The sequence below is a fragment of the Betta splendens genome, chromosome 16 (genome assembly GCF_900634795.4).
Source record: "Betta splendens chromosome 16, fBetSpl5.4, whole genome shotgun sequence".
Taxonomy (NCBI): Eukaryota; Metazoa; Chordata; class Actinopteri; order Anabantiformes; family Osphronemidae; genus Betta; species Betta splendens.
Window position 1 is genome coordinate 9,347,534 of NC_040896.2, and position 570,549 is coordinate 9,918,082.

The window sequence follows — 570,549 nt, forward strand, 5'->3', positions numbered from 1 at the left end:
TGAATATATGATCAGGTGTTGACGAGCAATAAATATTTGATATATTAAGCCGACACTGACCGCTGACCCAATGCCCTCACAGGACAAAGCCATTTCTGCATTCTAGCTCCTTCTAAAAATAAATGCCCCCCCCCCATTCCTCAGTCAGCCATTGTGAATATTGCTGCTCATAATGTGGGGTCACGTCACGCTTGGTGAGTGTTCAGATCGTGGAGCCGCTCCCTCGGGCGTCGTTCCCCTCATTGTCACACAGTGGGTGAGAGGCGGCACTGCCTTTAGCGTTCCGGCGTCCGTGGGGAGAAAGGGCCGCGGTGCGAGGCGTGAGCTCCGGCGCTGACCCGCTCCTTCGGCCCCTCTGGCACCAGCACCAGCATCACTTACAGTCTCTGCATCGCTGGCGCCGCAGCGCCTCTCCTTCCCCGTGAGACATCCCGAGCCTCCGTTCCTATAGGTGTCACTGTAGTCGCCCCCTCCTTTCCAGGCGGCTCCTCCGAACCTGAAGGGTGTGTTTTTGAAGGTTGCGTGCGGCTATAACACCACTGCGGACAGGATCTGCCGCCACAGGACCCGACAGCCCGGGAGAAGCCCCAGAAGCCGGGGCGGAGCGCAGCGCGAGCGTCGCGCCATCCTCCCTCCCGCCCTCCCGCGCGCGCTGCTCAGACCCGAATCAACGCCCCGACCTGCCGGCGGGGGCGAGAAAATGCCGCATACGCGGACCCCGGCGCGGAAAAGTTGAAATAATCCCACGCGGAGCGCGAGGGAAGATGCGATGCGGTAGCCGCGCGCCTTCCGTTCAAGGTCAGTATCGGAGCGACGCGGCGTAGGCACGGACCGGTCCCTTGGGCTGCTGCAGGGGGATGCCGCTGGCCCCCCGCATCGACGCTGACATCCTTCCCCGGAGAGGACGCTGACGGTCCGTGACACCGAACCGGACCAACGTACCGCCGCTGTGGTGAAGCGTCTCCATCTTCGGCATCCAACCAACGGCCCCGCGCGTCGGTGCGGCTGTCTACCTGGCCGAACTCACGCTAGCTAGCGTTCACCGGCCGAACTGGGCTTTCGGTTCGGTTTAAGCTAGTCGAACCGAGCGTTAAAGTTACTGCGAACCGTAGCTTGGCAGCGGCGCGAGGTCGTACCCCGCTGCCGCGCTACTTCCTGGAAGTGTTCGGCTGCGAAGTGGACTTTAAAACTAAATCCAAGCTAACTTGAAAGCTACTTCGACATGACTTCGAGGAGCAGTTCGCGCAGCCGCGCCGGCTTCGCTCGGCGGCTGCCGGAGCGCGGGCTGCTGCTGCTGGTGCTGCTCGTGCTCCTGGAGGGCACCGTGCTGCCTCTGGGAGCCGCCAGCTCCCCGGACGTGGGCCACGCGGAGCACCCGAGCGAGCACGGCGCGGAGCCGGGGGGGCACAACATCACCAAGAAGGCTTTCCCCGTGCTGAGCCTCGACTACGACCACGTCCGGCTGCCGTTTGAGATCGCGCTATGGGTCCTGCTCGCCTCGTTGATGAAACTGGGTAAGTGGCCGGTACCGGAGCCGAGGCTCCAGGAAACGTTTGCCCGGTGTGTGGGTGCTGGGTTTGGCTGGCTGTGCTTTATTATAGGGGCAGCTGTGGGTGTTACATGAAGCACCTACTGACAGAACCATCAGGCCCAGTCTGATCAGAGTCACAGGACACTCTGCTGTCTGCATTTTTTAAAGATGTGCCCCTTGTGCTGACTTAACAGGTTGGACCAGAATAGCTCAATTCAATCAGTGGAGTCAGAGGGTAAGTCAATATGCTGCTTGCAGGCATTAGTCATCAGATGTGACGGGGCGTTTGCAGCAGCAGCCCTCTGGATTCTGGAAGGCATCTGTTTGTGAACATCTCGGGCCTCGGTCGTGTAAACAAGTCCAACATTGGCATTTTGTGATTTCCCGTCTCCCCGTTTCCTCTACTTTCATGTGCTCAAACCTATTCTGAGAGCCGGCGGCATCGAGCGGCCTGTGCTGCAGTGGGGGGGTGGGGGGGGGGCATCCGGGCAAGAAGCCCAGAGTCTCCAGGGGGGAGGACAGGCAGAGAGGGAGCACCTGGGCCCGGTGCAGCTCAAGGACATGGTGGAGATGATGAAGACGAGTGAAGCAGAGGGGATGCAGAGCCAGCAGCTGCGGACGGCGCTGACCCAAAGCCCGCGATCATCCCAGGACGTCTGCAAATGGGCCGGGAGCAAATCGATGCGGCTGCCACGGCGCTCGGCCTCGTCCGCGGCTCTGATTCATGGCCGCCGGCCTCATATCTTACAAGGCAGAACATTCACAGCCCATTTACCCCGTCGGGCACAGGTGCTCAGGTTCACGGTGCCGTTCTCGGCCTATTCGTCACTAAAGTGCTTCTGTTAAATTGATTATCGGCAGAGCAAACGCTAACAAGTGTGCTTTTGCATGGAGCGAAGCCCCTCTGCTTTGATTTAAGCAGCGGGTCATTGCATTTATGCTTTGACTCTTGCAGAGCCAATCATACAAAGAAAAAAACAATTTCATTTAAATCCATAAGTCAAACCTACGATGGTGCTGGAAGCCCGCAAAAATGTGTAGTTGTCCTTTTTTATGGTACATCTAACACTCATACATAAGTAATACTTACACCAGCAGTAAACAGTATTAGACGTGCATTAGCAGCTTTTAATGTCTGTGGTAGTTTATAGCTTCATCAAACCTGGTCCGGGCCCTGATTTAAACGTAAAACGCTTCGTGTGTTCAGCTCTAATCATAGCCACTGGCGATGCATGAGTGACCTGTGGGCCACACCTTCCAGTCAGGGCCCTGGTTTCTGTTGTTTTGTGTCGAGCATGTCCTACGGGTCGAGGTAGTCTCGGTTTTTTTACTACTTGAAAACAGGGCGTGCCAGCGTCTCGAGGCTTCAAGGCCGTGTACAGTAGGTGCTAGGAAATACAGTCCAAAGCACACGTTATGGAGGAGAGGTCTCATTCATTCTGCTTTAAGGACGTGCGTGTCCACAAGGCTGTGGAGCTACAGAGGCTGTTTGCTATCAACCCTCAGGTTATGTGCTGTATTGTTGTTTGTGTCATTTGCTGTGGCCGTGACTCTGGAGCTGTAATTGCAGGGTCAGTGCTTTAATCGTCAGCTCCCTCTCTCTCGCGTCCTCGAGTAAAAAGAAAGGCAGCCACACCCGCGGTAGGTGTTGTTAGGGGCTTTTACCAGCGTCGACTGGGACCAGGTTTCAGGAGTGGCACCGAAACCCTGCAGGTTTCAGTGAAAACATGCAGGGAGTTCTTTGTTTGGTTGTAGGTTCTAGTCCAAAATGACTATTTGCCACCTGTTAATACTGCCCTTATTTCTAATGGATGTGTAGGTGTAAAGGTAAGCCAACACCTTTGGAAAACACACCTTTGGCAAAGGGAGAGTCAAAGCTATAATCGCAGCTTATCGTTGACTCGTTTTTCAGGTTGTGATGGATCAGGTTTTCTTCACTGGATGCTTCTCTGTGTCACAGACGTTCCTGAGAATAGCAGTGGGAGGTATAAAGGTGGTGTCACGTCAGCCGTAGCTGGACGGAGGGATCATGAAATATCCCGGCTGCCGCTGTTATGAATAATTTAAACCGACGTTTGTTTTGAGCAGGCAACGCGAGGAGCACAGTTTTCTCCATCAGACAATCAAAGGGCGTGTGGTTTACACAGCTATGTGGGCCTCCGTCCCCCCGGAGCACATGTGTCTCCCGACCTTCCTGCAGTCATCAAAGTCTAACCCCGATCGGAAGTTCACTGTCTTGACTTGTGTGGGGGATCAGTGTTTGCCTCGTGTGCTCGGCTGCCATCCGTCTGCACTTAGTCACCTGGCAACAGGGTTTAGTTGTGGCTTTACATACAAACGATAATGTGCAGCAGGTACCAGGCTGTGCTGGGTACACATGCAAACAGTGGAAGACCTCTTGACCTTTGACCTTTACGTTTACATGGCGCTGGATTCTCTTTGTCTCTGTTTAGTGCAGCAGACAGTTGTTGCTCTTTCCTGCTCCTTGGCCATAGAAGACAATTGTCAGTAGTCGTATCTTAAAATTCAAATTTCATCTGCAGGAGCCAACAAACCTGTGACCTGTAGCTTCCACACACTTACAACAGACTTGTAAAGGAAATGTGCTCACTTGTTTATGCACTTGGTCGTTAATGTGCTGTTCTTCTCTGTGTTGCTGTTTACACCAGGGTGCAAATTGGGGCCACACACACACACACACACACACACACACACACACACACACACACACACACACACACACACACACACACACACACACACACACACACAAACACACTCGGGTCCTCCTCTAGCTGTGAGGACACGTTTTCTAAACGTAGCCATGCCGTTCGTGAGCTTTGTTTCACAGCTTCTGCTGTGGTGAGCGTCTGAAAGCTCTCTTAACACAGTGTCACGGGATGCGAGGCCACAAATACAGCACCCGATGGGTTTCACGTGCCAGTCTCTGGGTTCGGCCACATGACTGTGTGTTAATATTACAAATATTCAAGTATAGGAAGTTCTATCTTGAGTGAATTGTCTTCAGTCTGACTTTTCCTGAGTGGAGCACATGGTGCAACGTACAATGCGTCTCCTCAAGCTCAGACTTGCTCAGAAATGCTACGTCCTGTGTGTCTTTGGATTTTTAAGGGGCTTGTTGTATGTGGGTTAGACGGGCTAAACAAACTTAAGATTAAACACAAGCAACGTTAAAGCCTAGTACCTCTGGACATATGCCAGATTACTGGATACACGCACAAAGTGAGCCTATATTCAGATGAACTGGGGAGTCTTTAAATGATTTTAATCAAGGAGACTAAACCCTTCCATTAACTGTAAGTAAAAGCAGAGCATTCTTCATGAGGACAGACATCATATGTTCATGTCAGTGGGGAAGCAGTTAGCCCCTAGCAGTGTGTCGGCTGCTCACGTCATCTGCTGTTACACCAACATAGTAATTGCGTAGTAGGTGTCTCAACCAAAGTTTAAGGCCTCTGGCAAACTGCTTGTAGCTGTCTGAGGACACATCCTCACAACTAGCAGTGGAATTCACATGCTGCGCTCCGTCAGGGGGCAGAGGTTGCACGAGGGGAGCAGTGAAACTGTTAGCACTCGATGCTCATAAAGGGGGAATGGGAGAAATTAATGGTGATCATGATGATAATGGTTTCTTCAGTCTTGTTTCAGAGATGCAGGTATAGACGTGTAGGTGTGGATCCTGTGTTGTCTTCCAGCTGCTGCAGATGTTTTGAAAGACAACAGGAGCGGTTCAATTTCAGTCTGTAGAGTGTCCTCGTGGCTGTTAATTTTTGTTTACTGGCAGCCTGTGTGTAATGCGGTCGTTGCATAACGCTATGTGTGATGTGCTAATGAGTCAGTATTAATTAGCTGCTCCACCACCCTGAATATGCACAGGAAGACATTCCTCACCTGCCTGCTCCTCCACATGTTCAGGAACTAGCACACCCTGTAACTGCTGCAACATCAGCTCTTTCATGGAGCAACTTTACAGTGAAAAGTGCGTGTGATCATTACCGTTTGCAAATACTGCAGTGGGAGTTCACATATTTACATCTACTGTAGTCAGGTCAATGTGTAAAACAACCTACTCTGTCTGTCTTTCACAGATGGATTTTTGTGAATTTTACTCCAGTAAATGAATTGAAGCTATATTATGTGTGATCTGCCCTCTTAGAGTACGAGACGGTCCTTTTGGTATTTGTCAGTATATTGCTTGTAGAGGCATTATGAGCCTCCAGCGCCTCTGCAGAGCTGCCTCTACCCATAAACTTGAGGTGATGGCAGAGAATTGCAAAAGGTAATCTAATTTGTGGGTCAAATTAAGTTGGTGTAAAGGTGAGACAAAAGAAACCTACCAGGTTTTCTTGCGTCTCCTGAATGTAGCACACAGATTGTTCGCCTGTCATGTGAAAACTGTTGACAATGATTGTTTTTCATCTTATTTTAATTTCTTTCTTAAAGAATTCCCCAAACTACCAGGTTAAGTCCTTGGTTTTCAGTACTGCACCAGTTTTACAAACTGGGTTAGTGACATTAGCTCTTTAACATAGAAAGACAGATCTAGTTCAAATGACATAAATGAACATTGTACATATAGTACTTACTCTCTACCATTTCTACTCATGCTCGCCTTCACTGCATTGCACCTGTTCTGTCCCAGGTTTCCACCTGGTTCCTCGTCTGTCCAACATCGTGCCAGAGAGCTGCCTGCTCATTGTGGTGGGTCTGGTGGTGGGCGGACTCATCAAACTAGCTGGAGAGAAGGTCCCGCCCGTGATGAACGCCAATGTATTCTTCCTCTGCCTGCTGCCCCCTATTATCCTGGACGCTGGCTACTTCCTGCCCATACGTCCCTTCATGGAGAACCTGGGCACCATCCTGATGTTTGCTGTGGTGGGCACTCTGTGGAACGCCTTCTTCATCGGCGGCCTGCTGTATGCTGTGTGTCAGATCCAGCCCGCCAACCCGTCAGACCTCCACCTAATCGGGCTCCTGCCCTGCCTGCTGTTCGGCTCCATCATCTCCGCCGTGGACCCGGTCGCTGTCCTTGCTGTGTTTGAGGAAATCCACATCAATGAGCTGCTGCACATTCTGGTGTTCGGCGAATCACTGCTCAACGACGCCGTCACCGTGGTGAGTGAACGAGGCAGGGATGAGGGGCACACTCATAACATCGCAGTGTGAACCTTTGTTCATCTTAATGCAGACGTTAGATGCATAGATGAGGACCTGGTGGGTGGTGTTTCGCTTCAAACATGGTCTCTGCATGTACTTGTTTAGCTTATTACTGTCAGCACAGAGACGAGCCTGTTACCCCTCTGATATCTGCAGCTTAGTGCTCACCAGCTGTCGCTCCAATACGGCCACATCCACAGTGTTAGGTTTCCCCCTTTGCTTGCATAGTTATCCACCAACCTTGGTCACAACAACCAGTAAGTAGCACATGAGAAGTTTTCCCAGTTTATCCCTCAAATACTCAGCAGAGCTAAATGGTCAGAGCCAGAGCTCATCAGCCTGGGAATACCTGGAGAACCATGGTGAAATAACCGCTTGGTAGAAATTAAAAGTATATTTTGATGAACCCTGTTTTGTTACAACGTGCAAGCCCTCAAAGGCCGAATGCATTATTCATAACCCCCATTGTGACTCTGCATTTTATGCTCACACACAGAAACTCTGTTGTTCCGCCCATTTATATATTGAAGGGTTTTCCTTCACATCCATGCACCTTAAAGCCATAAAATCTCCTTCCTCCTGTCGTCCAGGTGCTGTACCACCTTTTTGAGGAGTTTGCAGGCGTTGGTACCGTGACCCTGATGGAATGCTTCCTTGGATTCATCTCCTTCCTGGTGGTGGCGTTGGGTGGTGTCCTAGTGGGAGCCATCTACGGGATCCTGGCTGCCTTCACCTCACGCTTCACCTCCCACACGCGTGTCATCGAGCCCCTCTTTGTCTTTGTGTACAGCTACATGGCGTACCTGTCATCGGAGATGTTCCACCTCTCTGGCATCATGGCGTACGTCTGCTGCCGCTTCTATACTTTATGCTTTTTGTGACATTCATCTTTTGTGTCTTTACCAAAACAAATCCGATTAGTTTATGAAGGGAATTTATTAACTGCTTCCCTGTGATGATAACTCAGCTCCGAGCTGTGGTAGATTACGCTCCATGTTAAACGTGTCAAAATGCAATAATCAAATTAACACTTAAACCATTCCTGAATTTATGAGCAGCCCAGAATTCTCTAAGGAGCCTTATTTAACCGCTTCCTTCAGTGTGCATCAATCCATTTTATGGAGGTGCTGGAGGTGACGACAAACTGTCATCGTCAATCAGTGGGTAGCTTCAAGGACAGTCTCTCCCAAAGCCTCGGGCTGTCTTTTTGTGCCTTGAGACAAAACCTGCTTTTCTGTAAAGAAGCAGCGAGAGTTTACTGGTAAAAGGTCATTTGATCACTACCCTAATGTCCAAAAACCCAAGCAGTGGGAGGAATGTGTCTGATGGTTTGCGTGGCAATGCATGACACAGGAAAGGAAGAGAGAAGTGGTCAGCAGAGAGATGGTGTCATCACCGCTAGAACTCAAAGCGCTGCTTCCTCGACATGCATAGATTTAATGTTTAACGTGCTTCTAACAAGACAAATGACAAACTAAAACAATAACGATGATGTAAAATGTATATATTTTTACAGCCACAAATTTCAGGATCAACTGAAGTCACATTAGTTTTCTACTCCTCCAGGTTAATATCGTGTGGGGCGGTGATGCGACCCTACGTGGAGGCCAACATATCCCACAAGTCTCACACCACCATCAAGTACTTCCTGAAAATGTGGAGCAGTGTTAGCGAGACTCTGATTTTTATCTTCCTGGGCGTGGCCACAGTGGATGGACCTCACTCCTGGAACTGGACGTTTGTCACAGTCACCGTCATCCTGTGTCTGGTGGCGCGAGTTATAGGTCAGCTGCTCTACAGCGTTTCAGTGGGATGTGCTTTTATTGATGGTTACTTCTAAACAGAAGCAGAAGATGCAGTAATTGTTTTTTTTAAAGTAGATAAATTTGTTATTTCCAGTTTGAGACAGTAAAATATAAGACCATAAGCTTTTTATGCATGTTCGTAAAAAGGGAAGCGTGTGTGTGTGTGTGTGTGTGTGTGTGTGTGTGTGTGTGTGTGTGTGTGTGTGTGTGTGTGTGTGTGTGTGTGTGTGTGTGTGTGTGTGTGTGTGTGTGTGTGTGTGTGTGTGTGTGTGTGTGTGTGTGTGTGTGTGTGTGTGTGTGTGTGTGTGTGTGTGTGTGTGTGTGTGTGTGTGTGATTAGCCGTGCTGGACCTATTAGTGTTGGAGAGTGAGACTGAGTGAAAGAATGGGAGGATGTGTCCCGTCTGGTGGTCTTGAATCCAGATCCTTAATTTCTAGTGTCAGGAGGAAGCTTTCTAAACACAAATAAGCTCCGTGTGATTTGAATTGTTCAAGCGTTTGCTTGCATCACGTGATACAGTTCTTGTGACAGACGGGACTTTAAATTCCTCTTTTTCCGTCAGTAAAGGGCCCTTCCTTTTTATGTTCTTGCTTTTTTTCCTTTTAGGTTGTTTTTTAATGTATGCTTGTATTCCAGAGTTTGTATTTATTTCTCTTATTGTTACATTCTAACCACAGAATGCTGCAGACCGCCCCAAAGCTAATGCAGGTTTGTGTTCTCCTCCCCAGGTGTGGTTGGTCTGACGTTCTTCATGAACAAGTTCCGCATTGTAAAGCTGACCACGAAGGACCAGTTCATTATAGCCTACGGTGGCCTGCGAGGCGCCATCGCCTTTGCCCTCGGCTTCCTGCTCGACAAGGAACACTTCCCCATGCGAGAGATGTTCCTCACCGCCATCATTACCGTCATCTTCTTCACGGTCTTTGTTCAGGTATGAGAAACAAGATGTTGATGATGATGATAAGGTCCAATAAGGCCTGTTATGTAAACCATTAGACATTTGTGCTCTGGTGCATGATTCCATTATGTTACACTATGCATTTTATTCCCATCTTCAACATACTACCCAGTTATTTGTATTTGTCATCACTGCATGCACTGGTATGCAAACTGCCTCATTTTATTCTATTTGCATTTTACACACTCATGCTGCTGTCTGACTCATACACTGACATAAACAAGCTCAGATAAGAGCTTTAACTAAAAGCACAGTGTTCCGACTGTTCATGCTGAGGAACAAACCCAGTTCCTCATGGTCAGACATTCCTCTTCTGTTTCATTTTCGAACACATCCTCCCTCCGACATCACAAACAAAAACGTCCATATTGTGAGAGCAAGACAAAGACACTCCGGGGGCAGATGCTCGCGTGTGGTCAACCCGCCTCACACTGAAACTGCAAGAATATTCATAGACATGAATCTGACCCAGTGATGCACCTACTAAAAATACAGACTTCTTCCCCTTATCTTCGCAGGCTAGAAAGATATCATACTGTTGTACATAACATGCACTAAAATCATTATCGGGATCCATCTTAAGCAGCAGCTGTAAAAGTTTATGTTTTTATTGTCAATCAGTGACGTTTCCTCTTAAATACATTGTTAAACTGATAAATTACAGTATGACACATTATTTGCCTTTTCTTATCGCTATCATTTCCATCTAGAGCTTTTGGAGGGTTTACATACAGCATTTGTGACAAAAGTTCACGTTTCAGAGCAGCAGAATTTTATTAAGGGACAGTAGCTGTAACCTTGTTCTTCCACTTTGCACCAGATTAAAAGAAGCTAAATGATATGCTCTGGCTTCCAGGTGCAGAGAAACCAGCACACACACTAATAATTAAAGGCAGTATGAGTTCAGGACAAGGTCACGGTGACTAACATTTTTCCCTCTTCGTCATAGGGCATGACCATCAAACCCTTGGTGGACCTGCTTGCAGTGAAAAAGAAGCAGGAGGCCAAGCGCTCCATTAACGAGGAGATCCATACTCAGGTGCAGATCCGTGCTCGCCTTCCGTTGCCCTCAGCCGTCGTCACCAGATCAGATCTGACCCTTTCTACATGGTTTATGCAAATACATGTCCCAGAATACAATAGGGAAATATTAGCAACCCTGTGAGCTTCCGCCTGCTCACCCACCATTGTAATGTAATAACAGCTCTGTTTAACACGCCGTCCTGAGAGCAGAGATGGAAATGTAAAAGTACTTTTTAATACTATTATGCAATCAGTTATATTTTACATTTTATATATATTTATATATATTTACATTTTTTTTCTAATACCTGTAGTTGCATGCTCCTTCTTGTTCCAGTAACAAGCCTCAAAATGTGGATGTCTGGCTCCATCTACTGGCCCTGAGCTGCTACTGCATCTCATAGACTGTATTCGCACTTACGTCCATTCAGGGATTTTAAAACAGACTTGTTACAGGATTATATAACAAGCTTGGTAATATACCAATATGTTTATTTAATTTATATGATTCATCACTGTGTAACGCAGAGTGCGTAATAAACCTTTCGTTTTTGAGTCAGACACGGGGGACCACCATGGTGCATGGTCCCTGAGTGCTCTAACGCTATTAATAAAGCTCCATTAAGTACACATATGCACGCACACACAGTATATATACACTCTGCCCTCTCCAAGACACCAATGAGTCACCCAGGCTCGAGGCTAGAGGAGCAGCTTGTCATAATGGCTTTGCCTCTGCTGTAAAACACCGGTGCATGAGGCTGACTGAGGACAGGATCCAAACAGAGCAACCCAGGGGATTCATTTTGGCAAACATCTGTCTCTCCTGCTAAGATGCCTAACACATTCAGTCTGCTTCATTTTGCACTGGCACGGCACAATGCGGTGCTCAGTTTATCCCTACAAGCAAAACCCTAATGTGATATTTCCTACAGTAACCGTACATTCATGTTTGCATATGAGCAGCTGTTGACATTGTGGCCTCACGTGAGGCTTTCCTACCCCCACCCCCAACGAGCAGTGCAGGCTATGTACAAATCAATCACTTCTGACAAAACAGAAGTAAATTTTGTGGCTCTGCTTAATAAAGTGTGTTCCCACGGAAACACGGTCAGCCCCAGAGAAAACAACCAGTGTGATCCTCCGCTGGCTGTAGCCTGCTTAGCAAATGCTGTGGTACATTTGTCTGGTTGTTTGAACCAGAAAGAAAACCTTTCTAACCAGTCAGCTCCTCTGCAGCTACTGGTTTTCTTTCATGGATTCTGCTTTAAAGCCATTTTGTAAATGATGTGCTGTAAAGAACGGTAGCAGCATGTTGGGATGACTTAGATGAAATCCTTGTTCTTCTTCCCAGTTCCTGGACCACCTCCTGACTGGAATTGAGGACATCTGTGGACACTATGGCCATCACCACTGGAAGGACAAGTAAGCCTTTTACAGTAAACCAACCCCAACATACTGGCAGATGCTCCTAAATTAGCTGCACTACTAAACAAATCCACGGTAGCTATGATGTGGCCGAACTTGGCGCACCCCTCTCATTTTATGTCACATTCTAACCTCTGCTTCATGCCCAACTTCTTTTGTCATCTTCCAATTCTTCTTTCCTTCCAGACTGAACCGCTTCAACAAAAAGTATGTGAAGAAGTGCCTGATTGCAGGCGAACGAGCCAAAGAGCCACAGCTCATCGCCTTCTACCACAAGATGGAGATGAAACAGGCCATTGAGCTGGTGGAGAGCGGTGGGGGAGCCAAGCTGCCTTCTGCTGTGCCTTCCACTGTTTCCATGCAGTGAGTACAGAGCATTTAGAAAACCAGGCTGTCTACATTAAATCTGCTGTAATTGATCTTTTCATTAATATGAAAGGCATCAGTCAGTAGTGAAGAGCCTCCAGAAAATCATCACCTGTGTTTGCAGCTGCCTTTAGCCCAAAATGCCTTTGCTTTTTTTGCTAGTGGCGGAGTCATTGGTTTGGTTAAAACCAGTTACAAATAGATTTCTAAAAATGGTACAATTTACTAAATATACGTACTGTAAGTCTCTGTCATCTGACTTTTGTTTTTCACCACGACTGTTTTCCAGGAACATCCAGCCGAAGAAGCCTCTTCCTAAGACTGCAGAGCGAGCCCTGCCCCAGCTGCCTAAAGGCAGAGAGGAGGAGATCAGGAAGATCCTCAGGAGTAACCTTCAGAAGACGCGGCAGAGGGTATTTATTTGCTTGATAAGATGCTTTGTTTTGTATTAACATATTCCCGATGAATACCTTTTCCTGCTTATATACATTCAAAGCATTTGAGTTTGAATTTAACCGGTTGACCTGATCTTGACTGGTTCTAAGGACACTGAAAAGAGCCCTCTTGTTTTTCAGCTGCACTCCTACAACAGACACACTCTGGTGGTGGATCCATATGAAGATGGAGTGACCAACTTTATCAAGAAACAAAAGATGATTCAGCTAGAGAAGAAGGTTTGTGCTTATTAACGTCATGTAGCTCACCTTTGTGTTTTAAAGACAGGCACAAAACCTTCCATGATTCCTTTCCTAATTAGAGTCCTCCTTCTGCTAAACACATTTTCCTGATGTAAATGGGACTGAAGTATTTGCACAGTTGAGTGGCTCTACTACAAACTTCAGTTCATCAGCCTGCAATTACGTAATGAAAACAGACTCTTATTTTGGTTGAGTTGAATCTGCTGGAATCCACCAGGGACCTGGAGAATTGCTTTGCAACAGTTTTACTGAAGATTATAAGATCCTGATTAATTGAGATTATTTAAGTTTGGTTGCTGATCAAATGCATTTCTTCAGTCTAAGCTAATATGTTAAACACTGATTACACACTGAGCTAAATCCTCCATGAATATTTGTGTTGTTCCAGATTAAAGAGATGAATAAGTACCTGACTGTGCCCAGTGCCGCTCCTGACTCACCAACTATGTGCAGAGCCCGACTGGCCTCAGGTACAGATGGACATCTGGGCCACAGACCAAATGCAAACTGCCATTTTACTGTCTGATTCAACATCTGTCTATCTAATCTCACTCTGTCACTGCTACATGTATCAGACATTATATGGTGATATCCTCCTACGGCCGCATTCACAAAATGATGATCACGATAGGACGCTGATCTGATTTCCCCACAGGGAAACACAGGATGTAAACCAGTGTGTGGTTTTATTTTAGGCAGAGATACTGATTACAAACCTGATCAGCAGCAGAAAGAGAACAATCTCTGCTCAGGTATGTGGTGAGCGTAGAGAAGACTTGCTTTGAGTTATGTATCCCAACAGGAGTCCCACGTTGCATGCCCCAGTTATCCCGTTTGTTAACAGCCATTAATTATTCATCACTAATGAGGGGATGTCATGAAATGACGAGGAGCAGTTCTTTTGTTGACAGATAACAGCATGCACGTGTGTGGGGCTTCAGTTTGTTTTCAGTTCCAACGGAAAGGATTTGTTCCCGCATGTGTTTTTAAATTTGTGTTAGATTGTGAAATGTTAGAAAAGATCTTACAATGGATTGTTGCTCAGCTTGTGCAGCAGTGATACATGCATAGTTGTGTTGACCTTCACATTGTCCTCCCCTTTACACCATGCATTCATGCACACTAATGGAATGACGTCAGCGCCCATGCTCTCATGATCATGTCTAATGTTGGACCCTTGTTCTGCGTCCAGACCCCCAGGCCTACAACGTGAAGCTCGACTCTGGAAAGGTGCCGACCATCCAGGTGGACCTGGCCTCTCCCCAGTCTCCAGACTCTGTCAACGTGATGGATGAGTTTATAAAGGCCGATGCAGGGGACGAGGACAGCGGCCTGATGATGAAGCCCCCTAGAAAACCCGGTGAGGAGGACGGAGCCCGGGACCAGCAGAAGCTGACGCGGTGCCTAAGCGACCCCGGTCCCAGCGCGGACGAGGACGAGGACGAGCCCTTCCTGCCTTAATGTGGCGACGCGAGCGTGAAGGCATCCGGCTGCATGTCCATCTGTAGAGGGCTGCTCCACCGCTCCGCGCGAAAATATGTCTTTGGTTCAGAAACCAAAACAAGCCAAAACTGCTAATGTACAAACCAGAAACAGGAAGCAAAAGACAAAATAAGCAGGCGCTGCTACTGGGAGGTGAGATGCCGGAGTCTGAGACATCAGGAAAGAACTATGCATTACCAAAGGTTTGGACTGTTTCAGTGTCAGACTATCATTTTTATTTTTCGTTACCTTCTCTCTACACCTGTTATTCAGTGTAATCGCTTGAGCAAACTATTTCACTCCAGTTGTCACTTTCTTACATACTGTTCTTTCATTTTCATCCTGTCACTTGTAATTGCTGGATACCCAAACCTTTAGAGTGTAGCTAGTCGAAAATATTCTGCCTTATTTTATTGTTATCACTGTCCTGCGTTTAAGGACACTAACATCTGTTTGTCATGGGTTTGCTCCAGTGATTGTGGGATGTAGTTTATAGCCGGGTGTGTTTAGTCACCGTGCAAAGCGTTGTAGTTCTTTGTAGTCGTTCTCACAGAGATGCAGCCTTGTCCTGTGGCTGTGGCCAGAGTGTGTGTGCGTGTGTGTGTGTGTGTGCATGTGTTTGTGTGTGTGCGTGTGTGCGTGCGTGCGTGCCTGAAGAACTCCTCACTGTTTGAAGACGTTGACCTATAAAAGTGGGGCAAAGCTGAGTATTCGGGAAGCTTGTGGACGAGGCAGTGATGCAACACAGATGTTATGATGTCAGCCATCATGCTCCACATCCCATCCAGCTCTCTAAGTCACACGCTGTCACATTTCTGTGTGGATGGTGTATGTTTGGGTTTAGAGCACTCTTCAAAGCCATCGAGTAGAGTCAGGAGAAGGGGTAGAGTCGTTCAAATCATAGAGAGACGTGCACGTTTGACACTAACTTAACTTAAACGTCCTGGCAACAAAACCCTCTATGCAGCAAAGAAGTGTGTAGATTTGATGAAAATATAATATGTTCTAATTATGAATGCCCTTTAAAACTGAAGTCTTGTTGTCTTGAAAATATAAAGAGTGAGTGATAGAAATGGGCATTATTATAAACATAATCAGAAAAAGCTGTTTCTCACAGCTTCACACTGAACTGGAATATGACCTGAACCATTGAAAACACATGACTTATGACTTGACTTATCACATATCTTCTGTTTTCAGTACCTGGAAAAGAACAAAAATGGGAGTCACTGGAAAAGACGGGTTCTCAGTCAGACGGGTTCTCTGTGAGACGGGTTCTCAGATGATTTTGGCTCTGGAACACAGTCTGACGGAGCTTCACTGAGTCACTGTTCCACTCTTTGTGGCTGTTTTCTAGGTGTTGGTGGCACTGAATCTGTCCTGATCCTCTTACACCCAGAAGGTTCTTATTACTGCGGAGTGGAAAAAGCAGAGTAATCTGTCGGCTCTTTGTGCTCACTGTTCGTCTTTCCGTGTTGTGGTCAGCGTAGTGAGAGTCGCAGTAATACTTTGTCTGTGCACCTCCAAATCTGAGCGTAGCTGCACCTAAAGCGTGTTTGCTCCTATTTTTTCCGCCTCCGACACTCTTCGTGCTTTCCCAAGCAGCGATAGGATAATTGCAGCCGCGGGACCGGAGGGTCAAATCTTAAAGCATTTCGTTTCCCTGTCTCAGCCCAAATTGAATTTCCTTTTCTCAAATGTCAGTGGGTGTGTGACAGCGTGTCGGAGGAGAGAGGTGTGCTGAAAATGTCAACGAGGATGTGGTAAAAAAAAAAAAGACTGCTTAAATGGCTGGACGGACGAGCCCAGTGACACGCGGCTCCTTTCCCATCCTGAGGTCCTCCTTCTGTTGTTGAAAGTGGTATTTATAGGCAGCACAGTGAATAAAGACGCACCAGGAAAGTTTGGCAGGTCTGGATATGTGATGCTCTGAGATATTGTGTTACTGTCTCTCTCTCTGACGACACTTTTAATGGGAGGAAAGCTTCAGGAAGGTTCCAGCAGGTTTTATTGTGAATGTGTGTGTGAATGCGAAGCAGATTAATTCTCTGTGAGAAGAATCCTAATCTGCACGGCTCTATTTTCATATCAGAATGTGTACGTGAGTTACTAGAACCAGGAAAACTATAAAAACTACATTAACTTTAAATGAGGCGACATATCTTTAATTATTTCACGTTAGTCCAAAGATTTTTAATTCATCAGAAAGAAGACACTATTTTCATACTTTTATGTTTTATACCAAATGCATCTTTTGGGGAAACATTCTCACTGAGAGAGAAATGTTTGAACCTTAATCTGAAGCCATACAGCCTATAGAAGAACCTTCATGCATGTTGCTTCAAAGCTCCATCTCCATGACTTGTTTTCTGTGCACGCTGGATGCTTTCATGTTGCAGGTCTTGTTACTGGTTTTCAATGGTCACACCAGCGTTCAGCCTGTAGAAGGCTGCGCTTCTTTATCGTGATACTGGGCAGGGAACTTTTTTAACTGGCTTCACAGTGACACCTACTGCGTGTCCCACGTTTTCATTGTCCAGTGTTGTTATTTGAATTCATGCATGTGCTTTAAAGGAAGGTTTTAGTGGTGAATGTAGCTTTTTCCATGCGATTGTTTACCTGAAAGTTTAAACAGTTTGAACTCTGGATCCCGAAACACCCTGAGTTTACAACTATAAATTAGAATCAGCAGACTTTATTCTCCTAAATTCAGGCTGCTCCGCTGGGAAAGGTGAAGGCATCAATTACAATCAGCCTCGCGAGCTGAGAGGTTTCTCTTTACCTTTAATGCCCCGCTGGTGTTTTGCATGTTGATTTCAGCCTTTAACTTATTATACTTTCAATCCAGGCAGCCGTTGCTTTTCACCTTCTACAACATGATGACTCTGTGCTGCTCAGCAGAAACAAACATGTGACGCGTGGTCCGAACGCGAGACCTGAATCAGAGCCTAAACACTACGACGCGCTCATCGCGTGGTAAAACGAGCAGAAACCGGTACGGTTCCTGCAGCTGGAACCACAGAGCGACTGGCATCCGCATCGTGACGCTGTGTCCAACCACTGTTTTTATGCTTTGTTCGTGTCATTCTCCAGTTTGCCTGATCCGCCACACGAAGCACTTTAACAAAGCAGTACCTTTATCTCTTAAACACCAATGTTAGACAGCAATAAGTGGCTTTACCGTAGTGTTGGCATTGTGCATGGCTGTCAGGTGACACAACGCAGGGAGGAGGATTGTACTTTATAATGGGCCTTAGAAACGGGGAGGGGGTCGGTGGTTGTGGGTTCTCAAACTTGATGAGCAGATTAGTTTTCTCTCTTAGTCATTTTTTAATCTGTGTCTGTAGGATTTATGTTTGTTCATTCTTTGCCGTTTGCAGGTTAAAATTTTGCAATAATTAGAGTTTTTTATTTTATATACACATGAATGAGAATATATATGTAAATGGAGGAACCATATATAATAATAATATAATGTGTATTTATTATGATGTTGATGATGTACAAATCTGAACGAGGACAAGGGTGCACTTTCTTGTTGACTAATGTTTCAGCATTCCATTCCTGTAATGACCAGTGAAACTAACAACCAGAAGTATGTCAGAAAATATATACACCAAAATAAAGTTTGACTTTATAACAGTGCTGGGTCCACGTTTCCTGATTCCTGTTGACCTTGGGAGCAAAGAAAAAACTATTCAGATTAATCCATTTACTGTGCATCTTGAAAGACAAATACCTCAGCGTTGCATTCGGGTGTCATCTCGCGTCTCCAGTACCCGACATCCCTTGCAGCTGAAGTTAATGTATGAGGAAGGTGCAACAATAAATAAATAATGACTCACACACTTCCCTGCAGGATCAACACAGTTCAGCTGAACCTGCAAATAACCTCTTTTGTCCAGGAGGGATGGTGAGGCTGCACAATGTAATTAAAATAAAATATACAGCGCACAATAAGTCCCAAAAGTAAAATGTAATAGGGAGGAGCTGGATTTATGTATCTGGAAGACATTTTATAATTGGATACTTGGTTGAGTCTAATAAACTCAGGATGAACTGCCTGCCTCTTCGCGGTGTAATGGCATTACCAGGGCTTGGCAGCGGCGCGGCCGCGTGGAGAGTGGGAGATATCCGGAGAGCGGCGCCGCTGCTCTGGCACAGATCCTGTGTTTGCTGCGCATCTATTCCAGCTAAATGGGAAATCACAGCGACTCGCGTCCTCCTTCACCGGCTCGGCCCCGACAGACGCATTCATTCCGGGACGCTTGTGGAATGGATGCGCTCCCTTTGTAACATTCACTGGCTTTAATTGTCGGCATTGTATCATTTTCCAGCACATCCTCTGTGGGCGGCCAAGTTAATTTGACATCTATCACCCCAATCACTAGAATTGTTGCTGGCTTTGTGTTGAAATGTGTGAGCGTTTGGCTGTCACTTATACAGAGGGATTAAAACCAGAATCCCTGGAATGCCCGCAATAAAAGAAACACTGGTGAGGAGTGAGTTTCCACTTTCTACGATGTCACTAGTGGGGATCAGACAGAAGCACCCTCCATTTCATATTTACCCATTTATTCCGTCTGACATGAGAGTCACATTAAAGCATAAAACTCGTCTGCAGAATCAATACTATATTAATCAGTATTATAGGGGTATTAGGAACCAGAACATATGGATCGGTCCAAGCCTTTGCTGTAGCTGCAGCTCTGTGTCTCATTCGTAGGTCAAATAAGGTTAAATATCACTGATCTCTCTCTCAGAAAGCTGATGCCTGCGCTTGTAATACGCGGATGCGCCAGTAGATGGCAGTGTGTAGCCACGGAGCGACACAGCTCCCTGAGCAGCGCCGTCATCAGATGGACCAGCTTCGGCTCCTCCACTTTGATTTCACTGTACGACCGGTTCACAGCCTAAAAGCACACGGGCGTTAATCCGCGTGCTGGGCGGGCGTGCGTCTTCCTGTGGCCTCCTCCCATCAGCCTAATGGTGTGTTTGCTACTGCGTCCACTCTCATTTACATGGCCCATATAACCCCACTAATGTATGGCTAATTGTCGTGTTTAGGCAATAACAATCCTCCACATGCGCACGGACGCTCTCGTTCTCGCCGTCGGATCATTTGCTTTGAAAATATTTTGTCACACAACAGGAAATGCTTTGATTACGAGTCTGTTGGAGATGCAGACGGGTCGGTCACTCGGCGGCTCGCTGTTTGTCTTGTCTATAAAAGGATCAGACAAATATAACCGCAGCAAGGCAATAATGCCCAGCTTATTGTTCCGCTGACAGTCTTTGCACCGACGGCCGATCTGAGCCGTGCAACTACATACAGTATGTGGTGGGCAGAAACGAGGGCGGCTTCACAAAAAAATATTAAAGGCACCAGTGGAGCAACAGTTGCTATATTTGGAGTGTAAACACCTTTGGTTCTGGTTAAACATTTCCCTCTTATGATACTTTACACCCTGCTTTTAATCAGCTGAGGACGTCTGGGCCTCGTCTGGGCCTCGCCGGCCTCAGAACCCCCCCCCCCCAAGGCTCTCTGATATTTATGGTTCAACATCAAGTGTCCTCCCGGGCCATGATTTCCAGTGTCAGGCTTTGCTTTGCGGCGGTGCTTGAAAAAACAAATAGCCGCCGCGGTGACGTTATTAATCTGGACACGCTGGCACCGGCCAATACATCTCTGCCTGGCGTTTGATGTATTGGAATGAGCAGCAACACATAGATGGACTTTTCCATTGGCATCTACTTTGATGAATAAAACATCAGCGCAGGTTGGAGCAGAATTGAATTTTTGAATACAAGAGCAGCAATGGTTATGGATCACAGGACATATTACGCCCTGTGACCCTCTGTTTAAACCCTTTAAACTTCCTCTGTTGCAGTCTGTGATTATACTGTCCTCTGTAAATAACCGGGCGATGTATGTTCTCATCATTATCACGCACCAATTAGGAGAAGGAGGAGAGCATTAATAATTCTTTCACTCCCAGGAGAATAACATACAAACAACTTAATCTGTGCACAGATGCCGGTTTGTGCAGCACTGATGGCTGAAAAGCGCTAGCCGTCGCCGCGGACGCCGTTCCCACGGCGACACGCGCGCTCCACAGCGGTTTCCGGGCGCCGCTGGAGCCATTTGCCCACCTGAACCATTTATCCTCACCCCCCCCCCCCCCCCCCCCCCCCCCCCCCCCGAAAACGTCCGCGTTTGGACCTGAACCCCGCCTGTGAGACCGCGCTGCCTCGCTCATCCATCCTGGTGATGAACGGAGCTGTCACGGGCCGGTGCAGCCTCGCGCCTGCTTCGCTGGACTCCTGTACAATTTAGTCTCTTCTCTTTTTCAAACGACTTGATTCACACATCAGGTCACAGGAGCGGAGCAGCTTTCAGTATGTATTTAACCAGGTACGAGCAATAAAGATATTCAACCTGCAGCATGACATAAAACATGAAGTGCTCCAAAACAGATCCTAAAGCCAGTGGATACAAGCTTTAAAGTGTGGGCCGGGGGTTTTGGAGGCCTTTTTCCCCACAGAATATTTGTCATTTGAAGAACTCAGGATTCGTTAAGGGATCCGTCAGCTAGTCCTCCTCGCTCTCTGACTACAAACCGTCCTTTTGTCAGCGATAAAGCCCACAAAATGCCTCGTAGTTAAACCTACTCTCCGAGGGGCCGCTCTTGGATCTAGAAATAAAAAGACCGGTTCAGATGTTCCTTCTTCCTCCCCCTCTGTTCTGCAAATTACCCACAACCAGCCTGAGTCCCTTCGCCGCGGAGGGAGGGGGCTTAGCGTCGCACAAGTGGGGTCAAAGGTGGCAGCAAGGCACCTTAAACGCAGCCCGTCCACCTCGCGATGACGCGGAAACAGAGGAGCCCGGGGACGTTCACGTGTCAGATGCTAATGAGGGCTTAACGCTCGCAAGCGCAGGGATTTTCACACGAAATCTCGCAAATCCAGACAAGTTTTGGTGCCCGAGAGGAGGAAAAACATCCACGCTCGTCCTGAATTTACTGCCGCAACAACGGAGGAGGAGACGGAGATAAGGCGCGAGGCTGAGCGGAGCTACAGGTTCATCAGGAGTTCATCGGCTATCACCGGCGTTATCAGGGATACCTGCCACTGATGATGTGCCTTAAACGCATCCCTTCTGAGGACACGCCGCCGCCGCGGATAATAGGAAGCCGACAACGGCTCTGATGTGATCTCCAAGGACGAGCAGAGGCCGCGGATCAGCGCCGGGGGAGGCGGGCAATTAAAGAGCAACGCCGAACCCAGTCGGAGCCTCGTTTTCCCGTGCTGCGTTCAGGAGCGCTTGTTGAATACTGCTGTGCAGGCTGTTCAGTAATAGCCGGCTGATGGCCCCATCTATCCTGTTTAATCCTGGGAAAACACTGCGCTCACAGTTTAGCTTCTACGGTGCTTATGTAAACATTATCTAAAGCGCGCTTTTCCAAAGTTCCCACTAAACTTTCCTGCTAATAACGGGCCTCGGTCGTATTCTCCCATGTTTGATTCGTGTTTGTATCTTTTCCCAGGTGACCCCAAGGTCAGAGCAAACAACATGGCTGCAACCAAGAGGTGGGCGTCTTTGGAAGCAGCTGTAGGGTTGAGTCTAAACACAATTTAAGAGAAATTCTATGAAGGAGAAATTCTATGTATTCAACATAACCTGTGTTCAACATAAACAGATATTGAAAAAACTGATTTTTAATATAGCTGATATTCTGTCAATTAAAAGCGCTCACAAAAAACGCGCGAGATGTGTCACTTCCGGTTAATCACAGGCTGCAAATGCGAGAAACCTGCTCCTTAAAATGTTGGTATTGTTGACTTAACAGGATGTTTTTGATTAAACGCTGTGTCACGTCTTCAAATCCGAGGTGAGTGTCATTAAACAACGCACTGGGCTGTTGGTTTTGTCCAACGTTAATGAGCCTAAATGCTAAAAAAACAAACATTTCCCAACGTGAGAGGAGCAAATTAGTGCTGATGCTGTCAAATGTGCCAACTTAACTCTTATATAGAAACTGAATATTTATAAATGAATAAGTGAATTAATTTTACGTCATTGGGTGAGTTTATACGGCTAGTTTGGTTAATAGACTACGGGAGCTTTCATCTATATCTGCAATCTAAATATCGGCTCATTATGTGTGTTTATTTGTTTTTATCCCACTAATCATTATTTAATTACCACCGCACACATCCGTCCTCTCGTAGAAGCATTTCAGGATTAAAGGCTCCTTTTCCTCCGGGTGTGGAGGGTTTCTCACGCACCGAGCCATTCACACCGTTCCGCCCGCGTCCGAGCGGCTTCACCGTGATTTGATAAGCCGCCGTGAATATCCATCAAGGAATCCGAGCAGCCCACTGGATCGCCGCGCGGCGGACCGCGTCGCTGCGTCGCTCCCCTCCTCCTGCCTGCGCCGTACGTTACATTAGCAGCCGCTCCTCCGCACGAGCCGACGTCCACGGCGCGGCGACACGAGTGCGCACCGCGGGCTCGAGAGCGAAGCGCGGCGGCGGCAGGACGGACGGACGGACGGACGGACGGACGGCGGCGAGGGGCACCGGAGCGACGCGCCCGCCTTTGTTGAGCACCGGCGGACCGGAAGCTGGATTTGCCTCTGCCTCGGCTTCGGATCGGGGTCTAGGACAACTTCGCACGGGACAAAACCCGCCTCCCTTCGCGTCGTCCGCCGACTCGTTTCGCCCGGCGCGTTGACGCCAGCGGAAAAAAACGGGGCGAGCGGAGGCTGCCGCCGGAGGAGCGCGCTTGACAGATTAGACGACATGCACACGCACGCGCTCCCGTCCGCCAGCTGCACGGGATGAACGCAAACAAAGCGGCTCGCGACCGTTGTCCCCCCCCCCCCGGTGTGATTTTTTTTTTTCATTGCGAGCTTAAAATGCGGCAGCGTGGGTCGCGGATAAACGGAGTCGAGGAAGCGGTGCCGCGCCGCACGCGGGAGGCTTCGCACCGTAGGGCAGCGTGTTATTGACGATCCGCGCGACGTGGAATAATGCGTTAAGACACAAGTTTGCCCACATGCCTGACGGGCTGCGAGACGTTTGACTGCCTCACATCAGAGTCAATATACCCGTTAGACCGCGGGGCGCTACAGCGACCCTGCTGTTCCTGAATAGAGCTCCAGTGAACGGCAAAGCCATTTGTGTGGCGTTTCATGACTTCCACACATCCGAACCCACGTCTCGCCGTCTCTCGGCGTCAGTGATCGTGCTCCGTGGACGCCCCCCCCCCCTCCTTCCCCGAAAGCCGCGGAGCTGTGTTGCCAGATGATTGGTAAATTGTAATGTAGGCAGGCCCAACTTTTGCGTGTGCGGATCCGTTCGATAGCGAGGTCAAAGGCAGCGGTGGCCGCCTCGCGTGTCACCGGGAGCAGACCGACTTTTCTCGGGCGCACGTGTCAAGGCGGCGGCGGCGGCGGCGGAACGTCCTCGGTGCGCGGAGACCGTCAACGCGGTGCGGAACCGGAGGAGATTCTATAAGGCGGCGTCTGAAGGAAAGTTTCGATGGTGTTCCGAAAGTTGCCCGGTGTGTCGGCATCGGGCATGGGTCTGCGTCTGTCCCAGAAGTTCGTCTTTCTGCTCTTCCTCTCCGGTCTGGTCACGCTGTGTTTTGGGGCGCTCTTCTTTTTGCCGGACTCGGTCCGGTTAAAACGCATTTTTCTGTCCAAGACAGAGACCCAGCCGGTGACCGTCGGCTCCGAGAACGATGCCAGGGAGCACTTAAAACGGCCCAGGGAGCAGGGCTTGACCTCGGCCAAGGGGGAGACCAGCACCCGGCTGAAGGTCCTCAGCCGCAAACCGGCGCTCCCCCGCGACGCGCCCGAGGAGCGCGTGGCCGGCGGCGGAGCGCAGGAGGATTTTACCCTGCCCCGGTCCAAGACGGAGTCCTCCTCGGAGAGAGCGACCTCCTCCGACCGCGGCTCCGGCTCGGATACGTACGCGTACAAGAAGTTCAAGAGGTGCCTGCTCAAAGCGCCGCTGGGCAGAAGCAACGGGAGACCGAGCGACCCGAAGACCAGCGAGCGCCGGGAGAAAGTCAGAGAGGTGAGGATGGGGGGGGGGGGTCATGGAGTGGGTGCGGGTCGTGTGGAAGGAAACCAAACACTAGTTCTGTCCAGTGTGAATAATACGTAATGATGGTGATCGGAAGGTGGTGAACGTCTGTTTAAGTTTCGTTTACGCGTTCCATCATCTGTCGACACGCAGCCGCTCGTCCCAGTCAGAATACGGAACCACAGACGCGCAGGCTCGAAAGAACTCATTTGACTTTCATTTGTCTTAATTTGACTGACAATACAGACGCTTCCTCCGCAGACGCGGCGAGGCAGCCGTTCGCCGAGCTCCCGTCACACAGACACAATAAATCCCTCTCACTCATATCAGTCGTCTAAATGTACCCAGCGCCTCCTGGATGAGTTCCTGTTGCCTTTCTATTAATGAAGACGGAGCGTGGTGTCACAGCTGATGATGCCCGGCTCGCTTTCGCCGGGAATGCGTGATGTCTAACACTCCGCGATAACTGAGCGCAGGAATAGAACCGTGTGTGACGTAACCTTTTTAATAACGTGCCCGTAGCAGCGGAGCAACTGCTCGAGAGCTGCACGTGCGAACTCGCGCTCTTTGCTAATTCCACGGCGGAGCTTTACACCCCCCCCCCCTCTCCTCCTCCACCCACCGCTCTTGATGCATCTGTGACACTCTGGCCACGAGCTCCGTGGGCCGTGCCAGCCTTTGTTGAGCCTTGTGGCTCCGGAGTGGGTGCGTCTGCGGCTCACACATCTGTACCCACTCGAGGCGATTCATGCTGGTGAGGGGGGGGGGGGGGGGGGGGGTCAGTGCGTGCAGATGGGTTTCATCCTTGGCACGTGACACGGGTGAGTCCCGTTGTCGCTCCGGCTCCGTGCCTGCTGTCGCCCCCTTCACGCCGCTCCGGTGCCGTTCGTGCCCAGCGGTGACGTGCAACATGACAACCGAGGCGTCGGAGGACGGACGCGCCGTTTGCCCTCGTGCACCGAGCTCCCACTGACTCACTGCTTCCTTTGATGCTCGCCCGAGTGAATGTCAACGTGACTTTGCTCGCGCTGCATATTTAGCTGAGCTCCGCAAACCGTTTGCTTCAGGGGTCGTAGTCTGAGGAGAGTTTGTTTCTGGGCGCTCGTTCATATCATTGCAGAGTATTAATGGTGTTTCCTTGTGTTGTGACCTTTTTTGTTGCTCGCGCACAGTGCGTGTCATTGTGTCGGGGTCCGTTATGTGTATTTGTGGTTTTGCTATTGTTGTGGCCGTTTCGGCTGTCTCAAAGCCGCTGGCGGCGTTCCAGGCCGTCTCCTTCCTGGAGCCAGCGGCGCTGCCCGTGCAGGCCGACCCGCTGGAACCTCAGTCCAGGTTCTCGGATGCAAAACCAAGCGGTAATAAACTGGGAACGTGGACGGAACCAACACGCTTTCATGCACGTTCCTGCGAAGGGTGAAATGTGAACTGGACAGCGTTTCATCCAGAGCAGCTTTGTTTTGTGTCCTTGCTGCGAGGGAATGCAGAGGGAGAGGGTGACCCCCCCCCCCTCATCCCAAAGCAACAAAAGGGACGTGGACCAGGCCAGCGCACGCCTCAGTGCCCAAACTGTGAATGGGCATCGTTTTTGTCGCTCGCCAACGAGGGGAGAACAGACTCCCGTCTTCCTCCCGCGCGCGTTTTGCCAAACGCGGGTGAAACGCGCACAAGGCAAACGTTTGGACGCAGCCCGGCATCGGCTGAGGCCCGTGGGACGGCGGCACCCGCTGCCAAGCACACCAAGGTGCCATTTACCTATTCAAGCATCCCTCTGCGAGTACAGTCGGGGCTTCATTTGGCTCCAGAGCCCTTCAGCAGGACGAAGATGAGTCACTTTCTAATGGTCTCCTATTTGTAGTTTTGTGATCTGCCTGCGATGCCGTGTTGCGGCCTCATTGGCTGCAGCAGAAGGGCCTGGAGCACAGGCGGCGCGGCGCTAAATGTGCGCCTGGGGCGGCGGGAGGGTGTCTCTTTCTGCGTGCACGTGTTGCTGCTGATGCCCTCTTACGTTGAGCAGGGTTAGAACTTGGAGAAGATGAATCCAGAGTAATGGTCTGAACTCCCTGTATTTTTTTCTCCTGTTCATCTCCACAACATGGGTTTGAAGTGGCAGTTCAGATAAGTCCCCCTTGATCATCCTTTGCAGGTTTAACTGAGGTGGGGGCCACGGTGAAGGGGCCTAGTCTATAATGTGGTGTATGTGATACAATGAATCCACCTGGGGAGGATGGAGATGACAGCTGAGAGCTGCAGAGAGCATAGACACCATGCAGCCTGTGTCAGAGCCTCCTAGTGAAAGTCTTCAGGGTGTGTGTGCGCGTGCGTGTGTGTGTGCGCGCGCGCACTTGCTGCTCTGGGATAAATGTGGAGTTTGACAGCTTCAGTTGGAAGTGTTGTCACTGTGTGTGTGTGTGTGTGTGCGCGTGTGTGCGACAATAACCTGCTCTAGTTACGTCAGGGACGCACAGAGTAAAGTTTGTCCAACTGCATCAAACGTCTGGGTTCCTACAGACGCAGCATGCGTTTAAATAGACATCTGTTAATCCCTGATGCTGAAAGGACAGTTTGTGTGATGCCACACTTATAGCAGTAATGACCAGTGAGCTGGTGTCTGTGTGAATAAAACCGCTGCCGTTAAGCCGGCTCCGAGCGCCGTGACCTCCCTCCGCTCCTCGCTCCCCCCCCGCCGTCTCCCACTCCGAGCCAGGTGTTCCAAACAAGCCTCCGTCTGAGCCAGGAAAATGGCTGCCTGCTGGCAGAGCGACACGGAAGATGAACCGGGTCTGGAGAAAGGGCCCGCGCTCCCACGGCGCCGGAGCATTTGCGCTTTTCCTCTCCTCTGTGGACGCCGCGCAAATGTCAGCGGCTGGCGTTCGGAATGCGAGCCCATCGTTATCTTTGCTCTGTTTATGCGGCGGAGTGCGCTGCAGGCCCCGCTGGTTATTGATATATTGTGCAAGTCAATGGCAGCTGAAGCAGATATTATCATCCTGTCGATGCTGCGGGCACTGATGCAGGAGGAGAAAAAAAGATGACCTTTGGATCTGTCCTGCGAGAGCTTCTCTGTAGTTCGAGACGTTTATTGCTGCTAATTATATTTGGACGTTTGGCATTTAGTGCTTTTTATTTTAACCATACAGCCACTCGCAGTGTTAGTTAGGGAGCTTCCTTGGTTGATAACAACAACATCATGGCCAGCTGATAATGAGCGGCTCCAGGGGAGAGGGCATCACCTGGTTCCCGTTACAGCGACGGTTTACTGTGCAGAGTCCAGTTCTCGTTCATTATCGTCCAGTCGTCACCATTCCACCTACTGGGAATAATGGACCACAAATAAAGGAAAAGCAATGTAAGGTTCCCAGATGTTTATGTCACACCTGAGTGACATCACAGATCCACATGTTGTATAAATATATTCGATAGAATCATTAATACAACATGTATGATGATACAGGAACCAGTGAAGCAAACCACAAACAGCGTTTTCACCAGGAAGCCTGTGTGACGCAATAAAGTGCAGACTGGACAAATTCACTGCGTGTGACAGTGAATTTGAGACAACTTCTGTGACTAGTCAGCACTGGACCGTATTACAGCTCCTACTGTGAGCGAGTTAAAAATCACATTATGGGTGGATGGAGGTTGACTCAGTGATGTTCTTATACAAACAATAAATATTTATCCAGCTGTTTTGTTTTTTCAAAGCCACATTTACTGTAGGTTTCACTACCTCTGAACCCAAACTGCAGCTGTGTCCTCAGAAGCATCGCAGAGACACAGTTTTTCTCTGGTTGACTCTCATTCACAATCCTCTTTATGCTGTTGGGAGTTGATATTTACACACTCTACCTTCCTGTGTACCTGATGGTTTGTGACATATACTGCATCTACATGTGAAGTCTATTTCCATATGTCTGAACGAGGCCGCCTGCTTTAAATGTCAAACGGCAGCGACGTTAATTCCGCGTTGTGTGTTGCCGTTGTGCGTGTGTGTCGCTTGGAGCCCAGGAACCCGTCGTAAACGCATCATCAGCCACCGGCCTCGCGTGCGTTTCACAACCTGCCTCCTCTTGCTGTCTCCAGCACAAACCCTCCGTCAGCACATGCCGACGCAGCGTGGACCCGTGAAACGCCTGCGTACGGACTCCACCGCGCGGCCCGGACGCGGCCCCAGTTCTGGAAACCCGGTGTCCTGCGCGACGGCAGGAAACGCCAACGGAGCGGCTTGTTTTCCCGTGGGTGATCAAAGCTGATTAAGCGTACGGCACGGCGCCGCGTCCTCGAGCCTCCGGGCGGCCACCGCAGGAAAGGAGCGATCAGGTGAAATGAGGAGAGGAAATGGGAGGATGCGAGTTTAAAAAGTAGTTAGCGAACATCCTTTCTGCAGCCGCGGCACTTTTCCCCCACATGCGCTCTGTGGCTCTAGCTTCAGGGGGGGTTGAGGCATGCGTTTGTGTGAGTGTGTGTGTGTGCGCTCACAGTGGGTCAGATGCAGGAGTAGATTATATCACATCTTGAACTAATGAAAGCTCCTCTCTCGTGAGGCCAGTAGAGTGAGACTGAGGCGGAGCTCAACGGTTTATCTGTTTAGGTTTGTTCTGTTGATGTGGGCGCTGTAAGTGATCTTAGGGGGGTTTGATGAAGGGGGGGGTTGACGTTGCACACTGCTCAGAGCTTCCCGTTTCCCTGGACTTCGTGTCCTGGACTTCGACTTGCAGATGTTTTCTCGTATCCAGTTGTTTCGCCTCTGCTCTGACTCTTTAACTCGGGCCTCTCCGGTCTGTTTGTGTTGCCAGGTCTGTCCGGACCCCCCCCCCCCTCCGCCCTGTCTCTGTTTACTGTAGCCTGTGGGTGTTGCGTCCGTTGCCAATAAAAGCAAGGTCTCACATCCTGCACCAGGACTCTCTTCACGTTCTGACGTCCTCCTCATGCGTGGAGTGTAAACTCTGCACTCTCGGCTGTCGTCGTGTTAGTTTTTTTTATTTATTTTTTTTTTTGAGTAGTTTTCCGCTTTTCTCAAATTTCATCTGTTGCATTCTCCAAAGTCCGTCCCCCCCCCCACACACACACACACCTCCTTTCTGGTTCTGTGATGTTGCAATAACTTCCATGAAGCCGTTAAACTTGCGTTTACTGAATTGCTGACACAATGGGGTCATTATCTGTGTACCTTTTGAACCCTGGCTTCTGGAGGCATTTGATTCCTGGAAAACACTGGTGCTCCTCACTGGATCCTCTCGAGTAGCGAGTTCCTCCCTTCAATCTTCAATGATGATGACTTTTCAGTAAGGCCAGTTTCTCCCCATGTAGTTCCTGCCCTTCGTCCTCTCTGCATGACAAAGGTCACGCTTTCACACATTATCTAGAGTCTTTCTCTGCCCTCGCTGACATTATGAAGTTAATACAGAGAGAGGGAAATGGGAAAAGCAGCCACGGCAGAACATGGAGGGACTTCCATCATCCTTCAACTGTCTCCCCATGCGGCACAAATACTACTTTGAGTGCATTCGGCTTTTCACAAGCTTCAGCCGCGACTGATTTAGTGCATGTGTGTTTGTGTGTGTTCGCTGCAGACGAAGGAAGAGGTCTGGGCACGGCCCAGTTTGCTGCAGGCTCTGCTTGACTTCCATTGGCGCAGAATGGAATGGCGTCCCCGCCTCCGCCTCACCCGCCCCGCACCTTCTCCCTCCGTCCCCGCTGCTCGAGCAGGTTCGGCGGATGGACGGGGGGGAGACGGGGGGGGAGACGGGAGATAAAATGGGCTAGATGTGACCAGCAGACAGTCTGAGTCCCCAGCTGAGTTCCAGCCCCGTGGCTTTATGCCTGCCTAATTGGTCAGAAACAACATGCATGGCTGTGTTTACAGGGTAATGGTGAGGCATTAGAATGGGCCCCGGGACCCGGCCCGGCCCCGTTTGTCATCTCGCTACTAGCTTGTCTTTGCTTTCGCGTGTTTCGCTGTGTGTGTCTGTGTGTTGTTTCTCTTTCTCTTCCTTCCTCTTTCTGTCTCCTATTTCTCCCTCCCTGCTTCTTGACAGCGCGTGGCCTCAGGCATTTCTGCCACACTATCCCCTCCTCTGCATCGCGGCAGAGCCAGTGTGAGCTGCCCGCTGCTGTCCTTACATATTGGCCTGTCTGCATTGTTGTTATCTTGTTGTGACATGGTTTCAGCCTACTTTCAAGATGGGTGGATAATGCTGTCAAGCCTCTGACCTACAATTTAGGCGGATCCCCGGAAGACAACTTCATCTTTTATATAGTGGCCTTTGTTGGCCAGGACCAGGCTTCTCCTCCACACTGAGAACATTCGCTTCGTATCAGCTTACTGGACCGTGGTCTGTTTCCAAGGTTGAGATGAGAACGTGTCTCCGTAATGATTTTCCCCTTCTTCAGCGTCAGTGGGCAAATAGCCATTAATTAGCTGAATACTTACAAGAGCGTTTTAGCCAGAGCTGGGTGTGTTTGTTCATTATTTTCACAATTAAGGCCCTAATCAAATGGCAGCAACGGTGCTCAGCGCTCATTAGGGAGCCGTATAGATTTCGCTGATCTCTGTCAAGCTTGGATGATGGCCCAGCTAGATAGTGGTCATTTTTTTTAACCATCCATGCACCGATGAAGCAAAGGCAGAGAACAAGCAAACACCTGACTGTTTACTGACCATGAGAACCAGTTCACTGCTTTTTAATTGGTCAACAGGAGTAGGTGGCAGAGAAAGCTCGACGCGGGAGGATGGGTTCTTGTGGATATTCATCATGACCAGACCGCTAAAACACGCTGTCAGTCCTCTGGGTGATCCATCTCCAAACCCTCCTATCCAAGAAAGCAGCTGTCATATTTATATGAGCTTCTGTAACATGCTGCTGACAAGAACAATTTGCTTGAAAACTACTCCTTCATATTAAAAAATGCCGTCCTTCACTTTGTAAATTATTAAATATTCTTAACAAATTTAGGCTTACTATAAACCATTAAAAATCAGTTAGGTCTTCATCTACATTATGTCAAAACCCATTATTAGAACTCTCTTATTAACCGAAAGAGTTTTTGCATTAAGGAAGCGCGAGTGGTTTCAACAGGAAACAGGAGTAGCTCTGCTCGGAGGCGGTGAAGTTTCAGAAAACCCCCCGGAAGCGTTGTTCGTCTCGACTGAGTTTTTGAGCTTGCAGGTGCAGATTGTTGCTGCTCTGATACTGAACCTGCTGGTAACCGGTGATAAATGGAAGTTTCGGAATCGCCTCTGTGTCATCAGATCCGTTTTCCCTTGAGGTTTGCTTTTACTAAAATGCTATTCACTGGAACCAGTCAGTTATTGTTTGGTTTAATCGGTGGAAATTTCCCACAACATGCACAATGGAACATTGCAAAAGTTGAGTAAAGTTGAGGCACTGGCAAATCGCAGCAGTGGTCTTAGTTGGCTATTATTTAATTGAGCTTGTGCAGCTGTTTTATTGGCACTGGAGCATTAAATTAGAAGAAAAGATCGAAACTGCAAGAAAAGGAAAATGGAGCGGTGTTGTTGTTGTTGTTGTTGTTGTCGTCGTGTCAGATTCTGCCTTCATACACTGTTTCTAAATGATCTAATTTCACTTGTGTGCGTGATCGCTGCTGAAGGGACGATCCATCAGAGTTAATTCACCAGCTCAGCCGCTAACGAAGCCGGGCTGCGTGCTCTCATCGCGACGTTAGCGGTGGTCTGACAGCGACCTCGGTCACCGTGACAACTGAGGTCAAAGATTTTACCTTCCGTGTGATGGGAGAATTACTGTTTCAGTAATGGAGATGATGTCACTTTGAATTTTCCCCAATTAAACATGCAAATTGAAAGTGGAAGTTCACATGATAATGGCGAAGCAGAGGTTTCCAGAGTTATAATTGTAATTGCAGATGTGATGTACGGGCCTTAATTATGATAAAGCACAACCATTTCTGAGCGGTTTTATTAAAACTCAGGCGTCACGTTGATATGAAATGAAGTGAGCACAATCTCCGTTTCTATTGAATTCGCTGAATCCTAAATGTGCTCTTCCAGGCGTTCCGTCCTTGAGACTGGACGAGTGCCAGCGTCTGGAGTCGACCGGCTGAAAACCGGGCTTCAGGCCCGAGTGACTTCAGCCGTGGGTTTATGTTCCGTTGGTCATCAGCGAATCTGTGCGGCTTTATCTCTGTAAGTGCCGCGTGTAACGCTCACCAATACAAAACATTTTAATTGGTCCGAGACTACATGAGCCTTAAAGCCATTAGATATTTGTGCTGACAGTGAAATGAACTCATTACACACTAAGCTGCTCGGTGTTGTGTGACAATCTAAACCCGTAGTTCCAAAATAGACTCTGACCTAATGAGACGAGAGGAAATGGACCGAATGTGTATTCTGTATAGTGGTTATTGATGTCACACATAAAGCAGTGCTTCAGTGACAGTGATACCCAAATAAAAAACGGCAACACTTATTTTAATAATTTAAATTCAACCAAACCTAATGTAAATCAGGCGTAGAACATCTTAGCCTTGTTTCTTTAGTTTCACACACATGCAGCATGTACAGCAGCTCTGTGTATAAATGCACCTGTATTTCGGAACTGTTGCACACAGAATTAACATCTCCTCTGATGACAGTTGTTTTCTCAGGTGTATATTAAAGCCAGACACTGGAACAGTCATGGCAATTTGTTTGCACAACTCACTTTTCCACCTGGTCTGGTTGATAAAGGGAAGTTGTAATGAATCTGGACACGGAGACTGTGAAAACCCTTCTCTCCCCTTGTTTTCTGTTGCCTTTACTATGATCCTGACTGACTTTAGCTGTTGTGTCAGAGGAAGTTCAGTCTTTTTGTGCTGCCCCCCTGCTGTGAAACTGTGAGCTTTATTGTGGTCACTGTGTTTCTCTATAGGTTGGCATCAGTGCTAGCTGCAGGACTCCAAAGCCTTGGTTCTGGGTTCTGGTCACAATAATTAGCAGCTGCTGCAGGTCCAGTGTTTCTTAGGGGGCGGCTTTAGAATTTGTATAAGTGAACTTTCCGTTGGGCTTATGGAAGAAGTTAAGTGAAGGTAAATGAAAACAGACTGATCTCTAGGGGGTGTGCTGCACAGAAGTGTGTGTGTGTGTGTGTGTGTGTGTGTGTGTGTGTGTGTGTGTGTGTGTGTGTGTGTGTGTGTGTGTGTGTGTGTGTGTGTGTGTGTGTGTGTGTGTGTGTGTGTGTGTGTGTGTGTGTGTGTGTGTGTGTGTGTGTGTGTGTGTGTGTGTGTGTGAGAGAGAGAGAGAGGCTTTCAGGCGACAGTACACGAAATGTTGCTGTTGAATTTTCCAAGCAAAATGAGATGGATGTTTGCAATTAATTCTGCAGTGACCATTAAGCGAAGAGCCAAGCTTAGCAGAATCTAACAGCGGGAGGCTGGACCAGATGTGTGTGTGCGCATGTATTTATGTGTGCGTGTGTTTACACACAGTTCAGTTTGATTAGAGACCACTGAGTTCTTACAGGAGTCGACTTATGTGCTGAGTGGACTGAATGAAACACGACAGGTTCATCCAACATCTGCTCCAGCTGCTGTTTGTGTGTGTTTATGTATGAGTGGATTCTCCTACTTTTATGGACCCATTTTAGACCTTTGAGATCTCATTACTTGACATTTGGGGCAAACAAATGTTACGCAGAGGCGAAAGCAAACAGGGCGTCGACCTTTTGAAGGTACAAAAGGTCCAAAGAGCGTTATCGCGCTGAAAGACGCTTCAACATAAAATAAATAAAATGAAACTAATCCCCTTTTTAGTCTGATTGTTCAGCATCACAGGCTGTTCCTTCTAAAGCAGAGGGTGAGGAACGAGTCAAGGCCCAGTTGGTGGTGATTAATTTTTTAAAACCTTTTGTGAGCTGTAACCTTTTTTTCCAGCGCTGCTTTGATGATTGTTGTCCACAATTGTTTTGTTCTGGTTTTACCTGGAAAAAACACTTGATCGAAGCTCATTTATTTATAAAAACACCGGAGTCATGAATGAAATGCGTTTTAACATAAAATCCGACCTTGGTGCTCAGAGACCTATAGAGGGGCTTTCATTGATACTGGATTCGTCTGCATCTTCTGCATATTCCTTGGAGCATGTGGCCAACGCTTGGATGCGTGTGCTTTCACTGCGCTCGCCTCTGAAACGATGCCTGCGACTGCGTGGTTGTCACGCCAACGGGCCCCTCGGCCGCGGGGAGCTGGCCCATTTTAGCAGGGAGCGCGACATATGGGTGAACCTCCAGCGTTCACCGAGCTAAAGGAGCTAACGGAGCAGAAAAGCCCAAATCAAAACAAACTAAAGGCTCTGGTTCGGGCCGATCGCGAATATCATGACTCAGCCGTCATTGCGACATGCCGTCATATTTGGTCCTTTTGCAGAATGCATGAAAACCAGTAGGTGAGAAACGGCTGCAGTTGCTGCTGTTTGACTATTTAAAAGTATTTTAAAAGATTTACTGATTAATTTTACCTATTGATGTAAATGTTCAGCGCTGCAGAAGCTTATAAATAAAGTAAATATTCTGAGGTTGGATGTCGTCATTTTCTTCTGCTGAATGCGTTTAAGTGCATCTAGAGGAGGACTTTCATTACTTTGGTGTGGCAGATGACTTTTTGCTTAATTTGTTTAAGATGTCTGGTGGCAGTAATTAATTTTTTGCTGTGTAGTCTACTTCAAACCCGAGAGATTCCGTCTGGGCTTTCACAGAAATTGCCTAGTTTATAGATGAAGTGTTTCTGTAGCGGTGCCTTTTTCTGGACCTGCGTTTTACAGCCGGTTGTCTTTTTTTTATTCATTTCACATCACATTCATAACCGTACTGAATTTGCAGATAAAGAGCGTTTTTGAAGGAGCCTCGCCCAAGAGAAGTGGTTGGTTTTGATAAACCGCGACCTGCGGCTGATGTCGTCTCCCACTCGGGCCCGACCGATCTTGGAGGTCGTCTTGGGGGAAGCGCTCTGCGATTCATCTCCCCCTCCCCTGCTCTGAACTCATTTGTTCCGTGCTCACATTAATAATTCATGGCGAGTGTAAACGAAGGGGAGCCTCTGCGTTCTGCTTGTTCCGCTCGTCTTCGGTCTCGTCCTCCTGCGTTTTCACACGGTTTCTGTCCGTCTCTTTTATTTCTTTCCTCTCTCCATCGGTCTCGTTCACTCTCGCTCCGGCTCTTTTCATCTGCTCCGTCCGCGGCGTCCTGCTGCTGTGGAAACACTGCCCCGCTGCTTTTCTGTGCTTTGTCTCTGGGTTCCGATGCATCGCCTGGCGAACGCTGCCCGTGTCAGGACGCATTGTTGGAGGCCACGCTGCCTCATTCACTAACAGTAGTGTACAGTAACCTGCTTCTTTAATGTTGGCTGTGACATAAGTGCGACAACCCAATTTCCAGTGACGACGGTGACATGAATTTTAATTATACAGCAGCTGTCAAAAATGTATTACACTGTGGGGTAAATTGTAGGACAGAGCAGCACGTAGCTGTGAAGAGTGAGAGCAGGCTGCGTTCTGCAACGAGCCCAGACATGAAGGAGCTAAAGAAGCAGCCTTTTAGTGGCTCGGCCCTGAAGAAGGTATGTGTGTGCTGCTTTTTTTTTTTTTTGTGGCTATTTGATAAGTTGCATTATGAACACGAACAAAAGCTTCAGCATCAATCTGATGCCAGAACCGCACGTTCCGCCTACATCCACGCAGCATTAGGAGCTCAGCTCAGGTGTCGGCTTGTGTTGGAGCCTGTAGGACGCTGCTCAGAGATCACTCCACTCCCACACCATGCGACCCTGAAGCGCTCGGGCTCAACTTTACAGGGTGTGAAGTAAAGCCTGATAGTTGTTTGCATGTTCTTTTGTCTTTTTGCCTTTTGAGCTTCGTTGTTTTTAATGAGCTGAAAGCGAATCCCACTCTTTTCTATGAACCTCGGTCATGCTGGTTTTACTGAAATGCAGTATCTGCGCCTCTATCTTTTATGTCTCGTGCTAACAGCTGTTAATAACTTCATATTATGAAGCAGGAAGTGCAGTTTGTTGTTTGACTCAGCAGTGTGTGGTTGACACTAAAGTGATGGAGATGTGAATGACTGTTTGTCACTGTGTGTCAACTAAAGGATGTGAAACCTGTGTCTGCTGTGTGTGTGTACGTGTGTGTGTGTTCTTCAGTCCCTCAACCAGCATCGTGTTAAAAGCAGTAAAACGACCTTTGTCACGTTCGCGCTGCCTTTTTACTCTGCTGTGAGTTCATCGTGCATGTGGCCTGGCTGCATTGTCTCTGTATGCAAACCCAAGCGCCCAGCTATTCTCAATGAGCTGCTCTTTGTGCAGTCACGCACACAGAGGTTGATGAAATTCTGTGACATCCCCTGCCTCTCACTAACACTTCAATTCATGCTCCTTTTGTTTCTCGTCTCTGCTTGACCCGTATTAATGGTATTTTCTGCCCTTTTTGAAATCTATAACCGTGCTAGAGCTCTGTAGAGTCCTCAACACACCCTGCCTTCTTGTGAATGTGCTATACATGGATGATTATTCATTTCTGCCTAATACAGTTATTTCCCGCTGCGTCTAATCCTTCCATGTTGTTCTTCATCAGTTCTTTGTGACTCATCTTCATCGACTGTGGAAACAATGGCAGAGCTTTTATTTTTCCTGGGCCTGAAGCAGGAAGCAGGATGTGGACTCAGCAGAGCTGGCAGTTTCCCCTCAGATGGACATTCAGTGTCCGTTGGCTGCCTATCCGCCTCCCCAGACTGTGTCTGTCTTCCTCTGTCCAGTCAGACATATCGGGTTCAATGGTCACTTCACACTCGTCCACAAAAGCACAAACAGTCCAGGACAAAGACATGGATATTTCCTGCAGCCTGCAGTTATTGACACTTCAAAGGTCCTGGAGAGCAGCTTGATGGAAGTGCCATCTCAGCACTTTATGGCCACTCACCCCCAGCCGGCCCCATTTTATTAGACAACACCAAGAAAACAATTGGGATTTATGAGTCATGTGGCTGTGTGCACTAACTTTCTGCTTTCTTAGCTAAAGTCAAGCTGTAAATTGCTCCTCCTCCATCATCATTCACTCTTTGCTCATAATCCCGAAGCCCTTTGGATTCACTCGTGCTTGAATCGTATCTAGGTCTTATGAGGCCCAGGGGTCGTGTGTGGCTTGAAACATCTGGTTTAGTTTACTTCTTGTCATTCAAAGGGCTGTAAATGTTTATTAAATGAGCCATTTGTTTAAAAGACGAGGAAAAACGCAGATTTCCGCCTTTATTTTAATAGAATCGGATCAATAGTTGGACATTTTCTTTCACCTCCAGGTTTCAGTTTTTCGAACTTAATGCTTCATTTTCTCTTTCTACTGTAGAACTTGTCCAAGGTAAAGAAGTTTGCAGTAATAGAGCTAAAGGGCAGGATCACATCACATCTGCCCATTAAACCTGGAATGAAGGCTCAAACTTGTGAAACGAAGAGGAAAGCCATTTAGTTTTGTTAGATGCAGTATAACCTTCTATACTTGCCTGTAATCCAAACCTGCCATTTTCCTCCAGCTTGCGTTGAAATGAAAGTGAAATAAGAAACCTTCCTCCCCGCAGAGCTGGAACTCACTCTAGCTGTTAGACCAGGCATGCCGATGAGCACCTTGAGTACAGCAGCATTAAAATGGCATGAAATTGTGCACTGCCCTACCTTTTGCTTCAAACATTAAGAGCCGGGCGAGTGGCTGCAACTTTACTGACTGAATTTATTTTTGGGCTGCCACAGGAGTAGCAGTTTTTCCCCAGAACACTTATCACCGTGACGCTAATGGTTCGTATACAAGAGGTTTTGCGGCCTGAATGTAAGGAAAAAGTTACGGGAAGAAAAAATGTTTTTTTTTTTTTTTATTTCTCAAATGAGTAGAGAGCAAATCAAAGCTCCAGTTGGGGCTGCGTGTTTGCGTTTATGTCAGGATATTTTCCTCAGAGGTGTAGTGAGTGCACTAAAGCCACATTCACACAAGCATTGGAAGCCACTTGGCCCAAACATTAAGCTTTAAGCTTCTACCAGCTCCATGTACACAGTAATGTCCATCTGACCCCCTAATTCTGACGTTGAGAACGATCCGCCCTCTGCATCGCCAGACTCTATGGAAAATGACTCCGCAAGACTCATCTAATCTCCTCACTCCTTAAACCGTTTTGGCCAAAGAAGGTAGACGTTCAGATTTATACACACGCTCGTCCGAGCGCCAGTTTCCAATACAGGCAAAACTGCTGCTGTGGGTCTTTGGGAGAAAAGACCACACTGGAAAATCACTGTGGGGATCAATAAGGCAATTTTCTGTCAGGTCAGCGGCTGACACTCAGGTTATTTACTCTGAGGGGGCGGCGGCAGTGATAGGGAGTGACAGTGTGTGCATGTTGGTAGACGTATTGCCTCGCTCACCTAATCTCATTCTGGACACTGGTCATGACAAACGGCTTCTGCGATTTCCCAGCACCCCCATCATATCATGTCTAGTCCCTCACACTGGGCAGCCTGTAGATTACAAATATTTGACTGTCCCCTAGATGTAATTAAATGTAAAGGTTATTTACTTGCTGACATGTTTAAACAGCGATGACTGGATTATAATTATGACATTATGACTATAGTAGTTCACTGTTTCCATTAACGTCTTAAAGATAATTGTGCTGTGGCTGAGTTGGTAAAGAACTATTGCTGCAAGGATTAGCCAAAGAATGTCAGGAACGCAGCAGCCCAGTTGATCTGTCCGGGGGTCTGACATTTTAGAAGCACCTTCAGCATCTGTGAGCTGAACCTTTCACTTCCTGGATTGTCTTACTGGGCGCGTGCAGGGCTCAGGGCGACGACTACACAGGCCTTCACCCCAGCATCGCCCTCGGGTTCTGTTTTCTCCGGAGTAAACGCAATCCCATGGGACTTCATATGGTGTGTGTGTGTGTGAACAGTTATTTTATTTATAGAACACCGCACTGGGTTCTGAGGCTTAACTGCTATAAAAATGGCAGGTTATCGCTCTCACAGATGTCTGTTGGCGAAACACCACGCTGCGGATTTAGACAAATAGCTCTATCATGCAAATGAGACAGATTACTACCCGTTTTTATGCTTCCAGCCTGAATAGATGATTTATGCATCATTACAGGTTGAGATGATGTATTTGAGATGAAATGCTAACCAGAGATACTCTCACTAATGAAAACAATAATTTCTTGCGTTCGAATCGGCGCAGTTCTCCCCAGCGTCGCTTTGTAATCACTCGCACTTCTCCAGTGTTGTTTTATGCTAAAACAAGTGCAGGTAACGCATGTAGCATAGTCGCTCGTTCAGACCCTTTAATTAGACTTTGATGTGATGTCCTGTAATGGTACCACGGCAGACGTTCAACCCACTAAGCGTCAGGCTGTTCCTCTTGGGAGTCGGAGTGACTTCAGAGCGTTTCATGTGTGTCATCCTACTTCAGGTGCTGATGCTGGGCTGGCGACAAAAAAAGGGGCTTTACCTAAATTGTCTGCAGAATCTAACTTGGATATATCATTGAGCCATCCAATTTGACTGCCCTGCCCATGTGAACTGTTCTCACAGCAGAAGTCCATCCTCTTTCCAATTACTGCAGCGGTGCCGGTGAAGTGGCCCATTTGCCTGTCGAAGCGCGCGCCGCACGCTCGGCTGGCCCGGTTGACTGACTGGGAGGATGGGAGTGAGGAGGGAGGGCTTTAGATGCAGATGCTCCGTCCGGTTACAGGCACAGTGCAGGTTTAGTTGCATTTAGCTCGCGATCGCAGTTTATGCTTTTTGCAGGAGCTGTACAAACCTAGTTGCTTACAGCTGCAGTTTCTGTTTACAGCTCTCATTTGCCGATTCAAGGGCCCCACAATTAAATTGGCAAGTTTTATCCAAATCTGCTAAATGATTAAGCAATCAGGCTGCCTCTTTTTGTTGTTCGTACCTAGACTGCTCCAAAACAGGAGCAGCACCGAACCTGGCGTATCTTTTACATCTGTACTGGATTTGACATCTATATATGTTTTCTGCAGGAAGTGTCTGTATAACTCTCTAAGTGACAACTTCCCAAACAGTGGCACAATCACGATACAAGACATCATCTTTCTGCGAGTAAAAGATAAGTGAGAAAGTACTGAGGCTGTTGAAAGGACCTTGAATGGATTAAACAGCGTTTGTGGAGCCACCCTCCGCCTCCAGCGGTCAGGGGAGCAAACACATGCGAAGTTGCCCAGCCTGTCTGTCTTTCACAAAGGACAGCCTTGCTTTCTTTGTGCCACTCTACAGACATCTCTATTCGGCACAGACGTGAATGAGGAGAGGCTGCGCTTGTTTCTGTCCACCACGAGACAGGGCCCTCTCCTCCTCCTGCTTATGCCCCAGAAACAAAGACGCCAATTGTTTCACCCTCTACTTGGGGGGGTGGGACTAACATGGCACGTACCTCAAAAAACAAGAATGGAGAGAGGCCTCGGCAAACCCCCGACACCTAATGGGCTGAGTGACAACCCAGTTATTATAGCAAGGGATTGTGGGAAAATTGGTGGGAAATGGGGGGCAGCTATTCATAGACGAGCTTGACCAGAGAGACTCTTAATGGTGTGCAACAGTATCTTTCTTTGTAAGCTGAAGTCACAGACCCATTCAGCGCTAGCCGCCACCAAGACATTGTGTCAGAAGCGGTGCTGTTAGTCATGAATGCATGCTAATGGTATGCAGGGGTGGGCACAGGCTGGTGTAGGGTAAGGGCAGGCCTCCCCCTATAGAGTCCCCCATGCACCCTTAGTGACGTCACTGGAGCTTTTGTTTCCTCCCCTGCTGAGCACCAATTAGCCCGCCGCCGCCGCCTGCTGCTGGAGAGCAGGCTTTGTGCCGTGCAGCCGAGTAGCAGCCACGTTCTTGCTTGTACGTTGGGTCAGGAAGGAAACAGGAAGTTGCGGCAGCAAGTGATAGCACTCTGAGCTGTCAGATAACGTACGCTCTACCGTTAGTGCTGATGCACCAGACTTCACCCTGTCGTTTTCATAATCAAACACTGCTACGGGGTTTTGCAGACTTTAGATTTGAAGTCTGAACATTTGGGATTCTACCTACAGTATATTCAGTTTCATCCTGTCGAACTTAATTGTCCAGGCTCTGCATACACCCGCGGGCCTGACAGGTTTTAGTGAGATAAGGTTTTAAACACAAAACTTGGAGGAGAGTTGAAAACTTGAGGGCAAGATGTTTAGCGTCTGACACAGGTTTATCTTGAGCTGTTTGAGGATTATTGCTTTAAAGAGCTGTGCACAATGACCCAGCATTTATTACTGAGCAACTCTTCCACCTTTTGTTGTATAAATCTAAGAAAAAAGCGCCTGAATACGTGTAATTGAAGCAAAAACAGATTTGCATGTAAAGGCAGGAAACCCGAGGTTTAGTCTGAATAAATGGAACCTGAAAGAAGAACTGAATGTACAAGTGCATGTGTTAACAAGTGTGCATTTTGAATGATGCATCACTCCCTTGAAGTCTCCACAGACTGTGTGTGTTTGTGCTGGTAAATGAGTAAATGTCTCATTCCTCTAGTCACATCTGACTTTGGCTAATCTGGGGATTGACGGGAATCGTTCTGCAGACATTTACAATAGCAGCACTTGGCAGGATTATGGGGAATGTGAGCGCACACATCTGAATAAGGGTCGTCTGGATCCAAACCACTCCTCCGGTCGTTAGGTGCCGTTCGCCTTGTGGATTAAGTCCCCTCTGGACTTTATACGGACCCTGACACCTGTTTTCTCTCCGCCTCAAGATTGTGTTTTAGGCTCTTTTTTCATTCCTCACTTTGCTTCGATTACCCTAGAACGCGCTTCTCGCGGAGGACAAAGGAGACCTTTAAGCTGTGACTGTCTCATTCCACAGTGGCGTAATTGGCTGACTTCACTCACAGCAGCCTTGATAACGGCCCTGGAAGTTAGGTTCAGTGGCCTTGTGGCGCCTCCACCCGTGGCCACTGTGAATCATTGACGGTGTTTAAACCTACCCTGTTAACCCTGCTCACAGTTTGATGATCACAGTTGGTATATCATGGCTTCCCTGTGGCTGAAATAAAGGTCAAGAGGAAATCCAGCTTTGTGGTTTTACAGTGACCGTAAAGTTTGCATAATTCAAAGAAGCATTAACATTTCCTTTTTCATTTTCAAAATCACCCTTAAATCACAGTCTTGGTTTAATTCCACCTGTCTGCAGGTAGAATCATGCTATGTAACACTAGCGTAGCAGCCGCGGCCGCTAGCATCCAGGAACCCCCACAGCGTGTAACTCCAGGCAACGTTCCTTTTCTTCGGGGGTAGTCATGAATTTTTAAAGTAATAGATGTTTGTTTTCTATCCCTCTTACCAAACCTGACATGTTTATTTTCTTCCCCCTCCAGTGCTCTGCAAGGCTGCTTCCCCTTGGTACCAACTACCAGCAGTCATATTTCTGACTTATAATAATATGGCTAAGCCTTTGTGTCATAAATTTTATAGCGGCATAAAACACACATATTTACTTACTATAGCCTGCTGAGTGTAATGTAATACACCACACATTAAAATAGTGTTGTACAACAACTGTTGGCCGAACTTGCAGCTCTAATTTTGTTGATTCACCCAAAATGACCCCGTGTTTAAGAGGCTTTAAGTTTCCGTACCAGCCTCAGAGTGGACTGTAAGTGTCTGATTACTTATAGTTCTTGGCTTTTACAGTGACGTCTCCCATCCTGACCTCGCTGTGCTCGCCACACGCTTAATTTCACTTAAATCTTCACACCCCGCGTTTCCGTTGCAGTACTTGGACGCCACTTTGCTTTTAAGCAGCAGTTATTGATGGCGCTAATGCTGTTTGTTCCCCAGGTGAAGCTAAGTTGACCACTGATTAAAAACCCTTTTTGGACGTACAGTAACGTGCGTTCGTCTGATCATCACTACCCAAAGCCACAGTGTCTCTGAGCTTGAATGTAGGACGCAGACACAGTCCAGAGAACTCAGGGTTCGGATTTATTAATTAGGCAAACTTTGTCTCAGTATTGAGATTGCCATATTGATTTCTACAGCATTTTGCATGTTTTCAAAATATTACTTAATATGTGATCATTATTCAATTTAAAATTCTGTAATGGGCTGCGTCACTGCTGCTATAGTTGTTTGACTGCTGGTGGCTTTCACTGCTCTTCAGGATGTGCTAACATTCTTCTACGGCCTGTGTAATTCAGCTGCTTTTTACTTCCTCGGCTCATCTCGTATGAGACGACTCCAGGCCCTAATTATGATCTGGACGTTTTCCTCCAGGGTGTGAATGTGTATGTTTGCATGTGCAGATGGGAGCGTGAGTGTATGCGAAGAATGGTAGCGCTTCAGAGGGAGCAGTGAGCGAGCGCGACAACCTGTGTTCTGTGTGCTGCTGAACTCCATATGGAAACTGTCTGAACCGCGCTGGTTTGAAACGTCTCGTCTCCTGTGTTTCTGAGCGGTTTCCTTTTGTTCGCGATGTACAGTCACCCAGCACACAAACTAAACCAATCAGGCCACTTGGAGATTCAGTTTCTTAGAACGCTACCACAGTAACCGCCTCTCGTACTATATGTAAAATGAGTGTAGTGTCTTTGGGTTTCAGTCTGATAGTTGTTGAATGAATTTAAATATACTTTTACAAACTCCAGTGTTTGAGGGATGTACTGTATGATTGACAGTATTTAATAGCTATTTGAACATAAATACTGTGTATGTGTAGAGTTTTTTTTTCTCATTGTATTTTTGTACAGGTTCTTTCTAAACTAACAGCCCTGATGGATGAACAGCCATTTAAAGGAGTGCATCTTTGTGCATTAGTTATGCAATTTAGTTATAAACAACATAACACTGGACATTTTAATAACAATATTGGAAAAAGGAAACTACTTGCATGTTTTTCAAATTTGTTGGACATTTATTCGAAAATGACCACAAAAGGTTTTTGAGTGAAGAGCTTAGGAAAAGAATTGATGAACCGGATGCACATTTATCAAAATCAGCTTGTCAGTAAAACAGCTCATAAACAAGCTTTTGTCTTCATTACTCTATTGTACAGTTACTGTAGGACGAACACTGCTGTGTTGCACACAGTAGAGTACTGACCCCCACCCCCACGCAGGCCCACCTTTCATTATTCCATTAACCCAATTACCACCGGCCTGCAGCTTCAGCCTGACACAGCATGACAAATGAGAGGCCTCTCCCTCATTACCTGCTCTGTAATCTCCGTGTTGCCTGATAAGATAACTGTCACGCTGCATGCCCAGTTATTGACAACATGCTGTCCAGATCAGCTGCTGGCTGCAGTGTCTGTGCTGTTTCTACAGGTGTGTTGAAGGGGGACAGATGGAAAACACAATTGGCCGCTGCGCGCTCCTTGAGCGTTCAGTGAAAATATTTGAAATCTCTGGAAACGAGCTGTTTTCGTTGGTTCAGCACAGACTTTGCCCACATGCAATGTAACACAGATGCATGCTCACCTGAATATAGAGGCAAACACTGTAAGTGTATAGATGCTTCTTAGAGTAGCTGGACAGACGCATGGGGATGGTACCGCTTGGGTTTATGGAACTATTTCATGGCGAGGGTTCTATCTGTCCCTCACAGCCCTGATCCCAGTGGGAGCTCAGAGCTGGAGTGAGATAAGAGCAGCGCTGAGGAAGCTGCTCGGCTTTGGCTCGTTCCTGTTGTTGGCTTGTCCTCTGTGCGCCCCCCACAGGTCTGTTTGAACAGCCTCAAATGGCCGATTGAAGCGCAACAGTGATGAGGCTGAAAGAGAACCTCGGTTAGGGGAACAGTCTTCACAAAAACCTGAATGGAGCCATTCGCGACTTCACTAAAACAACCATAGTTTCCATAGTGTCTTGTTCTAGTGATTTGGACTTGGAGGCTCGTATCAGCGTCATAGAAACCCAAAGTGGATCAAAAATAGATCTGCCCATGAAAGGGATTCCTCTTGTCTCTGGGTTTGGTTTTGGCATAGAGTATAATTAGTCATGTGTAAGGCAGTGGTCAGAGGAGCAGCGAGTCTCTGGCGATTACAAGCGTAGGTATTGAGCGGGTTGGACTGCTGCCCTGTAACCGTGATTAGTCACACTGTAAAGGCAGATGTGGTCAGCAGGCCTGCGTGCGTAATTGGGCCCAGGCGTAGGTGGACTCTGAGCTGGAAGCGCTTACTCTCCCGGTTTCCCTTTAACTTTAGCCCGGGGGGGGTTCCTCCTAAAAATGAATCCTAGAGAATCTGTGGTCGGTGAGTTGAGTGGTTTGACTGGACCGTCTAAACTTTGGTGTCTGGAAATGTGCTTAGAATAGGCTGTTTGTCGCTTCCATTTCCGCGGGTTCAGCCGGCGCTTTGTGTTCCGTGTGGCTCTTCTCTTTCTGGTGATAAAAGTCTTTGACATTTTACCTGGCTTCTAACTTTGTCTCTGGCCTTTTGGCTGCTGTGAAACCTGCTTTTCCTCCTCGTCGCCCCCCTGTGAAGCACACGTGTGTGACGGGGGAAAAGGCAGGGTAGCGTGAATGTCAACAACCGATTAAAGACCTATTCTGTTCATTAATATTGTCAGTTAATACACCAGTGGAGACCGACCTGAAGGACAATTAGTTCTAATTACACATTATCTACCACATCTAATTTATGTCATTGCTGTCAAAGGAGCTGAGCATTTCGGCTAATTCAGGTTACTGTTCACACGTTGGAACCTCGCTACACGTTTTGTCTGCGCGCCTTATAATTAAAAACGGCCTTGCACAGGATTCTTTTTCGTTTATTGCTGGAATTATCTCTTTCCTTTGAGTGTTTAATAGAAAATGCTCAAGAATGAAGTAGATTTGCATAATTCCTGTTGATATGCGTTTCCCTTGAACCGTTTGACTTGCTTTTGTTGTTATTTCAGATTTGTAATCATCCTCATGCATGTTCAGTTTTTTTTTTATTAAAGGCTAATAGTAAATAGATTTGAATGCTCTCTACATGACCGGTCAGCGACAGTTTTAATTTGTCACAGAAGCTGTTTTTCCTTTTTATTCTCATTACAACAATGACACGTTGCTTTGTCATCACTGGGCGGGAGCTGGTTCGAGAGATGGATAAAGAAACGGGGATAGTTGGGAAACAGGGCGATTGGTATTGTAGTAAAGAACAAAGGGGCAGACGGTGTCTGGGATGATAAAAGCCAGTGTAGGAGATGAAATACCCTCGGACCGCTCCGTAAATAAACTTAAACTGGAGCCGCACTCCACTGACCACAGCAGCCCTGTTTTAATCACCTTTTTATATCGGCCGTATGTCTGCGTTATCACACAAGTGCTGGCCATCAATTACTGGTGGCTGCAGCTGACTTGCATTATCCACCCTTTGCCTTTAGTTCAGCGCCCTGATAGATTTGCAAACACATGGCTCATTGGTTTATGAATGGTGTAAAAAAACAAACTTCAGTGGCTCTTAAGTGAGGAACCAAACCTCTGTGGTTCTAAGATAAACAATGCTCAGTCCAATTTGGAGGCTTCGCGTTGGAATAAATGGGCTGTGTCCTTCAGCGGGTTCACATTACCGCCACATGGCTACAAATCTGCTTCCTGTGGGTAAATCTGAGGCCACACAGAGCAGCCGCTCCTGAGGTAACGATTATCATTTCTGTCAGGTGCTTGTTAGACCAACCTCATAGCCTGAGCTGTCTGTGTCCTTGAGGCATCCGCCGAGCTGCCCGTCACTGTGTGGGGACAGATCATTTAACATTGGCAGGGAATCGGCTAAATGACAGTCAGTGTAGCCAGGCTGCTAGCCCAGGACAAGCCCGGCGGTGAAAGGTCACTTAGAGCCAGAGCACCACTTGAGGAAGGTGCATCTTTTAACAATAGTTTCACCAGAAGACATCAAGTCTGAGTCAAGAAATGGTGTCTGTCCATTTGCTGGTCAGACTCATTTTCCAGCCCTGCAAGCAAATCATTAATTCACTATTGGTTGTGGGCCCAAACACTCACCCGGCTCCTTCTATGCTACAACCTTGTTTTGACTGGCATCTTGTCTGGATCAGATGCTTTAGCAGAGAGATAAGGTCGGCAGAGGGGTCTCTAAAGCTTTAGCTGTTACTTCCAAGCAAACCAAAACATCGCTATCTTGAAAAGCACACACTCTTATTCTATAGATTGGTTCATGCAGCGCTGCTTTTTCACCAGCCCCGCAGTAAATATCTCATATCATGGCTTCTACAAAGCGAGTACCTCTTGCCGGAGGATAAGGAACATTCAAACTTTTAAACTTTCTCCAGTGCTTGCAGCAGAGAAATGGGTTTTGTTGGAGGAAGAGGAAAACTTCATGCGCTCTGCTGGGTTTGATTGTTTATCAATGGGGTCATGGAAGTGACCTCTGACCCCAACCTGTTGACCCCAGTGACCTCACATGGTGCCTTTTAAGTGTGTGCGCATGCTTTTTGTGCATGTTTGGATACGTTGAGGTTTGTGTCAGGGACGATATAGATTTCACTGAATGTGCGTGTGCATATTTCCCTGCTGCTGCCTGACTCTGCATCAGTATTTCAGTCCTTCTGTAAGTCTGTGTGTGTTCTGCCCCGTCACTCTCTGTTCCACTCGCCTCTTCCCTCTGTTCCCCTGAGGGCAGGAAGGTGTGTGCGTCTGTTTGTGTGCTCGCATGTGAGACAGAGAGGAAGCCTGTTTACAACAGAGGGAGCCTTTCGAGGACCTTAAAACATCTTCTCTTACTGAATTCTTCTCTGTGTAATGGAAGAATCGCAGCCATTAGTACCATTATAAGGGAGGACCAGAGTGGTAACTATGAAGCTACAACATGTCTGCTTAACTTTACAAGCAGAGCGGAAGCATGTCTCATCCAGGATGCAGCAACCAGCATCTCTGAATCTCTGACCTTCACTAATTAACATGTTTACTCAGTCACAATGACTCATGTATTGGGCAGTTTTCATTTCCTTTGAGGTTTTGCCAGTAAACTGACCGAGATTTCAGGAATTTACGGGACAAGGGAAGAAAAAAACTAAATGTTCATGAGCGACTTTTTGAGGCGCTGCCACTGCACAATGAAGGGACTTGTAACTTTTTACATAGGATGAATGGCACTCTTCGAGCCTACACGCTGACATCCAGTACTCTAATGCAGCTCGTCATCCGTTTGTGGTGGTATTTGAGAGCAGCGGGCCGGCCGTTGGCTCCCATTGATGACTCAGAGCCGGTGGGAGTCCTGCTGCCTCTCTGGGCAGCCTCGGCCCGACCCTGGGCCAGCGCTCTGCCCCGCTGTTCGCTCCGATGCCATTCACCCATTAACTGGAGAGGGCCGGGCGGCCTCCCACGCGTCGTGCTGCATTAATGCCATAATGGAGGTCATGAGCGGTGGCAGATTGTTTGCGTATGGGTGGAGCACGAGAGCGTGTCCTTGTGTTTGGCGATGGTTGACTTAGACCATTTAAACACAAAGCTAATGACTACGTTATGCTACAGCCCTGCTGCAAATAATATTCTACATTTTATTTAAATTAGGACTGGTTTTAATTGATGGCTCTTATTTGTGTCTGTGTGTAAAGGTCCAAATCAGCAACTGCAACCATGTAAGTGGCCCAGTCGGTGGTTGTTTGTAATCCAGGAGTCACGCATTGAGCGCCGAGAAGCTTTAATGTCAGGTTCAGACTGTGTGATATGAGGCTGGTAACAGCCCGTCCAAATGCAGCACTTTATTTTGTACAGCGTGTCACGGTGGACAATGAGAGATGCCACCGCCTGGACACCTCCTGACACCCGGACACAAAGAGCAGCATTTTAAGCTTCTCCTCCTTTTTAGCGCGTTGACACTGATCAATCGGAGCAGAGCGATCTCCCGCCGCACCGCGGTGCGATGCACCAACACGCTGGAGTCAGAGGACGGTGATGACGAACCCTCGCGGTGCGAGACGTCGCTGTGAGACGGAGGAAAACGTTGTTTCCAGTGATGTGGACACAAATAAAGGCTTCATTAGGCTGTCTGGCGTTTGGAGAATGAACCATGAATCATATTTCCCAGTCATCACACGCGAGGACGACTCTCCTCCAACTCTCATCAGATTTGACATCGTCGCCACCGTATCAGAATGTGTCTCAATTAGACCTGCAGTAAACAGAAGTAAATCATATGGAACTTTGTCTATGTCTGTCAACCAGGCTGCAAATAATATCAATCACTTACGCACTTGTGCTTCTGAACCCTCTGGTGGAGGATGGATGCTTTTCCACTCGCTGCCGTCTCCCCTCTGGAGAGATGCTCCGTCAGCCGGATGCTGCGTGGAGGTGCAGGTTAGCGGTGTCAGATCTGACTGGGATGCGGCGCAGATGGATGCGAGAAGGGCCCGTGTGAGGTTATCTGCTAAACTGAGGGCGATTGTCCCATCGGAACCCCTATGACGTGATACAGTATGTGTGACCACCGCAGCAACTACTGTATTTGAAGTTCTCTCTGAGCTCCATTGTTCTGCCCTGCCTGTATCTTCTCTGGCTAAGCCGTGCATGCATTCATGCATTGTCTCCACCCCCACCATAAACCATGGTGACCCTGGCAGCCTATTTAGCTGATGGATATGGTATTGACTTTACGACTCTTGCTCCATCTGCAAGGGGCTGACATGCTTGGCTTCCTGCGTTGGGTGGGAAGTTAGCGCCGGTGAATGGATCGACTTGCGTATCGATAACTCTCCCCTCCTGTCTGGGGGTGGATGTTTTACGGCTATTGGAGGACGGGGGTGCCGGGGTTAGAGAGGAGGCTCGGAAATGTGGGCTGTTGGAAGACGAACGGGGAACAAATCACTGCCCTCGCTGGCTAGTTGTCACAGCTCTTTGCAGAATCTCTGAATATTCAAAGAGACAAGATTAGACGAGCTGAAAGTTTAATGGTCTCGGTGGGAAGTTGGAGTAATACTAATTTATGCATGCTAGTTTTGAAAGCATAAGCCGCTACAGTATGTAGTGTTTTCTGTCTCCAAGAAAAAAAAAAGTGCTTTTCTGGTTTCAGGGCTTAGCTTGCGTAAGCCTGCAGAGCCACCACACCCGCTGCCTGGTACAAATATAATGTTGGGAATAAGAGGCAGCTGATGACATTTTGTTGACAACGTGCTTCATGGCTTCAGGCCTTTTTTTTCTTCTTCCAAAAATCCTCCTGCTTTTGTAGTTCTGGACTCCAAGCGTTTTGCCTGTGATGCTGTTTTTTCATGTCCCTGCTAACGAAGGCGTCTGCTTCCGTAGCGGCCGCTGACCTCTCCTTCGTTCGTGTGAAATCCATTGTGGCTGCTGAGCGCCGGTTATTGATGGTGGTGAGATCAGTCGCTGCAGTGGAATGGCCCGAGCTTTTGTTTTCTCATCTCACACAAACTCCTAATGGTCTTATTGGATCAATTAGAGCGCCTTCTGTAAAGGTGCTCAGTAGCTCATGATTTAGCCAGCCTTCATTAGCTTATTGGGCTTCTTAATAGGCTTAGTCTGGGAGTGTGTGTGCACTTGCTGGGATTAAGTGCGACGTTTCTTATCTTTTCTGCTACTTATCGTATTGACATTTCAGGTTTGTCCAATTAACGGAGTTTAAAGTTGGAATAAGTGGAAAATATTTCCTTTGAAGTACTTTGCTGTTATTGTGCCTCAACTTAATATGTTGCCGATCTTCATATGTGCAGTCTGTAATTTTTTTAATTAAATTAAACCTTCAAATTCCAGCACATGTAAATGGGCCCAGATGTTATGCATGTATGACAATGAATGACACATGCTCACAGACTCGGAGCTCCGGCCCTGCACACAGTGCCTGCCGCCTCCCACCGAAGTTAGAAAGGTGAACTTTAATTTATTGTGTAGCAGTTAAATATTTTGGAGTTTTATAATTGTACGTTTTATACTTGTTTTTTTTTTTTTGAGAGTTATAAGCTAAAACCAGCCAACCTCCTGTTTTTCATTTGAACATTTGCATGAAATGCCACAATGTTATTGTGACCTTTTCAGTAGCTACAGTTAATAATTGCCACGTGTCTATAAATAATTTGTTGTTTTGTGGACATAAAGCTCCAATACAATGACTCTGAGACACTCAGTTTTCTGGTGCCTCCTTTTGAATAGGCTGATGACATATGGCCTAATGAAGCAAGCATGTATCAAACAGAGCAGTGTTTGTGGTAAAAATACCCTTGAGGCACTTGTTTCCATGCTGGTGGTGCACAATGGCATCCGCTTAGTTCACATGAAAAGATATTAACTGGATCATTATTAGTACATGTGATAGGACTTTTCACTGGTCACTCTTGAATCCTAACTGTGTTTGAATGACCTGGCTGTCACACTGCTCAGTGCTGATGCTGATGCAGGCCTCGCTCCACAGTCTTTCTTTTCATAAGTGTTTTAGTGCCTTTTGGTGAAACGCTGTTGCCCTAATGAGACATTAACCAGCGCAGGTTCCTGGATCAGGGTTTTCTGTCGGCATCAGTGGAAGTTTGCCGAAGTCGCCTTTTTAGAGGCGCGTCTGTTCGGTCCTGACTAAAAGAGTTGGCATTCGCCCGATTTTGGATGACAGACCTATTATCAGCATCAGCCGCCGCCGCTCCTGCTGCGAGAGCGCGTCGTCGGAGGCGTGCGCTATTTCGACAGCCCTCCGGAGTCGACTCCGCATCAGTGAGAAGCCACACAAGCGGTCCAGCCCCTGGTGTCAATCACATCCGCACTCGCTAACTGACGTGGAACTGAATCTTTTATGGTGCAGCCGCCATCGAGGATTCAGCGAAATGATGAGCTGCTGTGGCCGTCGCAGTCCGCAAGATGATGAAACGTTAGTGACGGACGTGAAGCTTTTGATTCAGAACATGAGCCGCTGTGACGTTCGTTTGCACTTGTCCAAACTAAGACTAGAAATAAAAGGATGCTTATTTCAGTGCATCAGCAAATAAAGACTCCCATTGTGTTGTTTTAGAGGCTGGTGTGTTGGTGTGTCTTAGTGGTGAAATGAGATTAAGACACTTGAACAAAAAGCTTCTTTATTGTGTTCGCGCTCCCACCCGTCACCCCCGAGCCCCATAGCGGCGATGCTTTTCATATCCACTTCAAGGGAAAACCGTAGTAGGTGGAGAATTAACTCCCTGTTTGCATTATTGCATCAAACGCACACTTACTCAGATCCTTTTCCATCTGTTGTGCTTGTTCCTAACCGGCATCAAACTGAACTGACGGCGGCAGAAGGTTCAGGATAATGTTAGTGTCCCGTCCATCACCTCTTGTTTGTTTTTTAGAGGAAACTACCCTCTCACTGTGTCAATACATTTTAATACTTCCTCCACTTCTGGCCGGTTCTCTCTCACTTTTTTTAATGGCTGTGTCTTGACACTAAATTACTGTGGGATAGTGAATGAGACGGAGGGGACAGTGTTTAGAGTGCTCGTTTGGAGCCGGGCTCCAGCTTTGTGAAAAGCCTCTCTGGCACTTTGCGAAGGCGGCGGCGCTCTGACATTTTGGCTAATGAGCCAAATTATTATGAGCCAGTTCTAGGGTCCAGCAGCGGCAGAACCAGCGCCGGACCCCAGAGGCTGCCAAGCTCCTTTGGGTCTCGTCCTCCTCTTTCGCTCACATGTCCTCGCGTTCGGTGCCCGCTTATATGCGATTCTGTATAGCAGGAAATGTGTGTGATGTGTGTGAATAAGCGGCGCTCTTTTTAAACAGAGGGACGGAAGCGCATTCGAATGCGTCCCGTCACAGGGCTGTGGGTATTCGCTTCTAATCTGGGCCCGTGTTGACTGCACAAACAGCCGCGGTCGGCCTGTGTGTTTACTTGATGCCCGTCCGATGTGGATATTCTGCGAATGCAAACGATTCTAATTCGCCAAAAACAAATGGGAGCATCGGAGCCTGGAGGCGTTCAACAGGGACAGAGACAAGCACATTGGTGCGTGGTTGAAGAGTTGGGGGGTTTATGGCCAGTTCACCTTGACCTGCCAGGGAATCTATGACTAATATGTTCAGAACAATGGAATAGACGATGGGACATGTCCTGCTGCAGTATGTTGTATAAATAAAGGCTTCCATTAACATAAATGTCTGTATGATTCCACGCCGCTGCCAGTGATGAAGCCTGATCAGCTGATCTCCTGTGTTACACGTCTGCTTACTGGAGAGTCTTCCGGTAACACAACAGTGCATCGATGCCCTAGTGGAAATGTGCAGCTTTGGATCCAAGTGCCTCTTTCCTCTGAGTGTGGATAAAAATGCTAACCTGTGCTTTTTTCCTCCCCTGTTTCTCCCACGCTCCGGCTCCCGCTGCTGCTGCTGCTGCTGCTGCTGATTGCTGCCTCTTCGATGCCTTTTCAATAGGTAATGTGATTTTTATTTTTCTCCTCACCTTTTTTATACATTTTAAAGTTCAGGACTATAAAAACAGGGTCAAAGGCTTCAGTAATGGTGGTTATTTAGTAGACGCGACCAGTTACTGGGATAAGTACAGCACGGCTGCGTTCCTGCTGCGTCAGTGTGCGCGGCGTGGAGAGAAGTTGTTTCCTCTGTAACGTTGTCTAAGGGCAGGATGTGGCTGAAACACAATCAAAAGTCGGACTCCGATAAACGCTCGGCTGCGTTGAGTGAGAGGGGAACAGAGGAGAAACATCTGACGCCGGCGAGATCCAGCGGTGGCGCCGGGTTTAAGAGCAGCGCTCGGTTGGACGTGCTGCGACCGCGCGGGCCTCGGAGGACGAATAACCTCGCTTTAATCCCCGGAGACCCATCTGTTGTGTGTGTGTGTGTGTGTGTGTGTGTGTGTGTGTGTGTGTGTGTGTGTGTGTGTGTGGACGCGGACGCCACACTGCCCTCATTCACAACTGTCCATATTTCAAATCCTCCAGAGGCCCTTTGTGCCCCTTCGTGTCCACCATCCACTCCCAGTGTTTGATATTTTCCTCCTGCTGTCGCTCTCTCTCTCTCCCTCTCTCTCTCTTCCTCCTTTGACATTTCATAATCTGCCCATTTTATTGTCTTAACCCACAGCACTCATAAGCTGTCTGCCTTCTATTATACTTCTCGCTGACCCCGTTTCCCTCTTTGCCATCTTCACCTTCTCCCTCCTGCCTGTTTTAGAGCCTGTCTCTGCTTGGCTCCACCTCTGTGTGTTTTTCTGCACACTCTACAGCAGCACTGCAGGAAGTTTGGTTTTAAGGCATGTATTGGAGGTCGTGACTCATCTGGGATGGGGGCAGATGATACACCGCTGTGGGCGCGTTTCTTCCTGTACGTTCTGTGTCTGGTCTTTTGACTGGTGACTCCATTTTTTTCCCCAGTGTAGTTATTTGCAGGTTATTCAGAGGTTATGTTCTTTGTAGCTGAAACAAATTGAATATTTATGTCTGTCACTCCACATACATCTCTCCCCAAATGTTTGTCCTAGGCTCATGTTTTTGTCTCCCGTTTGTTTGTTGGCGCTTTCGGAATTTCATCAAACGCGACCGACTCTGTTACCGAGCTGAGTTTGTAGCACTAATGTTCGATACCGAATATTTTGGAAAGGACGTCCTCGTGTTTATGTCGGCGCGGTCTCTGCAGACAAACCCCATCTGGACCCGGATCCCGTCCCCGCGCACGCTTCAGTCTCGTCTCTGCCCCGATCCCGCGTTTGGACGGAGGGCGGAGATTATAAACTGATTAATTTGCGGGGGGAGGTTCCGGGGGGCAAAGGAGAAGCGGTGGCAGTGAGCTAAGCATCTGGGATTATCCCGACTTAATGGAGGGAATAGAGCAGCCTATGGGTGGCAATCCGCTCCCCGTCCGTGCAGATTTCATCACGTTGACGTGTGATGTCGAGCTGGAGGATGGGAGCAGTGGGAGGGAGGGGGGGGGCGGCGCCGCGGGCCACTAGATGTCAGTGTCCTCAGTTGAAGCTGCCCTTGTTTACTCTGAGAACAAACAAAGGGCCTTTGCAGCACAGCGGATGGTCGGATGGAGCCAGGTGTCGCCAGGTTTACAAAGCCCGGAGTCCAGCGCTAAAACATTTATGGGCCGGCTGTTTTTGTGAGGCAGCGACATTGTTTTTCAGCAGGGAAGCGTCATCGTGCAGGTGTTGGGGAACCTTTAAATATGTCATCAAACCATGCAGAGACTCGTGTCGCCTGCTAACAGATCCAAACTATGAAGAGAACAATTAGAATGCACTCGTCTTGGCCTGTTTCTACAGAGCAGTAGGCTGATGCACATTAATGCATTGCGTCCAACAGATGCGTCTCAGGGTTCCAATCTCAGTTGTTCCGTGTGTTGACTTTGAGCTCCAGGCTTCGTAGTTGCTCCTCGATGAGAGTGCTGCGTCTGGATGGGTGAGTGTTAATAAGGAAAAACAGACGCCAACCTCATCGTCTGCAGATGTACTGTAGCACCACCAGACTAAATGGATGTCTGATGGCTCAGATGGTTTCCTTGCAGCGCTGGGGTGTGTGTGTGTGTGTGTGTGTGTGTGTGTGTGTGTGTGTGTGTGTGTGTCCTGGGGATAGAAGATGTGAACAGTGGGTGGGTGGTTTGTGTTAAAATGCCTTCATGTTTTTTTTAGATGCCTGTGGGTGGTTTAATTTGTGTGCGTCCGTGTGTGTGTGTGTGCGTGCGTGTGTGTGTGGGCGTGCTTTGTTTTTCTTGTTTATGTTTATGCAGCAGCGTGTGTTGTGATGTGCAGGTCTCTGCAGCTGGCCTGAGCCAAAGAATTCAAAGCAATCCATCCTAACATGGCAGGAGTCCTTGAAAGCAGCACACATGCCCTTGTGCGTTCGCTGTTAAAAGCTGTAGGTCGTTTTCTCTGCTGCGCCTACAGTTTGGGTAGTGATGAATACACCTGGGGCCCACGGAGGCCTGTGCACGTTCTCCTCCATCTCCATAGACCCACGCCGTCACTGCAGCTTCTGTCGGTTCCGTCGTTGTCCCAGCGCGTGTGCCGTAAATGTGAGGGAGGAGGACGCGCCGTCGCGAGCTCAGCGCTTTTCCAGGAGGATGTGCACCCGTAACAGCTGGCCGGGGAGGAAGGCTAAATTTCCCCGGCGCCTCCGTTTCCGCAGAGCGTCGCGCGGAGGAGGCTCTCGGCCTCACCTGCAATTATGAGTCGCTGGCTCTGTTTGACGTCCTCCGGGGGGTTCTGGTTCTGTAGAAGCCGATAGCGATGCTGAAGCTGGAATCACGTTGCTGCTGTTGAACCAGGGTCAGTGGAAATACCTCCAGTTTTTATTCCCACTTTATTAGTTGCACTTTTATTTCGTGAATAAGTCCTCCACTAATCCGTTCAAATGGTTCTGCTTTAATCCAGTGCGTCTTCGCTCCGACGCCAGCACTTTCAAAGAATCCCTCCTCCTTAATGAGCTTCAATATTGTCGGCAGCAACAATGGAAGCATTTAGGGGCTCATATCCCGCCGCCTCTGCCTCCTCGTCTCCTGCGTCAATCTGATAAATCTTATCTGGGCGGCCGGCCTCTCTCAAAGAACCCTCACTTCAGTCGTGCCTCGCCTCAGATCCTCCTCCTCACAACCATTTTCATCTTCCGGGGGTTTGAACCTTGAGGGGGGGGGGCGCTACCTTACGGGTCTTTTCCACCGTGGCTGATTAGGAGAAGACAGATTTGGTCATATTTAACCAAGTGCAAGAGTGTTTCTGTTATCGAGGAGATACGGGTGGAATCCCTCGTGCAGCGTTTCCTCACTGTCTCAGCAGAGGTGAAAAATAGCACAACCGCTGCAGATAACGTTACGTGAACAGAATTCACAGACTATTGTTATCTTCCTTTTTAAGATCATTATCTATGTTATTTATTATAATCTGTTGAACCAATTTCCTACACTAGGTTGACACTGCAGCTAACAATTAGTTTTACTATCAGTCAACCCACTAATTATTTTCTTGATTAACTTGCTTGGTCTATTAAATGTCAGAGCAGCGTCCATTGATCACGTTTGATAGGATCAGGCCAATGCTCGCGTGCTGCTCCCGGTTTGTGCACCTGGACACATTGCGGAGCTTTGATTGAAGACGAATGGAGCGATAGGCTACTGGTGCATTTGTCATGATGGAGCATGATGACGGGGACGGCTTCGTCCTGCCGTGGAGAATCAATGCACGCGCCTCTGCTCAGGTGTCATTACTGACCTGGAACGGCTGCGTGTGAGCAGCCATCTCTGCAGGTCATGCATCCTAATACGGCTGTTCAGTGACACCGAGGCGACCAGCGGAATATATGGAATGTTAGCGCCGCGTTGGAGCTGCAGCTCAGAGCCTATTCCTGTTATCAGATCAGCTTTTAGGCCTGATGTCTGCTTAATACGACAGCACGGACACTGTGGAGTGTTACTTCACCCCACAGTGCTCGTAACATCCTGTAATTCACAGAGATCTTCCTCATTAGCTGTGACGTCTTCAAGTTACCAAGCTCGTGTCGCATTAGGTCCAAGCTGCTCGGCTGATACGGATGACTCAGCTAAATGCATGCAGCATTGTATAATGTATTTTATTGCTCATCTGGAGAGATGAAGTGATCTCGCCGCATATAAACTCCCATCCTTAAGCTCAATTCTCGCTTTTATGCTCGAAGGCATTTAAGAGATTAGTTTTAATGATTATGTATTGCCCATATTGTCACATCAGCGAATGCCAACGCAAATAAATGTCAATGTCACTGCAGACGAACGGACGTGTAGACTTTAAAGCTGCCGAGCGGCGTTTGCTACGGCTCAACATCAGTGATTGTTTATTTTTTTTTTTTTAAGTTTGCAAGCTCAGGAGCAAATAATAGGAATCGTTCGCGTCCCTGCAACTTTTCCCTCTCGCTGCTTCCCAGATTGTTGCCGCGCGTCTCTTCACTGCACGCGCTGCTTGAGGAGGCTGTTGTCGAGCGGCGTCATCATCACAAAGCCCCCAGAGATACAGTATGTACTGTACTGTACCGCTCCCTGCGCTGGCATGCAAGCGTTATGGAGGATGAGCTGCAAAACAAACACCAGCCGCTCGTCCTCATCTGCATGTGATTCTCTCCCAGATCCCCAGGTGAAGCCTTTGTGCGTCAGCACATCCACGCAGCAGTGTGTCAGAGGGTTCCTGCCATCGCCTGCCCCAGCGTTTTGTTTTGTATTTGGCCTTTAGTGCATTTAAATCGGTATGTGTCCGCCGTCTCTAGTGACTGGCTGAATATGTATGAGAGGCAGCTTAGTGGAGGAGATCCTCTGCTTGCACATTGTAACCTGTAGCTTACTTCATATCTCCTCTTATGCTGCTTCTGCTCCCACCATCCCCACTCTGAAGTGTGTTCGGTGTGTGTGTGTGTGTGTGTGTGTGTGTGTGTCCTCTAGCATCGCACACACACACACACAGTGTCACCGGTTGCCTCAGAGCTCGGTGTGGTTATAAAAAGATAACATGAGTAGTTCATTTCCTCGACTTAATATATGTGGACGTTTTGACATTCTCTCACTGGCGCTGCATTTGTAATGTACACACAAATGTGGGTGTGGGTCTGTGCAGGGACATCGACGGGCCTCCTTATTGCAGCCTGTGCCATTATGCATGTGAGCCGGCACATTACCATAACACCCATTCTCTTCTGTTTCCTATTATTTCCTATTGATTCCTCGGCTGGAGTGTAAATGTAGACGGCAGGGGACAATAATGACCCGCTTCACAAGGGAACGGGCCCAAATTCAAAAATCAAATGAAAGTAATCTGCACCGGCGCCGTCGGAGCCCATCACCTCTGTAGCCATGTGTTTGACAGGTAATAGGAGGACACGCTTTGATGTATGTAGTCTATTTGCAAGTATGGATTTGGTTGTGTGTCTGTGTAATGGAGCTTTAATCATGTTGTCTTTTGTCTTTACACACAAGAAATATAACTTAGTGATTCTTTAGAAACAACTTGTAACATAAATAAATAAATAAAAAATGCAGCGTCTCACTCAAATGAAGCTGTTGAAGCGTCGCTCATCAGGAAAGTTTAACCCCTCGCCTCTTCCTGTCCCCTGATTTGATCAGACTGTCCTTAAAGGAGTCCGGGCTTCCACAGGAGAGCGAAACCCTCCACTTGCTCTTGACTTTGAATTAGGTTGGAGCCTCTCTGATAATCAGAGGACAATCTGATTGTGTTGCGGGGCCGGTACCAAACGGGCCATCACATTTCCATTTACATTACATTACTGCGTATTTATTCATGGGGCGCTGTGACCATCACGATGGGGCCTGAGTGGAATGATGGATGGAGCTAATGAATTTTACTCTGAGACGGACGGAGGAGCGGAATCGCTGGGGTTTAGAGCCCTTTGCCCAAAGAAAGCATCAGAATAAAAGTTAGTGATGGCTAATAGATTAAAGTCGAGGAGCAGTGGAGGAAAACCACCACTTTCTGTTTGGCCTTTATTGAATAATTGACACATGTTCACACACTGACATCTATTGAGTGGTTAATGGATCATACGGCACACGCTGCATATTTCATATGACTTTGATCCATGTCAGTGAGTGTCTTAATGTCCTGCTGGAGGAGGAAAGGTCAGCAGGTGTGTGTGTGTGTCTGTGGATTTACTGCTCAGACAGTTGGTGCACGTGGGCGCGTTTTAGTTTGGGCTGAAGCATCAGCTCCCATCATGTTCATAGGCACTAAAGCTGCTGGAACGAGAGTTTGAAATCAGAAGCATGCAGTTGTTTGTTTGTGAGAACAAGAGTCAAGCAAATACAGTTATACAGATCAAGGGTTTGTTTGTTTTCATATATTGTGGCGCTCTCTGTAAATTCACTGTTTCAGCCATGCAGTTAAAATGGATTTCTGCCTTCAAAGTCGAGCATTTCATGGTTGTGTGACTTAATAAACACGCGGGTTTAATTTCATATGAACGGGCTCTTCATCTTGTTGTTTCATTTTTTAAAACCAGTTATGGCTTTGTAGAGTAAGGCAGAACTAATGAAATGAATTAGGACTTTGCTACATACATTTAGCATATGCGGCATCATCATCGCCATCATCATCATCATCATCAGTGTCTTCCATCGTGTGCACATCTGCTCAGTCGGGGAGAACACAGCAGGGAGAAGACTGTTGTTTGTAGAATATTTAGCAGATCAACTTTATTTAAATGTTAAAAACCATTACAATAAATCCTCATGGTGCTTCCACCCATCTGCAACTGTCGTAAGCAGCACAGATGAATTGTGTTATGGTGGAAGCGTTCATTCATTCACGTTTATGGGACCTGGGGTCTCTGCCTGGGAGTTTGTTCATCAGCCTGGGGATGAGAGTGGAGGTATAAATGTGTATTTACTGGTCAGGAAGCATCGTCGCTCCCACGTTCCAGCTCCACAACCAGCTTCTGTTTCACCCGTCTGTGTGAAACGTCGCTGCTTGTGAACGGACGATTGCATCTGCGCACCGAATGTCCAATTTATACATTTATTTATACACCCTCCGCAATTTTATCAATAATTAGGTGGAAGTGTTATTGTCCCGGTACCTAGTTCTGTCTCATTATGCTTTTCATTCATTGCAGAAGCAGCTTTGCTTTGGACGTACAGCTTTTTAAATGTGCTTTTAGTCTATTAAATATGCCTTTCATTGACTTCCTCTACTCTTTAACAGACTAAGGTGCTCCAGGCACAATTTAATTTCGCCCCCCCCCCCACTGGTTTCTCCCCTCTTTCCCCTAAATTACCCCGAGTGCCCGGTGAATGGTCAGGTGAGGCTGCCTCCCTTCCTTCCTGAACATACGACTCGCCTGTATAACTCCTCCTGACTTTTTTATCGTCCTCCTATTAAATTGGCGCTAAATCAAATCCCGTCATCTTAGGAAACTGCCTTTTTATTTTCCAGAGAATTTACAGCGCACTCTGTTGAACTGGATCAGTTTTATTTCTGTGGTTTATTGATTTTGCACCTGGCCCCAGTACAGGACAGATCCACCAGTAGTGGATTTGTCCTTGTTTTACTACGTGTCTGTCCAGGTGTTTGTAATTCAATTGGGTTTGATTTTTTCCCCGTTTACCCAGGCAGCTGCTTATGCATTGGGAAAATTAGCTCGGCAGTCGTAAAACGGAATTGAGCTCTCATGATCCAGGATGAGTTGATGTATATTCTGTACGTGTGTGCACAGCTTTGTAACTGCGCCTTAATGTATGCTAACTGAGCTAAAGCGATTCAATTTCAAAGGAATGTCTTCTCTCAGCGTGCTCTCCCAAACACGCTCGTGCGTCTCTGCATCAGCATCCGCAGTTTTTCTCCTTTTCCTGTGGCTCTGTGCTCTGCTATTCCTAATAGTCAGCTGTTTCTTCGACTGTCAGTGTTTCCAGAGACCGCATCTAAAACCAGTCCCAGCGTGTTTATCATTTTTACAGGACTAAGAGGATTGTAAAGGGCAGATAAGGAAGTTGAGGCCAATCTCTGTTTGAGGACTTGTAGTTATATAGGCATAAATAAAAGAAGTGTACGCTGGATATTCAAAGAGAATGGGGGGAAAAAAGCAAACGGAGAAGCTGCAAACTTCACTTCTCCTCTTCCACAGCTTCTACTGTAGGACACGTCTCTGTGCGTCTAAATGCTAGGAGCTAAAAGTGATAAACACTCCTCCCATAGTGAAGTTTGGATTCATGAAGCATTCATGTTCAAAGCAGCTGGGACCCCAGAGGTTTCCTGTTGCTCTTTCTCTCCCCTGCCTCCCTCATTTCCTCTTTTGTTCTGTTTCTATTACTCCGTATCCTCTGCACTCTGGTTTCCCTTGATATCCATGCCTCCTTTTGAGTTCATCCCCTGCTCTCCATCTCCCCATCGCTCGCTCGCTCTCTCTCTCTCTCCCCTCTCGTCTCTCGCCTCTCTTTATTCCAGCGTCGAGGCGATCCCTTTGCGTGGAAAAAAGAGAAACCTAAGATGAGTCAGGAAGTTGAAAAATTACACTGCTCAGTTTGTGGACACTTTGGGGAGAAATATATGAACAATGACTTTGTACCAGGACAAAGGGACTCGGGATGGTCTCATCTCAGGCCTTTGCCAATATGTTTTTCGCAGGGTGAGATCAATGCTAACTTCATCTGGCCTCTCTGGCAGAGAGGCTCTGATGGGAATCTTGATGTTCCCACTTGAGTGGAGGGAGTGGTGGCTTAATGGAGCAGCTGCGGCCAGAGGTTAAAATAGACCTGCTCTCCGTCAGTGTGAATCCCTTCACCAGGTTGGGGAGAAAGTACAAGTGGTTCTCTGCCTCCGGAGCAGCACAAGAAACTTAAATCTGTTACTGTTTCCAGTCAGCAAAGACTTTTTAAGACTTTTCCTTCAGTCTGTTGAGTCACCACCTCTTGAGCTTCAATGGCAAGTTCTGATTTCTTATGCAGTTTATTATTATAATTAAGCTGCATTGTTTGCACTTTAGCCTCCGGTAAAGTCTGTCTCTGCTGGATAGAGAAATGATGAACAAATTTCTGCTGGTGTTTGTACTTGCAGAGGCTCCGTAGTGGGTCAGTAGACTGGTGCTGCAGCACACGAGCACTGCTGAGGGAGAGAATCGGTGGTTGGGCAGCATCTCCAGGAATCAATATTTTAAAATCAAGAGGTCAGGTCGAGAAGCAAGCTGGGGAAGAGGCACTGTAAATTTTATGCACAGTTGCAGAGGAGGAGACGGGTCTGAAGGTTTTGTGCTGTATTGGAGTGAACGCCGGCCTCCGGGCAAAAACCACACATTGATCAGGTCTGAATCACCTATAATCAATGTGTGTCCAAAAACGTACGTGTGTGTGTGTGTGTGTGTGTGTGTGTGTGTGTGTGTGTGTGTGTGTGTGTGTGTGTGTGTGTGTGTGTGTGTGTGTGTGTGTGTGTGTGTGTGTGTGTGTGTGTGTGTGTGTGTGTGTGTGTGTGTGTGTGTGTGTGTGTGTGTGTGTGTGTGTCCGGTGAAAACCTGTGTGTGAGTGTTTCTCCAGAGATTTATTGCTCACATCTTCCCCACGTTGCATTTCTTACTCAGCAGCTAATGCTCATTGCAGTTTATCATCGGTGCCACATACTGTACGTTCACAGCACGAGACACAGGACATGACAAAGCACCAAATGATCAGGCTCTTATTTACCATCCCTGATAATAAACCGAGCTGCTTCTGGAGTCGGCTTCCTGCAGGTCTCCCTGCGTCGCTCGCTCGGCGTGCAGAGGTAAATAATGGCGGTGACGGCGCAGACACCTGCCTCCAACCGCTGCCAAGCGCAGTAATATATGCGGCCGCCTCCTTCTCTCTGCCGTTCTCCCTTTTTTTTACTTTCTCCACTCAGACGTCTACCTCCTGTCCTCCTCCTTTGTTTCCTCAGTGTCTGCCTGTTCTTCAGCCACGCACAAACCCACACACAGTAGTAATAACAAAAAGCCCCAGGTAGCGTGTGCTCAGAAAAGGGGCACAATGAGTCCTCATGGGACTTATCAGCATTTAGCAGAGACACAGGAGCGCGGCGGAAAGTGCTGCGTGCACTTGGCAAATGGAAAAATCAACAGTATCAGTTGACCAAAGGAGCTGGTCCAGTCAAAGCAGCCGCTATTATCCCATAGGTGGTCAAAGTGTAGCGCTTGTCGTCCTCCGTCCACTGCCATCTGTGGCGACGTCTCTCATTCAGGTGACAGATGGTGGGTCATGGGCCTCGGCCGCTTGATGCGCCTAAATATTACATAACAAATGGATTGTGGAGTACCACTTGACCAGCTTATCAGATGAAACCAAATAGAAGCCGGCGAGTGGAGACGAGGGCGAGAGAGGACGCGCGGCGAATGGGGAGAGGAGATGGAAGAATTGGCACGAGGGAAGGAAGCGGTGAAGGAGGCGAAGGAACGCAGGGAGGGAAAACGCAAGGAGGCAAAGCAATAAAAGCAGAAAGCAGCGAGAGGTGGAGCAATAAGCTCGCACAAAGCAGCCAAGACGGACCTTTTGGTTTGTTTGAGTCTCCTGCTCCGTCTCGGAGGATCTTCCGTAATGGCCGTGCTCAGAAAAGCAAGGAATTGCACGGGCTCAAACTCATTTTCTCCTCCTCCCAGGACACGTTTTAGGAGGTAAAATGAATTGAAACTCGGGCACAGAAAGCTTTTCTGCGACAGATCTGCGGCTCCTGATTTTAGGCAGTTGAAGGACTCGGGGGGGGGTCCAGATGTGACCAGAGGTCTCCGCTTTAGCGACAGTATCAGCCCGGCCTGTTTGGAGCCGGGCCACTTCTACGTACGCGTTGTGCTTCAAGCATCGTTAGACGTGAAGCGCTTCTGTCACAGCGAGTGAGATATTTTATTGAACAAATGTGTCACCCACATTTAATTAAGTGAATCATGAGGAAAGTTGGTCTCAGGACGTCTTCTCTCAGCTTCCTGTGGATCGCGGTCCCTGTAGCAGCCTCTGCCTTTAAACCCCCTGATCACTGTAAACACCGGCGACTGGCTGTTATGGATCTTCTATGTGCATTGACCTCCGTCCTGTCCTGCGTCTGCAGCTTCGCCCATCGCACCTCTGTGTACATTTCAGCTGTTTACTCGCCGTCCGTGTACAAACAGGACCACATCAGGAGGCGCCCGCAGCGCCCCCCCCCCCCATCCCCCGTGACCCCGGCTGCCGTGTAATAGCTGCTATCTGAGGGGCCGGGAGGCGACATGATTGGTGTTTTTGAGGCTGCGAGCTGCGGCGTGAAGACGACAGCCTAATCCTGGGGCCGGGGAGCCGTTCTTTATGACGGGGTCACCTTTAGCTGCCGTGTTCGCTGTTTATGCTTCAAAGTTGTGATTAAATAGTTTTCCAGCTGAGCTCGTTTTGGCCCGCGGTTGCACTCGTCCACCAAGCGGAACCCCTCCGGACCCGGCGTCGAGGAGGATCGCGGCTCGTGCAGTACAGTACGACTGCTAATCCATTTGAGGCGATCGATACTGGAGCCTGAGTGTCCCTCCAATAACATGGCCTTAATGTGTGCCTCCAGAGCCTCAGATGAATGTCCTGCTGAGCTCTCAGACGTCTCTGGGAGGCGCATTGCATCGTTTTTAAGACACAATAATGTTGGATGTGATAAATCTTTTTAAATTTTGACCTCCGGGCTTGTGTTTTAAAAATGAAGCTGCAGATGGAAGTGATCAATAAAGCCCAGTAGGCTTTACAGCAGCACATCAGTGATGCACATTATCGCATGGTGCTAAAAATATATAAAGCACAATAACGACTTGTGTTGCTTGGTTCTAAAGTGGCGCCCATGTTTTAGATGTTGTCATTGCTAATACAGAGATTAAAGTCAGGCCATCGATTCCTGGTGCAGGATATTAAAAAGTCTTCGCTGAGCGTCTCTAGTGTGGTCAGATCTATGCTGCGTTTGACTGGACTGGAAATGTTGTGCTGCTTTCTCTGCAGTGCTTTAAATTGGATTTTTATTTATTTTTGTACTTTTATTTCATTCAGCTGCAGCGTTGGCTTGTTTGGTCTTTGACATGAGACTGAAGCGTCGTTCACACAGCGTACTGTTGGTCGACTTTGTAGCTTCCTTATTGTAAAATCTAAAAATAAGAAGCTAATATTGATTATTGATCGGTTGTTGATGCACTGCCCCTGAGGACCCGAAGAACATTTTCCATTCTCCATTGAAATAAATGATTTGAAATTACAGAGATGCCGGTAAAATTGGCTAAAAGGATCTGTTGTCTCTTAAAAGCTGTACTGTTGCTATGGAGCAGTAATCTTGAAGCCAACGCACCACTGCAACCAGGATAATAGGTGTGTTGGTCTGCAGCAGCATGTCATCAGTGAGGCCTGATGCCACCTCTTTTGACCTCTAAGGCTTAGTGTGCTGCCCGTCTAAACAGACATTAAAGCATCACTGTATCTAGCAAACTGTGTTTTAAAGCGACAGCATATAGAGAGGTGTTCAATTAAGAGCAACACAGCATTTCATGAACTTTTTACAGGTTATAATGTGTGGTTTGGACCTGACAGGAGGCTCTGTGTGGTAAAGCCTAGCTCCGAGCTGCTTGACCAAACAGTCTGAAGGGCTGGGTTTATGGGAGCTGTGTGTAAACTAATAAAATAACCTATTTTTTCCCTGTAAAGTTTAAAAGTTGCAGCTGTAGAGGATTGAATGTGTGTTTGTTCCTCTTTCAGATCTGATAAACCTTATCGGATGAAGCCAGTGTACAGTAGGTTTAGGATCACTAGGAATCCGTATCGTCATTATGGAAGTGAGCCAATCAGCAAACGGATCAGATTGTTTATATGAAATACCAGATTTATTGTCACTGTTGACCCAGAACATGCAGCGTTGCATGCTAAAGTCTTAATCTACAAGCTCTTTGTGGTGTCGGTAAACACGGCAGCAGACGCGTTGGAGTCGCTGAACCGCGCTCGGATGTGGGCTCTGGCTGCTTAATGACTCTGCCTCACTGTACACGAGCAGCTTAAAAACAATTGAAGTTCCTCCAGAGGTTATGACGACTTCTCCGAGTCTGAGCTTAATCTGCAATAACATATTCACAGAATGATGATCTGCAGGCCAGACGTCATTGCACGCTGCTTAAAAATCCCAACAAGATCTATTGATGTGTTAATCCGCTCAGAAGCTCAGGCTCACATTGTTTTTAATTGAGGATGATATTTTGGGGATTTACCAGATGTGTGTTTAAGCGGGGAGATGCTGCCTCTTCTGTGTGAATGTGGCAGAGGATAAGGAAGTGGAGGATTTATTGTCTGAGCATTGAAATTGCCTCTTTTCTGAGTCGGGATTTCATTAAAGTGAGAGAAAGGAGCTGTCAGAGAGTTCTGCCAAGGTGACTGATGTCTCCCCACCACCTCAAAGGGAGAGAAGGATATAACTTCCCTCATCTGGTATGAGTTCAGCAGAAATGGTTATTGCATTTTAAGTTGCTGGTGCCTGAAAGCGATGATGAATTAAAAAACAGATGCATTTCTATATATTTCTCGTTCATGAGTCCTTTTGAATTCTATTTTTGCTAATGTAAGCCGGAGCTGCTGCTTTATCCGTTTTATTAAGCTTTCATGATTTGTTGTTTTTTTTAAGGAGAGCAAAGGTTTGTTTGTTCAAAAAGCAGGCAGCTGATGCTGGTGTTCGTCAAAATCATGAATAAAGACACTTCTTATTATGGTTTTTGCATCATATAAATCAAATGAAGCAGGAGCACAAACATTTAGGTTATTAACAGGAATGTAGCAAATCAATTGGCTGCATTGCCTTTTTTTTGTGTTTTGAAGTGAAAATAAGCAGGATGAGACTGACAACGTTCACCAGCCAAACGATTTTCTCGCTCCTGAGAAAATTTAAGATGAAAGCAGCGGTGAGGCTGATGCACTTTGAGTTCAAAGGCGCCACTCGCTGTTTGAAGAGTCATGAAGGTGTTGGAGAGCTGCAGCATCGGGCCGCGTCTGGGATCAGCGGAGTTTGGCTTTGCGTCCGTTAGCCAAACTCTTAAACTCCCCGTTTGTTAGTCGTGCTTTATTGCCCATTGATGGGACAAGCGAACATTTAATGTCGGCTGATTCGGTGCATGTCAGAAGAAAGGCCTTGAAAAATAGAGTCTTCAAACCCCACCAACCCAGAATGGTTTGGATCCTTTGAGGGTGATAGATTTTGCCCAGTATCCGTCTCAAGGTCGTCCAACAGTGTTGCTCTTTTGATTCCCGGTTAAAGAGGCCGATGAATCAGTGAGGGGCTTCATGACTCTGCTGCTCTCCTCCAGTTAAACCTGTCAGCTGCGCAGAGATTCCTGTGACCCAGTGTGGCGGTGCTGCACCGTGTCACGATGCTCAGCTCAACGGCACACACGCAGCCGTTTTTTGTTTTCGCTCACAGAAGTAGACTTCACCTCAGTCGAAACCATTTTGTGCTCCGGTGCCTGAGTAAAATGACAAAAGGCATAAAAGTACCATTTGCACAATGTGACGGTCGGTTGCTTCTTCCTGTCGCGGCGCAGACCTGAGGGGGAATGAATGTGGAAATGACACGAGACACTGTAGGTGATGCTATTTAAAAACAGGTCATCGCTCTCATCGCAAATGAACTTGTGTAAAAAGCCGGCGCGCCTCATTTTCCTTCCATAAATCCATTACCGTTGCTCTCTTTCCTCCTCCCTGGTGCATTGAAGCCAGGCCCGATCCACTTGCCTCCTCGCTGCTGGAGCCGGTCAGAACATGTGCGGACTCGAGTGTTGTGCTCGGGGCCGCTGTGGGTTCCTCCCTGATCAGCGCGGCCGATGTGATGCTCGCTTCCTGAGGAGCCCGCTCCCCAGACAGACCACTCAAATTGGCTATTTCTTGCAGACAAATGACTTCCCGCTCCTCCGCGTGTCCTCTTTTCACAGCCCTTTTCCTCTGTTGGTCTGTGCTCGGCCTCAGTCTTTGTAATAATACTTCCAAACCGGCAGGACCGCTCCTCTACCTTCACTCACCACTGATTTGAAGCATTCTGGGATTTCTACATTGTTAATGGCATCGCTTAATGCTGCAGCTGACGTGTAGTGTTTAATGTCACCACCTGTTGAGGTGTAGACTTTGTGTCTTATGTCTCGATGTTGTTTCGAGCAGCAGCTCCTCTGACTTTTCTTTTCACCGCTCCGTCGTCATGTTTCCCGCTCGCCTTGTTACTGAAATCAGTGGAATTTTCTGGGGCAATTTTGGCCCAATAATCCTCCAGGTCCACCTCCCTAACAATCCAACACTGGAGTCCAGACATTTTAATAGGCTCCTTGTGGCGTTTCTATCTCCCGGCATGAATCTTTCATGGCGGTTTGGAACTTAAAACTCACCGGTGGGAGACGCTCAGGAGGCGGTTTTGCACAGGCCACATATTTCTCTTGATCTGTTTTCATGGGAGCATTGAGTGCACCTGAGGGTGAGGGTGTGTGTGTGTGGGTGGGGTGGGGGGGGGGTACAGGCGAATAAATATGTGCACATATTGAACAAACACAAGAGGATTTACAGTGTGTGCACTAAGACTGATTAAATGTTAAAGGCTGAGAAATGAGATTAAAAGTTCTATATGTAATTTAACACTATTATGTCAAATATAAACCACTAATCCATCAGAAAATCACGTTGGATAAACAGCATGGAAGCTAATTCTCCTGGTATTATCTGCTAAAACAGATCTGAAGCTTTACAGCTCAAATCCAGCTGTCGGCGCCGGTGATTTGCTCAGTTTACGTGTCTTGCTGTTGGGTGTCAGCGTTTCTCAGCGTACCGAGGCCTTGCTGACTCAATTATTGGTAATTACAAGGACTATGAGGACATATTCAAATCGGGAATCTGCCGTGGTTTTTGGTCTACGCCCGATTTGCATACCTTTAGCTTTGTGAAAACTCTTCCGTGTGAATAAATGTTTCTGGATCCAATAAAAAGCTTCTAGTCACAATAAAAACAAATATTTATCCAGTTCAGCTTACATGAAATGCAGCCGTTGAGACGCTGCATTCAATAGTGCTGGTCGGCTGATGAATCCCAGGTCCTGATTTGGGACTTGCTTCGGACTAACGCTGCTGACTCGACGCCACCGGCCTTCAAGGCCGACACGATTCAGTCAGTGCTCCAATGGGGTTTTAACAGGCGCCGAGTGGCCGCGCTTCAGAACGGGTCCAATCGCGGACGCTGGAGGATGCGTGAAGAGGAGCGAGGGTTGAGGTGCGAGTTTCAGGGTAAACGGTGGGGAAAAGCTGAGTCGGTGTTTTTCCCTCCAGAGGGTCGCTCGGTTTCAGGTGATGACACAGCATCTTGTTAGCGCAGCGGTGTCGTCGGACTGCCATGCCAGGGTGCTGGAGTGATTTATTACCCATGATCCACCCACAGCTGCCTCACATTATAGGGACGCCTTGGTTATGGAACCATATAGAACAACTGCATTATAATAGGTGTGGGGTGGGACGGTGTCAGGAGCACTTTGAAACATGCTTTATGTATATTTATGAGACCGCTGCTCATGTGGTATCAAACCATTCGTGTTGATTTACAGTAGCTCAGAAAGCTGTGGTTTTAAGATTCACAGTGTAAATTCAGGAACAAATCGACATGTAATTAAAATGAGCAGTACAGTAGGTTCCTGTAATTATTCTCTTACTGACAGTGTCCAAACATTCAGTTAAGAGCAGACTGAGTCACAGAACAGTAAAACAGTTTGGGTTTGGGGTCAAACCATGACTAGTGTGTGTTTAAGGCAACACGTCTGACAGCTGCCGCGCTCCATGACCTTTAGTTTGACCTTCGTAGTTTTAGGATCTTCTTCTCATCCAGTCTGTCAAAGCTGAGGTTGGTCCCTTAGGTTTCACATCATCTGTGCTGCAAGACACGCGTTTACGCTTGGTTTCTGTCCGTGGTCGACTTTTTGGTCTCGACTCAAGAAATTTCAGGATTTATGGTGCACACAAGCAGATGCTCCAGGTTTCACACCGTGATGGATGCTCTTATTAAAAGTACCACATGTGGATATGTTTTCAACACAGATGGTCTCGGTCGGAGTCCTACTCCGTACCTTGCTAGTGTTTTATTAGTCTTTTTTTTTTTTATATACGGCATGAGGCCTCATTTTACCTCGTGCCTCATTTTTTTTATAAATGTAACTTCTCATCAAATTATGAAAAAAAGGAAACCAGGACAAGGCCTCATATTGTTAATGCGTGTGTCACCAAATCTCCAGCAGCTCTTTGCCTGTGTCGTACGCGGTTTCCCATTTAGCACTTTGCTTGGTTTGTTTGCATCTTTATTAGAAAATTGCAGCTCTGCTCCTGTTATCAGCTTCAGATGTAGTAAAGGTGTTAGGTTACATAACGCTGAAAAATGTGGAAACCAAATGATCATTATCTTGTTTTCCTGTCGGCGCATAGTCGGATCATCTTTTCCAACTAGCCGCCTCTTTACTGCACTTAATTACACTTTGGTAGGTGCATTATGTATAAAAACACAGGATCTGCTTGTTTCCCATATAATCCTTTGTACAACATTTTTCTGACACCAGTCATGGTGTGCTGAGTGTCCCCAGCAGGACTCTCTTATGAAGCCCACACAGCGGGAGGAGGCCTGATATCAGTGGTGAGGACGTGTTCTGTGCCTTAAGCACAAGATCCGCTGTAATTATCTTCCCAGAGAAAGCTACAAATTGTTCAGGCCACTTAATCTTTGTGTGGACCTCTGCTGTGTGACTCTGAGTCCAGGCCTCGCTGCTAATGCTGTATTTACTATGAAGCAGCTCTGTGATCGTCACTGGTGGCGCAGCCCGCTTCGCCCCGCGCTGGCGGCTAATTAGCTGCACGGGCGGCGAACGCGGATCCTCAGAGCAGCCGCATCTGAACTTCGTCTCCTGTTTTCATGTGCAAAGGATCCCTTAAACAAATTATTTACACTTTTCACCAGAATCATTAAATTCCTGTGCGCGGTAGGTTTGAAGCGGATCTAAGGCTCGGAGTCTAAGAAGCTCGGCCTGTTTGGTCCTGGGGAGAAGTTTTCCCACTAACATCTTGGAGAATTTCCCCATCGCTGATGCTTCTGATCGTCATTTAGCTTTGTTGGATCTCGCCTGTTTGTTGCCTTTGGTCAGATTATTAAATATTAGCATAGAGCTCCCATTCAGAAGACTTATCTCTTGGTCTACAACCCTCCGCCTGCAGCCGCGTCTCATTATGCCGCCTCCTCCTCTGTGACCCAGCGTTTGGTTTGAACGCTGCTCGTTATCGCTCCCTCTTTTGCTTTTTGCATCAGCGCCGCGGGGAAAACCTCGGTTTGAATTGTCTCCGTGCGGCAGATGGTTCTCAGCCTGCACGTCATCAGTTTTGACTTCATATTTACCAAAGTGGTTTGAACTCACCCAAAAACTGACCAGGCCCTTCATCACTTGCAGTATAAACGTCTCGATCCGCTCATTCTTTCATCTCTTCATCGAGAACTGATATCGGACGCCTTTCATCAGCAGAAGAGCCCAGAAAAACAAAGAGTTGCTGATTATAGCGTGGACGCCGTCTGTGACATCAAACCCCACACATGCAGTCAAACAGTGGGTTAAAACGATGTAACAAAGGCTCCATCGTTGCCACAGCAATGCACAACCTGCAGTAATTGTACAGCTGATGGTTATGAAAAACACAGATCAGATTCAGATTTTTTTGATTTGAAAATGATTTTCACGCAGATGCTTTTAAGATGTGTCCCCTAGATGACTGTTCCCTGCCGTCCTCGCTCTCTTTTACACATGCACATTTTTAAGTTCGCCTCTAAAGAGCGCTAGCATTTCTGTGAATGGTGTGGAGGAAACCCTGCAGGCAGGTTTAGGATGGAGAAGGACGCAGCACTGACATAATTGTCCCCTCCTGTGGTGTGAGAGTGTCACAGACACAGAAACTGGAGCGAGAATGTTATTGTTCATTTGAGGTTTTTTGGGCTCTATTTAATTTGCATTCAGGATAGTTCATAAACTCCTATTTTGACATTTGCTAATATCCTATTATTAAAAAGGATAATAGTAGTAGTAATTTTTTTTACTAACTTAATAAAGAACCAACCCGAGTCACCTTTTGTGGTCTTTCCTTGTATGTGACCATGGGTTCATGACCTCCATCCCACGTTTTCTTTGTACTGGCTCTTTGGAGAAGCCCCGACTCATTTTAATCTCTGCCTCTGTGTTCAGCCATTGATCTCATCTGCCCAACAACCAGTCAATTAGCTGAACCAAAGAACAGTCGCTGCCCTGTCAGATTGTGTCTGTGTCTGCTTTTTGTGCCCCTGGAAACAAATCATTCGTCCGTTTGCTCTCTTGGAGAAGCAGCTTTCGGGGGGGGGGCACGCTTGGCTAAAGCTGCAGCTATTGATTAGAGCCGTGTGTGTTGTGATGATGGGTTGTTACGCCAGCAGTCCTCCAGCAGTTCCTCCACACCAGCTCTCTGCATGCAGAGATCTGTGTCCCTCCACTAGAATGGAACTGTTATGTGCAGTTTATGCTGTGGCTCGTGTAGACTGTGGAAATTTCAGATTGATAAATTGCTCTTAGTTAAAACTGTTGTGTGTAGAGAGTATCACAATATTGTGAGACGTTTTTTTAAAGCCTGAATTTTATTCTGTCTGAATAATAGTTTAAGGAGTTGCAGTTTATTAAATTCTGCTGGGAAATAAAAGCTTTACAATTCATATTAAAGTAGTTAATGGCTAATTAATGATATTTACAAAACAATCATAACCATTAGTATTACATTATAACTCATTCAACATCTTCGTATCCATGTTCCTGCTTTGTTTCCCCAACATCTATTTTACAACAGCCATACGTCCTGCTGCCGTTGCAGCTTTCTTCCATTTGATCATTCCTTTTTTCTCCCTCGGTGCAACGCACAGTGTGGAACATCCTTCAAAAGAACAGCGGGACGAAAAGTTCCAACATTTAACAATCCCCACTTTCTGCTGAAATACCTTTTCCTATTACTTCTGTTTTTATGCCTTTTGAGGCACCGGAGGAGCGGGACAGGCCGGCGTTATGAAAGATGGAGTAAGTTTCAAATAAAACTTGAAACATTAGCTCTTTTTTTCCACTGTGAGGCAAAACACAGTTGGGACGGAGACGAGCGCTAGATATTTTTGTTCTCTCAACATGATTACCTGTGTAAACCTCCATGTTTTTACCAGTGGATTTCCCTTTCATCGCATTATTTGCTTGTTTTCACAGTCTGCTTCTTTTATACATTATTTGAAAACAGAAAGAAGGAAACAACCAATATTACGCTAATGGTCTGAGTTTTTTGTTGCATAGTTGCATACAGTAGTTGTGTTATGTTGTAGTTAAACCTAATATTATATAACTGTACCCATAAACAAGTCTAGACTTTATAGAACCATGGCCACGGTTTTAATGAGCATGTGGTGCATTTCACCTTTTACTTTGATAAACCTCCTAATTGGGTGCTGCTTCCTCTATTGTGAGGATGCATTGAAGCTGTGTATTCGTTGGGGTGTTTGTAATGAGCTTTTTAGGGTGAGAGGATTTTCAGCTGGAGGCCTTGTCAGAGTAATCGGATTCATGTCCGTTTCCCACAGGCTTATGTGGGTCCACCTCTGTGGAGCAAGAAGGTCTTGTATTGTAATGATAACGCATGAGGCGTCGTGCTGCTGCCCAGTGCTCTGCATGTGGAGGCTGCTCATTCCGTTCATGCCTGTTTCATTATGCTGGAAACACTTGAAAGGAAGATTTCATTAAAATATAGAAGACTAAACCTCAGGATCCGACCAATGAGAACGGAGGAGGGGTGCATTAGGGTAAAGTCATCAATCTAGGATCCAGTCCAGTGCAGGAGCCAGACTTGAAGCCTCCCTCTCGCTTTTCCTAAGTTGCTGCAAACAGCAGTCTGACTGTGTGTTCTGTTATTTGTCTGCCTCCCTCCTTTTGTCATGACTAGTTGGTACAGTGCAAACAGTGGCTAATTAGCTGTAACCACAGTGGAGAAGCTTCTCAGGTTTGCCAAAGTGAAAAATGCCACTTGAAATGAAGTTTTAAAAACTAACTACTGGCCCAGTGCAGACCTTGTCTGGCCGTAAGAACATGTTGTTCACGCCAAACGTTGTTGATTATTCCCACGTGAGTTGTGCTGTGTAATCTCCAGATCTGAATCCTCCTCCGTTGCATCTTAAACTTTCCTGCAGGCTTTTTCATGTTTAGTTTTCTACTTTGCATGTCACACCCAGATCAATTCATTTCAGCAGCACCTGGGGAGGAGTACAGAACATCAATTTCAATAATACCTTCTTCTCCAAGATGCATTCTTACATATTAAACTGGCTTTCCATCGACTGACATCACTCAGGCTTTAATTTAGGAGGAGTAGCTGCAGGGGAAATGTCACTCTTATTGTTTAGTGTTGTGATTTATGTGTGATAATGGCGTGCTTGACCTTAATCCTGATCAATAAGCTATCATTCCCGTTGCCTTGAGCTATACCAATTTAATTATGTCTGCTTTGGGTGTGTTGTTTTCCTACCGGTGCACTGACCAGCATGCCTGCCCTCTGTTTATGCTGCAGATGATGAAGTTTGCCTGGGACAACTACAAGCACTACGCATGGGGCAAGAATGAGCTGCGGCCTTTGACGAGAAACGGCCACATTGGAAACATGTTCGGTAAGTGCCAGCTCTTTGCTCGAGGCTCGGAAGGCCACAAAGGTCCTCCAAGACCCACTAAGCTTCAGTTTTATTCCTTAAGCGCAAAGCTAAACAAAGAATTTCAAATAAAAGCAACAAAAGCTGTTATTCTTAACACAGTCTTAATTTATTTCCCATTTTCAGCTGCCTAGAAAATAAGAAAATGGTATTTAACAGTTGAGTACATTTATTAGAGGCTGACATTATGGAAATGTGAAGGTAATATTTTGCGTCGGGCAACAATGCGGACGACAACAACGCGAGCAGAACTCCCAAGAAAACAAATCTACTCAACTGAAGTAACAGAAATGGAACAGGCCGCCCTTCTAGCTGTTAAAGCCAAAATGACAGCCCACTGCGCTCGCAGTGAGGGAACCAGTGGAGCGATTCTAATCCGATATGTGTTAGGTGTGGATTATGCAGTGGAACCTTCCACAGACATTTAACATGATTGTGTGTTCAGGTCATGTTTGTCTCCAGAGAAGAGCGAATCGAGAGTAGGACAGAGGTTCAAACCTGCAGGACGCTCGCAAAGCTACGATACGTCTGATCTGACAATTCATGACTGTTTAATAAAGAAGCAGTAGGTGACGTTCAGCAGAAAAACCTCTAACGAATGAAACCATCTACAGTACTTCAAACGTCATTGAAGCAAAAACGCCCCAGAATTAATTGTGTAAAACAGTTTCTTACCTAGAAAAACTACTGTACTCCCTTTGAATGTGTTTTGAGCTGTCAGATGGAAGCTGCAGTAACAAGTGGCACCTGTTTGTGCCTCGCTGAGCTTTTGCCCCCGTATCTGTCACACCCTTCGCTCAGTCCAGGAAGCCTCGCATCCCGCCAGAGGTGTCGCAATCTCCCACAGCCTCTAATTGGAGCCGCATCCGGAGGGGTCCTCGGGTCCTCTGCAGCCGAGCGTATCAGTCACTTCACACCGCTGAGCCACAGGGAAATCCCACAATAAATCCCTTAATAAAAGGCGGATCAGCTCTTAATAAGACTTGGACGGCTACTCGCTGCCGTACCTGAGGTCACGTCTGTAGGGACTGGGCTGTGACGGCAGCTCTAATGCAGCCTCTCTCCTAACATCATTGTCTGCTCGCACTCTGGAGTCTTTTTGATTCTCCAGACTTGAATCGAGCCATGTTACATTTCTGGATTAGTATTATGACTGTCATTATTATCATGAAACCTACTGGAGCAGTTGTGATTTGTGACGCGGATACTTCGAGCCGGCCGTTCTGTCAAACGTGCTGCATCGTTCAACGCGTAAAAGAATCACAGGCTGCCGTTAAAGAGCGGATCATGATAAAAAGTGCCACATTTTATCATGATCTGAGGATAATGGATGTGCTCGTTTAGCTCGCGATGGGACAACAACGGGCGCCATGTACAGTAAGGCCTCATCAGGAAGGAATGACCGTAAACAACAATGGAGGCTAATGGGCTGTACTGTTACTGCATGAGGGGCGATGGAGGCAGTATCGCACTGCTGGAGAGATTTCACAAAGACTCAGTCCATCTACGACCGGCACAATGGTAAACAATCACTCCATTGTGTGTTACTCGCTATTGTGCGGCAAATGGTTTGAGTTGCAGTGCTGTGGTCCATTAGACCCGTCGGTTGAAGTCAGAAACCTGGGGTCTAATGTTGATGATTTTCAGTGTTAATAACATCACCTCAGCACCACATGAAAGTTTTTGACCGTAATTGTTTACAATCGTCTGACAGCTGAGCGATGTGAAGGGATGAGAAGCTTTTCTTGTCCCGTTAATGAATATCGCCGTTCGTAGGTTCGCAGGAAAAGGCTTTGGGAGCTCTCCCAACATGCCTGGCGTCTTCTTCGCTGTAAACTCTAAGTGGAATTCGTAGCTTATTTCTAATGTTTATAGACGCCTCAGTTACACACGACTATAAATCCTCTAATACTCCTGGGAACAATAACTAGGTCATGTTGTCTTCTTTAATATGCTCTCTTCACTCATTTATCTAGGCTGTCTGCGTCTTCAAGCCGGGCGGCTGCTGCTGCTGCTATAAAGGAGGCTTGTGTGGTGTTTTAGTTAAAAGCCCCATATACAGTTACACAGATGGTGCAGTACAGTATGTATGGAGGAGCCAAACCGTGAAATACAAGCGGCAGCTGGAAAACGGGCTTCAAGATGCTAATTTGTGCGTCCGTGCTCACTGGGATCTGGTGGAAGGGAAGGCGAGCGACTTCACACGCTGAGTTTGCGTTCCGGTTGAAGCGGGCGCCGTTTCCCTGCTCTCCGCCTTTCCTCCATTACTGTATTATCTGTAAGTAGCACGAAAGAAGGAGTCAAGGCGAGGAATAACGAAAGGGCATCAAGCTAGTGAGTAAATGTCACATTTTGAAGGGTGGTGCAGTAAGCCAGGTATGAAATTGGATGTTGTGTTCTTTAATTTAATCCCCGGAGTAAACAGAGATGCGGCGAGATTGGATCCGCGGTTAGCGCTGTTGTCCGAAGTTTGTCAATCTGCCGAGAGTCACCGGAACATCTGCTCCAAAGACGGAAGCAGAGCGAGGCACAGCTCCCACAGCCTCTCTGCCACACTGTCTGTACTATAATCTTCTCTGAACCCCACGTTCCCTTCAATTTTTACTGTAATCCCTCTCTTCTTTCCTTTGTCATGACCCTCAAGGCTGAAAGTGTCTGCCTTTATTCTTGTACTTAACCAAACTTGGTTCTGAAACACTTTCCTCGTTTTTTTTTTGCTGTCATTGAATGAACATTGTCTTATTAGAGCAATTAGAGAGAACTGTACTGTACCTTTTAATAAATCTAGTGGAAGCAGAGATCCATAAAAAGGTTGTGTGCACCTTCATGGTCTCTAACATTAAGTGTGTGTGTGTGTGTGTGTGTGTGTGTGTGTGTGTGTGTGTGTGTGTGTGTGTGTGTGTGTGTGTGTGTGTGTGTGTGTGTGTGTGTGTGTGTGTGTGTGTGTGTGTGTGTGTGTGTGTGTGTGTGTGTGTGTGTGTTATAATATATTAATTAATATATTATAAGCTGCCTTGTATGGGTGGTCTACGATAGGAGTTGATTGTATCTCAATTGAATATGTTCATTGAGCTTGAATACGTCTGAGTCCCTTGTTCCATCTAATTACTTAGTGTTTTACGCGGCAGATTGGAAAAGCTTTACACTCGTATTCAAAACGTTCACCACTTTTTATCACTGTGACATTTATTAACTTTGTCCTGGTTCATGTCGCTGCTCGCTGTGGAGGCCGAGCTGCTACAGACGCAAAACGAGTGAGAACTGTATTTATTCAAATTCAAAATGGCAGCAGACGCGGGCTGAACGTGATGCGTGCTAGTGGGGATATAATGGACGATTCATCTGATCTCAAATATGAAAGCAAAACTTAGCGTACCGTTGTCCTCTCACCTCTGTGTTAAGTGGTGACAAAGCGCTGGTGCTGATTTTCAGCCACCAGATATGGAGCAACTTTTCAATTTGTGTTCAGGCCCCTTAAAAAGTCCAATCTGTTTTTGGTTTCCACTGGGTCCTGAGGGAAATATGTGGGTCTTCAGCTGCTGAATGCGACTCTGTGATCTATGGCTGTCTATCTGTTGGCTGATGGGTCTTTTCTCTGAATAACGTCCTTGGTTCCCCTGAATCTGGTGTTTCTACATTTATCTGGATTAATGGCTCTGACTTTATTAACTACAGTTTGTTTCTCTAAATGCAAATACAACTCTTCACAGAAACTAAGGAATATTGAAAGGCCTCAGGAGTTGATTGGCCGATCCATCGTATTGTGCAATGTGCCAGTGTGAATTCACACTTGGCAAACTTCAGCAAAATCTTTTTGCGAAAACGGCGCTTTACTACAAGAACAGATGGCGAGACTGTTCGCTGGTCGATTTTAAAAGACAAACGGTCGAGAGAGATGGTTTCAAACGACTTCTGAACACTTGAAAGAAGCCCACTGCTCGTCTGGAGGATCACAGTCGACAGTCAAGTCTGCCAGATTGTGTGGTCTTGCAGTGGTTTGCTGCCGTCTAATAGACATATTTAGCAAATCCTAGAGAATATCCACACAGCGTTCTGCTACCTACTCTCTTCTTACTCTGTTGAACTCCTTTTTGTTTTTTGCCTTCGTTGAAAAGTTCAACATCGAGCGAGTCGAGCTTTTGCCGTCATTGATCAGCTCAGCATTAGTCTGCAGCGAAGCAAGCGAGAAGCCAGGTTGGTGGGAACCAGTTAAAGCTCCGAGCTATTGGAAAAGACCTAATTCCAATGTATAGATATGAACGCATTAAAAGAGTGATAAAGTGAAACACGGACGTTCTTTCAGACTTGTGGAAACCAAATCCCTCAGTGCATTGAATTATTTCCAACGTCTGGCTCCCAGAGCTCTTGTGCCCTACTTTCACAGTGGCGAGCATTAACTGGAAGTGATGGCTTTGTTTAATCTCAGAGCACTGTGTCACGAACCCTTCAATTAAAACGCTGTAAAAGGCACCAAGGCACCGTCATGAAAAGGTAACGTGGCCCCGACGCCTCGGCCCAAAGGAAGCGCCGATTAAACCTGAAATGAAGACGAAAATCTGCTTCTGTTGTTGTTTTGATCCTTACTCTCAATCATTATTCCGCTACACACATTTCTCTGGTTGTTAGTCCGCTGAGCTGTCTTGTTTTTGAACAAATTAAATATTTGGCTTCATTTCAGCTAAACCAAGTTGATTCTGCATTGATTCCACATGATCTTTGTAAATCGTGCCCTTCGCTGTGTAACTGGAAGCAAATGCCGCTGGGCTGACGTTGTTAATCTCCTGTGATGAGAGCTCTGTTAAGTGGGGCTCTGTTCTCCCGTCTGAGGACATTCAGTGAAACATGAGGGTCTGTGGCTCTTGGACGCTTTCTGTGCGTTACTCTTCTTTGCTTTTTGTTACCAGTCTGGGAAAAAGTTCAAGATTCAGGTCCCTCAAGTCGCCTCTTGTCTTCCCATCTAGTGTCTGAAACCTTATACGCTGTATATTTTCTATTCCCCTTCAGCCCAGGAGAGATGTGGGAGGGGGATTAATTGGCCCCCTGTGCTCACATTTTGTAAAGTTCTGCTCGTTTCTTCTGTCCTGGTGGCTTCTGAAAGGCACGTCGTAAAGAATGGGGCGGCTGAGAAGGTAGCGATCAGCTTTTCCTCTCCTTTCACACAGTTTGCCAGTAAACAACCCGCTTCTTTGCTTTCTGCTGGAACCAGTGACTCCATCCATCCATCCATCCATTACTCTTAACTCTTCCTGCTCAGGCTTCAGGGGCTGGAGATGCCTCTCCCAGCTGTCACTGCCTCAGGTCACCAGTGCATCTCAAGCTCTTTCTCATTTCAGCCTGAATTAACACTTGATGCTTTGGAGCCCTGAAATTGTTAAAGGAATTAAAACGTGTTTTTCATCATATCGAGTATTTCGGTTTTACCAAGCGCTTTCTGGCACCTCGCGCGTTATGCTCTTCACAGATTTCCTTCCCTCCTTTCTTTTGAAATGATAAAATCATTTCCCTTCCCATAGCAGGGCTCTCGTGTATCACTTTCGCCGCCGTCTCTGAAGTGAGAAGCCAAGCAGTCTTGCCGCCTAAATGGAGGATTAAAGGGAACGCTGCTCATCCCTCTGTGAACCACGTCATCACCCTGGAGTCTGCATATGTGGGTCACTCAGTGCAACACACGGCGCGCTGAGCCCAACCAGTCCAGCAGACGCCGGGGACCCCGCTCACGGCGGTGCTGAAAGGAACAGGACGTTAGCCGTTAGCGTAGCTGCCGCGCCATCGCTGCAGACGAACACATGCTTCTCTTTATTTTCTATGCTTTCATCTTTTTGTTGTATAATCCCTTTTTCTTCTTTTAATTCCACGCCAGCGCTCTGCACACGTCCTGCTCGTCCCAAGAGGTGCGTTTTAAGAGCACAAGGCCACAGATTCTTTTTCTTTTTTTTTTTCTTTTTTTTTTTTTTGCTGCCGTTAGTCCTGGAATGTACAATGAGCGAATTCTAGCAGCGCAGGCTACACCCCTACACGCCCCTCACCTTTTCTCTCCGCGCTTCCCTGGGAACCATTTAAAACCAGCGCGCTTTATTAGCAGACCCCGGGGGCTCTCCAGATGATGTACAGAGCTGCCAGGTGCTCCAACACTATGGAGAACTGGGTTTAAAAGCTTGATTTAACTCGGATCAATTGCCCAAATGACGAAGCCCTGCATATTTATTATTTAGTCGTCTCCAGCTGGAAGTGCAATAGAAAGACAGAATGAATTTTTTATGGAGCGTTTGGGCTCCGTGGGGCCCCTCACAGGATTGGGGCACTTTCACCCGTTTTCACCGTCATACATCATTATTATCTTGGAGCTACATGAGCTGCGAACAAAGCAGTGGCAGGTCTCCTGAAGACGCCCGCTGAGGCAGCACTTCTGCAAAGACAGGGCTGCATAGAACTAGACGGAGGCTCAGCAGGGGACTTGTAAGGACGCGCATGCATATGCAGGCGCCGGTGCATAAATGTCGCCCGAGCGCCTTATTGCCTCGCATGCTCCTCCCCTTTTTTAATTCCAGGGGCCTCTTCACTGAGGTGGCAAACACTTCCACTAAGGATCGCCCGCTCTCCTCTCCGCCCACATATTAGGCAGCGCAGACAGCTTTTTACCTCCTTTGCAATTACCTCTCAGCGGGCTTTGTGCCTGGTCTTTAAGGAGGCATTGTGAAGGTTAGAGTAAACAGGGGAGGGAGTGACAGCCGCCCTTGTCATTAGGGTTAAACGAAGGGCTGGGCAAATGGCTCCCGTCTCCACCTGTCACATTACGGTCACGCAGGGAGTGAAGGGTTGTCACCGTCCGCCCACCTTCCATTTCTGCCCCGTCCATTTCCACCTCCCATGGGCCACATCGAGGCACGGTGGAAATCATCTGTCTCCATAGCGACCGGCGCCAGGTGACAAATCAGAATCCAGTCTCTCCCCACTGGAGTGCACATCCCTTCCCTCTATTTAATGTCGCCTATTTGTTCTGGAACCAATAAGGCCTCGGACTGAAACAGGCCGGACATGTGACATATCATCATAATCATAACATATAAAACATTTTTATCACCCTGTTAACTCACAGCAGCAAAGGATTTATACGTACTATACTTTCATCTAAGGTCTGCGTGAATGTGCATAGTAGAGCTCGACACTATATTGACTAACCTATTTACACAGATGTAAGTAATAATATTAACCCAATCTTAATGTGGTCTCTATATTTAGCTACAGTCTCCCTCTGTGGTTCTATAAAGAATTCCATAATGTGCTTGTGACACCTCTTAGTATTTACAGTTGGTATCAGTACGTCAGCTTGTCAGTGGAAGCTGTCGCTTCCTATTTGGCATCTGAGAGCTCTAAACTATTTAACACACAGCAAGTGGCCATTTTCTTCCCCAACTTAAGTTTCTGCTCTGCTTCACCGTCTGTTTTTTTTTTTTTTATCTTGATGATTCATTTGCAGCACGCTCCGATGAGTGCAGGTCTAGTTGTCATTACTTGCCTGTGTTGTTTTTTTTTTTTTTTGTGGGTCCAGCTGTGATGAATGCAGGAGATCAGCCTCTCAAAACTCACAGCAGCTTTTTACGCCATGATTTTAATCAGGACACAGCTGCTAAGCAACTGGTAACATCAGCCCTGCAGCTGGCTAAATGCCCGCGTGGCTGTTTGGCTGCGCTGAGGTGATATTATGAGCTGTTTTTAGTGCCCTCATACGAAGTACCAGCGCTGATATCATCAGTGAGACAAATACGCTTTCAAGTTAAGTATTTAGTGATTTCATGTCACCATAAAGTTCTGCAAAACTGGGTGAACCTTGTTGGAAATCTAGAAAATGAAGGCAATGTTTCTGGCAACGGGCGAGTGCCCGCTGGAGCATTTAAGGTGCAGCCTGATGAGGGCCTTGACAGCCAGCCTCTGATGATGCACTCTGGGGGCGAACCTGCTGTCAGAGCCGGTTTCATCCCCGCGCGTGTAATGACGGCGCTGGCTGCACAGCTCCGCGTCTGCTGCAAAAGGCACAAGCGACAACTGCCTGCAGATCACAGCCCATCCGGACCGGGCTGGTGTTTTTACTCAGGCCACCGGAGCTGGCGACGGGGTTGCAAAAGCACGACTGTGCCGGGATCACAAGGGGCCGTTATGGGGATAGAATGCAAAGCCAAGAGAAAGGAAAGGCTCAGGGACAGACGCGGGTCCTGCTGATCACGTCGCCTGCTTTCAGAGCGGTGGTGATTCATCTTCTCCTTTTCTGGCTGGCGAAGGTATTGCAGCAAAACACATGTTTATGAGGTGCAAGTGGGCCATCGCTCACTCTCATCAGTTTCTCCTCTTCCCTGTTTGGATTAGGGCGAATCCCCCCCCAGCGGGCATGAGCACTTCATCACGAGCGTCTGCACGGGGATTACAGCCAAGATGATGAAAACTGGTTGCAAAATGTATGCGGGAGCGCGGAGATTATGAGGGATTGTGCTCTGTTCCACTGCAGCGGTGGAGTCGTGGGCCGGGAGCGGCCGCGGACGCGGGTCGGCCCCGCGGCGTTCGGACCCAGCCCCTCCTGAAACGCTCCGTCTTGACGCCAGGCTCCGTTCGAGCCGCGTGTTTATGTAACGCGTGATCGCCCATCGGCCCCGGTGACGTTTTCCCCGTAATCGCTCCGGCGATGACGTCCTCGCGACCTGAGACGTGCCGCGCGGTGTGTAGTAATCAGTGTTTGCCGGTTTTAATCACAAGCGCTCCGAGCCAAGCTCTTAAGCTTGTGGCGTGTGGTATTAGGGAGCAGATTTCGCTTCATTCACTTATTTTAGAGACTATTAATATACATGGCTGTTTTTTTTTTAGCTGTGCCTCATTTCAGCTTGTCTGTGCTCTCCCGCATTAATATTTCACTAAGCTGAAGAGTCTCGCTCCTCCTAAGTGCTAACACGCCTGCCCATCTTTTCATCCATCATCTGTCCACTTAGACACATCACACTTCCAGTTCTAGTCACAAGTCCTACTTTAAATCCCTCCAAGATCTGTGCAAAATGTTTAACCTACCACTGTCCTCCTTCACAGCACCCTATTGACATTGTAGTTTATGGGCCATGGAAGCAGACAACAGTCTCTAGAATATAGTGTCTGGCTTTGTCTGAGTTTGTGAAGCTGGTGCGGCAGAAATCAATGTGTTCCTGTGTTGGACATTAAGCATCAGGACAACAGCAGCATATGTTGACCTGCGCCGCCTCTTCAGCTGCCGTGTGCACGCGACGGCACCGCTGCAGGTGGAGCCGGGACTCGAGGACCGACCGACTCGGACCGAGGAAGGTGCCGTCGGTGAAATAGCGTGAAATGAATTCCCTCCTTCGCCGTCGCCCGCTGCGAGGCCCAGGAGAGGTTTCACACCGAGCTCAGCTCTGTGAGCAGCGTGTGGCATCGTGGGAACCGTCGAGGGCGACACTGGAATAAACAGGAGAGATCGGGTGAAGCAGTGAAATAGGAATTGATTTTAAATAATGTCGACCAGTGTTTCAAGTCGCCCCGTTCACCCGCCTCTGGGAAACGTCTTCACAAAGTTTGCATTCGCTCTGTAATCGAGTGTGAAATTGCAGGTGAGCAAGGAGCTCTACCCTTCAATGTAGACAGAATTGACTTTAATTGGGCTGATGGGTATTGGCGTTTAATCATTTTTCTTAATTCAAAGCCAGACTGACTCCTCTGCCTGTTGATGGAGCCGCGCGTCCTTCTGAATGCGTAGCGTTGATGCACACTCGCCTCCCTGACTCCAGGTTCCTGTTCCACCTCTCAACGCCTGCAGGGCTGCACAAATGACGCGGAGCGGCTGCTCTTTTAAGGCGCCCACTTTAATTTCTCCAGCTGACGGCAGCTCTTTGTCAACAGGTTATTATGCCGCTCCTAAATTGGTTGGGCTGCTCATTTTTCAGCGCACAACTGGTGAGCTAGAAAGCTCCATTCATGTTGTGTACAATAAGGCGTGTGAGGTGGATCTCAGACTAGAACCAATTAAAGCCTCTTTTCTCTGCTCGCCTGTCGCGGAGGGTTTTTATTAATTACAGGAGATATTTCTGATTTGCTTTTCTGTTTGTTCACCTCCCGGATACAAGACGGCCGATCATACGAGCGGAACCGTAGCCGCGGTCCTTCAGCGGCGTCTTGATCGTTCAAATCAGAGCCCCTGGCTCCATCCGTCGCCTCCAGTCGGATTTGTTCGTGCATCAGCTGCGGGATCCCCCCCCGAACGTGTGCGCCGGCGCGTCTGTAGATCAATGCGAGAGTGAGGCGTTGTGTGGAAGGGAGGAAGGCGTGGGATTCGATAACGCCGCGTGTTGTGTAATCTGCTATGAGACGCTGTCATATCATAGAGGGCTCCTACGTTGACACGCCACGCTCTCCCAGAATGACAAATTAGATCGCTGCAAGTAGGTGTGTGTGTGTGTGTGTGTGTGTGTGTGTGTGTGTGTGTGTGTGTGTGTGTGTGTGTGTGTGTGTGTGTGTGTGTGTGTGTGTGTGTGTGTGTGTGTGTGTGTGTGTGTGTGTGTGTGTGTGTGGGATCAGATTAATGCGTTAAGGTGTTTTTATCCATATAGGAAAGAATCAACAATCGTAATGTTTAGTGGCCTCTTCAACAGCAGCACCACAGTTTCTGATCCCGTTGTGTTCATTTCTACTGATTTATTTCCACTTAGACGCAGCAACGTTTTTGCTTAAGATCAAACGCGATACTGATGCACTAGTCGACGCGCATTTCCGCCGCGCTGTCTCAGAATAACTTGCCAAATGCCACCGATGCTGGAACGCAGCAGGGGTTTCTGCCGGCGTCATTCATCAACAAATCTGGATCCCTGCCTAAAAAAGCAGGGAGCGACAAAATTAATATCGGTGCACTGCATCAAAATAAATTATGGGAGCTCAAAAGTCGGAGCAAGATTGATGCCACCTCCCCCCGACATGCGCTTGTGAGCTCGGTGCGACTTGCAGGGTAGGTAAATGAAAGGATTCCCCCCGTCCCCGGCGCTGAAGCCTCTGGCTTCTCTGCACACCTCATAATGGAAGAAAGTTATTTAGTCTCCGGCTCTAATGTGCCTTGATCTGTCAATTCTGGGCCTCTTCTTTTGTCTTGCCAAAATAAGTGCCATCACACTGCAGCGCTCAAAGCGCCATTAGGTGTGGGGCCGTTTGTCTGTGTCATTATCATAATGGTGAAAATGGGGAGTGAGGGGAAGGAGGCACTGGGTGCAATCAGCAGAGTGGCCGTTCTGGGGCTGAATCCGGCACGTAGCAAAACAACGATGCGACTTTTTGTTTGTGCACACATTCATGCGTGCAGCTCCGGTAGCCATGGCAGCGCCGCAGCAGCTTTTAATTTTTCTGACACAGCGCTGACTCCGTGGACAAACCGTGGCACAAAATGTTCCCTTAAATGAGCGCGAGCGGTCGACTCATAGCACACGATCCACTGTGGTGATGTTATTCCACCAGACGACGGCTCCCGGCGTCTAAAAGCACATTTTGAAGCTGTTTGTTGCTTTTAAAGCAGCGCAAATGAAAGATGCCCCTAAGATCCTGAATCTGCAGACTCACGGTGGTGATGGAGGTCACACGCGATAATGAACAGCTCCAAAGCACCTAGACTAAACAAATGTACTAGTGATGTTAATCTGGATTTCCAGTGTACATATTTACATTTACCTGCGATTCCTACTACATCTGCTTCCAGATCTGTGGCCTGCTGCGCCGGGCCGGGTTGCGTCCCCATCCGCCCCACCTCCCTTTTTCATCTTTCATTGCTGGCGTCTAGACAGCGGTGCTACATCAATGTCTTGCAGGAAACACAACTCTGCATATTGCTTGAAGCGGGGTCAGCTTTCCTTAGGCCCGTGATTTAAACGCGGCGTCTCGGTAAACACGCCTCTCCAAACAGCTCTGTCTCCGCGGCTGTCACTCGCTCTCGCACGCCCCCTTCCCCTTTCACTCCCCTCGCGCTCGTCGGGAGGAAGACGCCCCGCTGCCGGTGACGAGTGATTTGTGGCCTCAGATTTATAAGATCTCATCGCATCTTGGCGCGCGCATGCTGTGTGTGCGTTATTTCTCAACAGCTGATTGATTAGAATATGTTTAGACGCCGTTTGTCGAGCGTAACGAGAACCAACTGCAGCTCTGGGGGAACGCTGGGATTCGGTGGAACACATGCACGCATAGTAACGGTAGACGAGTCTTCACAATGATAATCAGAGGGATTAGATCCCCTCCCTTACATCTTGTAGGATATAGGATGGGATTTGGAAGTAAGGATCTTGTACAGTTTTGTGCCAATTCCCTCTTACACTGTCAGTTCCCACTGACTTATCCTGGGGCTGTCGCCAGGCTGTTCTGGCCCCGCGGTGGGAAAAACGTACATGGTACAAACACGAGCAAGTGGGAAGTGTATGTACCAAATCAGGCTTGAAAGCAATACCACCAATAAGAGAGTTGGATTTAATCATAGACTGTGATGTAAAATGAATGCTAAATTCATAAGGCAAATTCCTCCAGTCTAAACATAGTGTGTGTGTGTGTGTGTGTGTGTGTGTGTGTGTGTGTGTGTGTGTGTGTGTGTGTGTGTGTGTGTGTGTGTGTGTGTGTGTGTGTGTGTGTGTGTGTGTGTGTGTGTGTGTGTGTGTGATATATTTTATAATCTGGCTTTTGCCCTCTGACCCGTGAGGGAACGATCAGGCGGATCCGTCCTGTGTGTTTGGGATCCACCCATTGACATCCTCTCCCTGTGGAGATGGTGGCTCCGTTGCACCAGTTTCCTTTTTGATTCCAACAAACGAGGGGCCTCATTCGTTCATTGCTCCTCTTTGTTTTATAGCCTGAACAAACATCTATACAGGAAACGTTTCCTGTTCAGCTGAAGAATGATGGAGACAACACCACATAAATCACCGGATGGATTTTTATATATTCTCAAAACCTGGCGCACATTTTTTCCAGTCATAATCATCTGTAGTGAACTATTGTTGATATTCCTTGACTCCACTGACATCTGCTCCTTAAGGAGATTAAAGTGCTGGCATTTCTTTCAGAAAACTCTGTCTTCATTGACGGACGTGACATTTTTTTTGCTCCTGCTTTTTCGCGTTGAGCTCAGTAACCCGACTTAATCCCACTCCCTCTAAACTCGCTTTCTTCTCCCCCACTGTTGCTCTGTTGGTGCTCTCCATCAAAAGTCCCCTCACCTACAGAGCCGTCTCCTCGGTGCACTTTTATCCGCCGCGCTGGCGCTGTGCATTGAATAGCAAAAAGCTAGATATCGTTAGGATCACACGGACGCGCCAAGTGGCTAACCCCGTCTCCCCGGTGCCAGGTAGCATTAGGACTAACAAGATGCTCATGGCCCCGCCGATTGATAATTAGATGCTGCCAACCACCAGTAACAGGGCAGCGTAATTAGTGCGAAGCCCAGCGTCTGCATCAGTTAGATTCTCTTTGATGATGTAAACTGTGGGACTTATTGCTCTTGTCCTTTAATATTTTATTGATCAGCTGTTTGTGCCACGAGTCACAACCTGAAAAGAGGTGTCTGGCTTTGATTCCGCTCCTGTTCTCCCTTGGGTGGATTAGACCTCTTCATCTACTGTAACTCTATTCTTATCTTAACTATATTGTACTTCAAATGTACTAAGACAGTGAAATTAACAATAAGCAGTGGTGGCATTTCAGGAACTGAAGCATATTTCTTGTGTGCATATCATGCATTATATGCTGGTTGAATTAAATCAAAGCTGAAATGTTGCCTCTGAACTACCCCCCGAAGGATTAAATAAAGGAGTGGTTTATCTTTATACATGCATGAATAATTAGTGTGTGCGCGCGCCTAAATGCGAAAGAGAGGAGGCGAGAGCGAAGCCAGTGATGTCGGTACACAGACGGAGCTGCAGGGAGCGATTGATCATGTGGACTCTGGCCGTCTAACGTAACCCCACCGACCGACGCTGACCGGCCGTGTGACAGCGATGATGAATGAACATCCACCCGCCAGTGTCTCGCTAATGGCTTTCCATGTACATGTACTCTGCATGCCTTCCCACACACAGACACACAGCTTGCATACGATTCATTTCTACAGTACCTAATAATAATTATGCTCAGAGGACGGGGTTGTGGTGCGTTCAAACGCAAATGTCAAATTAATGGAGGGGGAGGAGGATGAGCCCAACCTACTGTAGGTCCTGTTTCTACAGGAGTGTCCAGTCCCGGTCCTCAGGGGCCGCTGTCCTCCCTGTCCGAGCTGCCACTGATTACCTTGATCAGCTGTGTTCAGTCAGTGGGCAGCTGCAAACGCCAGCTGATAGGACCAGAATGCCCGAGCGGCCGAGCAGGCGTGAAAAGCTCATCCTTTTAAACCACCTATAGAGTGGCCTGGGCCACGGGTGCTGCTGTCAATCAGTGTGTTAATAAGCTTCTGCTCCACTGCTCCTTTCAGACGAGGCTCAAAGCTAATGTTCCTAGTTTTCAGTGATGTGACTTAGCCGCATCCCTGCAGAGCAAACATTAGCGGGCGCTAGCGCCACTGTAGTGGGTCTAATTGAACATCTCAGTCCCTCGAACAAATTCGGGGCAGTCATGATCAAGTCATTATCAACAGTCAAGGAAAATTCACAAAGTGAAACTGCAAAGACACCCAGACATGGTCAGATGCAGCGTTTATACAAACCCACTTCTTACCTAATGAAACATGTGTCCAGTGGATCCCCATTCCCTTCCCAATCTATTCTTCACACTGGCTTTGCCTCCACCATTAGCTCTTTCTGCTCCCATGGTCAGCAGCAGGCCATCCATCACAAGGCCCCTATTGGAATATAATGACATCTCTGCAGCCCAGTATGACAACTGAAATGTGGGCCTTGAGGCTCTTCGATGGTCAAACCTCTAGTTCCTCACGGAACCATTCATCAAACGTAAACTCGTTGATGCCCAAGGACACGCAGCCTCACACGAGCTGTAGCTGCTCAGTCACGAATCCTATAGGTTGCACCCGGTCTATTAATTCCTGTTCCAAGCCACAAATGTTTAGATCGCAAAGTCCAGATTCGTGGTGTCTGCTGATATGGAATCCTCCCTTAGGGTAAAAACTACAGCAGAGCTGTAATGCTGCGATTTGGGAGGTGACACATAATAAATTCTCCGCTGTGAAAACAAAGCATATTCATCAATAATTGCGCTCCGGTGCCGGTATGTAATTGATTTGCGCCTTGGATGGACTGTTGGGCGCCTAAATGTTTCTGAAATCAAAGACTGCTCTAAATGTGATGCATTGTCCCTAGAGAACATCGATTTTCTCATTCATTTTCATTTTTGAAGTCATTACCTGAACCACACCTTCGCTGTGTGGCTGAATGCATAACTGTGGATGTTAAAGTGCAAACTGAGAAATGCCTGGAGTCGTCGTAAATGTCGGTGTGAGCACGTATCAGTTATTTTAATATTCAATATAGTGCCGTCGCCGCCCCTGTCTTCAGAGGATCCCCCGGGGCTCCCTCTATTTGTTCCAAAGGGATACAGAAATAAATAGGGTCTTAGCGCATGGAAGTTGAAGGAGCGCGCCATGATGGATTGATCTGCTCTGTCGACGCTCAGAGTCAATCAATCATCTCGGCTTTGGTGCTGTTTTCAATAGGAGCGTTCCACAGTCGGCCGCTTCGCCCGCAGCCACAGTCGGCTACTGTACCTATGGGGCCGGGCGAGCCGGAGGGCATTACATATGTGATTACCCGCCCCCCTTGGTTGTCACCAGCACTTTGTCATCCAATAGAGATAAGGCAGCTGGGTAAATACATTGAAGCGTCTCCCCTCCTGCATAATAGAATCAGAAACTTAGTTAGACACATCTGGGAGCAGACGCCGCCTTTGCTCCGCTAGCATTTGGCGAATCTCCGTCGCGCCGCGTACATTTGACGCCGCATATGTAGTGGAACATGGCGTCCAGCGTCAGCAGATGGCTGCTGAGTGGTGTGGTTTGGACCTGGCGCTGCCCTCATGCTGAGGGGACGATGAACTGGCAGCAGGCGGAGCGGCGCACGCGTGTTCGGAGCATCCGCAGCGTCGACCCGCCACGCTTGGCGCCGGGTGCGGAGTCGGAGCAGCGCGCGTGGCACTTATCACTCACCGGAGCCGTGTCACTGATCCCTGTCCCACGTGTGCTGCGGCACTTGGCTGACCTCGTCGGCTAATCCCCAAAGCTGTGAAGACGGGGTAAAAGGTCACGGGTGGTTTTCAAGCACCGGCACAAAAGCTGAACAGGCGGCGAGGTTTGTGCTGTAAAAATCAGTAAAAGGATGAATGGAGCGACGATTTATTGATTGAAACTGACCAGTATGTTTTAATAGAGTTTAATGTCGGCCCTGAGATATTTAGGTCGCGTTAGACAAGACACCTCAGCTATCAAACACAGAGCAGAGGCTAAAAGGGCAGAGGGATTGTTTTAGTAACGAATAAATGAGCCGATCAGCCTGTTGCTGAATGTTTCCTATAAATTATCCCCTGAGGGATTAAAAAAGGGATTTCTTCTCATGCACATTACTGTCATGGTTTCCACCTCATAATTAATGTTTATTTATGTATGAAGCTGAATGATAGGTATTTCTGTGTCCCATCTTATCACGGGGGGGGGGGTCCTTCCTGATTTGTTGCCCAAAGGTCTGTTGCCATTTGCACATTTGGTGAGATTGAACAAAAACCCATGATCAAAGACTGGGAGGTGCCGCGTCTGCGCCTGCGTCTGCGCCTGCGCCTGCGTCATGCAGCCCTCTGCTGGAGGCTCGATGGGTCTCAGGGACCAGCGCAGCGTTTCTTTATCGCTTTTCCTCATTTCACCAGGTCACTTTCCACAGTTTGGGCCCCTGAGCAGTTTGTCTGTTCAGTCACAGCTTCCCGTTATTAAACTTCTAAACCACAATTTGCCCTTCAACGTTTTTACAGTAATTCATTAAGGCTAATGTTTACTTTTGCTTTGTGCCAGGCGCTTTCTGTGAGGTTGAGCTGCATTTGCATAATGTTTGGTCATATGAGAATGAAAAGCGGCCGCGCTGTCCACCAGGACAGAATAAACACCTCTTAGCAGTTTTCATGAAACGAAATGAGCAGCTTCAAACTAAATTCATAAAGACACGCACGCGTGGTGACGCTCATCGCACACAGTGTGGGGGTGACATTCACACACACACTTTTAAGAGGAAAGACGTGTAGGACACCAAGTATAATCCAGGAGCAGCTGCTCAGCGTTTGCTATAATCAATGCATCAATTGCTTTTCCCCCCCGGTGGTCGATTCCTCGCTGATTCCTTTCTTTCATGTTGCCGTGATTGATGCTTTTTAGCTGTTGCTTTTAATCTCAGGGAGATGTTTTCATCTGGGCCCCACAAAGCGGTTTTAGCATTATCGTCCGACATCACTGCAGGAATTTCAGCAGCTCTGTGTGCGAGAGGGACTTTCAAGTTTTACTTTTTATCACAGAAGCTGTCAACTTACTGTTACTAATCAGTAAAGGTTTGGGGTTAAGTCTGAGCACTTAGCCACCTTCTGCTTCCGTAGCCATCTGTCGCCTTCCACACTCATTATCTGCCTTTCTTTAACATAGAGCTTTTAAGCGCTTCATAATTTGACATATTTGATGTCAGTGCAAATCTGGCCTCGTCATTGTGAGAAAAGTTTTCAAAGGAAGCACAATCTGGGTGGGTTCCTCCACATCATCGGCAATTTGCTTCTTCATAATGTAAAATATTTCACCTCTGTTGTGCTACTATAAAGAGTTTCCGGGAAAAGGCGTGAGGTTTTATCCGACAAAATAATTAATTGCTAAGAAAAATATCTGTATATTTACTTATTATCCCATGAAAGAGAGCAAACTTTAACCAGGGCCATGGAGTTAAAACATGTCTCCTGCTTGAACAGGCACTAACTCTCTCCTCTCATGAATTTTGCAGGTGGCCTGAGAGGAGCATCCATCATTGACTCACTGGACACACTGTACATTATGGGACTGATGGAAGAGTATAACGACGCCAAGGAGTGGGTCCAGACGAGCCTCGACCTGAACTCGGTAGGACGTCGGTTCTTCTCCTCTTAATGGGCCTATTTTAATTTTTAACATTCACTTATCAGTCTTTGATTTACTTTAAGGTCTCTGATACCTCTGCGCTGGTAGAGTAGTAGACTCTGACTACATTAACATAATGAAGTTTTCACTAATGGGCTCGTGTGCCAGATTGATTAAAAGCTGCGCTTTTGTCCTTAACACCAACACTGCATCCACGGAGTTTGACTGTTTTCCAAAGCTTGGGACAATCCATCAGCAATCCCACGCTGTCTGCGTGGCTGCCAGTGATGGGCTCCTCATCCTCTGAGAAGTCTGAGACAGAAAACATGAGAAATAAGAAAGAACGAGGAGGGGGGGGGGGTCAAAGTGATGCTGGAATGAGAACTCGAGGGGAGGAGGAGGCAAAAAGAGGCTGTGACCCTTCGGTCGAGCACGTCTTTCTGATGAGACTCCGACACAGATTTGACGGATCTGGTGTTGAGATGGAATGAGGCCGGTTTGTGTGCGGACCTCTGCTCACGGCTGTGGGTTCTGCACGCTTTGTAAATGACGGGTCATTTCTGGGCCGCGGTTCCACAGAGTGTCGTAAAATGTGCTTCCTGTAATTTTGTCCACTTACATTAAGCCTGCAAACACAATTATGTTAAGTCAGCACCATACTGTAGATGGTCGGCCATAATTACCCCAATACACTCAGTTCTGCGCTGTTTTGTTTTACCTATTAAAGCAACTTCCTTCAGGGTTCTGTTTTAAAAGGACAAACGCTTCCTGTCTGTACTGGTCACATCTGAGTCGTTCAACAGCGGTGCACGGACCTATTCCACTTGGGAGCAGCTCCCGTTTCCAATCGCTGGCGAGTTTGGAAGCCATGAGGATCAAGTGAGCGTTAATGCACCGGCGCATCGGCGCGGACCTTCGCATCGTGACAGGTGGACGCGGATCCGCGGGTCCGTCCCCGTGGGCGCTGACGGCCGCTGGAGCTGCTGATGGAGCGGGGCGCGGCGGTGGCGCCGACCGTGAAGAAAACACACACGGACTTGTCATCAGGGCTCCATCACGCCGGCGATGGCAGCCAGTGGGTGGTCGAACCCATCACCCGGCTACAAACCCGGCTAATATTTTGATCAGTCAGTTGCAGTGCGTGTCCTGTTTATTATCCAAATTATCCTTAATTTATCCAAACATGTTTACGGCCATGTGTCGGCCATGACAGGAATAGAACCATGGTTATTGACAGCGACAGGCTCAAAGCACCAGTATTTGCACCTGTGCTGTTCACAGGGAGGTGGTGTTGTTAGAGCTCAAATAAGTGCGACACCTCTGAGAGTGCGCAGAACGCTTGACAAACATCTGTGTCACAGTGTTGTTATGTGATATTGAACTCAGTTTATACGTCAACACGCCGCAGGAATAAAGGAGTATCGCACTGTATCAATAAACAGCTCGTCAGATAGACTTGGTTCATGGAAGTGTCGGACATGTCTAATGGTCCAAATAATACAGAGAAAATGTAAAAATATGATCTGTTATTTTAGTGTCAGTGTTTTTATGGACTGCACGGTGTCTGTGGTACATAGAGGGAAAGAGGGGAAGGAAAGAGCGGCTTTTCATCCATGCATTGGTCTTAATTACGTTGCACTGTCACCAGACGCAGTCAGTCACACTCAGAAGCAGCTTGTTTGATTCATCTGCTCAGGCCTGTCTGTCACTCAGAGCCCAACACATACTGACAGCCGCTCTATAACTTGTTAGCAGCGCAACAAGGACACGCAGACAAGGACGGCGCTCCAGATGTGCCAACATTCCCTCTGTTCCCCAACAGGGGCAGCCTTGGCTCTTCACAGGCCCAGTTCTGTCTGCCGGCGTGAAACCAGCCACAGTTGCTGAATTTTCCACTTTTGGATTTTAGCTAATGGCAGAAGCAACAGATTTGAAAAACCCTGACAGCTGAGCAAATTAAATTCTCTGAAATGAGTTTTGACCATATGAGTCTGAAAGTCTCCCGGTGCGGATCCTGATGATGAGCAGCTCCGCAGACAGACTGGCCCGTTCTGGTCACAGAGCCAGTTATGAAAACAAAAGCAGCAGCAGCATGTTTCCAATAATGGTTGCCTTTGCCATATTTTTCCACAAGCTGTCGTCACATAAAGCTTTAAACGACATAACGGGGATGCTGCATCACCGGGTCGTCATTCAGTCCAGGAACGGGCCCTGTCTTGTTAGAGTTTGACCTTTATGTTCGTGCTGGTACCAGGTGATAGCAGTGAGTTTGAGAATGAGAATGAGTCACTGTGCCACCCAATTTGCATAAACACAGTCAAAATTGCTTTTCCCGTACTGGCGCAATGGAGCTGCCCCTTGCCAGGAGCCCTGCAGGCGCAGGCTAAGGAATGACGGCCTAGAACCACACAGCAGGGAAAATGCATAAATAAACGCTGGTGTTGCTCCTGCAGACAAAAAGCCCCATCTGTCTTGTGGGCGCTTCATTTTCATTGTTTTATTGGCTTGTAGTTCCAGTACATACACACGGCCCGTGTGTCCCAGCCAAAGAAATCCTCAAAGGGTTGAGTTCATTTATTGATGGATATGGCCCTTGTGAAGAGGTCAAAGGGTCATATCGCACAAATCCAAGCGGTTGTTTGTAGCGGTAACGGGTTTTATTGGCTGTCAAGTTGTGGAAAATGGGTTTAAAGTTATAACAGTAAAAGAGTAGAAAGCGTCGAGTGAAGGGGGACAACACAAAACACATTAGCGGCACTGAGAGACTCATTCAGGGGTTAGTGAAAGACTCCGTCCAGCCACGAGCTGCATGAAGGAGCAGCTCCTCCATTTACTGAGATGACGATGCTGGAATGGAAACAACTGCAGTTTTCAGCCACTCTCAGAAACACAACTATTCCCACTGTGTGACGTGTTGGGTTCTGACAGATGATGAACCGTTCCTACATAAATCGCATTGTGATTTTTTTTTTTCGTTTGATTCCATTTGATTAGATTAACGGGTCCCGCTGTGAACCGGGTGAGGATCCCCACCAACACGTAACCGGCCGCATGCTGCAGTAACTCCTGACACGACGCACTGTGGCTCAGCGAGCATCATCTCAGCCAAACTGACTGGATAATTAGCACATCCAGGCCCGATAATTCCACATCTCGGATGAGACTTAAATGAGTGTGAAGCCTCAGGGGTGCCACTGGGCCTCGGCCGCGGTGCGAGCCGCCCGTTCCTGCCACTCCTGAGCGATCGGAGGGTGCAGACGCTGGCATGTGTCACTGAATGGGGCAGAGTGCGTGACAGAGAGACAGGCGATTGGGAGCGGATGGGCCCTGACGTTATTTCAGTAGCGTGTCAGCGAGTTCAGGAGTCTAACAGAAACATGACGCGTTGAGAGGAGAAGCTGAATGAGCCTGAGGGTGGATTATTGTGGCAGTGTGGTGAAGTGACTAAATGCATCTCTGTGGTGTGAGTTTGGAGGGGAGCGAGTGGTGTTCCGACCCCTGCGCAGGGATCCACTCAGCAAATAGCGCAGAGACTGTCTACAGAAATACGTGAAGGAAAAAGCAGGATGTTGATGCATTTTCTTAAATTTGAGGTAAAAGTTGTACTTATTCGGAGCCACGTCTCCCTGAAACATCCGAGGACGGAGGAGAATTCCTTGAAGCATCGTCTGTCAGCTTGAGTCTACATTAGCTTGAGGTCTCAATTTCATTACATCAAATCATCTTTGTAGCGTCCTGAAGTATTTAGATTGAGAATAGCGCTCGCTCTGGCATCGTAGCAGCTACGATACTGATAGAGACGGTTCCTTTTTTTGTAAAATGAGCGCAGACACGCTGCTCGTTGTTGTTGATCTGTTCAACCTTAAAGGGAAGCTGAGCCCAGAGGCCACGACGCGTCTGCACTGCCAGTTCAGATAGATCCTTTTCACTCACGAGGCAAAGTTTGGTGAGATACTCGCCCTGGGAGACGAACTTCATCAAATCACCGTGAGTTTGCAGGCGACGCGTGTGAACAGTGTAACACAGGATTTTAAGCAGCACTGATTTTCTGGATTGTCCTGATGAAGGTTTTATAACTCAGGTGTCTCTTTGCTTCATCTGCTGCGTTTGAGAAGCAGATGAAGTGACATCAGCTGGTAACGTGCTGGTTATTGTTCAGAGCAGTTCTCTGACCTCCTCTGAACCCGTCAGCACCAAACGAGGCCCGACCCAGTCACGAAGCCGGCCGAGCAGGAGCCGCGTGGTTCTCTGTGCTGGAAGGTGCACCGATGAGGCCGCCGTGGCCCAGAGCTCGGGTCGGGCTGAGCCGGCTGAACCGGGCTCTCAGGATGTTGGAGGGCAAAGGACACTTTGCTGTGGTGATCCATCATTACGGATCTTCACCAGCAGGTTTTGTATGATTCATGAACTTTGTCCCTGCGGACTCATTTGTGCTGTGCAAACGCTGACGTGGGATTCTGGCCACTACAGCGGACGGGTTTGGCTCCGATTCATTGGCTCAGATTTGCATGTAGTCATCATTCAAATATATCAGTCAACAGTTTTACACGAGATGCCAACGTTGCTGTTTGAAGCTTTTGTACTGATAAATGTGGTACAAGTATGAAAGCACTTATCGCCCATGATGATACAGTAGCTAGAGTATAATTTTCACTAGAAGAAAGAAAAACACAGCCGCTGAATTGTGTATCTGAAGACGATGTGTGCTGATTGGGTCCAGTATAAACAGACACGGCCCCTGCTCCAATAAACTGGTGCTGCTGCTTAAAAATGCATGACTGAAGTTTTAACACGAAACAACAGTCTTGCATCATTTCTTTTAATTGCTGCTGCTGCATCATCCAGTTGCTTCGGCCTCGCACAGATAATAAAAACGGCAGCGGCCAAAGTAACGGCACCAAAACGCTGCCGACAAACTTAATTGGACTCGTTCTGCAGGAAAAAAAGAGCAGCGCACGAGAAAAATGCCGTCAGTGAAGAAACAGCTGGTCGTCGCGGTTTCCAACTAGCGTTTCCTCGCTCCTAGATTTCCTCGCCAGGTCCTGCACTTCTGCCTGAACGATGTGGTTTTGTTGGGAAGCTCTGTTGAAGCATTGCTACTTTCACATTTTGCCAATATTGCTGTCTGGCGTTATGGAAAACATCCAGATAAAAGTTTTTTTTATCGACCGTTTGTTGCACAAACCTAAAAACACCAAGTGCAGGACAAAGTGGGGTAATTTTTCTTTTACCGTGCACTTGTTAAAAGGTTGATTACAATCACTGACTTTGGGCTCTGGGGACATGCTTCACAGGCGTCTAATAAAAACACATTTTTACAATTCACTCATCATGTTGAAACACAACCGATGCATGAATCCGTCCAGTTATGCAGATATGGGTTTGAATATGGAGGAGCACGAGGCAGCGCCTCTCCCGCCGTGTGGGAGCAGGCAGTCACTGCTGCTGAGACATGAAGGATGCGTCTCAGTCAGCCAGGCCAAATACAAGGGCTACACACACACACACACACACACACACACACACACACACACACACACACACACACAGACAAACTCACTGGAAAGGAGAGAGCACCGACTGTGGGGGGTGAATAATAATGGCTCAATGAAAGCGTAACAAAGTCACACAAGACCAGAGTATTATCACAAAGGCCTCGGCGGGGAGCTGCTACACCCTGCGGGAAAGCAGAGGTCTGTGCGTCTCCACCGCTCTCATGTGCCTTTTTCTGTTGATGAACGTGAGCAGAAAAGGGCTGATGCTCAAAGACGAGCTCTGAAAATAGACGGACCCAGATCGACGAGGGCCGTGGAAAGCAGACGATGGGCTGGGATGAAACTCAGCAATATTTTATCACCCCGGCGATATTCAATTAATTATTCACCGGCCCGTTAATTTGCAATCTCGTGGTGATGTTGATGGTATGGATTGCATTCTGTCTGTTTACATGCTAATACTGTATGATTACAGTGAGCGATAGAAGCTGGTGATTAATTACAGTATTATACAAGATATGTGTTATTAAAGGGGAGAGAAATTGTAAATCATACCTGATGAGATTCAGCCGAACGCCTCGACGCTCCGACCATTTAATCAGGGTTTATTGATGTGAAATGGGAATAAGTATTCACTGAAGCATCTACCCCCAGCTTATAAAACCGCATCATGGGAATATAATAAGAACGGCGCAGTCAAGTAAAAAAACAGGGCGATGTATCGCAGCTGATAGCGCTGCCGTCTAATGTCTGTCAGGAGCAAAATATCTCGCTGGAAAAATCTGAAACAGTCGCTTGAAATTTCAAACGGAGGAACAAAGGCTGCAGAAACAGACACGAGTCCCTGATGTGTCGATTGTTGCTGAAAAATTAAAAGGAGCTTATCACTCAAGGCAACATGAACTCTTTTTGATTAGTTTAATTATTTGCTTTATGTGTCATTAGGGTGGGTTCAAAGAACAGCTCTGCACTGAGTAATTTTATAAATTGGAAACATCAGTCTCTTGGAATATGCTGCCAGTATTTTGTTATGATGGATGTCTGTTATAAAAAGCCTTTCAATTTATTACTCCAGTCCCTCTTAATAGTCTAACGTCATCCTGGAAATGTAAATATACATAAACAGTGATATGACAGGGATCTGTGCCTCTATTTAAAGCCAGCTGTTTGAAACACAAACTCATCGCATGCGTTTTACAGCTCGGTCGCTGTCGTCCGACTCAACTCTGATCCGTGAGGGTGTTGTTTGCTTCTCACACGAGGACCCTTGACATTCGCTAATGCTAAAGTCCCAGACTGCTCTCGCCGCTTGGACGCTGGTGAAGACCGTCGATGCTGAACGCACAGAATGAAAAGGATGGAAGAGATGGAGATTCGCGGGTTTCTGCACGGACGGCGAGCAGCTCCGAGCGTGTGCAGCGTGCGAGGCTGACAGATTAGAGGCGCGCCTTCTAATTGGTCCCTTTCATGATTTCTCCACGTTAATTGGCAGTGTTACGTTAAACCACAGCCAGTGAGTGTGAGTCGCCGGCTGTGGAGGGGGGAGGCCATCATCTGCCTAAAATCGATCCTGAACTCGTGGCGTTGTTTTTCCCTCTCACACTCGTCTAATTTGGCTTTGAAACGTAGTAGCTAGCTTAACCGTGCACCGCGGCGGTGCCACACATTAGCATTTGATGAGGCGACGGCCTGGGCCGCGCCGCTGCTGCGCCGCCGCCCGGTACCTACACACCGCGACAGCAGAGCAGCAAATGAGTCATTACGCTCATTATGACGTTATCGTTCCCACTTTGACTCCTCCTGAATCGCAGTGTTGCTGTGTAGAACACGGCGCATGCTCATTCTTCTGCCTGCGCGTGTCAGATACGGCGTTGACGGAGGGCCCAGGAGCCTGTGGGGCCTGGCGATGTTTCTGTCTCTAAGTGATTGCTAGCGTTTTCCTTATTTTTAGACTAATCAGCCTCGCGCCATGAGCTGCAGTGGGCTCCAATGAAACCTGTTGCTGCAGGTAATGTGTCCTCCTGTGGTCTTTGCCACAGCAGCAGTGAGGCCTCTTTATCACTAACACCAAACTGCTTCAGGTCTACCTTAACATACACGTGTTATATTTCCCCTCGTTTTTCCTGTTCCCTGTTTGTTTGCAGATTTAGCTTTAGAGAGGCTTTGATGGAGCTGGAGATGTACAGTTAAGCCGTTAAAGAACCACCATAATAAACCGGATGGTGTTAAATGCAACGCGCATCCTCTCGTGCCATTGAGTAATCGTCTGTTGTTTCACTTTCCACTGCAGTAGTTTGAGAGATGAAGATAGACGGTGGAACTGGAGGCAGAGTTTCATCTGAGTTCATGGCGACAGCCTCGCATTGTCGCCTAATTAGGTCCTCGGCTCGAGCACAGACAACCAGGAGGTGGGAAAAGTAGAAGCTGCCGCTGCTTTTTGTGTTTTTGTGTTTTTTTTTGTCCTTCCAACCGTTAAAGTTGTCGTTGTGTTATGAAGCTTGAGTGCAGCTTTGGATGTGCAAAGCTGCACTGAAGCGGCTCAGTCACATACAATATCAAGTGGGGGAAACGTCCAAACAGGTCGTCCACAGATGAAACTGATGGATTTATGTTGACATTTTTGGTAATTGTCTTTTCTCCCAATCATGAAAACCAATTTAAGCTTTTAGCAAAAGGGAAATATTTGTTCTACCTCGGGTCCTGACGAACTGAACTCATGGTTAAAACAAATGAAATAATGGATGCACGTCCTTCTTTTGTTTGCTGCTAGGTCACTGTTGGTCCTATTAATTGCACAAGTGCACAGGCTTAATAGCTTTGCTAGACTTTTTTCTTAACTACTCTGTTTTGATAAAGAACCAACCGTGGATGATTATTAAAAACAAAGCAATTTACTTCTGATTTGAGCGTATTTAAATGCTGCGCTGGAAAAAAGCCATTTATGAATTAGTCTGTTCTGCTTTTATTCAACTTCACCTCTATAGTTAAATTAAATGCACAGATTGCTTTCGTTCACATAAATAAAACCTTTCAGGCGCCTCTGATGTTTTAAACGTTTTGTTAACTCACAGTTTGATGTGATTTATGTTGATGTGAGTTTTATTGTTCAGTGTACGCTTTGAGCCTCAGGGTTTCCGTCTTTCTCCTGATTCAGAGGTTGAAACATGTAAAGTTGCTCCGTTTTTGCTGAAACAATTTGCTCGACACATCCAGATTTAAATATAAACATCAACACAAACTCTCTTTATTAGAAGCTGCGTCTGCAGGCGTATTTTATATCCAAACGCTGGCTCTTCCAAACGGTGAAAACGAGTTTGTAAAGGAGTTGGTGAGTGATTTATTGACTGGGTTTGAAGGTAGGTCCGACTATCAAAACCTTTGTCAGCATTACATGTCCTCCCTCGCTGTACCTGCTGCCAATCTTGCTGAGTGCTTCAATCTCTGGTGATAAATTGACACCCCCCCTAATCACAGCCATTGTACCACCATTAGTAAATGGGGCCGTCTCATTTCGATGCTGGCAGGACGGCTCTGCTCGGCGCCGTGACCAGAAGCGCTTCGTCCGAGGCGATGTCCACAGTGTGCAGACATCGGGGCCGCCGGCCTCTGCTGTTAGAAGTAGAAATCATGTCATACTTGTTTTCTGTGGGAGACACATCGTGGCTGTTGGTAAAAAGTGGAGCTCCTCATTTCTGTTTCATCTAATTACAATCTAAGCTGAAAAAGGTGAACAGTGATCTTAGTCACTAAGAATTACACATGTAAGCTATAATAATGATCCAAAAGCTGTGAAGCTGTGATGTAAAATGTAAAGCTGCTACCTTTTTAAAGGGATTTAAAAATTTAGATTGACAAATAGGTAATGACTATTGGTGCCAATTACCCATTGATTTTAAGCAGTAATAAGACTAAATAGGGTCAAGTGTAGAAGATGTATACTCAGATAAATGGTAGCATTGAACAGATGCCAGTAATTCCCCATCTCTATGCCGTTGCTCAGAGTGGATCTACTTGCCCTCGCTGGCACCCAATTACAGTTTCCTTATCATTCACACTCGAGATGGCAATTTCCTTCTCAATGGGTCTCTAAGTCAGTAAATACCAGTCAACCTTCAGCGCGCGTAATTATGGTGACATATTCAAGCACATGCAGCGTTACCTTTTATTTCAGATTCGATTTGGAAAAGCAAGTGGAACAAACGCAGAATGTTGGCAAACAGACGCCTCAACTTTCGTGCAGTCTCAGAATGAGAGACCTGAAGTTTTCATGCAACACTTGGGAACATATAATATTTAACAGCTGAGAACGTTTCTATGAACTAAGACAAACTACTTTTCTACAAAGGACAGTTTGAAGGGCTCACATACTCCATCATGATGTGTAGGTCTTATGACAGCCAGTAATACAGTAATGGAAGTTCCCTTTGAGCTGCAGAACTATTAGCTTAGCTTTGCTTCACTGTGCCAATGAAAACTTTTAATCTTAAGCTCCTGAGTAAACGAAGAGGAGCAACAGATGACATTTCAAAGCAGACAGAGGGAATTGATTAAATGTAACTTCAGTCAGAAAACGTACTCCTCGTTAATCAACGTTGCTGGTGTTGTAAGAGACTCTGAGGCACAGAGACGACGGAGCGCTGGGAAATGATTGCGTGGCTCTGACTGGAGTCTGGCTCAAGTCATTTATTTCACTGGAGAGGAAAAACCCCAACAGAGGGAAGCTTAGCAGGAGTGCATGGGAACTTGGTTGTTGGAGAGAAACTAAGGTTAATTCCCACAGCGGTCAGTGTCGATCAGCCGTAAACAGTGATTCAGATTTTTCTCCTCTGCTGGTTCGTGGGCCTGTTGTCATCCTTGTCTTACAGCGACCTGATATGTACAGTACAGTATGCGCCATGTCTTCTTAATTGAGGATAATAACACTAATCAATCAGAGGTTTGTAGTCTTGTCACTCAGTCTCCTGGCAAATGCATCAGCTGTTGTCATGGCGATTCACTGCAAACTACAAAGATCATAGAATGAAAACCAAACACAGGTAAATATTAAAGTTACTTTTCATCTGATTGTTCTGTACTTTGGGGGTTACAAAGTACAAAGCTGTCGTCATGTGAAGATTAAAAGCAATCAGGCACGTTGGTTGTGAGAAATTTCGCTTCCGCCGTGGTGACGGGCTTCAGGCATCGGTTGAGCTCGGCTGCTATCGCTCAAGGCCTGATGATACTGAGTCGCCGCCCAGGCCTGAATTCTAGTCGAAGAAATAAAAGTCTGCCTTTGCTTTTTCGTACGTTTTTTTTTTACACAGGTTTGTGATGAGGTTTAGGGACCTCATCACGCTGTACCTAAAAAAAAAAAATAGTACCCTGTTCTCACCACAGATATAATCGAGAATGACGCTGATAAAGGATTCTGCATACAGTAAATGAGGGTGTACTGAGCTCCAGAGTGAGACGTAGACCTGCTGCAGTATCAGTTGGTTCGACCCAGAGCCTTTGGTTTGCTTGTGTTTTGATTCTTCACATTTTATAGTTAAAGCAGCCTCTTCTATTTCTTCTGGGCCCATTCTGTGCCCGTCTGCTTTACCTCAGACCTTTTGCTGAATACAACATTTGACAGTCCTGATCTCTCTCTCTCTTTTGGTCCAACAGAACGGCGAGGCGTCGCTCTTTGAGGTGAACATCCGGTACGTCGGCGGCTTGCTGTCAGCGTACTACCTGACAGGAGAGGAGGTAAGATTAATAGATGTCTGCTTTGCCCCTCCTCCGCTGAGATGGGCCGCTTTGCTTTATCCCCAACAAGCCCTGCAGTCTGGATGATGAACAAGCTGCCTGCGAGAGTGTGTGTGTGTGTGTGTGGGGGGGGGGTAACGTGTCACTGAAGCGCCTGCGTAAAATGATTTCATGCTGCTTTTTCAAATTGCAGGTTCTTGTGTTTGACTCTTCGTGTCCTGCATCCAAGTCCTTTTCCCCTGTACTTTACAGAGCAAACACAGTGCTCAGTGCTGTGATTAAAAAAACTCTGGTAAAAGGAGTAATGTGGCACATTGTTTTTGAAGGAAGTAGTAGCTGTAGCAGTAACTGTCAAAACGTGAGTGACTGTTGTCATTATGCCCTTGAAGAGGCCACGGTCGCGCTGTGAAGCCTGTGGTGACGCCGAGCGGCGTTCAGGTGTGAGGCTGTGAAACTTAATGAGTGTGAAGCGCAGCGCTGCCAGAAAGCATGAATCCTCTGTAAACCTTGGCTTGATACACAAAGGTTCTGAAAATGGCCCGTGACGGCCCAGGTCGTTGTGAGCGAGCGCCGGAGGTCAGCGTGTGGCCGTAATGAGCCCACGCCTGCAGCCGACGCAGCGTGGGCTTCGAACGCCCGCAGCCCCAGATGCTGCACTTGGTGCCGGGCAGAATTTATGGAGAGAGGATCCGGTGACATATGAACACTCGAGTCGGGTTAATGGACATTGATTTGAAGGCCGAGCGAGCTGAGGGGAGAGCAGCCTAAAATTGTCCACCACTGCGGGATGAGTGAAATATGAATATATTGCTGGAGCAGAATGCTTGAATCCATTATTGCACATTTGCATGCTATTAACGGTGTGAAGGAAATGTCCTGTTTTATTCACTGATCCATGACGATTTCCATATATGACGCTGATTGTGTGTGTGTGTGTGTGTGTGTGTGTGTGTGTGTGTGTGTGTGTGTGTGTGTGTGTGTGTGTGTGTGTGTGTGTGTGTGTGTGTGTGTGTGTGTGTGTGTGTGTGTGTGTGTGTGTGTGTGTGTGTGTGTGTGTGTGTGTGTGTGTGTGTGTGTGTGTGTGTGTGTTTTTGCTCTTATCTTTGCGCGGATATCAGCTGAATGAGTCTGTGAAGTGAATCTGAGAAATCTGCCTTTAAAGCTCAGTTTATGTGATTAGTGATCTCATCCATCTCTGTTGCTCAGTGCTTCTCGCGCTTCCTTCCTCCTTCGTTTACACTTCTGCATCCTTCTACATTTGAGTCATGCGGTCGGGACGACGCACACGCCTGCAGTTTGCTGACGGACGTACGAGCACCCAGTTATCCATCACACGCCTCGCTTGTGAGCGGTGCCTGAGCCAGATTTATAGCTTCCCGATCGCCTCTCCCCGCTTCCCCCATTAGGGACTGCTCCTCTGACTCTGTACCTTGCCGATGATAAAACCGACAGATTGAAGGTCTGTCGCAGCTGCAGAGACTTAAATCACTCACGATACAGTGTTGGAGACTATTAGGAGATTGTGGGTCCAGTTTGTCCAGGGGATATTGGGCAGCTGGTGCAGCTGTAAATGATTGCTGGGGGAGCGGGCGATGATTATGGCTCCTTGTGGGATGCAGCTTGCCAGACGCTTAGAGCAGAGCTGGAGCAGCACCTGACCATTAAAAACCTCCTGTTGTTCTGAGTGGGTTTGCATGCGTGTCCAGAAAGATTGTGGTTAGTTTATGGGGGCAGTCTCCAGGTTAAACGTCTCCTTCAAACTCCTCCGGTCGCTGTTGCCGCGGCTTCTTTTGTGGCTCTTTAGTCACTAACTGCTCAGTCGTAGCCAGAGGTCAGTGTTAGGCTTCTGTAGGTGTCGCATCTTCGTTCCCTATGGCTTAAACAGTTCTCATCACTTCTCTATACAAAGTCTAAAATCCATCCGAATCCTCATCAATATTTTATATAGTTAAATTTGGTGATTCTCTCCCCAGCATTTGAACTTTTTTGTTGCCATAACAACCACCAGAAACCAACTGGCATCGTTCATGACATAGTTCATGAATATTGTTAAAGTCCTCCGACTAAAAGGTGCCGTGTGGCTATTAGGCCATTTGTAAGTTATTAGTATAGTGAAGACCACTAATGTAACATTACAGGTGACTGTTACTGAGGAGGCCGGTAGAAAAGCACAGCTGGGTGTAGGAAGCCAGGAAGATGTGGGGTCACTGCAGGAAGAGAAGGAGCTGTGGGAAACTGCAGCAGAGGAGAGATGGTGAGCTCTGAAAGGTTTAGCACTGGACCCAAAAAAACGGAGTTATTCCACACATGTAGCGTTTGCAGTTTCAATAAGTTATTCACTAAATATCGAGACCTGCTGTGATAATTGGTTTCTTAAAGCAGGTGGGCAGATGTATGTAATTGCATGATGACCTCAGTACCTGTGTTTGCGTGCGTGCGTGTGTCTCTGTTTCATCTGTCCACGTCCATTTAGATTCATACTAGTGTTGTAATGACACTTTGTTGTTTCACCCGCTTTCCCTTAGCGAGAACAGAGAGCAGTGAGGGGAATAAAGGGGCTGAGGGGGAGGGAAGGAATTCAATCAGCCCCGTGTGAAAATTGCCTGTGGGCTGAGCTGAAGCAGCAGGAAGGAGGAAGGCAGCAGCCGGCAGAGAAGAAAGACGTGTGTTCATATGCTCATCAGCGAGAGGAAACATGAGATGGAGGGAGGGAGAGGATCGGCGGAGGTGAGGAAGCCGAGACGTGTGTTCATATGCTGACGGGGAACAGGAGGGGGGTGGGGGGTGGGAGGAGGAGTGTGGCTCCAAACAGAGAGCTGGACAGAGTCACACTGTTTCAACCAAACTCCAGAAAGATGTAATCTGTCAAGCAGCCGATTACATTAACCACAGCTTATCTCCCACTATGTGGCATCAGGTTTTGTGCATTGTGACAGAATCCTTGACTCAGTCCCAGTATTTAATGCAAGCGGATGAAACCCGCTAAAAGGTCTGGATTTAAGACAGGTTTATCCCACAGACCGCCGGTTGTTTGGCCGATCCGTCAGCCGAGCACAGTTTTCCTCTGCAGCAGCAGGTGACGGACAGCTGTCAGCCCCAGGAATATGAGAGACGGGTGGAGCACATGCACATGATTTATTCATACAGATAAACAGTGAAAGACTGACTCGAACTCTGGAATCCAGGAATCGAGAACTGATCTGTCGTGAAGCAGTTCATAATGTGCTCATAGGAACTTATTGATATTTTGGATACGCGTGATATATATTTATTCCGTTTTTGATGGGATGAGGGCCTGGACTCTACTCGTGACAGACTATTTCTGCCCATAGAGAGTTCAGAGGCAGAGTATTAGCAGAGGAAGAGGAGGGAAATAGAAACCCAGATACTAGAAGACGGGTGAACGATGACAAAGGGCCGTGAAGCTGAATGGAAAGAGCCAGACAGATTTATGTTTGTTTACCTGCTGCAGGCAGACGCAGACCAGGAGTCTCACACTACAATCAGTGGGCGCAGTCGCATTATGAACATTATTTTATTTGGTGAAGACCCATCAAGCAAATGAACAAAGTCATTGTATAAACAAGCCTGGTGAATTATACACAGCTGTTGATATCAAGGCATCTGTTTCATGAAATGCAGTCTGTGTATATTTTAATTCCACGTCAAAGATCGAGATCTTTTAGAGCTCAGAGCTCACGTTGATGTGACTGTCCACTGTTTAGTTTTTAGCTCTAATGAAGTTCCCAAACCTTATTGCTTTTATGGTCCAGTATTATTTTCCGTATCTGTTCCAGGGGAAGCAGTCGTTGCCTCCGTCCGTGTTGTTTCTTCTCTAATTTGAGCGACCCACTTCTCTCTGCAAATATGATTTTATTTTGGGTCATAACACAGGAGAGTGCTCGCGCAGACAATATAAATATCTCGCCTCACGTTGACGAAAAGGCAGTAAATTGTGAATTCCTCTCAGATGATGAAGTTGTTTCTCTTTCTCCTTCTGGATGTTTTTCTCTCTGCGACGGCGTCATTAAGTCGCATCATTAAGTGCTGCGGGGAGCTCGGTTGTCATGTCGCTTTGCTGCGTGCCGCCTGCATTAAAAACAGGAGCAGAGTGATCTGACCTTTACTTGGCTGCGTGAGGAAATCATGCATAGCAAAAAGATATTAATCCCACATGTTGACCACTATATGATGAGAATCAATCCCAAGATGAACGGATAAGGGCTTCATACTTTGGTCACATTTTTTTTTTTCTGCGCTCAATTCAAAATGTGCTGAACTGAGATGTTTACTATTATTAATAATAAGTAAAATATATTTAAAAATCTAAGCCATTATTTTGAAATTGTACTAGACACCCACCCCTGGGCTGTGTTGTAATTATAACACATGGTGAGACGTGCTGTGTGTCACACACTCCAACCAAATGTATTTCTTGCCTGAACCTGCCTGAACTTTGCCTCGCTGAATCCGCCTGACAGCCGTTGGCCGTTGAGGATCACTGGGTTGTTCTTGTGGTGCCCACCTACTAATGCACAACCTGGGTTACAACACCTCACTTCGAGCATCTCTCCTTGGCACTAATTGAATTCGTGCTGCACAAAGAATGATAGAAAACATGTCCTTTTGATTATTCGAGCCTGATGCCAGCTGCCTTCTGCGAGCGTCCCCTCCTACCGGAGTTTGACCTGGTTTTCAGGCGTGCCGGGGACGTGGCTTGGACGTGCCGGGGGCGAACCGGGGACGTGCGTTGGCCTCGGGCCATGCCGTCTTCCAAATGTCAGCTGTCAGGCCCTATGCAGCGGTGCTGTGCAGCACTGATTGTCTGCCCCTGTTTCACCAACAGCAACACGACGCAGTCTGAGTAGGTTATGCTCCAAAAGCACCTGAGCGCAATTACACCTGCTTTCATCATCCGGGTGAAGCTGTGTTTTGCCTTCCCTTGTTTCTCGCTGCTCGTTGTTGCCGAGTTGTGAGGCCGGATTTCATACATCCTTTGCGAATTCGTGTCTCCCCGCGGTTTCATTTCTGACATTTCGCAGCGGCTCCTTGAAGGGATTTCCGCTCCATCATTTTACAGAGGGACATTTGTTCACAGATACACTGCTCCAACATGTGTATCTGTCTGCGGTATTTATTATTACCTGCAACAGAGATGCTCCATCGCTCATTCTTCCCGCTGTGACCTACATCACAGTGAAGAGGGGAAGTTGGAGTATTGATAGATTTACGCCAGGTGTTTTTCCTCCTTCACAGCGCAGTCACTTTAAATAAATCTCAAGCTCAGTCATTTGAGTGCTCATATTTATCAGCGCACGCGCGCACGGACAGCGTCGCCTTTCAGTCATGCTTTAGGGAGAGACGGCAAATACTCCCCTGCCACGGCGAGTGTACAGCGCGTTATCTGACACTCCATCCCCCATCACACCGACACCAGCTGCCTCTTACATAAGCTGCGCTGAGAGGCGAAGAAGATGGGAAAATGAAGTCTGGATGAAATAGGAGATGTATGGTTAGCATGTGGTGGTGGGGGGGAGTGGAAATGGAGATGATGCTGACTAAGCACAATGTTTAATTGCTAAGTTAAAAATAACACGCATGTGTTTTGTCGAGTTATTATAGAGTCAGGAGCCTTTTAAATGATCACGTAGCTTAGCGTGAAGCTGGACGTGCTAATGTGAGAGTCTACGCTTATTGCGGCTCTTCATCATATCCACTCGCTTCTTTTAGCTGCTGCAGCTTTAAACTGAAGCAATGCACAATAAATGAGCCTGGTTTGCGTAAACGGGTTTGAACTCGTACCTGCGTGTTCGGGTCCTTCAATTCAATTCAATTCAATTTTATTTATATAGCGCCAAATCACAACAAAGTTATTTCAAGGCACTTTACAAAGTAAGGTTTAAAACCTCACACAACTAAACCCAACAAATCCCACATACAGCAAGCATCTGCCTCCGCCGCCTGTGTGTCAGTGCCGCTGCCTTTTCACCTCTTTCCTTCTTTTCTCCTCCTTTTGCTGAAGAGCCAGAACGTGGTCTTGGTGGAAATGTCATTTCCTCGGGTCAAAGTGGATGATCACGTTCCCCCACTAACCTGCTGCTCTGTCGTCCAGGCCTTAAGCTCCAAGAACCCCTTCCTTCTCAAACCCCCTTCCTGCTCCGCACTGAAACAACTAATCGCATTTGTGCAGAGTTAAAATAACTGCACTTCCCTCCACTCAGGTTATTATAGAATTAAGAGGCAGCGGGTAAGAACAGCATCTCATAAACAGCACCTTCACACGTCTTGCATTATAGCGTGCTCAGATATTATATTCGCCGGAGTGTGCGGCTTATTTACTTTGTTTGGGTCTGGCACAGTCTGCTAACAACTCTCTCGCTGAGGACACGTTTCTGTGGCTGCCTCAATTACTACACGATTAAGAACGCGAATTGTGTTTTTAAGCCACAAGACAAACACGAGGCCTTTTCTTTTTCTAGCCTTTTTTTAGGCGTCAGTGACGATCTTGCATTAATAATTGGGACCCAGTCGGAGAGAGCGTTGGTTCAAGCCCAGCTGAGCTTCAATAGACGACCTGTTGAGGGAATGATGGCATTTGGGTTTTTCAGTCAAGTCATGTCAGTTAGAAATGACATGAAAGAGGCCAACGAATCAAATGTAGGGGATCATTAGGCTTTGCTTAACGATGTCAGCCTTGTGGCATCCAGGCCCTATTTACAGCTTCACTGATTCTCTCTGTCCATCTGCAATTAAAGGAGGAGGAATGAGACTCTACTCGCCTTAGAACGAAAGGCATTAAAAAAAGGAACCCGTTTCTAAAATTTACTTTTGATTGACATCAAAGACAAAAAATGTTGACCAAAAGGACTTTTACTTTTTTCCCTAAAGACTGGGATTAGTTTTGGGTGTTTTCAGCCCTGGAAGACAAAGGAATGTGATTTCGTAAAAGAGGCCCCATTAATGCCTCAGTAAGTATAGTGCAGCCTTATTTAAGGGGTCAATGAGCTGGCTTTTAACAGTGGAAGTATCGATCCTGGTGGCTTTGGCTGCGATCAATGTCTTCCTGGAAATAAAGAGTCTGTGCCTGGTGGGACTGGTGGCTGATTTGTATCTGAAGGGCCTGAAAGACTTGGTGATACAACAGATTATGTTGATTTGCAGTCACTGTGGGGGAAAAAAACTTAAATTATGTTGTTTGCTTCCAAATTTACATAAAAAATTGCAGCTTTTTAGCTAAATCAGAGTAAGTTAATGAGTTGTAGAAAACAAAATAATAACGTTTGGATCAAAAATACCCAAAGTGATGAAACTAAAGTTTTGCCAGGAGTCTCGCCTATTGTTGTGCAAAAGCTGAACAGAAGCAGATAAACATACATTTTTAATTTGTAGCGTTCGCCTTCTAAGTGTAAACACACACCATGCTGCCAAGGTGTTTTGGATTCAGACGGTGTCAGTGGCGAATGCTTTTTATTCAAAGCAACACCCTGCTAAATTGGTTTGGGCGGCGGCCCCTCTAAACACGAGCTCAGGAGATAATCGCTCTGTGTGTGTGTGTGTGTGTGTGTGTGTGTGTGTGTGTGTGTGTGTGTGTGTGTGTGTGTGTGTGTGTGTGTGTGTGTGTGTGTGTGTGTGTGTGTGTGTGTGTGTGTGTGTGTGTGTCTCCGTTGTAAGTCGGTCCGTGTATTGTTTGTGTACAAAAAGCCGGGTGTGAAAGGTGCAATATGACGTCCCTCACTCCACACACATCAAAACAGTGTCAGGCAGACGGGTCTGAACGAGGGACTGGGGAACAAACAAGCCAGAACCAAGACAACTGACGGAGTTCAGTCAAAGTGGATTTTGGGTCAAGAAGAATCTAATATCTCCACGCATGCAGCCAGACAACAATATGGAAAATACCCAATTTAGTCTGAGAGACCAAGTCTGGTTCAATTGCATTCGGTTTTAGCTGATTAACGTCTGCAGGCTGATACACAACATTCTGCCAAGGCTTTTAATTCCACATGTAATTGAGTGTGTGTTTTTAGTGATACTACAGTGACCATTAATTAGGAGCATATAAAGCAGCGCGGTGATTGCGGGGCAGGTTAGGAAGCCTACTCGCAGTAATCAAGTGATCATGATAAATAGTGAATGAAATCTCCCCCTTGTAGCCGGGGGAAGCGCAATTATTTATCGTTCTCACGCCTTCCCCCGGGAACGCTCCTCGTCTCGTCAGCGGCTCAGGTAAATTATTGGCTTAACATCTTCATCACTGTCGGCTGCAGGTTCCGCATGTGAAGCAGCGCACCTCCAGGCACAGTGCTGCACGCCGGCTAATGCCCATGTACGCACACGCATTATCTTGATCCCCGTTGAAGGCGCTAATTGATCAGGTTCGTCGTATTTAGCATAATACGATTAGCTAACGGGTCGGGGCCTGTGAGCGGGAACGCGTGCAGAGGTTCGGAGGCGCCCGTCCAGGCGGCGGACGTCGAGGGCTGGGGTCGCAGCTGCTGTCCTTTGGTTCCTGTTCGTGTAATGGAGCCCACGGCTTCTGCAGAGGCGTCAATCACAGAGGATGTGTCTAGACGATGCTGCTGCAGCAATGATATATAATTTAGTGCAACAATGATTTTTTTGTCCAGCACCAGCTCAGACTCACCTCGTTTCCTGTCTTTCTTTTTCAATTCTATCTTCAACTTGGTTGTTGAGTGTGTCCATGTCCCAGCTGACTGCACCCCCCTCTTCTTTATCAGTATTGGTGTTACTCCGAGCTGCACACAAGGTGAGATCGCCCTGGGATGTAGGAGGCGGCTCACAATCTCCACCTGAGGCAGTCACGCTTGGCTGTGTCTGAGGAGGGGGGGCCTGCGCTCGGACTCCCCGTGTTCCCAGCGCGCCTTCAGCATCTTAGTGCCGAGGTGACACGGATCTTCCTCCCAATCTCTCCCTGAACAACTCGAGTTCACACACTGTATCATAAGCCACTATTAAAACTGTGTATCTAGTGAAAGAAGACGAACATATCAGAGTTCTCTGTATACAGTGAACATTTTTATTATAATATTTCTGAGTCTGAGTTTATGATTCCTGTGTGTGAGGACATTCATGCACATAAACTCTATGGGGCTTTGTCAAAGATCATTTCTATATGTACACAGACTTAACGCCGTAATCCTGCCTCCAGTATGTGGATGGCAGTTGGAATTATGATTCATGCAGTGAATTAATCTACTTCACTTGATTCTCTGCACGAACGCGGCGGTTTGTGTCTTCGTGGGCAGCTTGTGTCGCACAGTTCACGCTCAGGTGCTCTTCAGTGGGTGGTCTCGCTGGAGTGGGAAATCGTTCACCTTTTTGAAACCCTTCTGCTGCTTTGTGCTATTTCAGAGATAAAAAAAAAACAATTCCACAGCACAAGGATTTGCCACTTATACAATTATATAAAACAATACAAAGGTTTTGGCGTATTGGATACTGACATTGTTTTAAAGTTGTACTTCACCCTTTATGCAGCTGTGAAAGATGTTTTAACTGCTTTTACTTTTCCAAGCACATGAATGAGAAAATAAAATGATCATTTACAATGAAAGTCAATAATAGTAGATAATAAAATTTAATTGAGCTGAAAATATTTAACCACAAAAGACAATTCAAATTATTCTCAGCTATCATTTATTTATTTGTTGTTGTTTCTATATTAGGACTTGCAGGGATTTAATGCTATTTTTTTAGGTAGAATTAACCCCTCACATGCTTGGATGATATTCACGTCAGGTTACATTCTGCCCGATTCTGTCCACAGTTATGTACAAGTGGAGATGAATGCCAACTTTACAAAAAGGATTTTGTATTCACAAGCTCTGGTGCTCTGGGATAGTGAACCCATCGCTCTGAGGAGGTTAGAAATAGGATTATTGCACATTCTGACAGTGAAGGCGCAAAAGAAGTTTGATGTATTGGTTAATATGCATGCAGGCTTAAACCCACCGTTCTGGGCCTATTCCCATCTGGAGACGCGTGTAGATCAGGTATTAGCTTTGCTCAAAGCCCAGAACTGGTCGTTTCTGGAAAGTAGGACGAGCGCCATCTTTGCAGGAAAGTATTTTATCACTGGGTGACAGTAGCCAGGTGGTAGATGTCACATTTAGTGGCTGCAAATATGTCACGAATGACTGGAACCTCAAAGTGTGAGGGCTCAGATGTAAGCACGGTTAAAATGCACAAAGCAACACACACACACACACACACACACACACACACACACACACTGTCCCTCTTTCTCGCTCTCTTTCTCACCCACAACCCGAACAAAAAACATTATCTTTGGCAGGAAAATAGAAAGTGAAAAGTGACTTATTTGGACCTCATCTATATTTTGAAGCTGCTCCAGGGTCCTGTGCATTTGTTCCTCGTTGTCAGTTCTTTTAAATGCCTGTTCAGTTTTGCTTTATGTCTGTAAGGCTTTCTACGAACAACTGAGAAACAGAAAGAAAAAACGGGATGCTTAGAAAAATCTTTTCTGCTTTTATTGGTTTTTGCTAGTTGGTTTCCAATAAGGTGGACTAGACCTAGTGCATAAAACCTGTCAACATGACTGATCTTCCTAGAGTGACGTCCAACAAGCATCAGGAGTTTCAATATGGTTGATGGCTGCACAAATGAAGCTTTAATACATATTTGGTCCAGAAGCAACATATTACCTTATAGAACATGAACCATGCATATTTTAAACTAGAACAGTAACCCGTAGAAGCAGCACTGGACACAGTGTTGCTTCTGTACCATAAATTTAAGAAATAGGTTTTTGTGAAGCAACAAATATCCTATTTCCAGCATATAGTATTGGATGAGGGCAATCTAGGAGTAATTGTGTGGCTGGAGGTCTCAGACTGGCAGCGGTTAATTGCCATCCAAACATGCTGTGCCTCAGTGAGACTGAGACCAAAAGAAGCAGCTAGATAGATAACAAAAGTCTTTATATTTTATGTAACATACTGCTGAAAATAAAGGTGCATCAGCCCTCAGTGTATGTTATTTGTTCATAAATGGGACACTAGCAACAAGTAAAACTAATCTAAATCTTATCTTAATCGATAAGAAGGAATAGAGGAGATAAGATCTAAGCTTTAACCTTCTTTTATCTGTCCTTTCCTCCCCCGGCTCAGAGTCTGCTGGCAGATTGCGCGTGGCTTTCATTTCCAGCTGGTGTGACTCTGATTAACACTGGGAGATACTGGGAGATGTCTTACTCTATTAGGGACGGACGGAGCAGCTGCCGAACGTGGCCATTCAGCCGTCAGCTGCACGTTCCCCTTTCTGTGCAGCCCTGAACCGCTCCATTGTAGAGATGCGGAGTCTATATCTCATACTGTATATAGGTCAGCTAATAATTATTTTATTAGACTTTTTGTAATCAATAATACATAATACATATTTTAAATTTTAAAAAAAAGATTCTGCACATTTTTATAGGTTGTCAGAAATTCAAAACCCTAAAATGTATATATTTGAATTGTTTTTAAATTTTTCATACCAGTTTAAATTTATTGGTGCTGGAATATGTCTTTGTACCGGAGAGCAACGGCAGAGAAATACAGAATTAGACTAAAAACTAATATTAATTATTAAAGCCGAAATCAATAACGAGAAGGACGCTGACAGGAAGACGCTGAACTGATTTAATAAGTGATGGTTTCTTTCTCACTTATAAAGTTATGAGATGTTTTACATCCTAAATCGAAGCCTTCATCTGATATTATCTTGATAGATAGAAATTACGATAGTTTATCAAGGGCATGATAGAAATTCACCTCGTTAATCAACATAAAGTCATTGTTTATTGGAGCCCTGTACATAATGGTGCCACAACTGAGACGTGCAGCAGAACAATTAAACAATAAGTCACTTTTTAAATAGCTGTAGAAGTGCAGGTTTTTTTTTTTTTATCTGTGTGGATCCTATGCACAGACAAATAAGAGACGATCCTCAAACCCTCCAACTGCCAGTTTAATAATCAATCAGCTGACCTACATACATATGTAGCTGTTTACGCAGACAAAAGTTTTTTCTTCTGTCTTTCACCTCTCCATTATTCATTCTCGTGCACGCTCTGCGAGCAGCACTGTGGCGCCTGCTGACAGAGCTCGGAGCTCGAGATGACAGGTGTCAGTCAAATGTTCCCATTAAGATGGGATGGAAATGATGAATTCAGTATCAGGAAGAAGAAGCATTTGACAGGGCAGAAGCTGGGTCAGCGGCTAAACCGGGTCTCCTGCTGGCGTCTTTAATCAGTCCCAGCGTTCCACCACAAACGCCCCATTCATCTTTTGCAGTAGATGGAGTTTGGTGCAGTAAAGCGGATAAACACCTCTGTAGTCTGGATGCGTCCGAGCCGTAATTGGACGATTTGTTTGTGCATCTGTAGTGAAACCAAACACAGTGCGACAGTTTGCGTTTTCATAATTGCTGCAGCCAATTGTGGAATTTCAGTCACCAATTATCATAATGGTCTCAGTTATTTCCAGTAGTACTAGTTTTCAAAATGACATTACAGTACCTGATAATCAGTACGGCGAGAAGCGTAAGTGAGTTTATGGTTGAGTCCTATTTCTCGCCGCTGTATAGCCCTGGGTCTACCTGTATCCATGGCAACCTGAAGGCAAGACTATTATGGAAGATGAAGGAGCTGGAAGCTGGGAGATGGACTGTATTTGTCTTGATGTCTTCACATTGAATAGAAGAAGGCGACAGCCATTAAATGTCTCCGCCCGTGATGTTGTGGGACACCTCTGCCAGCGGCCGCTTCCTTCTTCTCTTCTCTTCTTCTTTCCAGCGCTGAGATTTCAAAACACGTCAAACATCCCGAACGGGAATGCGTGCGCTTCATCTCTCTGCCCTCATTCAAGTTCACATTCTTCAACATCTTTGAAGTTCTGCTTTTGTTTTTATTCCCTTGAAAAATGTAACTTGCCGCTTTCTTTAAAATATGGGTCTGGGTCATACCCAGGTTAGTGCAGACTCTCACAGCTGGACCCAGTCAGCAGGACCGATGGCGGCAGCCAATCATGGCATGTTTAAAGACTAGATCCTTCTCTGATGGGGCTTCCCAGATCTTGTGAGCTGGTGCAAAGTCATAGTGAGGTCAGAGGTCAGAGTAAGAAAGTCAGGGAGGGTCGTGTTTGCATGTGATCAAACCTTCAGACTTCAACCTGCTGCTCATATTGTATCTACAGTATCTATGACACATTTACATACAATCCTACTCTCACATTAACCCGGCGTCTGTTATTGTGATATGTGGGTGTGAGGGTGTTTGTGTGACAGTCGGCCTCCCTCAGCCTCAGAAGTACTCATTTAGTGCCGTGCGAGCGAGCGAGACACTAAAGTGAAAGTGCCGACAGCTTCTCACCTTGTGGCACGGTGTCTCAAGTGATGAATTCAGTGTCAACCAGCACAGATTTAACAGTAGGCACCCAGCTGATGTTACATCAGGTGAAGTGCATAACAGTGGCACCTGCCAGCGAGTGGGATCCTTGAGGCAGTGAGTGAGCAGTCCGTTGTTGGGAAACGATGGGAGCAACTTTAACGAGGGCCAAACTGTGAATGTTGGACAACGGAGCGAGAGCATCAGCTAAACAGCGATGTTGGAGGTGTTCGCTGTAAGCGCCAGTCGACACCAAACAACAGGGAATGTGGTCCCAGGCGCTAAACCGCTGGGAAACATAGCGCTGGGCTGACTGACAGGTGCCAGAACATTCAGGGCATCACAGGCGGTGAACAAGCTGATCGCTGTCCACGCTGAGAGCTCCTTTAATGAGGGCGAATCAGACACATCCACAGACTTGACTCGTGATGCTGTTTAAGCGTATTCCTCAGATGTCTGTCATAATGGAGTCAGTCCACCTGTTCACGTTGTCCGCGTGCTGTATGTGCAGCCACGCACCAAATTAAAGGGCGCGAGACGTCGGGGCGGCTGCGCCCGACTCCACCTGCTTCCACGGCGTCTTTGCCTCAAAGTGAATCCAGCGCACGTCAATTCTCGGCGGCCAATTCCATCACTGCCTCCGCTCCCCTCGAGCTCATTTGCCACCAATTCCACTTCCATCAGCCAAACTGTTTTTGGAGGCCGAGATTGGGCCAATTCCAGCAAGCGCGACATTTCATTACAGCCAAGAATTGAACACATGGTGACCTCCGCTCATTTCCCAGTTCCCATAGCGGGTCAGGGCTTCGCTTCTCTTCCTGGTACGGTCGCGCGTCTAAGAGCTGTGGCTGCACAATCACTGCTCTCATAATGATATCAATCAAAGCCAATCAAGGTACCCCCCTTTGATGTTGCATGCTAATTTGGGCCTTAATGAACCTCATCTTAGTCTGATTTTGTCGCCGGCGCTATGATTGCATTGATCAAGTTAACCCGTGTTGTAACACAGTCGGGGGGACATGTCTTGATTTGCCTGTCAGACTGTCATGGGGAGAAAATGTCCTTGCAGCTTCAAAGTGGTGAATCTGGCTGGAAGCAGCAAAGGCTAGCAGCGACCGGGCAAGGATCCAGCGTAGTGGAGCTGCGAAGTGCTTTCTTTTTGTGCCAAACAGTGTTTTGGCACCGACCGTATCCTCACATTCTGCCCATAGAGCACAAACATAGTCTGGCATTCGCTGAAGGTATTGCTCTGAGGCGCAGCTTACTTTCCCTCTCTCTCTCTCTCTCTCTCTTCCTGTTCCTAAACTTTTGACCTCTCCGCCGCTGTTGCTTTTCTGTGCGTCGTAAGCTGCCAGCAGCCGAATATATTCGCTTACTCAAGTGAGACCGTCGCCATAAAACCTGCACGTGTGATGTACTTCAGCCTACAGTAACAGGTTCAAATGGAAATGTCTGAGTTTGAATGTCATTTTAAAGTGTTAGCATAATAAATCAGCAGCACAAAGAAACCTTGTATTTTCTATAATGAAGTTGTAATTGTGAGACCGTGCTCTCTGCTCCAGTTCCGGCCTCTTTGATTGACATCCACAGGTGAAAAGAGCTTCTCCTGTCGAGATGCTCGACTGCTCCCAGACGTCTAAAGGCCTCTCCCGCGTTCTAACCTCCTCCGGTTTTAGTTGGAGCGAGGACTTAAGACTTTACGTCTGGGACGTCGCGCTTGTAGAGGGAAAACACACGAGGACCGACTCGCGGCTGCCGAGCAGGTAGCTGCCCTCACAGTGCGACGCGTCTGCCGCGCTGAGCTGCTAGCGAGCAGCGCTCCCGCTTTGCTTCCCACTTCACATGTACTCCTACAAAGACAGGCGCGCGCCAGCGCCGTTTGAAATGAGCTGCAGCGGCGCCGTGTGAAAGGGGGAGAGGGAGGAGAAGCGGAGACGTGAAGCCTCCTCTGCGGGAGAGTGACAGCGTCCCTTCCCAGGAGACACCTCGCCTCTGTTATTGTCGCCAGCGTGGACACAGCGAGGCCCCGTCGCCCTGTGAAGCTGATCCGAGCTGAGCGGCAGCCTGCGCTCGCGGGCCTCGCTCGCCTCATCCGGGTCGACAGAGCCGGCGCTTCGTCCCAGCAGACGCTCCGTGTCGTGACTTGGCTGAAACGTGGAGCAACGCCACTCTGCATGAAGCGAGCGCTGCATAACTGCTGACTTTGGAAAGTGGGGAGAAAAGTGAAGTCACCCGAGCAAAGTGACTTTCATTCACAAAGAGTTCGAGCACACGCCTGGATAATCGCTGTGCACGTAAAAAATTGAGGGATTGAAGCTTGGCCGACTCTGAGATACAAGCTTTTGGTGCTCTGCTCCGCGTAATTGGTGATGTAGCGTTGTGTTACGCTGATTGCGTTCTCTGCATCAGCAAATAAGATCTAAGCCTTTAAATCACAACTCTGGGTCGATGGCTGATTCACGTACAGCAGGAGCACTGGTCCAGTCGTAGCACACGCTCATGGGGAGCAGAATCAGGTCTCGGTCTGAGGGTCCGTCTGCTGGTGTTCTGCCTCACCGTGGTCCACCATCATCTCATGTGCATAGTTATGGACCGGCTCTGACTTCAGTTCACTTCAGCTGTTTCATCCAGTGGAGGCCAGAAAAACGAGGCTATTTAGTGAAACATTTATTTCTATTGTATATTTATCTGATCCAGTTTTTATCCTGACTACAAAACTCCACTCTAAACCTGCTCTTGGGAGAATGTGTCTCCTGAGCTCCTTAAAGCTTCGCTGTGTTCACCGGCTACTTCACCGTACGTGCTTGCTGCTTGCTGCTAAACAGGGAGGGTGCAGTTGCTTTTTGGTTGTTCTGCTGCAAACAACTGCTGTGGGAGAAACCACTCCAGGAGCAGCGAGAGCGAACCAAAGCACATCATTTACAGTCTGGTCGGCTAAACAATGAAGCGAGGCTCCCGTAGCCCTGCACAGAGCGAGAGGAGCTGCGCATTCAGGTAAAACTCACGTCGAACCATGAGCACAGCTTTCACGTGACTCTACAACAAGTCAAAGCTGCTGTCGGTCATCTGAACTGAAGGAGACGCTTGTGTGTTCTGTCTAAACGGGCCGATAAACAGGTTCTGTTCCAGGGAGGATGATTTGGACCGTCACAAAGGGAACTCATTATTCATCACATGCAGCTGGAAAACACACAGTAACTAATGCTAGCGATGCTTTAAACGCGTGTTTCACTTTGCCGCCGTCGGTTCCTTTCTTCCCTCTGTCCTCACTCGTCTTTATCTCGGCGCTGGGTGAGCAGTAACATTTAATTAGCGTCAAAAGGCCGCGGTCCATGCAATATCTATGAGCCGTGACATTTGTGGCAGGACAGGGATCCCTCGATGACCCCCGGGGCCTCGCACATCGAGGAGTCCGGGGAATATCAGACACCATTACTCACCATCCTGCAGGAAAATTCAGCCCGGAGATATTCCAATTCCTGCGATAGGTCAGAACCTGAAGCACTCCACTTACACAAACTTGTCAGAGTGATTCAGGGTTATTTATGTCGCCGCTCGTCCCTGTAGCTGCTTTTTCAGCTGGTACTCTGCAATTTCCTTTTTCTAGTTAGTGGTGAGGCTGCAGCCTCAGAGGCCTGTCCGGTTCTCTTTGTACGGCGGAGCCGGTGGTCGCTGCCTTACAGGATCTAGACTTATATTCAGTATGATTAAAATGTGAAGAAGCTCTTAGTTGGGAAATGGAAACTTAGACGCAGAGGATCCGGCAGCTGTGTTTAATCATAAAATCTGAGCTGGTTTAATATTTTGCTTGTATGCGTGACCTCGTTTCTCTTGTGTGCTCAGAATAGCTCTATTGTCGTGATTTGTTTTCCTCCCGTTCCCGCACCTGGGTCTTTTGGCAGGACTGAAGCAAATCTATTCAGCTTTTCCTAACGTTATTTTGCCTTCAGATGATGAAGCGCGCCCAGACCCCAACAACAGTCCTCTTTACCGTCAAACTGTGGCTCTGAGCTCGCGGCCGCGTTGACGCGCGCCAGCAAAGAGACAGAGGAATGGCAGCAGGAATAATGCCTCCCCCCCCAGTGAGAAAATAAGTGGAATCACAGCGTTTTTCCACCCAGCTGACACCCGAGACAGATGGAGCCGGCGAACACTGCAGCGCAGCCCCAGCCGAAACCATGGCAACAGCGTGCACGCAGCAACAGGACGGCTGCCGGGCCAATAGGAGCGGAGAGCACATCGGAGTAGGTCCCCGAGGTGGACTCGTGGAGGATGATAGCCTAACGAATGGAGCGCGGCGCCGACAGGATGGAGAGGATCCATCACGCGGCTGTGGCAGATAGAAGCAAATATAAACCATACGCTCCCCGTCCAAAGGGAGCGATGTGATATAGACGACGACCGAGGCTTTCGATCACATGGCGAGTCACCGACCATGCCTCTGGAGCCGCTAAACAGACGCTGACTGAAGCTCCGAGGCTGATGTTTACACGCTGCTTCGCGAAAGGCTCTCTCCGACGGTTCAAATCGCCTTATTCTCCCTCCGCTGTCGCCCGCAGGGGGTTTGTTGTCTCACTTTGCTTCTGGGAGCGACTCGGCTCCAGCAGCTGATAGTGATTCTGCTCAAGGACACTTGAGCCTGCTTGACCCCAGGGCCTGTAGCTGAATGGTCTTGATGAACCACCTCGTTGACCAAAGTGCTTTTTGTAAAGTAACATTTATTTTAACTCACCAAAAGACTTTGGCCACAGGAGGATTAATGGACCAGAGTTTCTGAATCTAAGGTCTTTCTAGCCAGCTTTTATTACTGTAAGTAGAAGTGTTCCTTCCTCTGCTGTGGTAAAAACACGCCCTTATTACTGGATAAAGAATCTGTGAGTTCAGTTTCCCAGTCGAGGCAAAGACACCGGACTTGGTGTTGCTGTTTTAAATTTTAAATCCTTTACTATCACCACCATCTGACATTTTGTTCTGCCTTGTCTGACTCTGCAGGTGGTGTTTAATTTAGTGTGTGTTGCCAAAAGCCCTGTCAAACTACCCTTCTCTGCATTCCCAGCGCCGCTCTGCAGCAGTAACACCCACTCTGTAAAGTCTGCATTGATAAAGGTGCAGTATAGTTGTATATATTTGCATTTCAAAGAGCTCTCGCTGGCTTTTATCGTGACACCATATACATCAAGAGGAATCCAGGTTGACCCGCTACGCCTACAGTACACCCAACTTTAGTTTTTCTTTCCAGTATCACAGGCCGCTGACGCAACACCTACAGTTAGTTAGGAGGAGAGCCTTTGCTCTGAGCCCTTTAGAGAAACTTGTAAAAACGAGTTTCTGGAGCGTCGTTTCCGTTCTCGAGGAAAAGCGCTAGCATTCTGAGGGCGTCGTGGCCGTTATCTGCGCTACGCAGTCGTAGCTGCGCTAAAGGAGCCGCACTGCCTTTTCTTTCAGACTCTATGGACACTTGGTGATTACAGTATTTGTGTTTTGTTTTTTTTTGAGGATAGATTACACAAAGTTTTTCAGGGCAGCGACTTTTGACTTCACACGCAGACAGAGTGGCGCTAAATGACGCGGCTAGCTTGGCTAACATGCCCGTCAGCTGCTCTCTGGCTTCTCTGCTCCCACCAGCTGCACCTCTTCATCTCCTTCCAGCTCGTTGTCAAGCACCATCAAGAGTGTCAAGCACCATCAACACAGAGTGCGAAGCAACGATGAACCGATCCCACCGAGCTGTGTGAGACGCACGCCTGGGCAAACATCTGTCTCAGGTCTCGGCTCTGCTCCTTCCAGATGTGCGGCTGGCGGCCGTATCCTTCGCGAGTCGAGTCTTTGGTGACACAGCTTTGAAGCCGGGCTCTGCCGTCAGTCGCTTTTCAAGAAGCCCCACTTCTCTGGCTCAAACACATTGCTCCTATCGCCCACTGAAGCGCAGATCCATGCTAGGCCACACAGATAACCCTAATCTGATCTTCCCCTTCTTGCCTCGCCTCCTCTTACTCCAGCCAAAGATTCAGACGCAAACCTCCCCCTAATTCTCCGTCTTTATCTCCGAGGCTGCGACTGCTTTATCTTCTGTACTTTATCCTCGCCCCCTCACACATTGTGTTCTTTCAATCTTATTACCTCTCCCAAGCAATCCGCTGGCTTTTTTCATGCAGATGTGTGATGTGTGCAGCTCTTTGTGAGAATCAACAACAGGCATTTACAATGTTTGTGTTCAGATAAACCCTACAAGACTTGTGTTTCTGTTTGTTACTGGTTTTTGACAGGACCTTTAGTTGGTATTAAGTTAAGTGTGATTATTGTGATTCTGTGTTGACCAGTCTCATTTTAGTGCTCTAGATATTGCTGTTTCTTCAGTTTAGGCTCAATAAACATTCAATCTTTGAATTTGTTGTTGTTGGTCTTGGTCCCTAAATGATGGCTCTTTTACATTTTTGTATAAGCTCTTGTAGCATTTTGGATTTGTTTGAATTATGTTTTACTTGATTTTTTATTGATGCAGGGGGTTATGGGTTTGTGTCAAGTATAATTAACCTTTTGTTTAAATATAGGCTGCTCAATAAAAATGACTGTGTCCTACATACTGTACTGTATCTTTCCTCCAACACCTAGAAGGAGTCCAATTTGTCTGGGCAAAGATCCCAGGAGGGTGAAGTACTGTAGTAGATCTGAAGAACTATACGCACCTCTAGTTCCCAGGGGACAGCTGTACACAAAACCGCATGGACATTATTCATTTCTGCTGCTGATTGCATGTTCCTGACAGAATATGAAAACGTATTTGCGAAAACTTTAATCCATCACCCACACAGTCTTGCAATGTGTCAGCCATTTGCATGTAACTGAGTCAGTCTCAGACAGTTTGGGCTTTTAGACTTTAACAAGATCTCTCAGATTTCCTGCAGAGTATCGACTGTCTGTGCCCACACAGGAAGGTACCTGTTAGCTCTTCTGTCTGGCTGAGTGGGCCAGGAGGTGCCTGTTGTCCTCCTACACCAAGCCTGGGAGACTCTGTCATGCCCTTAATGAGAAGTGGACCTGACATCCTCTCCAACCACTGCTGCTCTCTGTATCCCATCAGCCTCCACTTCTTCCTGTCCTTCTCTCACAGTAATGATGTCCAAGAGGTTGTGGCACCAGGCAAATTGTAGCTTGAATTATTGATGCTGTACTGGATCTGTCTGGTCTGCTGCCATGAGGAAGAGTGATGGCGTGCGACAGCTGTCAGTGCGCAAACGCAAACGTGTCGCTACATGACCGGAAACTCTTTAATTCCTCCGTCCGTGGAGCAGTGAGCGTGTCACGGGGGTCATTGGCAAAGTCCACTGCGCCGACATTATTGTCTCTCAACGTCTCAAGACAAGGGGTCACTTTGATTTGCTGCGACGAGCAACTCTGGAAAGCGGGTGTTCAGCCACTGTGGATGATAAAACGTCTGGTTTTCCAGAGTGAAACGGAAGCGGACGCTGCAACCTGGTGGCGCCTCGCTGGTGCAGAATCATTATGTTCCAGGTGAAACATCTCAATAATGATCAGTTGTTCTCCCAAACGTCAATCACCCACATCTATACGAGCATCCTTCACCCCGAGGAGACGCTTTATCCCGGCTCGGGGACAATTTAATAGCATGCTTTCATACCGATGGTAATTAGACTCTGGGTAACTTCAAGAACTGAGGCTCACGAGAGCAAATATGCACAATGGTTGCATCATTGAATAGAGGGGAATAATGGGCAACTGCTGCATTGTACAGTAGCAGCAGTCAGCAAAGTGTGAAATTATTTGTATAAGCGCAGTTTAGTGGGTCACAAGGAGGGGTAGCGAGTAGTGGGTGGCTCATGTACTTCAGAGAAGAACATTTAAGCTGATAAACGCTGCTTAACAATAGAGCTGTAATGTGGACTAATTTGGAGCTGCTCCTTTCCAGCGGGGCCTGATTGAGCAGCCGCCACTTGTTTGTTTTCCAATTGGAGCTCTGGAGCTCGCTGCCATTGCACCGCTGCGTTTGTTTTTCCGGAGAAGCCCTCATGTCTAATTTATCGGACCTGCTTTAGCGCGTTCGCCCGCCGGCTCTCGGGCGGCGCCGCGCCGCATAAATTATGGAGCGCGCCGACGTCGGGGGCGGGCGGCTGATGTGGGAACACGTGCCGCGCCGGCGGTCGATGCTCCAGCTGCACCGCCGATGGAGAGGCGTGGCGGACGCGCAATTTAATTTGGTGGGATGAAATGGAATTGGAAATTTGCAATGAAATCTCTGGCACTAATGCAATAAAGAGAGCTCAGAGTGCAATTGATATCGCCGCCATCCCGCTATTCTGCCAATAGTAAGTTGAATATTGAATAGAAGTGTTAAACTCGGCCGACGCCGATCGATGCGGCCGCCACCTGTAGCTGACGGGTCGGCAACAAGGCCGTGAAGCCGGGCTCGTTGAACCGGAGCCTCGACCCCGACTCCTGCTCCGCATTCAGTTCGCGCCAGCAGTTTGTGAAATGAACAACGAAATCGATGTGCAAGAAAAGGTCTCCTCCTGTCAGCTCCGTCAGAGTCCGTCGAAAGGGGGGAAATGTGGGGAGATGTGATAGCGGACGAGTAATATTCCACCTGATCAGCGGCGGCTCCGCCCAGTGATGAGTCTTCCCCGGTATCCTAGCGCTGGGCCTCGGAGGAGCGGAGGAGGAAAGAATCCTAATAAAAGTGCTACTAAACAATGCAGCCGCTGCTGCTCGCACAGAATCACCGCTTTCCTCCAGTTGCTTCACGCTGAGAAGTTGACTGTTCTATTATGGCCCCAGAAGAATTAAGCCGCACACATGCCTCAGCCGGCAGGCGTCCTTCAAGCGTTTACCAGCAGCGTGCGCAAATATGGAAACAATAGAAAGGCTTTCTTAGAAATAAAACTCAAACCAAGGTTGTGCTAATCTGCAGTAGAACCAATGTTTCCTGCAGCTGTGAACTGTAGCAGCAGAACCCAGACGTGTTCTCTGCGTCTTTCTGCATCTCCGTTGCCTTGTAGCCGTCTCATAGATTCGGTTTTGATGGGGAAGAGAGAGCGCCTGTTCTCTGACATTCACAACAGAGCGAAGAGATAACGCGTAAGTGACTGTGGATACGTGTTAGTGAGAGATAGCAACACAGGCCGAAGTGGTTAGTCTGCAAATCTGCCAAATATGAATTATTTATCAGTGCGCTCAGCCACCCAGCGACATCAGACGATGCTCAGAATGTCACCCGCTGCGTTTTTGGATTTGTTTGTTATTTGGGCGCGCAGGAATCTTAAGTGACTTTAAATGGACTCTTGTAGCAGAGGCAACAGGTTGCGTGAGAATAGCGGCGTTTGGGCCCAACTCGCATCCGTTCGCTTTGGTGCCGCGAATAAAAGGCCGGGATGAAGGGACGCGCGGCGGCCGCTGCCGGAGCAGAGGAAGTTCCCCTTCAAACTGCAGATATGTTTCTGCGACACGGCAGCTTAGCACCTGTCGATTTGTGCCTCCTTTGTCTCCGGCTCGTCTGTAATGTGAATAAAGAGGAGGTGTGAAACAGACGCGGGGCTTGTTCTTGCGTTTACAAAAAAAAAAAGAAAACGTCTCCGCTCAGAATGAGTGACAGAGAGTGAGGCTGATGCGGGTGATGAAGCTCCCTCCGGATGCTCATACGCCGTCACACAGTTTGTAATTTTTATTGCCACGTTGTATTTGCCCGTCACCCGTCTGCTCAGACATGAGGGTGTCTCCTAAAGAACGTCAAAGCAGGAATCTGAAAAACTGCTCCTCTGAATACTACTCCTCTGAAAAAAGGAAGGACTTTTAAACAGCTGCAGGCTTCTATGGTGAGAACCCATCGTTTCATGGACTCAGCTTTTACTCATAAACAGGAGTGTCAGAACAAGAAAAGTTTCCTGAAGCGTCTCTCCGTCCGACGCTGATGATGTTTGCCGTGGAGATTCCTACACATCTGAGGCACGTCTTAAGTGGTTCGGAGCTGATGGAAAAGCCATCCGTGTCCGGCCGCCCACTGGGAATTTCAACTCAAAGGCGAGAAAGCGACCCGTCGACTGCCACATCGGATCAATGTTGCTCCTGGCTGACTCCTCTCGCTGTTTGTTTATCAGACACGCGGGCGGAGGAGAGGAGGCCAACGCAGGCGATGGGATTTACTAGAAGCTTTCATTATGGGATGGACGAGCAGACAAGCGAAGCGGCGCACTCGCTCCCGCGCCGGCGAAAAGATGGATCCACGAACAAGGCGGACGTTTTAGCTCGCGCGCCTGCTGCAGTAAATCACAGAGCAGACGCCAGACAAAGGCTTTAACTGCAATTAATCAGGTCATTTATAAACAGGCCAACGAGGATAAATGAGTGCAGTGGAACTCGCGTCGTGGTCCCTGGTGGACGCATGTGGGTTTTAGGTGCAGTCGCATCTGAGGTGCGAACGAGCAGAGCGCACGAATGAGAGCAGAGGTTCCGTGTGCGCGCGTGTCCTCATTGGATGTAATTGCGCGTCTGCTTTGAATCTGTGTGGGTTCGTGTGCGAGCGTGTGGGCCCTTCGTTTGCATGAGCATCAGCGGCGGTGGAAGGGACTGATGAGGAGGGATGAGACCGGGAGGAGGGTCATTAGTGCGCTGCTTGATAAAAGAGGGAGAGCACATGCATCAGGAATTATGCCGTGTGCGTTAGCGACGCCGCCCAGGTCCTGGAGTGGAAGCTCCTCATTAGCACGGACGACATACCATAATATTAATATGGGTTTCTACAATTAGCTTTAATGAAACCTATTTTTTATTGAAGTTCTTTTTCTTCTTTTTATTGAAGTCTTCCATGTTGAATAAAACAAATCAAATCTCAAAATGTGTCACCGCTCTCACTGATTTACCGCATTAACTAATGATTTGATTGACTATCATTTAATCTGCAGATTATCGTTGTCTGGAGCTATTATGGTTCCTGAGCTGAACGTGATCTTATTAAACCGTGTGTAAGCAACAAAGAAATTCTCATATTTGAGATAATCATAAGTGTTTGATATTGTTGCTTTTTAAAATATTACTTATTTGATTGAGAAAAATTGAGTAAATTAATTTCACTTCGTTTTAAATCTATAAAACAAACTACTCTAGATCATGGACTGTGTAAACAGAGGCCGGCTTCCTCCTTCTTCTTCTTCTTCTTCTTTTTCTTCTTCTTCTTCTTCTTCTTGCCTCTGCTCTTCTGCCTCAAACCTCTCACGTCTCCGTACGTCTCTCCCTTTGTCAGGCCTCGTGTTCCCACCGGCTAATGGTGATGCGGTGACTGATAATCCAGCTCATAAGACGATACATTAACTTTATCTTGGCTTTGGCCTGAGAGCGGCCGGCTGCTGTAGATTAGGAGGAAGTGCACTTTTAAATGGACTGTTGTAGATTACATCGATGAGATTGCTTTTAATCCTGCAGGAGCTCTGCTCTGCCAGCTTTGTGTTTCACATAATTTGATTCAGAGGGAAGTGTTTGCAGGACTTTTGAATCCCAGGTTGTGGCACAGTTTCCACATGCTGATTGTGTTTTTGTAATTTCTGTATGAAAGCATTTCCAATAGAATGTTTAACTACAACGCTCAGACACTGATGTGTTGTGTGCATATTGTTTGTCAGATAAATTAAATTGCCCTCTGGTGTTTTCCCCCCAGTTGTTCAAGAATAAAGCAGTGGAGCTGGGAGAGAAGCTGCTGCCTGCCTTCAACACGCCAACAGGGATCCCCCGAGGAGTCATCAACCTGGGGAGGTGAGTCCCAGCGCATGCTTCACCTCCAAAAGTCCTCCTCCCACTCTGATAGATGATGCTGTCAAGTCATCAGGTTCCCTGGGATTAATCAGTTTGCACCAAAGTTTGCTCATCTTGTCAACCACAGCTAGAGGTTAATTCAAAAACACAAGCAGAGTCTGAGGTGACACTTGTCAACAAGCTGGAAAAGTACTAATATTAAAAGGTTTTACGCCTTAGCACAAAGCTACCTTTTCTCATGACAGGTAAAGTTTTAGAATATAATTAATCTGGTTCTAAGTCTGTTTGTTGACAGTGGAGCAGCTGCAGGCTCAGACCTCATGTTAATGACATTTAGATAAGAATTCATCTGTGTTCATAAACCTTTAGGAGAACCTGGCACACAGTATTTGCATGTTTTTGAGTTGTTAATTTTTAATTTGTTCTAAACCATTGCCTTTCTAATCTCCAGTCCTTGACTTGATCTTCTTCACGCTGCACTTTCATTTCTAGAGCAGCTTCCTGTGGATTTCCAGGTCCCCACAGTTTAATTCTGCTTTTAGACTGAGTGATCTCACATTGTCACTTAAGAGTTGATGAATGCTGATGTCGAGTGCGGTGTGAATTTATTTTTGTTTAGCCTTAGGAACAAAAAAGCCCTTTGCATTATAAATACGAGAGCCTGTGAGGAGGAGATGTGTTTTTTTAGCCAAACACCTCGTGCTGACGTTTTGGGCGAACCGGCAGCGCGCCCTCGTCCTCCTCTCATTTCCTAATCTTATAAGATTCTTCCTGGCACAGCCATCACCCACCTGCTACCAATTAACACGGCAGCCAAGCTGGACAGCTGCTGCCAGATTTAATTACTTTATTTTACAGTTAATTCCCGCTACATCACCAGCGCGGGCCCGCGGTACAGATGGGCCGGCGGAACCGCGGCCGCCGGCGGAACCGCGGCCGCCGAGCCACGTACAGACGCACAAACACGGCGGTCCGGAGGAGAACATATGCAGTTTATGAGGAGTCAGATTGAGTTCAGCTTCACAGACTGTCTGTAAATCAGTTTGTTCTACTGGCATTTAGAAAAAGCTCACACAAGTCTGACGGCATCTGTGATGGGACCGACCTGATTCATTCCTCAGCTTCCCGTCAGTTCGTTGTCTGCTTCAGTTCAGGTCGACGTGTGCATTGATTTATTCACAGGGCTTCTTGAACCTGAACCCGTCTTAATAAAGACGATGGAAATTAACTGAAATAGTTGACGGTCAGAACATTAACTGGTCAATTGTGCAGCGTTTTTTGTTTTTTTTTTTTCTTTGTTGCTCATTGGTCGCGGCTTTGCTCGGGCTTTCAAAACATGTGTTGGACATTATATTTTTATGTTTTAAGCATAAAAAGATAAATCACACAAAAAACCCCACAGCTGCCTAATTGCTAATTAAAATAACATTTAGTTGCACGCAGCGCTGCCCTTTCTTGCTTGAGATAAGTGGCTTCTTGGAGCGAATGACACTTTCACATTCAGCTTTCTAATTTGTTCAACACTCCAGCAGCTCTCTCTGGAAGAGACCTTTTCCACGTGCAGCAGTAAACAAACAACTGTTACTGTGGCAATAACATACATTTTTCTCAGTGTGCAGAGCTGCACGTCCCAGCGCAGGGCCGGGTCCAGTCCACGTGCGGTTCTGATGCTGCAGATCGGGCTTTCAGGCCAGTGAAACCTCAGCTCAGCTCAGCTCAGCGCTGTATGTGTAAATGTGAGATGAGCTGTGATGGACTGGTGACCAGTCCGGGGTGAACTCCACCTCCCAGCTGTCACTGTGACAGACTCCAGCAAACCTGCGACCCAAACAGGATAATGAGCGAGTGCATCTAAATATAGCCTGTCTGTTAAATGCAGAAGATCCCGACTTCCCCAGAACATTTCGCATGACAAGATATCGATTTATTATTGATTGCTCTTTCTCAGCACTTGATTATACAGTAATTGTAAGATTAATGGATCCCTGCCAGCTTTGTAGCTTAGCGGGCGCTCCTCGGCCGCCGCCCTGCACCGGATTCTCAGGTTGATCCTTAACGGAGGAATCTGATGCGACTGGAGCCAAGCTGCTAATGATGTAGCCCCCAAACTTTTAATGGATGCACTCATCAGTGGCGAACTCTTTGATTCCCTGTACCACCACCCACCAACCGCCGCCTCTTCCCTTCTTTAAAAATTCAATTCAATTCATTACCGGATGCCTGCGCTTCCCCAGCATCTATTAGAGGATACCTAAAGTCATTCTAGCTGTACGTTCTGCCTCCTCTAATCATAGGCGAGCATTAGTGCGCCGCCTCCGAAGCCACACACACAGAATGTGATTTGCATAGAGCCCTATTTCCTACCGGGTTCCGTTCCTGACCTTGTTGTTTATGGGTCTAGATTAGTTTTGAAGCTGAAGTTTTACAAACATCTAGTATCATGATATAAAAGTGTCAGCTGTCCCTGACATATTATAATTGTTGTTTAGAATTATTTATTTATAATTGGCTCCATGGAGTTAATGTATCATGGTCCTGTTTGTCACTTAGAGCTTGTTTGTGACTGAATGAAGGCCAGAAATAGTTTAGTTAAAAGCGGAGTTGTTCATCTCTGATTTAATGTTACCTTATCATAGCACGTTTGATATTAAAGCTACTACTGTGTTATATAAATTGTAGTATATTTAATGAATCTTGAAACCAGCCAGTGTGAGACAGGAGGCGGACTGGTCTCTGCTGTAGCAAGTAATGATGGTTTGTTCTTGTGTCTTATAAGTGCATGAGTATAAGCAGCAGAGAAAATGTGAAACCGCAAATGACTAATTTGGATGACGGAGCTAAATGCATGTGCAGAGCTCTGGAGACAAATAGTGGATCAGTGGATAAGCATTGATTTGTAGAGGAGGAAAAAAAACATGACGTGTGTGTGTGTGTGTGTGTGTGTGTGTGTGTGTGTGTGTGTGTGTGTGTGTGTGTGTGTGTGTGTGTGTGTGTGTGTGTGTGTGTGTGTGTGTGTGTGTGATATATTTTATATTCTGGCTTTTGCCCTCTGACCCGTGAGGGAACGATCAGGCGGATCCGTCCTGTGTGTTTGGGATCCGAGTGTGAGTGTGAGTACAGAAGGTGAAGAGGTCCAACACACACTAAGAGAGTCAGGACTGTTCAGAAGTCAGTTACAGTAGATGAAAACCTTCAGTTCATCTTCATTCACACTGCTGTGACAACAATCAGACTTAGTCGCCCTGTGTGGATGTGGTCTCTGCTGCAGTGGCACCAGTTGGAGCTGGGGCTGGGCCTCAGCCGGGAGCAGCATCCTGGCTGAGTTTGGCACCCTGCACCTGGAGTTCGTCCATCTCACCGAGTTGTCTGGAAACCAGGTCTACACCGAGAAGGTTCGACACCAGCATCGCTGTTTAAATAACCCTGATTCATTTATACTCTGAGTGAAACTTCAGCCCTGAGGCACAGATGAAGCGTAACGAACCTGCTGTTACTCATTTTGTCTCTGGTTTCTCTGCAGGTGATGAACATCAGGAAACTTCTCAACAAAATTGAGAAGCCCCACGGCTTATATCCAAACTTCCTCAGTCCAGTTAGCGGCAACTGGGTGCAACGTAAGTGGGAGCACAAAACAGGAGGCGACATTCAGAAAGGAGGAGGTGCACGGACGCTAAATGAATAGAAAAAGGCTTTAAATGCCGTCTTAATGCTCCACAGACTCAGTTCTGGTTTCCCTCTTCATATCAACACATTCTCGTTTATTAAAGGCCGTTTCACATTCTTACCTCCCATTACTCAGATCTCATCCTTTTCTTCAGCTTTCACACTGCCGACACCCTTTGAGTCACTCGCATGTTGAGGCTTTTGTAGCTGCTCATCTGCATCATCCACCCGTCCGTCTATTTCCTCTCATTTTTAATATCAGCCTCAGAGCAGTGGCTATATGACTCCCATAGCTCTGGGTTATTAAAATGATAATGAATTCAATTACTTCAGGAAATTGGATCTTTCTGATTTACCTGAAAGGGGGTGAAAAATCAGAGGATAAGACGATTGTGGGACTGAATAGGTGGTAATCTAGATGATTACAGGGGCTAATTATTGTGGGAGAGCGTGCCGAGAAGCAAACCTGTGTGTATTTATTGGCACAAAGGGAGGAGAAGCTCTGGTTTCACAGCTCTCCCTCATCGGTCTCTGTCAAGGACGAACACAGTGGCTCAGTGATAACCTTGTGTGGGAGCCGGTGGAGGTGCGTGCGTGCACACGGTGAGCACTCAATAGATGGAGACGCGTGCTCGCCTCCACTGTGATATCATTCTTACCTTTGTGGATCTGAGTGTGGACTTAAAGCGGGCAGGAGGAGGATCAGCAGTCACTTGTTTCAATTACCACTCGAGCTTCGAGTATATTATGTAATCTGAAACTTTCAAATGACCTCTTGTTTCTGTGTTAGACCACGTGTGGTAGATGCTTTGTAGAGTTAATTCATTAATATTAAGAGTGGAGCCATGTGTAGCGCTTTAGGCCATTTAACATCTTGCTGAAGTCCATTCTTTTCCTCCAGATCACGTTTCCATCGGAGGCCTCGGGGACAGTTTCTACGAGTATCTGATCAAATCGTACCTGATGTCGGACAAAACGGACGACGACGCCAAGCAGATGTACTACACCGCGATGGAGGTTGGGCCCAGTTACAGTGCATGACGCCATGTTTGCCTAAAAGGGGCCAAATCAAACTCTAGAAATGATGCTGCTGCAGAGCAAAGTGTCCTTTAATCGCTCGAACCGCTGCTGGCGAGCTCAGACGTAGATGTTTCACCCTGCGACAGAAACGCAGCGGCGCTGATTCAGAGTCGAGGCTGCAGCTGTAATGGATGCATCTATTTAACGCAGCGTATCATGATTACATACAGTAAGAGGTTCTCGGTGCTTGTGCGGCGGCGGGGAAAGAATATACTGTGGCCAACGAAGGGTTCCTGGTACTGTGTAATGAAATTAGAGCTGTGATTAAACGGCATCTGACTCGTACATGCATTCATTGTTACGCTGTAATGTAATAGGTGCACTGCTGCCATGTGCAGAAAAATAATCCGTGCCCATGAACCCACTGCTCCGTATACGCACGCATAAAAATATATCCAAAGCTGTTTTCCTCTTTAATGGAGATAATGTCAGAGTAAAGCTCGTTCCCTGCGGCTACAATTACAGTATCACAGACAATAACTTAAGATTGCCATTGAGATTTCCTCAGTTCTCATCAGAGGGTCAAGCCAGAAGCAGAACTACTAATTACAGGCTCCTCTGCTCCCCTATGACTTGGTATTTAAATGGCCATGGAGCCACACTATCAGATTGCGTTATGTGCTGCGTGTTTGTACAGGCATCGAAGGTGAAGGCGCAGCACAAGTCATTATCTTTGGCATTCAAATAAAAGCGGATCACTAATTAAAACAGTGTCGAAAGAGACAACATTTCCCAATTATGCTATGCTGCGATTACAGCGAACAGCAGCTAATTAGGAGGGAAATAATCGTCTCACCCCTCAAGAAACATGCTATTTTTAAGGTTTAATACTGTATTATACATGTTTTTGAGTTTTGTCTAACGTCATGCAGGCTGAGAGAAGCCTCACTTTTTATATACTGTTTGAATCTAAGACAGATGTTAGTTCTTTCAAAACTAATTTATTGAAAGAATTGTTTAAAAAACTGAAAATGAAAGGTATGAGGTTGAAGAGCCAGTTGACACGTTTAATTATCAGCACTTTGTGTGGTGTTGAAGCAGAATATCACAGACCTGCATTCAAATGCAAAACGAGCCGTAAGTCAGACAGACGAGGTGAAGGAGGAGGAGAGAAAGACAAAAGGAGAAAATCACAAGCTTTTCAATTAAGAACATAAACGTGACTTCAGACTTTTGTTTTCTGTCATATTTCTTTTCTTTCCCTTCTTGTCTTCCATCGCTGAATCATGTCAGAAACTCACACAATATCAAACTACAAGGACTTATTTGCATGATAATTTTTACAGTACAGCAGTAATGTTGGACCCATTTTGTATTTTAGTCAGTTACTGTAGAAATACAGTGCATAAATACACATTAAAAGCCACTTAATTCCTCCAAACAAGCAACAGACTCGGTGAAACATCGATTTGTCTCAGTGGGCTTCACCACCTGTACCTCTTCTTCCAATACAGACTCACAGGAAACAGCTTCTACGTCTACAAGGCAAAATAACATGAATTTCCATGTGGATGTAAAGACTATCATCAGGGGGCGACTGAGCCGTGGCCCCAGAGGCCTGAACGCTCACTGCTACCTGTGCCAGGGCTCAGATCAGGGCCGTCCAGAGCATTTTCACCAAGGGTCATATAGTAAAATACACAAACAGCCGGACTCACTCAAGGCGAAGTATTTATTGCCTCACCTGGTTTATTAAAGTCAATTAAATTAATCAGCCTACGACACAACAGGACAGACCTGCAGGCGGTGGAGACAGAAAATAAGTTTGGATTGTTAACAGAGCAACTAAGATTTGTTTAAAAATGCTATCAACTTAAAGTAGTTACATGTATTTCAGTAAGCAATCGGCTTAATCTGCTTTTGTTAAACATCATCAGAGAAAATGGAAGGGAAGTCGCCAACAGCTTGATATCCTTCTCAGTGGTAGAAAAAATTCTGTCACGAGCAATTATTAGATCAGAAAGATCAGCCTTTGGAAACGCAGATCCGATTTTGGACAGTGTCAGGAAGATGATACAGTGCATTTTAACTCTGTTTTTTAGCGGTATAATCTGGTATATTTTTGGAATTTGCTTTGGAATTTTGGCCAATTAAAAGTGTATCACGGGCTGCAGTAGGATAGTTTGGACACCTCTGGTTTAGATGGTACAAAATGTGGTAAAACCAGAGTGACCATGATAGTTGTATTAATCTTTAAAAGTCATGACTACTCTAAAAGGAGCACTCTGCCATCGCAGGCCATTGAAGCCAACCTGGTGCAGAAGTCGCCCGGGGGTCTCACCTACATGGCCGAGTGGAGGGGAGGCATCCTGGACCACAAGATGGGCCACCTGGCCTGCTTCTCCGGGGGCATGATCGGCATCGGGGCCGACGACGGGGCTGCAGACAAGAGGCAGCACTACCTGGACCTGGCTGCCGAGATCACACACACCTGCCACGAGAGCTACACCAGGACAGGTGAGGCCTCGGCCGCAGCAGATCGGGCCCGGTGGGGTTCAGCAGCAAAGCTTTAACCACGCGAACACGCGTGTGATATCAGAGACGAGCTCCAGCGACGTCTGCGTCCACACGGGGGGAATCTGAGCACCTGTGTTGGATAAGTGCCTAGAGCCCCTTTTATAGTGGTCGGGTTTAGGTGTGTAAAACCTGCTTAAAGGCGCATAAAGCATGTAAATATGTTTGGAGTGAGTGTATCTTGAGGTTTTACACAGGCAGCGTGAACACCTGCACTGATTAACATAGTGTATGTGCGCATCTGTTCCGGGAGATGCACGGGACGTGACTGAGATCTGCATTTACTGTCTGCAGTCAGTGTGACTGGACGACTGCCTCGTTCAGCGTTAGCCTGCGTTTGCAGCAACGCTAATGCATAGGTCTGTGAATCACTGGCTCGTCTCTGTTGTGTCCACTGCATTAGGTTTCTGTGGCCTTCAGGGTAAGGAAATTGCAAGTCCAGGTGAGGAATATTGTAAATGAAAAAGTCCTCCGGCCATTTTGCTGTGGCTCCACTTAAAAAGGCGACAGGTCTAATTAGGAATAGTGAGGAATTAAAGCTCTCCATTACTCCGCTGCATCTCTGCGCTGCAGGCGGCAGACAGGGGAGTGTTTGTATGGGTGTCAGTGGTAATAACGGTCTGTTGGACAGGCACAAATACAAATAAGGGAACAAACAAAGGAGCAGAAGCATAAACAAATAAACAAAGTGAAAGTGGAAGCCGTGAGCCGGAGCCCACGTTGGATCTGTCCCCGTCTTCCTCTGTCGCATCCTGAGCGGTTCTGCCCTTGTGTTCAGTAGCTAATGCCACTCATCACATAACCGGCGCCTTGGTGCGTTTTGCGTCACGACGGATCGGACCCAAAGACCTTCTGAGGCTTCGTCCTCCGCCAGGTTTCGCTCCGCTCATTAGCGCCTGCTTCTAGCAGCTCCTGGATCGGCTGTCAGCTGAGATTTGTCCCTGCGGGCTGCTATTTAGCTGCATCTTCAACACTGACACCAAAAAGAGCCTCCGTCTGCTGCTCGCACTCTGGTCCTCACGTCTGCAGGAGACGGATGCAGGTTCGCAGAGGTCGGAGATTATGCACAGGAAGGCTTAGTGTTTCTAAAGATGCTTAGAATTTGCATCCCAGAGAGTCTCAAATATTCTTCATCCCTTTAGTCAGAGACGGGAAGTCTGACGTCACCACAGTCAAAACATCTCAAACTGGCGAGTTTGCTTTATTATTATTAAAATACTGTACATTTTCAAATAGTGAATAAATTGTGAGCATTTGGTTAGAAAGACAAGTTTAATCAGCACAACATAAGTAATCACACAGGATGAGGTGTCACAAAGGGTTCGTCCTGTAGCACAAGGTTCTGGACATGCAGTAAATATTAAGACCTCGCAGGCCTCATTATCCCTCTGTATCAGTTCCTTTACACCTGATGGAACTGTTCCATAAAAAGCACAGTGCAAATAAAGGCAAAGCTAATTCTTATTTGATTGTTCTTCATGTGATGGACAACCGAAAGCTCTGTTGTGTTGTCTGTGTGCATTCCAGTCACCAGCGTTAGGTAGTGGTGCAGTAGGAAAAAGCTCAGACGCCTCAGGAATCCGCTCAATCAGCCCGTTTTTTTTGTTATTGTAAGTTTGACGTGGTGCTTCAGCTCAGGAGGAGCGAGGTGAGGTGTGTGCTGGGACGCGGCGCTGATGTTATGAGAAGCTTCACTTCCTCAGTGCGAGTGTGCACTGAAGAACAAATGTGAAAATTAAATATACAAGCGGTGCGGAGCTCTGAGCGCAGCGGCCTCAGACATGCGTGCATTCATCAGCATATGCTGCAAAAAATGCAGGAACGACATTTATCAGCTCCATATTGTTCTGCTCTCACTGTTCATACACATCCTGAACCGCAGCCCCTCCCCCACCGGACCGGCCGACGGTCCATCGCAGAACGACGCCGGGTCCGTTTCTGCTTCTGAACCGACAGATGATGGAACTAATTCCAGAGAGGCTTGGAGCTGTGACGTCCTGCCTCTGCTCCATGTTGACTCTCCATCGAGGCTCCGCTGGCCTCACACACCTACTGCACAGCACCCGCAAACCCACTCGACCCGCTGACGTCCACAAACACATTTCATGTGACAAACATAAGACTTAGAAGTCTGGTCGGCCCAGTAGGAACCGCATCCATCTGATAGCGCTCTGCTCTCGCTCTGCTTCTGAATGTGCTGATGCTCCTGTCCTGACCTTGGCGCCGTGGATTTTGTCGCTGTATCGTGAGCAGGATCGTTTTGCCAAGCGTTTGTGGATTGTGGCAGAAATGTGAAATGAAACGGCAGAGAGGAGAAAGATGAGAGGAAATAACTGAGGCGCTTGTGGACCATCTGGACAACTGAGAATGTTCGCTGGCATTGTGTGTTTTTAATAATGCTTCCTTAATCTGTCTAAAAGCAATGAATGCGTTCATATGATGTGAACGCTTTGGCACATCTGTCATGAAGGTCTTTTTCACATTGCCTCTGTCTTTGTCTCCATCAGCCACAAAGCTTGGGCCTGAGGCGTTCAGATTTGATGGCGGAGCCGAAGCCACGGCCACCAGACTGAGCGACAGATACTACATCCTGCGGCCGGAAGTCATCGAGAGCTACATGTACATGTGGAGACTGACCCATGACCCCAAGTACAGGGAGTGGGGCTGGGAGGCCGTGGAGGTGAGGTTTCTCAAAATGAGACCATTTTGATTATAAGACGAGCAGGTTTTAGTTTAGGAAAATAGGATGATCCCACTGTGTGTGTGTGTGTGTGTGTGTGTGTGTGTGTGTGTGTGTGTGTGTGTGTGTGTGTGTGTGTGTGTGTGTGTGTGTGTGTGTGTGTGTGTGTGTAAAACAAAAATCCTAAAAAGTCTAAAAATAATACTTTATAATAATTTAATAGTCAACACTTGATCATCATTATCTGCTTTCTATATGTAGATCACTCCCTCAGGTTGAATGGAGCAGTGTCTGGTCCTCAGACACACTGAGCTCTACATCGGTGAAGCTGTGCTTCTGTCTTAAGAGGCTCCGGCTCTGATTTTATAAATTGTACTCACCTATTACGTGTGGCCCCTTTGACCCCCCCCAATTACCCTGTGCCGGCTTCCTTGCTATTTGGTGGCACCGTGCATTAGCGTGTGGATCAGGCTAGCCCGCTAGCGGGAGGTGAAGGTTGTGTGGGGAACACCGTTATTAATGTGGCAACAGACAGGACATTAGCTGCAGTAAAGCGCACGGGGGCCGGGATGATAGATTTACCATTAATTTAGTGCGCGCAGAAGTGGGGAGATCCGACTGACGGCTTTGACGGGCCTTTAATTATCGGGCACAAAGGTTGGAAGCGGCGCACGAGGCTTCTCTTCGTGAACATCAAGCATTAACACGTCAGGGTCTTTGTTAATTAGCGTGTGTACGCCGGCCCTTTGTAGCAGGGGTAATAGCGCGCTAATCCGCTCGGCTAGCGCTGCTCAGACACTGTCCATTAGACCTGGGCTGCAGTTGTGCAGCTGTCAGCAGCTCTTGACAATTCCATCATTTACTCTTTAAAGCAAGTTGTGTCTGCACCGATATACACTCATATACAGGCTTATTCAACACAAACAAAGGGGATTCATTGCGTTGACTCAAGCGAGCCTCCAGATGTTCTTTACCTCATCCAGACAGATGTTTTGGGGGATTTTAAAGGCGGCCTCTGCCTCTGACTTCTCTCAGGCCCTGGAGGAGCACTGCAGAGTGGAGTCTGGCTTCTCCGGCATCCGAGACGTTTACACCATGACAGTCAGTCACGATAACATGCAGCAGAGCTTCTTCCTCTCAGAGACACTCAAGTAAGTCCTGCTTCCTCCCCACCCCTCCCTTTGTACCCGAGTACTGTATGCATAAACCATATACTGTATACGGAGAGTCACCCAGAGCCCGGCTCTGAGGTTCCGCGTCTTCCTTTATCCATTCTGTCCATGAAGCAGCTTCTCTCCTCCACGCAGTCGGCCGAGGTGATTTTCTCCCTCCCGCTCGCACTAGAAGCGCGAACGCTGAATAGGTGCTGTGCAGTTAAACGCTTCAATCTTACCTCCCATCATTCGTGGGTCATTAAGCAACACAAACCATTCAAAGTGCCGAATCGAAGCGCGGCGGGCGGTGGCAAAGATGGGGGTCGGACCCGGCCGGCATTTAACCCCGCTGCCGTCACAGCTCATGGACCCACTCATTGAACTCTGATCAATAACATCATTATTTTGCTGCTTTATGCTAAAGTGGAGCATTTCTGCCACAGATCAATTCTCTCTGTGTCCATTGTTTATTTAAGGAACGCCACAGTTATTCTTACTTTCATACCTCTTTAAAAAGCCTGAATCTTATTCTACAGACATAAATTAGGAGAACTGACCCAAGTTGTATTTATATAGAACCATTCACAGAGCTGCTCATAAAAACAGGAAATTATAGGGCATGAAATAAAACGGTTGAAATAGCACATATCAAACGTTGTAGAACAGAGCATGAGTCAAAGTAAGCGATCGTCTGCAGTTCCTTGTCCTTCTGTTCCTGGCTGAAGTCTGTGTCGACGGTGGTTGAACCGTTTCTCATTCAAATAGCGCAGCTGGAAACATTTGCCAAAAGCCGGTAAAGAGGTCTTAAAAAAGACGCGAGCTCTGGCAGGAAGAGACCGACCGTGCAGCTTGTTGGCGCCGTTTCAGGATAAAGACAGTAACTGAGCTTCCTCTGAAACACCTGCGTTTTGTATGAGAGCATAGACGATGAATGAAAGGCTTGTAAGTGGATGCTTTCTGTGTCCGCACAGGTACTTGTACCTGCTCTTCTCCGACGACGACCTCATCCCTCTGGACGACTGGGTGTTCAACACGGAAGCTCACCCGCTGCCCATCGTGCGCAGGAGCTGCCTGCAGGAGGACGCGCCACAGGACAAGACGGCCTCCAAATGAGCCCGAGCATCTGGGACGGTCGCAGACGCGTCCGCACGCCGCGCGTGCACGTGCACGGACGCCGTCACACCAGTTCAGAGCAGGCGGGGGCTTTCGGGGGCGCTCTGGACCCCGTTCCTTTCCAGTAAAGGCGGTTGAGGTTTTACGCTGTGATTGTATGTCCTTCGCCGGGGTTATTTCCTGCTGGCACTTTTTTTGTGGACAATCAAGAAAAACACGACTTTTCGGAAAAGAGCACTTTTTTCTTTCCTTCTTTCCTCTGTGAGGAAACCAGTATAACTTGCAGACCCAAATGTATGGGAGGAGTGTTGAACCGTGGGCCATATTGTAGAGAGAGAAGCGTAGTTTTGCTCTTTGATTCCGTTGTTTCGTTGATCTTGAGTCTTCGTCCAGGCATTTCTTTCCTATGTGAGAACACTCTGACCAAAGGTTTCTTTGCATTTCTATTCTCCTCTTTTCCAGTAATGTGTTGTTGTGAGCTTTGACAGAAAGTTAAATTTACTACACAGGACTGAATTGTAATGGATATCGATTAATGTACAAACAAACATCAAATAAGATCCTTGAGCTCACCTCCAAACTAATGTTGATGTCATGTTTCTTACGGAAACAAGCTTGAATGATTTTTTTTTTTTTTAAGTCGGGGCGTCAGGAAAGTGGCTCATGCTTCCAGGGACCATTTTATATAAACGATGCTGGGTCGTGTTGCGTGGGTGACGTTTTGAGCAGGACCGTGCGATCTCAGCCGCTGAAGATGGAGCCGTGTCAGTCCCGTGACTGTGATACAAGCCTGAGCTTCAGCTCTGACTGGGGCTCCCGTTTCTGTTGTAGTTTCACCCTCCACCCGGCCTTCACGCGCGTTGGAGGCGGGCGCAGCGCGGAGACGCCTTTTCTTTTCCATCGCTGTTCTGTTCATGGCCACTGTCCTGCACAGTCGTGGAGCGAATGTGCTGTACATACAGATGACGCGAGTGACCCCTGTACGAGCTTGTCTTAACTTTATTTTGTGATTTTTCTTTCTTTCCTAAACTTCAGTGGTTCTTTTTTTCTGGGTTCTCTTGATTTGCTTCCCTCAGGTGTTTCAGTAAAAAAACAAACATAAAAAAACTAAAATTCAGATTTTAAGTCTAGTTATTGCTGATATTAATTATTGTTATTACCTATTCTTACTGTTTGATTTAACTTTAATTGTTGAATATTTTCAAATACTGATTAAAAGAAGATCTGTGCAACTTTGTACATTTAAAACAATCCAAGTTGTTGTGCCATGTTTATGTCCTACTCGATTCTTACAGCAAATATCTACAGTACCTTCCAACGGACCTGCATTGACTCACAAAAAGGAAGAAACTCGACTCATTTACTGCTCACATTTGTTTCGGTGTTTGCTTCTGAGGAAGTTCATTACAGATTTAATTAAAGGGGGACGTCTCAGGGTCTTGGAAAGTTCCAGCAATTATGACCAGAAAATGACTAATGGGGTTTAGACGTTGCTCCTCTCTCACGGTGTCACGCCAGCAAAACAGGATTTAATATCGTCGTCCCTGAACGATTCGGCTCTATCTGCCGTCATCTGCATCCTAATTTCGGCCTGAGAGCTGACGTGAGGTTTTTTAAGCTTTAAATAGAGGCAGCATGCATGACTGACATTTAACAGTCATTTAAAGATGTCGAGCCAAAGGTGTGAGTTTAAATAAGTGTGAATGTTGCACCTGCAGCTACAGTGAAGCACTGATATTAACTTTAGCTGAGACATAATGAAAAGGAAATGCACCAATTGTACATGCGCGCTTGTCTGATCTCTCCTGAGGATAGAAATGGGAGGATCACTGTCCATTTAATGAACCTGAGCCTAATAGTGAAAGACAAACTCTACAGATCATACCCTCCTCTTCAGCTTTGTCATGTAATCAGCTTCAAATATCACGCTTGATACGTCTCCATCGAACACCCGCGCACACGGTGGAATGACTTAATTCTTCTGTGGATCACAGCTCATCTGACAAAAAGAACAAAACAAGGTCAGAGCAGGGAGAACGACACAGAGCGGCTTTGCTTTGTTTTCTCCATAAACAAAAGCAGTGAAGTGACAGGTTCAAGCTCCCCGTCCTCCATCCTAAACCCACCTACCTCCACCTTTGGATAATATCAAAGCCGTGCCTCCAGAATCCCTCTGAAGTATTCTGGGACAACAATGTCATCTCTCAGTTTTCCAGACAAATAAAACCAACACGTCTCAGCCGAGACGTCACTGTCTGGTGAAAAAAGTTAGTGAGTCACTTCAAAGACAATGGGGCGACTTGGACGGATCTTCTGTGGCACCGTCAGTTACTACGCGTCAGGTGTTTTTGGATGGAAGAGCTTCAAATTAAGACTTCATTTTAAACTGCTGTTCCTCCTCCTCCTGTTCTGTTCCTTCCTCTGCGCTCTTGTCGGTGCTTTCACGGTTTGTTAAGCATAGTTATTTCCTCTCAGGGTTGTTGGTAAAAGAACAAAAAAATGTACAACATGGAAGGAAGGATTTGAAGCAACATTCGCCTTGTTACCCCTGGAACCAACAGTAAATCGATCAATACGTTCTTTATGTGCGTCTCAGTTTGTGTTAAATAACTGCAGCAGGAACTATGGAATGTAATTTCTTATATCTCTGGAAACAGTTTTTAGAATTACTGCAGCAACGATGAACAAAATTAAAAGATGCAAATTTACGTTGACACCTGAATCTGCGAGTTCAGGATTCAGCACGAGAGATAAGATGATGTTGTAAAACTTTAAATTAAGATTTAAGTGAAAGTGGGAAAGGTCACTGGAGGAAGAACGAGCAGATCTCATTGTTCCCGCCCTCCTCATTGTCGACAGGCTGTGGCTTCACATCGAACCCAAGGACACCGGGATATGAATGAATTTGTTCTGCACAATGAACTAGAAAAGGAAATCTTTTTCATTATTCTCTATTCAGGCACTCATTCATGGATGCATTTTTTATGTTTTGAAGGAAATTACAGCCTGAGGGGCTTCATTGGAACAAACTAAAACAACCCCGTTCGACGCCGACCAAGTGTTGGGGCGGAAACCCTGGAACGCGGCGCAGATGATGCATCTGTTCGGGCCGCGACAGACTTGAGCTCGCTCTTTGTTTTCCCACAACGCCCTTGACTTTGAAAAGTTCACCGTACAGTGAGTTACAGCGAGTTCGACGGCGGCGGCGTTTTTATTAGCTGCACAGACTGTTCCACCATGCGTGAGCAGATGAGCGGATAGCACTAGCGCCGGGCAATATGGAAACTCAGCTGCTTTGTCTCAAAGCGTTATCCAGTTTTATGATAATTAAAACTTTAATGGGATTTAACAAAGGAGACTTTTGGCTCCGGAAAAAGATGCCAAGCAATTCCCAAACACAATCTATTTGCATAACAAATAATAAAGAAGTGCTTTAGCAGTCATGGCTCTTGGTGCATTTACTGAGTTCAGACTTGGTGACAGTTCGAGTACAGACAGAAGCTTTTGCACTAGCTGTGTACTTGTCATTGCTTGTGCATATTGTGTGTAACGGATTCACCCATGTGTGCACTGAGCAGCTGCCTCAGCCCTCACACTCGGTGCTGTGCAGCTCCAGTATGAGCTTGTCAAAACATCCTGTGCTACTGTGCACTGCCAACGGTTGAAGGGCCGCCAGGTTGGCCTCTTGTGCTGCCCTAACACCTTGTTAGCGCCCGGAAAGGAACACAACTGCATAATCAGCCGCTAATACGGCTAAAAATAGCGGCGCTAGCTCAGGGGTCAGAAGTGGGAGGGTTCGGAATTGACAGGTAGGCAGCACGCACATCTATAAACACATGAAGCTGAAAGGGCTGCTTTGTTGCACTTACAGTAGCAGCTACTGCACTTGCTGAAGGCTTTTCCATGAAGGTCACAGCAGCGGTTCCTTCACAGGAAAAACAAAAGCTAGAGTCGTGTTTTACATTCAGTATCACAGTATTAAACTGGAGCTACGCCCCCAACTAATAAACTAACGCCAGCAATAAACCTCCCCCCAGAGAAGTGCTGCCTCAGCATGGAGGGGTGCGGGCGGCCTCCTGATCCGGGCAGCTGGTGCTGCTGGAGACCCTGCTGGGGTCTCCCAGAGCAAAGCGGCTCCGGGGTAAAATCCAGTCCAAGGGCCAACCACAACATGTAGATGCAAAGATGCAGAGGTTGTCTTGGAGCCACCTCAGCCCCATGGCCCCCTGCTTGAGCCCAGGAGGAGGGGAGCTGGAAGGCAAGTACATATACAGTATACACACATATGTAATATAAAACACTTGTCACTGCTTGCTAAAGTTGTTGTTGAACTGAAAGCAACTAAATCTAATTCCTAAAGTTGCAATATTGATTAGGTTGTTTATTATATAGAATTAACCCATTGTTCTCTGATGTTGGATAGTTACATGCTTGTGTTAATCAGAGATTAACTAGTGCGTGACTGTCACAGTGTGATTGGTTTGTAGTGGCCCATCTCCTCCTCGTCAATGAAGTGTTTCCGTGTTCAAAGCCGTAAAGGAGCCTCATGAGTGGAGTAATTTAACCCAGAATCCTGATTAAAGCTAATGCTAATTGTTATGGTTCTCGCTGTCATAAATATTCATTTGTCAACACGGCCTCGTGTCAGTAACGCAGCGCTTACTGCTCTCTGCAGATTTATGGCTTTGAAGATGCCAGGAGCCCTCATTTCCTAGTAGGCGAAACTGACGCATGCTTTCTGCTTCTACTGAGGTACTGCACTAAATGCTTTGTTTTCACATGATTAATGCTCTGCTGCCGTCATAGTGGATGTTTTCTTTACTGCAGCTGAAAGTAGTGACTTGGGTTCAGAGCCAGGTTTGTGTGGTTTTATTGTGTATTTGGGATGTTGTTCCACAAAGGTTCAGTTGAGTTTCATTCCTTGAGGCCTATTTCAGTAAACAAACCTTTTTAGTAGCGTTACTTCACTAAATGAGTTTGGATTAATGTACTAAAATAAAAAACAACAATCAATAAAAAATACAACATTAGTTTGGATGGATGGATACGACTTTATTAATTGACAGACAAAGAGAAAAGTAACACACCTGCAGTAAAAAAAATGCAAAAGGAAACAGAAGTAATAATAGTACAGGAAAAACAATAGTAATACTAGTGAATACTTGTACATACATCAGTAAAAGTATTGCATGTGAGCAGGCGTCTGCATCGTGTGTCTCACTCTCTCCTCGAGTCCGATTGTGTCGGAGCAGAGTCGCGTCTTGAATAAGGAGATCTTGAGAAGCCTCAGATAAAGATTTGCTGAAGCTTCCAGCACCAGGCAGCAGAGAGTAATAAGAGAAAATACCAGTCAAATGTCTGTGTGCACATGAAGAGCATTTAATGAGGCTGTTACAGGATCCTCCCCATGAGGGGGCAACTAGTTTTTAATTAAACTGCAGAACAAAACAAACCTGTCACTTCAACGTATTTCCAACGTGATAATTAAATAGGCTTAAAAATACTTTGAGACTGGATTTGAGCTAAAAGCAACACTTCCGCTCCAAAACAAGTTTTCTCTGAAGTTTTCCAACTGTGTCTATGCAGTAACTTGGGTTTTTACTGTCATGAGGTACAGTTGGTCGCTCTGTTGCTTTTCTCTTTCTCCAATTTGTTTGAAACCAGCGTTTCTGATTATGACTGTTCCCCAGTTGTGTGCGTCTGATTCTTCAGATACAAAGCTCCAGAATTCGATGGCGCCTTCAGCACAAAAGCTGTTTACAGGATTCTTTATTGGCGCTCACTTAGAGAAGAAGTCGTTTCAGGCGTGCTCCGTTTATTTGTTTGTTCGAAAACGCTGCAGATGCTTTTTTTACCAAGGTGCCATTCAAAATGGGATTGAAGTAAGTCAGTGTATTTTCCAGTTTCATTTATACAGGACTGCAGGAATTCAACCACTGGAAGCAGCAACGTGTTATCACAAACAGATGCTAATGCAGCAGATAAAGCTTCAGACGTGTACAAATGTACGACCACGGAATCCACTCAATTAATCACAACCTAAACATTCATTCAAGCATTGCTTCCAAAACAATATGATCGCTTCTGCTCCACAAACGGAAGCAGTGAGGGGACAAATTCATTGAGTGGGGTCTCAGCCAGACTCTTTACCTCCATCCACCGTGAGTGTTGTACTGTTTGCCTGCTCCGGTGGAACATCTCAATCCCAAATACAAAGCTGTAGAAAGGGCTCCTAGAGACACATTAAGTGGACAAGCAAGTCGCCGTGTCCGTCCCTTCTCCTTTTGTCCGTCTCAGACACGACAGGAGACTCAAAGTCCTCCAGGAAGTGCGAGGCGGCTGGTTCTGCCCAGTGTGGGACACAGGCCGCGGGCACGACGCCAGCCCACGCTGGGTCTCCAAGCTGTCTGGCCGCCCTCGCTGCCTCTGCCGCCATGAAAGGGAGGAATTTACATTCATCTTGTGCCACTTTTCTCCAAGGACGCTCTCGCTTCCTGGTGCCCCTCTCTCCATGACAAAACAATGCCACACATCAATAATTACTTTAGCAAACCAAGGCTGATTTAATGCTTTTACCCGTTAATTGGATGCTCTCCCCAGAACTAGTACATGCATGAAGCTACAGACTATTGCATGGTGTGTTGTGCCTTCAAATAGATGAAGGTTTTATTTTGTATTGAACTTGTCCCTGAGCCATAATTAAGCTTTTCAAACCATCTTTCACATCTGACCAGTTGTCCAGGTGCTTCAGATTAAGGTCATAAAAACACTGGGATATGTTCAAAACAGACTTTTCAAAAAGCACTTAAATAATAATATTGTCGTACTGTTACATATGAATTATCAACAACAGAACAACAGACAGACCAGGACAGATTTTAAACCTGGACCAAAACAACAGTGTGGCCACTCACGCCGATACTAAAACTAAAAATTATACCTTAAAACACACGTTTTACTCTGATTTATATCACTTTTAGTTTGTCAGTGAGTAAATTTTGCCGTTTCCACAGGAAGAAACTGTGATAGTGATTATCAATTAATAAATGAACTAATCAAGAAAACATTCAGAAGAGGAATTGATAATGAAAGTTATTCTTAGCTGCTGCTCTTGGTTTCAGAGAAAATATTTGTAAATTGACTCTTTACAGTACATATTAATGGCTGAATTTAACGACTCAGATTAATGGATAATGAAAGTGATTGTGTACTATACAGTAGTTTGGAAACTTTAAGCCTTGCAAATTTCACCAATTCATGAGTGAACTAAAACCAACAGTCAAAAACTCTCCATGTTGACTTTAAAGTTGGTTTCTCTGAAGTGCTAATGGATTTTCGACAGATAAAGTATTTGCAGTTTACTCCAAAGCAAAACCTACTTCTGCAAAGAAACAGATGGTGATTATCAGACCTAGACTGGAGTTGAGTGGCAACTTGGCTGTGACTGAAGTCTGAGGATGTTTAACGCATGGCGTCCATTAGGAGACAGGCGGCCAGCTGGCGCCCTCACAAACAACTTCTGAATCTCTGCACATCTCATAAAGATAATTTATTACATATCTGACCCTTAGATTAATGATGATTTTAGTGACCACTTGGACTAAAGCGCATTTAGAAATTAAATGACACAACAGTGGGGGAAGATTTATACAGCAGCACATGGCTCAGTGACTCGCGAGGACCCGTCCTGCTGTGTAATATGAGTATTTGGAGAAGTGATTGAATGTTACATGCAAACAACTCTTATCTTCACAAAATCAACACCTGATGATATTTTAGGGCCCCATTATAAAAATGAGTGGTCAAAGTTTCCTACATGTTCCAGCCTTTAGCCCGCATCCTGCTGATTAACTGTAAATTACTACTTATGAATATTCCAGGCGTGTAGGTCAGAAATGAACGCGCAATTATTATCCACGGAGCAGACGCTCAGATCGATACTGCTTTGAAATACACAGCAAGCGTAATTATCCAAGTTGCTGGCAAAGAGCATGCAATGACACGCCAAGTTAATTTTTTTTTTTTTTTTTTTTTTTGAAGGAAGGCAAAAAAGTAATTGTTTACTCTGCCTCGGAAAATAAAATTATTTTGATGACTGTCTGCCCACGCTCACATCTTGCTAATTGCCCATGAAGCAATTTCCATAAATAATAGCTCCTGTTTATTACAGAGGCCCATCTGTCACACAGTAGTAATCAAATGAGCACTGTGACTTTGAGTAATGGCACCTATGAGTTTATTCTGAAATATACCACCAAGAAAAATACTGGGGTTATAAACGGGAGATTTTTCACTTCAAGACTGGTTTCACGTCATTAACCTAAAGAGAAGGACTCTGTCTGTTTATAAGACAACCGACTTGTCAGGCTCCTCTATGGCACCTGTGTCTGGCTGGAAATCTACCAGAATGTAATGCTGCATTTCAAAGTAAAAGCTCTGCGACTAACATCTAGAATGTTACGTTATTCTCTGCAGATCTTAGAACATGACACAGAGTAATGTCTTCTATCAGAGCAGAACTACTGGATAATTTTGTCAATAGCATCCAGATGTTCCACCAAGAGGATCGGCCTCGAGCACCTGCACCTCTGCCTTGGTGCTCAGGGTTCCCCGCTCTCTTTCTAGGATAGCTGGAGCTCAACAGTCTGATGATATTTAACAGAGTCAATTAAGCAATTCTCTGCTCCATTTGACTGCTGACCATAATGTCCCCAACAGTTTTCTGCTTCAGTGCCTGCTGTGTTTCGCTAATCTTCATCCAGTACTTGATTTAATATTTGAGTACTGGAAAATAATTGCTCTAAATATCACCAAAGTAGTTCAATCAACTTTTTTCCATAATTCCTTACATTTTAACAGATTTAAATTTAGTCTTGAGTGTCCTGAGTGACTGGAAACATAATTAGGAACTGTGATTACATACAGCTAATTAAATTTGAAACCATCCTCTTTCGTATACCCTGAAATTAAATGGAATTACTGTGTCCAAATTCAATAAACAAACTTTGAAGTGAGAGTTTTAAGATCTAAGAATATATTTGCCCGTAGTTCTTTATATATTTATAGTCTTTCTATGTATGGAATAAAAACAGCGTCCGCATGTTTTGACTTTCTCGGAGCTTCTTTCTCCTTGTGGGAACACGTGGACACAAACGGATGGTGTGGGAGTTTAAACACAGCTTGTGTGAATGTGGTTTGTGTTTTCTTGAAAACCGAACCTCAAACGTTTCTTAAACTTCCTTTTTGCAGCTTTTCATATTCTACAGAGGTCTGTAGTTAAGTGATGTCTGACGGCTCAGACATGTTTATCCCATGAAGCGTCCTGGCGTCGACGCGCTGCCTTGTGCGCTGGCAGCTCACGTCTAATGGCCAGTGTGAATCACTCCATTTATGCATTAGGACGTCCAGTTTTGCTGTTTGTGAGTCTCTTCGCTGCCACTGTTCGTTGCCTAATGAAGCTTCCTTTTGATGAGGTGCTGCCTCGGGCTGCGAGACACTTAATTATATCTTGACAAACAAATCTGATTCTTCGACTTGTCCCTGACGATAAGCAATCATCAGGAATGCAATTTCATCTTTGAAGTGACTTATGATGTGCCAGCAGACAAGAGAACGAGTGGCTGAAGAGCAGTTACAGCTTGTAGAAATAAAGAGAAGTTTATATTTAACTTTTCATAACCTGTGCCTTCACAGAAGTCCTTCTTATGCAAAATGCAACATAAAAGCACAAAGAAGAGCAGGAAGGGAATGACGTGCATCAATTCAAACAGTCAGACGCCAATAGCACTTAATATAGTGGTTCTATAGACCCTCCATCACTCAGTGGTGACTGTTGCTGCGCATGAGAGCGAAGGCAACGCTCTTCATCACAATCATGACAAACACCCAACTTCCAATGGTGGAAACCACACTGGGATGAGGGATCTTCTCTGCGCCGCAGTAATCATCCCGAAGGGTGTTTACCTTTACAACCAAGATCAATGGCTCCATCCCCACTGGCTTCATGAGGATGGAATGATGATTAATGTCGTCCTTTGAAGCATTATTACGACCGTGTGTTGGGCCCCATGAGGGGAAAAAAAAACAAGGCGGGTTTACTTTTCCCAGTTTCACGATTAAAGTTCAACTTTTGAAAATAAATCAAACAGCACAATGTTAACACAGGGTTGTAATACAGTGAGTTTTAGGAGTAGATAGAGATCGATTATGATTCCAAACATTTCTAGCTATAAACGCCTCAACCAGTGGACTGTAGGAAGACGGTCTTTCCCATTTTCTCATTTGTTCCTTGTGTTTCCTCGTTTTTTTAATGAAATGTTTGGAGCTGCTAGAACTTATCTGACCTTCTTTAATGAGTAAGTATTAAGATAAGATAAAACGCTGGTCTTATTTATGAGTCAGGAGGGATGATGGTTACATATTAATGAGCAAACGATCATCATCAGTTATTGCTACTGCAGCTACATCATTCTTTATTTTTTGGACAACTTGACTTTGCTTATTTCTCACAATCCTGCACATTCTGTATCACAAAGCTTTTTATAATTGAGACAATTTTTTCCCCACATAAATGAAGAATTATTTTTTGAAGCTTTATTTTGTAGGTTGTATTAAAAAGCTACAGATTTATAAAAAGGGATGCAGATTACTTTTCAGCCTACTGACTAATTCATGGTCTCAGCTTTATCTTTTTCCATTGTTTCTGTGTGAGGTTGATTTTGATTTACTGTATATATTATTTTGCATCTTTGCCTGGATTGTTTGTTTTCTTCCTCATCTTTGCAGACTCATCATCCTCACCACACGTACTCCTGCAGTCGGTAATCAGACGAGGTATTTAGATCTAAATATGTAGATTAATACCGGTAATTTGCAATCAGACGCGTGTTCCACTACTTAGAGTTCCTGTGGACTTGTGAGGTTTGGAAGCGTTGAGCTGAAAGCGGAGCGAGCCAATACCAGCACTTCATCAAGAAGAGGCTCCTCTGAGGAGCAGCTGGACGCGTTTTTGTGGTTTGATTGTCGTCACTGTCCCTTCTTCTGTTTCCTCTCTTCTTCATTTCTCATTTATCATTTTTGTCTCTCTGGCTGATTTCCTCTTCAACATGCTGTCCTCTGAGTTTTTATAGCACAGTTACTGAGGCTTGAGTAAAGGATTAGCAATAAAACTAAAATACTTCACAAATTAAATGATGAAATGGTGCGACTGGAAATTGGAAACTACGACATTTGTTAGATTGAAGAATTGACAATTTTCTGGTCAATAAGCTTTGAGAGGTTGGCTCATCTGTCTTTGCCAGCTGTGACCCGTCACCTGTCTCGGGAGCGGCTGTTTCAGGGTCTGGGACAGTGATGGAGGCTGCTCTTTAGCGGCGCAGGATTAGCTGCCAGCTGCTGTTACACAGCCTCTCGTCGCCTGGTGTTTGCAGTGTCGGGACAGCGTGTACAGTGAACACAGCGTCATCGCTACGGACGACGGCTTGTCGCATTTAAACCCCAATCCTTGGAATTAAAGTGAGAGGAAAAAAGAATGACTGAGTGGTGGAGTTTCTGAGTTATGCCCCAACATCAATTTGAAGCATGACAAGACATAAAAGGGTTTTGGAGTCTTGCTCTCATCTTGATGGTTGCTCCATAAAATATAATAGAATAGAAAATTATGTATTCAATTTTTTTAATTTAATCATGATTTCAAACTTAATTTTTCCAACCATGTTAATTCCTTTTATAATTGTGGTTTTACCTGCACCGTCTCCAGTCTACAGAGCAAATACACGGTTTACTCGCAGCCTGAACTGCTGTTACGAGGTGCAGATTCTTTGGCTTTATTGACAGGGAGCCAACAAACCCGGCAGCTTTGCTGTTGCCCTGGTCTCAGACCCTGCACACAGCTCACATCACTTGGACTCTACTGCATCGCTGACACATGCATGTGCTTCATGACAGAGAGTCAGAACCTGCTCTTCACGCTGGACGCCGGAATTTCAGATCGGCTCATTTCTCTTTAACCTCCAGTCTCACCTGACCTGGAAATTGACTGAGGTCTTCCACAAATGAAGCTCCGTTCAGTTCTCGCGCTGCTGCAGGTGGAGATTCAGGGGAGTGAAGTGAGGATACGAGTAAATAGGAGAGTAATACGCCAAAAATCAATACAAATGTTTTTAAGCCTGAGACAGACTGTGCTTGGTTGCACTCTGCAGCTGTAGTTTACTGTATTGAGCATTGATGCAGAATACATTCTGTAGTATGCTGATTAATTTACAGTTAACACAAACCGCACGCATACAGTAACTGTTTGACCAACACCCAGTACTGTGTGCCTGTACAGCCGAGGTGCTGAGCTCATTGCTCATTCCTGAGTTTCCAAAGATACTAGATGTTATTTTCTCCTCTCACATGAGAAGTCTCCCCACTCTTCCATGAAAGCTTCACGCCCCGGTGCACAGTATGCACATGCGAGCGTAACAGCACACATGGAAGAACCGCAGCTCTCCAGATAAAAAGTTTATTTTCACAAACATACTTCTTTTTTTTCTCCCCACCTAAAAATGAAAGGACATTGATGTTGCAACCTGCCAGGTTTTTCCATCGTCTGCAGCTTCAAAGGCCACTCGCAGTTCCCCGAACAAGCTAATACAACTAAAATACTATTCACGCGGACTCTGCTGGCAAAAAATACACAATATGAAGTCTCTTAGCATGAAAGAAATATCTGAAACGAGACAGAACCTGTTTGCATCATATGGATCAAGGCTGGTGAACTGCTACAAAATGAGTCACTAACCACAGGGTGGACCTCAGGCTCCTGCTGTCATGTGTTGAAGCCCATCTCCCCATCATCTCTCGCGCACACAAAGCCTCCGTGTGCACGCTGGCCAACCATTCTGCACCAACAGAGCAACCAGAATGAGCAATCATCACAAGCACGCACCTCTCAGCTGGCTCCCAGTGTCATCAGGCCTGAAGCTCTGACACCCACTTCAGCAACATCTCCCCACCCAAGCGCCCACATCCACGTCTGCACTGCCAGTCAATGGTGTTGGTCGTCCCTTTAAAACAAAGCAAACAGATCCCAAGCTAACCTGAAGTTCAGCATCCGTTGCTATGTGTTACAGTTACAATTAAGCAGCGATTTCACATAACTGGAACAAAGTCCCAGAAATCTCAGTAATGCAGCAGGTACATAGGAGTCGTCGAGCGTGCGCTGCAGGTTCGTCAGATGTTTCTGTAATCATTGAGTAATAGAGAACACTTACAGCTTTGAATTATTCATCCACATCCTATTTCTAGGTTTGCATACGCAGCATCTGATATGTTCACACGCTGATCTTCGTATCGCGCGCTTTCTAATCTTTTAAACGAGCATCACTCGTGATAATCGGGAGCGTTTCCCCCTGAGCTTCTCTGTCTGCGGTGATTCTGTTCCAGAAAACGCTGTTAAATCCCACTGAAGGATCTGATTATTTCCATATTTTTAACTCCACAAAGACTTGAAACGCCATGTTTACTGTGCTGTAACCCAAGTCTTTGAGGCGTCAGTGAAGATGTGTGGGGAAAACGCATGCAAGAAAAATCAAAGGAGCAATAACACATTCAATTTAAAATATGAATGACATATTAGGTTGAAGGGTTTAAAATAAACTGGGGAAATACAAAATCAAATTAATAAATGTTATAAAAAATGCATTTTGACCTAATTCTGATATAGTCACTGCTGCTGCATGATGTTTCTATTTGCACAAAACCAATTAAATCAACACTATGAACATAAATATTTGTAAACCCCCGACTCTAATTCAGCGTATTTGTCCTCTTGTGATCTCGGGTTTTTGTCGACTCCCCTGAAGAACACGGGGCCCCGCCGCATTTGCATAGCTGGCATGGCCACGAGTGGGAGAGTGGCTCGGCTAATACGCCGGGGTAAAAACACTGCGTTTTCATGCCGCTGATTAAATTTATTTGCGGGGAACAAATTTTCTCTGGGCGTCCGAGTCCATTAGCGCTGTGAGGAAAGGTGATATAGTGAGATGCAAAGAGCGGCCGCGCAGACACATCTGAAGCCTGGCAAATGTAAACTAATCAGAGGCAGGGCCCACAGCTCTGTTCCTCATCCTATTACTCATAAAGCTCTCACTTTCCCCCAGCCGTCTGCTTGCCACAGATAATAAGAAGCCAAACATCTCTCTCCCTGCTTTATGAGTCTCTCCTGTTCCCAAAGACGAGGCTGCGTTTCAGACCTGCTCCTCCTGAACGGGCCGTGATGAGCTCGATACGCTTAATAAATACCACTATGCTAATGAGTTAGCGCCCAAACACGTGAAATCCTCCCCCGTGTGGCTTTGATGTGCCGACTGAACCCTGAACTCGAATGCAGAGTGTGCAACTGCTTTTAAGGGATGCCTCATTGTTCAAATCTGAAATCTGTCAGGCCACCGTCGCGTTCGCAGTCTGCGCTCGGAAGAATGGGACTATTCTTTGTCCAATGTGAGGGCGGTGTGAAGTGGGAGGTGGGTGAGGCTGTGAGAAGCAGCAGGGTTCCTGCATGATGCCGGGGCCATCTGCACCGTTGGAACAGCTCCCCCTGTTCTGCAGCCGTATTGGTCCATGCATCTGTCTGAATGCTCGCACTGTGCGTTTCTGCACCGGTCGTAGCATGAATGTGTGGCCGGGTTCCCATTATACTGTGGGCAGTAAGCTGCGTGTGCTGAAGTCAGCAAGAGCCATTATTCAAAGCTTGTCAGACACCTTCAGGGTGCGAGTACAACTGTTCCCTGCGTGTGACAGGCGATTTCCAGATATTTCACATTTTCACCCCCCTCCTGATGTCCAGCACATCGCACACATTAGCTGAACTGAGATCTGGGAAACTTGTCCAATCACACCTGAGCCATTGCAGCTTTGTGGCGACAGCAGCCATCAGACAAGATGGTTTCCATTTCAGGGTTTAAATGGTCGCCGGCGCTCGCTGGAGGCGCCCGGACTGTGACCAGGTGCTTAAGGCCGCATTTACCTGTGATTCAGGCCGTCAGCGAGCTGCATGTGTCACTGACTCTCTTTAGTGCTGGATAAGAGAGAGCAAAATGCAGTCGCAGTCTTTATGTGCTTTCATTTACTGAAATAGCTCAGTGATTGTAGAGAGTGGAGCATCTGTAATGGAGACGTTAGTGCTGCAGTAGATGGTTTCTTCTAACAGGCTTCACGTTGTTTTCACTTTGATCGAGCTGTAAAACACGTGATGGAGGAATCATGGTTCTGTGGCTTCTGGACCCAGATGCTTCGCATTGTCCTGAGACGCGCTGCTCCAAGAATATGCTGAGCTTTAAACAAGCACTTCCTAGAACACGTTTCTGTAAGTGACTCCAGCCTGCTGCTAAGGCTGCAGCTGTAACACAAATAGCCATTAAGTGTGTGTCTGTTGGTGGAAACTGAAGCATTAGCATTGAATCACTGTGTTTAATATGATTTGGCTCCAACTATTGGCCAAGTATTTAAAGTCTAAAGGCGTGTTCTGCTGTAAATTATAATCACATACTGTAGCAGCTAACTCTCAAAGCAAGGATTGTGCTTTTTTATCTCTTCTCTGCAGTAAAGAGCTCATCTAGCCGTAGAAACCATTAAGCAGATGAGCTCACAGTCAGAAGTGGCGCTATGCGGTGTGCCGGGCCGAGCCGGACCAGGACACCATTTGGTCCATGGCTCACCCTGCTGCGTGATAATGCCGCTCACTCCGCTGCTCCCGTGCCCTCGCCATGTGGGGATTTAATGAGCCCAGAACGGCCCCGTGGATGCCAACCAATGGCGGCGCTCGCTCCCAGCATCCCTCTACCTCCCCCCACCCCCCACCCCCCCGCTTAGTCAAACCCCAGCGTGAGTCAGGAGCGGCGTGGAAGCGGGGAAACGTGGCGCCTGCGGGGAGTTCAAGTGAGGTGCGGCGCGATTTGCATACGCACGCACGCACGCACGCACGCACGCACGCACGCACGCACACACACACACACACACACACACACACACACACACACACACACACTCGCTTTGTGTATCAATAGACTGTACACCATTAATCACAGAGTCACATCCATAATTGCATAAAAATGATAAAGGAAATCCAATGTGACAAAGCGCTCACACATGACTGAGCAGCGGCCTCGATAGCGTTGCATTATCTTAGTTAAACATCTGTAATTAGCAGGTCACACTGTTTAGCTTTTCATTAACCTCCCTCCATATTATCCAGCGTCTAATCCCAAAGTCTGGAACTGAGCAAAGTTTGTTTCTCTCCAGATTCCTGTTTCCACACAAGGACATCTGATAAGAATCCGAGCACGGGGGGGGGGGGTGAATTTTGGAGGCGGCTTCCAGCTCCGAGTTGGGTTGAGCTACTTTTCCCCAGTATGTGGCGAAAAGATCAATAGTGCGCGTTGCTGGTGTTGTGCCCTGCAGTCTTTGAGCGGCGGCGTCTTGACACAGTGGCTGCTGATTCACAGCCAAGCGACGCTGCTGAAATCCTGCCTGTGATCGAGGACTTTAAAGCGGCAGCGCTCCCCCAGACGGCGTGAGAGGAGCTCCGTCGACGCCGTCTGATGCTGTTCTTCGGCGCTGAAGAGCCCATGGGGACTTCAAGTTCCAGAAAAAAACACTGCGCCAAAGGAAACTCCTGCTGTTTAGGACGATTCTTATAGAAATTCACACCTACAGTCTTTTCTCTGCATGGAGATCGGGCGTTCGCCTGATTAGGGGAATGACAAACACGTGTCACTGTATTAGGATTTTATATGATTTTTAGTATAAACATCTAGGAGCACAGACAGGAGAACAAACCCCCACGGAGCCCGTCGAAGGGGAGCTGTGACGGACTCTTAATCAAATCAGACGACCATCTGTTGTTCCGCTGCCAACGTCTGGATCCTTGTAGCATTTATTAGAGCCCACATTGGTTTTTATCAGATGTCATGAAACTCACATTAAGCTGCATTAATTAGGGCCATTCAGACGTCACCGTGGGGCTGAGACTCTGCGGCCACTGAAGCAGAGGTTCAGATCTGTGGTAGCGCTGCCACTCGATGGCGTCAGGATCTAAGCTCTTCTGCTGTTTCTGACCATTATTCGCCCGCTGGGACGGCTGCTGCTCCGTGAGGGCGACGGCTCCGCTTAATGACGCCAGATAAAAGCGCCTCGTCCCGCTTTGACCGAGCACACTCTGTCAACACAATTTAATCACGCTCGCCGTCGGTCGCGCGAGGGCCTGTTTATCGACGCCCGCCGCTTTTTCCGCGTGCGCCTGATTCTGCTCCGCATTCTGAGCCGCGCCCTGCGGTGGCGAGCGGCTAATGAGGAGCTGTGTTTGCGCCTGCTGCTTTTTACCAGCGCCGCGTCCCCCCGTCCGCCTCCCTCAGCTCACATAATGTGCTCTTCAGGAGCCCCTGAAAGCGCGCGCCTCAATCTGCGGCGAGGTGATCGTCTCAGCCCGCGCCTCCTCCCAGCCGAGGCTGTAATTAACTGCGCTGATTGAGCCATCAAGCCCACTCCACGTGCGCTCCTGCTCATTTGAGTCCCACAGACGAGTCGGCGTGAAACGCGAGGCTCGCTGCTGCTCGGCTGATGGCGGCTGGCTGGTTTTCCGCCGCCCTTCGCTTATGCCGCGTTACTATTTTTGACCTTGACCTTCAACGGCATCACAGGGATGACGGTGGATGCAAACACAGTGAGAGATGGATGAAAGCTCAGCCACACAAAAATACCCTCGTGGTTTAATCCCACGAGCTTTATTAGCGATAACTCTGTCGCCTCCAAAGCCTCATAGGCCCTGGCTGCGCGTGAGGTTCCACCGCCACGAAGGCCCAAATTATCGGAGCTCAACAACATCTTCAAAGGCGTCTGCGACCGACTCTTAGAAGCCACTGGAGCTCATTTACAGCCATGCGCTCTGCTCTGTGTGGGGTCAGGTGGGGATTGTAAGAATTGATTCATGGCCAATTATGCAGAGAAAGTTAGCTGCATTCATTCCCTGCAGGGACGCGACCGTCGCCTTGTCGCTCCGAGTTGTGAAGTTCAGATTCTCTTCGTGGGCTTTTCTCAGACGCGTCACATGTTGACAGCTTTTTATTGGAGCAGTCATTGTCGCTTTGCTTTCTGAGCGCGGCGCCGCTTCGGAGCGGGTGATACTCGCGACTGCGTGGGAAGTCAACTTGGTGTTTTTTAGGAATTTTTTAGGAATTTAAAGTGACAAATCTTTACAGAAAGGAGCCGCCACCATCGATGACCTTTGAAAACGCTTAGTGACCTGAATAAACTGGTAACTTAACACTTCACTAACCTGAATATCCATTAGATTTGCTCAAACGTCAGGCTGCTCACACACGTATTACTACCATTATATGCTTGAAGTATATAAAGTATAATGAATTGCTGCACATTAACAGCTAACAAACATCTGATGCTGAATGTTTTATTAAAGCTCTGCATTTAATAAATGAACTATTACTCAATAACTGGCGCGAAGCAGAAGTGATTAAGGAAGCAGCTTGTGTTTAAAGTACTAATTTCGAGTTCATAAAGTAGCTTTGCACGCTCAGGAGGAACTGCTGTTCACAAAGTGCATTAAAAGTTCCTTTATTTAATAATTACTTAATGCATCAGCCGTTTATTGTGTGTAGATGGCGCGTAGCATGTTGAATAAACTGGATTTAATGCTATAAGTTATTTATTCATAAGAGGACCAGAACAGTTTGTGTTCCCTCAGGTTTATCTGAGAGGACGCAACCATAATGAACTCATGAAATAATAATGCTTATGTAATACTGATTATGATTAATTATGAATTTCCTCAACGCTCACGCACCACTGCGATTCGTATGGTTCCTTCCCCCGTCGTAGCTACGTTCGCAGACAAAGACACGAGCATCATGATTAAGGCACGTTCATGTAAATAATACACGATGAAGACCCTCGGCTGCTGCATTAATTAACGCCGTGTTCTTACTCTAAGGCATAAGATACTGTGATTTCTTGTAGGGTCTTTGCATGGATTTCTGTTTCCTCATGCATGAAGTTGGGCAGCGTTTTACCAACAACAGGATGTTGTACCAGGGATTATTTTAGGTACAACACTAATCCACTTCTGCAATATTCACACAGTTGATCTGACATCATTGCAACGGAACGTGAACGTCATCATGAGGGTACAGATGTGTGACCACCAGCATGTTGTAGGGGGACGGGAATCTTTAAGCTTAGCACAAATGCTAACAAGCTGTGTAAAGCCTTCTTGGTATTTCATCCATATTTCAGTAGCTCAAATCTGGGGAAGTAAACCCACAAAGACCTCAGCGCTAACTCAAAGGGACACGTGGTGTAAAAGCCGATGCGAAGCTGAACCCATGTTCCCACCAGCTGTTCTTCAAAGTTAAGGTCAGACACATTCATCAAACACAGCATCTCTGCACAGCGCCGCTCCCACGAAGGTAAAGGGAAACACAAGTTAAAAGGTACAAATACTGTATATACGGCACATATTAATACCCAGCGCTTCGTTGCTGTGAGTAGGTGATGTACGAGGAGAAGCACGAGATTCGGGCGTTGTTTGCGAAACAGGCTGGAATCAAATTAGGAGAGACAGCAGTGAAATGAATCCTGGTTGGTCTCTCGCTCCAGCTAATCAGATAACAACAAAAGGCAGCGGAGCGTGGGGGGAATCTGTCAGCGGGATGTTATGGTCCTGAAACTCCTGTAGAGAAGCAAAGGGATGGAGCCGCTACACAGCCGGCGCGTTTGACTGGGGGTGAGGGAGCGCCAGCGTTTGGTGGAGGACCACGGAGCTAATGGCCTTTGTTTCGGACGCGCCACCAGGTGTCAGCAGAGCAAACGCTAACTGGGACACACACCATGCATGAATTATTCACTGGTCTGATGAGTCACTGAAACTGGAGGAGCGCACACACACACGCACACACGCACACACACACACAATAGAACATCATTTGCATTTGCCTCAAGCTGGAAGATCTGATCTTTCGGCGTTTCGTCTAAGTGGCAAAAAAACAACAAATGGCACATTTGACCGTGTCCGAATGACTCACAGCCTCCGAGATGCAACATGTAGAACGCATCAAAGGAAGCAGTGGAACTGGCAGAGGTTTGAAAATAGCATCACCACAGCTTCCCATCCCCGGAATAGTGGATCATAAAGGTTTCATGTAAGAGGACGTTGATGCTCCGCCGCAGTTAAAGCTCAGTGAGATTTACAGGAAGACATCATCTGATCTGAGGATTCACTGTATTGGACCGTACATCCTCTGTTACATACAGTGAGGCATGAGAAGCTCGTGGGCTCAGGGTTGGTTCACCTCAGGCTACGTAACACCAAGGTTGCAAAGCCGCGTGGTCCAGTTCATAATCTGCAGATGCAGCAGCAGTAATTACAGGTTGCTGCTCATGTGGATGGAGGCTGGAGGAGGTGTAAGATGGAGTGGCAGCCGTCTGTCACGCGCCTCCATGCGCCCGTGTGCTGCTTTTAGCCGACGACGGTCGTGCAAAGTACACATCAACACAGCTGAGTTCAGGAATAATGAGCGATCACAGGTTTGGCTTCACCCTTCTCCATAAATCTGTCTTCCCACGCCGCTCCCTTTCCTCCCTCAACCCTCGGTAACATCACATTTTTTTCCTGCTCGACAGATTGCAAAATGGGTTTCAAATCATTGTCAGCGCTGACCTTTCCTTTGAGGAGCGGCCTGCATGCGCGGCATACGTTGTTAGTGTGTGGGAGCGCTTGTGCTCGACCGCTTATTTGTGTGCGCGCATGTGAGCGAGCTCTATTGGCTGAAATTAAAAGGAGAAATCAGGATGCCGTGGTCATTACCCTTCGCTTCTTCGGGAAAAAAAGAAGCAAGTTTAAGAAAATCTATTTGCGAAAGGTCACAGCAGGACAGTCCCACACTTTGCTGTTTCATTTTCTCCCCCCCACTATCTCACAGCCCCGTCTGTCTTTCTCCAGTGCGTTGCTCATCTGACAAACAGGACCTGTCTTGCTTTCTCAAGCAGCCAAAGGAAGCGGCAATCGGCGGTCACATCTTATCTGAGTTTAGAGGGAGAGCAGATAGTGGTGCAGTCGACGCACAGCCCCGTCCATTCTCCGCCATTAAAAGGTAATAATTAACGAAGGCATCTGGCAGGTTTATTTCCTTCAATCTGTTTTGGTCACTGTTGAAGTCCACACATTTGTCACGGAGGCATGAAGCATTTTATATGAAAAGAAAAATTGATTTGGTCTTAAATGGAATGAAATCACCTTAGAATCAACAAAATAGAAGCTCAAGATGTGGAAAACCAGCGAGACAGAGGGGAGAAACTCCTACATTCACAAAAGGGAGAAAGCGTCCTTGGCAGCTTCAGTAGCAGGATGGATATTTAGGAAGAGAACAGGCTGTGTGAAAAGTGGAACATAATCCTCCGGGCTGCAACGTTTCTCGCTCCTATTTTTGTTAAGGTCACTGCCGCAGCACCGAAGAAATGTAATATTTACCTCCTTAAAATGCTGATTTATAATGAATTTAATCATCCAGGTTGTGTGTTAATGGTAAAAAAAAGGCTAAAAGCAGAGAGGAGACTAAAACACGGCCTTAATTATTAAACCAGGAGACAGCTTGAAACATTTTGCCCTTTACTTTACCCAGAAGGTTAATGGAACAGGGCTCTATTTTAGAGTCCAATCAGAACTATGAAGTGGGGAAAATGGAGACCCATACTGTAAATTTTTGATATCTGCAAGTCTCATTTATTGCTTCTACTCTACTTCTCTTTCAATCTCTCTTTTTTAATTAGCTGACTAAAAAAGAGCATGGTTCATTTAAATTCTAGATTCATTTCTTATGTGTCCAAAAACTTAAATCATCCTCATTTCAGATTTATTGCCAATGGCTTTGTTCAGGTTTCTTTTTTTGTTTTCTCCAACAGCTCAGTCAGATTTATAGAAATGATAACATGTACATCTTGCTGGACCTGTTATGGGACAGTAACCACTCCTCAGGACAACAAAATAAATTCCTACAGTCTCTGTGGCTTCAAAATGCAGTAAGAATAAAGAAGTGAGTCAATTTTTACAACACACTACTTTGTAATAAGTTTCTCCCTGCGACTGTTAAAAGTTTGAATGTCCGATTAATTAACAGGAGCGAATTAGAGTTGCACTCAGGAGAACATTTACCCGACTATTACACTTGTCTGTTTCCATTAGAACATTTCCTCTGCTGTTTCTTCACTTTAAAAGACACAAAGGACAGAATGACCTACTGTGCCTTTAGTTTGTAAGAAGACAAAATGGAAATAAAGAGATGATTTAATAAAATCATTGTTATTATTATTATGTCACAGTATGTACAATATGTACATAGGAATATTCTCAGCAAACTGACTCAAGCCACAGCAGCCACAGATCATTGCTGGAGGTCATGGACCCCCCTCTCCCCTAAAGTGAACTCCTAGTGACTGCTTTACTAATGTGTGCTCTGAGCCGCTCATCTCACCCATGAATTAATCAAAACTTTAGAGAAGGGCAAAACAGAGTAAGGGCAAGAAGGAGGAGGGAGGGAAGGTGCCAGCGGTGCCTGAGGAGGAAAAGTGATGCCGTTTCGTGTGTGTGTGTGTGTGTGTGTGTGTGTGTGTGTGTGTGTGTGTGTGTGTGTGTGTGTGTGTGTGTGTGTGTGTGTGTGTGTGTGTGTGTGTGTGTGTGTGTGTTAGGTTAAATGCATTTAATACATTTTCTAAGTTATAAATTAATGTAATGTCCAAATACTGGTGAGGTTCAAATCTTCAGCCAGGGTTCCAAGGTCCATTACAACAAATAAACAGTAGTTATACTGTAGAAAAGCTTATTCAACTAAAGCACGTTTCTTCTTCTTATGCACAGTACAAACGTTAACGTATGAATAATCCTCTCTGACTTTTCTCGACACCTCACTTCCTCTTTTTTAATCCCAGAAGCTCTTTGCTGACTTTCATTTAACCAGATTCTCTCACCACCCACTTGGAGCCACTTGTTCTATTCTGTATCTTTTGTTTAATTTCATTTCAACGTTGACTGATTTTGAAGGGTGATGTTATGTGCTTTGGCTTAAAGTCTGCCATGCTGTCAGAATGGGTAAGCAGCTTTCTAAATGTTAGCGGAACCCACGGGACTATAGGCACACACAAAATGTCACTACCATGCAGAATAATCCTGCTGCTCAACAGCTTACTGAGTGCAGTTTAATTGAGGATACCATGATCTGTGAACAAGGACATGCGGACGCCCCTTTAAACCAAGCTGACGTGGGGACTGAATGAGGACAAACCGCAGCCTGTGTGGTCGGATACTATACTGTATGTGACTCGGAAACAACTAGATTTCACAGATTTCAGATGAGCACCATCATGACACTGTAGCGCAACCCAACCCTAAGAGGTTCACAGCTGGTTTGAGGGGTAAATAAATAGAAGGATGCTTTATTAGTAGCATCATTTGTGCAAGTAACTCTCCATTGTGTTCAACTCTGTATTGTTAAAATGGGCATTAACAGTAATGACAGATTCACGTGGACGTCTTTGACAACGTTCCTCCATAAAGTTTATGATTCTTCCTCTGAGTTTCAGACTCTACTAACCTCTTATTTCCCTGGTGGTAATTTTAATGCTGTTTCATTGCATTGGTGTGAAAACAAACAATTAAATAGGGAATAATAATTGCATCTCATTTTTATTCTTTTGTTTCTAATTAGTGCATTAAAAAGTATCTTTAATTGATCTCAGTGAAAGTTGTTTTTAAACCAATGAATCCACTCATAAGTTTATAAGTGTGATGTAGCACCAGCTACAGTTGCAAAGACTCCCTGTGTTTCAGTAGCGGCGTGATTAAAGACCTGCTCCTTAAGGTCAGGGTTGATAAAACGGAGGTCACGCCGTTATTTAAAGCCACAAGTCTCTCTACTGTGCAAATCCAGACAAATAGCCATAAATATAACAACAGACAAAGCAAAGAGCAGATGGTGTGATTCCAGAGTGCTCTCTGAGAGCGCTGTAACAGGGATAAATGGGCTCGTGACAGGGAGGACATCTTATTCCTTTTGGAGGGCACATTTATGGCTCTTTATAATCAAATTCCCAAGGTGAAGCGCAGATCAGTAAAATATTACTCAGACTGTGAGCGGGGGGCTGGTTTGTCACGCTTTGATTTGTGAATCATTTAGATATCCAGAGGGAACCTGCATTAATTTACGCATGGTTCTGCTCTTATTTATTTTGTCTTTTGTCAGTGCATGAAGTGTCCAATATGGCCGCCTCCCTGGGAAAAATGACGGACGGCGGCTGTCAGGCCGATGACACATGGGGCCCAGTAAACGCCGTCACCAGCCTGTATCAGCGCTCCAAGGTAAGCGCCGGGAGGCCACATCACTCAGAGGGTTTCAGGTCAAAATGAGGAGGGGCGTTAAAGCCTCGCAGCTAAAACGGCTGGGTATCGCCCGTTTCCGCTCTAATCGATGATTCGCTCAAGGCTCTAACACATTAACGGCTCCAGTCTGGGCTCAGGCATTAGGTCTGAGGTGCATTTGCATTTAGCTGAGTCAGAGCAATTTGAAATAAGTAAACAGGCTTGGGCTCAGTATACAAACCTGCAAACATCAATGTATGCATATGTACACACATATGTACAGTATATATACAGTATATGTAGGACTATGTCACAAATACTGGTACTGGAAGCAGGACTCAAAACCTGAGCTTATAGATTTTCGTTGCATGTAGAATCATTGTCATGGATTCAGGTAGTGCATCCTCTTCACCCTTGGAAATTCCACCTGTTGTTTTTAACCTGCTCTTCCACACCTGGCCACTAGTTGATGCTAAGGAGTCACAGATTTCACGACTCAATCCCACTAAACGGAATACTGTCTGTCACAGTTGATACTAACCACATATGTTCTATTTAATACATTTTACGTGGTGACTGAATCAACAGCATAAAAACCTTTAGTCCACTCACAAATCGTTGGATTATTCCAGCGAATCACAGGTTATTCCATATGGAATCACAGGTATAATGCATGATCAGAACAAGCAGGGAGACGTCAGGGCTGCCTGTTAGTGACTCATACACAGAGTACAGGGAAAACCAAAGCTCAGCACGGTTAGGTTCTGTTCACCTTCTCATTTTAAGAATCATGAAGGTCTTTAGGTGTTTTATTTGTGAAATGTTGTCAAGCTTCTCAAGCAACAGGTCAACAGCCAACTTTCTGGGTGAAAGTTAACTTATCTGACAAATATCAGCTTGTGAAACCTTGAAAAATGAGGTAATTATAGGTGTTCAAAGTTGCCTGAAAGCCCAATTATTCGAAATGCGCCCAAACCTTTTAAAGTGATTGAGTGATATGATTTTTCAGAGGCAGTGGCTTCGGTTCCTCTGGCTGGAATGACCTCACTGCTTGTGTTTGTTACTTTAGCAGCGCTACGTTCGAGTGCAGTGAGCCTGAAGACGATGCCTCAGCCCGTTGGGCCATTTGTGAGACCAGCTTGACGACATTTCATCCACATAATACACAGTGCTGGTTGTCAAAATATAAAGGACGGAACAGAACCTACAGTGAACGTGGTCGGCCCAGTTTTTCCAGCTGCTCCGTGAGTCAGAGAGGGACGAGCCAAGACTTTCCTTCAAGCGCTGCCTTCGACAAAAAGGCAACGCTCCTGCAGAACGTGCATAAACAGCGGAGCTCCATTCGCTCGGCGCGTAACACAGACGTCTGTGCATGCAGCCATTAGTGCTGCTCTGTGACTTTCCCCCATTTAGCATCCTGTCTGCACAAACACCTCCACTCCCGATGAACCTGTACTGACCTGGTGTTAATTGATGGATTTGGATAATGCCGTGGCATGAGGCCAGGCACGCACCACGCGGATCCCGCTGCAGATCAAGCCAGGGGTCCTCAGCCCCAAGGCCCCATGCAGAGGAGCATGGTAACGCTCCTGTTTAAATTTAAAAAGGGCACATCTCACAACGCTGTTATGTGAATATGGATTGATCATTGACCTCCTGACCTCTGTGCTGGCTCTTTAAGTTATTTGTCCTCAGATTTCTGCACATACTTTTACCACTGCTTTCCACAGCAGCTTTCATTGCTCCTGTCCTCTCTCTATAGAGAAGCTCAGTCATGTCATCATGCATGTGGGCGGTAATTTACTGTAGGTTACCGATACATACAGTAACACGTGTTGTAAAATTAGTGATACTGGCCACAACTAACATACATGTACCTGCTGCATTATCTCCAGTCGCTTTTTACTGTGTGAATGGTAGCAAAGCTCAATTTAGCATAATTATCTTCTGCATCTGTTTTAATCTGCCTTTGATCTCTTCCCTTTTAATAAAAATATGTTCATCTCTGACCAGTATTGCTTTGAGTACAAGTCTACCTAAGAAAGATGGGTTTTACAGAAATGTAAAGTGCTTCAAAATAAGACATGAATTATGAAGACTAATGAGAGGGGCTCCTGCTAAATATTCCAGCTGCACCAGATTTCAATTGGAAACTGATTGCAGGCGCTTCTCTGCACCCGGCACCTGAAACCAGCAAGTTCAACCTGCGTTTACGGAATGAGATCAAAGGCTTTTGCTCAGGCTCTGTGAGTCAGGTTGGCGAGGTGAGAGATGCTAGATACATTTGATCTGCTGTGGCAGCGCCAAGGATGATTCATTGATGAAGGTCTTGAAGTGCGAGAGCCTTCAGACGTACAGTACATGGCATCTCCTCGTTTGTGCCCAGCAGCATCAAAGCTTTCCCTTCACTCAGGGACACTTCTGCCGTGGATTTGATTCAATTTGATTAATTTGTGAGGAGTTCTCACAGGATAAAAATGACTAAAGGTTAACCTGAAACACAGATTTAATTGCTTAATGTGTTTTATTTGGAGCCCAAGGGAATAAAATTCATGGCGAGGGAACATTTGGCTGCTAATTTTGAAATATCCTAAAATAGCGTTGTGTTGTTTTTCCGCTTACAAGCGACACCCACTGTGCAGAGCAAAGTGCAGATGATGTATGTTTTATAGAAGGAGACATCACTGATAAAGAACCTGGTAAGACAAAAGCAAACAGACCTCAAATTAATTATAGTTTGACAACGATCTTAAAGAATACTACTCATATTGTTGTCTAGCGTTATTCTTTTCAGGTTTACCCACTTAAGCACATCATGTTGTGTCTAAAACAAGTTATTGTGAGGGCCTTTTATCATTTTGCAGCCAGGTGGCAGATTAGAACAGTGGTGGTTATGACTCAGTAGTCAAACAGCAAACTAATTAAAATCATCAAAGCAAATTACTGACAGGATGTTATTGAAGGCAGATAATACGACCGTGTACATAACGATCGGTACATGCACTAATATTAAAAAAAGAACTAAATCAATAATGATTCAGCTGAGATTAGAAGTTGGTACAGTGTCATTGCTTTGGTTGGATTGGCTGAACTCACATTTTAGGCATGTTTGGTCATAAAACCCAAAGCATTAGATGCATTAATGCAGAGTGTGCTGCTGAACACGTGACGCTGCAGGGCAGCGACTCCCTTCGATGGAGATCTCTAATGCCGCGAACCGTGTCCCTGCATCGAGAAGTGGACTCACTTCCCTCTATAAACAATATCTGTTTTCACAGAACAAACCTTCTCACGCCAGCGAGCGGTTCACGCCTCGCACAGGTGTATCTAATAACAGCAATAATAGAGCCATTATACGCCATGCAGCTATCAAAGCTGCCCTGATGCCGTCAGATTAACCACAGCACGATGAACGCAGTCCTTCTTAGGGTTTTAACCATGTAAAGTAACAAATGTGCAAATCCTCCATATGTCATTGCTATGTGTGATGTTTTAGCCCAAATCTGCAGCTTTCGACTGTGTAAAATGAGGAGTGCAATTCTTTTTTTTTTTTTTTTTTTGAGGAGGCTATTCATTTTTTGCTAATCAAATGCTCTGAACACCCTCTAGCCTAGACTTTGGGGGGAACCAATGACAGCTACAGGTATCTGCTGTTTGTTGTGTTAACCTGGAAACAGGCACAGACCGTGATGCACCTCCCGAAACACCCGGATGTTCTTTCATTTTCTGTCTGCGACAATTTACAGTAAGTACTTTGAGGCTGAAAGAACCTGAAAGACAAGGAGAAAGAGACAGACACCGAGAGTGAGAGAAGAAAAGGCGCAGGAGAGAGGAGGGAGGGAAGAGGAAGCCGAGGCTTCGGACAGAAAATGCAATTGGATGTCAGCAGCAAAAAAAAAAAAAAAAAAAAAACAGGAACAGGAACAACGTGATAACGTGTGCCAAAGTGCAGCAGCACACCTGAGTCGAGCCACTCCTTTCCCAGCACACATCAGAGATGGTTGAGCAACACGAGGAGGGGAAATCGTTGAAGCTCAGTACAATATTTTCGAAGCAAACTCTGGATTTTCCTAAGGGGACTCGTGAGAGTCCACGTTTTTTGGTCATTCATTTTTTGTGGTGCGTTTCTATGTGACTCTGTTTAGACACCGTACACTGTAGGTTGGATTACAGTGAGCCCTACTGGAGGTTTGTGACCCAACCGCCTGATGGAGATGTGGTCTATTAACGTCATCACCCTCCTGTTGTTCTGCTACGGTGAGTCTCTGAGCTCTGATAAATAATTACTGTATGTGGTGTCATTTAAAAACCCACTGTAAAAGGTGATGTACAGTAACAGTAACATGGAATGACTGGCGTTCCACGTCCATCTGTGTCCTTTAAACCACGCAGACAAACTGCTGTCATTTGCTTTGAACACAGCCTGGGTCTGTGTTCCAGCCACCAGCTGACCCCAGTACAGTGAACGTGCTACGTCGTGGGCCTTAGCATGGTCTCTACTGTACATGGCTGAAAGTCAATGCTGAGGCCTGAACAGTGTGACATCATTATGATGATAAAACGTTTCACAGCTGTTTCTGTACAGAGCAGAGCAGTAAAAGCTACAACCGAAAAGTCATAATGCCGAGAAGGAATCAGCAACAAGAAATGACTCAAACCCCTTCACTCTCTGACGCTTTGCTTTCAGCTCGTCCTTTGACTGGAAAAGTGTATTTTGTCTCTAAGAACTTTAACAATACGCTTCACTGGGATCCACCGGAATCCGCCTCGCCGCAAGAAAAGGTTCTGTACAGCGTCCAGTACAAGAGGTAAGACCTGCGATCGGTGAGTACACGCCTGCAGGTCGAAGGACGAGGCCTGTGTGGATCACAAGTATAACTTTACTGTGCTTCATGTACTTTAGGTACCTGATCTGTAGAATCAGATTCTACTGTCAAAATAGTTGAATCTACGGGGTCAAAATAGTCTTATTCTTTATGTTAATGTAGCCGTATTTTAGTCATATCCAAGTTTGAAGCAACGCTAGTCTTGGGGCTAAGGCCATTTTGTTGTGAAGAAGCCCGGCCACATGGAGAGACAGACCAGTGCATTGTTGCATTGGTGGCACAGAAATGCAGAAAATGTCCAACCTTAAGGGGCAGAAACTGTGCTGATGGGTCGTGTTTGTGACACTCGCTTCCCTTCCTCTCATCAGCAGGACAGAACAGAGCCACAGTAACGCATTGCTGAAGAAGCTGCTGTTGAACTCTACCAGTAGACAGTACACGCAGACCCAGTACGGGGCTCCTTTCCAGTACGATCTGCATTCTGGGCATAGAACGTGTCATTTTGAGCTTTGATGACTTCCAAGTGGAACGTTTTTCGTTTCTTCTTTACAATCAGTCAAAATTGGCCTCAACAAAACAAAAATGCCATCTCCTCTAATTACACATGACATAAGGTCCCAGACAAATGTCAAGTGCCCGCCTTGTATTCTTGACTTTTCTCGCAGCCACAGTGCAAATTGCTGGAGTGACTTTGAACATTGACATGGCTGCAGAAGAAGAGTAGCTGGTTCTCTGTGTAACGAACAACATAAAAATGCATCAGCTGCGACAGGCGAACACCTAGTGTGGAGGATTAATCGCTGTGTTCTCCCCTCGTTGCAGCGACGACATGGACCGGTTCCAGATTAAAAAAGAGTGCCAGGACATCACTGCTCTGTCATGTGACCTGACTGCAGAGACCGCATCCATTTATGACATTCAATACGAGGCTCAGGTTTTCATCAACGACACGCGCTACGGCAAAACGACCAGGTTTAAACCTCTAGCGGAGAGTAAGAGTCTATGCTAATGAACGCCCGCGTCTCCCAGAGGCACCGACGCTGTTGTGACAGTCGCTCTGTCGTCTCCTGTCGTCCCACAGCCGCGTTCGGTCCACCAGGACTGACCGTAGAAGCAACCGCGTCCTCCCTGGTGGTCAATGTCGTCCTGCCTCCGGGGCCGGACGGCGCCTCCATCGCCAACATCATCAACAGGAGCACGGGCGGTCACTCCAAGAACATCATCATCTACACCCTAAATATCATCAAGCCGCAGAAGGCGGAGGTGGTGAGTCTGAGCGGAACCTCCACCTCCACCATTCACGCCTCCTGATGCTGCGCTTTTAATGAAGTGTTCACAGTGTAATAAACCCACCGACTGCACACACTGGCCACTTATTAAAACACCTGTACAGATAATCTGACGCCTCCACATGCTCCATCATTACAGCCCTCGGACGGGACTGTATTAAACGTGGCTGCGTTTCCAATACTCAGCCTCTCTAAGTAAATCATTAATCATTTTGCCCTTATCTGCCGTCACCAGGTGAGACTTAATAAAGTCACTCAGGACTCAGATCAGACCTGGAGCAATCTGTCACGGGAACGTTCCCAAACCGACCTTCGCTTCACGCTACGCATGAATCTTTTGACTGTTACTGACATAGTTTAGTTTATTTCCCCCCCTTCTTTCTTTTACATGGTATTTTGTGAAGTTCTTCTTTTTTTTTTACCTGAAACACGTTGCTATGTTAACGCATTCACTGCATTTGCTAAATGTTCTTTTTTGTGTGTTTTTTTTTTTCGATTTTGTGATTCAATCAAACCTGTGCGAAGCAAACTAAATGAACCAGTTCTCGTGGTTCTGACCCACTTTGTCGCCAGGTCAAGACGAACACAAACCCACAGTTTGTCATCGATCTGAAGGAGAATGAGGCGGAGTACTGTGGCCATGTGGTTTACAACACTTTGTCTGAATGGGGCCGCTCACAGAGCCAAAAAGCCTCCTTCTGCCATTCTGTCAAACCGCCAGGTGAGAAATACTGTACACTGATCACAACCCCCTTTTATTTACTCCTTTCTGCGCCTTTGTGTTCTGATTGCAGTTGAGTTCCAGTAAACTAACGTGCAGGTACAGTACTTCCCTGTACGGCTTCTATTTACCGGTACCAGCAGGAATGCAGTGCGGTACGTCACAGACCTGCTGCTCTGCTGCTCCCTCAGAACACGCCTGTGACCCGCTGTCGTCACGGGGATTTCTTCAAGACACTGTCTTAAAGTTGCTGGAGGATATTGCTGTTTCTGAGTAATGTAGAAAACCAATACTCTTCTCCCTCAGGTGATTATTCGAAGCTTCTCCCGTGGCTTCTCGTCGGCGCAGGGCTTCTTGCAGTGATAATGCTGGTGTTGGTTCTGTGTATGTGGAACTATGCAAAGGGTGGAAAACAACCCAGAATGCCACATTTACTGGTAAGATGATAGTTTCCCCAGTGTTCAGTGTTTGTGTGTGAGTGAAATGCAGATTTACTGGAAAATCAAGGGTTGAGGCTCTTGTGTGACGTGAAAACAACATAATTGAATTTTAAAAAAGAACAGCTGAAAATGTGTGGTTGCCGTTTTAGTGACACGTCCAGTGACTCAGAGTCTCAGTCAATGACAAATATACTGTACTGTGTTAAATGAAGAACTTTTGTGTGTATGCAACAAGTTTAAGTATGACACATTTAAGCGTATTTAACACAACTTCTAATTTCCCGAGCAGGTAGAAAATCTACACACTCCACAAAATGTTCTGCCGAATCCATTTGAGGTTCTGAAGACCGTTACTGTCTACACGACCAGTACGGTTAATGGCACGAACCCAGTGGAGCCGAGGGTCCTCCCAGTTGGCCCGGTTGACCCTAAAGGCTATTGCCCCCAGGATCCTATCTTCCAGGACAGCTCCGGCTCCTCTGTGGACACAGCTGAACACACTCCCACCCCCACTCCTCAGGACACCACTGCCCAGTCTGACTACGGCGCCGTGGTGGTCCAGCACGTGAACCCTCCGCAGCCTGATGCGGACCATCCAAGCAACAGTCGCCCACAGCTGTTTTTCAGCCGCGGAACCGTCCCGTCACCGGACCCGGATGCGACGGAGGGCGATGCGGCCGAGCCGCTAATGTTGCACATCGAGCGCACTCCCGACGGACAGCTCGTGCTGTCGTCTCTCTTCTCTCCGATGCGAGGCCGAGGAGGCGATGACGCCGCGCCGCTTCCCGCAGACAAGGAGCCTCTGCTGTCGGACCCCATCGACGTCAGGGTGGAGGCGCCGTCGCGGGCGTCGCTGCAGAGCTTTGACAGCTCAGAATGGTCGGACTCTGGCTGCGATGACAGCAACGCGAACACACCCACCCACTGTTCCCCTTCTCAGGTCATATTTGAGTCCGGCTACAAGCAGAACTGGATGCCTCGAATCCTTCTTGGAGACGTGGGCGACGGCAGCTTCAGCCACCAGAGGAACTTTCCTTGACTGTGATGGTGGCAGAGAAAAGAGCGGAGAACCCGGTTCTTCAGAGAACGGTTCTCCACTCCAGAAACTTCAGTTTCTTGTTTTTTGCTGTGAAGCTTTTGCCTCAGTAAAGTAATACTCAGACCGTTTTCATGTGAAAATATACAGTACTCCAGATTTATCCTGGAAATCACTACTATACCGCCTCTGGACAATTTAAATACTCCACTGTTTCTATTTATTAACACACAAATGTAAAATGTCGCTGCAAAGAATAGACAGCCGTGAAGGTTCAGGTTCAGGAAGATGCTTCCTGTTTTTATTCCTCGATTTCATTCTCTCTCTGACTGATGTTTATGAATAATCGCCTTGTTCTTATGCTGTATATAATATAAGCACGAAAACAGGCACTATTAATTTAATGACAATATATTTTAAGTCTTCCTAAAGTTGTGTTTAAACAACTACGGTGTTTAATGTGAGGGTTTGAGACCCTGCAACGTGTTTGGAGCGGACGTCAATTAAACTAAACACACAAAGGTCTGTGTTTACATTCAGATAGGAGATGATCCTTTGTTATGACGTCTCCTCAATAGAGGTTTTCCTCTTCAGGGTTTATTGTACATATGGACAACAGATACACAGTGTGAGGAATTCACCGATTACTTGCACATGAACTTTTTTGTGCAGCTGGCTGCAGGGTGCGCCTCCCGACAGTTTAAGTAACACCTAGTTCTGTGTTTGTGTGCCATCACTATGACGACATATGGTTGCAATTTATTACCCTCCCTAATCACACAAACCCAGTCTGGTGACTTACTTGTTAATTACAATGTGGACAGTCAACCTTGAAGATTAGATATGAAGGACAACTGGTTGGTATTGGGGCTGAGCCCAGCTCTGTAGTCCAAACCCTGTCACCACCTTTTCAGCTGGTTGAACTGGAACTAAATGACTGAAGTTCACTTAGGAATGAAAAGATCCTGACTTATGCTCACGTTTCAGTGATCTACGCTATGAAGAAGTCTCTCACCAGCGATGAGTTGCGTTTTTCTGTCAGGGTCATAGTGCAGCCTGAGTCACACTGATAACAAGGTTTTCATTGCATGACTGCAGTCTTTCACACTTGTTAAGCTATAATGTGAGGTGTGCCGAAACAGGAAAAAGCGTGTACTGTAAATAAAACTAGTTTTCCTCTGCGTTTATAAGTCATTTCTATTTAGTGTTTTTTTTTAGGGTTAAAAATGTTCTAGGACATCACTGTAACATTTGTGGCAATAAGACTTTACTTAAAGATTAAAAGCCCACATTCAGCCTCATATTGTGCAACTGCTTTTTGGGAAGATTATATGAACTTCTGATTAACAAAATTTAGCCCTTGATTCACATTATACAGCTGTTTGAATTACAGCAGACATTTACGGCCTAAGTTGATGAAAGGCGACGTGCACAGAGATCCAACGCACAACCCAACAGGTTCTTCAGTTTCCTGTTGGGAAATTAACACCACAGTTTGACCTCGTCAGACAAATTATAACAATCAAATAATACTAAACTGTGAGCAAAACCATGCAACTGTGTAAATAATAGTAGGTCAGCTACTATAATACAAAGTTGTCTCTCAGTTTCAGATTTATTGGAATAAATTTGAGACCATTCAGGGACTCCCAAATGGAGGCCGTCTCCCTTCCTCTTTCCTTCGCTCCCTTTTCCAAACAACTAAATGGGGAGGCGATGGCCCCATGTGAATGTCCAACGCTAGGGGAGAAGCGCTGGAGCCATGGAGACAAAGGCTTACATCACATTACATCACGGTACCTGGGTGGATCTGGTTTGATTCCTATTGTGTGCTTCATAATGCAACCGCTACCAGATACTAGAAGGAATATATTACAATAAAAGACTGACCTATAAAAGCAGGTATACCAGATCTAACCAGAGTAATTAATCGCACTACTGGCTCGAATCAAACACCTTTTTAAAGCTTTGTCAATGTCTGTGTTTGTCTCTAGTTTCTCTGTTGTTCGTACATCAGTCACAGAAACAGAAAAACAATGTTTCCTCTGACAAAACAACCGTGTCCTAGTGTAAATCTAAAGCACACTTCTCAGAAAATTACCTAAATGCTACAAAGCCACAGTTACAACAAGAAAAATGATAGCGGGGAAATTAATCCAGGCTTTCGAACAATACAAACAAGAAACTTTACATTATGAACACGTCAGAGCTCAGATTTACGACCGTCCGAGAGCAAACGCGCAGACACAGGGACAAAGAACCAATGCAACAGAAAACACAGACTCAACCTCCACAGGATATTACTTTGATAAAGACGGTGTTGACATGCAAACCGCTGACACGTCAAAGATAAAGCTGGTGCCTCTGTGTAGCAACAAATACTTAATACTTGGAGTTTTATTGAGTGATACTTCACAGCGTGAGGAAACACTTCTGCTTCCAGTTCCGTCCAGGTCCCTTGTATTTTTTTGTAATCTTGCTCTCTCCAGACATAATTAACATGGAAAATTAAACTCTGATTTATAAACAGAAACAATATTACAGGGCATTGGCTTAAATGGATACAGGAGCGCTGGTAGATGAGGTGTGTCAGAGAAATCCTATAATGAGGAGAAGTGCAATCAATAAAGATGCTTAGAAAGTGAGTGCGAATAAATCACTGCCAGGTTTATTTGGGTTTGTTTGTGCCCCTGATAAATGTTTTGTTTTGGTCCAACTCTTAGCAAAAACAAGAAAAGTTGTTTTTTTTAACTTGCATTGATTTCCCCTCTAGTAGAAGTGGCAAGTCCAACGAGAGACCTGCAGCCGTTTGACTCAGTCTGGGCGGATGCAGCAGTTGCAGTGTGTTCAACAGTGTGAAACTGGACAAATATGCTGTTTGTTCCATTCTGGCCTCCTGGTGCCCTCCATGATGTCCATGAGCATTGTGCTTGTGTTCTGCTCTTTAGGATCGAGTCACATGTGAGTGGGCTCCGTGCTCGTTGTGCAGAGGCCTGACAGAGGAGCAGAAATAAAAGGAGGCGGCGTAAAGCATGAGTTAATGTGAGTCCAAACTGGAAACGTACCAGCAAATGTCACCATGACAAAAAAAGACTAAAATGAATATTTAAAAAAGCAACTGTGTGTTGGGACAATTCAGGAAATTCAGCTCCTTTGGTTCCCAGCTAATTATTGAGATGTGATGCAGGCATGAGGAAGTCAGAGGGATCTCCAGTCGCTGGCAGGTTGGAGCTTCTCACCGTCTGGCTTTTCAGACAGGTGTCTGGAGGTTTTCCTGGACTGTCAGCTCTGACAGGTTCTCTTCTCTCTGTCTGCCAGAAGGCTGTCCTTCACATGGGAGATTCTGGGCTGAGGCTCGTGCTGCAGGAGCGATAGAAGGTTGAGTGGGGAATCGTAGCCCAATGATTCTGCACAAACACAATTTCAATCACAGCTGTGGAAGTGTGTTTGGCCTGGATCGATGAATGTATTGATGGCCTCTTAAGTCATCTATTGTACAGGCAGCACAAGTGAGAAAACCCTGTTTAACTCTTTCATAGAAAAAGTTATGAGCTAAAGGTCGAATGATTTCAAGTTTACTTGTTCTATTAAAAATACCCCGGAATAATATCTGATAAAATCTCCATTTAGCATCATTAATCTCCGTATGCCATGAAATGATGCTTAATATATATACAGAGAGTCACATCCACTACTCTTCAAACACTGGTGACAGGCAATGTTCAATTAAAGCATAAAACGCTTTGACGTCACGGCAGTGAGTCACAAGATGTAACCCTTCGAACAAAAACATCCACCTCGCTGCCAGACCAAATGACTTGATGAATTGAAGTCTGCATGTAATTGCATGCAATCACTTTTCCCCCTCCTTTCTTCTCTTGCATTCTAATGAGCTCTTAATGGGTCCTTGATTAGAAAAAGGCACGAAAACAGCTGTCAAGGCTGGCCAGGAAATGATGCATCATCTCTGAGACTTTGGCTCCATTAAGGTCTATTCGAAACGTAATCATCACTAGGTGAGATGACCAAAAGGAAGTTTAGTAATGTTTGGTTTCCACTGCTCTTTTTAGCCCTGAATCTGGGTGTAGACGAATGTGAGACAGGCAAAGGCACAATGGGTTTAAATGCTGATGGCATTCATTCTTATCTAAATAAACACAATAGGCAAATAAAAGGTCAGAAAAATACATACAACAAAAACAACAACATGCAAATCCTACATTGGGTCAAAAACATAATTGCGGTGACGGACCTGACTAAACTGAATCAAAATAAACTGTTCTGGGAGCCTGGTCCACGTATACCTTCATATCGTGGCCTCTGGCTCGTGTCAGAGCAGATTTACTGAGGTAACAAACATTCTCGCAGTCCTAAGTTACAGGCTTTCAGCCTTGATGTCTGCAGTGATTAAATATCTGACATCCCTTCAGATTTTGGCCTCTGGTTCACATTTACTGTAAATGTGACGGCAACTGAGGGAAGAAAACAGCATTTACTCCAGGTTGAACTGTTTACGAATGGTGGTGCATATTAGGACATTTTGTGCCGTGGGAGGTCAGATTTAGTCACAACCTGTAAACATGAAATGTTTAAACCAATACGAGCTGCTAAAAGTTTTCATGAGTGATATTAAAGGAAATACAATCTACTGCAGCTCTGTGGTCTGTTCCCTCTGAGCCGTTCCACCTTCTCTCACTTTCAGTTGTTTCCTGCACATTGAACCTAATGCGGCATCAGATAATATGACAGTCAGTCCTTTCCATGCGTCGGAGTCACAGAGAATCTGCAGCTCTTTCAAGGTGCACGTGAAAACAAACACGGGCAGCGAGGGATAAATGTTTGCCATACTGTCCCACCGACTCTGGCTTTTATCTATAATTTATGCGAGCAAAAGCACGGAGCGAGCGTGAATAGAAGAAGATCATTAAAGATTAATAAAACATGATAAGTAGTTGTGTGTGTGTGCGGCTCGCCATCTGTGTTTTACCCAGCACTCGCACCAACTCCTGCCTCGTGCTCCAGGTGCTGAGGGAAAGTGGAACCATTTTGATTTGCATAAATGGCCAAAATAAACACTAAACCGACGAGTTTGCCAGCCCCGCAGTAAATCACCAGCTCCTGCGAGTGCAACGCCTCCGCGGCCTTTCGGCGAAACGAGCCGCACATCTGCACGAGGACGGGACGGAACCGAGCGAACGGCGCCTGACGTCCCCGTCAGACCTCCGCGCAGTTACTACCTATTAAAAAGACGGGGCGCAGCTGCTTCCACGCGGGAGTTATTCATAGTTAGTCAGCAGCGACGCCTGATACGAGAGGACAGGCCTGGCGACTGCAGCTCGCATTGTGTGCTGATATTCCAGAGGCAGGTGTAGCCGCTAAAGGTCTATAAATAACACCCCCATCCTTCCAGGCAGCGCTGAGGCCCTGAGCGTTGCCTCCTTCCCTTTCACAGCCTGTCAGTCAGCACCACTGGACAAACACACGCAAAGGCGTGCAGCCATGACAACGCGTAATTATGATAAGACCGGAGCGTCCTTAAAACGCCCAGCATAAAAAATGGAAACAACGTTAGAGCGCGCACACAGAAGGGAAACTAAAAATAGACACACAAGCATCAAGACGTACTATGGATAGAAGTATACACACACACGCCCTGAATGAGCAGTTTAAATCAAACAAGTTGCCAAACTTAAATAAACTTAGATGATTCAATCAGCATGACATTTCATGCTAGTCCTTACAGTAGTAATTTATAGTTTTCCTTCTACCTGTGGGAGCAATAGTCATCTTGAATCTTTAACCAAATATTTGCATAAACCCACATGTTGACACCCCTCCTTTCCATCTGAAACATTTTAGGACAGAAGGTGAGCTAGTGCTGAGAGACCTGAAGCAAACACACACATCTTTTAGCATTGGGTTTCACACTGGCCATTGTGAAGCCAGTTGTTCTCCTGAGGCCGTTCCAGCTGTTCCTTTCAGCTGTTGGGGTCATTTGCTTTAGCCTCATTCACTGTACAGAAGCTACTGTGTGATCTCTGCTCTGTAAATCGATCTGGCTGCTGGCAACAACCTGTGTGTGTGTGTGTGTGTGTGTGTGTGTGTGTGTGTGTGTGTGTGTGTGTGTGTGTGTGTGTGTGTGTGTGTGTGTGTGTGTGTGTGTGTGTGTGTGTGTGTGTCGTGCTGGTGTCATTGGTCTATATTTACCAACTTAAATATGAGGGAGCATTGTGTGTCCACATACTTGGCGCTGAAGGACACTTTGTTTTCAGGGTCACCCTCACTGCTTCATCAAGGCACAGACAGACTGAGGCTGACGAAGACAGAGTCAATACAGAGCGGTGATCTAAGGAGACCTTCAGGGACAGGGGGACCAGACAGAGAGGAGAGGAAGTGGAGTGTTTCATCTCCAACACCCGGAGGAGTTCACCTGCATCTTTGACAGTGAGTGGGATTTCCACATATGACTTCATGTTGCTGTTCATTAACTATACAAGGTCACATGTAAGAATGAACAATCATCATTATATGTTTTATTAATAGCAATAATTTGGATTTGGTAAAATGCATCCATCACAGACTCTTTTCTTTCTTTCCAAAGTCTCCTTCAACCACTTGAAATTCCTAATTGTCTCATTTTTTGATGATAATTACCGTCTTGGGATTGAATAAAGCGAGCTCCTGCTGAGCTCCGTCAGCGCTTCTCCCTCTAATGGCTGCACCTTCTTCCTTCTCTATTGTGCTCCTCCTAATACACCAGAGCCCTGGGAACTCGGCCGTAATGCACTTAACGTCGGAGGCTAAAAACCGCAGCGCCTACAGAGGCGAGCGCCGCATTTTCTAGAACTCTAGGATCCAACATGTCCGAGGTCAGCGTCCATTAGCAGCTCTCAAACAAACAGGTGCTCCTGAGCCGTGCGTCACCAGCACCAGGGACATCAGCTGGTGGCGTTGGCTCCCCTGCTGAGGTCACTGGAGGAGACGAGCAGCAGCCTGTTTGTGTGCGAACGGAGCCGTCACTCAGGCACAACCTGATTCTGTTTGTTGGGCCGGTCATGCAGTCGGGTCCCCAGAGCCGCCGCGTGATTAACGATGGCGACGGGCGGCACCGCCGGCCTCCGCTGGTGAATGGTTAGTCGCTCCGCGAGCCACCGAGCGATGATTCATTTAGACTGAAACGAACCTCTTTGATTCAGACCCTTGGACTGAACCAAAAATAATGATGTCACCCTTAAGGGCACAACTCAACATCCTCAGGTTTAAATAGCGCGCTGCAAAACAACTGTACCCATCACTCAGCTCTGACCCAAGGGACTGTTGTTGTACGTCACCTTATGTTCTTAAATATTTAAACATGCTAAAAATACTGACTAGAGGCAGCACCTGCTTTTAAGCCCTGACTATTGATTTTCCACCTAACCTCAAACCAGCGTGTGCTGACTACTACAAAGACAATAGAGGAAACAAGCTGCGCTCCGGGCGGAGGCTCCGCGGCCTCCGGCGCCCGACTCTGTGCCGCGCTGCCTCCCACGCACCTCTGCTGCCCCTTCCTCCGCAGGTGCTGCTTGTGGTGTTGCCATGGAAACCCGGACGGTTACGCAGCGGCAACGGGAGGAGGAGTCGTCCCGGATGTCTCACGGCGTAGAGCTGTCCTCGCAGATCAAGAAGAGGACCTTCACGTCCAGGTGCAGACACGCTTCACTGGCCAGTCACTTATTTAAAAATAATTATTTTAATTGGTTTGTGATTATTTTGTGAACAGGAACACATTTGTACTGACCTTGTTTTCATGACCTTTGTTTTAAATGAGCTCTATTGCTTATTGTTTGATTTGTGTTCCTTCCTTCAGCTGATAAGCATTTACTAAACAGCAGCATATGGCAGACTAGACATTACAGTCAATCAGCTGCACCCAGCAGACCACCGGCAGGAGCTGCCAAGCACCACATATTTACCAACACATGTCACTGAGACCCACTTCAGCGCAGACAGGACAGTTCTGGGGTGAGCCCATAAAAAGGCATCAGCTTCGCTTTAATAGGAGATTCCAGCACTTTCAGGCTGAAGCGAACGCACACATGCAGCTCAGCGTTGTGTTGACGCAGACGTGTCATGTCCCGGGAACAGCAGTGATACCGGGTCATCACCTGTTTGCCTGTCTGTCATGTCCACAGAGGTCACCGAATCCGGGTACGACGTCTCCTCTGAACAGGATCCCAGGTCGAACCCATCGCTACATTAAAGTATGCACACATTAATAGGTGGAGCTGGACACTGAATGACTGTGGGCAAATATGTATGCAGTCACAGATAAATACCTCTGTGGTTCCTATAGTGATGATAATATCGCATTATCCGCACACGATCAATAGGTGTCAGGTTCTGTAAATAGCAGGCGTTTCAGTCAAACAGTGCTTCTGCCAGACCACGAACAAACACGAGCACCAGGGCTGAGCAGCACAAACAGGAAGAGTTCCATGAAATCAGCCGGAGCCAGTGTGTGTAGATGAGAAACGCCAACAGCTCCATGAGTCCGGGGTTTTCCCAAAACTCTGTCCTTGCTGCATTAACAGCTCACTGGACAAAACTATGTAAGAAATGTTAGCACTGGCGTTTCTAAAATAATCTGGTGAGGAAGCTAATATGATGCGACTTAACTCCAGAACAGCTGCCAAAAACAAGTATTAAATAAATGTCAGGTGGCAAAAGGCAAATGGTCACTAGCGTTTGAGCGAGATCTCAAATCTTCTGTTTTTTCATCTCTGTTGTGTGAGTGTTTGAGTGACTCTGGAGCGTTTGCGGCTGAGAATAGCCTCGGCTGGAGGAGCATATTCCTCGTCTTTTCCAGGGCTGCTCTCATCCAACAGGCCTCTGCGGTCGCGTTGCAGCTCCAAATACAGCTCACGGCAGACATCGCAGTGCTCCCGGATGACCCTGCCAGATCTAATAGATGGCACTTCTGCCTCGCTTTAATAGTCTCCAGTCAAATGTACCTTCATTTCCACGGGCCCCCTGCTGCAGCGAGTTATTAAATTAGGCTAACCTACGGGTCTGCAGTCTCCCTTCCAGAATAAAGTGAGCTGAACTCATTTCACTCCTTGGGGATGATGAAAATAAGCAATTATTCTATCAAGCACAGTTCAGGCAAACATGGAGGTCATGTCTTCCTTTGTTAAAAAAAAGTCTAAAGGAAAGAGATGATCTTTATAATTAGATCTTCTTCTGTGGGAGCACATTTACATTTATTTGCAGGTGAGAATGAAAAAAGTGGCCTCTGGGTGGTTTTAGGAAACAAAAGGAGATTTATGCTTAACAGACTGTACAGCAATGATTCCTTGCTTGTAGAATGACGACGCTACACAACAAAGTGCAAAGTTGTTGACAGTGATGCATTAGAACTTCTCTTCTGTATTTCCTCTTAGTTAAACTAGGGTCATATTTTGGGGAAGCCTGGTTTTAAAAGGACGCGACTTAACTGCCACGACTCTCAGCCCCTCGTCACACGGAACCTAAACAAAGACAAACACAGAAAATTCAAGCGGCAAAAGCAGAAGTTGTGCTCTGAACGCGGCGACGGGGGGAAATTTCCCGACTCGCAAACAACAGAAAACAAGAAGTCGTGTCAATTTGCATTTGCCATTGGTACGATGGCGTTTTTCTAAGCAGCGCCCGAGGGCAGATGTGAGCAGCACCTGCAGCTGGGGGGGCAATAGACACCTGGGTAAACACACACACACACACACACACACACACACACACACACACACACACACACACACACACACTTTGAGATTTCACTTTCGCCTGTTCCTTTCAGTTGAACCGTTCCACTGTGTGATAATGCACTGTTAAAACACAGGCCCGAGCAAACACCTACTATCTGGTTCAATCAGACAACACAGGGAAGGCATTTCAACCTCTAATGTCCCGTTCAGGTGCAATTATGGCTTCACCTGAAAACAACAAAGACCCCCCCCCGTTGTGGGGGTGGTAATAGCACTAAATGAGCCCGTGCCTCCCTGTGGGCCCAGACGCGTTCACACTGTGCGTCTACAGAAGCACATGCCCTTCATCAGGCAGCTACAGAAAGCACTGGCAGCGGGTTTGACTCTGAATCACTCTCCTGCACGGAGCCGGTGGCTGCTCGTGGCGTTCATTTTGTCTTCCAGCTGATGAGCTGGAACAAACGGCTCCGTCGCTGCTCTCCAGCGGAACCGGAGTCAAAACTGAATGCCAGGACAATTAAAACTGCCACCGTAGCGTGGGCGGCTAATGAATTGGGTGCAGAACCACTTTGCTCATGCTCACACGACTCGTTGTGACTATTTGCATGCGCTCGCGTTAGCAGAAAGTCTATCTCTGGGTTACGTAACGCCTGTAGAGACAACAGCATCTAGGTTTCTATAGCAGGGCGTGAATGGGGAACTGTGGCAGAGCAGAAGCTGCTGATGGACCCAGCATTTCATGCACTTAGAGGAAAACGGGTCAGCGCTAGTTCGGCACGGACGGCTAGATTTACGCCTCACAACAGAGACAACGCAGATTCAACAGATAAGATTCTGGGCTACAGTTCAGCGAGAGGTCCTAAAAGCGTCTTAGCATGCAGCTTTCAAAATAAAAGCAGAGATTATATGAAGCCTTTATGCCTAGAAGCTGTGTAACACAACGCTGACAGCTCTATCACTGTAACCAATACCTCTACAGAGCACTCATCCCTGTTTTGTTCGCGATTGCTGGCTGAAATTAGAAACCTTTACCAAAAAGTGCTGCATTTTTTTCTCCCCCTTATTTGAATTTGTATTGCTTTTGAATCCTGCAAATCCGGCCGTGTTTTAGACAAAAAAAAAGAGACAAATCCATCGCGCCGCACAATGAACCACACTCTGCGCTTCAGCCATGAGCTGCACACATTGACAGAGGGTATTAGTGCGACAAACACAATATTGACACCACATTTCAGCGAGTGTCTGCCTTTCATGGAGTCTCACTCCCTTTTCTCTTGTGTTGTTTTGTCAGATTGTTGGTCCTCGCTCGAATCTGTTCGAAGCTGTTTTCTGTCTGGTGCTGAACATAAGAGTTGGCAACGTAAAAACCAAATCCCTGGAGTGTTTGAATGAATTCAGCGTTGTGCGCTTGATGTTTGTCTGTGTGTGACATGCGGCCTCCTCCGCTGCTGGGACAGAGAATAGCAGAGTCACTGCTGCTTTCTAGTGGCAGACAGGAATTATGATCTGATGGAAAAGAGATTAAAATGAATGAGCGCGCTAATGCGAACACAGAGAATAAGAAACTAGCAGAAGACGAGTGAACATATCCATTTTTTAACCTTTGTCATTTGATGAGTGGGATGTTTCATGTTGATCAGCCTTTGTGTCACCCCTCAACCTTCTCTGGCTTCACAGTGATGAGGAAGCAGCCTTCTCTCTCCTCCATCCCATCATCCCAGCGGATGTGATGTCCGTCAAGGAGACGCTCAACATGGAAGGCTTCCCCCGGCACAGGACATGGTGAGACGGACACGCCCCACGTGGCCAACATCTGTTTAGTGTTTGGCGTTTTGCATGCATGCATCAACTCATAAGAGGACTGTGTTATGGGATGGAAATGAAATGGAAATCAGGGGTCATCATTTTTCAGTATGACTTTTCACACCTTAACAGAAAGCACTTGTGCAACATTGGCTAAAAAAAGACAAAATCAGAGGAACATCAGGATTATATTGCGTATATTTATTCCTGGTATAATATCCAGAATGTTGGTAGCTCCATGTGGACATTAGGCAATTAGCTCTAATACTAGATGTTCACATTAGGAAGAATTCTATTTAGGTACTTTTATTTCTCCGTCCCGTAGAGAACCGAGCTCTCAGCACTTTTCTCCAGAGGACTTCGTACTTTATTGGAAAGAGGAGTTGCTCAAGTTTCACTGATGTTTTGCACTGAAAACCACTGACAGCACATCAAAGCTAATGTGCTCCAGTGGCTGCTTTTAGCAAACTCATATTACACAAAATATGCACCGATGCCCATTCATCTTCCCCACGCATATACGTTACCATTATTATTTCTAGTAGTAGTAATGCTGTTTATTTATGATGTGTATGGTGCTTTGCTTTAAAAGCAAGTAGTCTGTGTCGTCCTAGTCTCAGATGCAGTAATGTTTAATGCTCTTGAAACACTCACTCAAGTCGTGACTTATCTTCATGTCAACAATGTACAAATGTCTGTTAACTGGTAAATGATTAAAGAAGTTTCCAGCTTTCCTGTCACACTTGTCACGAAGGCAATAAACCGAAATGATTCAGCTCAGTCGAAGCGCAGAGCGCTGTTCATTTGTATGGATAAAAGGAGCTTCAGACCTTCGTGGAGGAAAGTTTATTATTCAGTCACTCAAATCAACAAAAGAAAAACAAATTATTTTCACCACATATTTTCTAGATGAAATCAGAAACAGTCATAAGTCATCATTTTTAATAAATTACCTGCAGCCCTAAAAGAACGTTTAGAACTCTAATCACAGACACAAGAGTTCCTCCAGGCGCCATCATCCCAAAAAAAGTCAGCGTGACTGGACTTAATTTGCTGCAAGCACAAAGTATTTAACTGATTAGTGCGTCAGAATCCCAAAGGATTTGGGTGATGGCATGTATGAGCCATCCTTTCCACTTCAGAGTCAGACGACCTTGGATTCCTGCTCAGCTGTCATGCTCAGGATGTTACACATCTAAAATAAGCTCAGGTGGCATCTTGTGACATGATGTGATGTATCAAAATCATTTTTTGTGTGGGGTCACTTGTGCTGTCCTGCTAATGTCGTGATGGGATTGAATAGCTGTTGGGAGCTGCTGAGCAGCCCCGTTCTCCCTTTCATAAAGAACCTGGTTAGACTTTTCCTGTGTCAAAAAAGATTTGACATCTTTCTCTAAAACTTGTTCATCAGCGCCACATATAAAACAGGCATTTCCTGCCCAAAGCCATGAAAGGAAGCTCCAGGTGCCAACAGCAAATTGTCGGACACTCAAGAGGCCACAAGAAGCGCTGGAGGAGCAATGATGAGCAATGCTAGAAGATAGAAAGCTGGAGCTGGGGGGGGGGGGGGGGGGGGGGGTGACATCACACCCGCTGGAAACACAAAAGACAAAAGACATGTGACAGTAATGAGCCTCAGCTGCAGAGTAGTTAGTTGGCAGGACTCTCAGCCTCAGAGCTGAGAGTCCTGCCAACTCGGCATCTCATTAGGCCTCCTCTCCCGTGCCACCATCACATGATCAGTTCATCAGATCAGTTCCTCCTTTAAGGTCCCTCACCTCTGGATCAAACAATGCAGAGAAGTGACACACGGAGCCAAGGTTCACTTGGAAAGATAATCTGTGATGGAAAGACACAGATTAAATCTATTCCTGTGAAGTCTCGCTTGTTAACGGATGAGGAAGCGAGACGTGTGTGGATGAGCGTGCATTGTTTGTGTGGCTCCAACTGCACATTAGCACCTGATTAAATTCTCCACTTTCCTCCTCTGGTTCTGGGGGGCAACAAGCATGACTGCCTTGCCTTGGCAGGAGTGATTTGCTATTCTTCACACCAATAGGCCATATTACATATGGCTATTTAGACTAATAATTAGACCAGATCTTATTTTATTTATGGGCTTCCTCTGGTCCCTCAGCAATAAATTCATGCACACACTTACTCCCTTTTCTAAATGAGCTTGTAGCAGTAAATGTCCAAAACCTGTTTCCGCCTGGATGTGAGATTATGTGCAGATGAGCACTCGCCTGCATTTGCATCTACACGTGCTTGTGTTTATGTGAATGTTATGCATGCTCTCTGTGCATTGCACGACATTATCACAAGCATTTGTGGGGCCGTTCGTGCTCTAGTGGCCTCCAAAGCTCGCAGCGAGACTTTGTGAATATTCAAGATTTTGAATCTTTCGAGTTGTTTTGCGGCGGTGTGTGTGTGTGTGAAGCATGCGCTCCAATAATTAGGCCGTAGGGACTGTCAATCAAAGGATGGTTCAGGATGCAAACCCCCTCCTGGTGATAAGAGAGGGGAGTATTAAAATGCTGCGTTTAAAAGGCAGGCAAATCCAGAATTATGGTACTTGGTGTGGGCCCATGGCCATGCATAGGAATGAGACATGAAGAGAGATACCACGGTCCTGAGGACAAATACGCATATACGCAACAACCTGTGTGTGTGTGTGTGTGTGTGTGTGTGTGTGTGTGTGTGTGTGTGTGTGTGTGTGTGTGTGTGTGTGTGTGTGTGTGTGTGTGTGTGTGTGTGTGTGTGTGTGTGTGAACTGAACCATCATGTTACAGGGACCAAAGGTAAAATCTTCTGGTTAACAAAGATATGAATAAGAAATATAAAATATTTCTGCTGCTGTCTCAACCATCTTGATGAAAACAAAGTCGAGAATGTCACAACGTCTCTTTGAACTGTCCATTCCTAGAGAGGCGGACATCATCGTGTGAGACGTTAGCGTAGCAGCGCCTCATCTCTTCTCAGTGATAGGAGCTAGGCCTCGTGTTCCACTCATAGAAGGAGCAGCTTCTCCAAACCTTTAGGTGTGGTGACATGGGTCATGTGAACTGAGGCGTAACACTAACAAACCAATGGCGGAACTCGTCAGGTTTGTTACAGTTCCGTCCTCCAGCCTGTTGGCGGCGCTGTGGGTTTATTGTGCGCTGATGTTCTGTGGTTCTTTTCTGTTCAGGTGTGTCTCATGTCAATGATTTGTCTTTGTTGTGGTTGCTAGTGTGTCGTGGTCCTCATGTTTTACCTGTTACATTTCTCCAACCTCTAGCTCGTCTTACGTTTTTGTAGGTTTGTAGGTTTGTTAGTCAGTGTTCTGATTCATTAGTTCATTTCTTTTCTTAGTAGTTTAGATTATATTTATTCATAATTAAATGTTAGTCCTGATTTAAGTCCTTGAAAACCAACCTGACATCACTCCTTATTATTCTTGGATCTGAGCTGTTTGCTGTTGTGTTTGTGACACTGTGGCCTCCACTAATGGAGGTCTGGGATGTTCTGACATCACATGAAGCCTCATGTCTTGGTTAAAAATGTTTTCTTCAGCACAAAAACACTTTAAATGTCTGCAATAACAAACAGCTGTTCAACCCTAGTGCTGCTTTATATGAATCAGTTCTGAATGTGCCTCTAATTATTATCTTTGAGTCAAATACATGTGCTGTGCTCCACCAGGGAAATCCTGAAGGAAACTCTGGCAGCTGAGGAGGGGGAGTATCACAGAGAGAAGTGGACCCTGTTTGGGAACGAGGCTGAGAAGGTGGAGGTGGACGTGATCAGGAACCAGCATATGTTACGCACACGCATTGACAGAAATGCTCTTCGTACACAGGTAAAAACACAAAGGTGATGACTCATAATAACTGATGATACCTTCAAACCTATCTGTACTAACCACTGTACTGTACACATTTTTACAGTTCAGATGAACGTACAGAATTTACTGTCAGCTCTGTTTTGTAAAGATTTTCCCCCGTGAATCTTTTTGTGCTCAAGGCAAAAAAAAAGGCATCTTCCCACATGAAGTACCTGGAGCGTCTGAGTCACAAGGCTCCAGACTTCCCAATCCCTCTCCGGCCTCACACCGTCTGGGAGGGCATGACGGTCCAACTCTCCTGTACGCTCCGCGGCTCGCCTGCGCCGAAGGTCACATGGTACGACCTCCTCCGCACCACTTCCCGGCCGCTGATATTTAATTCTGAGACGTTTCTATTAATCGCTTCGCCGGGACACCACAGGCTGGTGTCATTTTGATCCAGCCTCCTGCTCGGCTGGAGTGGACCGGCGCAGAGAAAGTTTCAAGTCGCGAAGTTCTGACCTTAAGGGAAGAGCTACACCCGCTGTATAATAATGTCCACTCCTGATGTAACTCACCGCTGCTCTGAGCTGAAAGGATTAAGTCTACAGTTAATCAAATACAAGAACTAATGTTTGCTTAACTGTTTAATAAATGCAGATCAGATGTTACGGATTTATTTGTGACAATAAATAAATATATATTAATATAATAAATAAACAATATATAGATGGGCTGCAAGTCGTGAGCTGCTTGCAAAGAAGCCACACTACGCTTCTGAACCCTGACTCGAATATCGATCCCTGTATTAATATGAAATCACCTGTGTTAATTCAGGCAACGTGCCCAACTGTCAGCCTCGATGCTCGACTTGGACTCGCTGATGAAAGGGCCGAGCGCTCAGTATTCATGAGCCCGAGCCGAGATCCAGAGGACCTGGAGCTCACGGGCTTCGCGGTCCCACATGGGACCCATCGAGTCCTATGAGCTGCACAGGCGGCTGCCCCCAACAATGCCCAGCACAAGACGGAAGACGCGATCAAAGGCCCCGTTCACACGTTCAGCGAAACTAACGCTGGACCAGAGAAGGACGAGTGGGCGGCAGCTTCCACCACCAGCTTCAGCGTGTTGTTCATAACACTTATATGTCTTTAAATGTTCACCTCAGGTATAAAGATGGCGTGCCACTGACAATCTCTGAGCAACCGTGGAATTACAGCCTTCAGCAAAGATTTGGTCTCAACTCTCTGGAGATTAGAAGGTAGGTCATTAACAAAAACATGATTAAATATATGAACAGTTGGAAAAATATGCTTGTGCTGTTTTTCATGCTGTGTAGTGTCAACGTGGCAGCAATATGTGTATCAAAGGGGTTTTCAGCATAAACAAAGAAGCCACTTCTTTCAGATAAGGCCACTTCAACTCTCACCAGGCAAATACGAGATCCTCCATTTCTCTCTAAAGGTGCACGGCTGATGACGCCGGCGAGTACAAAGTGGTGGCCAAGAGTTTCTTGGGTGAAGCTATGACCTTTGCAGCACTCGTCGTCAACTGTGAGTAGCAGCGCGCTTGAAATCAACGCGGCCTTGTTGGAAAACTACAACGGATTAGAGTAAAATTGGTTGAAATATTCCTACTGGCGCCAAGGCCCGAACTCAAGAGTTCAGGGTCACACCTGATACTGGAGCAACGAGAGGGTTAGAGAAGCTGGAGGACAAACAGATTCACGTCACTGAATTTCTAAGAGCGTCAGTTTGACACCTTGTCAAGAGCTTGATAGCGTCACAAACCACAGCAATCAGATCACACACACTGTGTCACATATTTGCAACTTCCCATACAACTTTCACACAGATTGCTGTTTTATTCACGCTCGTTGCCTTGGACCCTCTTTAAATGATGCAGTCGTGGGTTTTGTTCGGTTTAATTACATGCTGGTGGAACAAGAAGGGGCGGGAGAACAAAAGTCAGGCTTTTAAATGGTTCGTACATTAGAATGTGTCACATTCCCTAAACTCTGAGTTATAATTAAAGGAACACTTCTGTTATCACGGCCATGAAAGGCCCACAATTTTATGAAATAAAAGAAGAAACTTCTCAAGCTGTATCACACATTTATTCCCTGCATCTGTTATTTAGGCTGTTGAATTTAGAGGAACGTGTCAGAACCTACACAGATTACTGACAGACATTATTACCTATTCATCAATGCAAAATCATCGAGCTCGTACGCTCTATAACTACACAACGATGGGCAAAAGTCAGGAAAGATTAAAAAAAAAAAATCCAATAACACTTTTCAATTTTTCCCCTTTTAGCACACACACGTTTCTAAATGCCCTTTGGGCGCTGACGCTGTCTGAGCCACAGCTGATAGTATATCTCCATCCTCCTCCCATCTCCATCCGTCCAGTGCTTCCAATCTCGTCGCTGCTGAAGTCAGCCCAAAGGGAATGGCTTCTATTTTGCATGGTTTCTTTTCCCACCCATGCTCTCTGCACCTCCCTGTCCCCATTTCACCAGTTCCTGCTGTGTATAAATGTGAGAACAACAGCGCCTCTTATGCAGAGTGGGTTGAAATAAAGCCGGCGAGAGCGGCGGTGACCAGTAACTGGGCCTCGCAGCGCTGTGATTGAAACAATCAAGATAATAATGCTTTTCCTTTGCACCTTTTAAAACCAAGCGTTCGGCGCCTGCCAGCGTTTCCCAGACGCTGTAGATCACTTTGCTGGTCAGGGCTTTAATGAGACACTTCAAGGGTTCTTCTCACCATCCATATTTCACAGACTTTCTGTCAAAATAGGTTAAAGGGAATATTTGATGTGACTTGCATAAATGTGGCGTTGCCAGGTTTGCTTTGCCTGCTGTATCTGCTCCATTGCTCTCTCCTCCGGTTTCACACTATAATTCTGCGTCTCTGTCTCCGCCGACCGCCGCCCTCCTCGCCTGCGATCTGTCCTGCTCTGCCGCTCTGCGACTCAGCACGCCGAGGAGCCGTCGCCGGTTCAGGGCGCTCGCAGACCCGGGGTAAGTTTCACGCCAGGGCCTAATGGAAAGTGTCCCCTCTCATTTCCCCTGCCACCCTTTGAAGTCGCCCCGCTGCACCAGTAAACTGCGCGGGGCTTTGAAGACGCGACGCCTCGGCGCTCTAGATGCTCATAATCAAAAGGTGGGATTGAGACGGGGCAGTGGGTTGATGTTCATATGTGGGCTAGAGGAGCAGCACGAGGAATACAGGGAATAGAAAGGTTGCAAACTGCATTCTGGATTTATTCCATTTTCATGTGTAGCACATCAGCTGTTTATTTACTCACAGGAGTGTTGCTCCTATTCTTCTATATTGACTAGTCTAGTTACTAGTCAATGGTGGGAAGGCGTTATCGACCTTTGAGTGTATTTACCTGACAAGGACATCTAGTGGCCATGTGAATGAAAGCTGCTGTATTTAGGAAGAGGAGGGCAACTGAAGCTCAGCGTGGATGAATGCAGTTCAGCAAAACATCATCAGCTAAGTCATCAGTCCACACTGGATCAGGCAGCAGATGCCTTAAAGTCATGTAGACAGCAAACGTGTTCAAACCTTAACAACAGCAGCGACACACTGTAAAGTAGAGGTGTGTGTTTGATTCACTGCATTAAAATAATCATTTTAGGTGTAATGCATTGCAAAAATGAGGTTTAGCTAACTTTTACTAGCGCGTAATAGCATCAGGCCCTGCCGGCTGTCAAACTGCGCTGAGGAATTACAAGCTGCTGTTTTTATCTAACTGATATTTGATTATCTCACATGGAGCAGATCACATTTTCCAATATGAATCACTCCGTAAAACAAAAGCATAACTGTGGTGCATTTATCATGATCATCATGGTGCTGAGTTCATCTGACTGATGCTCAGACGCCCGCCGTAGTCCGGACTAAGCGGAACCGGATCATTATAAAAACACGTGTCAGATTCATCCTGGCAACGGGCTGAGACAGGACCTCACGGCACGCGCGTCTCTCGCGTCCAGGCTGCGGCGCTCCGGTGCCTTGACGAGTGCGAGAGAAGCAGCTGAAGGAGGAACTTGTCAGGAAATCTCATGAAAAAGGGGGGAAGGGTCGATCCGTTTTTCCCCCCGGCCTCGGCTTTCCTCCCAGGAGGCTCCTCTCCCAGCGCTCCTCCGCTTTCCCATTCATTTCTGCTTTGCTTAAGGCGAGTCAGTCAGACACGCGCGTTGTTTGGTTTCACCCACTGCCACTAAAACAGGGACGCGCTTTAGCTGCATTCATTTGCATGTTTACTGCTGTTTATGTTTGTGAAATTGTACTGAGAAATGTTCGTGTCATCACAAACTCTGTTTCTTGCCTTCGTCCGTACGTATCGTACATCCTGTCTTTGTGTCTGCACAGCTTATGGTGCAGATCCCCCCCAAAAAAAGTCAAATCCAAACGCACGTGCGCTCCACCATTTGACTTTTATCTTCGTCACGCAGCCGCGAGGACGGTGAATGCACACTTTACAGCTCTCTCTCTCTCTCTCCCGTTTTCTCCTCAAGCCTCGCAGCTCGAACCGGAAGCCCAGTTCGGCGCCTCGTTCCCCGTGACGTGGGTGCAGGAGGGCGAGCGCCTCCGCCTGCGGTGCGCGCTCACCCGCGGCCCGCTGCCGTGGCAGCGGCGCGTCACCTGGTTCCGAGACGGTAAGCCCCGCCCACCGTGACGCGCCGCGCCCCGCCGCTCCGCGGAGCGTGTGCGTGAGCGCTGTGTTTGTGACGTGCAGGCGTGCAGCTGCATCAGTCGGACAACGTGGACGTGACGGAGGGCGACGGCGTGGCCTGCGTCAAGCTGAAAGCGGCGCACAAGGAGCACGAAGGCGTCTACGCCGCGAGACTGCGGACGCGCGCCGGAGTCCAGGAGCGCGCGGCGTTTGTGTACGTCCAAGGTCAGCGCCCGTCCAACACGTCTCCAACAGGTTGAAGTGTGACATATGAAGCATAGGATGCAGTGTCGACAGAAACTGGTGTGTGGTCTAGAGTTCTAAAGTGAAAAAGAGCAGGAAGCTTGTGAAAGGCTTTGAGCTTTTGCAAATAAGACCCTTATTCCTGCACGGACTTGAAGATGCTCTGTTCCTGCCATAATATCAGACTATTACACTAAAGACATATTTATTCATGGGCCAATTTGGACGCCTACCAGCGTGTGACAGCTTAGAATACTTAAAACCCAGAGTTTCTTGGTTTTTACACCAGCCTGACCTCACTGGCTACCACAGATCTATGACTTCACTGTAAAAGTTTTAAGTGGTGCCCTGCGATCAGGCGCTCATATTTTATCCACATTTGCTAATGGGCATTAGGTTGTGCTTGTAAATAGCAGTCAAATCATATCAGAGCCTTTCAAAATATAAATGTTCTCTCTCAACCCGCCAGCGTTTTATTCTGAAATGAAGAACGCGGCTCACGAAATGCTAAAGGGAAACCTTGAGAGCCCTGCGCGGGAAAAGAAAATGTTTTTTTGCAGACAGAATCATCGTTTGTTGTTGTTCTGGGCCGGATAAATGTTGTTTTTGTTGAAACCTTGACAAAAAACACAATTTGTATTCACAGCAATTTGGCTCTGCTTTCATTTCCTGTCAGATCCATACAAGGAGATTGCACCATCCGTCAAACTGTTGTGCGGCAGAGGACTTGTTACCTTTGTTCAGTGAAACCATACATTCTTTGCAGGCGTCGGGTGTTTTTCTTGTACGTTCCTGCATCCGTATAGACCCGAGAATAACTTACTTGACTCATTGGACCTTTGAATCCTGTCAGTGCAGCGTGTGTGTGTTTGTGTGTGTGTGTGTTATAATAAAGCCCAGTACACACTGTACATAATGTACCCAGGGAGTCACAGTCACAGTTGCGAGCTGCAACACACACACACACACACACACACACACACACACACACACACACACACACACACACACACACACACACACACACACATTCTAATCCTAAAACCTTACACTTAGAACTTGTTTTTTTTTTACCAGGTCTGGAAGTAGTAATTAGTGAATCGCCTTCCTCCGCTGCGTGTTTGTTTTCTCCTTCATCCAGCTGTCATGTTTGCATTACAAATAGGAGGTACAGGGGAGCAGCATGAATGGAGGGGGGGGGGGGCTGAGGAGGCAAACCTAAAACAGGAAAGGAGAGACCTTGATGTTTACTTGCGTCTTTTGTTTAGAAAGAAAATCTATTCCTAGCCTCCAGAAACAGATCCAGGATCGTGTCACATCCTATTACTCCAATCCACTTAGCATAATTTTCTCATTTCTTTTTCTCCCTTCTCTCTGTCACATCACATCCATTGGTTGTGATCATATAGTGTGTCTGTTGTGTCGTGTAGGACTACGACTATTTGCCGGTTTATTGTTTTGTTTCTAAAGTCTCAGAAGCTGCTGTAAAGTTTATGGAACAGATATTGAGGCAAAGTCTATCGCTTCATTCTGTGACCAGATGATGCTGATTTCATTCCTGGCCCTTTTCAGATCCCACATTCTTAGTTTTTCCTCTTTCCTCCTATCTGTGTCGTCGTTCCCACTCAGACGCCTCCGCTGCCGTCCTAGGAGGTCCTGCGTCGCCTCTCGCCGTCCAGGTGTCTGACGTCAACAGGGACTTCGTCTTCCTCACCTGGCAGCCGCCCAGTGCTGACGGGGCCTCGCCTGTGCAGGGCTATTATGTGGAGAGGTGAGGAGGCAGAGAGACTTCATCAAAAGCATCACTTGGTGGCCAGAAACAGAGAATGCAAAGTCCCTCTCCTCCTTGTTTCATACTTTTTCATGAAAAATATAGAACAGTAGATCTTTAACTGATTGTTATTATCAATTGATTTATTGCTCCTTTACAGCTCTCTCTATGCTGAACCAGGGATTTTCAATATTTTTAAATGGTTCCTATAAAACAAATATGTTATGCATTTGTAAAAGGAGAATATTGATAAACAGCTATAAACAGTGCACTTGCATTGATTTAACTCCCATAAAAATGTTTATGTTAGCTGATATTTACAGCCAGTTCCCATAGGAGAGGGACCACAGAGCCCCACCTCGTCCTGGTGGGTACAGAAATTGGACTGGAGGAGATTAAGGTGGTGCTGGTGGTTAATATCCACTTGGCAGCGTTCACATGAGATGGATGGTTTACATGGTAATTATCAGCCTTTAACAGTGTGTTAACAGCAGAGTCAAAGACTCCTGGAGAAAAACAGCTGCACTTATCACCAACACCGATCAATCAGGACCGTCCTGTGTGTGTGTGTGTGTGTGTGTGTGTGTGTGTGTGTGTGTGTGTGTGTGTGTGTGTGTGTGTGTGGTGTGTGTGTGTGTGTGTGTGTGTGTGTGTGTGTGTGTGTGTGTGTGTGTGTGTGTGTGTGTGTGTGTGTGTGTGTCTCCATTATCCTGTTTATTATTGTCAAATGAGAATCAAGTGTTGATACTGTGTATGTTTATTTATTATGTGTAAAACTGGTAAATGTTATTGTGTTACTGAGTGAGGAAGGAAGGATGCACGATAGCTTCCAGTTCCCTAGCAACCCTCGTGTGCTTGGACTCTACTCTGTTCTCTCTTTGTTGACTGCCAAGTGGCAACAGTTTGTTGTCCATGTTGTCTTGGTCTACTTTGAAGCAATCATGTTGTACTGTGTTGGGAGGCCCATTATTTCCCCATTATGATCCCAATCATACACTTTGTGGGGTATTTTTGGATGTGTTGCCGTGGAGGCTACTATGCGTTACCAGTGATGTTGTACAGTACTGTTGTACAGCAGAGGCTGCACATAAAGTGGATCCAACAACGTTCATTCGCTGCTTTACTGTTTTTTACACAATTGTTTGTTCCCTTCTTTCTTTTAATGTGGAAATAGGCTGCAGCACAGTTGTAGTATTGACTCCTCTTTTATTACTGCCTCTGTCTCTCTCAGATGTGTCGCTGGTCAGAGCGAGTGGGTTCGCTGCAACACGCGCGTTCAGAGGACGTGCCACTACCCTGTGTTCGGGCTGCAGGAAGGAGCTCTGTACCAGTTCAGAGTCCGCGCTGTGAACCAGGCCGGGGCTGGACGCCCCTCCATGGCCACGGAGCCCGTCCTCACCGCAGACCCCCTGGAGCACACCCGGACCACGGGTACCACAGCACCCCCCGCTGGCCTGTACACACAGTAAACACCGCAAATCACTTACTGGAGCTAGTTTGAAGATTAAAATGTAGCCACGACTACACATCTGCTGTGTCGAGTATATCATCCCAGTGATGAGTAATGATTGTAGACGCTCACATCTACACGTCTTCCTTCCCGCGGCCCTTCGGCCTCATACACTTCAATCCGCTCAGTGACCTGTTGTGACTCGGAGCATCTGCGTCGCTCACATTTCTCTCTTCTCATTCTGAGACGTCTCCTTCCATTTGTCACTCATCGGCGCCTGTTACCTCAGGCGGCGTCAGCCACTCGCTCTGGCTGTTAATTCGCCTCGTCCGCGAACAAATCGGCACCACCGGGAGAAACCGGCATCAGTGTGCAGATGAGGGTCTGATTTTACGCAGCCGCAGCTTTTAGCCGCCGTTGCTGCAGCAGCTAATGGATGCTGGAACGGTGCATTTGCTGTCAGTAAAGGCTACGTTTAAGGCTGTAGGCTTCGCAGAACACTCAGAGCAGATCTTCACATGTATCATGGAGCGTGTGTAGATTAGAGGGGGGGTAGATGGGCTCTGGTCCTGATGTGGCCCATTAAACACAGATCAAGGACAGTCAGAAGGTCGCCCTGCCTCTGGCCTGCTCACCGCTCCTCCACGTTGCTGTCTCTGTTTCTGGATCGTGTGCATTAGCACTAATTGTATTATCACACACTCTCCCGTGACTTCATTACCCTGATGCCACTTACTCTCTCTCCCTTTCTTAGTGGTCAGAGTTGACGCAGGATGGACGATCGCCATCACCAAAGACGAACTGGAGGGTATGAATCCTGCGTTTTGCGGTTCCTATGAAAGAAACATGACGTGTGATCGTTTCCAGTCCTGATTTTAAACTGCATCTCTGTTTCACTGGGTGCTGCCGCCTCCGCCCGTAGGTTGCCTGGGGCCCGTGGCCTAATGCTTCTTCATATTATATTTAACAGCGAAGTGCAGTAATTGTATGGCTCAGCCAACGAGCGTTTGTTCCATTTTCAGGAGTGAAAGGAATGAACACTCCCTGGTGGTGTGCTGGTAAATGCGCATAATGGCCCGAGGAGGTGTGGATGCCTGTGAAGGGGGCTGATAACCTTGGAAATGCAACTGGCAGACAGGCAGAGATAAAAAGAACAGGCGGAGGAACAGCGATAGTGATGCTTCTCTATTGTGTCTGCAGCGTTTGGAGAGCGTGTGTACGCGTGAATGAGACGCCTTTATTAGTGACGCAGCCATGAAAGAGAAGAGAAAATAAAAACAAACCGCATCAATGAGCCCAGAGAATAAGAACACGTCTTTCCACAGCTGTTAATCATAAATCTGAATGAATTCATAAATAGTTGTGTCTGCGAACACATTTTTATTTATAGTGTCCACATGAAAAAAAGGCAGGATTGTATCAGGCAGCCTTATTTTTAGGTTCCAGATGAACCGAACTCTGGCCCAAACGTCTTCTGGGTTTGTCCTGCGACATGTTTTGATCTGTGCTCTGCTCCCTCTCCTTCACCGGTCGGATGAAACATACTCCGTCTTGGGCTGTCAGTGTAAGTGTGCTGACGCAGGCTAATTTCATAGAGCACATTCTCTGGTGGAAGTTTGAGGAACAGAGGTTGAATCTAGTCCATTGTAGTCGAACAAAGCCCACATCTTCCTGAGGATTTTACCTGAGAGCGAGGCAGAGCTTCACATCCAGCCCTTTCTTTGTCGCTGACTCTGCGCTCACCGTTCTCTTCGTCCTCCTCCTCCTCCTCCTCCCTTTGCTCTGCAGGTCAGGTCAGGGCGCCTCTGCCGCCCACGGACGTCCACGCCTGCGAGGTGAGCGACACCTACGTGGTGCTGAGCTGGGCCGAGCCGGAACCCAGAGGCCGGGAGCCGCTCCACTTCTACGTCGAGCGGGTCAGCTCACGCCCACGCACGTGCACACGAAAACAAGTGCTTGTATTACACTAACTGGAGGCATGCTTCACCTCGGAGACAGAGTTTAGTTTGAGGCCAGGACAGTTCAACACAAAGGTCTGACGTCCGCTGTTTGAGCTGCTCACCTATAATGTAATTAGATATGTAATATACATATACGTATATACTACACGTTAACGTTGGTGATGCTCTGTCAGCCGGATCTTCTTCTGTTGCTGATACATTCAGGCAAATCCAACGTGCACAAAACACAAACCAATATTCTAATTAGTAAAGTGCAAATCCAGTCTGCGTCAGGACCAGTATTCTAGCATCAGCACTTCCTAGTCGTGTTTATTCAGTTCAATGCCGCAGCAATAGCCAAATTAACAGCAGGCTCTGAACTATAGCACTAATTAAGGCAATGAGGAGAGGAGTCTACCTGGGAACCTGCAAACTCATTACAGGCAAACGGACCTCGGTGCTGATCTTTCACATCATGCACTTTGGCTGTGAGGCTTTGCTGTGCTTGTCTGCATCTTTACTTTATGCTGATTTAAAAGTTCCTGGCCGCGATCTGGGTTTAAGGTGAATCAAAAGAATACTTTGTTCTTATGTGTGTAGTACATTGCAGTTTTTACATCAGTGGTTTGGAGCAATGTCTCAAAAAGTTTAAAAAAACTTTAGAAGTAAGATGTAAAATTCTAAATGAAAGTTTTCCAACAATGTACTGAAGAACTGACCTGCTCTTCCCAACAATAAAGGGCCTCGGCTGTTTAATATCAGGACTCCCATTATTGGAGCTTCTAGCTTCCAGCGCCAATAATCAGAAAACTGCCACAGGAAATACAATTTTATTGGACTTTTAGAAGTTAGTGAGGTAATAAAAGTGTCAAATCTGTCAAAGGCATCTGAAATTACTGAAGTCGGCTTTTTCAGTTTTGCTTCTATAATGAAGGGAACATTCAAATATCCCTTTCACCCTTGAGCAAGCGACTTCTAATCACTGACATGGTTCTATTGTTAGCTTTTCCCCTTTAAAAAAATGAAAGTCTGAGCACAGAAACGATGCCAATACAAGGCTGAGGAATGAAGTTGTACGTATGAACGAGCGGTAGCACCGTCAGCCACGACAACGAACTGAGGAATGAGGAAAACACGAGTCACACTTTACCTTTTTTTTTGTAGATTTGAGGATGCTTCTCTCAGTCTGTCAGTCTTTATTCATCTCTGCCCTTGTCTTTATGTTAAATGGTTTGCTCTAAACTCAAGACAATCATCATTTAACTGCAGAGTAAGTGATGGAACAGAGCTGGAATGAATTATGAGACTTTTTAAATTGTGTTTGCCAGTCTTTTGTGCAGATTGAATGCTGCAGCTTGTTTGTAGGATCCTGAATAATGAAGGTGTCCTTGAGACAGATAGTGCTTTTTGAAATGATCTGTGTTTTCCTCCCACTGCACCTTCACCAGTCGCCTGCAGGGAGGAGCAGCTGGGAGCTGGCCAGTCTGGATGCGCTGGTGAACTCTCCCCGGTTCCCCGTGTTCGACCTGCTCAAGGGCAAGCAGTACCGCTTCAGAGTGCGCTCCGCCAACAAGCACGGCGTCAGCGACCCGTCAGAGCCGAGCCGGCCCGTTTCCCTGCGAGAGCCACAGGGTGAGACAGCGCTCCGCTGCCCGTCCAGGACAGACATTAGGAGGATTTCCAACTGTACACAGCCAGTGAAATCGTGTGTCATCCTATAATAATACAACCTGAAGAAAATGGTTCTGGAAGCAGAGAAAAAATGGTTTAATTTGATCATAATAGAAACCATGAGAGTTTTTCAAACTCATATTAACAGTGATTATTTGCGCTGATGGCTCTTCCTGTCTCCCATCAGAGGTGCCGCCCCCCCCCCACTCCGTCACGGCCGTCAGAGACACCGACACCTCGGTGCTGCTGCAGTGGCAGGAGCCGGCGGAGAAAGGCCACGTCCTGGGATATTACCTTTATTACAGTGAAACCGGCAAACAGGACTGGAAGACTGTCAACAACAAGCCTTTTACCAGAACCAGGTAACATGGGCTGAAAGGGCATTCAGTGTTATTGAATAAATAGTTCAATAATTTATTTATTTATCTCCAAGTGACTCCTTAAAGCTCTGATGTGCCTTAGCTGCATCAAACATATTCTGTGTACGTAATGGAATTTCCAGCCTGAGCTGTATTGATCTGCTGCTGTTGCAGTTCATGAATCGTGCTTTGGATGCGACCGATCCTGCTTCCACCGAGTGTTTTACAGGAACACGTCCTGTCCCCCCGGTTTCAATGCTTCTCAGACCTCTGGATCCTACTGTTGATCCGTTGTTGGCTCAGCATGTTTTCACGTAGCACGTTTAGCGTGTTTTGTCTAAATGCCATCTCCCCTCAGCTTTACTGTTCACGGCCTCGAGACTCGAAGGGAATACGTGTTTCGGGTCAAGTCTGTGGGACGAGCAGGAAACAGCAGCTATTCGGAAGAGTCTCCACCCATTATCGTCAAATCTGCTATTCGTAAGTGCACCTGGCAGTCATTTCTATTTGGCCTGGACACAACCAAAGTGGCCTATGTTGAACTTTCTAATCATTTAATAATGGGTTTTATCTCATAGGTGTCAGATTAGTCAGTACTGCACATTTTATAAAGACTCAGTGAGTGGTTTTGTATAATGGGGTTCGTTTGGAGCTCTGCTGTGATGTGCAGATTCTTCTCGCGTCCTATATTAAAGCCTCACATCATGTGCTGTCTGTAGCCTGCAGTAGCGTAGCATGATGACTCGCTTTGTGTGCCATTCACTGTCAGAACACTCTCACATCTCTTCTGCTTTCACCTGGGGAGAAGTGGCTCAAATCCAGTCTGCGAGGACTAGATTTTGTTCAAATGGAATCAGTCAAATTCTCCTTGCATTCTCATTTCAGAGCGCTTTAATTCGGGCCTGGAGTTGGAGTCGCTGTATAAATTTGCAACTTTAGGCCGAAGTTGTTGAGCACTTTTCGGCATGTCTCAGACTCCTTAACAAGGACGGTGCTTAGCTTCTCTCTCTTTTTTCTAAACTGCTTTGTGGGTTTTATTCAGACGTTCCCTCAGCGCCATCTGCCATCGCCTTGCTGCTGTGCACCGGGTCCGAGATGGTGCTGGGCTGGAGGGCACCTGCATGGAATGGGGGAAGCCCTGTACGTGGCTACTACCTGGACCAGAGGGAAAAGGGCGCGGACGTTTGGAGAGAGGTCAACGTCAAGCCTGTCAAAGAAAGACGGCTTCAGGTCAGCAGTGCACGATGACGGCACGACGTGAAGGAGGGGATGTTGGCTCTCGAATCGTTAGTTCAACATAGATTTGAAGCCTCTTCGTGGAGTCAGGACACATTCGCTTCAGTTAAACAGATGCCGTGTGTAAGTTAGGTCTGAATTTAGCAGTTGCCATAAAATAATGAATATATTGGCTAAAGCTGCCTCATCCACATTGGTTGTGTCACTAGGCAACAAGCAGTGTCCATGGAGACCCAGAGGAAAGTTAAATCTTTAACCTGTCTCCTGGAGATTACAGGTGCTCAGTAATTAGGCTTTGTGCAAATATGTTATGTCTGAGTGGCTGTTTTTAGCTCCAGGGAGGAACGAAGACAAATCCAATTAGAAAGGAAATAATGACTGAACTACTGCACGTCGAGATGGTGAAGTGCAAGGTCTTCAGGTATGGAGACCTGTTGTGGAACTCCTGAGGGCAGGACATGCAGCGCCCCCTGTTGGCCAGACGTAAAACCAGCAGCTGTCTCACGTCAGTCGCACTTAAAATAAATAAAGAATAAAACTTTAACCTAAGTGTTCCAGAGAAAGAAGGTGTCAGACATTCAAATGCAGCCTGTTCGCCATCTAGTGGAGGACTTCTTCTTCTCTGTGTGAAGCCTGACTGTCTGTCGATAAAAGTGGTCAGAGGAGGATCTGTGTACAATAACAAGGCATTTGCTGTTAAGTTCTATCACTGTGCAAAAAGCTCCTTCTGGCTGTGCCGCTTGGTTGCTGGCGGAGCCAAGCAGCAAGTCACAATGCATGTGAATGTGGAAGTCTGTGCTAAGCTCAGCGAGGACGCGTTCCAAGGCAGTTCTCTTAAAGACAAGCGCAGTGCCAGCGGGAACGGAGCGCCTCCATTTACAGAGCGCTTTGTTCTTCCTGAAGAACCCGAAGACGTGGGGGAGAATCTGTGGATCGTGATGCTTCAGCATTTCAGTTTCACAGTCCATCACAAGTAGAAAATATCCCCAAATATTCACCTAAAAGCTCCAAGATGCTGCGATATTGAAAAATGTCAAAATAAAAAAATTTAAGCCGCATTTAAATATGAATGAACTTCATTCTGTAAACTGGTGCTACATCTGCATCCTTAATTAAAAAGGTCAGAATACATAAATAAAATTAATTAACAACTGCCCTTCACTGTTGTGTCTGCTGAAAAACCCAGAGTTCACAGATAAAATATGTACAAGGTTATTTAAGTCAATACAGTGACGTGATCCATCTTCTGTTTCTCTCTATTCAGCTTTCAGGAGTCACAAACATTAAGCACATTGACGTTAAACAACTGTTTCAGATTTATATTAATGCACCAGAATCTTTGTCACACAGTCACTGTTGAGCTCCCTTTGACTGAACCGTGTCCTCCGCTCTACAGGTGTCCTCTCTGTCCAACGGACTCGTCTACCAGTTCCGTGCGTTCGCTGCCAACGTGGTCGGCGTCGGGAAGCCGTCGGAGGCCAGCGACGCTTTTCTGTGCGAGGAGTGGACGATGCCAGAACCAGGTGAGGAGAATGTGTCAGTTCACTTAGAGATCTGCCTGAATGAGTGTGGCATGTTAGCAGCGTTTCATCGATGCGTCAGTTAAAGGGGTAAAAGCAGCTGATCTGATATAATCTCTGCATATTGAAGCGCAAACATTAAACAATATATGTACAAGTGGAGAAGCTTCGTCAACTAAATGATCTGTTTCCACTCACTCACATTTTAATTGTAGTCAAATTTATGCCATTAAAGTACATTCGGTTCTTTCACAATAAAAGACGCTAAAACTGTATATTTGCATGCTGTGGCATTAAACTGCTGAATGGAGGCAGAGGTCGGTGGTGGAGGCTGTGTGTAATACCTAAAACACCAGCTCCGTGCCAGTAAGTGACGCGAGTGTGGAGGATTTGACCTCTCGCATTGTGTCTCTGCTGCTGAAGTGGTTCTGAGCTCGACATTGAACCGACTGTCAGCTACACGTGAAAAATAAAAGATACAAAAACAACAGCAAAAAATCCCGAAAGGCTAAAATGTTAATGCAGTGACAGTCAGAAAAATGTTTAATCCCTTAATCCTCTTATTACAAAGTCCACTCATCACAGCCCCACTGTTCTCAATGGCTTCGCAATATTTACTGAAAATAAATAAAACAATATAGATCAATTTAATAATAATGTGGCATTAATGGAGCACATAGAAGTGAATCGGACCTCAGAGACACAGAAGCTTAGAAATGATCAGATCGTTTGAACAGTTCAACTGGATAAATGATGGAGTGCTTTAATCTAGTGACGAACCATGTTGTGTAGCCTGTTAGAAGAAACATCGGGAAACCGTAAAATCCACCTGATCTCACGTCAAACAAACCCTGAGTCTGTTACCGGACGCTGCCGCCAGCATTCGAAGCTCCACCAGCCGCTCAGCAGCGACCGCGCGGCTCCAAACTCGCCCGCATCAGCGTCGCCTGACATTAATATTGAAAATGGAGAGAGGCTCCCTCACACATGCCACATTTAAAGCTCCGCTCATTAATCTCGGCGAATGGGCTTTTCTCCACGCTGTTAATAATTCAAAAGTGACCGAAAATCATTAAGGCAAATTAACTACCATGTGGCAGCGTGGTCAGGAGGGGTAGATTAAGGAAAGTCACTGTACTAATTGGGGCTCCGCTGTTATGTCTGGTTCCTTTTGGTCAACTAAACCCTGAATGTTCCTTTGTCTCGATGTAAAACCTTATTGCAGTTCAGCCATTGGGGTTTCAGACACACACCCTGTTGTCTGTCCTCTCTTCAAGGCTGCCCCTACGACCTGGAGCCGAGGGAGGTGAGGGACGGCTCCCTGGTGCTGCTCTGGGCCCCTCCTTTATATGAAGGCCGCAGCCCCGTCACTGGCTACTTCCTGGAGATCAGCCGGGGCCATGAGTCAGACGACTGGACCGCTCTGAATGGCAAACCGGTGTCTGACACACGCTACGAGGTGAGACGCTGCGGAGCCAACACCAGGGCCGGACTCAACACTGAGCTAATGCCTGATCAATATTTCACAGGTGTCAGGTCTTCAGACAGGTGAGATTTACCGATTCCGTGTATCAGCTGTCAATCAGGCTGGAGTGGGCCGCGCCTCCCTGCCCTCTGAGCCAGTCACAGCTCAGAGCAAACCAGGTCAGACACCAGCCTCAGTGTGTACTAATGCTGTATGTGATGATAAAAACTCCCAAAGGCCTAAAATAGTGTATTAGCAAGAATCGATATACTCATAGTAGAACAGTATGTATCATGATGGAGAGGATACGCTTCAGTATATTATGTAATAACTACATAAGAAATGTTACCATTCAGCAGTTCAGGTTTCAAACTCAGCGCTAAATAAACCACTGTCCTCCGTGAATCTTTGCATGTAAATTCTGAATTAAAAATCAATACGGTGTTTCTGAAAATCGAAACAGCATCACACAGGCACAATATTGCAATTCTCAAGTGCATTGATTTTTTTCTCACGCCCCTAATTTACCATAATAGGAAAAGTTTTCACACAGCCTGTGGAGTATTCATTAAGGGAAACAAGCTTCTGGGCCCCATTTGTAAGCAACTAGGGAAAACAAATACAACAGGATTGTTTCTTATTATCTGGAACCCAGAAGGAGTTCTCTTAGCATAAACACAGAGTATAACCTAAGATTCAAGGAAATGAATAAACAACATTTTCAAAATGTCAAACTCTTCTCTCCAATTAGCTTTTTCGTGTCCTCCTGGACAATAAGAATCAAGATCAATGCAGTGGTGAATAATGTAACGTGACGCATATGTAATGTATGAAATAGTGAAACATACTTCATGAAGAATATTAAAGGCCATCCTTCGTTTTTCATCCGCACCTTTTATTTTGCTGTTGAATCAAACCTCTTATATTATCCTCAGGCACCAAATCCATTGAGATTGGTGTGGATGAAGATGGCTTCATATTTTTGGGCTACGAGAACGAGGAGGTGAGCGACGAGAGCAAGTTCCTCTGGAGCAAAGACTCGGCCGAGCCCGTCGACGCCGGCAGAGCCCGACAGGAAACCACCCAGAACCGGTAGTTACTGTTGTGGGCAGAAAAATGTTGTGGTTGCAGCCTCAGTGGAGACATTAAGGCTCAGCGCAGGTTAATGCTCCCACTTATCAACACTGTGCATGGACAAAATGTCATGTTACATGTTTAAAGACCAAGATTTGGACCTGGTTCAAACCAATTGAATTCAGTTTGTAAATTGGCATTTTGGGAGTTCTCCTACAGGGTGCAATCTTTTTGGATTAACCCAATTTTGCGCTTTGAGCTGTTTTTCTCAGCACGTGAAGCCTGAATCGGTTTCTTCCTATGTTCTGGATGCTGGAGGAGCAGTTCTGTGTGAAGAAAGGGGCTGTGGCCGTGACGCAGAGGGACAATAACGGGCTGAAGGTGCTTCTCAGACGGGTTTCTCTCTGTCCTCCAGGTCAGTGCTCACCTTCACCGATGCCTCCGAGGAGGATCTGGGTCGCTACACGGTGGAGATGAGCGACGACCCCCGCCTGTCATCCAGCTACGACTTCACAGCCGAAGGTGAGACGTGTAGAGGCAGCGAGCTTTAACTTGGCAAGAATGAAAAGGCTGTTGTTTCAGACGCCGCTGGCAGCTGATGGAAATATACACAGGCCTTAATTTTAAGGGCCATCAAGCTTTTCTCTCAAGCAAAGAATTCAGCGTCTTACAGCTACTTCCACAAGGTCACTTGTCACTTTATCCAAGCTCATGTTCTCAATCAAGCTTCCGTGGAGCAACGCTCACCACCGTGCGATTCTGACAGTGTCGCTGTTTCCAGGAAGTGTAATTAACCTTCAGCTGTTGTACTTTTTGTATTTTTCAGACCTAGAACGACTTAAAGAACTCAGCTGGCAAGTCAGAAACCCGGGTAAGTACCATGTTATAAGAGGTTTCTCATGTAGATGATGATGATGATGATGATGAAGAACACTGTGGACTCTGTGCCTTGATAAGGAAACAGATCGTTTATTTACTGTAGCGGCGTGAAACAAAGTAAATCTGCTTCTAGCCTGTTTCTAGTCATTGTTTTGTTAAACACTCACTTCTTCCACTTTAACAATTCTAAGGTGTTTCAGTTCATCCCGTAATGTTCTGTTTCATTCACCTTTGGCAGTGATAGCTCTGAAGTCGGGCTGGCAGGTGGAGGTTTCTGGGACGGGTGCCGTGCGTCTGTGGCTCCAGACAGAGAGTCTGAGTGATTCTGCTGAGCTTCGTCTCGTCTTCAACGACCGGGAAATCTCCAGCACTGCGGTGAGAAGCGCCGCGGCGTTAAACCGTCCTGTCAAGGACGCCTCCAAAGGAAGTCTGTCTGTGGTTCAAGGCCGCATTGTGTTTCATAAAGGTTACACATTGTTATTGCAGTTCTATGAACGTCTGTCACAACCCCTTAAGTGAATATTGTGGTGGGGACCCCTGCCGAGCCTCACTGTTCATTATGTCCCCATGCAGCACTGAACGAGACAGCTGGAGCCCAAATTAACTGACTGAGAGTCTCACTTTTTACATTTCAGCATATTCTGACTGTTTTGTTTTTGATATTAAGCCCAACATTTATTGAGTTTAAATTAATTTAAATTAAATTGGATAAACTCAGGTTTAGGAGAAATTATGGCATTTTCTCTACTAAGAACCATCATTCAAAAATGAACAACAATAGTCAAATGATATGATGTCAAATGATATAAAAAACTAACTATTGCTAGTCTTATAGGGACGGACTCAAACTCCTCATCTGTCACACCTGGCGATGGCTCTTTTCATCATTGGACCAAACAGTGTGGGCTGACGTTCCTCTAAACCAAAACACACTGGACAATGATCCTCCAGCCGAAGCACGCGGCTGCAGAGGTTTGAAGGGGTCGGACTTGGCTCAGTCAAAGCTGGAACGATGCTCCAGTATAGAAGCAGTGAGGAGCTGAGACATTAAATATCTGCTGGTGTTAAACAGCTGCGAAAAGGGAGTCTGTACAACAAGGTGCAACTTTCTAAATATATTGAGTCCCTAGTTTTAGTACTTTTGCAATAACACCATTGGCACAAGTTCATCTACTCAGTATCGCACAATGGTATTAACAAAATGTAATAATATGACAAGCTGTCTGTAAACGCACATTGAAGCCCGATGACCTAAACTTAAGAAGCTCAAACCTAAAATGAATGTGACCGAACCTCCCAGTTGCTGATACGTGTCATGATACCCAGCTCAAAATAAGCGTCCCAGCCGTGAAGGTTATTGAACCGTGTGCCGACACGTCCACAGAGGAGAAAAACAAACACAATCCTGTGTATTTATTGTGTTCTGACAAACCTACAGCTGTGTGTGTGTGTGTGTGTGTGTGTGTGTGTGTGTGTGTGTGTGTGTGTGTGTGTGTGTGTGTGTGTGTGTGTGTGTGTGTGTGTGTTGTTTGACATGCAGCACGTCCCATTCATTGCTTGTATTTCATTTTCATTTTTCCCATTATTTCCCAGTATCAGAGTTCCATCTGAACAGTACTGATTACACATTATTTCTAAATGATCACAGCTGAGGTTTGCGAATTCAAAAGCCATTTAGATGATTAGGGCCCTTAGGCTTACCATACATCACAAATCACATCCGCCACTGAGGCCTATCAGCATGCAAGGCGTACACTTATCTTGATGAACATAAAAGCCATGATAATGAGCTCAAAGGCTTTTTTTTCCTCTGGATCTGTGTTTGTTTGTGCTGGAAAAAAGAATATTTCATGTGATTCCACTTGTCATAATCAGGCTCACGTCCTATTCTCTGTGGAGGACTGAGCCTTTACGGTGCAGCGCAGGCGCCGCCGTCTGGGATCGCCTGCCTTCATATGAGCTCACTTGTGTGTTGTGTGTGTTGTCTCTCTTGTCCAGCACCGTAAGATCAGCTTGGACAGGGCCAGAGGTCTGGTGGAGATGCTGATCGACCCGCTCTCTGAGGAGGACGAGGGCTCGTACACGGCTCAGCTGCGGGACGGCCGCGCCAAGAACCAGGCCACGCTGGTGTTCGTGGACCAGAGTGAGTGACAGTGGTGGTGGAAACACAACTAAAACAACTCGCATCAAACAGCGGCGCATTAAAAAATGATGAAATTATATTTTTCCTTCCTTATTGTGACACGTCCTGTAAAAACAGGCTGTTAACGTGCAAATTAAATGAATTTAATGATTTGTTTGTTCACTCTTTCACTCACAGAAGCTGCACGATTTTTAAACCTCTGAGCTCATACTGGAAAACTTCCCTTGACTGTTTGTGTGTGAGGGTTTTTGATGTCGGTTCTTTTTTCAGTCCACATATTTTGCCACCTGGACAACAACAACTTTAAAAATAGAGCTGCTTTTTTAATAGCCCTCTGTCCTCGCTTGACTTAGTTTGTGTTGTGAGAGCAGGTTAAAAACAGCCCTCCGCCCGTCTGCACCATAGCGCACCCACCGGGGGTCCGATTTGACTCACGCTGATGTTGTTTGTGTCCCCGTCAGAGTTCCGCGAGGCGCTGGCGTTGGCCGACGCCAGGCGACGTGACCGCCAGAGAAAATCCGGTGAGACGTTTCCCAATAACAAACATCCACTATGAAAAAGCCTGTGGTACTTGGCTCAATAGCGCTGAATCAAAGCCACGCTCGTTGCAGGGGATGATCCTCCCAGCTTTTATTGAATTGCTGAAACAGTGGCTGCGTTGCGTCAGTGTATTACATAGCGAGAGTGACACCACATCGCTGAGAGAGATGCAAACTCTGACTCTTTCATCTCAGTTCAAGGTGAGCGTCGCAGCAGGCAGTGGCAAAAGCCTTTGCAATGACATTTCATCTGAATTCCTCAAATAAGAGCGCAATGGAAAGCTCTGCGGCGGATGGAGGCCGGCGCCTGCCTCTGCAAACCCCCACTCACTATATGCTCTATTCAAAGTCCATAAAACATGAGATGCAAAAGAAATATTTCACCACGCCAGGCTTGTCCGTCCCATCAGCGTCTGTCGCTCGCATGATCCAGCTATAACTGCTGCAATCACCTTGGACTGAGATATCATTGTGCATTAGTGTTTCATTGGCTGCTCTAAATAAATCACTGAGTGATGGACAGTGTTTGTACGACTCAGCGCTGATGCTTCACCAATCCATTGTTTTCCAAGGACCCTATTTCCAGGAGTTCTTGACGTGGAGTGTAAATCAGGAGTGTGAACTGGTTATAAAGTGCAAGGTACTTTTGTTATTTAAATGCGTGTGATAACGTAAACGTAGCATTTCACAGAATTTTACCACTAAACAAACAGTAGGAATAATTTGACTGGCATTAATAACCTCTAACCTAATAAGAGCTGCGCTTCTGTGTAGTTTAGCGCTAATCTGATCCTGCAGGACGTTTCATGTTGCTCCCATATCTCGTACGTCATCATCTGCATTCATTGGATAATATCGTGGTTTGGATCAACTGGCGACTTGTAGGCGTGAGTTGCAGAGTAAAAAGCTCTTTCCCTCTCCATGTGTCGATCTTTATGCCTGGCCCTGGGGTGAGCGGGCGACCCGTGTAGCCTGGCTCTGCCCCAGTGACAGCTGGGACCGGCGCCAGCCGCCCTGCGACCCTCAGCGGATGATAGGAACCATCCACAGCTTTCATAACAGTGGCCATCGTTGTTGGGAAAGATGCTAGTGTGAAACTGTCTTAAGAAGTAGACAAGTGGAGTTTGGTACATTCAAAAAGTCGTTTTTATACTGGTTGTATAATGTTGGTTGTTGTTTATTTGCATGTAACTAACTAGTCCCCAAAACTGCCAACAATAAATAATCCAATTCACAAATACCTCAAATCAACAAGTAGAAACATGCAGATGGACTGTGTTCACAGGTGTGTGTCTGTGCACACACAGGTGACAAATACGAACGAGGACACGTCTCTGAAGTGGCACAAAGACGGCGTGGAGGTGACTCAGGTTGTGTATGAGCAGTCCTCCGGGCTCAGCACGCTCACCATCCCTCAGGTACACAATGATTTGCCCTCGTGTATTTTTGGCTGCTACAGTGGCCGTAGGGAAGCGTGTGAAGAGTTCAGACGAATGTGGATCAGTATTCATTAACGGCAGCTGGAGAAGCAGAGGACATGAGATAAACAGGCTGACAGACAGTTGGTCTTTATAGGATTAGGGCCCGATTCACCTTGGAGTGTGGTTAAAGCTGAACCTGGAAATAAAATATGAATTTAAATATTTGGGTGTTCTTCAGAGATATCAATATTTAATTTGAAAAGTCATGAATATGTTTAATTCGAACGTAGTGGATGGTCTTCCCACAGCTCACGAAGAAAGAGACAGGCTCCTACAGAGCTGTGGTGTCGGATAAGAGAGGAGTGGATGTCAGCACCTTGGAGCTACAGGGTGATGGTGAGACGTTACCGTGTCGACAGTCAACAGACAATAATCCCCATTCTTTACGCTGTGCATTCACGTTTCCAATCCTTCTTTTTATTTAGTGTATGACAAGCTTCTCCGGCAACTGAGTAAACAGTGCGGTGAGTTCTACGCGACCTTAGTGAAATGTGGCAGTGGCTTGTTTGTGCACCAGGTGCTGTGCTGGGATGAGGATTATGTAACTCAAAGCCATGTTTAATTAATTGCAGTGTGTGTTGAATTATGTGCTGAGGTCCCCAGATAAGAATATTGCCAAGGAAACAGAAATGCATTCAGACTGGCATTAAATAATGAGGAGTGGTCCCGTCTCTCTCTCTCTCTCTCTCTCTCTCTCTCTCTGCAGCATTGTCAGCCGGCCCACTGAGCATTCAGAGCACCGCTGCGGGTTTCAAGCTCTACTGCTCTCTCAAATACTATATAAGCTACCTGAAGACGAGCTGGTACTTCAAGTGAGTTCACAAGCAGAGCATCCAAAGGTTTGGTTGAAGAAATTTGAGCCAGTGCTGTGCAAAAGTATTGAAAATCCCAATGAAATGCCGAAACATCTGCAGAGGAAAACTAATGGAAAGTAGCTGCAGTGCCACCTACAAGTGTGGCCACGCTGGGGGTAGTGAGTGTCAAGCTAAACCACAGAAGGAGCTCTATGACAGCTGTGGGTTACTGTGAGTCACAGCTGCACCTAATCCGTCTGCACACAGAAGTGAAAAACAACTCCTCCTCGTGTAAGCAACACAGAGGTTCGGGCACTGAATTCTAGAGGAGACGAGACAGGAGCCTCCTGAGAGTAGACACAGGTGGTGGAGTAAAAACTGAACGCTTGACGGCAACCTCTGGACCCCGTAAAGCCGTTTGAAGGCATAATAAAGGAAATGTAGAGGACAGCGTTTATGAGAGCAAGAGTTCACTAGTTCCATATGAAGAAGGAGAAACCACACAGAGAATTAGTTCAGGTGTGTATAACCCACATTATTCCCCCGAGGAAGAGGGCAGGCCTTATTTAACTTTCATCTAAGCTTCATGAAATGTGAATCACTCGAGTGCTGCACACGAGCAGAACCCAATAGAGTTGAGTAAATGACACAGGTAATAACAATATGTTAATCTACTGTGACATTTCCCCTAATGAGGGAAGAGTCCGAGGCTGCTTCACCGAAGCTGCGCCTCCGCGACGCTTGTTAAAGTTCATCTGCTAACAAGCTGAAAAGTTCACTATGTGAGTATGACATAACAGCTGGATCTCCAGGCCTGCATGCAAATGTTATTATGTAGCAGATGGGGCCACATCTGGACACTGAAACACCTGCTTCATTTATTTCATCTATCAGAATCAGTTTGACAGCGTTCCGCACGTCATTCTCCGCAGCCAAACGTTGTCCGAAGCCCAAATGTTTGATCACATAAAATATGTAAACTTGAGAAAATTGTGTAGTGCTTTCTCAATTTAAACATCTCAAGCCACTTTGCACAGGACGCCTGCAGCTCTGTCATTAACGCCACTCTAATTCTACAATTTCACCATTTACCGTTTTAAATGGCGTGGCCCAGCATTAGAACCATCTCCTGGCAGAGCTGCTGTATAGAATTGAGGCTGCACAGATGAGATGCACCTAATACAGTGGCCAGCGGGTGTATACGTATTAGAATAAGCAGATCTTAGGGTTTTATGTGGTTGGATTTTTACAGCAAGGACTTAATTATGATCTCTGCTTTGTATAAATTACATATAACTTGTATAAAGTACTGTGTATAATCTGTAGACTAAAAATAACAGGTTCCTTTAGTAAGGCTACTAGCACCACCTGCTGGAGGCTGCAGAGAATGACATCACAACAGGACTAAAGGTTTGATGCAGGCAGACACGTTTTTGATCAAGAATGGAAAGACTTTAATTTGTCTGAACTGAAGACGAGGTTTGAACTAGAAGGAAGAACGGGTGCTTTGTCTGACATCTGCATTTCTGCATACTGACTAGTAGTAAGTTAATATACATACAGTAAGAATAACTTTAGTGAGCGGTGGATTATGACTAAAACCAATGGCAGTGCTTTGATAGCGAGAGAACACTTGTCAAACAGGACGTCGCTCGTTCGGATGGAGCCGGGGCAACAATCTGCCTGTCGCCGTGAGCCGTGAGCCACACAAAGCCACATCAAAGCAGTAAGTGTGTGCTGCTGCCACCGCAGGGAGAGGAGGATGGACCAGGAGGCCAGAGCCAAACCGGGCAGCAGCATGCAGAGCGTCTGGATCGAAGTGTTCAACCCGACAGACAGCGATAGAGGCAAATACACCTTGGAGATGTTCGATGGTACAGAGACACACAAGCGGCACCTGGACCTGTCCGGACAAGGTCAGCGCACGATGCTGTGGTTTGTGGAGCAAATGTGATGTGAAGAAATACAAGCTGTTGATGAATTCTGCCACAACTTCCAACAGCCTTTGACGACGCCATGCAGGAACACCAGAGGTTGAAGTAAGTGAGCTCCACATGCAGTAGATGGTGCACAGAGTAAATAGTAACGAGCCAGAGGTTACACGGTGACTAGCGCTAACTTCAGGGAACAGATCGTTGTGTCCAACCTGCCACTGATTTGATCCTTCGTCTTCACCCACCAGACAAGCAGCCGCTGCAGAGAAAAGTGAGTCAGAGGTCATGTGGTGATGTTCCCGTGGACAGAAACATTAAAACATGCTGCTCAGCAAAGGTTTACTCTTGCTTCTTTTGCTTCAGATCGAGCTAAGGTGACAAAAGGGCTTCCTGATGTGGTCGCCATCATGGAGGGGAAGGTACTGACTACACAGCCCTGCTGCCTGCAGTGTGTCGCTGCAGATTTTACTCTATATTCATGTTTTTCACCCTTTTATCCTCAGACTCTGTGTCTGACGTGCTTCATCGATGGTCAACCGGCTCCAGAGATCTTTTGGCTTCGCAACGACAGGGAGATTGTTGGCCAGGCCCAGTTTACCATAACTAAGGAGCCTCAGTGCAGCACCATCACGGTCCACGACGTCAACATGGAGGACTCGGGAAAATACAGCATCATTGTACGAAATCCGTATGGTTCTGATTCAGAGGATGTGACCGTGAGTGTGTACAAGCACGGGGAGAAGCCTCCAGCGCACGCTGTGGAGATGGGCTGAGCCAAACTGTTTGGTCTGTTCTGTAGATTCAAGTCCACAGGTAGATAGATGGATGTGGGATGTAGGAATTTGGTGGCGAACTACACGTTGTGCATGTGGAAAAGGTGTCACTGAAGATTAAGGAAGAAAGAGGGATTCTCCACAGTTCGTAACATGTCCTCGAAGTGAAAGTGACATTCTAAATTGTGAATGACATTAAAATATTCATAGTCGGTTTTCTCGTGTGACAGAAATATAGAAGTGCAAATTTTGCAAGACCCGGTTCAGTGGTTACAAAACACAGAACTGCTTCATTTAAGACACTGTGTGAATGTGGTGCTTCAGTGTTGTGTAACTTTCTGTTACACAGCATATCGTAACCTAATGCACTAATCTCACAACGCTGTTAAAATGGATTATGCACATTTTCCTGCTATTTACCTGTGTGCATCCTTTTGTGTGCATTTATCAATAAAGCAGTTAGAAAGCACTTGTTCACTTGTGTATTAATTTAGTCATTTTGTTTCAAAATGTGTTCTAATTATTCAGACACCTGCATTTGTAACATGAACTATTGCAATCGCTTATTAAGAAAACTGTAGACTGCAGCATTTTTGAATGTGTGTGGTTGTGCAAGCAGAGGTTGTGTCTCTTAAAAGCAAATAGTCCTCAATGTCATCAACCCCAAAATGAAGCCAGGTACATTCAGAGTTTCTGGGATCATAGTGAAGCACACGTAAGAGACGCTCCATTGCAATCTCTTCTTTTTCACACTCTAAATTCCGCTGCATTTATAGCACATGCAAAATAATTATTTAAATGTGTCCATGTTTGTTTTATCCGCCACTTGCATCATTTGTCCCTCAAGTGAAGACAATACAAAATAGCTGCAGACACAAAGTCTTGCTTTTTATCCTAGTACACTTGTGCAACTTGTGCAGGTGTTGGTAAATAATCTACTCCTACTGTATTTCTCTCTTGCCTGGTAAAGGTTTACCTTTACTTTTATTCTACTTTTAGATTTATCTTCAGTTGCAGCTTTGACCGAACAGACATAATTGAACTTTAGGTTGTGCAAACAGGGATTACTACAGACGAAGGTTTGTTACTTATTAAACACAGCAGTGGAACTCCTTTGCATTTCAGTATAAAAAGGTGTTGGTGTGCAATCAAGCTCTTCACTTTGTGCTGAGCTTCACACAGCTGCCTCAGCCTCCAGGCCGCGTCCCAGCACCTCCAGGAAACATGGCCTACAGCGGAACATGGCAGGTCTATTCTCAGGAGAACTACGAGGAGTTTCTCAGGGCCATGGGTGAGAAACTTTATGCGAACATTAGAATGAAATGTGGTCAATTCGTCTTCCTTAAAAAACAGCCTCGTGCTGAAGAATGTTTGTTGTTTTCCACAGAACTCTCAGAAGATGTCATCAAGATGGCCAAGGACATCAAGCCAATTACTGAGATAAAGCAGACTGGCAATGATTTTGTTGTTACGACCAAGACCCCTGGAAAATCCATAACCAACTCCTTCACTCTTGGCAAGGAGGCTGAAATCACCACCATGGACGGCAGAACGCTTAAGGTTTGTCTTTTATTTAGCTGAATATAAAGCCCTGAAATCTACTTTGAGTCCATACTGGTGCTTTTTTCTGGTCTCTTTGGTTCACACCTGACTTATTTCAGGGGCTTTGTGATATGTACTGTCTCCTCCTCTGACCCTCAGTGCACTGTCAATTTGGAGGGTGGAAAACTGGTCTGCAAAACAGGCAAGATCTGTCACGTCCAAGAGCTCAAGGGAGGAGAGCTGATTGAGGTACAGTATGTCCAGAGTTGCTTTCTAAAGTCAAAATATCATAAATATGGGTGAGTTAATCATGTTAAAGTGATATTAAATACATTTTTTGTTGTCATTTATATAATTATATGTTCATATTTGATCTATTATATGCAAACATTTAAAATCTTAATGTGAAGTGTAACTGGAGTAATACAAGTATCATCAATTGCACTTCAATATTTTACTCATAAATGTTTTACACAAATTAAATGTTTCCTTCTCTCTTAACATTTTTTAGACTTTGACCACAGGCTCAACAACTCTCACTAGGAAGAGCAAAAAGATTTAACCTCAGCAGTGAAGAAACTATTGTCTATTTAAATAAAAGTCTTAATTAATAACTGTTTATTGGTGATTTGATGCTTAATGCTTGGCTGTCAGTGACACACTCCACACCAAGATGCTGTTTGATGCTTCTACAAAACATAGCAAATGCCCTGAACATTTTAAATTCTACAGTAGGGATGAGAATAATGTGGGAAAAAAGGCAAGAATACAAGATAATGGTCTAAAAAAATATATACTGCAGCTAAGACGTTTTAGAGTGGCCTTCTTTGAGCCTATAAAAATCTTTAGATATATATACTCAAAATAGTCAAAACATTTACTTATATAGTAGTGCCTGAAATTATTCATACACCTGTTTTTTCTGACTTATAGTTACTTCTATTCCACCAGCAAGTTTATTTTGGCAGGAAATGACACAGGCTTTTTCCGAAAGATAATAAGTAAATGTACAAGAGGCATCACAGTGGAAACAATTATTACTAATTTACATTTAAAAAGTGGCTTCCACTTTCTCAATTTATTTTTTCCGTTTTCATTTTTTTTCCTCCTCTGTAAATATAAATAATTTAATTTTATTTTAAAGATCTCTACAGCAACTAAGTGCGTCTTAGCCGCGGAGCATGCGCACTGGGCACCTAGCTTAGCGTCAGCTGCGGTGAAGCTTAAAGCGGTTTTTCGTGGTGAAAGTAGTTGACAGTAATACGCGGTTCTAAATTATAGCATCCACTCGTTGACAATGGCGAGGTACATGCGGCCTCCCAACACGTCTCTGTTCGTCAGAAATATCGCGGACGAATCCAGGTATGGTGACATTTTGGAACGTGCTGTGCATTCGCGGCTAGGCTAATGCTAAAGGCTTAGCAAACCTAGACGTCATCGCAGTCCTTGCATTTTAGTTTCTGCAGAGAGTGTTACAAGCAGCTAACAAACATAAAGAGGTTGCTGCGGAGTCGGTAGTCGATTTCATCTGACGCTAGTTAATATACGACGGCGCTAATATTATTCAGCAGTTCCTCAGAAACATTAAGTGCAGCGACACGAGACGTATGCAGGAAGAAGACATGCAGCAGCAGCAGGCTAAGGTCATCACTCACACGCCTCAGTGTAGCCTAGCCAAATGCTAAGTCAGTCCTGCACACCCGTAGAGCAATCGCTGTCTACGTTCTGATGTATTTACAACCGCCTGTAGTATATTCAGAACGTAATGTAAATATTCACAATGATTACTTCAAAAACTGAGACTAAACTAACGTGTACATGTTTTAGGAGGGTACTCGTGACAACAGGGGGCCTTCAACACGTTATTAGAATGATAATGTGTAGATGTTACTGTACAGAAGGTGTAGAGCAGTCTTCCTGTTTAGCACAGTAGACTTTTTGTTATGAAAACTGCCCCTAAACGTGGCTCCTCACGTTTTTTGCAGGAGGTTCTTGTTTAGTTGAAAGAAAGATCGGAGCTAACGAGTACACATCAGGTGGTGGAATGATGATTCCTCCCTCTGAGGGTTGCGTCTAACCATATGAACCGCTGGTATTTGGCCCCCTGTGTGTTAAATGTAATCAGGTTGTGATGACCTGCTGTTGAGGGCTTTAAATACCGCATGCCTTTTCTGTGTTATATGGCTGTGTTATACCTCTTAATTTAAAAGTGGGGGAGACATTTAATTAGTGATTTCCTCCAGGCTCCAGGTGAACTGTGCAGTCGCCGTCAGAATTAATGTGTTTATTTCATGACACTTCAGGCCAGAGGATTTACGGCGTGAGTTTGGTCGTTACGGGCCTATTGTAGATGTCTACATTCCACTTGACTTCTATACACGGCGGACAAGAGGATTTGCTTACGTTCAATATCCTTTTTTTTTACTTTGTGTTCTAATAGTAGATTATAAAGCCTTAAATATGACTACTTGACCTCAGTCACACCTGACCTGACATCAGTTTGTATTTTGTTCACAAGTTTATATTTGTTTATTTACCATCACCCATATTGTGTTTAAATGTAAACTTACTCCTAACCAGTATTTCCTCTGTTGTTGCCTTAGAGTGGTAAAGATACAATTCTGGAGACCACACACCAAAGTTGAAAGGCTGTTGTAGAATAGATTGAAGCCAAAGACGCCCAGGCGACAGGCTGTAGTGGAATTGGGAAAATAAAGTGAGCAAAAGCATGAAGATACAAAGAGGAGAAAAGAGGGCACCCAGGCTTCCATTTGTCTACCAAAGGGAGGAAATACAAAGTGTTTATTGGGCAAAGACAAGCAGGAAATCTCAAGTTCTTCTACCAAGACATTAAAGGTCAAGCTGAAGGTCAAAGGTCAAGCATGTAAAACGGTAACAAGCCAAACCTTCTGTATCCTAAGAAATCTGAATCAAAATACAAATAATGAAAACACAATCAATTAAAATATTTATTTTACTTTACTAGTTTTTACCTAAAAATAAATTCAACTCACCAATCAAGTAGCTGTTTTTTGGCATTTTTCACCAACCTTCTTAACAAACCATTAAAAAAAAAAGTCCTTAACAACTCAGCATGTTTGAAGATGTCCGGGACGCAGAAGATGCTCTTCACAACCTAGACCGCAAATGGGTTTGTGGGCGTCAGATTGAGATCCAGTTCGCCCAGGGAGACCGCAAGAGTATGAATCTTTTTTTACTTCTATGGATTACAGCTATAAAGGTTTATACAACATTATTTGTGAAAATGAGTATATTTTTACCCAGTGTTCAATGTGAATTTGATCATCAAGCTCCTAACCAGATGAAGGCCAAGGAACATGACTCTCCCGAGTTCTCCCGTCATGATGATAACCATGATACTCGCCGAAGGCGGTCTCGGAGTCGCAGCTATGATCACCGTAGATCCCGGAGCCCCTCGTATGACCGCGGTGGTCGAAGGTCGGAGAGCCCTCGAGAGTAAGTTGCTGCAATCTGTGTTTTTTTACTTGAGAATGTGTATAATAGCCCACTTCAGGTGGAAATGAGTATTGACTGTGCAGTTGTTGCGTGTTTGCAGGTTCACAAGGCTAATCAAAAACTGCATATGTCTTAGTTTAGATGTAAGCAAGGCAGAGCATAGTACAACAGAAACATGGGATGAGATGTAAGCTGAATGTGACCCAGGAACTGGTTAATCTGTAGGAAGACAAACCATTGTTGTGCCTAAATAAACATGACATTTATAAACTTATAGACTGGTTTGCTTGTTTTGTCTCTACAGCTCTCGATCCTACAATAGATATCGACAGAGCAGAAGCCACAAAACTGACAAGTAGGAATGTTTTTGTTTGTTTTGTTTTTTTTGAAGGGATAAAAACTATTGTTCTCCCTCATCACTAATATCGTTAACCTTCCCACAGAACACGCCATGAGCTAGGCTCATGCAGCCGCTCCACATCCCATTCCTCTGCTTCCAGATCCAGGCCCAAAGGTAAAGAGAGGCGCTCCATGTCCCGTAGCCCAGAAGATGAGTTCCAGCCAACCTCCAGCTCTCAGCAGTGCGAGAGACTATCTTCATCCCGCTCCTACTCTAGATCCAAGCCACGCTCACGCTCCAGGTCCTGAACTGAGAAAAGGTTTTGAGGTCACTGACAGATAAATAAGAGGATTTGGAAGAAATTACTGTCCAAGAATGTTTACACTCATCTTTAAACTAAACAACTACAGTATTGTGCTTTATTTTTTATCTTAGGTCTATTCATTAAAAAGGGATCAGTTACCAAATTAAAAAGGTAACAGCAGGAGCTCAAGTTTTTTTTTTTTTTTTTTTTGTGATTAAACTATGAAGCACATAGCTGGTAATTTTACAGTTAACAATTTGAAGATCTACAAAAAATTGTCTACTTTCAGTTATGAGTGTTTAAATGCCTGCTTGTGCCTTTTTGGTTTCAGAATTATTATCCAGTCCCTAGTATCTGGTCTCTGTAGAGTGTGGGGCAACAGAGAAGCTACAGAATGTAGTGAGCTGCCATGTGTTTTTGTCATTGACGACAGCTGCATTTTTATACCTTCAGATAGTTGTATGTCAAGTATAAGCAGTAATACTAGGAGTATTTCAGGTCTTCAGTATAGTTATCCTTAATGATTGTGTGCTTTATAAATAAAGAAACTGAGTTTTCTAAGCTGTGTATGTGTAAGTGTTACAAATCCTAAATAACAATTTAAAGATATTCAAACACAGACATAAATGGGGGGAAAGGGGAAAAGGATTTATTTTTTTTGTAAAACATTTTATCATCAATTTATAGCTTTAGTGCTTTCTTTAACAAATTTTAAATACCAATCAATACCAATAATAAAAACAGGGCATGTTGTCATATCATTTTCAGTGACATTGTATAACTGGGACAAATTCATAGCCAATTAATGAAACAGCTCAATTTAGTATAAGGAGACTGCCATGCACAAATCAAACAGGGTAATAAAAGAAAAATTGGTAGCTTAAACAACATGGGTCCAAATTCAGTTGTCAGCTGGCGGAAGAAACAGCTGAGAACAGAAAATGTTTTTGTCAAATATTTGGTCAGTTTGTGGAATTGCCATCTATTGGTTCAATTGTTTCTGCATGGTTTTAAACTTAGGCACAAATAGTTAAACTGAGCAGATACAAGCTTTACGCTTAAGTACTGTAAACACATTCAAAACTCAAATCCATACATATGCAAGTCTCCTACAATCCAATTCATGTTTTGCTGCATAATTTGCACTTAGCATCATCTTTCCTACACTGCCTAATACAAAACAATAAAAAACATGTGCAAGATCTCTGGAAACAGTGCAGGGGTACTGAGTATGCTTTTTTTTAACAAAAATATTCTTCAGTATTGAAGTTAAGACACAACCTTGCATGTCTTATACATTCAGTGTTATTACTAAAAATACTTTTGTCAGACAGGCCTCAAACTTGGCCTGCAAATGTACATATGCTACAAGTACTTTATACATTTCATTATTTACATGGCTCCATTAAAGGGCTCATACTTTTGTTTTGCCATTTTTAAGCTGGCCATAAAAGCTACATTTCTGCAAAGGGAAAGCCAAAAGAGCTTATCACAGAACTGAATCACTAAGAGAATCCACAGGTAGATTATGAGTTATTTCAATAGCATCCTGACTAACAACTTGTAAGGAAATCAAAAAATGTCTAATCGCAGTGCAAGAGGGTAAACCCAGAGGCAGGAGGCAGAGTGTCTGTTGATTATGGGATCAACAGTGAGACCAGTTTTGTAAACACAAACACCAGCCTCCTGCCTTGTTTTAGTCCCCTGAGCCCCATCACTTCAGCAACCATCCTCAGCTCTGCCCTCCTTTGCTTACAAATGCATGCAGCCAACAGGGCCACATCTCGATTCAGAAAGCGAAACCGAATCCTGCATCCAAGGCTGGCCCTCTTCCGCTTGTTAAAGCTGCAGCACCGTCTTGAATAAACAGCGAGAATAAGTAACATAACTGATTAAAGAGTTAAAGGGTGACTCAGAGGACTCTAATCCCATTTACCACTGGGGCTGGCAAGATCAAATGGCACTGGCAACAATGCCCACCACACATAGATGTCACAGAAAAAAAGCATTGCTTTGGTTACTCACAGCACTTCATACGTCTTTCAACACAACAAAAACTGACTTGTACAAAATAATGCTATGATAGAGTGTTATGACCCTCAAGACTAGGTCAACTCCTATAGTGCATGTGCGCACAGCGCAATAAAAAAGGTACAGGAGTTGACAGTCCAGGGCCACTGTGCCATGGTCTCTTATTAACCTTCAGTCTGAGGTTATACTCAACCTGTACTTATTACAGCTTATTACCTCTAGTAAGCTTTTTGTTTCCCTGCAGTTGTGTGTTTTTTCCAAACAATAACAACAATAATACAGAAGTGGGAAAATAGTGGCCCCTAATCAAAATCCTACCAAGTTTGATTTAGCACTTGAAGCTTTAGACATGAAGAAGTAAAATTATAAACAAGTTAACAAAATGCATTTCTGTTCATGGGTACTTACCTGATCTAATACTATGTTTGTAATGACTGTTTGTTTGGAAAAAACACTCAATATACTCGGACAGCCAACATTAAAAAGAATAAAACAAAAGTACAAAGGATATCCAGTTCAGAGAAACTGACTCCTTTGAAGGCGTCACCGACCAGCAAGGCTGCACGACTGTAATATCCTGATATATTCGTTTTTAAAATAAGTCTAAACATTAACAGCAGAGCATCACTGTAAATGCCCCTACCTATTAAAGTTGTTAATCTTAAAACGGTATTACAGCACTGAGGTGTTCCTGGTGGGTGTGCGCCCCCAAAAGAATCACAGTTCATGTATTGGCTTTTTTTTTTTTTTAAAACGATCAAGTGTGGGTGTCCCTCTCAGCCCTGCACCTTAAGAAGGCTCTTGAGCTGGAAGGCCATCATCTCCCTGTTGTCACAGGAGCCTATAGGAAAGGACACCCAGTGGCTCGGGGGCTTGGGCAACACGCTGGGTGAGGGGGGCTCACTGAACTTGGGCCCTGCGTAGCTCGGACTTCCCTGTGTGGCCAGGAGCGTGTTGAGATTAGACACCGCACCCTCCCAGTTCTGATCGTAGTTGGTGGCAAAACGGACAGAAGCATTCTTGTCAGCGGACACGGCCTGCCGCGTCTCTGGAGACCTATGGTAGGCTGCGCCCTTGTCGCTGCGGCGGTGGCCGTGGTGATGAAGGCCACCTGCCCCTCCTACAGATGCTGCTGCACCGTTCTGGTCACGGCTCCTCTGCTTAGCCCGGCCAAGATGGTGGTTCTTCTTAGGCAAAGGGTGCTCAGGGTGGGTAACTGGAATGTTGTATCTCTCGCCACCTCCCATACTGCTCATGCACTACGTGTCACCTAAGGGATGAGAACGTATTATTAGTAAACTGAATTCCATGCGATGCTTTCAAATGCTGCGCCATTTACTGGCAGCATGCACTACAAAAACAGAGGCTACGTGCAGAATCACAAGGGCTGAGGCGCCCCTCCCCCCCACACCACCCCAGTAATAACAACCCCAGCTTGCCTCTTTGTTGTGAGAAAGTTGATGAAGCACAGATCTGGCTTTAATCGTTCGCCTCCAATCGGGCCCCAGGTCCTCGAAGTAGCTTTCTGTCTACTTCTCGCAGCACGTTTGTGTCCTCCACAGTCTGAGGTTTTCATGTGCCGATGAGCGTTGTTTTCCCGTGGGGCCGAGTTGAACATCAATTCACCTCGGCGCACGATGCTCCAGGAAGTCGACGATCTTTGACGGGAGAAAAACAACGTCAGACAAGGACGCCTTGACAACTAGCCACCGTCTAATGTTTGTCATCTGGAACACAGCCGTGTGTTTTTATAAGTGCGTCATCAACGTCTAGCACTGCGAAAAAAATCCAATAGGCGAAATAGCAGCTTCTAAATCTGACGTAATAACATGCAGATACATTTCAACTATAAGTGCATGTTATTATTGTAACAAAAACGTTACATAACACTGCGACGCGTTAGCCCACTTTTGTTTATGCGCCCCCAGCTCGGCTTGACTGCAGCCGTTTTGTCCCGCAAGCTGCCTCTGCGACGTATTTACCAATTAAAAAGCTATTTTGTTATAGCAATTTCAACACCTGTGACGTAACTAAATTACCCCAAATGTTGATTGGTCACATTACTCGTGAAGAATACGTGTCACGCCACTTTGGCACTAAATCAAAACAAAGAAACGGCGATCACAATATGGCGACCAGACACAAAGTGTTTGTCTCTTACCGACTTCTTCAGGCTTGGTTGTTGAAGCCTTTCGTCAGAGAAATATTAAATAAGCCTCTAAAATCCTTCTGCGGACTATGTAGGAAACAGAGCAATGCTTTATTTCCTACAACTCCGTCGCCCTCGAAGCTTATGTGGTGTTAAAAGTGGCCGTACACCGACGACACCTCTGTCTCTCTCTCTCCCGACTCCGTCTGAATTGCAACAAAATGGAAACTACAGGGGCGATATGTAGCTCGTTCTAACGCACACCGGACCAATCACAATGCGAAGCCGAGCAGAACGACCAATCAGCGCCGACCCACGTACACGCATTCATGCCTGTTGCCAGACTGGTGACGTCAATCGCTGACACTCCTCTTCTTCCTGTTGGGGTATTTCCTGAGAGAAGTGAAAAAAGAACACAAAAATGTTACTAAATCGCCGAAATCCTCCTATTTACAAACTGCTTTATATAGCAAGTAACTCATATTTCTATTGCAGCATCGTAACAAACTTTTGTGACGGTGATCGCGGTAGTTTTGTGTTATATAATTTCGAGCCTTAGATCAAATAAACAGGTAAACACATCCGCGATCTACATTAATGCGTCACCTAACAGGTTTCTTTCTTCCTAGAGGGAAACACAAACACTGTCTATTAGCACAGATTAACGCCACTTTGTGTCGTTGAGACCACAGCTGCATAAGCCTTTTGTTATACAAAACAGCTCCTGTCTGGACCCCCCCCCCAGTCTGTCAGTTTCCTTGGTTCAACAAACCTTGAAAGGTTGTTGCACTATGTTGTACAATCTAAGTGTATTATACTGCATTCCCATTTACTCTATACAAAAGGTTTCATGTAAATATCAAACTTGTTCTTTTATTTTTGTTGTGATGGGTTTCATCTTTGTGCTGATTCTTCTTTGTAGCACATAGGTGGTTTCCAGCTATCGTCACAGGTGTATAGGTGTCAAACATGGTCACAGATGTTTCAAAGGGCAACTTCCTCTCTAAACGTACTGTTTTGAACAACTATAACTACAAAACAAAAAGCACAACATAAAAATGAATGTACACTTTTGTAACTTTGTTAAGCCCGTCATTCACACGCCGTTACTAGGCCCAGACTAGACTCTATTAACAAAACAAACACCTAAATCTGACAGTGTCGTGAATGTGTTGCAGCATGTGGTATGTATGGTTCCTCCCAGCAAACGTGCCCCGGGGTTATTGGGGCTTGTCACTTAAGAATCTTCCATCCCCCAATGATTTTGCTTCAAGTCACAACGGCGCCTGTTGTTTGCAGTATCCAGTCATATGTCATGAGTTCCTAGTAAAACTCTGCCCAGGCAAAGGAAGAATTACAAGTTAGATTAGTTCATCAAAATTATACGTTTAAGACAAATTCTATTCAGTTTTTCTTTAAGGATCATATGACTGAACTTTAAAAGTTTCATCGGGTTTTATGTCCAGCTCTACAGAATACAAAGCAACTGAGTAACTGATACCCTGATACCCTCCTGGCCTTGTTTAAAGTGAATTTAGTTGCGCAACAGTCTTGCAACTGAAAGCCATGTTAGGACACTCCCCACAGCAAGGCAACGGTTGAAGGGGGCCGTGCCCATCTGGAGCCAACTATGTAGGGAAAGTGGGTCACTGTGACGTGTCTGTGTAGGCTGTACATAACACAACAGGTGGACAAATATGTTACCGCTGACAGAGGCCTGGAGTGTAACCACACCACCGACACAATGAACGTACAGCAGGCCGACCTTGAGACTGAGACAGAGAGTTGAAAACAAAGGCGGCTGGGTTTTTTTTCCTCTCACAAGCAGAAGTAACCCACACGCTACCGGCCTCTTTCTGTCTGTGTTATAGGCCATTTATAATGGTTAAAGAGCGCCAACGGTCCAAAGTACATCATGGATGCAGATTGACTTCTATTTGGATAGACTGTAATGTGCTGTAAACACACCCACTTATTGTAAAGGGGGGAAACAGCAGAGGCACAAATGCAAATTGTATTTTACAGTCCTATCATTTATTATTCTAAACATTTCTTTACAGTAAATAATTAAGCATCATTAAAGCATTTAGCATGAAGTAATCATGTTTGTGTATTTTTTTCCTCGTGTTTTTCACATCAGTAACCTGATACCGCTCTCTGAAGGCCTGGCAATCTGGAAATGAGGAGAGGAAATTTGATTAATGGATTCAGGTCAAATTAGCCTGAAACAGCAGCCGAGCCGCACTGTTTGCCTCCAGGGTGATCATGCAACAGGATGATGTAATCTTGCCGATAATTGAACATTTCATGCTTTATTCTGGTCGTGTTTCTGTTTTTTTTTCCTTTTCTGTTTCTGTTTTAAGAAATCTTGTTGAAGCTCTGCTGTCTGCTCCTAATTACATTTCCTGCCTTCTGGTCTGCTCCATCTATCAGGAGGAGACTCTGCCGGCGCATCAGATATCACCATCGTATAACCACCACAAGGGCCTTCTCTCTTGCTGCTTTTCAAATACTAATTTACTGAATCAAAACAAGTCTCTTTTGACCCATTTTCATGGCATGGCATTTGATATGTTAGTCCCACTTATTGTTGTATCGAGCACACTTTCACTTTTTTTTCTAAATCGAGTGGCTAAAATAGGTTAGTGCTTCATCTCACAGTGCCTCGGGTATGATTTTGTGATCTGATTAAATTGTTATTAAACTAGTAATGTGTTTTATTTTAACCAGCGGGACATTAGCTAAATTAAATGTCCTTAATTGGTGAATGAACTGCTTGGTCAGTTTGTGCATATGAAGACGAAAAAAGAGTAAAAGTCTTAATATTACTCTTAATATTAACTCAAAATATCTTTTGACCCTTCTGCTATCATTATCATGTCGAGTTCATGGTTGCTCAGCACTGCCCCCTGTTGTACCTCCACTAAAATTACGCCGCCTTTATTGTGAAGTCAATAAACAATGTGGAGAATTTCAAAGAATATTTGCAGTCAAGGCTTGTTTATACAGTTGATAAGATTTAAGATTCTGATAAGACATAAACAGAACCTGCTGTTTTAACATGTTGCCAGTGCTTTCCATTCAGAAAAGGCAGGTCAGTAAGATCCTCCTGTCCTGATATGAAGAAGAATGCATGGCTGTGATGCTACATGTGGTCTTTCAGATGAAGATGGATAGAAGTACCTCAGCAACAGAATCAACCAGCAGCTTTGTTGAACAGGTTTCACTGACTATTGATTTTTGGTTTGACAAAATATTTCAAGCTCACTGTTCATTTGCCAGTTAATTATTACCTGAAGAGCACTGAGCTATTTGTTGAGCATTCTGTCCCCATTAATAGCGTTTATTTAGCACATCCATTGTTTCCTGCTTTTCACAGATGTGCTCTTCACACACATACACCCCATCACACCTGGAGAGTGCTCTCCATCCTAGTATCGACCGTGACCTTGTCTGCCTCAAACACATTATTTATAGGGACACAACACTCAGTAGTCTCTGAAAAGTCCTGATGGAGAGATCAACATTTGGAGTATATTTACTTACATAAATCAAACAATGGATTTTACTAGCACAGTTTTATCTTCTGTCTCATCAAACTGTATTTATGGTGCTTGTGGATCCATCCTCTCGTCTGTCACTCTCTCTCTCCCTCTCTCTGTATCTCCCTCCTTCCTGTCATCATTGCCAGCCTCATTGTCTTCGCCACTCGCTTGCACGCTTTGCCACCAGTCATTTCTGTATGGTCTGTGTATTCATGCTGTGGTTTAACACTTCTGAGAGCAACAGGAAAGCAGTCAATGTAAAACGCTAAAAGGTAAGCTATGACAAACATTCAATTACTATTTAAATGTATTTAATACTTTCTCCTAGTTTTCTTTGAACCGATTTGGGATATTGTTTTTTTCCATTTTTGTATGTCTTCTTGTTCTAAATCAACTTTGGGTATATTGAAGCGTTGAATATGGGCAGTTTTGTTTTCTGTTTCTTGACATTCTAATAATTTATGTTTAGCTTCTGCTTTTAAGCAAACACTTCAACTAGTGGTTGTGTTACTTAACCCAGAACAACTTGTGATATTTGGAAACAACACAACACACAAGTGCAATAGTTGCCCAAAGGCTTTTTACCACATCATATTCTGCAGTCATGTATTATTAGGTTATAACTTGTGGATTTAAAACATAAATGACTTTTCTTGCGCATGCTGCTTTTCTTTAGGGACAGTCACTTTATCTTATGAGGGTTTACATGTAAATGTGCAGCAGCGTAAGTGGCCCAGCCACAGGAGGGTGAAGCTGGAGCTTGTGTAATATCCACAGCGTGTGTGGCAACAGTTGAATTTAGAAATGATGTTCCTCTGGTAAATATACTTCACTCTGAAAAGAACATTCTACCAGATCAGCCCATATATATTATATAAAAATATAAAAAGAAAAACAATGGAAGATTAATTTAATCTTGCTTCTTAATCTGCTTGAATCACTGAATGTACGTTATACCTGATACCTTTTTTAAAAGTACATTTATGTTGCATGACAAAATTATTCCTCAAGCAAACAATCAGTGCAAAAGGTTAATTGAGTCCTCTCACATCATCATACCACAAGGAGTTTTATTTATTGATCGTAGAGAGGAGATGCACTTTACAGCCGACCGCTCACCTCCACTGTGTCCTTCACCCACCAACAAACTGGCCTTTCCTCTTATTCCAATAGGGGGCAGTCTACATGCTGGTATATGGGCTCATAGGCAAACAATACACTCAACAGTTACTTACTGCATTACACTGAGATCCAGACAATGTGAACATGTGAATCAATATTATTATGAGCTGAAGAATCCAATCTTTGTTTCATGTGTAATGGGTTATTTTACACACATGATCAACATTGTCAGCTGACATTATGATGGTTATTGTCTGTTTACTCTGACCTCTAAATGACTTCACTCACAAATGTTAATGCTCCTTTTAAGCACCAAGTCCAATATTGACATTGAGGGAGACAGTGATCATATTTTGCATTTTCACATCTCACATTCTACATCATTTTTTTTCTTTTCCAGCAGAATATGTTTTTATGACATTTATTTTAGTACATTAAATTCCTCCATTGCTAATATAATAAAATTACTTAATTTGCTTCCTCATAATATTTAGCTTTAGCCTAGCGATTAACAGCTGAAATGGATAAATATGAGGCTGTAACGTCCTCAGGATATGCAGAAGACAAAGACAACGCCTCATGCCCGTCAGGTATGTGTTGTTCTTGCTCATATTACACGTCACCTCGGGGTTTCTTGTTGTAAATCTGCGTTTTTCCACTCAGGTAACAGGTCTTGGGAGAATATGGAATGCTATAGGATCCTCACAGAAGTGGAAAGAAAAGCCATTGGCTCCATCTGTTTCCTGGCAGGTCCCATCACGTTCCTGCAGAACGCCCTCGTGTTGTGCGTGATCGCCTCCTCGGCCACTCTGCGAAAGCGGCCCTCCTATCTGTTCATCGGCAGCCTCGCTCTAGCCGACGTCTTCGCCAGCTGCTTCTTCACCATCAGCTTCCTGGACTTCCACCTGTTTCACGGCAGCGACGGCCCCGATGTCTACCTCTTCAAGCTGGGCGGCGTCACCATGGCCTACACCGGCTCGGTGGCCAGCTTGCTGCTGACCGCTCTGGACCGCTACCTGTGCATCCACCAGGCCTCCAGCTACAAAGCGCTGCTGACACGCCGGCGAGCCCTGCTGAGCCTGCTGGTTCTCTGGAGCACCACCGCCTTTATCTCCTTCTTGCCCCTGATGGGCTGGAGGTGTCCCACAGGCCTTACTCCACCATGCTCACGCCTCTTCCCCTACGTAAACTCGGCTTATATGGCCTGCTGGACCAGCTTGATACTAGTGCTTATGGTTCTTATCATGGTGGCTTATGCTATGATCTTGTGGAGGGCCCACCGCCATGAATCCACTATGACCAAGCTGCAGGCGACATCAAAGACAGGGCATTCACGCCGGAGGATGGATATACGATTGGCTCGTACGTTCAGCCTGATCCTGCTCATACTGGTGGGCTGCTGGCTTCCGGCACTGTCCTTCATGCTAGTCGACGTCTCTATGAGTCTAAACCGCACCCAACAGAGGGCCTTCGCCTTTTGCGGCACCCTGTGCTTGGTCAACTCTGCTGTCAACCCCCTGCTGTACGCCTTGCGGTGCAGGGAGCTGAGAATTGCTCTGATGCGGCTGCTTCAAAGGCTCTGCGGCATTGGACGCTGTAAAGCACCACCAGAGGAATTAAGCTCTGGGCTACCGTCTGGAGACAACATCACTGCCTCCAGCGAGGAGGAGATGCCCCGAACCAGACACAACAGGCACACCCTGCAGCCGGAATGAATAAACAACAGCTAAACGTTTGAAAAAAAGAAGGAAACGCTGTAGAAAGTGTATATAACCTTCACAGAGATACGGAAGGCTCCTTTAATTTATGTTACATTTAAGTCCAATATAAAAGACAATCAACTTTACTGTAAATGAAGAGTTTAAAACTCACACAACTCATCCATAGGATGCATAGTCATAAGAGCAATATATAGTTTTAATCTTTACATTTTAATTGAATACACACAATATATCTTCTTCTAATAAGAATAAATATCTTGCTTTAAGCCAAATAGAAAGGGTTTTGTATATGTTATATATGTAGATATAAAATGATGCATCTCCCCCTTTAACTGTGACTCTGCCGCCCATGTGAGTGCTTTAAAGCACCTATGAAACAGTGTCTGTCGTGACATGAAGTGCTGACTTCTGTTGTGCGTGGGGTTGTTTACTGTGAGTGTTGTCCCTGAGTGTGCAGGAACAGAGGATCCTGGGGGACTGGACGCGAATGCCCGGCCTCCACAAAAGCCCCGCGCATGGGAGGATTTCACAGTGTTCACCGCATAAATCCAGGCAGTGTGCAGAGGTGACTGGGGCACGTGTCACAGAGAGAACGTGAACAGTGAACAGGCACTAGAACAATCTTTACACCAGCGGCTCACTGTCATCAGGCTGACATGGATTTAAACCTACCACAGCAAAAGGCTCACGCATATTAAAATTGAACATTAAAACCACTAAATCGACTGATGACTGTGCTCTTTTTTGACTTTATTAATTTATTTGCCAAACGCCAAACCAATAACTTATGCAGCACTGAATATATATATATATATATATTGTTCTTTAAGTTTTTAAGTTCTTAATGTAAAAAAACATTTCTCAGTATTATACAACACAAGCATCTTAAACTTCAGCTTCAAATAACTGACAGGCATTGTTAGCACTATTCTGCTACTGAAAAGCAAGTTATTGAAGGGAGCTGCTTAGTTAAAATGATTTATTTCCACCACTTGTGCAACGAAATACAGCTGTAATTGATGATTGGTTTCTTGCAGTAGAAGTTATTCTAAATGCTAGAATAAACACTGCCTTATCATCATGTCCTTGTTGAGCATTCATTTCTTTCCATGATTCTTAGTTAAAAGTATGTTCAAGGAACCCTTTGGCCCAACAAACCTGCCCAGCAAAGCACCACAGACAGATTTCTGCACTTTTCAATGTAAAAACAATAGATCACAGTGCGTGTGTGGCTGGTTATTATGCCTGTGATACAATAGGAGCAGAATGGAGCATGTAGCTGATAAAAACAGTAGGATAAGGATCACTAACTCAGCTCAAATGTTGTTGCGAAGTGCAGGCAGTCTCAGTGCGCGAGCTCTTGAAAATGTGTGCTGCTGTCTGATTAGTAACAAAGATAATAACATACAAAATGCACACAGAAACAACAGTTAGATAGAACAATCTCAATCAAACACAATGTAAAAACTTTTATTTTTTTATAAAGAGTTCTTTATCTGGACAATAGTATCGGTGACATGAATCATGAGTTAATTCAATTACTTCAAGATGTAAACTATGATGAGTTTCAGTGGCTTCACTAAGGTTTTATAATTAGTTCATACTCATCGCTAGTGCAATCAAATTACATGCATTCTGGCTTTCCCTTTGTGTTGCAAAAGGGAAGCTATCTGACCTATCATAAATATTATGTATTATTTGTGTGATTGAGGAGATAAATATTGTATTATGTGTATGATGATTCTTCAGATGGAACACGGGACGTGTTTGAGTGTTTGTACCGGCGTAGATTGGAGCCCAGCATCACTCCTCGGCTCTGATTTATCCTACCTGACTTACCTGACCACAGCCAGCAGACGTCTGGTGAACCTTCAGCCTGGGTTCAACTGAGAGCCGTCTCCGTCAACAACAGGGTGGAGAGACAGCAAAAGGCTCCGTTAAAACGACAGGCGCGTAAAGAAAAACGCAAATCTGCCCTTTATTATTTAAAGGTGGACTTGTCTAATTAAGTGACGAAACCCAATTTAATTCAAATCGCGTGAAGCTAATAAAGATATTTCTGCCGAGTGCTGAACACCCCCCTCTTCCGGGAATGGTGCGCTCCGCCATTGTGACGTTTTAAAAATTCAGCAGGCTCGCTCGGCCGTTGGCTGCGACTCAGAGAAGAAACTCCGTTGTTGTGGAGGGGAAGAAAGGCTCGAGGGCCCAGCAGTATCAAACCTACGAGCTTCGGCCAGCAAACCGAGGTTTTTGGGGCTCGCGTTTCTTCTCCAGGGCGTTCCCCCCGTTTTGTTCTGCCATCATGGCTTGTGGAGCCACGTTAAAGCGGTCGATGGAGTTTGAGGCCCTCCTCAGTCCCCAGTCTCCCAAGCGGAGAAGGTGCAATCCACTACCGGGGACTCCTGGCACTCCGTCCCCCCAAAGATGCAACCTCCGTCCCCCGGTGGAAAACCCGACGCATTCGATGTCCCCTCCGGCCACCGGCGGCGAACACCGGCTCACACCAGGTATGCAATGAACGCCATTTGTCGTCCTCTTCTGCGTTTGAGGATGGGTGTTATGGGGGAGGGGGTTTGGGTGGAGTGGAATGGAATGGATAGCTAGCTCCGACGGTGGGGGGGTTGGAAGCGGAGCGTTAGCCCCGGCTAAGCTAACGCCAGGCCGGGGAGCGTCGTCGGGAGGATTCCAGCGTGGGTGATTCTTTTTTGTGCCACAATAGAGAGAAAGTGCGGTGGAAGCGTCTCCAGAGCCGCTCGCTGGTGGCATCCTGCCGGCTCATTGTGTTGTTGTGCAGTTGTTGAGCTAGCTTCCATTGGCTAATGTTGGCGTTTCACTCCATTTAAATTCCTGCTTAGCTTTAACAGAATCAAACATAATTAGCATTAGGTTAGTTGAATAAACAAGCAGTATAGAACTGTTTGCTCCTAGTCTCACACAGCTAATGGTCTGTTGTGGCTAATACATGTAATAGCTCAATCACTTGACATATGGAGTGAAATATTACTATAATAGCTGCTTCTTGGTTGACGGTCTGTGCTGTTGGCATCACAGCAGCGTTCACATCACTGCAGGCTGTTAATTAGAAGCTGCTCCTTGGCTCCAGTGCCACAGTTGTCTTGCATTGTGGTGGGGGTTCCCATTATGCACCACAATCATTTCTCTTTCTCTCTTTCCCGGGGAGGTATTGTTCATTTTCTTTACGTCTGTGCTTGATCTGCTCATTGACATAAATATGCAGCCCTGCAGAGAGCGTTGGAGGGGTGTGGGGCACACGGGTAGATGAGATGATTGCCTAGAAGTGTCCACTGTGCTGCAGTGAGGCCTTATTGTATGTCATTTCCACATGGTAATTGTGTGCACTCCATTAGTAAGACATTGCTTGTAGAGCAGTGTAAGATGATCAGTGCTAGTTAAACCCACTATAGCAGTGTAATGTCGTGCATTTCGTATCTTGGTACAGTTCTTTGCAAGATAATGCCTGGTGAGCAGTGCATTACTCGTAGATAGTGAGCTGGGGTCTGTGTTCAGGCGAAACACCGGCATCTGACTCTGCTAAGCTACTGGAGCAAGTTGTAGATCTGAGAAAAACAACTTGCAGATGGATTCTCTGAACACACACACACACACACACACACACACACACACACACACACACACCAGTTGCATTGCTATATCATTAGTTTGAAATTAATGTTTTAAAATGAAATGACCGTACTCTGTAAGTAGCTACAGTTGTTTTTTCTTTGCCTTGCTCTGGTTAAATTCACCCATAACCTAAGGTTGGACCTACTGATTGCACCGCAGGGTGGATGTTAAAACCTGGGTCACAGTGGAAAGTGTTTAAGGGCTTGTCAGCGCTCCCTCTCCGGTCAGGAAGCTCTGGATGACAATGATATTTATGCTGTATTGTTTGAACTTCAAGAGTTTGTATCCAATAACCAGACCGGAGGTGTATTTTCTGTCTTTCCATAATTTATCACATTCTGCACAGGGCAGGGCTTTGTGGAAATACTAGGATTATTTCTGCTGATTTGGGTTTCAACTCTTTAAACGTCATGCTGGCCCTTTATTACTCCATGCCTGCGATGTATTTTCTCCCCAGATTGTTAAAATGAACTGGGCCAGTTGGACCATTTGAGGCCGAGCTCTCCATTCTGCAGCAGCGGAGTGTGAAAGTGTTTTGCCTCCACCACCATGTCCAATCCGTCTCCTGTCCTATTCAGTTTGGTGTTTGCCTAAGCCTTTTAGCTGAGGCTTACACCCCTGGCTCTCCGGAAGTCTCTGTGATTGATTCCTTGGCCTGGATGTGGCAGGGTCATTTTTGCCAAGCACCACCCACTGTTGAACTACTAGTAGCTGGCAGAGCTGCAAGAGAGGCTTTTCACTTGTAAGTCAGATGTACTGTCCAACAGCAGTGTCCAGAACTATTGTCCTGCTTTCAATCAGAAAACAGATTTTACCAAGTTAATGCTTAATGTATGCATTGCATTTATACAGTAATGCACACTAGGACACATGCAGTCAAATTTAATCTTGGCTTAGGCATCTCTTAGCATCTCAGCTCTCGTCTTCAACAGCATACAGTATACATATCTGTATTTAAACAGCCACATACAGTTCCTGTTTGTAATACTGGGTTTCCCCCAGCAAATTGGTAAGCGGTAGTGGTGACGTCTGCAGCCCCAGAAAAGAAAGATATTGAGTCTCTGCATATACAGATCTTTTTCTACTGTTATAAGTACATGCTTAATTTTTTCAGTGGAAAGTGTGATTTATGAACAGCCTCCCGTTATTTTGGCCTGGATGGATTGTGGCCATTAGCCGGCTTGAAGAAGCAGAGCGAGACGGACCTGCAGCACTGGTGCTGTGTTTGTAAATGTACAGTAAAGAACAGCGCTTAGCTCACAAAGTGTGTTTGTGTGTAAACTAGTGAAGTGATTAATAGTTTATTTCATAGTGGTGAGTCATCTTCAAACATAGTTATTGTAACAAAGTTGATGAAGATGTTTTCTAAGCAGCAAATTAATTTGAAGTGAAAAGCCCAGTGGAAGCCAAACAAATGTGATTAGTGTCCTGTATTCTTAATGCTAAGAGTGTCAGGCCACAGTCTAGCAGGAGAAATCCTCTTTGTGAAAGCACCACTTCAATAATGCACAAGTTAATGTGGCTCTCTGGAGACAACTCTGCCTTCTTCACCATCCAAACAGCCGTGATGAGCAGCCTGAAGTGACAGCGCAGCATCGAGCTCCCCCACCCGAGATAAATGAGGCACAGTTCCCCAGATAGAGCAGACGCAGGGAGCACTGTGTACAGAGACGTCACCCTCCATGTGAATAGAGTAGCTATAGTTATCAGCTCTGGTTGAGGTCATACATTGTTTCTATTGTTTTGGGTTTTTACCACCATTTTGACCCGCGTGTGTGTTGCTAAAATGCAGTCTAGTGTAGGAGAATAAACACCTTTCCTGTAAACTGCTGTTTACTTTGTATATCAAAACCTCAAGAATGTGTTGAACCACTAAACTGATCTCAGAATCATCTAAGGCTTTTCTTTGTTCCAACCAAAGCAAAGAACTGATTTATGTTTCATTTCTAACACAAGCAGCTGTAGGTTGGCAAGATACCAATGTTTAGAAACAGATGAGAAGTGAAAGTGAAACATTCACAGCATTGGAAAGCTTCATCCAGGCGTGTGTGTGTGTGGGGGGAGGTAGACTTTTCTCTAAACCCCATTTTGGACTACAGATGCACAGAGGCAGTGACCATTACGTCTCCTGAGAGCTCATCCTGTAATAGTGCTTTTCATCCTGGATTTTATTACATAGTTTAAAAAACACAAAATAAACTAAATGAGTTAAATGCTTTTAGTTCTTGAAACTAAAAGCATCACAAAATTATTAAAGCAACATTTTAGACAGAAGGACATATGTTAAAAATTGGCTTTACATGATTCAGAAAATGAAACCTTGTATGAGCCTGAAATGCATTCTCTTGATGACGCCTGAGTTCTCCCCTACCATGGCATTTTGAAGGGTTTTAACTGTGTGATTGACTTCCGCTGTTCTGTTTGTTTGCTCCCTACAGAGCAGATCTTCCAGAACCTCCGTCAGGAGTACAGCCGGATCCAGAGGCGGCGGCAGCTGGAAGGGGCCTTCAATCAAACGGAGCCTTGTAGCTCCACTGACGCCCCCAGCCCCAGTTCATCCCTCAACGCTCCCAGCTCTCCACCAGGTTGGATGTTTAACTATGTTCTTCCTACTACAAATGCAACAAACTCCAAAAACCTTTGGCCTATACACTCTAATATGTAACATTGGTGCCAGTACTGAAGATATTATTTACAGATTAAATCATCACAAAAGACATGTTTGCATTCCTGGAAATTAGTTGTTGTGCACAGACGAGCATAAGCCAGGCTCAGCGCTGCTCATCCATCATAAAGAGGCTTCTAACTAAATGAGCACTTTTGGGAAGTTTGTCATGAGAAATTGTGAATCCAGATGTCGGTTTGTATAAGATTTGTTGTTGGATCCAGAAGGTCACATAGTATTGAGGTACTTGGAGCCAAATGCAAGCCCTGAGTTGTGCATTTCTTTTTGATTGTATGTGGATTGTTTTTTTTTATTATTAACAAAGCTGCACAATAGAATGAGCATTGTTAGACATTAGCCTTATACTTTTATCTCCTCCATGGAAATTATTATTAAACACAGGTGAACAGTTATAGTGAGAGGCTACTTACTGTAGAACAGTCTCACACTATTGCATGTACTTGTTTCTTATGCTGCTATTAAATCCTCTGTTCTGATTTAAAGACCTTTTAGTCTGAAGACGGTTGTGTCAGAGACACATTAGTTCTGCTTGACCCTTTTTTAACTGAAGCTGTAAATTTTCACACATCTGAGTTGAGAGAGAATGCTTCTGCAAATTGTACTTTAGCTTTTTGTAGCTGATCTGATTTTTGTTTTGCTTTTTTTATTTTTAGGTGCCTCAAGGAAGGACCAGCCCTCGTTTACACTGAAGCAGGTGAGCTACCTGTGTGAGCGTCTGCTCAAAGACCACGAGGAGAAGATTCGGGAGGAGTACGAACAGATCCTCAACACAAAACTTGCAGGTAAAACATCCCTTTAGTTTAAGATGAATAAACGGTGTGAATCAAAGCACACACTGACCGATTAAGGCCATGCTGCATTCACCCTTTTAGTTTTATTTCATAGCTTGTAATCTTTGCAGTGCTGACACGCAGTTTCCTCAGAGTTTGTAGATATCAGTGTGACCAGGTGCAGTAAAATGGCATAGCTTTGTTTGACATTTGTTTCCTAGTTGATTCCGTACCAAACCTTTGCTGGCATTTTACAATGTGTCAGTTCCAGCTGTAGGTGTGGTCATAGTTTTAGTTCTCTGCTTCGTCTTGTGTTTGAATTTACAATATAACAACAAACCTTCGTCTGTTTCCAGAACAATACGAATCTTTCGTGAAATTCACACAAGACCAGATAATGCGAAGATACGGAGCCCGACCTGCGAGTTGTAAGTATCTTAATCCAGATATAATTTTTTTTTTTTTTTACTCCAGTATTCAGTTGAATATGGTCAGATGGTTATTTTGTGTTTCTCTTTCCAGATGTCTCCTGAACTCACACAGACTAGATCCCAGCTTCCAAGACGGCTGCTCTTCATTTTCATTTTATTTCCCCATTTTTTTTTTCCTACATCTCTATTTGGGTGCCATGGTTTATCCACTTTTTAATGCAAATGTTGATTTCTTACTTCAAAACTATTGCTGCTGGCCAAAAGTTAGAAGAAAGGTAAACTGTGTATGAAGCCCAACATTTTTGCCCTTTTCTTGTTGATATGCTCTTTCTGAAAATCCTGATTAAAGCAGATGTGTGTCAAATCTGTTGCCAGCGCTGTAGTAAATGCTCACGTGATCATTCTGTATAACCTGCCAGCAGCTCTATTTAATGGCTCCTGCTTTTCCCAATTCTCTCGTTCCTGCTCCTCACAACTCTTTACCTGAGAAAGTGGAGGTTTTTCCCTTTTGAAAAAAATAAAAGTTCTGTGACTACAATTTCCAGTCTGTGATGTTTATTTACATTAGATGGGATATTTTAGCAATGTGGGTACTGGACAAAACAGTCTTGCCACAGGTTGCTGTTTCTGTGGATGTTTTTATTTATTTAAGAGAATTGATCCGAATTTGACTATTGTGTTTAATTGCGGGCTCTAGTGCCACCTGGCGGTGCGCATAAGCAAGTGCAATGCTTGCGGTAAAGCAGGACTTAGCTCAGCCCACTTAACTGAACTGACTCTGGTCGTTATGTATAATTTTACGACACTTTATATCATGAACAGACACATTTTTGCATTTTATGCGGCGAGGTAAAGTGCTTGTGTATGTGTGTGTATATATATACATATATATATTACTCTTCCGGTAATAAGTAGCTTCCGTGACGTCACAGTTCCCAGGTGTGGCCCCGGGAAGCAGGTAGACAGTTGCTGTGAGGCGCGCGCCGCAGACAGCAATCAGTGTAGTAAAAAACGGAAAAAAGGCACTGGCGCTGTGTGCGAGTGTGGGGAGGAAGCTTCATACGTTTGTTTGGACAGAGGAAGGAAGTTTGTGACCGGATAAAGCATGAACGCTCTATAATTATCTCCCACTTTTCTCACGGGGACGGAGAGAAGACGGGAGTCGACGGTTCGTCCGGGAACGCGGAGGAATGCTGCTGAAAAGGGGCTTTCACCTCAGAAACGGCCCGTGACTCCCGCAGCTCCCATTCAAACGCCGCTGCGATCGGCTCCCGCTTCACCTCCACCCGGGTGACATATTTAGGAGCCCCCGGAGCCGTCTGCACGTTTCCCGTTGAAGGTCCGGGTGAGTAGCACAAATAAACACGGAGTCCACTGGAAGCGAACACGTCCAGCAGGACTTTTACAGTCGGGGAGGTTTTATTGCAAGTTTTGGACGCTCGCCTGAAACAACAAAGCAAAATGAGCGACGCCTAGTAAACCGGAAATGCTAATTAACTGTGACGCGAGTCATAGAAAGTAGCTGGCGTAACAAAGCCTTTAAAGTATTTTACTGGGCTAATTAAATGTTCTATATTGCAGAGTTGCTGTAATAGATCAGACCATTCAGGTGTTCCTCATGTCATAATCCCGTCTGCGCAGCGCTACAGCAGGGATGGAGGACGTCGACGTCGAGCAGGTGGAGCCGTTGCCCGTGGACAGAGACGGGAGGCGGCTGAGGGAGGCGGAGGACCAGCCTGACGGTATCCCGGTGCCGGGCTGCTGCGAGAGGCTCCACCAGCACATCTCTCGGTGGATGCTTCCGGAAGACCTGAGAGAAACCTACCTGGAACGGGCCAACTGCCTGCCCCCGCCCATCTTCATCATCCTCATCAGTATTGCAGAGGTAGCCGGCAGCCGCTGTGTGCTTCAAGTGCATTATATCATCACACCGTCCGGTTTGGTGTTTGGGTTCTGACCCAACTGTGCTCCATCAGCTGGCAGTGTTTATCTACTACGCCGTGTGGAAGCCACAGAAGCAGTGGATCACGCTGGGCGAAGGCATCTGGAACAGCCCCCTGTCGTACAAGCCGGACCACAGGCAGGAGGCGTGGCGCTTTCTCTCCTACATGTTCGTCCACGCGGGGTGAGCGTCACGAGCGCCTCCACGGTGTAATTACGTGACGTGAGCGGTGTCGATGCTGTGTTGTCCCAGTAAACACCAGCCTTTAGAAGCCCATAATGTGGTGGACGCTGTCAGAGCTGAATCATGATTGTTAGGGATTTTTGATTCTTGTGTTGCAACCTCTGCGTCGCTTGGTCGTCATGGTTACACTTCCCCCTTTGTTGCGTTGCTTCATTTAGGGGTTTTAACTTCTGCAGTTTTTTAAACGGACGTCATAGAGGTCCATGCATGAAGGCCGGACAGCCCGCCGCACGTCTGAATCATCACAAATCTGTTCAAATGCAGCCACGTTCTGTCACGGAACCATGACACATATACGGAAACAGCACTAGCAACTGTGTGCAGTCTCCACTTAAAGCTGATAGAACAAAAGCATATGACTCAGTCATCAATTAAAGTCGAAGTCCTTGCCTGTTATCTGCTGTTTAACCGTTAAAAACAAGGCTGCAGCTGTTTCTGTTAGATGATCCGCTCGTTCTCTCCTCGTCCAGCGTGCAGCACATCCTGGGGAACCTGGTGATGCAGCTGCTGCTGGGCATCCCGCTGGAGCTGGTGCATAAAGGCTTTGAAGTGGGAATGGTTTATCTGTCCGGTGTCCTGGCAGGTACAACACACTGAAGCCCAGGTTCTGGCTGTTTGACGATGATGATGATGATGATGATGATGATGATGATGATGATGACACATGTTTTCTGGGCTTGATTCCCCTCAGGCTCGTTGGCCAGCTCCATCTTTGATCCCCTCAGCAGCTTGGTGGGGGCGTCCGGTGGCGTTTACGCCCTGATAGGGGGCTACTTCATGAACGCAGTGGTGGTAAATATCACACAGATGCTCCAAGCTTAGATTTTTTCAATTAAATGTTAAATGTTTATTCCGAGGTCTTTCTGTCAGAATTTCCGGGAGATGCTTCCTCTCCTTGGAGTGTTCCGTATCCTCGTCATAGTGATCATTGGTACGTTTCTGTAACTGACACAGTCCCATTTTTAAAAGTGTTCGAGCTAACGCTGTTTTTCTTTTTTTTACAGTCGGCACCGATTTTGGATTTGCCATCTACAGGAGATTCATCATTCACCAGGAGGACATGAAGGTACAGAGCAAAACAAACAAACAGAGTCTTACTGAGCCTTTGTAGCCACGGGAGGAGCTCAGTGTTGAGCCTGAGGGATCAGTAGCTCGGGTTGGGACAGGCTCCATCATACCTGTCTGCACATACAGAGAGTGTAACCACACGCTGCTGTTCATTACACGGTGAGGAAGACTGCTTGTGTCCTGATACCCTCCCCCACCACCGACCGCTTTACACTGAAACTGACTGTTGAACCGGTCCTGCGGGTTTTCCAGGTGTCGACCACATTGCACGATGGTAGCTGAGGGTCTGTTTTAGCAGCTGGATGTTCGGATCGGTCTAAAACCCGACTCTCTCTCCTCTCAGGTGTCTTTCGTGGCCCATTTTGGAGGGATCGCGGCTGGCATGACCGTGGGCTACGTCTTCTTCAGCGCCTACAACCAGAAGCTCCTCCACGACCCGCGTTTCTGGCTGTGTATCGCAGGGTATACAGCGTTCGTGGTCTTTGCTGTGCTCTTCAACATCTTCCTCTCGCCGGCACCGTAGGATCTCCTCCCGTTTTCCACCACTCGAAGCCTTACCATCACTCAGGAAGCTGCACTGTACTGATGATTTGTTTGTTTCCAATGAGCTCCTGTTTTTAGAAGCAGTTGTAGTAGAGGCGCCACCCGCTGGTGAAGTGCAGTATTACAGCTGGCATGTGGACTTCAGGCGTTTTTTTTATTGGTGATTAGTTCTGTGCTGATATTTTTCTTTGTATGATCTTTGCTCTTTTATATTAGAAATTTTGTACTTTTTTAAACTTTTCTTTGAATAACAGAAATCCTCAACGCATCAAAAACTCTGTTTGGTTTAGGTGTGATAGGCATCATCAGGTTCCAGCTGCCGTTCAGCTTGGTTCAGGAAATTATTACTAGATTATAACTGTGACCAAACAGAGACCTCCTGCACTTGGTTTAAGATTTCCGTAGCCTGACTTGTAGTGTATTCTTAATAAAATTAGATGTTTTATATGTGTTTGTTGGTATGTTTGAGTTTGCATGTTCTCCCCGTGTTCGCGTGGGTTCTCTCCGGTTTTTCCACGGTCCAAAAACATGCATTATGTTCATTGGTCGCTGTAGATTGCCTGTAGGTGTGTTTGTGAATGGTTGTCTGTCTGTTTGTGTGTTGCCCTGCGATGGACTGGCTTTCTGTCCAGGGTGCACCCTGCCTCCCGCCCATAGACAGCTGGGACAGGCTCCGGCACCACCCATGACCCCGCATGGGAGTGGATGGATGGTATATTTGAACTTTTACACAAACATTACTGATAATTTGTCTAATAACTGTGTAGAAGTTTGAATGTACCTCGTGTTTAGTTTTCTAGTATCACGTCTCCAGTGTTTCAGATTGATAAATAGACTTGTTAATTGATTGTTTGCATGATGCTAAAACACGAGGTGCTCTGGAATGTTTGGTTCCTTGTTGTTAAAGCCAAGTTGCTTTTAACCGCGTTTAACAACCTTTTCAACTTTACTAGGCTGCAACCTGACTATTTCTATTACAGTATCAATAGTTTATTAGACAGCTTATTCTCTGCTGCACAGACTCTTTCCTTAAAAATGGTTTAGTTTGTTTCCTAAGTTCCTTTCTCGTCTTCAGTGATTTATCAAACTTGTTTCACGTCCTTCCTGTTTTTAGATCCGCAGACACAACTTGACGACACTAAGCCAGATGTACTAATCGCCACTGAAGGTTACAACAGAGGCAGCCTTTCAAATGGAGCGTGGTCACTGTGATTTAAAACAGAACGCGCTTGAGGATTGTTGCAATTGGTCGCCCCAGAATGACCCTAATGTTGATGGATTGGAATCAATGCTGGACAGATCAGAGGGGAAAAGTTCAAATGAACGGATGGCTGGAAACATCTTGCCCCGAGCCTTTGGGTCGGGTCCAGAGGCCAGTCAGAAACTAGGCCTGTGCTGGTGCTGGGTGAGCCTGTTCCTGTTCACCACTAATCTTTCCAGTGTGAATCTGTTTTTTTAGGCCTGTACAGCTATGGAACAATGTAAGGTGTAAAAAACACACTGGGCGTCTCAGAGTAAACGTGCTTTCATTATTGTTATTGATCTGTCAGGTTCATATTAATGCACATATTCATGCTGTACATATTTCTTGTTAATTGGATAAGAGTGAAACTGGACTCCAAAGACAAAAGCAGTTTAAACTGAAGGGTCCATGTCCGTCCGGCCTCAGTGGACACAGTGTGAATGCGCTGCTGGAGCTGTCGGTATCGACGGCGTGTGCTCAGAACAAACCTTCCCCCCAACAGCCCGCTTGTTTCCACTTTGTTTCTGGCAGCGCTGAAGCAGAGAAAGGGGTCACCGAGGTTTAGGTGATGCGCAGTGACTCAGATGTTGAGGACACGAATGATCCGAAAATGCTTTGTGGGCCGTGCGAGGGCAGCGTGACCCAGGGAGACACCACATGTCTGTGGCTCTGCATGGTCCACATGCTGGACTGTAATTAGCACAGAACTGGGTAGTGACCGTGTTACTGGATGCACTGGGAGTCCTGGCACACATGTTGGACCCACTCCCATTCCTCTTTGATGGCTCGGAGAACAACAGCTGAGTGAAGATGGGGGACTGGAACTTCCTCGGGGGGATCCTGGAGGAGGTGCACATCCACTCCACTATGGTGGGGAAGATCTGGCTCACCATCCTGTTCGTGTTCCGCATGCTGGTGCTCGGCGTGGCGGCGGAGGACGTGTGGAACGACGAGCAGGCCGACTTCGTGTGCAACACGGAGCAGCCCGGCTGCAGGAACGTGTGCTACGACCTGGCCTTCCCCATCTCGCTCATCCGCTACTGGGTGCTGCAGGTCATCTTCGTGTCCTCGCCGTCGCTCGTGTACATGGGCCACGCGCTCTACAGGCTGCGCGCGCTGGAGAAGGAGCGGCAGCGCAAGAAGGCGCTGCTGCGGAAGGAGCTGGAGCTGGTGGACGCGGAGTGCGCGGAGGCGCGGAGGAGGATCGAGCGCGAGATGAAGCAGCTGGATCAGCGGAAGATCAACAAGGCGCCGCTGCGGGGCTCCCTGCTGTGCACGTACGCCGCCCACATCGGCGCTCGCTCCCTCGTGGAGGTGGCCTTCATAACAGGTCAGTACGTCCTGTACGGCGTCCACCTGTGCCCGCTCTTCAGGTGCGAGCGCGAGCCCTGTCCTAACGCTGTAGACTGTTACGTTTCCAGACCCACGGAGAAAAGCGTCTTCATGGTCTTCATGCAGTGCATCGCCGCCCTCTCCCTCTTCCTCGGCGTCCTGGAGATCGCGCACCTGGGCTACAAGCACGTGAAACGGAGCATTTTGGACTCGTACCCCCACGCGCGCGACGACGGGGATGAACTGGATAACTTCATGAACAGGATGAAAAAGGAGTCGGTGGTGCAGGTTTGCGCCAGCGGAGCCCGGAAGACGACGACCGCGTCTGCCCCCGGTGAGTACTCCATTCTAATGGACAAGGTTCAGGGCACGGTCATGTATCCGAACCTCGCCAAGCCACTTCTGGGTCAACCGGCCACGCAGCACAACATGGCGAATATCACCGGCACCTCCACCGCCAAGCCCTGCCTGCCGGGCAGCGACGCTCCCAGTAACGCAAAGCAGGAGGCGGACGACGCTTCAGACCGGGACAAGGAAGGAAGTCCAGCGGTTCCGAAACACCAGCCGAGGGCCCCGCACGCTTTCCCTGGTTCCGCGCAGCCAGCGAGCGCGTCCAAGAGGCGGTGGAAGACCCGTGGGTCGCCCAGGTGCTCCACGGTGCCGGAGGGCACAAGCTCCGACGCGCTGTCGCGTGCGCCCGCGAAACCCAGCGGCGGCTCCGCGCGCGAGCAGAAGCAGCCGAAGCCGGACGGCAAAGATCAAAGCTGCTCCTCCAGCTTAGACACAGTGGACGAATCCAGCTCAGCATCCGGACGCAACCACACGCCATCACCACCGCCCCCCACGTGCAGAACGTCAGCGTAGAGCAGCCCGAGCCACGAGCATCTGAACTTTACATCCACAGATTCATGAAGCTCGCGCATTTACCTCGAAGCAGTGAAACGGACACTAATAATGACCTTTAACTCAGTCAGCTTCTTCCCCAGGCTGTTCAAGTTGAACTCTACCCGTCACAATACAATGACTGACACAAACTGTGCAATAACCACTGTTGAACGTGACACAGCGAGCTGCAGTTTATATTCTTTATTGGTTCATTTTTGTAAATAACTAACTAAAATTGTAAATAATGGTGAAAAAGAAGGAACCAAGACGAGCAGACTACATATAATTCCTTGGTTGGCCATTAAAACTGATTCTGATTCTCATGGCAATTCAGCAAGAAGCTGAAGAAATTTGTATCTAGTCTAAATGATCAACCTGTCTTTGGAATGAGCGTGTTTTTATTGTAATTAACTGCACGATATGTCGCCATGTTAACACCAATATTAGAACAGATGCATCATATGTCTGATAGTCTACAAAACTGCAATGTTAGCATTCGTCAGTGGTAGTGTTGTTCATAGTGGTTTCATTTAGACATTTAGTACAAACATCTCTCTGGTGTCATCTGAAGTGCATATAAAAACAAAGTGGTTCATTTACTGTACTTTATTGTACTAGTGACATTATTGGGAGTGTTTACATACATCAGCATTTTAACACCTGTTTCTGCCACAAACTCTATATACTTATTACAATGAAAAAGAAAGACTGGCAGTTCGACTGGACTTTGGTTTTAGAATCCATTTTTAATGGACCTTTAAAACTAGTGAAACGTTTTCCATGCTGCTTAAAGTGACAAGACAAAAACTTAAAAACATAAATACTTGTACAGGGTAAGTGAGAAACAAATAAGGAAAAGAGACTTTTTTTAACAAAAAAAGCATAGTTATATAAAAAATATTGCCTTTCACTTAAGAACATTGTCTTGTAAATAATTTCCATCAAACAAAATATACATAAATCAAATCATAGTTGTACAGTGCTTTAATTAGCATTGGCTCCATCCTGTAATACACTTTCATAACGTTGTAGCTAAAAGAAGTTAAAAAAATATATTAGAATCACTTTAAGCAGTTAGATTGAGATTATATACACATATTGTGAAACGTACTAAACTTACCTTGGCTTTGAGGTCCTTGTTTTCCTCCGTCAGCCGTGCACATTTCTGCCTCAGGTCAATCACTTCATGCTGCAGCTTGGCAGTGTCTTCACACGTCGTCCCTGTGGCACCGAACTGCTGCCTCACGAATCTGGAACAGGTGGTTAAAGAATTCCTGCTGCATACAGCGATGAGTGGAATCACTGACTACCAACCACACAGTGTGGAGGAGAGGCTGATGTGTGGAAAAGGATACTCCAAAGCATTGCTGGGCTTCTCGGGTTGTTCATACAAAGACAAGAGAACTGAAGAACAAAGTTTGTAATTGTTACTGCAGTTTTTTTGTCAATTTGTGTATTGCTGCTTTGTTTTCAATCTAAATACCTGTTTGATTAGATACAGACCACAATACAAAACAATAATCCGTTTGATCATCACTCATAGAATTAAATTATCTGCTATTTAGTGGTGTTTATAGAAAGTGCGTGTGCAGCAGGTCTGTAACACTGTCTGCACTCTCTGAGTAACTTCTGTGTGTTTGGACCCAAACGACGCTTAGCTTTGGTGACAGGTGTCGTACCGCTGGTGAGACTTTCTACAACGCCAGCTTGCTCCAGGTATCTCCGGAACTGCTCCCGTTTGTTGTCCTGACCCTGTGGAAGCAAGGGGCCAACAGTTTATTCCCAACTACTAAAACTGTGAGGTCTATTTGAAGGTGACGGGCTCTGTGGTTGACGCCAGAGACTGCTTAGAACTGACTGAATGAACTGTCTCAGGTGTGGAGTCTGACCCCCGGCATGCTAACATTAGCCTAGCGAACGCTAGCGTTACAACCAGTACACCGTAAACACGTTCTCAATAGCTTGACCGTAAAAACGCTTACTCTGTAATGTGCCATGGTGATGCAGACTGTAAACCTGGCCTTCTTCTCGTGGATGGAATACTGTGTCCTGTTTGGTTTTGAGAAGCAGGTATAGTGAAACCTAAAAAAGTTTCGTTTCGTTTCTCTCTAGAGAAGAGAGAGAGAGAGAGAGTATTGCCTTCATGGGTCCCTCGTAAAAATAACAATCTTCAGAATTTAACTCAAGAAAATGCCAGTGGGTCGTTGTGTTTTAATGAAAACGCCAAATTAGAGTAGATTTGAATCATTATATACAGACATTATTATTTGTGTACATACAGAGCGAGAAGCGGTCGTGTATACATTTTTAACAAAGGTCTCAAAGCTGTCACCTATTTATATTTTTAAAAAACTGCTACAAGCCGTCGTAAAACTGATCATCGGCTTATTATTAAGATTTAACATAACCGTTTTCGTGCAATATTTCGATAGAATAGCACTCCGCAATAGTTTGATTTTTCTACTAAGACACAATTTAATACTGATATTTTATAATGACATTGAAAGTCTCAATTTAACCGTGGTTGAAGCTGGCACCACCTGCTGGTAACATTGCAATACAACAATAACGTTCTGTTTGTTTCTTTTATAAATAGCTTTTGTCAAATGTTCCGTTTTTAAAGCAAATATAAAGGTTTTAAATGTGTATTCGCGCTTCAGGAGCGAACTGCCTTCAAAAAGTTGAGACAATACAGTGTATTTGCTGCTTATTCGGGTGATAGGTCACAAAACAAGTCTCAGTACTAGTCAGGTGACAACGAGAAACCTCATTAGAGTGAAAGGCGACTGGGCCAATCGGATTTTGCTCTGCAATCAAGGCAGCGAATCAGATTCGAGAGGTGGGAACAAGGGGCGATTTTTTTTCAGGGGAGAGGAAATCCTAAGGAAATGTGTGGGATCACGCTCTGGGTTTCCAAGTAGCCGGGGCATTATTTACAAAGTATTTACACCGTGTAACGTTGGATCGTGGCGCATACCGATCATCCGACACAAACACGGGTGTGTCGACCGACAAGTAAGGGGGGGAACCGGGGAAGCGGCCGTCGTTAGGTCAAAATGTCGATTCAGTACGTGGTGGAACAGCTGTCTGACAGCTACGGGGTTGCGGACTCGTTCCCTAAAGATTTCGGTTATGGTGAAGAGCCCGACATGGAGGACAGCCCGTCCCCGTCCGACAGCAAGCCCCGAATCCTGCTCATGGGCTTGAGGAGAAGCGGAAAATCCTCCATACAGAAGGTAGGGGAAGATGTTGAAGCCTGTCGAGGCGGCGGCGGCGGCGCCTCGCTCTGCTACGCGCAAGTGAACGGGACGTTAGCCGGAGCGGCTAGCGAGTTAGTTTAGCATGTCGCAAATGACGATAGCTGTGATCCGGCAGATACCGTGTCTGCGTTCGTGGGAGCGGAGGACGCGCTGGGGACGGCGTCGATGCCAGGGCGCTGCTTAGCCGCCAGTGCTAGCGCATTAGCTGGCAATGATTAACCAGGTGCACGGAGGCTGCTCGGCGCATCTCCCCGTTCATGTGGCCGCGCGACCTGCGGCTGTTTGGTTAATAACCCGTCCAACATGTCAAACCTACCTTGGTCCCACCCAGCGGCGAGGCACGGGGCACGTCCGATGCCGAGCCTCCACGCCTCGCATTCTTAGCTCCCGATCAGCGCCGCACCTGCAGCATCCGGTCCCCACGATGGCTCAAACCACGGCCACCAACATCCCGGTGCAATGTGCTCCCCTCCGCTGCCTCCATTTTCCATCTAGTCCCAGCGGAGCCTCGGCTGATGATCGTATGACTGCAGTTTACTACGATACAAAACCGCATAAAGTGGCAGAACATGTAAACGATCATCTAAATAGTTTCAGTCTATTTTCATGGTAATTGGTTGACTAATTGCCTAATTGGTTCACCCCATCTAGGTCCAGGTATAGGCCCAGCTTGTCTTGTGGTTTGTTTACAGATCATGACTTGTAAAATGTTTACACGACAAATTTGTATTTTGTCAAACTCCTAAAGAACTTCGTTAACATATTCTTCAAGTCTGACACTTTAAAGCTGGCACTGTGTGTGAATAATAGATGAGCTGCAGTTGTGCCTTCTGTGATATTTTATTATTCATGTTAAAACACAAGGGGAAGTAGAATCATGCTGAGTACAGCGTGACACGCCAAGAACCTGTCCCGCAGACAATGTGAGAAGGAAATAAAGGTACCTTCACTTTACTGGAATAAGGTGCACATGCACACTTATATGGTTTCTCCATAATCCTCATATCCCGAGTCTTAGAGTAATTTTCCTCTTTAAGCCTCCAGTATGCGCTGAAAAGCATGTGATTTGGCTTTTCGTTGGTTCACTGGTCTGTAACCTCATTCACAAAGCTGCTAAATTTTCCCAGGTCCTTCATCATAAGCAAGTTCCAATTTTCTTTCACCTGCTACTATACTGACTAGAAGCTCCTCCATTGTAAACTGCCATCAGTGCATTAACATTCTCTATGTTGTTTGAAAACATGCATCTAGAAGTGAAGGTCACATCACACCTTGGCATAAGACACTTATCTAGTGATGATTTCTTTAAACTGGATTAAGTTCAAAATGCTGAACCGATAACCTCATCAATTACGCTAGAATTAAAAAAATGGGAAACAGGATAATTTCATTGCACATCCTTTTTGATGATGAAGGTGCTTTGGTACTAGTTTTCTAAAAAATACATAAATAATTTAATTGTGGTTTCAGGTGGTTTTCCACAAAATGTCTCCCAACGAGACATTGTTTCTTGAGAGCACCAACAAGATCTACAAAGACGACATCTCCAGCAGCTCGTTCGTCAACTTCCAGATCTGGGACTTCCCAGGCCAGGTGGACTTCTTCGACCCTACCTTCGACTACGAGATGATCTTCAGAGGAACCGGGGCTTTGATATTCGTCATTGATGCTCAGGTGAGGAAATAAAGCACAATTTAACTTAAGAACAGCTTGATTTCCGTTTCTTTTCTTTCTAACTGACTCTGTGAGGCTCAGTGATGAGTAGCTTGCATAAAAAGCAATTACATGCTCCAGCTTTTATGCCTGGGCCGGCCATACAACCCTAAGTGCTTCCAAGAAGTAATCTCTGCTTGATTGCAGGATTTATTTGTACTTGGTGAGGTGCATGATATTCAGATCTTTGCAGCAGTTGGTCACACAGTGATAGGAGCAAACCTGCTTTGGGGGAAGATGTAACAGTAGGTTTACTTATTCCTGGTTTAAAACGTTCTGTCCAGGAGCTGAAAAGAAGTCTGCAACTTTCAATAAGCGGCAGCAGTCCCGAGTCCCCATCACATTTGTTGTTGTCATTAATATTTATCTTTAGCGTCAGTAAAATATTTAAATTTACAGCTGTCATTTCAGTGTCTTAATAAAATATTTAAAATGTCAGTTTAAGACAGTGTCCAATCAGAATACAGATTCATCTTAGATCATTTTTACTCATTCAGTAGTGACCTGAAATATTAACTGTGAAGTTAGACTTGTTGCTTGATGCTTCTAAAGCTTATTTAGCCATCGCCGTTTTACATGTGTTAATGCCCCATCGTCCATGTTTCAGGATGATTACGTGGAGGCTCTGGGCAGACTGCACCTCACTGTGTCGCGGGCCTACAGGGTCAATCCAGAGATCAACTTTGAGGTGTTCATCCACAAAGTGGACGGCCTGTCAGACGATCACAAGATCGAGACCCAGAGGGACATCCACCAGAGAGCCAACGACGATCTGGCCGATGCCAACCTGGAGAAGCTGCATCTCAGGTACCTTCATCTGCACGTTAAAGCATGAAAACAATGGCGACTCTGCTTTGCGTGCGCTGGAGATGAGCTGTAGCCAAAAGGTCACACCTGTTAGACGTGTTGAACCTTTAGTTTCATTATTGTTTCTCTATAACAAAGAGGAAGGTATTTCTACACTGATTGGTTGCATGTGCACCAGGCATTTGAGTGCAAGGTGATGAAAATGGCCGTGATGAGACATATTATGAACACTTATGAACAGCTCTTCGAGGAGCAGAGAGTTTTTACCACAGCTCTACAAACGTAGTGTGGCTCTGTGGGAATTAATTAAATCGGTGTGTTTGTCAGTTTAGGATATTTAATTACTTTAGTGTTTATCAGAAGATTCAGACTTTTGGAAAACACTACGCAGTTGGGAATCTCATGACATAATGTGCAAAGGGAAAAAGTAGTAATAATAGTAATTAAGTATTAGAATACTACTACTACTACTGTGCACAATTGATTATATCATGAGCAGTTATTCTGTTGTGCTAAAATATTCGAAGCCACACTGTCCCTTCTGACTTTTGTATTATATATTAATACTTTTATTTAAACAATGATTACATGTGGCTTTAAAAGCTCTGCCGGCTCTAACGCTGATGAACTGTGCCCACACCCTGTGGTCTGCATCTAACATTACACTAATGCTCAGACCTAATGAAATGCCCCGTGTGCGAGCGTCTGAGCTCGTCACATGGTCTGAGCTGCTGTGAGATTCCTCTTTGAGCCCCTAATGAAGAAACAATGACCTGCGCTTCAGATACCAGAGCTGTGGCGCTTCAGGCTGCAAAGGGCCAGTTTAGTGGAGATGCAGGCGAAAGTATCGCCCAGTTCAAGTGTTTAATCTCAGTGTGTTCCAGTTCACCCCTCTACTACTGAAGGAGCTGGTTTGGTTTGTGGTTGTCAGGAAAAGGCCGACGATCGGCTGCAGCAGTCCTGAGCTTTCTGTGCAGTGAGCTTGTTGTTGATCAGGCACAGCAGTTCTGAAGCTGCAGTACGTGAGGCTTGTGGCTCCCGGGTGCGTTTCTCAGGATAATGCAAGCGGAGCCTGTGCCAAGGCTGCACACACTTCTGTTTGGCTCAACCTCTGGTTTTGTGTATAAAGAAAAGTTCAACTGTGGAGCAAACCAAAGTTCTTAAAGTCAAGTGTGTCGAGTCATATGAGACACGTGTTTTTTTTAACCTTATGTTAATGTCTGTATTTTTGTCTGAATCACACAAAAACTCTGTGGAGTAACACTTTTTTTAAATGCTGTCTGTTTGTCATGTGAACTCGTGACTGACTGTATTTTTACCTGCTTTCATGTGCTTTTTGAGGAAGCGAGACTTGTTTCATGCTAGTAACTGCCAAGTCACTTCCCTTTGTCTTTTCTCCCATTCAGCTTTTACTTGACGAGTATTTATGACCACTCCATTTTTGAGGCCTTCAGCAAAGTGGTGCAGAAGCTCATCCCTCAGCTCCCCACTCTGGAGAACCTCCTCAACATCTTCATTTCTGTGAGTAAAGATGGGCGACCTAACTGTCGCTGGTGTGACTGCCTTTATGACTCACCTGCAGCCCTGAAACACTCAACTGCAACACGTTTTAAACTGATGTCCAGTTGAAAGAATGCAGCTACTTGATGTAATAGATACTTGTATAATGAGGTGCTGTGAGAAGCAGTGTTGTCTCATGCATGTGTTATTTCTCACAACACTGTCAGTCAGTGATCACACGTGTGTAAGCAGGCACTCTTTACTGTCCGTATGTTTTTAAATCAATGTCCGCTCGCTCGTTTCCCACTAAGCAGGTTTCTCAGAGCAGTTTTCACCTCACATAAGAAGCCTGGTTATAGAAATCCAGTGAATCAAGTTATTTGTGCCCTACATTTATTATTTCACACAACCAATTATAACAGTTTAGTAAAAGACCAGCCTATTGTCTATTAATCACGTTCTCCTCCTGCTGCAGAATTCAGGGATAGAGAAAGCCTTTCTCTTCGACGTGGTCAGTAAGATCTACATCGCCACCGACAGCTCTCCTGTGGACATGCAGTCCTACGAACTGTGCTGCGACATGATCGACGTGGTCATCGACGTCTCCTGCATCTACGGGTGAGTGATCGCTTCCCCCAAAGGTAATGTGGTGATGTCGGGGTTTCCCACACTCCTCATTCAGTTTATCAGGTACAGGCTTCATAATCAGTGTGTTGAAAACATAAGGGGTAGTGAAGCATATGTTTTGAATTAACTCTGCATAAATTTGCATATCAACTCATCTTCTGTATCTTATTTAGGATGTGGAGTTCACCCACGAGTTGTTGTCGGATGCTTTTATTGGAGAATTAATTTCTGCATTTTTGCCTAATTAATGACCTCATCCACAGGCTAAAATTGATTTCCTCATTTTATTTCCTTTCCATCCAACAACAACAACAACAACAAACACATTGTGGTGTTTTGTTCCCACTCCAGCCTGAGGGAGGATGGCAGCGGCAGTGCCTATGACAAGGAGTCCATGGCCATCATCAAGCTCAACAACACCACTGTGCTGTACCTGAAGGAGGTCACTAAGTTCCTGGCTCTCGTCTGCATCCTGCGAGAAGAGAGCTTCGAGCGCAAAGGTTGGCTGTCGGACACATCTCACACCCTCTGCACCTTGGTTTCTTTTGGCTGCTTGTGTGCTTTTCTTTTCCTATTTCAGTGAATCGCTACGAACTAAGCTCGACTTATTAACATTATTGGAGTTATTAACATTCACGGGTTAAAATCAGTGATTAATTATTAATCAGTTCTTTTCCTCCTTGTCTCCCTAGGATTGATAGACTACAATTTCCACTGTTTCCGGAAGGCCATCCACGAGGTGTTCGAGGTGGGCGTCTCCGCCCAGCGCCCGCTGGGCTCCCAGGCTGTGGGCTCGCCCTGCAACAAGGCCGTGGCACTGAACGGCACGCCGCGCAACACTGTCTAGACACTTACGCCCATTAAAACGGACTCAAGAAGAGACATGAGGGAAGGACGGACAGAGCGGCTAGGGAGCCTGTAGGAGAGAGACTACCCAAGGGGGGCTCAGCAGTGCGTGTGGGAGCAGCACTGAGGGGTCGGGCTGAGATGGGAGAGGCGTTCAGGCATCAGGTGAATGCGAAGCACCGCGTCGGCTGTGAAGAAGTCAAGAGTGAACCTGCACGTGCGCACAAAAAGGTGCACGTTAAATCTTTTGGGATTTCCTAAAGCGGTCAGAGGCTGTCGTATTTAGCTGCTGGTTTCTGTACAAACTGTGGAGAAGGGTAAGACTAACCTCCCCTGTGACCTCTGGCAGGAATCCGTCTCGTGAACCCACCCGACCACTTCTGTGATGACAAAAAAACAAATCAAAAAGGTAGATGTGAACTGCTAGTCCTACCCCACACGTGTTCAGAGATGGCCTTATGTAGATGAAGCTTGGCTGCAGTGCAAGCTTTCTCTCACCACCACTCACCTCACCCGACCTGAATGCTGCGCAAAAGTTTTTTTTTTTTTTTGGGGGGGGGGGTCTCACTTGTGAGGGGACACGAGATGAAAGGTAGTGAGCAGACTGAAAAGGGAGTGTGTGTGTGTGTGTGTGTGTGTGTGTGTGTGTGTGTGTGTGTGTGTGTGTGTGTGTGTGTGTGTGTGTGTGTGTGTGTGTGTGTGTGTGTGTGTGTGTGTGTGTGTGTGTGTGTGTGTGTGTGTGTGTGTGTGTGTGTGTGTGTGTGTGTGTGTGTGTGTGTGTGTGTGTGTGTGTGTGTGTGTGTGTCGGTGAAAGGTTTTCGTTCCATGTGCTCCAGTGATGGAGCTTTACAGACCAGTGCGTCCTCCTCAGTAAACGCTTAGCATAATTATCAATCGGTGAAAGTAACTTTTCTGTTTGTGCTCCACTGAAAATGAAACCTTCAATTGACCGTCGTAAAGGTTGTAAAAGTTTGTGTTGCTGGAAATGTTCTTTTTAAAGCACTGCCAAAATATGAAATGATTTATGCACAATAAAAAATGATTTAAAATGCATTTGCCTTCTAAGAGAGAAGTGAATCAGGTGTGAATCAGGTGGAGCAGGGCGGAGGAAGGGGTTGTTGCAACGAGCATGTTTTTCCACCTTCAGTCGCAGTCCTGCCAAAAATAACACTACCCTTGTTTTATTTCGTCAGCCTCTGATTAGCAGGAGTCATGAAAGCAAAATGTTCTCATTCCAAGCATGCGTACATGAGTGTGTTGTCATTATTCTCACACTTCACACTGCTCATTCTGTGTAAATGTGGGGAAACAGGGACTAACAGAAAACGTAACCAATAAAGGTGAAACGAACCAATTTTTTTTCCATGACCGTCACACACCGGGTGTGTTTGCTTTGTGTCGGGGTGAGAGGTGGGAACTTGTCCAGCTGCTGCATTAAAAGACTAGAAACCCGACTCATGGAGCAGATTAACGCTGGTATTCAGGTGAACATCAACCTGCTTCCTGAACGAGGTTGTTCTCACTAACCTGGAAATAAACACAAAATGCACATCAGATCTTTGATAGGCGGCTGGTTTCATGTATTGTGATGCTATACTGTGTGGAAATAAATTACAATTTTATTTTTCGTCTTATTACTGTGTGAACTGCCTTTTACTGAACCGTAGAAGTGATGCAGACTTCCCAACGAACACAAGATGGCGCTGCAGGACTGCTCAGCTGTTTTCCATCCCCGTTCAGTGACTGGTTTTATACCTGGTAAATTTACAGTCATGCATAAATTAATGAGCGTGTGGTGACTCGTGCAGGCTGCGTAAGTTTGACTGTAAATGTCAGCAGCTCCTTAAAGACAAATTAACATCTCGATGATGTAGATTAGTGACTGTTGATGATCCATAGGTGGAGGTGTACAAAAAAAGCTTAAAGTTCATGTCAGCTTCATATTTGTCTGTCAACAAACTCTTTAATTTATTTTTTCTTTAATACGCAACCAGAAGAACTGTTAATTATCCGTATTTTTGACTTGTGCGGTTCTCGTGGCGTTTTAATGAAGGCAGAGGGAAAAAAGGCTCCGTGCTTTGCTGCATGGAAAAACAACCCTGAATAGCTTGGCCATGCAAGTTATTCACCAGTTAAGTTAAATAAACCTCAAAGCTACTGTCACGACCCATTATGTGGGGAGTAGGCGAGACAGCTAAACACCACTTCCACACAATTTAGATGCAATAAAACACTGACAGCTTTTTTATCCACTTCATTAAGCCAGTAATTTCTTATAAAAATCTCCCGCATTAATCCTGCCGATGGTTTCCCTGCGGTTCCTTAAGCTCTCCTCCAACCTTAGCCGCCTTGCTTTGATGCTTACTCAAATAGGCGCTAATTTGAGATAAATTATGCATCCACATGTAGCTTACCCATGCCAGGGAATATAAAGTGTGACACTCTGAAAGATGGTGAATTAAAGCAAAGTGTGATATGTCGACGGGCTAATGGCAGATAGGTTAGGCCTGTCAACCTGATGGTTTGTTGATCCGCGAGTCAGTCCGTGTTCAGAGACAAGGACAGGTCGGGTTTGAGAAGGTTTGAAGGTCATTTAGCTCCGGGCTCGGCTCGTTCTTTTTGAACCTCGGGGTAAATGAGCCAAACTGCTAAATGGCTATTATTGACTATGACTATTACTATGGAATTTGTATTGTCCTGTTTGTAATAAGACAAACAGTTATGTGATTAGAAATGCCACAGAAGCAGGAAAACTGCAGACGCACAGATACAAAACATCCCGTACTGTCTCAGCGGGAAACAACTGTATTAAAAAAAGGGCAAGAAGCTAAAAGAATTTGTAGCAAACACTTTAGACACCATAAATTATTACATATAAAAAGTGCACTTTCGACTTAATGTTTGCTAAAATAAGAGTTAGCCACTTAAAAACAGTATCTGTACGAATATCAGCAAACGCCATAAGAATTGTTTGTGTATATTGTTGCTCACTTTTATACTTTGTTCAACGACTGAAAGTCTTAAATTAACGATGTAATGTAATATTTTAGATTTACTTATCTAGTATTTCTTGTTGAATCAAAGCAGTTTAAATAACCAACCCATTACAAATTCTCCAATATGATTTGAGTAGAAATAATAGATGATATTGACATTTGCAGTCACAGGATGATGATGAGTCCGCTCAGTGGAACGAGGCCTCCCACAGTCTGTAGATGGGGCTGTCGGCCGCCGTTTCAGCCGTTCCGCATCGCGGTGCAGGCGACGTGGAGCTCCACATCACAGGCCGAGCGCTTCCGCATAGAGAGCCCTGAACGCGAGCGAGGCTGCGGAGAAGTTGGGGAAGCGGTGGAGTGAGCTGTAATTTGGCTCCGGAGCAGCTGCCGAAATTAAAGCCGCGTTTAATGAAAGGCAACAGTGCTTCGCCCCCTTCGTGTCTGTAATAAGGAAGCCCAAGCAGCAATAAAATAGGCCAGGAGAGAATAGTTTTGCCTGTGATGTCACACTCACTTCCGCAGGCCGCTCCACTCTTCATCATAGATGTCTTAGTATCATTACCACAATGATATTGCCATTATGTCCTTAATAAAACTCAGTCAGCGCTGTGTGTTATCTCCCATCTTTACATTTTTATTAGCCGTGCTTATGAGAGACGGGGGGAGAAAATGATGTGAGCATGTGCGACGGCTCAGGTAGGTGACAGATGTAATACAGACTTCATTTGTTACAGTGTGAGGCAAAGCAGCTCCGCTCAGTGTAATTATGCAGCGCAGACAAGCCAAGTTGGTGCTGAGATGGCCAGTTTAGAGATTGCTTGACATTATTCCACTGGCGTCTGCAAACAGAGCGCTCGGCAGCAGACGCCTGACGGCTCGGTGTCAAAATAAGAAGTGATGAAGTTCCCAGTTGTTCATAAAGTCAGATGATGCGGCGGTAAGAGGCTCTGAAGTTCGGAGAAGGACTTTGTTGCACGATGCAACTTTTCAAATTCAAAACACAAACAGTTAATGACACAAAATTACATATCGGCTGAATTCCCTCGATAGTTCAGACATTTCAATTTAGCAGCTCAACGTGGAAGGAATTAAAGACAGAAACATAATTAATGAGCTATTGAGCGGTTTTATTTCATTTGCATTGTGATTTCTATGACATATTTGTAATTGATTTTATGTTTTATTTTAATCAATATATTAAATAGTTAAATAAAAACCAAATATATCAGTTTCATATTTAAATTTATTACCTTGTAATAATTATTTAAATCATATTTCAAGCACAGTTCCAGTGTTGCAGAATTGAACTCTACATTTTATATGTTCAGGCTGTTTTTTGATGGGTCGAGCTTTACAGGCTTAACTCACTTGACCATCTCAGTTAATAGGCCAAAGAAAATGAAAAACCCCTGACAGATCAACTGATGATTAAATGGTTTCAGTAGCTATGAAGTTTAGATTCAGCTGGAACACAGTCTATAAATAAGTGTGTTGGTAAACGGTGGAGCAAAAAGTGGGCCAATTAAATGCATATTATGGTATCAAAACAAATTATACTTCACCTCAAAGAGTCTCTCTGTGTTTTACATTAGCTGATGCACCAACAGAAAACCCAGAAGGAGTTGATTCTAATGGGCCGACAGCTGCCGTCCTCCTCATAACTTTACGCCTCTGTGCTTTAGCGAAGTGTTCGACTACCTTTAATCTGAGAAGGTGAATGAGGACAAGAAAACAAAAGGTGCGATGGATGAAGGGGAAGCGTCTCCAGCCTCTGCTCCAGCGGCGGCGGAGCGTGGAGCGTGGAGCGGGTGGGCCAGCAGGCCAGCAGGCCAGCAGCCAGCTAATGGGGACCAGCAGAGAGCAGGGGTCGGGGACAGTGCTGACAAAAGGAGCAGCGACAGATGCCATTATCTCAGCCCCATGCAGATACAATGGAGCCGGACGACACAGACCTTGACAGTGACAGACGTGTGTCCGCACTCGCGCGTGTGTGTGTGTGTGTGTGTGTGTGTGTGTGTGTGTGTGTGTGTGTGTGTGTGTGTGTGTGTGTGTGTGTGTGTGTGTGTAAACGCCTGCTCAGGCTGAAACATGGGCCGTGTGTGTGTGTGTGTGTGTGTGTGTCTGAGGTTAATGGAACACGATAGAGGAGAAGTGGATTATGGTGGTAACACTTGCCTGAGCTCCACGACGGGAACATGTGTGTTTGCAATTTGAGTGCAGCCTACATGACCACATCTTGTTACAGACAGACAGACAGACAGACAGATCAGTCACCCATCACCGGCTTAGAATTCTGGGCATCAGAAAAAGCAGATTTCACTGGGTGCTCCTTGTGGCGGCGGTGGCTCGAGAGGCAGCGCGCTCCACAAATCACACAATCCCTGGTTCGATTCCCGTCTTCCTGGCTCATGTGCCAGCGTGTCCTTGGGCAAGGTGCCGAAGCCCAAGTGTGTGAGCCTAAGCCGCACGGCGGCTCTGTGGATGCGTGAGAGCCGCGCAGCGTCGAAGCGCTTCAAATATTCAGCTTCTGCTTCGCCCAAGGATGTTCTGGTCATTTGGAGAACCAAAATGTGTCAGTGGGGGGTTCTGGGGGGGAGGAATGAGAGGAATATGGCAACGCGTTTAGCAGGATTGGCGAAGGCAGAGAGGGGCTGTTAAGCAGCAGTTTTAGGAGGGATAAGAAATGTGAGCTTTAGCCAGTGTAGTGCGGTGACATGGGACAGCGTTATTGACTGTGGCGGTGCATGCTGACAGTGGATTGTCAGCCCCTGCAGTCATTTGCTAGACTGAGCGAATGCAGGGATCAGAGTTTTTGGAGCTTAGAGAATGACAGGGAAGACGAAAGAAAGTGAGAAAGAGGGATGGCATGAAGCAAAAAAAAACAAAAAGAAAAAACGGGAGCATGCAAACACTGGCAGCCACGCACATGCAGGAATATACACACAGACGCACACACTGAGCTGTGGACGCCCCGCTGAGTGTCTGACACTGATGCTGCCAGACTAATCAGAGGACCCCTCTCTCTCTCCCTCTCTCTCTCCTTCTCACTTGCTCATTAGTGTTAGAGAAGAAACCAGACAGTTGTTAGTGACGTTGTAATGACGCTGGTTTAAAAGGCTCAAACAGGTCAACATCCACTTCTAAAGGCTCCTTGCTTCACATTTATTGTCTTATTCTAGTGGTCGTACATATTCTGACATGACTCCTCCAAATATTTATAGATAATGTCCTAGTGCTATTCGAATCATAATATGTTTACTTTTATATTGGCATTGCATGTGTAAATGCATTCACAGTATAAGTATTGTCATATATCTGTGATATATATGATTTTATTTTATCTTATCTCAACAAGTGGCGCTTTAGGATTGAGTTGAAGAGGTCGGCTTTTCTCATAGCTGTTCAATAAGGCCGAGATCTGGCATCAGTGAAGGTCATTTCCACAGTCATCACATTATTTAGTGACCCTTCACGCTGTATTGAAGCATTGGAATTCATTAGATTTGTGCCATAAATCTTCATACACAGTCTTTTGTTTCACTCACTAGTCTGAGTGCTGCTGTCAGAGGACGTCGGACTCCCCAGTCTTGCACCACTTTTGGGCGAACGATATTAAAGCTCTTCTCAGGAGGGCTCTTCTCAGTTCAGTGAGTAGCGGTGAGCTTTACTAAGTCATTCTACTGAAATGGCCCTTGACAATTCTTTTGGCACCTTAAACAGTTCCTGCCATTTTAGCAGAAACCCATTCATAACACTTGAGGACACAGTGTTTATTAGCCGGACCGGTCGGGTTCTGTGTTTTACAGCCTGGGCCCGGTCCCATAGACATAGCAGTTTTATTTTTCTTGATTTGTTGTTCCTGAAGGGCAAAGAACACTGAAGCAGCCGCTGTGGAAACAATAAACAGGCTCTTTAGTGGTTAAAGGCACCAGGAAGTAGACAGGTGTTGTAATAGCTGTCGAAAAGGCCTCAGAGATTTTTTTTGGCAGACGTGAACTTAAAGATGATGGAGTGGATGTGTGTGTAGAGACCTGGGGAGGCTGTAAAGCAACAGAACACAACGATCCTCAGGTCACTCACACGCAACAGCGCCGCACTGACGCTAAATCATAACATTAAAGCTGTGTGTGTGTGTTTATTTCAGTTTTGAATTATGTGTATTATCTAATATTTGTTTTTCATGAGTAGATATATAGATTGTGTCAATAATAGAAAAACAGCACAAAACGTTCTGTTTGATAGTCATGTGTTTTTGAGCTAGCCCATAAATGAAGGCTCACCAGTTCCCCTAAAAACTTTGGAAACTTGGGTCTCAGTTTCTCCCTCTCTTCTTCCTTCCCTCCTTCCTTCCTCCCTTCCTCTAACTCTTAATCGGGCAGACATGCTAATGACCCGGCTACCGACCTCAGCAGGTTCCTCATAATACAACTTATCAGCACTGAACAGGAGTGTGGGGCATTTTTTAACTATCTCTCCCTTTGGAAAGTGCGAGTGCACGCACGCACACACACGCACGCACGCACGCACGCACGCACGCACGCACACACACACACACACACACACACACACACACACACACACACACACACACACACACACACACACACACGCTCTCTGTTACTATTCAGCAGACTTGTAGGGTCCAGATTGAAAAAAGCATGTGTGTTAATGCATTCAGAGCAGAGGTGAGGCCCGTCTTTTCCTTTCTGTGAGCCAACAGTGGGCACATCGGCCCCAGAAGAGACGCGAGCGCATTACAGCGGCTGAGTAATGAGAACCATGGAGCTCCAAGTTATCGCCCCCCCCCCCCCCCCACACACACACGCAGGCGCGTGCAGCCTGGTCGCTGGTAGTGAGTGTGTGAAGCAGCTCCAGACTCCAGCAGAGTACGACCGGTGCTGCGCTCTCCCGATGGTGATTCCGTGTGAAGTGCAGCGCTGTTCGACACAGGCTCCAGCTGCTGTTGCCCTGTATTCAAATGGCACCACAAGATTCCAGCACGGCGTCTCTTGGTTCTTATTAGACTCAGCCTCTCACTCTTTTTGTCTCTTGACTCATCTACACCCATTACTTTACTTCCCTCCTCCCTTTACTTCTCTACGAGTCAAGTGGCTGTTGGGCATCAATTTGTGTCACATCATAGGAGGAATAAAACAAGATGCAGGCGGTGAGAACTATATAGGTACTTTTTAATTTATTTGCAGACTTCCTTCAAAGAGACATCAGAGCATTTTACTTCATCTATGTGAACTGCATTTTTCCAATCTTTTATTATTTCACATTCATGTGACTTCTACTTGATCGAATCAGAGAGGGATCAGTCAGACTGTGTGCGCATGTTCGCACATGTACAGTACAGAGCGTGTGTGTATTTCTAGGTGGGAATGTGTGTGCCAGCATGTGGGTGTTCTGTGACAGTAAACATTTTTAGAACGCGTACCAGAGAGGTGGGAAAGAGACGGAACATGCAGCCGTATGTGAGCGTGGAACGCGTAGGACGGACAGAAAGACAGAACAGAAAGATACCGACGCAGACTGGGGTTTTAGATTATAGGAGGAGAGGAACAGCTGGAGCCGATTGTAAGAGATTCATGAGATAATTCTTTGACGCTCGGGTTTGGGCGACGTTCCCCATCGGACGCTCTCACACGCTGTAAACACAGATACACAGAGAGTACACACTTTTTGCATGGACATGTCACATTTGTCTTTTTCATAAACACATAATGTCCAATGACTCAGCTACAGTGTAAATACAAACCTGTATTTATAAATAACAGGACTCAGTATTCAGAAGTTGGATGTACTGATTTCACACATTACACAAAGTTTTCTGCAACTCTAATTAAAAGCATTTATTATAACAATACTAATCAACAGCCACCAATAAACTGAAGCACACACTCAGATCCTTTGCTTTATTTTAAACCCAAAGATGTTTCGTTTATAGATACATTTCAAGTAAATCTGTGGGATAACGTTTTCATTTAACAAAAAAAAAAAAAAAAAAAAAAAAAAAAACAGACCAGCAGAATGTCGCGGGAGCCCAGTGTTTTAGTGGCGCCATCTTGGATGGACAACGGTCAAGTACAAACAAACTTGGCTCAGCGCCAGGTGCTCTCAAATCGGCATATTTATTAAAAACGTTTCGCTTTTTTTTAAAATAGTCGGGAAGGACGCGACTGCGACAGGCTTCGTCTACGTGTCACGAGCAAATACTCACCGCTGGCTAATTTGGTTAGTTAGTTTAGTAAGCAGTTAGCCAAAGTTAGGCAGCTTTGCTAACTAGCTTCTGAGCTACAGACCTGTGTGACCTTTACGTACCGGAACTTACAGCGGGACCAGAACAGAACCGCTCTCTGGAGATTTGGACCGGACTCAACTAGTTTGAGACATTTTGGTAAGTACCTACAAAGTGTACTCTGTAGTTGTGATTCTAATATGGGATGACGTTTTGTTTATCTATTTTTTTTATTTATCTTCCCTTTTTCACATGAGACCCTGTTGTATGGCCTTGTTTGCTTTAGCTGCGTTAGTTGTAGGTTTCTCATAATGATAATTGTGTTGGTAACAGCTTTCCCTCAACATGTTCTATGTGTATCTGCTTTATTGTTTGACCATGCTGATCATAAGTCTGCCCTGATGACTTATAAACACATTTAAATATTTTAGCTGTTTTATCTGGGCCGTGCTGTCAGTGGTAAATGTGGATGATCTCCTTTTGTGTGCAGATGTGATTCCTCACAACACAGCTTAGGGTAATTTTACATATTTATTGTGGCACATGTATAAACGTATTGTCTCTACTTTCTGCTTGTTGTCTGTGTCTCCTACAAAGAGGAGGTAATTGGACATTCACATTTCTCGGCCTCATCTAAGATAGTGAGATGTTGGTGGTTTCAACGATGCCCATAATGAGCTGTCTATATGATTTCATGAGGCTGAATGCAGCTTCTGCTGTCACTTGCATGTCTGATACATTCCAAAGGACACATGCTTTAATGAAGGCTATTGTGTGGCAAACTTGAAATGTGCATTATTTCCAAGGTGACAAATCAGACTGAGACCACACAGTCTCCTCCACTGAGGAATTTGGAGTCGCTGATATGTTCTAGTGGGACATGTTTCTAAACCTGCAGTTTCTCATCAAAGAACCTACGTGCACATCACAGTAACGGTGTATTTTAGTGCCCTATTCTTTTGCTGTCCTCCGTGCTTTTTCTGCCTTACTATCTGTTCTCATACTTTTGCGCATGTGGATATTGAGCTCATGCAACTGCACCTAAACTCACATTTCCATGAACATGTGCACGCACACACACAGCAGGAGTGGGACCTGCCGCTCCTGGGTGTTTTGCGGGTTGGATTCACTCCGATGCTTTTTCTGACTGCGCTATTGTTATTTAAATGTGTGAGGGCGATCAGCAGCGAGCATTAATGGCATCCTCAGCAGTGTGTATGCGGCACAAGACACACACGCCCACTCACACAAAAGCATAGACATCCATACATGCACGTGCAGACACACACACGGCTTGTAGATGCACCTTCAGGGCCATATGAATAACAAATACTTTTAACATCTGCAATACCACAGAGCATTTCCAACCATTTGGGCACATTAGTCAGCAGTCCTTTGACTTAGGCCCTCCACGCACCACTTGGTATATTCGCAGTGCTCTCCTCCGCCACGACACACGCTTAAGCTTGCAGTTTCTGGAGAAGTTTGTTTTCTAAGATTAAACTTTATGTCGCTGATGATCTGATCTTGTCCTGCTAAGTTTGATGTAGTGGGATGTAGTGCCTGAGTCATGTGCTGCGGCAATGTTTTGTTCTGTCAAGGCCATTCAGAGCCTAGTTGGAATACCTGTGGTGATGGTATTGTTTTAAATTGGTTAAGACCTCCCCCACCCTCTTCACACTGCCAGGCCAAATGGGATTAGACAGGCACCTCTGGCCATTAATGCTTGATCTTTACCTGATATCTTTCTCCTGAGAAAACCGCAGCTAAAATAGTTGGACATGTTGTCTTTTAACTTCATGTGAAGGGCATACTTTTTTATTGAGTTGCTTATAATACTTGCGCAGTAATTGTTTATTGCTGTATCTTGTTTAGATCAGGTATCATTAAGCCTTTTAGTATGCACTCCAAGGAGTTAATAAACTTGATATTACTTTAATATTATTTAAAGATTAGAGTATTTGTTCTTGAGGTTTGAGATCTAAAACTATACCTATTCTCTCCCTCGTAGATTGAATAACCTCAGAAATAAACGGTTCTGTAATGATAAGTAAACATATAACCTGATTAGAACTTAAGTCTGGTTGTTTTTGTGGTGTATGATTTGCAGTGGTTGTGTTGTATATTAGCTTGTGTGTTTAAATCTGAGCATTTTGTAGTGACAAGCACAGATGCGTTTCTCTCACTCTTCTCTGTGGGTGAGAGCGTGTGGAGAAATGCATCTGTGTAAGTCTGTGTGTTGCAGAGTGTTGTCAGAAGTGATCCCATTTTCATTACTCACTGACTCAAAGGAGGAGGTGAGGCCCTGGCGTGCAGCAGTGATAAATGCATTACCCCAATAAACCCTGTCTTCACTGAGGTGCTGAATGCTGACACACACACACACACAAATGGAGAGAAAGGATGTTGGTGAGAGAGCGATGGATAGATAAAAGGAGTAAAGAGACAATCAAATGGGAAGGGAAAGACAGTGACAGGTAAGACGAGATGAGAAAAAGGAGATGGTAGGAGAGAAAGGAAAAAACAGATGGGAAGACAAGGATATGTGAAAGGAGAAGTGACAGGTGCCAAGGAAAGAGGAGCGACAGGAAGGAGAGGAGAAAGAAAAGGGTCAGGAAGTGGATGCAGAGATACAGAAGGTTAGGGGTAGAGGGGTGCAAATGGCTGCATACAGAGCCAGAGTAAAGGGCATGGAGGGCCTAATGGGGGCGTGTGTGTGTGTGTGTGTGTGTGTGTGTGTGTGTGTGTGTGTGTGTGTGTGTGTGTGTGTGTGTGTGTGTGTGTGTGTGTGTGTGTGTGTGTGTGTGTGTGTGTGTGTGTGTGTGTGTGTGTGTGTGTGTGTGTGTGTGTGTGAGAGAGAGAGAGGGATAGATAATGGCGATTTGAGGATGCAAAGTAGACTTATAACTCTGTACTGACTGTACACATGTAACTTAAAAAAACATGCCTGTGTTGCGCCTTTTCATTCTTGAATTTAAATGAATGCTTTATGCTATAGATTGTGACTTTAACTAGTATTGTGAAATGTTGTGTTTGCGTGTATGTACAGAGCAAAGGACTACAAAGATGTGGGCTCATGTTTTTAAGGCATTTTTTATTAATGTGTCTGTGTGTGCGATTTACCTCCTAATCACAAACTCCCTGCTCTTCCAATTACGCTCTCTCTCTCTCTCCCGCTTGTCTGTGCCTCCCAGCCCACCACCTCTGGTAATGAGGTGAAGGGAGCTGATCAGAACCCTTAGCGGTGTGGACCCGCCCCATCCTAAGTTGCAACTACATGCGGGTCAGGCTTCCCTCATTAGCTCCCATCACAGTGACATCACAGGTTAAGGCGCTGGTCTGCAAATTGAAAACACCAAGTTCATGGAATCAAATCAGAACCTCAGCGGAGACCTGCTGAGTCTGGGCTTAAAAAAACAGTAAAAAATGAGAAGGTTTTTTTTGTCTTTTTGGGATTCTTGAGGAATTAAAGGAGTCGTCTGATGTGGTGTATTGGGGAGGATCAGATGGGGAAAACGAGAGCCTGAGAGAGGTGGAGGGCAGAATACAATTAAGAGGGAGCAGAGAGTCAAGGGGACTGACCTGGTGATGGGAGAGGAGAGGGGGCAGTTCTGAGTGCACGTGCACCACATAATGAAAGCTTGAACTTTCTGTGGTCGGGGTGGCATACCAAATCATCTCACCCCGGGAGTGTTGGGAGAGAGAGTAGACCGTGGTGGAAAGGGCGGTAGAGAGAAGAAATGGAAACAACCTGACCCTAACCAAAAGGCAAAGGCGAAGGAGAGACAGAGACTTTAACGAGGGACATGGGAGGTGGAGAGGGACTGAACATGGGAGGGACGGAGAGATGGAGACCGACTCGTGGATGAGTGAAGAGGAGGAGTATGGAGGAGCTAGGCAGGGTGAGAGAGAGAGTGAGAGGCCCCCACTACTGGGCTGCCACGGGGGCCTGAGTGACAGAAATTAATAATTAGTGACAATGATTGACAGCGCTCCCTCCATCTGCGGCTCTCTGCCGCCTCACAACGCCTGCCTCCGCTAGCGACCGTGGGCACAATGAGATCCAGGGGGATTGTGGGAGACGCACTTGATTGACAACTGCCTCCTGGAGAGACGAGGGGGGTTGGAACGGTGGGCAGACGCAGAGGAAAGAAAGGAGAGAGCGAAAGAGGCGAGGGGTGGTGTTGCAGGGGGAGGGATGGAGGGGAGAGGTGGGTGAAAGGGGCCAAAGGGGGACGGAGGAAAGCGGGAGGTTGGGGGCTTAGGAAGATTGAGGATGGAATTGCTGCTATCAACTCCTCTCTGTCCTCTCTTCCATTACTATCCCCACTATTTCCATCACACCCAGCTTTTCTTATCTTGCCATCCCACTTCCGCTAACGCCTCAGACCACTCCACACCACTGTATAGCACCATTATGCAAAAGTGACGAATTTACCACAGAAGGAAGAAGAGTGATAAATAAAGAGGGGGGGGGGTGAGAAATGGGTTGAGGGCTCTGGTTTCTGCAGTGAGCGGAATAGCCTGTAAATAGCCATCAGCAGGGAATTTTTCATACTCTCCACCCCTGTCCCATCTCAGCATTCCTCTGCCCTTGCTCCTTTTTTCATTTGCACCAGCGAGTCAGACCTACGTGTGTGAGGCACCCTGTGTTTGCTATTTATCTCATCTTTCTCTGAACTTGTAAATGCAGTGATGGGGTAAAGCCATGTTTGACATAAAGTCACATGAATGTCATATTTCCCTTTGCCTTATTCTGTCAGATTTTTATCCTAGCTTCCTCCTCCTTTCTTGCATACATGTCGTCTACTTTTTCCAGATGTTTTATTGTTTCTGATCCTCTCTTCCACCCCTTCTTCCCTGGTGCAGCCCACTCTTCATCGTTTTGCCTTCCATTCCAGGCCCGGTTTCAGCCTGCTATGACACTGCCTGGGCTAATGTGCTCCAATACAGCTTAATCGCCGTGCCGGTCTCCAAGGCTTACAGCTACACACTGTAACAAAGTACACTATTTACCTCAGGGCCACACAGAGAATAGGCTTGTACAGAGCCCAGCAAAATCCAGTGGGGAATCAGTTTCACATCACAACACATTATTGATTTTTTTTTCTCCCCCCCAAAAACAGACATGTTTTTCATTGTTGCTTGATCCTGGCTTCCTCTTTCTCTGTCCTTTTACAGAGGTGGGGGTTGCAGGATTAAGGTCATGCCCCAGAGGTAAACACTCTAATGTGTCTTATTTCTTCTCCAAAACTATCAATTTTACTAGTAATAGCTGTTATTGATGGCTTTTGTGTTCCGTTTGCTTTCATTCTTTGTATACCATGTCTTTTTTTCAATAGGCAATGGACACCTGAGTGTATGAAATGTTCAAAATAGGAAACCATGATCAGCACAATTTGTATGAATGTTTGGATTGTTAATGTATTTATTTTCTACTTTATAACACAACCTGATTATTCACAATAATATAGAATTGTATAAGAAACATTACTACAATGAAAATATTCAGTAACTAAAGTTGTTGGCTGTTGAGAACACACATGCTACTGTTTTATGTAAAGGGATAGTTTTGTTGTAACATTAGGTGAATGCAGGTAAATGTCCTTGAAGATCCCCAAATTGTCTTCCTCGCTGTCCATGACCCAGCTGAGGCATGTAACTTTTCCGCAGCCCTTTACTCTGTTCACGCGCATACCCACACACAAACACACTCAACAGACGGCACAGAACACGTGGAGTTGACAGCTGGTAACTGCAGGGCCCAGCAGGTGCAGAGTGTGTGTGGTTGGCCCCAGAGGGCCCCTGACTCATGGCCTGAAAAGTAGGCAGAGGTGTGTGTGTAGGGGGACTGGCTGACTGACTAGCCAGTGACTACGTCACTTCAGCTTCACTGATTGATTGGAATAGGCCTGGACATGGACGATGTATCGCCTCTGGACACTACCTTTGACTACCTTCATTACATCAATATCCCTCTATTTACTTTTTCCTCTTCCTGGTTTTGTTATCTGTGTGTACTGTGGACTTTCACTGAACTTTGAAGAGTTGGCTTTATCATGATATTCAGCCTGTGATGTGTTTGGTCCAGGTACTTCATTATTCTTATTATTTAAAAGGAAAATAATCAGATTGTCTTACCTTAAACATACTATGTGTTTCTCATCCTATGTATCTGTATCTATATCTATGCAAGACCCTTGTTGTTGGTCAGTGTACTGTTTGATAGTGTGCTTGCCAGCCTGCCTGCCTCTGGCTATGGTGCCATCTTGAAAGGTGCCGCGGCACATACACCTGGCCCGCCGGCTGCCTCTTTGGTCTCGCTCACCTTTTGTCAGCACCATGTTAATGAAGGCCCTGTCAGTGTCCACCGCTTGCACACTAGGGTGCCTTTTAATGAGTTTGCTATTTGATCACTATAGACACCCACATGAACGATGCTCTTTTTTTTTTTTTTTTAATCCCTCGTGGACGATTCTCCTTCGCTCTTCTATGTGTATGTGTGGCTAAAGGGGAGGGAGATGAGAAGGAGGGGGCTGGTCAGCTGATTGGGACTAGTTTATAATAAAAAGGGGGAGGGTGGTTGTCTTTAAAAAAAATGGAAAGAAAAGAAAATTATTATTTTTATTCCCCCCTCCCTCCCTACCCAAGTGAGTCATGGCTCTCCCTTTTCAGAGGTAGATGAAAGCAGCTGGGCTCAGGGCTTCCAACAAAAAGTGCCAAGCGATCACAAACAAACCTTCAGATGAATCACATCAAAGGCGCTGCCCCAATTGTTAGCCCTCTCGTATCTGCGGAAAATTGGCTCATTAAGGGCAAAAAATGACATTGTTTACATTAGCCGGGGCCCTGATTAGTGCCAGCCATGTTTGTTGTGTTGTTCTGCTGTCCGCTTACCAACAGACCACTTCAGCCGCTCTGCACAATCGCTCCTTTGAAGGCTTTTTTCCTCTGCAGAAAAAGGAGATAGAAAGAGTGAGGACAACAACAACAACAAAAAGAGAGGGTGAAAATGAAGGAGAAAATACAGCAGTACACAAACGCATACAATTGGTGTTCCAAACCCACAGAAATGGACATGATGGCTGGTCTTTCACTCTCTGCTTCTCCTCTGCTCATCGGCTTCTCTCTCTTTAGGACTAATTAGGTTGCTTGTGGAAATGCAGGGAATAGGAGAGGACAGTTGGACCAATCATGAGTCTGTTTGCGCTGTAATTGCGCTGATAAAGAGGGTCGTGTTGTTGCTGGCAAAGAATAGAAAAGAAAGAGCTTGACAATGAAAGGCCTGGGGCTCTTCTTTGCACTGACTGCCTCGTCTCTGTGAAAAGAACACCTTTTGTGGAACAAGGCTTTTGTAAACTGAGATGATTTCTAATCTGTGGAAAGTGCCATGTGTTTTAGAAAGGCGTGTGTGTATGTTCGATATCACAGATGTAAGAGTCCTCTTACCTTCTTATCGCCCACTTGAACTCCCCTTTTCACATTTTTCAGATTCGCGGATAATTTAGTACTAGAAACAGCAATAAGGGTTGGTTTTTACTTAGTTTCTAAGGGAAGATCATATCAAAGTAGAAGTCATGTTTCTCGTAATGGATTGGATGCATATTCCTCTATAAATGTGCACATTTTATGGCCTCATCTATATTTTTACATGTTATTATCTTAAACAAGTCTAAAAGATATTTTTATACTCATTCAAGACTTTTTGAAAGACTTCTCCCTTCACATTACTTCATACCGTACCTGTTTAAATTCAGTTGGGGACATTTAATCTGTCCCAGACAAAACGATAGGTGGGGGGGAAACCTGGGGAGTAAAACTTCAAGTTATGGGTGAGCAGGTCAACCTGCATTGCTAACGACAGCCGCCGACCCTGAGCTCGCCCTGCCTTACCCTTCACCTCCCGCTGCTCCCCAGGCCGCCTCACCTTTGCCCTAGGAGAGAAATAGAGTGTGAGATAGAAGAGGGGGTAAGAGAAGAATGGAGAAGACATCCCTCATAATGATGACCACTGAGATCTAGCCACTGTCCCCCACTGGCCCCTGGACACACAGCCCCTCGGCCCCCGGGTCAGCTTGCCACATTATACTTCATCTCGCCTCCTGAACCTTCTGACTCTACATTTACATACCCACTACTTTTTTTTGGGGTCTGCCATATTTTTTCCATTTTTTTTATACTACACCTCATTTCCTTTCCGCTTTCCTATAACTCCACCCTTTCTCCTTTTTGTCTTTTGCATTTCATCTGTACAGTACAGCTACGTCTGCAAAAGTGTGTGTATGTGCAATAATTACCATTTAGAATACTAGCAGATCTCTGAGGGAGGGAGCCCAAGTTTGCCAACACTGAGACATTGTGGGAGCTGTTTGGTTTGTGTTTAGGTGCCCTTGGTGTACTGTGCTAAGGAATCAGAATTTCCTTGACTTTTGACCGCTTTTATCCCCAGGGGGGAGCAGGGAGAGCTAGAAGGGCACAGGCTGACTTCCATTTGCCGTTTAAGGACCCATATGGAAAATATAAATGAGTAGCAGCAGGAAAGACTGAAACCATTGGCATTCTGCGCATCTGCAATTTGAATTCATGAGTCTGTGTTGTGTCCCTGCCCACTTCTCGATTGGAATATTTAAGAATGTTTCTCATAAGCAAAGATAGATAGAGATGTCGACAAATCCACTTTTGTTCATTATTTTTCCGGCCAAAATTTTATAAAGACAGTTTTGTATTTTACCTGATGATGAAAAAAATGACCAAATTTGGACAGTAAGCTGGAGTTGATCTACCTCTTTGTTATTATAGCAATTTGTCGTACCATGAGAATGCATCATGTACATCATGACATTTGGCCAGTACTCTCCTCAAGCAGAAGTGTAATGCCAAATAATTCTTGTTGAATTAATGTGAAAACATGCTGACTAAGAGTTATTCATTGTTATTTAATAGTCTCTTTAGAGGTAAAGTACAATCCTGTATATAACAGAAAAATATAAAGTGCAGGTAAATCTTTAGTGCAATGTATTGTAAAATAGATGAAAAAGGCATTTTTTTAAATTTTAAACTGAAAATGGTTAATGATTTGGGTTCATGTTAAATTAATGAGACTCATGAAAATTCCAAAATAGTTGTCTATTGATTATGTTTTCTCAAATACATCATTCCATAAGGAACTATGAATCGGTCTCACTTGGTAGATAGATTCTACTGCCAGTGATATTGCTTGCTATAATAACCACCAAGTACTCAATAAATATGAAACAGTACCTTGTAAGACATGCAGAATCTTTTAAGTCATGAATCAGTATTACGTTGACAACATAATAGACCCCCCACCTTACAGTACATCACATCTCCCACTGCTTTCAGGGTCCAGAGTTGAATAGCACAAGCCACAGACCGAGGGGAGTAAAGCTTATTAGATGAGTGGGTGGGGTGTACCTCGCTGTGTACAGCCTGCATGTTTGTATGCTGAAGCAGAGGAGTGCCTTTGGTTCTACATTAGGTTGTGTCATGCTCATGGGACACGGGACCAACTGTGACCTTGTGAATAATAACTGCCACCAGAGGTCACAGCCAGTAACAAAGGGGGATAGACAGAGAAGGAGGGAGAGACACTGATACTTCACCTCTCCCTCATTCTCTCCATTTCATACTGAGTGCCCTCTCTCATGTCACCACTATCAGTTTAAATGGAGCATTATGCAAAATGAAGATGATTTTGGCTTCAGGGGGTGTGGTGGGGAGAATTGCGGGTTAATGTAGGGGAGAAAAGAAGAGAGAGGGGGAATTTGCTGGGTTGCAAGAGAGGGTTAGTGTCATAGTAGGTGGTTGTGGGGTATGGTGGGAGGTGTTGAGGGAGAAAAGGCAGTATAAGAGGGTTAATAAAAGTGACAAGAGAGTGTTTCATTCTATCTAAGCCACCCTCCTAGACAGGTAACTCACTTAGAAGATTCGCTGAGTGAGGGAGTCAGGCTATTGGGGGAGATCGTCACTTCAGTGTCTGTCTCAATATAAGCTGGAGGCGACACAGGACCCCAGGGTCCGGCCTTCCTATAAAAGCCCACCTGAGAGCCAGAACAATAACGGCCACTCAGCCAGATGCAATATACCACAAAGAGAATTTCCTGAAAAACTTGATTTAAGCTGGAAAGGAATTGAAAGTTATTTGCAAATAGTGATTTCCTAAAATAATATATCCCACTTTGACTTAGGAAAACCATTCATATAAGATTGACTTTTATCTACCAGCTAAACGGATTTGGTTTCACCTGACTCAAAAGAAAAAGTTATTGGAAAACACACTTTACCAAGTCTCTTGTCTTTTCATGTGGGCTGCTGAGGGCTATCGCAGCACTAGATATATCCTCAGAGGGTTTTCCATTTCCTTTGCTTACATGGTTTTGAAGCGGAATCAACTTTCCAAGATGCTGCCAAATCTCAGAATTCCTATAAGATTATTGCACTTGCCATAAGTCAAAGATGTGATTATTTTACTACCATTATGGTTCTAATATACATTTTTATTTATTTGTTCAGCAATTTAGAATTCCACACAGATGAAATTCATTTAATGTCATTTGTTATTGACAATTTGTCTTCTTTAGAGTGTCGGGGAAAAAATGTGTACCCCAAGTCTTTGTTGAAGTGAATTCAAATCATTTTTCTTTCCAACCATTTTGTGCTGTTCACCAACTACAATCTAACATGGATGTATCTAAGCAGAGTACCTAAAAGATTAATTAGACAGATTGCATGTCTGGCCTGACTTATATTCTAAACAGTTTATCCGTGGGTGCAGCTATGATAGCAAGGCCTCAAGTAAATAAGACTTTAATATATATATTCAACAATATTAGGCCTTCTTATTTTTAACACAACTTGTACTGTATACATAGATTCACCTACAAGAGTTGTTTTTCACTCATTCCTGCTGTTTCTAAGGCATTGTTAACTTAAAACTATCACAGCAGGATGGAAATAGTGTTTTGTCTAACATTAGTTGAACTTTTGGCCAATGAACTGACTCAGTTTGTGTAGGAGGTGTGAGAGATCCCCCTGGGGTGTGTTAAATAGTTTCTGTGTATTGCTGTTACAGAGGTTAACAATTATTTTTTTCCCTTGAAATGAGGGGCGCTGACCCTAATATGAGGCCACTTAACATCCATAATAAGATGATAATTGGCCGGTGATGATGGTCCTGCCCCTCCCCACCCTTCGAACTGGCAGTTAATTGTAACAGATTACCTCTATATTAGTTACATTTATCATTTCTGAAATAAAGCACATAGAGATTTACGCTTGCATGTGAGTGATTATCAGTGGGGGAGGGTTTGCAGAGACTTGAGATAATAATACTTCAAATCATTTCCTCTTTCTCTATTCTCATATTTAGCTTTTACGCTTTTACGCCCCACTTCCTTACGTGCGCGCTTCACTGATGACTGTTGTAATTGGGTGTTCACGGGCTCGATTTCCCCTGAGGTGTTCCCCAAATTAAAAGAAGTCATCCCACTCCTCCTCGTCTCCCTTTCCTCCAGCACCCTGTTCCACACACACACACACACACACACACACACACACACACACACACACACACACACACACACACACACACACACACACACACACACACATTTCCTCCTCCTCCAGCAATCCTGTGCTGGGGATGCCATGCGTATTTGAATGGAACTTTTTTGTCTTTTTCAAGCCTTGTGTCACTAATGAATAAATAAAACACCCACATAAGCAGTGGATTGACTTTCATGCATGGGCGCTTTAGCTTTGAGACCCCCCCCCCCCCCCCTTTTCCTCCAATCTTATAGACAAGCTCCCGAGGACAATCACTTTCTGCTCTACTAGGCTACTGTTAAACACTTGTTCTGTATGCAGATGATGCACATTTTGAATTTGACAAGGCCTCTCTCTCTGTATCAAAAAGCCATTACTTGTTGAGCTATCACTGACACAACCCTAACGGCAATCTGACCTGTACCAGAATCGCATTGCAAACAGTGTAAAATGATGATCAGGCAGTTCACTGCTTTACTTACCTATATGACAACAGTTTAACCAGAAGCCGCGACGGGTCGGAGTAGCCTTTACTAGTACTTGTGGCTCCAAAGCCAGCAGTCTGTGCCCTCTCTCAACTGCCAAGGGCCCTGGCATGCCGAGCAGGGCACAGGGATCCTGGCACTAATTAGCTTGTAATGACATCATAAATTATGGACAAATCAAGGCAGTGCATCAGACAGGCGTTTTAATGAAAAATTGTAATGGGTCACTCTGGAGGCCTTAGGGCTAGAGTTCTCTGGTCTGCCAGGGTTATCCATCACATCACAGCTATCAGACTGGTTCATAGATACTGGTGTGCATGGTCTGAAGGACGGGATTTTGATTCTGGCATATTTTTTTCTTTATTGCTAATACCTGTTGGGTTGTTTTGTTATGTTAGAAATTCTCACCCTGGCAGAGCTGATCTGTTATTCCAGTAAAGCGATATTACCCCATTGAGCTACATTACACCACCTTGCGTCACATCTAAATACATGCATATCTATAGAGCTTCTCCCGCATACCTACACATCACAAATGCATCAATGTCACACTTGGGATGCAGCACAGATGATAATGTCTTCATCTTTCTTTTTATTTTTTGTGCCTCTCAGAAAATGGACATCAATCCCTGGAATGGTTGGTCAAATAAAACCTTTCTGGGCCTTATTGATGTTGCTTTTGTCCCTTAGTGCAGGACCCAATAGGGTTCTGGCCACGGCTGCCAGATGAGCGTCTGAGAATCATTAGTGGAGCTGATTTGATTTACGTCCTGTGTAGATGGGGCCACCCAAATGATCTGCCTCTCAGTGGCCGTCATCAATCACCACCAACCAGAGGGCACAGCAAGCATGCATGGAAAAGAGAGCAGGGTTGGCACAGCAAAACACCCACTGGGCTGCGTGCATATGTGGGCACATGTGCGCACAAGTCTCACGTGCATACTCTGTGTATGTGTGTGCGTGTGAGTTTAATAAGGCTGGTATCATTATCATTATAATGTCTATGATTTATTAATACACGTTTAAAGGTAAATCTCAAGCTTGTTGATCCACAGTTGGTGACATTTTTCAGCTGGTCTAGCTATGCTGTCATTCCCTTATAGTGATAAATCATACAGCATGACTTCTGCGTACTATGTTACATTTTACAAATGCCACCCGACACACACACACACACACACACACACACACACACACACACACACACACACACACACACACACACACACACACACACACACACACACACACAGAGTGTTTTATTAGTAATAACATAGAATTATTATATGCCATTCATTTATAATTATTTTTAAATCATTTTTCAGCATAGCTGCTTAAGAAAATTTGTTTTTGTATACGTGCAGCACTGACGACCGCTCTATATTTAGGATTTTGTCCAGTGAGTAGAATCATATTCTAATTTGATCTTTTCTGACCCAAGGCAAGTGAGCTGGTAAAATTTCCATGCTGTTCATGACATCTAGAAATCACAGTTAAATTTAGTGCTGCTGCTCAGAAATAATCCAGACATTCTGGGACCAGATCAAACCTACCTCTGACAGTACTTACCCTTATTTTTTCACCTTCAGTGCCCTGTGTGTGTTTGCATGTTTATGAACATCTGACAAAGTGAGTGAAATGGGGCCCTAGTGAGAAATGGGTGCGTTTTCATTTGGGGCTTCATGATTGACGGCCAACTTTGTTTCCCCTGGAGTGTGTTGTTGCTGGCAACAGTCCATGGTGCCTTGTTCACTTACAGAGAATTGGCACAGGTTCTACTCCACAGCAGCGCGCAATTCACATGCCATCGCACTGTTGCATCAGCAATAATCTCGTAAAGCCAACAGAGACGGGGAAAGGGATCAACGATTCGTTAATCGAAATGCCTTTATCCAAAGCTTCTCCTATCGTAACCACCTCCATGCTAAAACACCATGACACTTGTATTATTGGAACATGCATGCTCAAATATCTCCCTGTGATATGCTAATGAAACACTAATCCTTTATAGTATAGGTCTATTTGCACTTTTATAGCTTTCAGAATCCAGCGATTCCATTGGATTCACGTTAAAAGAATATTAAATTAGATATGCAGTATCAAATCCTGAATTTATGACACAAATATAGGCCTTTTTGTTTTGTTTTTGTTATTACACTGGAGCAATAGTGCCAATCTTAAAACATTGAATATTCTAAAATACTAATCCATATAGAGCTCACACATAGCACATACTGTGGATTATATTACAAACATAAATATAACACACTGTAAAACTGGGGTGTGTGTGTGTGTGTGTTTGTGTGCGCAGGGGGGGAAAGGCCAAATTAGCCAGGTTGTATAAGCAATTATTGGGGCACACAATGTATCTAAGCACCCTAATAGGTTTGTAGAGGAGGCATTATTCAATTAGAGTGGTGGTTTGCTGTAGAGAGGAGCAGAGCAGTGGTGACAGCACCGGTGTCTTCTCCTTATGAAACAACCTATTTAAGCTAAATCAACTCCCACTTAAGAGCTGCGGTAATAAGCGCGTGGCGACGCTCGCCGGCCCGCGGGGGCCCATCCGTCATGCTGTAATACGGAATCAAAATGAGTGATAACACCTAGTCCTGCTACAGTGCCTTAGCTGCTGCCTCAGGAACTGCTCTGCAGCACACAAACACATGCAGAGGCGTACGTCTGCGGACACACTCGCACACACACACACACACACACACACACACACACACTGCTGGCAGCAGCAATACTGCTGGATGGCTCTGCTCATTTCCCTCCTTCCATTACCTCGTGCTCCACCAACTTGCATATGTGGAAAGAAATTGTGTTTCTATGGATTTGCAAGTATGAGTGTGTTTTTCCCCTTTGACTTTTTGTCATTGTCCAATTCTTTGCAGACTGTAGTCTAGTTGACTGTGAACCTCTGAATATTGCAGGTAATTTTTGTTTTTTGTAAGGCTAATTACTTTGCAGCTTTCATTTGTAAGAATGCAGGGTTTATTATCCATACTGAGACGAGGGCAGAAATTCTGAGGAAAGGATTCTGATCACTACTCCTAAAACAGCTTCCTTCATCATGCCGATATTACATAACAGGAGAAACCTGCTCTGCCACCAACTTTTTACCACTCACCCTTGTTTGCCACTAGTTCTCAGCTGTTTGTCAGTTTTCTAAGTTGTTTTAAAACTGAACCCATGGATCAGTTTTCTTAGCTAGTGCTATAATGGAGCTGTCTTAATTTTCCTGCATGCAGGGAGCTGTGTGCAGGTGAGGAGCAGGCAGGACCTGACAGCTGTCACTGGTAACGAAAAATGTGGCACTGTACAATGCTTGTTTTAGAGAAGAGGACTATGTTCCTGGCCATTTGCTGAAGTTTACCACAAGATGCTCAAGCTAGATCCATGACAGCAGCAGCTTCTTACACTGTTCTGTCCATCTCAGAACCAGATTATTATTGAGTTCATAGGGGTGGTGAAAAAACCTCCATCACAATAGTGATCACACACAAATCCAGGTTAGATAGTTCATTTGGTCAGCTTTACTGTTAACTAACTGATGAACAGGATATTTTCCATTTGTAATTTTGGATTCCCTTCAACTACTGTAAAATTGCATCAGTGTTTCAAGTTCTCACTGTACATTTACACCTTCTACTCGCTGCATGCTTGTACCAATAAAACTTATTACGAAGAAGCTTAAAAACAAATACAAACAACCGGGAAATAGATTTTGAGTTATTTCTCAGAGTTAAATTATGGATAGATGAATGAACAGATGAAAACAACAACAAAACATCTACAGAGTGATGAGGGAAAAACACTCAATAAGCAGCGTGCTTGAAATGTTTGAGAAGTGTGGTTTCTTGGGCATCCTTCTGTCTTTTTTTATATCTTGTTTGTTTTTCTTCTTCATTCATCCCCCATCTCTCCCTCTCTGTTTCTCCCTTCCCTCTCTCTTTCTCCTTGGCTCATCAGTGTGGTTGTTCATCGGTAATGACTCCCACTGTGGCAGGGCCTCTTTAAGGTTGAGGTCCCCCCCCCCTACCCAACGCTCTACCGCGCCCCCACCCCCCCTTTTCAGTCCCATTCTCCATACATTATTCATAGCTTCACAATCAAATGAGGGAACAACGGTTGGTAGCAGGAGACATGGTGCATGGTTCTTCCTCCCCAAAAGTCCCCTGAGGTGCCCCAGTCTGGTACCCACCATCACCCTCTCCCCTTAACCCCCACCAACCAGCGACCTCCCACTCACCCACCCTGACATGGTGACGGTTTATTCTTTTTTTAATATGGGATGGAGGTCCAGACACATTGACTCCATCCCATCGTTTCCCTGGGGTTGTTGGCAGTCACACTGGTCAGCAGTGACCTCTGTTGCTCTTCGGGATATTCATCACTTCCTCTTCCTCTCTACAGGGATGTACCCAAGTGTCTGGCACCTTTTTTTTGAAGGCTGTCCAAGGATGGGTGCGTTAGCTGTCTTTTCTATTAAAGGCTTTTTCAACACACTGGTTTGACATCACTGACAAGCTGTTAAACTTTGTAGAAGATGTCTTTTTGTCTCAACTGTCCTTTCAAAAATCATGGAACCCCCTCCTTGATTTAATTTTGAGCTAGGTGCCTTGAACAACAGGTGGCCCTTCATTTGCCAGGACATCATCTGTGTGACTCTCAACATAAAAATTCAACATAATACATAATTCATTGGTCTGAAGTGCATATTACTCTACATGTATTTCCCTGCCAGTGCTATGTTAACAGCAACAGAAGGGAAAAGGAATAAGGATAAACGTAAACCCCTGTTGTAGTCCTTAGTCATTACATGACTAGACAGTTGAATTATTGAAACATTTAAATCTTTATGGCCATACGATCATTTAACCAATACAACAAAAATACCCAATAGGGACCAAAAAAATAAAAGAAACAAATAGGAAAATATTTTTTTAATAAACACAGAATGTGTGAATGAGAAAAAGAATGGAGAACCACGTACGGATGTAGAGAAATGGACAGTTGAAGCTAAACAGAATAGTCAACTTTCTGGTACTTCAGTTCCGTTTCCACACAGACTTATACGCTGTTGGTGTAGCTTCAGGTATCGGCTCTTTCCTTTCATCCTTCCTTTGATAAGAACCTGAACAAACTTTACTTTTAACTGCTGTTGTGGAGCTTTAATTGGACAGCTGTAGTCAGATAAAATTTCTTAACCTCAGTTCCCAATGTTCTTACAAGCAGTGGACTAAGATTAGAATCGGGACCGTAGAGAAAGGCAAATGGCAAAGGGTATAATTCCTCCACTGTGCTGTCTGTAGTAGAATAAACGAATGAGCGGAAAGATTACAGATTAACATATTAAATGCCAAGATAGGCCCACCTGGTGTGTGACAGATCCTTCACACAGCGCAGCTAGTGGAAATGAAAATCATCATAACTAGGTGTCTTGTGAATCATTTTTGTTCTGTTAATTCCAGCTGGACTTGTTTGCTGCTTCTCTTAGTGCAGATTTCATATACAGGAAGGATTAAGTTGCGTAATCATGTTGGTAATTGAAATTTCAAGCTATACTAATGCACGTTGCTTTAAGCCATCTAGTTACCTGGCTGTGAATCTGACTTCTTTCCTTGCTTTTCTTTGCTGAATAACCTAAAACATTACAGCCAGTCTCTTCTCTTCCTGGCTGGCCCATAAATATGCCATTATGGTTCTCTTATTATCCTCATTATTGGGGTGGCTGGAGTGGCGCCTGCGTCTATCATGGCCCTCTAATGTGGGTCTAATGGTTCTGACCTGTATGGGACACAGGTGGTCCCCAGAACAGCCTTGATTGGGCCTATTTATTAAGCTGCTCTGGCGCCAGTGACGGTCCAGTTAGTCATTTGCGTGCAGTACAGTTTCCATTCCCAAGGATGCTGATGGGCTGGAACCCCCTCAAACTGCACCCCCATGTCACCCTATAGCCCCTGCTTTGTTCTTTCCTAATGGCTCAATTAAATGGGTTAATTCAGAATAGGAATCTGTGATTATTACTAAGCCCCCTACCCTGCCACATCAGTACTACTAACACACAATTGTGTGCACACACTGCTACTGTATGGCTCCCTTGCACCCCCCCCCCCCCCCCCCCCACTTCCACAACTGCAAGCCCACACATTTATTATTCATCGCAATCAAATAAGTGAGGTGGTTGGAAAAAAGTTGCTTTTCTCTCTCACTTTCTTACCTCTCTCATTCTCTCTACCTTCATCCCCTCTCTGCCCCCCTTCCACTCATCACCTCTCTCTTCTTCCAGGGAAGAATTGCTTTTATTGCGACAAACACTCTGTGGAGCCCTCGGCTTTCGGCAGCCCCAGCCAGTCATTGAGGAAGGCAGTCGGGGAAGCAGGCAGCCAAGCAGCCAGGCAACCCTCCCCATCAGGAAAATGAGCAATTCTCTCATTGTAATAATGCGCCTCTGTCATCTTCCCATTATCGGCATGATAAAAGATGAAATATTCAGGGAGGCTGGCCTCCTAACCTGATCTGGGCGCGATATTGGGCCTGTGGAAAATGAGTTTTATCAGCTTTAATATACTCCTTGGCAGACTGACCCTTGAAATTAAACATTATTACAGAGCGGATATTTAAAAAACGGGGCCACAAATTACATCAAAATGAAAATATTAAGGAACATTACGAATATATCAAGTGGCGCTTCTCTCTCTCTCTCCTGATGCTTGCACGCTGGCTCTCTGCATCCTGACACCCCGTTTCTCATCCAGCCTCACACACCCCACTATTTCACCCCCCTCAACCACCTTCCATGAGTGTAGTCGGGTATGCAGCAGGCGATGTTGTTACTGTGTGTGTGTGTGTGTGTGTGTGTGTGTGTGTGTGTGTGTGTGTGTGTGTGTGTGTGTGTGTGTGTGTGTGTGTGTGTGTGTGTGTGTGTGCGTGTGTGTGTGCGTGTGCGTGCGTGCATGCGTGCGTGCGTGCAGTTGGCTAGGAGAGAAATAACAATACTGCCTGTCCCACCAGTTTTATACGCTGCATAAACTAATTAGATCATGACGCTCTCATCACCTGCTTTATTGAGAATAGAGGGGAGACTGTGGCAGGAAGTGTGGGACTTGTGTATCTGTGTGTTTTCATGCTTATGTATTTAGAAGTTTGCAAAGGGGACAAATTAGCGTGTGATGTGAATTTGAGAGTGTCTTTAACTGTACAGGTGGGAAATGAAATGTGTGCATTTGTTATATACTCTACATGTAAAATCTGGCACGTAAAAAATTCGTCCTCTTTAAAGTCACTCCAGGTATTTTGTCTGTACTGTATATTTCTGTTGCAAAGGTAAAGGTATCTCTCGACTCCTAGCATGACAACTCATGTACAGTATTATTCCTGGAAAATAATGAAAAAAATAGTAGGAAGTGTGTTTCTCTAATCACTTTAAAAGTAAAAATCCCCCAAAACTGCCTGTCCCCCAAAATGGAGAGAAAGTGATGTTGGTTCTCTGAAGTGTGTGGTGATTTGTCACTTTGTGATGGGGGGATATGAGAAATGCAATAAAAGGCGGAGGAGAGATGTGATTTGAATAGATTTCAGAGGAAGTCGGTCCTTGGGGGAGTTGGATGAGTAAGCAGTGTCCCCGAGGACCGAATTAAAACTTTACTTTTGGTCACGGCGCCCCCTCCCCATAGTGCTCCTTCGCTTATCGCCTGCATGTGTGGATGTGTGTATGCATGGGTTGTATTATGCGCGTGTGTTGGCGTATGAGCATGAATGTGTCCGACTTTTCCGTTTGTGTCTCTGTGTGTGCAAATGTGTGTTTAGATGTGTGTTTCTATATGTGTATGTGTGTCCCACGCAAATGGAGCCCCCTCCCCTGCCCCTCGCCCTGAGGTTATGGGGGGATACACACAGTTCCCTCTGCCAGGCTCAGATGAGTATTCACAGCAGCACGCCCTTCTCCCTTAACCCTGCACTGGGGAGCTTTGCATATTGAGGCTGTGTGTGTGTATGTGTGTGTGCTCACCAGCCTGTCTCCCCTGTGCTGAAATGAACAGGGGGGCCAGTTGATTCCATGCACATGCGTTATTATTATTCCATTGGTGATTCAGCTGGCTTGGTTGGTGCCAAACTCCTACAGCTGTGTGCACGCATGCAGAGTCGCTCAACATGAATTGGTGCCTGCTACCTGCTTACAATTTGCTGTGTTTACATTGGGTAAATGCTTACAGCTGCCATTGATATTGGGCAGGTTTCTACCTTCTACCTGAAGATGGACAGAGGCAGCTGTAAACTTGCATGCATTTGAAAGTTGTGTCCAGTCCAGCCTGCGATGCTGGACGGCTTGTTGTGAATGGCGTGTTTAAAGAGGGAGCAGCACTCTGATCAGAAATGAAATGGGTAGGAAGAGAAAACACAAGGAAAACGGTGAAAAAGGCAAATGCAGAATCGAGGGAATAGACACCACAGGGGTTGGTTGGCAGGAGGGGAGAAAACAGCAGAGGGAAAATGGTTTTCTCAATCCCTCCCTTCCTTCAACTCTCTCTCTCTCCCTCACTCCCTCGCTCTTATTTCTCTCCCTCCTCTGCCACTTGATTCATTATGCTGATATACACAGTATTTGCTTCCTGAGTGAACCCCCCTGCTCTCCCGCCCTCACTAGTAGATGCACACGTTCACCAGCATGCAAACCCTGAAATACACAGCGTGTTGGTGGTGATGGTGGTAAGGCCATAAATATAGCAAACGACACAGCCTAGCAGCTGAGCAAGGTCAGCCACGGCCCAGGATGACAGTGCCGTGGGCGCTGCATCCAGCTCTTGTTAGAAATGCACACAGATAGCTCATTAGGACAGGCCCCCAAGGCCCCCTGAACACACATGTGCACACACAAACATATACTGTACAAACATTGATCCATTTACCATTTAATTGTTACAGTATACACTGCTGTAAAACATGGGCTGCTCTTTGGCAAGATTCTGCTGATTCCCTCATCAGTTACCTTATTATTGCACGTGAAGGTTGTTGTGTTTCAGTTGTGTTTTGTAATGTGTGTGTATATGACAGGTGTGTTTTCAATCTGAATATGTCCAAGGTAACATGCATCCACACATTGTATTTTCTTGTATGTGTTAACCCATCGCCGCATGTGAAGCAGTGAGCACAGATCCAGCTTTAAACATTTCATACCTACACAAAACCAAACAGAGCTGCATTTGTTTCACTGTAGGTCTTTGAGAAAGACATCTTGTTAAAAGGTCAAAGAACAGCAAGAGGAAACAATTTAGAAGCAACATCTTAAAAGAACTGAGCAAATGTACACATCCAGTCTGACTTTGTGTGAACTTTATAATTGCGGGGTAAAATTTTGCATGTGTGTGAGTGTGGGTGCGTGTTTGGTGATGGGAGGAGTGGGAAGGTGTGCGTGTACAGAAGTGTGGGTGTGTTTGTGTGAGTGTGTAGTAGAGGTACTTGGCTCCTGCTCTGGACACGCCTGAGAGACTCTGTGAGTGCTGCCCTCCCTCCTCCACGCCGGCCTCAGACACATGCTGGGACACACACTACTCGTTTCTCGCTCTCCTTTATCCCCTTTTTCTTGCCCTATCTCGTTTTTTCATTTCTATCACAGATAATACATGACTTTTTTTCATCAGCCAAATTTTTTTTTGACTCAACTACAAAGCGATTGTAGTCTCATGTTGAGTGCATTGCTATATTTCTATTATGCGCTGAGTAATAGCTGTCTGTTGCAGAGTCTCTCTTTCTCTGTCACCTTAAACAGTCCTAGTCAGTTGGCACAGCAGTGCACCCACCAGCTGCCTTTTTTCTCAACTATACGAAATAGATAAATGCATTGGATAGTGATTGTCCCCTATGCCAACCTCCACCTCCGCACACCCTTCCTCGCCCCCTCCCCTGCAGCCTCTCTGCCTCCTGGCCGGCCGGGGGTGGTGTCAGTCTGGCAGGCCTTGGGGCCCGTCAGGCGACCAGTGGGCTGTGACGGGCAGCAGCTCTGCGTCCCTCTCCCTGCAGTCTGGCGCCCGCTGGGGTCTCGTCCGGGAGCCCAACCTGCCAAAGTGACCTCACCGCAGCTCAGATTAAAAAAACAAAACACATATAAAGGCTGCGGCTCAAGCCATTTTCTAACTGGACAAACTAATTAACCTTAATGTCTTATGATAGAGTTTTGTGTTTTACACTTGCTTTAATAAGGGGTGTGTTATTAAAAATGCTGACTCGTCTTGCTAAGCTTGTGCATTTACTGAACATTTAAAAAGATAGCAGCCAGTTAAATCTAATGCTGTGTAATACACGAGTCCTGCAGTCAATACTCCCCTCGTGCCAGCTGACATTAAGTCTGAGTTTGTGTGTTTGCTTACAAGGCTATCACACAATCAACAACTCTTTTTTGAAACATGAAGGTGGGTATTATAAAGATGCTATAGAAGTTTTTTTCCACCTAACAATCTGACAGCTGTTCTTCTGAGGTTGTTCAGTCACTCTTCTTTCATCTTTTAGGCCAAAGTATAAGTTGAACTTTTCGATTTTATTCAACTTTAGAGGCTGCAAACAAGTAATTAGCTGAAGTTCATTTTGCATATCTAAGGTAATGCAGTGTTGTTTGTTATCATACCTAGTAGGAATAAACAGAATTTACTTTTTGAACTGTAAAAACTGTAGTGTACTTTCCCAGAAATTAATATTATTGCCAGTTTTTAAATTTTTACTGTAAGCAGACGATTTTTTTCTCAGCTGATTTGTATTTATTTTGATCCATCAGCATGTTATTGACTGAATGTCAGTAAGACCCCCCCCCCCCCCTATTGTCCATTTATAGCAATTGTAGTACACATGCTTAAGTCCTATCACTGAAACACTACATTTGCAATCATCATCTGATCGAGACACTTTTAAATGCATCCAAAATTTGAGGACTTTTAAAGCAACGTTCATCTGCTCTTCCAGCAAATGAGGAGACTAATTATTAGTGTGCTAGAAAAGATCCAGGTGCATTACATAAACAATTTCCCCTGCCATCCTCTCCGGTGGCAAAAACACAACATCGCAGTCTCTCATGTGACCGAGAGTTGAGCTGTGCCGGCTGAAGCGAACCTCCCCCATGCATCCCTGAGAGGGTGATGCAGTGAGGTGACACCGTTAGGGAGGAGAGGTGTGTGTGCGTGTGTGTGTGTGAGAGAGAGGGAGTGCGTGAGGTGAGTGCGCAGTGAATGCAATATTTTCTGCAACAACCCGATGCAGCAGTTGCTGTATATTTTTGTTCACCGTCGGTGGGAGTTCTGGTGACTTAACATCCAGCTCAAGCACTCGCTCCTTTGCCATACAGTATGTGAGTCTGTCCCATTGTATGTGTGCATCCAGAATTGTGTGTTGTGTGTGTTTGCAAAGCACTGTACTGCGCTTTACTTCCAACTCCTCCCATCCCCGTGCCCCGCCCTACCTCAGCCCCATGGAGATGCGTTGGGGTCAGGGAATATGGGGAGAGGAACACAGGGAGGCCGCACTCCAAAACTTGAAAGGAATTCTAATGAACCAGCACAGTCGCACTGCCTATTCCCACGACAACAGGCCCCAAACAAATAGCTGCATTTGAAGTCCCCTCGTTTTATGACTTTGAAAATGCTGTGTGTGTGTGTGTATGTTGTTGTTTTTGTTTTTGGAGTACAGTAAGTGGTGTGGGTGGGGGTGTGGGTGTGTGTTTGCATGTGAGTGTCTACCTCCATAATTCTTCTAAAAAAATTGGCCAGGGAACTGATTGACTTTAATGTCTACACCAGAGGATGTAATTACTGCCTGCTATGACCAGAGATAGACTTTTTCTAAATTTGTAATTACCAGGCTCATATTGGTGTTTCCTCCCCTAAAAACCCTGTGAGGACATGGAGCTATACATGTATTTAACTGTAACTAGAGAAAAAGTTCAAGTTTAGATTGCACACTATTCAAAGGGCTGATATTCATCAAACTATTTAACTTTGCCCTTTGCCCTTGAAATAATCATGTCTTGTCATCCACAGGATAAGTCACGTCTGCATTATCAATATAACACATCAAAACATGTCATGTCCTTGTACTAGATTTACAGCAAATGCAGATTTAAATGATAGAATATCTGAAAACATACTTTTTATGGAGAAGAATCCGTTTTTCTGTGTTTTGAAGGATGGCAGCGTGGCATCTCAGATTATTCCCCTGAATTGTTTGCTTTCGCTTTAAGCTGCTGTTTGAGGGACAATTTAAGTAATTACACATTTTAAACGAAACGAGAAAACACTTGTCTACTGATATTATACTTCATTTCAGCAAATAACCTCTTTACATCTTGTACACGTGATATTAATGCCTGCTCACATTAAGACCACAATGGTAGAAAATAGAGTCAGTTAAAAAAGGAAAGGAGACTTGAGTGAAGTGCTGTCCAGTTAGGTGTCTGCATACATATTAATATTAATAATCTCCTCTGTCCCCACCCAGTTCCCTTTTCCAACCCCCTGTGTGCATGTGTGTGTTTTTCTTTGACAACCTCAGGATGCATGTACAACATGTCCCGTGAACCGAGATGTCTTTTATTTCTCAGTCCAGTGCCTTAACACCAACTGAGCGTGGCTGGAGCGGGTGGCTGCCCCGTTTGCTTGGCTGCCTGCTTCGTCTGGCAGAGCCGGCGTGTCTGTCTGCGCTGCGTCGTCTCGTCTCGTCTGCACTGCGCAGACGGCGCGGGTGAGAGTGTCACTCCACAAAAGCAGCATGAGTTGAGCTGTGTAAACAGTAAATAATAAACAAGTGGTCTAATACATTATTGAGAGAATCACTTTAGGCAACTGGGACAGCATGAAACGCAGAACCCAGCAAGCCCTCCTCCCTCCTCTGTCTCAAAGTTGCACTCTTTATGTTATGACTTGGTGATGGCTTACAGCATGGGTGCGCTACTTCTAGAAATATATGGTCTGTTAAATTCACTTTAAGACACTAATTCAATTTCTATGCTTTAAATATTGCTGCATATACATATAAAGGTGATGCGGTTTAATACTAAACTAATTATTTTAGTTGTCATAAAACTCAAGAATCAAGTTCAGTTCATCTATTTTTTTTTACTGGCCAACAAGTGTGAGAATATTTATTCGTAAGCCTAAAATAATCGTTAATTTCAATGTTTGATGAGTTACAAATCTTCATCATTGTCTGATTGTGAAGCCTGTTAACTGATTGACTAATCCTTTCACCTGTAGTAATTCTCTCAGCCATGTAAAATTAAAAATCTATAATTTGATTATTTTCATCTTCTCTCTTCTTACCGCTGCTACAAATTCATAAATGGTGGCCTGTCGTGGTGGTAAATGGGCAGAAAATCCATTAAAAATAAATGTGTAATTTTTCCCCCCTCTTTTAACCAGTAACATGTTTGCTTATGTTGTATGAACATAAAACAGCACCTGAATCTACCTGCTTAAAGCGTGTAGTAAATGGAATATCCTTCTCCAGTGGCTTATTGAGCAGAATAATTACATTGCACATATTGAATTCCACTAATGCGCCAAAGGTAGATCTTATTTAATACCACAACTCCCTCAGGGTGCACAGCATGATTTGGAGCACACATCTTTTCACTGCACCTAATGCACCACATAGATTTGTACATAAAAATATGTCTATAGACACTATAATTGTAAACTTGGCTGGATTGGTCTGAAAGGTGCCTGGAAACTGTGAAGGTTTGAACCACAATTATTTGTAATTCAGCAGATTATCTTTCCATAGTGACGCCTCTGCTGCTATTTTCTCAAACATTCAAACAGTACACGCTTTTGAAAAATACGATTACAATGTGTTTTAAATCTGCAAGAATTTCAGCTGATAATATGAATTAATGTAAACAGTTGCCACAATGAATAGTTATGTGTAACATAACTGTTAGGGTTATGGCTTCTAAATATCCTTGAATGAAATTAGAAGAGATTAGGGGTGGGGATGTCTAATTTTCATGAAGGAACAATCACCATACTTGGCTTTAGGGCTATTAAATTCTATCTATGGGTTGCTATGGTAATACTTAGACCAGCCTGAAGATGGCAGCCAAAACCTTGTTAGCTGCCATGTGAATTTACAAGCCCATTTTGAAAATATTACTTCATAGGTCAAATGTATGCTCTCTACTAGAATTGTGTTTATCTACATGTGTTTGTATCACTTAAGATACAGCAGTCGAGGTAGCAATAAGACAGATTTAAGCTTTGTTACGTTTAAGTGAGATGCATTTTCTGTGTTCTGCCATAAAGGGGAGGTTAAGAGTGATGGATGAAATTCAGAAAACACAGTATAGTAGTTGCTTCAGTACAATGAAACCAGGAGAAGGAACGTTTGCTTGAACAGAGCATGATGATTGGGCAGAAAGTAAATTGAGGATGTCTGCTGTTTTAGCAACACTTGCGGGCCTGAAAATTTAAAACCTGTGAGAGGGGAACAGCTTAAAACATGAAAATTACTCAAGGTCTGTGTGCATTAAATAAAAAGGCAAAAGAGTTATGCTAATTTTTAATTAAATAAAGTGTGAATTTGTTTTCAATTAAAAGGCAAAAAGCAATGGAAAAAACGCTTGTAGTGTCGCAGGTAATTTGCTCCCAGATGGATTTTTACACACTGTTGCGGTCTCACTTTTCTAAGTTGAGTGTTCGCAAAGAACACATCAGCAACCCATTTTTTGTCACAGCGTCTGTGGTGAACCCACCAGCAGACGGTTCTGTGCACCAGCATCATCCCTTCGCCGGCTGCTCATCCCTCCATTCCCAGCTGAGACAATGGGCTAGAGGAGAGGAAACAATGGGAGGTTCGGGTGGATGAGTTAGGAGAAGGGAGGGAAGCGGGGGTTAGGGGAGGAAAAGGGGTCTGTGTAAGGCGCACACACACACACACACACAGACAGAAGGAGGGTGGTGAGGAGGGAAAGGTCATATGGGTCAGGATCAGGCTCTTTGTGTGTGGGTGTCTTTTAGTGTGTGCTTGCAGGATTTTGTGGGTGCGCGCATACACACACACACACCAACTCCACACCGTGGGCAGTCTGGGTCATGCCTGTCTCTTCACAGTCCACTGAGCCATTATTGACGGCTCAAACTGATACCCCAACAATGAGGCAAAATCATGAATTGCGTGTCTCTGTATGTGCACATGCGTGTGTGTGTGTGTGTGTGTGTGTGTGTGTGTGTGCGTGCAGTTGCGTATGAAAAGGCTGCGCGGTACTTTTAAAGAGGTTCTAGAAATCCTGGTTCTGGTCTCCACCTTTTTGTTCTTTCACTTTACGCTCACGTATGCACTGTTGTCGACACACCAACTGCTGGTATTTTGCACACATGCACACACAGGCACAATAGGAGCCTCGTGGGGAGCCAAGGAATGGGGCCCCTGCGGGAGGGGCCGCCTCCTGGTCCAAATCAATATATGAGAAGCCATGCAAGTATAACAGAATCATTACTCTCACAGGGCTTAGGAGGATACAATACACAATATTTTTATATGTGCATGAGTGTGTGTGTGTGTGTGTGTGTGTGTGTGTGTGTGTGTCTTTGACACCTGTTGTCTCCATCCTTCTGGTGTCACTTTTTTAAGGCCGCATTTCTTTGATATCATTAGTTTTAAGAGGAGAGGGCTGTCAGTGTGCATATTTATCACTGGTTCTGCAAGCGTTTCCAGCAGCATTTCCTCTTTCGGAGCTGAGTTTAACAATGCAGCTGCACACATCTAAGTAATCCCAGTGTCAAACATGTGCAGTACTGTAGGTTCATTGTGGGGAACAACAACATATCACTGCCTGAACCTGTGTCTAACAAGACTTTGTATTTTTCTCACTAATCATGATTACTGCCACAATATTCCCCTCCAGCCCACCTCTTTCTACCCCCTCACACATCAATGACAACCTCCTTTCATCTGCTGCCATGCAGCCCCACATCCACGATGTATTTACAAGGCCTGAAATGAACAGAGCAATTATTATCAGTCATGCTAATTCTGCAGATAATGATCAAAAGCCGGGTCCTGCTCTTCTTTCTTTTCCCTCTCTCACGCTCTGCCTGCTCTGGGGAGCTAACAGCGGTGACAAACCTCCCGTTTTATTATTTCATGGCCTGTTTAAAGATTTAGTGAGGCCCACAAACCACTACTTTTAATGACCAATTAACAGGAGCAAAGCTCTCTTCGGAGCACCGCGGCCTCGTTCAGGATTTGCTAGAGTAAACAGTGGTGCGGCGTCGGTTGTGGTGGTAGAGGGGGCGTATGTGTCGTTACCAGCTCACCGTTCAAATTCGCACACATACCGAACAACCCTTGCATGTACACAAACCACATGCACACACACACACACCCTGTGCTCCACTGCTTATTAAAACCTGGAGGAGCAGCAGTGCTAACCAAAACCTTCAGAAAGAGAGTCAGTCAGCAAGAGTCAGAGTGAGGAGTCCCGCTCCGTGTGTGTGCGTGTGTGTGTGTGTGTGTGTGTGTGTGTGTGCGCGTGTGTGTGTGCGCGTGTGTGTGCGTGTGCGCGTGTGTGCGTGTGCGGTTTTTCTGTTTTTGCAGGAGGCTCTGAAACCTAAAATCATAAGGCTTGCTGCAAAGTCAGCCTGGCTAAATCTGATTTGAGGGCCAGTGAAATGGTGTTGAAGAGGGAGTAAATGAGTGGAGTCTGAATCATTAGCATTGCTCAATAATGTAGCTGGGGGGTAGGACAGCAACACTCAAGGCCACAGGCTTTCTGTGCAGCTAATTTGGATGCGTCTTGTTTATGAGTATAGCAAGCAGGCCCTTCAAGATGACTGTCAAGCTGAGCCTTGCTCCCTAAACCAAACAAACACAAATGAATACACACAACGTGAAATCCACAACATGCATGACTGATCAAGCATACGGCAAAACACTCCATATAGCAGATGTGTTTGGAAACTTTTCTGCAGTTGAGGTTATGAACAGTGCTGTTTAGACTAACATAATATTAAATATTTTCATTGAGTTTTTTATGCATTTCTTTGCCACATTTGACATTTTATATGACATAATTAATCGAGAAGAAAGTAATAATCAGTAATAAAACTTATTTGCAGCTCTACTCAAGCATTTTTTTTATTAAAACATTGGCAAAGTTAACAGAGCCTGTTTCATCTTCTGTGAGCTTTTGTCCATATTAATCATATAGTGTTGATTTATTTTCAAGTTTTAGACTAAAACTCTCCCACTGCAAGTATTGTAGGTGCTCTTCTCTTTACAATAAAAACAGAAGAATTCTTAGCTGATCAAGTGTGAGTTGTCTTCCTCTGTAATATTGAACATCCCTATTGAGCAGTCTTTTTTTTTTTTTTTTTTTTTTTTTTTTTTTTGTTCTGTCCAGCAGTTAAGCAAGCAGCATATATTACGCTGAATGCCATATTGTGATGGACAGCTTTGCTTTAACAAGAAGAGTATATATAGAATATATATACTCTTCCTGATTTATGGTTTATTTAATGGTTTATTTAGCTAATCCAAAATGTGTGTGATGTTGCTGTGTTGGTGGACAGGTTAGGTTTCTGCTTTAGGGTGTGTATGCGGGAGGGTGGGGGGGAGGGGGGGTAAGGGGTGCAACCAGCTGCTGAATTGAGCAGCTGGTTTTAAGTCTTTTAAGTGTTTTGTGCTGGTTTAACCACGTTAGCAGCAAAAACCTCTAGCAAGCTGTTCTTCTGTTTGTCGCTCAGTCCAACATTCTGGGAAAGGTTGGATCTTTTCTGAAAGAACTTCATCGGGTCAGCCATACGCTCAGGATGTCTGGTGTGAACAGCAGTTTTTTTAGGTAATTTCAAGGCATCTGTATTGACTGAATCACTCAAAGACAGACATGTGTCTCAGAGGACTTCTGTAATGGATTTACTCTAATAATTAGGGTAATTTCTTGCAGCATCACCAAACTTCTCTCTGCATTCGTTTGTTTACATGGTATTTTTTAATAAGTTGTGAAGTATACTTGTAAATTACATTATCGCCTCCACAATGGCAACAGTTCTACTGTTCCATTTAACATACATGACTGACTTTAGTGAAAGCCAGATTACATTTCATTACAATACTTTTTCAGCGACTCTAAGTGACCGACCTAATAATGCAATGGATTTTAGACTTTGTCACCTTTTCCTAATTACAAACCAGTGTTTATTGTGTGCATATGCAAACGTATATTTACATTTATTCTCTGTCAGCGCATTGTAGTTTGCAGAACACACAGGGAGACGGAGGATCTTCTCGCAGAGAAGACAACCTGGTTAATAAGACAGTGAGATGATTGTATTTGTTTTCCATTTGTCCCTCATTGTTTGCATTGAAGACGTTCAGCGGTAATTAAGGCACTAAGTGAAACTGAAACAGTCGAGTCCTCGGCAGCATTATGAGATGAAAACAACAAGAGCACAATGCAGGGAAATGGAAATCCCTTCCATTGGTTATAGTGTATGTGACTGTGACAACAAAAGACAACTACAATAGAAAGAACAAACGAAAATATGAAGACCTCAAACGAATCCTCTAAACAGTCTGTAACACACACACATAGATACTGAAGACTACCATTGTAAACCTTCCCATAACATCTGGTTTCTCTTGTCTGTCTCACCTCATCTCTTGAGGTCCAGCACAAGGACGAAGCCCCTCTTACAGCGTGGCTGGGATTCTTTGGTCTACCTTCCTTTTCCTTCTCTCCCTCTTACCCAATGAGCCCCAGCAACAAATCAATGACCAGGGATAAACACAAATCCCCTGTAGAGGTGACTTATAGAAAACAATTTGAACCTGCACACCTCGCTTAGGCCGCCCTGCCCAGCCTTTTTACTGTATGGTTCTAACCTCAAGCCTCCTCTGTCTGGCAGTCAATTCAAATTAGGTTCTCAGGTAGACAGGGGTTGGTTGGGGCTGAAGAACCATTAGCCCTTCCTATGCTAGAGGACTGTCTGGTTGTGTAAACACACTTGGGTGAATTTCCACATTTATAAGTGCTCCCGTTTTTACATAAACTGCTCTTGCGCCATAGTGATGTTTTAGTAATTCATGGTAGTGAACATGTTCATTGTTTAAGTTTACTTGTGTTTGTCAGTACTGTTCCTTTTCTAACTGGTTCTGTATTGAGCATATGTAAAAACCCACTACCCAGTTTTTTTTTTTTTAACCTGTAACACAGTGACCTTATGGCAAAATCAAGTGTGACACGCAGGACCTAATGAGAGCATGTCTGAGTTCGGGGGAACTCTGTGGGGGAGTTGGAGGAGCTTGCGTGAAGAGGCTGCACAGGATGATGATGGTAAGACCAGGGCCTTGTAGTGAATGGAGCCTCAGAGGGCTCCATCCTCTATTTGCAGATCGAGTAAGGTGGGGGCGCGTTTGCATTATCTCCTTTTTTATTCTACTCAGACACTCCCTACCCCCAACTCTCTCTCTCCCATTCTCCGTCTCTGTCCCTCTGCCTCTCTGGTCATGCTAATTGCTCCCAAGGTCAGAACGTCGGCTGCGCTCCCCTGAACGCCCCCCAACCCAACCCTGGCTTTGAATGGCATGTTTTGATCAGGCCTAATTTGATTGGTCGACACTGTCTGGGGTGGATAGGGACAACACTTTACAGCCCACTGCTTTTGATGTGTGTGGCTGCGTGCATGTGTGTGCGTGTCAGTGTGATGCATGTCAGGTTATGAAGTGTCTGTGGATGAGTGCATGAGAGTGTTACACGTCAGCAGGGAAGTGTTTTTTGAGGGGTGTCAGAGTGTGTAAAGGGGAATGTGTGTAAAGAGTGGTTCATGTCATGGGCGAGGTTGATTTTTGTGTACTTGAGTGTCAAGTAGAGTTTGATGTGTTTTGATACAGCATATGGCAAGTGTGTTGGGAAATGTGGTCAGATATGGATTTGAAGTGATGCTTTTGAAATAGCAATATATGTATTGCCAAAAAAGTGTTGATTGTAATGGACTAATTAACATTGTGATTACATTGTGGCTTTTTTAGGTTGTTCACCATACAACAGCGCTTATCTTGATCAGTTTATCTATATCATCATTAAATCAACTGATGTGTGGAGAAAACTGTAGTAATATTTCAATCACAAATTAATAATTATAAAGGCCCCAGATAAGAAAAAAATGTAATAATTTGTACTTGCCATTTATAATTTGCTTCTGCTTTCTAGTAACTACTGTAAAAAAGGAAACCCCTGAATTTTCCGAACCATGTACACACAGGTGTTGTGTTTTGTTTGTTGTAATCCTGTCAACTGCATCTAGATGAGTAAGACAAAGGTAGCTCCCTCTTTAGAGTTTAGGAACACCAGCGTCTCCACTGTGGGTCTCCCTGTCTCAGCTACAGTCAGATCCCCAGTGAGCGTTGGTGTACTAGGTACAGTAGAGAGTCCCAGGCAGGCAAACGGGCCATGTGTGTCTGCTGTCTGACAGCACCACTGATCCGGCCCCTATGAGTGAGATTGATAGGGCCTGTGATCAGGGACGCCGCGCTCCCACCATCGCCGGCGAGATGGATCACATCACACTGCCATCTCCTCCGCTTCCAGGATAAATGAACTGAGGGGGAATCTATCACTTCCCGAGAAGGAGAGAGCGCGAGGAAGGGAGGGAGGGAGGTGTGTGTGGGGGGGGGGCAGAATACGGTGCAGAGAAACTAAAACAGAAGTTATAGGAGAGCGAAAAAGTAAGACGGGACAATGATAAAATGCAGAACGATGTGACTTGGACACTGGGAGAAAAAGGCCAGTGAAGACGGGAGGAAGAGGTGGGGTGAGGTGGAGGCAGTCCCGGAGGCCTGCTGTCAGGTCAGCCCCCTCCTTTGCCCCTAGTCCCCTTTACAGGTTAGGTGTTAGGGTGTGGGCTTTTTCGTATTCGGCTGTCAGCCAGCTATTTGTCACAGTGAATGATCTGATGCTCCGCTGAATCAATCACACTGTGCCTTGTGTGTACAGTATACATGTGTCTGTGTCTGAACATGAAACTGTGTGTGTGTGTGAATACATGTGTTCAGGTGTGAAGCCAAGAAAAGAAGCGCCCTCCTCGCAGCAGGAGGCGCTGCTGAACACACACTTTATCTTCCTCACACGCTGCAAAGCAGTGCTTTTGGTTGGACAGGACTCTTCCTCCCAACTTGAGTCTTTCTTTTAGATCCCACTTTTCAGTAGTCACGATCATTACTCAGCCCTGGACTCCCTCTCTCTCCTTTGGCCTGGCATAAATTAGACTTTGTCATGGCTGATTGGGAATAGGCACCTTATTGCATTAGGCCATGGCTTATTAAGCAAATGCTCTTAAGAGAAGCCTTGCTTAACTGGGTGACAGCTTCTCAATTAGGTCATGTGTGAAATCTGCCCCAGCTAATTGCCCCCAAACACGAACCTGAGAATTGATAAGAGCTTATTCCGTTTGACTTGTATGGGTATGTTTTGGTTAGACTTGACGGGTGTCATCAAGCTCGACGTGGCTGCATGTTCACGTAGGTGTTTGCTGAGGCATTCGTATTCTGCATAAGGCAATGCCTTTTGAGCGTGTGGATATGTGTCGCATGGCGTTCGTCAGATATACAGTAGCGCTCATGAAATCCCCAAGTTCCCCTCTTCTTGAGAAATAAGAGCTTCGTAAACTGTTCTCCAGTGATAATAATTGACTGGTTAGTGAGTCCTTAACTTCCTCTGCCTCCTTCAATAATCCCAGCGTAGCTCTCAAATGGCTCTAGGCTCTTTACGAGTGCCTTCGTGCGTATTTTGTGATTGTCTGATGTGAAAATGGCAACGGTGTGGTACAAGGGGGTAATTTGTCGCAACCCAACAAAGAAATGTTGTAACAATTAATCACGGGGTGAACACTGACGAACGTGGTAATTATGTTTATTAAGTGGTGAGCACAAGGGCAATTATCTGGCATCAGGGAGGCCTGTCACAGGCGCGTCAGGCCGAGGTGTTGTAATAACTTACCACTTTTAAAAGAGTTACCGCTTCCCAGCTAATGTGGTTAGCTGCGTAAGACGTAGTATGGACAGAAGTGTGAGGGTCGCATGGCTCCGTGTCGCTGTGTCCCAGATTCTCCAGTGAGGAGCTCACTTTATGGGGCCACTAGTAAATAGGCTTTGAATATGCATATTTGCATCATTTGCTTCTCTGTAGCAAACGGATGTTATCAAAGAGATGCGGTATCCATAAAGTATTTGTATGTCCTTTGGCCTGACACACTTTTTGTCGGGCTCGTGTCTAGTGGACTCTTTTATCTGCAGAAAGGTTGGGCAAGAGAGACAAACTCCTGCTTGAATTCACCTAAGGCTTTGTATTTACATAGACATCTGTATAACTCTTAACCTATAAATTCCTTCTACGAAAAGAGTTTTCAGGAAATCTACTGTAAATGCAAATGTAAATTAATTTATACAGTACTTTTCTATCTTTTCTGTAGCAGTAAGTCAGTCATATGCTATAAAACAATTGCAACACCAATGAAAACAGTGGGAGCAGTGTAGAAAACATGATAGATTAAAATGTGGCATTTAGTGATATACAGTAGATAAGGAGTAAAAACATTAAAATACAGGTTTGAAAGACGCTCTTCACAACATAATCAGCCGGTCACTGTGTGAAGTTGGTACTTCACTCTGGTAGATGGAGGAAAAGCTTTTCCAATGCTATATGATAGAGGATTTGACAAGGGTTTTGGTTGCAGTAATATGATACTGTACACATTATGTATGAAAAGCAACAGTATGGGAGTGACTGATAGTGACTGACTCTTTGCAACACATACAGTAGAAGATGAGTTATCCAAACACCTGTCTACACCTGCACATAGTTCTGTCTGACTTGTGGGAGACTTGCAAGCCCCAGTGAATCCTAAAATAAAAAGCTGAAGCAGAAATCCTTACTCACAAATCCCAGCCATGTAGATACAAAATCTGAAAATACCATTGGGCTAATTAAGCTGATTGGCTCCGTCTGTCCTGAAAGAGCGCTGCCCTGCCAATCAAACGTGGATGTTTCTGCTGTAACAAACTCGAGCTGCAGCTTTTCTTTCCCCACTCGGAACCTGTGGAAGAATCAACTTGACAGTGGAGCGTGTGATTGGACAGAACTGTGCAGCCTGTAGCTGTCAATCAGTCAGTGAAGAGTTGAGTATTTCTGACCCTTTTTAAAGTGCTTTACACCTCTGAAACTGCCGGGCGTGAAAATAATAGATACTTAGGGTAAAGAGTCCTGGTATAATTATACAAACCTGCGGAGGACACCGGATTCTCTACTCTATGAACACACGGTACCCTTGGTTCTCTCTTGACATACTCTCCTCAACAGTCTCTGGTGGAGAAAACATCTTCAGGTATCTGTGCTTTCGAGGAGGGCAAGGCAGGAGAAAGACAAATAGCGTGGGCTTTTTATCACCAAAGCCCTCCTGGAAACAGACAATAGCCACACAGGTCTTATTTTAGTCACTGCCTTTTGTGGCTGCCAGAATTCTCAAGCTCCCTCTTTCCCTTTTCCCTTTTATTTTTTGTTTTTCCTTGGGCACAGTTCTCTCTCCCTCTCCTCCTCTTTCTTTCCTTCTCTCACAAATGCAAGCCTATTTGGAGCATGTTTGTTTTCACGCTTTCTTCCCTCCCTCTCATTTTCTGCCTTCCCCTCCTCCCTCTTTCCCCTTATAGTGTATACTTTGCATGTGTGTGCGCTGTACATCCATCGATGGATGCGAGGCGTGTATAACCTCAGGTAAGCTCAATGAAGCAGCCTGACTAGCCAGTGTGTCTGTGGGAGGCTCTGGCTCATCTCTGCCTGCATCCCTGTAGCCTTAATCTGTGACAGACCATTTCATAATCACAGCCAAGGGGGCTTCTCTCTCGCTCTCTCTGTCTCTCGCTCCTCCTCCTCCTCTACTTCTCCTTTTTCCCGTGCTCCTCATCTCCCTCTCTCTTCTCTCCCTTCTTCTCTTTTTTTTTTCTTTTCCAAAGTGCAATAATTCACAGGCATGCACCCTCCCACAGGCGGATTAGCAGGCGGCGTGCTCGTCCTACATAATCGCAGCACAATAGAGCCCATACGTGCAGCCACCACAGCTACGCCATAGGGCACAATGCCCCCCCCAACCCAAATGACACGGGACAAAATGGACCTCGCCTAGCACCTGCAGTGTAGACAGGCTAATAAGGGCCTCGTCCTAGTCCCAGTTTAGACAGACACTGTCTACAATGCACTAACTGTGGAAAAACCTAATACTTCAGTTATACATCACTTTTGAACAGTGATGCCAGGTGACGTATATTGATTCTCAGCTCTATGATTCTCAATTATTAATTCAAAAGATTTAATATTGCTTGAGGCTGAGTTGATTACTCCCATGTAGGCGTGGTTTATGATTAAACAAAAAAATCTTTTACAAAATTCCATAAAGTGCAATAATGGCTTTGCTTACACTAGTGCAGCGCTTTGAATTGTATTGTACATATTGCTTTGCCAGACACTACTCATCCCACAATCCATCACAAACAAAACTGTATTCTACGTAAAAAGGAAAAAATGTAGTGTCTTTGATGTTGATGTCACTTAAAAATTCTTTGACTACTTCCATTGCGCAAGCTTTGCCTCTAAATCAGTCCATGAGCCCAGTCAATTCCAGTGTGCAACATTACCATATTGTAAAAAAGGAACAAGCATCTTATGATTCATTTTCATTGTCAGAATAATAGCTGAGCCGATTAGCTGCATTGTTTCCATTGGAGAGGCAAAACATCATTATGCTCCTCAATCTGTTTGAGTAATTAAACCATTTGGAGAATCATCTCATGTGTTTGCTGATTCAGTCAGGAGGAAAAAAAACGCAGTTGAGCGCTGCCGCTATATGTAATGTTACATTTATGTATTAGCTTTAAAGGGCTTAAGTGTGAAGCTGTGCACAACTGCTCTGGTAACGGAATGTCAAATAGGATCCATCGCTCCATTCCATTGCATTTCCTATAATACTATAATGAAAGGCGAGGATTTATACCGCATTAGTATCAAGCTCCATCAGATTTAAAGCCATAAATCCATTCTATATCCTTCAAGTTTTTCTCTAACATTTTCTGGGTGCTTAATTTAATTTTCCCTCAAAGTGCCAGGCAACTGCTGTTCTTTGGTGTCAGGTGAATGAAATAATTTGCACATACTTTGCGCCTAAACTGTGGAAATCTTAGAGGCAATTGCACGCTTTGCTATATCACACAACGCACCAAATCTCCTCTTTGCCGTAACTGTTGTTGAAAACACACTATTAGGCTTCGAAGCATGAAGTTGGAATGCCTGTGACTATCCTATTTGATTTATCCAGCTTTACCTAAACCAGATCTGCCGTGTTACTTCTGTAATACCCATGCTCTGTGTTACCATTCACTCCTTTCTCTGCACTGTAATAGCAATGGATCGCGTACACTAATATCAGCGGGATCCAATCAAAGTTTTCTACAGACTCGGCACAGTCATGTTCAGCCCAATGCCGCTCGCTCTCCTCCTTTTATCCCTTTCTATTTCGCCATCTCAGCACAAGCCCACACGGTGGTAATCCCTTACAAGTCAGGACAAAATGAGTGACACGGGGTGGGTCGCAGCAGGCGCACACGTGGCCATGCATATGAGAGCTCCTAGATTCTGCCCCCACCTGGGCTTATGGACAGGCTCCGAATGCATTAGTGATTTGGCAAGCATTATGGGCTGGCATGCTGGAGCCCTACACGGCATGGGCTTTTTCACACATGTAGGTTTAAACACACAGGGCTTCATTAACAGCATCACTGCAAGGTGATGTTCACTGTGTGTCATCTGCATGCACGTTCAGCTTTTTTTGCTGTGCAACTACTGTATAAAGGAGATGCATCCTCATCCGTTGATGCTGAAAATGCACAGCCAGGTGTGCATGCAGCACATGGACAGACCTGAACATTCTTAGCATATACATCTGTGGGTTAATCTGAACAATATTTGTAGGAATACAAAAAGTATTCTGGTTTTGTTTCAAAAATAGGGGCTATGTTTGAATTAATGTGTTGCGTAGGGGGTCACATAGCCAAAGTATTCGGCCATACTTACATATGACCTTAAAAGACAAAGATCTTTATTCTACAATTCTGAATTATACAGTTTAAAAAGGGGCATAAACGTGCCATAATAGGGGTTGGTGGGGCTAAACATTGGTAATGTTATGCCGCTGTTGTCTCACTTCTAGTTTTGTTCTCTTTCCTTCTCCCTTCCTATGTCTCCCTCCCTTTCTCAATGTCAGGCCGCTGATTTATGGCTCTGTTTAAGTGAAGGCCACACGTCTCTCCCGACGCTGCTATTTGTTTCAGCCCCGCTTCAGTTTTTCACTCTACTCCCTCTGAAGCCGACCAGGAACCAACAAAAATTAACCCCTGGCTGTTTCGCACACGACAAGGAGTGTTTTGCGGCTCTTCTCAGGTTGAATCTGCTTTAAGAAACATTGTGACTACACTGTTGTTCTGACAAAGTGCCTACCAGGCCCAGCCCTCTGGTGTTGTTGTTAGAAGTGCGTTGGAGATGCAGAAAAATGACATGCCACAAAGATGCCATTAATAATGCTCACAGGCAAGGTTTTCTTGACGTGGGGAAAAATGGCCGACGTCACAAGGCCCTTTTATCAGCCTAATTTCATAAGAGGATTTCATGTCTGAGCAAGGAAAAGTGGCTATTTTTCCTCTTCTTTTATCTTGTAAACAGCCATTACTTGGAGAGGTATACAGGCCTGCTCTGGCAGTAAGTGGATATGAATTTCTAGACCAAACCATCCTTTTATATCAGCCCCTCTCACAAACGCTTTGACATAATCGTGACATCAGACAGGCTTTTTTTACTGCACTTTACCAGGTTTCAACTGCACCATCAATTATTGCATTTTTCTTGATGATGTTCTCTTTTCATTGGTGATAGCCTAGTAAAAATTAGCTCATAGATTTTCCAAGCAAACTAAAGCAATTGTTTGACTAAATCAAAGTGGCAGTTGCAGCCACAATTACATATTGTGAGTGTGATTGTGTTGCTATTGATTGTAAACGTATAAAGCACTGAGAGGGCTGTGTATGATTTGCCTTTGTGTATTGTGGCTGTTTTCTTTGCTACTTTGCAGTATTGTACTATATTTGCACTTCTTCCCTTTTCTCTGTCTAGTGCCTTTGTGGCAGCCTGGCATGGAAGAGGCTGTTGTTTACCCTGGTAAGCTGCCCATTGTCTCTGCTGGGAATTCCCTTTGGGAGAGAGTGCCAGGGGAGCGAGGCTCGGCGCAGCACAAGAAGCTAACTGCAGAGCTGCAAGCGGAGAATTGGCTTGTCTGCATCCACTGGGACCTGGTGCTAGGGGTAAGATGGCCACCCCCTGGGACTGGGAATTGATGGTGAGATAGAGACAACAAAAGGCCGAAAAGGGAAAGATGGGCAAAAAAGTGGAAAAATGAGACAATGGATGAAAGTAGAAGAAAAACAAAGATGGGTGAGAATCTATAGGTTTTAGAAGTAGAAGCAGTAGTGTGAAAGGTAAGTGGGAAATGCCGAGACCACACCCGTGAGGGTTGGGCACTTTTTCACCTCACTGTAGGGTCATAATTTATTAACTTACTGCCACGATAATATACAGAATGTTTTAAAAAGTCAGGAGAATCAAGGACAGAAGCCTTCTCTGAAACATCACAATCCGTCTCCCTCTGTTTCTAAAACAAGTCTTTCTGTTGTATGACCTCACTTTCCTGCACCTCTGCACAGCAGTCAATGCTGACTCCAGGCCTGTGTGCCCGGGGCCGGAGTAGAAGGCGTGCCCCAGCTCAGGTGTGTTGGTTGTGGACGCGGGGCACTGACAGTATAGGTTAGTCTCCTGGCAAGATGCGACTTGACAGCAGCACAGCTCACAGGGCCCAGTAGGCAGGTTGGGTGCTAAGGGCCTTGTAATGAACCTAAAACACACAGGAGTGAAAGGGTGGGGGGCCGCACAGAACAGCACTGAGTCACATCTCCAGTCGGACAGGATGAACTGCTGGTCAATCATGTCCCAAACACGATAACAAACAGGTTAAACCCAAGAGCAAGAATAATCAGGAGAGATGTCGTTGGTTTTCAAGGCTCTAAAAAGTACAGAAGGAAAAATCACAGCAAGGCTGGAAACACAAAATTTAAAATTTAGTAAGACTAGAAAACATAAAGCTCCACAAAAAGCATGGAGTAACAATTAAATTACGTGTAATCACAAGTCTGAATTGATGAGAAAATAAGGTCACTGCAAGGCAGGAGAAGAAACAAACTAATAATTTGTTGTGTTTTGGTAGTTTGAGGAGAGTATTTTCCAAAGACAAATCAATGAAACAAGACACACCTGAACAGAAAAGAACCTCAGAACCACCATCAGCACACAATAAACCCACAGAATGAGCCCACAGTGCCGCCAACGGGCTGGAGGGAGGAACTGTAACAAATCAGTGTCACATTTAATATTTTTATGTGATCCACATTTAATAATTTTATCTTATGCTTTGATGTAAGGCTCTCGTAACGGAAAGCTCACAACCATTCCTGTCTTAACAACATCCAACTTCTTTTTAAGTTCAGCTGAATAACTCTTTTTTTAAGAAGCACACTTAATGGCTTTGCGTGGTTTAGGAGCATTCCACTACTTTGGAAGAGGTTGAAATGCCATTGGTTAAGATAATGGAAGAGAGGGATGTAAAGTTCAGTGGAAGAGAACCTAATGCCTTCTTAAGGTGAGCCATTTCAGCACGCAACCACATTTGTATACGTCTGCGTATTTACCCACGAAGGGAGGGAGGTGACCTTTCCATGTGGAGATGGTGTCTGCATGGAAACGCTGCTCGCTGCATCCTAATGGCCACCCAGGGCCACCCCGCCTCCACGGCTGTCCTGATATTTGCCTAAATGCGTGAGTGAATGTATTTTTTTTGTTTTTTGCCCCTTCTTGCAGCGTGAATAGGGTCATACTGTATTAGACGTAGCAGGAGCTGTTGGCTTAGAGTATCACCATGTTAATTGATAGTATGGCGAATTAGTGGGAGTTTTAGCAGAGCGAGTTGGATAAAGTAACTTTTCTGTGTGATGAATGTAATTTACGCTATAAACTTTTAGTTTGTGCATTAAAAACAAAAAAAGTTTACAAACTGACAAACACACTCAGCAGAGAAAGAAACAGTATCATTAGTAATGCTGCTCTGAGTGAGGGTTAAGGCAGAGGTCGTCAGTCAACATGGCTGCTTTCCTCCTGCTGCTCAGCAGATCATTATGAAAATGAACGGTTCGGTGTGTGTGTGTGTGTGTGTGTGTGTGGGTTTGCGTGATTTCTGTGCCAATGGGCTGTGGGCAACCTGATTACTCCACAGTCTACTACTTACCTGCTGGCCCACTGACTTACCTTCAGCATACTAACTCCCCTCACCTCCCTTCTCCCCTCTCACACACATACCAACATATATGGGAAGGAATCACAAATGCATCAATTTGTCTAGATTCATCTTTGTAAAAGTTGTGAATGCATCATATCTTTACAGATAAATTTGAGGCCGGTAAATCTGTTCCTCAGGCTGTCTGCGTAGCTTTGGGAAAAAAAATCCCTTTAGCTTGTTAAACCTCAGTGCCACCATTTTTTTTCTCCTCTGTTTTATGTGTGTATACCCAGTTGTACACTCGGAGGCAAATGGCACACATGCATTTTAAAAGCACATCAACAACTGGGGCAAAACCCCCGATAGGTGGGACAAATTACAGGATCAACGATTGATGTCAGGGGAACAAATCTGAGCAAATGGGCTGGAGATTTTTTTGCTTCTGCTAGGGCATTTGTGGGAGCTGTCCCTATTAACAGGCAGAGGGAGTAAAGTTGGTGGGTGGACACAGCGTGTGAGAGTGTCTGCGTACGCTGTGGGTCTTACTGAGCCAGCGTCACACCACGCGAGGAGTCTGGAGGTAACGATGGAATGGAGGTAGAGAAACCGGGCCTTAATAAACATGTAGTTTTTATTTCTGTTTGACCATAACTATAAAAATTATATACTTAATCTATAGTCTTATAAATATATAAATAAATATACTTTTATGTTTTAAACAACCTTTATCCAAATAAGGAACAAATAAGCACTTGTAAATTAGAGATATATAGTTTATAATATGTCACAGTGGGTTAAATGCACCTCCCCCTTACTGATGAAGGTCATCAGTAATGCTCTTCCTTAGAGTACAAAGAAATTGAGTTGCCTGCTTTTTTTTTTTTTTTTTTTTTATAAATTCCCACCATTCTTTGTTTTCCAACACAAACAAATTCACACTTTGCTGTTCACACATTAATTATGCAGTTAGAGAAAAAGCTGCAATGGTGGAAAGGAAGGAAGGTGAAAATGAAGAATTCAGTTGTGCTCCCTTGTTGAATATTCATATTAAGATCAATTTTTGATGCTTTCGGGCGTTGTTTGTTCCAGGGCGCAAAAGTCACTTCCTATTTGTGAAGCTGTTAGGTACCAGGAAATGGGTGAATCCGTTTTGGTGAGAGGAGAAAGGTGTCTGTGCTCCGAGGTAGACATATGTGAGGTGTCTGTGGCAAACAGTGGAAGCTATTTAAAGTGTAGCCCCTCTCCCACCCATGCTGCACCCAAATTTCATTTGATTAGATTTGTTTAATATGTCATTCAGCACCAGTGCAACGGTGATGTCGATTTGCTCTGACACTCAATGAAGAACATGCCTGACGACCACTTCTGGAGCTCTTTCTTGTTACCTGTCATAATTTTTCCTGGAGCTCTGCACAGTTTGTTTCACCTCTTCAAGATGTTTGAGAGCACTTAAAGATAATTATTGCCAAATGATGCTCTAATGAGGGGAACAACTGTACTTAAGTCTTTGCTCGAGAGCTGGGCCTGCTTCCTTTGACGACACCTTTTTAGTCTTCATTTTGTTTGCCTGTTTGACAGTGTCAGACTTTCTATAGATGTTGCCTCAATCTGACGCATGCCATAATAATTGGCTGAGCGCAGGAGATGCAAATTGCTGAGGATTTAATAAAATGCACCTTAAAGGGGTTAGAAATGTCTGTTCGTAAGTCAAATTACCATTTTGCCTCTCTGTGAGTCTTTCTTTTTTGTCAACCTCTCTTAAACTTCCTGCGCTCTTGGAAGAGGTCAGACGCAGCCCTTCATTTGTGGAGGAGGATTTTCGTCTCCTGTGGAAAATTGCAAGGCATTTAGAGCTATCGGAGAGGGTCAGGGACCTTTCCTTTAATTTCCCTTTATCTTCTCTACCATGCTGCATGACCCCAAGCACATCACAGTGCTGATGTCTGGCCTGTCTTTATGCATACTGTTTATTTGTGTACCTGATTTTCCCCCTCACACGGGATGGAATTTTCCTGCCAGGACTTGGCCCGTGTCTCCTAGATATTTGCCTCTCTAAGATGTGTAAGCATAACATCTTGTTGAATTCACACCTAAAATTTTTAAGTATTTACATTCAGATTTCTTGAGTTTTCTCTGAGAGCTCGCAGTGAGATTAATGTTGATTTGGCAGAGGTGATGAATTTACTGGAAAAGTCTTCCTGCAGGTAAAGCTTTTGTGTTGCAGCCTGAGCCTCCACAGGAATATTAATGAATTTGGTCGATTGTTTCCATTTCACGAGCCTCTTCCTTGTGGCTGTTGTAGTGTTTCTCCGGCGTCGCGAAAAGCCACGGTTGCTACGGGAACATGCATTGTGTGACTGGACAGCCGTGAGTGACAGGTTCTCCTCGTGTGTGGCGGGACGCAGTGATGGTGACGGATCTCCAAGTCCTCTCCTGTGAGTGCACCAAAAAGATGTTAGGACAAACATTTACCCAGTAATCCGTAACTGAGACTCGTAAGCAGGGGACTGTAACTAATGAAGACAACTATTCAATTACGAGCTCAATTAATGCAAGTGCCTGGAAGCACAGATCACAGATGAGCCAAGCCGCTATAGCCTTAGATGTTGTGAACCTCAGCATGAGGAGAACAATAACACACTTTCTGCCTCAATCCCTTTTCCTCAGCGCTCATGGCTGTCTCCGCTTTAATAGGCATTATGGGCTTGCGAGGGAGACCAGAGAGTGGACTCAAATCTATGTCTTCGTCCACTGTGTGGGATCACAAGGACCTGAACTGACTTTATCGGGACACAGACACTCAATCTGTTAAGTACTACTCTGTTATTGCCATAGTGTTCTCAAGTTCATCTCTAGCTGCAATATCTTTGACCAAGCACAACAAAAAGTCCAATTTAGCCTGATTTCCCTTTGATTCTTGCTTTGGCTAATATTGATTTCATACAACTTGTTATGTTCAGTTTCTTTTGTGTTGTTTTTTTGGATAAATCCATGTTGTTTACAGTGTGCGATGACCCGTGGGGCGTCCAGATTATTCTTAACCCTCTTCCTGGCTGTGGTTTTGTGCTTGTATTGATAGGTAGCCATGTTTGCTTATAAATAAGTCCCTACTTCACTGCAGTTGGGACTCTGTTCAGACCTTTTGGCCCAATTAAAACAAGCCTTCCTACTTCAGTACTACCTGCTTCGTTACATATATACATACTTGTTTTGATGGAGAGGGTTAAAGCAGTAAAAAGTGGACATACTGTAGGTTGATACATGATGCTCGTACTCTGATGTGGAGCAGCTCTAAGTTACATCTTAGAGTATTACATCTTAACATAAAGCACCTTGTTGCCCAAAGGGAAATGTTCCACACTGATTAAAGATTAAAGATGAAAATACCAGGCTTCGCAAAAGAAAAAAAAATCTCTAATTATTTCCCTAGAAATAAAATAAAATGGCAAAGACCACTGGGGAGTTTCTTCTAATTATTTCATTTATCTATAAAAGGCCTCATGAGGATGTTTCCTTCTATTATCCTCATTTTTCTTCTCTCTTTACACCTTTAGCAATATTCTTATTGCTTTATATTACATCTTCCTCTGGTTCATCTTGCAGTAGGTTTTTAGGACAGTAATTGATGCATGGGCTGGATTAGAAGACACTAATGGTAATTAGGAAAGGTGACTGTGAGTAACTCAAGCTAGGCTGCAGTCCTCTGTGGCTCATTAGCTGCAACTACGCTCTATAGACCTTTGCTAAAACCACTGGCATAACTGGGGCCATGCCTCTATCTGATCACACGTTACAGTAGACATAATGATGTGTTATACATTAGATACTGTATCATGGATTCTTTTAAAACTAAAACTAGACTTTCTGTAAATTACCCAACCTGAATCCTGTCCTTTCATGTTCCACAGACACTCCACTGTTGCATGTTTTCTTGAGTATTGACATTTTATTAGATAGCTTTAGCAGTGCGATATGAAAATCCGAAGATGTAAATATCTGACAAAACACACATGGAAAAAAAATATTGTGTGTCGTGGCACACAGCAGTTTGCAGTAATGGTGCTTTGTTTTCATCCAGCTAAACTCAAACTGATCACAAACCTGGCAGATCGTGTTTTCTCTGCCTCAGTGTAATGGTGCATTTTCCAAGATTTGCTTTGGCAGTGTGTTAAGACTTGTGTCTCAGTATGAACAAAGGCTTGATCATCCACTACAGCAGGTTCTACAGCTCTTCTGAAGGGAATTGTTTCCAGGGCCCCTCATTGCACCAATCCACATGTAGATTTTCCCTCCCGGCCTTTGTAGTTTCTAAATTGTTAGCGTATTGTGTTGCATGATGCTTCGTCGAGTGTTTTATCGAGTCTTGGTGTTAAAGCCAACTAACACCGGTGGCTGTCTTTCGCTTTGCTTTTTCTCCCCTCCATGAGCATAAGCGACATAGCTGACATTGTGACAGCAGGCAGCTGCTGTGGCTACTGTTGTTAACACATGACATGATGTCGTGTCTGCTCATTGACGTTGTTTTTGCAAAGTATGCTTATAGAGGTTATGTTTATGAAGATTGGTTTTAAAAGTTTGGCTGCTTTTTCTATTTCTGATAGTGTAGTGTTTATTAGTCGTGGTGCTGTTGAACAGTTCGGTGTGTTTGTGTTTGGAGCACCCAAAACAAGGTTCCCCTAGTGAGGTGACAGAGGCAGCTAAGCCAGTAAACAACGTTGACAGTAATCATATGTGCTTGTGGTGTTATGCTTCATCACCTGTCCAGCACCAAGGCTTGTTAAAGGACAAATGACTCCTAATAAAGCGCATTCGTTCTCATCTCTCGCTCTCTCTGACCCTCGTCTCTGCCCCCCCCCTCCGTCAGTGTCTCCCTGCTCCCTCCTGCCCTGCCCCCACCTGAGGAGGCCAGGTTGCCAGGCCGTGGGGCGGTGGGATTGGCCGGCTCCACACTGAGATTGATTACCCGTCTAATCTTAGGACTGCCAGTGTGTCTCCAGGGTGAAAACTCCCCATGACTCCCCCACCACCCCACCTCCCCCAACTCCCACCCTTTCTCTGTTTCTGTACCTCCTCTCTCCCTCTTCCACCATCCCCTTCATCCCTCTGTCCCTGTGCTGCCAGAGGCACTGAGGGACGACACTAAGTCACAGCTCCAGACAGGGCCACTCGCTCGCAGTGCCTGCCTTGTTCGCCATATGTCATGGCAAATGGGCCTCCTGTGGACTCTGCCATGGACTCACAGGAAAAAGAGAAATGACAAGGGGTGGCGTATAAGGAATGAGGATTGGAGGCTGTATGAATAGAGCACAGCAAAAACACAATCTGCCTGGATTCAAAGATAATTAAAATCCTGATACTTTTAGCAGGATTTGTAATTTAAGTGGAATTTAAATCCATACACATACATTATAACTCAGTGTGACTTGTTGCTTTTCATCTGCCCTGGGTGTTAATGTGCTTTATTTGTGCTACATCTGTATGTGATTTGTTGCAGGTGATGACATGACACTTCCGTGTACATTGTAAGTGTGCATCAAGGACACAAGTTGTATGACAACTTGTAAAGGTGACAATTGGTGCTAGGTGATGGTATGACCTGTCATCCACATGCTGGTAAAGTGAGCTCTCTTGGTGGCACTGCAGCTCCCACTAGATTTAGAGAATCCTCCACTGTAGATGAGTGGTGACATTACGTTTCTGAATGTCATCCTGGATTTTAGCTTTCCTGTTAATACTGGTTTATTTCGGCTGAATGGAGTAAATTAGTGGAAACTCACTGACAGAGCAATTAGCACTGTCACAAGTCTTAACTGAAAATGAAGAATCAGTGCTCTTTAAAAACTTGTATATAAAGCTGTGTTTTTCATCTTGTGTAATCAGGTGTAACACCTTTGCCTTTAGCTTGCGCTAATACCCTGTTTACATTTAATATGTAACTGCACACAGGGGAATTGCCAGTAAAAAGCTCCCTTTTATCATCGAGCAACTGTTTATTGTCTGGCTTGTTCTTGCTGACCCAAACACATATATACTAAACAAAGTCAAATGCAAATACCAGCACATGATGGCTTTGGTGGTGACCAAAAGGTGTGGCCTGGGTCATTGTGCACTGATGATGAGATGGTGCTGTTTTGATATGTTTACATGTGCCTGCATGTAGTTACCCCCATGGGTCAAAGTCAGCATGCAGAACCGTGCAGCTGTGCGTGTTATTTCAATAATGTCCAACAGAGACTAACTTAAATACCTTAAAGCCTGAGACAATGGTGGAATTGATAAATGCTAAAAACTAGTTGTAATGATAGCACATGTAATTAAAAGCAACTTAAAGAAACAATCTCAAGGCGTAACTTTGCTTTACTAATCCATCCATGCATACAAGTTATAGTCTTAACGCATAGGATGAGTAATGCTTAAAAGCTGAGTTCATTTCATGCATATGAGCGCATCCCCAAAAGCACATGGAAACGGCCAGACAAGCATCAGAAGATACTTTGAAGTGCTCTTTCAGGACGCCGAGGATTGCCCACACAGAAGTACTCACAAACACATACTTGAGAAAGTCTTTGAGGGCACTGTTTTCTAATTCACCTCTGCACCTGTTTATACCTTCTCCCCATTCTTCCTTTTTTCCATGTCTGAGTGAGTCCGAGTCATAAGAAAAAAAAAACGGAAAGAAAAACAGCGTGGGTGAATCTGAGCAGAGAAACATCCTCTGGGTCTTTTTCCTTTTTTAAAAGAACTCCTCCAGATCTCATGTTTAATTTATGAAGGAGGGCTCAGGCGTAATACATCCTGGCATGACAGGCAGAGTCCATCTTTGTTTCGGAAATGTGGATTGGACCGGACCAAGGGTGATATGCCAGTGCCCATCAGGGCCCTGAGGTGCCACAGACTGGTCAACAGCTCGGGGCGAAAGCGACCCCTTCATTGGAACCAGAGCGTGGTTAATTAAACAAGTTCCCCTCGGTCAGAAAGCAGCTGGATTCAGTTTACTCCATGTGCCAGTCAGTGCCAGGCTGGCTGCGAGGCTTCCTCCACCACACAAAGGCGCAGAAGATGCGACATAGGAATGTACAAAACACAAGAAGCACAAGAGAGATGCTTCTGTTTGCGTACATTTAGATTTCCAAGATTCCAAGTGTGAGCAGAGAAGTGGGATGTTCTTCTTTTGACTCACCCACACCCTACTGTAAGCATCCATCCACAGCCCACACCCTTAAAGCCAACTTCACAGCTTTATGCACAAGCACACGATGAACAAATTAAATTTGTTTTAGGCTCTCTAGATCTGCATACTTTGAGTGCAGGCACACACATAGAGGCGCAGACATTACCACAAACAAACTGAAACAGGCGAAATCTTGTCAAGCTGAGCACCGAATAAAGATTAGGCATCCTTGTCCGCCTTCACAGGCTGAGACGTCGTGGTCAAACCTGGGGCGATTTCAGAGAGAAAGATAGACTGGCAGTCGATAGTTGACGGAGAATGTGTGAGAGAAACAACATGTAATTCGTGTGCTTAATCAGTGGTGGGGTTGCAAACTGGGGGAGGGCAAGAACGAGCGCAAGGGAGGAAGAGGGAGGGAGCTGGGCACAAAATAGCCAATTTCATAGTACACATGTGGATTAAGTTCACCCCTTTGAAAAGGCGCCGGAATGCCCATGTACCAATTACGGCGAGGTGGTAGAGGCGGGAGCTGTGGGGCCGTGCGTCTGGATGTTCTTGCGCCTGTGTGAGCTCGGCTTTGCCAGATTGTCTGCGGGCAGCGTTCGTGTCTGCTTTGATTCGGTGCCAGCGAGGCCTCGCAGGCTCTTGGCACCCTGACACTTCCCCATCAATACGCTGGCACTGAGTGGTAGGGGGTATCAAAAATGACCCAATTAGAGGATGGCAATGTGTTCTGACAGGCACTACCTGCATGGGTGTGTTTAAAAACTGCCATCTTGCTCTCTTCCTCTTTGGTCTGCGCGCTACCTTCTCTGTCTTCCTGTCTTTCCTGTGCCTTTGCAACTCGGGTGCTCCTCACAGCAGGTGACAATGGTTGAGATGTGAGTGGGTCTGCCTGTTTGACAACCCCGCCTTTTGTGCGCTCCTTTCAGCTGTTTGCCATAAACATTCCGGCACTTTGCGACTCCTCAGATATGAGCGGATTGGTTTTGACTAAGTAACACTGTGATTAGAGTGTTCAGTGACAGAAACATTATCCATAGCGTTGGCTTGTCACTGTTCATTGCCGTGACTGACAAGCCTCTGGATCTCCCATTCTCTTTTTCCTCTGCTTTTCTCCAAACCCCTGCCTCGATATTCTTGATCTGTCTGTTTCACGTGTAGCACGAGTTGGGTTGGAATTTCTGCCAGCATGTGTCAGTGTAAGTCTGTCTGTCGGCAGGATGTCTGCAGCGTCTACAGAAGTTTAACAATGACTTGTGTTAGGCTTACGACGGCTTAAGTCATCATCTTCAGCCTTCTTGTGAAGTTACTTATTAGATTATTGTCTTATTTGTAACCCCATGTATGTCTCAAATGCTCTGTGATTTAAAACCTTTAAACTTTCTGTTAAAGTCTGCCAATAAGTGTTTTTATAAACTTCCAGAAGTCTCTTAAGTGAAATGTATCAGTATAAAACAGCATTCGTCTTGTCACAGAAGCGACCATATGGTAGAAGTGATTTTTTTTTTGCAAGACTGACAAGGCACATCTCTTTTCTCAATGCTGAAAATTAAATGAAAGAAATTGTCACATTTGTAGTGTTTACGGGATAAACCTTATTTCTAGGAATGTGACGACACACTGACTTTTATCACCCTTAGTCACTTTGTACATTTTGATCTGTCATATTGCCAAGTTCTAATTAGTTCTAACTAAAATGTCTTATTTCTGGTATTTCCAGTTATATCTTGAATTTTCTTGGGTCCTTCTCATTAGATTTAATGCCTCAGTTGCTCCATCTGAGAGCCGACCGTGAAGGTTTGGCATCTGATGCCCCCTGGCATTGTACTGGTCGTAAGCTGAACCCTCACAGGTCTCCACTGGCATGTTAGAGCAAGCTGCCAACCTAGATGGACAGTTGGCGCCAGGTCCACTACCAGCTGGTGAGATTCTGTGCCATTCTCAGTGCCATCAGGCTCATCTGTCAAAACTCCTATGACTCGTCCTCCTGTGTGTATTTAGTAAAAGTGTCACTCTGCTACTTGGAGTCAGCCTCGCTCACCCAGAAGTAATAGAAAGATTAATTTAAGTGCAGCTGAAAGGAGAGAGAAGCAGCGATTTGCAGAAAAAAAAATCAAATGCTTGTTAGGAAACTTACTTTGAAGGCATGTTTGTCTGTGTATGTTGCACACATGAGCATACTTCTAATGACAGGTTAGAGATTATTACTCATCAAGAGCTCTGGTCATTGTGAATTGCTGCTGTCAGTGAACCTGCTATACATCTTCTCTACTTGTTTGTGACCTCTCTAAGTTTCTCCACCAGCTATTAACCTTTTATGTAAGGTACTCGCTTACTCACGGTGTGTGTGTGTGTGTGTGTGTGTGTGTGTGTGTGTGTGTGTGTGTGTGTGTGTGTGTGTGTGTGTGTGTGTGTGTGTGTGTGTGTGTGTGTGTGTGTGTGTGTGTGTGTGTGTGTGTGTGTGTGTGTGTGTGTGTGTGTGTGCTGCTTCCTCTGCTGATTGATTGCATGTGGAGGTTAAATGATCAAAAAAGCTTTTTACGATTATAGGACAACTCCTTCTCTTAAGGCATCTGTAAAGTTGTTTGTTGCTGGGAGAAACAGACACTTCATCAGGCCACCATAAATGATTTCCTTGCTCTTTCACCCCGAGCTCCCTTTTTCTCGTTTCATTTGATAGAGGGGATATTTTTGCCAGGGATCTCACATTTTTCAGCGTGGGGGGGTGGGGGGGTGTTAACACTAAAAGATGTAGTGCTATTTCAGGACAATAGCTTATCTACGAGTAACACTGACTTTGCTAATTTGTACAACTTGCCACGTCCTGCCACAGCGCAACAGCTGAGTGCTTTCAGAGAAAGACTGATTTGACTTTGGCCATTATCTTTTGATAGATAAAAGGTCTGCAGGTGCTTTGCTCATCCCTCAGGGTGTGGTTTTAAAGATGGAGAACATGTTTTTCTCCTCGGACATTGATGCAATACGACCCAGAAGCAAGAGTACTAATGTCTGTGTGGAGTCCACTCAATCCTGGTGCCTAGTGTCTTCCTCTGCCCTGACCACAGCCCAAGGAGTGTGTCCCCCAACCACATTTTTTAAGGGACAGGACTAAGGGTCATTGCTGTAAAGAAGATTGTATATTAGTATTGTGTAATGACTCCCAAATTAGGACGTTCCAGCTTTTTGGAGGCAGCGGACAAAAAGGTTTCTGATGCAAATGTCCAAATTTGTTTTAGGTATATTTCAGGACTCATTTACCTGTGAATTATGTGTTAATTACTCCAAAAATATGTTTAAATACAGGCAAAACATTTTGGTAAAATTATCACATTGCCCTGATTGCGAGAGAAAAAAAACACTAAAACTGGTATTTATCTTGCGTAAGCGGAGCGGCCGCTGTAGGTGCGCTCTGAATGGCAAGAGTGCAAGAATATTGGAGTAAAAATCACACTTTGCAATTAATTAAAGTAAATCCTTTCAGTGTAGTTTTTACCACATTTAAAAGCCTGAAACTTGACCATTAACCTCCAAATGGATGTGAAACGCCACTAGTGTTCCCCTTCCCCTTCCTAAACACAATATGCCACAAAAAAGACTGTGAAATGAAATGATGAGTTTTAAATGTCTTTTTTTCAGGCAAACTCAATTAGCAACATGTTTTTTTTCTCCTCTTTCGCAAAGAGCCCTACATTAGCACCAGGCTAGTTATTATTTCCAGTGTGGACATCTTTACAAATCATTTCTCTGTGCCTTTCCACCGCTCCCTCCTGTGTGCCACTATGTTCCAAAGTGGGCTCCAATTATGAAAGCATTAAAAATGCTGGTGAAGGATTTAGGTACATTACACCACTCAGTGACATTCTACTCGCCATTATGTTATTAGCAGAGTGCTATGTGTAAAAAGGGCCTTTAATTGAGAAAGTGTTGTAGAAAATACATGTAAAACAGCCACTGTTCCCCTCCCTCCCAACCTCCTGCCTGGCAGCTGTGCTCACTGTGAAAAGCTTCTCATCTCAGCCGATTTGGCTAAAATACCTCACTCATGACAGGTCTTATAGGGTGGGACCTACACAAATGCAGGCATGTGCACGCACACACAGGTACTGTACATGTGTAAATGCACAGGTTTCAGGTATTGTTTATAAAAAGCCAAACCTATAGAGGCAAAGGTAAATGTATTGTTTCATTTATGTAACAGTGATGCATTATAAATTTGTCTAATTTAATAAGTCTGGTATTTTCTTAATCCTTCAAGCCTCAAAATCAACTATTAGGATTTGAAAAAAAAGAAGAAATATTTTTTTCATTGCGCATAGAGGAGGGCACTCACTGTATCTGTAATAAAATCGCCAGTAATTTAAACCATGTTTTTAATTGAATGGAAATACAGATTCAAACATTGTGGCATGTTTATTAAAGAAGTGGCCCAGTGACAGATGGAGTTTGGGTTCTGTCGTGGGCTGTGTCCACACACGCCGTGTCATCTGTCATTACATTCAGGTCATTGTTCGGAGCTCAGTGCCAGCGTGACTGAGTTGGCCACAGCTTGACAACTGTCTCTGTTTCACACAGACAGTCATGGGATATGCAGACACCCTTAACGCTCATATATGTGATTGTGGACTAGTTCAGTTTCCGAAATTAGGGCTCTGATGTAGGAATAGATATTAGAGACTAGAATCCAGAGCATGGATTCTGTTATGTAGCTTTGCAGCTATATTGACTTCCCAAAATCAGCTAAAGTGAGAAAATAAACAAACACACCCATTGCTTGAATGACTCTGATGCGGGAACTCTTGTAAATCACTGTCATAACAGCAAAGCACCATTTATGGAGATTGAAAAAGTCTCTCTGCTGTGATGAGCAGACAGTGAAAGTCTTGGACAGTAGCAGTGACGTGCTCTGCTTTTGCTAAATGTAAAATGGACTGATATGGATCGATTCTTAAGGCTGAGGTGGGACTACACGATCAAAACCTGTACCAGAATCATATGGTCATATTCAGGTATGGCCTCCTCAAGGTTTTTCTATCTACGGCTGGTGTGTTCACTGACATACAGTGAGTTCAGCATTTTTGCGCTTCAGCTGCATGTCACATTCAGGTAAATTAAATAAATTCTTTGAAATCCATTTATTAAAAAGAACTAATTACTACTGGTATTGACTGAAACTGCAGGGCCTGATCCAGTCAAATCTATTAGACTCTGTCTGGGAGAAATTAGGAAGTCTAGCCTACTGCAGTGTGAAAAATGTCAATGTATGTTGATGAAACTTATGTAGAATTTCACTTTCCTTTATCATTATAATTAATTTTGATCCTTTGTACCAGTGTTATTGTTGCAAATGAAAACTACAACAAAAATATTCATTGCTGACCTTTTTTACAGCAAAAACAGACTGAAACAAAAGAAACATTAACCTTTGAAATTAAAACTATAATGAGAATTGTTTTTCATACAGATTAGTTCAGATAAAGTTGCTGGATAACTGTGAAGCCACAAGATCACAAAAGAGAGTTCCCCGGACAGCTGGAATTTTTAAATTGTTAAACCTATATTATTTATGTTTTGTTATTTCTTTCATATCTTCGATCAAAAATAAAATTTGACAGAAAATCAGGTTCTGTCTAAAAGTTGAAACTAAATTAAAAGTAGGCTCACAAATCAAGCCACTGTTCCTTTTGCCGGCTAAAATTTACTCAAATTCTTCACACCTTCCCACACTGATGCTTTTCCCCCAATGAGACTGCGCGTGTGTGTGTGCGCGCGTGTGTGCGCGCGTGTGTGTGCGCGCGTGTGTGTGCGCGCGTGTGTGTGCGCGCGTGTGTGTGCGCGCGTGTGTGTGCGTGCGTGTGTGCGTGCGTGTGTGCGTGCGTGTGCGCGTGTGTGTGCGCGTGTGTGCGCGCGTGTGTGCGCGCGTGTGTGCGCGCGTGTGTGCGCGCGTGTGTGCGCGCGCGCGCGTGTGTGTGTGTGTGTGTGTGTGTGTGTGTGTGTGTGTGTGTGTGCGTGTGCGTTGGTTAGGGGCTAACACCTCTTTCAGGTTAAGTCTTTTTTTCTCCAGCTTAAAAAAAGAGCACGAATTGCAGCATTTTGTGTTGCCTCTTCCCTCCTTCCTTTCCCTGCTTTTCCCCACTCATCTGTCAATGAAAGACACAGTTTTGCCACAAGGCATTGTGTGTTTAGCCGTGGTGCCAGCAACTGCCATTTGGGTGCAGGGAGGCAAGGGGATCCACCCCCTTTGAACTGCTGTCAAGCCAGCCAGCTTGCACCTTCTTTAATAACTTCCCCCAAAGGCACTTCCTTCTTTTCTTTTCCTCCTCTCTCTCTTTTCCCCATTCTCTCATTCACTCCCACCCTCCTTCTTTTTTTTTAATGACTGCAGTTTTCACGGGTAAAGCTGTGATGCTGATAAGAAAGGTACGGCTGCTTTTAACTGACAGCCTGACATCATCTCTGTGGAAAACACACACACAGCATGTGCGAACTTTACACAGGGATATAGAATATATCAATATGTTATGTTAATTCATAACGATAATTTATAGGAGTCCCTTAAGTCACAGACCAGTTTCAGTTTTATATACTTTAATCTCAAACTATTCAATAATGTTCTGTTTCCTGATCAGAGCAGTATACCACATTATAATGTATGTGGCCTTAGCTGAAAATGAAATAAGAACTGGGAATGTTTTTATACAAGGAATTAGGAAGATATCACATGAAGGTACAGTAAAGTACAAGATGTTTTACATATATTGTTAAGAGTTAGGGTTAACATGTGCCGAATGTAAAAACATGAGGCCTGAGATGTTTTATTGGATAAAATACGCTGGATCAACAAATGTATGCACAAATGATTTTGCTGTAGATAATAGAAAAGTAACATTAAGGGGTAACTTGAATTTTCCTTGAAACTGAAACCCTCAAATTCAAGAAGAAAAACACACAACGTTAAGTTGAATGAAATGAATTGAACTTACTTTGTATGGTGAATATATTTCCAACCGTTCCCTGCAGTTGTAGCATGATCTGACCTTTAAGAGAAAGACTTTACTTTTTATAGCATTCACAGACGTCTACTTAAATAATTTCATGACTATAAAGCACACGTTTTGTTAGCGAGACCGTGCAAGATTTGTCTATTTTGCCCAGCTTGTCTTTGATTCTTCTTCCTTCCTTCTCTCATGGCCTGCCTCTGTGGGCCTCTCAGAACAGGGTTAACTCACACCATAAAGGCACTCTGTGAACTCCTAATCTGTCAGTTCCACTGTACAACACCATGGCCTCAGGACAGACAAGCCAGAGTGGAGAGGTAAAGAGCAAAAAGGCAGGGAGACCTGGCTAAAAGCACAGTAGGCAATAGGTGTCATATTAGGGGTGTGTAATACACTTTGTCATCTCAATGGCGTATGGCCCATTAAGGCTATAACCTCATACACCATGGCGTTTATTTTGTCACTAGGGATTATTCGGAACAAACAGGCTTGCCAGGAAATGTGTGGTTGCATGTGTTTGCTTATATTCTGTTTGAGTGTTGAAAAATGGTTTTGTACACTGTGTGCGTGACGGCTGTTTGTGTGTATCTGCTGTGTATTATCGTCCGAATATTTCTCTTTGTGAATCTATGGTCGCCTTGTTTTTTTTTTACTCACCTTCTGTCGGCGTGTGTGTGCGCACATATGTTACCTTACGGCGCGGCAGTGTATTAAAAGATGGCAGTTTGCGGAGGGTGGGGGCTGAAAATGAGAATGTAAATACAAGCATGAGCTCACCCAACACCCCCCCACCTCCACCTCACCTCCTCACAGTCATCCTCCTCCTTCTCTTGTGTGAGGGTGAGCCAGCTAGGGGGTGACCTTGCCCAGTGTAATTAAAGTGAAACACCTTGACTTGTCACCATTGCCTGAGACAGCTTAAATCTCCCTAATGTAAATGGAGGCTGCTGCTGACGTGCTGCTAGGCATGGCCGCGGAGAAGATACAAGCTCTGGTGATCCATCTCTGTGCCAGTGCACGCACACATGCTCGTAGGTGCGCACACACACACACTCCCTGTCTGTCTGCCTCCCTCGCTTTTTATCACTCTCTGTTTCTGACTTAAACACATGCACATGTACACAATTGTCTGCCTCCTCCTGTCTTTTTGTGAACACCCTTTCTCTCACACCCGTCTTTGGCTCTCTGCAGCTCTCCATCTTCCTGTCCACTCCCCTTGTTCGTTCTCCACCCCAGACATAGCGATGCTCACCTTTTTACGCCAGCGATGTCTGATGCAGAAGCATGCATATTGTATTGAATGAGGCACAAATACACAATGATCAGTTTCCCATTCAAGGCAGTCAACTTATCAGTTATACGAACAAGAACATAATTTATCACTTGTCAGCACTTTGATTTATAAGTAGGACTGCGGTGTGATTCCATTTCCACAATATAACGTATGAAAGTTGATGCTTATCATCATCATGCACATTTGCTTACAGAGAAAAAAATGCAACCAATCTGAATATCCCGCTTGCACACGGCTGTCAGGGCACTGGAAGAAATGTCAGTGAAGCAAGGCTGATATCGCACATAATTAAAATCAGCAGCTTGTGATTATTTTGTAAAGCCCAAAAACAAATGTGAGATTCCTCAAGGACACACATCCTGTTTGCAAAACACATGCATGCAAAATGACCACAAAGGAAGGAAAGGCACCAAACTGTGAAGTGTGTCCAGTTTATAACTTCAGTTATGAATAATGTTCCACATCCTGACTAAAATCAATGAGCGTGTGAGTGTAATATATCGACAGTGTGGCTCTGCTGTCACAAAACAGTACAGCCATCGAAGGGAACTGTTTTCTGCACCCAGTACTTTTATTCCAGGTTTTTCTGATGGTACTCGGGAAGGTGGTTAACTGGTTGCTTACATTCCTTTAGGGCCTGTAGTGCCTGACTTTTTCACATAGGCCACACACATGGCTCATAGTCTCTGTGGGTATAGTGGTGGATGGAGGTACAAAGATGGCTGTTGACAGGGAGATTCTGTTGACTTTGCCCTTCAATTAAAGCTCTGTAATACAGAAGTCTTGTTGACCCTTCTGTCCTGCCCTCCATTAGAAGTTATGGCAACACATTGCTGAAAGACGACCTACTAAATTCCACGCTAATTTGCAATTTGGGGAGCGGGGGACCGCCTGAAATGACAACAGAAGCAGAACCAGGGGCTCCTGCCAAAAAATCGCCCTGTCTGAATGCCTCAATGGCATGTGAAAGAATGCTATGTGCCCCCTGTGCCAGCTTTACCAGTTGCCGGTGCCCTGTGCCAGGGCTTTTCCCCTCTTCTCCCTGTTGTGCCCTGCCCAGGCAGTGGGCACAATGACAGCAGCCAGACACCCATCATGTGTCTGCACAAGGCAGCGTGCCTTCCTGCCCTGATCCCTGGGGCAGTGCGGGTACTGTCCCATACGCTTCCTAGGCAGGTGCCAAAAACTGTGGTTGGTGCCAGGCAACGGATATGTCCTGCAGTTCTTACACACTCTGATGGGTTATAAGCAGACCCATGGCTAAAAGGCAGTGTCTTCTATCAAATGTTTACTTCTGTTTTTTTTTTACCTTTTCTGCCTGGCTTTTATATCGTACAAGAGATGTGAGGTGATGCAAGCTTGTAGAACTGACAGATCAGATATGAGTTCATCCACAAGAGAGAATCTATATCTTCCCCTCGCAGAAGGACTTAAAGGCCCGGTCTGAAGACAAATACCGTTTACCTGCCTGCATGCTGTAGCATCACAGACAAGTACAGGTTTAGACAGCAAGGCAACAGAGAGAGACAACAAACAAGCATGTTGCTATTGTGATGGACAGCCTCTACTGTGAGGTTCAGAATGTCAATGTGTTCCATGTGTGATGTAGCAACTGCTTCAGCCGTGGGGGTCTGTAGAAAAAAAAAACATAAAGAAAGCAAGAAAGACAGAATGCGTGGGAGAGAGGACGAAAAAAAGGGAATGAGCAATGAGCTCAGGTGGGTCCGACATCTGCATTCACTTCCTGCCTTTTTCCGAAGGGAGGGAGGTGCAGTGAGAGCAAGGAGAAAAGGAGGAGTAGAAAGAGGGGGGCTTGAAGAAAACAAGTGCGGGATGAAGGCCTTTCTTGAAGCTACAAAGGAGCTGTACACTGGAAAAGGACTGGGGCGCTCTCAATGGGGCTGAAGAACACAGACAAAACTTGGGAAGGAAGAAGGCATGCTTTACAATGGCACCGGGCCCCATGCTTGGTTCAAAGAGCCAGTAAGAAATACAGAAAGAGGAAGAGAGTGAAAGACAGAATAAAAATGATGGATCTGCTGGGAAGTATAGCAGACGTAGCAGCAGGGGGGTGATGCTAGTATATATGCTGGGCAAAAGGCCACAGAGTTTTCTCAGCCATTCATTTGAAAGCAAACCGTGCGGCACAGGCCGGCACAGTCAAAATGCATCTGGTTGTGGAGTGGATTTTTGCCTTGGTCCTCCCAAAAAAGGCCCGCCGGGGCTCCATGTGTGGCCCTACGCTAAAAGTCAGGAGCGAAGAGAAGGAACAGCCCCGAACCCAACAGGGTGAAATAAGGAGGGAGGTGGGGAAACTAATGAGGACAAATGAAGGGAATCTGTGGGAAGAAAGGAAGCGAAACTGGGATATGATGGTAATGACGTAATGAGTTTCAAATGAACCAACCGTTCCACGAGTGCTTACAGGGTTTTCAACTTCTTTGTCCAGCAAACATTAGTTTTTACAGCTGCTCCATTTTCTCTAAATCTACATCTTTAACATTTTGAATGTGGATTAAATTATTAGATCATTTAATTTATTTAGATTCATCATATTTTCATTGGGTTGTTACAGTAGCTAGCCTCTGCATTTAAGGGAGAAACCAAGTGACAGTGAGCTGTTTGTGTCCTTGGAATGCCGACATCATTGTCAAGCCTTATCGGAATCTATGGACAAAGAATGAGGGGAGGAAAAATGCATATGGCTTCAATAAAACTTTATCAAGAGTTACCGTAGCTCTGATTCCCTCCTCCATGCAGCCCGAACCCCCGTTTTCTGCTACCCAGTGACATCCTGGCTCTGATATTTAAAGAGCTCCGGGTGCACGGCTGCGGGAATCGCGTTTAACTTCACCAATTTCTTATTGCCTGTCAGTCTCTCTAATTTGATCTGCCGTCGGACAGTTACCGTTTTGGACAGCGAAGTCACGGCACATATTGGCAGGAAGACTGGCAGCTAATAAAAGCCAGCTTGGTATTTACTCCCCCTTTTCTTTTATTTATAATATAGCTCAATATTGTTATTATGAATATATATGCATTTAAGCCTCACCTATCTCTCTGGGTGCCCTCTTGGTTAATAAAATGTTATTGATTTCCATACTGGACTGGCTATATATCTGTTTTAATTTCAAGGCCTTATCGCTCCCTCTGTGATTCACGTGAACCTGTCCTTTATTTTTTTTCCCCCCTTTTTCCTACAGGCGTTATTAAGTCTGCGTAGGAGTATAGGTAACCTGTTTTCCGCAGTCTGACTGGTTACTTTATACAAGCGAGGGATACTCATTATAGTTCCCACATCTTCCCCAAGTCAACCTTCATCTTTTTCTTGACAGATTGGATCATGGGCAGATCGGGTCGTGCATACCTATATTTAGATAACTCTCAAATTAGAATAGAATAAAATACAAGAATAGTTTTAGCACTAATATTTTTACAGACTGATTTGTTACAATTAAAATACTGACCTAGGTGTAATGTGATGAAAGTCATTAGTATTTCATCCAGAGTCTGAGCCTGATTTCTTTGGTAGTTCACCTAAGCAGGGGGGACAACAGGGACAAACCTCTGGCCTGCTCCATTGGATAGTTAGACCTCTAAGGGTACCGCCTCGCCCCCTATCCCCTTGGCCCATCTCACCACCACCAGAATGATAAAGGGATGGAGATGAGTGAGGAGGAGGAAAAGAGCAGGATGAGGATGAAGCTGAGGAAGGCTTTGCAAGAAGGAGGAATAAGCAGTGCATGTATATATGCGAAATATATGCATCATCAGCACAAAAGCGTCTGAGTCAGCCATTTGCCGGGCCGTGCTGCATGCTAAAACAGATAGAGGCAAAGCCCATTAAAAATGAATGCCACGCGATAATCACATTCGCACTTAAAATTTAATGTTGGTACGCGGTGGCTGACAAAGAGAAGGCGGCATAGGGCGCTGTGATTATGACCGTGTCTCTTGCACTCTCTACTTTGAGGTGATGCCTTCACATGGCCTCTGGAAGTGCTTTCTGATTTGAGAAGAGCCAGGGGCAGGTCTTGTAGACTAATTGTTGCAATTAGTTTGAAAGACGTAGAACATACTGACATCTTCATAAAGGAGAGGAGCTGTGTCATAGGTAACGTGAGAGATAAACAAATGATTTTTTTTGCACTTTCATCTGTCTGTTCATGGGATCTCTCACAATTTGTTATTTTATACCCTTAAAGTTTTAATTTTTCTAAATTGAGTGCGTGAAGGTATTAACCTCATTGCCTTAATTTGTGAAGGAGAATATTTATTCATTATTAATTTAATTCTGTGTTTATATATAGTGTTCAGAAGTCAAAAAGAGCTATATTTGCATTTATTTATACAGTACTGTACTTCATTTTTTGGTGTACAACTAGTGCAACTGTGCAACATAGTACATATGTGCCCACTCGACTCACTACTGTAATTTGTCTTTGATGTGTAACTTCTCACCATGTCGTGTGCTTCACTGTTTAGTTTCATATTAAAAAAAAGTAAAATAATCCCATCTATGACAGAATGGTAGAATTTGGGACAACTGTAAACCACCCACTTCCCACCCTAAAACCTTGCCTACAGCACTGAAGCCCCCCTAAAGTGAGAGTGCATGGGGTCTTGGAGGCCCTCATTTGGGGAGGCAGCAGAAACAATGAGTGGGGTGGGTGGTGGCGGGAAGGATTTAGGGGTGGCCTCCACTCAAATTCTAGCTCAAGTGGGCTGAAGATGTCTGAGAAGTGCACTTCCCTTTTAAGAAGGCAAATTAATGTTCTTCTTGCCCAAACATAATATTGTCAGAGGTGCACAATGGGTGTCTCTCATCAGTGTTTTCTTGTGCTTCTCTGTGAGTGTATGTGCATTTACTGTGTGTGTGCGTAAATGTGTAGCCATCATGGCCCCACTTAACCTACCATCTTTGGGTCCGTAAGAGACTAGGAACCTCCTCCTGGTCCTCCTTCAAGGTCAGGCTGGAGTTTCTCAAAGACAGTCTCTCAGTCAATTTTACCTACTCATTCAGGCAAAGGATATCTCTTTTAACCTTTCCCCTGCTTCTCCATCCTTCCATCAATTACAAAAGCCCAGGACATCTTCTTTTGAGAACCACACGGTCCTTGGAAAGAGAGGAAATACAGAAAAAAGGATTGCAACACACTTTTGAATAAATGGAAAGAGGAGGCAATGCAATCGAGGCCAGCAAGAGGTTGAGTGCAGCTAGTTCTCTTCATTCCCTCAAAATGCAGGTTGCTTTTTGGCTCTGTTGGTCTTTTTTCACTATGACATGTTTAAATTTTTGTCTTTGGACACAAAAAAGCCTTTTTAAAATTCACCCTTATATACCAGGCCATTCTTCTAATACCAACGTATTGAAATAATACATATGTAAAAGTGAAAATTATGCAAAAGTCCTGCGTTCTGAAACAACTAGACCAATAAAATAAATAGACAAGTGTCAAACACAGTCGAAGGCAGCGCTACCTATAAGAGTGAAGTTTTTTACTTTATCTAGGTCACAATATGTGGAGCAATTTCAACAGATGGGCTGCAGAGTACTCCCCAGGCGAACAGAAGTTAGCTTCTCGCTTTCTTTTTCTTATAGTTGCCCCGCTACAACTCCTCTGCCGTAAAGGATTCAATCACAAGGAGTTTTATTATGCAAATCTAAGTGCATAGATTTGTCCACACGTCCGTGTATGCATACACATCTACTGTATACAAACACATGCAGACAAAATCTTGGGACAAAGACAAAATGTGACCAAGTGTGTTAAATATTTATATATATATATATATAATTTTTTATTTTTTTATTTTATTTATTATTTGCAGCTTTAGAGCTTCTCCAAATTTATTTAATTGTCACAGCATGTGGGTTCAGAAAAAAAGCTAATCAAATTATTGTTTCTCCAGCAGGATGGACAACTGAGAAGTAACTTGGCTGTGTTGGTGGTAAAATGCTGGTGGTGTACAATATGTAGAGTATGTGTCTGCGCAGGAGTGACAGTGACGTGGAAAGCTACTGTACAGCTGGAGGTGGAGTGTGCTGCCATAAAGTGGGGTCCCATATAATGGAGAGGCTCCACCTGTTTACACTTCTTTAGCCCCAGTATTCTCGAGCAGGCCCATTTAGAGGGCCCTCATTCCCAACAGCCAGCTAACTGCTCTTAGGGAGCCCTCCGCCGGGACCACAAACTCAGCTGAAGCCTCCAAGGGTTTCTTGAAAGGGAGAGGGAAGTGCGTGGGGAGGCAGGGCATGACGAATAGCAAAGATCGAGCAAGAATAATGGAAATGAAACAAAATGGAGAAAGCAAGCAAGCAAACAGAGACGACTTAAAAAAGTCTATCACTAGTGAACCACTTCCAAACAAGTCTTTCTAATGAGGTCTACTATTACAGAAAAGGGAACAGAGGAAAAATAAGAGAGGGCTGGAAGCAAACAAGCAAAAGAATGAACCAATGGCTGAATGTATGAGTATGCCGTGTGTGGACTGAATCACTTTATCTTTGTTTTCCTGCAACTGCACAATGACCTCGGTATGGGGCGGGAAGAAGACAGTAGCCGGCTGAGGACGGGGACGACAAGAGGGAGGAGGATGTGGATGCGAAACGGGGAGTTTGGGTAGTGGGAGGCTAAACAGGCCTTTGTGTGCAAATTTCCCAGCAGCGCCTTACCAGTTAATTAAGGAGGTCAGTGAAAGAGGGATAGACGGACAGAGAGACGCAGAGAGGGAGAGATGTGGAAGGTGGGGATCGGCCCTAACGAGCTGGCCACTGCACATGAATGAGGGGTTTGTCCTAAACTAAGCAGCAAAAGGCCAAACAATGTCAGCAGCAATTAGCAACCAGTGGTGCGCAGCCAAGGGCCTGTTGGCTGGGCAAGTGAAGGAAAGGATGGGGGGGGCAGGGACTAGCATGGCACCCGCATACTTTACAACTAGCAACATTCAGCATTAAATGGGATGAAGCCAGAGAGTACAGGTGGACGCAGGCAAAGAGCAGTAGAGTAAGCAGAGGGATGCTCTGCCTGCTTCACCTCTGCTCACAGCGAGGCCTTGACCCTGCTGGCTGAGTAGAGCTCTGGAAGAATGGAACAAAGGCCGTAGGTATCTATGCTCGACTTACAGTACACTTGATATGGTGGAGGCTCTAGCGTGAAGCACGCTTTCTCAGGACACCGCAGGAATAAAAGGTGCTTTTATTCGCATAGCCAGTCATTTGCATCTTTTCTGCTTAAGCGTTGAAGAAATGGATTTGTCATTATTTGTGTATTAGCTTGTCAGAAGGGCACTGAACACCTTTTCCACACCAAGTCACTCCAGTCAGCTCTCCAGCGAGTCTGTTTTTGGCTCCTACCATTCTCCTCTCCTGTCTGTTACCATTCTTGGCACAATGTGAAGACTCTGTTTTGTTTCATTATAATCTCGGTGTGAAGTGGCCCTCTTGTACCTCAGGCTCTAATCGCTGGCATAGACAGTGTTCTCTAGTGGTGTTGGACTGCAGTGAAAACCCAACGTCCCCACAAAGGGAAGCAAAACTGCTGCGTTAAGGCTTTGTGTGCAAATATAAAAGCACACAAAAGCGGGAGCCTGAGATAGTGTCAAAGTTAGAATGTTTCCACTCCCCAGTTCCAGATATGGATTATATTTTTGATATGAGGGTTATTTGTTGGGTACTTGTTGGGAGAGGGGGTGCAGGGTGGTGGAGGGCGGGGGACTCTGTGGTTGTGAGAAAGTGGAGCCTGCAGACTGTGAGCTGTAAATAAAGTAGGTTGGGGTGGCGTGTAAAGGCGAGTTCACTGGCTGTTGGAGGAGATGGTCACAGAAGGGCATGAGAATGTGCCTGAATGTGCTCCCAGGCTTTGTCAAATGTTGTACAGTACAAGCCTTTTCTTCTGAAATACAATAAATAATAATCTCAATAGATCTATTGTTTCATGGGTTGCATACACAATTCTCTTTAATTACTTGATCAATTCCTTATGTGCAAAACCTGTAGATAGGCTCTAGATTCAGCCAAATACATTAATATCTCAATTCAGAATTTTAGCCACCTGTGTGGCTTTTCAAGATGTTCCTCAAACTGATCCGTAAGTGTCCATGACATGGAGGGGCTGGGTGATCAGTGACAGGATCTAAGCAAGGAAATGTACAATTTCAGGATGGGGGGTGCCTAGCAATGTGCATGTGATCACAGTCCCATCTAGCCCCAGTTGTCAGAAATTGCCATGCAGATTTAAAGTCTGTAAATGAGAATCCTTGGCTGCTCCCGACCGCCACTCCACACAGCCAGGCAGCCACTCCTCCTTTTGCTTTACTCCATTTCTGAGGTGCTAATTGGAGGCAGGTAGCCCCCAGATGCAGGGCCCAGGTTACCGTAACCTTGGTGGTGAGATCGGCTGCTCGCCTTCGAGCGCCCGGCTATTTATCAAAATGGTGTGGTGGGGGATGGCTGTAGAGGGGCAGAATATGCAGCAGGGGGAAATGAGCGTCCAAGACAGCTTCCCAAAAGGGTTACAAATCACCCTCCATGTCCTAATCCGCTAAGGGGGGACTTGATGGACCAGTGGTCACAATATGTGGCTGCAGAGATGCCCAGATTTAACAAATCACATATATGGACTTATGGGATTTAAAATATATTTATCAGCTGAGAACCATTTCTCAGCTACTGTTATGTTAACTACAGTTCAGAAGACCTTAAAGTGCGGCTTACTTACTAAATAAAAACAAGTAGGTTTTAGTATTTCCATCCTGCTGAATGATTTCACCCTACACTGTACGTAAATACTAGAGATAAACTTGACTGCTGCAGTGAATCCAAATTGCCTTTCGATGCTGTACAGCAGGAGTCTTATCAGCAATATCCTAGCGATCAATGGCTGCGGTCGCGTTATCAATCATCCATCACTGCATTGATATTTTTACAATACGTATAATCTGGTCTGATCAGAATCATGAGAATCAATACTGTAGCAGGATTGATTACCCATGCCAGATGGGCTCGGTGGCAGGGACACACTTTCAAATGTCCAACGTAGCCCATTACACTCCTCGTGCTAAAAATACAAGGAGGGAATTTGAATGCATGGCTGCGTAAAGGGCAGACAAGTTGTGGGGAATATATCTTTTCTAAATTTGAAGCGAAGGGAATCCCTTTCCTGCTGCAAAGAAATATGTCATGTGGCATATTACAACGTAATTACACCCGATGTTGCATTTGTGATAAGCGGTTTTCTCCTCATCGGAGAATACGTTGGTAGCTTGTATTCAGCTGGGAAAACAGGCAGCTATAGAACAGTAACGCGCAGAATCTCCCCTGCACAGGACCTTAATCATCCAGGCTCAGTGTGCATGTGCATATAGGGAGATTTGTGTGCGCTCCATGCATGTCGTGCAGTGGGTGTTTTCCTGTGAGCGTGTGTATTCGTGTGCTTCACCGTAAGCGTGTTCTTTTCGCCGTGTGCTTATGTGTGCCTGACAGAGAGAGAGAGGGGGGGAGAGAGAGATTGAGAATGAAAACTCGTTCCTCCAATTCCCCCGTGAAGCCCTCTACACCAATTTCTAGCCATGCGCAATCACTCACTCAGCATACACATCTACATAGAGGCTGATGAGATTTTCCGTGGGCTTTGCCATGTGACTGGAGCTCGTCATCCACTGTATGTGCCGCCCCTTTGCGCTCCTGTTCCAATATTACAGTCATTGGGGGGTGGTGATGGGGAATATGGATGATCTACATACACTTATAATACATAGGTAATCTCCGAGGGGCAAATCAGAGATACTCCCCGCTATGTTTCTCTTTGAATTCAAGGAGAATCCGTCATCTTTGCATGCCCATTATTGGTAGAAGCGATACGTCTTCTAGTTTTAGATGTCCTTGCACCTGGAAAGAGGGGCTGTAGTATATCATGCTAACCACTGACTGATATGGATGGATCTAGGCTTGTGGTAGATAGATTAGAGCTTTAAAAATGTCCACCCTCAAGCTGTGATGTTAACATGGAGCAGTCTATGCTGTGAGTTCATTAGTGTAATTGCCATAATATTACCCATTGGCATCGTCATAATGTATAGAATATTAATAGTAGAAGTCTCCATGCCGCTTGTATTCAGCGGGGCACTTCATAATCAACATCATTGCATATTAATGAAGGCATTTTGGAAGAGAGGCAATGAAATTATGGACTATCCTGTCACCAGTCTCTTCATCCTGCGCTCTGACAACCATTTATATCATCGGTTTTGTTGTGCATATATACAGTATGTGCTGTAGCTGCTTTTATCTCCGGGGAAAAATGCAGTTTTGACGGAGAGGGAATTTCTTCAGAGTTGCACAACAACAGTGGCACCTACTCCAGCAGCCGTTTGTTCCCTGCTGATGTCAGCACATCAGCCGCCGCGGTGCCGGGGACCACGGCCGCGAATCAAAGTGCAGGCAAATTAGTAGGTTATGGGTCAATATGGGTTTATGGAGGTATTATTGGCATTTACACTAAATCATTTTTTAAGGGTGTTTGTGTATATATGTTGTATATTGAAATAGTTGTAAACAATAAAGAACAATATCTGATTTAGCACTTATCATTACTGCCATAATGTAGCATTTTCAGCCTCATTAGGGATTTTGACCACTGACTAGCAGAAATTGCTCTACTGTAGTTTTTTCTAGTTTTAGGGTATAAACCTGCCATTTATTAAAGACCAAAGGACACTTTATAAGGACACACGGTACTTAAAGCTTTTATAGTGTTGCTTCAGCATTTAAGCAGGTGGTACAAAGGGGAGGCTGCAATACCACAATCTGTAAGCACCCATTTTTTCATTTATTGATCTGACCTTCTGCTGCCCAGCCACTGAAAATATCTCTGCATTTTCTTTTACGCACACCTACAGTTTATTTTTTCTTTCCAGTATGTTGTACATGAGCTGCATTAACAAAAGCCTCCCAAGCTACTTTGAATAGCTCTCAGCATTGATTATCGTTTTAAGGAGTTTACAATATTGCTGCTAAGTATTAAATTTAATTAAGCCTGTTTAGTCTTCTTAGTATGCTAAATATCATTATGGAACATGATGTACATTTATGAATGTGTTGATAAGTGAACCAGAACAGTCCTGACCACAGGGCTCTCATTTTAGCTCACTGCTCTTGTCGAGCAGACAGCTTCACACTAGCTCCTGTCCTCTGTACCGTCTCACATTTGCTCCTTGCTCAACTTTCGCCCCAACTCGTCATTCCCCTCTGTACCGGAGGCCTTGATGGAAGCAACACTCCTGAGAGAGTTGTGGAGGCGGAGGAGAATGGGTTGGAACGAGGGACAAAATGGGCTGAGAGGGTCGTTAGAGAGTGGGAGAGGGAAAGGGGTCAGGGCAATGTTGCTGACACGGTCAGAACTGTTAGCGCACGAGTGGTAATTTTAGAGCGTGTGTCTGACCTCGCTGAGATCATAATAGTCATTTTCAGTTGGGTGAAATTGAATGAGTTGACACTTACATTTCATAGAACATGGAGTTTCACTGTACGACGCATAGTCAGAATTACTTCACTTTACTTTCCTAAATTACTGGCTTAAAGTTCCATGTCTTAATACTGGTTCGGGAAGTGCTGGACTATGTAGTGACATGAGGGAGGCCACTGAGCTTGTATTAACATAGAACTGGTAGAGGTACAGGGTTGCCTACAGGACATAGTAGTTAGCCATTTACTGGCTGACCAGTAAAAATAAGAGCGAGCAAGTCGGATCATTAGCAAAGAAGACTTTCTTCTCCGACGGCGAGTTGTTTACATCCTTCGCTGACCACTTGTCCGGTTCTCACATTTCTCATGTACAGGCCATGCTGTTGCTTGTATACATCCCTTGACTTTTCATGCAAATTTGTGTTTAAGCATACTTGTTTGTGTGTACAATGGGTAACACAAACACATACACACACGGGGGTGGAGGGGGGACCTGGAAGGGGGGGCATTGCTGGTGCAAGGCGGTGACAGAAATTGAGGGGGACGGGGTGGCAGCTGCAGGCTGCTCGGTGCACTGTCAGAGCGGAATGATTAATGAATGGCGGCCCCAGCTGAGCCTAACCTTTGGAGAACCGCACAGGACATCTGCAGAACTGTCAGCGCTCTGACAAGGACAGAGCTGAACAACCAATTATTTCGCCATCACTAAGGTGGGCTGTCAGCTTAATCCTAGCCATTCACTTAGGCAAGGACAGGCAAATTTCTCCTTTACATACACACACACGCACACGCACACACACACACAGACCACGATCCTGCGTGGACACACACACACACACACACACAAGTGAACAAACATACATGCACGGACACGAACACATGCCCACATGGACATGTACATAGAGCAGACTGATACGCTCACACACTGGCTTGGTCCTGGACAAAATAGAGTTAACCCCCGAGCTGCCGGCGGCGGCGGCACCATGCAGGTGACATATATTAAGGAAAGCGGGGCGAGCAGGGGAGGTTTAATGATGACAAAACAGGGCCGGTGGATGCAGGCTGGGACTTTGAACTGGACACGGGTGGGGCTGGATACTGGGGAAGACACCACGTCTGGTACTTGTCCAGACTGAGGGAGGGAGGAGAGGAAGCGTGAGGGAGGGGCAGATGTCCTCATGCAGTAGCATGGAGGAAATGCAGCTGGATGTTCATTCCGAAAATCTACGTTTTACAAGGAAGAGGATTTTACATCAAACCCTCAGTATTAAAATGGCAAGGATTGCACAAAAGGTGATTAAGGTCCTCCCACCAGCACTTGTCTAATGGTGAGTGGGGCCTGTATAAGATGAAGTGCGTGTAGAAGCGGTCTGACATTCAGTGGTCTACACATTTTGGAGTGTCTACATTTTCTTAACCCGCCACTGAGGAAATAATGTATTGATTGGTCTTATGAATTATACAACATTGATCCTGTTGCATTGGAGAAGATTAAAAAGGGAATTTGAATAAAACATGATGATGGTGGTCATGATACCTAATTATGTCATGTCAAGAAAAAGTTCATGCATGCTTAAGAACAGCCACTACTATTATTTATATACTATATACTGTATGTCCTTGCTTTGGTAGAGAACCAGAGCTTGTAGGAATAAGACTGCTCCAGAGGCCTGTTAGCTTGAGGGTCCTGTGCAGTATCTAGCACTGTATTCTTAGCACTGCACTCCTCTGTACACACATTGGAGTGTTCATATCACCACTTGTGCCTTCACCTTCCACATCTTTTCTATTTTTTTTCAGCCCTTGGTACTTTTTGATCTTCCTGTGTTCCTTTATCGTGATATTGCTATCACATAGAAAAACTGTGTGTGTGTGTGTGTGTGTGTGTGTGTGTGTGTGTGTGTGTGTGTGTGTGTGTGTGTGTGTGTGTGTGTGTGTGTGTGTGTGTGTGTGTGTGTGTGTGTGTGTGTGTGTGTGTGTGTGTGTGTGCAGGTGGAAACACAGAACTGAGCAGTAAAACCTCTGCTAAAATAAAAATGCATGTAAAACATTTGAAATACATCTTTAGGTTTTGTAAAAGCCTCATCTGTTATTGTTTTTCACCACATCAATACAGAAACTGAACAGTTTGATGTAATTAGGACTAATGGATGTATTACACGCAGATCTATCGATCAGCTGGAGTGACTTCAAAGATATAAAAAGTAAATATTTGCGTTCGTGTTTTGCACTTATCATCTCTATCCATGTGTACATGTTTGTGTGTGTAGAGCTCAGTCAGAGGTGAGTGCTGATAGGGTCTATGAGTGACTGATTGGGATTTGATTGAGGGATTTCTGAGGCGGTAAGGGATCAAGTGGGGCTGCGGAGCCTATTGACAGACTGCTGATGAAGCTGAAGTGGGAGGAGGGGGCTTAGGGAATTTATAAAGGGATAAAAATCAATTAACAAAAGAATTGTCCCTCATCAGTGGCTAACCATGTGTGCAAGTGTGGCTATGTTGTATTTCCTTTCATACGCGATCATGTCTTTAACCTACAGGGACTCACTCCAACAGTCAACAGTATTTTGGGTGAATTGACCTCCCGCTTGCAGACAATTAAACAGAAAATGCCAAGTTAAGTCACTTGAATCCTAAACGCTGCTTGGCTGGTGTATATTCATGAGTGAGGCACCCCCTACCCTCTTGGAATGGTGAGGACTTGGAGCTGCTCAACTCATTTGACTTGGAGAATCCTAATACCGCTTCACAATTTTCAGTTGGAACAATTATGTGCTGTCATCCCCAGCTTTTGTGTCTCTCTGCATGCAAAGACCCAATAACTTTTAACAACTTTGGCAGTTTCTGGTCCAGATTTCAGTTTTGGGTTGTGACGTGAACAATCCCGAGCTTTAACTAGAAATCTTACTATTCAGTAGGTATCCATCAGAATAACTGCAGTGATATGGAGACAGCTGTGCGTTCAGCCAGATGTGTTAAAGCCTGAGTCTAAATCTGTAAGTAGTCGTCAGACCTTTACACTAGTGCACACACACACGCACGCACACACACACGCACAGTGTTGCAATATATTCATTAGCGGACTAGTCCTACTAACAGGGCTGTCTACTGTCCCAGACAAACTGCAGGAGGAGGTGTCTGGCTGCTTGCTCTCAAACTGGGTTAGTAGACCAGAGAAGGACGAGTGTGTGTGCGTGTGTGTGAGCGGGGGGAAGAGCAAGAAAATGTAGAATCTAAAACTGGGACGGGGTACACAAGAATTTCCTTCATCAATTGTGGTGGTGCTCCCCACTGCGTACCCCTTTCTACTACATGTGCATGTCTCTATGACGGCCCACGTGTCTGCATGCTCGCACTGTCTTGTCTAATGAAATGTCCGTTTATTATAGAAGGGTTTTACGGATGTCATTTGTTAATGTTTTCCCTGGCTTCATATAATGAACTGGATATTTGTCTTATGCCTTCGCTCACTTCATTCTCCTGCCCTCGGTTGATTTAGGAGCCAAATGGCAGCCCATTAACATGTGAGAATGATTGTGCAGCCTTGGGGTTGCAGCGTGGCAACCCACTGAGAGGTTTTTGCACTGCACATCTCTATGATTCTCCGTCTTTGCACTGTCGACAAGAGTTAAGCATCAAACGTAAGAACTAACTATCCTCACCCTCAGTCGCTCCCGTTGTCTCTTTTTGGCCTCTGGGTTCACGCTGTAATTTGCTCCGTCTCCGTCTCTCTCCCACTTTCTCTCTTTTTTCCCCTCCGTCTCCTTCCGTCCCTCGCAGGGTTTGTGAATGAGGACAGGGAGGTGATGAGGTCAAAGTGAATCTTCCCCCCGCTGAAGATGATTATGTCCTAACCTGCCGTTATTCACAGGAGCAGGCCTGGTGGCCATGAGCCGGCCTGCCGGCCACGGGGCAACGCTTTAGCCCTGCCACCGGGCAGGAGGGGGGGGGGTGGAGCAAATGGCCTCTGAGGGTCAAATGTGCAATGCAGGGCTGTGTTTCATAAGATTCACTACCCCACAGAGCCACTTGGTTGATGGATGCTTGTCGTCTCGCCTTACTCTCTCGCGTCCGCTGTGGACGCTGGTGTTCTCACATTAGATTAAATGAAGTTGCTCCACAGTTGAGGACGAGCCAAACGCTTCGGTGAAGATCTGGTGTGCTGTTGATTTTTCAGGAGTCGTGATGCCAGTGGGTACGCCGGAGGTGTTAATTAAAATACAGCTAATTAGTAGCTAGCGTTGGTTAATTGGTCAGTCTGGCTTGTTGACGCTACAGAGAACAGCAGTTCAATTGTGCTCCGGCTGGATGAACAGGGTTCAAGGCTTCACGGGGAGAAAACTGTTGAGTCTTCCACCTTTATCTTTGTCCCTCCTGACTTTTATTTAAGCCTCAGACTTCATATTCAGCAGCCCTGGGCTTGAGCTATCTGTCGCTCCCTTTTTCAATTAAGTCTTTTAGAGGTGTGACATGCTATATACTTCAATGCACTTCCTCAGATGGACGCGCATCACACGTGCGCACATCCTGTAGCAGCACTAATATGCATGAGCACACATGCGTTCGCTCACCTACACACACACACACACACACACACACACACACACACACACACACACACACACACACACACACACACACACACACACATTATGGTGTTTAGTGTGGGCTACTAGGAAGTCAATGAGCAGCATCCGAAATCCATTGGTAACACTAACAAGCAAGTGTGAGGTGTGAACACAGCTGTTTGAGTCACAACAAATCTAATACACATTTCATCACTTCCTAAACAAGCCATCAGCAAGTCTAATGCTCTTGTATGGAGAGCAGCACTATGATACATGTGCCTTCAAAGCATTTTCTTAAACATCAGCACTTAGCACATCTTCTCCACACCTCAGCAACGTACATCTCCGGCTAGCGGTGCTGCTGATAAGCCAAATTTATCATTTTTGCGATTCAGATTCATAAAACCAACAGTGCCCTAATTGATAACACAACAGCTGCCACTGTGTCTACCACTGGCACCTGATCTGTGTGAAAATGATGTCTTAATCAGCGATTATCAAGTCAGATGTGCCAGAATTGCAAAAGCTGCTTCAGTGTTCCTCACTTCTAGTTTTTTTGGAACAGGAAAACACGCCGAAGCCGTCAGTGTCACTCACGATTGAACCAAGCGAGCCGCAGGGAATCACCCTCCGTGTCTGTCTCAGGGCTTAAGAGTTACTCTCTCATGACGCCTCACCATTTTAAACCTTATTTGGTTTGCAAAAGTGAAACTAAGCTCTTTCTGTGCCACTCTTTTCCAAGTTCAATTTTTAGGATTGCATGGCTTGAGACCGAGATAAGGGGGGATATGGGGATAACTTTTGGGGACAGTGGACTGAGGATTTTGAGAGGGGGTCACCAGGGGGAGGGATGAAGCAACAGAGGGAGAAATCGGGGAACACATGGGAGGAAAATGGGACGGAGGTGTGGACCCCAAAAGGGTGGGCAGTAGGTGGTGGGGGCTGAGGCTGGGGCATGGAGACACTCTGGAGAGTTGACAGACCTTCAAAGGGAAGTTTTCTACTTTGACTGACAGGCCCCTAGAGTGAAGGGGACCTGGTGACAGGCAGCACACCCTGATCCCAGGATGCCCGGCGGTCTCCATGGTGCTCTCCCCCCACTTTTTACTGTATTCATCAGAGAGTGGGGTGAAGATGATGGGGGGTCAAGTTCTGTGGAAGCGCTGCTGTATGGAGCATTGTTAGGCTAATATTTTCATGGAGGATCTGAAGACACCTTTAATTAGGAAACAACAGCTATAGTATGACATGAACATGTTTGTGCCAACAAATAGCTCTGATTGATTTGTTAAAGGAGCCATATTGCAATTTTTCTGTTTTTCTGTAGAATGCAGCCTCATCTTATTTTAATTCAATTCAGTTAACTGCCACTACTCAGTATCAGTGCAACCTTCAAACTATTTGTTATTTAATTTGGTCTATTAAAACATCTGCCTTCCTAAAAACAGTTGTTGTTGCAGTAGGTTTCGACTTTTAAAAAATGTATAGGCAAACAAACGGGAAGATTTGGTAATTTTAGTGTTTCAGTGTTACCATCGCATCTTTGAGTTGTGGTAAATGATGAACTCTTTACTGCAAAGATCCCGTGATAGTTCATTGGTGAGTGCATCAGAGTCAGTGTGCAGTCAGTGCCTGTTTCTAGGGGCAAAGCCGATGACGTCATCGCCTCTATCCGTCATGCTATACCGGGGGTGATGGATGGGAGCTGGAGGGCTGTGTTTAAATGTGTCTCAGTAAACACTGTTAGGCCTGTGTAAACAGCACTACATTGATCAACCATCTATTCATGATCAGCGCGTCTCTGCCTACACTGGATTAGTCAACATACCGAACCGTCTGTTTGCTCCACTGTAAACTGATGACAATGTCAATGCCAAAGTGTAATCGGCACGCTGTTGGAGTGTGGCTGCAAAAACCACAGGCATTGGTTCCAAATGAATATGATTTTACCTTTTAATACAATTCACAAAATCAATTAATTTGTGTTGAAATAATCAGATACTTTATACAGCACACAGAAAAGCAAAAAAACCCAGCACCTCACTGCTAATGAAGCATCCCAGCAACACTGAACACAGACAATTCAAATCCCTGTGACTGAAACTGTTCATCAAAATCCCTCCTTTGCTTATAAAACTCCAGCAGAGGCTACTTCCAATAACAAGTGTGACAGTGTGTCACTGGAAACCCTGCACCCATGAATATCGGGCTGGTGCCACTAACAGCCTTTCATCTCGCTGAGCTCCTCAGAGGAATGGACAACACTGGTTGGCTAAGCAGTGGCTACCGTGTATAGAAGAAAAAAGCGAGCGAGAGAGAGAGTCAAAGCATCGGAAAGGAGAAAAGGAAGGAGCAGGAACGAGAGAGGCATCGAAGTGTGGAGGGCAGCTGCAGTGTATCACCCCATTTTAGCCCATTACACTATGTATGGGGGCCTTTTTCTCCCCTCTTTTGCATGGTAATTATTTTCCAGCCCAAAGGTAGCTGCAGGCAACGTCAGCCACTGCGTCAGGGCCCACTGCATTAGCCGGCCATTGCATTATTTATTTGTGTGTGGGCAGCCGGATGGATACCCCAAATCCGTGGAGATTCGGGGGCCTCTCAATGTCACCTCGTGCATTGTGGGAGGCAGTTGTGGCTGCCTGGACCTGCACTGGGAAAGCTTAGGCAGAGAGTGGCTCAAGGGCAAAATGGTGTCTTGGTGTTGGGGGACACATGCGTGGGAGTAGTTGTTAAGTGTGTAATGTATTCAGGAATGGGTCAGAGGGTGAGCAACTGCCCTCCCTAATACAACAATCAGCTGTGTGGGGTTCATTGTGACGCACTGGACGGCCATCGAAGGGTCCTGTAGGACATCACTCCGTGCCAGTATCGTGAAAAGTATAAATTGAGGGTCATATAGTTCAAATTGCCTACAGGCTTTTTATATAGGTGTAGATAGTCATATACAGTCATATACAGTCAGTTCCCCCGGGTGTCGTACGTGAATAGACTTATTTTCCGTGTGTAGGAACTGATTTTACTTTATGCCACCATCCCCTGTGTGTCAATAAAGGGTTATAATGCCCAAATACCAGTGGGCTGGGTGAGGTCGAGGCGTGTCAGGTGTGAGCTCCAGCGACATAGCTCAGTGACCGCGATGTTCCAGAGGTAATCCCCCGGTGCCTGCTGCAGCACTACAGCGCTCCCACTCTGCTCTGTCGGACACGAACCCCCCTGACCTGTCAGCCCCAGCCGATCGCACCGCGGCGCCCGGAATGACAGCTGAACCACTGTCGCTGTCACGGCTTCTCAGTGCAGGAGCGCACACGCACGCAAACACGCGGCGCTCACATGCCACTACATGTTCGCTACAACGGCAGCGCGCCGCCAACATCAGCTCCTGCCGGACCCTGGGATCTAGTGCTCTGTCTCCCTGCTCGCCAGCTGGCCCGACCACATGAGACGCTGAGACGGCCCTGTGACATGACAGTGTGTCTCTGTTGACCGTTTTAAGGGAGAGGAGCTGTGTTGCCTCGCAGTACCTCCTTTTTTTGTCTTTCAAGGCAACTGAGGAAAACCTACTTGTATGCAGCATGTTGAGATTTCTGCCTCTTATTGTGTTTGTAAGATTCAGATTTTGGAAAGTTTCGGCCCTTATAGAAAATACTGTGCATGATGGCTCAGATAAATAGATAAACAGAGTAAGTGTGGATTATGACTGGGAGGAAAATGAGATGGGGAGGCAGACAGAGGAAGAGTGTCCGTGATAGAGATAGTTAGACTGTGCCCTGGCGCTTGGCGTTCCTCCTAATGGGAGCTGACACTGCTGAAGCGACCCGGACGGACGTACGGGAGGACCGGCGCATTTCAGGGTTCAGACCTCCCAATTATTTTTCTGGCTGGTAAGTGCTGCAGCTTGTTTAAGGGTGCAGCATCGATGGATGGATGCGATGGAAAGCAAGGAAATGTAAAGACAGAAAGAGGGGAAGGAGGAAGAACAAAGGGGATGTGGCTGGGGCTGGTTTCCATGGCTGACAGGTCTTGATCTGGCAGGATGGCTGGCTGTCACACACAACTTGAGACAGGGTTTTTCCCTAGGGCACACACACACAAACTGTACAGTACACACACACACACACACACAATGTGCATGCACTTAACACATCATGCATCATGTAGACTTGTGGAACAGACAACAATGTACACACTGGTGTTTACAAACATGTCACAACACATGCATGGAGCGCTCTGAATGACGGATTGTGGAGTTTTGTATATCGGTGCATTTGTAACTTTTAAGCATCCCATTACTTCTGTCACATGCTATTTTCAAATAAAACTGAATCAATTTGGGTTCATGTGTGTATATAGGAGGGTTTTCGATGTTTGTATTTATCAAATGATGCAAGCATTCAAAAATGCAGACATAGTTTTGGATAAATTTAGCTTTTAGACTGGCCTTAATTGATACAGTGATTATTTAAATTGTAGATATGATTTAAGTGTGGACTGTTTTATTTAATGCTAGTGTTTCACCACTTACAGTACCTGACTATATGTGAAGACCATTGCATCTGTGTTGTATGTGTGCTATGAACTGAGCCTAATATCAATTATATGTATTCAATATTTATTTATAATAATTCTGAACAGCCAACTTTTAGAAAAAGTAAGTTAATGCTGGATATTGTTGTTTTGATGCTGATCATCAGCTGCATCATTTTAGTTTGTGTTGTGCACGTGAAGCTGCTCTGTTCTCTCTGAGTCGTCTGAAGTTTGGTGCATTACTGCATAGAGAAGACTGTGCCAGTGTGGAGTAAGCCAAACAAATAATCTCTGTGCATAAGTGTGTTGACGAAGCAGTGGCGCTTATATGCTTGAAAGCCTGAGTGCTGCCACTTTTTCCAGGGAGTGGAGACTGAGATCATTGAGCTGTTATAATAGAAATGACAGTCATTTGCTTATGAATTGGTGTGTGTGTGTGCGCGTGAAGATGCATGCTGGTAATCCAAATAATATAATGATTGCGGAAAAAACAACACACACACACACACACACACACACACACACACACACACACACACACACACACACACACACACACACACACACACACACACACACACACACAAGGTTTAAGGACACTTCAGCCCAAGCAAGGCTTTTCAGAAATAATTACATACTTATAAAATAATTATATCTTTCAGATCAGAGATGCTTTAAATTAGAAATTGTTGCATCAGTCACATCAGGCCAAATCACGCAACAGCAGTTCCTTAGTGTCACTGCTGTCTAAACAGCTGAGGTATCTGCGTCATGACAGCCTGTAATTTGCCTCATGTTAGCGAATTGAACGCGGTAATAAGTGCGATCTCATCCATTGCTTAGTGTCACAATCCAGAGCAGCGTGGCTCCATTACACCGGTGTCGTTGCTGGGCTGTTAATGCCCCGGTGAGCGCTGCTGCTAACATCCACAGCCAAAAGGGGCCCGTCTGCTTCCTATCAGCCATTCCAGTGTCTCAACAAACTTTTCTACCACATGTCTTTTTGTGTAATTTACCTCCTTCCTCCTCAGCATAAAACAGAAGAGGCAAGCAAGAATTGCAGCCCTCCTCCCTCGGTCCTTATAAAACTCATTGTGTACTTATCGCAGCCCCTTTCGTTATCACTTTTGATGTTTTTTTATGCAATGCCCAAGAGGAATTTTCTTTTTCTGTGCTGGGGTGCAGCTTCAGCAACTTTGCGGTGCTCCTGGAGTAGCTAGGGGTTAAATAAGTATCATTTCGGGACACACTGAAAAGTGTGGGCACGATGAGGAACGAATCTTTATCCCGTCGGGTGAAGGAACTCACTAACCGCTGCACCAACCAACCAGCCAGCGCTACCACTTGTACAGCCCCTTGTATGTCTATGTAGGAAAGCCACTGTGGGATGCCTGCTTGTGTAGTTCCGAGGTCCCTGTAGTGAGGAAGCCTTTATGTGTTCCTCTCAAATAAGAGTGGCTGCTTTTGCCTTAATTACAGTAAGTACAGCAGACCCCCCAGGCTTGTTTAAACAGATCAACCAGCAGAAGAAAGAAGAAAATGCTAATTAGTCCCGTAATGTTGCTGACCACGCTGCTTCCTTAGCACTTGTGAGTGTTATTGACATAAGAAGGACAATAGGAATCTGTATTCATACGACTCGCTCTCTCCTCGTGCCGGAGTGCAGGTGGTGCTGCGCGCGGGCCGCTACCTACCGCATCTTTTCATTGTGTTGTTAGACGGAGCGAAATTAAACGCGAGGACGCGAGGGAGTGGCGCTTTGTTTTGTTCCACATCCAAGTGTGTCGGAGCCTGCGGGGCTTCGGCATTAGGGTGCGCTTTGCTGATTTACATGTGTGAATATTGATAAAAGGTGTGTGCGGCGATGCCTGTGTATGTGCATGCATCAACTCCCCGTCCTCAACTTAGGTGCAATCCAGATAGCGTCTAATAATGCATTCCGTGTTTCTGAGCCAAGAAACTGTATGCGTGTGAGAAAGGAGAGCGGCGAGTCAGTCAGAATCTGGATCGATACTATTGACCTGTTTACCTTGGTGCCGGGCATACGGGCCAGCGCTCAGGTTTACCACTTGAAACATTAAAACCAGACCATTAGTAATGCTTTGGTCCTCCTGTTTACTGATTGGGTAACTTGCATCGGGGCTCGCGGACGAGGAGGAGAGTGTAATCCTCCTGACTGGAAGGCGCTGCCCACGTCTCGCCGCTCGCCTGTAGACCTGATGTGGTCACTCAAGCCTGTCGAGCTGCAGGGCATTGTGGTACGTCCGTCTCTGCCACACTCACCCCCCCCCCCCCCCCCCCCCTCCCCCACGTCCACCCTTAGGCGCTTTTGTGCTCCCGGCTTCCCACTTCCTTCCTTTTCTCTCCCTTTCTCATCCTCCTCCACACCACCAAACAGAATTTCTTTAAATGCTTAATTTTTCCCCCCTTTGGCTTCCTTTTTGCAAGCGCCCTCTCACTTGTTTGTCCATCGATTTTTCATCCCTCTCCAGCCACTGCCCCCCCACCGCCGCCGCCCGCCTCCCCCCACGCTCCTGCACCCCTCCCCTCCTCCTCGGCTGCATCTCCCCAGCGTCTCTTTCTCTCCTCTGTTGTTGATGCAAACAGATTTATTTATTTATTTTAAGCTTGTTGCCCAGGTAATTTGTGGCAGGTAATGACTTTCAGTGAATCTACTTTGCGCTCTTTGAATTCTTTTTCCGACTTTTGCATCACCCAGGCCCATCTCTGTGCTCATCCCCATTGTCCCATCTGCTCTTCTGCCCCCCCCCCCCCCCTCCCTCTGTTACCGTCTCACGGTCTCTCCTCCTCGCTTCTCTCTGTCAGTGTATTTTTAATTCCCCCAGATATTGGTGGTGAACGGTACATGCGTGTGTGTCTGTGTCCCTAAAGCCCAGCTGAAGAGGTGATTGACACCTGGCCCTCTTCTGTGGAGAGTCTCCTTCCTCCCTCTGCTGTAGCCCTGGTTCTAGTGTCCATCGGGGCAGCAGAGGAGCAGGAAGGGTTTAAGATTTTCCTAAAATATATATTTTTTGTTGCTCTTTCAGGAACAGTCATATAAAATGAACATTCTAATTCAGAAGGTAAAGCTAGAGGAGTCCTTTTCTCACACAAAATGATCCTGCTCTCGTTAACCGGAAAGGCAGGGTAAGGAGGGCGACTGGAGGTGCTGTGTGTATGAGCGTAGGCTTGTGAAATCTCAAGAGCACTCCTCACACACACACACACACACACACACACACACACACACACACACACACACACACACACACGCACACACACTTTCTTACTTTTCTTTCCTTCCTTTTCTTGCTCCCAACGTTTCCTGCACTGCAGCCCTGGTACCATTGCTAGATTAGTATTCATAGGGGAGGCTCTGATTGGGAGGGGGTTGCTGTGGTAAATAAGGCTTCTGGCTGTTCCTCAGGCCAGCTGGCATACTGGGGCTGACTGCAGACTGGACCGGACACTTAAACAAACAAGGAGTTGGGACTGAAAAGAAATATGGACCAGCTTGTTTAAGAGAAATAACCTTCATTTGCTGTTTACCTTACAGTACAGTGCATTACCATGCCACCCAGAAGTATCCCTTAAATGAATGCTTTCAGCAGAGATCTCCTGTTCGCTACTCACAATTCATTATTTGAAGGACAATAAAGCTGATAGATTAAAACAGCATATGGTGTGAACAAATATACAGCTCACTTTGAATTAGTTAATAAAAGCACGAGAGCAACACAAAAAAACATTAAAAAAAAACATTAGCACATAGAATTTTCTTGGCACTATACTGTAGTAATCACAGGCTTATTTATTATTAATAAAGTATCTAAGAACAAACTGCATTCAACAAAACAGTTTTGTATTGTTTAAGTTTCTACAGAAGTGGTATTTCCAGTGCGCCGTGACTGTGACGGGCAGTCATCAGCGTGTGAACACAAGATGCCTGGTCCATCCAGGAGGGGACAGTAGAGAGCAGGGAGACCACATTTGACTCTCATTTACCAGGAGGAGTTTGAGAAGGATGAGCATAAACTCAGAGACCCTCTTCACCTAATAACCTCCCAGACTCAAAGGAAGAGTTTAGCCAAGAGCAGAGGAATCAAGGAAAAAAATGACACCAGTGAAACTGGTTGAGAAAGAAGATCTTTAAAATTCTCAATGTTTCACGTTTTACAAAAGAACATATGACTCTTGTACAGCAAGTGTTCACACAAAGATGCGCTCACACACTCTAGTACTTCCTCCTGACATAATCCAGAGGTCAGGGCAGAATTCATCTCCCTTAATCATGCAGATGAACATGACCTTGGCCGGCCTTGGCACCCGGTCACATCAGCATCCTTATCCCGCCGCGCTTTGCATCTCTGATTGTGTTAAATCATGTTTCCCTATCATCAGCAGACACCGGATGGACAGCATCCTTCTCTAAGCACATCCAGAAAAGGATAATTGCCAGGACCTTTAAAAGCCTTTCAAAAAGAATCAGAAAAATCAACATAATTCAGATGAAGGGGAATATCACAGACGTAAAGAGTGCCAGGCAGTATTGGGGGTGGAAAAAAAAAGATGCAAGAGTTTTAAAACGTTGGGTCCTTGGCATTATTATGATGATGCCTTTAGCCATGCACAGTGGGCCAGCCCCATTGGAGGGTCCCTAAATGAAGAAGCTGACCTTCAACAAGCCCTCTCTCTGTTCATTAGCCACATAGTGCTTATCTACAAGAACACAACTGAGGAGCATTTGAGGCCAACAAGCCTGGCCAAAGTCAATGATGCACTTCAGGTGCAAATATGAGCATGTGAATATACCCCAGGGTGCTTTATTCTTACCTCCCTACTGCTCGTGCTGCCCTATTTAAAAAAAAAATCATCATTCATATCATCTTTCAAAAGTTTAAGTTCAATTAAAAACGCCCTTGTTTTCGCAAGACAATTGTTTTTTGCAAACATCACACTGTTTTATTATATGACTGTAATAGAAGTGGAAGTGGATTTTGGGATACCTTTGAACATACAAAGGCCAGATAACAACAAACAGTAGCTACATGGTCCAGGAGCATGGAGTGTTTGCTAAACGTGTGCATTTACATAGAAAACCATTGATTCTGTAACAACAAAGATGTGCTTTTTCCATTTATATCTTATTTGCAGACACAGGTTGACCGGCCTTCGTTCCATTAGACTGCTCATGTGGCGGCTCCCTTTTACTGTGATGGTTTGCCATTTACTTCAATGGGACTGTGGAGGTAAGAGCAAGAGGCTGTGCTTTTCTCGACCCGCTGTCTGCTGTGTCGCATCTCAAGGCATTTCCCTTCTGCGCTTATGTTTTGGGCACAAAAATGAGACATTAGACAGTACGTACGTTTAGAAATTAAAAAAATCCAGCTCCCAATGTGAAATGTTGGGTCCAGTACAAGCAGTGTTATGGGGGTTGGAGAAGGGGTAAATAGATGAATAAAGAACAGAGAGGGGGAGAGCAGACGCACAACGTGGTCGATAGTGTCAAAAGCAGATGACAGATCTAAAAGAATGAATATTGATCTTTAGGGGCCTTTACTCAGGCGACCTGTGGGAGGTCAGTCTGTGTAATTAGACCAGTGGAGTTCTAATGCTGGACTGAGGCTGCAGCCGGCAAAGACGTTGGAAGTGTAAGGAGTTTAGAAATAAATAAAGTGCGCTAAATGTGTTGCAACTATTTTGCAACGCCATCCACAATTTATAAAAAAAAACCTTCGGATTCAGCGTTTGTTTTCAGAACATCAGAGTCCCTCTTGTACTTTCATAAGCAGCCGCTGCAGTTTTTGTCCCTCATAAGCTGGAAAAAAGTGTTTTTCAGTATAATAAAAAAGTCTTGCTGTGACATGGGGTTTGCGTTGTGGGAGTTGAAGTGTTAAGTGTAGACTCGGTAATACACAGATAAGGTGGTGTTTATTGGAGCAGGCAGACAGTGGATTAGGGTCCATACAACCTCAGGCTACAGACACGGCTCAAACAAGGTCCTGCTTAATGATGGCTTTTAACACTTGCTCCAATATTCTTGGTTGGCATTTGTGTCTGCTCATGGGGGGTTTAGTTGGATCACACACCTCCACACAGATGTTATTGTCAACAATCTAGTCATAAATTAAAGCATGGCTAGATGGATAGATGTGCATACAAATATAAGCTCATATACACAGGCACACGCATGCAATCACTGACTTTTTATCTGTGTGTGGATGAAGGCTGGCAGCAGACTGAGTTGGGCTGTAATCCGTGTATCATTGGCTTTATCCACTGCAGTAGCACTGCTGATTTAGTGCTCCACAGCCCTAATAATGGGCCCCTGACACACACACACACACACACACACACACACACACACACACACACACACACACACACACACACACCATGTAGTGCAGCCAGCCCAAACGCTTTGTCCTCTTGCGCTACAGCTCACTAGCTGATCACAGCTCAGACAAACGCACATGCACACACTCCCACGTGCACAGCCTTATGCAAAGATGAAGAAACACACGAGTACAGATGTGCTCACAAGCAGTTGCGTGAGCTCCCTCGCACAAACCCACACACACACACACCAACAGCAGTATAGTTGTCACCGCCCGGGGACGTCTCATGGTAAGGTGAACTCAGAGTGAACCTGCTCCAAACATAAATAACATCTCTCTGTCTCTCATCTCTCCCCAGCCCCTTCAGTCCTTCTTCCTTCCTTCACTCTGTTTTCCCTCTTTCTTTCTCTTAAGTCCCTCCCTGTTCCCGCTTTCCACTTTCCCTCATGTGAGCGGTGATACACACAGTAACAAGCGTTCACACAAAGGTACGTTACGGCATTCTGCAACTGGCAAATATAATCTTAGAAGCACCTGAGGTCATGCCTTAAAGTAGCCTCGATAGCACGCAGCAACTTTTTGCCTGCATTGCCACAGTCACATCAAAGTGACTTTCAGAAAACTTCAGAGCATATTTTATTAGACGATGTCTTAGATCTTTTCTTAGCCAGATTGTTGCTGCTTCTCTTGCCAGGTTACCATAAGTGCAACCAGCAACTGCGCTGTGCATGGAATCCTACAAGCAACATCCACAAATGCCATTAGATGCAACATGCTCACTGCTATTTATACCAGAGACCCCCCTGCCCTGCCTTTTTATTGCTGTTGGTCCATATCTTCAGTCCCCTCGCTAGCGCTTCCTGTTAACACACAAGGAGTTTATTGATAGGCCATTCCCATTAGTGCTGTTTACCTGTCAGGGCTCACTACACTAATGAGAGAGCTTTGGGAAGGAAAAATGAGTCGGGACGGTAAACCGCTAATAGATGTTTACTGTTTCCCTGGATACTACAGTTTTTGCCATCACTTCTGCTGGTACCGCTACTGTACCACTAGCCCCAGACCCGTTCAGCGGCTAATTGGTAGCTCGCCAAAGAGTGGTCTGGGCCCATTTGATTATCGTGGGATTAAGGAGGATGGAGAGGACATGGTTAAGGGTAGGAGCCTGCTAAGTAGGGGGGGGGGGGGACTGGTGTTGGAGAGTGGGGGTAGTAGTTGGAGTCTTGGATGCCTAATCAATACCGGAGATCGGGAGGTTTGCAGGAGAGCAGACGTTGGAGTGGAAGCTAGATGGGGGATTGAAGGGGTATGGACAAGGGTCATAGCATCAGCCCTGCGTCAAAAGGTTCTGTTAGAGCATTATTAGTACTGGTGGTGAAGGGTAATTGTGCCATTAGAGCTGTAAGTGATACTAAATGGTGCAGGTATGGTAAAGAAACTACTGCCTATAGAGAGCTGGCAAGTGATCTAATGCAAGTCTCCAATCAGGCATCCTAATCGCTGATGTATCCTTGAGAAAAGCACCCGTAATTGTTTTAGTATGACAGATGAGCCTAAAACATCTTAGTCTAACCACGCCGACTTGCCTGAGTCATTCTATTTGGTCTTGGGAGCAGACAAATTTCATTCATGCAGCTTTTCTTTATGCAAGCAGGATTTCGTTTCTTTTTTTTTTTTTTTTGAAACACAGTTGAGCCTGGGAGGCCAGTCTCTTAATGATATCCGAGCTGTAAAAGCATGCACGACTCCACTTTGTACCGAGTATAGGCATTCTGTATTGCTTTAGGATTAGATGGTCCCCAGAGAAGATCAATTTGTGCTTTATTAGATTATTACGGAAATCTTATAAGTGCTGGATTATCCGTGGAAGGTATTTATCTGTTTATCGAATAGCTCGGCTCATAACCTCACTCTCTCCTCTCTTCCTCCTCTGTGTCCTCCCTGTTCCTCCGTGTACTTAGATAACGATAAAGGATCAAAATATTAAACTTGTCAGATATAATGCTGTTTTACTCCACATTTAACATGGTGTTTTTTGTTAAGAAAGGGTCACAGAGACACTTTGCGGAGCACAGACTCTAACCTTCATTCTGTATTTCACTTCTTGTTGCCTTTTTCTAAATTGCTTATCAGCTCTGCTTCTCCACTAATTAAAACCACACATGAAACAAGGGGATTGTAGACAGACAAACGCACGCACACACAGGAAGAGATAGTTGAAGCTACAATTACCACACAGGCCTCTAGTGTCTCATTGGGTGTCTATTAAGAGGGGGGCCTGGCTCATTGTGATGATGGCAGAGTTTAATTACTTCCACCCGGCGCCTGTTGTAAAACATGCTGATAAATGAGTCAACAGGACGGCACATCATTATTTTTCTATAGTGCCAGGCTGCTTGAACATGATTATGAGAGTGGGAGGGAGGTTCCCATACCTGCACGAGCCTGAGACTAAATCGTAGCGGAGGGGAAGGTGAGGGGGAAGTACGTGGTGTTTGTGTGTGTGTCTTTCCACTCGTTGTCTGTGTGCGTCCAGGTAGAGGATAGATGGACCCATACTGTACATGCAGACTCAAAACAAGATATCAAGCTCTACCAATCCATGCCAGAGCAATCATACCTGACCAGTATGTATTCATACTGTAAGACGCAATGGTAATGTATTTGAGATAGCTGATGTTTGAAGATGATGCACAGGTACAATTATGCACACACAGTACACTACACTCCACAAACAAATATACATATTCATAGTCATTAATTTTACACTTTTTTAGAAGGGGGGCATGTGTGGACCCCCTCTGATTAATTGTGTTCTCGCGCCACCATTATTAAATCGCTGAGGCAAATACAGCACATACAATAAATCCCTCTTGGCCCATGATTAATCAAAAGGCACACAGGTACAGTTACAGTGCTAAATCTTCTTTATTGCACGATGAGCAGGTTTGTGCATGTGCTCAGGGTCCAGGGCAGTGGTGGATGGAGTCTGTGCTTGGCCTGTGGTCGTCCACCTCAGAGTCGAGCACACAAGCTCTTTGACCTCCTGTGTCATTGATTTGCCAACCTAAGAAGGGCACAGAGGTGAAAAACATGGTAGCGAAATAGACTCCGGAGAGGCCCAGTGATTACAGAGACTTTGGTGTCCCATCGACAAGTTAACTGTCACCCTCCAGCTAAAGCTGTAGTGTACTGCATGTTGCAGGGCTGTGTGAAACGGAGGTTTAACCTTACGCACCAGAGCTTGTACTGTAGCATCAATCGGCATCTCCTACAATTAGCAATGGGGCATACTGTGATAATGGCGGGTTATGTAATTAGCATGTCCCTTGTGGCACATGGACATAGTAGGGGAGCAGTGCCAACATCCAGTAGCAAGGAGGCCAAATCTATGAGGCCCAGCTTTAGGGAAACCTCAATTAACCTAAACGATTAGCTGTTGCTGTGTAGCACACCTCTGTAGCCTGACATTTTTCAACAAAGTTAATATTAGCACAGCGACTTCATTCTGTGCTGTTGTACTTCATCACCGTTCTTTTACTGGTTGGTCTTTGTTGCCTTATTGACTGAAAATGACAATGTTTGCACTATCAGGGCTCGTTATTTCCATTTAGCGTAAAAGTGCTGATGCTAATTTGATTCTTGCATAATGAGTTTTACGTGTATTTGATTAATAGGGCGTAGGGTGGCGGTGCAGCAACAGAAGCCACCGTGGTACTGTATGTGGTTTAACTTCACCTTATGTTAAATACTAATTGATTCCAATGCATTTTTAATCACCTACTAATTGGCGATTACACTTTAAAAACATGCCCTGTTGCTGCTCTGGCTGAATCACAGGGTAGTTCAGACTCAAGATGGAGTTTAAAGGGCATAGTCCTCTTAGCATCCACGACTAAATGTCACAGTTGTCTGTTAATGTGTCAACCAAATCAAACATGCACAGTGGTCGAGGGATGCTAAGTGACAGGCGACCTTGGTGGAGAGACGGAAGACTGGGCTGGTATTTGAGCCCTCTGATCTTCAAGTGGGAAACCCTGTCTGGTCCTGTCTTAAGATGTGTGCCCAACCAATTAGACATGAAATGGCAGTGACACTCATACCCCACTTACCAAAACAGACTTCAGCCTGTTCATGAATTCAAATCAAATATTCTTCTTTACTTCAAACACACAGACAGAGACAGGGACATGCGGAATTCAATCTCCACTATTCGTTTCTAGGTCAACATGTATATAATGATTGTTGCTGGGGTCAAGAAAGGTTCTTTTTCAAGTACGTTCCTCTTAAGAAATGCAACCTTAAACAAAAAATAACAAAATCGACCCTTTGACTCGCCAGTTTTCATTTCTGCATAATACCCAAGAAGCACTTTCTATTCCGTCTTTACTGTATCTACCCCATGTTGGACAGCCTTTCTCAGTGGATGGCTAACGTAGGGCCCAGACAAGCAGTGAGGTCGTCTGCAAGGCATCTGACCTCCCACACACACACACCTGCCCCCCTCCTACATCAATTACTGGGCCCCACAGCGTTCCATAATGTTGAGAGTAGTCAAGCATATAAATAAAGGTGAAGCAAAATGACTGCTCTGTCTTGACAGAAGTGCTGAACCACAAAGAACACCTTGAAGGGCATGTTAACTGTCAATAGAGTTCTGTGTACGTACCTTCAATTAACATAAAACTAAACAGCTCCCCAGTTAGCCGCTATATAACCCTGGCGCTGTCTCCCCTCACGCCTTCGCTACCCCCACCCCCCGGGTTGGATCCCGTCATGCAGTCTAGCCGCCGAGGAGGCAGTAAACAACATCTCGCCATGTACTTGCAGAGAGGCGGTTACAAACATGCATACGCATAATGATATTCTACACACACACTCGAACTGAAAACACACACTAGTGCAAGTGCACGCTGCGCTCACATTCTACGGGCACATTCACACACAGACACAACAAACGCGTGCACACACGAATTTGAAAAATCCCATTTACTGTGATGCTACGTGACTGAACATCGCTAGCGCTGTGTAGCTTACCCTTCTCTCCCAAGCCAGTGGTAATGCTGCATGAGATTTGTAATGCAGTGGGGAGATGCATATGGAAGGCCTGTGCTCAGATCTCTCGGTCATGCACCCCATTAAGTCCTGCTGTTGATGCTGTTGCTATCAAAGCTGAAGTAAACTGCTCAGCAGTCAGCTGTATGCCTAAGCACAGAGCCCGAGACACGCTAGCGATCACGCTACACTGCCAGGATAGGCTATCTATCTTGTAATTAGGATGTGTGAGTAGGCTACAGATCGGTAAGTGGGCTCAGCACCAATAGTTGTCTAAAAGTAGCGTGTAAGAGTTGACTGCTTTTGGGCCCTGTAACGTCCTGCAAAGTGATCTTGTTCCTTGTACATGTAGGGCACGGTAGCATAGAGTGGGTAAGTTCAAACTAATGGTGCATTCTCTAGGGGGTTTCAACTATAGTGAAGTCTTTCATCATGCAGATTTCCAGACTGTAGAATCAAAACCAATCTAAAGAGGATAATTTGCCCTGAAGACAAACGGAATGATGAAAATGCCCAGAATGAATGGGCTGAAAGATTCAACCCTACATGTGCTGAATAGCCCCTAATGTGTTTGGGTTTTGAGATAACATGCAGTAAATGCCCACATTCTTCTCCTCACCACAAAAAAATCCAATGGCAGCTTTCATATTTGCTTCCCATCACTGGTGATTCCTGGGGAGGCGTTATTTGTGCGGCACACAACAGTGCTGCACTGTTGTAATTGTCTAGGTTTAGCAAAGGGCCACTCATCTTTCACTCCCCTGCCAACACACATGCATATTTGTGGAGGTGAAACTAACATGCTTAGTTGTTGTTTTCCTGCTTTACCATTCTTCAAGGAGACTTAGTTCTGGTGTGGATTTGCTCCCTGTGCGCCTGCAGCAATGTGCCTGTCTCTGGGAGAGGGATGGCATCAGCTGGCATCAAATAGCAGCGATTCAAACCATGCTTCCTTTTCTGTGGGCGCTCCTGTTTCGCAAAGTAGATTGCTGGGGGAGGTTGCTATCTACCTTCTCTCCTTTATTTCTTTTTCTGTTTTTGAATTTCTTTAATTCCTTTCTTTACCCCCTCCCTGTGTCTCATCCCTGCACAAATATTGTTTTGCTGTCTTACGTTTAGGGATGGCCGATGAGATGGGTTCGCCTAAGTGAACTAGGCTGCCTGCAGTGCAGGGGGAACAATAGCTGCATAGATGACGGAAGACGGAAGGAACAGGCGTACAGTAGATATTAATCAGAGAATCTAAACGAAAAGTCATGTGGAAAGTGGATAAGATGATTGATGTTTGAAAGACGTCTTTCTGTGACAATAGGTTGCTCATCCCATTGCCAGACCAGCCTTATCCTTTTAGTCTGGCAGCACTGATTTTTGGTCTCCTGAAAGACTCTGGCGTGAAATTTTGCTAAGCATGGTTGAGAGCTGGAGAACATGGAACACGGATGAGCCGGGATTATGGAGGCCCGAAGCCCTCCCTTCGTCTGTGCCGTGTAGGGCACCTGTGATCCTGAAGGTGTCCACGGACAACAAGGCCTTGTGTGCAGTGACACCACCCTCACAAATCCCCCTCTGTCCCACTGTGCCACTCATCTATACAGTCCCGTCCACCTAACCCTAACCTCTCCACCCAGCCTGTCCCTGTGTTTCTCCCCTTCTGTTCCCTCCCCACATGACTGTGCTCTTACTGTGATTTTATCACACTGAGCCAGATGCATGTTCGGCTGGATGTGCTTTGTGTTTACAGAGTTTTGGAGTTTGGAGGCTTTGCATGTAGTGAAGCAGCTTGGCTCATGGGTGTGAGCTCATTGTCTCAGGTGAGTCTTTGTGTGTCCATCTGCATACGCTGTTGACTGTGCATGTCAGAAGCCAGTAGGCTGTCCTCACTGAGTTCTCCTCGTCATCTCCCCATATTTGTCCTGTCCTTAAGGCCGGCGTTACACGCACGTTACGCTTTTCATCTGCAGTCAATACCCATTGAGCTCTTCATGAATGGGAAATGACAGCTAGTTCATAACTTCCAAGGTTGATCAATATGTATCTGCACTGGCTCAACTCATTCCTGAATCTCTCCTCGCTCAATTCCCAGTGCCACCTTTTGAAGCAAACCGTACGTGATTGAAAAACGACCCCTAATTTATGTGGAAAGTGTGATGTTAACACTGTTACGCTGTGTAATGTGTTCTTCTGGATTATAAATGATACAGTAACTGCTTGACAATGAAAGAGCCTGTTATTTCAGCTGACCTTTAGCGGCTTGTACACGTGGCTGTGCTTGAGAAATTTAGTCAGTGATAATAATACAGCATTATCTACATACTGTTATTTATATAATAATACTTTGTGTGGTTGATTGGATATTAGTTTTTGTAGATTTGCATTAAGTGAGGAATGTCGATGAACCGAGGTCTTTTTTGTGGTGAATTCATGGTGAAGCGCGCATACTGTATAGATTGAGTGGTTAAAATGGATTTTTAAGTACTGAGTCAACAACCGAGACATTGATTCTGAGCTACTTGCAGTAACTCACCTGAAACACATATTTATATTTTGTGTGGACAGTGTGTGTGCTTTCATAATGTAGGAGGTTTATTATCTCTTTTTCTGCTCAGATGACTGTATAGATGCTGCTAATTGTTTTCCTACTGCGCGCCTTCATTTATACTCTTTACTTTTCACATGTGCTGCTCTGAATCACTGTGGTTGTGCACTGTGACCGTTAATGGCTTCGCATCTCACAGGTATCATGCACAACAAAGCCTGCAGCCCCCATAAACACACACACTTGTCCCCAGAGTCCAGCCATGTTGACACAGAAGACAGAGGATTCTTTGAGGGCCGAACTAAGAAAGCTCAAGGCCAGGAGCTAAGGAAAGGCAAAAAAGGTGGAGGGGAGAGAAATGATAAATATCTTTGCTTACTTTTTTCAAACAAGAGGAAGAAAGCCCTCCCTTGCAGAGCTTGAAATGCTGAAGGTCCGGTTGCGACCAGCCAGCAGGCAGCTGTGGCTCCAGCACTTCGCTCTGTATCTCTGAGTCTCTCTCGCTTTCTGATGCTTTCTCCCTCGACCTCCCGTTCAAAGCAAAGTTGGCTCCTTATTTATGTGCAAATTTGCTCTTAGGCCCTACGAGGGTGGCGCGCATGCTGAATCTCTCCTTTCTGGGCTTTAGCAGATTATCCCGCTGCTCCCTTTGGTCCCCATCGCCCTAAGCCCAGCTGCCCCGACCTTTTGTCATTGAGACTTTCTCTTCTCGTCTTGGTGTCTTTTTTTTTACGCCCACCCCCTCCTTTTTTCCACCGTCCCTCCACACACTTCCCCCCACGCCGCAAGGCCTGAACTCTCTGGCTCTAGACGCCGCCGCCATCACCTCCCTCCTCCTCCTCCTCACCTTCCTCCTTCCCCCTCCACCTTGTCCCTTGCCTCTCTTCTCCATCTCCTGCCTCTTTCCTTCACTTTCTCTCAAAGGGCCATTATATCGCTCTCTTCATGGACAAAGGACCCTGGAGAGACACAGGGAAAGAGAAGGAGGGGGGAGAGAGAAGGAACATGGCTTGTGCTTTGCTGCTCTCTCATTCCTAATCGATGAAAGTGGCCCACGTGGAGCTCTGAAGGCTAATCAATACTTTTTTTTCAAGCTCTTTCTATTTCTCCCTTTTTTTTGACCATCCATTTTGTTGCTGACTCTAACAAAACATGAGGACAGAGCAGAATAAGCAAGGGGAGGGTGTGGTGGGTGGATGTTTGTAGGGAACACCCCCTGATCACTTCCCTCTGGGGGGTTCTAGAAGAACAGTAGAAATGTGTTTCGACCAGTGCAGAACAAGTTTGTGTCTAGTGCAGTAGAACACTCGGCGCGGAACGGATGGAAATGTGAGAGTGAAATCAACAATGTGACCTCAGCTGACCGCATCTGTACCAGTGCGCCAGCCCTCCATCCCACCCGCCTCACACGTTTGCCCCTTTTCTCTCGCCGCTGCCTCCCCGCCGGGTTAGGTTGCTGAGCAAACAGAAGGCAAAGAGTTGACTCTTTCTCCGGCTCAGCTCGCCGTATGGGTGCATGGAGGGATTTGGGAAGCCTCAGTCTGCTAAGCCACTTCATTGTATTCTTCTCCATCTTCCCTCTCTCACCTCTCCCCTCTCTCTGTCTTCCGTTCTCACACTGTCTACGCCTGTGCTCTGTCTAGTCCACATAAATACTAAGCAGTGTTGCCGTAGAATAAATTAAAATCTGTTTGACGTTAAAAAAGCTGCCTTCCTCCACTTTTACCATCTTTAGACAGCGACAGCATATTTTAATGTTGATAACCTGCTGACAGAAGAACATTTAATAGAGTATTTTTATTTTTCAGACAACAATACACTTAGAGAACAGTTGAAGTGTCAATCTGTAGGTCAGTATACAGTATTTGTCTGTAGAGATATACATACTGCAAACACCACTAAAGCAAATTTGTCTGGGAGCTTTGTTTATGTATTTGTGTGTCTCACACACAAAACCATGCACAAAACACAGAGATATGCTTTGTGAAGAATACAACACAGGCTGATCCATCAGTTCTCAGCTTCTCTAATCCTCTATTAGTCATAACCTAATGATATACAACGATAGCTCTACAAGGATTCCCGTTTTCTTCACTGGTACGCGCTAAAGATTGAACTTTAAAACAAATTGGATAATTTAATTAAAACTAAATGAGATGAAATGAATTTACTCATGAAGCTTATTCTCTACTCACGCAATACAAAACATGCAGTACATAACACTGCAACTCGGGGACCTTGTTCCACCCTCCTGACTGTTTCACACACCTGTCTAACTGGATATTTAACAGCTTTTTCCCTTCCCTATCACCCTCCCAACACCAGCAGAGAGAAACAATTACGCTCAACTCTGCCACTGAAATGACAATGCGACATCCTCTTCACTTTACACCACCCGACTGTTAACCGTATGTGGTAATTACCTTTTTGCAGCGTCTTCGCAGTCACTTTATTAGTCTCCTAACAAGGCTTTTTCAAATATAAATAGCAGCCAATGAAATGGCAATTAACCTTGCAAATAGGTATAAATGACTGTCCAGGAGAGAAGGGTATTGACGGGGAGCGAGAAAGGGAGCGAGGAAGATGAGATGGGGATGAAGAGGGGGGGAAAGCAGACAGACAGAGAAATATTCAGGCAATGGTGGGAGATGATGCAGCCCATAGGCAAACTGCTCCCATGGGCCATTGTTTGTTGTGTCTGCGCTGACCATTGTTTCGGTCCCTATTAACCTCTTGGCCCCCTGTGTGAGAGCGGGAAAGGATGGGAAGATTCAAAATGACAGACATGGCCTAGTGACATGGGAGGTGAGGAGTGGTTTTAACAGGAGCTTAGGGGCAGTGGGGACCCTCTCTGTCTGTCTACATAAGGAGGGGGGCCTGCAGGGGTTGCATGTGAGAGAGAGGGAGTGTGTCTGCTCCAGTTTGGAGGGAACAGTGGGGAATGTGGGGCTGACCAGAAGAGGGAGGAGTTGGCCAGACCAAGAGCAGTCTGGGAAATGTGATCCTAGACGGGCGCTGCTGATGCACCTGCTCTCATACTTGTGGGGTTGTATTGTCTGTCTTCACCGAGTGGCTTTAAACTATTTTACATGTTTCATTGAGATGATGTATTACCCAACGGCCAATTGTGTGAAGACGTTCTACCATGCTTACATTTTTTTACTCCTATATTACACGACATGACATGTCACTCCAATTTTCCACTTTGGAGGAGTATTTGAGAAGAACATAGCTGTTAAACTTGTAAGTAATGCTTGCCCAATGTTTGCTGTGCTCCATTATATTGGTCTTTACTAGTCAAATATACAAAAGGAATTTGTCTTGTAAAAAACAGAAATAGAAATTACAGAAGGGACTACGAAAGTATAATGGTTTGTAAGAGCAGTAGTAGTTTGTGAAAATGATAAAAAAATATGTATTTCAGTGGCATCTGTTTACAAAAACATCATTGTCTACCACAGAAGACAGATTTTAGTGTATCGGGCCTGAGAGTCGTATCTGTCATCACATTTATCTCTGTAACAACAGGCTTCAATGGCTTGGCCCTCACAAACCCACTGTTCCTTCATGAGTCCATGTGGTGCTTCATGAGTCAGTGTGTCACATCACGAAGCCGCTAGGAAAAGCTTCTGTCGATTTACATGGGGACACACCATTTCCTGCATAGGAAGGGTGCCGCCTGTGCTCCCTCTTACTGTATGTGTCCAAGCATTACAGGATTGGGAGAACACTCGAGCTAACCTCTGAGAGCCTTACCTGTGCTCTAGCGTGCAATGAAATGACAACTCCTCGCCACACAGTGAGAGCCAGTGGGAAGATGGAGCTGGTGGAAGGTAGCCCTAAGAGGATGAACTGTGGGATTTATAGTCTTGTGGGTAGGGCCGAGTGCCAGATATTCCAGCTGAAAGTCCTGTGGATCAGATGAAGCTGTCAAGCAGGGCAGTGAGATGAGAGAACCATGGGGAGAGGGAGCTTGAAGATGGAGGCCAGGCAGGGAAGCTCCTCGGATAGCGGAGACAGAGAGCTTAGGCTGGGGATCAGGGTAGTTTTACTGGAAACTGTCAAAGGTAGAGAGGGAGTGAGGGAGAACTGAGATAGCGTGTGTGACGAGAGAATTAATGAGGTGAAGAAATGGAAAGTTTAACACAAAATCATTCCCACAAAGATCAGATTAAGAAAGTGGGTTAAACTCAATTTTGACTTAATTTGTATTGTGAGCAGGACACTTCAGCGCCACAAGAGACGAGTGTGTAAAAGGAGGGGTTCAGCTCCTGAAACCTGCAGCCACTTTAACCAAGAGCCATTTGAGTAGAAGACATAAAGGGTCAGCAGACCCGACAAGTCGCATGAGCAGTGTTTAACGTGTCGCGGTGCGTCTGGGCCTCACTCTTCTGGGGGAGCCTGGGAAAGTTGTGTTAAATTACGCAGAAGGAGGGAGTGGGACCCTGTCAGGACGTGGCGTGGCGTTGTGCGGAGTGCAGCGGATGGACATGGCATGGTTATGCCCCCCGGAGTGCACTGTCAGGCCTCATGACCGCATTGTGTGACCACACAGAGATGCTCATGCACACACACACACTTTGAGGATAAAGCCCGAGCAAAGGGCAAGAAAAGGAGCCATGGGATCTACCTCCGTCTGCACTGACCTCCCAACATGCCTGTTTATGCATTTTACTACAAAAGAAAAACTGGACGTAAAATATTCACTGAATTCATCTATAGCAAACATCCACTTACATTTCAAAAGGGTGGGTTGTTTTCTCAGAGCTTTGTAAATGCAGTATTAGCATTCACACTGTTAACCTGAAATAGTCGGTGGTTTCCCAATTTACTGAAAGTAAGACCTGGGGTAAATCTGGTCAGTGATGAGAAACCTATTCACAGTGAAACTGTCATATCAGTAGAAGGTGTGATACTTAATGTAATGTACCCATTTAACTAACAGCAGGTGACGGTCTAGAGGAAAAGTTTCCTAAATGGACGGAAACCTCCAGCAGAACCAGGCACAGGCGGCGCAGACGGCTGTCACATCAGCAGTTTCATTTTCATTTTCGCACTTTTAAAGTAACGCACTTTGTCACTGTCAAACACAACAACAAAAACCTGCCAGATAGACACAAAGTACTGAAATCGTTGACTAAATCCTGTCTGTTCAACAGACAAGTTTTGTTGCTACAGCGCAACTAGAGGTTTGTACTGCACGCTCTAAGCTTAAAAACATTGTGCGTAGACAATAACTTCATTAGGAGAAAAATCCTGTTGGTTTTCAGGGGATAAAGGATACGTACGTACAGTATCCTTGTCCTTTGTTCTGCTCTCTGCTGAAACCATCCTGACTCTCTGTCTGCTTCAAGGTGCCGTAGAATGTAATTCCGCTCTCGCGCTGTTGCTCCATTGTGCTGTGCGGAGCCTTGACGTGTAGAGCTGCTGGTTAGCGGATAGACGTGCCGCGGTCCCGCGCCGTGGCAGCCGGGAGGAGGTGGATGCCTTCATCAGGCATCACTGCAACCAGGAGCTGGGGAAACTGCAAAGGAGCATTTCTTTGATGGTGTGCGTGCGAAGCCAACTGCATTTTGGCATTCAGCATATTCTGCGTCACTTCAGGGGTTACAAATCAGATTAATAAACGCTTAATTACTTTAAAAGGAAATTCCTCTGGCTTTAATCGAATATTAATCACTGCTTATCGTTGTCTTTTAGTCACGCTTTAATTACCATGTTTTTTTGCCTTTTCTGGGCTTTCTGTGCTTTGTAATATGCATGGCTGAATCACTCCCTTTATTTCTTATACACTTGATTATTTATCTATTGTTTCACACCATTCAAACCTTGTTATATGGTGGATTGGTAAGACCTTGAATGAATCTTTCATGCATTACCATACATTGAAAAAAATCGCACAATCTGAAAAAAGGAAAGCATTTCCTCCCAGATGCGATTCAGGTTTTCCATAGACTGTGATCAGTGATTTTCAGCATGTCTGGTTCTGGTCGACCTGACAAGTTTACATATCTCAACACGGCCTTTCCACTCACCTCCAGTCCTTACCTGTAGCTATTCAAAGAGATGGACGTGTTCGCCGGCCTATCGCATCTGAAAGCGAAGGCATTTCTCTCCAGGGCACTGACTGACCACACGAACCAAGCTTTGTTGTGTCCAACCCGAATATCCCCTGACATGTCGCTCCAGCGCCCAGAGAGTATAATTCAACATGATTGGCTAACTCTGCTGGAAGGCATGATTTTGGCCTGTCCAGCGCCGTACATCACTGTGGCCCAGGGGCATTGTGGGGAGGGGGAGTCGAGTGTTATCCTGGTCCAGTTAACACCGGTAATTTCGATGAAGGAAATGACGAATGGTTGACAAATTCTCAATATCGTGTAGTTCGAAGAATGCTGCGACTTGTTCAATCAGCTGGCACCTGTGCAAGGGTTTAATTCTTCTATCCCTCTCTTGCACAGTTTCCTTTAATATGCCTTTACACACATATGGGGACGCGCTGTCCGCTCTAGCATGTGCGCTTCTTTTGTTTCTCAACAGTGACACAAAGTGCTATGGGCCAACGCGGGGAGCACAAGGTATGCTTAGCCCGATTCTGTCTCTCTCAGTGCCCCTCAGATGCCCCCCAGGCTAGACTGGATGGCCTGGGAGACTTTACCATGTGCCCCGCTTCCATCATACGTGCCCACTCCATTCTCCCAGCAATACGACGATGCTCTGTCATTGTAAAAGTAGATTAATTACCTGCTTTATATATTTGCCAATGTTCTCCAGTGGTTGAACTCCAGTAAAATTGTTCCCGAGACAGAGTGAATTACCAGTAAACTAGCGCCTGGTATTTTACTGTTGCTCATATTATTATGTTTTGCTCCCGCTGTATTACTCTTTAAAATTGGGTTGTGTCTTTCGTGCACCATTTTGTATATGAATAATCCAACCAGCAAATATAAGCAAAGTAATATTCCTTGGAGTGAGGAATTAGTTTTTCTTTGCGTGTGTGTGTTTCTGGGAGCTTTATTGTAACATCATAAAGCCTCCTCTGTCTCTGATATCAGTAATAAGAGAGGAGCTGGCACAGGGTGCAGCAGGGAAGTGATTAATACTCTGGCTTTTCTCTGCCTCATCCTGGCACAATGCTCCTCCTGTAGGTATTGCCAGCTGGTTCACCTGCCTTCCTGCAGAGAGTAGGAAGACCTATGCTGTAATATCAGCAGCACATTATACTGTCTACACATGAACCATACCACCCCCTCTGTGCTTTACCATATCATCTTCAAGGCGGGGGGGAGAGGCTGGTGGTTATGGTAGTGAGGGGAGATGTAGAGCGCAGCCGATTATCCCCTAATTAACGCTGATATCTCCCCCATGGACAATGTCCCATCTCATCAGTGGACCGCCGTGTCTTAATGGTAGGTGCTAACTGCCTCGCTCGCATATGTCAGTCCTCGTTAAAGGACTACGCCATGCGATAATGTCCTCCCGTTTAATGGCTTGTAAAAAGATGGTTAACGCTCACTATTTGCCCCCCCCCCCCCTTTTTTTTTTCTTTTGCTCCTTGCTGCCTCAACGACATGACGGATACAGTGTGATGGAGCACTCTTTGGGGGAAGCTAATTGCAGGCAGAGAATACCTCTGCGTTTGAAGTGCGATAGCTGTGAGGAGGTAAATGATTGGCTGCAGCATGTGCAACACTTCAACCAGTTCTGTCCACAGCTCAGTTACTGTACAGGTGACTAATTACCACCCGTAAGCCGCATGCATCCCATAATTATTAATCACCACCAATGACACGCAGGCTCAGTGCAGTAGGCAGAATCTCATCGACAACTTCCCAGTATGAACAATGAAATGTTTTCCTTTTGACTTCACTTATGCTTTCATTAACCAATAACCGCGTCTAAGAAATGTGTTACACAGCCCAAGTTTACTCTGCCATTAGTCTGGCAGCCAGTAAAAGCAAATGAACTGCCACTTTTTAATATGCTAGACAAGAGTAAGAATTCTTCTAATGTCAAGAGCAGAGTTTTTTTCCCCCTCCCCACTCACCCTCGCGCCATTTCTCTCTCTCTCGCGCTCCATCTATGCATTCGTGTTGTATTATGAAAAAAGCAAACATGATTATTTTTGATTTCCCGTTTGCCTGAGCAGTACATTTGGCCCACCCCTCTCTCCCCCGACCCTCTTGATTGAGGGCTAATGAAAAAGCTGTCCTGAGCGTCGCTCCCTCCCTGTATCCATTAAGAATAATTAGACGGGAACAATTTTGATGCCTGTAACCTCGGTGAGTGTGGCTAATGGTGTTATAAATTGCTCCTTGTCCTGGGCCCTGCAAGCATTGGCGCGCGGCGGTGGGGGCGAGACGCTTAATTCAAAAGCACTCTGTCAACAGCACTGATTTGTGTGGTTAATGAGAGCGTTTAAAACAACAGGCGCAGCTCATGCATCCTAATGCCGATGGCAGGAGCAGGTTCGATAAAGAGGCTTGTCCACCATAATTAGCCACGACAAACGCCCAGGATTAAGAGACGAGGGGCCGAACGTCACGCGCCCTCTTAAAGCCGGCCCTGTTTGCTCCCACTCTGCCACTGTCTCTTTAAAGCCTTCCTTCAACAGCATGACTAACTGCATTTTTCTGTCGTCTGTCTCTTTATGTCTGACAACGTCTCTGCCATCTTTTCTTTTATAATTCACTGTGGCTCTTACCATATTCTCTCTGTCTATATGTATAATATATATGTTTCTGAGGCAGGAGGATGATTAGAGTCTATGAAGGCTCTTCGGGACGGAGACTGCTGGTGGGTGGGGATGTTCAGACCTGAGCTATAAAGTAAGGAAACATGCTCTCCTCCCACTAAATCTTACATATTTCCCTCACGCATGTCGTCCCGTTTCCCCACTGATGTTCACTGCAATTCTCATCCTCCTCAGTGAAGTTCTCCGTCTGTGTCCTGTGTTTATTCAGTCTTCGCACCTCCCTTTCTCTGCCTGCTTTCTATTCCTTTTACAGCCTTTTTGTCTAAGGCTCAGATGGCCAAGACGAGAGGAGCCGTAAAACCCAAGCAAGGCCCCAAATCTTTTATTGTTGAGTTGAACAAAAGGCATAACATGGAGAAAGTTCAGCTAGAAATAGAAAAGGCCAGACAGGCGAGCGAGAGATTGAGGATGATATAACGATCAACTCAGGAATCAAGGATTTTAAAGGCAATTGACCTGCAACAGTAAGAAATGTTTAAAACGCGGGTACGTTGTATCCTTGCCAGTGGCGCAAAAGATGCTGCTAATATGTTTTAATCAGCCGTGGTTCCGCAGAAGTCTTCCAGGACTGTGTCTGTCTCTGTAATGGATGGAGAGAGAGAGAGCGACAAAGCCGGGCCCACTTTAAAGGGTGTTCAATTCCCCTGTAAATGCCTGCTGACAAGATTAATTGAGCACTGCAAAATGGTAAACTCTGAAACCCGCACCTAAAAAAAAAAAAAAAAAACACGTTGCACAGATGCGGGTGTTGACAGGAATTAACGCGCACCCAAATGTTCCTATGTGCGTTCAGGCACGTGCATATTGTGTCGATAAACACACATTAGTTTGCACAGGCCCATGAGTATGCAGACCGCTGTGCTTCCCTTCATGCACACCCGCGCTGGCTTTCCTCAGCCTACTTGCACATGTCTTGCCCAACACAAATGACTTGATGGGCAGTTAAATGCAGGGGTCGGGGGTTAAATGAACACCGTTGTTTATGAGGATGCTGTGTGAATCCATTTGCATTCTAATATTCGCTCTATTCTGAAAGACACACACACACGGCCTGAGAGAGCCAAGAGGGAGGGTGCGAGATGAGGGGATATGACTGGTGGACGGCTTGTTTTAAAATCCCATTATCAAGTTATTTATGGAATTCATGGCCCGGCAACCTCTTTGACCTTGTTTTGTTAAACATGAACCAGACACGATTCCAGCACGTGGTGCTGCCTATTAGCTTTTGTTTTCAATAGCCTTAAAATGTCAGCAACTTCAGTCACCCCTGGGCAGCTTTGCACTTGTGTGTTTTGGCCCTCATCAAGTGGACACATGGTATACATCACACACACACACACACACACACACATACACACACACACACACACACACACACACACACACACACACACACACACACACACACACACACACACACACACTCTCTATGTACTCAGGCGCACATTCAAATGTGCATATGAGCAAACACACGACTTTGGCAAAATTCAAAATCCATCTATGAACACACATTCCCTTTAAAACTATCCCAGACGCGGGGCCCTCAGACAGACAGCTCCCCTCCCAGATCAGCCCCATTACTGGCTGTCTGTATTTGTGTTTGTTTGGAATTTAACCCACTTTTTATGGCTGGTCATGGGTTGACTGACACTCGTATAAAATCCATGCAAATCCCAACAAGCTCTTTACCCTAATGCTCCTGTTTAAACATGGAAGGCCCGTTCATTTCCCCACAGCTGTTAGGACTGCTCATCGGTCAACAACCACTCATTACGCGAAAGCAAACTGAAGGGTCATTTAAAGACGGCGCTGCGCTGGTGACGTGGTGGAAATCAGGCAGAGTAAAGCTTAGTGGAGTGAAGACTTCACCAAGGAGGAAGTGAGATTTCTCCATGTGGGTATATACCTGCTCTGTGACCTGCAGGTGCACTGATATCTGTGGCGGTGGCACATTTGGAGACAGGTGTAAGTGTCACCTGGCTGCTCTCCATCATTTCTTCCCACGCCTCGAAGCAGTTGTGTGTTCAGTACAAATGGCGATGCTCCACCGTGGGTACAGTGTCCTTAATTGCTTAATTCCATTGACACGTTTCCACCTCCAGTTCTTCATTCATCAGGTGGCTTCCCTCTTAATTAGTGCATTGACTATGTCAGTGTGGCTATATTGCGATTACGCCTATTTCAGTGGAAAACAACATCCTTCACATTTGCAGCGTTCCTTCACTCCATCGTCTCTTTTTTTGTTATTTGCCCACACAAATCTCTCAGCAATGCCACTGGCAAAGAGCAAGTATTTGAAGAGGGCAAAAGTAAAATCGAGCCAGAGACTGCCCCTGTGTGTTTTACATTATTCAGCGAGGCCCCAGCTGTGAGGCATTGAAGATTAAATCCCCCACATTCTAACATATGCCAGCTAAAAGACTTTAGCGCTGGTGTGGGCCACTGCCACCAGGCAGAAACAGACTAAAACAACAACAGTTAAGCAGCCCTCATGTACTTCATGATACTTCTGAGAAGATCAAGTCCAACACTGATTAACATTTAGTGATCAAATGTGGCAGCTATAGGTCTGCCACAGGCCAAACCTCACTACTCAATGTCAATCCATTATATATTGGTTAAACATGTAGTTAATGGTCTTAGGATTGAATACATTATCCTTGGGTTTGTGTGCAGCCAGCAACACCACATTATGAACAGTTTGAATGTTTAGCTTGTTTTTTCACAATCAGGACTTGAGCTCAAAGTTCTTGTAAACAACAAATTTGCTCAATTTCACTGTATTCAAGGAATAAAATCTTGCTTTGGAGTAGATAGGATGAATCATGTTCAGTTAAGTGAAGGGAGAAGAAATCGATATGTTTAAAATGCAGGGCGTGCTTATTCTAATGTTTAATGTTATTATATAGTATAACATGAAATTACCTTAGTGTTGTGGTGGTTGAGGGTCAGTTAAAACGCGCAGTCCTTGGCAACTTCTGGCTCCATGTTTGAGTCTGTGGAGCCGCAGACCGGTCGGGAGTCACAGAGACTGATGAGCTCATGAAGATTTCTCAAATTTTGCATCAATGGTCTAAGACGCATCTTTTATTAATGAACAGGTCCAACGAGCCTGCATCTCTCAACACGAGTAGTCGTGTTGTTGAATGAGTCTGCCCCATGGTGACAGTGCAAGCAACACAATCAGCAAATCACTGGAAGTCCATTAATTTCCTGCAGAGCTGAGTGACAAGAAAACTCAGCTGATGTGTGGACAATCAACAAGCTTGTAAACATGGCCCAAGTACTTGAGGTCATCAGCTGTTAAGAGCTAATCACATTTGTGGGCTTCCTCTACTGCTGGACCTCCCTTCATCACTAATAGGGTTTGATAATAATCCTTACAATTATCCATGTTATGAAAACAAATTGGTACCAGACACCGTCAACTCTGTTTCAGTTAAAACTACAGGATGGGAGGAGGAGTGTAAGGACATGTGGAGCACAGCTGCAACTATGAGCGAGCTGAAGAGGAGCATTCTGAATGATTTTATTTTACCACAAACCTAAAACTGCTCATCAGCTTTCTCAGCTCAGCAACTGAACTGCCCCATGGACATTCTGAAGCTGTAGCTTTTCCACCGAGCAGTGGAACTCTGCTGTCTGTTGCAATAGATTTTACAGCAGGAGAGTTAAATACACGTCAAAAACATTTGTCTTTTGCATTTTAAGACCACACTCTTATATCACAGTTGCTTGACATTCTCCTCTCTGTGTCGACGTGTTACCAGGGCAGGCGGCACCACAGTAGCTCATGTGTGATGAGATCTAACGCACCTTCAATTATGATTGACAACAATAATTTTCTGGAGAATTTGCTGCTATAAAGAGCTCGTTCTCAGGGAAAAAGGTATAACGCTGCTGCACCCGAACGTGTACTGACGTGTGCGCAGCTCATACGTGTGCAAAAACCCACACGCCAACTCCCAGAGAGGAGCCTTGGGATGTGGTGCAGGTGGTTGTCAGTGCCCCGGGAAAGAGTCGTTTTCACTGAGGGAAAGGTGCCAAAATACCTGAGTCCAGGCCAACGACTGCGTGAGTGCTGTGCAGGGAGGAGGTAGGAAAAGTGAAAGAGGAGCATGAAATACTGAGCAGCAGCAGGACGGACCAACATAATGCACATAATGGATGCAAACCAACTATTATTAGTCAGTATTGTCCCTCTATTCATCTGATAGCACATGTCCCTCCTGGTACTGGTTTATGTTTAATAATGAGACCTGCCTGTTTTTTGAGGGGGACACTTTAGCTGAAGCACATAAACTAATCAGTGCTCTCAGGTGGACAAACTATGTAATGGCAGCATCTACAGTGATTTAGTTTCCTTCAGTTATTTTCACCGTTTGACACTAAATGTCTTCTTTCTAGGAAATATGTGCACAAGAATGTGAAAGCTGCTGAGGATGTCATGATGTGGCATGACCGGTGTTAGTCAAAGCCTGTGGCGTTTCATGTGTCCTGTGTCGCTACCTTTCCCAGTGCATTGAGGTCGTCACAGCTGCTACGCCACACTTGTCTTGCAGTCTGAATGAACACTCCCTGTTGGATTTAAAGGTTGTTCTTCGGGCCTCTTGGGCAGAGAGCCTGCTCTTCTCCCTCCAAATCTTAGAACAGTCCCCTCTCCTGGGAGTGTGTGCGCTAGGAGTGGCAGCGCTCCCTGGTGTAGTGTTGGCCCCAGGCTGCACAAGGTAACATCAAACGATTCATCTCTTCATGACTTATTTATTTATTATACTGACTCTGTGTGTGTGTGTGTGTGTGTGTGTGTGTGTGTGTGTGTGTGTGTGTGTGTGTGTGTGTGTGTGTGTGTGTGTGTGTGTGTGTGTGTGTGTGTGTGTGTGTGGCACGGAGAAAAGGAGAGTTTGTATTTGAAAAGGCGTTTGTGCATTTGCCATTGGTGCAGGTTTGTTTTCATTCTGTCTTCAGACGCCGCCACCGGTTGCAGCTTCCTCCCTGGTGGTGAGCAATGGAGTCGAGGGAGAGTGGGGGGTCCCTGTAACTCCAAATACGGGACCTGCACCGCTCTCTGTGCTCCCACCTCCGCTGTGTTCAAAGGATACGGGAACCTCCCTCTACTGTCACTACCTTCCCAAAGCAGGAACACATAAAGTCAAGGAAGAGACACATTTATTGGCACTGTCACCTTGGCTGAGTGTGTTTTCCAAGACTGGCCTCATGCCACACACTCTGTGAATGCTTAACATATGAAACACCCACTGGTGGAGCTGAACATACAAAAGTCATTGAACAAAGCCAAATGTGAAACGGGAAATCCTCCAAGGCTGGCGGACATGGCACCAGCATCCAGAGCAGACATTCACACTCGCTCATTTATTAACTTTTCCCCCGTTGTACTTGTGGTTTTGCATCTGGTGCAGCTTAACATTCAGAATGTGCGACTGGATATTAACCGCCAACACACCACATCAAAGACGGAAAGCAAATAATTCGCTATGAAGAGTAGCAGGAAACACTAAGTACACACGTGTCAAACTTAAATGTCTGGCTTAGTTTACTTTCTCTTTCCTGCGCTGCACACTTTGATGGGTCGTCTACTGGGCCACTCCGTCCTGGTGTGCGCTTAGACTTCTCGACAGCTTGGAAAATCTTGAGACAATCAGGGCTGCTACCTACTTTACCGTGATGAATCGCGTTCCAGCTGGACCAAGAGTCCACGGAGCCCCTTGCTGAAAAATCGGCCCCCTAAACCGGGCGGACGGGGAGCGGCGTAGCCGAGCACTTCGTCTCGACACCTCCCCCACCCCTTCCCTCCCTCCAAATGAATATCCAACCTCGTCCTCCATAAAGTGCATTAGGCACCGAGAGTCATTAGTACAAATGGGCTCAAGGTACTTCTGCAAGGAGGCTGAATGCGTTTGTGATTGTGTGTGTGATGCAGATAGGGAGGGGACGGTGGAGGATGCTTCGGCCTCTCCTGTCCATTGTTTGGCATGCCCACCAATCCCCTCTACACACACACACACACACACACACACACACACACACACACACACACACACACACCTAGTCTGTGAATCTGCACCTATCCCTTGTCACCTCCGCACCTCCCCCTCTCCCCCACCCTTCACCATTCCTGTGGAGAAGACAGGGTGCCCCCCTGGCCCCTGTTCTCTCCTGCTGCGATGGGGAAGTGCATCCTCATTTAATAATGTATCAGAGGGAAGGCAGACGGAGAGAGAGCGAGCTCTGACCCAGACGAATGCAGCCTCTCCATTATTTAGCATTTACAGACACCTTCCAGCTCATTTCTGACTCAATATTTAATATAGCAGTAGGAGAGGGAGGGCATCCTTGAATACTCACACCCACTTGATTTTTCACCGTTAGTTTGTATTTTAGCCTAATGAAAAGGAAACACATATAGATATATTGTATGTGTAGACCTACTGTTCTGTATCTATCCAAACAAAGGAAAAGCGCCTTTAGCCCACCGGTCTGTTTTCCACACAGACTGTATGGTGACTCTAGCGTGCACCATATGCTGGAGCCACAGTTTGATGTGAGTGATGTGGATGCTGACGCGATTAAGCATAAAACGTTTGTTTACAGTGCAAGTGGGTGTGAATCAGAAACTCCAGACTTTATTTGCTTGCTTCAAATAATAAATATTAATATAAATGATCTGTTCCGGTTTATTTTAGCCTAAGTTTTACTTTATTAGAAACGCACTGTTGACTTTCACCTTTTTGTCTCCAGACTGAAGAAATCTATAGTCTTACATGGATAACGTTCCTGCATACCATTTCTATGCTGTTAATTGTAATGGTGCATTGTACAGTGTGTATGTGCTATTGCTGGTGTGGTTTTGTAACCTCCAAATGAATCCGTCTTTGTCCTGATCTCTTTTGCAAAGAACTTCCTAAACTCAATAAAATCTACTTTGCTAAACAAAAACTTTTAAAACCTCGTTACATTAAAATGTAGTTTACATCGTCCACTCTTTAGCCTTAGGAGATGGCTCTTGGCAACTGAATCAAAATGCAGGCAAGTATTTCAGACTCAAGTTAAGAAGAAAATGTTAAATTAAGTAATTTAACACTAAATTGAAGTGTACAATGAACCATGACACTTTTGGAAAACTGCACTTTTGGGCCTGATCTTTGGAGGAAAACTCATGGTTCCCCATAGTTACACCAGCAACACGTCTGCAGTTCTATTCTCACAGCTGTGTACAGTACATGGAATGTTCCACATGTGTACATTACATTATGTACGTAGATTCATGAGGAGAAAACTAAGCCACTGTTTGTTTATAATCAGCAGCACCTTTCTTGATAAATCACAAATCCAGAAAAGCTAGGAACGTGGCAGCGTGGGTAAAATGGCTCCTATTTGGAGTGTGTTTACCAGCAGGGCCCAGTTCACGTGTCATATTTGCCACATCGCATTATTAATTCTCACTGAACAGGAGGAAACATGTTCATCTACAGTATGTGGGCTTCTCTACCTGCCCAAACAAACAGGCTCCTGTTTATGTGGATGCCCTTTTACAGTACCTACTGTACTGTATCTGTGCTTTAATCGCAGACCAGTGTGACATACTGGGCAGCAGTTGGCTTAAACCCGGTGCATTGTAACCTGGCAGATATGTCACGCTTATGTATCATTAGTTGCGGGTGAAGTAAGGGAAGGGCATGGGGAAAGAACGCAGGCTCTTTATATGCAAATGCGTGACCCTGACTTGTCAGGGCTCACCTCTGTCCCTATGACAACAGAAGGAGCAAAGGAAGAGAGGGTGATACACCGAGAGATGCAGACAAAGAAGGAGGCTTGTTCTCTGCTTTACCAGTGCACTCCTATGGGGAAATCACTGATGTGAGTAATGCTCAGGCACAAGCCAAGAGGAAGCTGGATGCAAATGATGCTTAGTTTCCCTGTACCTGCCTGTATTGATGCTCTTTCTAATCCGGTGGGGTTTTTGTGTTACTTTCCTCTGGCTTTGACTCGCTCAGCTTCTACTATTGCTCAACTTTTGATGTCATTTGTGCGAGGGCACAGCGGCAAAAAGCTGCTTTTACCGGAGCAACTTAATTCACTTTGTGAAAAAGCTCCTCAGGCAGTGTCATTTCTCAGGTGGTGCTAAAATCACTTTGTTAGGGCTCTTATAAATTACCAAGATAAACTCTGTCTGACCAACTTTACTCTTAAAGCTTCGCCCCCATGTTCTTCATTTACAGAAAGAGATATAATGTGATTTCATGGTGGCATTTCCTTTGTAAGTGTGCATGGATTTGTGTCAAAAGAATTCCCCCAAGTCCAGGAAGTATTTCTGCTTCAGGAATTGACAACACTGGAAACAAAAACAACTGAAGTGAATGAAAAAACAAATAAAGGTCCCATTTGAAAAATGAAGCTGGCCTGCAGCACGGCACGGCCACTGTTTGCGTGCGTGCGGTGGGAATTTACGACTTTGGTGCGTTAGTGCGTGGCGTTTCCATCGCTCCCAACAACACTCCTGCCGACCGAGGCGAAGCTGTTAGCGTGGACCCGCTAATTATTTAATGCACTGCCTCATTTCATTACATTGTTCCAAGCTGTACACTAATCCACAGATTTGTGCTTTCCCTTCCTTTGCTTTTTGCTGTCTTCTAATCTCTCGAACAAAAAGTACAGAATATCACATCAAGTCTGAGTAAAGGCTTCTTGTTTGGTTTGTCTGGTTGCAAACTAAACCAGTGAGGCATTTTGTTCTGCCTACATTAAATCATTAAATGTAAATGGTTTAGGAGGACAATGAATGAGGGAACCGTGCATCTGGTGCCACAGAAAGCAACGCTCTCATTTACAGTAACAGCCTTGGCTGGGTTTTGTATTGTTTTGGATGGAGGCTACACACACTCTCACACACACACACACACACATACAGTCGTAGTCCAACTCCAAACTTCACTTCAGTCGCACTTTCAGCAGGCTCCTCAAGGACATTTCAGCTTAGGATGCTCAGTGAGAGGAGAACCTCAGTCGTTCATTATCTTCTCCCCAAAAATGCCCTCCACAATTTGGAGAATTCAGTGACCTTCCAGTCTGCATTACTGAATTTCTTAAACTCTTTGCCTGTTTCACCTCACTATGTTGCCTATTTTCTACTTTTATGTTCAGTCCTCCCTCGCCTCTCTGTGCTTCCTCCACTCTTATTGCATTCGTCCCGAAAGCACAGGACACACACACACACACACACACACACACACACACACACACACACACACACACACACACACACACACACACACACACACACACACACACGCACACAAACACGCACACGTGAAGTTATTGAGCACCGAGAAAGAAAATCCATCCTAACAGAAAAGAAGCGGATGAAACGGACACGGCTGCTGACAGAATTGTGAATCTGACACAGAAAATAGAAGCACGCAGCCACCAGCTCCCCGTTACCGCTCTCTCCCTCCTTCTCCTCCTCTTCTGTCAGTGCCCACCACCACCACCATTTCTCTTTTTCCCATGGAATCCATTTCACATAATTAAAGACACTCAAATGAAATGGACCCTCAGGAAAAGTGGCTTTCAGCAAGGAGGAGGTTGTGGAGGAGGAGGTGGATGAGAGGCAGAGAGCCTGGAGAGGAGTATTGGTTCTTTCAAGGAGCAGCCCTCCTCGTTACCTCATTCCCTCCTTGCCTTTCTCGATGGGGGCCCACCCTGAAGGAAGGCAGAGTGGCTCCGGCCCCAGTATGGATCAATATCATCTCCGTTATTAATATCAAAAGCGCATTACTTTGTTTTGCGTCTGGCAGCGAGCCAAGGCAGCTGGAGGGCCCTGTCCTGACCGACGGCCGTTTCCTTCCTTCCTCCCCCCCGCCCCCGCCGGCCATTTACCGGGCCCATAATTTACTTTGGTGAGTTTTTAGGGTATTGTTTTGTCAGGGCCAATCAGGGCTGAGTAACAAATGATCCCGGTGGAGTGGTGGTGGCCTGGCCCCAGCCACCCCTCCTTCCCGCTCCGTAAGTGACACACGTGGCCAAATTCATTTTTGAAAGTTTCACATCAATTGCTTTCGTCCTTGACTCCGGGAAGAACGGAGAACGAAGGAGGGGTGAAAAAGAACTGGAGAGGGGGGCGGCTTCCGAGGACAAGCGGGTGCCAGGGTTAAACTGGACAGCGTGTGCCGTTCACCCCCTCGCCCTGCCCCCCTCAGCACAAACAAGCATCCCTGCAGCCAGAATTAGACATGACGGTAACTCTAATTGGCCCATTGAATTAAAGAGGCCACGGTGGAGCTTACAGCGAGAAACAAAAAAATATTGACCACTTAAAGGAAGAGGGGGAATTGATTTTCAAGACGACAGCGAGCGTTTACCTCATACCGTGGAGCTCAGTCACTCCACAGAAGAAAGACCTGCTCACTGTTAGGCTCCAGAGCTGAGCCACCGATGCCGTGGTGGAAGCGTTTCAATTTGGGCTCTTTGGAAAAACACTACGTCACGTCATGTTTTCAAAAATCAGGCTGTTGTTCTTTTTATCGTTTTCTTCATTCATTATCTGGTACAGACAGTTCTTTTAGAACTGCACAATGAGGAAACTACAGGACATCTTATTTGTCTCTATCCTGTCACACTCACCTTTAGTGAGGATGCAGAAACAAATAAGACTGAGAGTCCTACATGTTGTTTTAGGTCTACACACACACACACACACACACACACACACACACACACACACACACACACACACACACACACACACACACACCCAACCCTGCCGTCTTCCTCCGTTTCCCACTCGTAGGGCTGTCAATAATGAACACCAACGAGTCTTCCATCCATCCTGTCCCCTGTTCATCATATGTGGGACATACAGTAACACCCTTTACCGTCCATCCTCAGAGACGCACACTTTCATAACAAAGGGGTTGTAACAAGGCTTTGTCTGATAATACGGTACCATATCAATATTTTAGCAAATGATGAAATATTAATTTGGCGTAGTTTTTTCATTCATTTCTTAACACTCCTAATTACTTGTTTATTAAAAATAACTATTCCTAATCATCATTTCGGTTTGAATTTTATTAAAATGAAATGTGAGAAAAGGACAATCAGTCACAGGCCAGCAAGAAATGCTGGAGTTGTGTGTCTGTGTAAATGTGAACCTGTTCATACGGGAGGATTTTAACTACATGCGTATTTGTGCGTGTGTCTATTTTGGGGAATGTTCCTCAATTAATATGTATTGCGTTGGTGATCGCAGCCATTGTCTTGCGCTTCCTGGATAGTGACATCGCCTCCTCACCCCTCGGCCTCTGACAGTACATGCTTGCAGCTTGCTTATCGCTCCATATTGATGCTGCGCACCGGGAGGTTGCTTCAGGGATCCATTGTAGAGGGCGCTAATTTATGCTTTTTTCAGGGTGCCCAGCACCAGGCACTGCACACATCACAGCATGGGTAAACACTCAGGTGCACTTCCTCCCTCTCCAACCAAAGTGCAAACGAGAATCAATGGAATTAAAGAGAGACGTGAGCCCGGCTGCAAAGGAAAACAAGCCACCCAGGTGTGGGTGAGATGGCCGGAGGCTATCCAACATTAGGGATGGTGGAGTGGGGTGAATGGTGAAGCTTACACAACAGAAACACACACTAAGTCATTTTTCCTCGCCTCCAGTGGAGCTATGCTGTTTAGATGGTCCGTTGGGGACCCAGACGTACTTTGAAGCGATAGAGATGTTTTGCTCAGAGTCAGATTTTGTGACAGATTGTTTGCTGCGAGACGTTCGACGAGCCCGATTAAGATCCGAGCCGGAGCCGAACAATTGAATTTGACAGCTCTTAAAGGAAGAAGCAACGCGCGCGTCACACAGCATTCTTTTAATTCCAGTCGCACCTTTATGAAACGCACAGCAAGCGACGCGGGCTGTTTTACGTGGTGGAGCCTGGCGGAGGGTGAGAGCGGCAGGTGGAGCAGACGGCGGGTGGCTGCTGCCATGCCATGTTCTACTGTTTGACACCAGAGTAATGTGTCAATCAATGGCTTCCTCCCTGCTTCTCCTACGGGGTCTTGTGCTATTGATTTTAGAGAGTGTTAGTGTTCCAGGGGGTCTTTACAACCGCGGAGAAGTTTCACGCTGCCGAAGAAGCGCTTTCAAAACAGACTTTCACCTCCCGAACAGAACTAATGGCTTAGTTACAGACTAATATACAAAAATACTGTTAATTTGAACAAGCGTGTCCATCACAAATGTCTGATGACATGCCAGGAAGTGAATTGATCCCATGCATCACATCCTTCCTGCAAGGTTTCACTACTTAATTACTGGCTTATCTGTTGAAGCTATTTAATTTACGCGACTCTGAAACAAGCTTTAAACGGGGCTGCACACAGACGCTCTGAGGACAGATCATTAACAGCTCATTAAATCATATCTTCCTTCTTATCAGTGGACCTTCTTCTCCAGCAACAAATGACCAAGGCAATAAATCCCGTCATCAAATGACCTTAAATTAGACTTGCTATGGCGACTGTTTGTTATCAAGGAGACGTAGATTAGGGATTAATAAGGTTCCTTTTTCCGTCGATTTTTCTCTATAGCCTCTTGAAATACTACGGTTACGATGACAGTTTAGCCCTGATTAGATGAATGTTTTGTACAGCATGTGCTCAAATTTCCTGTCTTCTCTGTTTTCTGACACTAGAGACGGAAAAGATACAAGGCACTTAGTTCGCAAGTGTGTTGAAAAAGTCATTATGGGCCATTTGTGGTGCTGCCATTATTAATTCAAGATTTAATTGTAACCCCCCCGTGTTTCCCCTTGTAGTAGAAAATGACAGTGTCTTTATTGTTCCTGGAATTCAAGGACCGTTCCCTCCTTTCATGGTATTGCTTTCATGCCCGGGAATCTTTGATTGTCTTCAAAGGCTTTGCCAACAAACACTTGGCTTAGAGTGTACAATGTGCATATGATCTTGCCGTTTGAATCAATCACGCGCTGCAAAGTGTCGTTTGAACGTATGATTAACATACGGTGGATGCTCTAATCACTGCGCTTGTCTGCTTGCCAGCCACGGTTATCTGAAGCTAACAAGGATTGGAACAATGAAGCAAAGTGAGGTCACCCATATTGTTATGCAGTGGCCGGGCTCCTTCTCCTTTACTTTTATCTCTCTGCGTCTCTTTTACTTTCTTTTTTTCCCCTTTCCACTTCCACTACCACTTCCCTCCGCCCTCTCTATCTCTCAGCGCGGTGGGGAGAAGATGTATGCCGGTGCCCAGGTGGAGAGGGGGAGAAATCAATAGTGAGGCTGTTTGAAGTTTTCTGAAAGACTTCCCAGGGAAGACGCTCTTGTCAGGGTGATAGATAAAGCTCGCGCCTCAGTCAGCCCCGGCAAGAGGCGGCCATAGGAGAAGAGAGGAGAGCGCCTCACCTTTTTAAGTGGGGCCCTAATAATAAAACAGCATGAATAAAACATCCTGGCTGAACCACGCACTGCATTAGCGCTGCCGTCCCGTTATAAATGATACCGGTGGCCCTGGCGCCATTTGGGTAAAAGCCCACAGCACCGCTTTAAAGGAGGGCTGTGCAGAGGCAAAGGGAGATAGATTGATATGTGTGTTGCGCACTTATTTATTTATATGTTCTAGGACTCAAGGAAGAATGAGGGGGAATTAGTAAGTTTTCGTGTTTGCAGGGTGACTTATTGTTACTTTACGGCGTAAGGAGAGTTGGTGTGATCAGCATTCTGAGGTTATTATGCTTCCACCATATTTGTCCTCCCTAGTGACCTAAAAACGATCATCAGAAGGCCTGCAGGAATTAGACTGTGTGACAGAAATAGTTATGCTTTCCCCACATTTCTTAGCTCTAACCTTGTCCTCATCTCTGGTGATGTGTCCCAGCAGTGACACCAGATCTTCTCAAGCACTAATACCATATATTATTACATTCTTAGAGGCCTGAACCAGGCGCTTGCTGCCGTGGCTTGTTTTTCTTGTTTCTAGCGCCGTGTCAAGACACGCGCTGCTGAAGCTCTCTGGTGGCGCAGACGAACGGGCCGTTTACTGTGAGACAGGAGAGCTCGACGCTCAGCAGCTGCAGCTATTAACAGGAAGATTTCCTACTAATTGAACAGTTCAGCCTTCATCATAACAATGTCAGCATTATGTTAAAGTGCGAAACCAGCGTGGCGTGGCTACACAGATTCATCATTCGTAAGCAGCGCACAATCTGTAGCTTTCAGCTTTTTCTCTGAGCCAGAAGGCTGTTGGAGCTTCAGTGGGACATAAATCTCCCAGCACCGCTGCCCTGACCTTGTTTATTCAGCCCTGAAAGTTTCTGACTCCGGTACTGTGGTGGAAGGGTGGACTTACAGCCACAGGGCCTTGGATCAAGGAAAGCTCTCCGAGCCCAAGAGCAATCAGGGTCAAGTGGCCTGTCGCAGGGGTCAACGGCTTTCAATAACCTCCCCAGCCCAGAGGTCAAACCCTTGACCTCAGCTGTGGCTGGACACTTCACAGAGTCAGAAAGTGAGGTCAAGCCTTCTCCACCTCCGCTTCCTCTGGCCACACAGGTGTGTGGCCTCAGTCCTCGCAGTAGGTCAGAGGTCTTGGTGCAGTAGGGGTCCACTTGCGTACGTTGGTCCGGCCCACGGCGGCCTATTGCAAGTGCTGCAGGAGGCAGTATCGACGAAGGAGCAGGTGCTGAGACTGTAGGTGCACGAAGCTGCAGAGCAGGTTTTCATTGATTGGCACCCAGTCATCTGCTCTCGTTTGCATGGGGTCAATGCTTAACGGTGTACAGAAGGCTCTGTTAAATGAAGTTAAATAAAGAAAAGCAGCCCTTGAATGCAGATTTAGCTGGTAATTGAGTCCATGTCCAAGTATTTGACATTTGTTACAGCGATACCCCTGGAACATCGTGAAGGACATTGACGAACGTTAAAACAAAACAGGAAAAAAAGCAAACATTTGGAAGCGAACATGTTCAGAGCGCAGGAAAAGCGCAGCTGGAGTGTTGAGAGTTTGTTGCATGCCAAGGGAATGTATATGCCTGAGCCTGACAGCCCCCCACTGAGACAATCACAGAACCGGGAGTCTACTTATTTGTTTAGCAGTCACCAGATAAATAACAACATTGTGCTGTGAACTAAACCCCTCTCTGTCTCCCTCTGTCTCTCAGTCTCCTTCCTGCTCAGATCTGCCGTTCCCCCACTGCCTCCATCGCTCGCTTTGTCTCTTTCTGCACCTTGACAGTTATTTGTATCTTTGTTGCTCTCTGCGTCTACCTGTCTGCAGCTACTCACACAGCCAGAGGCTAGCTGTTTCTTCCTCTTCTATGAATTATAATATCTCCCCCTCGCTTGCTTTTGCTGCCTCTCTGACTCACTTGTGTCGTATTGGCACAGCTACAAAATTGGTGTTTTTCAGGAATTAGAAAGAAGTAGCTGAATATGGAAATAATGGCGCGTTTCGATTCAAAGACGAGCAGGATTTCAGTGTTATTCTTCAGCAGCAGCAGCAGGAAGGCCCTGATCAGGTCTCTTTTGGTCGTCCGCCGTCCCGTTCTCCTGTTCTCATCACAAACAAGACAGATTTTGAAAGATTGAGTCTGGGACACGGACTCGTTGTGGTCGCGTGGCCTACAGCATCAAACCGTCCCAGTTGTTTTGTGCACGTGAACGAACCATGTCTGTGAAACACCGATTCCTAAAACATTAACATACTGAAAGCAAAGTTATTTTAAGCTTGTGTCCAGTTTGCCTTCCAGAAATCCTTGTGGAGTGAATCCTTGTCATGTTCTGGACCTACACATTATTTTCCAGGCTTCCACAAAGCGTGGCTTCGTAAATAAACAGAGTCATTGTTATTCCAACACTGATGGTTAACAAGGTCACCTCAGGTAAATGTTTCAAAACACAAAACATTCACCACAAATACCAATCACGCCTATGAGATCATCAGCAGCTCAACATTGATCTACATTAAAGCCTTCTTTCCAGAGAAGGTGCTACAATGGCTGGCTGAAATTTATGGCCGCATTAGAGCCACTCCTATAGAGTGCTGGATACATCACGGCGAGAAGTGCGAAGATAAACTGTGTTGCTTTTCACTGCTGTTCAGCAGCCGTAGGTTCTGTGTGGGCACTTAATTGATGTTTGTTAATTGGAGCTGGGAGTCTTTGTTTAAAACCTCTATGATCTCTGTGCCAGGCTAATACTCGTATTCACATGGGGTTGCTTTATTTAAACAGACACATTTTGTTGTGAACTGTCACCTCCTTTATGTGTTTGTGTGAAGAATACGTCGCAGAGCCCGCAGCGCGTTTGCACACTGCTGTTTATTGCCGGTTGCCACTTATAATAGCAGTCCTGTGTGAATGAGAGCTTGACAGGGGATACCTTGGCTGCATTGCTCCAGGTTCTGTAATTAAATTTACAGATGAAATATCAGAACGCCAGTGCGAGCGGAGGCCAAACCCCGGAGAGCTCAGACAGAAAGTGCTGAGCAGCACATTTTGCCAGTTTCTCCCCTCAACGCGGGCTTAATGTTAGTGGCCCCCGACAGATGGAGCCCGGCTGAAATAGCAGTGGGGGCAAGGTTGGCAGGGGCCGGGCGGCGGCGGTCCGGGAGAATTTATGAAGTTATTGATTGTTTGGCTATCACTTACCTCCGTCCGTCACACGACGGAAAGGGGAGAAAGATAATAATATTTTTTTTGAGTGGGCCTTTCTCGTTTTGTGCCCCCTCTACCAAATATTAATCTCCGAATTTTTAATTTTTAATCTGGACAGAGCGGGAAAATAAATGCCTCTGTCCGGCAGGCCATGGTAAATAATTAAAATTGAAAATTGATTGTTTGCACCAGAGCCAGGATTTATGGGATAGGAGCTCCAGCGCACCCCCGGGGGACCCACTCCCACGTCTGCACACACCGGCCTCGTTCCCGTGTGCTAAGCATTTTTTCACATTATTCTCCACCTAATATGCTAAGGAGAGTGTGTAGGGGGATGGAAAAGAGAAGGGAGAGGAGCACTGGAGGTCTGCTTTGTTAGATGACTACTATAGTGTTTTATATTTCCACACAAATCAATGGATTGGAACCTTCTTGCGCTTGGCTCTGATATTTATTCCAATATCCTGTCAATAAATATAACAGGGTTAGTTTTATATTTTCAGCAGAGGAATTCGATTCAGTTATATTTGCTGTGCCCGATTAAAAACAAGCAATCGATGTGGGTGAACCTGCCACATAACAACCCCTCTGTCCGACCATTACCTCCTCCCGCCGCCGCTTTGCTCCGGCAACAGGCGCGATGCGATGCACTAAACAGGACGACACGCCTCCTGTCTGCGCGGTCACAAACGGAGGAAACGTCCTCGCCTCCCGACCGCGGTGGCCCCTGCGCCGGCCTCACCTGACTAATGAACGCTTGCAAAACAAATAATGGGCCTGTGGTTAAATTAATGAGGGAGGGAGGGAGCGCGTCCCGCCTAATGTTCTTCTTCTGTACTGCTGACCAGCTGTACAGCAGGTATGTGGGTGTTCACCATAATGCTAATTCCCTTCACGTCGCCCCACACCTCAGATGAATCTATCTAGTCACCTGTGGCTCATCTTTCATTGGTGGCAAACACGACTCATATTTTATCACATACTCTGTAAGTCGCCACAGTCACAGCTGATAAGTGTATGTGCTGTTTATTTGCTAGCTGTTGTCTTATAACGTCCTAGGCGGTTTAGTTAGATAATTTATTTTATCTTTTTAATATTCATTCCTTTGAGATTTAGAGTTTGGATTCTATTGTCCTTCAGTTGTGCCACCTTGCGTTGTTGCTCTCTAAGCACTGTGCTGGCAAAAATTCAAATTTGTTCTTCTCTCTAGTTGCCAGCAGAGAACAGCAAGATAACCTCGGTGGTTCTATCTTAATAATTAAAACACAGTGGTATGAAGTAGAGCGCTGCTCCTTTATTTATGAGAGAAGCATGCACAGTGAAGTGATTGTGTTGAAACCGGGCGAGTCCTTGATCCCTGACATAAAGGTTTGTATTTTCAGGGTATATTTGAATATCAATGCTGAGACATGATCACCCCAGCAGCACCGCCCGACCACACACCCTCACCCACATCACCACCAGCGGGACTTAAGAGGAACAAGGGAAGGAACCAAGATCAAACACACATCAGTCAGCTGTCAAAAGCGCGTACATATAGTTCATGCATGTGAGTGCATATAATATGTCCTCAACCAGGCAGGAGCTACATTTAGACGTGCTTTTCACTGGAACTACTTACAGTCCACATAAATGTGTTTGTGTGTATTTGTAAATGATCTGGAGGAACAGAGAAATTGTTCCTGGAAAGAGAAGGTTCTGCTTCGTTTTTCTCAAATGCATTTTTTCAAAAACCAAATTAAATTCACCTCCATTTTATTAAGGCGGAGGCAAAAATCTTGAAGATCTTAAGATGTGAGTGAATGAAACTAAAACTATGAGCTTGACAAAGAAAGTGCCCTTTTTCATCCCACTCCAGTGCAGTCAGCCGCTCCACGTACATAAGCGCGCGCCGCTCCCCACGTGAAAGGATTTGTCTCCGCCGTACGGGCCGTTTCCCAGCGCGACCAGTGAAGACAGTGATTGTCCACTGTGGCTAACAGGCAGTAACTCACCCGCAATGTAATCTATCAATCCTGGTGTAATTTTCCCATGCATCAGTACCAGGTACGTGTGCGCTGACAACACACAAAGACTAAGAGCCTTTTCCACCATTGCCACCACCACAACAGGGAGCTCTGAAGAAATCAATTACTCCCAGGGCGGGCGTGCGGGGCTGCGGGCGAGAGCCCATACATCCACTAGGGGAATTATTTCGGAGAGACAAGTATAAGTTGGGAGGAGGGAAGAGGTGGAAGGATGTGGCCTTGCTGGGGTCTCCCATCTACTACAGCTCAAAACTCTAATCCCTCAAGGCGATATAGGCGCATCTCCTCACATTACCGTGGCGATACACTCCTCAATCCGCCGGAGCCGCCGACTCATTAGATCCGCATTAGCTTCCCCTCTCTGAGCCCGCTCCCAAATTGCTCGATCAGAGGCGCAGGGGAAAACAATACCTATTCAGCAGCATGATGCATATACACACATGCATGAATATGTTCCCTGACACACACACACACACACACACACACACACACACACACACACACACACACACACACACACACACACAGGCTTATTAAGTACTGTGCATTTGGGCAGTCAGCTTTGCAGTGATTTCAGGATCCAACTATGAAATAAAGCGGGAGGAAGAGTGGCACATTGTGTGTTTGTGTGTTGCACATACATGTGTCTGTTTTTAATGTGAGAGTGATATGGTTATGTGCAAAAATATGGAGAGAGAAAACAGTCACCTCTGTCAACACACCTGCCCAGTGCATTCACATGGGGGCGCACACACACACACACACACACACACACACACACACACACACACACACACACACACACACACACACACACACACACACACACACACACACACACACACACACACACACGCACGCACGATCACTTCCCTCCCTCCCTCACTGCCACAGGGCTTGTTGTGAAGACACTGATGTCATGATGATGATGAGCAGCTGGTTGGTGGAAATGCTTTTATGTTTGTAGAAAATTAAAAAATGAACTACCTCAAGATTTGTTGTATGTCAAACCTGCGTCTGTGCAGAAGTCTTAATTTGCTAATATTTTCCTAATTGCGACCTAAATAAAAAGGTCACACTTGATATTATCAATGATGAGTAAATGCATTAACTTAAAAACTTTAATATGGATCAGCATTGTTTACTGTCTGCCTAAGGATACTGCAGATATTGTAAATAATAATATACATATAATAACAGAGAAGTATCATTTCTTGTGAAGTCGTTGAGGAGTGTGTGTGGTTTCCTTCTGAGGTGAAACTGAGTAACCAAGCTTACACATGCATGACTGTTGCAAGGTGTTGATTTGCTGAAGGTGGTGATTAGCTCACGTCTGAAGTGGCTGTTTTCATGTTGTTGGAAAGTTTCCCATGAACTTCACATGTTAAAAGCATGTTTGACTGGTTTAAAGGCCTCTTTGCTCGCGTAATAAAAAGGTTGGCTGAGCTGAACTCTCTTCTTCCATTTAATATAATTCCCCATTATATCTTCATTTGTTATGCTTTGGCTTGATGATTATGACCCCATGCTCGCTTTAAAGGGAGGTGTTTCAAGCGTGAAATTATACCGTCTTTTTCTGACTTGCGGTCGAGCTTTCTCTTCAAATATTCTCCTTGATGCTTCTAAGCGCTCGACACATACATTGACTCAGAGCAAAGAAGGGAAGCTTTCTCCGCTGGTAGCGCAGGGGGGTGGAGATCCAGAAGGATGCGGGGCGGAGAGAGGGGGGAGAGGGAGATTCAGGGGGCCTGGTTGAAGTCTCGTGTCATTAAATATCCATGGCGACGCTTCCCAACTTCCAGCTGCATCGCTGCAGTATGAAACCTCCAGCCTCCACCCTCCATCGCCGCCCCCACCCCTTCCCGTCGCCTCCCCCCAGCTTTATACGGCCTTTTTGTCGGTACAACCACAAATAAAACGTCCACCAAACTCCTCCGTGGCCTCGCGCTCGCCAACACTGACTTCATAACTCACACACACACACACACACACACACACACACACACTGAAAACCCACACTCCCCACTACACACCATGTTCTCTCACCTCCGGACCGTGTGATTCTATTAATAGCTAATACACACGACTATTAGCATGCATGGAATCCTCCTCTGCACTATTAATAGGACATGTCCAAATCACTGCTGTCGCATTAGCGGCTAACCGCCAGAGCACAGGGAGTTTAAGTGTTGCTAACCGAGCGTGCCTGGTTTATTATGCCTTGTGTGAATAATAAAATAGCCCTCTCGCTTCCTCTCCTCGGCTCTGTCTCTCGCTCGCTCGCTCGCTGCCACGGTCTCTCCCCGTCACAGCACCTCTGCATGCGGCACATGGGTGAACTTGGCAGAGCGCTTTGTTTGAACGCCTTGCATCGTGAATATTTAACTTTCTGTGCCGGGCTGTGGCTGACGCTGTTACAGATTAACAGGCCATGACACTGATGAGCTGAACCTAAACTACTGGAACTCATGCCCTTTTCTTATTCTAGCCATAATATTATTGTCTCTCTTAAATGTTCAGTCCTGGTTATTAGACACTTTCCAGTTTCTGAGTGATCGTCATAACTATTTCTTTAACTCTCTACTACTACTACAACTACTACTACTCGTCTAACCACCGTCTCCTCCTCTCTTCACGGCTTTACTTTCTCCTTCCGTCCTTCCCTCCCTCGTCTCATGAGAGGTCCCATGAGATGGCTTTTTCATGTAACACGCCAAGAAGCGCAGAATAAGACGGGAGGAGTCCTAAGTGTCCTGCTACACTGTTTTTCTTTCACTCTCTCCCCTTTTCTGTTGCTCTCATTATCTTTTGTTTCACACAGGAGGCCGTTAACTGCGGATTTCATTTCTAAACAGTTTGTTTTTTGAAAGATGCACTGTCTGAAGTATTTGTTTCTGGTTTTGACTTGAATGTAAAACCATGAAGTTTTGGTACATGCAGTACCGTAGTGAGATCCTCACGTTCCTCAACAGTTTCAGTTTCATAATAATCTCAGACAATGAGGCTCTTTCTAGCGCACCTTCACTCCTGCCTCTCAGTGTTCCAGGGTCATTGCTCTTAATGGGCTAGAACCACTCTTTCATCGTGGCCTTCTTGGATTTGCAATTCGTCCATCATAAGGTCAAGGCCTATGGGCAAAACCTAAAAAGGCAGCAGCCCATTATTTCTCAAGGAAATTGATTATTGATTGGGAGCAACAACAGAACTGATTGAAGATGGAGAGAGAAGGACAGATGTAGGGGGAGAAAGTGGAGGAGAGATTCTGAGGGCTTAATAAAGAATGATTGAAGTGTGTCACACAGCAGGTGTATTGGATGGACATCAATCAAAACAGAGAACCTCAGTCCTCACTAGTTCCTGCTTTCATCCCTTACATTGTGTAGACATTGTTTTGGTTTTACTTTCATCTTGCTAATTTGATTCTCAATGACCTTCCGTTCATTATACTGTCTGAATAAGTTTATAAGTTATATAATGTAAGCGTCAGGTCATTGTATCTACTTATTTGTGCATGTATGGAAGTGTGTGTGGCAGATTGAATGTCTGTTACTGTAAATGTTCAGCGTGTGCGTTTGTGTGGGTGCGTGTGTGTGGTGTGTGTGTGTGTGTGGACCACATTCCTGCAGTGTTGACAGGTCTCTTGCATGTCCTGGCCACTCTAGACAAACCAAGGTTGGGTTTAATCTTATAATGGCTGAGAGAAGGCCTCCTTAAAGCAAATCACAATGCATTGACCAAAAGACTCATGCATTATTCAGAGTTCCTTTTTTTCATATCACACAACCTCAGCATTGCACGCACACACACACACACACACACACACACACACACACACACACACACACACACACACACACACACACACACACACACACACACACACACGCTCATTTGCCCTAATGTTTGTGTGTTCACTGCTGGATCTCCACAGGACCAATCACCAGTCAGACAGGACTTTGTTGTAATTCAAATAATTAGTATAAATCTCTGTTTTGATCAAATTAGTGCACTTGAGCTAATAGAGCCATCCCTTACTGTAGGTCAAGCTGCTTTTGTTCTGTTACATTAGGTGTGGTTCAAATAGAATTCGACAGAAACGTCTTGCTGTCTGTCTATTAATGCATCTTATAATAACAATAAAGAGGTTCTCTCATATTTTCATCTCAAATAAAGAAGAATTCATAAAGACGGTCTCTTAACGTGAAATAAATTATGTTTAGAGATATGACAGCTCGTAGATGGTGCGAAGAGGTTTGGGAAGATCTGCTTTGAAGTGTCTCCGTTTGTCTCTGATGCTCAGTCAACCTGTAATGGCCGATACGCTAATTGCAGCCTAATTAAATATTAATTAGCAGAGCTAGTAGTTAAATAATCTGATGCTTCAGACCAGCAAAGAACACGACAGACGGAGAATTTTTTTTCTTAATTATGATTTAATATTACAGTTGATCATGAGTCCCTCCTGTTTACACATACACTCGGGCCCAGACGCCGTTTTGCCTCTGTGTAATTGGCTGCTTTGCAGCAGAGCACTGCCTGTGAGACTTGTGTGCCTCTTCTCTCCGTCCGTTCACCCCTCTGCCTCCCCCTCCCCCTCACCTCCACCCTTTACCCTCACCCTCTCCCTCTCCTACCCACAGCGCCTTGCTCTTTTTCTCATCATCTTTCCTTGAACTGTGCAATCCAAAACTGAAATTGATGTATGCTTTTCAGTCGTCGTTACGTTGTTTTTCTTTATACCAAAGGAGCTTGAATAAATTACTTCAATATTGCAAATTAACATTTGAGTCTTTAACATTTTCAGGACAATCCCGTTTTGACTGATTTGACCAAACGTATTTATTTTCTTCAAGCCTCCTGTTAATACAGTACGCTGACCTTGCCCCTCACTAGTGTCTACACTTGTAGGATATACTTCAGCGACTATAAATTAATGGTTACAAAGAGTTCAGACATTTCTGTTATTTGCTTCCTGTTTGTTTTTGTTTCATTCCTACATTTGTTGAGATTGATAATTCCTTATCGCATGAATGTGGTAGAAGGTACTAACCCCTCAGACTGATGTGAAGGTTTGACATTTAGACTTATGATATTCATCAGTGCGAAGTATGCTATTATCACAGTTCTATATTTAGCCACATAATATTGATGATGTAACATGTTATGTATATATATAAAATGTATTTTTGTACAAATCTCTGCAGTGAATTACAGATGGACTGTTGTTTTTCAGTGTAGTGTTTGGCATAGTGTCCTGTTTGGAGACAGCTTAGCTGTATTTGGCCCGAGGGGACACTTATAAACACATGAATATGTCCCGACCCAGACAAAGAGATGACGCCATAGAAACCCACACACTCGCATAATACACACACACACACACACACACACACACACACACACACACACACACACACACACACACACACACACACACACACACAGATGGGTGCCGAAACACAAACACAGTGCGGACATAGGACAGACTGTGCAAGGTGTTTGATGCATGCATAAATACGCTCATGCATGCATGAACACACACACACACACACACACACACACACACACACACACACACACACACACACACACACACACACACACACACACACACACACACAGATCCATACTTCTGCTCACCTTAATTGGCCCACCAACCATCACTTAAGAAGCCTTTGAGAGAGAGTTTGTGTGAGATAGACAGGAGGAGAAGGGGGAAACACAGACATGCAGATATAAAAAGGAAAGAGACACAGTCCTGGAAAGAATGAAGAAATTGGGAAGAGGGGAGAAAGGGAGGGCAGAAGCCACGGGGAGAGAGGAAGAAAGCTCCCTGTGTATTTCTGGGGGTAATTACAGATGCAGATTTGCGTTGCCACTTGCAACATGGCTGAATTCATTTCCATCTTCAGTCTGCCCTTCCCCGGTACCCCTGGGGAGGTGGAGACAGAGCTGTGTGCGTTTGTTAGAGTGTGTATATGAGTGTTTAAGGAGGAAAATCTGGGAATCTGCATAACAAGCTGGGAAATGGAGGAAGAAAGGGGAAGAAAACACTGAGGAAGAGGAAGGAGGTGTTATGAAGAGGAGACCCTGCAGTATGTGTGTGACAAAGGCACAGGTCAACGATGACACATTGAGGCTCATACTGAGAAAGGAAAATTCAGATAATGCTGTAGATACTGTGAAATCACACTTTTTAAGGGCCACGGGGGGAGAAGATATTTTAAACACCCTCATTTATATTAAATGAGCATATTTCACTTCTGTTTAATTCATAGTTTTAATATAAATCTATTGATCCATCCATTTCTAACTGTATCTGTCAAAATAAACTAAGCACATATGATACATCTGCATTAAGGTTACTTTTAAACTATATATTGTAGAAAACAGCTATATAATCAGTCAATCACAGAAAAATATTTGTGAGTCAATTTGATACATTTTTCTTTTAAAGTTCAACAAAAATGTACACTCCTGCACTAAACCCACCAAATGTCCCCTACAGATCACAGCAGGCCAAACAATTTAGGTTTTACTTCCTGAGCACATATTTGCTTCTTAATAAATGCTGGGGTACGTAATTCAGTTGAGTAGTTTGTGTTTCTGTCTTTCTTTCCACTGTAACTTGAGCTGTAATTATTAGTCCGCAACTGTAGATGAATTGTGCTCAAACAAAAACAATATCCTAAAAATGTTGGTTTTATTACCATAAGAATGAAACGTTGCTGGCATCTGACGCACTGTTTACTCTGTGTCTGTGAGACAATGCAGGTGTTTGTCGCCACAGTAAACCCCTACGGTGGGTTTACCTCAAACATGTCCTACAGTCAGCACAAGATTGATGGAGAGCTGCGTGCTCCATCAGCTGATAGTGGTGTAGTGACTGCATGTGACCACCAGGGGCTTACTGATCTGTGTGTGTGTGTGTGTGTGTGTGTGTGTGTGTGTGTGTGTGTGTGTGTGTGTGAGAGAGAGAGAGAGAGAGAGAGAGAGAGAAAGAGACGGGACTAAAAGAGAGGGATAGCAAACATACACGTCACTCAAAACTGGATGCATTTTTCCTAAACCTTTTACAATCTGTGTGTTTTGTCTTTGTACCGTTGATCATCTAGAAAAGCCCCTTTGTTTTGCTCTCTTCTTGTCTTCATATTTGTTTTTGGCCAGTGTCTCTGGAGAAACAGAGAAAGAGAGGAGAAGAGTCTATTAGTGAATCTGTCTTCGTTTTTTATCCCTTTGTGCAAGCGCACACACACACACGCACACACACACACACACACACACACACACACACACACACACACACACACACCGACAGCTTTTCCTGTAAGACCACCTGGCTTCCCGCTGCCAGTCCGCCAGCGAGCTCAGCAGCCTGAGACTTGGCCCGATTAATTATCTGCCTGCTAATTGAATGTAGAGGGACTCTACAGGGATGGGTCATTAAACTGATGCAGCGTATGTTTGTCTCCACTGTTTATCTATCCACGGCTAAAAGATACATCAGACACACTGCACACAAGCACAAACACACACATATACAGGGGTACACATATCTGCTTTTGTGTTTACAGACAACTGATGCACAAGCACAGAGGTGCTCACAGCAGCTCTTCAAGTTAGACACATGGTTGACAGATTCAGAGTGATTCAGAGAGAAGTCTTTCTATAAAATATTGACTGATAAGTACCGTATTGTAATGTCCTACAGCTCGTGGTTCCATGGTTAATGGAACAATACAGTGTACAATACAATACAATACAGTGTAGCTGTATTGATAATTAATTATATTCTCTATTGTTCAAGCTGTATTATCAAACATTCAGTGGTTCCAGCTTCTCAGTTGATTCCTCATGATTTAATCTTACAATTTTCTGTAGTCTGAGAGAAAAGTAATTTAGCTCTTTAGCTACGAGAAGAACAAGATTATACTGAACTGAGAAACATGATACTAGTGACTCTTGGTGCGACTTTCTATTGTGGCATCTGCTCTGCCCCTCTGATAAAGAAGTGACATCTGCACAAACACTAGCAGCTCCTATGCACACGTGCACGCACTCATGAACCAGGGGCTGAGGCCTTATGGAAGACTTATTAATAGAGTGTATATGGGGTTAATTAATGCAAAGCACTTTAGATGTGACAAGCAACCCCTTGGTCCCAGTATTAAGCCTACATTGTTTCCGTGCTAACGAGACGGCTCTCGGGGGAAGTGGCTCTCCTCTTCTTGTCTTCTCCCCTGTCTTCGTCTTTATCACCTCCTTCATGTTACCGGTGTCGCGTAATCCTTGACGCGGTGGCTGGGTAATGATATGCTGTACTGGTGACATGAGAGAAGTGAGTTTAATGTTGATGCACTTTTGGTGGATGGGGTCGTTTCAGTGGAAATAGAACTCGGGTCAGACAGAAATGGACAGTTTAATCAATAATGGAACTAACTGTACGTGCTAACGCAGTGTTCTGATTTTAATCTTCACGTGGCTCCAGTGCACTGTCTATTACAATAACTCATCATCCCTGTCAGTTGTCATGTTTCATTGTCATATAACATTATATTCAAGTAAATTTACTGCATCTTCAGCAAAGAGTGACGTGTCTCCATGATTTAATCTGCACTAATTACTCATTGAACATCCTCAATACACACACAAGTACTCACTACTATTAGGAGGCATCTCCTGCCAATAATCACTGATGCAGCCAGTAGACAGAATTAGTTAAAATACCTCTTTATTACAGTGAAGTGGTTTCATTCAGGAGTTTAAATGCACCTCTATGTGGAACATCCAGCAAAGCACTAAGGTGGCAAAAGGTGAAGGAACCTCCGTAAAGAGGCGAATAAAAAGCCCAGGTTGGATGGAAGATGAAAAGAAAAAGTGAAAGCCACTGAGCATCCTTCAGCTGCACGTAAAAGAAGGCTACATACAGTATTATACACAAGCAGGTGACAAATCAAAGGGCAGCCATTAGAAAACGTCTGGGCCACCAGCAGTAGGCAGGGAACTGGTGACTGCAAAGGTTATATGCTTTACATGGTTTTATGCAAACCATTCAATCAGACCTTATGCCATTTACAGAATCACTGCATTTGCCAAACATTTATTCCTCTCTTGCTAACATTTTCTGCTCTGTATTAGTTGCGTTTCCAGCCAGTGTTGCACTTTGTGAATCTCGTGTAAGAGAAACATCAACACGGCTGACAGCTGCTGTTAGGCCTTGTTTTGTTCTTCCTTCCTGAACTGTGAGCGTGTGCTATTTCTTCAGCGTCTTTATATTTACTGGCCCGAGTCGGGTGTCCAGGCCTGCGTTTGAGCCCCATTGAAGGCTGCAAAAGTCTGACGGCCTACGCAGGGGCCCATTCCCCCCACATGCCTGCACAGACATAATGGCCATTTCACAGCTCGTCTGGGGGTAATGGAGCCTGGCTGGGCCTGCAAAGATGGATCACCACCAGATGGGAATGAAGTGGGTGATGTGGAAGGATTGATGTGGCCCAGAGGTACTCTTACAAGACCCGGCAACCAACCCTTGGTGCCCAAGAGTTCACCCTTGCTCACTGTGTACTGTGGGTCTGCGTTGGGACTACAGACTGGATAAAGAAACATAGATTATGTCTGTTTGCTTTGTATTAGGCACATGTTTTCTTATTTTGCTAATATGTGCTTTTAGAGAGGGTGAAGCTCAGCCCACATGGATTAGCACCAGGATCACCCCACCGGCCCCTTCAAACTCTAAACTACCAAAACACAACATGACTCTGCTGGTATTTCAACTGGACCTTTGAGGCGAGCGGCAGCTGACGTTATAAATGGTGTGTGGTGGATAATGTCAATACTCTGTGATTGGACTGAGCCTGCTGAGTCGCTAAAGGTCAGGGAGGAGCACATTGCTGATTGTTTTCCAAAGACAGCCCATTGAAGTTTGTCTGATAGGGGTCATTTAGTTTAAGACGCGCTCAGAGGCAAGTTATCAGTCTGTGTCATTTACTCTCCTTCGCCGCTGTTTATTTCAAAATGAAGGTCTTTTGTTCGAACGTTTTGTTAAATCGATTTGGGGATTTGTAGTCACGCAAGTCATGAAAATTATTACCAGAACTAAGTGGAGCTTGTTTGTTATGATTTGCTCTGCTTTAACTGCTCTAGTTGTATAGTTACAGTTGTCTCCATTCATTGAGTCTGTCATCTGTGCTAAATTAGTGCTGTGAAAATGAATATGTAAAGAAAGAAACCGTTGGTGTGATTTTTCTTTGCAAAGTAGAAATGAGAAAGTTAAACAGCAATGAGTAATTTTCAGATCACAGTCACAATAGTGCAGCATCTAGGGTTTGATGTTCTTTCACCTCACTGCTGTGAAGATGTTATTCACTGAGGTGATGAAGCTTTGACACCAAGCACGTATATGTGCAATCACACAACCAGTGTTACCAGGTCTGGAGCCACCGTGAGTGTTCTGCTGCTGAGTATAGTTTACAGCTCGACCGTCGTCTCTGATGCAACGCAGCAACAATGCCAGTGTTTAAGGCCCGGACATTAAAATGTTCTGTCTTTGGTTGGAATCGGTTTCTGCAGATGTCGTGATGTTCTGGACTTGAGATCAGATGACTGTGTGGTCTAGTTGGTACTGCCAGTAACAGCTGTCTGTCCAAATTAACACATGAGGACAAGTGGACGTTGGACTGTTGAACTGGCAGGGTAACGTCTGTTTAATGTCCAGTCCAACAGCTTTGGACACCTGTGTTCTCACATCTTCTCCAGGTGATGTTTAGAAAAGTTCAGGCTTGCAGTGATTTTCAATCCAGGAGAATGTCCCTTGTAAATCATTATTATTTTGGTGTTGCTATGGAGAAACATCTGTCTTTGCTCCAACAACTCTAATGCTTTTGATACCTTTAATTGGAGACACTTCAATCTCAGCTGTCTTGATGCCTATTGAAACACATACACCACTACAAACACATCTATCATCTGCTAACGAAGGCTTTTAGGTCTAATTTCTCTGATGATGCTCTTTTTGTGGTATATGGATAGAAAATGATTTAAAAACACAAGATGCAAATGCAGATATTTGCCGTCCTATTCACCCACATCTGGTGTGTGTGTGCGTGTGTGTGTGTGCACGCCTGTGCTAGGTGCGCTCACGACATCCCCCGTCTCGGCGCCTCTTCAAAGGCATTGAGTAGTGGCCTTTTGTGGCCCTCGCTCCCTCCCTTCCTTTTCACTCTCCCTCCTTTTGTCTTAGCGTTTCATATTTAATAGTGCTGGCTCAGAAACAGAGCAAAGGTAGGTACCTGAAGCCGAGGGTGAAGCTGCACTGATGCCTGGGTGAAGTGTCTCCTCTCTTTCCATCTCTCTGTCTGTAGCTCTGTCTCCCATGATCCTTTCAAGAGAATCTATGAACAGCAGATCAAAGGGATCCACAGTGATATCTCCCTATTCTGTTGGCATAGCACAGTTGTTGAGATCCCCCCGCCTTCTCTTTACACACACATACGCACGCACGCACGCACGCACGCACGCACGCACGCACGCACGCACGCACGCACGCACGCACGCACACACACACACACACACACACACACACACACACACTTGCTTTCAAACAGGTGTCTTGACTGATAAGTGATGCCCAAATAGAGCAGCAAAGAGAGATGAAACAAAAAATGAAGAGCTGTACAGAACTGAGCTCTCAGATCCTCTTTATCTCAGCTTGGCATCCAGGTTAGCGTCCGTTCGCCGTCTTACGGCTCTTTAACTTATATTGTGGTTGAACGGAAGGGACCCACACTTAGTTCAGTTCTTTTTCCAGCTATTATGTAACTAAGCTCTGAAAAGACCTCCTGGTTGTCTCCCTGTCCTCCCCGTGCTCCTGTTCTTTGCAGACTGAGGTGATGGGAGCTCATTGGCACCTGACAAACTATCTGGCTGATTTTAATAGCTAGCTTTCAATCACATGCCTTGTTGAGAACAAGAACACATGTTCCTCATTGATCATCAATCAATGATCAATTAAGCAAGCCATTTGTCCAATTAGAGCAAAGGGTCCGTCCGGACCACGGCTTATTTAGCTGTTTGATTGGAAGAGAGTGGAGGGAATGGATGTGCTTGCATAATTGATCAGTACCAGGTCTTTAAACACTTATCTCATCTAAGTCGGATAATGAAGCCATTCAAGTTTCCATGAAGAAAAAACACCAACCATTTTAACAAATCAGAGATTTGCGTGTAGAGTAAACAAAAGTTCGAAAAATGACTTGGTGTATTTATTTCATTTGTCCACTCGAGGCAGGAAAAGCTGCTTTAGTCGGCTTGTTTCTGTAAATACTGGTTTGAAAAGGCCAGTTAGACCCCAGTAGGTGTTTTTCCTCCTTGTGGCTGTTCAACCCTCCGCTTCTTACAATAAAGGGGGCGCTGTCTCACCATCTTGACCCCACACCTCTCCCTTTTCCCCCTCCCTCTTCTGCCACTTCTTTCGGTAGAAAAAGATTGTTTATTTGGGTCAAATAGTCAGTTATCTCAGGGAAAAGGAGAGGGGGTGTCATCCATCCATCCCATCCCTTTTCCCATATCCTCACCCTCCGATTTCTATTCCACGTTTTTTCCACCCCGCAGCCCCTACATTCGGGTTTTCAGCCATTTAACCAGTCAGCAACAATCAGAGCTGACAGAGCGACAGGAAACAATTGAGGCGGGGTCACCGGAGGGGTGACCTCACAGAGTTGGGGGTAGGGAACGAAGGGGGGGGGCAAGAAAAAACCGCCACCACAGCGCAGTGTCCCGCCTGGTTCTTTGTTGCAGTTGGACACTGAGAAAATGGGGACATTTCAGTTCTCTGTATCCACCTCTCTCCACTTCCTCCACTCTTCTCTCTCTCTCTGTCATTTGCTCCCCTCAAACTCTTTTCTTGTCCCTCTTTGTGCTTTTGCCCAGAGAGGCAGAACAGAGGGGCCCAGGAGTGATGAAGTGACCTGCCGGCAACTTTTCCTCGCGTTTTTCCCCCCAACCTTCCCTTTCTCTTGGACCGTGTCTGTGACTGTGTGACACTGGGGTCTCTGATTGACAGGGGGCGTGGAAGTGTGTGTCTGCGTGTTCGGGGGGTTACCGCATGTCTCTCTGCGTGTCTGTCTGGGCCCTTTTGAAGGGAGGATGGTGGACTGTAGGAAGGGGAAAGGGTGTGAGGGCGGAGGGTGAGGGTGGTGAGGGGGGGTATGTACCCTCTCCATGACAGTTTGAAGGTTTCACACTTAGCTGGCCTTGCGTTTGTTTGTCTGCGCGCCTCCATCGAGTTCCCACGTGAAAGTGTGCTCTCGCCGTCCTCTCGCTCTCGACCGTTGGACGGCGCAGCGGTCAGAACCGGTGCTGAGACGGGTGTATGCAGACTGACAGCTGGGTCCGGGTCTGCAGACGCTGCGTGTACAGCACACGCTCTTTAATTCCCACGGCCGCGGCCGAACTGGTGACCCGATGGCTTTTTATTTGTGGTTGGTAAAATAAATAAAATTTTTAAGATGTTTTAAAATGGGCATCATTGTTAACGAAAGGCTTCAGTTGCACATTTCGTAAGGTATTATATCTTGTAGATTAGTCTCAGGTTTGTGTAATGTCTTTCTTTGTAGTAAATGTTGCAATTTGTTAAATAAATCAGTCATTCTATGAATAATATTGCTTTATCTACTGGAAAATGTCAAACCTGGTTGGCTTCATTCTCTCCGAATATCAAACTAATACACTGATACGCATAATTAGAGGTCGTGGGCAGGCAATTAAAGCAGTATGCCTTGTCCTCACTAGGATCATCACAAATGTATGATAATTTAATAATTTTGTCGCTGGTGTCGTATATGGGTGATTGATTAGAGATGGAGGGTAGGGGTGGGGGTTAGGGGTGTAGAGATGGGTGGAGGTGAGGCACAAGAAGCAGAGTGGGAGCCAAGGGGGGGCGAGGGACGAATTAGTGACAGGGTGGAGAGAGAATGAGAGGGCAGGGACTGGGAGGCGCATTCCTGGGTGATTCAGCACAGTAGACCAGCATGAGGGAGGGATGGCGAGTGGATGGACAGAGGGTGGGATGGATGGATGAAGGGGAGAGGAGGAGGGGGTGATAGGGCTCCCCTCTAGCAAGTGCGCCGACAGGGACAGATGGCGTCCCTCGGCGGACAGAGTGAGTCCCAGTTTTCACCTGCGGCCCCATGGGAAAAATACGCCTTCCTCACACATGCAGTCCTACAAGAGGCCCTGGAATGCTCGCGTAACACTACAGCAACATGAAGGATGTGCGCGGAGGAGGAGGGCGGAGGGAAGGATGGAGACAGGAGGGAGGGAGGTGGGGAGGCAGAGAAGCGGGTCAAGGGAACAGCGATGTAGCACAGTCTGAGAAAACTTAAAGAGGGAATACGCAGAGTGGGGAAAAGCTCAGAGGATTAGGAGATTGTCGAAAGTAAAAATGGAAGGAAGGTATAAAAGGAGGCAGTTAAAAATCAATAAGCACAATGTTAGGAGGCAGGAAAGCAGCAGGGCAGCTTTCATGCTATGAACTATTTGACAGATACTTTCCGACAGTCAGCCTTGCCCTGTTCTCTCTCCCCTACTTCCTTCCCTCCCTGTTTAGCCATCGTCTCCTTTCTCTCCGCCTTGTTTTCTCTCCTCTGCTTGCCCCATCTCTGCTTCTCGCTCACTCCCTGACTGTTGGGTGATACAGATGGTGCTTTTGAGGGCTGTGAATGGGGTCAGGCTGGGTCGGGAGGGGAGGGATGGGGGGCGCGAGGGAGGACCAGACAATAATGTAACGATTCGGTCGTGCCCACTCCCCCCCCACACCCCCCGACCAGCAGTGTTGTGGAGGAGAGTGAAAGTAAACAATGGTCTGTCGCTGAGGGGGTCAGCGGGAGGGAAGGGGGGAGAGGGGAAATGGGTGTGCGGGGAGGGGGTCAGTCTCCCAGGGCCCTGACGCAGTGCGCTGACGTTAGGGGCCTGAAATATGTGTGTGTGGGTGGGTGGGTGTGTGCGCATATGCTACAGAGAAGCATGGAGGTCACAAGGTAGCGTCACTCTAGTGTTGGCATGTGGTCGGGGTTTTTGGATTTTGGCTATTGTGTGGGCAATGGTAGTAGTTTTAACTTTATAGTCAATTAATGTTAACTGATTAACGTTCGCAGCTGGAAACTAGAAATAAAGTCTAGTTAAATCTTAAGTCGCTCAACTCAATTGTCTTTACCTGTTTAGTTAATCAGTTTCAGATTATTGTCCCACAGGCTATAGTGGCCTGTAAGGGGTACCATCTGTGCACTGGCAGCATGTGCTGGAGTGTAAATGGAGGGGATAGTAGAGTGTGACAGTTGACACATGGCTAAGCAGGCCTAAAGATGCCCCATTGATCTAATTGACTGGAGAGGTGTGGATCAATGCCAATGATCAGGAGGCCCCCGAAGTCCAATAATTAAACAATGACTTCAGCCTCCTAGCTGAGCAGATGTTGGTCTTTTCATGGCTGGAGCACTAAAGGCGCAGACCTGACACCTGTGCAACTGCTTATGCTTTTATTGTAAACAATAAAGAAATGGTTTGTGTAATTAACCAGTCATGGGCCATAAAGGTGCATAATATAAAATAATATCAGATTATCAGATACCCTTTATGTTTTTAACAAGTCAAACCAAGGCCCGTAAAGCTTTGTGTTTCTCTGCACTATCCATCTGTGGTCTTTGATTGACAGTTGACTGTTCAGAAACCTTCGCTACAGAGAAGAGTAGACAGGCTGCAGGGCCGTGCCCCCTCTTTCACTTTTATTCCAGGCTCAGGGGCCTGTGGAGGGGCCCCGAGGCTCACGGCAAACCGTTAGGGCCCCCATTGTCTGTGGGGCCCGAATATGTGAGGGCTAAAAGTCATACAGTGACATGTGACACACACACACACACACACACACACACACACACACACACACACACACACACACACACACACACACACACACACACACACACACACACGTGTCTTTTGTGAAGGTGTGCCATAATATTAATATATTGCATTAGTGTGTCTGTGCAGCAGAGACACTCCAGTATCGTGTCACGTTCTGTTACTCACATTTGTACACATCAATCTATTACTACATCTTTAACTCTGGCCCTCATTTCATACTGAAACCTTTAGTATGGTTGTGTGATAATATGTGGATATTTATTATACCGTATTTATGCATATGTGAGATGACAACAGTACGTGGTTCACTAGTTGTGTCTTCGTCATTTTAATGGGTCATGTGAAAATGTTGCAGTAAAGGCTTCAAGAGATTCTAGATAATCCAAGTTCTACCAGTGAAAATTAAATCTTTTGACTATTTTTTTGTGGTTGTCACTTTTGTTTAAAACATTAAAAAGAATGAGACTAAGTGTCTTGTGTTCTTCTTAGTGCACTTTAAAAATGAACAAAAATCTGCCAATAGCACTTTGTGTCGTTTGTAGACATTGCTCGATTGTCTTGCACAAAGGCAGGTTTGCACAGTAATTGCAGTTTTTAATTATTTGAAAGAGTTGTATATGTAGCAAAAACTTTAAATGTTCTCACTGAATGAATAGTAGCTTATGACAAATCTCATTGTTCTTAAGTGGTGCAGGTGAAAAATGAGGAGGAAAAATGTTGTATTTATTTTTTAAATTAATTGTCTTTCTGATTCCAGCATGTCTGGAACTCGACCAGTCATACAAAACAACTCCAGCTCTAGTTTTAAACACGTCACCTGCTTTTTGTCTGCCACTGGGGGAAGTCACCAAGAGGTGTAATCTGCCACTGAAGCGTCTCTTAGAAATAAGAACCAACCAAAAACAAGTGAGAAGGTTGGAATCCACTGCTTATACTCTCCAAAACATTTTAATTTTAATTCACAATAGTCTAAGAAGTAACAAGGAGATTAATATTAAATAGTGCTCATCCAAAGTCTTCTCACTTTTAAAAATTATTCTATACTAACGCACAAAAACTGGTAAAGGACCTTAGTCTATAGGCTCTTGAAACCATGAATGACCAGTGGTTCGACCTTTTATGCAACTTCAGTCAGAAAGGCTTTTGAATCCTGAAAAGACACGGCTTCAGTAAAAGTGTGTAAGTTAAAAATGTCCTTGAATGCAAAATGGCCTCGATGTGGGTGGAAGTGGAGAGAGACCATGGGGAAAATCACAGGGTGTTGTACTTGCAGAGCAGTGTCTGAACTCTGAGCTGGAAAGTCATTTAAAATGTTTTAGGTCAGAAATTGTTTTGATGTATTGAGACATAAACTTCATGAACTTTAGCTTGTGGCGCTAATGCTATTTATTCTGTCTCCTCAACCATTGTGCTCATACAATTATAAAGCTAGTATGACATATTGATTAGTGAGCTCAGATTGTTTCACTTTAAGTCTTTGTGCTATCATTTTTTTAAATCTTAAGGTGTAAAACCTACATCTGATAATATTTTAAAGGATCCACTTTTCAGTTACTTAGAACATTGTAGCTCGTTGTGCATCTATTGAAAGTAAGACTACACTTTTAATTTTTGTATTGTCAATAGAAACAAACATCTAACCACAGCAGCTGGTTCATGATCAAATAGTTCACCCACTCCGTCTCATCCCACCTCAGCATGTGGAGGGTAAAGCAGGAACTAAGAACTACATGTACGTTGCTGCATATCCTCGGTCGAGTTCTTCATCCTGCAGCTGAATCACTGTGCTCGTAGATCAGCGTGATTGGCAGCCACGAGAGCCTCACGAACCCCTGGCTCTGTCACAAGGATGTACACTTCACAACCTGGCCTTTGTGCGGCTTTGCCTGGCAACAAGGCTGAGAAGGACTCACCGACCAAACTGAGTGTGCTGATCCCACCCAACTTTCACTCCTCACTGCACCACAGAGGCTCGTATAGAGACGGACAGGAGTTATGTGCATATCTGAAAGTAGATTGTGCGTATTAATAACAAATGTGTGTGGGGGAAATGCAAAGGACTGTGCGCGTGTTTAGGCTGCGGTCGACACGTGTGAAGGTACAGTAGATCAGATGAAGGACACGTGGGAGATCAAGGGAGCGACAGCCAGAGAGAAGGTTGGTAGGGGTTTATAATGGGGCACAGCAGACACCGGGCCCTGGCCCTAATTGATCTCTAGATAGTGCAGAGGGCCCGGCCTCGGGGGCCACTGGAGGGGTCATTAGGATGCAAATATAACAGTACGTTCCTCTGGCACACACTGGATGGAAACACTGACAAAGGAGGGAGTGACACAAAGAGAAAAGCAGAACTGGCCTTTTTCATTCACCATCTGATCTTTTTTGCCCATTGATTGTTTATTGCTGTATAATAAATTACAGCTTTTTCGGCCCCTATATTAATATTCTGCCAGATCTCACTCAGACACTCTTACTTATACAGAACCAAGTAGATATATTTTAATAAAACAAAACATACAACAACTGGCAGGTGGTGAGGTCCAAGGACCAAGGAAATTGTAGGTGTTGCACTGCAGGTGAATATTCCACTTATTGCCATATATTACCAAGGCCCTGTTGCATTTTTGAGTTTAACTTGGATCCACAAAACTTTTATGGAGTTATAGGTGTCTGAGTCCTGCAGCAACTACTGTCTGCAAATCAGCTACACTTAATTTGCCAACTAGAAACTAAGTTTGGATGTTATGTACAATAGGACTTTAAGAACTTCCACACCTGACAGGAAACTTTTTTAGTAAAGTCCTGTAGTAGTACTTCTTAAAAACGACACAATGCTGCTTAATTAGTACGATTCTACAATTTTGAAACAAACACAACAAACAAACAAATGATGAAGTGTGCTCAAATCCACTCTGCAGTTCAAACCCGATCATGGCTTCCACCGGAACGAACCTGGACCCCTGCCCTTCTCAGGGAACACGCTTATCCAACTGCTGGTGTCCTGCCCCTTGTACACGTCTCTCATTATTTGTCCTTTCCATGTCTCCATTTTTTAAGACAAAAGCTGGGGATATCCGTGGCAGGGCCGGGGGCCGGGGGCCGGCAAGAGTGGGGATCGTTTTTTCATTCTCCCCTAATTGACGTGAACAGTTCTTTTGACCCTAATTAGCTCTCTGTAATCTCTCATTTGCATATCACAAAGGCAACAGCATTTGCATATTTGTAAACGAGATGGGCCCTGCATCTGCATGCGATGCCTTTTTTCTTTGCCCTTCTCCTCTCTCTGTGCATCTCTCGCCCTCTCTCTCTCTCTCTCTCTCGCCCCTCTCTCTCTCTCTCTCTCTCTCTCTCTCTCTCTCTCTCTCGGGTACAATGCCAGGGAATGGCAGCGACAACAGGGCAACACGCAGACAGAGACAAGAGTCAGACAGTGGACGCCTGGCAAGCACCTTGGCACAGCTTTGCGGCAAACTAGAGAACTATTAAAGGCGAGTTTGGAAAGTTTGAGTCCCGTGAAGCCGTAGTGAACAGGAGGAAAAACAAGGAAATTATGGCGCAAAGGACGAGACAGAAACATAATTCAGTTTAAAAATGGTGATAAAATGCAGGACAGACGCAGGAATCGGAGATGGATAGGACGTTAAAAGAGGAGGCTTTGACTCACTACATGCAAATCACTGGCTTGTGTGTGTGCAGCCTGTGCCCACCAGTATTTTGAGATGTAAAATGTTTCCTTTTTTAGCGTCTTTGCCGAGCTCACATAGATCAGGTTTCAGAGAAGCCTTTCTCATCTGCTCTGCCTACTCTACTTCCCCTCAGTGTTGTCTGTCTCTCAAAGGAAGAAACAAAGGCCCTAAAAGATGAAGGCGCTCGCAGACTGGCATTCACACTACCTCTTAATCATCATCCTAATTTCTTCTTCTTCTTTAGCCTTTCAATGTGCTGGGAAACAGGTCTTCTCATGTAGCTGTTTGTATCGCAACACTCATTGTTGGTCATTTCTGCCACCTATTAAGTCAGGATTGAGGTGTTGGACAGCGGCCATATCTGATTCCATTCGTCTCTGCTTTTCTTTGTGATTTCCACTATAAAGTCGTGGCTTCTTCAGACTGTCAGACATCTACTGTAGCAGATTACTCACAGTCTGAAGTGGTGTCAAGCAGTTCTTCCAGCAACTGTTCAACTACATTTGACCACCATTGAAGGCCGTTATCATAAGATGTTGCCAGGTAATCTTCAGTGTGGCCAGTCTTGGCCTTCACTGATTTCTTCTGATCTCATCTCCCATCACAGACTGTGGTCTGTCTTTCTTTCTTTTTGGTCATAATGGAGGATGACTTTGGTTGCCTACAGGTATGCTGACATCTCTTTCTCATACTCCATCTTTGTCCTCCTGACCGATTTCCTCTTCCCCTTGTCAGTCCTGACCCCAGCGATGCAGTGCTCTATTACTATGGTAATGGGGGCTAATTGAATGGCCGAGGTGTAATGGAGAAGACAACACAGCCTACATTATGATAAGGGGCCTAGACAAAAGCCCCACGTCCAGGGTCACCAATCACCAATAACTTGGGCTTAAAGGGGGGTAGAGGTCCCGCTTGCCCCCTCCAACCTTGCAGCTCCACATCATCTCTCCTTGTGTTTTTGCTGGCCAAGTTTGTCACCCTCTTTCTTTTAACTTGTAAGGGGTTTGTAAGTGCAGGACCTTGATAAACAAGTGCTTATCATTCACCTGCAATCAGCTGGGGCGGAATGAAAGGAGCATGAAATAAAGTAGTCACTTACTTTTGAAATGGATATGATTGAAAGAGCGATGGCTGCCCCGTTTTAATTGAAACTTTTAAATCCAGTGCCAGAGTTTAAAAGCGGAAGTAAAGGGTATTTTTGTTTTGTAAATGGCTTCCATTGTGGTCGTCTGTGGTGAAGGAGAGCAGAGTGGTGTTTTACAATAAGGAGAGGCGCTACTGCAAGGTGCTCTCAAATACACTCGCTGAATAATTTCAAAAGAGGAACATGGGGGTAGGAAGTGCACCTGCCTTTGATTTTGTTTATGTTCTGGAAATTGCATCACCTTAGCAATTAGCCCAGCGTGCTGTGTGTGTGTGTGTGTGTGTGTGTGTGTGTGTGTGTGTGTGTGTGTGTGTGTGTGTGTGTGTGTGTGTGTGTGCGTGCGTGTGCGTGTGTGTGCGCTTAAACAGATAAAAGAAGAGGCGAGACATCAGAGAAGACTGTGTTCAAGTGTTCAGGCTATTGTTAGACCCAACCTCCACTGAAGAGAAGCCTCCTGTTCTTCTTTGTAATATCACAAACTTTCCCCATCATCTTCTGCTCTTACGCTTAATAAATCGGCGCAGGCTTTATCAACGTTTCCTTTGTAGCCGTAGAGGCTTCTTCAACAGACGAATGCCGTTTCTCCGAGGAGGAAATGTTTTCTGAATCACTGCTCAATTTCCAAATGTTTCCTCTGAATCCTCTTCCTCTCACCCACTCGTTGGCCTCCTTCCTCCCTCCTCACCGCCTCTGCCAGCATGCCTCTCACCTTTAGCCACCCTCTGCACTTTGTTGATGTGAAACTCTCCGACCTGAGAGACCCGGCAGCCATGCATAAAACATGTCATACAGTGCTTAAGCTGCTGTTCAGTGCTAACCACGTTTTCCTTAAGCATTTATACAAAGTGCTGCTGTATATTCTTTGGCTCAGAGCTACAGATAGACTTTTCAGAAGTCGGGCTCCGCTTGGGTTGTCAACAGTCGCTCAGGTGAGAGTCTCGGAGAACGATAGCGCGAGCGTGTGTGATAATGACAAAGGGTGGTTTCTTTAAAAAGCAGCACCTGTTCAAACCCCTGCTTCCTCTCAGCAGCGGGGTCAAGCGGGCTGCACTTCCCAGTGTCAGCGCTACTCCAGTGAGCAGAGCATCAGTGAGGAATAACAGAAATAGTGAAAGACTGGCCGGAAACAGTGGCAGCAAACTGAGAGTGACATGTAGGGAACAGATGAGGAATCGAAGGAAGAGATGGAGCAGAGAAACCATTTGAAGCCATGTCCTGTCGGGGGTCTGGGCTTCCTCCACCTCTCTCCTTCGCTCTCCACCTCCTCTTTCTCTTCATCGTGTTATTGCTGTGTTTTCCACCCCTGCTGGGGGCCCACTCACGCCCCCCTGCCTCAACCCCATATTGGATCTCAGTAGGCATTTTGTGCTTTTAAATGAATAGGCAAATGAGAAACAGGGTCCAATCTAAGGAGGCTGAGGGACGATAGGGGTAGAAAAAGGGGAAACAAGTAGCAGGGGAGCGGAGGCAATCGGGTCTCTGGGCGGAAACACGGACCCCCACCCTTCACCCCAAACACACCGCACACACACGCGTGTACCCAAATGTCAGGGGTGGCTAAGAGCCTGGGGGAAGGCACCTCATTTCAATATGCCCTCCTGCCGGGTGCCCCTGATGCAGCGACTGGGAGAGCCCCGCTCAGAGACCCACTGATCTGTGATAAAAGCTGCCCCCGCATCCTCATCATCCTCTTCCAACTTCAAAATCCAATTCCAACTTCTCTAAATTGCTTATTGGGTCTTCTTCTTTCGGTACACTGCACCTTCATGGACTAGGACACATTTGTTTGAGGTCATATTTCGCCTGGTATTTGCTTCCTCAAATGCACCTTTACAGAATCATTGCAGTTTATTATATCTGTGGCCTTATGTTTATAGTTGAATTAAATGGATCTTGACAAGAAATTAAAATGTAATGAGCAATAAAATCAGGTAGGCATTTACCACTACACTACAAGTTGTAATAACCCAATAATATCCTCTGACTTTATAGTAAAAGCGCATGTCCATGTTTGCAGCCGTAGCTCAGGTTGTAGGTCAGGGCCATAAATTAAAGAAATATAAATATTACTCTGCAGAACGTGCCCAGGAAGTCAGCTATATAAATCACACAATTAGCAGTTAGTTAAAAGAGAAAAGCTACAATCAGAGTTCATTTTCATCATTTTCTTGTCATATCTTTTACACTTTCAAATGAACAAAGGGTAAAATATTATATGTATGACTTAATTCTACATTTCTTAGAATGTTGTTGCGCTGTTTGTACATGGGGAGAGGCTAAAGTACAACCAAAAACAGATAAGCTAACAAAACAATTAGATTTGTATTTGATGTCTGTTGTTTGTAACTAAAAATAGTACATTATTATGTTATGATGAAGACTGAAAATGAGAAAATAGAGTTTTAGCAATTTTTTACTTTAATGACTCGGGAGCTCGTTAACCCAGATATTTGAAACATGTAATAACTGTCCAGTGATTCCTTTTTAAGACAAATGAGCACCAGCTGGTGCTTTATTGTCTGTACAGTGCCTCCTCAAAAACAGCAACGCCTAAGTTACCCCCAAAATGTAATATATAGAGAGGAAAGAGCAAAAATAACAGACATGGAAATGCAAACGTTGGAGCAGGAAGGTGAGCCGGGTCTGGTGGAGCCGATACAGGGGTCTCCAATAAGGCCCCCTGAAATATTAATTCTTTCCCCTCCTACAGCTGGAATGTGACACACACACACACACTCTCACACCAACACCCACAGTAGCGCCCACTGGCTCCTGTGCTAAGCCTGCAGAGGGCCCTGAAATATTAATGCACAAAGTAAATTAAAGCTGCAACAAAAAGAGATAGGGATTTCTCCTTCTCTTCCTGTATGTCTGACTGTCTGTTCTTTATGACTGGGTGAGGGGGTAGCGGTTGGTGCAAGGGAGGTAAAATGAGAGGGAAGGGTGGGTGGAGGAGAGGAGGGTGGCAGATAGAGAGAGAGCAGGATATTTAATGACTAGAGGCATAGAGAGGTTTGTGTTTGGGATGATTCTAATGAGCTGCTTGGTTTTAGATTTGACAAACTTAGACAAAGGAAACACGAGGACGTAGAGAAGGCAAAATAATGGACTGCATCAGGGAAAAAAAGTCAAAGTTAAGTCAAAGGAGAAGTAAAAGCTGGTTAGATGTGTGGTGTTGTTAAAGGGTCTCAGGTCATGTATGCCACAGTTGAGAGGGAGAATGAATGGGCGGTTGTTTGCATGTGTATGCGCACCTTGGCAGCTTGTTTGCCAATCGTGCTCCTCATTCTTGCCCTCGTGCTTGTAGCCGAGCTGCGCGGTGAGACAGGTGAGAGGTCGGCGGTGACCTTGGACCCTCACGCTGAGCCCCAGACTTCTCTCCGCTCTGACTGGCAGCTCCTCACACGGCCACGGTGAGTCCGGGAGAATAAATTCACACACACACACACCTGCGCAGAGGCGCACGCCAGCAGCTAATCTGCCAGGCCGATCACGGCAACAAGCACAAACACCTTGTTTTTTATCATCTTTCACTCAAAGCCACTGGCAGTCACACTTAACGTGACCTTTGTTAAGTGTGCTCATTTCTACGTTTGCTTCCTCGTCCCGCGTTAGGAAAAGTGCCAGTCCTCAAACAAGTTCACGCAGCACAAAGACATCCTAAAGAGCCCCAATGACCACGTGATCAAACGCTTGCATATCGACATTGATATGATCCATAAATCTTTCTCTGCCTCGTTCTCGTTCTCTGTTACACGCACGCACACACACACACACACACACACACTGAGCAGCAGCAGCACGGGCTTTATCTTCACCATCAATTTCCGCTTCTGCATATGGCTGGAGCTGCTTATGCATGTGCCGCGGAGCTGTGCTTTATCAAAGGGCCCGTCCTGGGCTTGGGGCCATGCATTATTAAACACAAGCACCACACACACACACACACACACACACACACACACACACACACTAACTAGGAAAAGGCAAGGCCTGGCCGGACAGGTACACACACACCCACACACACATACGCTCTGCAGTATTTGCAAACATGATAGAGCAGGTGATAGAGGACAGACACTCTCAGAGCTTATTCAGAATTCAGAAAGACACATAATGTTGCACATATTCAGCGACGCAAATATGTGTGTAAAGTATAATATGAATAAAAGCTTTGCAGGTTGCGCGTAGTACAACCATGGAGGAATATCTGTAGATTCACCATGGAATGCTGTTTTTATTTTGGATATAAGTCAATTTGTTTAAGTTATGTGTTTAACAGATCAACACTAATACATTTTTGTACACATGTAAAGTTTAAATTTATGTTTTCTCTAGAAGTGAGGAAAACATTGCATGTATTGAACTATATATAAACTCAGTCCCAAATACTAAGTGGACTGAAAATTAAAAAAATATATACACAGCAACTTAATATCACTACTGTTCAGAACTGAACATTAGTGATATTACACTAACCATAAAATGGTTAAAGGAGGTTTCACCTTAACCAACTCAAGTCAAGCTGAAATAAAGGGAAGTGTCTCATAGAGGGAGAGCAACAAAGGTTATTAGTTCATTTTCCAGTATTTGACGAGTATGACGTTTTCTTTCGCTGTTAGGTCAGTGCTGTGAACTTCCCAGATCTCGGACTAGGAACTGAATTCCAGCTTGTTACTCCAAGTCCAACCCATTACTCTCTGTTCTCTCCCTGGAAAAAGCCAGCAAAGATCCGTCAGATGCTCATATTCTGTCATGTATGTTACTGTCTTCACCAGTGAGCTGTCGCTTACACAGTCGTGGACGAGCTTTGGATGAAACTGTTGATGCATCATCAGTACTGCTAATGGCAGAATATAAGGTATGAAGGCTGAGCTGGCCATTACTGCTCGCTTGCATCAGCCATTTATCACAGCTCTGTAGCGTAGCGTGAGCCGTGCCTCTTTCTTTAGCAGGTGTGAGAGTCAACCAAGGTAACCAGCTGCTGGGTCGCCCCTGCTCTCACCTCTCTCACCCCCTCTGTCTGAAAGAAACTGGAACACTTACAGCGTTAGTGGCAGGAAGTACCACAGGTGTGTGTGTGTGTGTGTGTGTGTGTGTGTGTGTGTGTGTGTGTGTGTGTGTGTGTGTGTGTGTGTGTGTGTGTGTGTGTGTGTGTGTGTGTGTGTGTGTGTGTTAGCATACCCAGCCTCACCCAAACACTGACATGCCTAGCAGGTGTGTGAGGAGACTCTTGTGATCTTGGAGACCTTTCAAAGTTTGATACACTGTGATTGGAATTTGATTTATGGCCAGATTGGTGGATTTTTATATCACTTAGACGAAAGACTGCTTTGCACCCGTGTTAGTGCAAGAAGGAGCAGCAGCAGCAGGGAAAAAAAGGCATGAAAGGAAAAAATCCCCTCTTCACCACCTGGGCTGTAGTTCTGGGGTTTAACATTATCCTTGCCACTTCTAATAACATTTTATTCACCAAGCTCATTGCTCCTAACATAAAAGCTGATCAGACGTTTGCCAGAAGCCTTATTTAAGTCCTTATGCTGCTGTTGGTCTTTGCTACAGCACCATCTGAGCAAAGATCCCAAATAAAATACATGTTTTAGATACACGTCTGAACTTTTCCAAGAATTTGTTCAATTTAAACATGTATTATTCCTGTCAGTGTTTTGTGCTTGGTGTTTTATTTGATAGGTTAGCTTTAAAGCTCAAATATGATGTGATGCATGCAGCCAAGGCACAGCTGAATATATGTTTGTCCTTGCTATTGTGTGTGGCTGTTTTTAAAGTGCATTTACTGATATTTCTCTTTGACCTGCAGAAATGCCAGTCGCTCTGCTCCCGCCACAGACATTACAAAGGGGTTGCATTCATGTATAGTGTATTGCTAGTGCCAGAACAGGAAGTGTTAGGTATACTGATAAGCTCATATTGTCAGCCTTCATCTTTGACCCCTATGGGCACAGCCATGAGAGGAGGTGATGCAGAGAGGAAATGTGGTGAGATGTGGACCGGTGTGAGTTGGTCAACAAAGGGACTGAGTGCAGAGAGGGCAGATGGCTGCATGTCTGTCACGCCTCCCGGCACCGCGGAGAACGCAGCCTCTGCAAATGAGGAGCAGCAAGGCGATGGGTAAAATGAACAATCTGTGATGGGAGTATGTGAGCAGCGGAGGAGCGCGCAGATGAAGGCGCTCGCGCCAGCCTTCACACGGGTCATGTATATTCAGGAAGCGAACAGACGGCGAGGGCTCTTAAACTCCGCCATGCTCCAGAATGAGTTGTGGACGTTCCGCTGTGTCCCACCACAAACGGGGACGCGTAGATGGAGACGTCGCAGGTTATGACCCAAACGGAGATCAGAGTGCTCCACTGCAAAGTCAAAGAGAACACAGACGCACAGGACCTGATAGGAATCACTTGCCTTTATCAAGCCACAGGCTTCTGTGTAATGATGAAGTGCTTTGAGTGGTTGGTGTGGAGCGCATGAAGCAAGGTTCACAGACGCCGTTCTATTTGGCATTCGCTCATTGTTTGTAGCTGTTAGGCAGAGGCTGGACTGCTCGGATGCGTCTGTGACCTGTGGCATCATGTAATGTGTTTGACAAGCTTTTCCACCCTGCAAGACCCAGCATGGAGTTTGACTGCCAGCCTTGGCTCATCCCCATCCAGGGTGATGCTGGCTCACTTTCCTCCCCATATCCTCGGCCAAATTCTCTCCACCAGTTCTGATTTTGAATAATTTATTCCGATGGTTTATTGCACAAAGCGCTGGAGCTGTAGATAAAAATCAGATATTTAAAGTTATTTTAGAACATTTTTTTTGTTATAATTGCTTTCAAGGTGTCTCTGCAGTCAAAGCTCACGAGTGACAAGCTGGAAGCGCAGTCTAGCACATTCTGTCTGGCTCATTGCACCCGCGCCCAGCCGCAACATGCTTGCTTACCCCAACAAAATGAAAAATCAATACATGTCTCCCATCTCCCCCATCTTTTGCAGGACAATTGACCCTGACACCATGATCTCTCAGTGTGAGTGATATTATTTCCACTAGGTTGGGCAAGAGGTAGGACACACATGTTTCAATAGGCAAGCAGGACACCTCCAGCGGTACCTTCCTGCCAGTGGCCAGTAAAGTCAAGCAAGTACAGTGTATATACTGCAGCTGTGACGAGTTCTGGGCTTGATAACAATCCAGCTGTTGGTTTTAGATTTGAGATAAAATATGTTACATTGAAGTTCACTTACATTCTCTGTATGTCTACAAATTAAGGATGCAGTTAAAATGTACAGTTAAGTGAAAAACAAAGCTGTAATTGCGCCCGAGGCCGGACTCTGTTTTAGAGCAAGAGCAGCCGTCCTGGCAGCTCGCAAGCGATTTCTGTGTAAATGCAGCATAAGGCTCTGGTAGCATGCATCCACGTGTCGGCATCATATGAAAGCGAGAAAACTCACTGCCCTCGCAGACGCGGTCCTGCTGCGACTCACCTCTGGAAGCTGCTGCATTCCTTCTATTTCAACGTGCCATAACTCAGAGCCAGGGACACAGACTTCCTGCTGAGCTGCGGTGCTTCGAGCCTCCTCAAACATAGCCATGTTTTAATGTATTAAAATATACTCTGTCAGCACATTTCAGAAATTATGGGCTAGATTAAACGACAACTTTGACCCACCTGTCAGAAGATACAAGCTTTTTTGCTGAGAGAGATTAATGCTTTGCTCTAACATTTTCTCCTGAACCCCCCAGAATGTTAATCAGAGCCCAGGAGCGGCAGCAGGGAGATTGGTCATTAGGTGAGGTGGAACACATTGATTTTTAATTTTGACATGCAAATTTGTTTGCCACCCTATTTGTACAGTAAGCTGACCTGCTTGCATTCTTCTCAGCACTTCTTAGCATCATGGGATACTTTGTTTCGAAGTGAGTGATTAGTTTACTTTGCTGGCAAGTTGTGTGTTGAAAAAAAGTTGACCATGACTAAACTTTGCATCCTGGAAAACCTGCAAAAACGTACATAAAGGTCACATTGTTCCACCCGGTGCTATTTTTCTATTTTTACTTTGTGCTGTAGCAAGTCATCGCTTGCCTCTTATACTTCCTTAAAGGAATGGTGATTGCTACACGTGTCGCTTGTCGTGTTTCTGACACAGAATGAGGCCTGAAGGCAGACAGAGAGCAGCACGTAGCAGTAGGAGGGAAGCAGTAGGACAACACACTGCGTTAGCGGTGAGATGTGTTCTGAAGTGATACAATATAGATGAGAATGAGTCATATCTTACGCTCACCTCCCATTGATCCGTTCACCTTCCCTCGTGCCAGTGCCATCACTCACACAGTGTGTGTGAGCCGCTCTGTGCAGGCTTCCTCATCTACATCTGTCTGACTGACCCCTGGTCGGAGGTTTGGCCGAAGGGTCGGGGGGTGCTGGATATTTATAGGTTCCACCGTTGCTTTTTACTGCCGCTGAACCCACCCTGCTTCTTCCAGCCCCCCGCGAGCCCGCCCTCACTTCACCGCTTGGCCAGACAAGTCACGGCTGTGCTGCGAAACGCGCCTGCCAGTGTGAGCGTTGCTCAGAAGCCAATAACTCATAAATCCCACACTCTGTCAGGCCGCGTCCCAAATTTACCTCGGCGCTCAGGAGCGCCTGTGGCACTGTCAGCCGAAATTAGAAAAAAATTAAGACATTTGTCCCAGAGACATCCAGCAGCGAGACAGGACCAGAGACAGGCACCAGTAGATTGACATATTTGCCACATATTCATTTGAGCGTGTTCACGGGAGCACAAGCGGTGTCGGTGACAGCACTTTCTCACCTCAGTGACAGTGAAAAAGCCACTGTGATCAGTGCAGTGGAGGGCGCAGCGTGGCGGAGTTGGATTAGCTATGATAATATGATGACAGTAATTGAGCTTGTCATAATTGCTCAATCACTGAGCCTTTCCCCGGGGTCTGAGAGGCAACTGTTCGCGCATGTACAAGCTTTCATTACAGTGGTGTGATATCAGGATAATTCACTTACAGTAGGATGAGTGGCGCTAGGATCATGTCATGTGTGTTACAAGATTAGGCCCATAATAAATGAGGAGGAGATCATCTTAAGTCTAGCATGTGAAGTGATATTGAAGTTTCTAACTTTTGCATACATTTATGAGGCATGAACTGGAGAAGTGGCTTCTGTTCGTGGAATAGATTCACTCTATGCGATGCTAGGTTTGTTCATCTAAATGCTCGCAGTCAAACGCTGAGTGGAGTTGACTGATTACGAGGGAGACTTACTTACAAGTGTGAAGCTGTGACAGACTTTCACTCTGTTGATTGACTCGGGAACAGCCAGGCGGCCATAAAGCAGCGCATCCCTAATGCCTCCTGCCCGTCCTGTCCCACACAGACATAGGAGGCGAGAGAGAGGGCACGAGGGGAGCGAAGGAGGAGAGTGAGAGAAATATGGGAACGCGGGCGGCGGCGACAGGACCACCTCACGGCAGAATTTAGCGTCAGATTTTCTCCACGAGAATCTGGACCAAACCCCCCCTCGCCACGAACGAGAGGACGGAGCGGAAAAAAAGAGGGAAATTGGAAAAAACAGCTGAGGGTGTAAATAATTCATGCAGACAATATGACTTTTTTATGTAAATTCAGTGCATTAACCCTCTATTATAATGATGGACGACAGATACGGGTGATGTTTCCTTGGTAAGAGCTAATGGATGACCATCATAAATTCACTGCACATTTTATTGTGTTGCCGGGAAAATTGTGCCTGCAGGCAACGTTGTTTACTTTTATGTCAGGGAGGAGGAGAAAAATCCTGCCGTTTTCAAACAGAGAGAGGAGGAAAGAGAATGGGGAGTAAAAATAATGGGGCCCACACAGAGCGCCTTGTTCCGTAGCTTCCGCCGCGTTCGGAGCAAGCGTTCCCCCGACCGCCTCGCTGTGAGTTCTGTCTCCTGCGCGTCCCTCTGCCTCTCCTCCTCCTCCTCCTCCTCCTCCTCTTCCTCCCCTCCAGCGCTGCCTTTCCTCGGAGAACAGCGGGGTCTGGGCGCATTAGCAGCACCGCACTCCTCCACATCGCTCCGATTACAGATTACTCACTTTTGCCTCCGCTGCTAGACTTGAAATTTGGGGAGGTAAAGGGACATCATTTTTCATTACTGTCTTCTGTGAGCAACACGATACTTGTAATACCTTCCATGTTACTAGTTGTCATAAAATAAAATGTGCTCGAGTCCTAATCTATGAAAAGAGTTTCAAACATCAGAGGGTCGTAACTCATAATTGATTAGCTGGAAATCAGCGGAGGCTCCGTGGTGTTGTGCCAACTTTGAAGCAGCCGATTCCTCCTGCCCCTTGTGCTGGTTGCTCACACTTGATGAAAGGCGCCGAGCTGCACGGGCCCCATCAGCGCCCAGTTAGCCAGTCTATCATTCCCCTTCTGCCCTGTAGGCTGCCCTCAGGCCCCGCTCAAACCACCCTGCTCTCCCTCTACCTCTGTCTTCCTGCTCATCCTCTCTCCGTCCTCTGCCTCTGCTTCAAACCTTCCCTCCGTCTCTGATTTATCTTGTAATATCGGCTCCCTAATTAACACTCGAACTGTATGTCTCATGTGTCTTGTTTTGAGTGTGTTTTTGCACACGAAGCCCCCAACCTCACAGTCTTTCTCTGTTTTCCCTGAGTTTGTTAGATAGACTAGGCTTGCTTCAAGCAAATGATTAACAACCAAAAGGGAAACACTAACAGTTCAAATGTAGCTTTCAAAGAAATGTACATCCCTGGATTTTCCTTTTCTTTTACAAACATATTTTAACTGCTCACACTTATTTCTGTATTTTTCTGTACATTACAACCTCTCAAATCAGCTTGAAATTACATTTATGATCAATTTATTTAAAGAAAGTGAAAGTGAACACACACGCACACGCACACACACACACACACACACACACACACACACACACACACACACACACACACACAGTATGTACACACTCTGAGGCTGCTGATGTAGAGGAGCAGCAGATGGTGGGAGCCAGCTGTTCCGTACCAGGCTGGCAGTGGGCACACACGGAGACACTAAAAGACTCCCACTCACACGCAAGAGCATGCACACATGTTCGCACACATCTGGGCGCCAGGCTCCCCCAGCTGGATCTTCACGGGGTCACTCTCTCACCTTCCCCAAGGGCGTCAGGCTTCACCCTTTCACACGGAGCCACCCTGGCACCACACTAGGAGTCACACACCTGCATTTCAGCTCGAGCTGCCAACCATGACTGATTCACCGGCAGTGCGGTAGTTAAAGCAGCACACCACTGAAAATCATCCCCAACACACACACACACACACACACACACACACACACACACACACACACACACACACACACACACCGTGGCATGAAGCTAAATGAGACACTAAGTGGTTAAAGTCATATATGTTCCCCTGGATAAGGGCGCCGTGCTAAACACATGATGATAATTACCCAGCCAGCTGCCGGGTGCCATGTGCCATAATAGGTCTCGCCTCAGCGCCGGGTCCTTTGAGACTCTCTCCAGCCGTACATTGCTAATTTCTCAATTTGTCCACCACATTTCTTCTCATTTTACTATGCTTAACCTTTTCCATCGGTTAATGTACAACTTCCCCCAAATATGGGCCAAAGTGAGGCTTCCTAATGAGTCACGCTCTAGCAGAGTACTGCTGTGGATTAGAACGAACAAACAACGGCTCAAATCTCACTGGAGCATTTGATTAATAATACCATGTACATAAGGAATTGACAATACGCGCAAATAATATGCTTTGTTCATGTAGCAAACCAGCCTTGCAAGGTATTTAGTGGATTTTGTTTGTGCTTAGAAGTTCCATCCTGTGCCTCTGGCAACGCAGGCACTTTGTACAGTGTAGGACCACTTTGCAGAGCCCAGCGAGTGTCTGGGGAGCCCATCTCCAGTGCAATTGCTGGAGGAAAACCAAAGCTTGGTGTTGTTTCCCCCTCTTGTTTGCAGGCACTTTGAGGGTGTTTATCTAGAAAAGAATAACAACTTGTTTTATTCATGTTGGGGATGGAAGACACCATGCCCTCTTGAGAAAGGGTGATGGGTATTAGCACAAGAGGAGTAGTTGCCTTTTATTGTGGCACGCTACGGGTGTGTGTACAGGATACGTGCGCGGGTGCTTCACTGCGCTGATGGAAGGCATGAACCCAGGGGATTGTGTTTGCTCGGGGGCGCTCTGTTCTTGAAGTCTTTTTCCTTTTTTTGCAGAGGGTAACAAACTGTGGGAGTTGATTACTAATATCCCTATATTATATGTTTTATTCCACAAAAACAGCTTTTTAATAGGGATGACTTTCAAAAAGCTGCAAAAATTATACGGGTTATAAGTATCAGTAATTAAAAAATCAGCCGTGTTGGCATTTTTACACGTCGCAGACTGTCTAGGAGAAACGATTTTAGTTGTCCACACTTTAACTAAGTGAGATTAACGCGTTGCAATAAAAATGTTCTTGAAACCGTGTTCAAAGCTTGTTCAAAGACAACACAGTGTTTTTATTTTTAGCATGACCTTAATATACTATTAAAAACATATAGACGTTCTACACTGGAACCCTGAATGTTACACATTTTAATATCTGTCTATCACAGTGTTATGTTTGAGTCAGCATGAGAACAGTAAAATGTGACATGTTCATCATTTCAAACACGCTGCACGGGGCGCGAGCCTCTGTCCCGTAAAGCTCCCCTCTCATTACGAGCGGTATTTAAACCACCCCAATTAAAATATTAATCATCTTACTATTAATTAGGCTGTTAAGTGCTGCTTGCAGTTTTATTAGTGCCACCATTTGGTGGTCTAAGTGACAACCCTAATGGGGCCGCTCTAAGAAAAAGACAATAATTGGGTTTGGCAATTCCATTTCTACCGCCGACCACGCTCTCGCCCACCCACTAGCCCATCAATAATTTATCTAATTACTGATATTGTGGCATGAGTCACTCTCAATTTAGGAGACAAACATGATTATTTAATAATAATAATGCTTCCAAACATATGCAACGTCTCCTGCCCTGCCTCAGTTCCCTCAATATTTAATGACTTGTTAACACAATGGATGAAAGAGACCTCAAACAGTACAACAAAAGAAGTCCATCAGTGACCTTTACTAGCTAAATACCAAGAGGAGAATTACAACAGGACGAGCCGCAAAAGACAAAACTGCCTCTGTGGCTGCAGGTACGTCTGTGTTTATGTTGCACTATTTGCTTTACTGATAAATAGGAGCTAGAACAGGAGCGCTTTGGTAACCTTTCACGAGTGGTCTCCTGGATTCAGAACGGCAACAAAAAGGGTGGGATTGGAGGGGAAGGGGGCCATCTCAACAGTATCCACACCCCATAATGATCTCCATAATAACCCTGACAACACTCATGGACATAAAAATAGTGTGTGGTGCGGTGATAGAGGCGTGAGTGTATGAGTGTGGTTGCCTTGGATTATGAGGAGCAGTAAAACACAGAGAAACTCAGTGAATATGCTGGAGGTAAATGAAGTCCCACGGGTGTAATATCCACCTCACTATAATAATTCCACTGTTGTCAAAACCCAGCTAGCTTTGCTGTAAGTGTGAGTGTGTGTGCTGAGACTAGCTCACTGGCTCTCACTCTCTGTCGTACCCGCTCTGCATTGCCAGCCAAATCCGACACCCCTTCTCCTTTTTCTCTCTCTGTGGCAAACTCGACAACTCGGAACTGCACCTCAGTAGTCGGCCATGGCGAACAGGAGGAAGTAGTCATTCATCCAGTGTGTGTCAACCAGAAGTTGACTAGGAGGATGAGCATGGAAGCAAAGCGATGTCTATTTCTGTCTCGGATGAGTGGGAATGGTCAGGGAGTGGAGCACAGACTACCCACTGAGGGAGACACTGGGTTTCATTGTGAGCTGCAGGGCTGTAAGGAGCAGTGATCAGAAGGATGGATCTCTTGAGTGTGTGTGTGTGTGTGTGTGTGTGTGTGTGTGTGTGTGTGTGTGTGTGTGTGTGTGTGTGTGTGTGTGTGTGTGTGTGTGTGCGCGTGTGCGTGCGTGTGCGTGTACGCGTGCGTGCGCGTCCATGTATTTCTCTGGGCACATATGCAATAAATGGCACTTATTAGCCTCATATTAGCCTTGCTAGCTGCAGTGCCCTGCAGCAATGAGGTCACATGGAAGGTCACGACTAGATTACCTGGTAACACACTCCCTGAGTGTAAGACAACACATACAGTACTCTTGACAAGCATCTACTTCAAATCTACAAGTTCAAAGTTCAAATTGCAAGATGATTACAGGATGACATCCTGTAATCATCATGTAATTTGAACTTTTTTTGCTCTTGTATTGATTGATAATGTGTTGCAGTGTTGATACTGTAGTAAGAATAGCAAGTGATTTCTAGTAGCACTTTGTACAATATGTTACAATATGTTTATAAAATATGTTTAATAAAATCAAATTCAGTTTGGTATCATAGTAATATGTTCATTTGAAAGAGACACAGAAGTGGTATTTTGTCTAATTTAAACGTGGGTGTGAGGGAGAAAAGGCCTGAGGTCCAGTGGTTTTATTACGTAAGCATACATATATACATACGCACTGTACGTGTGAGTCAATCATCAACGTTCACTTTCATTCTTGTTTCACTGTGTTGCAAGATCTTTCGTTATGTCACGGCCTTTTACACTCTTTTTGTTTTTCATCTTAATGTGCGGCGTAAGCTTTGTCCTGTCGGTGGCGCTATCAGTGCGGTGCAGCCTATAGATTCATGAGGCCCACACTTTCATTCAGGGGGAGGAATTTGCTGTTGGCATTCATGATTCTTAGGGGATGTTTTCTAATGTTTCTGGTGACCTCTGACCTTTCTTTAAGTGCAACCATCAGGTCAAAAATTCAACGGAAACATTGGGAATATGTATGATATTGACTCAGGACATGCATCATCCCCAGTGGATGATCCCTTTCCATTCCAGTACTTATTGCCCATTCATTGAGCATCAGATTTAAGAAAAGTTCTGAAACTTTCTTTAAATTCAAGGCAGCCTCCACTGAGCCTTTTAGATTTTCTATATTTCTGTTGCTGCTGTACATGAACCATCTTCTTACAATTCTCCACACAGGTGAGTCTCCAGTGAACATGCTCAATATGCACTATACTGTGAGCACCTATGGACACCATCAGTCCACAAAGTGGCAAATTGATCATCGTGACTTTCATTGTTGAAGTTGTATTGTTTCGTTCACAGCACGAAGACAAAAAGTCGTCTTCATCTGTTACAACAGCGCACCTGTCTGAACGAGCTTTAAATACACCCGTGTATACATAGTATACATAGTCTTGTTAGGTTAGCACTAACTAACTAAAATAGCAGCGGCTCATTTCACAGGAAGTTTGCTGTTTCGTGCCGGAGCTCCTCCTAGTGGTGGAACGCTTGTGTTCAGTTTATTTCACGTGAAGGAATCTTGTGAACTGGACTGGTTGTTAAAGAGCCTGTGTTTTCGTATGTGACTGAACCTTGTTTGTCGGCTTCAACCTGTATTGTTCCCTCAGAGAAGTCAGTTTGACTTTAAAGAATTGTTACGTTGACAGTGTTAAGGTTGTTTAACCTGAACCCAGTAGTGACCTGTAAATCTAGATTTCTTTAGCTTTGGTTAATGTGTGCGTGCTGACAGCTAACAGCAGCTGATGAGTCAGGGCGGGGATCAGGTACAGTTTCCATGTGCTGGTACTGGAAGTGGTTGAACCTGCTCCCTAGGTGATTGCAAATGTTTTGAAATGGTATTTTTTATAATCCTGAGACACTGTGTGGAGTTTAAAATTCTCAAAATTGGGGGATCTGTGAAATCATAAACACCATGAACCTCAAAATATCCCTGGTCTTTATTGTAAGTACTGCATGTTGGTGTTTCATTGTGTGCATGACTGACTGATATGTGGGGCTGTGTGTGTGTGTGTGTGTGTGTGTGTGTGTGTGTGTGTGTGTGTGTGTGTGTGTGTGTGTGTGTGTGTGTGTGTGTGTGTGTGTGTGTGTGTGTGTGTGTGTGTGTGTGTGTGTGTGTGTTTAGGGTTGAACCCGAAGCCCTCTAACGCTACACTGTTGTCTGAACAGAGGCATGGCTCTCTGCCTAAAATTAGTCTCAGTGGGAAGACAAGAGGCATCACTAAGGCCTTCTCTTTCAGCCAATTGGCCCAGCCCACAGCTGCCCAGCCACTGTCACACTGAGAAGCACATGTCATTGAAAGGAGACATTAATTGCCTTGGTGCTATGGCAGGATGCTCACTAGTCGTGCTCAGGTGCACCTTTGCCGCTGCCTTGCAAATGAGATGCAGAGTGTTGGCTGCAGTACCTCCTTCCCGGGGATAATTGACCCTGGGGATCCGCCTCGCAGTCAACCCACCCTCCTACTTTCCTTGCTTTCCTCCTCCGCTCTTCCCCCTCTGTTGCCTCCAAGACAGCAGAGGACCCCGACTGATTGGATGGTAGTCAGCAGGATGGGGCTGGCCCTTTGACCCCACAGCCGCCTTTCCTTTCTTCAGCACCTCTCCCTTTCTCTCGCTGTCTGCGGCTCCTTTCCAAGGGCGTGCGCACGGTGACGCGTCCAGCGCAGGCGAGGATGGGGTGCTTCATGCCCCGACCAGTCAATAGGAGTGGCATCAACCCCTTCCTCTGTCTTTCCAAAGAGCCCCACCTCACACACCCGCTGCCTGGTCCTGTTGTTTCTGTTGTCGCAGCTCCAAGTTTTAATGAGGTGAGACTCCTCGTGCACCACCGTGTTGCTGGCTGAGCTTCAGCAGGCGGTGCTGTTTATTTACAGCTCAAGGTTCACGCTGCTCACCCTTAATCAACCCATGCATTGCTCCATCACAGACGAGTGTGGGGGAAACACAGGCCCACCTGTACACCTGCGCCCAGTGCACTGAATTACCATTTAAATCCTCCGCTGCTCTACACTTCTGTCTGACTTTTACGCTGGTTATTGTCTCTGTGCACTACTTTGTCTTCTCATTTGCTAAATGTCCCTCCTGGTCGTTCACCCCGTCCTTTTTCAGTGCAGGTCCTCTCTCTCTCTCTCTCGCTCTCTCTCCCTCGTGCGCTTTGCCTTTCAGAGTGTGGCAAAAGGAGTGCAAGTACGTACGTGATGAGCCATTCGTAAGAAGCCTGCAGCTGAGATCGGAGCCCCCTGAGCATAATATGCAAGGTGTGGCAGAGAATGACACTGTTAATCTTGAAGGATTACTTTCTCATGGAGCTATTTGTCACAAGAAAAGTCTATACTGTTTGCATATGTACTGTGTGTATATTCTCACGTCCCCCACGTCCCTTTGTCTGCGCTGTGCATGCATGCATGCGTGTGTGCGCGCGTGTGTGTGTGGTTGTTGAATGTTGAATTTCTGATCTAGTGTAATTGAATAGTGGGCCATCTGCTCCGATGTTTATCTTCATCTTTTGTCCTTTTGTTTTTTTTCGCGACTGTATTTGCACACGTCTGATTTCATCTTAATATGGATGCGTGCGCATGTGAATGCGTTTCGCACGACGCCTTTAACTGGCTGAAAGCCCCCGTTTCGGTGGGGAGGCCAGCCGCGGCAGAAGAGGCCCGCGCTTAGTGCGTTTCATGCTTAATTCTGTGTCAATTAGTTGACTGCTACCTTCCCTCAAGCAAAAACGCGCAGAGAGAAACACAAGCCCACAGAAATCCTCTGGCTTTGACAGGCGCAGTGTTCAATCATTTATCCCAAGGCCTCGGGCCACGGAGCACTGTCAACAAACATTCCATTGAAATCATATCAACCCTCTTCTGTTCTCACATTTTTGTACTCTCGCTGCTCTGCCTCTCACTCTTTCCGTCTCCCCCTTCCTCTTTATTTGGATTGTTCCCTACCCTCGGCTTCACTCTCAATATGCCTTTACCCACCTTCAGTCTTATTTCCGTCTTCCTCCTCACAACTCACCCTCTGGGGTGTCTTGGCCTCTGTAGCAGGGATTTCAGTTCCTCCTTCAGAACTGCTGTGCCTTTTTCTTCCCTAACAGGACTTGGCAACAGACTAGTAATTTGTTAAGCTGTTCCCGCTTTGTGCTGGTTGCACCCCAACTTGGCATGTGGTCAGGTTGTGGTTGCGCCTTGAGTCGAGCACCAGATATACTAAGATCACAGGAAACGGCGTATTTCAGCTTGAATTTAATTCAGAGGATATTTTTTAAAAGCCATCGCGGATGCTTTGTAAAACCTAAACATCAGCGACTATGTTTCAAGTGATTCTGTATGTGCATTTGTTTATACAGCCTCTTTGGACCCACATCTTTAAGTTAGGAGTATGATGTACTTGTCGTTGCAAATGTTGTAGTTTTCAGTAGAGGTTGAAGTTGAAGAGAGTCTTAGATCACAGCATGAGGCTGGATTGAACTAACAGCTACTGAGGCTGAGCAGGGGTACTGGGCCACTCAAATGGAAGCAATGAATCATTTTACACTATTAGTTAACATTTTTATACCCATGTGCAAATTAAAAGAAAATAGAGATTTGGCTGTTTGGAAGACATCAGCCCATTAGCTTCACCGCCTCCATCTCGCCAGTTCTCTCCATTCTTTGCTCTTGGAACTCTAGGAAATATGCTGATGTAGGAAAATCTGCAGGTTAGGTGGACATGGGCCAAATCAGAGCTTTTTTCTTGGCTTCCCCTGCTCTGGGCTACAAACATTGATGCAGAGCTGGAGATAGAAGGGAACCAATCCTCCCCCTCCCCTGAGCCACAGAGAAACTCAACTCACCTGGGTATCTCTGTGGCAGGGAGTAATAAATAAATGCATCGGGTTAATTATTAAAGACAGCCTAAACGAGGATAGATATTATCCTCTGAAGGCTTGCTGCTTCCACAGGCCTGATATTAACTTAGATGTTTTGTTGGCCTCACTCCTGGTTAGGAGACACATGCTCCATATCTTTATTCTGTCATGGTGGACAGTTGCTCATATTTACTCTAATTCCTTGACTCTGTTGTTTCTTTTCTGCATAATCTCTGCAGGATAGAAAAAATCCAAAAGAGGCTCCTTCACCTGCAAACATATATTTGAAATGAGTTGTGAAGCAAATGACAGCTCTAATTAAATTGATCAAAGAGCAGAATTAAACTGTGTCTTAGTTCAGACTTCAGGCCTTTGAACACTTTTGGTGGGTGCGTCTTACTCAGCACATGAGCCACCTACACTAAGACTACGCAACCTTTCTGCAACCGTCACCAAAAACTTTCATACAAATCTTGTATCTTGCAGAAAAGTGACTTGTTCTCTTTGTGCTCATCTCACTAAATCCTACTCTGTGTTCTTTTTGCATATTTTAGCCAGAGCAGTGCTCAAACCCTCCTGCAGCTCAGCATCACCTCCCACAGCAGAGTATCCCTGACTTGACATCAAATCCAGAAGATAACAACAGGCCCTTGTATTAGTCCCTGGACAAAGCCAAATTAATATTTAAAGATCATTACTTCTGCCCTGAAGTAAAACACAGAGACTAGGTAATTAATTGATTGAGCCGGGTGGTCCTCAGAGAGATTAGACCGGATGAATGTTGTTGTTGTTATTGAAGTATATTTGATTGCTTTGAGCAAATGATTTCCCATTGAATGTAAAGAAGGAGGACGTGCTACTGTAAGTTTGACCTGTAAGGCATGCGCATAGTTCATATTATTGGATTGATATAATCAGTTGGGGATTAATTGTCCCTTATGATTTCACACAATATGTATGTAGTGTAAATGGAAAGTGGCAGGAAATCGTTGTGTAGCACAGTTGCCATTGGCAAAAAGGCCTATTTTTACGAACTTGTGTAACAAGTGGAGGGGTTTTTCGAACTTGTGATAATAGCAGATGCACTTGGCACGAAATTAACTTGTGTTCTACATCATTTGGCCCGCGTCCTGTATAAACTGTTGGATGTGAATAGAGTGTCAACAGAGTGCTAATTGTTGTTGAGCATTTTGATTTATCACAGACACAAGCCAAGGGAGAACAGAGGATCATTTTGCATTTGGCAGGGCGCCGCCCGCTCCCCAGCAGCATGCCAATGGTTCTGCGTCCTGGTGAGGAGCCTGAATCCAGCGCACCGGCGCTTCCTGTTCACTGTCCGCTCAGTGCACCGTGGCTCTGTCCTGCTGAACAGCACACTCGTCTTGTGACGTTGACTATCCTGGCCTGTGTTACTTACTGAAGCTTTCAAAGTTGGCCTTTCTTTCACTTCATTTCACTGACACTGCTCGGGTTCCTTTGCAGGCGTATAACACAAAAGTGGTTGTAATGATACTTGTGTACAGCTGGTCCTAAATTAGTTTAAAAGGCTTCTTATGCTTGAACAAATCACACAGTAAAAGAGCCTTAGAGGGACTGTTCTGTGGTCTATCTGTCTATTTTAATACAGCTAAAACTGTCACATTGATCTCAATGGTTAACAGTTTTTGTGCGTGCGTGCGTGCGTGCATGCGTGCGTGCGTGTTTCACAGAATGTGAAATTGAGGCATTTTTATTCTGAAAACATGGAGAGAGCACATACAATATAGCAAAAGGTAGCTACACTAAATATGTGGCAGCCACTTTTTTCTCTCAGTCAGATGTGAGAGGTGTCACGCACAGAAGACATAAATAATGTTTTGGGCAGCATATTGAATAAACTTTTCAGAGTTACCCCAAATGTCCTTGGCTTAGAAAACATGAAAAGATGCTTTCTTTCCTTTTTTTCTATTTTTTTTTTCTTTTGAAAGCTGCTTGTGAAAGGAGCATTCAAGAATCACCAGGTTTTTCACAAGTTTTGGGAGATGCCTGTCATGAATGAACATGGCGGTGTGTTGCAGTGCCAGCTGGCAGAGGAAACCTAACACGTCCCAGAGATGAGCGAAGGGCCAGCTGGATGCCCGCCGAGAGCTTTAACACACTCCTCACCAATGCTGCAAACTCCGTCAGCCCGTCCTGGTAACTGACACAACACAACGCTAATTGTGCATTAATCAGTGGGTGTAGCTGCTCGAGCCTTCTAGCCTGTGGTGCATTTCAGTGGTTGTGAAACACAAGTCAGAAGGTATTTGTTTCATGGCTTCCTGTTTCATTTGCCGTGTGGTTAATCAGTCAGTTAAACGTGTAGTTGCATATTTGTGTGTATTGGTTAAATTTTTATAGGCTAAATTTAAAACTTATTTTTTATTTATGATCAGCATGACGAATAAATCTTTGCTTTATTTGGGTGATAAAAGTTTACTTTTTGCTAATATAATTTATTTTGGGTCCGAGTTCTGAGTCACTACGCAACCCTGATATCTGTAATAGTTACTACCAGCTGCTGCTTCAGCGTAATTTTAAATTGTTGAGTTTTAAATTGTATCCTCAGTGAATAAAATATATATTATTAACACTTATGGTTGTCAACCGATATGTCTTGACTTATCATTTTTACCTTATGACCAGGATAAATGACAGAAAGCGTAAAATACATATACAGCAAATGGGTTGACGGGTAAAAATGCATCTGAAACACAGCAGTGACCCTGAACAGCCAGTTAAAGTCAGTTAGTGATGAGGTGAAGGCAGCTGTGAGAAAAAGTTACACTAACGTTACTGCCTGTTTTTGTGCTTTGCTCATTTTTCTGCTTTAGGCAGTAATCAATCATCCAGTCATTTATCTCACTGCTCACTGCTGCTGAGTTCCTTTAATCAACTGCCAAACTCTCTTAGCTGCGCAGTATTACTGACTACAGGTCCGTTGGCTCACTTTGTAGAAATTACCTGTAAAAAGTCAAGTTCCCATGCTTATCTGCAGCATGTTGTCATTGTAATCCATTTAACATAACAATGCTGAACAGAGCGCAGCATCTGGAAGAGCAGCGCTGTCATTAGTATTACACTCTTATTACAAAGCTTTACGTTTATAGATAAGATCTTGTGAACAGTGTAACATTTGTACATCATTAGTATTATGTATTATGAGTTAATGTGGCGGACCGACACCTTCTACCAGCATCTGTTGTAATCTGTTTAAATCCAATTACAAGAAGTACCTTTGAAAACGTAACATGCTCTGACTCCAACCTTTCACAGAGCGGTTTAGCTTCTCTCTGCGTCTTCGGCCTCTTGGGATGCTGCCCGTCCCAGATGCAGGGCGTCTGGCTTCGCCCCTCCTCGGGTCAGATCTGGCGGCGTCCCCATTGGTGCAGCACAACGGAATGCGTCGGCCTCTGCATGTGGGCGTGTGTGCGTGTGCGTTGAGTGTGGGCGCGCGGAGGGTGTTCACAAGCCGACCTTTCAATTAGGCCCGGAGTATAAATATCTGAGGGTGATTGGAATGTGGCGGCTGCTGGCACAAAAGGCTCGGCTTGGCTCCGCTCCAAGACCCCGTCGCTCACTCACTCGCTCGCTCGCTCGCCCGGTGATGCTGGAAGCTGCCCAAGGTTACTTCATCAATGGACGCAGTGATTTCAAGCGCCATGTGTCTGCGCCGGCGTGACCGCTCCGCCATCCGTCCGGCTCACGCCGCTTTGCGTTTGAATGAGGCCTGCGGTTGAACCCGGTTTCATGCCCATTCCTTCCCCTCATACGATTTGTGCATCACTAGATTTTGAAATTCCCATTCCAAAAAGCGTTTCAAACAAATTTTCCTTATGTGACTTTGTATACACACACACACACACACACAGACACACACACACACATATATATACTTCTGCCCACAGCGAGTGTTTGGGTTCCAGTCCAGCTCCTAATCTTATTTAGCTAATGCTGCAGGTGAACGGTCCCTGTATTCTGCCTGGGGAGACCCTGTATATCCTTCACAGATTATAGGGATGAGCTCCCAGACAACTTATCCCTCCGTCCCGAAAGCCTGTCACCGTAAGCTGTCTGAGAAATTATCCCCACACCCAGACAAATGGTGGTGAGGGTATGAAATGACAAAGCGTAAATGTTTTGGAAGAAGGATATGTTGCCACTGTCACCGAAGTATCTTGAATGCGCTGTAGTGCACAGATTACAAATAGGATTGGACGTATTTTGATACCAGACGGCCCGTTATCTTACCGTCCACATCTCGAGAATGTTGTATTACTTCCTGTGTCCTGAGTTAATGTTTTCTCGTGTTGTCTTCATAATTTTGCAAACAGTAATTCCATGGCCCACAAATAATAAATCTACCCACTTCTTTTATCCTTTGAGCCCCAGCCCCCCCCCCCACCTACCCAAGCTATGTCAGGGAAGCCCACCACCCCCACCCCGCAGGCATCCCTCTGGAATCAGGAGAGATTAAAAATTAGGGGATTAGGTTCCCCTCCTAACCCTGTAATCCACCAAAACAATGCTTTCTAACGTCAAGCGAGAGCTCCTGAGGCGTGGGTAAGTCCTTCATGTCAGTTATTCCTTATGGAAGGGTTCCCTTGGAAAAGACGCGCACTCGCTTTCTGTCTCTGTCCACCTTCTTCGTCCCAGCCCCCCCACCCCCCCACCCCTCCCTTTTTATGATCCAGGGCTGTAATGAGGCAGCATGGGAGACGAGACCTAATATCTGTTAATAGGGTCAATGGAATAAACAGTTTTAAAGGGGTCACCGTTGGCACAAGGACGAAAAGGCTGCTAAATGCTTGTCTCCTCCACTGCCAGTTGTAACTATTATATTTTTTACAACAACAATACACTGTCAGACAGTAATAATGAGTCTGATAACACAAAGAAGCGCCGGTGATGTAAGACACAGGCAGGCTCCTGAATTAAGAACCTGTTTTAAATATGTCAGTGCCACGCTCAGGCTGGAGCTATAGCTGGCCATGGGATGCACTCCTTTAATTTCATCGCTCTGTCAGCTTTTATTAAAACCCATTTGTCACAAAGGGAGAGAGAGAAAACGAGGAGAGGAAGAGAGAAAAAAGTAGTGATGAGTTGGGGGGGGGGCCCAGATGGAGAGTGAGCGAGAGGAAAGGGGGGAGAAAGATATAAACACAGAGAAAGAGATGTTGAGACAAAGAGGGGTGACTTTCCCGAGGTGCTAGATAAGAGAATTTGTTATTGTGAGGAGGGGCAAGTGTTACGGGTGGTGTTGATGGCGGGAGGGGGGCAGGAGGAACGGGTTGCCATCACCTTGGGAAGAGGGTTTTATAGGTGGAAGACGGGTGGTAAGGAGGAGTGGGAGGGTCCAAGGGGCTCAGCAGGAGTGATTAATGATGAATCCCGGGTATAGTGGAGCGGTGGGACTCCCCATTCCCGTCTCCATCCCCGCTCTTCTCATCCACCTTCCCCCTCAACCCCTTACCCAATCCTCCAGCCCTCGCCACCCCACCTCCGTGCCCATTTGTAACTGTCTGGGGAGGGGCCGCTGCGGACCTGGCGAAATGCCCCCTCATTTTCTTCAAGACAAGAAAGAGCAATTTGTCCAAAGATGTGTCATGTCCGAATGCGGCTCCTCGGATTTGTTTTGTGTTGCTGCTGTTTATTAATGACATTGACTCACGACTAATTCTTTTCCTTCACTCTTCCCTCACATCTCAACAATGTATTGACACACGCTCACATGGCGACTGACTCACATGCTATTCAAATTAACACGTTTTGATGTTTCTCCTAATGAAACACTAACAGGATTAGGTCCAAACTCCTGTCTTTCATTCTGAGTGTTTGAAGAAATCATGGGCCAAGAGAAGCTCCGGTGACATGCACATTTATTTGTTTTCTTTGGGGACTAGTCTAGGGTTTTTGCCAGACTTTACGCGTGGCAGCCACACTTCCCTCACTCGTCACATAGTTCTGACTAGCGCCCCGCTCTGAATCTGCATCAAAGTGAGTTGCCACCACATTCCCGCTCTGTCCTCTCTGTCCCACGCACTCCAGCACCTCCATTCAAAAGGAAATTAAATGATTCATTACAGCTCCCCGCCTTCTCCACAGTAAAAACATGAAAAATAAAATAAAAGAAACACTAGAACAATGTGATTTACGTTATTCTCCTCTCCCCTTGTTTCTTCTTAACTGAATAGTACATGATGGCACTTGAAGGAGATAAAGAGCAGGAAGACGAAGAAAAGCAGAAGGAGAGAGAGGGAGTGAATGAGGGAGGGAATAAAATCAAGTGTGACAACATATGAATTTCAAATTTCTGAGGAGACATCAAAGTGTGCCATCCGGGGTGTCTCCTCGACAAGGACACTTTCTGATTTTTAATTCCATCCCCTGATTGTATCGCAGAGGCCCTAACGAAGAGCGAAGGAGCAACACCAGTGAGTGGCAACAGGCAGCGAGAGACGGAGGAGGGAGAGAGAGGGGAAAAGGTGGTGGGGGCGGCGGAGGGAAGAGCGTAAGTGAGATCAGAGGTGGTTAGAAGACATAGATAGAGGAGGAGGAGGAAGGAGAGAAGAAAGGAGTGCCTCATCCAAACACAGGCGGCGCGGCCCTTTGTTGTTGAAGCGATCATAGCTCCTCTTTCATCAGACGGAGATGGAGAGGAGAGAAAGGGAGAGAGACAGGGAGACTGAGAGCAATCCACTCCTTTTTCCGCTGGGGTGACAGGGACATGGATAGAAGGAGGGCAAGCTTTTCCCCCTTTGCACATATCAAATCAAGGCTTTTCTTCCAAGGACTTCTCATGTTGCTCACACTTTCAGAACAAAATGCTTACAAGTGAAACTGGCGGCGCACGATAACAGGGCGCCCACGTTAACCTGAAATATTATCTATTTACCCTCCGTGTCAACACAAGGTGTTGCTCATCGCTAATCGCTGCTCCTGTTCACTTCTTTCTGCCTTGCAGTTCTGACGGCTGTTCGCTACCACAGAAGTCTAATTGCCTGGGAGCTTCTCAGCAGGAGTGTGGCAGGCCTCTGGCATCGCCTCTCCTGGCAAAGCGCTGCGCCAGTAGTGCTACGCTGCCAGCCCACCCTCCCCAGCATCCACGCCAGGGGTCCCATAACCCAGAAGGATCCCCCATCATGGGCACTCCCCACAAGGCCTCTTTGGAAGCGGATAGGAAACCCCAGGGAAGCAGCAGAAAGGTTGGAAAGGTCAAATTACTGGCATGCATTCACATGTAATGTCTCTCTCTCTCTCTCTCTCCCTCTCTCCCTCTCTCTTTTGCTCTTTCACACACACACACACAAACTTCATTTGTGGACTTGATATTCAGCCCCACATTGTCTTATCATAAAATATTTTAATAAATTTAAGTCGTGCACTAAAATCAAAACAAGGAAACAGAGGGAAGATGTCGTAAGACGCCAAATAACGCAGAGTCAGGACAAATTTGGAAGCACGTTAGACCAGTTTAACTGGTCTCATCAATCACAAGGATGATTACAGGCTTGAAACTTAAGGATGTTGTAATTTAAAGCAGCTCTCAGTTCTACACCAGAGTGGAGGCAGAGCTGCAGGCGACGCCAACAACACACCTGGTTAAGATTTGAGGAGGACACCAAGATCGTCCAGGTTTAATAGGAATTTCTGAACGAAAGCAAAATGAAATGTCTTGAGCTTTGACTAGTTGTTGATGTAGACTTCATATAGATATATATATATATATATAGATATACATGTGTAATGTAGATTAGAGCTGCAGGTCACTCAAAACAGACACTGAACAATTTGCATGTGTTTAGAAGTGGAAAAAGTGACAATAGCAGCTAAGCTAATTCCGTATAGAAAGACCAGTAACACACATGAAACAGACTAGAACAGTTAAAAGAAATAAAATTTCTTAGAAAAAGTGCAGTGCGGTTGTTTATTACACTTTGTTATAAAACAGTATTTTGGTATAAAACCTTAAAACTTCTGACTAAGTGGTCAAATCATGCTTTTCTTTTTTTTTTTTTTAATCAGATCAGAGAATTAAGACAGAAGGTCAAACGCACCCCTGCCATACACACCACACCACCCTGACACACAGATGCACACACTCACTCACAAGGGCCCCTCCTCGCTGGTTGAGAGGGGTGCATGGTGAAGCAGCTGGGAGACGTGAAGCCACAATGGCCCTTTAGGGCGAGACGGCCCTAATCCGTCCCCCGTCCGACCGCGCCGGTGAAAGGAGGCCTGTCAGTCATGGTGTGGCACCCTCGGGTCTCTGAGATAGGCGTGCTTAGAATTAGGATTTACTGTACCCCCTCTCTTCTGTCTTATTAAAAACCTCTTTGCAGACAGACAGAGATACATGTATGCACGTGTGTCCATGCAGGCGTACGCACACACACACACACACACACACACACACACACACACACACACACACACTGTCTGTTACCTTTTACAAGACCCTGTCTAAACCCATTTATGTATTTTGAAAAAATCTGCAGATGAAGAATGAATTAATATGTTTTACGCCATCACATTTTTGCATTTTAAGAAATGAAATTCCAGGAAAAAAAATCACATCACAGTTAAATTTGTTTACATTTTTATTTTGTTTATTTTTGCTTCATCTTACACAGGATAATTGTTCTTCACTTGCTTCTACATAGCATGAGAACAGTGTCAATTCAAATAAGCAGTTGTACTTCAAGGAATTACATGCTGTCTGTGGTAATGACGGAGACAGCCATGTGGAAGCGGAGCATGGGTGATGATCATTTTGGATACATTTCATAGGTCTGTTGTTGCCAGACATGAGCATGTAGACGCACACACAGAGTTATGGATGGAGAGGCAGCCACACGGGAAAATAAGATGCAAAGGCAAATACGCGCACGGATCACACACACACACACACACACACACACACACACACACACACACACACACACACACACACACACACACACACACACACACACACACACACACACAGAGTAAACACTTATTTAGAGGTGTCAGACACTGCATGTAATATCCTCTGGCACAGTAGTTGTCTGTGTGTGTGTGTGTGTGTGTGTGTGTGTGTGTGTGTGTGTGCGTGTGCGTATGCGTATGTGCATGCGTGTGCGCACACCGATGAGCCGTCAGCTGAGCTGTGCACTGTCCGTTGCGGCTCGGTGATGGTGATCAAATCTAACAGACAGTGAGGACCAGAGCGCGCTTTCTGCCTCAGAGACAGGGAGAGTGAGGGGGAGAGAGAGAGAGAGACAACAGAGGGAGAGAGGACTACGACTGCCTCTGGCCACCATTATCTCTTCAGTGTGTGACTGTGTCCATGTGAGTGTGACAGTGTGAAGAATAGTGTTTGTTTGTTTACTGGCTGTGTGTGTGCACACATGGGTGTATGTGAGCCAGTGTTTGCTTGCTCATGTGTGTGCCTGTCAGTGGATCTGAACCAGCGCGTGTTCATATTTGCCCATATACAGTAACTCACTGGGAGGCAACTACTGAGCCAGATGACGTCGTGAGAAGGTGCCTCCTTAAACTTCCTGTGTCTTAAATGACATAAATTTGAAGAAAGAAGAGATCCTAAAACACGCAGTCTAGAGAAGTCCTAAAACAAAGTGTTTGAGTGAGGAGGCTAAAGTTTTCCTGTCTCGTTTTAGGCGCAGACTCACTTGAGTCACTCGCTCACTCGCTCCTTTCTTGCCGTTCTGTGCAATCATTTAATTTGTTAGTTCAAAGACTTCGCACAATAAACACTTGTTTAATTACCATTAAAACAGCCCTGCGTTCTACCCTGTGTGTGATTACAGCTGCGATGAGCAGTCAATTAATCAGTCACAGATTCAAAATTAATTGGCAGTTACTTTGATAGTCAATAAGTTATTTTGTATCCTTTAAAAAAAAAGCACATTTCTGAATGATGTAACGTGAATATTGTATAACTCCTTATTTATCATATGTACACTAACGTAAATGTAACTTAATATAATATACAGTGTAACAAGGATGCAATTTAACATTCTGGAAAAATACATGCATCCGTTACTACAAACTAATATTTTCTGTACTTCTAAAAGTCTGTTTTTAAAAATATTATTAGAATATTTAGTTTTTGTTTGAATTTTACACCTACCTACAACTACTGTATATGTCTGTGACATAAAGGATGTGTCAGATGTATTTGTATGTGTTGGATTATTGTCTGCATTGTCCTGTGTTTCCTATTGTCTACTTTATTTATATTGTTGCTTTTTTTTTTAAACTATCCTCCACCCGGATCATAAACTCAAACCCTTCCTGCGTCTGCTCCAGAGCCGGGCTGGTCTGGAGACCCACACCCACATTTAACGTACCGCTAACTCTGCAGACCGAGCACCTCTGTCCACACACATCTGTCACTGCGGTGTGATTGAGAACACGTGAGATAGTGTGTGTGTGTCTGTCTGTGCATGTGTGCGTGCACAAGAATAATAAATGACCATCTAATCACTCACACAATGCAGCTAAGCCCCGTAATAAAAGAGTTGATAAAAAAAAGCATAAAACTTAAGTGGTGCAGAATAAGACAGTAGACATAAATAAAGAAGCTCGTGCTCTATAAATCTTAACCATAAACACAAATATGACTCACATATGTAACTCAGGAGCCTCCTCGCTCCATGCTAGAAAAAATGACCCTAAAGCGTGTGTACACATATCTGCTTCATCCTAATTTTTCCTTTTTGCCAGCTCCTGCAGAGCCAGGCCCTGCACTCATAGCATGGTGCACTAAGTTTTAATGGTAAATCAACAAAGGGCCGACATGAAAGAAAGGCTAGCTTTCCAGTTTGCAGGGTGAAGAATTATTCATCAGCACTGTAGTGTTGCACTGCAGGCGAAAATCCTGCAGCAGCGCTCCATTTTAATTGCCAGAAAATGACTGTAAATGATACAGAGAGAGCGGGAGAAGGAGGCAAAAAGGGGAGACAGAGGGAGAGAGAAAAGGAAGAGAAAGTTGGAATAGGAGGTATAAAGAACGGGGAGGGGGGAGACCCCCACCACCAACAGCTGCCCCCCAAATTGAAGACCATGGTGATAAAAAGCTATGTGGCAATCAGAGAAGTGGAGTGTCCCCCCAGCAGCCTAAAAGAGAGATAGTGAAGGGAGAAAAGAGGAGAGGAGGGCGAGGGGGAGCGCCATCAAAAAAGGAGTGGTGGGATTAGGTCTGAGAGAGAGTTTACTACGCTCTTTTTGTGTGCCGAACCTGCAGGATTAGAGATAACAAATGTTAGCCGAGGACCGGCACCTGCTGTGAGCTGAGCGGAGGAGGAGGAGAGGAGGAGAACAGGGGACGAGAGGAGAGGAGAGCTAACCCGCTAAAACAGCAGAATGGGCTTTTGTGGCCCCGTGTAGAATTAGAGGAGCGGCGGCTGAAAGGAGGGGGGAGAGAGGAGCGGGAGGATAAAGGGGGAGGGAGGTGGATGGAACGGGCACAGAGTAAATTTGTAATTGTCAAACAGATGAAGGAGGCGAGATTTTGTGGAGGGGTAAACATTGAACTTGCTAATCTGTGGACCTTAACGCTCGCTCGGCTCACAGCCTCTGCAGCGCTGCCGCCGACGCGTTTGTTTGCTCGGATCACGGCGGCTCCGCGGACGCTGTGATCGGACTTCATGTAAAAAGATGTGCCCTTAAAGCACATCCAACTTGAGCGAGCGCCTGGGCTCTGATCCGTCCTCCCGTGCGTTGTCCTGAGCGCCGCTGCTCCACGCGCTCCCCCGCACACGCCGGCTGCTCGCCCGTGTGCGGGGCTGAAATTGCTGCTGGGGCCTGGGGACCTCCCCGCCCGCTCCCTGCAATGACCCCGGCCCAGGAAGCACTCAGACTGGTCAATCAGCAATTAAAAGCCTGTCTGTGGCCACTAACTCAATCCAACCACTCAGCTTAGTGCTTCGTTAGAGCGGAGGAACCCAGACGCGGCCGAGACGAACTCAACGCCGGTGACCCCTCTGAGTGGTCACTCTTATACGGTCTACGTGGGGGGGGTTTCACATAAAGGCTTCCCTAGGTGAGCAGCAGCACAGTGGAAGCACGCGTGACAAGAGTCAGGGGGACAATTTAGCTTGAGGTCTGGCCTGGACAAAAAGGTCATGACCTCTCTTTTACAAATGTCTTGGTACCTGCACTTCAACCTGAGGGTTTAACCCTGCTTAGCGTTCAATACTGACTTTGACCTTTCCTCTGAGTCTGAGTGGGAGTGTGCGCTCAGCTTCAGACACACACAGCCAGGCCTTCGCGGAAACCAACACCTAAATGAAAATGATAGTGATGTGGACACAAGCGTATGGATATTAGTTTTCACTCTCGCTGGCAAACACTTACACTTTTTGCACGCAGACTCGCACGTTCGCACGCTTCACTCAACCCATATGTTGCCTGTTTTTACTGTTTCATCATTCACTCACTGCTTGGAAAAAATGGAAATGTAATATAAAAACAAAAGCCAGAGAATAACTGCAGGGGCTGGTAAACGAAGCATAAAGACCCCGAGTGACCGAGGGGAATTATTTGGCTCCATTAAGCAGGCATTAACATGAATTACTATCTAATTAAAATTAAACAGCTCATTAATAACTTTGCGTTGGGGCCTTAGTGTGGAAGTTCTCTGGAGTGTGTGTATCTAGTCCGTGTGTGTGTGTGTGTGTGTCGTGGCTAAGAGAGCAATGAAGTGGGATAAAACTAAGGCGGTGCCCCAAAGGAGAGTCAGGCCTCAGAGGGCTTACCTGTAACAAAACCGCTAGTCTGAATTAGCCAAAAAGATGTTCCTCTCTAAATAAAGTTAACTTTATTCACAGTTTAATTCTGTAAAAGCGACGACTGCATTAAAACAAAACACCCCCGTGGCTCAGAGGTTAAAGTACCAACCTTAGCATCAGCATCTGTTGCCCTTTGGTATCTGTTATGTTTTCGACTGTCAGCTCTCTAAAGGTATGAAGACGCCCCAAAGCGCTTTAGGTGTGAAAGAAATCACTTTAGACTTGTGTAAATGTGCTGTAGAGTTAAAATATCCTTTAAAATTGCGCAGCTGTGTCTTTGCAAGACTTTCATTTCATGTCAGGAATTACACAGTTTACACAGCTTTTGGCTAAATTACTGTAATCGTAAACTCACTACCACACACACACACACACACACACACACACACACACACACACCTAACGTGATGCTCATTCGTGTGTAAACTAAAGCAGGTAAACATGCTGTAATGGAGCTAACAGACCTCCTCTTCCAGGCTTGTTTGCACTCTTTTACACACACACACTGCGACAATATGCGTCGGACGTGTCCACACACTCCTGCTGTGTCCTGCTGCGGTCGTGGCCTTCATGTTGGCAAGTCTGCTCAGCCTCAGAGGATCTGTCGGGATGAGAAGACAGGGACAGAGGGTGGGAAGCAGAGGGTCAGAAGTCTGAGATCACCGTGTTACTACTTATCATCATCATCACAGGACACGAGCAGGATGAAGTTGTAGAGGATTCCTGGACATTCGGCCTCAGTAACCGACAGTCAATGCACACGTAACCTCCAGCCTGCTCTGACTGCACCGTCCTTAACATCAGAAACCAAAAACCTCTGTCTGAAATCCTCCCCACCTCCCTGTGTATTGATAATGCGACCTTGTTGTCCAAATCCACTAGATTGTCCAAAAGCAAAACCTCAACAATATAACAACAAAATAAGGTGAAGGAATAATGATAGATAGTCCTCGGAGATGGTGAGTGAATGGCAGAGAGAGAGGGATATGGAGTTAGGCCCCAAATGTATGCCAGTGCATGCATCAATCACCCCCCACCTCCCTCCTCTTGCTTCTCCTGGCCAGGAGCTGTTTACCTCTCTATCAGCGGTGCGCTCTAAAAGCAGGAACCCCATCCATATTCACCGGCCTCAAATTCCTCTGCTTATCTCCTCCCAACCCTTGAAAAACCTCCCCGTGTTCCCCTCCGCACATACATACATACATAAACACATCTTTATGGAGGCGGGAGGCAAACGTGCTGGGCCAGAAGGGGGTCGGGGATAAAAATCACCTTGAATTCAAAGCGGAGGATTGTGGGTCCTCGGCTGGCGGACGGACGGACGTGCAGCCGGCGACTCGAGTGAGGCTCAGTGAGACATGACACACAAACCAGCAGGCAGGTTGGGAGGCTTTAGGGGATAGCAGTAGATGCCTGGACCAGGGGGCACTGGGAATTCAGGGGATTTGGGATAGTGAGGTATGACGCTTATAAAATTGAGTGTTGTTAGATGATATGTGTCATTAGGAGATAAGTTGTAGTTATAACTTTAAGGAATGAGTGTCACAGTTTTGTCATAAAGACACTCCACCAACTCCTAGACTGACACTCCATCCGTCTGCCTGGGACATCTCTGAGATCTAGTGGGATTGGCAGTTATTCCCAACAAGGAATTTTACACGAAGTGGACAAATCATGCATGTTGGTGGCTGCTTTGAAGGGGGGAGGGGTGCAGGAGACTGACTGATAACAGTTGAGAGCGTAAGTAAGGGCTCAAAGAGTGCTTGAGCAGAAGCAGAGACACATGGAGTGAGGGGGGACCGGTGCCCCGTTCCACAGCAAGCTGCGTTGTTTGGGGATTGAAGTTGGGAACTCTCTCCACTACTAATTGCGCGCCGGTGCCTTTCATGAATATTCATTCTGGCGTGTTCAGACCCCGCCTAATTAGCCGAGCGATAGAGGAAGAAACTCGCACCTTTTACCCACAGGAGAAGTCACCCCCCTCCACACACACACAAACACACACACACACACACACACACACACACACACACACACACACACACACTCGCATTCTCATGGGGATGTTGGCAGAATCGCTCGAGTTCATTAACCAGAAGAGAAAAAAAAAGTTACCTGAAAAGCACGGGACGATTTGGTCTTCAAAATGGATGGGCGAACAGGGACTGCATATTTAGTGCCTATTACACACGTCTATCAAAAAAAACCAAAAAAGAAAACAATACAATGGCCTCATTGAGTGAGTTGAGGGAAATTCCTCCCCTCGCTGTCGTTGGGGTACATCACATGAATTTTAAAATCTAAACAGAACTTGTGGCAGGTCGAAACGTCCCCCTGGGATAGACAGGGACTTTATTTAACCGTATTTAACATCCAATATGAGGCCGCGCCGTCTGAAGACTGCGAGTGTGTGTGTCATTTCAGGTGCACCTGTTAAAAAAATAAAACCTAATTAAACTTTGTGTCGAAGTTAAATGTTTGCATAGTTAACGCCTTAAACTGAGGACCAAAATAAGCTGCGCTGAAAACTCACGGATCCGCTTCAAACATTATCATATTTAAAAATAGACGAGGTTGCTTTAAATTAACTCTGATTAATAACAATTCCTGTTTTGCTCGTCTGCATTATTATTTCCAGTTCAGTGAACAAAATAGAAAATCGTGTGACGTAATTTCACAATTGTTTTCACCATTTGTCATTGTTATAGGTTCTTATTTAATATTTGTTTCCTGACAGGCAAAACAGACAAAGACGGAAACTTGGTTAAGTCGCAGGTCGATGGGTCCTATTGGCTGAGGTGCGTTGTGACAATGACTGCTGCATATTAAGTAGACTGTGGGGGGTTGACACGTGACTGACGGGAGGGGGGGGGGTAGAGCCCCTCATTTTATTAGCTATACCTTATCGCAGCATGCACGTGAATGCAGACACGACATTTAGTTAAATATTTTTTTTACAAAGATGATAAAGTGCAGAAAATGCATCACGTACATTTAGTAGATCATTTAGTTTCATTCCTGGTACGTGATTTTTCCTGCTTGTACAGTCGATGCTCGAGTAGAAGTAAAGAACACTTTGCTGAATTGTGTTTCCGGGGTGATACAAAGAAGACGCTTATTTCTGGCAGAGGGGAGGGGGGGGGGGTCACTTCCTCGACATTCGTCTCTGCGGCTCATACTCGATGTGTGTCGTATTTTTTTCAGGTCCATCATATCGTGTTCATTCCCAGACGCTTTTCCTGTACGGCCCGTCATTCCGCACTAAGTTCTGTGTGATCCCTTTCATTGGGCGCACCATGGAAACCTGGTGCGTCTTGGCAAAAATGCACCTCAGCGCACACAAGGCCATATTCTTCACAAAAGGGCCAAAGCATCTGGATCTGCTTTTTTTCCAGCAGCTCCTCGCTGGCACATGCAGCACAAGACTGGGTCTGTGTGGCACAAACCACTGCTTTTTATAGACTGGGAGACAAGAATGAGTGAATGGCTAACGCATCTTCATTAACTGAGCCCCGGTCCCTTAAAGTTGGGACACGCAGCCACTGGGTCTGTGAGGAGTTTAAATGACACTGACAGTGCGAGATGTGCGTTTTTCCTTTCAACGAGTCGCGTTAGATGTGCGTCGTAACATTGCGTTGCGTCACTTTATGCATTTTAGACGATTTCCCTAAGAATGTTCTGTAAAACATTAAGTTAAATGAATAAAATCATTTGTGCAGAATCTTGTTAAAATGTAAAAAAATCAGACAGTGTAATTAATTAATGTGTCGTTTTTCGTTTGCAAAAATGTATTTTTCTAAAATGAGGATCTCGCTCGTGCAGCTAATAATTGGTCCGGTGCGTTAAAACATCACCGTTGATCTTAAAAATCGGACTTTGTTACACGCTAAAATAACGCGCCGATAAAACGCTGGCACCGTCTCCAACTCATCCCAAATACATTTCTAAAGGATTGATGGACAAAAACCACGCCTTTCAAGAGATGATGACGAGCACCTGTGACCCCGGCAACAACACTCACACACTTACACACACACTCGCTGCGTTGTTAAGGCTGGAGACAAGATTACAGCAAGGACGCGGTCACAGCAGAAAGGAGGCAACTTACCTTTTAGTCATGAAGTCCCGGATTAAAATGAGCACTAGAGTTGAGTCGTCCTGTAAATAGAAAGAGAATAGTCGCACGGGGGAAGATGACAACAAACAAACACGCGGCAGAGATAAAAAGGCAAAACATTGCTTTCAGGTAAATGATTAAAATGGGACTGTTGCGCCTGAAAAACCTTCCAAAAAGCTCCTGTTTTAGAAAGAGTGGAACATGTGCCTGATTGCAGAGTTTTAGGCGAATGGAACGGGAGAGATGTAAGATTTGTTTAAAGCCCCGCATTTCCATTTAAGAACGTGATTGTGTTTGCAAAGATCCCTTTCAATCTTCGCATCTCCCCCCCCCCTCTCTCTCTACCCCTCAGCGTCTCTGAGGCTGCTTTGCAATTCATAGAATTGGTAATTTGCTATTGGGACAAAACGTGAAGGGAAAAATAATCAGATCAACCGGGAGAGGTAGTAAGGAAGGAGCCAGGAGGAAGAAACACAAGGTTTCTCTCTGCAAGTTGCTGCTTAGTAAAATGCTTCGAGAGGTAAATTATATAAGAAAATAGACTTTTATTTTCCTGAGTTGTTTGAATCTAAATTTCAGTGGCTGGGGAAATGCACAACAGCTGCAGCTGCTTGGAAGCGAGCAAACACAAAAAAAATATTTCTTTGATATATTATGAAGGATTATTGGCTCTAAACCTCGATAACGCCCGTAACGATATGAGCTGGATTAAAAATCTCAATATGATGCGAATAAATATGTACGTGTATAATACCTGCCACCCCTGTCACCTGCGCGCGTGCGGGGAGTCGGGGGGCGTGTGTGTGTTCGGCCTTTCCTAACTAAATGGCCGGTGATGATGAGATCACTGGAAATTACCGGGACAATACAAATAAATGACACAGTGTTCCTATGTCAAATGTGCTTTGAAATGGAGCGCACGCTTCCAGATTTGTCGCACGTTTCCAGGGGTTATTTAAACGCCTCTCGTGTGGGCGGCCGCGGAGCTTGAGCATCGCGCCTTCTAATGTATTTAAAACGAGGAGCGCTATAATCATCAGTGACCTATTATAAAGGTGCACGGGCGAGTGTCTATAAACAGGCGCGTGCGTGCGTGTCTGTGTCTGTGCGTCCGTGTGTGTTGGAGGGGGACCCTTCAAAAAGATCCCCGTACTCCCCCACGTGGTTATTTGCAAAACAACCGATCCGAACCCGGGAACCCTAATTAAAGCCCGCTGCTGCAGCGCCGCTCACTTTCCGTGGAGAGAAGCCGAGGAGCGGCGCGCGCGACGCACCAACGGAGCGCAGGTGTCGACGCTGTTAAAAACACAAAGAGGCATTTAATAAATAGAACATGTGTTTTTCTGTAACACGTGTAGGATCGGACCTCCGTCCATCCAGCGCGAGCACTGCGCTGCACGCGCCGCGGAAGCCTGCGCCTACTGAGCGCGTCCCCAGTGGGCTTGAATAGGAGCGGAGCCAATACAGGCGGAGGGGAGGCGTGTCTTCGCTCTTCCCCAAGACCTCCCAGAGCAGGTTGTTGCGTTTTGGCTCTAAAGCCTGGAGACCTCCGAAGTGCTCGTCAGTTTTCGAAGTCGGAGCCATGGCGACAACAGCTCAGTATATTCCGAGGAATAACTCCTTACCGTCCAACCCGCTCATGCATCCGGATTCGGATAGGATGCACCAGGGGACGACCTACAGAGAGGTGCAGAAAATGATGCACCACGAGTACTTGCAAGGGCTCGCAGCCACCAACACGGGACACCCGATGAGCCTCACGCACCACCAGTGGCTGCCCACCTCCAACACCGACTGGTCCAGCGGCACCCACATCGGCCAGCAAGAGCACAAAGCCAGCGTCCAGGCGACCCGGGAGGACCTGAGCAGCGGCTTCCACCACAGATCTCACCTGGTGCACCAGCAGACGCAGAGCAGCCACCACGGCTCGTGGGCGCCCACCACCACGCACCACCTCTCCCCACTGTCTCCCGCGTCCAACGGCCACCAGTCCCTGGTTTACTCTCAGCCTGGATACACAAACCTCAACGCGATGCTGAGCCCCCAGCCCGGCGCCCTGCACCACGGCATGCGGGACCCGCTCCACGACGACTCGGGCAGCCACGACAACCAGATGGAGTCGCCCCAGCAGGTGTTCAGCCACCACCAGGACCACTCCGACGAGGACGCGCCCAGCTCCGACGACCTGGAGCAGTTCGCCAAGCAGTTCAAGCAGCGGCGGATCAAACTGGGCTTTACGCAGGCGGACGTGGGCTTGGCCTTGGGCACGCTCTATGGAAACGTCTTTTCTCAGACCACCATCTGCAGGTTCGAGGCGCTGCAACTCAGCTTCAAAAACATGTGCAAACTTAAGCCGCTCCTAAACAAGTGGCTGGAGGAGACAGACTCGAACACGGGCAGTCCCACCAATTTGGACAAGATTGCTGCGCAGGGCAGGAAACGAAAGAAGAGGACCTCCATTGAGGTGGGGGTGAAAGGGGCGCTGGAAAACCATTTCTTAAAATGCCCAAAGCCATCTGCTCACGAAATCAGCACTTTAGCCGGCACTCTGCAGTTGGAAAAAGAGGTTGTGCGCGTTTGGTTTTGCAACAGAAGACAGAAAGAGAAAAGAATGACACCAGTGGGGGTCCCTCACCCGAATATGGAGGACGTATATTCCCAAGCAGAGACCCCTCCTCTACACCGTACACTACAGAGTCCTGTGCAGTGACTGTTTTCGTGAACAATCCCATCATTAACGCGGGGGGTAGAAAAGGGAGAGGGACTGTGGAGTTTACAGTATTTAAGTTTGCCTTTTGTTTTTCCTGAGAGAAAAAAAAGACTTGGAAAAGTTGAACAGACGAGTTTCGCCATTAGTATTCGGAAGATCGTCATCGTCGTGTCCAACAAATAGATGGCAAGAGGGGGAAATGTTAAGAAAAGAAAATTACGAAGAAAAAACGAAAAAAAAGTTCGCTATTGCCGATTCCGCGCGCATTTAAAGTGCAACAAAGATCTTTATTTACCAAAATTATATGGAGGAGACATGCGTACAGAGTAAATTGATATCCCATGGCTGTGTCAAACGTGGAGTAATTAAATGTGGCAACTGACGCCATCTCCTCCTGGTGAACCATGAACTGTTGGCGCCCACCAGAACGAGGTGGTGCCGGAAAACGATCAACACTGGAGACGAATAGCCAACACTGAATGAACATGTCGCTTTTATCGGGCTTAAGCTGATTAACCAGATTTCTGAGTATTAGTGTAAACTTTCTTTCTTATATTAAGTGTGATGTTTTGGTTTGGAAATACTTTAACCTCAGCGTCTCTGTTTTCTGCTGACTGCCCATGATTTCTGTCACTACACGCTCAAAGTACTGTAACTCATCAGCAGCCTCTCGTTTTTGTTTACTCGGTGGGTGTTGATGGTGGAGAAGTGATGGAAACGGAGACACTCATAATCAGTCAGATACATTTCAGAAAAAATGTTGAGTGCACCAGAGCGGCCGAGTTCTGAGTGCATGCCTTAAAGTAATATTTGATAGGTTTGCAGCTGACCACGTCAAAATGTGCAAACTGCACCCGGCGCTAAAAGGGCGAAATTAATTACGCATATCGTGTTTATTGTTTTCAATTTATTGTTTTCTTTCTTTGCATGGAGCACTTATTCTTTCGTTAATTATTATTATTATTATTATTTTATATGTGTTAATAAAAGTGCGAGTGGAGCTGGTTTCAGTGGGCTTGAACACGATGAACCCATGTTTACATGTTCCTGGTTGTCACCACAAAGCGCTGCCAGCTCCCACTGCTTTACTGCCTGTTATCCCGTTGTAACCCAAACATTTCAAGAGAGATTGGTCAAATACGAAAAGAAAACGAATAATAACTCAGGAAACTTCAGTGCCCCGTGTCGGACTATCACGCCTGCACATGCTTTGATTTGACATCCTTTCTGTTCCTGTGGTGTTTTTATGTTTTAATCTGATGACAGCAACACATTTTGTTCGTCCCATAAATCCATTGTGTTATTTTGCAACCGCTGGTTTGGGAGAAAGGTTCGAGCGACGAAGGGACTTCCTTGACATATATTTATTTTTTTCTGACCTAAAAGGAAATCTGAAAAATCACTTAACGTTGAGTCACTTCTAAATGTTGGACGAGAAAAATAATAATAATAAAAAAAGATTTTAGAGGAAATGTTGCCAGGATTATTTCCGATATGTAAATATGTCTAATATGTAAACTTGTATTTGTTCTGAGATATTGTTTTGTTTTGTTTCTTTCCGGGCAGTTTTGTACACTTACTAATTCCAAGAAGATATTTTAATATGATTTCATTTATGAATCTGACCATTTATATATATATATATTTATTTCCTAAACGTGTTTGGAGCTTTTTGTTTAGCTCTGTTAATGGTTATGTTGCAGTGGATTTCGGTATGTTTCTCTTTTTGTTTACTACATTGGTTGTATGTTGATTGCTAAATGTAGACTGCAAAGTCACATTTCTATTTATGTTATAGTAATATTTTATTACTTACATAAAACATATATACCAGAAATGGTCTTTTGTCTTCATTAAGGTCCCAGTCACTCTCTGTTACTGTCTACTGTAGCATCACCAGGCAAACCAGATAAACATGATCATAAAGTTTAACGCTGTGCTGAGCGTCGCGAGGCGGTGGGCGCTCTGTGTTCACTTTAAATAGCAGTGATTCGTTATGTAACAGGGGGTCGTTTAAAATCAGAAGCTGTGTACATGTGCTGTTAAGGGGAACAGACAACAGTATTTTACCTCAGGCATTCCCTGCTAAGTTCACACAGTCTCTGACGTTGTTCACATCTTTGTGTAATAATCGCAGTATTAAATTGTGCAATATCAATACAGAATGACTGTCTTTTTATTGAGTGATGGCGATGATTGTGATGATCATTATTACTATTATTATTGAAGCACTTAGGCTATAATTTACAGTAGCTCTAATACATTTTCATTGACTTTTAATGTTACATTGAGACGTTTCACACATGATTATTCACTTGTTCTAAATATTTGAAATCGAACTGTGGCACATTTGTCATCTGATTGCAGACGAAACAAAACGGACAAAATTATCTTATTTTCTAGAGAAAGAAACACAACAAGTGATGTTAGGCCTGTATTCACGTGCAGCATATTTTATATTATAGCTGTAACGCCTAAATAAATAGTCTGTTCAGTTTAAACGAGAGGTCTCGCCCCTTGTTTAAAACAGTCGTGGGCCACAGTTCGCCATATTTACTTCCACACGTTAAACCAGGATACAGTTTAATTTAATTCATAAGTTCACCAGGACTACGACTATTTTTAAGCCCCACCACCGCCTTTACCTTTTTATTTTTACTGCTAAAAAACAAAGTGAACGATGGACAGCAGAAGGAAAATCTCTACCATTAAAAACATTTATATTTTCAGCCTGTGTTTGCTGGGAAACAGAGAAACTGTAGATATTCCTTTAAATATCAGACACAACTCATTTCACGCACTCATCAGTTTCACGTTTAAATTTTTAAGGACTTTTCCCCCACGAAAGTGCGTCGTTTTCAGACCTGACCGCGCAAACAAAGTTGGGTGTAGTTTTCACTTTCTGAGGGAAACTCTCATTTTACAGCTGGTGTTGATTTCTTTTCCGTTATCAGTTCCGTCCATCAAGTCTCGTTAAAATAAATCTACGTAGATTTTTTTGTCGTTTTACGTAATTCCATTTAGCTTTAAATATGAATTCATGTGCGTCATTCGCGCAGTCGTCTCATTCCACAATAAAACCAAAAGTAGCACAATAAAACGCTACAAGCCTGTCGAGCTTTTAATCTGCTCTGTGTTGTACTCGTATGCAAATGGAAATGTGGCTTTGCAGCAGCCGAGTGGTCAAACTGGGGGAGAGGAGGCCAACATTAAGGAGCAAACACAATCCCTCGAACAGCGAGCCACACGCGCCCCCTCCTGGTCACATCCGGGTACTGCAAAACCAAAGCTCTACTTAAAAGTTAGGACAGAAACCAACTGCACGATTATTATGTTTAACTCAGTATAATCATACATGTGTGTGATTCACTAAAGTTACATGCATTTAAATGGTTTAACCTGCCCAATTAAAAAAAAATATAAAATATAAACAAGCTGAAGCTGAAGAAGCTGCACCTCTACTGACCAGTCCTCAGTCTGTCTACTCCTCCAAGCAGAACGGTCTCAGAACTGACTTTTTAAAAGTTTAGAGTGTTCTCAGTTTTAGAAGTGGGTTCAGACTGACAGCCGACAGAGCAGACGTAGCCGGCCCAACACAGGAAGTACACAGTTGAACCGACATGAGAAGCTGCGGTGACTGGTGCCAACTGTTATCTTTTTATGATATGCAATTTTTATTCTGTACCCTATGGAGAGACACAACCTCCATTATGCTGCTAAATTAATAATACATGAGGGAAACTCATCACAAAACAGCAAAAACCAGCTATTTGACCCAGGAATCGCCACAGTTCAGCCGCTCCTGCGTTTCCCCTCGTCCTCGCTGAGTGGGGCCCTGAGCGGCGCTCACAGAGCAGCTCCAGCCTCAGCAGTGCCCGAGTGCTCGTAAGCAGCAATGCCCCTTTCACCACGCAAGTATCGTCACACACACAGGAGATGTGGATTAGTGATGATTAGTAGGGATTATGGCTGGTTAATGGTGGGAAAACTACATTAGGAACCATTGGCTCCGAGAGGGGGAGGGGATTTCACTCACCATAGCGGATTTGCATTGATCCACAGCAAATGAATGAGGATTAGCAGCATCAAGCTATCTGCCAACAGATAAATAACATTAAGCGTATTATACGCCAACGCCTGTTATTAATGACATTACAAATACCACCACAATGCTGACAATTATGGAAATAATAGCAGCTGAATAATGTACTTGGGTGGATTCCCGATCATCCTCGTGATGCTTGAGATGCGAGCTGCTTACTGGCAAAGAAACACATTTTGAGTATCAGTTTCCAATAGCACATAAGAGGTTTATATGATGCTAATGTAATGATAGTAATCAGTGATTTGTATAAACAGAGTTTGTGTTGTGTTGCGAGGCTGTGAAATATTGTTTTGATTGTTGTACAGCTCTCTGTAGTATTACTCGTTATTTTGATTAATTGGAAAGAAGCCTTTAAAGTGCAGTTCCACCAATTAATTTACGGGGAAAATGAAGGAGAACCAGGATCAAAAACTACTTATTAAGAATCTAAGCACTTATTATGTGATTCTAACAGGGAGGTTCTTAATTAATTGTAGGCTACAGTCACTCCGTGAAGGTTTACGTCCTGCAAGACCCCAACCTGGCAACCCAACATGACCAAGCTGCAGAGGATCATTTCTCAAATAGGACACTGAGGGCATCCACAGTATACATTATCTGCAAAGCGGCTACAGCATTAGCGTCTAAGTGGGGAGGAGGAGGGAAAAGGGGCTCATTTCACCATCTAACCCACATTTTTAACCTAACAGGTAAAAGAGCCGGCCTGTAGCCCGCTTGCTATCTCTATTACCAGTTCTCCTCACCATTTATGTAATAAACACTCCACTCCCACAGTGAGAGGCAGAGAAAAGGAGGTTGGGGACTGGAAAAAGAACAGAATAATGCATTTTTTTTTCATCAAGAATTCCTTCTCTTCCTCTACCTCAAGGTTTCCTCCTCTGAGCCACTTGAAAGGTGGGCAACAATGTGGCCACACAGTGAACACCTAGTTACCATATGAAACGCTCCAGCAGTGAACTGGAGGAGACGGAGAAGGCAGAGGAGAAGTCTTGTGTTATTTATGATACTGGGCCTTGTAGCTATATGGGTTCCCCCTTCATGTCTACTCCGAGGTATGGCCCCCATATATGAAGGGGTATAAGTGCAGCTTTAGGAAGTCCCTCTCTCCTCCCCTCTGCGATTCTTTGCTCCTCACTTGGAGGTTTTGAAGAAGAGAAGTCGCCCGTCTCTCTCTTTCATGGCTTTGAGGGACATTTTATATCGCTTCAGGTGTCTGTCAGTGTGACTAACAGTTGTGAGAGTGGAGAACTAATATCTCAGGAACTCGCCTGCAGGCAGCAGCGCAGAGATGCTACTGTAGGTGGCATACAATGCGAAGAAAGCCATACGTCAGAGCCATTCAGCAGCATCAATTACCTCTGATTCAGCGAGCGGCTTGGTATTAAACAATAGCGGTGACACCCGTAGCAGGTGATAAGAACACAGTGGGAAAAGCAACATAATGCAATAATTTGTACTGTACAAGGCTTAGTTTTGAGAGGTATCTGACAAAAGCCTCAAGGAACGTGTGAGGGATTATTTAATAGTTGTATTTTTGGGCCTTTCAGGACCTCACGGCACGGCTGGTGAGCAGGTCTTTCAGAAAACTGCGCAAGGTTGCAAAGTTAATTGCTGCGCCAAAAACGAGATGGCGGGCCTAAGCTAAAGGTTGTCCCCTCTCTCGCGCTTCATGCCTGGCTTTTGTCAACTGCAGTGAAGGTGTTGCAGCGCCTTCCGACTTCAATAACAAGGTTTACTGCATAGAAGAGCACGGGAAAAAGAAAAGGCAAGGCCTTCCAGTAAAGAGAGCTGTGCTGGTAAACAATAGGAAGGTCAAAGCTGGGGTGTTCGAGGCCTTTTTTCTATCAAGGATGTTCCAAAAGAAAAAAAACATAGCTATTCAAAGTTCACAAATGTGTAGGCACGTCAGCTGAAAGCTCATTTTTCTGCACACCCAGAGCAGCTGCATTGTTTCTTTAAGGAGACACGGGGAACCGAGAGCAGAGGAGTCTCAGTCGCCGCGGTACCAAAGTAACTTCCCAGGTCCGCTCCACACTTTCTGTGTGCCAGCTCCGTAATCCGAATTCAAACAATATTCTTTGCTGTGGTCCTTTACCCATGACTGATCCTTCGTGTTATGCATGCTGGAATGGATATTATATTGCGAACCCCTGCAAATTGGAGCCGGACAATAAACGGATCATCAAAGATGATCCCGCTGCCCCTGACGGTCGGCTTTGCCCTGCGATGCTGAGTTCAAAGGACGATGATCGGTGGGCAAATGAGTACTGTTGCTCAGCGCACAGTCAACCGAAACAACAACAAAGATAAGGCTGATGGAAATAAATAAGGATAGAGGATAAAGGAGAGGGAAGGAGAGGGAAAAACAGGGAAAGCAGAGAGGGGGGCAGACACAGCACAGAGATGAAATGGAGACCTGCCACTGTGCTCAAGGACACCGCGTGCCACTATGTAATTAGAAATGTACACAGATGATTTGGATGCAGCGATATGATTAGGCAAAGCAGTCCCCAGTCTTAGACCTAATCAGCTCACTTCTGAGAGCTACTCCAAGACTGCTGCTGTGTGTGTATGTGTGCACGAGCGGAGCAAAGGGGGAGTTTCACACCACTACTCTTCCCTCACTGCCAAATCTGGCAGCAGCGAAAATGGCATCAGGACGCAGAGGCCGGAGAAGCTGGAGGATCAGAGGTGAGGGGGAGAACGCCAACACGCGCGTGATCGGTTCACGGCAGAGGACGGAAGCTGGAAGTGGAGACGTCTGAATGCTGAGTGACGAGTAAGAGGTGGTGGGAGCATTATTGTCTGGGACAGTAACATAGTTGGTGGGAGTGGGGACGTATCATGAAGGGCAGCGTTCTGTGGGTCAAACTTCAAACCGGGCTTTTCAGAGCGAGTTCAGCCCAAGAAGACGTGAACAAAAACACCTGAAATCCCAGCACACACGTGCCCTCGCATTAAAGGCCCAGACAATGCACAAAGAAGCGACGGCCCACAAAGAGCCCAGTAATGAGCAGAGGCCAATTAAAGGCAGCCCCCCCCCTCCTCATCTAACGCCTCTCTCTCTCTCCCACTCGCTCTGTCTGTGCTTCTGTTTCTGCTCCTCCAGTGGCTTGTTATTGATCACCTTTAACCCCGTCCCTCAGTGGTGTCAAAACTACCATTTAGGCTCATCCCAGGGGCTTAGCGCGTGTCGATCACACCCTGCCCCATAAATCATTATTGGGAGCGGGGCTCGGGGAGGGTCTGGCCTTCCTGGAGCGCAGAGGGAATGCCTGACGTGTACAAGCGCATCTTGGCAGCGCTCAGCCCCGTGGCCCCAAGGGTCAAGGGTCATCGGCGGTCCCATGGCTTAGCGCGCGGACACCCCCACTAACCCTGGTCCTCCAGGCGACCCACCTCTTTCCCCCCACAGATGCGACAGCGACACCCCTTTGATTTTTAAATTACACCAAAGGTCAGTAGGTGTCCTGCCCCGTCGTCGCGGTGATCTCCCTCCCTGTACATGACGGTTCTTCTATATTCATGATGGGTCCTAATTTATGCCGTGTTGCTGCAAACTGACTGGGGGATGAGCAGAGTTTCGGGCGAGGAAGTTTACAGAATGATATGGGTGAGAGAGTTGAATGACTGCTGCTGTGGGCGACGCGAGGCTATTGTTGTCTCCTTCGCGATCTGTGTCGGCCCCGTACGAACTCCCCTCCACCTCCTCCTGGGCCGAAGGCGCCTCATCGCCTCGGTTCACGGTTATACATCAGCCAGATGCCGCATTTGCCCGAAGCCCCCCCCCCCCCTCCTCTTTCCACCCGCTTCCTGCCCTCTGCCTCTTCCTTACACCTTCCTCCCTACGTAGAAAGGGCAAATAAACAATTCACTTAAATCTCCCTCTGCCACGTTGTGCCTGTCAGTCCACCTGCTGCTCCGCCTGCAGTGGTTAGAGCAGGTGAAGTCACCCTACTCAGTCACAGTCAAGGGGCCGGGGGATGAGGTGCTGATGGGTAGACGTGACAGCTCCTTTGTTGGGGTAAATACTCGTGACCCATCAGACGTTAGGGAATCTGTCTGTTCCCCAGTTTAGACCTATCATGTCCATGTGTATTACGGAGTCATTTGTCCTATAAATCATGGTCAATCATGGCTTATTTTATGCCAATGTTATTACTACGGAACAGATTCCTGTCTTTTTTTGATATTGAATAGGTTCAGTTAAACAGTTTAGGTGTAACCCACCCAATATGTTCATTCAGAAGACTCAGAGTTGTTATTCTATGTACAGTAGTTAGCAATAAATAAAATGTGTCAAAGCTTCATTTATTCCATTGTGATTGATGCAGCTGTGTAACGGCAGAGATCACACGTACTCAGGGCTATAGGATTGCTTTGTGTGCTTGCATATAGAGATAAAAGGTGGCCCGTTGATCCGGAGGGGGATGGTGGTGTAGCAGAGCAGAGGGTATGAATTTGGTATCCGTTGTCGGTAGGAGGTCCCCGTGTGCCTCTGCATCCATGCCGCTCCACCCACCAGTGTCCTGTGGGACAGCTTTGCCAGGGGGTGAAGGCGTGGGACAGGACACTCTGCCACGGAGGGGATTAATTGGTGTGGCACCTCTTTGGTGCACATGGCCAAAGCAATTAAATGGTGGCCCTAGGCTCTTAGTTTGCCAGTACAAAACCAGTGACAAAGCAGCAAATTGGGCCGTTCTGTCCATAATGTGGCCTGATGTGTGAGCGACATGAAACAAGCCTGCTCGTTTCTGCAGACGCTGGTTGGTACACGGTGGAAGGCTACAAATAAGGCAGCATCAAGAATGCAGGAAAGGTCAATAACGGTATGGGTTTTATGTCAACATTTGTAGCACATGCATTTTTGTTTATATACTGTACGTCGGCGTGTTTTGTGCCTGGACATTTGAATGTCCTCTGCACTGTGTAAGCATGCGCTGGCTGCTTTCTCATCTCGCCCGCTCCCTGCAGCTGCCAATTAGTGAGCCTGGTTCTGCAAAGGCCTTGTGCTCTTTCACATGTGCCTTTGTTGCCTCTCCCTCTATCTGTCCCCCTCCTGTTTGAAGACTGAGAGAAGACACGAGGCAGGTTACTGTAGCTGCTCTCCGGGGCATCGGGGGCTGTCTGTCCGTGTGTGAGTGAGACATGCTCCATCACCTCTGCCAAGCTGAGCAGTTCTCATTCCCACACAAACAGGACACAAATGGAAGGTAAATATAAGTTAATATGTAGTATTTACTCTAAGGTCTAAACTATGAGGCTATAATAAATGTGCACCTTGTGTCAACCATCTTTGTGACTCCTGACACTGAAATATTTCCAAATCATTTCTTTCAGACGGGGTTCTTGGGTTCACAGGTCTCCCGTGGAATCAGGTTTACCTGCACATGTTATCCAAGTCCTGCTGCAGGGACGCAAACCCACAGCATGACACCGCATGAGAACAGCTCACTCCCAGTCTCATCGGACCACAGGCTATTTTCTCAGGGCCGTTTTCGTGCCTCTGGCATCTCTGGCTGGTAGTTAGTCTTTTCCCACTGTCTGATAAAGCTTCATGTAGTGAAGGGTCTGAGTTGCATGACAGTCTCTACCGTGTCTGCTGTGGAAGCCTTAAAGTCATTAAGTAGATGACTTTTGGCTTCCTGCACTCGTTTCCTTCTCGTACACAAGTCCAACCCTCCAGCAGCGACCCGAAGGTGAAAAACGAAAGAATTAGAACAGACCAAGTAATTAGGGAGCATTTGTGAGGGAAGACAAAGCCGATAGAGATGTGGTTGTAAAGAAGCTGAGGCGAAGAGAATGGAACAGGGGAGAGCAAAGAATCTGGATCAAAGCACCCTGGTCTTTTCATATATTGCTATTTTTAGCTTTACACAGATTTTATGCTGTTTAGGCTTAACAGCTGTTTTCCCCATAGAAGGTCCCTGTAAACAACAAAGGGCCCGTTTGGGTCTTACTATTGCCGCTAAGGCAGAATCTGTACATTAGTATACGTTTAAGCAAAGTGGGTGGTCCAGCAGTTCAGTCCCTGCTTCCTCCTGTCTATATGAAGGGTCCTTGATTGGGACCAGTGCTTTGGAAAGAAGGGTCGATTAGAAGGCGGCCAAACCGAAAGAGAGTTCCTAAAAACACAGGGACACATATTTTTAAGTGATTTCAGAGAGCAGGTCCAGGTGCTACACTGAGTAACTGACAGCTGCAGCTCCGTTGTGTTGCAAACAGTCCAGCCGAGAAAAGATGGCGGCGGAGGCGCGTCGATGGAGCGCAGACAACCTTTGTCTAACGAGCACCAGACATGTTCACCCCCAGTTTTGTTGAGCAGCCTGGTCCCTTCATGCCTCCGCCCCGGCCCAGATCCCCAGGCGCTGGCGTGAGGAAGGGGCCAGACTTCTAACCATCCATCACATCCGTCTGCCCCACCCTGCCGCGCTGAAAAGACCACGGTTATCACTCACCCCTGACACAGCCATCGACATTTGCCCTTAAAGGCGCGCACACGCACGCACGCAGGCACAAGCACAGGCACACAATGACAATGAAGCACGCATATAGACAACCCACAATGGTTTCACACTCACTCTAAAATGTCCCATCACCCTCTTGTCCTTCCCTCCATTGAACTCTCATCACCATCCATCAGACCCTCATCATTCACAAAAATGCCAACATGCTCAACAGATGGCTCCAAACCAGTGCGACCATGACAAATGCCAGGTGACTCCCAACAGGGACCAGTCCTGCTCCTCCACACTCCCAACGAGCAAACCGTCATCCAGAACTGGACAACAGCGAGTGTCCGCTTCGATCCCGACTGGCCGGGCCTTTGTACTGTTCTGGGTTGGGCGTTACAATAGCGCGCATTGTCCCGCTGCCTCTCAGCTTTATTACATATGTATGTGTTGATTGCTGCAAAACAACAATGCTGGTGCATGGCATTAAGCAGTAACAATAACAGTGATGCTTGGAGCTCCTACTCAGCGTTGGATGTTTATCCAACAAACCTCTGTCTCCTCGCCCAGCGCTCGCTTGTGTGAAATACCAGCAAAAGAGCCAAGTTCTGCGTGTTATGAATGGGAACTCGATATATCCTGTACTTTTAGCGATTTAAATTGAAAAATTTTAAAAAGCAATTGCAGATCAGTGGTTGTTTTCATGACATCCAGTAAGCTTTGAAATTCAGTCAAAATCACAGCTTTATATAAGAACCCAGTAACATTCATGAGGCCCAATAGACAGATATGAGAGCGCTCCTGCCCTCAAAGGTCACCTGGGCCACCCACGTCACCGCGGCGCCGTGCAGGAATGCCATGGCCTTTCTGGTCCAAAACCTTGGGCTCGTCACCCACCCGGCCCTCAGCATCGTGACACGCCCGGACGGGCCGAGCTATGTGCCGCCCCCGCCGGCACCCTGCGGTACCAGAGACCTCCCCACCCTTAGGTCCCATTCACACAAAACCACACATAGGCGTACGCAGACAACAACCACCTCTGATGCCCTTCTGATTCTGTCCGTTGGCATTTAGCTGCAGAAGCTCAGTGTGTGTTGCATCAGGGCGGTGTGCAGCAGATGTCCCCACAGACGGCAGAGCCCCATGAATGGCAACTGTTGTTGTGACGGTGACGGGGAAACGCGTTGGAGGCATGGCCTATGCACTCCACTCGTCTGAATGGCCGGAATTCAGCACGCTCGAAAAGAGACGCTCATGCGTGCGGACCGAAAACAATGCGCCCTCTTCATCGCGCCTTCTCCCCGTCTCTCTGTCACTCTCAGTCACAGTCGTCCCCCTCCCTGTAAATGTAGGCGCAGGGTTTATTACGTCGACGGCTTCGTCGTGACGCAAATCTGCAAAAAAGCATGAAAAAGGACTGTTTGAATGCAACTTCACAACATAAAGCAAACTCTAACTTTGAGTAATACATCCAAATATCACAGTTTTATCTCATGAGAAAAGGTGGATAGGAAGTCCTTGTGTAATTGATTAGAAGTGGAAATGTTATGATTGATCTATTGATCAGCTGTCGGTCGCTCCGGCCCCTTAACAGCAGACGTACGGCTTCTCTCAGGGGACCCGGAAACAGAGGCCTCACCCCGGCTCCATCTATTTACCATGTGACTATCATGGAACAGATCGAATTCAGTCCTGCTAAGCATCTGTTGAGTCAAGACATCAGTTCTTGGACAAATTGGAATCTGTTTCTGTTCATAATATAATCCAGCATCAACTGTGACCTCAATAACACACACATGGAATTATCTCACTTTTCAAAGCTTCAAAGTAGTAAGAATTATGAGCAAATGAACAAACGTAAATTAATAAAAGCTTGTTAGGTTTCATAGTGTGTAGCATCCCTTAATAAAACGCTCACACACACACACACACTGGAGTCTCTTTGATAGCACAGAGTTACACACAGGTTTCATCTTCTCTCTCTATTAGTGACAGAAAGTGGGCAGCAGGACAACAGTGAGGTCCTTTATCCTGACCAACAAAGAGATAAATCAGCTCTGACCCACACACACAAGTGCAAGAGACAGAGACAGTCAAAGTCCAGCATGTCCCAAGAAAGAGCAAGAAAAGGATTGTTGTTTGAAGCAGGAAGGGGTTATTGTTCAGCAGATGCCAGGGCGTGGGCACACAGCCACAGTTTAGCTGCAGGGAAACATTATCTCTCTGGCCCAGAGCAGGCCCAGTCCGGCCTGCTCTGGGCCCGTTTGCCGTCTAGGTAGTATGATCTGAGTGGCTCTTGTCTCCCACAAGAACAAAGTGCAGGCTTGTTGGGGGAACGGGTGAGTCCCTGCTTCCTCTCCTCTCCTCCTCTGCCCCCAGACCAACTGCAAGGCTGCTGGAGTTCAAGCCTGGCCACGTGTTGACCATTACACTCCCACAATGACCCTGTTGAGCTCAACATTTAGAGTCCCATAAAAACATTATTGTCCAAATCCTGGGATCATTTGTTCGCTACCACAAAGACTCAGAGAAAACCAAAATGTTAACCCCCCCAAGGTTTTGCGGGGGCACATTTTTCAGATTCTGCCCCTTCTTTTCTCTGCCCATCCGCCCTCTTGGTACCACACCGCGCCTACACTGACGCAGTCCCACGCCAGCACATTCACATATGAAGAAGCCTGCCTGGTCGAAATGTTTGACCAAAGGAGCCAAAGCAACAGTAACTCCATTCTCCTCTGCATGCGTCAACATTCCAGCTCGTTTCTTCTACTCATCAGATTTACTTTTACCCACAAATGTTCCAGTTTGTCATCTTTGTGTATCTTTCTCTTTCCAGATGCATCACTATAAACCTATAACAGCTAAAAGTCCCTAATGGTCATTTAGTCTCTAAATACGTCCATTTGACATGGGCTGCATGCGTGTACCTGCTGAGAGAATGGGCAAGGTCGTGCCAGCCTATTAGCCATATTAAAAACAGGCCATTATGGTAATTGGGCAGGTCTAATGCATGTACAGGTTGCTTAGCACCCATGTATTAGCTCTGATAGATGACTCAGTGATTAGCATTGAAAGGTACATTGTTGTACAGTGCCGCTGCTGCCGTCCTCTGATCCCGTCTCTCAATATGGTGACCTCTACGGCGGAGACGCGGGCCTGTTATGCACATCCCTGACCAAATGTTTGCAACGAGGAACCAGAGTGACCAACGTGGACAAGGACATTCATTATTCGCTGCGACAATGGCAAAAAAAATTACATTTTTTGTTGTTGGAGGACTAAAAAATACAGATTTTGGATTGATGACGGTAGTGATTGGAAATTTGGAGACTGAATGAATTTAAAACAAACGAGTATTAGAGCACAACTCTGTTGCTAAAAACACACATGTGCACTGATGACAGTGTTAATACTCCACTACAAGTGTTCCCACGTGAGGGAAATGCGTTGCCTTGAATATCCAAATCACCTTTCATTAGATTGTACCATCTGCCCCAAACCACCAGCACCCAGCCCAAATCCCAACCCAGGCCCGCTCCCCACCCAGAACATCCTCCCCCTGCGCGGCGCTGCGCTGAGCGGCCCTGACTGGGTCCTGTAGGGAAAGGAGCACATTCTCCTTTCATCCGCTCTTAGAGGACAAACATCAGTCCCATCTCGCCGCCCATCCATATTCATGAGCCGCTTATAAATATCTGATAGCAGCCTCGCTACAGCTGTTTAGCAGGGAGAGCAACGTAAAGCGCCTCGCACATACGCGCGCACAAACATTTTCCCAGGGTGTGCGTGCGCGTGCACACACACACGCATGCTGCGGCGTGTACTGTACTGTTTTGTCTTCTATGCACACGTGCACGCCGGTCGGAGGCCAGATCTCGGCCCTTCATCTCCCAGTGGCTCCACCTGCCCGGCCCCTGATAGCATCGGCTCGTCGCAGGGCTATCGTTCTCGCTCGCCCGCCCGCTCGCTTTCTCTCTCTCTCTCTGGCTTTAATTAAAGTGTAAGTGTGACTACAAAATGAGAATCCTTAAGTGCCGTATTTACCTTCCCTCTGACAGGGCTCATGCTTATCAGCGCAGTGAGAGTACGGAGCTAAGAGACAGGGACTTCTCAAAGGCCTGAGTAATCGCTCGGGCCGTTCTCCCTCAACGCGTGCGCACACGCTTTTTCAACCCATCACCCATCTTGTGGTGCCTCTCGCCGTCTCCGATGCATGTGGACTACAAATGCTTCGCAGTTGCAGGAATCGTAATGACCTAATAAAACATAGAATAAATACAAAGAGTTTAACTAAATCAACATTCGTTCACCTCATTAAGACAAAACAAAACAACCTAACAATGTGGGAAAAGGGAATTTCTTCTGTTCAGTCATGTGGCTGTAGTGATTCATGCTAAATATTCATCTATTCATTACAAACAAACAAAGTCTTTTACTGGAGCTGGAACGTTTCACTTTCAGGGCGCTGGAGGATTTCCCCTGGAAAGAAACAGCAGACACCAAGGTGAGGACTTTAAAAGCTTATAGAACCTTTATCCGTTGACTAACTAATGTGTGAGATGTAATGGAGAGCAGTGAAAAGACACAAAGGTTTGCAGAATGTTAAACAGAGTCAGAGTCAGAGAAAAGACGGGATGAGGGTAAAATATGCAAAATATGAAAAATGATGGCACAGTGACCATTCACACCTGATAACTATCAGAGGTTACCTGCAGGTTGTTTCATCACAAATAAAATCTAGTTCAGGAAATGCCTTGAATAAACATTTTATAGATGCCTCCTAGGGAATTAATGTGGAATTCACACCTCATCAGTCAGAGAAGAAAACTTTTCTTGCTAAATGGATTTATACTATTCTCATATTTTGAGCTGTCCTATTAAAGTCCATTGCTTTCGTTTCTCTTCCTTTAAAGTTTGTCAGTTTTGTTGTTTTAACCTTCACATTTAATGAAAAACACATTCCTCCATTAGGAGCCTCACAAACATCTACAATGCAGAAATGCAGAATCCTAGAAGAGGAAGAGAGAAGGGGCCTTTTTCCCCCGGAGCTCCAGATTAGAATGGTGATATGAACGCCTCCCTATCACTGTCTGCTAGCGGCTTCCTAATCACATCGCTGTAACTGATACGAGGCAGAAACAGAACTTGGGAGGGAGGGAGACGGCAGCGATAGAGGGAACAGGAGAGAGAGGCAGCTGAAGGCCCACTCTGGGAAATCACATGCCACAACGCACCGCCTGCTCAGACAGAATTCAAAGGTGACATTGCAATCAGTGGACAATACTGGCCTGAGTTCAGGATTCAAGACCCGACGCGGCACTTGTGAGGAACCCTTCTGCTGTTTGGTCTCTCCCCGTTTGATTCTTTTCTTATTTACACATACCTAACTGCTTCCCGTTGCTCCTCTCCTGCTCTCCTCCAACTCATTAGAAACATTAGAATTGCTGATGCCGGCAAGAAAACACATTTTGCTTCGGTCTGAAGAATATCTTTGTTCTGTTTCCAATACAAATAGAAGGGGATTTAAATATTGCTCCTCTGGAGTGTGGCTGCGAGAGAGAGGGAGGCAGAGAGTCTGTGTTGAGTTGCGATTGGTTGAACTCACAAAAGGATGAGAAATTGTGTCTGTGTGCGCGACACTGTGTGTGTTCCCAGAGGGTATTTCTGTTTCTTGTGGAGAGTACAGTTAAAGTGAACAATAGGAAGTTCTGCTTCGCACCCTATGTACCGCGATCCAACACCAACTGAAAGCTCTACAGCTTCGTGGAGGAGGCGGAAAATCGACTCTCGCTAACGGTCCAAGTCTAACTTTGTCCTGCAACAGGTGAAAAAACGGTTTCGCTCGACAGAGACAAAGCAGGAAACACGTGGCCAGAGAAATAAAGGAGCAAAATCTTTCTCTGCCCCCGAACCGAGTCAAAACACTGGTGAATATTACAGATAGAAAAAAGGCAAGAGTAGTAAATAGAAGGTGGGGAAGTGAATGCGGGGGGGGGGGGGGGGGGGGGGGGTAACGTGGAGCTCGCCGGCGCTCCTCATTAGCCATGCACAGCATCTTGGCTCCTCTCCCACACCTCCCGGCTCATCATCGCCTGGGCCCTGGCTGCCAGTGCACCCCCACTCCCGTGCACCATCCCTCCCTGCCTCATCCCTCCATCCCTCCCCTTCCAGCCCCTATAATCACACCCGCAATCACAGCCCCTAATTAGGTTAATTAATTTGTATCAGCCCTTGTAGGGACTTGGCTGATGAGGCAGCCATAATAGCGTCGGCGCTCGCCACCCCCATGCGAAAAAAGGGGGGGGGGGATCTGATACGAGCACGTTTGGAAGAAGACGGGACTATAAACTATGGGGTCAGGGTTAGCTCCCCACCCCCACCCCACCCTCGACTCCAGCTCATCCCTTCCCCCCTGCTCTCGTCATCCTAGGGGTGACACCGACTCCTAAATAGTGATATACAAGGCAGCGTGTCCAAAGCGGCCTGCGTAATTATAATGGAGTCCGCATCGTCGCCGTGACACACTTCCATGCATAAAGAAGTGTGCGGCTTTGCTTGTTTGTTTACACTTTTGTTGTCTGTTGTTGCGTTGCAAAAGTGGGGGGAAAAGAGTGCGCTATGATAATGATTCTCTTGGCAGTTTGTCTCTGTAGTCGTCAGAGACCGATCGAAGCATCACATTACAATCAGCGGCCCTCATCGCCCCTCATCAGGCCACTGACGAACAAACTCTGATTAACACCCCCATCTGATTAGCGCAATCACCAAAGCTAACCACGCGCCGCCACTGTCCCCCACCACCGCACGCACACACACGTGCGCACTCGTTCAGATACCTCACAGCAGATACGAGGCACACGTGCACACGAAGTAGCTCTCATCACGCACCACTATGTACTTCCCATTAGAGAGGTAGCATTTAGCGAGGCAACAAGCTAACGGATCTGAACCACAACTGTGTGCGATTAACATACAGAGAATAAATTAACTTGTTTTGAAACATTTCACATGTACAATATCATGACCGAGCACAGTATACAGTATGTGCATTGTGCGACTATTGCTCGATTTGAAAACGCACATCTCCCCCCTGCCCCATGCATGGGCTGTGTGCATTCAATTGTGATGCAAGCAGACACATGCATAAATATACACACGCAATCTCAGGCAGACAATGACACAGGGAGGCTGTGAGACAAGGACAGATCCGGTAGTTAAAGTGTAATGAACACGTCCCCGAGGCGCGTGCCTGGCATCCCCTGAATGATGGACTGACAGTAATACTGGGGCAGATGGGTGCGCTCCATGCCCCGCTCGGCACAACACACACTTACACACGTGTACACACCCTCCCCCTGGTCGATCCTGTCCCTCTCTCCTGCAGAGAGACACCCCCTGTAGGTCTGATGTGGAGCTGGAAGGCGGGGTACAAGGGGTGCTGCGTGTGTGTGTGTGTGCGCACACCTAGAGGTGGGGGGCACAAGTGTGAGGCCCCCGTCATGATTTAGGCTCCCATGCAAATTTAATCAATTCGAGTACCTCTCGACAGCCAGCGCTCATTAGCAGCAATTTAAAAAGGGGCTCTGTGATCCCCACCTCATTGCATGAGCCAGAAATTCAACACACACACACACACACACACACACACACACACACACACACACACACACACACACACACACACACACACATGCTAGGAGACGCACACATCTCCAAACACACACACACAAATACACACAAAAAAAACACATGCAAGTCAGGGGCACTGTCAAGGCTGTAAAGATTTTCTTTCAGATGTCTTCCCCCTGGCATGGAGAGAGACCCAGCAACCCCCCCACACCCTCCCCCTCCTCTGTCCCTCCTCTCTATCCACTATACTTCAAAAGCCCCATGACACCCAGCGTCAAGTTAAAGGAGAAAGGGATCTGAAAATAAAGACTACCTCTCATCCCCCCCATGCCTCGCATTCTGAGACACCGTCCCAACACTCAAACCCCAGGCTACCTCTCTCTTCTCCCTCTCTGCTCTCCAGCTCTCCGTAATTGGAGGATCGATTAGTACTGTCCTTAACCATCCTTAACCTCGGCCCTGTGCACCGGCTTTGGAGCGGGGCAGAGCTGTGTTCCTGCATAAGGTGCGAGTCAAAGCCATGCAGGGAGGTGATAGTGAGAAGTGACTCTGCATCAGCTAATAAAAGAAAATAGAACCACAAAAAAACTAGACTAAGATTTAAGAAAGGCATCACTCAGTGTTTAGCTCCTGTAAACAACGTGATGTTATTGTGTAGCTCAAGTGTCTGATAACTAAACTTCGAGGACAAAGCACCGTCTATCGTCCCCCTTCTTAACCAGGCTTCACGTTCGCTCCCAAGCAGTTACTATATTTCGAGGTCAATGTCAAACCCTGCAGCTGTGCATCCACACAGCCGCCCTTTTCTAACTCCACCCGATCCCAAACTGACTATTTGTTAGCAAACCTCCGGGGTCATTAACTCCGGAGAAGCCGGCGGTGGCGGTGGGCTGGGGCAGAGTTTGGGACAATGGGCAAATGTCCGACTATATCTTTAAAATCAGAAGGTCGCGCACTGCCCACCCCAGCGCAAGAGTCGCGTTCCCGCAGAGAATGAAAGCGGAGCTTGAGAGGAACAGTGGCTCGTCTGTGCTGGACTCGCACGGTCAGACGGGGGTCCCGGAACTGCGCACACAGTGTTTTGACCGCTGGGCTCCTCTCGGTCACCTCCGCCCCCTCTGCTTATGGACGTCAGGCCCGAGGGCCCAGATCCACGCACACACTCCGAGCGCTGTGACGCAGTTGCAGATGTGGGACAGTGGGAGGAAGAGCGTCAGTCACTTAAACAGGTACCAGGTTCTGATGCTCACCCACTTCTTCTCAATAGTCCATGTGGCTGAGCCTGACAGTGATAACTGTATATATTACTGTACATTCAACGGCCTATCATCATCACTCTTTCCGCTTCGCTTTTGGCCCAGCTTTGCTCTGGTCAGCAGTGTTTGGGCCAAGGCCTCTGCTCCGTCTCCTGCACCCCTCCACCTCTCACTGTGCCTGCTGACATTTTAGCTTGGATCTTTTCCTCCCCTCTTCCCCTTCAGCGGCTCCCAGAACAGTCTGATGGATGGTCCCTGTTTATGAAGCTGCTGCTACCACAATGATCAATCAAGCCCGGGTCACTGTGATGTGCTGCTGGGCACCAGGCCTTCAATCTGGTTCACACTATAAGCTGCAGAAGTAAACACACACACATTCATGACATTCATGACCACGTGGCAGTGAAGGGAGAAAGATGTTGAATGAATGAATGAATGTTTCTTTTTTAAATTGTAAGAGTCTTTTCTGTATCTGTCACATGGTGCTTCACTAAATTTGAAATAACCCAGAAATCTTGACTGTAAGTTTGAGGACAGGGACTTCAGCAGAAGAGTCGGCCTTAGGAGCAGTCAAACCTTACACTGAAGCATCAGTGCTCATCCCTCTACCCCACAAGCAGTCTGACTAGCAAACTGCCTTAAATGTGGGAGCTGGATAGTCTGAGGAACAAAAAATGGGGAAGATGTGGAAAAGGACACTTTTTCATGGAGGATATTTTCTTGTCAGAGCAGAAGAAACTTTGGTGTAAATGAAATTTTTTGGGTTTTCTATAATCCGTTAATGGTCAGGTTGTATTTCTTTACAGGCTGACAGGAAAGACTGGATTCAACGGCTTCATGTGAGCCTGAGGGCTGACACACAGTAAGAATGAGTTTGGGTATTAGTGTCAGCTTTACCTGAAATTGTGCATCCTCGCAGTTCATTACTACAAGATCACCTTTTAGTGATTAAGAATTAACTCAAGTGTATTACTTTAACTAATTTTCCATCCTAGTGAAACCCAGCAGAGTCTATGAGAGTTACTGTGTTCAGCTCTGGCTATAAAGAGCACTAATGCCACCTACTGGTTCAAGAATAAAAAAGGTCTAGTGCAGCAACATTAGTTGGTCTGAACATGAGCCACACCTTTTTAATCCTCCACAAACTACTCGCATCAAATCATCAAAACATTTGCAGTTCATGCTTTTATTTGAAACAAACTATAAGTATAACATATGTACAAAACAAATTCTGAGACTAAACAATGTTTATCATTTTGGTGTCACCAGATCTGTGCCATGTAAAGGTTCAGTCAGCAACCACTGTGTTTTTCTCCCTACAGTCTGGTCTGGTCTCCTCAGCGTTTCCTCTTGGTTTCAAACTTGTAGATGGCTGCAGATTTGGGGGTCTCGTTTTTTACCTTCACTCTCTTGGCCTTATCCTGGAGCACAGAGCACACAACAACACACAGGTAAAGACTGCAACGTGACACAGAATCTACACTGTGGTTAAGACCCTTCTCCCACTTCTCACCTGTAGGTCCTTACGGGTTTGGATCTTCTGGCTAATTACAAACATTTTCTTTTCTCTGTCAATCCTCTGAGATAGAATCTTGTACTGGTGTTTCCTCTGCCTGGCCAGCTTCTGCAGGTAAAGTGAATAAACACAAGCACGTTAGTGGCTAGTGCTGCAAAACCTTGAAAGCTTCCATTATGGGAATGAACAGTGTATTTCTGTGAGCAATCTAATATTAATCATTGTGGTTGTGTGGCGTCTATCTACTACAAACACAAACCTGTATCTGCTTTGACCCTACTACTCCCTTGATGCTCTGGGTCTCCAGGGTTTGGAGGGTTGGTCTGTTGTAAACTCTGCCCACCAGCTCAGGAACTGTGTTGAGCTGTTTGGCCAAGTTAAACGTCTTTACTGAAGAGACACAGAGGAAAAATTAATATGGAAACTAATTAATCTTCAAACCATAGCAGCATGGATCACATCACACACACACATCACACACACACACCTCCTGTTCCTTCCTAAACATTTATATTTACCTTCTTTCTTGGAATCCACAAAAAATGTGTGTTTGTTTTTTTGTTTGCCGTCTGCATCCAGAAGATGGAGCTCTGCTTTCAACCTGTCTATTTTCTAAAAGAAAATAATAAACACAAAAATGGGGCACATTACAAAAACTGATGGAGCTCCTCTCTATTAACATTTGGTTAAAACAAACCTTGCATCTGCAGCAATAATGTGAATATTCATTTGGAAGCTAAGGCAGGAGCATATCTGAGCATTGACCTTTACTACATAGAAGAAACTAACCTGTTAACAAGCTATCAAATAACATGATGGTGAAGACTAGGCAATGACCTTAAAACCAGTAAGACTTGTAACTTACTTTGGCTTCAGCGACCCTTTTCATCTCCACGTATTTGATATCCTGCGTTCTCATCAATTTCTTCTGCTCCTCCGTCATCTCCACTTGATCCTTAGACTTTCTTGCTATGTGAATGCCATCCTGTCAACATGTCAGAAAGGCATCCCTTAGTCCGAGTGGCCACTATTTTCACCATCATAATTAATTTATAATGGTGCTGTCGTCTTGACCGTGATTCTGATCTCACCTTCACTTGAGAGTTGATCATATTGAAGTAAAACTCATCTGGGTTTTTCTCCAGAGCTTTCTTTCGCAGAGCAGAAAGAGTGTTTTGTTTCTTGTGGTAGTCACTATTAAAGCAGAACAATAAAATATTAGATAAGAACCTTTTCCAACACTTTCTGGATCAAAGCTTAGAAGCGTGAATCAACTTACTCTGCTCGGAGTTTGTAGTCTTTCTTCTTCTCCAACAATCCCAGATTCCTCCTGAACCCAGGCTGATCAACCACAATAACGCAGTTACAAGGCATGAACAAATATGACCTCTTATAACGGTGTGTTTATCATTAGCTCTGTGATAATACCATCACTGCACTACAGTACATAGCATAACGGCTGACTGTTAGCATGCTAACAAGCTAGCAACCAAAACACTGACAGGCTCACCTGGGATCTCTCGTGGTGGTTTCTCTGTTTGGATTTCAGCGCTTTCCTGAAGGAAGACATGTTGGGAAAATGTTCGGGAGCAAAACAAAGCAGAAACAGCTGAGTCAAAGCAGATGTGAGTGCAACTGTAAAGGATCCTAACACAGCGAAGCCTCCCTGCTGCTTCCCTGGTAGCTGAAACACGTGGGTTCCTGTATAGGTTTTCCTTTCACTACCGCAGATTCGCTACTCGCATTAACTCCACCTGTGTGTCACAAAAGACGATTATGCTGCACAATTAATTAATTGTTGTATATAGATAGTTTCTAATTATTATTTTGAGTAAAACCAACGGCGATAAAGTAGTTATTTTACAAAATAGATTATTTTAGATTTGCTTCTGCCGACTGTAAACGTACCTTTTAAGCACAAGGTGGCGCCGTGGGACAGGTTTTAATTGTCTGTGTTTTGGGACGGGACAAGGCGCGACTGGACTTTCACTACTGTATGTCATAGAGGTCGAAATAATATATAATCCACCTGGCGGTTATAATGTCATAGCAGATGGTCTCAGCATGGACACAAACTACACCTGACACCTGACTACTGCTGGTTGTTACAGCATTAAAACCACCAGGTCATTTAAAGACTGAGGCTGATCAGTGAACAATGTAAAATAACCCTCACAATAGACATTCTGCAGCTTTACAATGAGTGTTGGGGCATTTCTTACTATTATTACTATGGGGTATTAGGTTGTATTGTTATAAATGAGAAGCTCACGCTGGCCTAGTTTCTGTGCCTTCTGTTAACCTAATCTCACGTATGTCCTCATCCATCCCAGTATATCTATTCATGCTTGCTTTAAAAACTCAAGACCATAAAAGTTGCACACTTGGCCCCACTGGCACAAGAAAATGGGATTAATTATATTTAGAAGACCAATGTTATTGGTATCTGCCAGTAACCCTTGGCACGAGAAAAGTCTGAAACAAGTGAGATCTGGTGAAAATGTTTTGGCCGTGCCATTCATACACCAAATTATTCTGGTCATTATAATGATGGCCTGTATTTGCCAAAGTGCACCGTTTACACTAATTGGTAACAAGTTTTTTCCAGCACAGACGTTTACTGCATGTTTCCGCTCGGGCTCCAGGCGCCTGTTTTGATTTACTTCCAGGCCAATAGATTTAAGAAAAGGAAATATTTCTTTCCCGCAGAAAATAAATTGAAAGCATCACATTTGAACTGCCATTTTTTTTTCTTATCCCACAGGTGGAACTACAACATTATGATTTGGTTGCTGTAGTTACAGAAACCAAGATGGGTCAGCACTCCTCCCTCAGGGGGGGGGGGGTGAAGACCATGCTTCCTGACATGACATCTTGAGGAGAAAACTGCTTGTGATGCAAGAAGACAGTGATATTCCAATAAACAGCAATTTTCCCCCCATGGCGGTGCATTATCCCCCGCTTCCAACCGCAAGGAATTTACTTTATATGTGTGAGATTTGTCTGGCATCTAGAATGGGACATAGAGACCTATGAATGGGATCAGTGTTTCCACATTATGTCACTGGTTTGTTTATCAGTTTGATGAGCCTGATGCCTGAGAAGTTTCTGCCCAAGGCCTGACTGGTTCGCTTAATCTGTGTGATTAACCAGGCAAACACAAAGGGTAGCCATGAATTACAGGTTAAATGTCTGCACACTGACTTACTGGGCTCCGTGCTGTTTAACTCGTGTGAGTATTTATCATTAAAAGTAAAATGCCTGGAAAGCCACAGTAGGGGTAAATAATAGTTTAGAAATCAGGGGCCTGTAACGAGCTGATGCAAGAGCGGGGAGACGTGAGGTTGAGGGTTTGCTCAGGGTCAGCAGTGCAGGAATGCCCTTGTGGAGCAGATGCATGGCCATTTGATTTTCTAATACGACCCCGTAAAAATAACACTGCTGACATGTTGTAAGACGGCAGCAGTTGGGCTGAGCTCAGGGCTTTGGTATGTCTCTCCTGACCATGGTTGGTCTTCATCCGCAGCGCTGCCAGGCCGCCCAGTCGAAAAATGCATGAGCCCGAAGTTTCTCTCGCGTGATTATTTATTGCATCCACTAAAATGGAAAGAAAGAAAAACATCCAACCAAACTATTATACGTTGGCCTAAGTGCTGTACACACACACGTCAGTAATGATATAAACTCTGAAGTACCGATTTCAAAGTTTTGCATCTTTATACTTGTACTGTTCAAAGTACTCACAACTTGTAATCCATATGAGCTGAAACATGTTAGTCTTATCGTCAAGCTGTGGTTCAGAAGATTTGATCTATTGGCTTTCTCTTCTCATCCATGCACCTTGGCAGGAGTTAAAGGTTTGCCAGGAACCTGTGCTTTTACATGTGTGGGAAATGTTTAATAGTTCCACTAAATATTGTTTTAAGAATAAAACCCCAAAGTGGTATTTTACATGAATATATTTGTCTTTATTTTGATTTCTTTTTGGACGTGACCAGAGCCAGCCTTCCCTCTGAATCCCCCTCTCCATCTTGATGGGCAGTCCTTCGCGTCCTGTAGACGCACTCCTGGGTGGGATTCTCACTGCACTCTCTTAACCACAAACTCTTGTAAAACAGAAATGGTCTGCAATTAAGTGCCAATAAGGTACTTATTTTCTCAGCTTGAGTTGTGGGAGATTTTGTAGCTTGACCTGCTCTTATACTCTAGACAATCCTAGCCGGGAAGTGAATGGGTTTCAGACGAGGCACGGTACACGTCAAGTGTTCTCTGACAATACAATTATGCACATATCATCAGGTTTTTTCGTTTGTCTGACAAAGAAACAAAAAGATGGAGCCTTTTCTCCAGTGACGCTTTGACAGGCCTCTCATCTAATTCGTTGCAAGCTGTCTGAGGGGACCACACCTCCCAGTGTAAAATTAGAGTCCATAATTAGGGGGTTGTGGGGAATAGAAGGTCAGACTGTCACATGTCTTGTTCAGTTATGGAGAAGCATCTGCGTTTGATATGTAAAATGTTGCAGTGGTTTATTGGTTTCAAATAACAAATACACAAGGAATAGAGTGTGTTTGAGGTATGGCATCAGTTACAGGAGCCGTAGCGTAGTTACGTACGGTAACGGTTCAGCACAGACCAGGCGGACGTCATGTAACGTATTCATGTTTGAACTGAACGTGGTGGTGAACAGACGTTGGACCCAGGACAGCGCAGGCCGCTGGCTTCAGCCTTCAAACCCACAGGATCCAGCTCTCTTCATGCAAACCTTTAACTGCTCCGTGGAAACGAGCAGGAAACAAGGTTTAGTCGTTTGATAAAATGGTTTGTGCTGAACGTTCTACCTCTTTGTTGTTGATACTGAGCAGTGCAGGCTTTCGGACTCAACGTAAGACAACCTCTGATGGGAGTTATTTCTTGAGGGAGCCTATTGTTCTGTGAAGAATTGCTCCAGCTCGTCCAAATTCTGTGGTTTCCAAGCGCTAACCTTGAGTCTTTACCACAGACTCTTAACTGGACTGAGTTCTGGGACCCGAGAGTCCAGGACCTTGACTTTCATGCCCTTCTTAATGTTTTGGATGCTTCATTGTGTTGATTTTCTTTGTATATTAGCACATTCATTCCTGACTGAAGCAGCAGAACAAGCCCCTAGCGTTCTGCTGTCACCACCATGGTTAGCTGTGGAACAAGACTAAAGGCAAAGAAAAGCAGCTTCCATATGTGTTATTGGTCCTGTCTGCCCTGCTTTCCTCGTGAAGCATTGTTTTATGTATCAGGTCATAAAATCCGTCGAGTTGTGTCATTCTGTTGGAGCTCATGACCTGCCGTCTGGCAGCCGTGCTGAATCATTAAAGGGACAATGCTCTCTATCCAGGAGGGTGGTGCTCCTAAGATAAGGCTCCTTCCACGTATGACAAAATGGCGCCCAGCTGCATCCAGGGTCGCTGAGTCACGTCAAGAATGAAAGGTCCAGACGGGAGGAAGGAGCCACACTGTGAAACGGGGACGTGGACTCTAACAGCTGCTCGGCCCGATCTTGACCCCGTTTGGTCGAATCAGGACCCACGCGGAGAGAGGAAGAAGGAGCCAGTGGTTTCACACAACGTGTGAACCCTGTCTGCTGTGCAGCATCACACGCAGGTTTCAGTGGACGGCAGCTGTTCAATAAAGTGAAATTCAGTTTCGATCAAAAAGCATTTCAGAGTATTCAAATGTAGAACCTGTGAGAACATTTCACTCCAGAATCCTGTAAATTCTTGAGGTATCACAGACCTGAGAGCTGAAGTGACGTGGCTTCAGCCTTAGCTTTTTATTTCACTGGGTGACTTCAGTGTAATTATGTACATTACTTCAACTTTGGACGTCAGCTTGTACTTGTCTGAAGGACTGTCTCTCCTTCTGTTGTCTCTGGAGCCCGTTTGCTTCCTGCTTCCTGTTTGCCGACTTTACATCTTCCAGCGTTACTTGAGGAGCCTCACTTTCAACATGCTCATGTGTATTCTGTGTTTCACCCGCATCTCTGTTGCTTGCTTTGATCCAGGTTCAAAGCAGACTGACTACTTTCCTTTATTATAATGAGTAATGCTACTTATATTAAAAATTACAATTTATTTTGAACTTTAACAAAGTTAACAAAAATTACTAGTGGAGTATCTAATGTAATAGAAGAACCCTAGAAAGTCACACACGTGTGTAATTGAGCGGGTAGTAAGTGAATAGAGCGGCCCGTGGTCCAGATTCCACACCCACACTCTGGTCCCGTTTGAAGCCGCTGCTGGGAGACGGAGGGAGGGATGAGGGCTGGAGCGGGGGGCGGGATCCTGTGACTCACAGCAACTTCCTCAGTAGTAAGACAAAAGTAGCCGGCGCGCCGCATCAGTCGCCGCCGAAGTTTCACTGCAGTCTGACGGAAGGCGAAAAGTTCCGCACCAGGCGGGAGACGCTCCTGAGCCGCCGGAGCAGCGAACGAGCCACTGGTCCCGGACCCGGTCCCGGTCCCGGTCCCGGTCCCGCCCTGACGCCACGGGAGGCGGTTACGGCTGTCAGGCTGCACGCGCCGCCGCTGGTAGGATCCGCTGGTTTTACACGTACCGGGTGTTTTCCTCGCTCCATGACGTGAATCGTGACCGGGGAACGCGTTCGCCTCGTGGCAGTGGATCCAGAATCTGAAGTGATTTCAGGAGGGAATGAATGACAAAGTTCAAGCGATGTAATTACTGGCATTAGTGCCACCGGTTTAAAGCTGTAATTAATGCTAATGACAGCGTTTGGGGAAGAAGCTTTTTTTCCTTCCAGGACAAAGGCCACAGTTTATAAGTTAATCCTGATGTGCTGTGATAGTGGTATTAACCTGTCGGTGGAGGATGCTGCTGTTCGTACAATCTGTTCGATTGTTTATTCAGGGAGTCTTTGCTCTTTGGTGAGAATAGAAGCAGGCGTGGGCTTTGCAGAGTGACACCCGTCCTTAGACTTCACACCTTAGTTAAACACAGGGAAGTCTGCAGTAACTACATAACAAACCCACTTCCTGTGAAGGGGGGGGGGGGTCTGGTTATTCTCCGTCTGCCGTCTCTTGTTTTTTCCCCTAATCACAGCCCCACACCTGCCCTATAATGCGAATGAAGCCAGTGGAGGAGCTGTGACTCGCTGATAGAGGATCATGGAACAACTGTTGAAGCTCCAGCTGAATGAGGCGAATCGGAGGCCTCTGGGAGCGGAGTTCCTCGGGCTAAACTTGGAGGTGGGACCTCTCGGGCGGCGTGCGCCTGTGCAGGGCGTGCCCGCATGTGTCGTGGGCATACATCATCGCACATAGCGCGTGTCACCATGGCGATGACTGTTCGGTGCATCACCTGTTGCGTTGTCTCAGGGAGAGGTGGGAAAGTGAAGCAGTGGGTGTTTGTGTTGGGCCAAAATTGCTCAAGAGGATTTTCTTGGAAACGTACAGTGTGAGCTGTTTATTTTTTTTATAACTGGGCTTAGACGTAGGTTGTTGCTTCCACCAATCGAAGGAGCCTGTTCGTCTGGTTCCGCCTCCGTTTTCTTTATTTTAATAACTGTCACCTGTCACTGGATATACATCAAACCCCAAACCGTCTGAATTCCAGAGTTCATTTTTAAACTCGTGGCCCCAAGTTGCTTTCTCACTGCCCCGTTAATAACAGTGAGGGTAATGTGAGCGAGAAGAAACGACCTCGATCCCAGGATTCAGCCCGGTCGAGCAGAAACGGCTTTTAGCCGTTAGTCGGATCAGCGTCGCAGCTGTTACTGGAGCACCTGTCTGCTGCTTCACCTTAAAGGAAGCCGTTCACGCCTGACACCCACTGTCACACAGCTTCACGGTAAAGCCAGACGTTGGGTCTCTCTCAGCTTGTGGGACGTCGGGCCGCGTAGCGCGCCTGTTTGCCTCCGTCCTCCGTTTCTGACCGCGGCCGCATTCTTCAGAGGTCTCAGTGTTTTCCAAAGGTCGGCCCCGCGTGGCGGCTGGAGCCCGGCCAGCTCTCGGCTGCAGCGGGCTTTGGCTGCGGGCTCGGACTGGTGGAGGCTGCTTTTATGGGTTGGCGTGGTTTGAAATCCGTCCGATAATGACGGGGAATTGGCCGTCGAGCGGTTGCAGGTGCTTTGAGAACAGAACTTGTATTTAAGTTGAAGTAGTGCCGTTTGCCGCTGTCCGCTTTGTTTCCGCTACCTCCTGTCACATACTGAGCACGTTTGAAAAATATGAATATTTCTCCTTTCCTTCTTCACGTTTGCTCCAGGCATGTGTCATCACGTTGGGTAGGATTCGGGGTGTGTCCCTGATCACGGAGCGCTCATTCACCTAACGTTCTCCCTCGTCACGCCTCAGTTTGAGGTGGCACATTCCAGCAGAGCCACCGGGACGCGGGCCCTGTTTCCACCTTCTATTCACGTGCTTCCAAAACACGGTCCAGCTTTCAGCCGCCTGCAGTGATTAAAGCAGCGTCACGTCTGTCTCCCCTCTGAAACGTCACAGGCGTTCACGGATCCGGACCCTTCGCGTTCGGTGGGCGCGTGGCCGCAGCGGCAGCGGTTTCCTGCGTGGGGGGGGGGGGGGGGGGGGGGGCAGGTGTTGTTATTGTGGGGGCGGCGCGGCTTCCTCCGCGGATGCTTTGTTGCTTCGCGGCTGAAAGGTGATCCCGCGGGCCCGGCCCCGTGGGGGGGTTTCACGCACCGTCCACGGCATCCACTCGTCCTGCCGCGCTCTGCTTCCCCGCTCACTGCGCACGAGGGAGCGGTTTCATGTAAAGAAATCAAGTAAAAATTAAATAAGCAGCGAGGGAGCAGCGGCGGTAACTGACTCTGCGCTAATGAGATAATTACGTCCCCTCAGGGCGGCCATTACAGGTCTGCACCTTGTTTTACCTCCTGTTCTCCAAGCAGTGGCTGTTTTCAAAGGAAATACCTCATTTTAAACCCTGCACCTAATACCTAGTAACAATAGGCCCACACCATGTCTGGCTTCTTCCTCACTGGTTTGTGTAATGATGATTCACTGCTGCGTCTTCGTCAGCGTACGAGCGCGTGTCGAGGATGTGCGTGAGTCACGCTGTGACTGTTTCCCTGCACCCTCGCCTAAGGGGAGGGCTGGGGTCATGCTATAGTAGAAGGGAATGGCACGTACAACTCCGAGGACATGATGAAAGAAGGGTGATGACGAAGTGAGTGCAAAGCAGGCACCGGCTCCTCCATCCTGAGCTGAGCCTCGATCTGTTCCTGAAAACTAGGCCCTGGATCCTTGTCACTGTTTGCACAATAATTAAATACAATGGGGTAACACAACATTTCAGTGCAGGAGTTAAATGTTGTCCATTTCTAAACATTGTGTCAGCAAAGTGGAAACCAACTCAGCCATTTGTATGAAGCAGCAGAGCAGAGAATATTGAGGGGTGGCCCAGATTTAAAGCCTGTGGACATGGTGGTAATGCAGTATGTATTTTAAATTCATATAACTAATAGTTAAGTTGGACTGTGGCTAATGATTACATCATAGGATTACGTGTGGTTAATGCAGGCACTTGAGCAGAAGAATGTTGGGGCGAGGAGAATTCCTCCAGTGTTTGAGGTAATGAGACCAGACAGGAGAGGCCCCGTCCTCCGCACCTTTAAACAGGAGGTCACGGCTTTTGTTGGGAGCAGATCTCTCCTATCGGCAACGTACGAACCCGGACGGTGACATCGTGGCACCGGAAGTTGAGTCGAGCGCGTGGGCGTGCGACGAGGCTTCCATCCAACATGCAGAAACACTCTCCGCGTTGCACAAGGCCGCTGTCCTCCAGCCGTGAACCAGAAGAACCCGAAGAGCCGTGGCTTGTTTAAATTTGATGTGTGTTGTCTTGCCTCTGATAAATGGAGGCTGTTTATTTGACGCGCAGCTGTGAGCGAGCGCGTCCCCCCCGTCTGAACGTAAACACTGTTAAAAAGCTGCTCTGCGTGATGAAACTAGTGAGTGATGAGGAATGCGTTACAGCATCTCCCTCATCGTTCTTCTCCTTTATGTCTCCCGCTTGTCTCATCCTCTCACTTTCGTCTGTATGTCTCTGTTGTAGAGACAGCAGTCTGTATAGAGGAAACAAGCTGAGACAAGCCAGACGGGCTCCACACACCGAGGTGGGGATTTGTGTCAGTCACTGGCCGTGCAGAGAAGCGTCTCTGACAGTTGTGGCCTTTTCAGAGTACACAGAGGAGAGTGTACTTGGCATCGTTTTGACACTATTTTGTAAAGCTGTCAGAGTCGCGCTGAATGCAAGCAGGATGTTTCTTGGCCTCCTCAGCTTCCCCGTCGTCTCTCACCTCCACTCTGCAGCGCGCTGACCGGCCGCGGAGCCGCGTCCTCCAGGAGCCATAAATGGCAGCAAGCGGCCCCGCTGTGGCTATAAAAGGCCGCCAGCCGCGCGATGGGACCAGATGACGGTCATTTACGATATGGGGGCGAGCGAGAGAGAGAGAGCTGCGGAGGGCAGGATGGAGGGATGGGATGGAGAGGGGAGTGGCGCCGGTCCACCAGCACCGCCCGTGGGTGCATCTGACAGAGCAGAGTAATCGAACACACACTAGACTCCCTGCCGTGCCTGTTTTACTCTGTGCACCGCGTCTCGCTCGATCGCGAGAGGTGAAACGTGTTGCAACTCCTCCACGGCGTCGGCCGTCATCGCCTCGCGTAATGAAGCGTGCTGTAATTGGGGAAGTGGCTTTGCTACAGTGCACTGCGTTCCCGAGCAGGAGATCGCACTGGGGTCCGTGGTTCACTCGTTCATGGGCCTCCGGTGTCAAAGAAATGAGACTGAAAGCACAAACCACCGCTCGTAGCCGCACCTTTTCCTAAAAGAAATGCTATTTTTGTCCCATCTGCTGCAATCAGCATCCGCACAGTGAGTCGTCGTGTGGATTTCATTGGACAGTTAACAGCGGTGCTCTGTGCTGGCTGCTAAGAACCACTGAGCAGCTCGCGGACATTAAACTGAAGCACACGCCTTAAACTGAAGCCGTCCCCTTGATGTAGAAGGAAGGTTGTGACACGTACCGAGCCCATTACGTCTGACAGCTTGATGTAGTGTACACTTCTTCCCTGCGTGGCCGGCACTCCGTCAAACAACCTGCAGAGACGGAGCTCGGTCGCCGTCGCAGCAGCGAAGTGCAAATGAGCCACGTCTCTGTGTAACGTAAGCTCTTGATCTTGGTAACACAACAGGAAATGTAAGCACCACATTCTCATGTTTACATTTGAAATGTACAAACGTTTACAGAAGTACTGCGATTTTATTATACTTCAGTGCCAAAAATGAGATTTCCCACTTCCACGAACGCTGCCAGACGCCGACGTTGCAGAGTTCATTTATTTGTTTTCTTCCTCATCTACATTCCACCATACGTTTGCAATTCTGTCAGTGCTTTAATGCCCCTAAATATGCAGCTTCAAACAGAACCACAGTCAGTGCTGGCAATGGAAATGAGATCAATGGGTAAAATGGGGGCCAGACGGTGAGCAGAGCGGAGCGCAGCACAGCAGCGGGCCGGTGACACAAGCACCATGACCTCACCGTGGAAGCATTCCAGCCCCCTCCAACACCCTGCTCCCCTCATCCCAATGCACGTCTGACAAAGACACTGCTCTAAGGTTGAATCATGGAGCCAAAGAAGCCGCATCCCGTAGCATGAGGAGTCCTGCGTGCTGATAGTCACTGGTCACAGCCTTAACTTTGATTTTCCTGTGCCACTGCATGCTGCTGCTAGTCTTATAGTCAAGGCAAAGCCATATATCCTCCTATTTTACACAACGGGTGACAGACATTTACACTCCACTTGATTGATGAAGAGGCCTCGGTGCCACAGCAGGAACCCTGGGCCCGGAGTAGCTTCTAAGGTAATTTGTGTCTGTTTTGTGTCTGCCACTATTTCCGTATTCCCCAGGGGCCAGAGGAGCCGTCTGCAGAGGAGGTGAGCGGGATAAAAGCAGAAAGAGGTCGGACACGAGTCGGTCAAGCATCGTGGTTAATAGATCGAACGCGATAGACAGGTCTAGTTGGAGAGCAACATCATTTAGCGGCGCTATCAGTGTTTACCAAAAGCACCTGTTTTCACAGTGTCTCTCCGTTTAACAACGGCGGCTGGGACTTTGCATTTTATCACCGATAATGAATTAGGTGGAGAAGATGAATGGTGTTTTGCATGGCTGCATGATAAAGAGATCCCAGCCGGCGACTCTGGGAGATAAGGGCCTGACGGATTGCAGCTTCCTTCCAGCAAAGTCGAGAAACCGCCTATAGAATTCCTGACTTTGTCGCTTTTTTTCCACATTTTAAGGAAATGTGCCAAATCCACTAAGATCTATGGTCTACTAAAGAAATTATTGGATCTTAATGCCAATGTTAATCATCAGCACTTCCCCTCCACCCCTTCGTCTTCAGCTTCAACCCCTCACTTATTTGCTGCACAATCAAATGCAGCTGTCCTGGTCCTGGTTGGATCCAAACGCTCAAAGGGACAAGGAGAGCACAAAGGCAGCAGGTCTGAGCCCAGACTAGAGGACGGCTGGCGGAGGGGTGGGTGGTAGGGTGAGCGAGCAGAGGACGTGCAGAGCCAAAGGGGTGGAGGCGGCTCTGGACGCATGGCAGCGTGATTTATGGACACCTTTGAAGTGAGCTCATTCCAGCAGCACGCTCTGTCTGCTGCATTTCAGCGCCGCGACGTTCTGGTGGTGTTATGGCAAGAGGGACAAATGACCCTCAGGTCACTGAACTCCATCAGTGTTCAACGCGCACACGTGAACTTCCCCGATTCTGCTCAAGTTCCTCAGCGTGTGTTTGGCTTTTTTAGGCGAAAATGAGCCGACGCGTGACTCAAAGCAACCGTTGTCCCATTTTTCTGGTCGACTCCCCGTGTTTGAATTGCTATTACAAGATCTTGCCATTTTATCTGAGAATCATTTCCTAAGCCCGTCAAATTGTTTGATGTTATCAGCTCCAGCAGATCAAGGGGGTTGTGATTATGAGCAGTAATAGCACTCGACAGGAAGTCTCCACAAAGACCCCTGAACAAGCAGCGGGTGTGTGTATGCAGCTGTTTACTGTGTCTCCTCTTCCTGCACAAGTCTCCCATTGTCCCGCGCTTCGGCTGCTGTTTGTTTTTTCGTTTCATCCCTCTTCGGCGCTCGGCCTTGTGCGTTCACGTGCGCGCGCGCGTGCACGGCGCGACGGCCTCCGCAACTTTGGACTGTGTTTAGACATAAAGCGCCTGTTTGTCGTCGCAGGTGTGCGTTTGCAGATGTGCGTTTGTGAGGAGAGGCAGAGATGTCAGTGTTTGGGGTGAGAGGAAGAAGCACAGCGTGTGTGCATGCGGGGGATAGAGAGGCCTTTGTACAGTAGGAAACGAACTGCATGGCGTTGGATCCAAACAGCAAATAGCGAAGCAAAGGAGGAAGACGCTGTGTTTTTATGACAGTAAAGTGGTGGTGGCGTTTCAGAGCTCCCAACGCGTTACTGCATCAATATTTGGACCTTTGTTTTGTGGTGTGGAGTTTTAAAATAGAAACTATACGTTTAAGTGTTTTTTTATTGTCACCACATCAGTTTTCACATTTCCACACTATTGCTAATAAACTGTGGGGTTGTGCCCTACAGTACATCAGTGCAGCGCAGGATGAAACAGGAGCTACACGTTACCTGCCAAGAGCTCTATGGTCCAGGCGAATGAGGGCCATGTTTACACGTTGCCATGGCGATGCGCATGCGAGGGGAAAAAATGGCTGCTCATACTGGAAATGCTCATCGCTCCGCGTTTGGCCGACCCCCCTCGAGTTTTCTCTGTTTCTTGGCCTGCGATGGTCCACTTGCTTCTAACAACTAACTGAATATTCATGTGCGGGGATGTTGGGAGGTATGTTTAGGAGCAGAACTGAAAAAGCCCCGTGTGAGATTTAACCTCCGGGTCAGGTGCCATCACGGCGGCCACGAGCCACAGGTCTCAGTGACTTATGAATAATTGCTTGCAGTCGTGGGCGTGTGCTGCGTGTGTGCGGCGTGCTCAGATCGCCGAGTGTTCGACTTGTGAAATTTTAGCCCGGCTCCTTGATGTCCAGGCTGGTAGCGCTGACTCAGCAGGATTAGGAGACCACCTGGGAGTGACCAGCTGCAGGAGCCATTTTGTGTCCAAGGGTCGCTTACAGCCACAAAGCCACTGTAATGAGTAAATGAGTGGGTTCAAATGATGATGTATTCCCTGGGGTTTTTATTTTTACCTTTTCAGAAGCAAGAAAACCTTCATTTTTAATGGAGCACGTGAGAAACAGGAGTATCTGGACTTACACTGCATAACCATAAGCCACAAAGCTGTCTTCCACACACTTCTGCCAAACAGTAGCTAAGGACAATAGCAGAAAAGTCTAGGAAAATATCAAAATCTTGTGAACAATTTACTGTAAAAGCTGAATTTAGGTGCAACTAAGCCAAAGAATCTGCAAAAGCCTCTGGGATTTCATAGTCCAAACCTCCACAGCAGCAGCTCAAAGCCACGTGCCTCACATCCATATCAGGATGTGAAACGGGCTCTAAATCTTCTGACAGTGATGATTCAAGTCGGTTTGTTTTATTTATAGAAGCAAACCACAGGTAATTTTTCATTTTGAAAACATGCAACATGCCTCCGTGTCCGTTTAGGAGCACAGTCACAGGCAGCAGTTGGTATTTTGCTTTTGTGTCGCGGTCTTGCATCAGAGCGGGTTCTTTCTGTTCCCCTTCTGGGAGCTGAACTTCCTCCTCTGGGGTTTTACACTAGTGGCTGCATCGCCAAAGCAAATGCCCGATGTTCCAAAGGGACCGTGACATATTCCTTGGCTCATCAAACTCCGGGGGACGAGGATAACGTGATGATGTCAAGATGGTAACAGAGAGAGACTTTTTTGGACACGTCTGTCCTTGGGCCTTAAGAAGTAAAGGGGTTTCTGGGAAAAATGGCCTTATTCGGTGTGAAATGATGAGTCTTCCTCTCATACAGAGGCCGTAGATCAACTCTTTAATCCAAAAATGCATAACTCTCCAACCTTTCAGACCAGTTTATTGTCTGCATCCGCTTTTATTCGTTCACACTTCCTGTTCCTTCCCGCCACCTATCACCTATTCAGAGATCACCTATTCAAAGATCCTTGCACGGTGAAGATTTTTCTAGCTCTCCAGATTCGCCCTGTCTTTTCACACCTTGGCTCCAGTTTTACCTCCGCCATCTAAACGTTTACCAGCGAATACCAGCAGGGAGGAAATGAGGAAAAAAGAGACGAGCTCCCTGCATTCTCCAGTCAGTGACTCTCTGAAACCTTCACTGGCACACAGGAGTTGACTGCATATTTTCCCCCAATGCAAACCAGATGTGTAGCACTAATGTATGGCAACCTTTTTTTTTTTTTTTTCTTCAAAAAGAAGACAAACCGTTTGGCTGTCCACGCTGTGATATAAAAATAAATTCAGATTCATTCTTGCGTTCCAGACTTTCCCTCCTGGTGGTTAGGACGCCACTGTATGATTTAGCGTAATTGCGATGTTATTGTTTGGTGTCGGTGGAGAACGGGGGAACGTTGGGACCGAGGCAGGCTTGTGGGGACACATGAGACAATTGCATTTGTCAAAGTTCATAAACACGTCGTCCTCCTTGCAAGTGCGTCCTCAGGCCTCGGTGTGTCCGCTTATGCGTTTTAAGTGGGATTAAACACATGCATCAGTCTAAGATGCGCTGGGTTTGTTTATCTTTGCACCTAAATTACTGTTTTACATCTTTTTAATAACGGAGTTCCAAAGCTGTGATGTTTGGTTCTTCAAGGCCAGCTGCTGTTCGCTCGTAGCTTTCCTCTAATGGCGCAACAGATTCAAAGCTAATATTAAAAGACATCAAGTCGTATCCCCACACTTGCATGGTCATTAAACGTTGCCAAGGAGGGACAAATTACAAAGGCCGTGGTGACATTTTCAGCTGCAGGTACTCATTTGGCCCCTTTATGTTTATGATGTTGGCTTTCATTTGAGCCCTCTGTCGCCTCCCACTCCACACCAGCCAGTGTTTAACTGCTCAGGGACAATAACAGGTTAGCATTCCACCGTCTGGTCTGCAGTCTGTCCTCCAGTCTGGCCGAGGCCTCTGCAGAGGAGCGGGCTCAGGTGGTCCTGCAGCACCAGCCCCCACCAACCCACACAAGGCGCCCACCGAGGTTGAGCTCGCTGGATGAAATAGTTCCCAGTAGTTCCAGTCTAATATGGAGTCACGAGACTGTGGGTGGCCTAGATTCTCCAATATGACACAACCCACACCAGAGCACATCAGGCTTAGTGGAAATCCAAAGCGAAAACTGTGACGTCCGCAGAGGCTTAAATATCTGGATGACGGTTGCGCTTCTGGTTTTCTGGTTAACAATAATGTCACAACTTTTCTGAACAGATATTGCGCTAAAGTGGCATCGCAGTGCAGGAGACTTTCCTCAGCATTATCTCATTCATGGGCGATTTCCTCCTCTTCCTGTGATAAGATTCACTGCCCAGTGTCTCGTTTCATTTACAGCGTTTCATTCCTCTGGTTCGCTGAGAGACAGGACACAGCACGTCACCAGTTAGACTCACGCAGCATAACCCTGGAATGCCTTTGACCAAAATGGTAAATATCCATGAAAACAATTAGTTATGTTGATGCCATTTAGTTTGAAGAATGACTGGTCCTGAAGAATATGTGGATTTGGAGTCGTCTCCCAAAGGACCTGACCTCAGCTGCTCGGCCTTTGAAGGAAAACGTGAACGTAATTGTGTCATAAACAGAAACCTCACAAAACCTCTTGTGCAATTCAGGCCATTGCCTTTGCACATTAGTCACCGAATGGAAAGTCTTCTACGGCCGTGAGGATGGAATAAATAGGATCAGACAGCAGACATCTCCATCAGGCTCCTTTCAAGTGGCCACTGGACCGAGACACAAATGAACTTTTCTGAAGTGTGTTTTTGACATTGTATTTTATTTCTGATATGCTCGACAAGGCCCACAAATGATATTCTTAAGTGTCCAGTGCCGTTTTTCCCCATCTCAAACCCAGCCAAGAAGCTTTACAGTGTCTGGATGATCTCCAGGCACCAGACAGAGTGCAGCGTAAAAGTGTTTATCTAAATGCAGACATTTCACTTTTTCTCTAATTTGATTTAAGACTTTGTCGTTGGTTTAAGACTCTGCTCCAACATTCATTTGCCCCTAAATGTCACCTCCTTCACTTTTATTTCATGTGTGTGTGTGTGTGTGTGTGTGTGTGTGTGTGTGTGTGTGTGTGTGTGTGTGTGTGTGTGTATGTGTGTGTGTGTGATTTCGCCTCCATTACTTCATCGCTCCCTCTGGGACCTGTGTGAAGCGAAGCAGACGTCTCTCCCTTTAGGGCAACCTGCCTTTGAAGCGTGAGTCTCATCTGCTGACGAACCATTCACACAGTAAGAAGTGATGGAGGCGTTTGTAGCTGCTACGGCTTTCAAGTCCCTAATCTGAGCATTTTAAAGCAGTTTCTATGTCGACCTTATTTGTTTAGTCTGTGTGTGGATCCTGCAAAGTCATGGAGGGAACTGAACACCTGTGGACTAATACTCATAATGGGCGTGCGTTCAACCCCAGGATGACTGTACCCACACTGACTCTCACACTCATCACTCACACTGAGCCACTGCTGAGCTCAGACACGCGTTCACGTCGTGGTGCTGTGATTCTGCTCCGCGCTCTGGATGCCACACGCCGTCCACGGCTTCCGTCAGCGTCACTTCTTCTGGTGGGGAGTTGCTCCCTGCAGGCTGTGTGGACTGCTCATTTATATTAACCGGAGCGTGAGCAGAGTTTGGGCCGGGGATTAGCGGGTCCGCCTGTGGAACCGGACCGGACCGGGTTTGTGCTGGCCCTGAGCTTCGCCCCCTCTCAGGCGGCCGCGTTGTGATGACGGCTGCAGAGCAGCCTTGACATTTCTCCGCTATCTTCCAGCCAGGTGTGCGAAAACAGGCAGAAAACAAGCAAAGAAGATCAGACGCTCAAGCGAAAAGCACGAGAATGTGTTTTTAAGGCTTTTATCAAGCAGTGGCTTTGTGAGGCTTAAGGAAATCACATATCTGCAGAGCCACGCACTCGGACCCACATACACACTGACATTATATTTAGTGCATTTCAGCCTCTCAGTCGGACTGTGTCGGCTCTGGAATGCACAGTTGATTTATTAAACACAGATCCCTGCTTTGTCCGCGATTATGCTGTGCACAATATTTCTGCACCGTCGTCCAGTGAGGAGGCAGTGGTGATTTCCTTGAAGCCCACACTTTTCCCAGGGGGCCGAATTCAGTCACAGCTCTGGTATTTGGGAACACTATTAACCCAGAATGAGGTTCTTAGTCACCGGGTCTGGGCCAGGGGCGGACGGACGGACGTTTGTCGGAAGCTGGCTGATAAAAGCCCTGTGAGAACTGAAGCTCGCGCTCTTTTTCTGCTCTCCTCTGGGTTTTGGATCAGTCACGTCTTACTCCGTGGCACCAGAGGTCACAGCACTAACGTCATGCCTCTCTCTGTGAGAGCCTGTGCCATCAGGAGTTCATTTCAGGCTTGGCCACTTAGGCACCGACATGGAAACGACAAGACCTGGGAGTCAAACGGTGCACTAGTTACTGGGCTTTACAGTCACCTGGCCATCTGTTGATAAGTTCTCTGTTATTTAATCTCATCCGACCGCTGGCAAACTAGGTTAGTTTACTCAAAGTTGCACAAATCAGAAGGTAATTAAACACTTGTGGAGACTGCATGTGACTAAAGTAGTGGGGAGGCTCTGGCTTTGTGAGTCACGCCTTGACCCATTCTGTTACTGTGACAGGTAAAGTTAAGGTCACAGCTGAGCTCTGCTGGTCACACAGACCGCCCACATGTGCTTATTACCGGAATGCACTCTGACGTCAGATGGAGAGGTGTGTGTGTGTGTGTGTGTGTGTGTGTGTGTGTGTGCGTGCGTGCGTGCGTGTGAGCGCGTGCGTGTGTGTGTGTGCGTGCGTGCGTGCGTGTGCGTGTGTGTGTGTGTGCGTGCGTGTGAGCGCGTGCGTGTGTGTGTGTGTGCGTGCGTGTGTGTGTGTGCGTGCGTGCGTGCGTGTGAGCGCGTGCGTGTGCGTGTGTGTGTGTGTGTGTCACCGGGTTAAACTTCGAGGGTCTGTTGGATCGTGCCTCTTCTCCCCTCGACTGATTACGAGCGGCTGAAACAGAATCTGGCTCTCGGCTTCTCTTTGATGACGGATCCTGTTTGATCTGGCTTTGTGCTCTCTTTTCTTCCACCACACGTGTGTTTGTGTTTGCTCGCTCGTCCGCTGTTCCTCTCTGTGTAAGACAGGCAGCACGGGGCCGGTTTGATGTGTGATTGATTATTATATCGGAGGTGATTATTTTTACTTGGCGGTGGGAGTGAGCATCCAGCGGTCCGTCCTGCCAAGGGGGGGGGGGGGGGGGGGGGGGGGTGTATCACTTATCACTGGGCTTCCCTCCAGCCATGCCGTAATGTTTTGGCAGCTCGATATCGTGTCCACAGTGCTCTCCAAATATTATCCCGTCGCTGCGTCGTGGGCTCAGTCACAGAGGAAAGTCTGCAGGATCTGCAGCGGCATCGTCTGCAGCATCTGCAGCGGCATCGCTTTGCCCAAAGGCAGCCGTTCGCTGGGAATCGCGCTCCGGCAGCTTCAAGTGTCTGGGACGCTGACACATACTCAAACACTCACAAATGCTTCGCCGGGTCTCTGCTTGTGTCCGTGCTCTCATAAATATTTACAGGTGTGTGTGATGCGAGGCTTCGCACAGCTTTATTTCTATTTCGTCACGTTTGTATTTGGTGCTGCACCTTTATCACACACCAATAAAACTTCTGTAGCACCTCTTTTGTCACTGTCTATTTTCCTCTCTCTCTCTCGCTCTCTCTTTCCACTTGCGCTGAATGTTTTGTTTGAGCTCACCTCCACTGCTGGTACAAGTCGAGGTATTTGTAATATAAATATTGGCAGTGAGAGTCTATATTCATGTCCAACTGCTGCACCGGAAAAGATGACTGAATCATTCCTCAACACACTCCCTCATCTGCCACTAAACTGCGTCCCTTTCCTCCCACTTTCCTTTTTTTATCCTTTGGATTTGTTAGTGTTTGTATTTTAAGATGCCGCCTGTTCTTTTCTTAGGGATAAAGAAAAACCATGGCCGACCGCTTCGACTGTGACAACTGCAAAGAGTCGCTGTACGGCCGCAAGTACATCCAGTCGGACGACAGCCCGTACTGCATCCCCTGTTACGACAGCCTGTTCTCCAACACGTGTGACGAGTGCAAAGAGCTCATTGGCCACGACGCGCGGGTGAGGCCTCCACTTTTACACGATCAGACATGCAGCGAGACTCTGCTGCACAACAACAGTATCGAGTGGTGAACGCACCGAATTTAATTCTCATTTAATGTGCTCGGAGGTTTCTGGTGACGATTATTTTCACATGTGCTGGAATGGATCCCACGTATGACCTCAGTCCTTCCACACTGTGCGCCACATATTAACAACTTAAACAAAGATAAAGCACAGCGAAGGAACACGTCTAATTAGCTTGGACTCATTTTTGCCGTGTTTTGACGTGACCTTGGATGCCTCAAAGAGGAGCTAAGTCATGTTAATGATGCATAATTCATGCTAAATGAGGCATGTTCTGTGTATTTTATGTGGCAAGACACAGTAAAGGCTAATTTAACATACGGGCAATTTCCACTGGGTCTGCAGAAGCCAATGCACCAGTTTTGTCCATGATTGTAAAAACGCGGCATGAGGGAATGTCTCGTCTTTTGACCACAATCATGTGAAATGTCCTCCTTTAATTCGAAATGCTCACAAAGTGTTTAATTGAGCAGCGCACACGCTGAGCGTTTGGGCCACGCTTTGCTGCTCAGCTAAAGAGGCCCAAGGGTCATCGCCACCCTCGGGTTGTGGTCGGTAAATAAAGCTGCACTTCTTTGGCCGAGGGCCCTGCAGGCAATCGGTGCACTCCCATGACCGCAAGCTCACTTCGAGCTGAATCACGCACGTACTGTATGTGCAATGTGTGCACAGAACCGCTCACAGCATTAGTTGTCGGTTTGACTCAGACCAGTTCAATACTGTAACCAGAAACCTGTGTTGGTGTTTAGTCTTGCAGCCTGAACCCTCCGACGAGTTGACTGCAAGGCTAAAGCTCCATGTGGGTGCATTTGTATTCTTGTACTGCAGTGAAGGTGTTTTTCTGTCTGTGAGGCATTTATGACTCTTAAACCAACTGTTCAGTGACGCCCAGCATTCTCTTCTCCCTCTGTTCCGCTGCCAGGAGCTCTTTTACGAGGACCGGCATTATCATGAGCACTGCTTCCGCTGCTTCCGCTGCGATCGCTCCCTGGCAGACGAGCCCTTCACCAGCCAGGACGACGCCTTGCTCTGCAACGACTGCTACTGCAACGAGTTCTCGTCCAAGTGTGTAGCCTGTGACAAAATCGTCATGCCAGGTACAAGAGTCAGAGGCTTTATTTAGGTTTTTTCATTCACTCTTTTCATGCTTAAAGTAACATTTGAAGCAGTTTAGACAGAGGCGAGGGTCCACAGACGACCTGCAGCCGAGGCTCAATGCGACAGACTATTGACTATTGATTGACTTGTGATGTGTGAGCCGGTTCCTAGCGGCCTCGGCCTGCGAGACTCATGATACTGAAAGATAAGAATGTCAGTTATTCCAGTAGCTGCATACGTCAGTGGCTCTAGAAACCACCCTATAGGCCATGTATGAGCAAACTCACCCCAGGGTTTCTGTGTGTTTACCTCTGTTGCCCTGAGGAGGATAAACATCCATCCAACAGTAGGACATATATCATACAACATATACACCTCAAAACACACATAAACACACTTATGCGCTCTAACTGGAGCTGAGCAGAAGTGGTTTATGTTAGTGACAGGAGGAGAGAGGAAACTTAATACTGAACCATGGAAATGGATCCTCAAAGGTTTACAAAGTCCCATCTGATAAAGTTGCTCCTGCAGCAGATGGTCGTGCAGATATTTCACATTTTCCACACATATTACTCTTCCTTTGTCACTTGGTTCACTCAGTTAATAGTTGCAACAGAGACATGTAGAAACCTGCATGAAAAGAAGCTTTGCATTCAGGTTTAGCAGCAACTGCTTAGGAATGGTTTAAATGTTCCAATAATAATTGGAGGCATTGTATTTCAGATTAGAGTTTGTTCACATTTTTGCATTGGTAAAATCCTCTTGCCTAAATGCTAATTTGTGCAGACTGAGCCACCGTATGTCTCAGAACCTGGAATTTTTTTGAAGCTGATTTTTGTTTTGCTTTAGATTAGGAAACCAAAGCTGAGAGATGTTAGAACTCTGCTCACACAAACCACTGCATCACCATCAGCCAAATGAAAAAAGTGAAAGGCGACACAGAGACATTAGCTGATTTCTCTTAAGGCCTTTCACCTGCTTCCAACAGTAGAAAGGTTTCTCGTGATATTATGACTTAAAATAAATCCTGACGAATGATGACAAATTCTCCCCATCCTCCTTTTTTGCGCCTGTCGCCTCTCTCCCTGTCAGGCACAAGGAAGCTGGAGTACGCAGGCTCCACGTGGCACGAGGGCTGTTTCATCTGCCACAGCTGTGGTCAACCCATCGGCTCCAAGTCCTTCATCCCCGACAAAGACGACCACTACTGCGTGCCCTGCTATGAGGAAAAGTTCGCCCCGCGCTGCACGCGCTGTAAAAAGGTACGCAGACGTTCAGCGCCCCCTGTGACCGGGCGCGGGCGGGCTGAACCCTGGGTGTGGAGCCCGCTGTGCACATGGCCTCTGCCCTGTCTCCTCTGCAGACGCTGGCCAAGGGCGGCGTGACCTACCGGGACGAGCCGTGGCATAAGGAGTGCTTCGTGTGCACCAGCTGTAAGACGCAGCTGGCCGGGCAGCACTTCACCTCCAGGGACGACAGCCCGTACTGCCTCAAGTGCTTCGGCAACCTGTACGCCAAGAAGTGCGAGGCCTGTGGCAAGCCCATAACAGGCAAGAGCTCAGACTACGGCGCCGACTCCTCCTGGTTCAAACTGCAGCCACGCGCGGCTGCGTGTGGGAGTCTACGTCGTGTTGACTTCCCTGACATCTAATCCGCTCCGTTGTTCTCCGCAGGCTTCGGCGGAGGGAAGTACATCTCGTTTGAGGACCGCCAGTGGCACCAGCCGTGCTTCACCTGCTCCCAGTGCTCCGTTTCACTGGTGGGCGCCGGCTTCTTCCCTGACGGAGACCGGATCCTGTGCCGCGACTGCCACAGCAATCTATAGAGCGGTCATTAACCATCTGCTCAACCTTCCTTCAATTCGTTTCTGCCCTTTGTCACAGCATTTCAACCCCCCAAAGCCCCTGGCTATTATACAAATTGCCTCTCAGGTCATATTAATGTAAAGGGCGTGACATCCTGTTTTGATGCTGCATTGTCTCCATGAATCGTCATAATCACAGCCTCCCTAATACCAAACGCTATTGATTTTATTAAACAAAGTTATAGAGTGCCTTAAAACATTTGTTTCTATTGAACCAAAGAAATGCAAAGTGCTAGTCGTTTTGCAGAAAGATCCTTTATATTTGATACACGCTGCCACTTCAGTGTGTGAACTGTATTTGCCGCGATGCAGAGTAGGGTACGTCCTGACGTTACTCTTGTCCCCTGTCACGTTTCCACGATGCAGGCCCTTATTGTACATAGGAGGAGTGACACTGTAGTAAAGAATGCAAAAATGTAATGTAACAAAGTCAAAGCAAGAAAAAGACGAGGTCACACGTTCTGCTGCATGGTAGATATGATCAGTAAAGTCATTTGCACTTTGTATGAGACACATCAGAACACAAAGACCTGCACAAAGCACAGATCACCTTTTCCTAAGTTGTGTATTTCCGCTCTTTTCATTTTCATTTGCCGTCATGGATCATTTTATCACCTTCGCTGAAAGAGCCAGCTTTTATAACCAAATGAAGCTGAGAAGCGGTGCAGGACTGTTTGTGTGTCGCAGCTCGTGTCTCCGTCTGCCACGATTTTGCCTCTGTCATCATTTTGTTGCTGTTTAGTGCTTCTGTTTTGCATTGTTAGTTTTTACTTCTATGTGTTAAAAGTATAAAAAGAACCTATTTCATGAATTCAGCTTTGATGCTGGTGAGTCAGAGTTGGCAAATACACCTTTATGAGATGCATAAGAGGCCATCAGGGCAATAATACTGTAAGAGAAATGATAAAAAAATGATATAGCTCAATGCTACAATGGTTAGTCTTACTTGTGAAGTCTTGTTGAATAAATTTACACTGACTGACCTTTGCTGGCTAGTTCTTCTACTCTGTGGCTGTACTGAAATGTCCATTACTGGTTTATGAGCTCATAGTTTTCTCTAGACGTCTGTTTACTGTCACGCCAGAGAAAATCCTTTTGGTGTGCTCAAAAAAAAAGTCTTTCTAGGAATGGTGTGTGTGTGTGTGTGTGTGTGTGTGTGTGTGTGTGTGTGTGTGTGTGTGTGTGTGTGTGCTCTGAGGGGGGATGGGCATGAAGGCATGAAAGTGTGAGTACCCATGCATGTGCAATAAAAACGTAAAATGTGTTTGCGGTTGTAGGCTTTAAATATTTGCGAGAAAGTAAAAGGGAGAGCGAGTGCACGGTGCTGTTTATGCTGACTTGACTGTTTCATCTCCTTGATGAAGCGCACGCACAGCCGGCCAGATTCACTCTCCTGTCGACATTGGTGAAATGTCCTCCTCCTTCCTGCCTCCGTTTCAGATTTTTTCACCAAAAAAGGAAATGGAAAAGTCGTTGCTGCGTGGGGGAGAGAGGGGGGATGACTGGTAGTGGAAGTGAGAGAGAAAAAGTGTGTGGGAGAGAGAGAGAGCGGGTGAGAGAGAGAGAAGGAGGATGTTCACATTTGGAGTTGCTCCATGGTGATTTTATTGTGGGGGTCAGCGATAAGGTGGAAGCGAGCGGAAAAGGTCAGAGGTTTGAGACTGGACGCACCCCGGTTTGAGCCCAATCAGCAATTTAACCATAGTGGGAGCGTAAACAGCCGTTCTCATCCAACTGTAGTATTTTCCCTGCATGTGTCACGATTATGGCTGTCACCCAGAATTAAGCACATCCAGCAGAAGCTCCTGCAAAACAGGAAACCACGGAGAAAGTCTGACACTTGAAGCCTCAAGTGCCTGAATGGCAGCGCTGCTGGACTCTCACACGTTCTGAAGAGGTTAGACACTCGAGAGAAAAACTGAGGCTGGCGATTTAACGGCCTCAACATCAACAGCTGCTGCACAAACAGTGTGAATCTGCAACAGGACTGAAACCAGCGGCGCTGGAATTATCCCCGAACCTGCACTTTCCCAGTTTCTACCGCTCATATGATCACAATCCTCAGTGCAGGACACGTCACTGCTGCTCCGTCACGTTGTCTAGCTTTGAATTTAAAACTTAGTGATGTAGAGAAGTCAATGATGGCAGAACACGCTCCAGACAGAGACGCGCGGTCTGCAGGCGCTGCCGTAAAGGCCATAAAAAGCATGAAAGGAGGCGTGAGGCTGATGGAAACGTGTTAATACAGGCTCACGTCCCAAACGCTTACTGAAAGCTAGCTTCATGAAAATAGCAGCGAGCTACGATGAGCAACACAGCGGGAGGATCAGTCCCAGATGTCTGCTTCCACCTGACCTGCATTCAACACTCACACTACTAATGTCACTGCAGCAGCTGCTTTATTTCTAAAGAGCAGACAAAACGTATGTTTACATGTTATTAGTAGTTTCAATACTGTCCTCATCACTTGTTTATATACTTTTCCGATAAATGGTTTTTGAATCTGATTAAAAGCGACAAATATTGATATTTTTGGATAATCCATGTTGTGCAGTTTCTTGCTTATGTCATGTGACTCTACACAGACTCTAAAATCACTGAAGGTTGATGATCAGCTGCAACGCCAGAGGAGATCATTCCCTTCCAAACGCAAGCGAGAAGCAGCAGCTTCTCTTTTTCCACAGGCTCTGACTCTCAAGGTGAGTTTTAGTTGGGGCTCATTTCGTTAAGTGAAAACACCTGTTTACCCGCACGCAGCCGCCGGTGCTGCTGTTGCTTCACTGCTGTCTGTACCTGAGCCGCGGCGAGGAACGCGCCGGGCTGGAACCACGCAGGTATGTTGCAGCAACTTGAGGTCATGCCTTGAACAATGTCTAGACAGGCACAGCACAGCGTGAGTCAGAGCACCGCGCTGCTGTTTCCCATGTAAACCGTCAGTGTCTAATGGAGGGAGAACAAGACTCGCTTGAATTGGCTGCGTTTCTTATGTTAGAAGAATTAGTCATTCGCAGGATTTGTCTCTTTCCCTTGGATGTGGGCAGGAGTCGATGCACCTGGTGGCGTCTGGTCGCCGAGTGGGAGACTCACCTGCGATGAGTCGTGTGCATGTACTGAGGTCATGTGAATGTGGAACCTCAGCACGTCTGTCAGTGTGAATGGATTTAATGGGGCTTTTCTGGCGTCAGCAAAAAAGGCAACACCTCAAACTGTGGTCAAAATAAAAAAATGTGCACTCATCTGGGTTTTAGTGTTGAGACCTCATTTATCAATTAAAATATGAAAAGCTCCAACGTGCCTAAACCAGAGTTGAGGCGAGTGCAGTGACGTTCCGGTTGCTACGATTCTCCAGTGAGCACATTCCAGGGTGACTCCTAGAAGCACTCGTCACAGCAAATCCCATAAAGGCCTCCGTTTTCTACCGTCAAGCTGCCGGAGTAACAGGAAGCGCTGAAGCCTGCGATGACGCAGCAGCACGAAGGCTCCTCTCCCTGCAGCCTCATCGCTGGCTTTCTGTTGTAGTGTGTGAGTCACTGAACGGGGAGCGTTTATCAAACCTCCTCCGTCGCAGTGAGGGGTGAAAGACAATACAGGCGGGTGATGAAGTCCTTTCACGTTCTGCCCCCTCGGCTGAAGCCCCGGTGTCGGCTCCGCTCGCTGGGCCGGTGCTGCTCGGTAGCTGCGGCGCCGCCTCCGTGGCTCGGCCCGGGTTCTGCCCCCCCCATGCGAGGTCGAGGAGTGGCGCTTGCTTGTGGGAATCTCTACCGTCTCTGGCAATGAGCGCTCGCAGCAGGAAAACAAGGTCTTGTTTTTCCAGAGTTCAGGGTTGATTGCATCCACCAGTCGGCTCCAACCGCTCTAAATCCCAGTTGCTGTGGTTGGTTTTCTTTTTTCCTGAGGATAAAAGACGTCGGCTCCAGCTCGGGGCTCCAGCTGGTTTACAGTTTGAACGGCAGGATGACGTGTACCTGACACCTTGGCGATGACGATGGACCAAATGCTCACCATTAAGATAAATACAACACACATAGAATGTAGTCTGAGAGAAGTTGCTTCGTGTTGGTGAAATGCAATAAATGTTGTCTAACTTTATATAAATACTTTTAGCTCAATGTGTTCTGCTGCTATTCTGTCCCTGCGTACACATTTTACACTTTGGGGCCTTTGATGTGAAGTGGGAGCGTAGGACTGTGATAAATTCTGATAAAACCATTCACACTTGAGGTTTCTGAGGACACAAAATTATTACTATTTTTTATTATCTATTTTCTGTCTGTGGCTTCAGCTTTAGTTGTATATTGCCTGAAATGCACAGTCAGCAGTAAAACATTGTTTTTTTTTTGACGTTTTCTCGCTCTTTCGACTGAAGGCCAAAGTGTGTTTACCCTTAAGATTGTTCACAGGTTTTTAGATGGACACTGTTAAAACGCTAAACGCAGTAATAGTCGGGTCGTCAGTGGTTAAGGTGACGTCTGTGCTGAAATGAGGATGGATAAACAGCCGCTTCAAGAAGCAGCAACAGAATTGTTGCGCTGAGGACGACGACGACGGACGGATCAAATGAGCCAAAGCTGTTGACGGGAAATGGACCTTTGATTATTCCTCTGCTTCAGTGCAGACGTTTATCTGATCCTGCTCTAGTTTGTAAAAAATAAGCTACCTTAACATGAAGTTGTTTCTTTCCTAGACGTCAAACCGTATTTGTTTCTTTATTTTATTTTGAGGAGGTTCCGCGTCCAGACAGTTGTTTAGAGATTAGATGTTTGGAATGTAAAAAGTCTGAGCAGCGGATCATGGTTCACTGAAACTGGAAACCTTCTAAGCTATTCGACATCTAGAAAACGTGGAAACGCTCCAGTTCTTTTTAGAGCAGCTGCATTGTACCATAGTTCAGGTAAAACAGAAAATGCAGTCTAGATCTTAATGAAATTAAAGCTTAGATATGGATTGTTCATTGGTGTTTTATAATTGAATAAAATCCACACATTTCAGCCCGGTTTGCATTGTTTCGCGTTACACACAAAAAGCTCCAGCAGGAATGTGTGCATGGAAGGTTCAGGACAGAAAACCAAAGTCACACATCATCAAGAGTTCAACAAGGGCACAAGTTTAGTAGGAGTCAGTTGACTCGCTGCACGTACGAGAAAGCGTCTCAGGATGCTTTAATCATTCATTGATCCTATTTCTGTTTTTATCAACAGAAACTTAAATGAATTTTAATTGAGGAACGCGTACCCACCGATTAAAACTCACTGGTTGGTGATGCTTGTTTTATGAGCTCGTGGCGCCACCTCGTGGTTATTTGTTTTTTTTTTTGTAGTTTTCTTGTAGCATAATCTGCAGAAAACAACCACTAGTTCTTATTGTTTGGCGATAATAAACCTGTGTTTTAGATCATGCTGAAGATGCGTTGTTATTTTGAACTATTTCTGTAACAAGATTTAAACCATTAATAGTGGTGGATCGGTGTAAACCGCATCATTACACGTTTCTGTGTAGTGTCGATTACCTCCAGCAGGGGGCAGTACATGTCACGTTTCATAGCCGCAAGCGTCACTTGATCTTTTCCTTCTGGGTCAGGGCTTTGTGACCCATTTGTCGTCCTGAGACCCATTAGAGCTACGTTATGCTTTTAATTGACTAGCAACTAAGCCCTTTGACTTTTCTCTTTGACTCATAGATTCCATGGATCTTTCAGGGAGCAGCTCAAAGCTCCACTGCTCGGCCGTGGGACGTCCTACTTGTTTGAGGTAAGCTCAGGCCACAGAGTTCACTGTGGAGTCTGACATTCAAACTGCAGGAATTTACTCTAGTTTCAAATCTGGCACGAACATTGAATCAAAATTTCAAGTGAAGGTTCACTGTATGTCCCTGAGGCCTCAGGTCTGATTTACATTTCAGACTTCTGCCGTTCATATGAATCATGAGCTCCATCATCAGCTGTAGATTTGTGTTCCTCACAAATAGTTTTGGCCTCTTCTAAACATCAAATACTTGGGTTTGATTTACCAACGTCTGTTGCTGATCAGTCGTGTCCGTCTGTCAGCGCTGATGTACGGTTCTTTAGCTCGTGTCCAAATCGAAGGGGACATTTTCTCTTTGTTGATCTCCAGATGAAGCCTCTGATCTCGCGCCACGGACAGTAATGGTTATAGAGCTTTAAGAGGTGGAAATTACCACGGATCAGTGCGACTGCTGACAGGACATCTCCGAAGGATAATCTTTAGCTGGAAACCACGGAACGCTGAGGGAGACGTCCAGAAGATGCTGGCAGCCGCTGCTCACTCAGCTGGAGACTCCAGCCCCATGCACCTCCAGCCTTAGATTTCCTCTGATTGATGACAGAAAGTTTAGGGGAGATTTCTGTGTCTGTGATGCTTCGCAATGGAAGTGAAATGCAACAAAGGAAATATTGCTTCGAACACACCGGGTTTTCAGGTTCCTTTTGCATTTTTGTTAGATATTTATGAGGTCGCTACAGGATTCGTGTATTCAAAGTATAAATGAGTAGCAGAATGTTCTACGTGCGACTTTCATCTTCCCTCTTCACTGGCCAGGGATTTCTGGAAATGCTGGGTTTACATCTTGACTTAAATATTTTGTAACATGACCCATAAACAGTCTTAGAAAGCTCCAGCGCTAGGATTTAGGCACAGTCTCGTGGAGATCTGTGTCTTCAAACACATTACTGTCACTCTGAGGGCGATTTTGGGTTCACAGTCTGAGCCTTTGTGTGGTGGTGGTTCCCTCTTGTTTGCGTTTGGATCAGGGACTGTGTGCAAGTCGAGCGTGGACATGGGTGTTCCTTGTTGACATGATGCAATCCCCCGGGCCGGACCTCGATGCCAAACTAAAGTAATGAAATCATTCAGTGGGAAGGATCTTGGCGCATCGGAGGGACCCGTATACTACAAAGATTTACCATCCATTTCTCTTGGAAAACAGCGGCGTGCGAAACAGGAGAGTGAGAAGAGAGAGTGGGAGGTGAGGGAGAGGTCCGCGCCGTGGAGCCAGGGGAAGAATTTATGGTGGGGAAGAGCGATGCGTGCGTAATTTACGATGCAAACTCTACCACTCGCCCCCGCCCGCCCCCTCCGTAATGAGAAACGGCTGTTTTGTTGTGGGGCCCGGCCGCGGTGCCCCCCCCCCCCCCCCCCCCCCCCCCCCCTTCTGGCTATGACACACCATTAGTTTTTATTCCTGTCTCTGCTTTTACGACCCCTGCCCCGGCGCCAGCGTTCGGCCGGGGCTCAGGACCAGCGCTCTGTCTGAGATGGACTCCTGCAGCCTGGGGAAGCCCACCGCAGACACAGGGGCCTGCGTTCCCAGTCTGCTGCTAGTGCTAGTGTGCAGGATGCTAATAGTGGCACCTACCGTACGACCGGCCGTCGCCTTCATGTTATTGATCGGAAGCTCAGATCGTTTGTTGGTATTCTGATGTCATTATGATTTTAGTCATTTCTTCCAGCAGAAACATAAGTAGTGAGATAAAAATGCACGAGCCTAATATGGAGATTTGAAGTTTAACAGTCTATTTGCTTCCCTCTGAACCTATAAAACCTTCATGAATAATGACTGTGAATGTTTCTTCAGATTCACGGTTTCCTAACGTTGGCAAACGACGCGATCCTGTAAGTGCAGTGTGACCATAACAGAGCAATAATGGCAATGAAGGCGATGCAGACGAAAATATGTTTCAGATTGGAAGCAGGACAATGTGCTCCTAATTTAAGTACATGCCGCACATTTAACACTGAACATCAGGGGAAAGATGCGAAAAAGCCTGAAGTCTGAGTGAGACGAAAGTCAAAATGTGACAGGTCAGCTTCATCTGAATTTTATTTAGGCGTTCACAGAATAAGCCGTACATGATGATACTAATATTTTATCATAAACAGTTTGCCATCACAAGCCATAGTATGAATATGAATATTGTAGCGTGTAACTCCGGAAATCAATATCTTGTTTAACTGTCCCATGGAAAGCATTCTAGCAAAAGGGAAAAACATCATGTGTGTTGGTGAAGTCAGCTTTACGAGTATAAATGTATAAAACGCTGTGACCGTGAACCTGAAACAGTTGTAGCTGTGCAAAATCCTCAGACCCTGTTGCAAACATACATGATCACAGAGCAGCTGACGATTCGATGGCTTACGTAATAATCGGTGGCTTGAAGTTACTGCATATTAGATATATCACTGCATTTACACTTTGTCCATTTGTCCCATTCCTTCAACCTACGAGACTCAAATTAACACCATGGAAGCTCACATGTACACGCGGCCGATTCCACTTGAGTTGGTGCAGAAATGCATACAACACACACACACACACGCACGCTCGTGTTTTTATTCCTCGCTTTCTGTGCACATTTATTTTTCTGAAACAAACACCAGCCTTTTATTCGAGTCCAACTACAAAGGTTTGTGTCGAGACACTGGAGGAAGGTCTGAGCTGACCCCCAGTAATCCTTCTCCACATCTAACATGGGCTAACCTATCCTCATCAACCACTAATGATTTCCAGTGCCTCTCTTTTTTTTAAAAACAACGTATGAAGACACAACACTTTTAATTCACTTTACATCATGGACAGCGGCCGTTGAGGAAATCCATCTGCTACCTCTCACAAACACGGAAACAAATGAAAAACAGGTTGCGATTGAAATCAGACTGGAACCAAATACATCATGGTCTGAAGGGACTCATTCATTATCACACTTCCAGCTCCACCGCTGCATCCAACACACGGGATCTGTTCCTGGTTTACAGCGTGGCGCAGGTCAGTAAGCGTTTGAACTGTGCCCAACCAACCACCAGGGACCAGCGATCCCTCCCAGAATCAGCTGCAATCTCTTCCAGATCCGTTCCTGCGTTCAAAGGGCTCTTGTGTCGCAGCAGTCCTCCAGTTCTCTTTGCATCTTCTCAAATGCATAGCAGCGTTGCTCCCGTTCCTTCATGGCTCCGATCCCAGTCTCTGGCGCTGTGCTGGACGAGGCAGCGTCCGGGACTTTGGCCCCGTCCTGCAGCGCCGTCGGGCTCTAGGTGACGGAGCTGGTCGTGATGCTCGGAGCGGTGGTCGTCCAGCTGGGACCTTTCCTCCTCCTCCCGCCTCCTCCTCCTCCGCCTCTGCTTCCATCCTTAGCATCTCGGCCTCGCCCGCGAGTGTTCTCCCTCCCCCTCCTGCTGGAATCGTCCCGGCGACTGTCTTTAGTCTTCCTCTCTGAAATGGGAGTACAAAGAACAGGTAATGTCCTGTTTCACATCTATAGACACACGTCTGCTTGGCTGAACATTAATAATTCTTTTGAAATTTGATCTTCTCTTTTCTGCAGCTCCAATCACCAAACATCAGAACTTTTTTAAAATGCAGCACATTCACAAAGCACTCGAGTCCGTCGAGTGACACGAACTCCTGTCACTTAAAACCGCTTCAGGGATAATAAGTCAAACATCGTCGAGGGCTCCGTAACGGCCCATAATGATGCTGTCACATGGTGCCTACTGTCACATGGCGTCTCGCCAGCGTATCTGCTTCGGAGCATGTGAGCGAGTGTAGCTGTGCTGCACAATGTGTTTATGAGCTCCGTCCTGGTCCCAGTGAACGCGCGCCAAGGGCTGTGCAGTGTTCGCGACACAGCTGTCAATAGCCGGGCCGCTGGCGCCGCCGCGTTCGTCTGCTGGACCAGGCAAGAACCAGGCTTTTAAAGCGCCTTGTGCAAGCAACTGTGATGCTGTGGGTCAAGTGCGGCCCGGAGCGCTCAAAGGCACCGCGTCCCTGCGCTTTCACCGCACAGGATTTCAACATGGCCCGTGAGACCGGCGTGAAGCCGATCCCACGTCGCCCAACGCGCACAGACTCAACACGCAAATATTTACCCGCCGCAGGCTCAGTCCACATTGTTCCACTGTCAACTGAGAACTCAAATGTTTATTCCCACACAGTAGTGCATAAACAGGAGCGTTTAATCGGTTGCGAGCCAGAATCCTGGTAACATCAGAGCGTTCATCGATCCCGTCATATAAAACGACTGCATTGTTCTCTCAATCAACATGTTCCTCTCATCAGCCTTTTTCAGACGGAGCAGTAATAGGTTAAATTAATATCACTGAGGCTCAGTGAACATGAGTGAATAACGGGTCCTCACACACACGAGGACTGAGCCAAGAGTCGGGGACTCCATCAGGTTGACAGCTCTGATTGCACCTCCGCTGCATCCAAGCTAAACAGTTGCGCCTGACAAATGCAATCACGCGTCCAGAACGTTCTGATTTTGTGTGAGAGCCTTTCGCGGAACTTCAGGAAATGGGGGGGGGGGGACGCAGCCGGGTCAACACAAAGCACTAAATCTCCAGTGTCAGACAAGATCTGCCCTGCGTTCTCTACACATCGCGTTTCTGTTGAGGAGAACACCTTCCTTTCCTCTGACCTGCCATCAACAGGGTTTTTAGGGCAGATTCTGGCTTCTCATCTGTCTGTTTGTGTAGTTACAGCCTGTTCAAAGAGCCCGTTCCACACTCTGATCCTTGGTTTCCATTTCATTCCATCCATGTACCATAAGTCACGCAGCCGCCTTCACCCTAGATATAATCACAGAGCAACAAAGTCCACTTCAGGTTCGTCCAAGAGCAGAGAGTGATGCTGGAACATGCAAAGTCTGCACTCTCACGCAGCGATTCGTCCTGTGGCCAATGCTGCACACATGCTGCTGTGCCACCGTCCAATAAAGGCTTTAAATACCGCTGCTTTACAGTTCCCTTGGTCCAAGTTCGGCTAAACAGGGTTGTTTATCATCTCACTACAGTTGCTGGTACAAAGTGTAACATTTGATCCTAATTTGATTCATTGCATTTTTCATCTAATAAACTCTGGAGCAATCGGACAGACCCGCGATTTCCTCGCTTTAGCCGCACGTGAGGCCAAGAACAACTAATAATGTAGTTAGAGTTGATAACAGCCATTGAGGGGATGGAATGACGTTGAACCTGGTGCGTGGGTGCTAAGGGCCCAAGCAAACACGCCGCAGCCACGTAACACCCCGCGCTCCATGTCCAGCTCCGCTCCCCGTCCAGCTGCGCCGTGCGTGACGTCCGCCCGTCATCCGCTCGGCTCCATGGAGTTTATTGTTTACATGCTGCGGAGTCGAGAGATTCGCTGTCCTTCTGCGAGCCCGGCCAAACCAAACCCGATCCGCCCGCCGTGGGTCACACTGGATGTTGAGTAATGGTTTCGTCAGTCATCGTATCACTGGGTCAAAGCGCTCCGTGAAGCACAGGGCCCTCACTGCTTGTTTAATAGTCATCTGCGCCCTGATGACTGATTTGAAGTGTTACTGAGTGTTTCTGCCGTGTGTGTGTGTGTGTGTGTGTGTGTGTCCGTTCACCTCTCACACACGGCGTCTTGGTCACGACGCACTTCCTCCTCTCCGTCTGAGGAGTGCAGGTCTGCGAGGACCCCAACGCTGGCGCGCTCTCTGGGCCGTGGACCTGCACGAGGGGCACGCGCACCCGGGACTGCGAGCCCTTCTTGAATCCACACGTTTTGTTCTTCTTCATGCAAGAGCCCCACTGGCTCCACTCGCCCAGATCGCAATCTGACAAGAGAAAGGTACACAAAGAGTAAGATAACGTTTGTTTCGTCCTTTGTCGGCTTTTTACAGCTCATCAATTAAACAGCAGCGTCATTAGTTTAAGCCATTTCCAAATCTGAGAGCTATTGTTTGGGGAAGTGGGGCCGACTGAGAAGGCTGCTATGAGCCGATCTATCTGCAATCTACAAAGCCTTATTTATTTAAGGTCATGATGATGTATTGATGAGCGAGTGGAGTCAAAGAGTCAGTTTAGAGATTTACATCTTTGCATCATCGAGCCAAGGCGCCTGGACACAGTTCTACTGTTAATACTGTCACAGGTTGTTTCTACGCTATGACATTCATTTTCAACAGAAATAAAAGGAGACAAAGGACGAGCCAAAACGCTCTGAGTTCCGTTCTCCCGTCCGGGGAATGAGCTGAAGGTTCTGATAAAGCGATAAGTGCGGTTTGTACTTCACAGGCCGTAGCTTTTACATTTAGGCGTTGTTAAACAGACAAAGGTCAAAGGTCACTCACCGACACATTCCATGGTCTGATTGGCCGTACGCTGGCCTGGAGGGCAGCTCACGTAGCATCGGCCACTGTGTGAATACAGGCCCTCCTTACATTTTGTGCAAAAATTGCGATTGAAACACGCTTCACAATTGTCTATTTTACATTCTGAAAGACACGAGAGACAAAACACGGCATTGAATGATTAAACATGCAAAACGTGAAGGATGATATTTGGTTTGTTGCTCATGTAAAGCTTTGGTGCACACATAGAAGTCTCTAATCTTGTAATAGAGCGTTCATTGCACTTCAGTCTGAAAAAGGAAACAGTTGAACAGAGACAAGGACTTGAAATTGTTATTTCATCTGAGAGATTTATTAGCGTTTAACGACACGGGCTCTATTAAGGAGGGGGAGCACTCTTCTCCTAAGAACACATGCACCACAGGCGCTGTTTGGAAAGCGACAGTGAACGGGCAGATCCGGGAGAGCGCGTTCCTCCACACCTCAGACTCATTCAATTCTGTGACTTTTCAGTTGAACAAACATCTTCTCAAAATTTGTATAATTACAAACACACAGGAGGATTAAAAAAAACAGATTCCCCCCAAAGCTTTGGTCTCCTCATGAAAAGCACCTCCTCATTCTCGTCACTCACTACGTCTGAATCAGCCTCTGTCAAAACAGCGGTGAAAGATGGAATACATCTATATGAGAAACACATTGAGATCCAGACTCATCGTATGCATGTGTGCTAGGAATGTTTACACTGCCGTTGGTCCGTGGCCAAGATCAGAAATGCTCCAATACTGAATCCATCACTGAGATCTTAAAGTTCTTGCCTCCTGCTCCCAATTACTATTTTTAAACCCTTGACAGCTAAATTTGACAGCCCTGACGTTTGTAGCCCCATAATGTAAGACAAATGTTGCTAACAAGACATTCTAGAATGACATGAAGGCAGATGACTGGGTAATGGGCCGCGATGGCCACCGAGGGCCTCCTGGAGGAATTTGCGGAGGAAATTCGGTTCCTTGTGCAATAAAATTGAGACGGCCAAAAAAGCTTGAAACTGATTTTGATTTAATATAGAAAATAGTGAAAGTAATGTATAATTGTATCATTTGCTCTGATGCAACAGATGCCACATTAGATATGCTGCTTATTATTATAGCATGGCACCTAATTGATATTGGACTGACTAAACATGTTAACTGGACAGAGATAAGAGACTGCCTCCATTTGCCTTCTATATACAGCAATGCAATGCTATGAAAGTAAAAGAACCTGAACGTGACAAGTGAAAGCAGACGTTTTTTATTTCATTAAGTAACATTTCTAATCTAATTTCTATTATCCATCTGTTATATTGAGTATAATATAATTTCCCTATGAGTCACTTTCTCCTCTCAAAAACAGACAAACACTAGAAATGTTTTTTGTTTATTATTATTTTGTTGCAATCCTCTCATCTCCCCACACTTAAGGGGAAACAGACAACAGTAAAAGTATGGAACTGATGCCACAAGAGCCAAAAGAGTCTGGTAAGTGCCACGAATCTGGCCAACCTTTAATGCACCTTTTAAATGAGCCAAACCTGCCAAAAGCCATAATTAGGGCCACATAAAAAATACTTGGCCAGATGTGGCAGCCATCCGGTGCCCTTTCCCACACAGATAATTAGCAACATCACAGCAACTCCCCCAGTGATCAACTACTATTGGCCAACAGCTCTAAAACATAAAGTTACACAGAAAAGGCATAGGGACACCAGAAAAAGGAGTGATCAAGACAAATGCAGCCCGGGTTCAACAAAATGTGCTACAAAAATGGTGTTGCAAAGTTAAAATATTTAGAGAAGACAAATAAGCAGGATGCACTGCTCTAAATCCCCCTGTAACGCACATAAACAGATGATGAGCCGAAGATAAACACATGATTTCCACAAGGTAGGTTTGATTTAACGTCAGCTGTGTCTTTTCTTTATTTGCAGAGGATTCCAGATGTGCATCAAACATCCTGTTGATTTATCGACACTTGTGCCGCGTCTCGGACTAAAGGAAGGGAAACTCACGGGTGCATCTGTTGTTGCCTTCTGGGTTCCTCATGCCGAAGTATCCCACGGGACAGGACGCGAGGCACACGCCTATCTGACGGATGTCATTGCGCTCCAGGTACATGAAGAGCTTGGGCTTGCACTTAATGCAGCCGTTGTACTCGGAGCATCGCTCGCAGCCTTTAGAGCAAGATGGCGGCCCCTCCGTACTAACTGTGGAAACAGAGGGCACACGAAAAGGCGTGATATGGATTATATATGGAAAATATGGGGCGACTGAAACCAATATCAGTGGGGTCGGTGGTAAAAGTAGAATAGTTTCCAGCAAGTGATGCATCCCTGCAGATGCACTTCCACTTCCCAGCACCACCATTACTCCAAGCCTTTCCTTGTAAACGCGCGTCTAGGTGCTCGTCCCTTTTCTGGGCTTATTTAGAGCAGCAACGTGAGGTCATCAGCTGATTTACCGACCGACTCCTACTGTATCCGCTCTAAGCAGACAGTCTCATCCGTTTACGGCCCCGTCTCTCTGATACACATAAGTCTGATGGTAACTTGAAAAGGGTCCGTCTAATACATCACTCCACGCCTGGGTCGCACTAACCTCAAATACACAAATATTTCACAATATGTGAAACAATAATGAAAGTTATAAGACGTCTGGGGAGTAATACGGAGCCGTAGCAGGAGGGAGTGTATAAATCTGAGGCTAAACTGTTTGTGACATGTGTTCGACTGAGACAGATGGTGTTGCTACTCTCTCCTCTGCTGGTTTCAGTTTTATCTTTGCATGACACTGAATTCACTCAGAGAGAGAACACAGGACGCCGCGGGGAGGAAAACGAGACGCTCACCCTCTGTCATCGGCGCTGCTGCTGCCAGAGGAGTTGCTCAAAGGAACAAAGTCGGATATTAAAGAACAGCAAGCCTCCGTGTCTGGAGGGAGAAGTCCTCAAGTGACCTGACATAGTAGGGATGTCGGACGATCGCTGACCCCAATGCTGTTGTCCTCACTCTGCTGGTCCTGTGTGTGTGTGTGTGTGTGTGTGTGTGTGTGTGTGTGTGTGTGTGTGTGTGTGTGTGTGTGTGTGTGTGTGTGTGTGTGTGTGTGTGTGTGTGTGTGTGTGTGTGTGTGTGTAGGTATGCTGTGATATTATCCGACGTCTGTGGTTCAAACAACACTTTCTATCCCAGTATTGTGTGATTTTATTAAAACCACATCTGTTACTGCAGCCAGTGAGTCCTGATTCACAGCAGCTGGAGCGAGCTTGGCATTGGCTGAAAGCTCCTCGTGTGTAAAGGAGGAATTATTTCAAAGCCGACAGTAACACCAGCTCCGGCTCGGAGGCCGGAGATAGGCTGCATGTCGTGCGTGAGGTCAGACAAAAAGCCTAGAACAACACGGACGGCGGCGTCCGACTGCAAGGCTCTCATTCCTTCATGCCCCACAGAACGAGACTAGAGGGTGAACCCATCACAAACCCCTTCACAACGACCCCAATGCCTCGAACACTGACAAAAACAAATGCTTATGATCACAAGTCAGCTTTACTTTAAAGACCGGCACTCACCGCGTCTCTGCCTCCTCGCCTTGGAGAGCTTCAGAGCATCGCTGGGACCCACAGAGCTGAGGAAAACCATTGCTAGTGCCAACAGTCTCAGCTGCATAGTCCCTGCTGCCTTGTCGGCCACGCAGGGTCCCCCCCTGCAACCGGATGGATCAGGTGGGGGGGCCCCCTTCCTCTGCGGGTAAGGTGGGTCCCTCTGCCGCCCGGACCGTGATCCTCCCTCTCCGCGGTGGTCCTGCTCCTCTTCACTCTCCCGCTCCCCCTCCCCTGGCTTGTGGCGCCGCTCACTCTAGTGACTGCCGGGTCGGCAGCTCTGTGGAGCGGAGCACGACGCTGCGGTCGCAGGTCCGAGCGAGCCCGAGGCACGGCGAGGCATCACGCTGGCTGCGGCGCGGGTGAAGGGAGTGGAGCGGAGCGGAGCGGAGCCGGGCTGCAGGACGGAGGGGGTGGGGGGGAGGCGAGAGGTTGCACGGAGGGTGAGGAGGAGGAGGAGAGTGTCGACCTCCTGGTGGTTCAACCCATGAAGCCTGGGGTGAGCGCGCGGAGAAGCAGGGAACCAGCTGTTTGGAAGCGGACGGCTGTCGGCGCAGGCGTGCGTCTCGTTAAAGGTGCCGAGTCGGGGCTCGCGGGCTGGAAAAGGCTGGACCTCGTTGTGGGCTACGCGCGACAGCACACCTGCTCGTCCCTGCAGAGGAGACGAACGCGCGGGGACAGGGTTAAAAACGGGCCTGAGGAACAATTACTTGTCCATCAAATAATTTATCACGGCAGGATTTGATAGATTTTCTTTAAATCTGTATGTGCCATTAGGTTCAGGGATCTGTTTTTGCTGCAGTCGTGTCATTCTCTCCCTTTTATCTAAAGCTCTTGTGTGTGAAGAGCACACAGAACACGTTAGGTCCTCCTTCACAGCTCAATACACAACAATAAGTCCATATTTGGCTGCCGCTTGTGGTTTGGAATCACACTATGGACGATGCCGTTTGCTGCGTCTCAACGTCTGAACACTGAATTCTTTGAATTCCAGTAAATGAAAGTCATTTTATTGTATTTCTGTCCGGTTACAGTGCAAAGCTGTGCTGCATTCAAGGTTAGCGTCTCTTGGAAAACGCGTCAGACTCTCTTCCCCTCCAGAAAATTTATTTAGTCCTTAACACTTAATTAGTCATAATGTCATGGACACTTCTCAGATAAAGTCTTATTTACATTAGAGATCCAACAGAGCGGCGCGGCCAGTCTTCTGCAGCACCTGTTTGTTACTTCAGAGAGTGATGATTAGAGAACGGGACATGCTAAGACTTTGGACCAGTCAGAACTCAACCTTTCCAGCACTGAGTAACTCAAGACATGTGCCAGAGCCTCTTTCATAACCCGGCACTCCCACGACAGCGCGCAACCTGCCAAGAGCCCACCTCGGCCTCCCCGCGTCCGCTCTCGCACGCCGCGCGGGCGGGAGACGGGACCAAACGGGCCGCTCTGCTCCGGGGCCGGGTCCGCGGCGCCACCCGTCATCCCCGACTGCGAGCCTCTCCCCACCGCCGGCCGCATTCACAGGAGCCCCGGGAAACTCGGCCCCGCTCATTAAAGCGTCAGGAGATTAAATTGCCTCCTTTTGTAAGTTCCAAGTTTGATCCATCAATTATTCAGGCGCTGAAAGGGAGCTCCCATGCTGAGTATTTATTGAACTGAGCGACTCTGAGCTCAGCATTACCAATGCAACCTGCCCGTGAACTCTGTGCCTGAACAAATGACTGAACACAGATCGTGAGCGTGTACGAGGTGAGCTGAAAACCCCAATAAGACACGAACCGAAGGAAACGCAAGAAGCTGGAGACCCTGCGCACACAAGCGCATGGGAATGACAAAAATGTTGGAGGCAACGTGGCCCAACATTAACCCCAACCCCCCCTTTGTTTTCAAAATGAAATTATTTTTAAGTGGAATGTGCCACATAAACACCAAAAACAAACACAGTGGTAAATTCTGGCTTTTGAACAGCACGGTTCTCTTAACGCTGGCGGCTCGTGTGCGCAGGGAACAGAGCAGGAGGAATTTGCGGGCGATTTCACTCAGCGCACTCATGTTCGGTTTATTTTGATATTTGTAGAATCCCTGGTGTTGCCTGCCAACCTGGAGCACAATGAAAAACAGAGGGAGAGGAGCAGAGATGACGCAACAGACGAAGGGGAATGAGGAAACTAGGTGTCGACTGAGCCCATCGGTGGAAAAACAGGTCAGGAGCCGCTCGGCCTCGGCCGCCGGAGCTGAAGACAGAACCACCTGACGGCGCCGCCAGCGCGCACGGAAGCCTCAGCCTTTTTGGTAATGACTTCCTCCGCTCGGCGTCTTAAAAGGTTCAGGAAGTGAGAGGTCAAATGTGCAGCAGCTGAGACGTATTCCTGCGCCGGAGCCGCGGCCAGACTCCAGTGTTTACAGATGTCATGCAGGTTCAAAGCCTGCGCAGCTCCAGCAGTCACAGGGTTGATCCTGCACAGCTCCGTTGAACGCGGTTCAACACAGGCTGGATTGGGCCTGTTTGGACTGTGCTGCTCCTCAAGGTGAAGGGAAATCCAGTGCAGATCCCCGGTTCGACGGGGTCCAGCATCTCTGCTGTCACGTCACTGCTGCGTTTCTCGGTCCCATCACTTTGAAGCTGGGGAGTCTGACATGCAGTGTGTGTGTGTGTGTGTGTGTGTGTGTGTGTGTGTGTGTGTGCGCGCGCGCATATAGTAGGGGCACAATGTAATTCTAGTGAGTGGAAAAGCAGCGTATGAACTGTGTTCCACTCTGAAGCTCAGCTCATCCAGTATAAACACTCATCTCTGCTTGGTTAAATATTTAGTAACTTCCAGGAAACGTCTCAAGGCATGATAAAATGATGGCAATCAAAATCGGCCCAGGCAACAATAATTATTAGAATAATAGTCATTTTATTATAATAAAATAAAGTAAGTAAATTTAATAATTTAACCCCCGCAGGAGTAAACATACAGATTACTAGATATACACGTACTGTATTAACCAACGCTGCACATTTTTTGAATCGATGCAAATAAGAAATAATAATAAATTGTATTCATCCCACCTGTACGTCGAGGTCTTCAAAGCAAAGCTGTTTGTTGAGCGGTCGGAACTCAATTTCCTTTTTTATAAGGGAAAATCCTTTAGAAAAAACTCCTCCTACAGGATGCCCTCGCGCAACCTTCCTCTGCCATCATTTAAAAGCACAAATGATCTCATGACATCTGTCACTTTCGGGAACGACTCCACAGCAGCCTGCGGAGATGATGCACGAGACGCAGACAGAGCCTCTGTGACTTTGTCCCGCAGAACATTACCTGCATCCAACCATGTGTCCCGGTTAAAAACGGGCGCCAGGACCTTCGCTCGTCGCCTCGAGTTGAGCGGGTGCGCGCTGGAGCCGCGGCGAGTTGCGCCGCTGAAATCCACTTTGCAGCGTCGAGTTGCATCCAACTCAGGCAAGCAGAGTCACAAAGCCGTGATATTTGCATCCAGAGCCCCGCACTGCCAGCGGGCACGGCAGGCCCCACCCCTCCAATACTCGCTGAGAGATGAAAAACCTGCGATGGATTCGTGCGCGTGCTGCTGTTAAAGCCAAGTGGCAGAAGTAAAAGTACAGCGCGCCACTAACGATAAACACTGATATAAAAGGCCTTCGACAGACCAGAAATATAAAAAGCACAACTGAAGCCATTACACGTTCACTTTAACTCATCCATAATAATAGACTCTAAACAATTCAGTTGTTTTAAATAAAACAATAAACTGCAACTAAGGCTTTATATACAGCAAACAAAGCGGTGTTTAAAGTCAAACCTTTAAATAAAGAAATTTAATTTTAAAGTCCTGAGTAAATGTCCCAATTTCTCCCCTAATAGTTTAACATGCTGTTTATTCGCAAAATGATTTTGTTTGTCTGCAGTATTTATCATCTGCACAGACACTGGAAATAGAGCTTCACACATGCTGTCATTATTTATGACAAATACAGGTGTGTTTCTAAAGTAAACTAAAGCAGAGAGTGATACATGTATTAACTATTAACAATGATTTTAATTGACTTTATTAATTAAATCTATCATTTCAGGTGGCTGTCACACAACAGATAGGATCAGTTGAATCTGACATTAATATGTGCATGACATAAAACACCTCTACTTAGCGTCGGGAAGCAAACTGACAAGTAGCACTCCTTAAGTGGACAGTTGGATTTTATTCTTATGGCATTTCGAGTCGGTTTGACGGCTCGTTAAGTCGTGAAGATGTCCCGTCGGCCAAAGGCCGACCCAGGGGAACCTCCAGCCGAGACAGACGCTCTGATCGTACTCGCTGTGAGATGCTGAGCCATGCAAATACTGCACAGTCAACTTTATTAAGGTCGTAATTTCTGTCATGGCCTTAAAGCCAAGGATAGTTGATAGATGGGCAATGTTTTACCTCCAGGGCAGACTGCAGAGCCGCCAGTTTGAAAAGAGACGTGGGGAAAAATGATGACTGATGATAGGTTTATGTCTCCAACGTTGTGACTATACAAAACATGAAGATATACAGGCCGTCTTCATATCCATTCTCCAAAAATGAAAATAATAATATCGTCCAACATAAAATATAAATCAAGACAACCTGATTTTAAAGCTACAATAACAATCAGTCATTGTTTAAACTGCACAAAATACAGTTGTGGGAGCAAACATGACAGGTTTAGATTTCACTTACAGCTTCACATGGGAAAACGAGTCTCAAACGGGACTGTAAAAAGATTATCCTGTCTCTCAAATGTAAAGGGGGGAGGGGGGAACTGGAGTCATATTTCATTCTAAAGACATCTTATTCAGCTTCTGAAACACTGATTATCAACAAAGGATGTGTTTGTGATAACAGTCTGAAATGTCATGAAAGTCTTTTGTTTAAATCACTCCCGCTTTCAGTAAATGTCTTTTTAAATCCGTGCACTACTTTTTCTGCAAGAGGGACGATGTTAAACAGCTTCATGTTCATAATAAACGTTACACATAATATTGTTGTTTGAGGAAACGTGACCCTCAAACACTAAACACTCTTGTGATACTGTATATTTTCACACTTTCCAGTCATTACTGACATTTCCTGCAACGTGCGTTAGACGAGGTCGTCGCTTATTTTGCCACAACATGTCACAAACGCCTCATGCGACAGAGCTGCACCACATTCAGTTCCCTTTAAGCTCGACAAAACCGCAGCTGCTCGCTCCAAAGTCAATTATCTCTGTCGTCTGTGCTGAAATCCTCTACATTGTTGTGTCCGCTCTGCGCCCACTGCATCTCAACTATCACACGCACGTCACACGGTATCAGTATCATTTTAGTAGATATACAAGATAAAGATTATTTGTCAGGGAACCATGAAGTATAAGAGAAGTACTGTGTAGTATTTTCCATCATGCCAAGCATTTCGGTACAATTTCATCATTTTGAAATGCCTTAAATCAAAATCAAATGTGGTGCATTACCACAGAGAACAAGCAGAACCCACTGTCGCCAACTGCCATAATGCATCAGAATCATATTCTGGATAGAAAATTTAAATCGCTCACTGAAGCAATCGTTTTTTTTTTTATTTTTAAAGTAGTCAGAACTTGTGTGGTTGTTATTGACGTTGTATCAGATACAAGTGGTGAAGAAGGGATGACAGACTTATTGTGTTCCATGAGATGGTGAATCTGACTGATCAAACTTACAGGACTGGACTTTATATTATAAAAAAGTACATTGATGTGTTACAGTGACATCATCAGTGATTAACTTGTGCAACAGCTTGTGATTCAGAGCCTTCTGTTGCACAGTCTCTGATAGAAATAACAGTAGAAAAAAAAATCAATAAAGCGAAGAAAAAAAAATCATGACTAGAAATATCATGGCAGTATCTCCAGGATAACATAGTCCCGTCTTTAGAGTCTCCAATGTACTATAATAATGTCAAAGTATACGATTTACTTTGTTTGACAAACAGCAGAAATCCTTTGGCTTGGGAATTTCAAAATAAGAGGCATAATGGCTGCTGCGCCACAGATAAACAGCACAGATACCCTGACCGGTTGCTGCTGCTGTTTACTGTACGGTCAGTCGTCTGGTACGCTCCATCTACGCTGAGCAAACACACAGCACGTCTGCCACGCCGTGATGGATGGATGGGTGGTTCTGTGTTGAAACCCTAGATGCTCTGCATGAGCTCAGCTGGAGAGCGCAAACTGGACACCGGCAGGCACCGGGCGCAGCCACGGACCAACGGTGGGAAGAGCAGCCGTTGTGAGTGAGTCCATTTAAAGTGGCTTCAAATGAACTGGTTCTGGGAGTGGCTGCGCTTTGTTTCTTTAAACTGATGATTCTAAACCTGTGTGTGTAACATTTTGTGTCCGCGTTACTCCAAAAAATCAAATCAATGTTTACTAAAAACGGAAAAGTACATTTACAGTCGCCTGAGTGGTCATAAACATTTTTGTGCGCGGCAATTTATCAAACCAGCTCATGCAACGTCAACATTTTGACCGAGAACACTTAAATAAAAGCCATCCTGTCAAGTGAATAAAGGATGTATGCGTAGCTCCAAGGGTACGGGAAGCGCTTTCTTTGAAACTCTTCCCACTGCTTAAAAATAAAGATTGATCACATTGGAAGGCGCGTGCCCGGGGAGCTCGCTGCTGCCAACATGTGTTTGCCACATTGTTGCTCTGAACAAGCGGAGCATCACCTTGTGTGTGTAGACGCGAGGCGGCGGCTTCTTTAGGGAAGACGTGCGGTGCCACTCAAAGCCTCTCCACCGCAGAGATCTCGTTGTTGAGTCAATTCCTCCCCAGCATTAATGGGGAAATGTCACATTCGCGGGGTGCGAGGGGGCCGTTTCCCTCACACTCGACATGTTTGTGACTGTTTGAGTTCAAATTGTAGGAGAAGTAAGTTCAGGAGGTCATCAGTCTGTATTTCAGAAGGCTTTTATCATTTATTTGAAATTCCCTGTCGTCTCAGATGATATATAAGCGCTTTGTGTTATTCTCAGACAATTTGAACCAGGTGAGCTGCGCGTTCTAGGGTTTCAGCTGAGAGAATGGTAAACAAATGTAATTTACTCACTACAAAGGATTCTAAATACTCATCTGCATTTCGATCCCGCTGCGCACGATTTGACTTAGAGTAACGATGAGAACGTCACTTTCAGGCTCTCAGCCAGTGTTTGCTCAGACCAGGTGGAGGACGGTCCCGCGCCGTGCGGGTCTGAGGCGCGACGTCATTGGCCCACGGAGTGGAGGAGCCCTAATGCACGAGGCGAATACATCAACTCCAGCAGATGCTGGAGGGATCCAGATGTGAAGCTTGCAGCAGACACTAAATACTCCGAGCCCCATGCAACGCCCCCTAAAGGAGCAGCCTGGGTCTCAAATAGAAGGGTTCACAGGTAGCTCTTATTTGAATATCATATTTATCATATTTGAATCTTGTGATCCAGCCAAAGTGAAGTCACAACAGCATCCTCCAAACTTTCCAAACTCGTTCAATGCTGCCGCAATGCACCTTTACCTCATTTCCTGTCAGGCTGTGGAAGCTTCTGTCACCAGAACAAATTCCTCGTATGTGCAAAGAAGCTCTTTGTGCTTCTGATTCTTCCCACTCCAGGGTTTTTTAAGGTGAACCTGCTCGTGCCATAAACCTGCACTTGTAGTCTGGCGGGTGCACAAGAATATGATCGATATCAGGTGATGGAACTTAAAACAAAAGCTCTCAGGGATTCTATGAAAAATTGATGAATGCACAGCTAATCATCGCTTAACGTTTAGTCCATTGATCCTAAACAGAAGCAGGAACAGACGAGTCGGCGGCGCTCTGTTTCTGAGAATCCAGACTCAGTCATATCAATAAATCTTGTTTTGTGTTTCGTACCCTCCAGTAACCAGCCCGAGACAACCCCGTGAACTCGCCTTAATGAACATGTTTGTTTGTTTTATGATATGCAAGTGACAGGAGACTCAAACCAAATGCCAGCAGCGAAGAAAAGCACGGTTTTATTCAACCATAAAACAAACGCCTGTAACGCAAACGGAAGCTGGATGTGGGGTGTCAACAAGGGTTTTTTAATCTCTTCCTGTTTCCTTTTGGCTGGTTTTAAAAAGAAGGAACAGAGTGAATCTGTCATAGGTGTCAAAAAATAGTAATAATTCATCCAGATCAAGATAGAAAGAGAAATCAGATTGACCTTATCTGAGATACAACTGCATATAAATATTTAAAAAAATAAAAGTCAGAACATTTTCAGGTTCCATGCTGGATGCTCCAGTTGTTGATTTTGGATTTTGAGCATTTGGCAGTTTGTACGGCAAATTATCGTATGTTTGTTTTCCATCTACTTATGGAGTTGGGTGAATACAAGGGGGCAGCGAGGGGATGTTGTGCAACACGTGGGAGCAAAAGGAGGCTCACGTGATGCTCAGCCTCATGTAACTTCCTTGTCAGGGACGGTGTAACGCAACCCAACCAGCATTTACACAGAGAAGGCACGCAGTGGTTTTAATGCCAAATTTATCCTCGTGTTGTGTTCAGGTGCACCGTGGAAGATAAACAGCACAAAACCTAATATATAACAAGCGCAGCAGTTCCAACATAACAATGTGCTGTGTCATTTTACCCTATAAAAATATTATTAATATCAGTAACCACATGCAGAACTTGCTGAGCCGTTTAGTTTCGTCCTCTCACAGCTATTGACGCGTCCCTGAGCACTGGCTGCGTTCACGCCAAACACTATTGTGTCTTGATGTCCCACAAACGCTGTCATGACAAATTTGTTTTCCCAAATTAATTGACTGATTTCACACACACACATGGATCAGGTTTGCTCTAAGTGATTGCCCCAGCGAATACAAGCTCGACAGCTGAGACGAATTTGTAATGAACGACACCAAATATTCAAATGAGAATCCAGATGTTACTGAGGAAAGCAGCAGCAACACACTGACGGTACCTTTTATAAAAATGTAAATAGTTATGTCTGACACTTGTATTACCTTGTTGTATTTAACATGTGTTTAAGATAAGATAATAAGTTATGTGTCCGTTTTGCTCAGACTCTGTTACTCCTTTCTCTCTACTGTTCGCTCCCATCCCCTTTCACTGCATGGTGCATGGATTACACAGCTTCACTCATGCTTCTTCTCTCTGACCGATCTTGTTTATGTTTCACTCGACCGTGATTCGTCTCCCACAGATGTTCTGGAACTGTCCAGGGTGTTAATCACAAGTAACGTCCTCCGTGGTGTAAAAGAGCCTGGCCTCGTTTCAATCCCTCTCAAAGCTGGGCTCACGGCTCGTGTGTTTTTCTCATCCAGAGGCTAATGAGTTCGTTAACACTTGAAACTGAAAGGAGGCTGTAAACTATCCGTGCCGACCAGACAGGACGCTAAGTGTTTGCATCAGTCATTAGAACAGTTTACGCAGCCAGCAAACAGGACAAACACTGGTGCATGCATAAAATTAGCATCAAGGATATTTTCATTTGATTTAACAGCGCAGACAGAAACACAGACATCTTTTGTTTGAATATTTATCCAGAGCAGAGCAGCAGATGCGCAACATATTTGATTTTTTAACATACAATGAGAAAAAATGTTTTACCTTCGCGGCCCAAGAGGGAAGATTTTTCCATGTGTGTTTATTTGATTTTCTGCCGCACGCGGGCACCCGTCCCGGTGAAGGATTACCGCGCCTAAGAACACAAAAGCTATAAAATAACATGTCACGGGCATGACGTGAAAATGAATAATGTTGTGAGCCCGTTTTGTTTTGGCCAAGCTGTGCTGCGTTGCTGCCGTGCCACTCGTCAAACAACACGCAGGCCTGCAGTTCTGGAGCCTAATGAGAAACATCCACATAAATAATCTGCGTTTCAGTGTTTACAGCTGGATAATTGGCTTAAAGAGTTAGTCAGTTGAAAGACACAAGCATCTGTGAGATGTGTGTGGAGCTGCAGCGCTACAAGGTTGCACGACTGGCAACAGACAAGAAAACAACGGAGGACGGGGCCTGAACCGAGTCCAGCTCCGCATCCAGACCGGCGCCGGCCTCGCGCTCATGCGCCGTCGCCCTGCGTGACTTCGCAAAATCGCCGTTTGCCACGAACGGCGAGCAGAAGCCGCGCGCCTGCCGCCCGCCGTGTTCCCGGGCCTGAAAACGCGCCATCGTCATCGTCAGGGCAGACGCGGTGGAAGTGTGGGAAGAGCGGCTCACGTTGTGCAAACAGCGCGGGGCCCAGTGGATTTACAGCGACATGCAGCTCCAAAGGAACCCCCGTAAAGTAAAATCCCACTGCAAGGGAGTTCCAGATGGAACCCTTGTATTTGTCCTAAATTAATTTGGATCAGAAAACATCTGGAAACTCGAGGGGACCCCACAGCAGTAATTATATTTGATTTAAGAACAGATAAAATCAAGCAGTTATCGCATGCCACCAAATATGTCCTAACTCCACCAGTAAACTGTAATTTCTTTCAGTCCTCGTACGAAATGTTAACACTCAGCAATGAAGGACAACATACGGAAGAAACAAATTCAACCTCCTTCCGCTTATCAGTCTCGGCCGGTGTGTTGTGGGCAGCCCCTGCTCAGAGCTGACGACCCGTTGGACCCGTTGGACCCGTCTACTGTCCGTCGGCTCATCCAACCTCAGGCTGCCTCCTTTTCTAGAGGCGCGACTTCTTCCCCTTCAGTTTAAACCCACACAGAAGGAGCAGCAGATTAGAAAACCCTTGATGCCCTGAGCTCATCGAACTTTGGTTTGATTCTCTGCCAACAGCTTGAACCAGAACTATTTCATCTTGAAGCGTGCGTTCAGTTCCCGCTCACCATTTACTTCAACAATGTTTCCAACTCTGACTTTTACAATTTACATCAGTGTCTGTAATAAAAAAAATAATTACAATTTAATTATTTCCTTAGAACCTGGAGAAAGTCTGACTGATCCAAACTCAGAGGGTTTGACTTTAAAGAGCAGAGCTCTGTAGCCCAGAGAGATGCGTAATGTCATCCTTTAGGTTCATTATTGAGGCTGACATAAGATAATTAAAGAGTGGAGCCGTTTTTACCAGAACCATATTAGTTCCATCAATATCTGGTGTTAAAAGCTACAAATCCAAGCTGGGTTATTACTTAAACTCCTACTTATTTGCGTCCAAAGCGACCTGGGTGACCTTCCCCGGATCACAACGAGTCTGACATTTCTAGATTAACTGCACATGAACATTGCAACAGTGAAAGAGCCAAGACTTTAAGACCTTAACATGTGTAATCACATTTCTGTCTCAATTTGCCAGTTCTTTCGTTTTCTGTGCACTAATCAACACGTTTTTTACGTCGACTGTTCTTTATACACTATAAAATGATACTCAGTGGTCCCATATGTGTCTCTGCTTGCAGTCTGCCCGACAACAGGCGACCTAATCTGCATTTCAAACAGCCATTGTGTCACTTTACCTGCATGTGGGATGTACTTGACCGGTTGCTGGGACTGGAGCGGCCATAAAACGCACACTCCAACATAAACGTAAGTGAAGTCCTTTTCTTTGGTGGAGCCACGAACAGATGTCCAACGTGGCTGATGAATCTAAACCACCTGAAACAACTCCTTTAGCCGTAGTTCAATAAACACACCTTTCAGCATGTTTCAAACATGTGGAGTCACATTGTAGACTTTTGCTTGTGCAGCATTATTATCGAGTAGTGGACTGATGCCTCAAATAATTCAAAGTGTATACGTTAAGTACACGCAGTATGTGGAACATTATCTTTTGTGTTTTGGTAAATGACATTTTCAGAAGATCTCAAACGAGAATGCTAAAGAAAACATGCTTGTTTACGAAATGTGTTTGTAATTTTCCATTCGCTGCAGACTCGCAGAACATTTGTGTCTCCCAATTGAATGATCATTGGTAGCAGAAGTCACTAATGGAACTTGTTTTCCATGTGGCGATGTCAAACATGAGCAGAGCTGCATGTTGCAAATCTGAATGTGTTAGTGATTTAATATGTCAACGTACAATGATCTAAAACCACGCACGAGCACAGAAATTAGACCTGGTCACACACCTTCCAGATGCTGCTTTAGAGAACAGGCCACATGTGTCTGAACTACTTCTGATAATTTGGATTATTTTTGTATGTGAGTTTTTGAGACTTTTGGGAAGAAAAGAAAATAAAGAAAAAAGACACTAGATTTTGTTTCCTCTAAAAGTCCTGAGAGCCGGTTAAACTGTGCAAATTGCTCACAGCCCAGTAATTGAAGTCAAGTGCTGCAGTGGGAGACGCACTCAGTGGAGGATTAAATAGCTGATTGCTAAAGAAACGAAAGTGAGGTTGCCAGTAAAGACTTGAAACCAGAAGATCAGTTTGTGTAACTAAAATATGGCACTGACTCCAACTCTGAGAGGAATATTCAGAAAACATGCCATTAAATGTAGTTACACAACTTAAGGGGCAGAAAAGCGTCCGCTTGTGTTTTCACCTGAAATACACAAGCGGTGTAAAGGCACGACTAACCTGCAGGACTTTACGCTGTTGTATGTGTGATTTAGCTGCTCATCGGTGCAGAGCAGAGCAGAGCAGAGAGACTGAGGCAGTGGTGAAACCCCAGACACACAAAAAGAACAACAAACAGGACGCAGTTTGGTTTCAACAAAATGTGTCCCAGCTGTCGGCAGAGCGCAAACACTGTTTTGTTGCTAGAGACAACATTTAATATCCTGTAAAGCCCGTTTAATGGACTTCAAGCGCATTCTTATATGTCACACATGCAGATCTCTGACCCTGCGCTTCCTCCATATACATGTGCACTGTTGGGTGGTCAGTGGTTTCCACTATTTACTCCCGTTTTACTTCCTCTTCAGACAAACTAGTGGACAGTTGTTCAGTCGGACGTTTTCTTATTCCAAAGCTGGACCCACCTTCAGTGACAGCTCCCACTTCTCCACTGCCACCACTGGAGCTGGACACCTGCCAAACTCAGCAGCTGCATTACTCATGGTTTTATTATGACGATTGTGCCAAACATCACCATCTCAATGATCTTCCACCTTCCTTCCTCTCATCTTGACATTAAATGTAAAATTATGACTGTGTTTTGAATGAAACCATAACAGAATGAGCAGCGCAGACGGAGGAGGAATACACGTTCCATCTCCAGTTCCACATTCCTGCAGTGCAAGTAGGTGTAGTTCACACATCCTATTCTCGCTCAATTTAAATATTTCCTCGTGTTTTAAGTGGTTCTTAATTTTTCAGCCCTCTCCAGCTCTGCCACTTGAGTCCTTCCAGATGTGGTTCAGTGGGAGGTGACTGAGGCAGCAGAAAATATAATTTCTTATACACACATATATATTTAAATTATACGTTAGACAATAATGTTGAATTCATGTTTACGTTAAGTTAAATCTTATAAAATCCCAAAATTTAAAGATGACCCCAAACTCTACAGCCAGTCACTGTCATGATGACCCCCCAGGATTCAGTTGAAGGAATCCTAGATTTACTTAATTTTTCATTACAAGATAGTTTATTATGAAAGATCCTGGAATAAATCATAGAGAAATGTAGAGCAACATGTCTTTTGCTGGTGATCATTTTTTCGATAATGCAAATAATTGAATTTTACATTCTTTAATAATTTGAAAAAGAGAATTTTCCCAATAGTGTCACAGCTCATGTCATTTAGCCACTGCACTCAGTCGTTTCCGGTTTTATTTTGTCACCACTTCCTGTCTCAGGCACTGTTAGTCTCAGTCAGCCTTGCTTCCAATTCTAATCTACTCACCTGCCGGTCGTTTAGTCATCATCACTCAGGATTTAAGCACCACCTCTAAGCCCAGCACCTTGCCAGATTGTCGCTTTTGTGTTCTTGCCAGCAATCCAGCGTTTTGTATTCGTAACCTTGATAGTCCGTGTATGACTCTGTTTTGTACCTGACCACGTCTCCAGCCCAGCCTGTGATTCTCCTGCCTTGCCGTGAGTTGACCCTCGCCTGTCTTGGAACCACTGATTGTCTAAACCCTGCCTGTACTGAACCTGCCTGCTCCGTGTACCGACCCTTGCCTGCCTGACCACGAGCGTGAATAAACCCTGTTGTTCACTGAGCCTTGTCTCCGCTGTGCGTGTGGGTCCGCTACCTCGGAAGCCGTGACAGTACAATCTGGCCACACTCGGACCCAGCCGGCGTCTTGCATCGGTTTAAGGGGCTGCGAGAGATTTTGTTTTGTTTACTCGGACAACGCGGAGTCGCGATGGTGTTTACCTGCTCGAGGCTGCCGGAGGACCTCCGCTGGTGCTTCGGGGAGCTCGCGAGGAATTACGCGGAAGCCCCCAGTCTGAAGGCGCGGCTCCGCGTAATAAAACAGGCGATCGCTATCCTGGAGGAGGAATTTTGGTGGCTTGACTACCCGGGAGTGCAGACGCTATTTGAGAAGCTCCAGGCAGTGCGGAAGGATTTGGCACGCGCTCTGCGCGCGGCGCCCGCCAGCGTCTCATCAGCTGTTCCTGCTGCACCGGAAAGCGCTCCTGTCGCTGCTCAGTCGAGTCAAGTTCACGTTCCTGTCGTCACTCAGTCAAGTCAAGCTCACGTTCCTGTCACTGCTCAGTCGAGTCAAACTCACCCCCCTGTTGCCGCTCAGGCAGATCCAGCTCCCGTTCCAGACACCAGCTCACCGGTCCCAGTCCATGCCCACGTTACCGCCATAGTTCCCGAGTCCAATTCCGCTCGTACCGCGGCCCCAGCCCCTGCGTCAGACCTGGCAGTTGAGAAGCCCACAGCTAGCCGTCGGAGGCCCAGACGGCGTCGACGACAGCCGGTTTCCCCTGTCCAGGCTCCAGAAGACGCGATCACGGAAATCAGACTGCCTCCTTCGCCAGCAGAGGGCACTCTCGCCCCCGCAGACGACATACCCACCTCCATCGCAGGCATCCCGGACAGCATTCTCCAACGGATCCGTGCCCAATGCGCTCCTCCAGTCCTGTTCCTGTTTGCACACTGGCTGAACTCCGCTGAGGCAGAGACCGACCCGGTAACCAAGGAGCGTCACTTCCGTGAAGCCGCCTTGCTCATCGCTCGGAAGCCTGCGCTGCGCGAGGCCCTGGGTTTCATTGAACCCGCATCAGAGCCTGCACCCGTTCCTGCATCAGAGCCTGCACCCGTTCCTGCATCAGAGCCTGCACCCGTTCCTGCATCAGAGCCTGCACCCGTTCCTGCATCAGAGCCTGCACCCGTTCCTGCATCAGAGCCTGCACCCGTTCCTGCATCAGAGCCTGCACCCGTTCCTGCATCAGAGCCTGCACCCGTTCCTGCATCAGAGCCTGCCTCACTGGCCCCAGCGTCCCTGGCTGCACCACTGGCCCCAGCGTCCCTGGCTGCACCACTGGCCCCAGCGTCCCTGGCTGCACCACTGGCCCCAGCGTCCCTGGCTGCACCACTGGCCCCAGCGTCCCTGGCTGCACCACTGGTCCCAGCGTCCCTGGCTGCATCACAGCCTGCAGCAGCTCAAGCCCCAGCTCAGCCTGCAGCAGCTCAAGCCCCAGCTCAGCCTGCAGCAGCTCAAGCCCCAGCTCAGCCTGCAGCAGCTCAAGCCCCAGCTCAGCCTGCAGCAGCTCAAGCCCCAGCTCAGCCTGCAGCAGCTCAAGCCCCAGCTCAGCCTGCAGCAGCTCAAGCCCCAGCTCAGCCTGCAGCAGCTCAAGCCCCAGCTCAGCCTGCAGCAGCTCAAGCCCAAGCCCCAGCTCAGCCTGCAGCAGCTCAAGCCCCAGCTCAGCCTGCAGCAGCTCAAGCCCCAGCTCAGCCTGCAGCAGCTCAAGCCCCAGCTCAGCCTGCAGCAGCTCAAGCCCCAGCTCAGCCTGCAGCAGCTCAAGCCCCAGCTCAGCCTGCAGCAGCTCAAGCCCCAGCTCAGCCTGCAGCAGCTCAAGCCCCAGCTCAGCCTGCAGCAGCTCAAGCCTCAGCCCCGCCTGCAGCAGCTCAAGCCTCAGCCCCGCCTGCAGCAGCTCAAGCCTCAGCCCCGCCTGCAGCAGCTCAAGCCTCAGCCCCGCCTGCAGCAGCTCAAGCCTCAGCCCCGCCTGCTCAAGCCCAAGCCTCAGCCCCGCCTGCTCAAGCCCAAGCCTCAGCCCCGCCTGCTCAAGCCCAAGCCTCAGCCCCGCCTGCTCAAGCTCAAGCCCCATCTTTACGCCAGCTAGCAGGCACCTCTGGCCAGCCACACCAGGTCTCAGTTCCTGTTCCCGTTCCTGTCGGCCATGTTGAGGCCGCCCCTGTTCCTGTCGGCCACATTGAGGCCGTTCTAGTCCCAGCTCCTGTCGGCTCCTCAGAGGAGGACGCCGTTCTAGTTCCTGTCGGCCACATTGAGGCCGTTCTAGTCCCTGCTCCTGTCGGCTCCTCAGAGGAGGACGCCGTTCTAGTTCCTGTCGGCCATATTGAGGCCGTTCTAGTCCCAGTTCCTGTCGGCTCCTCAGAGGAGGACGCCGTTCTAGTTCCTGTCGGCCAAGTAGAGGCCGTTCTAGTCCCAGTTCCTGTCGGCTCCTCAGAGGAGGACGCCGTTCTAGTTCCTGTCGGCCAAGTAGAGGCCGTTCTAGTCCCAGTTCCTGTCGGCTCCTCAGAGGAGGACGCCGTTCTAGTTCCTGTCGGCCAAGTAGAGGCCGTTCTAGTCCCAGTTCCTGTCGGCTCCCCTGAGGAGGACGCCGTTCTAGTTCCTGCCACTGTCGACCCCTCGGAGGCTGCAGCCCCCGACGATCCCCAGGAGGGGGTCGTCCCGGCCGCAGCATCTGCCGCAGCGTCTGTTGCGGTTCCTGCCGACCTCCCGGAGGAGGTCGGTCCAGCTCCGTCTCCTGCCGACCTCCCGGAGGAGGTCGGTCCAGTTCCGTCCCCTGCCGACCTCCCGGAGGAGGTCGGTCCAGCTCCGTCCCCTGCCGACCTCCCGGAGGAGGTCGGTCCAGCTCCGTCCCCTGCCGACCTCCCGGAGGAGGTCGGTCCAGCTCCGTCCCCTGCCGACCTCCCGGAGGAGGTCGGTCCAGCTCCGTCTCCTGCCGACCTCCCGGAGGAGGTGGTCGGTCCGCTCCTGGTTCCTGTGGGTTTTGTGCCAATGTGTGCAGGTGCAGTTCCTGGCGGTCCGGCCCCGGACACGTTCGTCGCTGCTCCTGGCGGTCCGGCCCCGGACACGTTCGTCGCTGCTCCTGGCGGTCCGGCCCCGGACACGTTTGCCTCGGCTCCTGGTGGCCCGGTCCCGGACACGTTCGCCTCGGCTCCTGGTGGTCCGGTCCCGGACACGTTTGTCTCAGTTCCTGGTGGTTTGATCCCGGCCTCACTCGTCGCAACTCCTGGTGGTCCGGCCCCGGACACGTTCGCCTCAGCTCCTGGTGGTCCGGCCCCGGACACGTTCGCCTCAGCTCCTGGTGGTCCGGCCCCGGACACGTTCGCCTCAGCTCCTGGTGGTCCGGCCCCGGACACGTTCGCCTCAGCTCCTGGTGGTCCGGCCCCGGACACGTTCGCCTCAGCTCCTGGTGGTCCGGCCCCGGACACGTTCGCCTCAGCTCCTGGTGGTCCGGCCCCGGACACGTTCGCCTCAGCTCCTGGTGGTCCGGCCCCGGACACGTTCGCCTCAGCTCCTGGTGGTCCGGCCCCGGACACGTCTGTCTCCGCTCCTGGTGGTCCGGCCCCGGACACGTCTGTCTCCGCTCCTGGTGGTCCGGCCCCGGACACGTCTCCACGTCTGTCTTCCCCTCTGGTTCCAGCCTCGTCTCCACGTCTGTCTTCGCCTCTGGTTCCAGCCTCGTCTCCACGTCTGTCTTCGCCTCCGGTTCCTGCCTCGTCTCCACGTCTGCCTTCGCCTCTGGTTCCTGCCTCGTCTCGGTCTCTGCTGCCGGACTGGTGGCCTCGCCCTCGGCGCATCCTGCTGTTTGGATGGCGCTGCCTCCTGCGGCGTCGTCCGCCTCGACCCATCAGTCTTCAGGATCGGCGTCCGCCTGGAGGACATCGCCGTTCGGGGTGGTCCCCGTGGACGCTGGCCCAGCTCAGGGGCACTAGGCGTGCCACCCTGCCCCAGCGGCGGCTGAGCAGGATCTCGCCGCGCATCCACCCTCCTTGAGGAGGCTTCTGGACTTTGTATTCCCCGTCATGGACTCATTATTCATGGACTCACCTCATGGACTTGGTTCTGCTCCCTGCCAATCAGTGCCTTGATCATCATGTGTTTGTTCCAGTCCGTTGCCCATCATGTTTAGTTGTGTTTTGATCCCCTCATTTTTTGTCCCAGCCTGTCGCCCCCTTGCATGGTTGTGTTTTGTTTTTGGTCGTCTTGGAATCCGCCCTAGACGGGGGGGTTCTGTCACAGCTCATGTCATTTAGCCACTGCACTCAGTCGTTTCCGGTTTTATTTTGTCACCACTTCCTGTCTCAGGCACTGTTAGTCTCAGTCAGCCTTGCTTCCAATTCTAATCTACTCACCTGCCGGTCGTTTAGTCATCATCACTCAGGATTTAAGCACCACCTCTAAGCCCAGCACCTTGCCAGATTGTCGCTTTTGTGTTCTTGCCAGCAATCCAGCGTTTTGTATTCGTAACCTTGATAGTCCGTGTATGACTCTGTTTTGTACCTGACCACGTCTCCAGCCCAGCCTGTGATTCTCCTGCCTTGCCGTGAGTTGACCCTCGCCTGTCTTGGAACCACTGATTGTCTAAACCCTGCCTGTACTGAACCTGCCTGCTCCGTGTACCGACCCTTGCCTGCCTGACCACGAGCGTGAATAAACCCTGTTGTTCACTGAGCCTTGTCTCCGCTGTGCGTGTGGGTCCGCTACCTCGGAAGCCGTGACAAATAGAGTCGGTTTACTTGCACATGTATCACAATAGCTGTTGCCTGTTCACTGTGATTTATTACAAACACTAGGTCTGTGAATTAAAACCAGAGCCTGCTTTGATGGTAGCTGCGCCATAAATCAAATAATGTTGCAAATCTCTTTTGGCTTTTTAGTGTTGAGAATTTGTTGGAACTGGCTTAGACAACCCAACTGTATGGTCATTTAAATCCCCTTAGGCGCTTTAATCATTATTCTCACATCTCATTCACTTCATTTCACTAGTAATCAACTGTGTAATTATACCCTTGTATCTTTATAGTGTGTCAAAAATGGTAAAATGTCAAGCCGAAGGAAACTGCTTTACAAAGTGCTTGAGATGATCAAGGAATTAGTGTAAATTAGGCATTGTATTATTTTAAAGCATATTTAATTAAAAGAAACAGAGTGTCAAGATAGATAGATAGATAGATAGATAGATAGATAGATAGATAGATAGATAGATAGATAGATAGATAGATAGATAGATAGATAGATAGATAGATAGATAGATAGATTCAAGATCAGATGAGAACACAGAACTGATCAGATGTTTAAACATTGCAGCGCTGACATACGGCGAAACCACACAGAGTAAATGCATTCGCAAATGTGTCAGAATTGCATCCAAGACTGCGAGACTGGAAAGAGTGATCTGAGGAGTCTCACATCCATCTGCACCAAACTTAATGGTGCACAAATGATGGAATGTTTTTGAAAGTAGGTGAGGCATGAAAGAGCCCATAAATAGGCTACCAGGACCAGGACTTGGGAGCGGATCAGTGTAACGCGACCCCGGTGCAAAGCGGCACAGGAGCAAACCCCATGTCTTCACCGCCCCTCATCCTCAGTGAGGGGAAAGGTACACTGACCTCAATGACACCAACACTACATTCTGAATTTATGGGGCTCCACGTAGCGACGGAATCGTCCACTAGCGCTGCCTTCCCAGACCGATTACGTTACAGCTCATCCATCAATTATTGAAAGCGACGTTTTAGGGGATTTTGCTGTTTGCTGCTGTGGTTGTTGAACTGCTCCTTTCTGCTAATGGTCAGACTGAACCCACTGGAGATAAAGGGAAAGGAGTAGAAGCTTCTGGAGAAATGTGGCACTAATGAGCATTTATAGCCTTGTGGAATCTTACCAAGACTCTACAAATGCTGAGTTTACAGACCAGGTTCTGCTTTTCTCAGCTCCGTGGACCCAGAGAGGAGAGTCGGCCACAGGGGGAGCTGGGGGGCATGAGGACTACATGGGAACTAATAATCCCTTCACAAAGGAGTGCACGTCGCGGTCCCGAGCTGCTGCCGCAGAGCATTCCTCCGGACTCGGGTTTAGTTCCTCCTGGAGACGCCCAGGTTGGCTCTTTATCCCCGCGCACCCGTCAAAGCCGGGATTTCGGCTCCCGTCTCACTCGTGGCAGGAGGCCGGCCGGCAAACGTCTTAACATTCTCAGAACGATTCCAGTCCACTATTATACGGGGTTCAACACCCAGCAGTCAATTAAAAGTCAAGTGGGCTTTTTTTGTGAGGAGAAATGATGCTGAGCCTAAACAGCTTAAGAGACTGTGCTGCTAATCTGTCTGGATGCCTAAAAGTCCTTTGTGGCCGTAGGTCCGGATGCTTTGGCTGCGTAAATCATTGTTATTGCATATTTGCGGAGAATGCTCAAAGCTCTGGCCAAGCATGCCTAGAAATTGTTTATGGTGTTTTAAACTGTATGTCACCGCTGACTTATTGTGTGAAGAACAGACGAGATGCGGCCTCTGGTTCAGAAAATAAACTTTCGAAAGCTCTGCGTCGCTGGCCGTGCTCAGTGTTTCACATGCAGGGAACCGAAAGGACTTTCACGCCCGCGTTGCTTCTCTCTTATCTGCAGCAGGGTCCTCAAACCTGCACACGGCCGCTAACGGCAGCAGGTTAGCAGGCCTCTGACAGCGCTCCAGTAAACATGTCTCAGAGTTATGTAAATCCACGCGCTGCGTTTCCCTGTCTTGTCTCTTTACAACAATCACTGGACGCCGAGGGGGAAACTAATCCCAATCCTCATTCTCCTTTAATGGTAACATTTGAACCGCGGTGAGGCCTTCATGTTTGGCTGCTGAGAAACAATCACGTCTAGCAACGTAGCACACAGATCGTTCAAGACCCCGAGCTGCTGGAAACAAACTTCGCTATGTCGGTTTCCATTTGTAATTTGCGAGGGTGCTAAGCATTTACTTCCTGCAGCTTTCAGTAACACAAACCCAGTTCACCGTCTGCACGCAATGGAAACAGAGGAAGAAAAACATGAGGTCTGACCAATCTCATTTTTATGGACGCTTTGTGCAAACCGACTCTTTCCTGGTGTGACATTTTTAGATTAATAAACTTGCTTTGGTGCTTTTATGGTCTTCGAGCCACATGCATAGCAACACGCACCAAGAAAGCATCAAACCACAAAAAGAAGTAATCAGTGTGTAGTCTAATGGTAACATGTGACCTCTAGGATGCATAACATGGATTTTCCTGGTCATGATCACGTGTGGACGACGTATCCTACTGCCACATGGACGACATTTGCACTCATGTTATATAAATTTGGAATTTAGGCGCTCGACGGTCCAACGTTTTACTTACTCTTGTTTCGTCCCTCTGTGATTTGCAATATTTTTTCATATTTCTTTACTTTCACATCATTGAATTGGAATAAATTTTATGGTAATTTGCTATCTATCGCTGACTCGCTGATTTTTGACTATGGTTGAAAAATGTGAAATAAAACAGTGTGATTAGACCCTGTGAGCTTTTAGGGCTTCTGGTCGATGTGAGGGTGCGATGTCTGTGCCAGGTTCTAACTAGTTTGTCCTACTTTTCATGGGGTTCAGGAGGACCTACCAGGTTGCTGAAACCAGGCCATGGATCATCCAAGCACCGCCATCCAACGCTCTTAAAATCTGTCTTTAAACTCTAGTCTCCTCTCCCCCACCGCTCATCTTCGTATTATATATTTATTTGAACGTGACAATGAATGCTTAGGAAAATCAGACTGGAAGTTTCAAACGGCCTGTGTTCTCACGAAGATCAGGATGGGAACGAGGGGCACGGTGCTCCTGTCCCTTCTGCTCCTTTTCCCAGAGCCTCTCTTCCCTCTGCAAGTCCACTGCCAAGAGAAGTTCCAGGTGGTCTTCAGGCCTGCTTTGATCCTCCTCTAACAGGGTCCCTTGGACAGATCAGTCAGTGTAATCACTTGAGTTTGAGAGCACTCGGGGGAAACAGTAGTGCCCCGCTTCCCTTCCATGGCATGACCTCAGCAGTGGCAACCATGGCCTTGAGGTGACACAGACCTCTTTGCAAATAGGCTCCTCTGTTGTCCCTATCTAATTGAAAGGGCAGCAGATAAATGTTAGAGACAAGCTGCCTTGGTGAGCCGTAGATAAACAAGCAGGGAGAGGGGAGAGGGGTGGCGGTGCCCACCTCTGGTGAACACTATCTCAATTCAAGTGTAGGAAACAGTTGGCGAGAAGCGCTGTGGCGCGCCGCCCGCCTGGAACTCGCCGTGACCCCTTGCGTTTACATCACGAGCGGACGTCAGGGCAGTTACTGACACTCGAAGTGCTGTAATGGACCGAACCGTACAGTATTTGCACTAACGCCCAGCGTTGGCGACGTAAGCTGGTGCTGCAGACCAGATGCATGGGCACGGACCACCTGGCAGCACATCGGACTTTGGAGCGAGCGGACTGTGTTGGTCTTGGATAAGTCTTGGACCAACCCAGTGCCAGCTTCTTGGAGCAACCAATGCGTTTAGTACATCGTATTTCACTTGACATAACTTGACTTACGTACTTTTCTTACCCGAAGGTAATTTATGTTATGGTTGTGTTAAAAAACGTAACTCTATTGAGAAAAGACATAGAGGGAAGAGTCTTCAATCCCTCTCCTCTCTTTCTTAGAGAGTGCGGGAGAGCTTTGTGTTGATGCTCCATCGCCATGGAAACTGTTAGATACAAGCTGGTCAGTCATGCACTGTGGTTTACCGTCATAAAGACCCTTAACGCTGTTCCATTAAAATCCCTTCAAATCGTGGTTATTTAGACCTTTTAGGCCCATTCCCCCATAATAGTTCCCATGTGTTCTCAAGTGATATCAATCTTATCATGCAAAGCATTAACCAACAGAGACAAGCTGTTTCAGGTAACCAACGACTTCTTGTAAAACTAGACTTTTCCATCGACCGCATCCATTCGTTGCCGTCATCCTGGGGGCCGGCAGCGGGCTCGGCAACACAAATGTTTTTTTCCTCTTACTGTCATCACACTTGGGTTTGTGATTATGGAAATGATTCAGAGTTGTGTCACCACACACGTACGGAATTCTGCTGCCCTGAACGAAGTGGGAATAAATTCTCACCTTATTGTGGCTCTTATCTCAACCAGCGCGCTGGTTTACATGCCACAGATTAGCACTCGTAAACACCATTCATTAGAGGGCTGAGAGAACACCTCCCTGTGGGCCGTGCCAACAGATTATACTATGATTTATGTGGTGTGAAACTTGTGGCCACGACAAGCTGTGAACTAAATAAGTGGAAGATTTAAGCTCAGTGAAAATAAACACAGACGACATTACACATAAGTGAAACATAATCTGTTGAAAAACACCATATTCCATCACTTCATTTCCAGACGGGTTTTTCCAACATTTGTTTCATTACTCACGGTTCTCCATATTCTCTTTTGGCGTATTTGTATTTTGCAATCTGTCTAATCCCCACTATGCTCTGCTTATGGTCCATCTGTGTTGAAATGGGGAGTGGGTGCTATCTGAAGACATCAGCTCATAGCTTACAAGTGGGAGAAAGTGGCATGATGGACAAAGGAGCAGCTTCCAGTCTGAGCAGAACTGTGGGCTTCGTCGGGAGGCGTGACCTCCAGGCCTTTGCCAATTCTTCCCCTTTTTGTTTAGTTAGGCCCACCAGAGGCTGCTCTCCGTCACCTAGCCCGTGTTCCAATTTTGACTCACAGCAGAGCAAGTGAGCCAGGTTGAAATATTATCCACAAACGCACTTGCTGACACGAGGAGTTTCAACGCGCTGTCGCCGGGACGTGAAGCGCCATCCGTCACGCTAACCCCACCGAACCCACGCCCACCCCAACGTGCCTCATTTAACCTCAGGTACCTCTGCCCAGTGAAATCCTCTGCATCTGGTCTTTATCACCAAGTGAATGTGGGATGTGGTGGTGCATTTTTTTTAAATCAAAATGTTTATAATTCCTGCCACAGGACATTATGGCCCAGTTGGGAAACACTGGGGAGGTAATAACTTAATTATGATCAATTTTGACTGTGTTCTTTGGGTGATGTGGTTTTACACTCTGCAGCAAATTAGTTGTTTTGTTACTTTATTCTCTTCACTTGATTCATATGAAATTGTAGTTATTTGGGACGTGTTTTGTGTCAGGATCTGAACAACAGATATTTAGAGGATGTGTTTGTGTGGAAAAGGATTCTTTGAGTCTAAAACACTTTTTAATGACGCCCTATACAAACAGGTGTTCTCGAGGTTTACTGCTCGTTTGAAGTGAAGACTTCATCTTTGTTTTGATGCTTTTCATGCCATCAGTCATTTTGAAAGTATGTGCCTTTTTTTCAAACCGTAGAGATGTCATCATTTATTTAATTTTTGAATTAAACTCTTATACTGGATGCAGTCTGTAAGACACATGCAGCGGTTCTACCATGGCTTTATCAAACGCAGGTGTTCTGCTGACGCTTCGCTCCTTACTCCTGAGCTGCCAGTCACAAACTGCTGAGGCGTGATGGGCTAAAGAGGCTGCTGCCTGGAAGACGAATGCTGTGACCTCAGCGGCTGGCGCTGTGTATAGCTAGAAAGAAATAAACAAGCTCTACCTGTCACGCTCCACAGCTAGAAGACCAAAGAGGCGAATGGGGGGAATTTCCTCTTCATCTGTCAGGTGTTCTCACTCCAGCACGTTTATGTGAGGCCAGAGAACGCTCAGATCTTCTGGTTTCAACCTTTTTATTTGATATATGAGTCTGTAAACTTGTGTGTTCATCACAGTGGTAAGTTGTTCTGTAAGACTGTTCTGTATATCAGCCTTTTATTATAGACATTTAATTTAGAGCATGCAACTTATGATCCTAGACGTTTGAACTGAGATAATGTTGTTTAAAGGCCATTTAATGTGATTTTTTTTGGTCATGCAGCACATGCACAACCCGCCTCGTTATGTTGTTCATAAAATTGTTTATAAGCCTCACATAAGTCAGTTGTTTTTCCAAACGATGATAAAGTCAGTTGTGAATTGTGGTCAGTCTGCCACAGTATGGAGATGAAGGGTCCCTTTGCCCTTTTCAGGTCGAATCAAATCAAGGTCACATGAAGTTCAGCCAAGCAGCTGTAAAAAGCACAGCAGCTGGATACAGATGTGAGGACAGACAAAATCTGATGAAGGAACACTGTAATCTGGGGTTATGGCAAGACATGAAGTGGTAGATGGTGATGGTTGTTAATGGTGTGATGAAGGCATGTATAAAATGCTGCATCCTGGTTTTGAGTAAGATCACTGATGCAGTGGATTACGGATGGAGTCGGTTCAGATTGAACACAGAATATTCCTTGATCTTCCTTGATTCGGTACTACACTATACTGTATACTACACAATAATTTCACATTCGCTTGAGTAAGGATGTAAAAGCCCAGCCAGAGGACATTTGATAATATCATTAAACCAGTAACATAAATGTGCAATAATAATACTTTTTGCGTTTCATAGGCATAGGCAGAGGCTAACCAGACTGAGGTAAAGTACATGATAAATTCCTTTTATTGTGAAGAAAGCTTTTAATCTACTTTAAATGAATCTTCAATAGATTTTTCTTAAAAAAACCTCAACCACCGAAAAACATACTGTGGGTTTTTATAGCAACTACAAAAACACACAACAGCTGTATTTGCATAGTTGCTGCCACAGCCCTGTTTTTGTTTGTTCGTTGCCTTATTTTAGCCTGAATATAATTCTAAATTTATTTGGACCAACAGGCCTCATTTATCACGTAAGACATGTTTTCTTTTCAAGTGCTGTGCTTACTATGACCTTAGTTATTTACTTCAAATTTGAACCACAAGCACTCAGGTAATGGAGAGCTAACATTGTATGACAGACGATGGATACTCAATGAGGGATATGTTGTTGGATCCCAGTAGAGACTTTGTTGCACCCTCTTCTGGGATAAAAAGCATACAGCAATGCATGTGCATACGTCCATGAGTAGGTCTAGTTCTTCTCTATGATTTAAAAGTGATGGATATTAGATTTTATATAAAATTATATTTTAATTTGTATTCATTTGTAAAGTTGTGTTTAGAAAATGTTTACAAATTCTAAACAACTCAAAGAATAAGGTAAAAGAAATAGAGTATTATGGCTGAACACTATGGTCAATAAAGCGTAAATAATTGAGTGAAGAGTGAGTTAGTGGTTGTTAGTGGTGGTAAACGCATGAAGACCTTGTGTTGGTGTATACATGGTGGTGGACACCAAACCTTTCCTGGCCTCCAAAGAAAAACAATTCTTTCTAAAATAAATAACTGCAGCTCGAGTTTCTTCCTTAGCCTTCCAACATGTTGACCAAAAGAAAGACATTAATCAAGTCAAACACAATTAATAATGAAATATAGTCTAATTTCCATTAGTGTTTGAAGACATACAAAAAGTATTATTTTGGATTAGTCTGCATTCAGTAGACGTAAGGTGGACTGTAAAGTCCACGTGTTTCCTCCACAGACACAGACCACGTAACGGACACACGACCTGATGCACGAGTTTGTGGCGGAACAGCAGCTGCTCACTTCTGATTGGTTCTATTCGCTGTCGCTCCTCTGATGACGTCCTTCTTCTTCGCCGTTCACAACACGTGTACGGCTTACTGTTTCGAGCTGAAGGAAGTAGTGGCGGTTTAACTTCAGCTTTGTGACCTCTTTTTGTGGGCTTTGCTCGTTTTTTCGTGCGTGTAGGGCTTCGTCGACTAAGCCGTCAAAATGGTGAAGCCTCAGTTTAAGGGGAAAGGCTCCATAAACCCCTCGGCATCCAGCAGCAATCCCGGTGAGCTAACTTCCCATTAGCTACACAGTTTGTTTACAGCTAATGCTAGTTGTTGCTAGCTGGGCGATACTGCGCCCTTATTTTTTTATTTCCTCTTATCTATTAAACATGTAGTTAACATCATATTTCCAGTAAGTCAAGTGTGTCTCATAATAGTTGATTCAACTGAACATTACCTTAGCCTCTGTTAAAACACACGTAGTAACGTTAGACCACCTGACAGCAATTCATGAAATTTAATGACAAGGCTGTTATTTTAGGCTGGCTTTGTGTGAACTAGGGAGACACACTGATTATAATTACAAGTGACTATTAAAAGTGTTTTTTAATGGATAGCTTATGATAAATTGTGATGTGAATTCATATGAATTTTACAGATCGAACCAAAGGTGCTGGTGGGAACAACATGAGGGACCGAGCAACTATCAAGCGTCTGAATATGTACAGACAGAAGCAGAGATGGTAAATGATGAAACTTCTTGCTGGCTCCTGTTTAGCACGTTTTTAGCAAGTTCATGCAAAATATGACTCTGACCATGTCCTTCTAGTAACAACCGTGGAAAAATCATCAAGCCTTTGCAGTACCAGTCCACGGTGGCTCCGGGAACCGTAGCTAGAGTTGAACCTAACATCAAATGGTTTGGTAAATAAACTGTATGACACGTGAGATTTTTATCACAGTGGCTCTTGGTAATAATTGCTGCTTCTGCTTTGCAGAAAAACTACATTTTCTGTTTGATAATGTTCAAGATAAGATATTATTTTATTGATCCCACAATGGGGAAATTCCTGTTTCAGCAGCAGTATAACAGTACAGAGACATAGAAAACAATAGTAATAACTAGTAATTAACAACTGTGCACCATTAGTAATAGTACAAAGAAAAGAAAAACTATAGCAACAAGAATGATAATAAACAAGGCAACACTGAACACATAGTAGCTCTGCTCCTTATATAGTAATTGAAATACGATGAATAGAACAGCCAATTGCAGTTGTGGGGATTAATAACAAACACCTCAAGACCAATCTGTTTAGACTCTCCTTTAAATATGTTTGTGTTTTATTTTGTTATAATGTAGCACATAGAAAGTGGCTGTGTAATTGAACTCACTGGTGTTTAAATCAATCATTTTAACTGTCTTCCTTATTTCAGTAAATACCCGTGTGATTAAGCAGTCGTCTCTCCAGAAGTTCCAAGAAGAAATGGAAGCTGTGAAGAAGGATCCATATCGTGTGGTGATGCGACAAAGCAAAGTCCCTATGTCTCTATTGCATGATAGAGTCAAAGCCCATGTGAGTATGAGGGGCAGCAAAGCCTGTTTTATTTGTGCTTTCAAAATGTGTTATTTATGTTTTTGTGAGGATTCTTGTGGCTAAAGGGAGGCTTTGCGGATTTATTGAGCATTATTGTATGAATGAAAATGTTTCATAGATAATAATAATAATAATATGAATATTCTAGACTATTTTATTCATATTTGTAATCAATGCAGATGAGAACAAACCTTTCTCAGTAGCTCCTTTGGGTGGCTTTTATAAGATGCTATTAACATGAGGCTTCACTTTAATTCTCATTTAGGTTACTCTGACCAGAGTCTACTGACTTCATGCTTCTTGGCATAAACCAAAATAATTATAAATATGATTTCTAGTGTTCTTGTTCCAAAATAATAAAGCTTTGACACAAGTCAGACCAGATTTTTTTCTGTTCTACAGAACTCAAAGGTGCACATTCTTGATACAGAGGCTTTTGAGACCACATTTGGACCCAAGGCTCAGCGTAAAAGGCCCAGTCTCATGGTGGGGGATGTTAAAGACCTTGTCGAGCAGGCTGAGGCCTCTGCTTTGAGCTACAATGCAAACAATGACAAAGACCTGGTGATGGAGGACACAGGGGTCCGGTATGAATCTGTATAGAAAATGTGTCAACACACATTCAAATTGATAAGAGGGAATTTGCTGAAATTACTTTTTTACACTAGGGAGGAGGCACGTGAAGAAATCTTCAAGAAGGGTCAGTCAAAGAGGATTTGGGGGGAACTTTACAAGGTAATATTTGGTTTGCTCAGTACAGTGTCAATCCATACTATGTAACTGAAGTGTTGGGGATTTACTCTATCTATGGTTGTTTTATTCTCAACAGGTCATTGACTCATCTGATGTTATCATCCAAGTGCTCGATGCCCGGGACCCCATGGGAACACGCTCCCAGAGCATAGAGACATATCTGAAAAAAGAGAAGCCTTGGAAACATCTAATCTTTGTGCTAAACAAATGTGACCTTATACCTACTTGGGTCACGGTACGATTTTTAATCAGTTAATCAGTTTTTTGTGTAGGTGTTTGCATAAGTGTCTGATGTTTAATTTTGTTATTCAATGTAATGTGTGTTTTTGTCTCCAATTTCTTTTATATCCAATTTGAATTTCCCAGAAACGGTGGGTTGCCGTTCTGTCCCAGGAGTACCCCACGCTGGCTTTCCATGCAAGCCTCACCAACTCATTTGGTAAAGGTTCACTCATCCAGCTGCTCAGGCAGTTTGGCAAGGTGAGAAAGTCCCAATGTCATAATCATCTGTGATTGAGTCTCGCATTCCACAGCTGATGCGTTGATGCTACTTGCCTTGACGTCTAGTACACGGTGCCAGTCTGTCTGCAGCAAAGCTGTTTCTTTACTTTCCAGTTAATGGTTGAGGATTTTGAAGTAATCTCAAATTACCTCTCGAATTCTGAGTGAACTTTGAAGCCTGAAACCTAAAATACTTGAATGGTGTTCATAAAGTTAATATTTTGATTTATAGGATTAGAGTTTTCGATCTCTGTGTTTACATAATAGGCTCTTTGAAATATCAATTGGAATGTGTTTTGAACTTGAATTACAGTGTATTTCTAGAGAAATGACAGATGCACTTGTTTTGTTGCTAATGGCAACAAAACCTCATCTAAATTTACCAGACAGTTGTTTAGGAAACACAACAGTGACTTTATTTTTTGCCTCTTACAGCTTCACACAGACAAAAAGCAGATAAGCGTGGGTTTCATTGGCTACCCTAATGTGGGAAAGAGCTCTGTCATCAACACGCTGCGGTCTAAGAAGGTCTGCAATGTGGCTCCGATTGCTGGAGAAACAAAGGTAAAGTTGTCATCAGGAAGAACTGCACTTAAACATCTGCTATACAAGAATGTAAAAAGCTCTACCGGAGAAAGACCTATAAAGCTCACATACAGACCTGTATTTTATAAGCTTTTTATAAAATGCATCATATGACGAAGGGAAAAAAGGCTTGGATTTGATATGGAGGTAGCGTGAGGCAAAAGATGCCTATTGGTTTTCTTAACTCTGTAATGATTGATGGTTGCAACAACAGAAAAAAATTGGCTCTATGTTTTTAACTATATAACAAAAAACCTAAGCACAGACTGAGCCAAGAAAGTGAACAACAACCTTTTTTATCCTTCATTTCCTCTCTTGGGCTGTTCATCCTGTTTGGACATGAACAAGGGTCTGAAGACACAAAATAATGATTCAGGGGGTAACAAAGGGCAACCTCTTCATGTTCTTGCTGGAGCAGTGAATCTGTTGGGCTCATGCTCGGCACTTTATTTCCCACTTTGTTTTTCATTTCCATCACCTGTTCAAGATTGTTTGATAACAAGCTCATAACCTCACTGCTGTCTGTCTTATTTTATTCTGTTTCAGTATAATGGGTGTAATGGTTGTGCATTGTGTTAGGTCAAAAGCAACTTTAATATTACTGAATCTGATTAACTGATTATAAAAACTCTTATGAAATTGGGGGGGTGTCCACTCCCAAAAGGTTTTGCGTGGTCCTTGGAGACAAATTAATATTCTTTTCATGTTTATTTTGTTATTTGATTTTGCTGCATACCAATAAGCTAAAAGAATATGAAATTCAATGTGTCCTGTAAATGAGCCATCTTTTTCATCTCCAGGTGTGGCAGTACATCACTCTGATGAGACGAATCTTCCTCATCGACTGCCCTGGCGTTGTGTACCCTTCAGAAGATAGTGAGTCTGATATTGTCTTAAAAGGAGTGGTAAGTCTTCCTCTTTTTTGTACTATTTTTGTGGTATCTGCCTCATTTACTCATCCTAGCATTGAAAATCACTTGATTAAACGCATCACACTGGATTTGCCTTCATCTTGGTAATGCCAAAATGTTAGGCCCACGATCCGCATAACTAAGCAATTGTATGCTCTTATCAAAATGAGCATACTGCTTTACCTTCCTGTCCTCACAAAGGTTCAAGTGGAGAAGATCAAGAACCCAGAGGAACACATTGGAGCAGTACTGGAAAGGGCCAAACCAGAATACATTCAGAAGACCTACCGCATCCCTACTTGGAACTCCCCTGAGGACTTCCTGGAGAAGCTGGCATATCGCACCGGGAAACTTTTAAAGGTCTAAATTTTTGTCTTTAATTTCTTTTCTTGCAGTATATTGTAGGCTGCTTTATTTGGTTACTGGTTACGTAAATGTGTGTAATAAGGTTCTTACAGCTACAGGACATGACAAACAACAACTAACAAACAAAATATTTTTTCAATATAAACAAGATATCTGGTCTGTTTATGTGGGGTATGTTATACGCTGTACTTTTGAGTGATAAATAGTGTTTGCATCCTTATTTTAAGAAATCTATGTTTAAGCATTGTATTTATTTATTTCTGTTGTTTGCAGGGTGGTGAGCCAGATCTCTCCACAGTTTCTAAAATGGTGTTAAATGATTGGCAGCGAGGGCGTATTCCATTTTTTGTGAAACCACCTGGACCTGAAGGTGATGAACAGGTAAGAGTTGACAGAACCTTCAAACTTTGGGGTTGATAATTAAATGCTGTTTGCTGTGCTGTGTATCAATCTGTGTTTGGCTACTGGTATTCTTCTAGGAAAGGGAGTCATTACCAGTTGAACCCCCCTCAGAGTTGGTGGAGAATGTGCAGGAGGAACAACTCAACAACCCAGAAGAGCAGCAGCAGATGCAAAAGGCGCAAATCAAGAAGATTCTCCCTAATGTGCGACAAAACTTTGGCAAGATCAATGTGGCACCGGAGTTCAGTGAGGAAGACTTGGTTCATGTGGAGATGCCTGACTTAGACATGTCTGATATCTCTGGCTCTGATAATGACAACAGTAGTGAGGACGAAGAGGAGGATATAGAAGAAGAGAAGAAAAGTGTTGCTGATGGAGACACTGAGGCCTCTGAGACCACAGCAGCTCAGAGGAGCAAAGCAAACGATGGCAAGAGTTCGCGTGAGGTGATCCGTGAGCTGGATGAGAAGATTGCTAAGTACAAGCAGTTCCTGGACCGAGCCAAATCCAAACACTTCTCTGCAATACGGTCAGTGTGTTCTCACCCAGACCTCGCCTAAACATTTTCTTTTCCCTTCACAGCTATTAACGAGTAAAGTAGGGTTGCCAGGTATTTCAGGTGGTCTGGGCGCCTTTAAGCTCCTTGAGAACTATTAGTCATCAGTTTTAGAACGTTTTTCTTTTACCTGCATTCTATCTTATTAATTTATGACCTTTACACTGAGGACGACAGTTAAACGAGAGTTGTATCATTACACTCAAATTGATTCAACTGTTCATGTTAGCAGAGCAAAAGCGTGACCTCTTGGCTTAGTTGCTAATGGTTTTGTTTTTTCTTCTCTTTGCACAGGATACCCAAGGCACTCTCTGACAAGGCATTTGCTAACATCAAGGCTAAACAAACAGCAGCAGCAGAAAAGCAGGCACAAATGAAAGGTAGTCAGTTGATACATATGCTCTGACTCTGGTACTTAATGTATGTATTAGCTTTGGTTCTGGTCATAGAAGTCCTCCTTGCACACATGCATACTATCCTATCCTCATGGGGGTAAATTTGCCACAGAAATGCCTAAATACACTAACTGTATTTTTAGTATTTGGAAATTTTAAATACGGTTTTAATGACTGGGTCAGGTTCATATTTAGATCAAGTATCAGGCACTAACATCATTTTTTATCTTTGTTTGAATTTAGTTATGAACCAAAAAGGCAAGAAGGGGAAAGCCAAAGGCGATGAGGAATTCAGTCGGTCGCCCAAGCTGACCTCTAAACAGGTATGAAGTGTTTGTTCTCTGACGTCAAACAGGCAAATTTCTCTGAGTAGATTCATAAGATTAATGACTATTTCTTCTACTGATGAAACAGGAAAGATGATGAAATCTCTAGTGTTTTTAAGGCGAATAATTCATCAGCTGTTTTTTCCACCTCTGTTGCTCTTTGCCTGCCTCCACAGAGAAGAGCAATGGACCGTGCTCAGAAGACCAAGAAAGTTGGCGTACGCTATTATGATACACACAATGTGAAGAACAAGAACAAGAACAAACAGACGCCATCGAACGCAGAGGGCCAAAAAGCCAAAAGATCAAAACGCTAAGGTCATAAAATACTAATTATGTAATAATCCTTTATTTAAATTAAGGTGAAACTGGCTGTTTTTAATTGCAACTAGTTTGGAACGAGTTGATTTCTATAACAGGGGGATGCATTTTCAACTTTAATCTCTCCCCGAAATGGCCTCTTGCCGTTCAAGAGAATTGTACAGTAGTTATATGAACTGTGCTTTTCCTCTAATGCTAAAAAAATAAATACTTGGAAATTAAACCCAGTTTATTTTACATTAATTTATGTCATGAGAAAAAGGACAAAATTGTTCCGTACTGGTTTTGCTTTGAAGGCTACTTCTTTGGCACAATCATCAGTTCCAGTTGGGTCTGAAAAGAAAGAGACATGATTAAAACAAAAGATCACTCAATGTAAAGGACATTTGTGTGTGTGTACGTGTGAGACCTCACCTTGAGCTGCTGATTAGTTCTTTTCAAGAACTGAATCTCCTCCATGTGCTTCTTTTCTTCCGTCTGCCGTCTTTCATGTTCTCTCTTCTCAATTGCATCACATTTAGCTTTCTGTTCATTAAGCTGCTTCCTCAGGTCTTGGCTCTCACTCTCCAGATCAGAAATCTAGGTGTGCAGTAACAAACACACTTAGAATGAACTTTTAGACGTGAGGTTACTCCTAAAGTGAAACATTGCCTTCTACTGGAGATTAAATGAAAAAACTGGTTATACTTGAGGTGGCTTCTGGCTACATTTACACACAGAAATCATTTTTAACATTTAACTTTCTAATGTTCTGACTCATGTTGGTTAATGTAATGACATAACTCTGCACTTACTCGTTGCTCCATGTCCACCTTGCCCTGCTCGCCCTGCAGGGCTTTCCTCACCCCAAAAGCCACGCTGCTCTCGTAGAGCGTTTGGTAGGCGGCCATTGTCATTTGAATCTCATCTCTAACCCGCAACAGCAGCAGACCCCTTTCAGCACAGTTGATGGTCACCTGTCTGATGAGCTCATCTGAAAGAGATTTTTAAAAATAGTTTGAAAATGCAACTGTGCAGATAATTGAATAAAGACAGGTCGTTTGATGTTGTCCTCACCAAAGCACTGGGAATACAGCTCCCTCCGGACAGGGCAGATTCCTGTCTCTCTGGCCTGCCGCTGCTGCAGCTTTGTGTCCAGGAGTTCCTCCAGGTGCACGACGTCGGTTCTTGTACAGGGCGCACTGGACACTTGCTGCACCCAGAGTTGGTTCCCCTCCATCCATTCCCTTTAAACGCAGCAGCTGAGATAATTGACCCCGTTACGCTTAGTGGTCAAAATACTGTAGCTGTGGAGAGTTATACCTGGGTGGAAGGATGGTGTGCAGAATCTCTTCGCTGTCCTGCTTTGTGGCATCAGTGGAGGAGGATTTGAGTTTGGGAGGTGGTGGGACGGGGGTCGAGTCCATAGGCTGCTGAGGGCTCACTCTGAGTGGACGTCCCTGCACAGATAATAACACCACACATTATTTACATTTACTCACTATACATCAGCTGATCCGTCGGTGTCTAATCTACAATCAAACTGCGAACCAAAACCAAGCTGCTTCAATGGCGTCATCTAGTGTCATGACTAAAGTAAAGCGTCATTTTTGTGCTTTAGGGAGTGCTACGTACAGTACAGCTTCACGGGCTCCTGTGTCTGTTATAGCATGTGTAAACCCAACACGGTACCGTTCAGATAGAGCCACTGACTGAACTTTACGGTGGTAACGTTGGCTACGTCGGTTTCGTTACCTTCGGGGATTTCCTGTCGCTGCTCTTGCTGACCAACACTGGGTTGTCGTATTTCAGGAGAGACTCGGCTGGAGGAATCATTGCGATTCACTCTTAAAATAAAAGCGCGATACACAAAAGACAGATACTTGTCAGGTGAGTTTCGTCCCGCAGTAGACTTAAAAGATGGCACGAACTGTTTGCGTTGGCATGGCAACGGCGTGGCTGTGTTTCATTTTAAATTTACCCGCTTGGGATAAACGAAACTAGGTTTTTACTTCAATTAAATAGTAGTCATTAGACTATTATTACTTAAATAATAATCAGCAGACTATTATTTAAATACATTTATTTAAGCAGACCAATAAAATAAAGCGGTAAACTGCATAAGCAGCGACAGATTTTCGTCTTGCGTGATCTCGAAGCTTTTTCAACGGCTTACACTGTCACAACATTTACTGGGTAAAATTTACTATTTATAAAATAATCATCAAAACCAGTTTCTAAGCCAGATGCAGTACAGTACAATAGCAGTCTCGACGGAACAAATGTGAACAGCGGTTGGGAACCGGGATAAATTGTCTGCGTACAACGGAAAACGGAAGTGCGATTTTTTTTTCAGCACAACAGGCGAAGTTTGCGCTCGCTTGGTTTTTGAGTTTCCTTTTGTTTATTTGACGCTTTGTGTGACCGGTGATGTTTGTTTAGCTACGTTAAGGATTCGGACGATATAATTGCTTAACAATGGCCAAAGAAAAGCGACACAGAAGAAGAGAGTCTCCGGAGAGGGAGCCTAAAGTGAAGGTAAAGCAGGAGAAACTAAGCCCCGTTGACGCTAGGCCGCAGAGATCACGTCGGTCCAGGTCGAGGTCTAGTGGCAATTCAAGTCCACAAAGAAGAAGAACAAGCAGGTATTATGGTCTCATCCACACTTAGCAGTTATGTTGCCATGTGTGTCGTGTTGTTGTGTAGATTTGACAGGCGTTAAAAACTGTTGTTTGCTACGGAGTTCTTAGCATGAGACTGATATTTTTAACTTTACGTATTTGGTAAAGACCAATATTGGCTGTGTTATACTTAAATTACTTATTTTGTACGTAGATCACCTGTCAGGACAAGGGATCGCTCACCGGGCAGGAGAGCATCATCTCCTGCTAGACGAGGCAGCAGATCGCCCAGAAACCGGAGAAGCCGAAGTCCTGCGCGTGGGGCTGATGTAAAAATAAAGCGGGTGATTAGATTCAAGTTCTTAAAAAAATAAATAGTGCCCCTTTTAATATGTTGGCTATCACAATCAGATGTGAGCAAAAGCTGAATAGGATAAATCACTTGTACCTCTGTTATATTGTCTGATCTTGTTTTTACAGAACTACCAACATATTTACTTATTTGTATATGATGGGGTTTATCATCAAGAAGTGTAATTGTGTCACAGTGATGGTCAATGTAAATTATATAATTAAATTTTACACAAATAGCTTAGTGTATTTAGTGATCATGTGACATTATTGATCTTTCAGTAACTGTCTTCTACTGATCTCACAGGAGCGGGATGAGCATCGGGCCAGTGGTGATGAGCGGAGGAGAAGAAATGAACAGCCAGAGGAGAGACGTAGCAGGTGGGAGACCGACAGACCCAAAGACAGAGACCGTGGCGGAGACAGACACAGAGAACGGGACGCACTTGCCTCCCAACAAGCTGAGCGACAGCAACATGATGAGCGTCGCAGAGAAAATCGTCAGCGCCGTGAAGAAAACCAAGAACATGATTTTGGGCACTCTGAAGAAGGGCACGATGACACAACAGCTCCTCCTGCTGATAAGGAGAAGCCCAACTTCGAACTGTCAGGGGCGCTTACAGAAGACACAAACACATTCCGAGGCGTGGTGATCAAGTACAATGAGCCCCCTGAAGCTCGCATTCCCAAGCGAAGGTGGCGACTATACCCTTTCAAAAATGATGAACCTCTCCCAGTCATGTACATTCACAGACAGAGCGCATATCTGTTGGGACGACAGAGAAAAATAGCAGATATCCCCATCGACCACCCATCCTGCTCCAAGCAACATGCAGTATTTCAGTATAGGTAAGAATAATTGGCATTACCTTTTACTACTTTTGGTCAAGAGTAGTATTATATGTGGTGGATTTGATTTTGTTCTCTGTATTTTTTCAGGCTGGTGGAGTTCACACGTTCTGATGGCACCGCTGGTCGCAGGGTAAAGCCTTACATAATCGACCTGGCTTCTGGCAACGGCACCTACCTGAACAACCAGCGCATTGAGTCCCAGCGCTATTATGAACTCAAAGAGAAGGATGTTCTCAAGTTTGGCTTCAGTAGCCGTGAGTATGTTCTCCTCCATGAATTCTCTGACACCAGTGAGGTGGATGCCAAGGAGGAAGAGGATGACGAAGGCCTTGATGCGTAAATCACACATTCTATAAAGTCATCAGACAAAATAATGTAATTTTCAGTGATTTCAAAAGACATCAGTTTCTGGAGGGGATCGAATTAGAAAATAACTGATAAATGTAGGACTGAAAATGGTGTCAAATTAAAGGAGCAACACTGCTTTGTACATTCTGTAACTATTGGATTATTGCTTTAACCTGCCATAACTGTCTCAAAGGGGACTTTTTCTCAGGTTGGTCTTTGTGATGCATGACTAATCTTTCTTCTGACAGTGCTTACAATAAAAACAGTGCTCCGTGTCAGAGAAAAAATTCTTGCTAAGCAGTTAAGTATATATATTTTCAAAAACAGCACTGAGTTCAAAGTGTAGCTGCAGACCCGTGTCTAAGTCCAGGCTGTATATGTTGATGTACACATGATGATGTGGAATGTGATCTCTAGACTCGTGTTTAAATAAGCTTTGCTTATTGTAAGAGTACTCCTACATGAATATATATCGCCTTTTTGCTTTGTAGTGAAGGGAATATAGCTGATGGTATTGTGTAAGCAAAGACTTCCACTTTTATTTTTGTCTTTTCAGAGGCTCACAGGATTTATAGTAAACTTCAATTTTGTATTGTAAATAAAAAATCTTTGTCTCGAATTTTGTGTATTCAACTTTAATAATATTTTTTTAAACTCTAAATGAATGCATTACAAAAGTCAAAAAGTCCACAAAAATAAAACTGTATAGAGTTCAACAAAAAACCTGGTAGAAAAAATACCAACAGGTGTAAATCTGGGATTTGTTTAGTAGCCAAACGTTTACAGAGTAGCTGTGAGTGACAGTAACCACCAGCAGTTTTCGTCATTAATCCTCTGGACCCGTGGTTTTCACAGCAGAGGTCATGCGAGAGTCGAGGCTGTGCAGCCAGTTTGAGCGTCGGGGCGTTAGCGGGCGGAGCGGGACGGAGCGGGGGGGCGGGTCCAGCGGAGAGGAGGACCAGGAATGACATTCCGAGGATATGTCGTATAAGCGGGAGGCGGCGACTCACCTGGGGACTTACAGAAACAACTCGCCGTGCTTTCGCGTGCTGTTAGTAGAAGTTTGGAGGTTTGGGGACATGCGCCGCGCTGGTGTCACGGAGTAAAACCCGAACATGTACACGACCGAGCGCAGGCGAATGAGCCTGCACGACATGCGGAGGAAGGATCCGGTGCGCGTGTCCGCAGGAAGTTTCTGGCAGGACTCTCTGGCCATAGACCTGAGCGCAAACGGCTCGGGCAAACAGGTCGTCTCTCCCCGCAGCCGCACCAGAGCCCTGTGCGTGGCGTACGTCGTGAACGTGGACGCGTCGGTGCCGCAGACCGAGGAGAACTTGTCACTGAAGAGCCTGAAGGAAGCCTGCGGGGACGCGCACGCCGCCTTCACGACCATTTCGTTCGAGAGCATTTCACTGGGCAGCACAGACATTCTGGATAGCTTCTACAACGCAGGCAAGTGCCGACAAGCTTAGACCGACGCGTAATGTAAGTGACGCAGCGCTGCGCCAGTTGCGCAAACTGACTCTCCCTTTTTACCCCCTCCCCTCCCATTCAGACGTAGCGGTGGTGGAGATGAGCGACACGTTCTGCCAGCCGTCTCTCTTCTATCACCTGGCAGTGAGAGAAAGTTTCACTATGACCAATAACATCATCCTCTACTGCTACAAGCAGGACGGTGACTTACAGGCCGTCAAGGTAACGTGACCGCAACACGCCAATTCATAGGCAGCTAAAATAAAGTTGACGTGAGCACACGCTGGATTCCATTCTGTGCAGACGTTTGTGTTGCAGAGCCACGAAGGGCTAATTGTCAGGCTTCTCTCCGCTGTTTCACATCGGGGGCGTTTTGTCCTCAAAGCCTCATGCGTGCGTATTTGCATTCAGTGCGCCATGAAGTCGAGGGCGCATTACTTCACAGTTGTTTGCAGTTTCTGTGTGTTTAGTCCCGTCCTTTCCTTCACGCATCACCTATAGCATGAAACCTAAGCTGTGAAAATAAACTCTTAATAAAAGAATGAAAACAATAATCCATTTAAAAAGCAATACAAATGTTTTATAGACTTTAGTTTAAGCAATAGGGCACAATGTAAAGTTGTTTTAAAGAAAAAAGCAAATAGATTTTTTTTACAACTTACTCTAAAGTAATACTCAATTAGAAAATTCATTATTTCAGTAAATCTTAATTATAGGCTTAATAGAAGCATTATGTGTATAGGAAACAGACAGTAGATGTAAAGTGTATTTTTCCTGGGAACTTGTACTGAGCACTAAAGATGAAAGTAAAAGTGTTGTTGCTGGTGACGTAACCCCAGTGTGACACACGTTGTCTTCCTTTAGGAGCAGTGTGGGAGTTACACGTTCATCCCGTACATAGTGTCGCCTCAGGGTAAGGTTTTCGCCTGCGATGCCACAATAATGACCGGCATCCAGGAGCTGATGCAGCCCGGTTTCCCCCTGGAGCCCCTGCTCACGCCGCTGGTGGAGAGGCTGGTGAATCTGCTCAACAGCGTGCACATCCAGTCCAGGTCAGACATCACCTTTCCTCTCAGCGACGTGGAAGCGCCTGGAAGTGCTGACCCGTCTGTGTCCCGACAGCGAGTACTCCAGGGAGTCCATCCGGCACGAGATCCGCGCGGCACGCGAGCGCTACAGCGGCAAAGCCCTGAGTGAGGAGCTGAACCACATCCAGAAGCGTCTGGACAGCGTGGAGCTGCTCACGCCCGACATAGTGATGAACCTGCTGCTGTGCTACAGGGACATTCAGGTGTGTGCGTTTGCGTACAAACCTGTACATTTGAGAATGTGAAATCTACACATGTCACATCACTAAGTGATTCATCAAGGAGAGAAAAAGTCCCATGTGTTACATGCTGTTGAATGTGAGCTCACTGTAATTCTGCACCCTCTGCTTTCAGGACTATGAGGCCATAATCAAACTGGTGGCGACTCTAAACAATCTTCCCACGTGTCTGGTGGCCCGACATCAGAATATCCAGTTTCATTACATTTTTGCTCTGAGCAGGTACCCGGATCAGAAATAAAGATAAAACGTGTTTAACCCCGTATTCTCTGGTTTCAGCCTGTGTTTTTGTGCTGTAGTCGTGTCAAGCGGCTTCACTGACACTGTTACCGTTTTCCCATGGCAGGAGGAATCACCCTGGAGATCGGGCTAAAGCTTTGGAGGCAATACTGCCCATTGTGGAGTCGAAGGACGCGGTGGCATCAGATGTCTACTGCCTGTGTGGACGGATCTACAAAGACATGTTCATGAGCTCCGGGTTCACGGATCAGCACAGCAGAGATCAGGCCTGCTATTGGTGCGTTGGTCCGTTTCTGGGGCTGCGGATCTGCGCGCACAAAACTTTGCATAACATAAGAATGATTTTTTTTCCTGTAGTATTCAGTTAGTCGTATTTTTTTATTTCCCTGTCTCTCAGGTATAAAAAGGCTTTTGCTACAGAGCCAACCCTGCACTCGGGCATCAACTCTGTGGTTCTCCAAATGGCAGCTGGTCATGAATTTAATACATCTATGGAGCTGCGTAAAATAGGTGATTTCAACACCCTTTCCTTGTTCATATAATGAGACATGATCAAAAATTGTTCATATTTTAGAATAAATAATAAAGAAGCTGAAAGGAAATGTTTATATTTTTTTCATCCTCATTTGTCTGGTTAAACGATTTCACGCTGTGGGTGTAAATCATTTTTCTAATTGAGCATTGTATTGTGTTATTGTGTTTCGTCTCAGGTGTAACCATAAGCAGCTTGCTCGGTAGGAAGGGCAGCTTGGAGAAGATGAAGGACTACTGGGACGTCGGCTTCTACCTCGGAGCCAACATTTTGGCTAATGAGCACAAGAAGGTGATCGATGCCTCTGAGAAGCTCTACAGGCTCAAAGCTCCTGTCTGGTGAGGCCTAAGCTCGTGTTGCATGTTTAGTAGTAGGTATCAGCAAGATGCATTCTGGGTGAAGCTCACCCCACTTCTGTATTCAGGTTTGTGGCGTCTATAATGGAGACCTACGTCATGTACCGCCAGTTTGTCAAACTGCCCGACGTGGAAGCTTCTAAACAGGAATTGATGAACTTCTGGATGGAGCTGTTCCTGCAGACCTGTAAACCCACCGACTCCACAGATGGCTGCCCTGTAAGAGGACCGTTACCCAACGAGAGCCACAACCCGCTCAGTGGAGAGAGGAGAAACTTTGACTCATGTGACGAATGTAAATGAACTGTTATAAATATCTTTGTGTTCTTCAGGTGCTGATTCTGGAGCCCAGTAAAGTCCTACAACCAGCTATTGTGTGTGTGAGCGAGGAGGATGAGACTCGGACTGTGCAGTTAAAGCACATCATGCCCTTAAAGGTATGGTTGTCCATTATCAGCAGTCAGTCATTAATATAAGCGCGTGTCAACGTGCATCTGCTGCCACACAAAAAGCACAGGGCCATTTGTAACAGAAGAAGGAAGCATCTTTCCTATAAACCTTTAGTGTGAAGGTGTGTTCTTTGGGTTTCACAGTCTGTGATGTCATGTCTTAGGTTTGTTTACCTGCAATCCTGCTCTTAGCTGCCAAACAAGCTTTAATGTCTTTGTTTCCGCAGAAAGGTTTGCACCAGTGGACTTTCCCAGCCTCTGCAATTCGGGGAGTGAGGTAGAGTAAATTCCGGCATGTGCTAACACTTCTGAAGTATTCACTCTGCTTTCTGGGTGTGGTTGTGCCTGCAGCGGAGCCAGGTGACCCAAAACAGAGCGTGGCTTCTCTGAAGTCAGAGCTCTCAGTCAGAGTCGGGCTGGTGTTTGTCGATTCTTCTGCGGCTGCTGCACACGTCATGACACCTGTGTGGGGGCTGATATGAACGGGCAAATGCCGTGGCATTTGAAACTTAAAACACAGAGCTTTATGAAAGGATTGTGTATGAACAGTCTCGAACCAGTCATTCAGTTTCCCAAGCATGAAACTTGTTTGTGTCTTATGACTTCTGTCCCTTTGAAGTGTGTCAAAGATCGATGAGCGGAGCTCCTTCCTCTACGTCCACTACAACTCAGACGACTTCCAGCTCTGCTTCCCCTCCGAGCTTCACTGTAAAGGGTGAGTGTCCAATCAGCTGGCAGAGACACGGCAGGACAGGGTGTGAATAACTCGAACATCATTTTGTTAGAAGGAGGAAGGAAAACAATCCGAGGTCGACAGAGCAGTAAAGAACAACTGTCTTTGTCTGAAACAGCGTGACATAATTCTGTGAGTGGCATTTCCTTTATTGCCCTCTTCAGAAGTGGGACCGGTCTTTCCCCTCACACTTGACCTGAAAAGAGGCACATGCTCTTTATCCTTGTGTCATGTAGCGCTCCGGGTCTCAGACAACGTCGGTTATGTTACAGCAGCTTTTTGCGCTGAGCTGCAGTGATGCCACATAAACTGTGGACACTTTTTCCTGGAATTTCCTGCTGGAAAATGTCTGCACGGCTGCGCGTAAAACAAACCACAGCGGGTTATATACGGCTGGAAATACTGGCAGCAGGATTTCAGTCTGCCTAAGGTTTTATTCACGTTTACGTTTGCTCACTAACTGACAACACGTGTTTATCCTTAAAATAAACACATGAAATGAATGGTGCATCTATGTGCATGCATCTATATTTCTACTCAGCAGCACTGCTGCATTAAGCTAACTCATTGCTCTTCATGAACCCTAAGCCATAGTTAGCCTGTCTTATTTCAGTTCCTTTATCTATTTCCCCCCAGTTTCTGTGAGCTGGTGAACTCTCTGCTGCAGCAGGCCGAGGACCCAGCTCAGGACCTGGACCATCTAACGGAGGAAATTCCAGAGGTCAGTGGCAGTCAAGCTTTATTTTCAGTCCTACTTGCCTAAAAAGGTTTGAAAAAACAACTGTCTCCTCAGAGATTGTCTGTTTTTTTCCCCAGAGATTGTTTGTTTGTTTGACCCTAATTTTTGCTTTGATTCAGAGCACAGACTCGTGTTCCTGGGCGAAGGGTTCTAGTCTTTCACTTTTAATGTCTATCTTTACCACCCTGTGGTTGCTTATGGGTGCAGATACTGACGGATGTCGTCTTGGCCTAATTTTGCAGTACATCTACGAGACCAACGAGAACGGAGACAAGGTGGTTCTGGGTAAAGGGACGTACGGCGTGGTGTACGCCGGCAGGGACCTGAGCAACCAAGTGCGCATCGCCATCAAAGAGATCCCCGAGAAGGACAGCACGTATGAGAAGCACCCCCGTTTCATACATTCATTCATTTCTCCATTACGTCAACATGCTAATGTTCCTCGGACCTCCCCTGCAGGTACTCCCAGCCGCTGCACGAGGAGATCGCGCTGCACAAACGGCTGAAACACAGGAATATTGTCCAGTATCTGGGCTCTGTCAGTCAGGATGGTTTCATCAAGATCTTCATGGAGGAAGTACCAGGAGGTGTGGATTCTAGATTTTGAATGTCTCATACATTGTGGACTAATAATTAAATTAGGTCATCACTTGAATCTTTGAAACCTTTTACTGGAATGAAAGCAGACCGGGTCATTCAACACATTCCTTAGAAATTGCAAAATGAATGGGAGCCCTATTACGTATCCACGTCTGTCTTGTGTCTTAGATTTGCAATGATTGTGTAATGTTTAGTGGAACCAGTTTTAAGGAAGTAGGTGATTTAAAATAACCTTGCTCAGTGAAAGGAAGTAAATCACATTGTGTTTTACGTTGCTGCTTGTAGGAAGCTTGTCATCGCTGCTGCGTTCCAAATGGGGACCTCTCAAAGACAACGAGGCCACCATCATCTTCTACACCAAGCAGATCCTGGAGGGACTCAAATACCTTCACGACAACCAGATAGTCCACAGGGACATAAAGGTGAGCAGCGCCACCCGGACTCCGGATCACATGCAACATGACGTCTTATCCCAGCTCTGTTCTAATGTTTCTGTTTAGGGGGACAACGTCTTGATCAACACATACAGTGGCGTATTGAAGATCTCTGACTTTGGAACCTCCAAACGGTTAGCGGGGATCAACCCCTGCACCGAGACCTTCACTGGTAGGATGTGTCCTGATGCACTGACTGCACCATTATATCATTTATCAAGATATATTTTACCGCTACTAGCGTTTAATTTACAGTTCTAATCATTCTTCCATAGGAACTTTGCAGTACATGGCCCCAGAGATTATCGACCAGGGGCCACGGGGTTATGGGAAGCCGGCCGATATCTGGTCCCTGGGGTGCACTATCATAGAAATGGCAACTGGCAAGCCGCCATTCCATGAGCTGGGAAGTCCTCAGGCAGCCATGTTCAAGGTAAAGGATTGTTGCTCAGTATTGCATTGGTCCATACGTGCATCATGAATCTTAGTTAAGCAATATTAAAAAGTGTTTTAAACTGCGAAGGAATGCACATGTAATGGAAGTGATGCTCCAATCCTTTCCAGGTGGGCATGTTTAAGATCCATCCCACGGTTCCAGAGTGCATGTCGGGCCAGGCTAAGGGCTTCATCATGAACTGCTTTGTGCCGAACCCAGACAACAGAGCCACCGCTGCAGAGCTGCTGATGGACGCCTTCCTCAGGTCGTCCCCCAAGAAGAAACCCAAGACGCCGCAGGAAGCAGAAGCTAAAGACTCCCTTTCTCTTGGTGAGGTTGCAAACACCTGTTATTGACACCTGTGTGGTTGTTATTGGTCTTATGAAATCTGGTAAATGTCAAAGATGAACGCTGACGTTCTTTATCTAACCACAATCTGCCCGGGTTGGGCTTTGCAGCCGACTATCAGCGCAGCCTCTCGGTGCCCATCTCCATCCGAGTGGAGGACACGGATTCATACTCCGCCTCCGTCGACCTGTCCAGCTCGTTGGACCTCAGGCGGCCCCAGTCCACCCTCAAAGCAAACCAAATGTCAGGGAGCCCGACCAGCACCAGCACCAGCAGCTTCCTGCCGTGAGTTGGATCCCTTGTATCGACAGGAAATAAAAGCTTTTACAAATCGCTGCATCAGCCGTGGTTTAGCAGAATCTTACATCAGTGGCAAACCACACTGAGGTTTCTGTGAGGTAGTCTGAGGAGGCTGCATCCTGTGTAGGTGCAAAAAGGGCACAAAGCCGCAATAACAGTTCATTATCATTAAAAATGTAATTTACTGTCTTATTGATCGCATCTGTCCAGGATCCCAGAGGATCCTTCAACAGATATGAGCAGCCCGGCCCAAACCATGGAGAGCAGTGGCCTGTTCATGCTGAGGAAGGACAGTGAGCGGAGAGCGACTCTGCACCGAATTCTCACCGACTACATCAGCCACGTTGTCGCTCATATACAAGAATCTCTACCTCAGGTGTGTGAGAAGCTCCAGGAGTTCAGTTACATGCGTCACCAAAATGTGGAATCTTTCGCGTAGTTGCGAGCAGAGTAATTGATGCCCGCGCCACAGCTGTGACCTCGCAGGCCGAGCACAGAATAGGACGTATGCTTTATTTTTCGGCGTATTTTGTTTTTCCTGTGTTCCAAGGCCGATGAAGGACCAGCGATCGCTGCCGACCACATCAGCAAGCTCGTCGTCTGCCTGCGAGACAACATCAGGTCCCCGGACAGGAAGCAGCTGACCTCTGGTCTGCTGGAGCTCGCCGCCGCGGTGCCTCTGAACAGCCTGCAGGCGGTGCTGTTCAGCTTTCAGGATGCAGTAAGTGCCTTCAGCTCTTCTTCAGCTTTAGGAGTTGTGAATATTTTTTTACTGTAACCACGTGTTTGCAGGTGAAGAAGGTGCTGAAGCAACAGCAAGTCAAACCTCACTGGATGTTTGCGCTGGACAATCTGCTGAGACATGCGGTGCAGGAGGCCATAACCGTTCTCCTGCCAGGTGGAGCTTCATGTTTACTGAGTCCCGTAGCCCGGAGTAAATCATTCATCATTTACTCCCCTCTCGGTCCCTCACTGTCGACCTGCTTTCCGCCTCGCAGAGCTAAAACTCCAGCTGCAGTCCTCGTTTGAGATTGAGGACGGGACTCTCGAGGAGCAGCCTGCTGACCTGAACACCCCTGTAGTGGTCGTGCCCGACCAGATGAGGGCGCCAGCAAGCAATTATCACCTACCGCCCATAAGCGAGCTGAAGCCCACTGGGCCCGACCTTCCTATGGATGTCATCCTCAGCACCAACAATACCCTCAACGAGGAAGTGCGCAACCTGCGGCAAGAGACTCGACGGTAACTTTAAATTGGTGAAGTAATCATTTAACATCATCTCCGTGATCAGGAAGAATTGTGAGGTGCAGAGCTCTCTGCTGAGTGATGGTGGCGGTGTGTTCCAGACTGCTGAGTCAGCTGAGCGACAAAGAAAGAGAGCTCCAAGAGCTACTAAGGATCTCTCTCCAGAGGAAACAGGAGCAGATAGATGCACTGAGAAGCGCTGTAGTCATTAAAGGTAAAACTGACGCATCAAACACTGGTCTGGATTCACACATTTGAAACAGACCACACACATAATATCATGTTGTCCTGGTAGGTAAACTTATTGATTGGACAGCATCGATTAGCAGTATTGCATGGAAACACGTGAAGGAATCAAAGTCCAGAGAGTCAGTGTCACAAATACACAGGATAATTGATTATGGACATTGTTAGTCAAGCCTGTAAGTGGACCTTGTAAATCATATACAGTTCAATTAGAGGGACAGTTATTCTCATGAAATGGTTAAAACAAATTATTAGTGTATTGTTTATTGTTTGTTTATTGTTGTTTTGTAATTGATTAATTGAACATATTTACTAAAAGTTTATAAATAATAAATATAAAGTTTTTGTGTGTCTTAAGTGTGTTTGTTAAACACAAGTGTGGGAGGTGTTGATGGCTCCGCTTAGTCACACGCCAGTGTTACATCAGTGGACCAAGCCCTTTATCAACGCACTCACTGATTCTTGTTACTGTTTCTTCACATTTGGACATGTCAGACTTCACCACACCTCAGCTTTAGGCTCTGCTTTTCTGCCCAACTGGTTTCTGTCTGAGACGCAGGCAACTGAATCATCAGCTAATGTGCTCGCACTCGACTTTCAGTTTGGATAATAACTATCGTCTACTGTGCAAACGCGCTAATTGTTTTTGTAGTGTTGAGCAGCAACATCCATCCTAATGTTTGTCATAGATGCTTCACAGAGCAGCTCTGACCCAGAGGTGAGGGCTTTGGTCCACTGGCTCCAGTCTGTCCCTGTTGATCAAAGCACCATTCATAAGGTAAACTCTGCAGTTTGAGTCCAGAGGCTGCTCGGTTTTACTCATCCAGCCGCCGTTGAGCCTCATCCTCGTCCTCTTTTCTGTCCAGCTGCTCTCTCATGAGTTCACCTTGGACTGTCTCCTCTACATGGCCTCCAGGGACGACCTGATTTACTGTGGAATAAGGTGAGCTGCCCTCCCACGGTCCCACTGTCTGGACGCCTCGTTTCTGACGCCACCTCTTGCTGTTTCAGAGGCGGCATGCTGTGTCGCATTTGGGCGGCGATCGCGGCTCACAGAAAGCGCCAGCCGAGCTCGCACAACGGGGACAGTGAGGACACGCTGCTGTAGTAGCTGCTGACGCTGTACAGCAAAGGACAGGTTTATGGACAGGCTGGTCCTGTGCCATGTAGATGGAGGCAGCGATGAACCTAACTGACATTTCAGGCAAAAGATGTAGCTCAGAATAGTTTTTATAACATTGTTGAACTATGAATGTACATTTTTTAGTTACTAAGTATTACATATAAAGTAGAATTGAAACATCTTCAATGAAACGTTGCCAGCATTTCTCATTTTCATTATCTTTGGTTGTAGAGTATGTCCACAAATTGATGATGATGATGGTGAAATGATAGAAAATGTAGACCTAAGTTATTATGTGTTTACTGTCTTTAAAAATCTCCATTCTGGGTGAAAGCGACAGTAGGTGTGTAACAAGACTATCAAATATCTTAGAAATGAAGTCATGAAGCAGGCGAACAGTCTTTGAATTCCCCGTTTCCTCATCTGGTGTCACGGTGTTGACGTCTCCCTGAGAACAGCAGCTGTGTGTGTGTGTGTGTGTGTGTGTGTGTGTGTGTGTGTCTCTGTGTCTGTGTGTGTGTGTGTGTGTGTGTGTCTGTGTGTCTGTGTCTGTGTGTGTCTGTGTGTGAGAGAGAGATACTCAGTCCTTCCTGAGTGATAGACACGGCATGCGGGGAATGTTACATCTGATCAATGACTCTGTCTGTCTGGTCCTCACCTCTTCACTGCACTTAGCTGCTAAAATGTAGTCTTCAGAAATTGTGTTTGTGTAATATCATAGATGTAAACTCAATATGAAAGACATGCAAAGCCAAGGTTGGAATCAGGTTGAGGAGGAAGAACCACCCCAAGCACAGTGTTGAGCTGACTGTTATTAGTGTCTCAGATGAGAGGATGTTATTATTTTAAACACATCATTTCATTCACTGTTTAGATATTAGTTGACTAGTGTTGTAGCGCATCATATTCCTTTCACAGTGTCCTGCAGTCCTACTGTAAGTTAATATAGTCCCCTTCCTTCTTGTGGTTATAGATTTATGGCATCTTTTATTAATTTGAATAAAAAAACTGTCATACTGATCGGACTTGTCGCAATGAGAGTTCAAAGTCTTTGATTTACCTCTGCGTTACTCCAGGAGGCTGCACAGATCTGAGTGCAGAAACCAATGAATCAAAGCCGGCGTCTTTGTCCTTGGATGGTTTCAAAAAGAAAAGTGTTGCTCAGATTTTATTGACTAAATTCAATCATTAGCAGTTTCTTGTTGGCTTCACTTCCACATTCCCAGATATTTAATAAAGCCACAGCTTTAATTTACAAAGAACCTTGTCTCTGACTAAAACAAAAATGGTGAACTGACCTGTAATAGTACAAAGAACCCCTGTATCCATATTTATACATAATGCATCTTCATCTTAATATGAAAAACAAACTATTTACTTTGAGTTTTTGACAGTTTCTTCTGTTGTTCTCGGTGAATTAGTTTTTTCTCATAGTGCAGTGGAATTTAGCAATATTCTAAAAACATGTTTGTGTTGTGCGTAGCCTTCATCTCCTCATCGTCACCAGCCTAAATCCCTGTGTCTCTGATCTGTCTGGAGGTGGAGCTACGCCGACAAATGAGGCAAATAATGGGAGCTGCTGGGGGGGTGGGGGGGATGTCGGGGTCTGGGGGGGATTTGGGATGCCACACTGGGAGGCCTAGAACCTCCGGGATTACCGGGTTCACGTTCTCCAGCTTCCACGCGACGGGTCGTCACACTGACCTGGACTCAGCCTGTGGCAGCGAGGTGCGTTTGAGCACCTCCTGCAGAGGACGGGTGAACGCGCTGACGTGTTGCTGCAGGACTCCGACGTCGGGCTCTGCTCTGATCAGTGAGACGCTCCTGGAGCTCCTTGTTTACCCACTGGTCATCATCAAGATGGCTGCTGTTCTTCAATTACTGATCACAGTCCGCATGCACTATTTAGTTTTTGCATCATTTAATTGTGAGCAGTGATGGCACTTCTCTGGATGGTTTGGGTTTGAGTTTTGTCCCAAAGGACGGACAAAGGCATGTTTGTGCACTCACTAATTAGAAATATTCGTCTTCCTCGTGAGACTCCGGTTCCTGCATGGCCTTCCGGAGGAGGAAGAAATAATCTTTCAAGGAATTAGCTGGAAGCCAATAGCATCACGCTCTTCTTTCTTCCTGGCTGCTCTCGGCTGCCTGTTGGAGGAGAACCAGCATCTTAAGATGGGTGTCATAGTCACAGCTGTAAAGGAACGTCCCTTCACCAGAGCAGTATACAGTGCAGTTAATCCTGGCTGTAATCCAGGGGGTTGCATTGAACAACTAATCTTACACATGTGTGTGAATGTACACAGAATGTCTGTGCATGACAGCTACACTACAGCTTGACCTCAAAACCTTTCACCCTTCTGTTTATCTCCCTTCTGTGTCTGAAGGACATTAATGCATATGACACCGAATCAGACGTTTCTGCTGTCATAGTAGATTGATTTGGGACTTTTCAGTGTTGTTAAGCGTTTTGCTTGCTCACCTGTGGTGTTGAACATTCTAGGAGGAGCATTAGCATTTAGTTTTGTCTCCTTCTTACTTTTCATTTCATGTATTGCATGAGGACCGCTGCTCAACCAAGTGATCAGTTTAACCTGACTGAAACTCACGAATAGCACGAGGGGTCAAGTTAAGACACTCTCTCTCCTTATGCACCCCCTCCCCTCCGTCTCTTCATCATAGGTTGTCATGGAAATGAAAGCACAGGGAGGGGGGGGGGTGCTTCTGTTCTATTATTGAAGCAGTTGTGGGATTGGTAGCTGGTTATAGTGAAATGGAGCGATTCATGCACTCATACACAGAGAGTGCGGTGGAGCAGAAGGGAGGCAGAGGGGCAGGGAGAGAGGGCGAGCGAGATGATGAAAAGGAGAATAGAGAGGGGGCCCTGGGGTTGAGCAGGAAGAGGAGCCAGACCCACGTGTTCTGGCCCCGCTCCCAACCGATAGCACGTTTTAGGCTATTGCGTCACAGCTCGCTGCTGCTGAATCACATTCCATGCGGAAGATAGGACAGGAGCCTCTGGTTGTTGGAAAGGTCAGGAAAAGGTGTCGAGGAAAGAGCAGCAGTAAGTTGTGTTAACTCTGTAGATGCGAAAGTAAAAGTCTGTGGGTCTGAAGCCGGCAAACGGTGAGCGGCACAAGAAAGTCACATTCACCGTGTCTACAAGAAAAAACCCCACCAGATCTCAAATGGTCTCATAATCTACAGGTGCTGGTGACCTTTGACCCACAAATACTCTCACTCCCTGAAATCGGAGCAGCAACTGTAGCGATAAAATATGTGCACAGTGTGATTTTGCTCAGTTTCAGCAGCAGATGTGTCACAGTTAATTAGCCTCATCTCAGCCGTCGCCTTGTGTGACCCCACCCGCGCCTTGGCTGAACGCAGGCAGTTTATTTAATAGTCCATAATGTAGACTATGTGTCTGGGGACATTCTGTGCATTCCTGCTATTGTTGTTTGACCACTAGCCGAGGGTCAACCCTGCCATTCACAGTTACTGACCCCCAGACTCACTGGCTCACCAGTGAAGTAGAAGAAGTGGAATAGTTTTGCAGCTGGAAAATGTTTATGGAACTCCTTTTGATCTTTCTCTCTCTGCTTTGTCGTCAATAATAGTTATTCTTGTTTGGGGATCAGATGTTTACTGACGCAATCGCATCCTCTCAGGAATTCAAGGTCCTCGTTTGCTCGCTCACTTTCATCGCTCTGCCTTCTGTCAGCGCATGAACGCCTTGTAGTGATCAGAGTGGTGTCTGTGCGTGTGTGAGCGGGTCTGTGTGTGCTAAGTGAGGATCCAGCTGCAGCGCCCAGACCTGCTCCTTCCTCGCATCCTCATGGTGTGGATGACGGGGGTGGAGGGGGGTGGGTTCCGCTTCGCGTGTCTGGTGAGAAGACAGCAGTTCACAAATGAGATGACGCAGATCCAGAGGTTGCTAGAAAGCGGGGCGGATGTGAAAGGACGTGCATCGTTTCAGCACATCTGAAATGCAGCTAGTGATGGTGATTTGCATCCTCCTTACTTTGAATGGCTCGTTGGCAAAGCATGTTACAGTGATGTGTGATAACGGGACAAGTGGCTCCTGACTATGAGGCTATGAGTGTTTTTCTGCAGCTCCCTCATTTTCTTATCAAACTGCTGGCTTCATTATTGCAGCTTCCTTCAAGCATATAAGGTTGAATAGTTATGGCTTATTTCACACGGGCACTCGAAGTGAACATGGAGAAATGATCCTTTATCATGAAAGTGGAATAGAAAAATTTAAAAACTTAGTGCAAGAAACAGTGAACATAAGGCAAACATCAAAATCAAAGATAAACTCAAAATATTAAGTTAGACTTCGTGCATTTGGTTTAAATCTGATATTTAGAGTTCAAAAATCCAAAATATGACTCTTATTAAGATGTGGGTCTCCCTTGTGAATAAGAAGGAAATAGGATTTCTGCTTTTTGGAAGCTTTTAGTGTTTTCAGAGTTTTGATGTGAAATTATCTTTCATTAGCGCTTCCTGATCTACTTAAAAGTCGCCTTGAAAGTTACTATAGACATGTGTGATTTGATTAAAGAAGGCTGAATCAGCCGTGGTGCTAATTGATCAAGGACGATTAAGAAGCAGACTGTAAAGCACACTCCAGTGTGTAAAAACCAAGCGGACTCCACTTCCCAACCCCCACCGTCTCCCACATCCCCCACTTTCCAGTTGCAGTGACAGGTGGCCCTTGTGGGTTTGGGAGAGCACGACTCAACAGCTGCACAAAAGAGCCCCACTGGGCTCCTTTTGACGGGCGTCCCCTCTCAAGTGTGCCGACCTCTGCCCCGGCCCCCCTTTGCAGATGATCCACAGGTGGCAGATGAGGAGACACTCCGGTCCCCTTAAAACCATTACATAACAAAGATCCGCTTTAATTTTATTTGTTTCAATCTAGTTTGCGTGAACATTTGACTTAAGAAAACCCCCAAAAAACCCAAAATGGCCGAACACAAAGTTTTTCTTTAGAAACAAATATGCTCTACATCTATAAAAGAAAACTAAATAAGGTTAAATATATATTAAATATATATATATATATATATATATATATATATATATATATATATATATATATATATATATATATATATATATATATATATATATATATTTATTTATTAAATATTTCCTAATCAAATACAAAGTGTGATGCTGGAACAGTGTTGCTGACAGTGTCTCAAAGTTAAAATAGTTGCGGTTTGAGTCATATTTTAACAACGACACAACCAAAGACACTTCTAACAAAGCAACACACGCCACCAAAGCTTTATCTCCACGACTCAGGTCTGATGAATGTGAGGTGCATGTGTGAGCGTCGTAGTTGGAGGCAGAGTCAACCCGTCGGAGGGGGCGGAGCCTCACTTTATTTACGTTAACACTAGTTTTATCATTCGAATCCGGCCAACTGAAAGTACAACAAAGCAGCAGCGGTGGTCTGGACTTAACATATTTCTTTTAGAGGTTCTTACGTCATACGTGTAACGTAACGTAAATACATCCAGCATAACCCCCCCCCCCCCCCCCCCCCCCCCCCCGAACGCAGTGGTACGGCCCGACCCAGAGGCCGGCGCGAGAGCTTCTGCGCCAGCGGAGCATCAGCTGTGGCGCGTCGGACGGTGAGAAACTTCGCCGACTCCTCCGCTGTGACTCCTCCGCTGTGACTCCTCCTCGGCCCCGCGTCTCGCGCCTCCGCGGCCGCCGCGTCCACGCACACGCACACGCGGAGCGGCGTCGCTTCGGCTCCCACCTGTTTGCGGACGAGCCCCGGAGCGCGTCGGTCGCCGCCCGAGGAGCGCCGGGTGCAGCCGGGAGTGACTCAGTCAAGTTTCGCCCCCCTTCCTGCTGTTGTTCCCGAGGAATGAGAGGAGGAAGAGCCGAAAGTCGCGTGTTTGAATGAACAAAAGAGCACCAAGTGAGGATATTAGCGCCGAAATGGAGGAGACCCTTCGGGCAGGAGCAACATGTAAGTCTTTACGGCTCCGTTTCACTTCACGTGCTTTGAATCCGTGACGGGGCTTTGAACGATTCCGAACGCGTAAACTTTGAGGGGAAACAGTGTTGCGTTTCGGATGAAGCGACGTGTGGCCAATTCCGACGCCTCCATCAGGAGGTGCTCGCAAATGCAGCACTAACGCAATCTTCTCCGCCGACGAGAAGAAGAGCCGATCGATCGTTTGCAGCCGCTCCGGCACCGACACGGGTGTTTGTTGACTCCGTGGAGCTCGGAGTGATAATAATAACGCAATTTGCGCCGGATGAGGTAATCCCGCTCGTGCGCGTCCCATCCCCCTCCTTATGTTGTGTGTTTAGCGCTCCGCTAACGTGATGCGGGCACGAGGAGGCATCTCCTCGTCCTCTCTGCCGTGTGGATCCTCGCGCACAGGTGCAGAGCGGCTGCTTTTCCGCTGCTGCTGCTGCTGCACAGGAATGCAAATAAAAAGAGCTTTATTGACATCAACTTGAGGCCAAAGTGCAGGAAAGACGGACCGTCCTGTACAGTCGGGCCGGATCCAGCTCACAGATTTATGTGTGCAATTACAAGGTGATCCCATGATCTCACAGTTGGGGCCGTGTGTGTGTGTGTGTGTGTGTGTGTGTGTGTGTGTGTGTGTGTGTGTGTGTGTGGCCAGATAGAGTTGGAACCTTGCCAGCGTGAAGTCCCTGTCAGAGACGCCCAACCTTGAAGCCCAGTGCTTCAGTCTCCATTCCCTTCGGATGTTGACGAGTCGCCTGTGTCTGGAAATAGAAGGGGTCTCACCATGTGACCTCCTTCTGACAACAGGAAACGTGCTTCCTGCCGAGGGGGGGGGGGGCTTGGCTTGTTTTGGCCCTGCAACAAGCAGCGGGACGACCTTGCTCCACCCTGGTCCTGGGAAACGTGACTTTAGCAGTTGAGTTGGTCTAAAGAGCACAGTGCGCGTGCAACCGTGAAACCTGTGTGACTCAGAAGAGCACACGCCGTTTCTGACATGTGATGCTCATCGCGTCACAAACACTGTCAAACATTTCATACTTGCCAGGAATGAGGAGAACGTGTTTTTCCACATGGCTCTAAAATGTTGCAGACACCAGGAATGTGAGGCTCCCGCCGTGTAACGTGGTGTCATTGGTCCGGGCGCTGTGATCTGTGCCGTGATTGACGCTGTGACGTCACGGGGGGAGGGACATGTGACCAGACACGCGTCTTTGCCTCGTCACCTTTAACGAACCTGATGGTCCAGAACCAGGGGTTCCTTTCTGGAGCCTCTGCCTAATAATAGAAGCTGGGTCGATGTTATTTCTGTTGAGGACGGAGGACTCTGTTTTCACGTGTGGCAGAAGAGACACAAAAATGTGACTGAATTTCATGAGTAACCAGAGATCCTAACTTCCCTCTGGAATTAAGGAAGTTGTAAACACTTCAGTTGTAGAAACCTTTTGATAATGTTTCTGATTTCAGCCATCGACTATTACAGTCGACCAGACGCTTGCTTTAGTGGTGATTATTCCTCGGGAGCTGAGCTGTCGTAGGAGAGAGGGAGCTTCCCGGTTCCACACAGGCTCAGCCATGTTCAAAGGCCCGGCGCCGTGAAGCTCACGGGGCCCAGAACCGAGCAGACACATCTGAGTCGCGGGGAAGTTTGGCGTCGGAGCGTTCGAAGCTGCAGCTTTCAGACGGTGACGCGTTCTCAGCCGTTGGATTTAAAGTGTGTGCGCTGAAAACGGCCTCGAGTTCAAATGCAGCGAGTCCAGTCGAGTCCTCCCCTCGTCTCTGGAACAAGCATGAAACCTGGGGGATGCTTTGAAAGTGGGCCCATTGGTTTGATGGGACCAGGCATTCATTGGATGCTGTGGGATCGGGGGAGAAACACTTTCCGTCCATCACCATCCACTAATTTGAAGCATAATGTGCAGAAATCTGCTGCCGGAGCAGCAGCGGGTCGCCACTGAGTCTGACAGGTTCTGCAGAACAGCGTCTGAAGCCTCCGTCCACGCTGGTCCAGCTCCAAATGAGAGGAGCTGCAAAGTGGAGACGAGACGGGCCTTGCAGCGATGTGGTTCTGTAGAGACGAGCTCGTCCACATAGAGGAGATGCGCGCCGGCGCCGGTGCCGGTCCAGTGTGTCGCACCCACGTGCTGCAAATCGCACCTTCCACACACTGAGGCCTCGCGGCCCAGTGGAAATGTCACGTCGTCACGCGGAGAGCGGTACTTTGCTGCAGACGCCTTCCAGCACCGAGCACCGGTCATTAAATGTATGATCCAGGTCCAGTTTGAGTTTGACTTCAAGTCCTGTTGACATGTTTCTGAATGCGTTTGCGTGAGGTTCTTGAATTCTGTCTGTCGGGATCAGAACTGGGCACGTCCTGGTTTCCCACCTTCGCAGCTCAGCTCCAGCACAGCGATTCCAGCGAAGCCGTGAGAAATGCCCAGACGCGTCTGTTTCCAGGCTGCCGCTGCTGCTGCTGCAGTGCTCTGGTCTAAAGTTATTGTGGTTCCGCTCTCGCACTGAGGAGGGAAGTCTGGATTTGGACCCGTTACTCGTTCCTGCCACTGGCGTCGAGTCTGAAAATATCGCTCTCTGGTCTCTCGACCTGTCCGCTAATATTAGCCCTTCGTTCCACTGTTCATGAAACTCATGGTTGAAGCCTGTTGCCAAAGTCCCGAGTTTGTTTTTTTCTTTTTTTTTTTTTTTGCAAACACAAATCCAGGTAATGATCAGTGTGGACAGTAAGTGTGGGGTGAGAAGTCACATGATCACATGTAATCACATGATTACTGCCTGCAGCTGCGTTTTAGCTCCACGTAATGTTTGGGGGGGAAAAAACACACTTCAACGGGGTGAAAAACGTTGACTCTGAGACACACACACACACACACACACACACACACACGTACACAAACCAGCACCGTCGTCCCAGACAGATGCATTTTTCATCAACACACACTTAATTATAAAATGAAACTCCTTTAAAACTAGTCCAAACCCTGTGACGGGGGCAGGACGGCCCCTCGGTGGTCTCACTAAGGATGAGATCACCTCCCCGCCCCCCGAGGGGGCATGAGGCTGGTTGCCGGGGGCAACCGGCTGGCATGTCCCGTGAATGGCAGCCCGCATCCAATCCCGTCGTCCGACGTCACCGACACGCGCGGGGTTTGGCCTCTGGTTCCCGTCGCCGTCCAGCTGTTTGGGCCCGCTTGTCCGTTGATGTTGGGGGCGTGGCGGCGGTGGGAGCGGGGACCGGGCCCGCGCAGAACCGCCGTTCGCTCCGATGAAGCGGAGCCTTTCATCAGCGGCGGCTTCGGCGCATGCACAGGTGCAGCGCAGAAAGGGGAGCGGCTAAATGCCGGCATTGTGCCGTGGTCCGGGTCCGGTGACGGGTCCGAACAGAGGCGTCAGTCTCCTCTCTTCTGGATCAGAACCGCTTTGGTCCAGACGCCTGCTTGAACGGGCTTCGCAGCCGCTTGGTGCCCGTCTGTTCTGTTCGCTGCCTGTTGCTCTCGTCTCTCTCCGGTTCCAGTCGAGGCAGATGTGGACTTGGGTTTTGTTCTGACCTTTAAGCAGCAGCAGAAGCAGCAGCAGCAGCTCTAACGCTGATGTTTCCCCCAGCTTCTATTTAAACTGCTCCTTTGTTGTAACGACACCCAGTGAAAACTTTGCTCTAAACACCGTGCGTGGCTCTGGTGCCGCTCCTTGTTTCCACTGCGCTTCCTGTGTCTGGGCCCCTTCGCCCTCTTACATCACCCTGTTGGGTGCTGGAGGGACCCGGCGGGTAAGGGGGGGGTGAGGGGGCGATGAGGTAGTTTATTAGTCCCTAATGAGATGCAGATCCATTCTCTGCGTTTCCTCGCTGCTTTTCTTTTTCCTGCTTCTGGCCTTTTCCCTCTTCATTGTCCTAAATTCCTTCTAAGTCTCACTGCTGTTTTCTGACCATCTTCACTTTGTGTTACAATCAGGCTGTTTTCATGTCAAAGTAAAAGCATTATACATATATTCTTGACGTCTATTTAATATTATCGCTCTTTAAGCCTGTAGTTGTTTGTGGTTTGTCAGTGAAGCTCCTTGTTGTTTTCTCATCGGTGCTCAGCTCTCGTCTTCATAAATATCCGATGCCCTGCCCTATGTTCCATATTCCATATTCCCGTCCAGGCAGCAGCAGCAGCATTAAAAGTGAACAGCGGCTGTAAACGGTGTTAGGACGGGACGCTTGCGTGTCGTCATGGACGCGTTGAGGCTTTTAACGAGCTCTTCGCAGTCGTGATGCCTGCGTTCCTTTGAGCAAACATCTTCAGAATGTGTTTTAGCTTCTGTCATATAGCGAGTGGCGTGTTACTGTCTATGGGCTGCAGTGTGTGCACGCACGTCCTCCCTCACCTCAGCTTTCAGATATATTTAGATCTTTTCACGAGGAAATGGCTGAATATTCATACTGTTATTTAAATAATAAAGTGGGAGGGCGCCTGTGCCCGCAGGTCTGGAGGTGACTAAGTCTGCTTCAGTGACACTGGGGCAGCACGCTTTGCTGTGCCACTATTCTTATCTTGCCCTTTACGCTGAAATGCAGTGAAATAACTGCATTTTAAAGGCAGATAATTGCTTTGCAGCATCCCCTCGCAGGTTTGCAAACCCTATCTGGGCCCATTCCGTTTTCTAACAGTCAAACGGATTCTGTGCCGAACTCCTGCTGACTGTCAACCTGCCGAGGCCGCTGTGCTCATGCACGTGTGCATCTATGCGTCTATGCGTTGTTATGGACAGTTATGGAGGAAGAGCCACTGACACTGCACTGCAGGATGACTGTGATCAGCATCATCTCAAAATGTTCACATATTAGGTTATATAATATGCACAACTGTTCACCAGAACACAGTTCATGGACTCTTGAACACATGTTGTCACTCAGCCTATGCAAATATTGCCTAACCATTCTGTGCTAATCATGTTTGCTGTGAGGAGTCACTGGTTGGACAATCTTCCAAAGCCACTGATGCAAATCACTATGTCCACAGCAAATGTTCCCTCGATTATAGTGATTCAACGTAGCAGATTAATCAGCAGGTTGAGTCGCGGTGCGTTCAGTGTCCCGTCCTCCGCTCACTGTCCCTCCCCCGTTCGCTTCCTGCCGTTATCTGCTGGCCCAGACAGCATCAATCAGCCCTTGTTTCGCAGCGGCGCATGTTCCCCCCGCGAGCTTCACGTTTCATTGGTATTCATTGTCAGGGACACCTACATACCACAGAGCGTTACACTGTGCAGCTCCAGCACGCTGCACCGGGACCAGTGGGTCCAACTGTGGGCTTAGCTGCAGCAAAGCAGCAAAATACCTCCTGCCGGCTGCACTCGCTCCCGTTACTGTCACAAACGTCCTGAGGAAAAACCTCACAGAGGTATAAATTTTGCATCGCCGCCTGCATCCTTTGCGGCTTCTCAGAGTCTGCACAGACTTTGCCGAACGGCAGCAAACAGAGGGGTGTTTGCAGTGGGTCCCTCCACCCCCCCACCCCCCACCCCCCCCTCTCTGTCAGAGCGCTGCCGGAGGAATGCTTATTTAACGGCGGCGCGCTCTGACACGGGCAGCGCCGCGTCTCGTCTGCCGGCAGAACTCTGTGATGGATGCGGCGCTGTTATCATGGCTCCCCCTCGGCCCGTCAGCCTTTGTGCAGCTCCGGTAATCGGTAGCTGCCTGCGTTTCTCAGCCCGATGACGCGGCCTTTTTCTGAGGGTCTGAAGGGATTCAGACGCTCTTTTCCATAACGCTGTAGTAATAGTAGTAGAGAGAGGCTGACCTTCGGGCCTCGTGGCTTCAATAACAGGTTTAATCACAAAGCGGCAGCTTGTTTGGGGGAAAGGAGATTCGACACATTTTAATTTAGTTTGATCTTGCAGGCTTTGGTTTTTGCTCCTTCCTTTGCAGCCTCCTGAATAGCACAGCGTTCGTATAGTAAATCTCCAGTGCAATCACTGTCTCGGCGTGACAGCCCCCCACTGTCGGCCCCGCTTTTAGCCAAGGCCTAAATAATTTACAGCATGTTGCTCCAGCGTTTCTCTCCAGAGGCCGGGCTTCAGCGTGGCTCCGCGGCAGCGCGGGGCCACAGTGTCTCTCCCACGAGGCTCTTTGTTCGCCGTCGCGGCCCGGGAACACCAGCGTTTGAGCAGGAGGTTCGGGTCCAGGGCTCTGCCAAGTGTGAGTCACGCTGCCGTCTCGGGGAGCGCAGACGGCCGAGTCCACAGCGGCGGCGATGTGTATGAGGAAGAAGTTTGAGCGGCGATGACGGAGTCTGTTCTCCGCAATAGCACCGCCAGGATGCCAAAAAGCAATTACTGCGCTTTGTTCTGCCGGGGAGTCGGCCATTTGCTCGGGCCAGTCACTCGATAAATCAGCCGGGCCGAGCAGAATAGAATTAAGTTGGAAGAGCAGAATTAGGAACTACTATCTTGTGCTTCTGAGCAATCGCGTATTCGCAGATAATGTTGCTCAACAAATGAAAGAAAGGGAGGCAGAGCAGCAGGATTAGTTCCTCTGTGCGGTTCTGTTCCGTTTTGTTCTCCATTAAAGACAAGCGGCCTCCTGCTGCTCCACCTCGCTCGCTTGATAGCACGCAGCTCTGAAGGACGTTGATGTCACCTGGACTGGAATGAGGACCGACTGGTTGAGCTCCGTCTTATCGTTGCACCCGGCGACCCGCTGACTTGTTTCCGTTCTGTCTCTGTCTCTGACCAGCTCCGAGCCAGGATCTGAAAACGGACCCCGCGAGGCCCGACCCGGAGGGCGAGAGCTGCCCCCCGAAGGCCGACGGCGCCCAGAGGACGGCGTCTCCAGCTAAAAGGGAAGCGCACAGGAGGCAGGCGACCCCAGCCAAGTCGGACCTCATCCCTCGACCGCCCGGATCCCCGGCATCGCCTGCGCCGAGGTCCAAACGAGGTAAACCCACAGGTTTCTACCCATGCATTTGTCGGCGAGAGGCTAAATCTAAGGTTTATGCTGTGGTTTATCGTAGTATTCAACAGAAGCTCCCGTCGGACATCAGAACTTTGCATTTGGAGGTTTTAGACAGAAAATAGCTCGGGTAAATTTAGACTAATGTGCTTTTGTGAGTCCAGACTCTGGGCACTGACACATGCTGGGTCCTGAAGAAGGGCGGGCGAAGGCACGCGCACCACGCGGAACTGGAACTCTCGCACACTCTCAGAATCATGGCGAAGTTTTTGAAGCATAAGCCGCTTTTTCCTCCCCTTTGTTCTTTATCCATTAATCCACTCACTGTGGTCATGGTCCTTATTCCCGTTAGCATGAGAGGATGGGGATCAGCTGCACCACGTCTTAAACCGCCGTCCTCTTAACAGCGCAGCCAGACGTTTGCCATCAGTTATAACAGGACTTTTAATATTTGATTTGTTTCAGCCAAATCTGGTTATTTTAGAGGAACACGTCGCTGAGTCCATTCAGGAAGGATCCACACTTTCCCTTTGTCCTCCGTGTTCTTCTTCTGTAAAGCTCATTACTTCCGAGGTTTAGCTCTACCCAGAGGGTTGAAGATGAAAAGACTCTGCAGCTCCTTAATTAGTGAAATGAAATGGTGACGTGTGGGAGTTGCTGCTTACGGATTGCTGAACTGTACTTTGGAACATTTTCCTATGAAAGCTGTGTTGTTACTGCGAAGTCAGGTTTAATGAGACAACTGTCAAAGAAGCATATTTTTAAAAACGCATTCCCTTATGAGTGATGGCATCAAACATAAACAGGCGTGAACCTGGAACTGACCCTGAAGCTGAGTCGTCTGATTAACACGGTGAGCTGTGAGGCACAGCACATCAACAAGACCGCGCACGTGAGCCTCCGTTGGTCCCAGGAATATCAAAGTGGGGCAGAGGTGGTGGTTGGAGGAGGGGAGCGCTGACTGCGTGCTATTTATTATCCCACGGTTCTGAAGGATGAACCCCTTCTGTTTGATGTTGAACATCTGGATTGTAAAAACTGAGGGCGATGAGGAGGAGTCATTTGTTAATGAATGTATAACGTCTGCCCACGTGTCCTTGGGCAACTGAACCCTAAGTTGCTTAAGGTGGCACGTATCCTTTACAGGTGTTGCTAGAGACGATAAGAGTTTATAGTGACACATGTGCCTGCTTTTTTCCCATCCACGCTCATCTCAGACCTCATGAAGTCAGAGGAGAGGCAGAAGCTGGCGAAGGAGCGACGAGAAGAGAAAACCAAATATCTGGGTGAGTGGGAGAAAGGCCTTTACGTAGGACGAGGGCGCCCCCTAGTGTCGGGGCCACAGAGCTTGTTGTTACTGCTCATCTGCATGAGGGCGTTCACAGCATGCACATGCAGTACTTTGCAGTATCTTATAGCATTTTACAGCACAATCAACCTGGTTTCCTCCGGCCTAAGTTGCTGCACCAGTAAATGCCTCGGAGCTGTATTTTGTGTGATATTACATCTCTGCCTGTGTCTTTATGTTAACACATGGCTGCCACATTAGCAGGTGGCCGCGCGCTGCTCGTGCACTGCTTTGCATGATTGACAACTGCCTCTGTCTTCTTTCTCTCACCCTGTTTCGTCTGCAGAAGAGCTCAGCAAGTCGCAAGGTAAGCCACTCACCTGTGTTTACGTGGTGGTGGTGAAGGGTCCTTTGGCATCTTTGCATCTTTCCACATGTCTTTCGTGGTCCTACTGTCCTGCTCTGTTGTTTCATCATTTATTCCTCATTTTCTTTGTCTTAAAATCTTTTTTTTCCTATCATGTCTAATTGTAACTTTCGCTTTCTCTGAATATCATCAGTGTGCGTTTCATGTAGTTGATCACGTAATCAACCATTCATATATTTAATATACCTATAATACCTATTGGATGTTGGACAGCAGATCACCGCAGGAGGACGTAGCCTGTCCTGGGTCTGAACTTTGTCCGTCCACGTGTTGTGCGACTGCAGACGCCACAGATTTCCTTTTAAAGATAACCCCTTGGAACCACACGCCACACAACCGCTGTGATTACTATCTTCAAGCAGAAACGGGAGCTTTTGGAGACGTGTGCAGCCACGTTTATCTTGGCTGTGACTTTTACATCTAAACAGCTTCATCTGGCCAAAAAGAAATGACGCGGTTAAAAGTAGGAAAATGTGTGATGTACTGTTCATTTGTGTAGATACAGAGTAGAAGGATGATGTTGTCCTGATGTTCCCTGCTGTTTTATTAATACATACCATAGATTTTAATATTCCATCCAGAGGTCTGACAGCTGGTGTTGCTGTATCTTCAGTAATGCCATTTACTCCAAGCCAAACAGTGACACACATCACAGTGTGGATGGGTGTAATTGGGCGATTAGCTCATGCTGCCAGATGGACCAGGGCCGATGAGATAAAAGATCCTGCTTAAGCTTGTATTTACAATATCAGCTTAAGAACCTTCAGCCAAGAAGACGTATCAACTGTCCCCAGTCAGGTTTTCCGACCAGCTGGACAGTAATTTGGGCTTTACATGTAGCTACATGTTCTAAATGTTGATTGTTGTTGTCACCAGTTGAACAGGAGCTAATCTCCTTCCCGGTCTTGTCTTTAGTTGATTGCTTGTGTCAGGTTTATAATTACTTAAATGTCTTACTGTACTTGTGGACAGAGTTCTAATCTCAACGTCTCACTCAGAGTTGGACGTGTTTTCCATTCACAGCCCTGAAATAGACAATAGTAGTGAGATGCGCACTGCAGTGGGTCTCCTTTGCTGCAGCGCTGGCAAGCAGTACCTCAGTAAAACCTTGTTTTCATTTCAGCTAAGAGCCCGACTGTTTGCTTGCCAACTGATCCTAACTGTGCAGGCCTCCGGCTTCTCAGCAGTAACCTGTCACCGCACTCCCAGAGCCACAACCAGTTGCTTTTGTTGCATCGAGTGCTTCAGAGCACCGAGACTCGCCTCTTTGCAGATGCCGATTCTTCATGGAGGTTTCACTTTGTAGTTTGGAGAAATATGGCGCGTCGCGTGTAAATGCGTCGCGGCAGCTGCAGAGGGTCCTTTTATGCCGCCGTTGAATCGCTCAGTCACAAGGAGACAATTTCACTTTCAAAGTGTGCGATTTATTAAAGCTGAAGTGCAAGCTTAATCCGATTAGTGTGGTATAAACCTGCCACTTCAGAAGGACTGTCTCTGTGTAACAGGGTATTATGCAGAAAAGTAATTGAATAGATTTCTCTGAACACGAAAAGGTTGGATGTGAAGGGCAACGTACGCTTCTGTCTTCAAGCTTCAAAACACATTTTTCTCAAAATCCACTGATCAAAAGCTGTTTTTGTGTCAAACGTGGCCTTAAACAGCAGCCTTTAAAGACAAAACGCATACACCCATTTGAATAATATGTCTTTGAAACATTATTTGTGGTGTTTTAAGAGAAGAGAGAATAAAACTTTGATCGTGTGCTTCTGCAAAACTCTTCCCCTCCTGATGATGACTTCTGTTCCATCTCAGCTGCCAAAAAGAGCCAGTGGCTGGAGAAGGAGGAGAAGGCCCGGCAGCTGAGGGAGCAGCAGCTGGAGGAGCGGCGCAGGAAGCTGGAGGAGCAGCGGGTCAAGGCAGAGAAGCGCCGCAGCGCGCTGGAAGAGAGGCAGAAGCTGAAACTAGAGAAAAACAAAGTGAGTGGGGGTCGAGCCTGCATGTTTTCTTTACTGCCTCGGAATTTGCCGAAGAACCCGTATGTGGAGCGTGTGTGATTGTCTGTTTCTGCTGAAGGAACGTCTCTACGAGTGTTATTTGGAACAGCCGCGTTCACGTTTAAACAAGCTTGTGCTTACTTCATCGTCTGTTTTCCAGGAACGCTACGAGGCCGCAATTCACAGGTCGACGAAGAAGACGTGGGCGGAAATCCGACAGCAGAGATGGTCATGGGCTGGAGCACTAAACCAGAGCAACCAGAAAGAAGGTGGGTTCTCTGGTTCCTACCTGAAACGGATCCACACAAGGGATGGAGAGAATATAATATGCTCAGGCTTGAAACGATGATACCTGAAGCTTTGGGGAACTATTTGGGTCAGTTGTGAAGCATTACAGTGTGTGACCCTGTTTATGTGTTGCTGTTTGTTTTCAAATTGAGATGAGTTGGGTGTGTGGTGTTGTTGCTCTGTGCTGGAGTTGGCGGGTGCTCAGCCAGGATCGCTGCCTACACGCATCTGGGGGGAGGTTTTATCCTATGACATACAAGTATGTGTGTATCTCTTCTGTTTGCTCCTGCAGTTCTGTGTGTGTTTACATCAGGGCCATTAGCCCCTCACTAAAGCGCAAAGTCTGAGGAGTTGCTCTGTCAATAGTGCCAGTTGCTCATCCACCTCCGCCGTGTGCCCAGAGAATTGTTGGCTCTAAAATCATTGTGTCTCACACCATCCTGTCTGTCAGATGGTGGAAGTAAACATGAGCGGAGCTGCTCTGTCATCCACCAGCCTCGTGGATTTAAAAGACATTCACGCTCGACCTTTGTTAATGCGTCCATTGCCATAATGTGAATCTGTGAATCACGTCTGCCAAAGGTCTGGGAAAAAGTGATCGTTTGATTGCAGTGTATTAAAGGGAAACAGACCTGTACCATGATGCACTTTGATGCTTCCACAGATTTAAGATTTTGCTCTTACATCATTAACTTTTACTTTAACTATGCTTAGTATGTTGTCAAAAATACATTTAGGTATAGTATGTCCTGAAAAAGTGTTGTTGTGAACATCGTGTCATAGTATAGTATATGATAAAAAAAAAAAAAAGAAAATATGTTTTGTATGACGTAGTATTTCTTGGCTAGTAGTTTGTGGTGATCAGCGCCCGTGATGTGTGTCATGAGCTGTGATGGCCTCATTCAGTCCATTGAAAACAGCAGTTTTGACCTGCTCCATTTGTTCGTGTGCTTATATTGGAGACTTTAAAATGAAACATGAAAGTCTTTTTTAGGATTTGCAGCTTTTATTATTCGCATCGGGCCACTTTTAATGAGACTTCCACACGTGTATTAGTGTCCTCGTCTATGAGGTGGGTGGGAGGATGCCGGCGGATTTCCTCCTCTCCCTTTGATGCATGTGATCTGTATGAACATCTGTGTGGAACTCTTTTGGCTTTTTAGGCAGATGCTCAGTGTCCACGGTCAACCTGCCCAAACATGTGGACTCAGTTATAAACAAGCGACTCTCCAAGTCCTCGGCCACGCTCTGGAACTCCCCCAGCAGAAGTAAGGAAGCACCTGGAATGTCCCCCCCCCCTCTGTGAATGTGTCCATCACTCCGCCGCTGCCCATGATTCAGAATGCGTCTGTCATTGTGTTCTGATTTATTTTCAGTCGTGTCCTCCCCTTTCTGACAGAGTCCATCCGCTGTGCTTGATGTTGAGAGCTGGCCTATTTTCATTTTCCAAAACCACTACAGGTTCTGTTTTGTTCTGCAGAATGTGGCTTTGGCTCTTTGTTTGACATGCGCTGCATGCTCACAGTTCACTATGGCTTCTCCGTATCGTATTGTTCCTTGTTTTACTGTCCTTGGGATGGTCTGATAAAGACCATTTCATTCCTGGTGTTTGCCCAGTCAAATGGACCATTCTGTGTTTTTCATTTTCATCACTTGTCCTAAATGTTGTATTGATTGATGGGTGTGGTTTATATGTGGCGTCTTTAAATCAGCATTAGCATTCTGGTTGAAATGAGTGCGGGTGTCTTGCATAGGTCTGGAGTTAACTAGGTCATGCTGTGCTCCTGCTACTGGGGAGAAACTTCAGTTTCAAAAACAGTGCGATTAGAGTGAGTCAGCATTTATGTGAAGATAATGTATTCCTGCCTGAAGCAGGTACTGCTCCTCTGTGCTGCTG

At 46.0% G+C, this 570,549-nt stretch overlaps 22 protein-coding genes and 3 long non-coding RNA genes across 68 annotated transcripts in view; 18 read left to right on the forward strand and 7 right to left on the reverse strand.

Moving 5' to 3' along the window:
• Positions 1–404: 404 nt before the first annotated feature.
• slc9a1a (solute carrier family 9 member A1a) lies at positions 405–18,111 on the forward strand. 3 transcript variants are annotated; one of them, XM_029129347.3, is made up of 13 exons: positions 405–1,514; positions 6,195–6,667; positions 7,300–7,550; positions 8,276–8,493; positions 9,243–9,445; positions 10,422–10,511; positions 11,850–11,920; positions 12,110–12,286; positions 12,579–12,702; positions 12,865–12,963; positions 13,376–13,457; positions 13,683–13,739; positions 14,180–18,111. In XM_029129347.3, exons 1-13 carry the CDS (start codon positions 1,223–1,225, stop codon positions 14,446–14,448), a joined length of 2,406 nt encoding a protein of 801 aa, XP_028985180.1. In that variant the 5' UTR covers positions 405–1,222; the 3' UTR covers positions 14,449–18,111. The 3 variants fall into 3 exon arrangements, with proteins under 3 accessions (XP_028985180.1, XP_028985181.1, XP_055359210.1); XM_055503235.1 differs by lacking the exon at positions 405–1,514 and adding an exon at positions 2,092–3,037; XM_029129348.3 differs by lacking the exon at positions 13,683–13,739 and having other exon boundaries at positions 410–1,514.
• Positions 18,112–22,815: 4,704 nt separating this feature from the next.
• On the forward strand, positions 22,816–143,637 carry LOC114843717 (mannosyl-oligosaccharide 1,2-alpha-mannosidase IA). 2 transcript variants are annotated; one of them, XM_055503019.1, is made up of 12 exons: positions 22,816–24,555; positions 75,572–75,668; positions 93,683–93,798; positions 104,937–105,017; positions 130,088–130,181; positions 133,447–133,574; positions 133,703–133,796; positions 134,747–134,862; positions 137,163–137,382; positions 139,947–140,119; positions 141,155–141,270; positions 142,245–143,637. In XM_055503019.1, exons 1-12 carry the CDS (start codon positions 24,016–24,018, stop codon positions 142,384–142,386), a joined length of 1,917 nt encoding a protein of 638 aa, XP_055358994.1. In that variant the 5' UTR covers positions 22,816–24,015; the 3' UTR covers positions 142,387–143,637. The 2 variants fall into 2 exon arrangements, with proteins under 2 accessions (XP_055358994.1, XP_028986363.1); XM_029130530.3 differs by having other exon boundaries at positions 22,818–24,555; positions 130,088–130,182; positions 133,451–133,574.
• A 27,100-nt stretch (positions 143,638–170,737) lies between these two features.
• On the forward strand, positions 170,738–176,402 carry ifnlr1 (interferon lambda receptor 1). The gene is made up of 7 exons (XM_029130327.3): positions 170,738–171,046; positions 171,477–171,597; positions 172,438–172,607; positions 172,697–172,881; positions 173,478–173,625; positions 173,932–174,062; positions 174,355–176,402. The coding sequence occupies exons 1-7, from the start codon at positions 170,998–171,000 to the stop codon at positions 175,102–175,104; spliced, it is 1,554 nt and encodes a 517-aa protein (XP_028986160.1). The 5' UTR covers positions 170,738–170,997; the 3' UTR covers positions 175,105–176,402.
• Positions 176,403–181,393: 4,991 nt separating this feature from the next.
• On the forward strand, positions 181,394–216,869 carry myom3 (myomesin 3). Of its 3 annotated transcripts, none has more exons than XR_005896826.2 (37): positions 181,394–181,545; positions 182,660–182,786; positions 186,504–186,608; positions 190,314–190,470; positions 190,635–190,792; positions 191,603–191,695; positions 191,899–191,987; positions 193,417–193,461; positions 194,971–195,111; positions 195,192–195,353; positions 197,001–197,142; positions 198,374–198,573; positions 199,347–199,400; positions 200,381–200,508; positions 201,981–202,164; positions 202,391–202,565; positions 202,921–203,042; positions 203,605–203,792; positions 205,195–205,321; positions 206,596–206,777; positions 206,848–206,962; positions 207,719–207,875; positions 208,273–208,379; positions 208,684–208,728; positions 208,975–209,111; positions 210,735–210,879; positions 211,341–211,400; positions 211,991–212,058; positions 212,726–212,836; positions 213,148–213,235; positions 213,325–213,363; positions 213,606–213,711; positions 215,446–215,609; positions 215,696–215,732; positions 215,818–215,898; positions 215,991–216,046; positions 216,131–216,199. XR_005896826.2 is itself a non-coding variant. In XM_041067883.2 (37 exons), exons 2-37 carry the CDS (start codon positions 182,680–182,682, stop codon positions 216,398–216,400), a joined length of 4,287 nt encoding a protein of 1,428 aa, XP_040923817.1. In that variant the 5' UTR covers positions 181,394–181,545; positions 182,660–182,679; the 3' UTR covers positions 216,401–216,869. The 3 variants fall into 3 exon arrangements, 2 of the variants coding, with proteins under 2 accessions (XP_040923817.1, XP_055359313.1); XM_041067883.2 differs by having other exon boundaries at positions 215,876–215,898; positions 216,131–216,869; XM_055503338.1 differs by lacking the exon at positions 193,417–193,461 and having other exon boundaries at positions 215,876–215,898; positions 216,131–216,869.
• Positions 216,870–217,531: 662 nt separating this feature from the next.
• Positions 217,532–218,561, forward strand: fabp10a (fatty acid binding protein 10a, liver basic). The gene is made up of 4 exons (XM_029128862.2): positions 217,532–217,691; positions 217,788–217,960; positions 218,102–218,191; positions 218,454–218,561. The coding sequence occupies exons 1-4, from the start codon at positions 217,625–217,627 to the stop codon at positions 218,502–218,504; spliced, it is 381 nt and encodes a 126-aa protein (XP_028984695.1). The 5' UTR covers positions 217,532–217,624; the 3' UTR covers positions 218,505–218,561.
• Positions 218,562–219,065: 504 nt separating this feature from the next.
• Positions 219,066–222,624, forward strand: srsf10a (serine and arginine rich splicing factor 10a). The gene is made up of 6 exons (XM_029128859.3): positions 219,066–219,304; positions 220,246–220,350; positions 221,039–221,142; positions 221,254–221,419; positions 221,724–221,774; positions 221,863–222,624. The coding sequence occupies exons 1-6, from the start codon at positions 219,240–219,242 to the stop codon at positions 222,065–222,067; spliced, it is 696 nt and encodes a 231-aa protein (XP_028984692.1). The 5' UTR covers positions 219,066–219,239; the 3' UTR covers positions 222,068–222,624.
• Positions 222,625–222,690: 66 nt separating this feature from the next.
• On the reverse strand, positions 222,691–226,464 carry pnrc2 (proline-rich nuclear receptor coactivator 2). Its single transcript, XM_029128861.3, has 3 exons — positions 226,256–226,464; positions 225,534–225,752; positions 222,691–225,364 (listed from the first exon to the last, which is right to left on the reverse strand). Exon 3 carries the CDS (start codon positions 225,348–225,350, stop codon positions 224,871–224,873), a length of 480 nt encoding a protein of 159 aa, XP_028984694.1. The 5' UTR covers positions 225,351–225,364; positions 225,534–225,752; positions 226,256–226,464; the 3' UTR covers positions 222,691–224,870.
• A 3,461-nt stretch (positions 226,465–229,925) lies between these two features.
• cnr2 (cannabinoid receptor 2) lies at positions 229,926–233,356 on the forward strand. 3 transcript variants are annotated; one of them, XM_029128629.2, is made up of 3 exons: positions 229,926–230,060; positions 231,405–231,500; positions 231,574–233,356. In XM_029128629.2, the coding sequence occupies exons 2-3, from the start codon at positions 231,431–231,433 to the stop codon at positions 232,623–232,625; spliced, it is 1,122 nt and encodes a 373-aa protein (XP_028984462.1). In that variant the 5' UTR covers positions 229,926–230,060; positions 231,405–231,430; the 3' UTR covers positions 232,626–233,356. The 3 variants fall into 3 exon arrangements, with proteins under 3 accessions (XP_028984462.1, XP_055359132.1, XP_028984463.1); XM_055503157.1 differs by having other exon boundaries at positions 231,405–233,356; XM_029128630.2 differs by lacking the exon at positions 231,405–231,500 and having other exon boundaries at positions 229,933–230,060.
• Positions 233,357–234,754: 1,398 nt separating this feature from the next.
• Positions 234,755–240,701, forward strand: akirin1 (akirin 1). Its single transcript, XM_029128633.3, has 5 exons — positions 234,755–235,138; positions 238,715–238,861; positions 239,616–239,744; positions 240,089–240,160; positions 240,255–240,701. The coding sequence occupies exons 1-5, from the start codon at positions 234,934–234,936 to the stop codon at positions 240,263–240,265; spliced, it is 564 nt and encodes a 187-aa protein (XP_028984466.1). The 5' UTR covers positions 234,755–234,933; the 3' UTR covers positions 240,266–240,701.
• Positions 240,310–241,897, reverse strand: LOC129603149 (uncharacterized). The gene is made up of 2 exons (XR_008692818.1): positions 241,766–241,897; positions 240,310–241,606 (listed from the first exon to the last, which is right to left on the reverse strand). It is a non-coding gene; the product is annotated as an uncharacterized LOC129603149 (long non-coding RNA).
• Positions 241,078–244,406, forward strand: rhbdl2 (rhomboid, veinlet-like 2 (Drosophila)). The gene is made up of 8 exons (XM_029128631.3): positions 241,078–241,508; positions 241,805–242,048; positions 242,140–242,288; positions 242,819–242,931; positions 243,040–243,140; positions 243,219–243,279; positions 243,353–243,414; positions 243,760–244,406. The coding sequence occupies exons 2-8, from the start codon at positions 241,818–241,820 to the stop codon at positions 243,937–243,939; spliced, it is 897 nt and encodes a 298-aa protein (XP_028984464.1). The 5' UTR covers positions 241,078–241,508; positions 241,805–241,817; the 3' UTR covers positions 243,940–244,406.
• A 153-nt stretch (positions 244,407–244,559) lies between these two features.
• On the forward strand, positions 244,560–248,023 carry gja9a (gap junction protein alpha 9a). Its single transcript, XM_029128627.3, has one exon. The coding sequence runs from the start codon at positions 246,013–246,015 to the stop codon at positions 247,396–247,398; it is 1,386 nt and encodes a 461-aa protein (XP_028984460.1). The 5' UTR covers positions 244,560–246,012; the 3' UTR covers positions 247,399–248,023.
• On the reverse strand, positions 248,011–251,121 carry LOC114842779 (c-Myc-binding protein-like). Its single transcript, XM_029128634.3, has 6 exons — positions 250,996–251,121; positions 249,402–249,527; positions 249,099–249,171; positions 248,775–248,823; positions 248,540–248,669; positions 248,011–248,451 (listed from the first exon to the last, which is right to left on the reverse strand). The coding sequence occupies exons 2-6, from the start codon at positions 249,414–249,416 to the stop codon at positions 248,404–248,406; spliced, it is 315 nt and encodes a 104-aa protein (XP_028984467.1). The 5' UTR covers positions 249,417–249,527; positions 250,996–251,121; the 3' UTR covers positions 248,011–248,403.
• Positions 250,277–257,806, forward strand: rragca (Ras-related GTP binding Ca). The gene is made up of 7 exons (XM_029128628.3): positions 250,277–250,655; positions 252,150–252,353; positions 253,000–253,199; positions 254,606–254,720; positions 255,175–255,317; positions 255,678–255,826; positions 256,019–257,806. The coding sequence occupies exons 1-7, from the start codon at positions 250,476–250,478 to the stop codon at positions 256,171–256,173; spliced, it is 1,146 nt and encodes a 381-aa protein (XP_028984461.1). The 5' UTR covers positions 250,277–250,475; the 3' UTR covers positions 256,174–257,806.
• A 6,580-nt stretch (positions 257,807–264,386) lies between these two features.
• On the forward strand, positions 264,387–458,967 carry pou3f1 (POU class 3 homeobox 1). Of its 25 annotated transcripts, none has more exons than XR_008692726.1 (6): positions 264,746–265,568; positions 304,647–304,834; positions 348,033–348,127; positions 430,816–431,056; positions 439,386–439,446; positions 439,853–440,763. XR_008692726.1 is itself a non-coding variant. In XM_055502916.1 (6 exons), the coding sequence occupies exon 6, from the start codon at positions 442,348–442,350 to the stop codon at positions 443,473–443,475; it is 1,128 nt and encodes a 375-aa protein (XP_055358891.1). In that variant the 5' UTR covers positions 265,210–265,568; positions 270,591–270,626; positions 304,647–304,834; positions 348,033–348,127; positions 430,816–431,056; positions 442,124–442,347; the 3' UTR covers positions 443,476–444,910. The 25 variants fall into 25 exon arrangements, 10 of the variants coding, with proteins under 10 accessions (XP_055358891.1, XP_055358892.1, XP_055358885.1 ...); XM_055502916.1 differs by lacking the exons at positions 439,386–439,446; positions 439,853–440,763 and adding exons at positions 270,591–270,626; positions 442,124–444,910 and having other exon boundaries at positions 265,210–265,568; XM_055502917.1 differs by lacking the exons at positions 439,386–439,446; positions 439,853–440,763 and adding exons at positions 283,752–283,899; positions 442,124–444,910 and having other exon boundaries at positions 265,210–265,568.
• Positions 432,436–440,896, reverse strand: LOC129603114 (uncharacterized). The gene is made up of 2 exons (XR_008692741.1): positions 440,757–440,896; positions 432,436–437,249 (listed from the first exon to the last, which is right to left on the reverse strand). It is a non-coding gene; the product is annotated as an uncharacterized LOC129603114 (long non-coding RNA).
• Positions 458,968–464,076: 5,109 nt separating the features above from the next.
• On the reverse strand, positions 464,077–466,146 carry utp11 (UTP11 small subunit processome component). The gene is made up of 8 exons (XM_029128208.3): positions 465,944–466,146; positions 465,713–465,774; positions 465,525–465,627; positions 465,299–465,418; positions 464,952–465,045; positions 464,693–464,823; positions 464,431–464,541; positions 464,077–464,338 (listed from the first exon to the last, which is right to left on the reverse strand). Exons 1-8 carry the CDS (start codon positions 466,001–466,003, stop codon positions 464,255–464,257), a joined length of 765 nt encoding a protein of 254 aa, XP_028984041.1. The 5' UTR covers positions 466,004–466,146; the 3' UTR covers positions 464,077–464,254.
• A 4,636-nt stretch (positions 466,147–470,782) lies between these two features.
• On the forward strand, positions 470,783–488,819 carry fhl3a (four and a half LIM domains 3a). 2 transcript variants are annotated; one of them, XM_029128206.2, is made up of 7 exons: positions 470,783–470,995; positions 480,988–481,080; positions 484,638–484,808; positions 485,797–485,971; positions 487,065–487,234; positions 487,336–487,522; positions 487,646–488,819. In XM_029128206.2, the coding sequence occupies exons 3-7, from the start codon at positions 484,653–484,655 to the stop codon at positions 487,795–487,797; spliced, it is 840 nt and encodes a 279-aa protein (XP_028984039.1). In that variant the 5' UTR covers positions 470,783–470,995; positions 480,988–481,080; positions 484,638–484,652; the 3' UTR covers positions 487,798–488,819. The 2 variants fall into 2 exon arrangements, with proteins under 2 accessions (XP_028984039.1, XP_028984037.1); XM_029128204.3 differs by lacking the exon at positions 480,988–481,080.
• A 1,728-nt stretch (positions 488,820–490,547) lies between these two features.
• On the forward strand, positions 490,548–503,206 carry LOC114843476 (uncharacterized). Its single transcript, XR_003783587.3, has 4 exons — positions 490,548–490,670; positions 493,514–493,583; positions 501,912–502,092; positions 502,753–503,206. It is a non-coding gene; the product is annotated as an uncharacterized LOC114843476 (long non-coding RNA).
• Positions 495,655–507,105, reverse strand: rspo1 (R-spondin 1). Of its 3 annotated transcripts, none has more exons than XM_055502920.1 (6): positions 506,881–507,105; positions 503,546–504,227; positions 501,993–502,187; positions 499,943–500,086; positions 499,217–499,426; positions 495,655–497,055 (listed from the first exon to the last, which is right to left on the reverse strand). In XM_055502920.1, exons 2-6 carry the CDS (start codon positions 503,640–503,642, stop codon positions 496,874–496,876), a joined length of 828 nt encoding a protein of 275 aa, XP_055358895.1. In that variant the 5' UTR covers positions 503,643–504,227; positions 506,881–507,105; the 3' UTR covers positions 495,655–496,873. The 3 variants fall into 3 exon arrangements, with proteins under 3 accessions (XP_055358895.1, XP_028985885.1, XP_028985886.1); XM_029130052.3 differs by having other exon boundaries at positions 506,628–507,105; XM_029130053.3 differs by lacking the exon at positions 506,881–507,105 and having other exon boundaries at positions 503,546–506,588.
• Positions 507,106–530,318: 23,213 nt separating this feature from the next.
• On the forward strand, positions 530,319–537,350 carry gnl2 (guanine nucleotide binding protein-like 2 (nucleolar)). The gene is made up of 16 exons (XM_029130093.3): positions 530,319–530,543; positions 530,921–531,005; positions 531,092–531,186; positions 531,700–531,839; positions 532,263–532,447; positions 532,529–532,595; positions 532,690–532,848; positions 532,980–533,093; positions 533,550–533,678; positions 534,500–534,604; positions 534,812–534,970; positions 535,250–535,357; positions 535,456–535,907; positions 536,229–536,314; positions 536,573–536,652; positions 536,832–537,350. Exons 1-16 carry the CDS (start codon positions 530,480–530,482, stop codon positions 536,970–536,972), a joined length of 2,169 nt encoding a protein of 722 aa, XP_028985926.1. The 5' UTR covers positions 530,319–530,479; the 3' UTR covers positions 536,973–537,350.
• On the reverse strand, positions 533,531–538,910 carry dnali1 (dynein, axonemal, light intermediate chain 1). Of its 2 annotated transcripts, XM_029130095.3 has the most exons (7): positions 538,711–538,910; positions 538,279–538,415; positions 538,033–538,202; positions 537,771–537,949; positions 537,391–537,555; positions 537,257–537,309; positions 533,531–533,664 (listed from the first exon to the last, which is right to left on the reverse strand). In XM_029130095.3, the coding sequence occupies exons 1-6, from the start codon at positions 538,789–538,791 to the stop codon at positions 537,274–537,276; spliced, it is 768 nt and encodes a 255-aa protein (XP_028985928.1). In that variant the 5' UTR covers positions 538,792–538,910; the 3' UTR covers positions 533,531–533,664; positions 537,257–537,273. The 2 variants fall into 2 exon arrangements, with proteins under 2 accessions (XP_028985928.1, XP_028985927.1); XM_029130094.3 differs by lacking the exon at positions 533,531–533,664 and having other exon boundaries at positions 537,188–537,309; positions 538,711–538,909.
• A 362-nt stretch (positions 538,911–539,272) lies between these two features.
• snip1 (Smad nuclear interacting protein) lies at positions 539,273–541,746 on the forward strand. The gene is made up of 4 exons (XM_029129651.3): positions 539,273–539,600; positions 539,791–539,920; positions 540,235–540,776; positions 540,867–541,746. The coding sequence occupies exons 1-4, from the start codon at positions 539,434–539,436 to the stop codon at positions 541,117–541,119; spliced, it is 1,092 nt and encodes a 363-aa protein (XP_028985484.1). The 5' UTR covers positions 539,273–539,433; the 3' UTR covers positions 541,120–541,746.
• Positions 541,747–542,087: 341 nt separating this feature from the next.
• On the forward strand, positions 542,088–552,728 carry si:ch211-1i11.3 (mitogen-activated protein kinase kinase kinase 5). 2 transcript variants are annotated; one of them, XM_029129650.3, is made up of 28 exons: positions 542,090–542,579; positions 542,683–542,822; positions 543,465–543,652; positions 543,723–543,891; positions 544,043–544,149; positions 544,274–544,444; positions 544,565–544,677; positions 544,878–545,037; positions 545,124–545,274; positions 545,388–545,492; positions 545,732–545,781; positions 546,124–546,219; positions 546,874–546,958; positions 547,219–547,352; positions 547,436–547,563; positions 547,862–547,998; positions 548,077–548,182; positions 548,286–548,443; positions 548,575–548,776; positions 548,905–549,079; positions 549,305–549,470; positions 549,645–549,815; positions 549,887–549,992; positions 550,093–550,336; positions 550,441–550,553; positions 551,275–551,363; positions 551,452–551,528; positions 551,597–552,728. In XM_029129650.3, the coding sequence occupies exons 1-28, from the start codon at positions 542,243–542,245 to the stop codon at positions 551,691–551,693; spliced, it is 3,975 nt and encodes a 1,324-aa protein (XP_028985483.1). In that variant the 5' UTR covers positions 542,090–542,242; the 3' UTR covers positions 551,694–552,728. The 2 variants fall into 2 exon arrangements, with proteins under 2 accessions (XP_055359168.1, XP_028985483.1); XM_055503193.1 differs by lacking the exons at positions 551,275–551,363; positions 551,452–551,528; positions 551,597–552,728 and adding an exon at positions 550,635–550,936 and having other exon boundaries at positions 542,088–542,579.
• Positions 552,729–557,310: 4,582 nt separating this feature from the next.
• The window catches only part of map7d1a (MAP7 domain containing 1a), a 22,354-nt gene continuing 9,115 nt past the window's right edge, over positions 557,311–570,549 (forward strand). For 3 of the 8 annotated variants that reach the window (XM_029129183.2, XM_029129186.2, XM_029129185.2), the window contains exons 1-7: positions 558,438–558,627; positions 564,440–564,640; positions 565,873–565,941; positions 566,290–566,310; positions 568,183–568,346; positions 568,525–568,633; positions 569,816–569,920. In XM_029129183.2, coding sequence (XP_028985016.1) covers positions 558,453–558,627; positions 564,440–564,640; positions 565,873–565,941; positions 566,290–566,310; positions 568,183–568,346; positions 568,525–568,633; positions 569,816–569,920 — 844 coding nt within the window. In that variant the 5' untranslated portion in view covers positions 558,438–558,452. Of the gene's footprint in view, positions 557,701–558,437; positions 558,628–564,439; positions 564,641–565,872; positions 565,942–566,289; positions 566,311–568,182; positions 568,347–568,524; positions 568,634–569,815; positions 569,921–570,549 lie in introns of those variants that run through there. The other 5 variants (XM_029129188.2, XM_029129190.2, XM_029129187.3 and 2 more) reach the window with 4 other exon arrangements.

Excerpts from the sequence above, each read along its gene's own strand:
- slc9a1a (XM_029129347.3), top strand. The coding sequence starts at position 1,223 with ATGACTTCGAGGAGCAGTTCGCGCAGCCGCGCCGGCTTCGCTCGGCGG. Across the intron at positions 7,551-8,275 it reads CACCTCTCTGGCATCATGGC|GTTAATATCGTGTGGGGCGG; the intron begins GTACGTCTGCTG and ends CTACTCCTCCAG. Across the intron at positions 10,512-11,849 it reads ACGAGGAGATCCATACTCAG|TTCCTGGACCACCTCCTGAC; the intron begins GTGCAGATCCGT and ends TCTTCTTCCCAG.
- LOC114843717 (XM_055503019.1), top strand. The coding sequence starts at position 24,016 with ATGGTGTTCCGAAAGTTGCCCGGTGTGTCGGCATCGGGCATGGGTCTG. Across the intron at positions 105,018-130,087 it reads ACTACCTGACAGGAGAGGAG|TTGTTCAAGAATAAAGCAGT; the intron begins GTAAGATTAATA and ends TTTTCCCCCCAG. Across the intron at positions 134,863-137,162 it reads TGTACTACACCGCGATGGAG|GCCATTGAAGCCAACCTGGT; the intron begins GTTGGGCCCAGT and ends CTGCCATCGCAG.
- ifnlr1 (XM_029130327.3), top strand. The coding sequence starts at position 170,998 with ATGGAGATGTGGTCTATTAACGTCATCACCCTCCTGTTGTTCTGCTAC. Across the intron at positions 171,598-172,437 it reads TACAGCGTCCAGTACAAGAG|CGACGACATGGACCGGTTCC; the intron begins GTAAGACCTGCG and ends CCCTCGTTGCAG. Across the intron at positions 172,882-173,477 it reads AGCCGCAGAAGGCGGAGGTG|GTCAAGACGAACACAAACCC; the intron begins GTGAGTCTGAGC and ends CTTTGTCGCCAG.
- myom3 (XM_041067883.2), top strand. The coding sequence starts at position 182,680 with ATGGAAACCCGGACGGTTACGCAGCGGCAACGGGAGGAGGAGTCGTCC. Across the intron at positions 198,574-199,346 it reads GGAGCACACCCGGACCACGG|TGGTCAGAGTTGACGCAGGA; the intron begins GTACCACAGCAC and ends TCCCTTTCTTAG. Across the intron at positions 203,043-203,604 it reads TATCGTCAAATCTGCTATTC|ACGTTCCCTCAGCGCCATCT; the intron begins GTAAGTGCACCT and ends GGTTTTATTCAG.
- fabp10a (XM_029128862.2), top strand. The coding sequence starts at position 217,625 with ATGGCCTACAGCGGAACATGGCAGGTCTATTCTCAGGAGAACTACGAG. Across the intron at positions 217,961-218,101 it reads TGGACGGCAGAACGCTTAAG|TGCACTGTCAATTTGGAGGG; the intron begins GTTTGTCTTTTA and ends TCTGACCCTCAG. Across the intron at positions 218,192-218,453 it reads AGGGAGGAGAGCTGATTGAG|ACTTTGACCACAGGCTCAAC; the intron begins GTACAGTATGTC and ends AACATTTTTTAG.
- srsf10a (XM_029128859.3), top strand. The coding sequence starts at position 219,240 with ATGGCGAGGTACATGCGGCCTCCCAACACGTCTCTGTTCGTCAGAAAT. Across the intron at positions 220,351-221,038 it reads AGAGGATTTGCTTACGTTCA|GTTTGAAGATGTCCGGGACG; the intron begins ATATCCTTTTTT and ends ACAACTCAGCAT. Across the intron at positions 221,143-221,253 it reads CGCCCAGGGAGACCGCAAGA|CTCCTAACCAGATGAAGGCC; the intron begins GTATGAATCTTT and ends TTGATCATCAAG.
- pnrc2 (XM_029128861.3), bottom strand. The coding sequence starts at position 225,350 with ATGAGCAGTATGGGAGGTGGCGAGAGATACAACATTCCAGTTACCCAC.
- cnr2 (XM_055503157.1), top strand. The coding sequence starts at position 231,465 with ATGCAGAAGACAAAGACAACGCCTCATGCCCGTCAGGTATGTGTTGTT.
- akirin1 (XM_029128633.3), top strand. The coding sequence starts at position 234,934 with ATGGCTTGTGGAGCCACGTTAAAGCGGTCGATGGAGTTTGAGGCCCTC. Across the intron at positions 235,139-238,714 it reads CGAACACCGGCTCACACCAG|AGCAGATCTTCCAGAACCTC; the intron begins GTATGCAATGAA and ends TGCTCCCTACAG. Across the intron at positions 239,745-240,088 it reads CCTCAACACAAAACTTGCAG|AACAATACGAATCTTTCGTG; the intron begins GTAAAACATCCC and ends GTCTGTTTCCAG.
- rhbdl2 (XM_029128631.3), top strand. The coding sequence starts at position 241,818 with ATGGAGGACGTCGACGTCGAGCAGGTGGAGCCGTTGCCCGTGGACAGA. Across the intron at positions 242,932-243,039 it reads TCTGTCCGGTGTCCTGGCAG|GCTCGTTGGCCAGCTCCATC; the intron begins GTACAACACACT and ends GATTCCCCTCAG. Across the intron at positions 243,141-243,218 it reads ACTTCATGAACGCAGTGGTG|AATTTCCGGGAGATGCTTCC; the intron begins GTAAATATCACA and ends TCTTTCTGTCAG.
- gja9a (XM_029128627.3), top strand. The coding sequence starts at position 246,013 with ATGGGGGACTGGAACTTCCTCGGGGGGATCCTGGAGGAGGTGCACATC.
- LOC114842779 (XM_029128634.3), bottom strand. Across the intron at positions 248,670-248,774 it reads AAGCCCAGCAATGCTTTGGA|ATTCGTGAGGCAGCAGTTCG; the intron begins GTATCCTTTTCC and ends CACCTGTTCCAG. Across the intron at positions 248,452-248,539 it reads ACAAGGACCTCAAAGCCAAG|CTACAACGTTATGAAAGTGT; the intron begins GTAAGTTTAGTA and ends AACTTCTTTTAG.
- rragca (XM_029128628.3), top strand. The coding sequence starts at position 250,476 with ATGTCGATTCAGTACGTGGTGGAACAGCTGTCTGACAGCTACGGGGTT. Across the intron at positions 255,318-255,677 it reads GACGTCTCCTGCATCTACGG|CCTGAGGGAGGATGGCAGCG; the intron begins GTGAGTGATCGC and ends TTCCCACTCCAG. Across the intron at positions 255,827-256,018 it reads AGAGAGCTTCGAGCGCAAAG|GATTGATAGACTACAATTTC; the intron begins GTTGGCTGTCGG and ends TTGTCTCCCTAG.
- pou3f1 (XM_055502916.1), top strand. The coding sequence starts at position 442,348 with ATGGCGACAACAGCTCAGTATATTCCGAGGAATAACTCCTTACCGTCC.
- utp11 (XM_029128208.3), bottom strand. The coding sequence starts at position 466,003 with ATGTCTTCCTTCAGGAAAGCGCTGAAATCCAAACAGAGAAACCACCAC. Across the intron at positions 465,628-465,712 it reads GACTACAAACTCCGAGCAGA|TGACTACCACAAGAAACAAA; the intron begins GTAAGTTGATTC and ends CTGCTTTAATAG. Across the intron at positions 464,824-464,951 it reads TGTGGATTCCAAGAAAGAAG|TAAAGACGTTTAACTTGGCC; the intron begins GTAAATATAAAT and ends GTGTCTCTTCAG.
- fhl3a (XM_029128206.2), top strand. The coding sequence starts at position 484,653 with ATGGCCGACCGCTTCGACTGTGACAACTGCAAAGAGTCGCTGTACGGC. Across the intron at positions 484,809-485,796 it reads TCATTGGCCACGACGCGCGG|GAGCTCTTTTACGAGGACCG; the intron begins GTGAGGCCTCCA and ends TTCCGCTGCCAG. Across the intron at positions 485,972-487,064 it reads TGACAAAATCGTCATGCCAG|GCACAAGGAAGCTGGAGTAC; the intron begins GTACAAGAGTCA and ends TCTCCCTGTCAG.
- rspo1 (XM_055502920.1), bottom strand. The coding sequence starts at position 503,642 with ATGCAGCTGAGACTGTTGGCACTAGCAATGGTTTTCCTCAGCTCTGTG. Across the intron at positions 502,188-503,545 it reads GGCGAGGAGGCAGAGACGCG|TTAGTACGGAGGGGCCGCCA; the intron begins GTGAGTGCCGGT and ends CTGTTTCCACAG. Across the intron at positions 500,087-501,992 it reads AGGCAACAACAGATGCACCC|AATGTAAAATAGACAATTGT; the intron begins GTGAGTTTCCCT and ends CGTGTCTTTCAG.
- gnl2 (XM_029130093.3), top strand. The coding sequence starts at position 530,480 with ATGGTGAAGCCTCAGTTTAAGGGGAAAGGCTCCATAAACCCCTCGGCA. Across the intron at positions 533,679-534,499 it reads CGATTGCTGGAGAAACAAAG|GTGTGGCAGTACATCACTCT; the intron begins GTAAAGTTGTCA and ends TTTCATCTCCAG. Across the intron at positions 535,908-536,228 it reads AAACACTTCTCTGCAATACG|GATACCCAAGGCACTCTCTG; the intron begins GTCAGTGTGTTC and ends CTCTTTGCACAG.
- dnali1 (XM_029130095.3), bottom strand. The coding sequence starts at position 538,791 with ATGATTCCTCCAGCCGAGTCTCTCCTGAAATACGACAACCCAGTGTTG. Across the intron at positions 538,203-538,278 it reads CACACCATCCTTCCACCCAG|GGAATGGATGGAGGGGAACC; the intron begins GTATAACTCTCC and ends CTGCGTTTAAAG. Across the intron at positions 537,950-538,032 it reads GCTGTATTCCCAGTGCTTTG|ATGAGCTCATCAGACAGGTG; the intron begins GTGAGGACAACA and ends AATCTCTTTCAG.
- snip1 (XM_029129651.3), top strand. The coding sequence starts at position 539,434 with ATGGCCAAAGAAAAGCGACACAGAAGAAGAGAGTCTCCGGAGAGGGAG. Across the intron at positions 539,601-539,790 it reads CAAAGAAGAAGAACAAGCAG|ATCACCTGTCAGGACAAGGG; the intron begins GTATTATGGTCT and ends TTTTGTACGTAG. Across the intron at positions 539,921-540,234 it reads CTGATGTAAAAATAAAGCGG|GAGCGGGATGAGCATCGGGC; the intron begins GTGATTAGATTC and ends CTGATCTCACAG.
- si:ch211-1i11.3 (XM_029129650.3), top strand. The coding sequence starts at position 542,243 with ATGTACACGACCGAGCGCAGGCGAATGAGCCTGCACGACATGCGGAGG. Across the intron at positions 547,564-547,861 it reads CATGGAGGAAGTACCAGGAG|GAAGCTTGTCATCGCTGCTG; the intron begins GTGTGGATTCTA and ends TGCTGCTTGTAG. Across the intron at positions 549,471-549,644 it reads TACAAGAATCTCTACCTCAG|GCCGATGAAGGACCAGCGAT; the intron begins GTGTGTGAGAAG and ends CTGTGTTCCAAG.